This window comes from Podarcis muralis, chromosome 7, assembly GCF_964188315.1.
Source record: "Podarcis muralis chromosome 7, rPodMur119.hap1.1, whole genome shotgun sequence".
Classification (NCBI taxonomy): domain Eukaryota; kingdom Metazoa; phylum Chordata; class Lepidosauria; order Squamata; family Lacertidae; genus Podarcis; species Podarcis muralis.
Window position 1 is genome coordinate 26259048 of NC_135661.1, and position 572012 is coordinate 26831059.

Genomic DNA, 572012 nt, shown 5'->3' on the forward strand with positions numbered 1-572012 from the left:
CTTCTGGCTCTGCTTGTCAAGGTGCACAAATAACAAGCAAATCCCCCGGAAGTTGCTATAAATAAAGCTCTTTGTACCAGTTCTCTAAAGTAATTGATGAAGCATATTTCCATCCCCATGAAATAACTGGGTGCGCTGCTAGCATCAAATATATGACAAGGGGTTTGCAGACAGTACCAGCGTTAGATAATAAACATAGAGTGAAATTGGATCCCAAGTTATCTCCTGTGATGACATTAATCTCCACAGCTGCTTGCTCCAAAAAGTCTTTTACTGCTGGATAGGTCAACTAGCGATGCCAACAAAATACCTCTTTCATTGCATTTCTGCCAACACAGAGAATTACCATTGCCCTGAATACAGGCCATTTGAAGTGGTGTATAAAACCATTGGTCTTAACAGAGTTCTCTTGGATGTTAGCAGAAATGGACGTAACAGGCTTCACATGCTGTGTTTTATACTAGGGATCTGGCCCCGACCCCCAGATCTTCCTCCAGATCCATTTCCCATACTGGTATCTGGACTAGATGGGCCATGGGTCTGATCCAGAAAGATATTCTTGTGTTCATACGCCTCTGCATCTTTTCTTAGAAATAAGCCCCATTGAGTTAAATGAGACTTGCTCATAAGGAAGTGTTAAATCAGTGCTTTCTCCAAACAGTGGGCTGGGATCCATCAGCTGGCCTTGAACCACTTTCCGGTGGGCCTTGATGCCACAGTCTGCCTGGTACCTCCCCACTTCCCCGGCCCTGCCCCATAGCTGTTCCATAGCCTTTTGGTTGGACCAACGCACCAGGAATTCCTTTCATACTGAGCAAAGGTCTCTGAGAGACAGAGAAACTTGGGATAGAGGAGGAGGAGGAGGAGGAGGAGGAGGAGGTCTCCTTCCTCTGAAAGGAAAGGCCCAGAGGAAGTGTTAAAGGAAATCAGAAGGTGACATAAACCAGTAAATTTGTACCATCATCAAACAAACAACCTGGGTATGGGAAGGGAGGGAATAAGAGAAACTGTGAGAGGAATGAGTGAATGGGAAAAGACCCTGACTGAAAGAAAATGGCAGTTTGGGGAATAAGGTTCAAATTGTGCTTGAAAGGAGAATGAGAGAAGAAATTACAGGTCATGAGATAAAACAAACAATTTTTGATAAGTCTTTGGGGTGGATAAGAAGGGGACTGAAATATACTCAGAGTCGAGAGTGGATTTCATGCTCTTTATTCAGCTCATAGTGGTGAGGAGGAATGGAAGTTGCCCCAGAATGTCTGCTTTATATACATTATTTACACATTGGGCCCCACGTGATTGGCTAATTCCAGGATTCTACTGTAGGCCAATCAGATCGCGGATTCACTTCCACCTGGAGCAGGATTGGGTGGCTCCTGTGGACCAATCAGACCTGCATTCTGCATTCTGTTTTTTTTTAAAAAAAGATATTTATTAAAGTTTCCAAAAATTTATGTAAAATAAAAAACAGAAGAAAAAAGAAAAACCAAAAATACATACAACAACGAGTATAATTTCAGTCCCTTATATTCATATACCTTACCTTCCCGACCTCCTCATACCTCCCCGTTCTGTATTCCAATCTCTAATTATTTAATTTCAGCAAATCCTTCTCCTAATTTCTATTTAATTTTTGACCTTTCTTTTCTTAATTACATAATCATTACAGCTAGAAACCACTTAATTTCTAAATCTAGACTGCTGCATTCTGAATTCTATTGTTCTAGGACCAATCAGACTGCTGCCCTTTGGATCCTATTCAACTCAGTACATAACAGGGACAATCTAAAATAAAAAGCCTTCTCCACTTCGAGCCTCTGGCTCAGCAAATTATGCCTAAAATTGAAATGCTGGAGGTTGCAGTACCTCCAGAGCAGATATCTGCCCTTAGCCTAAGGAAAGCTGAGCTATGGAACCCCTTGCCACAAGGAAAACGCTGGGGCAAAGAATTTAGCAATCTCCCAAGATGGATATGCTATCAGTAGAAAAATATTATCATAGTGGCCAATTCATTCTGCCAGACTCTGCCACCATTTTCTGAGTGGTGCTCTCAATCATTTCCAGCTACCTCAAGTGGGTCCTGGGAGTAGAAAGTTTGAGAACTCCATTTTTAAGGGATTGCAGCCTTTGGGGGGGGGACACAATTCCAAGTCCTCACCTGCAATAGCTTTCTCATTCTTGGGGGGGGGGGGGGAGATGCAACCCAGTGCCCTCCCCTTTCCTCCCACCTCTTGGCACTGTTGATTGCAGCCTCTGAGGCTGCTTTCCATTAACAGGGATAAAAAAGCCCATAGACAGGCAGTGTACATAGTCAAGAGACTGCAGAAGAAGGTGGGTATCCTTGGCTTTAGCAAAAACTGCCACATTTCCCAAAAGCTCATATCCTCCCAGCATGCTGCTTCTCATTCCACCCTACAACTGCCAGCAATGGCGAAGACTTTGCTGCAAGCCACAAAGGAAACAGAACAGTCCTCATCTTGAAAGTCGTGTTTTGTTGCTGTCGATGAGCAAGTGATGGCAGAATAGTGACTCGGATTTGTGCAAGCTCAAAAAGAGGTCCCGTTTGGAGAGGTGACAGTTATCTCCTTGCCCTTGCTCCTTCCTGCTGTGCCATTATGATCTCTCCAGAAACTGCCCAGATGAGCCAACACTTTTCAGAAGACATTTCTGAAGGCCAGGAGAACAACAGTAGGTAGAACCTGATCCAGGTTGGCAGGCAGAACTACCTGCTGATTGGCTGGAGTAAGAAGATAGGCAGGAGGAGACTGACTGAGAGCAGACTATGGTTGGTGGGTCAGTGCCCCATTTGCTTTAGCAGACCGGCTTCTGCTGCGTCCTAGGAAATGTCTTGGAAGACACAGGCTGTATGTGCACGGTATCTTTAATGCACATTCGAAGCACTTTCTTTCCCTCAAATCATTCTGAGCACTGTGGTTTGCCCCTCACAATGTTATAATTCCCAGCAACCCTTAATAAACTACTGGACCCAGAATTCTTTGAGGGAGAGAAGTTGCTCTGAATGTGCTTGAAATGTATAGTGTGCCCCAAAATTATATGTATAGGTTTTTACACACACACACACACACACACACACAGCTTGAAGACATTGTTCCTAGATAAAGGAAGAGGGGAGATTATCTCTCCCACAAAATGGCTCTTCCCTTCCAGAACAGTTTCCCTCCATTTCCTCCTCATTCACAAATAGTCTACAATTTGTCCCTATGGCAACCTATCACCTTAATTTCTAACTTTAGAAAATGCCCAGCCAGACCTGTCCAACTCTTCTTCTTTTCCTACCACTATTATCTCTCTTTCTCTCTCTCTCTCTCTCTCTCGCTCTCTCTCATTCATCTTCTTCTTTTAAAGCCTCTCTCATTCTCTCTCTCAGTCACAGAACAACAGTGGTGGAAGGGATCCCCAGAGGTCATTTGGTCAAATCCCATCACAACATTGCCCAAGGGTGTGTGTGTGTCATCGACAGTGAACTTGAAAGAAGCTAAAAGTTGGGTCAGCTTGTATACAGACATCACTTTACAGAATTTGCAAATAAGAAAGACAAAACAGAGAGGGTTTCTAATGCATCAGTTCCACTTGGGAAACGAGAACAGATCAGTTCTCCACAATCCAGGCAGAGAACTAGAATTTTGGAAGCAACATACATTTGTTTCAGGGGTGTGACAGAGCCAATGGTTACACGGGTTTCACACTTGAATGGAGAAATCCCAACGCATATGTGTGGACTCCCAGAGGATCTATCCTGATTTTTAAATGGTGCATTCCCTTGGGGGGCAACATTCTGATGGCCACATGCCAATAGTGGTCCCTGAGCCACAGGCAAATGTAGTTACGGCTAGAGGCAACGAGTGCCAGAGAAAGAGATGTATTTCTGATTATTTCCTTTGTGCAGGAGGCCGTGTTCCAGATGCACATAATTCAGGTTTACACATCTCAGTCAAGGCAAGCAAGCGGTATAAACACAGTTCAGGAACACATTACTTCTTCTGACTACGGGTTGCTGGGAATCGGAAGTAGTTAAGAGTGTTGTTATGCTCATGTTCAGCTTGAGGGCTTCTTGCAGGCATCTAGTTGGCTACTGTGAGAACAGAATGCTGGATGAGATGGGCCTTTGGCCTGATGGAGCTTCCAGGTTCCTATGTTCTCATTCCATCTAGACAAAAACTGTCAGGAAGAACATGGGACAGGGCTGGTGAGGTTGTGGCAGTGGACATGGCCAGGGTAGAGTCTCGAATGCCAGAAAGAGAAGCAGGCAATGGGGGGGGGAGGGATGTTCAGGCCCCAGGCCTATGTGTCGTCCCCCCCCCATTAAAATAAATGCTCATAGGGAAGGGAGGGGGCTTGCATTATTTTCAGATATATACAAACAAACCACAGGCCGAAGAAATGCCACCAAACTTTCCAGAAGAGACAACTTACATAAGAGTGGATGCACTGTGAACTTGCTGTGTTTTGAGATTTCTACCATCCCTCCCCTTGTGACTGGAGAGTGTTGGGTGAAACTTCAGCCCTAAATTGGAATCTACTGTTCTCAGAGTCCAGCTCCCCTTCTTCTCCTCTCCCCATCCTGGTCGTCTCCTTCATTACAAGATACAATTAATAATTGCATCACTTTGGGGACAGACCGTCTGGCTTTAGAGAAGCTTTTTCAAAAGTTCTGGACTGGTCCCTACTGCTGCAGATCGATTTGGGTCCACAAGACACATTCTGTAACGGTCTGTTGCTGCATTGACCTTAATCTGGTACAAACAGGCACAAATTGGCCCAGTTTGTTTCATGATTCAGACAAGTAAGTTGCACAGCCCTCGTTTCTGCACCAAAAAAGGATCTCTTCTCCAACTGTATTCTCCTTGTTATAATAGCAACCATGATTAGTGGTGTTGATGCAAAGGGATTAGATTTGCAGCGGCCAACAATAACACAGGCCAGGAAGCCCCTGGTGCAAGCCATATCCACAGATGGTCCCTGCAAGAGCAGAATTTTGATTGCATGAAGCTAGTTGATTCCAACCCACCTTCAGGTTTCATGCTGATCCCTTTGGGTTATGTCGATCAATGCGCTTTTAGTCTGAGCATCTTAATAAACTCATATTTCTGATCAATTTTCTGCCAAAACTCAGCATGTGGAGAAATCAACGCATGTCTTGAAGGGATCAAAATCCATCTCGAACCACCCCAGCTGTCCCCATTACCTGAGGGTGTTCTTGAAAGCTGTCTTTTAGGGCATCATTAGCAAATCTCTGTGATATGTGAGGCTGCAGGAGAGTTTCGGATCTTGGATTTTGAAATTCATGCACCCCTGTGTACGATTGATGTCTACAACCTGATGGTGAAGCTGGTTTGTACCAAGGGAACCTTTCTGTGGCACAGGAACAGTTTCAAAGCAAGCTTAAGACTTCAATCCTCTACTCACTCACCTGTGAGGAAGCTCCACTGAACTCAATAAACCTTACATTTGAGAAGGTAAATAGACAGACAGATAGATAGATGATTGCATTGCAAATCACATCACTTCCATGTGAAAGGTATGCCTTGATGTCTTTTGTCTTTGGAACATACTTAAGAGAGAGTGGGTCTATTCTGAAGGACTAAAGTTGGATTCAACCCAATAAACTCACATTGAACCTGGAGAGACAGACTTCTGGGCAAACTGTCAATTGCACTGTCGATGCCTGATGGTTTGCAGGGCAACATGCCAGGGGTAGGTGGGAGGAAATCCCTTCCCTATAGAACCAGGGAGGCTAACCTGTGGCCCCTCCAGCTCCCATGATTCCTGGGGCTGATGGGAGCTGTAGTGCATAGCATCTGCATTCCTGTTGCAGAGCTCAACAACAGAGGGGAGGGAGGGAGGATAGAGAAGGGAATGCAAGAGCAGCAGGGGTTGAACACAGAAAAGACTTACACTTCCTATGTGGTGCCCAAACCCATGGATAACAGTGACGGAGCTGGTCTTGGGCTTAGTGTTGTGCCTAACTTTCCCCCAGCTGGACTCATGTGAAGGGGAGAAATCTCCGTTCATATCTCAAGGCGGATCTATCAAATCTGCTTGTTCCGAAACAATATGAGAAGAGCAACACAGCCATCCTTTGATATTCATCATGGACCCTCTGGGTCTTTCTTGGGACTGACAGTCACATTCAATCCAGAGCAAAGTTCTGGGGTCCACATGCAAATGGTGGGAAGGGCCAGAGGCAAAAGTGGCCAGAGCAACAAAGCTAACCTTTATCTTTGTACGGTGTCTGCATACCCCCTCTCTATCCTCCATCCATTCAGGCAAGCAAGAGGCATGGCCAGAGATCAAGGACACAGTCCCACCAGGCAAATATCCAAAAGGAGGGTGTGGGCCTCTGAGGGGTGCGACCTGGGGATAGGGGCATGCGTGGGGAGAATCCCAAGGGTTAGAGAGGGCTGCATTTGGCCCCCAGGTCTGAGGGTCCTCCCCTCTTCTGTAAGTAGTTGTCTTGGTTTCATAAGATGTATTTATTAGTGGTCTTCAGTTGATTTTACACATGCATCCTCCGTTCTCCCTGGGGTTTTTCCTTTTCTTTAGGAGGGCAGTTTTCTTGTATTTTAATTCATTTGCACCCCATCCTGAGATCATAAGAGGAAGGGTGGGATCAAAGCATACTAAATAAATCCAGAAACAAATAAATCTTCAAGGTGCCATGAGATCCTTGTTTTGGCCAGCAGATGGGCACCCCTCTGCAAATCCTACACATGTCTACTGAGAAGTAAGCCACATTGAGTTCAGTCAGGCTTACTGGGCAATATCCAATGTTTGTCACACTCTAGAGCCACGGAAATCACAGAACTTAAATAACATAGGCTCATTTTTATCTATTTTCCCTTTTTTAAAGACTCATTTTTTTAATATATTTTTACCTTTTGAGGGGGCTTGTTTTATTTGTTTATCTTCCTTAGGCACATTTTTTTTTTATTTATCTTTGGGGCCGCTGACCTGGATTCTCCTCCATATGCTTGCATATTCAGACCTGGTTATTCCACTGCAGTACCAAAAAAGTTATCCTAGGCTTACTGAATTGTTTGTTTGGCCTCACAGTATTTCAATCTATTGGTAACATTTTGCAACAAATCGTATTTTCTTTACATCGTTCTGTGTTTTGATAATTCTGTGTATTGAGAACTGCTGCTGGCACCGTTTATTTTGGAAAAGGGGGCATGTAAATAAACTAAGCTAAGGCTGAAGTTATAGGAACACTTACCAGGGAGGGAATTCTCCTCCGGAACAGACAGGCACAGGACTGCAATCAAACCTAACAATACCAAAAGCTTTCCACTTTATTTATATAGCACCATCTGCATGGATGTCTATAAAGTTGCTTGCCACAAACGCAAACTATTTTTAATACCATTAGTAATCTCGGCATTTTATTTACAACACTGATGAATTAATAATCAATATTGATGCAGAGTTTTTTAATAGCTTCACACGGCACCTTCTTATGGAAGAGCTGAGGAATCTGCGGCCCTCCAGAGGTTAGACTCCGGTTCCCATCATCCCTGACCATTTGACTTAGCTGACTGGGGCTGATGGGAGTCAGAGTCCCAATAATGACATCAGGAGGGATGCAGCTTGCCCAGCAATGCGCTTGGTTGCGCCACTGCCCTCAGAAGCTCAGAGTGGTCATGTTACCCCCAGGGGGACAGGGCCTTCTCTGTGGCAGCCCCTAAGCTGAGGTGTGCCTTTCCACAGAGGTGTGCCTGGCAGCTTTTGAGGAAAGCTGAAGACACACCTCTTTAGACTGGCCTTTGACACCTGAAATGTATACTTGTAGGGCCCACTTTAGTTCTGTGATTCTAAGTTGTTTTAAACAGTTTTTCATGTTGAGTTGGGAACCTTAGGATGGTGGGTGATAAACAACATAATTAGTAATAATAGATGTAAAGAAGTTAAATATTTTTAATTGACTCCAGAGTCAGTATTATAAAACAATAATAACTTAAAAAATCCACAAGACTGCTTCCATAAGGTGGGGCTTCCCTCACACTTGATTTGGAAACTGGAGTTAAGTGCAGAATGCTGCAGCACAATTGCTGACAGCAGGGAGCTATTGTCAGCATGCAACACCTGCGCTCAGAGATCTGCTCTGGATGCCGATTTGCTACTGGGCCAGGTTCAAGGTGTCACCATTAGCTTATAAAGCTATTAACAACCTGCGGTCAATTTACCCACAAGATTGTCGTATCCCACATGTTCCTGTCCATCTCCTTTGATCAGTGGAATGGGCCCCACCATGGGTGCCACATAATTCTTGTTCTGCATTTGTAAGAACTTGTTCTTTTCATGTGGCAGCACCTTACCCTTTGGAACTCCCTGCCTATTGAGATCAAACAGGCGCCTTCGCTGTCCTCTTTTTGGCACCAGATAAAAACTTGCCGATCAGAAGGTTGGCGGTTCAAATCCCTACGACGGGGTGAGCTCCCGTTGCTCGGCCCCTGCTCCTGCCAACCTAGCAGTTTGAAAGCACGTCCAAGTGCAAGTAGATAAATAGGTACCGCTCCGGCGGGAAGTTAAACGGCATTTCTGTGCGCTGCTCTGGTTCGCCAGAAAGCGGCTTAGTCATGCTGGCCACATGACCCGGAAGCTGTACGCCAGCTCCCTCGGCCAATAAAGTGAGATGAGCGCTGCAACCCCAGAGTTGGTCACGACTGGACCTAATGGTCAGGGGTCCCCTTACTACCCAGATACTTAGAAAGCAGCAGTAATTTTGATCTGTTTTAATATTTCAACTTTCGTATGTTTTCAAGCAGGGCCGTAAATTGACTTTACTGTTTTATCCTTTGTAAACTGCTTTTGATATTATTTTTTTAAAAAACAATAAGAGGTGTATAAATTGTATGAAACAAATACGTAAATAAATAAAAACAATGGCAACAGATGTTTGGGGGACACCATGGGTGTTTACCCAGGGGGTGGGCAGCTGCCCCCTCCTAAATCAAGTAAATAAATAAAGACTTAACTAGAAGCAGAAAGATTGTAACAGATTTTTTTTCTGAGGTGTCAAATGAAATGTAAATTTAAAACAACTGTGGTTGAGACATTTCATTCCGAATCTGCTAGATCTGCTAGACAGAGCGAGACAGAGGGCGGTGGCAGGTGGGTGTCCTTGCCCCCCCCCCCATAAATCCTGGCTACGCCCATGGGGGGCCATCTGCCAGGGCTGCTTCAGCCGTGATTCTTGCATGGCTGGGAGGGTTGGACGAGCTGGCCCTTAGGGGACCCGTGCAAACTTCTTCCAGTCTAACGCATGATAATAAAATAAAATAAAATTAATGATGCTGTGCAAAAGCCCATAAGGCAGCTTGCATCATCATCACCTAAAGCCAAGGGGAGGGCAGTGCCCAGCGGAGCCCCCTCTCTCCTATGGGGACCCTCGGCGCGTGTGCGAGAGGCGCCGGACCCGCTTTCCTCCCTCCCGCTCGGCTCAGCCTCCTCCTCCGACGGTTGCATCGCGGGCGGAGGCAGGGAGGCGCCGCCGGGCCTCCTGCCAGCGCCCTTCGCGCCTCTCCGGCGCTCCTCGCCGTTCCCCCCTCCAGCTCGGCGGCCAGATGGTAGGCTCCATTTAAAGCGCCCTCCCCGCCTTTCTCGCCGCTGCTTTCCCTGGGCGAGCGGCTGCCGCTGGCCGCGCCGCGTTGCAGGCGAGGAAGGGGGATCCAACAGGTCGCCTGCCCGGGCGGAGGTGCCCCGGTCCCCGGGAAAAGGCCCGCTCCCCAGCCAGCCAGCCGGCCAGCCAGCCCGCCCGGGGTGCGCGATGCGGCGTCTCTCGCGGCTCCTGAGCCTCCTGCCTTGTCCGTCCCGCAGGCCAAAATCCTGAGCATGATGGAGGGCAACCAGCAGCTGGCCCTGCGCATCGACGGAGCCCTCCAGGCGGCCGGCCAGGAGGTGAGCGCCTTGCGAGCCGAGCTGACAGCCACCAGCCGGAGACTGGCCGAGCTCAGCGCCTGCTCCGGCGCCGGAGGAGGAGGCGGAGGCGGAGGCGGAGGAGGCAGCGGCAGCAGCAGCAACAGCAGCCCCAACGCCACGGAGATGGCCGCGGCCGGCGGCGCCATGGAGAACAGCCAGCCCAGCCTGCAAGGTAAGCGGGGCTCTGCGCCCAGGCGGGGATCGGGGCCGTTTTGAGGAAGGGGTGGGGGGATGGTCTCTTCCCATTAAGCTCCTTTTGAGGGGTCTCTTTTTGGCGGGTGGGAGACTAATGTGTCTTGAGCATGTGTCTTAAGGATGGGAGGGGAGGGGGTCGCTGATCACCTCCGAACATCCTCTCTCTCTCCCACCCACCCCTCTTTTTGCTCGGCTGACACCCAGCCGGGTCTTATGCAGGCTGACTCGGGAGTAAAGTGTTGTTCGTGGCAGTCCTGGTGGCAATCGCGCGTTGGGGTAGCAGGCGCCCCCCTTTGTGCAGTGGGGTTTATTTCTCAACTCCACCCCCACCCCAAACATTGCCCTGCCTGCAGAGAATTGCAGCCTAGCAGAACGATCCTCTGCTTTGCTTACTCCAGACCAAAGCCCGGTTGCAGTCAGCGGCGAGTTAAGCGTGCGAAGGGATGCAGCCCTCTCTGCACGACCCCCCTCCCTTTGCAATTGCATGCATGTACTTGCACGGAAGTCAGTACCCCCCCCCCCAATGCTCAGCAAGACTTACTACCCAATAAGTCTGCGGAGGGTTGCAAACTAGGTTTGTGTTTGTGCAAACTTTGGATTCCACAAGGTCTTTTTCAACACCGCCCCCCCCCCCATTCCTGTACATTATTTCCTGGAAGAATGCCTCCATTCTTGGCTTTCCCCTGGGTTTGTTACAATACCTTTAAACTTGCTTTAATTCCACTCCTGTTTGGAGTTTTCCCCACGGCTGTCCTTTTCTAGGGAGGCTGCAATTCATTGTTTGCATCTCTAATGTATTGTGGTAAGTTGCTGTTCACCCCCCCCCTTCCTCCTCTTCCATCCTCACCTTGGATTTCATCCAGCTAAACAATCTTTTTGCAAGAGAAACGCGACCCTGTGCTTTGCAGGGCGAATTGTGGTGCAGGGTTGTTTATGAAGCGGACTGCTCTCGCGAACCACCTTCCCTTTCTTCAGACTTCTGCAATAATGTTAAGAGAGGTGGTTTGCGTTCGTACGAAGGTGGTGCTGTGTAGAGTGTCTGGACTGAAACAGGACAGAATTATTTGACACTAGGCTGTTCTCTCTGCCTGCCTGCCTGTCTCTTGTTGTATTCAATGGGAAAGATGGATCAATGGGCAGCCTTCAAAACTGGCACCTTGGAGAATATGGCCTTTGTCCAGCAGCTTTTCCTCCTGTGCTTATGCACGATGATGTCAGTGCTTTAAGAGGTGTGACAGCAGCGTTTCGGTGGCGTTCGGAGGCACGTTCTCCTGCTTTGTTTGCACCTTGGTCATCCGTAAAGGCAAATGCGAGCTGCTTTTGAAAGCCGCTCCAAACCTTGCAGTGGACCTGCTTAGACACAGGGAGTCCTGCAAATACCGTGTTGGAGTGATGATGTCATGATAGCATTTCTGGGGTGTGTGGCTCTGGTTAAGAGCAGAATCTTCCTTTGCTTTCCCCCACCCCCACCCCCAAATTTAATTGCTGGCAGAGAGTAATTAGTTTGAAATGCAGTTATCGAAATGGTAGGAATTTTAAGAATGCTTTCTTCTCTCTCCCCCCACCCCCCTTCTCCATTTCAAATCGGCACTTCGTGTTTTCTGTTTGCTTTCCTCTGGTTTCCAGATTGGCCCCTCTGTTCACGTTCCAGTCAATATCTTGAATCTGATTCAGAAAGTGTGTTGTTGTCATTCCAATTTATTGGTTGTGAGAGGGAGAGTTGTGAGAGTTAAGCAAGCCGGGCGACCTGGCATTGCAATGAAACCAGCTTGATATGTGATGGTTTTTTAAAAAAAATGCAAGAAAGAATAGATGTGCAAAAGGCAAACAGACAGTTAGGTATGTGTGTTATAATGAGGAAATGGCTGGGAAAGTGCCTCTGGCGGGTCTGACTTCCCTGGTATAAAACAGCCGCTCCGCATTTCTGCATTCTCCCCCCTTGCTTGTGGAAATGAAATAAACTTAAGGAGACTTTGAAGCAGTGTGTCTTGTAAATTGCACAGGAATAGCTCTGCGATGTAACAAGGGGCTCTTCAGGCTGTTCAATGAGTGATTTATCCTCTTAATTTTTACATCAGAGTTAGGAAATGGGAGCTGAATGGCTCCTGATCATCCCTTTAGTATCTCTCTCACTTATTTTGTTGGATGGGAGGGAATCTCCCCCACCTCCCCATTATGCAATAGTGATGGAAGACATGGCTGGTTGTGACTCCTAAATCCGTTTCATTAATGCAATATGTCTAACCTGCTTTCCTGATGTTGAGGTATGTTCAGCTCTCCGCTATGCCAGCTGCAGTCTGTACCCCTCACATTCCCACATTAAAACAGCTAGAATGTTTAAAAGTGTGTGGGTGCCCTCTGTGCCGCAGACAGGCTGGCTTCACTGATTATGAATTTCAACTTGCAAGGTGATCCTGGGTAGGTTCAGTCAGAATTCTGCAGTAGGACTGTATCTTAGTGGTAGATAGGATTGGCAGGGTGGGGGAGAGAATGTGGATTTAGTTTGCATTCAAGGCAAGCCTACCTAATCTTCACTTTCTGAAACAATGTGTGGTTTGAAACAGAGCCATCATCTGAAATTTGCACTTCACTGAATTTTGCAGTTGAGATCTCCTCTCCAGCCAAGTATTGTGCACAAAGTGTGCTTAAAAATGCATATATAAGTGAGAATGAATTCTATTAGGAGAAATTGCTCTGCAAAAAAATGGTTTATTGGGGGGAAATTGCATGTGCGCTGAAACATTGGTGGCTTTTCATTTTGTTGTTGTTAAAATCGCAAGCAGATGTGGAAGACTGGAGAACGGAACTCAAGACTGAGAGAATGCGAAACTGAAATTGGCCTATTTGCCCACCATACTGGCTGAACATCTGCTCTTTGAGCAGGAGGTTCCAGGTCCCAACATCTCCAGCTTCTTCAGGAAGGGCTAGAAATGTCCCCAGTCTGAAACGCTTCAATTCTGATCCCTAGACAGTATTGAGATAGATGGACCAGTTGTCTGCCTTGGTATAAGGCAGCATGCTGCCTTCCTAAGAAGTAGCATCCACTGAATTGGGTGAGATGGCCTTCCAAATGAGTGTTCAAGGCATGGCAGCCTTGGGTGGCAACCTGCCAGTGGTGTAGCATGAGGTGCAGAGGTTGAACCAACATTTGCAAAAATGTACAGTTCTGTTAAACACACACAGAGTCACTCATGCATCCAGACCTGGCCTGTATCTAAACATGGCCAATGTGGTACCCTCCCAATGATGTTGGACTACTGACCACTGGCCATATTGATTGGTGCTAATAAGAGTTGGGATCTAACTGCATCTTTAAGGTATCATACTGGCTACCCCTGATCTAGACTAATGAAGCCTGATTGCTGTGAGTAGGGTTGAGAGTGTGAGCCTGGGTCTGTATGTGTTGTGTGAGAAAGGATATATGTGCACTGCCTGACCTCTGTAGAAATTGCAAATTCTGCCTCTGCTTTGCATCCACCTTGCATACAGAAGGGAATGGGGACTCTAGGTGCAGTGATCTCTCCTCCCCACAGCCTAGGTGCACTCGGACACGAAAGCTAAGCTCATTTGGGATGGTGTTTGCCAAAAGAAGAAAACCAAGCTGGGAAACATGGTGGCTCACGCAGCACACCTGGACCAGCCAAAGGAAGCCCTCCAAAGTTTATCATAAATGTATATATCATAAATGTATATATCTGCCAGTCCCAGCGCCTGCCAATCTAGCAGTTTGAAAGCACCCCCGGGTGCAAGTAGATAAATAGGGACTGCTTACTAGCGGGAAGGTAAACGGCGTTCCGTGTGCGGCTCTGGCTCGCCAGAGCAGCTTGGTCACGCTGGCCACGTGACCCGGATGTGTCTCCGGACAGCGCTGGCCCCCGGCCTATAGAGTGAGATGGGTGCACAACCCTAGAGTCTGTCAAGACTGGCCCATACGGGCAGGGGTACCTTTACCTTTACCTTATATATCTGCCAAGCAGGGTATTCCCAGTGGGCACCACTGAATTATGAAGAAGTCAAAGTTTTTTATGTATACAAGTGGAAATCTTGTTACAGCTGCGTAACATGTAACTGTGGTCTGATAGATTGAGGGTTCCCAAGTCCCAGCTTTTTTGGCATGGCAACCCATAATTCCAAATTTACTTGCTATGGTGACCCAATTTATTGTTGCATGAATTTTGAATCTGAGACCTCCACTGCTTCCAGCTGCCAGAGAGCAATTCCCAAGTGTTAATGTAAGACTTCAGCCTTTCTGATGTTCAGTGACAAGTGTCAACACAGCATTGCACCATGCCAACAAGACAAAAGTTGTAAAAGGCATTTCTCATGCAAATGATGGATTGCAAGGAACAATGCTTTGGGTTTTCTGATAAACCTGTGACCCATTTGCACAGGTTTTGCGAGCCACATGTGGGGGAATGCTGCGATGGACCACTTGGACTGATGGTCTAGGTCAGGCATAAGCAAACTCTGTCCCTCCAGACATTTTGAGACTACAATTCCCATCATCCCTGACCACTGGTCCTGTTAGCTAGGGATGATGGGAATTGTAGTTCCAAAACATCTGGAGGGTCGGAGTTTGCCTATGCCTGGTCTAGGTAAAATTTGCACAAGAACCCCATACAAGCAACTACCCAGAAGTAAGCTCCCTCTTGAGTTCAATGAGAGTTACTCCCAGGTAAGTATAGGATTGCAGCATAAGTCTGTGTAGGGAATGAGTGAGATGATTGACTTCCTGTTGGCTTCTGCTGATTGTGCTTTGTGAACATCTGAATGGCTTGAATTTAATTTACAACTTGCAGAGCTAGATCTTGGTGTGTGAATACAGTGCATTTTTGGTTTAGAGTCTGTTGCTGTTGATTGTATTATTTGCCTTTGCAAAACGTGTATCATATATAGTAGGTGATTCAGCATCATCTGGGGCCAGTCCTACCATTAGATAAGACTGGGCAACCTGCTTCAACTGGCAGATTTGTGCTACTCTTAGAAGTGTTTCTTAAAAGGCATAAATTTTTTTTTTTATTCCCGCCCATGAACTGTTTATTATGTCAACATACAGGCAATACAAAATAGTTCATAATATATAGCTCGCACAATCAAGCCTATGTTTGTGTGAAATAGATTTTCAGTCCCTGTTATCAAAACCTTTTGAAATATCTATCACAGTGCATCAGAAGGTGAAATTTAATCCTCTCCCCACCCCACCCCTGCCTAACTGCAGCATGGTTTTTGTTGCAGTTGTGTAGGGGGTAGGGTTAAATTTTTCTTATGCATTGTGTTGGCAGAGAAACATCTCCCTGCCCCGACATGTCCCTGTACAGTGGTACCTCAGGTTAAGAACTTAATTTGTTCTGGAGGTACGTTCTTAACCTGAAACTGTTCTTAACCTGAGTACCACTTTAGCTAATGGAGCCTCCTGCTACCTTTGCACCGCCGAAGCACGATTTCTGTTCTCATTCTGAAGCAAAGTTCTTAACCCAAGGTACTATTTCTGGGTTAGCGGAGTCTGTAACCTGAAGGGTCTGTAACCCGAAGTATCACTGTAGATAAAGGGGTGGGGGACCCACAGTGTGATTGCAAGTGTTTCATTCAATTAGTGCTATTGTATCCATCCATTCTGTTACAATACAGTTTTATGAAACAACGTACATATTTTTCTGGAACAACAAACTCTGTATACATGTTTGTGGGTGTGGGAAACATAAGAGACATCTGCTGCACCACATCTCTGCCTAGGGAGGCCCTTTGAGATGGAGAATATGCAATGTTTAGTGAAGTGCAAACTTGTGTTCCCCAGACATGACGGAGGGGTCTCTTCCCTCGGCCCTCTCCCCAAATGAAGGAGGAGGAACTGATGGAAGCTAGGAGAGAGGTTTCTCAGTGCCATAGCAACTATTGTGCAGGTCACAGTTTCAGCCCCTGGCATCTCCCAGTATGGCTGGGAATGGTTCCTCTGAAACAACCGGAGAACCTCTGCCAATCAATATGGACAGTACTGAGCTGAATGGACCACACGTATCTACAGTCTGAACCAGGCAGATAACCACAGCACGGAACACTCTCCAGCAGATGCTGCTCTCCCATCTGATTTGTAGGTGGAGATGCATTGGCACCTAACCGTTCTAGCAGAGAGCGACTCTCCTTTTGCTGTGTTTTCCCATTTGCAGTCTGAATGGAGGGTACAAATTCATAGAGGATAGGGCTGCCGATGGCTACTAACCCTGATGACCATGTTCTAACACTGACAGAAGCAGTAATGCCTTTGAATGCCCGTTTCTCAGAATCACAAGTGGGGAGAATGCTGTTTTACTCGGGTCTTGCTTTGTGGGTCTCTCATTCCGACCCAGAAACTCCATTGGGTGCAGAATGCCACAGCGAGACTCCTTACGGGGTCCTTGCCGCAGGATCACATTCATCCAGTGCTACATCAGCTGCACTGGCTCCCGGTGGAGTACAGGGTCAGGTTTAAGGTGCTGGTTCTAACTTTTAAAGCCCTATACAACCTGGGACCTGTCAGTACGCCTTTGAGCCGATGCCAGCTACTGGGCTCAACAACTGGTTCTGCCCCGGTTCAGGCAAACTGGAGCACTTCCAGAGACCTTCCACTCCTGGAAATTAGGTCTAAGTGCACTGGACCCACAACTGTGAGTTGTGAGCACCAAACTCAGCAGAGTATGAACACAGAAGAAAGCTGTGAAGCATCACTTCTTTATTTTCTAATAGCTGCTACAAACTAAACACTCAAGAGCTACTGGTTTGCCTGAGTGTTACAGCTCTCACTCAGCCATCTAATCACTACATAGATAACACTCAGACTCCCCACAGAGTCAGGCAGGAGTGGAAGAAGTGAAGAGCAGTTCCCCCCTCTCCTTTCTGAAAAAATCAGGAGATTCTTGCAATGGGTGGGGGTGAAAATATCCACAGGACCCTCATACCTACGGGACTGTCTCTCCTGGTATGCCCCGCGGAGGACCCTACGGTCTGTAAATAACATCTTGGAGGTCCTGGGCCTCAAGGAGGTTAGACTGGCCTCAACCAGAGCCAGGGCCTTTTTGGCCCTGGCCCCAGCCTGGTGGAATGCTCTGCCACAAGAGACCAGGGCCCTGTGGGACTTGGCATCTTTCTGCAGGGCCTGCAAGACGGGGCTGTTCCTCCAGGCCTTTGGTCGGGGCCTAGTCTGACCCCTCTCCTCCTATAAGACCCTATATATAAGAGGCCTCTCTAACTCCTCTCACCGGCTCGTATAAATAGCTGAGCCTGGTGAGTACCTAAGGTTCCCAACCCCTATAGTCATAATTTAATGGTTGCCTTCTGATCTTATTTGATTTTAAGCTGTATTTCAGTCAATTGCTGAATTTTATGTTTTAATGTATTTATATTTTGACGTTAGCTGCCCTGAGCCCGGTTATGGCTGGGAAGGGCAGGATATAAATAAATTTTATTATTATTATTATCATTGGAGGACCTGGTTGGGCACTGTGGGGACAGTATGTGCTGGACTAGATGTACCTTGGCACTGATCCAGCAGGCTCTTCTTATGTTCATACCTTCCCTCTAGCCCAGTGGTTCTCAACCTGTGGGTCTCCAGATGATGTTGGACTACAACTCCCATCATCCCTGAGCTCTGGCCTTGCTAGCTAGGGGTGATGGGAGTTGTAGTTCCAAAACATCTGGAGGGCTGGAGTTTGCCTATGCTTGGTCTAGGTAAAATTTGCCATTGCTACTTCCAGCAAGATTCAACGTACATCCTTGCTTGGATCTGTGTTTCTTGTTGGGTAGGGTCTCACCTAGTGGTGGCTTGGCTTGGGACGTCCAAAGGTCTTCAGAGTGTCTCTTCGTATCAGCATTGCACCCTTTGTTTTCAGTGCTGTGTCTGTGTGCATGCAGTGTGCACACCGTACATGTGTGTGAGCATCTTGTGTGGCCCCCTCCCTCTTTGCCTGCAGGCTGCATTCCCCTCACCCTCTTCCTTCCCATCAGCTGTGCTTGCATCGCCAATGCTCGTCAGTGCAAATTGATTTAGAGATTCGTTTAGGGGATTCGTTCCATCAAAGTTGTAATATTTAGCCGTTTCCAGCGTGCGGGGAGTTCTAGCCATTTAAACAAACTAATCTAACATCAAATGTGTTTAGTGCGCCGTCAGGATTTGCCCAGCAAATATTAGGCCTCTGCTTTGTAAACAGGTGGGCAAGTCAGGAACTGGGGTCTGTGGAACTATTGCAAAATAACTGGAGTTGGTTTTCTGTGTGTATGCATATGTAAAACCAATTAGCATTCCATAAAATGGTGGCAGGATCTGGTTCCCAACTCACTGTGCATCTCTGGGAATAGATTCATAAAGGGGGGGGGTACCTCTCTATCTCTCCTTCCCCTCTCTGAAGTCATTGTGTTGGAACCAATCACAATATATAGGGCAGCAATTGCCACTAGTGGTCAACACATTTTAGCTGGTCAACCCAAATATTGTTTTTGCCAAAGGGCAAGGCTTGACCTCTGAGCTTGTCCTCCACTAAGGCTGATCCAAGCCATTTTATAGCCTGAAGCAAAGGGCAAGATAGTGCTGCCCTCTGTGTTCCACATACAAGACTGACAGTTGATTTTTTTCTTCAATGCTTAAGTTAGGGGCAGTTTCCTCCACTGTAAAGGTAAAGGTACCACTGACCATTAGGTCCAGTCGTGGACAACTCTGAGGTTGCGTGCTCATCTCACTCTGTAGGCCAAGGGAGCCGGCGTTTGTCCGCAAACAGCTTCTGGGTCATATGGCCAGCATGACTAAGCCACTTCTGGCAAACCAGAGCAGCTCACGGAAATGCCGTTTACCTTCCCACCGGAGTGGTACCTATTTATCTACTTGCACTTTGATGTGCTTTCAAGCTGCTAGGTGGGCAGGAGCTGGGACCGAACAACTGGCGCTCACCCCGTCTCAGGGATTTGAACTGCCGACCTTCTGATCAGCAAGCCCTAGGCCAGGGGTAAGCAACCTTTTTCAACCATGGGCCGGTCCACCGTTCCTCAGATCATGTGGTGGGACGGACTATATTTTGGAGGAGGGGAAAAGAACAAATTTCTATGCACCATAAATAACCCAGAGATGCATTTTAAATAAAAGGACACATTCTACTCATGTAAAAACACACTGATTCCTGGACCATCCACAGGCCAGATTGAGAAGGTGATTGGGCCGTATCTGGCCCATGGGCCTTAGGTTGCCTACCCCTGCAGTAGGCTCTGTGGTTTAGACCACAGCGCCACCCACGTCCCTTTCCTCCACTATACGTGAGGCTAAAAGGATAGCTTAAATGGTGCAGTTCATGGAGTGTATGCAGCTGGGTCCTCCAACACCTGACCATCACCTCTGGCTCTCACTTGACCACCACCACCCTGCCACAAGTCCTGCTGCCTAAGGTGGCTGCTCCACTCTGCCCAATGGTAGAGACAACCTTGGCCACATTTCTGAAATGCTGCGTGAGATTAGAGGGAAATCTGCTGTAGTGCCACTGTTCCCCACCCCAGTGACTACAGGAATCTACAGACTACAGACTACACTAATTTGCAGGGGGACTGGCTGAGAAAGCATGACCCTTTCATTGCACAAAGATGCTTCAGTCTGTTTAAGGGAACCAAAATTTGATGCCTACGATGCAGCCACTAAGTCCAGTATTGCATTTTATCTAACAACGGTCTTGTGAGGTAGGTTAGACTGAGGCAGGAAGTGGGCAAAAACAATGAAGAGTTAAGTGAGTTCAAAATGTGGAACAGCACATACTGAGAGTATTTTCTTTTAGGTTATAAAGCATGGCAAAATGTTTTTGTTTGTGCTCTGCTGAGAGTTGTGAAACAGCAGTGCTCAGAGTATTTGTAGCAGTATATAAATGTTCCATCGTGATAAATTTGTTAGACTTGAAGATAGCAGAAGACTTATTTAGTGGTACATTATTTCACATGTTCTTTCTAGGAGAGGGAGTGCTATTTTGGAAATTGCACCAGAGCCCCCAGCCACTTTAATCTGGCCTTGGTACCCCCAAACACATAGGAAGGCATCCATAGCTTTTATCCTATTGGGTCAAAATTAATTGCCACACACTGATTGACTGGATCAACGGAAGGTTTCAGCCGTAATTTTTATCACCCACTTTTTCCATATTGCTTCTTCACATGCACGTTTTAATTTTATTTCCCAAATTAAGCAAACTGCACATACATAATATATCTGGCCAAACCTTACGCCAAAGAATAAACGGACATAAATCTGACATCAAGAATCACAAGACAGAGAAACCAGTAGGAGAACACTTCAATCTCCCAGGACATTCTATACAAGATCTCAAAGTAGCTGTTTTACTACAAAGGAATTTCAGAAATAGACTGGAAAGAGAAGCTGCTGAATTGCAACTCATTACCAAACATAAAACCATGGAGAGACCTGGTCTGAACAAAGACATTGGATTCTTATCTCATTATACATGACAAAGCCATTTTTCACCTTCTCACCCCTTGCTTTTCCCTGTAAGACCTATTGCAGTCGTTAAGAGTCGTCAACAGGCTCATCACAGCTATCTGCCAATCACCCATTCCCACCACCCTTCTGAGTAATACCCCTCCACACCTTCTCACTATATAGAAGGATCTGGCAACTTCTGTTTCAGTGTATCTGAAGAAGTGTGCATGTACACGAAAGCTCATACCAAGAACTAACTTAGTTGGTCTTTAAGGTGCTACTGGAAGGAATTTTTTTATAATATATCTGCTATGTAAAGTGAGAGACAGAATCTCTGCCACCATTTGCAGAGAATAAAAACAAACAAAATATCAGCAGTTGACTGTATTTTGAAGCCAGAATCAAATGGGAAGAGTTCAAGAAATAAATAAAATAAATCCCAATCATGTTCTGTCCAGAGTTCTGAAAATGATGGGGATCAAACATTGTAGGTGTTTTGCCAACTTACGGTATATTGCATTGTCCTAGAATCATAGAATCGTGAAGTTGGAGGGAATGCAGGAGTCATAGCTGGAATGCAAGAATTGCAGCTAAAGAATCTCTGAAAGGTCAATGTCCAACTTTTGCTTAAAAATTTCCAGTGAAGGAGAGTCGCACCACCTTCCAAGGTAGTCTATTCCGCTGTCAAAAAAGAACAACAAAAACCCTCAGGAAAGATCAGTTCAAGCATTCTGCCTTTTCCATTGGCACCCTTCACCTGTGTAATTCATATCAACTTCTTTGTTTAAAACAGGGGTGGATAACCTCAGGCCTGGAAGCACATGCAGCCTTCCAGGCCTCTCAGCCTGGCTTTTGGGACTCTTTCCAAGGCTACACCTCCTCAGCTATGTCCCCTCATGACTCCTACTTTGCACGCTCCTTGGGTGTTTTTGTGCATGTGTCCTTGAACTATGATAACACCATTTGTTTGCCTGCTTAGAGGATAGAGAGGGGTGTGTGAGTAGCTTACTGTGCAAAGGTAAAATTTGCATTTGTTGCCCTGCCCACTTTTGCCTCTGGCCCCGCCCACCACTGGGATGTGGCCCCTGGAAGATTGCCTTTGAGGGAATGTGGCCCTTATGCTAAAAAAGTTTCCCCATGCCCGTTTTAGGTTCAAATGCAAGCGTGTTTATTTCATTTTGCCAGTGTTTCTTCTGTTGCACCTGATCTCGGTGGGCACCCCAGGCTCATCTAGTCTGGCACCAGGGCATGGTGTGTGTGATCAAACCCTGGAAAATGTAATTCAGAGAAGGGTGTCTGTAACTCAGTGGTGGAGACATCTATGTTGCATGTAGAACAGGGGTAAAGGACTTGTGGTGCCCCAGTTATTGCTGAACGACCACTCGCATCAGCCTCAATGAGCACAGTTATGAGATGTAGTTGAAGAACATCTGGAGGACCAAAGGTTTTTCCAAACGTGGTAGAGAATAAACCTGAGATCTTCTACATAGGGTCAAGGAGCTGGTGATGGGGGAAAGACTTTTCTCTGAATAGCCACTGCCAGCCAGGTTAGATTGATGGAGAAGAACCAATGCTGTAGGGCTCTGGCGCTCATCGGGTCCAGTCTGTATGGTCAATGGTCAGGAATGATGGGAGCTGTAGTCCTGGAAGTAGATGGACCAACAGCCTGACTCTGTTTTAAGCCACCATCGTATGTCTGTAGTCATCCCTTGGTGCCAGCCCAAATTGCCGGGAGCATAATTGGAAAGTGTTTTGACAGAATAGACACAGAATCATGTGGTGTTATTGCAGGAACTCGCAGGCAGACAAACTCACAAAAGCCTCTTGTATACAGTTAACAAGAAGGAAGTTTGTGTCGGTACCTCCTTCTTATTTATTATTTTTTAACCTAACTTATTTGCAATTTTGTTCAGTATCAGATTTCACAAGTTTTGTGGGGGGGTGGGGTGGGAAATGATTCTTTGTGTGTTTGTATGTGTGTGAGTGCACACACACAAATTGTTTTTCTGTTTCCTCTAAGGATCGCTTTAAAAGGATCAGGTTTGCTCCGTGAGAAGCGGTAATTTGATGAACGACTGGAAAGATCAGATTCCTTTGGATGCATTAGCCAGTCAGAAAAAAAAACGTGAAAACAATAGAATTCCTCAGTTGTATTATCTGAATAGCAGAAAGTCTTGTTTGCTGTCTGAGGACCAACCGGCTGTAGTGGTGGAAACCTCTTTGCTTTTTAGTTAGAAGATAATCTTAACATGTATTGTACAAAATTGTCAGCAATTTAATGCTGGTACTTTCAGGGAGAGTAGAGGAAAACCCTTTTCTGTGTGGTCCCAGAAGTGCTTTTGCGAAGGATCCGTTTCAATGTTCGACTTGCAGCTTAAAAAAAGAAAGAAAAAACAGTCTAAAATGAGAGGGGAGAGGTGCAGGAAAATGTGATGGCAAAATAGAGTGAGGAAGGAGATGAAGCCCAAATATAGTGTTTTGCTAAGGGCCAACTTGTCAGAATTGGCCGCTTGCCAACTCCTGATAAACAGGGCTAGTTCAGGATATTTGGCCACCTGAGGCAAACCAGAAAATGGCACCCCCACCTCCTTCACCTGTCAGGGTCTGGTTGGATGAGGAAGAGTGGTGGGAGGCACTTGCTCAATAGCCCCCAGGAAGGGCACAGAAGATGACAACTTAGATCCCGGATCCTGGTGGTGGTATACTGGCTACACCTCAGAGGAGGGGACAAGCTGGGAGGAACTAGAAGCTGAAAGCATGAGGGATCATGGAGAAGCCAAAGCAGGGAGGTGGCCCAGCACAGCACAGGGTGTGATGAGGTTCCTAGTTTGGATGCAGGCTCCAACAGATACGTCAGAGGGGAACCAGACGTACATCTCTCCCGCAGCACCAACAGGGCAGGCTCTGTTGAAGGCTCTTGGGCCCCACTGGCTTCCAGAACGTGAAGGATGTTACATGTTGCTGAGCAATGGGCCAGGAAAGCACAGAGAGAGGCTCCAGCTGCTCGCCATAGCAGAAGATTACAGGGGTGGAGCCCTGACTCAGAGGGAAGAAGAAGAAGAGGAGTTTGGACTTGATATCCCGCTTTATCACTACCCTAAGGAGTCTCAAAGCGGCTAACATTCTCCTTTCCCTTCCTCCCCCACAACAAACTCTCTGTGAGGTGAGTGGGGCTGAGAGACTTCAGAGAAGTGTGACTAGCCCAAGGTCACCAAGCAGCTGCATATGGAGCAGCGGGGAAGCGAACTCGGTTCACCAGATTACGAGTCCACCTCTCTTAACCACTACACCACGCTGGCTAGAGAGCGAAGGAGGGCCTGCACACTAGTTTGAGCAACTTCTTCATGGGGGTGTTAGGGTTTGAGCTTGCAGCCAAACCACCTGGTGCTATGACTGCAAGCTCAAACCCCAACAGGGGGTTGCCTTTATGACCTTCCTTGTATCACCCCCCCCCCACTTTCCTTAATAAAGAAACTAATTGCACGTTAGCCTCACGTCTCCCTCTCAGACTTGTGAATGACCTGATCTTCCTGTCGGCCCCTTGACACTGCCGCCGCCGCCACTGCCTGATGTGATTGGAGGAGGCCCAGGGAAGTCCCGGCATGCAACAGGGGAATCAAAAGGAGGCCAGAGGAGGAGGTGGCAGCAGTGGGCAACAAGTTCAGGGGCAAGTTGTTCCCAGATTTGAAGCCCTTCCCAGCTGTCCCCAGCTTGCCTCACCGCACTTCATGAGCAGGCCAGACTTTTTGCAAAGAGTGGGGAAGGAGAGAAATTGCAGCAAGGGTTGGGGTGGGAGCAGAACTCCCCCCCCCCACCCAATCTTTGTTTTCTCCCTGAAATCACTTAGGTGTATGCATGCAGATCCTGCTTCTGACACCCGGTGGGATGGAAAAGGTTTCATTTCTGAATGAAATAATAAAAATAATGACTCATAAAATTAATATAGAAGCATAATAGGTGGATACAAGGTCAGCCAAGATGGGCTGCTTAAAAGTTGTAATTCTCATGTGCCCTGGGCATGAGTCAAAAGTAAGATTCTGTTCTGGTTGCTGTTGCCAATTCCTTCTTTCCCAATAGTCCCAGGCCACAGATCATAATCTCACCCAACTCTTGCATTAAAATCACCCAGGAGGATAGTTTTACCCCCCTTAGGTGTCTCTGATAGGATGGCATCCAGCTGAGAATAATAATAATAAAAAAATGTCTTCATTGGCATCCAGTGTTGGTGCATAAGCACTTAAAATTGTGGTTGGTTTTGGTGAGTTTTATTTGAAGGGTTGAAAGTCGCTCATTAATGCCAGTAGGGACTTCTGACAAGCGCTTCACAAGATCGTTTTCAATAGCAAAGCCTACTCAATGTATTCTGCATTCTTGTTCAGGTAGACCTTTCCAGAAGAATGCGTAGCCTCCTTTTTCTCCCTTCAGTTGTCCCTCTCCTGCTCTTTGAGCTTCTTGAAGCACTGCAATATCGATGTTAGTGTCGCAACTCTCTTGCAATGATGAAAGTCTTGCGTTTGGGACGTTATCTGTGTTGTCCAACAAAGTCTGCATATTCCATGTTCCAAAGATCAATTGTCTTTTACGACCGCTGGGTGGTGACCCCACTGGACGTGGTAATCCAGTCAGGGGAAAGGGGAGGCAGACTATGTTTAGGGCACCTTGTCTAGCCCCTCCCCCTTTTGAGGTGAGCAGAGTGGATCCTAAATAGGGCTGCTCAGCAATGGATAGAGCTGCCGAGCTGCTCAACTGCCTCATTCCTTGAGTCAGAGCGACTGAATCTGTATCCACCACCCATGTGCTGGTTCATGACTAAGGGCTTCCAGATTTCACAGTCCTGCCCCCGTTACCATTTGTTGATTGCCATGGGACTTCTTTGGGTTTGAGTTTGGGATGGGTTTTTGGAAGACGCCTGTGTATGAATTTGTTTTATGTGTGTAGATCAGTGCACGCTGACCAACGCACAGTCTTTGCAGTAAGGCTCTATTCCGATGGTATGAGTATCATGACGACTCGTAGTGTCGTCGCCTAAAGTTCTGCAGCCTTTATCCAACTTCACAGCTGTTGTAACATACAGCTTATTACCTCCCACCTGTTCTGCCATTGAGGACTTCTTGGATCATTCGTTGTCTAGCTTCTCCCGCTTGACCTTACCGCCTTGGTACAGGTCTCCCGACAGTTTCACTCAAAAGGATCATAGGAACGTTCAAGCTCACACACCACGGCAAGGTATAGCTGTCAACATTTTCCCCTTTTTAAGGGAAATTCTCTTATTCTGAATAGGATTCCTCGCAAGAAAAGGGAAAAGTTGACAGCTATGTGGATCAGAAATATAGGCATTGTATCCAAGCAGGGCCTTGGTCTAAGTATTTATAAACTCATGTGATTTTTCCATCAAAAATGACATCAGAGATCATGGCATGCTAAGTTTCCTCCATGCGTCTTCATGACACCACATCACTTTAATGTCCAAAACCAGCTCAGAGTCACAGACAAATTGGTTCTATGCTGTGGAAGGTTTCCTTAATCTATGAATGACGGGTCATTCTGAAATTACTTTCGGTAGCGCTTTCAGCCTGGGAATGTTCTTTCGTGGTGGCAAGTAGGTGGAGCAGCCAACCCCAACTTTAAATATCCCCTGTCTATATTTTTAATCAGATAATTGTGTCAATTAATGCTTTCAGCCTTAATTATGACTCTCTTTTCTGTTTTGCTTACCAGTTCAGCAGAGAACATGCATACATGGCAATTGTTCGCTTTAATCTGGTAGTCGGCTGCCAGCATCCGTTACTACCTGCAGCTTCAAACAGCCAACACCTTAATTAGCTAAGTTTGCTGAACACTTTGAAGATATAAAGCCCCATAAATGGGGTGTGTGTGTGTGTGTGAGTGAGAGAGAGAGAGAATATGCATGCTCTTGCTGACATTTGTGATCGTTGTTTTAGGTTCTTTCCTAAGTAGGTTTCACTTTTTGCCCGTTTGCTTCTGGCTTTCAGCCAGAGCAGCATTGGCTGCAAGTCTTCCAGCATAAAAAGTGTGAGATAAAGTATGCTAAATGAGCGGAATGTGTGTGTGTGTTTGTGTTTGTTTGTTTGTGTGTGTGTGTGTGTGTGTGTATGTGTGTGTGAAAGAGAGGGGAGAGCAAACAAGAGAGAAGCAAGGGTTAGGAGGAAATTAGCTGCTGTTGCTCTCCTGGAATACTTTAGGGATACTCTTAGCATTTTGCAGCTTCATTAGCATCAGGGGTGCACTTAAGCCACAATTAGATGCTCCTGGAGATGTGTCACTGAAAACATCACTCCCCACCTCTCCTACCAATGCAGGGGTTGGCTATCTGTGGCTCTTTCCTGTCTTCCATGCATCCTTTGGCCTCGTTTCATGTGGAGGGGAAAATGGGGGAAAGAGGGGTGGCAGGAAAAGAAGGTGGGTGGCACAGAGAAAGAGAGGAGGAGGAGATAGGGAATGGGGCAGAAGGAAGGGAAAGAGGTAGCACAGGGTGAGAGGACCAGGACCAGGGAGAGAGAAATAAATGTGACTGCCCACTGCAGATCATTGTGGGGGAATGTGGCCCTTGACAGAACAAAGCTTGCCCCATTGTAGTAAGGTAAAACAGAACGTATGGATTTGTGTGTGAGGTTCTCCCCACTCCCACCCTGAGTGTGTCCCTTCATTGACCGCCCCTTGCAGCACAGAAACTTGCAATGTGGTAAAGTCACGTTAGGCATTTTGAAAATGCTCAGTGCAGACAAAGTGGATGGACTCCCCCCACCTCCTGCTCATAGTGCTAGAACTCAAGGTTTTTTTTTGGGGGGGGTCATCCAGTACACACACTCCCACATTCACACACCCCTCAAACCATTTAAAAACCCACCAAAGCAATGAAGGACAGGGGAAAGAAAGTGCTTCATGCAGCGTGTCATGAAAACTGTGGAACTCTCTCCCACAAGACGGTGGTGATGGCTGCCATGGATGGCTTTGAAAGAGGATGAGATGAATTCATGGAGGATTAGATGAATTCACAGAGGATGAGGCTGTGGAACTCTCTTCCACAAGATGCTGGTGATAGCTGCCATGGATGGCTTTGAAAGAGGATTAGACGAATTCACGGAGGACAAGGCTGTGAACAGCTGCTAGCCACAATGGCTATGTTCTACCTCCACTGATGCCTAGGAATGGTGATGCCAGTTTTTGGGGGTCACAAATGGGGAGGAAGCTGCTGTACATGGGTCCTGCTTTGAGACTTCCCAAGGGAAAGAACAGGATGCTGAACAATTCTGGCCTGATCCAGCGGGCTCTTCTTGCTTTCTGAGCATGTCAGAGAGAGACAGAGACAGAGACAGAGACAGAGAGAATGAAGTTTTACAGAGCTGTTCCCCCCGCCCTGCCCCATCAACACTCAACATCCTCCATAATGTTTGACTTTAGCTTTCCTCAGTCTGGTGCCTTCCAGATGTTCAGGACAACGTCTTCAATCTTTCCTCGCAGCACACTGCTGAGACAATTTCTCTTATCCCAAAATGATCATGAAGGAGCATATTAGTGCAACTGTCAGTTGTGCCGTGTGGATCGAAGCAGAGCATACTCCTGTGGATTTGGGTGTGCACACACTTAGAAGGAGAAAAAAAAAACCCACATCAAAAGAGCAGCATCGATACAGCATGGTGCTGCTTTGTACCGCTGCATCTTAAAATTCCGTTCTCATCATTTCCATGTTGACAGTGGAGGGAGCAAGACGAGAGCTTCTGATACTGCCACTGTGTCGCAAATTCCCAGCATTGGTGATCTGACAAATGATGTATGTTTTAGAGCGAGCCTGCAATTACCTTTCTATAGGACGGCCTGATGAATCGGCTGATCTGAAGCTGCTCTCTCCAAACACCTGGAGAAATGCCTATTCTTCTGGAGTGGTGGCTGTCATTGCTAAAAATCTGATACTGCGGAGGCCACCGGAGAAACTGGGGGATCTTCGGTGCGCTAATGAAAAGGTAGACACCAGCCAGTGACGTCTGGTGCCCATTGGGACAGGTAGGCTGGACTCTAGGGAGACCAACAGTAGGGGGAGCCAGAGCTAATTACAGGCAGAGCCAGTTGTATCTCCATCCTCCTCCTTGCTGACCTATACAGGGAGAACACTGAGATTATGGAGGAAGTAGCTGGCAGGCAAGGCCACTCCTGGGACGGGTTGCAAGTAAGAAGGCAAGGCAAGCGGGGGCTGGTTCAGGTTGGGGGGGGGCAATGCCCCATTCTCCCTAATGGCTCAGCCTCTGCTGAACATGGTCTCTTACCAATTTGGTGGGCTGTATTCTGTTTTAGTCCTACTCAGAGTAGACTCATTGGAATTCATGTTCACAACTCACTTAAGTCCAGTCATTTCACTGAGTCTGCTCTTAGATGGATATAACCCATTTAGCAGTTTTCTTTCTTTGAAAGCAGAATTTTACAAGATATGGATAGCTCAGTTTCTGGAGCATCTTAATCTCAGGGTTGTGCGTTCGAGTCCCACATTGGGCAAATGATTCCTGCATTACAGGGGGTTGGACTAGATGGCCCACATGGTCCCTTCCAACTCTACAACTTTATGATACTATGGAAAAGCTAAAAACTTATATCGGCCTTTGCCAGCTGCGGTTCCCTCCCCTTGCCATGTTACTTCAGTGCCTGCAAGGCTGATGAGCGTTGAAGTCCAGCTAATCCCACCATATGACCCTTCTCTTTATAGAGGCTATTTGTTGTAGTTGTTTAGTTGTTGTTGTTGGTTGTTGTTGTTTAGTCGTGTCCGACTCTTCGTGACCCCATGGACCAGAGCACGCCAGGCACTTCTGTCTTCCACTGCCTCCTGCAGTTTGGTCAAACTCATGCTGGTAGCTTCGAGAACACTGTCCAACCATCTCATCCTCTGTCGTCCTTTCTCCTTGTGCCCTTCTTGAGGGTATTTACTAATGTCAGATAACTACACGGATACATAATTCTTTCTAACAAAATTTTCTGTTTTGAGACAAACAAATTGGCATATTCTGATATATCCTATCTAAACGAAAACTATCGATTTCACCTTTTTTACACAAATAACACTCAAAATATAATTAAAAGTTCAGTGCATTAAGACAAAAGCTAAACTGTTCAATGAATCTGTTATCTACTAGTTTTCCTTCCTTTACTTTGTATATGAAGATAGTTTCATTGTAGATGCCACATCCCAAATCCTCAGCAACCTGTCCAGTCTTCTGACCAGGGCATTGGGTTGGGAAAGGTTTCTACAGCTTGGAGGCAAGGTTCTGTGGATCAGGACTCTGATGTAAAGACAGAAATATATATGCCCCTGCCATCAGAGATGATCCGTAGCTCAGTTGCATATGTTACATGCAGAAGGCGCCAGGCTCAATCCCCAAACAATTGCTATTCAGGATTCCAGCCCTATCAGTCCCTATTGATAATACTGAGCTAGGAAGACCAGTGGTCTGACTTAGCATAAGATTGTTTCCTGTTCCAGGGACAGATTTGTTTAGGAGGATCTCAAGGAGTGGAATTTTACTTTAGTTTTGCGAGTGTCATAGCTATGTGCTGGAGGGTGTGCTTTGCCCGCAGCAGGTTCCAGGTTCAAACTCTGGCATCTCTAGGTCAAGCTGGGAAAGCCCCATCTGAAATCCTGGAGAGCACCTTCCAGTCAATGGAGCTAGATGGACTCATGGTCCAGTTTGGTATACGACACCTTCGTGAATGTGGTTGAACCTGCTTTTGGATGAGTCTGAAAGAGTGTCATGGGCTGGCTGGATGCAGAGAATTGGTTGGAGGCACCAACTGGGGAACCCGAAGGGAAGAAGGCTCAGAGCCCGGGGAGTGGTGGTGGAATGATGATGAGTGGTCAGAGGGAGAAGAGGGAGCAGACTGGGAGAAGGAGGTGTTAGAAGTGGAGGAGGCAACAGGTTTTAGTGAGCAGGAAGAAGAAGGGGCAGAGAGCAGTCCTGGTTCAGAGGTTGGAGAGGAGGGGAGCCAGGAGACCAAGAGGAGGAAGGCTGCTGAAGAATCTAGGGAGCCTCCGCCTCCTGCTGCGAGCTGCTTCCCTTCTCCCTGGTCTCCTTGAACACACAAAGAAGTGGAGAGGGTGGAGCAAAAAGAGACAAGATGAAGGAGCCTTAGGATGATGGGGAAGGAAACAAGGAAGGAGCCTTAGAAAGTGGTGGCAAGGCAGGGACCTTCAGTCCTTGCAAGTGCCTCATTGGGACCTCCTGGAAAGAGTTGCTGTGCTCACTAGGCTGTTTTGTTTCTTTGAATAAAGAGTTAAGTTCAGAATGTTGCTGCTGCTATTATTATTACTACTACTACTACGATCTTCACCTGTCTCCAGCTCCTGACGGTGGCTTGTTAGGGTGGTGGTGAAGTATGGCCCCAACTGCTTTGCAAACCACAATCCAGGTGTTATGTTGCTATGGTTAAGAAAGTGAGAGTAGCCTTTAGAGTGGCTCTGACAATAGGACAATGGGCCCTGTGCAGGATGTTGCAATAACTCACTGCAATTAGTGTGTGTGTGTGTGTGTTTTCAGTGCCTAAGTGCTCCCATCATGTAAGGTCATCAGCAGTTGGGAAGCCTCGGAACAGAGAGCGAAAATTTAATTTGCTCTCCAAGCGAGGAGTGGTGGGGGAGGGGGGAGGAATACAGGAAAAGATGCCTTTCATGCCAGCTGCCTCTTTGACATGTTGTGTTTCCTTGCCAAGCACAAGATCCAGAGAATAGTTCTGTCAATGATTTGATCAACTCCCCCCCCCCACCTTTTGGAATGTACCTCCTTAAGCCTAGATCTGAGCTACCTTTAATATAGAGAATACACATTCATGAAACAACTCCCTTATGGTTGTTGAACATAAAGGCAGATGACAGTACAGAGTAGGGACTGCAACTCCAACCCTTTCAGGGACAAATATGATTGTAAGAAAGCTTAACCTCCTGTTCGGAGGCAATGCATTTGTACAAGTGGGACCTGCGACAAAATGTTGCAGGCCTGGAGTAGGGACGCAAATTGAGACATTTCCTCCCTTCCTTACTAATATTTTTGGGGAAATGATTGAGGGCATTCTGCTTCGTGGTTCTTTCTTTTACCACAATGTTGAAGCTCTTTTGTTTCTGTATGCTTCACCTGTGGAAGGTGACTTCTGCCATCATGTCAGGGGTTCACTGAGCCTCTTGGGCTTGCCGATCAGAAGGTTGGTGGTTCGAATCCCGGCGATGGGGTGAGTTCCCGTTGCTCTGTCCCAGCTCCTGCCAGCCTAGCAGTTCGAAAGCACACCAGTGCAAGTAGATAAATAGGTACCACTGTGGCAGGAAGGTAAATGGCGTTTCCGTGTGCTCTGGTTTCCATCACGGTGTCTTGTTGTGCAAGTAGTGGTTGAGTCATGCTGGTCACATGACCTGGAAAGCTATCTGTGGACAAACTCCAGCTCACTTGGCCTGAAAAGCGAGATGAGCGCCACAACCCCATAGTCACCTTTGGCTGGACTTAACCATCCAGGGGTCCTTTACCTTACCTTTACCTAACTAGATGACTCTTGGGGGGGGTACCTTCCAACTCTTAGGATTTTATGACTTCAATATATGTTTCCTAAAAAGAATTCTGCCTCTGTACATGGTGTAGAACTTAGGGAATGAAGATTACCTGCCACAGGTAAGCCTATGAACACCAGTTGCTGAGGGTCACAATCAGGAAAGGGCTGCTAACTTCACACCTTTGCTTGAAGACTTCTTGCAATGGGACCCTAATTGTTGATTGCTCCACCCTTCTCAACCTGAGAAGGTTGGGTTGAAGGTAGTATCTGGGTTTAAAAGCCTTCACTGCCACTGTGAGGACTTTTCTTCTCCCTCCACCTTGGACATAAGAATAGTCCCATCTTCCCCAGCACCGGCTCCGTTCCACTGCTGAATGAAGCTAACATGTCAGAAATGTAATGTAGGGGAGCTGGATTGGCTCACAGAATGGTAGAGTTGGAAGTCAAACCCCCTGCTAATCTAAAGCACCCCAACCTCTGCTTAAAAACCTCCAGTGAAGGAGAGAATGGTTGCATTGGAACTACTTCTTTTGATTTGTCGTCTTAGGAGCATCTCAGACAGAGTCCTGGTCTGTTCCTGTCTTGGCTCTTCCTGGTGAAAGGAAGGAGTGTTTTGTGGTGCTGAAGAGCAAAACAATAGGCACACTAATTCGCTCGCTTTGGTACTTTTTGCTGGCTCTAGAACAGGGCTTCAGAAACCTAGGTTGCAGCAGGTGATGAATGCAACCCCCCAGATCTCTCTAGCTGTGTCCTTTAACTGTGATAATGCCCCTCGCTTGCCTGATCTTTGCAAACGAGGTAAGAATTGCATCCATTCCTCACCCACTTTTGCCTCTAGCTCTTTCTGCTTTGGACATGGGGGCCCTCCAAGGGAAGGAACCTTCAGGTTGCAAAAAGCTCCCCAACCTTTCATCTGGAAGAATCTGCAAATTCCACCCCTCAGCCTCCTTCCATTCCAAGGGAAGGTTTTAATTGCCTCTCGGCCACTTCCTTACGTGGCTCCTCTCCAGCCTCTGATCAGTAGTACAAAGAGTTGTTTTCTTCTTAGCCTGTGCTGTCACCGTGCAGCCGTTCCCTGATTTTGGCTTGGGGCCTCTAGATGCGGCTGTAATGATCATAATAACCATTTTAATTGGACATTTAAAGATGCTTAACTGCTTCTTTGGGTCAGGGGGGGAAGCCTCGCTTCGAAATGTGGGAGGTTGGCACTCTGTTTGCAGCTATGTGTGCCTGTTTGCTGCGGGGTGGCGATGGCCCAGCTACACACTGATCCTTGGGGGAAAGTTGCCAGCAAATGTTAACAATGCAGAACAAACGTACACAGACACCCCCCTCTCCAAAATAGAAGCATTTAAACTCCATCCTGTAACTTTGTCTCTCTGTGTGTAAGCTTCCTGCCTAAGCTGCAAACGTTGTAGCCTCTATTTGCTTGTACAATCATACCTCGGGTTACAGATACTTCAAGTTGTGTTCTTTGGGGTTAAAGGTAAAGGTAAAGGGACCCCTGACCATTAGGTCCAGTCATGGCCGACTCTGGGGTTGCGGCGCTCATCTCGCTTTATTGGCCGAGGGAGCCGGCGTACTGCTTCCGGGTCATGTGGCCAGCATGACTAAGCCGCTTCTGGCGAACCAGAGCAGCGCACAGGAACGCCATTTACCTTTCCGCCAGAGCAGTACCTATTTATCTACTTGCACTTTGTGCTTTTGAATTGCTAGGTTGGCAGGAGCAGGGACCGAACAACGGGAGCTCACCCGTTGCGGGGATTCGAACCGCCGACCTTCCGATCAGCAAGTCCTGGGCTCTGAGGTTTAACCCACAGCGCCATGCACCAAAACCTGGAAGTACTGGAGCAGGTTTTGGGTTTCAGCGGTCGTGCAGGCGCAGAAGCGCTAAATTGCAACCCACGAGTGTGCAGACGCAGGTTGCAAACACTGCGGTTTACGAACATGCATCCCGCACGGATCACATTCGCAACCCGAGCGTCCACTGTACGTAAGGTGACGCCCACAATTTTCCAGACAGGGAAGACACCAGCCACATTGACAACACAACCAGAGCATGGAGGAGGGTGGCTATCATCCTGACATGGCCTCCACTCTCCGAGCAGCAAGGTGTCTCACTTCCTGCTGAGCTTAGAACACCTCTGAACACCTCTGAAGTTGCTGCACTTTTTCCAGAAGTTTGAGCTTCAGACTCTTTCACTGAGTTCCTGAGAGTCCTTGTGGATCACTTCGAATCATAGAATTGTAGGGATGGAAAGGAATGACGAGGATTATCTGGTGCAACCCCCTGCAGTGCAGGAATCATTTGCCCAATGTTTGAGCAATTGTTCATCAGTCCAAAGCAGCACCCTCTGTGGTTTCCAGAAATGAACTGGAAGCCATTGAAGTTATCATAGTGGGGTAATACAGCCAAAGGGACAAGCTCCAGTCAATAGCCTGGTTGTCCTAATATGAACCAGCTGGAGACCTTTTTGCCTGTTTTTCAAAGCTAGACCCTTGATTAGTGTTGTCATGTTTAAGTGCTAGGGATGGATAGTTCAAATCTCTTCCTGGTGCACCTGTGTTCATTTTTTTAAAAGTGTTCTCCTGTTTTTCTCTTCTAACTTCAATTTAAAATAATAATAGTGCATTTTATCACAAAATAGTCACGTATCGTATATACCATGCGCTGTCTTCCCCTGCTCCCCAAATCTTTTATGTGGAGATTTGTGTCAAGGGGCTAACGAGTAATCATAAATAATTAAGTGTTAAATGTAGGGGGGTGTTATCTCTATGGCAATGTTCATACGTCATTCTAAATGTATTTGATCAATGTGTAACTTTTTTAAAAAAGCATTTTGGGATTTATTTGTTGTTGTTTTTTGAGCCAAGAAACTGTTATTGTAAATTCGGAGAAGTGCCGGAGGATAATTACGTTCCGATTCATCTATTCCTTCCAGAGGTGAGAATTTGGTCAGTTCACTGAACGTGCTTTTCTTGCCCCACAACTAACCACAACTGCATCTCGCTAAAACCAAATGCCATTTACTGTTGATTTCTGGTAGATCTTGAGAGACTTATTATTAGACCACAATCTGCTGGAAAGATCTTCGGTGCGTCGCTGGATTTATTGGATGGAATTTTCCACACTTGTGCCTGATGAGGGAGGTAATATTATTGCCTTGTTGTTGTTTTAAAGGCAAAAACGGTGGTTCTTCTGGGCTGAATATAGGGGGTTTACATCTTCATAGGGTGGCATTCATTGGCTTCTTGTCCTGGGTCACTGCGGAGCGGAGTCTCAAACAGCTGCAAATCATGTCCCGGGATTCCTTTGCCTCTCTGATTTATCAGATTCATTAACAAGCTGTTCTGAAGGGGTAAACAGTCTGTTAATTAGATTTACGTGTGATTACTAAATTGGAAGCAGTTGTATTACGGGTAGGCGAGATTCGATGCCAAGTGATGCAGAGGTCAGGATTGTGGGTAACAAGTACTTTCCTACTTTCCCTCCTCCAATAGTCAGCTTAGCATTCCCTGCCCATTGAGCATGCTCTGTCCTCATTGGTTTGTCTTGGAGTTTGTTTGTTTACCCTCTTAGGATCTCTCTCTCTCTCTCTCTCTCTCTCTCTCTCTCTCTCTCTCTGTGTGTGTGTGTGTGTGTGTGTGTGTGTGTGTGTGTACACACATATACAAACTCCACTTTTGTGCAGAGGTTTCTGATTGTGTAAGAATCCACATTTTTGTTTTGTTTTTAATTTTGGTGAAACTGCTTCTCTCTCTCCTACTCCCCACCCCTTGCTCTGATCCTTCTTCTTCTTCCTCTTCTGAAATGAATTTTGAAATAAACTGCACTCTTGGGTATAATTAAGAGAGTGTGTGTTCTGTGTGTAAACAGTGGAAGAACCTTCAGGAAACTTAGGAGTCCTCTGAGGGGAAGCTCTGTGAAAGACAACTTCCAGGTTGAAGCTTTTTTATTTATTTATTTTCCTAGAGAAAATGCCAAAGCAAAAATGGGCAAAGTTGCCGCTGGGTGATTTTATTTATGCACGGAGTGCATAAATAAATGTAAAGAGATGACTGGGGAGGGGCAGTGATGTATTTGGAGATAAACTGTCTCCAACAGTGGAGGCAGAATATAGCTGTGATAGCAGCTGATAGCAATGTGCACCCTAAATTTGCCTTACTCCCCTGGGCTCCTTTGGGAGAAGGATGGTGTAAAAAACTGAAAAAATAAATAAAACAAAACATGAAATAAAGCCACCAAGTTAATGGTTTTCACTGCATCATCCCGAGGCAGAATAGTGTAACTGTGCTCTAGCACATCCTGAATTTGTTTCATGGAATCATAGGGTTGGGACACCCAAGGGTCATCTAACCCAACCCCCTGCGATACAGGAATCGCAGCTAAAGAATCCCAGACAGATGGCCACCCAAAATGCTGGTTAAAAACAACCAAGGAGAACCCACCACCTCCAAGAAAACCTGTTCTACTGTTGAACAGCTCTTACTATCAAATTTATTTATTTCATGAAACTTACACACTACTTGTAAGCAAACAGACCTTAAAGCAGTTTACAAAAAAAGATAAAGCAAGAGTTCTAACATTACTGGGGGTGGGGATTCTCTTAACTTGCTCTCTCCATGCCATTTGTAATATCACACACCTCTATCATGTCCCTGCCTTGCTGAGAATTATAGATTGTAGAGGTGGAAGGGACCCTTAGGATCATCTAGTCTAGTTTACGTCACCTGGGCCAGTTCACTCCAGCGGAGACCCCTCTGTGGGCTGGATTTCCGGCGTCTGTGTCTGCACGGACATGATTTTTTGTGTCTGCGTCTGTGCAGATGCAATTTACGGCACCACGGAAGCGGGTCCCCACACTGCGCTGCGGCAGTGTTTGTTGGGCCTGCCTGGTGTTTTTACATGAGTAGAATGTGTCCTTTTATTTAAAATGCTTCTTTCGGTTATTTGTGGGGCATAGGAAATCATTCTTTCTTTCAAAATATAGCCCGGCCCCTCACAAGGTCTGAGGGACAGTGGACCAGCCCCCTGCTGAAAAGGTTTGCTGACCCCTGTAGTCCAGCCCCATGCGATGCAGGAATATGTACAGTGGTGCCTCGCAAGACGAAATTAATTCGTTCCGCAAGTCTCTTCGTCTTGCGAGTTTTTCGTCTTGCGATGCACGGTTTCCCATAGGAATGCATTGAAATGCTGGCGGGCGGCATTTTAAAATCGCCCCGGGACAGCGGAGGATTTCTCCGCTGTCCGGGGCGATTTAAAAGCCCCTGGGAAGGCAGGCAGGGGGGACAAAGACTTTTGCCCCCCGCCCGCCTTCAGAAGAGGTCCAGGACCTCTTCTGAAGGCGGGCGGGGGGCGAAAGTCTTTGCTCCCCCCCGCCTGCCTTCAAAAGCCTTCCGGGACAGTGGAGAAATGCGCTGCGTTTCTCCACTCTCCCGGGAAGGCAGGCAGGGGGGAACAAAGACTTTTGCCCCCCGCCGGCCTTCAGAAGGTGTTCCTGCCCCGCCGCCCGGCTTCGGAGCATCCTTCCGAAGCCGGGCGGCGGGAGGAGGTGTTCCTGCCCCGCCGCCCGGCTTCGGAGGAGGTCCGAGGACAGTGGGGAAGACGCGCTGCGCTTCCCCGCTGTCCCGGAGATTTCCCTATGGGCTTTTGTCTTGCGAAGGAAGCCCATAGGGAAATTCGTTTTGCGAAGCGCCTCCAAAACGGAAAACCCTTTCGTCTAGCGGGTTTTCCGTCTTGTGAGGCGTTCGTCTTGCGGGGCACCACTGTAGTAGTCCCAAACGGGGGATCAACCAACTGAGCTGTCCAGGCTGTGCTTGCCTTTGTCCTCAATTTTCAATGCAGCGCACACCACATAAAAACCTAACTTTAAATTCACAGTATAAAAGGTTGAAAGCAAACCTATAAAAATAAAATAAAAAGCTAATAAGTGATGGCATTAAAATAAAAGGCCGTTAGAAGCTTGCAAGCTTGAGTGGGATGTCATCATCTTGGGGGATGGTGCTTCTCCCTGGTCAACTGAAATTAGAAACCCTTTCAAGCCTAAGGGCGAGGCAGTTATCTTTCCACAAGGGCTGCCATTGATGCCAAAATCCAGCATCGCCTGAGCTCTGCAAGTGCAGCTTTTCTCCTGATTGAAGCGTAGCGTGTTTGAGGAACAGAACATCTGCAAGGAAACCAAAATGCTTATTTACAAAGCTACTGTACTACCAACTTCACTGTGAAACATGGACCACTTATAAATGCCAACTCCAACCACTTGAAAAATTCCATCAGCGGTGTCTCCGATAATTTTTAACATCACTTGGGAAGACAGGTGAACTAATATCAGTGTACTGGAAGAAGCAAAGAGCACCAGTGTTGAAGCAATGATTCTTCAACATCAACTTCGTTGGACTGGTCATGTTGTTCGGATGCCTGATTATCGACTTCCAAAGCAACTACTCTATTCCCAACTTAAGAAGGGAAAGCGTAATGCTGGTGGACCACAAAAGAGGTTTAAAGGTGCTCTCAAGAAATCCTTTAAAAATGTAGTATAAACACTGACAACTGGGAAACACTGACCTGCGAGCGCTCCAGTTGGAGAACAGCCCCTACCAAAGTGTCATGGACTTTAAAGAAGCATGAACTCAGGATGAAAGGGAGAAACAAGCTAAGAGAAGGCACATTTGGCAAACCCTCACTATGACCAACTCCTGCCCAGAAACCTATGTCCCCACTGTGGAAGGATGTGCAGATCCAGAATTGGCCTCCGCAGTCACTTACGGACTCACTGTTAAGACCATATTCATGGAAGACAATCTTACTCAGCTATGAGTGATCGCTAAAGAAGAACCATGGCCAGAAACGAGTGGGTGGAGCCATGGATGTGACTTTCACCTCCGTACAATAGGTTGCATTTCAGCGCCGCAAAAGCCAGAGGTTTCAACACACAGTCTTCTCTCCCATCCAAGAAAGCAGGAGGGAGAGTCGCAATTCAAGGACTCTTTGCAGGCCAGCAAAAGCACTCAAAGGGAAGGTGTGGAAAAGGGCTGGAGTGGAGAATCCTGAGGGCCAAATACTGGAGGACCACATTTGAGGCTGTCTACCCCTGCATTAGAGCCTTGAGACAGGTGGTCCTGGATGTGAGCTTGCTTTGACAAGGACGTACTGCATGCTGGTCAAACTCCACCCTCCTACCTTCCCAGCCTTATCCCACTTAGTGGCATAATAATGCTTAGTGGAGTAAGAATTGTGGGTGGAAGAACAATTCAATTATAATAGTAATAATAGCTCTGTACCCTTCCCCTTAGTTTAACCACTCATATCTCCCAGCATATGTTTAACTGTTGAGGTTGTGAATAACTTTTATTTATTTCACATTTATAGGCAGACTTCTGTAATGCCAACCAAAACAGAACCATCCTTTGAAATCCATACCTTTCTGAATTTTGCAATGTATTCTCCACCAAGTAACATGGACAAAAATGCACAGGCTAGGGTAAAGTGTGCATAAAAATTCATATATTGGTGAAATAGGATACGAAATGTATTACAGTAGGGGAAATTGGTTTGCAAAATTGTGTGTATTAGGAGAAATTAGCACTAAAATTCTGGTGTATACTAAGCAAGGGCTTCTTTAAAATGAATCAATTGCAAACTAATGTGGAAATGCGGAGACATAAATTTAAGACTGGGAAATTGAGAAAAACTGAAAGTGAAAGATTTCCCCACCCCTGGGCGGGTTTGTGATGAGCATAACATAAGGAATGAGTGGGGGAAATGCTCCCTGGGTAAATCTGAGGTTGCGTTCCGTCTGATGATATTTTGTATTTAAAGATTTTCTGTATGACAGCATGACAATCAACTTTGAGCACAACACAAAGAATACAGAGCCTGCAATGTGTGTATGTCTTTCCTAAGCTGCTTTGGGAGACTCTTGGGGCTATAAAGTAGAATATACAAGCGTACTCAATGAATAAATAGAATTAGGGAAGGACATTGTGCTAGAGCTGTAAAAAAAAAAAAAAAAAAAAAAAGAATGACTTTAAGCCCCCAATACGCCTTACTTGTGTGAAGGAGCAAAGTGTATCGAAAGAGACTATCGGGCAAATGGGACCACTTTTTGCAGTCTGTTAAGGTGCTGAGAGGGGATCCCCATCCCCCTCTCAGATCTACAATTCCCAGAGTGGCTAAACCGTCAATCCCTCTTCACAAAGAACTCTGGGAATTGTAGCTCTGAGAGGGGGACGGGGACTCCTAGCACCCCTCAGAACCCTTAACAAACTACAGCTCCCAGGATTCTTTGGGGGAAGCCATGACTTGCCAACAAAGGTCCGTATAGTTAAAGCTATGGTTTTCCCAGTAGTGATGTATGGAAGTGAGAGCTGGACCATAAAGAAGGCTGATCGCCGAAGAATTGTTGCTTTTGAATTATGGTGCTGGAGGAGACTCTTGAGAGTCCCATGGACTGCAAGAAGATCAAACCTCTCCATTCTGAAGGAAATCAGCCCTGAGTGCTCACTGGAAGGACAGATCCAGAAGCTGAGGCTCCAGTACTTTGGCCATCTCATGAGAAGAGAAGACTCCCTGGAAAAGACCCTGATGTTGGGAAAGATGGAGGGCACAAGGAGAAGGGGACGGCAGAGGACGAGATGGTTGGGCAGTGTTCTCGAAGCTACCAGCATGAGTTTGACCAAACTGCAGGAGGCAGTGGAAGACAAGAGTGCCTGGCGTGCTCTGGTCCATGGGGTCACAAAGAGTCGGACACGACTAAACAACAACAACATGACTGTTTAAAGAGGTATCATAGTGTTTTGAATTTACAATGTGGAGGTGACTTCTGTTTGTTGGGGCTTGTCCTAAGTAAGAGAGCTTGGGTTTTGCTCATGGGCTGCCCGTGAACATCCTCTTGGCCACTGTGAGAATAGAGGGCTGCAGTAGCATAGTGTGGGGAGTGGGGGGGGGAGCGGTCCTGGGTGCAAATTTATGAGGGGGTGCAACTAGGTTCCCTCACAACAAGTTCCCTCATTGAGACTGGAGCTGCAGGGAGGGAAGCTGCCCATGAGCTGGGCTTTCAGGACTGGGGCGCTTCCACCTCGTGGTCAGCAAAGGGACTGCTGCCCACGCCCCACCCTTGGACTGGCCAAGAGGGAGGAAGGGGGAGAGGGCCGTCACCACACATCAAGGGGGAGGGGAAGCCAAGGAAGCGCTGCTGGAGCCATGTGTGCTGCCCAGAGTGCCTCGCTGCAAGCACAGGAAGGCAAGGCGGCACAGCGGTGTACCTGGCTTCACGTTTCTCTGCCTTATCTCTGTTCCCAGGTTGGGGCTAGTCCTCAAGGGGAGATTCCTTTTGCTGGCTGGCAAAGATTCCTTTTGCTGGCTGTTGCCCAGTCTATGGGGAAGGGGAGGCTCAACACTTGCCCTGCCCCGGAAAAGGACAATAGGGATTTTGAAAAACAGTGGGAACTTTTTATATTATATTTGCAGAAACAAAGAAAGACTATTGACCAGATGGTAGGATTTAAATAAACATTCACAACTTTATGGATCGGGAACAAATAATGTAATAAAAGGAAAAAATATGATATTTGTAGAAAATAGCAGAATATAATAATGAGGACAATAAATCAGAAATGGGAGTTGAGGGAAGTCCAAAGGGGGGGGAGGGAGAGATGTTGTGTGGATTGTATGTTATAAGTATATTTGTAATGAGAAAAAAGAAAATCAATTAAAAAAAACAAACACTTGCCCTGCCCCGGACATCGCAACCCCTGCTACGCCCCTGGTGCTGAGATAGGTGGGGCCCTTAGAAGCATAGAATTGCAGCGTTGGAAAGAACCCCAAGGGGCATCTAGTCCAACCTTCTGCAGCACAGGAATCACAGCTGAAGAACCCCTGACAAATGTCCACCATCTTCCCAGGGAGACTTTTCCACTGCTGGACGGTTCTTACTGTCGGTAAGTTCTTCCTGGTGTTTAGTCGGAATCTTCTTCCTTGCCATGTGAATCTGTTGGTTTGGGTCTTACCCTCTGGAGCAGCAGAAAACAAGCTTGCTCCGTATTCCAGGTGACAGCCCTTGGCCTGATCCAGCCAGGCTTTTCTTAAGTAAGTGTGCATAGGATTGGGACCTTAGCTAAGGTGACTTTTCCGTAGGGAGACCTTTGCATGCCATAGATGGAGGTGTGCTTGACTCTTCCATCGTCTTAGCAACTGGGGCGATGTCGGCAGAAGGTGGTCAGAATGCGTCGGGTTTTTCCTCTCCTCCCTGCTCCCAAAATGAGCTGGATTATCCTCAAAGCCTCTTGCCTGCCGGATCATGGAAAATTCCTCTGAGAGAGCAGCCGTGCTTGATCAGGCGCCAAGAGAAACAGGGCGCCGCCAAAGCTTTGTCCGTAGGGGCAATGACCACCGGAGATTGCTGCGAGGATCTTCCTACAGCTGCATATTAATTCCTGCCAGCAATTCTAGAGATCCAGGCATCAGAAAAATCACAGCAGAAAACAGAGCAGCCTATGACTGAAGGAAACAGTTCCAAGATAGAGGGCTCATTCATTCATCCTTTCCTTCCTTCCTTCATTGTGCTTATGTCCCACTTTTCAGGCAAACCTCACAAAGCTGTTTTGTTCAAGGTCAGTTCCTCTTACCTGAGGGATGGCTCGGCTGGGGGATCGAGGAAGAGAGAGCGAAAGTGCATCTGTAAGGGAAAGGGTCAGCTGTGTTGCAGAGGTGGGGAACCCTCTTCCCACCCAAGGGCTGCACATTCCCGTTGGGGTGATATTCCAGGGGCCTCATGGCGGGATGGGCAGGGCCAGGCGCAGAAGCAGGTGGTGCAACAAATTCAAATTCTACCTTTTGTAGACTAGTTTCCACACATGCTGCTCTCTGTGCAAGAAGCATTATCGGACTGCAAGGACACAATCTATTTTTTTTATTATTATTTTTTAATTTTAAAATTAAATTTTATTTCCAATATATACTCTTTTAAAATCACATATTCACCAAAGGACACAATCTAGCCAGGGAAAATCACCTGAGGGGCAGGCAAAACAAGGCTGGTGAGGGGTGTGGCCTTAGGAGAGGTGCTGTGGCTGGGAAGGGCTTGTGACATCAAGGGAATCCCAAGGGCGTGATAGTGACGTTTGTCATCAATAGGTATTTAAATGCAAATTTGGTTTTTTATTGTCATTGGGTTTTTTAAATAATAATAATAATTACATACTATATGCTTTGCAAGGGGGTTGGACTAGACAGTGCTTGGGATGCATTCCAACTCTTTCTTGTTGTTGTTTAGTCGTGTAGTCGTGTCCGACTCTTCGTGACCCCATGGACCAGAGCACGCCAAGAACTCCTGTCTTCCACTGCCTCCTGGAGTTTGGTCAAACTCATGCTGGTAGCTTCAAGAACACTGTCCAACCATCTCATCCTCTGTTGTCCCCTTCTCCTTGTACCCTCCATCTTTTCCAACATCAGGGTCTTTGCCAGGGAGTCTTCTCTTCTCATGAGGTGGCCAAAGTATTGGAGCCTCAGCTTCAGGATCTGTCCTTCCAGTGAGCACTCAGGGCTGATTTCCTTCAGAATGGATAGGTTTGATCTTCTTGCAGTCCATGGGACTCTCAAGAGTCTCCTCCAGCACCATAATTCAAAAGCATCAATTCTTTGGTGATCAGCCTTCTTTGCGGTCCAGTTCTCACTTCCATACATCACTACTGGGAAAACCATAGCTTTAACTATACGGACCTTTCCAACTCTACAATTGTATTAAATCTATATTTATATATATATTTAAGTGGTTTATAAATGCTGTCATTTATACACCAGTGTGGTGTCGTGGTTAGGGTGTTGGACTAGAAGCTTGGGAAAGAAGATAAAGTCCCTACCAGAGAAGAATGGCGGATCAAGTTGATGAATTATGCCAAAATGGCTAAAATGACCACAAGAATCAGAAATCAGGAAGGCCAAAATTTTAATAAGGAATGAGGAAAATTTATAACTGATCTTATAAAAACCATTGCAAACAGTTAAAATCGTTAGTAGGATTGGAATATCACTTGTAGTTTAATGGTGAATTTTGGACGCAATGGAGAGGTGAAAAATTTGGATTATCATGAAAGATGCAGGAGGAAATGATTAACAATGGGACCCACAAAGGGGAGGAGGGAAGTTCCAGAGATTCTTTAGAATCTTGTTTTTATGTTGGATGTGTGACTGTAAAATTTTAATCTGAAAAGCCAAATACCGTATTTTTCACTCTAGAAGACGCACTTTTCCCCTCCTAAAAAGTAAGGGGAAATGTGTGTGCGTCTTATGGAGCGAATGCAGGCTGCGCAGCTATCCCAGAAGCCAGAACAGCAAGAGGGATCGCTGCGCAACGAAAGCAGTGATCCCTCTTGCTGTTCTGGCTTCTGGGATTCAGAATATTTTTTTTCTTGTTTTCCTCCTCCAAAAACTAGGTGTGTCTTATGGTCCGGTGCATCTTATAGAGCGAAAAAGACAGTAACTTTTTTTTTTTAAGAAGCTTGGGAGACCCAGGTTCAACCCACCACTTGGCCACGGAGCTCTCACTGATTGACCTTGGGCCAGTCACTGCCCTTCAGCTTAATTTACCCCACAGGGTTGTTGTGAAGATAATATTGAGAGAGGGAGGAGGGAGAAATAAATAACCAGGTCTACCTGTCCACATGGCCTTCTGGCTCATTGACTGCCTATGAGAACAGCCAGCTTTTGAAAAACTACTCAGCCAGTCCATCTGGCAGTGATTCTTACGCACCGCAGGCAGCAAGCCAGCTTATAAATATCTGTGCTTTGATCTAGTGCATGGATTTTTAATGGTTATCAACCAATTTATTTATTTTCTAAAAAAAGACCCTGCTTTAAGCGTTAATGATAATAGTCAGCAGAGTTTTTGGAGACTCACATTAACAAAATATTTCCATTTTTCTTCCTTGAGAATAAGAGGGAGAGCTGATGTAATCGCCGCCTCCCCAAACACGCACATACGCCCAGTCCAGGGCATCCTTTTCCACATCTGCTTTTTCGCCTTCTTAATTACCTTCTAAATGTACCTCTCGCCACAGCTCTGGTAATTTATTTTTTATTTTATTTTCTCCTGGCGGATAAGCTCATTAGAGATAATCTTGTTTGCTGGATTTGCTTTCTGCAGAATGATCCGTGTTAATAACTCCCTTTGAGGATTTTTGTCTCTTTCAGAAGTGGACTGTGCTACATAGGGCTGAGGTGGGGTGGAGAGAAAACTACATTTCTTGACCTGTTGGTTATTTTAAGAGGAGCCCTGTCAGACCAGACCAAAGGACCATGTAGTCCAGAACCCTACATCTAAATATCAAGGAGCTATCATTAGGGTATAATGACCCCAATAACTTGGGACCAAAATACTTGAGCGCAAGAAAACCCCTGCTGGATCAAGCTAGAAGAACCCATCAGCATCCTGTTTTCATAGTGGCCAACCAGATGCCTGTGGGAAGCCAGAAAGCAGGATTCGAGCATAAGAGCACTCTTCCCCTCTTGTGGTTTCCAGCAATTGGTATTCAGAAGCGTTGCTGCCTCTGACTCTGGTGGCAGAGCATAGTCATTGTGGCTAAACATACCCAATTCCCTCAAGAGCCAGTGTGGTGTAGTGGTTAAGAGCAGTGGACTCGTAATCTGGTGAACTGGGTTCGATTCCCCGCTCCTCCACATGCAGCTGCTGGGTGACCTTGGGCTAGTCACACTTATCTGAAGTCTCTCAGCTTCACTCACCTCACAGAGTGTTTGTTGTGGGGGAGGAAGGGAAAGGAGAATGTTAGCCGCTTTGAGACTCCTTCGGGTAGTGATAAAGCGGGATATCAAATCCAAACTCCTCCTCCTCCTCCTCCTCCTCCTCCTCCTCCTCTTCTTCTTCTTCTTCTTCTTCTTCTTCTTCTTCTTCTTCTTCTTCTTCTTCTTCTTCTTCTATTCCTCTTTAGGCTTGGTTTCCAGGCCTTTGATCACCTTGGTCACCTTCCTCTATACATGTTCCACCTTGTTAATACTCTTCTTAAATTGTGGTGCCCAGAACTGGACACAGGACTCCAGGTGTGGTCTGACCAAGGTAGAATAGAGTGGTACTATTACTTCCCTTGATCTGGACACTCTCCTTCTGCTGTCAGCGTGGACCAGCCCTCCCTGTCCTTTGAGAATTCAGAAAGTCAAGTCAGAGGGAATTTTTCCCACAATAGTTTTCTCCAGGGTCATGAATTCTAAGTCACCCTTGTGATCTGATTTTCATTTTTTCCCCATGTGTTGCCTTGCAAATGGCTCTTGGGAGCAGGCTTTTTATTTATATTTATTATTGTTATCTTTTTTTAAAAAAAACACTGGTATTAACATAATTACTTCTGGTTAAATGACATTAACATAACGATGCTAAATACAGACTCTCTGGATGGGAAATCTGCAAAGATAATGTTTGTCATTTGACCTTCAACTCTGACATGAGAATGAGACACAGAGAGATATTTTTGGGAAGGGGGTGGGGTTTATATAATGGTCTTTATTTCTGGACCTGAACCAAGACTCCTAGTGGTTAGCTAATGCCAGCACTGGTCATTCCACTCTGTTACTTTCTTTTCTTTTTTTAAATATAAACAGTTTATGCCCTATACCAAGTTTAAACAGGAAGCCTCTCGATTCATCAATCACACGTACTTTGTAAATAGAGCTGGGTTGCTTTTTATGCTGAGTTCCAAGCTCTAGCCCTCCATTTCAGAAGCGTCTGAGGCCTGCTCCCTCTCCCTGAAATTAAATTTGGAGCCACTCCATTTAAAAAACAACTACATACATACATATTTATTTATTTATTGTTTACTTGCTATTTTTATTAGATGCTCCATCACTGCCATCAGCCGGGCGGCATAAAAAGGGAATGTATACACATTGTGGAAAAGAAAGAACTATCCACGTCGAAATTGTTTGTCCTACCCCATTTAAGGATGCTTCCCAGAGAATTGTAGAGGTGAAAGGGATCCCTAAGGGCCATCTAGTCCAACCCCTTGCAGTACAGGAATCACAAGTAGAGAGTCCCTGACAGATGGCCATCCGACCTCTGTTTGAAAACCTCTGATGAAGAAGAGTTCACCAACCTCAGAGGTGGTCTGTTCCACTGTTCTTCCTAATGTTTAGTCAGAATCTCCTTTCCAACTAAGGTTTGAGGCCATTGGTTCAAGTCCTACCCTCTGGAGCAGCAGAAAACAAGCTTGGTCCATCACCCGCATGCCAGCCCTTTAGATATTTGAAGAGGGCTGTTATATCAGCTCTCGGGCTCCTCGGCTAAACATACACAACTTTCTCAAAAGGCTTCATTTCCAGACCATTGTCCAGCTTGGTCACCCACCCCTGCCCATGTTCCAGCTTGTCAATATCCTCCTTGGTGCCCAGACTTCTCATTCAAATTCCTCCCCAGATTTTGGCGCTCCAGAGTACCCAGCCCTGTTCTTAAAACAGAACTTGTGCAGTAGGAATTCTCGTATGCTGGCGTTGTTAAACTTCTTAATTTTGACCAGAGCACTCTTGTTTGCCTGGTTCATTCGTGGCTTTTCACTCTCCCGTTGCATTCATGTCTTCATTCTCACACGCCCCCCCCCCCTTTGTTGCTAAAGTTGGTATGGCTCTTGCCATATTATAACTTCCTGTATTTATGGACTGCTTTTCACTGCAGATGGTCACCAAGTGGTTTGCACAGCAATCAACAACAACAACAACAAATCCATTAGTTGTACTTTTGGAAGGGGTGTATCTGATTCTTGGATGGGGCAGAAAATGCCCACTGCATGTCAAGGCTAACTAGATGAGGGTGAAGCCAGGAGCCCTGGAATCTAGAGAGAGCAGGCAATGTGCTGTACAGCTGGGCTCACAAAAATCTTTTAATTCTCAACATCAAACTGACAACTCTCTCCAGGTTTTAGGAATCGCCGCTCTTTTCCTATCCTTTTCCCTCTATTAACAAGGATCAGCAAGCATTGCTGAGATCTACGGAGTCAGACCATGTAGCTCAGTATTGTCTACATGGACTGGCAGAGTTTCGGAGTTTCAGACAAGAGGTATTCCCAGCTCTACTTGGGCATGTCGGCGATTAAACCTGGAACGAGCCACATGGAAAGCAGATGAACTGAACAATGAAAGCAGATGCTCTATCACTGAACAATGGCCCTGCAATCCTGCACACACTTTACCAGGAAGTCAGTCCCATTGGATTCAGTGGGACATCTTTTATTTATTTTTATTTTATATGTTGCATTTACATACCACCTTTTATCTTCCAAGGAGCTCAAGATGATTTCCATGCATCTCCTCTTGCCTTTTCATCCGCACAACAACCCTGTGGAGGGAGAGGTAAAGGTAAGGGACCCCTGACCATTAGGTCCAGTCGTGGCCAACTCTGGGGTTGCAATGCTCTTTTTTTAAAAAAAAAAAATATTTTATTAAATTTTCTTTCCAACAGTTAGAAGTTTACAGAATAAAGAATGAAGATAAAAAAAGAAAGAGATAAATAAAAACCAACTTTCCAAAATACTTTTGTCATTCCAACTGGACTTCCCCACATCTTCCGAACCCTGCGTGCTTTGCAATTAGAACATCAGCAATTTGTTACCTTATTTCATATCTTACTGTATCTTTCAAATACTATGTTTCTAAGTTCAAAATACTGTATCTCTGTTGTTTGTACCTTAAAAATAAACATAGTATAGTTGTTTCATATTGTCCACCTCGTCTTTCTTATAACTTAGTTTCCAATTCACCTATTCAAGTTGCTGAAGCAAAAGTTTCCTAATCGTACACATTCTTAACATTCATACAGCTTATAATGTTTTTGCAAATAGTCCTTAAATTTTTTCCAGTCTTCCTCCATTATTTCCTCTCCCAAATCTCGGATTCTGCCAGTCATTTCAGCCAATTCCATGTAGTCCATCAACTGCGTCTGCCATTCCTCCAGCGTGGGTAAATCTGGTGTCTTCCAGTACTTTGCGATGAGGATTCTTGCTGCTGTAGTAGCATACATGAACAAAGATCTATCCTTCTTTGACACCTTCTGGTCTACCATGCCCAGGAGGAAGGCCTCTGGTTTCTTAGGAAAGGTATATCTAAATACCTTTTTTAACTCATTGTAAATCACTTCCCAGAAGGCCTTCACTTCTGGGCAGGTCCACCAGAGATGAAAGAATGTCCCTTCCGCCTCTTTACATTTCCAACATTTGTTATCAGACAAGTGATATATCTTAGCAAGCTTGACTGGGGTCATGTACCACCGGTATATCATTTTCATAATGTTTTCCTTCAAGGCATTACATGCTCTGGGGTTGCAATGCTCATCTCTCTTTACTGGCCAAGGGAGCTGGCGTACAGCTTCCGGATCATGTGGCCAGCATGACTAAGCCGCTTCTGGCGAATGAGAGCAGTGCACGGAAACTCCATTTACCTTCCCACCGGAGCAGTACCTATTTATTTAATTGGACTTTGACATGCTTTTGAACTGCTAGGTTGGCAGGAGCAGGGACCGAGCAATGGGAGCTCACCCTGTTGCAGGGATTCGAACCACCGACCTTCTGATTGGCAAGCCCTAGGCTCTGTGGTTTAACCCACAGTGCCACCCGTGTCCCACAAAGGTAAAGATAAAGGGACCCCTGACCGTTTGGTCCAGTTGCGGGCAATTCTGGAGTTGCTGCGCTCATCTTGCTTTACTGACAGAGGGAGCCGGCATACAGCTTCCAGGTCATGTGGCCAGCATGACTAAGCCACTTAGGACAGGCTAAAAAACAGTAACTGGCCCAAGGTCACCCAGTGAGCTTCACAATTGAGTAGGGATTTGAACCCTGGTCTCCTGGCTCTAACCATTACGCCACATAGGTTTGTGCTCTTGAAATGGGGAACCATCTTTATTAAGAGTGGCACGATGCAAAAGAACACCTTTTCAGTTACGTAGAAGTGGGAATTTCAGCAGGCATTGATTTCCTTGATTTCAGGAGGCATCCCAAAATTCTATCTTCCTTGCAATTGTTAAAGATGCAGGAGGAGCCTTGACCTCTTCTGCATTGGGACAGTTCAGCATTTCTTCTTTCTCTCCCAAGGATTTGTCCCTCTCACCCCCGGCCTGTTACAAACTTCTTAATCCTACCTGCATGTTGATGAAACTCTGGTCTCTGTGCAGGAATGTTGTGTTCAGTCAACAAAGAACAGCTTTTCAGACGCATTGAGCTTTTAGTGTCTCGTCGTTCAAAGCATGCCGCATATATGCGTTTTGTTGCTGCCATGACAGGAAAAGCGGCTGAATATATAAGGAGCTGCAGGAACTCTCTTGGGATTATTAATGTCCCATTTGCTTGCATTTGAATTCACTTTCTCTCTCTGTCTTAAAGCACCAGATAAACGTTCAGGGCTGATGTTACCTAAAAAAAACAACACAGGCTGTTTATGTTCCACCGTAATGGCAGAGAAATTGCATCAATTTAAGCGTAATGTGCTGTGGGCTTGATACTAAGAAATCTGTGGGAACGGCAGTCAAATCCACATGAGGAAGGAGATGGGGATGATAAACAAATAAATCCAAGCCGAAAAAAGAAGAGGAGGAATTAACTTTTCTCCAGTACCCACAGAATAAATTTAGTAAGATGTGTTTTGATTTCAAATAATTTATAACCCGCTTTCCTATTTGGAAATACTCCAAAGTGGCCAACAACTGATTGAATATACCAACTGATTGTAAAAACCAGTCCTGAACGACACAGTCTGATCCATTGCCAGATATAGTATGTTGAAGAGTACCAAGGGGACATCATAAAGGCTATGTTCAACAGCAAAGGACATAACTTTGTTCGCAGTCTTAAATGCGGTTGCTAGGAATAAGTGTGACTTCCTTCTGAGTAAAGATGCTAAGTGTTGCACTTAAAAAAAAAAATCTCGTATGTTTAAATTTGTTTTGTTTATTATTTGAATTCAGAAAAAGGGACATATATTGGGCAAGTCCTACCATAAGGCAAAATGAGGCAGGTGCCTCAAGTGGCAGATGGAAGGGAGCAGCGGTGAGGTGTTGGAGGACAGAGATGTTTGTCCTCTAAGCTAGTCTGTTGCCATCAGCTGGGGTGGAGGACGTTGTCCTGTTGAAGCACGGCTTCTCTGTTGAACTGGGGAGACACACTCTTAATAGTGCTGTATGCTCCTGAGATGTCCACAACTCCATTCCACACACTCACACACGCCGACATCGCACTGTACAGCTCAAAATTCCAGTGTTAGGTCGCATATTGCAAAAAGTAAAAATAAAAGGTGCATCTGTAAATAGTGTTGGTGATGGCATATATACAGATTTGGAGATCAAGGCGGAATCCTGCCGAATGGCAGCCTGCACGCGGCCTTGAGTGTGTCGCCCGGGAATGTGGAGAGTCTTCTCTCTTTAATGAACACAACCTTTAATTTCCTCAAGACTCTGGAGACGCTGCGTGTCTTCGTGAGATAAGAGAACAAAGTGCGAAGGAGGAAAGAGAGGATCCGTTTGCTTTTCCAAATGCTATGAACATTTTTTAAAAAAACGCTTTAATGGAAAATCCTTTCGTATCTTATGCTTCTAAAAAAAAAAAATCAAAGCATGTTTGTTTGGACTTTGAAGTGTTTACAGCGCTGAGGAAAATGGACAAGGATAGTGAAGAAGCAGGGGGGAGGCATCCTTCCCCATCCTCCCACTTCTAACGTAAGAACAGAAGAAAGCCTGTTTGGATGTGGTCCAGCACTCTGTTCTCACAGTGGCCAAGCAGATGCCAATGGGAGGCCCACAAGCAAGATTTGAATGCAACAGCCTTCTCCACACTTGTATTCAGCAACTGGTATTCAGAGGCATAGTACTTCTGACAACAGGGAACCAAGCAATCAAGGCTATTGGCCATTGACAGCCATATCGTTTGGCTTTGATTTGCTCAGTTCTCCTTTAAAGGCACCCAACTTGGTGGCTGTCACTGCCTTCAGTGACTCCACAGTTGGAGCTTTGTGGAGCAGGGCTTTCTCTTGTCTGTTCTGAACTTTCTGATCTCCAGCTCCATTGGGTTGGCCCGGCCAACTTTCTAATTTTAATATATTAGAAAGAGGTTTGGTTACATGGTTGCGTCAAGCAGTGGCTTTACCGTTATGAACCTCTTGTGTTCATAGAATACTGGTTCCCCACCTTTGAGCTAAGCTAATGTTGGGCCATGGCCAAGCTCCTGGTCAGGCCACAGATTGGCGGGGGCTGGCTTTGCTGTAACGAAGCAAGGATCCATTGGGATTGAGGCAGTTGGAGACATCAGGGTTGACTCTGAGGTTTCTGGCATGCAAAGGACGTGCTGGAAAGTAAAAGGTGGTTAGAACCACCCTCTTTCCTGGCATCACTCTTTCCCCCATTCCAACTGAATCTCCCTGCCTTGCTGTGAGCTATGGATTAGCAAACACACGGAGATGATCTCTGCTTTCACAGTTAAAAATGATACATCGATCTCTTCCCAAGTACACATTTGTGTGTTTAATGATGGCTCGCACCCATGTAATTAAGATGCAAATAATGAAAGTAGCAGTAAATGCCATTTGCATGTGCCCACGTTTCAAGTCTTTAAAGAAATTGTACCCCTGTCTTCCAGATAGGATGTAGTCACACCTCCCTCCTCACTTTCAGCTGCCTTTCCAGCAGCTGCCTAATGCACAGGGATGGGGTTGGTAGCAATTTTTCAGTTTCTCTTCTTCGCTCTCCCTCCCACCCGCTTGTGATCCAACTATTGTTAGTTTAGCGAGCTATATGTTAGGTTTCCTTGCCAGAAGCAACTGTTGGAAAACAAGGCGCTGTGAGATGAACTTGCTAAGAGTACGGATGGATGAGAAATTTGTTTAGTCCACATTTTAAAGCAAAGCAAACTAATTTGCTGGCCCTAGACAGTTCTGTGGATTTGGAACGCTGCCGTCAGATCTCACACTTCTCCCAATGTTACAACACAGTTTTGGTTCAGAAATGCATTTAAAATGCGTGCTTTTCTGGGAGGGGAAATGCTAGCTTAGGGCGGGGGAGGCATTGAAACAGGAACAAAAAAAATGTATTTAAACACAGAGTGTTTATAACATGTGCATAATATACATAGCCTCTGTGAGTATGTGTGCTTTATTTTAAAAACAACAACAATGAAAATTGGGACGGGATTGGGCATGTGCGAAACAGGTATGGAATGAGAGAGACTGATCTGTTCATCTGCAGGTGGGACATCTGAGGATGAATGATGGATATAGTCCATTTCTCTGAGATCCACGGAATAGTATGTAACTTTGATTTTGCATTCTCAGCAGGAGAGTAGATAGAGCAAAATCGCGTACACTATACAACTTCAGTTTAAGATTGCTTCTGTACCCCCTCTCTGAAATCAATGGCTCTGAAGAACAAAACCACCTTAAAAATGAGGAACAGGAAGAGACCAAAATGTGTCACATTTGTAAATCCCTAATGGAGGGATTATGGGACGTGGGTGGCGCTGTGGGTAAAAGCCTCAGCGCCTAGGGCTTGCCGATCGAAAGGTCGGAGGTTCGAATCCCCGCAGCGGGGTGCGCTCCCGTTGCTCGGTCCCAGCGCCTGCCAACCTAGCAGTTCGAAAGCACCCCCGGGTGCAAGTAGATAACTAGGGACCGCTTACTAGCGGGAAGGTAAACGGCGTTTCCGTGTGCGGCTCTGGCTCGCCAGAACAGCGATGTCACGCTGGCCACGTGACCCGGAAGTGTCTCCGGACAGCGCTGGCCCCCGGCCTCTTGAGTGAGATGGGCGCACAACCCTAGAGTCTGTCAAGACTGGCCCCTACGGGCAGGGGTGCCTTTACCTTTAATGGAGGGATTGGATGCTGACCTATGACAGAGAAGGGTGCTTAGGACAGGGGATATCAGTGGAGGGTATAGCTATCAATGGCTGCTAGCCACAATGGCTATGCCCTGCCCTGCCTCCATGGTCAGTGCAATGCTTATGGATGTCAGTTGATGGAAACCATAGAGAAGGAGAGTGCTCTTTTACTCAGGGGCTGCTTGTGGGTCTCCCACGGGCATTGGTGGGCCACTAGGAGATGAAGAACAGATGGGCCGCTGGCCTGATGGAGCTGAGCTTCCCTTATGTGCTTAGCACTTGCCTTCGACAGGAATGGAGGAATAATAATAATAATAATAATAATAATAATAATAATAATAATAATAAATTTTATTTATATCCCGCCCTCCCCAGCCAAAGCCGGGCTCAGGGCGGCTAACAACAATAAAACAGTAGAACAGTACAACACAACACAACACAACACTCTGAAATCATTCATTATAAAATTAATTCAAATCAAACCATTGGCAACCATTGGGCCAGAGCTCCGCGAAGATTGCCGAAGGAGGGAGTCAGGCTGTGCCCTGGCCAAATGAGAGGTGTCAACTGGAGAGGGTCTCCTGGAGGGTTCCTACTCTATGGATTTAGCAAAGCAGGGAAACATCCTTGCCTGTGTTCAGCGCCCACATTCCTTTTTGGCCTTGCCCTCATGAAGGAGGTGTGTTTTGAGCAAACGTAATATCCTTGAAGAGACATAATGCTGGAACTTTGGCTTTTGGTGCAGAGGTCAGCGAGGGTAGTGTGCCTATGCGAGGGGGACGAGTTTTGAAGCTCTTGCAGATGACTAATGTTCCCTGCTGCATAGAAACAGTGAGGTGGCCATTCCTATTGTGCAAGTAGAAAACTGTGGCGAAGAGAGGCCTGCCCAAGCCGGGTGAAGGTAACATCTAGACCAGAGGTCGGCAACCTTATCCGAGGATGGACCAGTCAACGCTCTGTCCGTCGGAGGATGGGCCGGAGAATGTGCGCATGCACGCTCTTCCAGGTCGGAGGATTGCCCGTGCGTGTGGACGCGCACTATTTCCAGCACTCCTCTGACCCGGAAGTGCACTGGAAATAGTGTGTGTGCATGCACACAGGCACTTCTCTGTCCCGCACACATGCACACATGCTATTTCTGGCGAGCATCCAGGTCGGCGGAGTGCCCGTGCGCATGCACACAGGCGCCATCAACCCAGAAGTTGGTCCCCGCGCAACACCGCACTTCACCGCGCCACGCTGGTAAGAGCGGGGGGGACGGCAGGGGTTGCCATGGGCTGGTTACACAAGCCTCATGGGCCACTACTGGCCCATGGGCCTTAGGTTGCCAACCCCTGGTCGAGACCTTCTAAATTTCAAACCCAAACACAATATACATGGAATGTCATCTCAGGAAGATTCCAGAATGTGTTGATGACCTGCACCCACAACCTTGTTTGCTGGACAGTCCTTTGTGTGTTTATTTTGTTTGTTCTACAGAGCCTGTGTTTTCTCTCTCCCTACTAATTATCTAGCCAGGGGGCACCTTGTTTTATTCAAAGAACATTAGCAGAACAGGGACATTATGCTTTCAGCTTCCCTCATCAATGCAAAATACTTACATTTTTGCTCCTCACACCTCACTGATCCCGAAAAACCTCTTAATCACATCCTAATACCCGTCATTTGCTCAGAGTATTCCCCTCCCTCCAATAGATGGTGTTGGTATCCATCCCATACTCTGTCCATGGCTTCAAAAAAATTATAATTATCCCCAGAGGGAGTTCAGGCTGATGTAGGAAGGTAGGTTGATAGCCGTTTATTATTCCCTCACTTTGATCCATTAGACTCTCTTTCTAATTTTGTTGAGCAGGCAGGGCCATTTAGGAATGCCAGATGCAAAGCTCCCTGCCCCCCTTTCCCAGCAATATTGAATTTTGGTGGAAATTTCAGCCACTTGGAGCAAAGTGCTGGCATTGTGGTGGTTGGGTGGGGGGTTCTGTTACTTGCAGTTGGAGCAAAATCAGCACATCGCATTGGGGCAGGTGCCCATAGCCCTGGCCTGCAGGAGGAGCAGGAGGTTCTCTATGCCATCTAGAATGGCTTTTCATAAGACCATTAAGCCCAGAGTCCAAAATTACTTCACTGCTTAGTCCACCAAGGCTGCGTGCCCATTGCTGAAGTTCTACACCAAGCTGAGAATATGATGTTTCTGGCAAAGACTTCAGCTTCCAAAGAATGCCAGCATTTGTTTAAAAAGGAAGGAAGAAAAAACAAGTTTCTAGACCTCAGGACTTCCAAAAACCCCTTTAAACCCCTTCTTGACCACTGGAATATCTGTACGAGTATCTCTGGTTGCCCTCTGAGTTGGTGAGGCTCATCTGATGTCAACACAGAACTGAACCTTCTCTCTTATTGGACCAGTCCTGCGGAATGCACTTCCAACAAAGATTCAGCAGGTATCTGGAGTATCAATTTTTAAACGTGTGCTGAAAGTATGCCTATGCCTCCAGACTTAGGCAGACAATCCAAGAAACCAAAGCTTTGCTTACAGTTAGCCAGTGATCTGTGATTGTTTTTATGTGTTTTCGTGTGTGTGTGTCCTGACAATTTCCTGCAGATTTTCCATTTTTCTACGGATTGACATTTCTTCCAATTCAACGGTAGAGAGTTAATAATAATATTTTTTATTTATACCCCGCCCTCCCCAGCCATGGCCAGGCTCAGGGCAGCTGAGTTGGGGGTTTTTTCCAGGGAAAGAAGTGGGACAGTCAGAAAACCACTCGCCCCCATGCTTTCTAAGCATGGAACAAGCAGAAGTATCAGTAAGCCAAAAGGATCAGTCCAAGCCAGCACAGTATATCATAGGAGTTGTAGACAAACAACCGCAAGTTAGCTATCCCTGTAGTCAAACGAGAAATCATCTCATTTCAGATCCTTTCAACCAATGAATAAAAACCTGGTCCTTCTTTTCACTCAAAGCTGGTCAGCCTCATTCTGTGTGCAATAGCAGACCTTCCAAGTGTCCCTGTTTTGCAGGGGCAATCCCGGATTTACAGAATCTTTCCTGGTTTCTGCTTTGATCCCAGAATGTCCTGCTTTTCATTAGGACGTCCCTATTTTCATTGGAGAAGTGTTGGAGGTTATGCAGTAGAATTAATTCACTCCATAAGACGCACACACATTTCCCCTTGCTTTTTAGGAGGGGAAAAGTACATCTTATAGAGCGAAAAATATGGTATACATAAATACCAAAGAATAAGAAGAAAGAAAAGGGAAATCCCCTAGTAAACGAGGAAGACCTGAAGGGGGTTTGGAAGAGATTGGGGCCAGGCGCGGAGGTTGTTTCCTTTCATAGGCATTGAGAGAGAAACAGAGAGGGTGAAATGGTAAGCAAGCATCCGTTTTCTTGGCTGGCTCTTGCAGATCGGTGTTCAGCAAAGCTTGTAATTGCACCACCGCGATCAGAGGAACGCTGCATCTCCCAGGGGGTGGGGGGGTGAGGATGCAGAGATTTCGGGAGCCTGGGGTGGTAGGTGGAATATGATCCATATTCCTTCCCCCCCCCCACCCTTTTGGGCTATGACATGTTGTATATTGGATGCTTCAAAACAGCAAAAGCAACATCTGGTTATTAATAGGCACTCGAGCAGCAGACGAGGCGCTGCTGGTGGGTTGCGCTTAATGGGGGAAAGTTTGAAGTGCTGCACGCCAGGAAGCCGTGTGGTCTTGCTCTGCAGGCCATTGTGCATCATCTCCAGTGAGCTTGGGCAGGGGGCAGCTCCTTTGAATTCCGTCATATATTCCAGGCCTGGTTTCAGCTGTTGGGGGGGGGGCAGCTATCACTTCTCGGCCACCTTTAAGAATGAAAAGCTGGATTGGTATTGAAACGAAAGAAAGGGGCAAGGGCCAGAGCTCAGTGGTGGAACATCAGCTAGTGATTAGAGCAGGCATAGGTGAACTCAGCCCTCCAGATGTTTGGGACTACAACTCCCATGATCCCTAGCTAACAGGACCAGTGGTCAGGGATGATGGGAATTGTAGTCCCCAAACAGCTGGAGGGCCGAGTTTGCCTATGCCCGGATTAGAGTATCTGAAGCCTGGGTTCAAATCCCTACTTAGCCATGAAACTCACTGGGTGACCTTGGGCCAGTCACAGGGTCTCAGCCTAACCTGCCTTGTTAGGGTTGTTGTGAGGGAAAAATTGGAGTGGGGAAGAGAGCTTGGGAAAGAGGGAACTGAGAGGAGATACGATAACCATCTTCAAATATCTCAAGGGCTGTCAACTGGTAGAGGGAACAAGTTTGTTTTTCTCCTGCTCTGAAGGATTCAAACCAATGGCTTCAGGTTAAAAGAAAGGAGATTCCGACTAAACATCAGGAAGAACTTTCTGGAAGTTAGAGCTGTTTGACAGTGGAACAGTCTCCCTCAGGAGGTGGTGGACTCTCCTTCCTTGGTGGTTTCCAAGCAGAGGTTGAGTGGTCATCTGTCACGAGTGCTTTAGTGGAGATTCTTGCATTGCAGGAGAGTTCAACTAGGTGAACCCTTCCAACTCTAGGTCCCTTCCAACTCTGCAGTTCTATGATTTTATGGATGCCACCTTGAGCTGCTTGGAGGAAAGGTGGGAATATTAATGTAATAAATGAAATATAGATGTGGACAGTCCCTGGTTCAGTGTCTCCACGCAGGACTAGGTCTGTCCTCAGTCAGAACCCCCAGAGAGCCATCATCTGTCATTGTAGAAAACCCTTAGCTGAAGGGTCTGATTCAGTATGAGGCAGGTTCCTGTGTTCCTATTACAGAAGGGAAGTAGCTAAGTGGCATACGTATCAACTGCCCTGGGGAAACGGACACCCCAGTTTTCCCTATGAGAGGACAGCAGCCAAAATGTATGGCACGATCTTCTGCAATGTTGAGCTGCACTTTTTTCAGGCGTGCACATTTTGGGGCACTGGGCCCACAAAAAACTCTTTGTGGGGGGTCGCAATCTCGTGCGGGCCACATGATTCACACTGGTGTGTGACCCCGGAAGTTAGTGTCCTAGTTTTGTGCTTGAAGGTACGCAGTGGTAGAGCATGTAATTGCCAATAACCTGATATTATTCTGTGTAAACTCCTTCTAAAGATTGCTGTATTTATCCAAAAAAAGCCTGCGTCTGTCAGCTGTCCGTTCATACGTATGTTGCCAACGCCATCGTGTTGTTAAGCTATTGATTAAAGGAGATCGTATCTCTGTTCTTCCAGTTCATCAGTACCAGTCTCTTGGCCACCGTTAGGGCACAAAGGATCCATTTCCGCTGCCATGTTGTTGATTTCCATACAGTGGGTATACTGTTCAAGAGCATATGTGGCACTCCTGCAGGATTCTCTTTCGGAGGCTGTTTATCAGGCTTATCAGGCTTGCTGACTCCAATCACCTCTTTATCGCCAACCTTTTTATTTTTTGCAAAGGCGTGCTGTTAAAGTAGTGCATCGCCTGCTGGAACGTCTGCTTATCTGTTTCAAAATGTGTGTGTGTGTTCTGCATCTGCATCCCTTTCTTTTGCTGCTCTAACCCCACTCGGGCTGTCAAAGTGGAGGAAATGCTGTCCCTGATTGACTTGGATGGCCTTGGAGTCTTGCATCTCCACTGATCTGCTCGCGGTTTCCTTTGTTTGCTTCATTGATCAGTTGCGTGGCCTCTGGAGGTCACGGGGCGGCACATTCATTAACCCAGCCCTTGTTCCTCCTAGCCGCTTGCTTCTCATAAATATGGGAACCTCAGGAAACATGGCGGCTGATATTTCATATATGCAGTCAGAACAAGGATGGGGGAGAAATTCATCTTCTCCTTATGTTTTGCTCCAGCCGACCTGAATGGCTTCTCCCAGACTTACACGCGGATCGGAGCGCAGCTCTCAATCAGATGATATGCTTCTTCAGATTTCGTGGTGCTATCCTGGTTAAAAAAAATGTCCACAGATTTCTTATCAAGATCATTAGTTTGATTTTTTTACCTGCCCTTTCACCATAAGGGCCCAGGACAGTTTCAACATTATGAAAATACAATATTAAAACAATCTGCATGCAAAAGAATAGGGTAGATCCTAGGGATATCAGTCTATCTATTGTATCCAATGTTGGTCGTGGAATGCATCCATAAAACATAATGGACATGACTAACTTTGGCCAATTAATCTCAGTGGGTTTACTCTTGAGTAGAACTAACAACCTTTTATCTCGGGTGTTAGAGTAAAGAAGTGTGTATTATGTGAGACCCATAGGGTGAAGAGGATTGTGCAGATGTGGATTTGGGGGGGAGGCATCAGAAAGCACACAAGATTCACGTGCTAGAGAATGATGTGTTTATACTGTTTAGAGATATTTGAAAGGTTTAGTAACGATTTATTGTAATAGTTGAGAGTGAATTATTATTGGGCGATATTCTGAGAGTACTATTTTTTGATGGTGTACTATTATATTGTAATGGATTTTTTGAACATTATTTGATATAAGTTGCTTATGTTAAGTTGTATTTTTTACTGTGAGTTATTTGTACTGGATGAGATTGATATGAGATGTGTCAACTTTGTTGAACATTTTGTTGTTTCTTCAGCATACAGACCTTCTTGTGCATTATAGAAAGACGGTATACAAATTAAAAGAGAAAATGAAATGAAATGAAATATTAAGTGGTATGTAAATGTTTTTACATAAACTAAGTGTGTACAATTTAAATGTTTTTTAATAAATAAATAAAATGTACAATCTCTGATTCGGAGGCTATATTTTATTATTTTATTTTCCGTTGCATTTACTTCCTGCCTTTATTCCCAAGAAACTCAAGATGGCGGACAGGGTTTTCCTCTCCCTCATTTAATCCTTACAGCAACCCTGTGAGGTAGGTTAGGCTAAGAAGCAGAGACTGACCCCCCAAAGTCGAAGCTCAATGAACTTCATGGCCAAGTAGTTTTTTGAAGCCTAGCTTCCCAAATCCTTGTCCGAAACTCTTACGGCTACACTACACTGACTATTGTATATTGTAACAGTGCATATGGAATAGACCATGTTCATGAGATCTGAAATGGTGCAAATGAAAGCCATGAATGAGATCTTGGGGTTGTGGTTGATTGCTCAAAGATGACGTCTCCCCAGTTTGTGATGCAGCGGTGGGAAAAAATGTGAATTCCATGCTAGGGATCATTAGGAAAGGAAAACAAAACTGCCAATGCCATCGTGTCCTTAAACAGATCTATGATGCAACCATACTTGGAATACAGTTTGGGTCACCTTGCCTCAAAAACGGTAGAGTTGGGAAAGATTCAGAAAAGAAAAGGTTGCAGAATTTGGGTTTGGAGAAAAAGTGAATAGGAGGAGACATGATAGAGGTGTGTAAAACTGTGTGTGGTATGAAGAATGAGGCTAGAGAAAAGTTTTTCTCCCGCGTAACACTAGAACTTGTCCTTCACCCCAGTATGGCTCCCCTTTATCACATACACAGCCCAACAAGATGACAAGAATCCACCAACAGCATATGAATCAATATGGCAAACCTGATCCGAAACATCCACTCACACACGAAAACAAAGTTTGCCACAGCCAATCACAAATGAACAACCACACCCTAGGCCAACCCCCAAGCTCTCTCAACACCAAAGGAACACAAGCGAATAGCAAAGAGAACCTGCACAAGCGACACTGACACAAAACCCAACACATACATTAAGTAAAATAGAAACATAGCCACCTGACCTCTTCCCCACTCCACCTCTTTCCCCCTTTTCTTCCTAATGCAACACTAATGTCTCAACAAATGAAACTGATCTGTAGAAAATGTAATTTGAAAAAAGAGACATTGCACATACTTTTGTAAACCAAGAAATGTTTAATATAAACACATTGAAAAACAACAGCACTAGAACTTGTGGCTCTCCCATGAAGCTGAATGTCAGAACATTTGGGACGGGCAAGACAAGATACCTCTTCAAACACCACATGATTAAACTTTGGAACTCACTTCCACAAGAAGCACTGATGGCCACCAACTTGGACAACTTTCAAAAGATTAGACAAATTCCTAAAGGATAAAGCTATTCGTGGGCACCATCACTGAGAGCTATGTTCTTACCTTCACTGTCAGAGACAGCGTACTTCTGAATATCAGGTGCTGGAAACCACACAAGGACTGAGTGCCCTTGCGCTCTGGTCCTGCTTACGAATTTCCCGGGACTGGAAATCAGGAAATTCATCGTCTGATTGGCTACTGTGAAAACAGGATCCTGGGCTAGGTGGTCTAAACTTTCCTGATCCAGCAAGCTCTTATCTTCCTAAGTTCTTGAATTTCATTCCATGATATATGGGACAACGAGCTCTTCAAATCTCATCTTGGACTTGGATGAGGAGTCTGTGATTTTTGGGACCCATTTTCTTCCTAGCGTATGCACATGCTAAATACCCATGCCACGCTCCTTTCCGTCTTCAAGCCTTGTCTGGTGGGGAGAGGTTTATATCTGCCCCAGGGAGGTCTGACAGGTATCCAATAGGCTGCCGATTGGAGCTCCGTCCTCTGTACCCCACAGGGGGAAAGGACCCGTCTTCCCTCTCTTGTTTTCCATGTTTGAGCCTGTCTTCATTGTCGCTCAATTCGTCCCTGGGAACAGATGGCCTCATTGTCTGCACTGTTTATCATCATCCTGTAAAGTACAAGGCTGTGAACCAGCGATGGAGGAACAAGGTTTGCTCCTTTGTTATCATGTCTGTTTCTGGTGTCACTCCCCACCCCCCACCCCTTTTTTGCTTCCGATTGTCCCTGTCATTGAATGCTTTCGTGTTTTTCCTTGATTTGGCAAAGGGTGGAAGGCAGCGGGACAGGGTGGGTCGGAGAAGATATGGGAAAGGACTGAAATGCAGTTTAATCCTGCGTTTTGGAGAGTTGAATGGCTGGATGGTTAAACAGAAGGGTTGAAATGCAGAACAACCCTGGGGTTGTTTTGTTTATGTATTTTTACAAATAATTTCAGCTCAACGTTGCTGCTGTAGCAAGACCACTGGTTTGCGGGTGTGATTTCATTGATGGGTTTCTGGCCTTCAGTCTTGTTTTTTGATTTTGGACAGGGCATTTTGTGTGTGTGCTGTTTTGCTAGAGCTTTCTGTTCATTTTCCTCTCCCCACTGCCCACACATTGATTTAAAAAGTTGCAAAAGCACACACCAGCCTTAATGGCATTGCGCACCATCAAGATTATCCCATGCCCCATGTTTACCAAAATGTGGGAGTGTGTGCGCGCACATATAGGCCCATGAAACACTGCACAAGAAGAATCTTGTTGTGATGCAGTTACACTCCCCCCCCCCTGTTTTTCCCCCTTGGTGGTGTTTTTAATCAGTGTACACATGTGCATCAGTGCCATAGATTGGGAGAAAAGATGCAAATGGAATTTTAGCTCTGGAAAAAAAACCAACCATGCATGCTCCAGGTCTCAGAGTTAATTGTAGAATTTCTGATTAGTAAAAACGAGAGCTCGGGAGATGGTGGAGAGCAGGCCAGCATGAACCCATGGGACAACAAAGGAAGAGAATTAAGGAAATCCTCTCATCTCTACCCGGCTTCAGACTGCAATGTGTCTTCTTTTTAACTCTGCGGTGGGCTGGAACATGTTGAGAATTTAATCCCCGCCCCTGTACTTTGCATGCAGTCCAAAGCTGCAGTCCACAGCAGTATTATTAAGTCCTAAGGTGACAAAGAACTGATGGGCTCTTAATATTGATATGTGTCTCTGGGGCTTGGTGATAGAACACAAGTTCTGCACAGAAGGTCTCAGGTTCAATTTCTGGTATGTTTGGGAAAGTCCTGTCTGTGAAGAGCCGCTGCCAATCGCTGCCAATCGCTGTAAACCAGGCTTTCCCAAACTTGAGTCTCCAATTGCTTTTGGACTACAACTCCCATCATCCCTAGCTAGCAGGACTAGTGGTCAGGGATGATGGGAATTGTAGTCTCCAAACAGCTAGAGACCCTAGTTCGGGAAACCCTGGTGTAGACCTTGCTGAGCTATATGGATCAGAGGTCTAACTTGGGTACCAGGCAGCATCCTACATTCCTAAGTGGAGGGGGGTGGATAAGGAATTAAATTTAATATAAACATGATCTCCCCCCCCCCCAGTACAGTAGTGTGTGCTCATTTTCTACAATCTCACCTTGTAAGCACAGAATGTATTACAGTATCTGATTCCCAAGTCCAGAAACCCAAGAATCGTAGCTTGAGTTTCTTTCTTTGAAAGAAGTTTCTGGAACTTAATGACCATGGAAAAATTGGCTTGCAATCAAACTTGCCTGGTAAGATTGCAGAAGGTAAACACCTGGCGGAGAGCTGCTGGAATTTCTAATGGTTTGTAGATGCGATTACCTTGCACCTCTTCGCTTCTTATGACTTACAGAGGCTGCGTTTGTTTGCTTACTTAATGTTTAATTCAAGCGAGTTCATTCAGAACCCCCCTTTTTTTTTTCTTGGATAAAGATTTGGGTGGAACAAGATGAAATTCCATTGCTTCCCCACTAGGGAGTTGTGGATTCCAGAAAGAGGAGCTCCTTTGCCACCAGTGCTTTGATGTGCAGAGGTGAACACACAACTGAGAGAGATAGACCTGGGATAGAAAAGCAAAGGGAGTAGGGGTTCGGAAGGTGGTCCTCACAGAAACAAATGAATCCATGGTGTGGAGAGAGAGAAAATATTTTTCTCCCTCCCTCATAATACTAGAATTCTGGGGCACCCACAGAAGTTGCATGTTGGAAGATTCAGGGCAGCCAAAAGTACTTTTTCATACAGCGAACAGCTAAAATTATGGGATTTGCTCCAATAAATTGTGATTATGGCCACCAACTTGAATGGTTTTAAAAGAGGATTTGACCAACTTATGGAAGATACGTCTATCAACAGTTATCAGCCACGATGGCAAGGTGCTGCCTCCACTGTTGGAAGCCGGTGCCTCTGAAGGTCAGGTGGTGGGGATAATGATGGGGAGAGTGTTCTTGCACTCAGATCCCTGTTGCATGCTCCCTGTGGGCACCTCAGTGATTTCTGCATTGCAGAGGTTTGGACTAGGTGAACCTCGGTGTCCCTCGCAATTCTACAATTCAGCAATTCAGCTTAGCTTGTGAGTGACTGGCCCGAGGGCATCCAGTGAGCTTCAGGACTGAGTGGGATTTGAACCCTGATCTCCCAAGTCCTAGTCTGGCGATCTAACCACTACACCTCTAGTCCACCTCTGCCTCTTTTCACGGAAGTGCCACCCCTCTTTACCCAGGCTTCTCCGCGTTCCGGTGTGTTTACATTGCCCTCCGACAGTGCAGCTCTGCAGTAAATGGTCCTGTAATTCTTATAAAGGATTGCAGCTGTCAGCAGCTGAAGGAACTACGGCGGAATTCATTTTTTCTTTTTAAAGAAAAAGTTCTGAGTCGGCAAAAAACACACACAGAGCAGAGATGGATTGCGGCCGGTTTTCCCAGAGCTCTGCTGAACATTTGAGATGATGAGGGTGTCAGGAAAGCCTCAAGTTGTGACTTAGGAGCTACCCTAAACTAACCTGTCTGGGTAATAAACTGCTTCTCACCCCAAACGCTGATCCCTTGCTGGCTTTAGTGCTCTGCTAAACACACAAATACCGGGACGAGTTTCTTTTTAAGATTACCTCATATAGCTGTTTTTGGACTGCAACACCTATCTGCATCCACAGGAAGGGCTGTAGGGTCTCATTCCTGTTCTCGGGTTTTAAAAGCTGCTGCTGCTGCTGTTATTATTAATATTCACTTCTAAGGTGCATAAAATATTCTGCTGCATGTTGATTCAAAGATAGGAGAGTCCCTGCCTGCAAGACCACAATTGAATAGGCACAGTGCAAGAGGAAAAAGCAATGAGGAGGGCAGAGAAAAGCAAGCGCTAGAAGCCCAGAGATGGTTCCCGCCTGCTGGAAGAAAAAACTTACCTTAATAGGGAATGGGGCCCTGTTATATTATTCCAAAGTTTTAACTTCTGTGCGCTGCCAATGACATCAAGAGCACAGGGGAGCTCAGCCAACTTTTGCTGTAAACCTGCTGACCACTTCCAAGTCCTAACCCACCCCCTGACAGCCACCCCTTCCCCCCAACTACCTAGTAATGGGAATAGGAATGGGGCAGCGGGGCTCATGAACTAGGTCTGAGCTCTCCATTGTGTGCAGGAAAGCCTCCACCGCAGCACACCAGAGGCCATGAACTCCAGGTGTTATCACAGGTCTCTTTGAATGGGAAGGATGCCAAATTGGGATGGGGTGAGCCCAGACTTCAGAGGAGCTGGGCTTGGCTTATGATGGGCTTGGCAGTGCCAAAGTTGAGGAAACGAGCAACATGGAAAGGTGAGAAGCTGTCTTTATACTGAGTCGGACCTCAGGCCTGTTCAGCTTGAGGATGTCTTCTGCCTTCCTAGTTGGAAGGGACAACACTCACAACTTATGAACGGTAAATATAATAAATATAATAACATTTGGAATGAGTTTATGCAGAATGTAGTACACTGTTAACATCTACATAAGCATTAGGTTAATAAAACTATACAGTCATACCTCGGGTTACAGACGCTTCAGGTTGCATTTTTTTGGGTTGCGGACTGCAGAAACCTGGAAGTACCAGAATAGGTTACTTCCGGTTTTCAGCAGCCGTGCATGCGCAGAAGCACTAAATTGCACTTTTCACATGCGCAGAAGCACCAAATCACAACCCATGCATGTGCAGATGCACCGCTGTGGGTTGCGGACGCTGGGGGTTGGGTACGTGCATCCCGCACGGATCACGTTCGCAACCAGAGTGTCCACTGTATCAGTTTATATAAGAATGTACGTATGGGAGTATCTTATATTGCATTTCTGTATATATTTATTTTCTTTCTTACAGTATACACATCTTTGTTTTTTCTTTCTTTCACTTCCCCTTCTTTTTTTCTGTATCACTTCACAGTGGTGCCTCGCAAGACGAAAATAATCCGTTCCGTGAGTCTCTTCGTCTAGCAGTTTTTTCGTCTTGCGAAGCAACCCTGTTAGCGGCTTAGCGGATTAGCGCTATTAGCGGCTTAGCGGCTTTGAAAAAGGGGGGGAGCGAAAAAAAATTGCAAGACGTTTTCGTCTTGTGAAGCAAGTCCATAGGGAAATTTGTCTTGCAAAGCAACTCAAAAACGGAAAACCCTTTCGTCTAGCGGGTTTTTCATCTTGCGAGGCATTCGTCTTGCGGGGCACCACTGTATTTTTTACAAATGAAATTATTTCATATATATATACAGTGCTTTTTTTTTCTGGGGGTACGTAGGAGTATGCATACCCCTAAACATTTTGTGAATCTAAGTTTGACCTCATTGAGGGGCAGTATTTCAATATTAGGAAAATGAGAGTACCCCTAAACATTGTTTTAGAAAAAAGCACAACACACACAAAGTTGGAAGGGACCCTGTGGCTCATCTAGTCCAATCCCCTGCAATGCAGGAATATGCAGCTGTCCCATACAGGGATCGAACCTGCAACCTTTTTTTTAAATGTTTTATTAGTTGAATATAAGAACAACATATAATCAAATACAAGCAATGAAATAGTTTTTCCCCACTCCCCCCCCCCCAAAAAATAGCCCCAACTACGTCCAGGTAATGACATTAGTAATATAATCAAATCAAAAATTATTTCTACGGTTGCTGGTTTTAAAAATATTATTCCACATTCTCCATGTGTCTTAGGTGGTTTAAATGCATGTTCTTTCTTTGATGCATATGTAATAAAGGAGGAGCACATTATGTAAAAGTTATGTAGTTTCTCACGTTGTTTTCTTTCACATACCCTTTCTGTTAACTTTTCCATCAATAATTAGTTATAGCACCATGCTCTAATCTAACCAACTGAGCCATCCTGGCTGATAATAGGGCACCTTAGGTTTTGGGGTTGAGTGCGGCCCCCAGGCCTCCCTGTCTGGCCCTCAGGACTCTTCCCAGGCTACACAACTCTCTGACCCTGCGTTGCATGCCGGCTGGTAATTGTGTCATTTAGAAAGGTTTTCCCACCCCTGGTCTTCACTGACGGGCAGTAGATTTCCCCCCCCCCTAGGGTTTGGAATGGGCATCCTTTCCCACTGAGGTGCCAGAGATTGAACCTAATAATAATAATGATGATGATGATGATGATGATGATGATAATAATAATAATAATAATAATAATAATAATAATAATAATAATAATAATAATTTTATTATTTATACCCTGCCCATCTGGCTGGGCTTCCCCAGCCACTCTGGGCAGCTTCCAACAAAATATTAAAATACAGTAATGCATCAAACATTAAAAGCTTCCCTAAACAGGGCTGCCATCAGATGTCTTCTAAAAGTCTTGTAGTTGTTGTTCTCTTTGACATTCTGGTGGGAGGGCGATCCACAGGGCGGGTGCCACTGATTCCTCTTTCGAGCAAAGCAGACCCACTGCCACTGAGCTGTGGATGAGTAGCATGTCAGAGGCTGCAACCTCTGGAACTCCTACATACTTGAGTATGTAGCAAGAGGGCTTGTGCTGGACCCATTAGGAGCCTTTCCCAAACCTCAGAGGAGCGATGAGCCCACCTTGCAATGGGCTTGGCCAGTTTCCCCAAATCCCACAAATGCCGCCACCTCCAAGTATCCCTGGCGGGTTGTCTTCTCGTCTCCGAGTCAAATCGCTTGTTACCATTTTTTTTTTTATTACGTTGCCCGAGCTCTCTGCATGCTCTTTAATCGCCTCGTGTGATGCGTTGGGAAGAGAGAGGGGCCGCTGATCACAGGTATCAGCTGCGCAGACGACTTCAGTCAGCCGCCATCTAAGGAGCAGGAGACAAAAGGGAAGGGAAGAGGTGCACTCTTGGGACTCCCGCTATTGTTCATACCAGTTGACACGGCCCATTAATAACCCCTTTGCCTTGAGCGCTGTGGAGGTTCGCTGTGATGGAAGATGAATTTGAAGTGGCATTGATTCCTGACGGGCTGGGCCTTCGCTGCCCCTTTCAGCTGTCGCTGGAGGAGGAGGAGGAGGCTGGGGTCTCCGCCAGCAGCGCACTCCTTCGCCTCTCCATGTGGTGCCATCGAAATGGCCACGCCGTGGGAGGCTGTTGGCATTACTAATGCATGGGCCGATCAGCCACGCTCATTTTCTCCTCGGTTGGCTCTGCCTCTGTGAGCCACTTGCTCTTTTCTGTAAGTGACTTCTCGGGGATAAGGCTTTTCAGAAGTCCAGGGTGGTTTCATAGAATTGTAGAGTTGAAAGGGACCTTGATCATCATCTAGTCCAACCCTCTGCAATGCAAGAATGTATATGCAGCTGTCCCAAATGGGGATCAAACCTGTAACCTTGTCATTATCAGCACCATGCTCTAACCAACTGAGCTATCCAGGTATATTGATTTCCTTGATTTCAGGCTGGGCCCCAGGAATCTCCCAAAGAGAGAGAGGCAGGATGCCCTCACTGATTTCCCCTCACCTTTAATTTTCTTTCATGGGGCAGCCCTCTCTATCTCATCCTCAGAGCCTTCCCCAGCCCCCACAGTTTGTGTTTGCCTGGCTGGAATGTGTCCTTGAGCTTACCATCAGCCTTCTGGACAGACTAACATTTGCATCTGTTGCCCCCACTGTTTGCCTTCTGCCCACCCTCTGTTGGCAGGTAGCCCCCAGATAGTTGCCTTAAAGGTAATGCACCTCTCTGGTTGAGAGGATAAGAAGGTTCCCCAGCCCTGCTCCAAACAGATTGGGAACAGAATACCAGTTGATGAAGGGCCGGCCCGTTATGATGGCAATTGTCTGGCTCCAGTTGGCAGCCTCGCAGCCGCATTCCGTGTCTTCCCTGCTTTTAATAATTGGGCCAGAGCTGAGGACCACTTAGATATCCTGGTGAACCCATTTGCAAAGCGCTCCCCTTGGGCTTCCCACAAACCTCGCCACATCCCACTGGTCTTGACAGCCTGTCTTCACAAATTAGGGGGAAAGCGGGCGAGAATGCGAATGGCGGGGTGATGAAGGGATGAGTCACCCATCCAATCTGCACATTTAAAATACATGAGGCTCTTTCGGGGTGGGAGTTAGTGACCTGGAAACTGCAGATGGACCATCGAGAGTCAGACGGTGGCGACTGCTGTTTGCGCAGCCTGCCCCCGCCTCCCCAAAGCAGGTGTCACTGCAAGAAGAAAGGGACTTCTAGGGAAATGGATCGCCAGCAAAAAGATCCTGGGCTAGGCAACAATGACAAAAGAGTCCCACCCCACCTTGAAAAAGATTCTCCAATATATTGCTGTATGAACTTCTTTGAGCAAAAATAATCCGCTTTGTCAGAAGTAGCCAGGGCAGATTTTTGCAAAGCAGGGGCGGTATTAGTCAGATTTAAAATACTGCATTCATTTTAGTGTGGTTTTCCCAAGATTTTCCTTGTGTGGGATTCTTACTTGTTTTAGATTTTTGTTTTTTTTAAAAAAAGGTAATAAGTAAAGGTAAAGTTAAAGGGACCCCTGACCATTAGGTCCAGTCGTGGCCGACTCTGGGGTTGCGGTGCTCACCGTGGAAGCTGGCGTACAGCTTCCAGGTCATGTGGTCAGTATGACTTGTGGTCAGTATGACTAAGCCGCTTCTGGTGAACCAGAGCAGCACACGGAAACGTCATTTACCTTCCTGCCGGAGCAGTACCTATTTATCTACTTGCACTTGGACATGCTTTCGAACTGCTAGGTTGGCAGGAGCTGGGACCAAGCAATGGGAGCTCACCCCATTGCGGGGATTCAAACCGCCGACCTTCTGATCGGCAAGTCCTAGGCTCTGTGGTTTAACCCACAGCGCTAAGCGTCAAACTATGTGTTATGCTTAATGCACAACATGCACCTTTTTTTTATTTGCAGTCATGCTGCGAAGCAATTTTTGTGGAGTTTGCATATACAAGGAGCGGGAGGGGTATCGCTTCCTATCCATGACCCCCACCTCCTCCCTGCAAAATTAAAAAACAATCCCACCCTCCAACATGGCTTAGGCACTGGGTTTAGGACCAAAGTTTCCTTTGACGGCAGTGGGAACTGTGTCCACCCCCCAAAAAAAATCTCAAAGCTGGTGAGTGGGGGTGTCCAACAGCTGGAGAAGGAACCCTCCGAATGCACTGCAGTGCTGATAACAATACCTGTGCAGCTGTAAGCAATTAAAAAGTAAAAAAGAAACATAGTGGCACAATTTGCACCAAGAAATGTTTCCAGAGCACTGGCAATGGTGCCATGCAAGATGAGACACCTTTGCAATGAATGGATTTTGCCGGGGCCCATTGGGCTGCTTCAGGTAGCTTGGTGGGTCTTACCAGCCCCACAGACCACAGGTTTTCCTCCCCTTGTGTGTGACATAGCTTGACCCTTTGAAACCTAGGGTCCTTCTGCATCAACACAGAGTTCACAATGCTTTCCCTCCTTCCAGGAAGACTGAACCCTCCTCCTGTGCTTTTGGTGCAACTGCCTCTGCACAGACACAGCCCTTCTGCTTGGATGTTCCGGTTTTTATGCGCCTCCAGTGTTTTGCAAAGGTCAAGATGTAACAAACGACCTGCAGGCAGCAAGGCTTGAGCTTGTGAGAACAACATCCCAGCCCACTCTCAGCATGTGATATTGCATCCTCCTGGTGCTCGGAACATCTCCTTGTTCATGTATCTGCTACAGAGTGGAGCAATTTAGAGGAACATCAAAAGGAACAACGGAGGGAAAATCCTCCCATCCCTGACCTTTCCGTGGTTGATATTTCCCTCTTCCTTTCTTTCCTCTCTTTGCCACTTGAAATTGTGGCTCCTTTCCGCGCTCTCTCCTGTGTCCACCGCTAAACATCAAAGACAGTAGGCACTTTAATTTTGCATATCTGCTTCACCCATCAGTGCTTCTGTCTTGACATCGTCATCTGCCATTTCTTAACAGCTGTTGCCGTCCCCTTTTTGCTGACCTTCTTTCCATTGATGCTTTGGTTATTGTCTTTCCACTGTTCCTTTCTTTCATTCCTTGTGTGTTGTTTGGTTTAAGATGGCTAGACTTCTGGTTCCAAACAAAGCATTTTATTTTATTTTTCCCCACAGAGGTAGGGCACTTCTAGCAGGTGATTCCCTAGACCAGATAGATGGGAGGTGGGCTGCTTTTGTTGAAGTTACACTCCCCCCTAAAGGAGCAGGACATCTGGATCCATCACGGTTGCCAGAGGCTCAGGTGGCCTCAGTGACGCAGAGTGCCTTCCATCAGCTTTGGCTAGTGGCCCAGCTATGCCCCTACCTGGACAGTGATAGCCTAGCAGATCACGGCTAGCAGATGACAGAACCAGTATTTCTCCCAGTACAGTGGTACCTTGGTTCAGAAACACCTTAGTTCTCAAACGCTGAAAACCTGGAAGTAAGTGTTCTGGTTTTCAAACGTTTTTCAGAAGCCAAACATCCGATGCGGCTGTCGGCTTTTGTTTCCAGGGCACCTGCACCAATCAGAAGCTGCGCCTTGGTTTTTGAACATTTCGGAAGTCAAACAGACTTCCAGAATGAATTAAGTTTGGCGCTTTTGTTTTTGCTCTTTTTTTTTGTTTTTTTTGTTTTTGCATTTCTAGGGCTTTTTTGGTTAATTTGTTTTTGTGACTGTGTGGAACCCAGTTCAGCTACTGATTGATTGATTGATTGATTGATTGTGTGACTGCAGAAATGGATAAAAGACCATCAACAGTGCAGTTAAGAAAAATAATTAATTTTAATTGTTATCATCTACAATACTGTCTTTATTTATTTTATAGTACAGTACATTGATTATTGCTTTCGTTTTATGGCTCAATGGTTTCGTTAGATAGTAAAATTCATGTTAAATTGCTGTTTTAGGGGTTGTTTTGCATTACTTTCATTGGGAAAGCATGCCTTGGTTTTGGAACGCTTTGGTTTTGGAACAGACTTCTGGAACAGATTAAGTTTGAGAACCAAGGTAGCACTGTATTAGTTTCTAGGAATCATGCATAGAGAGTTGCTGCTGCTGTTCTCGGGTCCAGCTTGCTTTGGGGTTTCCCTTTGGGGCATTTGCTTGGCCACTGTGAGAAACAGGATGCTGAACTTGACAGAATTTAAGAGGGATGTGTTTGTTTGTTTGTTTGTTTGTTTGTTTGTTTGTTTGTACAACAATTTGTTGATTTTCCAAAAATAAAAAAATAAAAAATGACAAGAATATATAACATGAATACACACACACACACACACACACACATCATAAGTAAATTTTAAAGACATCATTTTGCTTGACTTCGCTCCACTCCCCCTCTTGGTTTCATTGTTTAATACTTGTTCATGCACATCCATAAAACCTTATATTCTTAGTAATCTGATTTTAAACCCTTTTCATCTTAATACAAGTGACTTTTAAAAGTTATACCAGTGTATAAATCTGCACACAAAGCTTACAGAATATGCAATATACGTTTACCGCTTTTTAGAAAATTCAGAGTCCTTCTTTTCTTGCGTTTCATGTTATCTAATTTGTCCTGCATACAGTGGTACCTCGGGTTAAGAACTTAATTCGTTCCGGAGGTCCGTTCTTAACCAGAAACTGTTCTTAACCTGAGGTACCACTTTAGCTAATGGGGCCTCCCGCTGCTGCTGCACTGCCGCTGCACTATTTCTGTTCTCATCCTGAAGCAAAGTTCTTAACCCGAGGTACTATTTCTGGGTTAGCAGAGTCTGTAACCTGAAGTGTCTGTAACACGAGGTATCACTATAGTTCAAAAGTTTATTTAGCCAATCTTCTTCTTCTTTCATGGAGGCTTCTTCCTTCTGAAGGAGCTACCTGGTCTAGGCCTGGCATCCACTCTCAAGTGCAGGATCAAAGTCTTTAGCTCTGTATGTCCATCAAATCCTGTACATAATTTAAGAGGGATGTTAAGGAGGTGAGTTGGATGAGTCGACTGTACGGAATATCAAAACTTCTCAAGAGCTACTTGCAGGGAGTGTCAAAATTATAAAGCACCCACATCTGGCCATGTTACCCCACTCCCCTCTTTATTGATGGAGCATGCTACAGATGTAATGTTCCATCCCTACTCCTTCCTAAACATAAAAACACCTTGTTTAATTTAACAGTTTGAAATGCCTCAGGCCCTCAAAAGGATCCCAGTGTACATTATCTACCTTTTCTCTATTCACTTTACACCCCCCCCCATTTTTATATCCCCTCCTTCCTATCACATAACAACACGCGGACATTCCCCCCCCCCTTCATTTAGCTTCTCAACACCCCCAAAAGGTATGTTAGAGTGGCTGAGAGTCACTCCAAAGTTCACCCAGTGGTCTTTGCACCTAAATGGGTATTTCAACCCAAGCGATCTTAGCCTGTGTCTCACAGTGTTTCTCGAACTTAGGTCTTCAGTTGTTGTTGGACTACAACTCCCATCATCCCTAGCTTTCAGGACCAGTGGTCAGGGATGATGGGAGTTGTAGTCCAACAACAGCTGGAGGCCGAAGTTCGAGGAACACTGGTCTAACCATTGCACCACACTATTTATTATTTTTTAAATCTCTGTTTTCCCAGTGCTGCATAGGCCCACTGTTAGACCTACCCATCTCCTTCGCTTTTGCATATCTCAGTTTGTTATGCCCTTATATTCACGGTTTCCCAAGTTTCAACACAGTTGCAAAATTCCTATACTTTCTGTTATTCATCTGACAAATTTCTAGAGGGTATGTATCTCTTAATTAGCATTTCCTGTTCTTGCCCTCCTTTTGTTCTGACTGATCAGACTCAGTCTGGTAACTGTCACCTCAGATATATCGCAAGATGGATTAATATTTTTGCTCTGCATCTCAGTGTGCCCAGAAGAAAGCATAGGTGGGAAACGTGGAATGCTTTGAACAGTTGTCCAAGCCTCAGCCGGCATTTGTACTGGCCCTTGTTTTTCATCCTCCTGTGCAGCTAAGGCATCTTGATAGTTTTCTATCCTCTCATCTCAAGCAACACAAGGTTTGAGACTTCCGTGGATCATTTTTGGCAGTTCTTCCTCCAACTAGCTGTAACTGCAAGCTGTAATATATATATCATTATATGTTGCACATATTTTTCTACGTATTCTTTCATATGTGTGTGTTGAGCACAATATGGTGGTACCTAAGGTTACATACGCTTCAGGTTACATACAGTTCAGGTTACAGACTCCGCTAACCCAGAAATAGTGCTTCAGGTTAAGAACTGTGCTCTGGTGGCGCGGCAGCAGCAAGGAGGCCCCATTAGCTAAAGTGGTGCTTCAGGTTAAGAACAGTTTCAGGTTAAGAACGGACCTCCGGAACGAATTAAGTACTTAACCCGAGGTACCACTGTATAGTAATTTTTTATCTTTTGGCTCTTGTTGTCTGTTTGCTGTCATACAGGGACACTGATTCCACTGGATCCTGTCCCCACCCCCAACAATCTCTGTCCTTGTTTGTGCTCACCTCTGTTATATCCAGGGTCATTCTCGAATCTTTGCTTGCAAACCTGTTAAAGGCAGCCAGCAATCTTTGCCCATTTTCTGAGCAGGTGGCAAGTTGGTTGCTTTGCATGCAAATAGATGTGAGGTTTGTTGCGCTGGCTGCTGATGTCACAGTGGTGCACAGAGGCAATTTACTCTATTCCATTTTCTCAACACTCCTCTCCTTGTTTTCCATGCTGGGCATTCCACTCTTTCTGAATTCTCCCCGAGCTGCGATAATTTCCAAAATTAAACCTGGAAGTGGAGCATGTGTGCTTTGCCACAGTGCCAGTTCACTCAATTCATTTCCTACTTTGACTTCCTCTCATTTTACGCGTATGTTTTGATAAAACTCTGCTAAAAAGGGGCATTACAGTCGTACCTTGGAAGAAGAATGGAATCCATTCTGGAAGTCCATTCAACTTCCAAAAATAGATCACAAACCGGAACATTCACTTCTGGGTTTGCGGAGTTCAGGAGCCAAAACGTTTGAGAACTAAACTGTTCAAAAACTAAGGTATGACTGTAATCTGATTGTGGTATGTGATTGCCTCAAGATGCTGTTTGTGCAGGGTTTTTACTAAAACACCCGTTTTATTTCTTAAGGTTTCTATCCAGCTTTTCGTACAAATACTGTCTCCCAAAGTGATGCACATCTTGTAATGACAGTAACAACGGGAAAGCTTTGTCTTCAAGTTTTGGGGAAACTGCAGAGCAGATTTGGGTGGGCACAGCAGTAGAATCATAAAATAGAATTTTAGAGCTGGAAGGGACCACAATGCAAGGATCTTTTGCCCAATGTGGTGCTTGAACCGTTGACCCTGAGATTAAGAGTCTCGTGCTCTACCAACTGAGCTATCCCAGCTGTCACTGACTGCAGGGAGTCCTGTGGCATGAGTAGAAGCTATTCCATTCTAAGCGCTGGCTGGTGCCCATTGGGACGGATAGGGCAGAAGGCAGGGAGACCAGCAGTAGGTGGCGCCAGAGCCAACAGCAGGCAGAAACAGGTGAATTTAGTTCTGTTGCTGCCCTTGCTGCAAATTCTACAAGGCCAGCACTTAGGGACCAAGAAGGAGAAAACTGGCAAATAGTGCTACCGCCTCCTGAACTGTTCTTATGCAAGAAGGCAGGCAGATGGGGGCTGGTGCCCCATTTGCTCTAACGGACTAGAAGTTATAGTGCAAGTGGATTGCGGGGGGTGCTGTGGTCTAAACCACTGAGCCTCTTGGGCTTGCCAATCAGAAGGTCCACAGTTTGAATCCCCGTGACAGGGTGAGCTCCAGTTACTCTGTCCCAGCTCCTGCCAACTTAGAAGTTCGAAAGCACACCAGTGCAAGTAGATAAATCGGTACCGCTGTGGCGGGTAGGTAAACAGCATTTCTGTGCGCTCTGGTTTCTGTCACGGTGTCCTGTTGCGCCAGAAGCGGTTTAGTCATGCTGGCCACATGACCCGGAAAGCTGTCTGTGGACAAACTGCGGCTTCCTCGGCCTGAAAGCGAGATGAGTGTTGCAACCCCATAGTCACCTTTGACTGGACTTAACCGTCCAGGGGTCCTTTACCTTACTTTTTTACCTTTATAGTGCAAGCATCTGTGAGGTAACAGGTTGGAGAAGGCGGCGTTACACGTTCCCTCACACGATTATATTGCCTTAGCCTTCCTGTCAGATGGGCACTTCTCATATCTGGACCTGCAAAAAAGGGATAAGGACGTAAGATCAGACCATGGAGAACCATGTAGGGTGCAATCCCATTTTATTATTGTCATTTATTTATTTAATTTGCATACCACCCTTCATCTGTAGATCTCGGGGGAGGTTTGCAACACGCTTTCCCTCATTAGCCGACCTGACACTTCCCTCCCCTGCTGAGTTCTGAGAGCCACTGAAAAGGATATACCAAGAGCTCTGGCCACAAGTTTCAATGTAAGGAATAATTCCTACTCAAGAGTTAAAAAGAAAAACGTGTGTATTCTGCTAAGAATAACAGTTAGAAACTAATAGTAAATTTAAACACAGTGTGTAAGTGCGATAGTTTAAATTTACTATTAGTTTCTAACTGTTATTCTTAGCAGAATACACACGTTTTTCTTTTTAACTCTTGAGTAGGAATTATTCCTTACATTGAAACTTGTGGCCAGAGCTCTTGGTATATCCTTTTCAGTGTATTTTCAACAAGAGTTCTGAGAGCCATCACAGGTGATTTGCTCCAGAGAACAGTGACCCGAGGGTCATCTAGTCCAACCCAACCCCCCCCTGCAATTCAGGAATCACAACTTGAAGAATCCCTGACAGATGACCCTCCAGCCTCCCCAAGGAAGGAGAATTCACCACCTACAGAAGAATACAGTGGTACCTCAGGTTAAGAACTTAATTTGTTCTGGAGGTCCGTTCTTAACCTGAAACTTTTCTTAACCTGAGCTACCACTTTAGCTAATGGGGCCTCCAGCTGCCACTATGCCACCGGCACACGACTTCTGTTCTCATCCTAAAGCAAAGTTCTTAACCCGAGGTACTATTTCTGGGTTAGCGGAGTCTGTAACCTGAGGCATCTGTAACCCGAGGTACCACTGTATTGGATGCGGTTAGGCGGTAGTTTGCCATAGGTGGGGGTTTGATGGAAGCTGATGAGCACAGTGATGGGGGGGGTGTTCCTTCCCCACCCCCATTGCTTCTGTCTCGGCCCCCCTCCCTCACATTACCCTCGTCTAGGAGGAGAAGCAAGCTGTTTTCCATGAGATGCCATGAGCTGCCGAAGATGTTTTTCCAGAAACAATACCTTCTTTCTCCTCCCCCTTGCCCCCTCCCCTTTACTATGTCTGCTGTTTTAACCTCATGGGGGTTTCCTAATGAGCTGTTATTTTCAAACCCCCCCCCCCTTCCATGGAAAGAGTAGATAATAACCAGTTTGCAGTTGCTTGTCATTACTCCGGTCTTGACATTCTGCATTCCACTGAGCTGACATTCTAGTTAAAGCTGAATCCTGGCTTTTGTTGTGTTGGCTCCCCAACCCCCCCTCCCACATTTCCCCTCTTTTCAACCCCCGCCCCCATATCTTTGACATGTTGCTGTAGGCCAAATTAATTTCTTAACGTTTTCCCTGGCAGTCCTGTTGAGTGAATAGGCCCCAAGAGAAGCTTGTCTTTAGCATCGGTAAACAGTTCGAGGCTGCTTGAACACACATATGGAAGGGACTAAAGGACGAGGAAGGAAAATTGGGGAGGGGGCATTGAAAAAGTAATAAAGGGTTAATTATCTCCATTTTAGGGACGCAGGTGGCACTGTGGGTTAAACCACAGAGCCTCGGACTTGCCGATCAGAAGGTCGGCGGTTCGAATCCCTGCAACGGGATGAGCTCCCGTTGCTCAGTCCCTGCTCCTGCCAACCTAGCAGTTTGAAAGCACGCCAAAGGGTAAGTAGATAAATAGGTACCACTCTGGCGGGAAGGTAAACAGCGCTTCCATGCGCTGCTCTGGTTTGCCAGAAGCGGCTTAGTCATGCTTGCCACATGACCCGGAAGCTGTATGCTGGCTCCCTCAGCCAGTAAAGTGAGATGAGCCCTGCAACCCCAGAATTGGCCACGACTGGACCTAACGGTCAGGGGTCCCTTTACCTTTACCTTTTATCTCCACTTTGGGGGGGTGAACGTTCATCCCTTACCCACGTTTGGGTCTAATTCTCTTATCCGCCCAGGACCCCTTTATTAAAACTCAAGCCCAGGACTTCTTAGAAAAGTGAAGCCTTGTAGGTGAGGCATTGTGGTCAACACAATCATAGAATTGTAGAGTTGGAAGGGGCACCAAAGGTCATCTAGCCCAACCCCCCTGCAATGCAGGAACCAACAGCTACAGCTTCCATCACAGATGGCCATCCAACCTCTGCGTAAAAACCTCCAATGAAGGAGAGTCCAAGAGAGGCCGTTCCGTTGTTGAGCAACTCTTACCATTAGAAACGTTTTCCTAATATTAATTTACAATCTCTTTTCTTCCCATTTGAAGCAAGAACTGGATTTCAAAGTTTGGAGCAGAGCGAGATTGGCTGAAAATAGATGTTAGGGCAGAACATGGGGAGCTGCCTTATCCAAGTTTAGACTATTGGTCTATCTGGCTCGGTAGTGTCTGCTGTGACTGATAGCAGCTCTCCAGGGTTTCAGACAGAGAGCCCTTCCATCCCAGTCCTCTCATGGGATGAGCCAGCATCCCACCTGAACCTCACCTGGCCTCCCCTGGTCTTACGCTCCAATGGAAGCCATTCCTTGCTGCACACCAGAGCGCAACAATCAAATGCCCACGCCACCTCTTTCAGGGAGCCTCTGGATGCCCTCTGCTGGCCCCCAGGCTCCACTCCGGCTGGGATGGGAGCTCATTCCACCATCTGCCATCTCCCTCCCCCTCTGTTGGCCATCAGCCTCTGCAGGAGGGAGTGTTTGGGCTGCTTCTCCTTGTTCCCTCATCCCAGTTACCAAAGGCTGTTAAATACTGACATGCCATTGCACTTTATCAAATGGTACTGAATATAAATAATAATTTCAGGTAGTTGAATGGAGTATCATTGGATTTCAAACACAAACATCATTTTATTTTATTATTTCAGGGGTGCACACCCTACTGTTTGGTTAAGGTCATTAGCACCAGAAATAATAATAATAATAATAATAATAATAATAATAATAATGTTTGTTCTGGTTGTGTTTCCCCAGCCACTCTGGGCAGCTCCCAACAGAATATTAAAAACACGATAAAACATCAAATGTTAAAAACTTCCCTAAACCTTCAGGTGTCTTCTAAAAGTCAGATAGTTGTTTATTTCCTTGACATCTGAAGGGAGGGCGTTCCACAGGGCGGGCGCTACTACCGAGAAGGCCCTCTGCCTGGTTCCCTGTAACCTCGCTTCTCACAGTGAGGGAACTGCCAGAAGGCCCTCAGCGTTGGACCTCAGTGTCCGGGCTGAACAATGTGGGTGGAGATGCTCCTTCAGGTATACTGGACTGAGGCCGTTTAGGGCTTTAAAGGTCAGCACCAACACTTTCAATTGTGCTTGGAAACGTACTGGGAGCCAATGTTGGTCTTTCAGGACCGGTGTTATACGGACTCAGTGGCTACTTCCATGTTCTAATGAGCTGTAACAAAGCGAGTTGAAATATTAATAATAACATCAGAAAATCCAGAAGTTTTTCTAGCATTGAAATGCTCAAACTTTGGCAATATTTATTTAAGTGACTGAAAGCAGCCTCCTAGAGGAATTCAGAGCAGTGTCTCGGAGATCAGCCTTGGTGGTCAAACTTGCTCAAAGATGAGAAAGTAAGAACTTAAGGTATTTGTGGTGCCCTCTTAAGTGTTGTTGGACCACAGTTACCATCACCTCTGACAACTGACTACTCTGGCTGATGGTGATGTGAGCTGGATTCCCAAGACCCTCTGAAAGGTACCACTCTGGCTACCCTGGTTCAGAGAATACCCAAGAAATATTCAGCATCAAAAAATTTAGGGAGACAAATTTTGGGGTGAGTTTATTCATTTTATTACTGTTTGCTGCTGCCGAACTCCAGCTAAATGATGATAACATTATTACCATGGGGTATATTTTACCCTACCCTCCTTCGAATTATTTTTGGTTGTTATTGGAGATAGACAGATAGACAGACAGACAGAACCACGAGAGATCCTTGATGCTGTAGTTTGCAAATGGCGAAACCAAGCTGCCTTTATGATAATGTGTCTCTCTCATCGATTTATATCTCATTAGAAAAAAAATTTATGCCCTACAATAAAAGTTGATAGTCAGAAAACAGTGGAACTTTATAACCTGTTAAATTAAGCTAGCCTTTGTAATGTAATGTAAGGAGGAGGGAATTTGCCTCAGGAGCTCTTGCATTCAGCCTTTAAAATGATGCAGAAAGGATCGGTCTGGTTCGTTCTCTTTTTCACCCTTATGATTTTTGTAGGCTGGATTGCATATACGTTCCCCCAGACTGAATGCTGAAGGTGTGAAAGGAAGGGGTTACCACGTTCCTGGGTACATGGGGGTGCATGGCAGGTGGGGAGGGGGACAGAGGCAAAAGTGTGCACAGCAAGACATGCTTTGAATCTTAGCTTTGTACACCAGGACAGTTTCTATTTACATTCACACATCCTCCGCCGGGGCAAGCAAGAGGTATTATCAGAGTTCAAGGATGCATTCCAGCTAGGCCAGTGTTTCCCAAAGTGGGTAATACCTACCTCTGGGGGTGGGGGTGCTGGGATGATCTGGGGGAGCAGTGGTAGTCTTGGGTGCAATTTGGGGGTGTTGAATGAAAACAAGGGGCAGTGGAAACAAAAAGAAAGGAGAGAAAAAAATTGAAACACCGTACATGTTTCATCTGTTGTGTAATGACGCTTGCCACCAGGTCAGGCCCCATTGCAGGATGGCGACAACGAATCCCCTGGAACTAGCGGTTGGGCTGGAGGCGAGGGGTTTTCCAGGGCTTGGGTGAAGTAAAAAAAAAGAAACCCAACTGCAAATAGCTAATTGCGGTGATTTAAGAATGCTGGAATGGAAGTGAGAGCTGGATGGAAGTGAGAGCTGGACCATAAAGAAGACTGATCACCAAAGAATTGATGCTTTTGAATTATGGTGCTGGAGGAGACTCTTGAGAGTCCCATGGACTGCAAGAAGACCAAACCTATCCATTCTGAAGGAAATCAGCCCTGAGTGCTCACTGGAAGGACAGATCGTGAAGCTGAGGCTCCAATACTTTGGCCACCTCATGAGAAGAGAAGACTCCCTGGAAAAGACCCTGATGTTGGGAAAGATGGAGGGCACAAGGAGAAGGGGACGACAGAGGACGAGATGGTTGGATAGTGTTCTCGAAGCTACCAGCATGAGTTTGACCAAACTGCGGGAGGCAGTGGAAGACAGGAGTGCCTGGCGTGCTCTGGTCCAGGGGGTCACAAAGAGTCAGACACAACTAAACGACTAAACAACAACAAAAGAATTCTGCTGACGAAAAGAGAGCCGAAAAGAGACGAAAACATTGGTAGCAGCACACCAAGTTCGGTCTTCTCATTAGGCTTATTTTAAATGCTGTTCATAATTTTTATTTTAATACAGTCATACCTTGGTTCTTGAATGCCTTGGTAGTCATACGTTTTGGCTCCTGAATGCGGAAAACTCGGAAGTAAGTGTTCCGGTTTTTGAACGTTCTTTGGAACCCGAACGTCCGATTGACGGCTTCCGCTTGAGTGCAGGAAGCTCCTGCTGCCAATCGGAAGCCACGCCTTGGTTTTTGAACGTTTTCGGAAGTCGAATGGACTTCCGGTTAGGATTACGTTCGAGAACCAAGGTACAACTGTATTATCCTTCATTATCTTAATTTTCTGTGTGTAATGCGAATGTTGCTATGGTTGATTAAAAAAAATAATTTTATAATTTCAAGCTTCAAGGTGTCTTATTTACAACAACATCTTTCTTTACTATGTTGTAGGACATAGGGAGAAATATAGATATACTTAAAAGAACACAAATTTGTCATTGCATCTTTGCTTAAAGAAGGCAGATTTCTAGGGGGGCACTGAGTAATTATTATATTTTAAGGGGATGGTAGGCCAAATAAGTTTGGGAACCCCTGAGGTAGGGAAAAACAAACAAGGGAGGAGGGGCCAAGCAGGGCCAGTGTGGGTGTGGCCAGGGCAAAGGGGCGTGGCCTGAGGAAAACCCCAATCGCCTGGCGAAGAGCCTTGAGGTGGGCCTGAGGTTCTCTATCCTGCCAGTTTGTCATTACGCCACTTAAAACCCAGTTAAAGTTACAGAAAGGACAAGTCAAAACAAAGCAAATGTCCATTACAGCCTTTGATTTATTGCTCCTGAAAGAATATATAATCTCTCTCCCTCTCCAGATGGATGGTTTTACCACTTGGTATTAACAAGGGACACAGTAAAAAAAAAAAGGTGTTTGTCAGATTTCTTCTGTTTTGATAACCTTTGCAATTTGAAGGATGTTTCATCTCCCATGTTTACTTACCCGAAAATGCCTTCTCGGATTATGGAACTATGCGCAATTGCCTGAAGTCACGGGGCTTCTCGGCGGGGACAGTTTTGCTAGATAGCGCAAGCACAGCTCTTGAGGAAGCTTCTCAGCATTCCCAGTTTAAGCACCAAGAAAGGGAGACGGCTGAGAAAATGAAAAGTAAATGTTAACTCAGTCTGGCCCATATTTCCTGAGGAAAAGTATTGGGACTCAGGAATCAAATGGGTTTCTCCAGATTCAGAAACCTGGAGACTTTATTAGACCCAGAGCATGTGGTCCAGTGTAGGTTGGCAAAGATGGAAAACAAGTCCAGTAGGGAATGAGTTAAAAGAGCCTTTTTAGTCTGGAGAAGGTTTTAAAAAGAGGGGGCATTTATTTATTGCAACAATTTATGTACTGCTTAACCCATACCCTCCAACATTCCTTCAATGAAAATAGGGACATCCTATTTCATCATCATCACATTATTGTTGTTGTTGTTGTTGTTGTTGTTGTTATTCCACCCATCTGATTGGGTCGCCCCAACCACTCTGGGAAACTTTCAACATATATAAAAACATAATAAAACAACAGACTTTTTAAAAACTATAGGGATACAGGGCAGCCTTCAGATGTCTTCTAAAGGTTGTATAGTTACTCATCTGCTTGACTCTGGAGTCACATAACTCCACACCTTCCAACATTTCCGTGATGAAAATAGGGACATCCTAAGGAAAAGCAGGACATTCTGGGATTAAATCAGAAACCGGGACAGCTCCTATAAATCCGGGACCGTCCCTGGACAATAGGAACACTTGGAGGGTCTGTTAACCCGATAGTTTCTAAGGGATATGTAGTGAAGTTAAGAAAGAGATGCAAAGATAACTCTGCCACCCAAAAAGCTTGTTTAAAATGCCAGTTGAAAATAATTTTTTGTAAGTTTGATCTTAGTGGCAATGCCTCCACTACTGCTGGTAGTAGTAGTAGTAATTTACCATCCATAGCTAACACAAGAGAATTGCTTCCAGTTCCACATTTCCTTGCATATATACACAGATTGCATGCTGTGGTTCATTTGCAACAAGTGGTGTAAAGATGATAATGCAGAGGAACATTATTATTATTATTTTACACCATTCCCTTTTGGGCGGAGGAGCCCAAGAGATGCTACAAGACCGCTTCTCTGTTCAAACCGGTTTCTGCTTCAGGTTACAAACGCACAGTTCGTCAAGGTCGCTTGCTTTAGAAACGGGAAGTTTCTCTCGGAGTTGCATGAACGAGCACGTTCCTTCGGCTTCTGGGGAGTTTGTGCTGCTGATCTGCCATGATTGTGCGTTTATGAGAATAAAGGAAGCTGATTGTAATCACATCAGCTCTTGTACGGTGCAGGAAGAGGGTGTCCGGTCCGTGTAGCGGCGCAGCAGGCTGATTGCCAAGGAGAAATGAGCGGAGGAGGGATACGGCGGATCACAGCGTGGCAGTTTACCAAACGTCACGCGTAATTGCAGAGTGTAAGAGAACTAGGTTTGACATGATTGCCTTGTGTTTATTTTGGGGTTATTGTCTTTTTTCCCCCCTTGACTGTTTCAGACATAAGTAAGTGCAGCTAATTTCTAACTGCAGCGAGTGTAATAATAGGATCGTTCAGCATCGTGGAGGGCACCTCTATGGAGGCTTCGTAGCCATGATACCCAAGTGGAATTCCCATGTCCAGAAGCAGGTATACTCTTGAATATCAGATGCCGGGAGCCGGCCACAAAAGAGGGCGATTGTTTAAGACACCTTGCTCCCTGGGACATCCCGGAAGCATCTTACTGGTTGCCATTGAAATAGGATGCTGAACTAAATGGAGTGTTTGGACTTCATCCAGCAGGGCTCAAAGATTTTGTTCAGTCCACTTACATTTTAAAACGATGTTACTAATATTGTGTTGTATTATTTGTGCAATCTGTAGCCAAAACCATTATGTATCGGGAAAAGGAATCGAAGAGAAGAGGCGAGAGCATGTGCAGCAGGGAAAGAGACAACAAAACAAATCCTACAGTACCGTGAATAAATTAAAAGGGGAAATGCCATAATTAACATTATCATTCCAGAGATTTGAAAACAAGGCCCACCTCTCAAAAAAAAAAAAAGTTTTCTTGATTATTATGTATTGCATTTCTCTTATATGTAAGTTTTATCGTTAAGATAGTTTGCCAGGTTTCCTTAATCCGTCAGTTACAGTAGGGAAACCTTTATTTTTCTATATTTTGTTCAATACACGGTTTTGCAGTTGTTAACAGTGTACTACTCAGTTATGACTTCAGAGTGAAATATCAAGAGAGCTATTGGAGGGTTTCTTGGGAGATCATAGTCTGTACTTATTCGTATAATATCCAGTACTTCTGCCTTCATTCTCTTACACCTTCAACAATGCACATTTCAGCCTTAAAAAAAAATAAAAAAATTCCGTGTAGAGTTAAGTAGCATTGGAATATCGTTCATCCACATTTTAAAGCAAAAAGCCCGTGATTTTTTTTAAGCAAGCTCAGGATCATTCTGGAAATAGAATGGAACAAATTTATGAATGAATGGAAGTGAAACATACACAGCCTAGAAATGGACTCATCCATCCATCCTATTATTAACTACTTGATCTGAAGGCTGGTAAAGGGGTTGTTGTATGGAAGAATCAGTGTGGAAATTGATCGCCACAGTTGGTTGTGGGTTTATTTGAGAGCCAGTGTGGTGTAGTGTAGTGGTTAAGAGCGGTAGATTTGTAATCTGGGGAACCGGGTTCGTGTCTCCACTCCTCCACATGCAGCTGCTAGGTGACCTTGGGCTAGTCATACTTCTCTGAAGTCTCTCAGCCCCACTCACCTCACAGAGTGTTTGTTGTGGGGGAGGAAGGGAAAAGAGAATGTTAGCTGCTTTGAGACTCCTTCAGGTAGTGATAAAGCGGGATATCAAATCCAAACTCTTCTTCTTCTTCTTTAAGGATAGGAGTATTTCATCCATGTTCTGCCTCTCCTCAGTACCTGAAATGGTGATGCTTTCTAAAAATCTGTTCAGGATTTGAAGCACATGCTGTTTCCATAGTTCACTCAGAAGGGGAAAACGTGTTTTGCATAAGGAAAAAAGGCTCCTTGGTATCGCTGGTTAATAAGATCTGGTAGTAGGATAGGATTATTAATAGTTGCTGGCTGTTCTTGCAATAGGATACAGCTATCAGTGTACCTCGGGTTAAGAACTCAATGTGTTCCAGAGGTCCGTTCTTAACCTGAAACTGTTCTTAACCTGAGGTACCACTTTAGCTAATGGGGCCTCCAGCTGCTGCCGTGCCGCCGCCGCACAATTTCTGTTCTCATCCTGAAGCAAAGTTCTTAACCCGAGGTACTATTTCTGGGTTAGCGGAGTCTGTAACCTGAAGCGTTTGTAACCTGAAGCGTCTGTAACCCGAGGTATCACTGTATTACTAAACTACAACACCCATCATCCCTGACTCTTCGCCATGCTCACTGAGGATGGAGGAGGGTTGGAGAACATTTGGAGGACCACAGGTAATCCACTCCTAATTCACATCTGCCCCAGCCACCTGTGCTAGCAATATACAGCAGTTTTAAAAAAAGTAATCTTGATTGTACAATTGTATATATGATTGCATCAATACTCCTTTTTGGTCTTTTGCACACACGTGCTCCCGCACATTGGTAAGGCACCATAGGCAAAGAATACTGATACAATGGTTCATATTGCTACACTTGATGGGGGTTTGCAGCATTTTGGCAATGCTCCCATATGCAGGCATGCACCAGCAAAACGGCAACACGCAAAGAATCTTCATGCCATCGTATATATTCAGTCACGTTGAGCTTGCTTTGTTGCAATCAAGGTTCGTATGCACCTTGGTAATGCAGAGGGAGTGAAAAGACAGAACTGGCACTCCATGTAAAAATTAAGAAATAATTTTAATAGGCTTCCTTCGGAGGTGAAATAATTGTAGGGCTAATTTCAGCACAGGACTAGAATGAATGATTCATTAACTGCAAGATTATCCAGAGAAATGTCGTTTTTGAATGTTCTCAGCAAGACAGATCCAGGGCGCCCCTCACTGAGCTGCAATCCTCAGAGCTCCTTACAGGATGGGGAATGGTTAAACTGTGGAACTCACGCCTGCAGGAGGCGGTGATGGCCATAAACTTAAAGAGGTAAAGAGACCCCTGACCATTAGGTCCAGTCGTGGCCGACTCTGGGGTTGCAGTGCTCATCTCGCTTTATTGGCCGAGGGAGCCAGCATACAGCTTCCAGGTCATGTGGCCAGCAGAACTAAGCCGCTTCTGGCGAACCAGAGCAGCGCACGGAAACACCGTTTACCTTCCTGCCAGAGCGGTACCTATTTATCTACTTGCACTTTGACGTGCTTCCGAACTGCTAGGTTGGCAGGAACAGGGACTCAGCAACGGGAGCTCACCCCGTCGTGGGGATTCGAACCACCAACCTTCTGATTGGCAAGTCCTAGGCTCTGTGGTTTAACCCACAGCGCCACCCGTGTCCCGGCCATTAACTTAGATGGTTTTAAAAGAGAATTAGGAAAGAGGGCTGTCAATGGCCACTAGCCATGATGACAGTGCTCTGCCTCTGCGGTTGGAAACAGCAATGCTTCTGAACATCGGTTGCTGGAAACCCCAGGAGGGGAGAGGCCTCTTCCTATTGGACTCTGCTTGCTAGTTTCCCACAGGCGTCTGGTTGGCCACTGTGAGAACAGATGGACCATTGGCCTGGTCCAGCAGAGCTCTTCTGATCTTCTTACAGGATCCGGCCCTGGGGGGAGGAGAGAGGTTGCTGCTACCCCCGACATACGTTGGATCATTTAGACACACTTTTTAAAATTAAGATTCGCAAATTTGATCTAATGGACAACTCCTCTCTGGGGCTGTCATTTGCATGGCAGCGAATACAGTGTGACGTTTTTAATAGCCTGTAATGACTGGAATAGGCCAGTCGCCAAATGGGCCGCCACAGCAGATGCTTCAGTGGGCTAATTTGGTTGTAACACGCCGGTGAAGTGATGTGCGATTGGCAGGCAGGCATCGAAGAGGTGGACATATAGCATGTGCTACCACTGAGAAATTCATCTGCTGTTTTCACTTGAGAGTTCTGGTCAGCGACTAGAGCAGAGTACGGCCCCCTAGGCCTCTCTCTCTCTGGCCCCCAGGGCCTGCTTTTCGGCTGGTTTGAGTGTTTTTTTGCCAGGCTGGAATGTGTCCTCCAACTCTGCTTGTGCCTCTTGCTCACATGGATGGAGGAGATAGATGAGTGTGAAGGAATCTGGGAGACAGCTCAGTCGGCAGAGCATGAGACTCTTAATCTCAGAGTTGTGGGTTTGAGCCCCGCGTTGGACAAAAGATCCCTGCATTGCAGGGGGTCGAACTAGATGACACTCATGGTCCCTTACTACCTTTCTGAACAAAGATGAAGCTTATATTCATTGCTGATCCCACCTCTGCCTCTTGCCCTGCCTGCTGCTGGCATGTGGGCCATAGAAAGTTGAGCAGAAGAGAACCTAGACAAAGCTGGGTCTTGGAGGACCCCATTCATCCTTGGGACTGAGGTTCCCTTCTCTGCCTAAGATCAGTGATGGCCAAACTTGGCCCTCCAGCTGTTTTGGGACTACACTTCCCATCATCCCTGACTACTGGTCCTGTTAGCCAGGGATGATGGGAGTTGTAGTCCCAAAACAGCTGGAGGGCCAAGTTTAGCCATCACTGGCCTAAGATGGTAAGCTAAACCCCTGGAGCTGGGAAAGATGACGGAGGTAGAGCATGACAGAGTGGTACTCCACATCAGGGTGGGATCCTCAGCCCTAGAAGTCCAATGTGGTCCTCCAAGCCTCTCTACCCAGGGACACACCTGGATCCAAATTCCAAGGAAGATTCCGACTAAACGTCTGGAAGAACTATCTGGTGGTAAGAGCTGTTTGATGGTGGAACGGACTCCTTCAGAAGGTAGTGGGCTCTCCTTCTTTGGAGGTTCTTAAGCAGACTTTTTGAGGATGCGGGTGGCGCTGTGGGTAAAAGCCTCAGCGCCTAGGGCTTGCCGATCGAAAGGTCGCGGTTCGAATCCCTGCGGCGGGGTGCGCTCCCGTTGCTCGGTCCCAGCGCCTGCCAACCTAGCAGTTCGAAAGCACCCCCGGGTGCAAGTAGATAAATAGGGACCGCTTACTAGCGGGAAGGTAAACGGCGTTTCCGTGTGCAGCTCTGGCTCGCCAGGGCAGCGATGTCACGCTGGCCACGTGACCCGGAAGTGTCTCCGGACAGCGCTGGCCCCCGGCCTCTTGAGTGAGATGGGCGCACAACCCTAGAGTCTGTCAAGACTGGCCCGTACGGGCAGGGGTACCTTTACCTTTACCTTTAAGCAGACTTTGGATGGCCATTTGTCAGGGATTCTTTGGTTGAAGTTCCTGCACTGCAGAGGGTTTGGCTAGATGACCCTTGGGGTCCCTTCCGACTCTACAGTTCTAGGATCCTCTGATTCATCTCCCCCCTGGCCAGGCCTTTTCACTGGTCCCACTCTACACCACCCTGGAATGCTTTGGTCTGAATGGAGGGTAGAAGTCTTTGTGCATTTTGTGGCCTATTGTACAAAGGTTGGAGTCACAATTCTTTCTAGCGCTCACTTTTTCCCTCTGGCTCCCAGTGGGTTTTCCATGGGGGAAATGTGCCCCTGGGGTTGAAAATAGTTTCCCACTCCTGCTGCGGATGTTATCAAACACCCCAGTCATTGTGTGTCAGGGAGCGTGCTATGGAGGGCTGCACTGAGGAGGAATGGTTGGAGCCCCCGCCTGCTCCTGATCAGGTTCCTGAATCATCCCAGAAGCAGGAGGACAGTATAGATTTAGAACAGTGGTTTGCAGAGGGACATAGTTCAGAAGGCAGAAGCTGGGAAGTACTGTATGGGGAACAGCTAGGCGGAGGAGAACTGGGAGAGAGAGAAAGGGTTAACAGACTCACTGTTGCTTGAAAGAGTTCATCAGCTCAGCCCAAGGCCAAGAAGAGCAGATAAGGTGGCAGCACAGAAAGCACAGTGGTTGCGAGATCAGGTTAGAAGATGCGGGAGTGACGTGGGTGACTAGGGAGGAAGTAGGTGGAACTCTTAATTGGGAGCACCTTCATTCCTAGGAATGGATTCTTTGTTCTCTCACTGTGATCATTAAATTTTTTTACTGGTAAGAGACTCCTTTCTCTTTGTTTTGCTTATCTGCTGCCAAAGCGGGGAGAAGGAAGCCAATTCCCTGAAGCCTGACATTGTGGCAGGAAAGTCACACATGGGAGTTGTAATCTGCAGTGCACTCTACGTGGGGCTACCTTTGAAGGTGACCCGGAAACTACAGCTAATCCAGAATGTGGCAGCTAGACTGGTGACTGGGAGCGGCTGCCGAGACCACATAACACTGGTCCTGAAAGACCTACATTGGCTCCCAGTACGCTTCTGAGCACAATTCGAAGTGTTGGTGCTGACCTTTAAAGCCCTAAATGGCCTCGGCCCTGTATACCTGAAGGAGCATCTCCACCCCCATCGTTCTGCTGGACACTGAGGTCCAGTGCCAAGGGCCTTCTGGCGAAGTTACAGTGAACCAGGCAGAGGACCTTCTCAGTAGTGGCGCCTGCCCTGTGGAATGCCCTCCCATCAGATATCAAGGCAATAAGCAAATATCTGACTTTTAGAAGACATCTGAAGGCAGCCCTGTTTAGGGACTCTTTTAATATTTGATGAATTGTTGTATTTTAATATTTTGCTGGAAGCCTCCCAGACTGGCTGAAACCCAGCCAGATGGGCGGGGTATAGATAATATAATAATAATAATAATAATAATAATAATAATAATAATAATAATATCATCAACTGGAGATATGCAGGTTTCCCTCCCCTTGGACAGAGGCTTATAAAAGGATGTGTGGTTTGTAGTGAGCATATCAGTGAGAGTATCCTTCCTCTTTCAGAGCCATCCAATTTAACTGAAGGGCAGGCGATTCTAGACAGATCCCTTCCCAGACCCCAAACGTAATTCTTCATGTAGCACACGGTTAGCTTATGGAACTCATTGCCTCATGATGCAGTGGTATCCATTAGCTCTGATGGCTTGAAAAGAGAATTAGATCTCCTGATGGCTCTTACTGAACCTCTGTGCTCCCGGCAAGTTTATCTCTGAAGACTGAGATCTGTTGCCTACATTCTCTCCCTGTTCGTGAGATTCCCAGAGACATCTTGTAGCCCACTGTGGGAAACAGGATGCCGCACTAGACGAACCTTTGGCCTATTCCAGCAGGGCTCCTTTCATGTGCTTACATTCCTGCGATTCCATGTTGCATTTGACGAGGGGGAGTCACTTGCATAAGAATGCTTGGCGGCTGCGAAAATTAAAGAGTCGAAAGGTCCTTTGATGCGCTCTCCCAGCACATTGGCTCGATGCAAATTAACTTTAAATTGTAAAATAAAGTAGAACATGAAGAAGCAGAGGAGGAATCAATTTGCACGGGTCTTGTGATATTGAACAACGGTGACACTGCCGGAGGGCAGCAGTGTATCTGATATTCTGGGCTGGTGGCTATTGATCCTCACACGCAGCTGCCTGTTAATTTTCTTTTGGATGGTGAAGCCACGTAGGGTAATCTTCGTGCTTCGTTCCTGTCTTGGTGTTTATTTGGTAGCTCTTTGGGAAAGAAGGCTTTTTTCGTACTGGCTACAGCATGTATGAAAGCTGTGACCGTTCCTGGACTGGGATAGCTTGACCACAGCAGTTCAGGCACTGGTAACTTCAAGAATAGATCACTTCAACACACCCTGTGTGGTGCTTCTCTTACAGTTTATCCAGAAACCACAGCACAATTGCTAGCAGGAGTTAGATTGTATCAGCTCACCCCAAAGATCTGCACTGGCTGCTAGGGCTGGGAGATAAATCGATATTTCCTCCAAAACCGGTTTGAAGTCCATACCATGATATCAGTTTCATAATTTTTGACCTGGCACTATATCGCAAATCATGATGTGTGTGTGTGCTTTGCAAAAATCACAATGCGGGGGGGGGGGGCTGTGAAGCCAGCCAGTGCCTCTACATTGGACGCTCGGGTTGCAAACGTGATCCGTGTGGGAGGCACCGGTCGCGATCCAGCGCTTCTGTGCATGTGCGAGTGCCAAAACGTAGAAGTAACCTGTTCCGGTACTTCTGGGTTCGCCGCGGTGCACAACCCGAAAACGCGCAACCTTAAGTGTCTGTAACCCGAGGTATGACTGTACAGTGGTACCTCAGGTTACATACGCTTCAGGTTACACACTCCACTAAGCCAGAAATAGTGCTTCAGGTTAAGAACTTTGCTTCAGGATAAGAACAGAAATCGGGCTCCGGCGGCACGGCAGCAGCAGGAGGCCCCATTAGCTAAAGTGGTGCTTCAGGTTAAGAACAGTTTCAGGTTAAGTACAGACCTCCGGAACAAATTAAGTACTTAACCCGAGGTATCACTGTACATAGCTCCATCCTTATTTCAGACTTTATGCTATGTCAGTATTTTGCGATGTTTAGCTGCTGATATATCGCGATGTTGAAAACCAGATATCACGCAGCCCTACTGGCTGTTGATTCGTTACCAGGCCAGATTTAAGGTGTTCTTTTGCCATTGGTATCTGAAGCACTTAATGGCCTGGGATTGCTCAGTTTACTTTGGGCATTGTCCCCTCCGTGCCCTTTGAACCACTTCGATCTGTGGAACTTTCCCTTTTCCAAGTGCCACACCATGTTTCCCATTTGTGACGAGTCGGTTTTTTAGTGTGCTTTGGAACTCCCCGCCTCTTGATGTTAGGGAGGGTCCTTGCCATATTGTTTTATGTGCTTGCTGAGAAGCTTTTTATTTCAGCAAGCGTCCACAGACGTACTACGATCTAGTTACGCGTACTCATTTCAAAGGTTTCTCTAATTTTTCCCTTTGTTTTAATGATAATTACCTTGTGTGCCATATGGAGTCCTTGCATGAATCTCTTGCCACTCATTTTCACTGGATGGTGGTGCTTGTTGTTTAAAAGCTCTGTGGGTTTTAGCAGTATTTTATCTACGAGTTGGTTAAGTGCGCAGTTTAGAGATTAAACAGTTTGCAAATCTTTCTAAATAAACAAAAAAACATACAAAGGTGAAGAAGCCTCGTCCCTGGATTATTCTCCTCTTCCTTTGAATAAGTCTTGTATTTTATTTTCCTGCCTGTGGACACATGTACAAGACTAGATATCTGTTTAATATTATGCTACTCTTCTCTGTATCGTTCCAGTTTTAGTATCTGTTATGTAAAAGCAAAATTATACAGGAGAAATTATTGCCATTGGTATAATTTGTCTCTCCCCCCCCCCCCCAAAAAGTGCCTAAGTGACTTACAAAAAGTTGAGAGCCAAAGGCATAACACAAAAAAACCACACAAAATGAACACATTACAATAAAACCATTACAATATCCCGTAAACATTGTCTGCGAAACGTCAACAGCAGGGAAAAAAGCAATAAGCTGCAGAACATTTATCACACTCCATCAGATGCCTGGGGAAAGAGAGGTTTCTACTGGCACAAAAATTGCCTCCTATAATGGCGACCCAAGGAGCCAACCGTGCAGAGGGGAAGGTGGGGGTCTTTAGAGAGCTCTTGCAAGGATATTTAATGCTGTACCGTAGACCTGCAACATAGGTGCATTTAAGTTGTGCTCATTCAGGTTTACGTGCTTGGCAGTTTAAAAAAAAAAAGGAAGGGGGCAGGTGTCCGGGGGGGGGGGGGGGGCTTAGGTCATCTCACTCAATGTGTTTTGACTATATGCAAAATTGGCTTTATGCGCTATCCTCAGAACGTCTCTCACACACACACCCCAGTATGTTGCAGGCTTACTATGTATCTAAAAGGTATTTTATCTTGCTGGGACTTGGCCTCTCAGGAGCAGTGCAGGTAGAGTAAGGTCAAGTCTGGTCAGGCAAAAGTCTTAGGCAAGTCTCCTAAGCATGGCAGGGCCTAGTCAGCTCCCAGGGACTCCTCTGGCTGAACCTTAGAAGGGGTTGTCTCAACAATGAGCTGGAGACCACCTGAGACCTCAAGTAAGGTGGCAGGACCTGCAACGTGGTACCTCGGGTTAAGAACTTAATTCGTTCCAGAGCTCCGTTCTTAACCTGAAACTGTTCTTCACCTGAGGTACCGCTTTAGCTAATGGGGCCTCCTGCTTCCACCGCGCTGCCGGCAAACAATTTCCGTTCTCATCCTGAGGTAAAGTTCTCAACCTGAGGTACTACTTCCAGGTTAGCGGAGTTTGTAACCTGAAGTGTCTGTAACCTGAGATGTCTGTAACCCAAGGTACCACTGTACTATATTTTCCCCACCACGTTAAGGGGCAACCAAAAACATCAAGGGGATGGAGCGAGGAGAAAAGGCAAGTAAGTGGGTTAGAAACTCAGATATATAAGCTAGGCACCAAACGGCTCCTCAAACCAGGGTTACAGTTGCCAATAAGGAATGCCTAGTTGCCATGGGGGGGGGGGGCAGACAGCTCGAAAGCCGTATTTTTCAATACAATGTTTTGTTTCCTGAATTTCGTTTTGATTGCGCAGATAAAATATAATGGATAGAATTCTACAGGTTGCGTTGCTAGTTTGTGAAAACAGTCAAGATTCAAGGATGCCCAGGCATGCGCCTCCACATGGTGGAGACATCAGATGCCATCCTTGACCCTGGGCATCTTCGCTTGGTCGCAAGTGGCCAATAGCAAGATGCACCTGTCGAATTTCGAACGCTGGTGGTGACATGATAGAAGTCTCCAACAACTGGTTTCACCCTCTCTCCAGTGATGGAAGGAGCACATAGCTATTGTGGCTAGCCGCTGTTGATAACCTTCTCGATCAATTTACTCTTTTGAAGCCATCCAAGTTGGTGGTCATCACGATCTCTCGTGAGAGCAAATCCCAGAGTTTGACTACGTTGCTGTGTGAAGCAGAACTTCATTTCGCCCGTCACATACCTCCCAACGGTGTGTGTTGAATGTGATGTCTGATCCAGCCCTGAGGAATGGTGGTTCGTGGTAGGCAGGGGTGCAGACTTCCTCGTCTTTTAAAATGACCCAGTTTGCTGTTCTGTTCATATTTAGAAGGATTAAAAAAAACCAAAAAACCACACACACACCCTTGCCTTCCCCCCGCCTCAAAGACACTTTAATCCGTTATAGCTGACGATCATTTTCTGTGTAATTATAGTGATTACAGAAGCGGTAATGGCGGTGGTAGGGAGTTGCTAGTCATTCGACTTCATTTCCCTCCGGGAGAGTAGGTGGTTGTGCTGAAGAAAACTGCTATGCCAATTTGAAGCTGGGTGATCTTTGCTCTTCCACGGAGATAAGAGGCACAATTGCGTCGGTATGGTGTCTTGAAGCCAAGCGCTGGGTAGACACCAGAGAACAGGGAAAGGGAAACTCATCCAGCTATGTGAAGGAGCAGAGAGAGAAAGAGAGAAAAGTCTTGAATTGTGATTCCTGCATTGCAAGGGGTTGGACTAGATGCCCTTTGGGGGAACCCTTCCAACACTACAATTATCCAGTAGCCTACCAGCTGGACTAAGGTACTGCTTCTAGCTGCCCTTCGCTGGAACCACGAGTGCAGCCTTTGGTAGGGTTTGCCGCCTACCGAAGGAGTGCCTATTTGCTTGCACTTTCTCTCTCTTTTTTGCAAATAACCCAAATGACTACAAACAGGCTCGCCGCAAGGATTTGCAGAGCTACGGGCAACCCGGCTTTGAGAGCGGGAGCGGGAGGATAATAATTGAGGTGGCTGGAAGCCGTTGAGAGCGGTGACAACAGTGAAAATTGTAATTGAGGGAGTGTTTTAACGGGACTGGGAAGATTAAGCAGGAAGGGCAAAAGGTTCGGCTTGAAATTAAACGAGGGAGTGGACAGCTCAGGGGGTTTGTAATGGGATATGGAGGCTTTCTGCTGCAGGTCACTGGTTCAGCTCATGCCTCGGCTGCTAATCACTTACGGTCATTAATGTTGCTAGGCTGCACAGGATCGATCTCCCCCCAAATGGATCTACAGACACATCCCTTTAGGCAAAGAAGGAAAAACAGGAGGAACCAAAGTAATGCTGAGGCATTGCTAGGCTAGGGGCCAAAGGCAGTGGGACCCAGATCTCCTGTCCTCCCCCTGCCCTTATATAATATAATTTGTATTCAAACCCATGAAGCAATGCAAACAACAAATAATGTGCATTGGTCACCAAGTAGAAAGCAAAATACAGCCATGATGTGTAAAAGGCAGAAAATAATAGAAGCATGTTAAGTTCAATAACAGAGGGACGCGGGTGGCGCTGTGGGTAAAAGCCTCAGCGCCTAGGACTTGCCGATCGAAAGGTCGGCGGTTCGAATCCCTGCGGCTGGTTGCGCTCCCGTTGCTCGGTCCCAGTGCCTGCCAACCTAGCAGTTCGAAAGCACCCCCGGGTGCAAGTAGATAAATAGGGACCGCTTACTAGCGGGAAGCTCGCCAGATGCAGCTTTGTCATGCTGGCCACGTGACCCGGAAGTGTCTCCGGACAGCGCTGGCCCCCGGCCTCTTGAGTGAGATGGGCGCACAACCCTAGAGTCTGTCAAGACTGGCCCGTACGGGCAGGGGTACCTTTACCTTTACCTTAAGTTCAACAACCGTGGCCAAAAGCTGCATGAGTTACAGTGGGTGTCTAGATTCCTCTAATAAATAAAAAACCAATCAGTGTTGAAAGGCTCCTGATTTTTCCTCCATGCATCACTCCATAGCGCCATGCAAGTTTATCAGTCAGTGCCAAGTACCATACCCTCTTGCATCTTGTACAGCTGTCTGCACCTTTCCAGTGTCACCCCAGCTGCCACAAGGAGGTGGTTTATCAGATTCTTAACTGGGAATATCCCTGAAAGAAGAGCAGAGCTAATCCCGGTTCTGTTTCAATACCTCTGTGATGGAGATCAGCAAGGATTGCAAAAGCATCCTGTCCAAATTGCTGAGCTTGTGGCAGTGCTATTATACTAGAAAAAGAGATGCTGGAACTCAACATGAACTCCTCTTATAATGGCAATGGTGCCCACCTGAGAGGTGCTAGAACTGAGTTCTGGCCGGGGGGGGGGGGAGCTCTGGCTTTTGGGCACTCCCACCACATATGGATCAATGTACCGAAATGTTGTCCTCCTCTCCAAGGTTAATAAGGAATTATGAATACAATGGTGCCACAAAGCTGCCCATGCCCCATCAGAAATAGTCCCTTGAATATTTTTTGTTGTTGTTTAGTCGTTTAGTCGTGTCCGACTCTTCATGACCCCATGGACCAGAGCATGCCAGGCACTCCTGTCTTCCACTGCCTCCCGCAGTTTAGTCAAACTCATGCTGGTAGCTTCGAGAACACTGTCCAACCATCTCGTCCTGTCGTCCCCTTCTCCTTGTGCCCTCCATCTTTCCCAACATCAGGATCTTTTCCAGGGAGTCTTCTCTTCTCATTAGGTAGCCAAAGTATTGGAGCCTCAGCTTCAGGATCTGTCCTTCCAGTGAGCACTCAGGGCTGATTTCCTTCAGAATGGATAGGTTGGATCTTCTTGCAGTCCATGGGACTCTCAAGAGTCTCCTCCAGCACCATAATTCAAAAGCATTAATTCTTCGGCGATCAGCCTTCTTTATGGTCCAGCTCTCACTTCCATACATCACTACTGGGAAAACCATGGCTTTAACTATACGGACCTTTGTTGGCAAGGTGATGTCTCTGCTCTTTAAGATGCTGTCTAGGTTTGTCATTGCTTTTCTCCCAAGAAGCAGGCGTCTTCCCACAATTCTTTGAGCCCTCACATCGCAACCCTGGCAGCAACCCCTTCCTCTCCAGCCCGTAATAGTGGCAAAATCAGCCACATGATTCACTCCATTGAGCAGGGATGGATAACTTTCCCCTGCTCAAGGGCCACATTCCTTTCTGGGCAACCTTCTGAGGGCCACATGGCAGTGGCGGATGAGGCCAGAAGCAAAAGAGGTGTCAGCTATAAAACCTTATCAAGATTTCAGTTGTGGTCAGAGACCAGCTTGTTAAATAATTTGCTCAGAGTATGCAATGTCTTTGCGTGCCAGACACCAAAGCCCATCAAATATGATTAGATGCTAGACACCATTGCATGCTAGCAATCAGATAATTCAGTCAGAACCCCAGATGCCATTGCATGCCAAATAGTGAAGGCGTTCAAGCAGAAAAATCAAATATCATCAAATGACAAAGATGACAAATAGGCAGCATCAGTCTTTGCAGAGGAAAACGTTGAGTTCTTCCGTGTATCTCTCCAACTTTAAAATACTTTCAAGAAAATGCTTTCTGTGCCATCACTACTTTCATCATCTTGCAAGTTTCTTAAGAAAAGGGCTGTGAATTAAACAGAACAACTTAGTGCTGAGTCTCCCATTTCCCCCTGCTTCCCGTGTTCCTTTCTGACTACTAACCTGCCAAACGTAAAGGAAATTAAGTGTAATTGTTTGCATGAATAATGGTGGCTGGTGGTTCCAGGACATGCTACAACCAGCCGAGCCTTCCAGGGGCAGAGAAATTACGTTATGTATTTCCATTCCATTAGCCACCAGGCCTGCGGAGGAGGAGTGTTTGCAAGTTGCAGTATCCTTTTTTGCTGTTAAAATGCCTCCACCCTGTTATCTTTTCTCTCCCCTGCCTACTCCCCAATAAATTCTGGGCTGCAGCCAGTGCTAATCCTATTCCAAGTAGATCCACTGTAATTAACAGACATCAACTTAACGCCATTCATTTCAATAGGTCTACTCTGAATCAAATTTAGGTGGCGATGACATCTCCCACTTTGCCTCAATTTCCCATCTTCCGTGCCTGCTGGGCTGTGCAAATGATGCTCAAATATCAATGCCAGGGGTGAGGAACCTCAGGCAGGGCAGGGGGGTGTCAAATGTGGCCCTCCAGGTCTCTCCATCTGGCCCTATGGACTTTCTCCAGGCCTCACCTCTCTCTGGAGCTGCTTCACACGCTCCTTGAGGGTTATTCCTAGCTGGAAGATGTCCTTCGACTCTGCTAAGGTGCTTTGCTTGGATGGATGGAGGATACAGAGATGTGAGAGAACTATTTGTAGGAACAGCCTGTTGCAGGAACCTGGACAGACCTATTAGGTTAAGACAGGCATCCCCAAACTCAGCCCTCCAGATGTTTTGGGACTACAATTCCCATCATCCCTGACCACTGGTCCTGTTAGCTAGGGATGATGGGAGTTGTAGTCCCAAAACATCTGGAGGGCCGAGTTTGGGGATGCCTGGTTTAAGAGCATAAAGAATTGGTACTTTGATTCATTGGATTATATTGACTTTGCTTACTTGGGGAGCAGGGCTGGGTGTTCATTTGCATGAATGTGAGCTTTCAAAACAAAGAAAATAACAAAAACGTGTTTTGTTGGGCCCCCCCATTTGTTTCTCGGCCCACTTTTGCGCATGAGACCCTGTCAGCATCTTAACGCCTCAGCTCAGAGATCTTCACTGGTTGCTCATTTGCTTCTGGGCCAAGTTTAAAGAGTTACTCATGGTATATAAAGCCCTAAACAACTTGGGACCAGTTTACTTGCAAGATTGCCTGAACCCATGTACTTGGCTACTTCAGTCTGCAAAACTGCCACATAATACATGTTCTGCATTTTCAAGAAATCCATCTTTTAGTGTGGCAGTGCCAACACTTTGGAACTCCCTGCCTATTGACATCCGGCAGGTGCCTTCACTGTACAGTGGTACCTCTGGTTACGTACACAATTCGTTCCAGAGGTCCATTCTTAACCTGAAACTGTTCTTAACCTGTTCTTAGCCTCCCGCTGCTGCCGTGCCACCACCGTGCAATTTCTGTTCTCATCCTGAAGCAAAGTTCTTAACCTGAGGTACTATTTCTGGGTTAGCGGAGTCTGTAACCTGAAGCGTATGCAACCTGAAGCTTCTGTAACCCAAGGTACCACTATACTATTTTCAGCGCTTGCTAAAAACATTTTTGCTGCGCGAGCCTTCCCAGATATGTAGAATGCTGACATGCGTTTTAATCTGTTTTTAGCTTATAATTGATTTCAGTTATTTCTGAATGTTGTAAATAGCTGTCTTTAACTGCTCTTATCCATTATTTTGTTATTTTCATAAAACTGTTTTTTGTTTTGTTTTTACAATCAAGGGACATATAACTTTCATGAAACAGATCAATCCCAGCCAAGCCAAATTAGCCAAGGAGGGTGCAGAGCAGGGTTTGTGAGGGGTGCTGGTTTTGGAGCTAATAATAATAATAATAATAATAATAATAATAATAATAATATTTCCATTTATATACCACCCTTTCTCCGAAGATCCCAGGAGGGCAGTCTACAGCGTTAAAAACACATTACAGAACACCAGTGATAAGAACAAAATAAATGGTCTCAGAGACACCCAAGGCCCAGTGTACAGAGGCCCAGAGAGCTACATTTGTCCATCGGACCTGTGGTGTTTTCAGCCACGTCAAAATGGCTTGCTTGACTCTGAACTGCAAAAGGTGAAGGTTGAAATTCAGAAGAGAGGCAGGGGTGTGCAAGCCTTCCTTGAGACTGCTGGTCGGATGTTTGCAAGGAAAGGCTCTCAATGGATTGTGCCTCTGGTTTGTTTGGTTCTGGCTGATACGTTTTGCTTCCGATTGTCAGCCTGTCTAGGCAATTATTTGTCAAGGCCATTGGAGTCCATGAAGAAGGCAGAGATGAGCAGTGGAAGTGACAGGCACTCAGCGGTGGGCTTTGGCTAGAAGTCAGATTGTGTCATAGATGTTGCCACATGTCCATCAATGGGACAGTTACATGGATAGATACAAATGTATCCATACAAATGTTTTCCATTGGTTGTCACAAAGAAAGGCCATTGCTGACATTTTTATATATATAGGAAAGGTGAGCTATATACTCATCCAGATACTTTGTGTGCTTTGCTCAGGACTTCTGCAAAAGTTCCGTTCAGGTGAAAGATCTCTGTGGATTTTTTTAAAGGATCTGATTAAAATGGAGACAGTGTTTTTTTGGGTGGGACTTTTCAAGTCTTTTACTAGCTACCGGCTTCTTTCTGATGCAAAGTTGGAGGTGAATTTATTTGGTCAAAAGGATCTGTAGCAATTCCAAAAAATAAGAGTTCAGACTTTACCGGGAGTTGCGTCAATGTTAGAGCCCCGGTCTAAGGGTTTAGACTCCAGGGATACCAACAGAATATCCTGGTTAGTTACACTGTATGCAGATTGGGGCCTCTATATTCCACACACACAAACACACACAAAAATTATCGACATGAACTGCTGCCTGTGTATTAAAGTAGTCTAGCCTACCTCACAAAGAGGGGTGGGGGAGAGAAGAAAACGTACACAGCCTTGAGCTTGCAGGTGGAAAAACAAGATACAAATATATGTCGGTTATCCTGCGGAACTCACTCCCACAAGTTGGCCATATATAGGGATGGCTTTAAAAGAAGATTGGACAAATTCATGGAGGAATCACCCCCCTGGTCCTGCTAGGTAGGAATGATAGGAGTTACAGTGGGACCTCGGGTTACATACGCTTCAGGTTACATACGATTCAGGTTACAGACTCCGCTAACCCAGAAATAGTGCTTCAGGTTAAGAACTTTGCTTCAGGATGAGAACAGAAATTGTGCTCTGGCGGCGCGGCAGCAGCAGGAGGCCTCATTAGCTAAAGTGGTGCTTCAGGTTAAGAACAGTTTCAGGTTAAGAACGGACCTCCGGAATGAATTAAGTACTTAACCCGAGGTACCACTGTATAGTCCAGCAATAGCTGGGGACCTGGGTTTGAGGATCACTGGTCTACAATCACTGGCCAACAGTCCTTTGGGGTTTCCGGCTCTGCCTGGAGGTGCTGTGGGGAGACTGAACCCCACAGACAACGCAGGTGCTGTGTTGCGGACCTGCAGCCTACAATGCCACAAGCAAGGGACCCGACGTTCACAGCCTCCCTTCCCTCCTGGTGACGTCACAGACGATCCTGGGGTGCGTCTTGTGGTTCAGCTGCATTGTGCGGCGAAATGTGTGGAGCTGTTCCCAGCCTTGCCTCCCTCTGCCTCTCTCCCTTCTGACCCCGTCATTTTCTGCATCAGACAACGGAGCAATCCGTCTCTCCACCCTCCTTTTGCTCTCCGTGGAGAGATGATGCTGAGATCTCATCATTCCCAGCCAGCGCGTTGCTTGTCTTCGAGGGACCAGCTGCCTGCTGTTGTCGGGCGTGTGTGTGAGCTGACTGAATATGACACACAGTTTAGCCCCTCAGCCAAAATTTCCTCTGGGTAATGTATCTCATTCCAAACACATCTGTTGATTGAGATTCTGGCTCAGCCAGGAGGGAAGGGAAAGCTGGTTTCGGAGAAGGTGGGGTGGAGAATAAACTGAAACCTTGAACCTCATTTGTGAAGCTTGTAATTCGGCATTCTAACACATATTTAATGCTTGAAAGAATGTGCGTCTTGCTCAAATGCAGAAACCTACAATGCCTGGAAAACGTGGAGGAATTTCTTGACTGTGTTCCAAACTGCGTCAACACTGTTCACGCATTTTTAGGAAAACTGGCATATGTGGGATTATTTTAGAGTTGAACTCAATATTTCAAAACGTAAACATTTTACTCACGATGCATTTGCATTTGTAAGGGGGTGGGGTGTAGAAAAAAACAGTCTCCTCTATTTTTCAAGCTCCCCCAAAGCATTTTGTTCAAGCCAGACAAGAGAAAAGGGGCTTCTGCATTCAGCACACAGGGAGACGACGAAATTCACTACTTTGTCCTTCCAAAAAGACATCTGGTTGACCGCTGTGAAAAACAGGGTGCTGGACCAGGAGGACCTTTGGTCTGATCCAAAAGGCCTCTTCTCATGTTCTTACTTAAAGGACAGTGTCTGTGGTCGGAAGCTGCACTCCTAACTCTCCTCCCCACCCCACCCCCCAAAAAGAAGGCTGAGGCATTGGTAGAACATTCTTTGTATGTAGAATCACAGAATTGTCGAGTTGGAAGGGACCAGGAGGGCCATCTAGTGCAACCCCCTGAAATGCAGGAATATGTTGCCCAATGCAGGACTCGAACCCATGACCTGGGGTTAGCAGTCTCATGATTTACCAGCTGAGCTATCCCAGCCTTATAAGTCCCACGTTCAGTCCCAGCATCTCCAGGTAAGGCTGAGAAAGACTCCAGCCTGAACCCCTGGAGACACACACACACACACACACACACACACACACACGTCAGTGGAGACAATACTGAGTTTGATGAACCAATGATCTGATCTGATTTGTTTGTTTGTTTTTATTAAAGATTTTCTTGATTTACAAAAGTGTGCGCAATGTCTCTCTCACGTATCCCCCCCCCCCTGTAACATTTTTACAAATCAGTTTCATTTGTTGAGACATTGGGAAGAAAAGGGGGGAAGAGGTGGATTTGTTTTGGGGCAGCTTCTGACGTTCCTCCAATAGGAAGTTTCCCGTTTTCCTTTTGGAGGAAGCAGTAGCTCAGTCGAAGATCATCTGCTTTGCACGAAGAAGGTTCAGTCCCTGGCATTTCCAGGTAGGGCTGAGGAAAACCCTTGTCTGAAAGCCCAAAGACCAATTGCCAGTCGACAAGACTGAGCGAGATTAACCAATGGCCTCAGTCAGGACCTGACAGCTTCCTGTGTTCCTAAAACCATGGCACCATACTGAAGAAAAACTTTCTGATGCATGAATCAGCATGCACCCGTCTCAGGTGCTCTTGTGCATACCAAATTTAATCAGAGCATAAGTCAGGTTTTCAAGATAGGGTAAGTTGGTAAAGTTCTATCTGGGAAATGGTAAAATATAACTGTTTGGGGGAGATTTGTAATGGCCCCTAGGCCACGGATTAGATGAATCTGTCCATTTCAGCTCATCTTACTTCCGCATTTTTCCAATCTTAGGTTCAATTCCACGTTTCCACATCAGTTTGTTATTATTTTTTAAGTCCACATGAAAATTCATCAACATTTTAATGCAAATTTCTCCTAATAAATGTGGCTGCATGCAATTTTGCCTAATACAGTGGTACCTCGGGTTACATACGCTTCAGGTTACAGACTCCGCTAACCCAGAAATAGTACCTCGGGTTAAGAACTTTGCTTCAGGATGAGAACAGAAATTGTGCTCCGGCGGCGCAGCGGCAGCAGGAGGCCCCATTAGCTAGAGTAGTGCTTCAGGTTAAGAACAGCTTCAGGTTAAGAACGGATCTCCGGAATGAATTAAGTGCTTAACCCGAGGTACCACTGTATACATGCCTTTGCAAACAAATATCCTCTAATGGCGTTTATTCTTGTCTGCTGTTTTCACTCAGATATGCATTTTATTATTCTTCTTCATTACATTTGTATACCAGCCTACATCTTTAGATCTCAAGGCTGTGCACAGCATAAAAATGCAAGATAAAAACACACTTTACTCCAGTATACCTCTTTTTGTATACATTACCTGCCTGGAGAAGAGCACTGCAAAATTCCATAGGTGCTTTCATTCCTGTACTGTATCAGAAAACGCAAATTGGATAAGTTCGCTTTTAAACGTGAACTGAACCGAAACTCTCCCCCCCCCCGTCCCCTCCGCTCCCCGTGATACAGCAGTTGCTTTGTTCGTTGTTCCACTGCTCCAAATCTTTACTCTGCTGGTCCCTCACCTCTGCCTGGTTCCTCTGTCTTGACTATAGAGTAATTCTGCAGTCATTAGAAGCAAAAACCCATTATTTTCCCAGCTCGATGTTTTGATCTGTCGCTCTCAATTCCCCCTGCCGCGCCGTCTCGAAATTGCTTCTTGTGTGTTAGGCGGCCTGCTGCTTTTCGGAGCCTGTTTTCCCAAATCTTTCAGCTCTTTATTTTTTAATGATACTGATCACCACCTCCCTGTCCAGAGCGATTGTTCAGGCTGGCAACATCTGTCCTGACTCATTGATCCCGTTGTCTAACACAGGTCTCCTGCTTTCCTACACAGAGTTCCCAGCTGTTTGGGGTGGGTGGGTGGAGGCGACAGCAGCCCGCAAGGGCGGAGAGGTATATTTAACAGTCAGGCAGTGGTCTGAAAGGCTGGTGAACATAGAGCCATGAAGTGAGCCATGCCAGATCAGACCATAGACCCATTTTGTAGCTCTGCAGAAAAGCCACAGGGTCAGTCTCCGAACACATAGATCAGCTCTCTATGGTTTCAGAGGATCTCTCCCAGCCCTACCTGTTGAGGATTGAACCCGGTGCTCTACCACTGAGCTATATCATGCTGTGACACAAAAGAACAAACCAATTCCTCTTGTGTGTTCTCTTCTGTTCTGACTCTGTGAGCTTCCATCAGAGAGCATCCATACCATCACGGAGGACAGGGCAGGAGACTCTTAATCACAGAGTCCTGGGTTCGAGCCCTGCATTGGGCAAAAGATTCCTGCATTTCAGGGGGTTGGACTAGATGACCCCCGGTGGTCCCTTCCAACTCTGCAATTCCATGATTCTGTGATATCCACTAGTATGTAAGCATCAAGAGCAAGCAGCTGTTGCACCGATGTAGTTGCCAATTCGTTTCAGCCAGGCTTGCATAAGGAACTCTGCAGGGGACTATGAGCTATCACTGGACCCTGTTTTCCAGTCAAGTAAACCCTAGTAAATCTAGATTCCTAGTAAATCCCTGGCCCATTTCTTTTGCCTTTTGAAAGTGCCTTATTACAGTTTTGTTAGGGTGGGCTACTCACATTTTCCACTCTTTTAGAAAAAAATAAATAAATTCCAGCCCCTTTCCATGGGTCTCCAGCAGGCTGGGAGCAGGGGATTCCTGATCTGCAGTGTCAGTGTGTGAAAATGCACATGGGTTTGCATCTAGAAGACCACATGTTCCCTAGCCCAGCACTACCCAGTCTGTTGGATGCCTTGCTCCATCGACTGCAGCAGACTGCCTTGCATTGATTTAAAAGCCAAGGGAGTGTTTTGTTTTGTGGCTAATATAGTGGAAAGACATAATTTCCGCACAAATTGCTTATTTTGAACAGCTCGTGGCTGGGGCTGTCACAGTCAACAGACAGGCAGCAGGCAGCTTGCTGCACTGAACTGGGGGTGGGGGTGGCCTGCAGTTCCCCCTGTGCTGGACTACAGCACCCATCATGCATAAGCATTGCCCGCACTTGCAGGGCCTGATGGGAAATGGAATCCAACAACATCTGGGGATGCCCAGGTTCCCCAGCCCTGCTTTCCTATTAGGAATCCCTACACACCTGAGATTAGAAGGAAGCCTTTGTTTGTTTGCTTACTGTGTTCATATCCCAGCTTTTTTTCCATCAAAGGAGCTCAAGGTGGCCAACATGGTTCTCCCCATCCTCATTTTATCGTCACAACAAACCTGTGATTAGGTTAGGCTGAAAGGCAGCGCCTGGCCCAAGGTTACCCAGTGACCTTCGTGGTCCAGTGGAGATTTGAAACCCGGTCTCCCAGGTCCCAGTTCAGTGCTCTAACCACTACACAGCACTGCCTCCAAGTAGGTGGTCATTGCTACCAATATGTTGGAGTGAATTCTCTAGTTCATGCATTATCTGAAGAACGGATTCCTTTTGTCTGTCCTCTGGCTGAAGAGGAGAAAAAGCAAACTTAGTTCCTTGGGTGTTCCTTCTGCCCAGCGCACTTCCACCTGGCTGCAGGGCCCAACGTCTGAGGACACTGGCAGGCATTTCCCCGCGCAAAAGTCCAGCACAACATCTGCCGAGCACTCTTGGATCTTAGCTGCATCTGTCTCTCCTCTCGCTGATTGCTCTGTGACTCTCGGAGTTTACAATTCATAAAAGGCGAACGCTAATCCAGCCCAATAATCTTTGAGTATTATCCACCACCCCTGGGGCAGCACAGGTTTTGTTATTGAATTATGAAGCGTACATAACAACAGCCAAATAATCCTATCAGCGCAGGTGATACGGATGCAACATGATTCCAGTGGCGATAAGTGCCAACAGACCCTCTTTGTTTCGCAGACGTTAGGAGCGTCAAACCTTCTTATTTCCTGGCACGCCAAGCAGGGGCCGGGGGCTTTATGCCAAAGGGACAGGAGCCAGCCTGTGCTGCCACGCACGGTTGCTTGGAGAGATCCTACCGTACCGTGGCAGCAAGAAAGAACAGTTGGCGTGTGATTCATTGGAATCCAGAAATCAAGGGTGGCATAACCGGGCGTGTGACAGCCCCTTGGCAAGACACACTTGGAGGGAGGAGGCAGGCTCAGTGAAGGAGGGGCACTGTGGATGTTGTCTTGCAGCCAACCAAGAGCCAACACTGATGGAAATACAGAATCATAGAGTTGGAAGGGACCAATGCAGGGATGTCACCTAAAGCATCCATGACAGATGGCCACCCAACCTCTGCTTTTAAACCTCCAAGGAAGGGAGTCCACCACCTCTTGTGGGAGTCCGTCCCACTGGCGAACAACTCTTCCCATCAGAAAGTTCTAGTTGGAATCTCCTTTCTTGTACCTTGAAGTCACTGGTTCAGGTCCTACCCTCCAGAGCAGGAGAAAACAAGCTGGAAGTTGCCTTCCATTGAGTGAGATCTCTGGTTCACCTAGCTTAGTATTTCCGACACTGACTGGCAGTAGCTCTTCAGGGTTTGATACAACAGGGCTTCCCAGTGAGCTTCTACAGGCAAAGCACATGATTCTACCATGATGTTATGGTTGCTCCAAGCAAACACTGGAAGCTGTCTTGTACTGAGTCAAAACCTTTGGTTCATTTGGCTCAGTAATTGTCTACACTGATGGGCGATGGCTCCCCAAGGTTTCAAGTAGGGGGTTTCTCCCACCCTTACATGGAAACACTGGGAACTGAACCTGGGTCCTTCTACATAGAGAGCCAGTGTGGTGTAGTGGTTAAGAGCAGTAGACTCGTAATCTGGGGAACTGGGTTCGCGTCTCCGCTCCTCCACATGCAGCTGCTGGATGACCTTGGACTAGTCACACTTCTTGAAGTCTCTTAGCCTCACTCACCTCACAGAGTGTTTGTTGTGAGGGAGGAAGGGAAAGGAGAATGTTAGCCGCTTTGAGACTCCTTCGGGAAGTGATAAAGCAGGATATCAAATCCAAACTCCCCTTCTTCTTCTACATATAACGAACGTGCCTTGCCACTAATGCACAAATCTTCCTCTGCAGAACTAGGTTCAAGTGGTTCACTGTGCTATGGTTCACACTAGGAAAAAGGGATAAATTTGTTCCATTTGCATTTTAATTTGTACATCCCAATTAAAACATAAGTGAACTTTGAATGCAGATGTCACAGTTCAGGTAATGGTGGTGGAGGAAATTGCACTATTAATCAGTCCAATTGGTTTGGTTCCCCCCCCCCCAAAAAAAAAAAGCTATTCAAGGAAACATACAAATAAATTTACTGGAAAACAATATTGTCTCCAACTCAATCCTAAAGAGTTTTGGAAGTACCCCATAACAATACCCTCCAACGTTTCTCCAATGAAAATAGGGATGCCCTATTCTGTTGTTGTTGTTGTTGTTGTTGTACTATTTACATATACCCCACACATCTGACTGGGTTGCCCCATCCACTCTGGGCAGTTTCCAACATACATGTATATAAAAAATTAAATGTTTAAAAACTTCCCTATACAGGGCTGCCTTCAGATGGCTCAGGGGTTGCATAACTCCTCCAACAATTCTCCAGTGGAAATAGGGATGTCCTGAGGAAAATCAGAAACTGGGGCTGCTTCTGTAAATCCAAGACTGTCCCTGGAAAATAGGGACACTTGGAGGGTTTGCCATCATTTTACAAGACCCGTGTTTTGAAAACCGCATGCTTCCATGGTCCAGTCCTTGTGCAGGCCTAGGAGTAAATCTGAGAAAAGAAGTTGCAGTAATTCAGCAGAGAACCGGGGATGTCACAACCCTTAATCGACTGCTCTGTCTCGCTGTCACACAGCACAGTGTCAGGCGGGAAGGGCATAATCCTTCCACACTGCCTTCTTTTTCTTGCCCTGCACCAGCAAGGCCTTTCACTGTAAAGGCAGCAGATAATTATTTGTTCTCCCTCCTTTTTCTTTGAGAATTGCTGATTTCATGGCTGTTACCTAGAAGGGACCGCTCAGCTTTCTCTCTCTTTTTTTGCATGATTCGTCTGCGTAATTTGCATGAAAAGCCTACATGGACAGGGTGTGACCCTCAGGGACTCCCAAGCTCTCTAGAGCATGCAAGTTGCATTTCAACATGTTCCTGCTGTGTAGTTGTTGCAGTGCAGGCAGGGTTTGGTTTTTTTAGGGGTGTTAGGTGATTAGTATGAGTGGAAGGTTTTCTAAAGCAATGTTTCATTAGCCTGCAGGAACACATTGCACATCAGTGAGATGCTGCTGAAAAAGGATCTTGAATACAGCCGTTCATATGACCATATCAAGATGGCTTTGGGGGCTGTTTTGTCAATGCTCACTTATGTATATAAGTAATATCAAGGGGTGGGAATTGAAATAGAAATGGTCTGGAAATCTCTAGCAAAATTTGCAAAAATAAAAGTGTATAATTTACAAAGCATCTTCTCTTTTTTTCCAATTTGGAAGCAAGTTACTCCAGCAAGGTATTCCTAATAATTCAGCAACTGAAAACTTGTGCCTAAGTTTACTTTCATCCTCTCAATGCCTTTTACTTTTGTGTTGTGCTTTTTAGATTATAAACCGGGTATTCACCTAATCACATTGAAATTTTAAGCTTGTTTTTGGCTGAAGGGGGGGTTCTGTGAGGGGTTTTTTAATGCTTTAAATGAACAAGTAAACCAGAACAGCAAAAAAAAAAATCAAGGAGGAGTTCAAATGAGCAGAGTTTTGGAAGCCTCTCTTGAAAAAAAGAAAACCACCACAGTAACAAATTTAACAAACAGTAATAGTAACAGTAAAGAGGTTAGCAAACACCCTGTGTAAAGTGCTAGTGATATCATACTCTCTTGGATAGGTTTTAAGTTAAAGGTAAAGGGACCCCTGACCATTAGGTCCAGTCGTGACCAACTCTGGGGTTGCAGCGCTCATCTTGCTTTATTGGCCGAAGGAGCCGGCATACAGCTTCCGGGTCATGTGGCCAGCATGACTAAGCCGCTTCTGGCGAACCAGAGCAGCACACGGAAATGCCGTTTACCTTCCCGCCAGAGCGGTACCTATTTATCTACTTGACTTTGACGTGCTTTCGAACTGCTAGGTTGGCAGGAGCAGGGACCAAGCAACGGGAGCTCACCCCGTTGCAGGGATTTGAACCGCCGACCTTCTGATTGGCAAGTCCTAGGCTCTGTGGTTTAACCCACAGCGCCACCGGCATCCCTTGGGTTTTAAGCTACAGGAAGGTAGATTTTGGTTGAACATTGGCATAAACTCCCATGTGGAGGTGGCAGGAGCAAGGTAAGAGCATTAAGCTGGGAGGGGTTTTTTTCAAGCGCGGGGGGCGGGGGCTTGCTTATAGTTCAGCTGGACTTGTTTCTAACTCTGGATTTGCTCTGGATTTGCTCCATCAAGCAGAGGGTGGAACTCGATGGCTCAGTGCTGTAATTCTGTAAACTCTGGGGAAATGATCTGTCTCCAGCCATTTGATGGCCTCTCTGCAGCCAACGTGGAGCTGAGCTAGATTGTGACATAGTCTGGCCTTTATTTATTTATTTATTTATTTATTTATTTATTTATTTATTTATTTATTTAAAAAAGCCAGGCTGGAGAGACAAGATGGATAGATTTGGAATGGGGGGGGGCTTTGACCTTGTTGCCTACCATCATTGGTGGATACACACCCCTCCTCCCAAATGTTGTTTTTAGTGGGATAAAACCACATAAATAGTATCCACATAGTTCAGTAGCAGAGCAACTCTTGTACATCCAGAGGGTCTTGTGTTCGATTGCCAACAGCTCTACGTAAGGCTGTGAAATCCTGGAGAGCTTCTGGCAGCCATTGTGGACAATTCTGAGCTTGATAGGCCAGTGGTCTGACTGTGTAAGGTAAGAAATTCATCAGAATTTATTTGCTATCTTTTATGTGCTGCTGTAGAGCGCCTTTGTCTAATGGAAGGAAAACGTAGGTTGTAGAGCATTTGCATGCAGAAGGTCCCCAGCATCTTCAGGTAGGGCTGGGGAAAGAGAACCACTGGAGAGCCCCTGCCAGTCAGTGTGGACATTATGGAGCTAGGCAGACCCAGTCTTCTGAATCAGCAGTTCCGTGGAGATTGGCCCTGATGCTCTGAAGGGATGAGAAAACAGAGTTATTCCCCTCACTTTCTTCTTTAATCTGCTAAATTGCTTACAGTGAACGGAATTCGGCAAATTGGATTAATCGAGACTTTGTTTTCCGTCTTGATAGATTTAATATCTTTTCATGAAGAACAAAGAGTGGGGGGGGGGGGATTAACCAAGAGATGCAACCAAGGAGAACTCTGGATTGAGCTATTTGATTAAAATGCTCTTGGGAGGCAGCTGTGGTGTATCAGTGTTGCAGCTTCCTAGGGAACATGTCCTCCATCCTTCCCCCCTCCCTTATATAAAACCTCCCCAAATTCTCTTTGCACCCAGTGAAACCAGTGGCACTTTGTCCTTGTTTGTTTTGCTCTGCCAGATTCACCGCAGAAACCTTGATGAGAATGAAATGCCAAAGCACGGCGGTTAAGATGCTTCAGAGCCCCGTTCATTTCCATCTAGGGCGTCACATGGGAACAATTGTGTTTTCTGGTTTTTTAGGTCAACAGCGTATGCAATTCCATAGGGATTGTTCCATGAGGTCATCCATGGTTCTAGAATTCCCCACCACCACTACCACCCTTGTTCAGAAAGACTTGTTGGTTTGTGGGCCATTGGTATAAGGAATTAGGAATGAGATGTCACATTCAGCCAGTCTTTTGCCACAAGCACAGAGCCATAGAATTGTGAAGTTCGAAGGGTCCCTATGGATCATCTAGTCCAACCCCCTGCAGTGCAGGAATTTGCAGCTGATCTCATACGGGGATCGAACCTGCAACCTTGCCGTTATCAGCACCACGCTCTAACCAACTGAGCCGTCCAGGCACAGTCAGTTATACCTTTCATTCCATTTGTGCATCCCTTTCCATAAAACATCTCAAAGCAATTTCACAGTAAAACCAACAATACAAACAATTTCTGAAAGATCCCCGTCTGTAAAAGCAATTCTGTCTGTTAAGACAATTCTGTACATACAGACAATTAAAAACCAATTCCACATATACAAATGATTGCAAATCCAATACAGACTGAGGGGTGGGGGAGAGAGAATCTCCACTTAGAAGGCTTGATGGAACAGGAAGGTCTTCAACAGGCACTTTTCAACGGGCAATAGAGATGGCGCCTGTCTGATGCGTAATGGGAGGAAGCTCTAAAGGACAGGCTCCAGAATGGCGAAGACCTGATTCCTGTGTGGTGCAGACTAGACCTCCTCATAGGATGGCATCTGCAAGAGACCTTCTCCTGCAGATTACAGTGATCAACTAACTGTGTATCAGTTGAAGAAGTCCTGCAATGCTGTCTTTAACTAGGAATGGAAGAATCTTCCCGTATATCCATGACATTGTTGTTGTTGTTGTTGTGTGGTTCTTTCTGCCCTATATTCCACGGCTCCTGAAATTTAGTTTAATAAAGCGTATCATGTTTGACAGCTTCAGGCTGCCCCACACACATTCCCACCCCACTGCTCAGAGTTGGAGGACAACCTGGTGGAGATGTTCTCATCCCCTCACCACCACAATATTCTTCTAGACCAGAAGACAGGGCTTTGCCCATCTTATCGGACATAGAAGACTCTGTCCCACTTCTGCCTTAAGCCACGTTCCAACAGCACTTTACTCCACTCTCTCCTTAACTGTTGATTTCCTCATTATATTTGAGCTTCTGCATGATCCAGAAGCTACTGCCAGAAATACAACTCAATATAGCACAATTTTAGCCCTTATTTCCATGTTACTTGCTTCTAGAAAAAAATCCATTTACAAGTAGCACAGAAATGAGCTCTAAACTTGCTCTACATCCCACCATATTTCTGAAAGCAACCATCTTGTCATGTGAAAGCTAAAATATAATGGGAAAACGTTGAAGAAACAGAATGTGAATGCAGCCCTCACCACCTTATTGTCACAAGGACCAAGGACTGTAGAATAAAGCAGTGGCCTTTTTCAGATCCCAACCATTTTTTCCAGCAGGGCAATCAGCACTTCCTGATTACCCAACATCTATAACAAGGGTGGGAAACCCTTTTCAGCTTGAGGACCACATCTCATTGGTGTGTGGGGCTATGTCAGGCACTGGCTGGATGCTGAGGAGTGGTGGCTGAGTGGATACTGGGGAAAACAGGGTTGGAGACTGCTTGGATGAAGGGATTGGTGCTCTGGGGGAACCTGTAACAGCCAAGAGTCAGAGGCAGGATAAACTGCAGGATTGGAGAGTGAAGAACAGGTGTGGATGGAAGGAGAGATTGGTCAGCCTGGTGTCAAGAGCTTCCACACTTCCTCCTTTTGCACCCACTTCTCCTGGTCCACTGTCTCCCAGGGCCAGGTGAGGATTGAAGTGGGAGGAGCAGAAACAGATTACAGCCAGCATTCAATTCTGCCCCCTGTAACATTTTTTTAAGAGAAGTGTCAATTCCTCCTCTGAAGAAGATTCCTCCAGCAGGGGCATGACAGAGAACAATGGCAATGAGGTATCCAAATCAGTGTGATTTTGAAAGGGCCAGTCCACCATCTTGATTCAAAATGTTTTCCAGTCACAGCCAAACATAGTCCAAAAATTGCTCCTTAGCCTCAGGAGTCATTGTTACAAATTTAGTTGTCTTAGAAGTAGTTGAAAGCATATAGAACAAACAGACTGACAAACAACATTCTAAAATACAGAAAGAGAAGGAAGAGGAAGAAGAAGAATATATAACGCCAATGGCCTTTGCACCTTGCTGAAACAACAGCTCCTCACAGTACTGTATAGTTGAGAAGTCTTCTGTCAAGGCTCTGTCCAAGGTGCTGATCAGCTCTGCCTTGCTCTCTCAGTCTGATTCTGCTCTGTTTGCCACCTTGGTGACAAAACCTCACTTACCTTCACTTCGGCTACTGCAGCCTGATGTTGACCAACATGACTCTACCCCATCTACTGGGGACTGTGGGGTGATTCTTGGTGGTCCATCATGGTGGCCCATAGGGGTGGATCCAGTTTCCCACCCCTGTCTATGTAGGCTGTCAGCATCTCTCCAGCGCTCAAGACAGGGGTCTTCCAGCTCTTGTTGTTGTTGCTGTCATTTAGTCGTTTAGTTGTGTCCAACTCTTCGTGACCCCATGGACAAGAGCACGCCAGGCACTCCTGTCTTCCACTGCCTCCCGCAGTTTGGTCAAACTCATGCTGGTAGCTTTAAGAACACTGTCCAACCATCTCGTCCTCTGTCGTCCCCTTCTCCTTGTGCCCTCCATCTTTCCCAGCATCAGGGTCTTTTCCAGGGAGTCTTCTCTTCTCATACGGTGGCCAAAGTATTGGAGCCTCAGCTTCAGGATCTGTCCTTCCAGTGAGCACTCAGAGCTGATTTCCTTAAGATGGATAGGCTTGATCTTCTTGCAGTCCATGGGACTCTCAGGAGTCTCGTCCAGCACCATAATTCAAAAGCATCAATTCTTCGGCGATCAGCCTTCTTTATGGTCCAGCACTTACTTCCATTCATCACTACTGGGAAAACCATAGCTTTAACTATACGGACCTTTTTTTGGCAAGGTGATGTCTTCTCTACCTGGAGATATTGGTGATCCAGCGAATCTGCTCTGGTGGGGGTTTTTTGTAGTTGTTGCTGTTTTTAACACAGATAGATGTGACCTTGGTGTTTGAGTCCCTCCCCTCTTTCTCTGTTAGCTAAACCAGCCCCAAAAAATCGGTCCACATGGCCTCCCTGGCAGTCATGAAAGCTCTGCAGATGATGTACTTTGCCTGCATCTCTTTCCATCCTGCCCAGGGGTGGAACACCAGTGCAATAAAAACACTTTCTGAAAAGTTTAAAACTGTGAAGCTCTGAAGAAACTTGATGTGAAAATCCTGGCTTTTTTCTTTTCCTTTTTTTTTGAGAAAAGGGGGTTGAATTAATGATTACAGAACACATAATTGTTCCTGCAGCTGTGTCTGATATTATGAATGCCACATGAATGGGTAACAAGCTTTCCCCTGGAGGCTTTCATTCAGGAAGAGGAGAGGGTTATTTATTTATATTCCCCCAAAGCAGTGAATGAAATACTCAGTTTCAGATCCAAATCTATGGAAGGTTTTCAGCACCTGCAGCTGAGGTTCACATGATTTGGAGGAACATGCCGTTCATAATTTGGGCATCCTTATATTTAAACGACACATGATGAGATCGTCAAGTGCAGTCTTGTCGACGGCGCCTTGCAATTAGCTCTCGAGGCTTGAGTTCGAATCAGCACTCTGCTGTGTCTTGCGTTTCCTTTGCTTTGTAAAACGAATACTCCTGCTCTGCCTTTCAGTTAAACAGACGCGCACGTGCACACAGAGCCAGCTAAGCAGTAAACAAGCAGCATGAAAAGGATCATCAAATTAAAGCTGCAAAACATATAAAGTTGTCAGAAGTTACACAGCCAAACCCCCACCCCTGCACACACATACATTCCAAATGATTCATAATTAACCCGTAGAAATCGTAGAATTGTAAAGTTGGAAGGCACCCTGTGGGTTATCTAGTCCAACCCACTGTAATGCAGGAATCTTTTGCCCAACATGGGGCTCAAGCTCTCTACCTTGAGATTAAGAGTCTCATGTTCTACTGACTGAGCTATACCATAGTTTTACAATAGGTTTTCATGGAATTGGGCCTAACCTGGCACAGACTCTCTTATTTGGACCATCTCAGAACTGCATTATGCACTTATATTTGAAGTGCAAATTTGATTTGCACCCAGTTTCCTCACATTTGCCAAGGACTAAAACTATTATTATTCTGCAAAAAAGATGAAATCATCATCATCATCAGTAAAGGATAATCTCTGCTTTGCTGGGGTTTATTATTATGAATAATCAGGTTGCATCCAACTAAGTTCTATTAAGAGAGGGGCCATTGAAATCAATGGGTTGTATCATTGCTTGTCCTTCTCATGGTAAATCTACTGACGTTAATGAGCACATCAAACTTAGCTTTAATCGTTTCAGCGGGTCTACTTTGAGTAAAACTTTGGTGGCTGTCACCCAATGGACCTAAGTTAACCATCTCCATTAATTTCAGTGGGTCTGCTATTTAGCTGTGATTCCTGCATTGCAGAGGGTTGGACTAGATCTAGATGACATTTTGGGTCCCTTCCAACTCTACACTTCTTTTATTCTAATTCTATAATACTCTGAGTAGAATTAAGTCTAATAAAACCTATTAGTAGCTGTAGTATTTCCACTCCTTGGCTCAGCCGTCTGTTATTCTTGTTGTTCATCTTGGGGGTTATTGACATTTCTAAGCTGAACTTCAACTGGGAGATTCCCAGGGTGGTGAACAGCAGTCCAATAAAACACAACATAGCAAAGCATCAACATTTTTTCTGGGGGGGAGCATAAAGCCATTGCTAATTATGCATTTCCCTCCCTCCCTCCCCTGACAGTGTCTAAATATTTTGGTGCCTTTTGTCCTGGAGTAATGCAGGGGGCGTTTTGTTCAGAATGGGGAACCCTCCCCGGACCATGGCCTGTCAGGAAGATTGACAGCCGCATTACATGGAAGCCCTCTCTTGGTATGAGTGATTAAGATGTCAGCTTGTGTTGTGGGCATCGTACATCATAGCACTGCACTGGCACCAAATTAAGGGCAGAAGGAAGCAGTGACACTGGCACTCTGGCCTCCCACTCCTAATCAAGATATTGCTTAAATGTGAGATCGAAGCTTGAAATCGGTGGCAGAGTTTCAGTTCGGTTTTCCAAGGAATTGTGGTCAGCTTGAATATTTACATTTTTTATTTGTACCCCATCCATCTGACTAGGTTGCCCCAGCCTCTTTGGACAGCTTCCAGCAAAATACAAAAACGCAACAAAACATTAAACAATAAAAACTTCCCTATACAGGGTTGCCTTCAGATGTCTTCTAAAAATTGTATAGTTACTTATCTCCTTGACATCTGATGGGAGGACGTTCTACAGGGCGGGTGCCACTACAGAGAAGGTCCTTCGCCTGGTTCCCTGTAACCTCACTTCTCGCAGTGAGGGAACTACCAGAAGGTCCTCTGAGATGGACCTCAGTGTCTGGGCTGAGCAACGGGGGTGGAGACACCCCTTCAGGTATACAGGGTCCAGGCCATTTAGGGCTTTAAAGATCAGCACTGACACTTTGAATTGTGCTTGGAATTGTGCCTCTGTTTGTGGCATACCCATGGACCCATCTAAGGGCCTCCACTCAGAACCAGATCATGTTGTGAAAGGTGGAGGGGCAGGAAACATCAGTCCAACCCAGTGAAGGGATTCGTAAGTTCTTAAAGACTTTGCCTCAATAAAAGCAGTGCAAAAATGCCAGCGGCTAATGGCGTTTCCATGCGGTGCTCTGGTTCACCAGAAGCAGCTTAGTCATGCTGGCCACATGACCCAGAAGCTGTCTGCAGACAAACGCCGGCTCCCTTGGCCTATAGAGCGAGATGAGCGCACAACCCCAGAGTCATCCATGACTGGACCTAACGGTCAGGGGTACCTTTACCTTTAACTAGGGAGGTTGCTAATGGACTGAAGCTTGGAGGGACATAGCTCAGTGGTAGAGCATCAGCCCCACATGCAGAAGGTCTCAGGTTCAATCCCTGGCATCTCCAGGAAGGAATGGGAATATTCCCCACCCTGAGACCCTGGAGAGTTTCTGCTGCTCAGTGTTAACAATACTGAGCTGCATGGACCAAAGGTCTGATTCAGTAGAAGGCAGATGCCTTTTGCCTGTCCTGAATCTTCCAGCATTCACCTTCATCGGACGGCCCCTAGTATCTGTGGGAATGTTCAGGGATGCAGGAGAGGATATATTGTCTGATTATATCCTTATCCAACTTGTGCTAACAAGTTCCCCAATTTCAGCAGAGTAGCATTCCCCTTATTTTTAAATTTGCAGCGGCTGCTTTTGCTCTGGCTCGCTAAAGCCTCTGTAATAACTGTTCTGGTATTTTCCCCTTATTCCTTCATAAAATAGAAGAGATGACACAGTCTTTTACAAAAGTATAAAAAGAGTTTACTCACATTCTGTTCACAATCAGATCCCAGAAGGTAGACTTAGCTTAATGAAGTAACATACACTTGGAATCTATCTCTTAAGAAGACAGTCCCTTTGTCCTCTCTTGGCTGGAAGCCAAGAGGGCATCTTTTGCTCAGTAGATGTTGTGTCTTCGATGCATGTGGTGAAAGAGAGAGAGGTGGCTGCCCTGCCCTGTGCTTTTGTCATTACCTGCACAGGTGAGGCCACACCCACCTCTAGTCACATGCAGAGGAAGTCTGTCCCAGCCCAGAAGGAAACAGGAAGTTTACCTGCTGGCTGGACAAACATCCCTCCCCATGTGTAAACATGTTCCCTCTAGGAATGTTGTACTTGACTGCTCTTGTGTTTCATATCCCACAGTATCGTGCAAAAGGGAGAAAAAACATCTCCCTGTCCACTTTCTCTGCACCAGGCATGTCCAACTCCCAAGAGACTGTGATCTACTCCTAGTATTAAAAAAACTGGCAGTGATCTACCCATTGTCAATGGAGGGAGGAGGAGCATGCCTGGGGTGGATGGATTGCACAGTTTTTTTCGCTTCCCCCCGTAACTTTTTGTACACACTAAGGATCCCACGATCTACCAGGATCAGCCGGAGATCTACCGATAGATCACGATCTACTGGTTGGACATCCCTGATCTGCACCATGCACATCAGTTTATGCATCTTTGTCATGTGTCTCGCTCCCACCCAACCTCACTCACCATTTGGTCAATGGAAAATCCCCAAATTTTGCAACCATTCCTCACAAAGAAGTTGCTCCAGCCTATTGGTCATCATGCTGATTGTGCTTTGTTGAACCTTTTCCAGCTCTCAAAATGCACATCCACGCATACATTTTGAGACATTTTAACTGCAGAGTGCCATGCTGCACAGTCGGTGACTTCCAGCAGACAGCAAAATTTCCATCTGTACATTATTGCTATTCTTCAGTGCTGTTTTTCTAGAAAAAGAGGTGCCGGAGCTCACCATGAACTTCTGCCTTGTTCTCTTAGAATGGCAATGGTGCTCACTTGAGAGGTGCCAGAGCTGAGCTCCAGCTTGGGGGGGGGGGATGCCAATTCTATCCCAACTTTTTCTCCAAGGAGCTCAAGGTGTCATCTACATGGTTCTCTCCCCCCCCCCACTCCACAATTAATCCCCTGAAAGGTAGATTAAGCTTGATGACCCTAGATCACCAAGCTCCAGATGGGATTTGAACCCTTGTCTCCCAGGTCCTAGTCCAACACTCTAACCACAACGCCACACTGGCTTGCAGCTAGGCAGAGGAAATCAGTGTGGAGGAAGTCAGTTCACGCAGGAACTCTCAAAGATTGAATTTCACAAGCGGCTCCACTCCGAGTGAAATACCTCCCTCCAATCTGTGCCCCCGCCCCCATTTCCTTTCCTTTTTCTGTCTCAGTTTAAATCTTTAGATCCTGATTCCTGGTGACAAATAAAGGAACTGCCTGCAAATGTCCATCTTTACCCAACTCGACATGACACCCATGTGGCAAAGCATCTGTGCCCCAGTGGGGCTCCTGCTTTTTCCTTAACGCAGCTGAGAACTTTAATAACCTCTATTAGGAGCTGGTTTTGCAAAGTGCTGCCTGCTTTGCATGGATTTAAATGGGCTCGCTCCGGGATGTGCCACTCGAGCAATCTTGTTCATTTAAGGTTCTGTTTGAAGAATCGTCAACAGATGCTCTTCTCCCAAAAAAAGGGGGGGGGAGCCAAGCAGTTGGGGACAAGCACACAAAAACAGTCTTGAGTCTAGGGTTGAGAGATCCAGCTGGGTGTATTGGTGAGGGAGTGTTGGACTAGGACCTGAGAGATCACGGTTCAAATCCCCGCCCAGTGTCGTAGTCTGGTATTGCAAAGGAACTAGGCAGCACCAAAAAGATAGCAACTTGCACCAGCCAAATGTGCCAAATGGACAGACCTTTTAAACATCTACCTCGAGTTTGCCTCTTCTCTGGCAAGCAGGCAGGATCTTATTCATGTGCACCATTTAGAGATTTTAAATATTAAGCCATTTAGATATGCTTTTAACATAAAATTCAATAAATAGCCAAGCAACCCAGGGCTCAAAACCAGGAACCAGGTTTAATCTCCCTCAGCTTTCAGGACTAGAATTTTTTTGTTGTTTTAATGGGGGGGGGGGGACAGATTCTGAACTAAAGCCCAGGTACTGGGTTTCTTTGGTTTGGTTCTGGATCTAAGGAATGTACCATGTTCTTGAATGGGGCTGACGGTCTGGCTGCTTCTCCTTCCAAAGGTTCCCTTCCATTTCTTACGTTAGGGAAAGACAAATCGCAAGTCACTGCCCCTTTGCTGCTTCTTTGAAAAGGCAAGAAGCGGCCTTACAATTCATTGGCTGTAAAAAGCAAACATTAGAAAGCAGAATTGATGTCGGGGAAGGTATGTGTGTGGGGGTGTTGTTGTTGTTGTTGTTTACATTTGCATATATTTATTTATGTTATTTGCATATTTATGTTATTTGCATATATTTGCATTTGCAGGCTTAAATCCTAATTAAAAATGCCTCCGCATGCGTGCATGTCTGCGCTGGGGTTGGGGGGGAAGTATCTTCACAATCAAACATCAACCTCTACTTTTGCTTTTTAAAAAATGAATGAATGAATGAATGAATTATTGCCACCAGCAGATTTGTTAGCTAGCAATTTGGAGGTTCCTTTTGGCAGCGTCCCCAGTGCTTGTCTTTCTCTTTCCACTCCCTGCTTGATCCTCCGCTTGCCACCATGAGCAGCGTGTGAAGTGTAGCTTAAAGATCAGAGAGCACAAAATGCATTTCCGCAGACGGCAAAAGGAGAACCTTATCGGCGGCTTCCACACAGTCCCTGAGAATTAGAAGAGCCCAGATAGGTGCAATCACAGAACACAGGCGAGCTTGGCATTTCACAAATGGAAATAGCAAGGTACTAAGCACAATGCCATTAGGGGACAAGGGAGAAATTAGGCTCGGTTTGCGTTTCAGTACGGACCTACCTAATTCTCACTGCTCCACACATCATGCAGATTTTGAAGCACAGCTATCCTTCCGAACAATAGGGATGCGGGTGGCACTATGGTCTAAACCACTGGGCCTCTTGGGCTTGCCGATCAGAAGGTTGGCGGTTCGAATCTGTGCAACGGGGTGATCTCCTGTTGCCCTGTCCCAGCTCCTGCCAAGCTAGTAGTTCGAAAGCACACCAGTGCAAGTAGATAAATAGGTACTGCTGTGGCGGGAAGGTAAACAGCGTTTCTGTGAGCTCTGGTTTCCATCACAGTGTTCTGTTGTGCCAAAAGTGGTTTAGTCATGCTGGCCACATGACCCAGAAAGCTGTCTGTGGACAAATGCTGGCTCCCTTGGCCTGAAAGCGAGATGAGCGCCGCAACCCCATAGTTGCCTTTGACTGGACTTAACCGTCCAGGGGTCCTTTACTTTTACCTTTTTACCTTATCTTTCCAAATGGAATATGACTCTGCATTGCTCCTCTGGCTTTTGAGATGGAGTTTTCCAGCTCAAAGATGTGCGCACACACACACAAAAATGAGCATCTGTGGGGGCAAGTGTGGGTAAAAATGCACAAAATGGCATGCAAACATACATACTGTACCTGATTTTATTTATTATTTATTTATTATTTATATGCCGCCCATCTGACTAGGTTGCCCCAGCCACTCTGGGTGGCTCCCAACAGAATATTAAAAACACAAGAAGATGCCAAACATTAAAAACTTCCCCATTGTTTGCTCTCAAGTAAGTTTAATATAGTAGGGATGGGGAGTCTCATCCCTCGGGGCCAAATGTGGCCTTCTAGGCCTCAGTATCAGGTCCTCGAGACTCTCCCCAGCCAGCACTGTCTCCATGGCAACCCCCTTCACTGGCCCTAAGTGTTTTGCTTGACTGGCCGATTGAACCTGAGACATTCTGCCTGCCAAGCAAGTGCTCATTCCCTGAGATTCTTCCATCCCTGAATGATTATACATGAAAAATGTGGGCCGCATCTCTCTGTGTGTTTCTTGGTGCTTATTTTAGATTTCTATGCAGTATCAGGAGGGGGAAAACTAGTGCAGCTTAGACCCTCTGATTGGGAGGGGAGGGAGCTGACAGGAGACAGAGAGAGAGAGAGAGAGATGAAATTTCTAGGGCATAAAAAAAGTTGAGACTCCATTGCAGGTTTCAACACTCGTAAGAGGGCTTTGGGTGGAACAAAAAGTGAGCCCTGGTGAGCAGTGAACCCAATTCAGAACCCCTCTCTTGGTAAAGTGAACTATTCCCCTGTTTGTGTGTGTGAAATAGATGGATTTTTGCAAGCCCAGTCCCCAATTCATTAATGACCTCTTCAGGAGCACAAGAACGACAGTCAGTCACTATTCTTAGGCACTCCTGTTTGCTTGCCTCAGGAGTGTTGTGGCTCAAGCCCAGAGAGAAAATGTGTCCCCTGGGGCTTCTCTATCTGGCCCTCGGGACTCTCCCAGGTCACCCCCCTCATCTGCCCTGCTTTGTGCCCTCTGTGAGTGATTTGGCCTACTCATACAACCCCTGGAAGGGGATAGCAGGGAAATATTCTCTTTGCCCTCTGCCTAGCCTTGTTATCTGTTGTCTTCCAGCAGTTCGTAGCTATTTTAACACACATAAACACACAGAGAGGGGGGGGAGTGATATATTGTCCTGAGTGAAATTACTCTGCCCTGCCTATAGCAGGTGATTGGGAAGTGGGACATTGTAGATGAATAGGGAACATTTCTGCAGAGGTTAAATTTCTGCTTGGTGAACAGGTGATGAGCTGTTCAGATGCTTCTCCCTTTGGGCTTTTAGTCCTGACTCAACACTTTTTTCCCCTCCCAAGGGTGATTATGCAGAAACTTCAGAGCAGTAAAATCCACACCAAGATTCTTTATATAAACCCTCCAGGAAGCTCCCATATGTTCTTCTGACTAGCCAGAAATACACTGAAAATGCAAAATTAGGACACGCTTACACCGCAAAACAGAAGTGTCCCTTTTTTTAATCATACAAAGTGTATTTTTTAAAAAAGTTTGGCTTTTTGTTCCTACAGAATTCAAGATCTCTCCTCCTTTTACTTGTCATGCTCAGTGTGGTATACCTAAAGGAAGAAATGTGTACTAGTAAGAAATAAAACATATCCAGTGAAAGGCAGTGTGGTGTAGTGGTTAGAGTGTGGAACACAAAAAGAATTCCCCCCCCCCTTTGGTTCCTGAAGCTTCCTGGATTAACCAGATACAAATGAGTTGAAGGATACAAATTGGGAGGGGAGGAATCATGGACACCACCTTGAACTTTCTGAAGAAAGATGAGGCATAAATAGAATTAATTAAGCAGGAAGATGAAAGACAAAACCAATGTGATTACTGGTGGGAGTTCAATGCAAAAGAAAAGAAAAGTTGGTACCCTTTGTGCATATGATTGAAACAAGATTATTTCAGGATGTTTTTGCTGTAATGTTTGCCTTGTGTGTGCATCCGTAAAAACGTAACGCACAAAAGAATCCTGATGAAGTCATACCTACAAGAGTATTGCAATTGCCCTTTTTGCAGTGTTTTATAAATGCACATCAGCAGTGGCATTGCAATGGGGGGCATGGGAGGCAGTATGCCCTGGATTCCATGTTTGCAGGCGTGACAAGAAGTCACCCAGCAGGGACTTGGGGCAGCATGAGCAGTCATCGCACCACCGCAGCCGCCTTTGGAGGATCCTCCATTTGTGGCTGTAACTGCGAGCAGAGGATCCGGGCGCCAGCAGCAATCCACTAAGTACAGTACATATGCGGCATCACATGCATGCACTGTACGTAGTGACGCCGCACATACGCTGTGTAGAGGTTTGCCACCGGCGCCGCTCCAGAACCGTATGGACGGTGCCGGGATCCCTGGAGAGGCGCCAGTGGCAAACCGCTACACAGCGCATGTGCGGCGTCGCTACATACGGCGCATGCGCCCTATGTAGCGCCGCTGCACATGCACCCTACGTCGTGATGCCCGTCCCAGATGTCACAACGCCTTCCTTCGCCCCTGCACATCAGTTGCATAGAGAGGGAGGGAATTCTGCAGGATCTGAGTGCTACAGCAAACTATGCAATACTCCTAGGGCTTGAGTTAATGTCAGACATTCTCCTGGTTTTAACTGGAATTCAGAAGAAGTGGAATGAATTAGAAAAACATTTAAAAATATGTCATGGTTTCTTGTCTGGGCCCTGCTGAGGAGCCCACAGAGGCAGCAAGGCAGGTTGGTAGCTTCAGTACCATGGAGAGCACCTAGCGTTGGAAGCTGATGGAGGTCTTTGGAGCCTCTGCCACCTCTCCTAAGCTCCCCACTCTTTGGAGAATTGGAGTATCTTAAAGGGCCAACCCTCTGGCCTGAAAACAGGCACTTCACCTGCTCTTTTGGATTTGCCAGGCATTGTGGGAAGCATTTGGTTCCTTAGTTCCAGAGGAAGGAGCCCCTAAGAGTCCTGCTTTTGGTTCTGCAAGCCCTGGTCCTGTGGCTTCTATCTGCCAGCCTTGAGTTCAGTGGTCTACTGATCACCAGGGTCAGGCTCAGAGTCTGTTCCTTAGCTGATGACCCTAAAAAGCCTAGGCCCAGTGTACCTGAAGGAGCATCTCTACCCCTATATATAGCCTGAACACTGAGGTCCAGCACCGAGGGCCTTCTGGCAGTTCTCTCACTGAGAGAAGTGAGGTTACAGGGAACCAGGCAGAGGGTCTTCTCAGTAGTGGCACCCGCCCTGTGGAATGCCCTCCCATCAGATGTGAAGGAAATAACTATCTGACTTTTAGAAGACATCTGAAGGCAGCCCTGTTTAGGGAAGTTTTTAATGTTTGAAGTTTTATTCTGTTTTTAGTCCTCTGTTGGCAGCCAGCCAAAGCGGCTGGGGAAACTCAGCCAGATGGGTGGAATATTATTATTATTATTATGGCTTCTGGTAGCTCTATTCTGCATTGGTCAGACCTCCCCTGGAGTCCTGTGTCCAGTTCTGGGCACCCTGGTTTAAGAAGAAGGAAACTGACAAGCTGAAAGGTGTGCAGAGGAGGGCGACCAAGGTTATGATGGGTCTGGAAATCAAATCTTATGAGGAATGCTTAATATATCTCCAAGTATCTGAAAGGCTGCCACATGAAGGATGGAGCAAGCTGGTTTTCTGCTGCTCCAGAGGGTATGACCTGAACCAATGGAACCAAGTTACAAGAAAGGAGATTCTGACTAATTATTTGGAAGAACTTTTCAACAGTAAGAGCTGTTCAACAGTGGACAGGACTCCTTCGAAAGGTGGTGGACTCTCCTTCATTGGAGATTTGTAAACAGAGGTTGGATGGAAATCCACTGGGGATTCTTTAGCTCTAGTTGCTACGTTGCAGTGGGTTAGACTAGATGTTCCTCGGGGTCCCTTCTAACCCTGTGATTCTATGAATCAGCATCCTGGTCACTGCTGGACTCTGGGGTCATGACAAATGAGGGAAATTAGAAAATTTAAACTGATGTTGCTGGATCTCTTCCCCTGCTTACAGGGATGTCCTGGGTAGAGCTGTCTCCTCCCGACTTTGTTGGGTGACCCTACTTCTGACACCTGTTGCATGCTATATTATTGGAGCTGGAGCAGCAGGAGGGGAAGTTGCTGACTCAAAGAAGAGTCCTCAGGTTGAAAACCAGCCAAGGCAGATGCTGGCTGGCTGGCTGAAAAGATTGATTGGGATTCCGTATGCAGAACACAAGCTGAGGGGTCAATTCAGGCAGGAGTGGAAAAGAGCTTTCCACCTGCAGGAGACAAAGCATCGTCTTTTGCAGCTGGTTAGATAGAGGATCAGCATAAACCTGCTCTCCTTTTGCCCACATTGCTATAAGCGGCGGGGGCGACGGGGACTGATGGACCAGCAGTCTGATCACGCCTGACAGAGGGCAGCATTCGAGATGTGACAGGTCGCAAATTTGTGCTGCAGGATGACATATCTCGTTGCCCTGAAAGGCATGCGTGGAATTTGTAAATCATTTGAGAACAATCATCCAGCAGAAAGGTCATGGTGAAACACACAATACCTCGCCATACAATGGGCCAATGAAATGTTTTAGCTCTTGCAGTGGGTGGGTGGGGGGTTCTAGCTTTGTGGCCAGTCTTCCTTTGAAATCTTATTTGTTTCAAGATTGTTTCTCTTCATGCACTTACTCTCGCCCCCCACATGCACACAAAATTAAAAGTGGAACCCTATTGAATGTAAAAAGGGAGGGAGCGGGGGAATACTGTACAAATTTCCAACATGCCTTTCCACCTTAGGTAAAGGGACCCCTGACCATTAGGTCCAGTCGTGGCCAACTCTAGGGTTGCAGTGCTCATCTCGCTTTATTGGCTGAGGGAGCTGGCGTACAGCTTCCGGGTCATGTGGCCAGCATGACTAAGCCACTTCTGGTGAACCAGAGCAGTGCACGGAAACGCCGTTTACCTTCCCACCAGAGTGGTACCTATTTATCTACTTGCACCTTGACATGCTTTCAAACTGCTAGGTTGGCAGGACCAGGGACCGAGCAACAGGAGCTCACCCCGTTGTGGGGATTCGAACCGCCGACCTTCTGATCGGCAAGTCCTAGGCTCCTAGGTTTAACCCACAGTGCCACCCCTTTGCACCTTAAGGACTAGAAATTTACTTTAAAATTCAACATGCTGGGTGGGATTCCCTCCCCCCCCCCTCCAACACACACATGCCATCAATGGAAGCCCTGAACAATGAGTTCCATTTACACAATGGGGCTTTTCCCCACCCTTGTGATCCACCATGCTCCCTGAAATTGGCCTTCAGAACATCCCATGCAGGGAGGAGAGGGGCGACTGTAACATCTGGCAAGGTGTGAGTGGCCAAGGGTTACTTTGCGAGCTCCATGAAAGAGTGGGTGTGGCGATCACACAGGGTCCCCGGACGTTTAACGGTCTATTGATCCCTCTGCCACCACTGTGCTCGCTTCCCCGCTGCCACCAACCCGTTACTCTCTGGTAAAACACTGAGTCCAGTCAGTTGTTAAAAGTGAACCAAAAAATAAACAAGTTTATTTTACAAACATTAACAAGTTTTTGGTTTCTCAGATAATATTCCTGTCAGTATCTTAACTTTAGTTTCCTTACCGGCCTGTACCTTCTGACTGATTATCTCAACTGTTTGACTGTCTCCTCTTAACAAATTCTCTCCCTCTCTCACACCAGACTAGCCCAGCCCACAGACTTATCTTCTCTGTCTCTCCTAACTCCAGACTGTCTTCTCAACAACTCTAACTCACTAAAAACCCCTGTGCTTAAATCTTATACACCGTTAACTCTGCCCCCTGGGTTCCCTTTGGTTAGTCATTTTACAATTAGTTCACTCTTTCCCTATGAACCCAGTATGATGTCACACACATAGGAGGGCAAACGCCACAGTGGGGATTGGGACCTGGGGCTCCCAGGTCCCTACTCTCTGCTGCTCTAACCACTGCACCTACACTGCTCTTTCCCACCCTGATCACAGTTGCAAAACAAGTGTTTTCTGCCTGGGTGCCCTGGTGTAGTCTGGAACCATCAGGCAGCAAAAGATTTCCCTGCCTAGAAGACCACCTGTTGGTAAAAAGCAGGCACTTCTTGTCTAATCACTATTAAAACTTTGGCGAAGCCTAGGAAGGGAGCTTCTCCTGGGGTTAATGGATGTGTAATGGGTTTATTCAGCTGTAGCAAAAACAACCGCAATTGCTTAAGAGTCCAGTACAAAAAGAAGCACCCAGATACAGAGGGAATCTTGTTTCTCGCTCGAGGAAGCTGTGCTTAAAACGTGCACGGTATCGAAGGGTTTGTCTTGCGTTGCACCTAGCCTCCAGTTCAGCTGATAATTGCAAGATTGCAGTAACTAAGAACTAGCACCCTAGTTTGCGTGGTGCCTTTTTCAGACTATAAGCCTGCAGAAAGGGACTGGCGTTTGTAAGCAGCTCTGGAGTCAGTTAAGGGGGTACTGAGCTGGGTTGACCCAAGTTACGTAATCAAGAAAACAAATTTAATGAGAGGTGGGCTTTGTTTTTACATTTCTGGCATGGCAATGGAAATGATATTTTTCATTTTAATTTATTCACAGTACTATATAGGATTTTTATGTAGCCCCCTTCCCCATTTCACAGGTCGTTTGATTTAATTTAATTCTGAACAATGGTTTTAGCTACAAATTGTCAAAATATACAGTGGTACCTCGGGTTACATACGCTTCAGGTTACAGACTCCGCTAACCCAGAAATAGTACCTCGGTTTAAGAACTTTGCTTCAGGATGAGAACAGAAATTGCGCCGCCACCAAGCGGTGGCAGCGGGAGGCCCCATTAGCTAAAGTGGTACCTCAGGTTAAGAACAGTTTCAGGTTAAGAACGGACCTCCAGAACGAATTAAGTTCTTAACCCAAAGTACCACTGTAACAGTAATAATATTGGTTTTTAATAAAAAAAATTAAAAAGACAGAGAAAGATCAGAAATCTACTTTCTAAGTGCTGAACTTTTTCCAAGCATTTCCACCCTATTGCTCTTCTGCTTGTTGGTCTTATTTTCTAATTAACATGAATTGTTTTATTTATTTCACCAATAGGTTTATCGTTCTGCCGTCAGTCCTCAGTTCCCCTTGACCCCTATTCTCTGGTCTGATCTTTGTTTTTCATTTTGCAAGCCATTTGCGTCGTCTGATTACAATGTTTGAAGACGTGAAGGATCATATTTAATGGAAGCAACTTTAAAGGCATGGGATAAATGCGTGTCATTTTTTGTGGCAAAGAACAACAACAACATTACACCTCCCTAAAAATCCCTTTGATGGGTTCTGAGCAGGAAATGATTCCAGATTGCTCTGTTTTCTAGGGCTGTGATTCAGAGTGTGTGAGTGAGAGAGAGAGAGAGGAAAAAAAACATAAACATTTGTCCTTCCTCGTTTGCTACAGCTGTAACGAGGGTGGGGAATTAACGAACCTCATGACACGTCTGTCACCTAATAGCATCCTGATGAATGTACCGCCCAGTGTCCTTTTCAAAATAATTACAAGTTATCAGCTATCTGGTGCTTGCTGAGAGATGGAAGTGTGGTTTGTGGGGCAGCTCCCGGGTGTCAGGAAAGCAATAATTTGCATCCCTCCTAAAAGCTCTTATTACCCTTCCAGGTCCTTTCCAAGGTCCTTCACAAAAACAGCTGGCCATCTCCACTCCCTTACAAGTCCATATTGCAATGAAAGGGGGCGGGGGATTCAATGCCATCAGAGTTCACCTCTTCCCACATTCATACGCACAGGGCAATGTGACCCAGGCGACATTCACCCTACAGCTCTGACTTGCACTGAGTCAGACCTATCTTTGCCTACACTGACCGGCAGCAGCTCTCGGGGGTTATAGGCAGAGCACATTCCCAGCCCAACCGGGAGATGCTGGGGATTAACTCTAGGACCTTCTGCAGTCCCAGCAGACTGAGTTGTGGGTGCTCCTAATAAACATAGGAAGCTGCCTTATGCTGAGCCAGCTGCGAGTGGGCCACCCAGTTCAATATTGTCAACACTGGCTGGCAGCAGCTCTCCAGTGGTTTTCCCAGCCCTACCAGGAGGTGCCCCAGATTCAAGCTGGGACCTTCTGCATGCAAAGCAAGTGATCTAGCGCTGAGCTACAGCGAGTCCCTGCATAAAATTGCTCCTTCCTTACTTCTCCCTAGGCATTTTGTTTGTTGATTTGATCTGGGTGCCCTTTGCAACAGAAAAGTAGGATAAAATCATAGGAATGTAATCGTAGAACTGCTGTGTACCTAGTCAGAGCAGTGGTCCATCTAGCTGAGCTTTGTCCACCCACACTAACTGGCAGCAGCTCTCCACAGTTTCAGAGCCCTGATTTCAAGGCACTGGGGCCTTGAACCTGGGACCTTCTACATGCCAAGCGGATGATGCTCTGCCTTTGAACTGTGGCCCTTCTCTAGGGCTGGGCAATATATCAATATATCGTCCAAAATCAGTTTGAAGCTCATATCATATTTACGGGAACCGCCTCTCCTGGTATGCCCCGCAGAGAACCTTAAGATCCATGAATAATCATAGTTTAGAGGTCCCGGGCCCTAAGGAAGTTAGATTATCCTCCAGCAGGGCCTGGGCCTTCTCAGTGATGGCTCCGACCTGGTGGAATGCTCTGTCCCATGAGACCAGGGACCTGCAGGATTTAACTTCCTTCTGCAGGGCCTGTAAGACAACTATTCTGCCTGGCTTTCCATTTGAACTTAGCCTGATCTTTTATTCCCCTTCCTTCCCTTCCCCTTCCCTTTTTATGAAGATTACCCCCTTTGGGATCCCACTGCTAATTCTCTCCTGGTCTCCTCACTGGCCCAAATAGGACTAATTTAGCCAGCTAGCCCTGGTGATCATCTAATGTTTACTGGATGGATTTTCCCCCTAAATTGATTTTTGAAATCTGAATTTCTTGTTATTCACGTTTTATGCTGTTTTTTGTTGCATCAATTAAGTGTTTTAAATTTGTTGTTAGCCACCCTGAGCCCAGTTTTCTGAACCGGGAAGGGCGGGGTATAAATAAACATTATTTATTTATTTGTTTATTATTATTATTATTATTATTATTATTATTATTATTATTATTATTATCATATCATATCAGTTTCATAATTTTTGGCTTGGCAATATATTGTGAACCATGATCTGTGTTGGGGCTTGGTGATATATCATCCAAAGCTAGTTTGAAGTCCATATCGTGATATTGGTTTCATAATTTTTGACCTGGCAGTATATCATAAATTATGGGGTGTGTCCGCACACACTCATGTGTGCACTATTCAAAAATCACAATGTAGGCAAAACCGTGAAGCCAGCCAATGCTTCTTCATAGCTCCATCCTTACTTCAGACATTGTGATATATCACTATATCACAATGTTTAGCTGGTGATATATCACAATGTAGTGAAACCATTGGATGTTTTCCAACAGAGGTTGGATGGCCATCTGTCAGGGATTCTGTTATTTTTTTCATTGCAGGGAGTTGGACTAGATGAGCCTTGGGGTCCCTTCTAACTCTACGATTCTATGATTCTATGTTTGCTTGGTTACAGAGAAGAGAGGCCTCTCATTCCCACAGGGAAGGCAGTCTGCCAGTCCAGACTGCCATTAGATTTATGCGAGGGCAGCTCCTTTCGGCCTCTTAGAGGAAACAAGTTCCCCTTGACTTTTCTCTCTGGTTCTTCAGCAGCTGATCTCAGCTTGTAAAGGGGCAGGCAGGGGCCAAGAGACAGAAGCATTTCTGGCTTGTAAAAAAAACACAACCCTCCATGTCCTTTAACGAGCCATTTAACTTCCCTGTCCGCATCAGTGTCCGCGTTTTGTAAAACAGAGTCGAAAAGCCTGACTTTCCCAAGGTGGTAGCGGGTAGGAGGTTCAGCAAAAGTTAAAGGGAGAAGGGATGGACCTAAATCAAGACCTTCGGGAGAACGTCTGAAGGAACTGAAGTGATTCAAGGCAGCAAGAAGCTTCTGCAACTCATGAGAAAGAGAAACGAAAGGGCAGGATTGCAGGGAAGAGTCAGGGAGGCAGTCTGCATGGTCTCAGGGGTCTCCCAGACCAAATGTGGCCTTTAAGACACTCCCTAGGCTTCACCTCCCCCTCCAGCCCTACCTCCTTTGCCCAGGCCAGATCCCTCAGTGACGTAACTTGATGTCCAGAAGGGAATGTGGCGCTCAGGCTGAAAAAAGATTCATCCGGCCTTGGCCCAGTATACCTGAAGGAGCGTCTCCACCCCCATCGTTCTGCCCGGACGCTGAGGTCCAGTGCCTACGGCCTTCTGGCGGTTCCCTCATTGCGAGAAGCAAAGCTACAGAGAACCAGGCAGAGGGCCTTCTCGGTAGTGGTGCCCACCCTGTGGAACGCCCTCCCATCAGATGTCAAAGAGACATCTTACATTCAGAAGACATCTTAAGGTTCAGGAAAATTTTTAATGTATGACATATTAGTGTATTTTTGGTATTTGTGGAAGCCGCCCTGAGTGGCTGGGGAAACCCAGCCAGATGGGCGGAGTACAAATAATAAATTGTTGTTGTTGTTGTTGTTGTTGTTGTTGTTGTTGTTGTTGTTGTTCTTACCCCCCCTGTTGTAGTTCAACAGAATCTGGAGGACGCCATTTTGCCTTCCTCTGGAATCTGCAGTTGTGGCAACAGTGGAGATGAGAGGGGCAAAGAGTATACTCCTTGCCCAAGTGGTCCCCGAAACTGGGATCAAGAATGCAGCAATCATTTAACATACATCCTCTGAGCTGTTTAAGCACCCACGTTCGCTCCCACACGATGAGCAGATCGTAGAGTTTGGGGATGGTGGGAGGGAGCCAGAATCGAAGACGGTAAACTGTAGACATAATGACTGTGCGGCACGATTCATTGTTGAACCCACGGAGTGGGTTTCATGCTTGATTTGGGTAGTCATTTTCTCCTTATCTCCTCAACTGTTTTGCTTCCATTTTATCTCCTTGACTCTCTTAGCTGGTGGTGAGGACAGGCTGTTTTTCGAGATTTTGCTTTGGTTTGATGTTAATTGAGGGACACGGATGGCGCTGGGGGTTAAACCACAGAGCCTAGGACTTGCCGATCAGAAGGTTGGCAGTTTGAACCCCCACGACGAGGTGAGCTCCCGTTGCTCAGTCCCTGCTCCTGCCAACCTAGCAGTTCGAAAGCACATCAAGGTGCAAGTAGATAAATAGGTACCGCTCCGGCGGGAAGGTAAATGGCATTTCCCTGTGCTGCTCTGGTTCGCCAGAAGTGGCTTAGTCATGCTGGCCACATGACCCAGAAGCTGTACGCTGCCTCCCTCGGCCAATAAAGCGAGATGCGCGCCGCAACCCCAGAGTCAGCCATGACTGGACCTAATGGTCAGGGGTCCCTTTACCTTTACCTTTGATGTTAATATTTTCACCGGCCACGCCAGTATTTTAATGGTTTGGCCAGTAAAACTGAGTTAAGAACCTGGACTGGGAAGAGGCTGATGGATTAGGTTAATGTGGTCCATCTTCCTGTTCTCACAGTGGCCAACTAGATGCATCTGGGAAACCTACAAGAAGGACCTGAGAGCAATGGCACTCTCTCAACCGTCGCCTCTGTGGTTTCTAGCAACTGGTATTTAGAAGCATTTTTGCCTCCAGCCATGGAGGCAGAACATAGTCATTGTGGTAGTAGACATTGGTAGCCTTTTCCTCCGATCCTCTTTCAAAGCCATCCATGTTTATGGCCATCATTGCCTCGGGTTCTCTGTGTGAGGGAGTTCTGTTGTTCTCTCTAATGCCTGAAGAACCACCTTGTGCCCCTGGTTTCTTCCACCATCACCATCACCGTGACCCCCAGATGCACCTCCAGTCTTCATCCCTAAGCCATCAAGGATTGCTTTAGCTCCACCTACAAACAGTCAGATTCTGCAATGGCTCCACCCATTTGGCCTTTATAAAAAAAACCCTAGCAATCCTAGATTCAAGTAGTTGCTGAGACAGAAGCCAAGGCCACGTTTTTGCCTGGGCATCTCCATTTCTCAATCTTGGACTGTGGGATAAAGGGAAGCACCCATGAGCTTGTATGGAGCCTGTTTTCCTCCCTGGCAAACTTCAGGGAGTCTCCTTGCACAGATGAGACTGAGAAGAGCTTCTAGGGTGGTTGTTTATTTAACTGCAGCATCTAGTTTCCTAGAAAGGAAGCTGCTTAAAGAGTCCCTTGATGGTGCTCTCCAGAGTTTACCATTGGCCGTAGTGCCAGAGTCCAAAACCTCTGGAGAAAACATCAGAAAATCCCTGCTGGATCACGCCAGTGGCTCATCTTGTTCAGTGTCCTGGCCAGATATTATTATTATTATTATCCCAATAATTTTTATTAATTTTTTCCAAATATCTTAAACACAATACAGCTTAACAATATTATTCTCCTTTCAGTCTATATCTTATCCAAATTAAATTCCCTCCTCCCCTCTTCTGGCTTCTCTACGTTGCTCTTACTTAAGTGTGATTACAAAAAAAATTCCTTCCAGTAGCACCTTAAAGACCAACTAAGTTAGTTCTTGGTATGAGCTTTTGTGTGCATGCACACTTCTTCAGATACACTCACACTTTGATGTTAATACACCTTTGATGTTAATATTTTCACCGGCCACGCCAGTATTTTAATGGTTTGGCCAGTAAAACTGAGTTAAGAACCTGGACTGGGAAGAGGCTGATGGATTAGGTTAATGTGGTCCATCTTCCTGTTAACATCAAAGTGTGATTGTTATATATACATTCTATAAATGTCTATAATTCCTTAATAAATGTCTTCCTTAGTAAATAAATGTCCTTAATAAATGTCCTTAAATAAATGTCCTTAATAATTTGCTTCCTGCGATAAATAAATGTCTATAATTCCTTAATAAATTTTTGTGTTATACTTTAGACATATTATATTACAGCATTACATCTTGTGGTCTAACCAAATGTTTCCAATAAACGTTATGAGTTTTATTTCAATCCTGTGAGTGTCTTTATTTATGTATAGTTTTCTCTAAGTATACCATAAATTTGGACCATACTTTTTGGTATTTCTCATCGTCCTGTTGTTGGATTCTTCCAGTTAGCCTTGCTATTTCCGCATACTCCAATACTTTATGTTGCCATTCTTTAATTGTTGGAATATCCTGTTGTTTCCATCTCTGCGCGAGGAGTAGTCTTCCTGCTGTTGTGGCATACAGGAAGAATTTCCGATCTTCCTTTTTAATGTCCTCTCCAACCATTCCTAGCAAAAATGCCTCTGTGTTTTTTATAAAAGGTGTACCTAAATATCTTTTTTAACTCAGTATACACACTATCCTAAAAAGTCTTCGCCTCCTGGTCATATATTAATATGGACCTCCTGCAAGCAGGATCTGAGTTGCAGCAGCAACAATCTCCCCACTTGTCATTCCCAGCGACTGGTATTGAGAGGCATTTCCTGTCTGCTGTCGCCCTCCCCGTTCTCTAGAATCCTGCCACTTTGTTTCGCAACCACGGCTTGGGGTAGCAACGCTGGCCGCCAGCCCACTTCTGCTAAACGTTTCCTTTCCGCTGCCTCTCCTAGGCACCATTAAGGCAGCGGCTCCTCTCCCCCTTTTCCCACGAGGACGACCCTTTAATTCACTTTGGTGCCGTGTACTCGCATTTACGTGTTGCAAGCAAGCAAGAGTCCTTGTTCTTGCAACGCTTCCAACTTTTAAGTGACGAGAAGTGCCTTGTGCATGCTGCTTGATCGAATCAATGTCTCTCACTTTGGCCAGCTTGGGATGTGTGCGCAGGAAGCAAATGGCAGCTCTGGTTGTTACCTTTCTTCCCCATTGGAAGTCGCTCTGTCGCTGAAGCCACCTGCAGAAAAAAAGCCTTTCGCACCAACACCTGGTCTCTGGGAGTTGCCTCACTCTCTGATCAATGGGGACGTAGCATTTAGAGGTCGGGCGAATTCTGCCCCTGCAAAGCTCCCTCAGCAGCGCTTTGCAGGCACCAAGAATCAACCAGTTGCCATGGTTGCAAAGCCCTGTACACGACTCTGGGTGAACCCTGACCAGCAGCTGGTTGCCATGGCTGAACTCGAGTGTTGTGCAGCACTTTGAAGCTCTGACAGTCAGCTCAGAATATAGGAAGCCACTTTCTCCCAAGGCAGACCATTGGTCCAGCTCACTTAGTGATGCCTGCCCTCACTGGCACTGTGGTGTTTGCCCGTTCTTTTTAAAATGTCTGTACAGGGGGAGAGAAAGAGTTAATAGGTAGACCAATAGAAAAGGCAGAGGTGGAGCCTACCTGTTTATAAAAGGGCTAAGCCCGAGGTTTGCGTTGGTTGGTTTTAGTTGGTTGGTTGGTTGGTTGGTTGGTTGGTTGGGAAAGCAGTTGACAGACAGTTGGAAATAGACAATTAGTGCAGTTGGTTCTTGTGTGAGGGGAGGTAGAAGAGTTAGAGGCAGGATAAAAATAAGACTAAGAAGGTCAAGAGTAACAACATTTTGAATGCAGTTAAAGTTTATTCGTGTCTGCAGTAAACTACACTCTTCTTTGTTAACTTAAGAACCTGACTGAGACTAAGTGATTTACCGGGGAGGACCTGGTTGGTGGCAGCGGATTAGTGGTGTACGGGTCAATAGCCGTGAGACAACCAGGGGCTCCGTATGAATGCCACAGGCTATCCAGGGTTTCAAACAGGGGACATTCTCACCCCAATGTGGAGAAGCCAGGGGCATAGGAAAGGGGGTTCGGGGTGTGTGGTCCGCCCCGGGTGTCATCCTTGATGGGGGGTGACAAAATGGCACACCGTGGGGGGTGGCACTTACCGCAGGGCCTGGCCTGCAGTGCACCCAAACCACGCGTCTCTCCTGGGAGTGACGCGGTGGCTCGGGGCCCCACGGTGCCCAAAATGGCAGCATGGGGCTTGCATCCACAAGGCAGACTCCATGGGTAGCTCACTGCACCGCCCCCTGGGTGGATTGCCACGGTGCCCCCAGGTGGTGCCCCCATGCGCAGGCCCAGACAGAGGGGGGCCATATGGGCCACTTGGCCTGGGCCTCCGATTCCAAAGGGGACCTCGGTCAGCATATTTATCTATATTTTCCATTTTGTCTTTATATGCAGATACAGTTCAAGCCTTGAAATAAAATGATTTGTCAGCATAACTTTTGTGGGAAATATTTATATACTTACTTATTTATAAGACTTCAGTTATCCCCGGGGTAAAAAAATGGGGGGAGCACATTATCTACCTGGCCCAGGCCTCTTCCTGGCTCTGCAAGGCCCTGCCCATGCGCAGCTGTGAGGAGGTGGGAACCTTTAGTCTCGGCAACTGGTTTCATGGAATAAGACCCAGAGGGAATGAGCTGCTGTGCTTATTATGCCTGACACTCAGCCAAGTCTGTGAAGAATGTGTTTTTGCTACTAGAAAGTTAACACCAACTTTGAATTGTATAATTTTCCAACAGGCTCACTCTGTGACACCTGACATCATTGTGGTGCCAGATCACCCAGAGGTGGGGTTGCCACACCTACTGGTCAAACTTGGGGTGGCAGAGGGAGAGATTAATAGATTCACCCTGCTGGCCTGATCCAATACCCCACTGCTAGTCAAAATACTTGCACTTGGTTTCTATGAGTACTACCTCTTAACCTTAAGGTTCCCAGGTTACTCTTGTCTCACAGCTCTTAAAGGAACAGGCACCACCTTCTGTTGGAGGAGTGTAAGGCCACCTCACCCAGTTTCAGGAAGCTACCTTAAAAAGAAGAAAGTCTCCCCAAAACTTTTCTTGTAGCAAATTGGGTGTCTGTGCCTTAAGGGGCCCGAGATGCCCAGGAAATGGATTTGCTTCAAGTGTCCATATATTAATTGCAGTAGTTGCTCTTTCACCAGCTCCATGAATTTGGCACTAACCCCAAATAAGTTCAAAGCATCAGGAAGCTGTTTGGCTTAAGGGGACTAGAAATGCAGTGGTTTGGCTGTCGATTGGAGGTCACTGGTTTGACTCTAAACCAAATTAGCATTGCTTCCTTGGATAGTTATTGCCAGTTCCACGAGGGCAGCATGAGAGTGAAAAAGGTATTGCCTGTCAGGCGAAATCCCAAGTTTCTAGCTTTAAAAGATGTTTCTAGCTTCAAAGATGGCACCACCGTTTGGCCTCTGTCTATGGCCTTTTAGAAGTGGGTGGGGTGATTTTAATGCATTTCCCCCTTGGTTTAAATGTATCCATGTGTGTTGTTTATTTGCTTGGTGGTAAGTTGCTTTGGGGACATGGGTGGCGCTCTGGGTTAAACCACAGAGCCTAGGACTTGCTGATCAGAAGGTCGTCAGTTCGAATCCCTGCGACAGGGTGAGCTCCTGTTGCTCGGTCCCTGCTCCTGCCCACCTAGCAGTTCAAAAGCACGTCAAATGCAAGTAGATAAATAGGTACTGTTCCGGCGGGAAGGTAAACGGCATTTCCGTGCGCTGCTCTGGTTCACCAGAAGCGGCTTAGTCATGCTGCCCACATGACCCGGAAGCTGTACGCCGGCTCCCTCGGCCAGTAAAACGAGATGAGCACCGCAACCCCAGAGTCAGCCACTACTGGACCTAATGGTCAGAGGTCCCTTTACCTTTACCTTTAAGTTGCTTTGAGTTGCCTGGGGCAAGGAAAAGCAACTAACGAGTTTAATAAAATACAAATAGACTTGCTGGATCAAGCTCAAGGGGGCCCATCCTGTCCAGAATCCTGTTCCATGAACCATGATTATCTAGATGCCCCAATGGGAATCCCATGAGCAGAACCTGGGTGCAACAGCAGCACTTTCACCACTTGCAATTCCCAGCAACAACAGGAATCTGGAGGCAATGGAAGGAGATCATAGCCGTGCGCAGCCATCCTCCTTGCACACACTCAGGCACACATGCGATGACCGATTGCCCTACAGTTTTGCAATCCAAATAGGCCCGCTAGAAAAAAACATTAAAAACAAGAGGCAGGCCTGCTAAAGGTTACCAGGCAAATCGAAGATACAAGCCCGCTTGAGTCTTGGCTTGTAATCCCGAGCATTACTGCATTAAGGAAAGCGATTCGTGATAGCTTACATAACAGGCTGTTGCTTCCTCGCAGTCCCTCCTAACAGGATTTATTAAAGGAGGGGAGACTTAGAGGGAAAGTGTTCTGCTCATTAAGCCTGCCCCTTTGAGACATCAAGTTCATGCTCTTTTTAAATGTCTCCAACACAATCAATCCAGCGGAAGCAGAATCCACTGCCGTGAGTCACTCTGGCAGCCCAAGCCTGTTGCGGTTTCCTTGGAGGGTGATGGGACTCTCGTATCAGAATGGACGGATCTGTCAGTTTCGCTTTCTCGCAGTTTCTCATTCTTCCTTTTAAAAGAATGGAGTTTGTTTTAAAATACAGTCAACACAACTTATATGTGTTGAACCTGCACAATTTCAATTTTATGCAGTCAAAGGCCAGACACAATCACGCAGACTGAATGCATGGAAAGCGGAGAGCTTTTTGTGTTGGGTTTTTCCAATGTAGAAGGAGTTTTTAAGTTCTCCCTCTTGCTTAGTGGGCTATGACAGGGTCTAGCAAGCCTTCACAGAACAGCCCCACAAGATTTCATGAGAGCCTCCCAGAGCCTGGTAAGCAAGTCTGAGAGCTTAAAAGCACTGTGCCTTGCTTGGGGGCAAGGTCTGCTCAGCACATGACTCCAGAAGGTAAGATTGCTTGCACAGGGATGATTCCAAGGGGGTGCTCTGGCGGGACGTGTTTTTCCTTATATTCCGTTCCAGGAACATAACCCCCACATGAGCTACAAGTCCCTGTATGAGAAACAAAATTACAACCAACAAACTTTCCCAACACCCCCCTTTCCTCCCCATACAACCAGTTGCCAGCGTTAAGGTGAGAATTAGGATGCTGTCGTTTCTCATTTTTTTCTTCAGTAAATCAGTGTGACTTACAAGTGCAGTTCAGGAGAATCTGGGGCTACTCCAGTTTGTCTGTACAAATGGTCAGGGGCACAGTGAAGATACTCAAAATCATGTAGACCGTATTTGTAAAGAAGCAGCTGGCCGAGTGTATTTCAGTAAGTTTAAAATGCTTTTAGTAAGTTTAAAACGATTTACTTACAGATTCAAGGTCTTAGTCATGCAGCAGCAAGGATGATACAGGCAAGATACTCTTGGGTAGAAAATACAGCAAGATAGCTTCAGCCATGTGCTCTAAGCTCAGAGCTGGCTTAGAAATGTCTGTCCTCACTGGCTACATGCTGCAGAACAAGTTTGTGTTTCTAAATTAATTGTGCAGAAGCCCTAAGATGGCTCTGTTAGAAGTCATGAGCCCATCTGGGCTAAACACAGTCTCCTCAGGCGTCCTTCTTCAATGGTTACATTGTGGAAAAGAATATGGGCAAAGGAGGGACCTTGACTTCCTTCCATGATGAGGGGGCATCACCTAACTGAGTCTATCTAGCAATAGCAGTTGGGCTTAGTAATGTTTGACTGCAGTCTCTCCCAATGTGGTGGTGGTGCTTCAAACAGCACTTTTGAGAAGTGCTTTAAGACAGTCCCCAGCTCAATTACTTTTCAAAAGCACTGTTTGATGTAGCTTGCACACTTCTTCTGGGGAACCAATGTCCCTTGGCATCTTCCAACAGGGGGAAGCTGCCTTTAGCAAAAAGCACAGGTGTTTCTTCATTTGTAGCCTTGTCCCCAAATGCTGAATCAAGTTTCCTACCCCCCAGCTGCTCCACTGGAAGCAAAAGCAGTTCAGGGGATTAAGGAGAAACCTGTTGGGTCCCATTCCAAAACCATGTAGCTCTATGACTTCATGGAAACATTGAGAAAGAAGATCTAATTATTATTATTATTTTTAAATCCTCTTTTGCCATCTGCTGGCAACCACTGGGCGGTGTTTGGCTTGCCAGTGCCAACCAGTGGGAATTGTAGAGCTGGAAGGGACCCAGAGGGTCATCTAGCCCAACCCCCAACCTGATTGGACATATCATAATGGTTTTGTATAATTCTATGGTAGGGACGCGGGTGGCGCTGTGGGTAAAAGCCTCAGCGCCTAGGGCTTGCCGATCGAAAGGTCGGCAGTTCGAATCCCCGCGGCGGGGTGCGCTCCTGTTGTTCGGTCCCAGCGCCTGCCAACCTAGCAGTTCGAAAGCACTCCCGGGTGCAAGTAGATAAATAGGTACCGCTTACTAGCGGGAAGGTAAACGGCGTTTCCGTGTGCGGCTCTGGCTCGCCAGAGCAGCGATGTCACGCTGGCCATGTGACCCGGAAGTGTCTCCGGACAGCGCTGGCCCCCGGCCTCTTGAGTGAGATGGGCGCACAACCCTAGAGTCTGTCAAGACTGGCCCGTACGGGCAGGGGTACCTTTACCTTTACTTATGGTATAACTGCACTTGGAATACTCTGTGCAGGCAGTGTGGTATAGTGGTTAGAGTGTCAGACTAGGACCTGGGAGACCAGGGTTAAAATCCCCACTTGGCCGGTCTGTCGCTCTCAGCCTAACCTACCTCACAGGGTTGTTGTGAGGATTAAAAAGGAGCGAGGGGGAGAGTTCACAGGAGAAAATGCTGGAAATAAAGGCTTGCATTCAAGTAATTCCTGCTCAGAGCAGACCCATTAAAATTAATGAAACTAAGTTAGCCCTGCCTGTTAATTTCATCAGGACTACTCTGAGTAGGCCTAGTGTTGCAGTCATTGCTAGTCGTGCTCAGAGGAGACCCACCAAAGCTAATAGGTCAATGTAATGAAGACATACAAAAATGCTTTATATGAGGAGGGAAGATTGCCTTGCAAAAATGTGTTGATTGGGAGAAATTTGCTCAGAGATAGAGGAAGAAGGAATGGGACTAAGTGCTGGCACATCCATGCTTTGCATGCGAAAGATTCCAGGTTTCAAATTTTATTTGAAACCATGAGGACTACCATCTTTACAAGACGGACCATAGTGTCTTGCATGCAGAAAGGGTCCTAGGTTCAGTCCTTAGCATCTCTGGGTAGAGTTGGGAACTAGACATGTCTAAAAACCTTGGAGACCCACTGCCAGTCACTGTGGACTAAAGGCTGCTAACTTAATGGCCATTCGGATGTTGTAGGACTGCAGGTCCCATCACTCCCTGACCATTGGTCGTTCTAACTGGGACAAGGAGAGTTGGAGTCCAGCAATGTCTCTGAATATGAGCAGGTCTCCCATGCCCAAGTGCCGTCCTCCCTGACTGGCAGCAGCAGCAGCTCTCCTGAGCTGAGAAATGCCTGTTCTTGGTTGCGGTCCCCAAAATCAGGGACCACACACAAGTGCTTAGCTGTGATTCCTGCATTGCAGGCAGTTGGGCATTGAGGATCCCTTGTAATTCTATGATTAAACAGAGGTTGGGTGACCATCTGTCAGGGATAACTTAGCTGTGATTCTTGCATCACAGGGGGTTGAGCTAGATGACCCTTGGGGACACCTTCCAATGCTACAATTCTACGATTTGATGTGCAGAACATGTGCTCTGCCTCGAAGCTACAAGCCTCTCTCTCCCCTCCCATCCCCAGCATGACGGGGCAGTGCATTATGGGAGGACGGCAAATTCTTGTACCAAAGCTTTTCCTTCCCAGTCTCTTTCTTCCCTTTTCTTCTCCATGACTCTAACAGTGGGGCCATTTGGCACCTTCCCCCGTGAGAAGGAAAGGGGCGGCCTGGCTGAGCAGCTTCAAAAGAAAGAGCTGAGCCCAGAAATCTTGTCTGTTGCAGCTTAAAACCTCTGATTGGAAGGCTGAGCCAGGCAGGTGAAGTTCTCTCCCTGGGCACGCCTCCTTCCTCTCCGTGAGCTCATGCTGGCAAACTCTGCAACCTGTAACAGGGTCAGGTTCCAAGGTGCTCAGGTAGCGCAAAGGGCACTTCCTGCTTTGGTGGGGAGGAGTCAGGAGGGGGAAGAAAGAAAGAAAGAAAGAAAGAAAGAAAGAAAGAAAGAAAGAAAGAAAGAAAGAAAGAAATCTTTCAACTCTCCAGGGCTGAGTCTCCCCTTCCCCTCTCCAGACTCCGCACCATGAAGTCGGAAAGCGAGGAGAACAAACCTGGTATGTGGGGAGAGATGTTGCTTCCACGGTTACCTGTCTGAAAATAGCTACCTCGTCTCGGGCCTCGTCTTTTGTGGGGCTTTTGCTGAGGGTGTTTGAACGGAAATCCCTTTTGCCACATTCTAGGCTGGCTTTCCTTGTCCTGCGAGTGGATTTGTGTAAGTTTGTGCATTTGTTACAGCAGCCTCAGGGAAACAGCAGAGGCCACATGGGCAGCAGAGGCTGGCAGGCTGTTGTTGTGCAGGCAAGTCTCCGTCCTCTTCTTTTTTAAAAAAGCACCTTGTCAGTCGCTTTTAAACTTGCCGAGGCGCGAGAACTAAGAGCAGCCACCCAGAACAGCTCTCTCTCTCTAGGGCACGGTTCATTTTTTCCCTTCCGTGTGCAGGGAAGTGGAATCGGAGTCACCGCTGAGCCTCTGAAATGATAGCCTTCAGGGAGGTGTGGTTGCGACGCTACTAACAGGGCGCCCGAGCCCCAAACAGTGACGGACTTGTTGGATAGTGACTTGGCGAAGGCTGGGAGTTTGACAGGCTGGGAGTGGCAGGTGGGCCCTCGGTGCATGAGATAATTCTTAACGTGATCTGTGGTTGCTAGGAGCCCGTTGGCACCTTGGGTTTTAATTAGGATCACCCTTCCGGGTTGCCTCATTGCCAGGTGTCTTGGGTCGGGGGCCTTCGGCACACGGGGTTGGAGAACAGCTGTCAGGAAAGGTGTGCTGCACCTGAGGGTGTGTGCCGTGGCTTGCGTGTTCTTCTTGTGCTCACACCGACAAGGAAATTGCAGGAAAGCAGCAAAAAGAACAGGCCAGGGGGGATGTGTAGGTGATGTCAGAGGGTGGGGTCCCTCGAGCCAAATTGGCTGCAGCCTCCCTGGAACCTACAAAATATTTCCTGGCATTAATATAGGAAGCGATATATGTGATGCCTGCAGGTGTTGGACTCCAACTCCCATCAGCCCCTGTCAGCATAGCTAGTGCTCAGGCATGATGGGAGTTGTTGTTGCTGCTGCTGCTAGCATCCGCCTGTCTTGAGAGACAATGGAGTATACTTCTGGGGGTGAAGTCAAACTGCTGTTTTAGCAGCACTGAAGTGACCTGGGCAGTATGTATGGAGGTCCTGGGCTGCCCAGATGACAAGCCTTGCTGATGTGGTCCAAAGGAAAGCAGAGCAATACATTTGGCACCAGCTTGGCTGCAGGAATTGCCAGAAGGAGGTGTACAAGGTGCCACCCAACTGCCTTAGGGACTCCGCTCCGGATTTGTGTAGGGTTTACTCCTTAGCCTTTTCTTCTCCCAAAGATATTTTGCAATGCAGCAGAGATTTAGGATCAGAGCTTTCTTTCTCCTAGATGGGCTACCTTCCCAGGTTGATGAGTCCCGTCTGCGCCTCACTACCCTTAGAAGCAGCATGATGCCCAACAACATCTTGAGGGCATCATGTTGGCTACCGCTGATCTAACCCAGCCCCTGTGTGATCCTGAAGATGACAGGTGGAATCTCTAGCTCAATATATCCAGAGTTGAGAAGGCAAATCTCCAATGTACGTAGTTCAGTGACAAAGAATCTCAGTCCAGTATATCTGAAGGAGCATCTCCACTCCCATCATTCAGCCCAGACACTGAGGTCCAGTGCTGAGGGCTTTCTGGTGGTTCCCTCACTGTGAGAAGCCAAGTTACAGGGAACCAGGCAGAGGGCCTTCTCGGTAGTGGCACCCACCCTGTGGAACACCCTCCCACCAGATGTCAAGGAAATAAATAACTATCTGACTTTTAGAAGACATCTGAAAGCAGCCCTGTTTAGGGAAGCTTTTAATGTTTGATGCATTACGGTATTTTAATATTTTGTTGAAAGCCACCCAGAGTTGCTGGGGAAGCCCAGCCAGATGGGCAGGGTATAAATATTATTATTATTATTATTATTATTATTATTATTATTATTATTATTATTATTGGCATCCAGGTTCAATCTCCAGGAAGGGCTGGGAATGTCCCCAGCCTCAAACCCAACACCACAGCTGCCAGCCAGTGTTGACAATACTGGGCTAGATGGACCAATGACTCAGTTGTAGGCAGATTCCCGTGCTTCTCTATCTATAGAAGTGCAAGAGATTTGTGGCCTTTGCTGTGTGCCCACATGAGAGTTCAATGAGAGTGGTGGTGGAGTGCTTATATGAATGGATGGGTACCATTAACCATCATAACAAGCCATGTGGCCAATGGACAACATGCTTTCTTCCCCCCAGATGTCACTCAAGGCAGGAGAGTTAAAAGTTGCATGTGACTTTCTCTTTCCTCTAAGGCAGGGATGGGGTACCTATGTTCCTCCAGGTGTTGCTGGAATCCATCCCATCATCCCTGGTCATTATTCCTTCTGGCTGGGATTAATGGAGTCATCTGGAGAGCTAGAGCTTCCCTATACCTGATCTATGTCCTGAAATCACTGATACTATACTTAGGAAGGAGAGAGAGAAATTATTTGCTGAGAACTGAGGGGCAACAACTGGAACCTTGACCAGCATTTAAGCTGCACAGAACCTTAACGATTGTTCTGTACAAGAAGTGTTTTGCAGCCATGGGTATGTTCGTCCTCTCAAGAGCTTTGTGAATAGTCCCATTTTACAGGTGGAGGAACAGAGATTGAGAACCAATGACTTGCTCCAGGTTACCCAGCACTTTCCCCTTAGCTGTCCTGGCAAAACTTGCAAGCGCCTGATCTCTGCCGCCCCAGCACTGAGAGCAAAGTGCAGCTATTTTGAACAACTTAGGAAAATAACAATGCTGCCTAGACATATACTAAGTGAGGCCATTGGTCCATCAATCATAGTATTGTCTACGCATTCAAATGTGCCACCCAATCTGAGCCCATGTAGCTGAAACAATGGCAGACTCCTTCCCTCTTTCCCCCTGCCTCGATTTCCCTATTTTTGTTCTTTCCTCGCCTGTTGAGTTTTAAATTGTAAGCTGCTTGGGGCAAGGACTTGTCCTCCTATAAAGATGCACACAGAGGGACCTTTATAGATAAGAAGTAAATACCGCATTGCAGAAAGTGAAACGGACAGCCTAAACCCTGCTGGTCTTAAGTGGTGCAAAGACTTTGGCTGTTTTCCTCACCCGCAATAGAATCAGAGATTTGCAGAGTTGGAAACAATCCCAAGGGTCATCTAGTCCAACCCCCAGCAATGCAGGAATTGCAACTAAGAGGCCCCCAATTTTTGAACTTGCAGAGACGGGTGGTGATGTAAGCTCAGTGCTTTTGCACATTCATCTGTGCGATCACTTGCAATGTGAAATCATGAGGACTAGATGGTTATAATTTTGTAAATACTGAGCCACATATCCAAAGACTGGGAAATGGATAAACGTGTCAAAGTTCTTTGGAAACTTTTGCCTGGCTCTCTTTATGCATAGAAATCAAAAACTCCAATTATACACCAATTAAAAACAACCCCTAAAGCAAACTACCCTTTCTAAATTATGGAAGTTGTATTTTTTTTTTATCTCTTCCCTGTGTGGTCTGCATATTGTTATATCAAAGAGTAGATATTTGGAAAGTATTCCCCCTCCCGCCTCCCCAATCTCCAGCCTGAATCCTCAGATGAAGTTACAATTTAACTTTTGGGCAGTGGACTTTGTCCTTGTATGGAAGGAACCCTACAATCACACCCATTAACTGGAAGAGATTGGGAACACTGGTCCTAAACCAACCAACCCACTTTCTGAAGTTAACGAACCGAAGTTAGTTGTGTCCATTAACTTCAGTAGGTCTACTCTGAGTAGGAATAACATTAGCTAAGAGCCCATAGAATTTGGCTGACTGCCCAGACCAGGGTTTCCCAAAATTGAGTCCTCAGCTGTTTTTTGGACTACAACTCCCATCATCCCTAGCTAGCAGGACCAGGGGTCAGGGATGATGGGAATTGTAGTCCAACAACTGCTGGAGGCCCAAGTTTGGGAAGCCCTGCCCTAGGCAATGAAGCTGTTTGGAGGCGTTAAAAACAAACAAACCTAGCACTTCATCCAAACACTCCCATTTAAATTTTCTCTCATCTGTATTATTACTCTTAACATCGTTATCATTATTACTTACTACGTTTGTCACTTTTAACAAAAAAAAACCGGTTTTGAAGTCATTTATTTATTTCTTATGTATTTATTCATTATTGAGTTCAATGAGACTTGCTCCCACATTCATTGCGTATATGGCTAAACACCAGCCCTTCAGATTTTATTGGACTCCAACTCCCATAATCCCTGACCATTGGCCATGCAAGCTGGTGAATGGTGGGAGTTTAGAGTCCAGCAACATGAGGCAGGCACTGGTTCACCACCCCTGTTGTGTGAAGGATTGCACCTTAGCCCCCACCCAGGAGTAGTAAAAGGTAAAGGGACCCCTGACCATTAGGTCCAGTTGCGGACGACTCTGGGTTGCGGCGCTCATCTCACTTTATTGGCTGAGCATGCCGGTGTTCAGCTTCTGGGTCATGTGGCCAGCATGACTAAGCCACTTCTGGTGAGCCAGAGCAGTGCACAGAAACGCCGTTTACCTTCCCGCTGGAGTGATACCTATTTATCTACTTGCACTTTGACATGCTTTTGAACTGCTAGGTGGGCAGGAGCAGGGACCGAGCAACGGGAGCTTACTCCATCACGGGGATTCGAACCACTGACCTTCTGATCAGCAAGTAGTAGTAGCTCCAAATTTTGGAGAGAGTTTTGTTTAGATGCCCTCCCTGAGTAGACTAACCTCCTTTTTCACTCCCATCAACACTCTCTGCAGACACATCATACATTTGAAGTACTCTTACATCACTCTAACAGTCATGAAGCATCCTGGGAACTGTAGTTTGGTAAGGGTCAGGGAATTATATCTCTGGAAGGCCAGCACTCTGACAAACTACAGTTCCCAGGATTCCCTGTGGCTGTGAAGGTGGTATAAAAGTGCTTTAAATGTGTGGTGTATGGCTGTGGCAGGTGCTGTTTTTCTAATGCAGTGGTACCTCGGGTTACAGACACTTCAGTTTACAGACGCTTCAGGTTACAGACTCCACTAACCCAGAAATAGTACCTCGGGTTAAGAACTTTGCTTCAGGATGAGAACAGAAATCGTGTGGCGGTGGCGGCGCAGCAGCAGCGGGAGGCCCCATTAGCTAAAGTGGTGTTTCAGGTTAAGAACAATTTCAGGTTAAGAACGGACCTCCAGAATGAATTAAGTTCTTAACCCGAGGTACTACTGTAATAAAAAAGAGGTGCCGGAACTCACCAAGAACGCCTCCCTTGTTCTCACATAATGGCAATGGTGCCCACCTGAGAGGTGCCAGAACTGAGTTCTGGCTGGAAAAAACACCCCTGGGTGTAACCCATTTGTTTGCCAGGCTCCTTCCAACTCTTCTGATGCTCTGATTCCTGTGCCCACTTACCTGGGAGTCGGCTATATCCACATTCAGCCATATACAACTCAGTGGACTTACTTCTGAGTAGAGAAGAGCACGTCACTCTTTGAAACTGGGACCGGACTCCTCTTGACATAAACGCTTTCCTGTACTCAATATTTAGGGCATCTTTGTGAATAGACATGCATGCAGCTTCCACTGCGTACCATTCCACTGCCTGTTTGCTTTCAAAGAAGGGGTAATACACCTGTTGTAACAACAGGTCAGATTAGAGCCCTCCTTCTTTTCACTTTCGATTAGTTACAAACATGGGGCATGGTTTGCATTTGTCATTTTCCTCCCCGCTCCCCTGGGATTGATTAGTTAGAGGCGGGCAGACCGAGAAATTGGGGAGAAGGGGACTGTCTGATGCTTGGTGCGCCAAAAGAGTCTAAGCTGGCTGAGCAATGCTTGGCCTTGGATGAATAGCTTGGTAGATATAGCTTTGCCTCTGGTTATAGCAGGTCAGTTATCTTGTGCTGACCTCTTTGGATAAGTGGGCCATTTGTAGTATCTTTTTCTTTTTGCTGCAAATCTGTCGTCTGCTTAAAAGCTGTGGGGGAATGCTGCCGGTCTTTCACTGCTTGGGAACTTAAGAAGGGTCACATCTCAGTGGCAGAACATCTGGTTTACATGAAGAAGGCTCCAGGTTCAGTTCCCAAAATCTCCAGGAGATCCTACCTGAAACCATGGAGAGCTATAGTGGTACCTCGGGTTACAGACGCTTCAGGTTACAGACTCTGCTAACCCAGAAATAGTACCTCAGGTTAAGAACTTTGCTTCAGGATGAGAACAGAAATCACGTGGCTGCGGCGCGGCAGCAGCGGGAGGCCCCATTAGCTAAAGTGGTACCTCAGGTTAAGAACAGTTTCAGGTTAAGAACAGACCTCCAGAACGAATTAAGTTCTTAACCCGAGGTACCACTGTACTGCCTGTCAGTGCAGACAATAATTATCTAAATGGACCAATGGTCTGACTTGGTAGTAAGGCAGTGGTACAGGTTCCTCAGAATATAGGAGGAACCCTACTGGATCAGGCCAAAGGTCCATCTAACCAGTGGCCAACCAGAACTCTGAGGAGGGGTAGACTGTTCCTGGACTTGAGGGTTGTATTGAGCTGTCATGACTAATATCTGCTATATGACTGATGTCAAGGCTTGTCCAGATCTTGAACCAGTCAATGTATATATTTCTGAGTGCATTTTCTCCCACAGTGTGCCTTTCTTAGCTTAAATCTGTACTTCAGAACTTGCGGTACAGCAAAATCCAAGAGATAATTCTGTTCTGTGTATTTATCTGGGAGGTGCAAATTAGGTCATCTCCCTTAAAAATGCAGAACAAAGGAAATTCTCCATATTCTTCCATAATTGAAGCGGAGGGAGGGTATAATTGCTCCCACTTACTGATGTGGGCAGCGAGCTGGAGATATCTTCCTATACACATAAAAATGTAAGGCTGTCATCGCACAGCCCCCATTGGAAGATTTGTAGATTCAAGAGGATGGTGGCTTCATAATTGTGCAGAAGGTGAAAAGGATGCTTAGTAGTTGCAGTATGCAAGAAGAGTTACCGAAGGCTATCATGAGAGTAGTTTGTGTGCAAGAGGGGATTGTGGGGGAAAGTATGGGAGGATGCATGGACAGTGGGGGTGAAGGTGAAAACAGGTGCACAGTGGGGCTGTGGAATAGAGGAGAGAAGTGGATTCAGAAATAGGTTTGGGAATGTGGGTTGGGGAGGCGAAGTTCTACAAGGTAAATTTGGGGAGAGTGGCAGAGGGCTGGCTATCAGAGCCAACATATGTGCATTCATGCGTGTGTGTTGGCTCAGACCAAAGGAATGGGTTCTCAATGTTGAGATTATATGCATGGGATTCTCCCCCTCCCCCCACCCCCTGAATTTTTTCTCTCTCCTGAAAAAGAGAGTTGTTTCTGAGTTGTTTCTAAATATACAAACAATTATTGCAGTGCAATGCTTAAAATAATGCCGGTTTACTGATGTGTGTGTTTTTTAATTTCTACTTAGTTTTAACTTGCTTTTAACTTTTTATGATTTTGTTGTTTGGTTTCATGGTTTTTATATGGTTGTAAACCAATGTGAAGTATCTTTATGACACAGCGAAATAGAAATTATACACCGTATTTTTCTGTGTATAACATGCCCCCCTGTATAAGATGACCACCCTCCACTTTTAGCATTATTTTACAGTAAAAAAAACCCTAGTCTTATACACGGAAAAGTATTGTGTGTGTGTGTGTGTGTGTGTGTGTAAAGTAACCAGCACATAAACAGATACAACTGTGCATATGACTGTGCAAAAATATTTATGTGTCCATACGTACAAAATCAGGCTGCAGAAATGTAGTACCGGATGTTGACTCTTTTATGTTATACATAATTAGGTTGCATATAATTAGTTGGGCTTTTTTTAAAAAAAGTTGCAATGCACAGGCAGCTCAGACCTAAGGAGTCGCCCTGTGCAATAGGTGGTCTAATGGGGGCAAAGCTTGATTAGGTCAGAACTGCCAGATCCTGTGTCTAAATTTGTTTAAAATTGATTCCTCCTGCATCCCTTAGTCCACCTAGTTCAGCATCCCGTTCTCACGGTGGCCAGCGAGTTGGCTGGAGGGAAATTCACAAGCAGTTTCTCTCCGGTAACTGATCTGGTCCGCAGATCTACTTTCTGATCTGAGCCCCGGTGTGGGATTATTTGAGTAGGTTATGTTCACTGCAAAACAAAACAAATCCTCAAGGATCTCTACTTATGACCTCACCACCACCACAAAAACAAAATAAAATCCCTGCCCCATTCTCTTCTCGGGCCTCCTTTGCAAAGTAGCCAGCGTCTTCCCCTTACTTCCTAGCCTCTCTGGTTCCTCTGAAAGATGTGCTCATTGCCTTGTTAATTATCTCCAGTTGTGTGTGTGTGTTTTGCTTCCTTGGTGCAACGCAAAGATACCTCAAGCTGTTTTCCAGCAATTAACCTTGTCATACCTTTTCAATAACAGCACTGCTTGGGAGCTGGATAGACCCGTCCGTAGCCTCCGAGTCATTTTGTTTCTCTGTTTCCTTTCTGTTCTTAATTTTCTGCTGCTGCTGCTGCTCAGTTCTTGTCCATCCAGCATTACCTTATATTGTGTACCTTAAAATGCGTTAAAGTCCTTAGATGCTGAATTTTCCTACTACAAGTAGCAGCCATGGGGGGGGGGCGGGACATAGGAAACTGCCTTATATTGTCTATCTTGCTTCATATTGTCTACACTAACTGGCAGTGGTTCTCCGGGGATCCAGGCCAGGATCAGACCTGCAGACCCACCTGGGCCATTTGATCTAACTGTACCACAGCTTCTGCTTACTTTACAGGGAGCAGATTGCATATATACAGCCGACGTTACATTCATATGGAAACGGTTGTAACTTTTTATAACACCGTGTAATTGTTCTCCAGCGGAAGTCCCTGCCTTGCTGCAATTTTCATTCCCGCGTGTGAATTTACCAGCAAGCGCGCTGGGTCAAAGAGAAAGGGCGTGCTCTGATAGACAGTGGCCTCCTTAGGGAGATGACACAAGTTACTAGACCACAATGAGTCTTCTTAGCCCTGCTAACCTTGTATTAACAGTAGCGGCCCGCAGGATGAGGCTGCGAGGCTGGCCTGCCTTCCCAATGCTGTGCATCTCTGCTGGTTACTAAGAAGGAGAAAGAGTGGGGCAAGAAGGCTAGGAATTTGGTGTGGCATAGGCACACTGGCGGGAATGGCAGATTGGCATCAGCTCTGTGGCAAACTCGCTGCTCCTTTGCACTGCTTTGGGTAACTGGCAGCGCTGTGCACCATTGGAGATACAGGTCAGCAGTGCAACCTGTGATCATCACCTCTCTGAGTAAATCTCCAGGTAGCCCAGGAATGTCCCTTTTCTGGTATCCTGGTCAGTGATGACAGTCTTGAGCTAGCTGGACCAATATTCTGACTTCCTTTGTTTGGAATCCAGGGCCTCTCTTGTTTGGATCTGTTCTCTGACGTGTGCTTCTCCTCTCTCTCTGTCTCTCTCCCAAATGTACTTGGCTGTCATATAAAGTAACAACTTCAACAGAACGGAGAAACTGCCTTAATCATTGCCTCTGAAGTTTTCAATTAGGTCGTAAAGTGTTGCATTTCCATCTCTTCATCCCACTTTTTTTTTATATCTACTTTTTTCTTTTTCTTTCTGCAAATCGCTCGGCAACAGAATCTCGGTCTTCTGTAAATATCAAGCTCTGCATCCTGGCAAATTGCTTGCAGATGTAAAGGGGGTTTTTTTGGGGGGGGGGTTACTTGAGAGTGTCTTTTACAGCTTTTATGGGTTTCCAAATGGAAAGCAAAAAAAGATGGTGACCTTTAGCCTAATGAAATGATAATAGATCAAAACACACACACACACACACACACAGAGAGAGAGAGAGAGAGAGAGAGAGAGAGAGAGAGAGAGAGAGCTTTCTGTAGCTGCTGGTTTGCATATTTAACTTGGGGGGGGTGCCCTTGGCTTTCAATTGCCTTCCCCGGTTGCCAGTTTAGGGACCAAGAAATGAGAAGGCAGTGTTGCTTCTTTCAGCTGAGGGAATCTGATGCCTTCTCTCAAGGGAGGACATTGGTTTCACCCAAAACTGCCCTCGGCACTCAAAGTCTTTCTTGTATTGCAGTTGTGGGTGATGTAGCCTCTGACAGTGATTGGCTGAGCTGGGGTGGTGGCACCCAGTATTCACAAGCATTCCAACTGCTCCGGGGAGGGGGAAACATCTGGCATGTTCTATAAGTAACCATTCTTTCGATGGCTACTTGCCATGATGGCAGTGCTCTGTCTCCACAGTCGGAGGCAGTAATGCTTTTCTGTATGCAGTTACTGGAAACTTCAGGAAAAGAGGGTGCTCTTGTGCTTGGGTCCTGCTTGTGGACTTGGGGCATTTGGGGTGGCCACTGTGAAAAAAGGACTAGAGTAGGGTTACCAGACATCCCTGGGGACAGTCCCCGGATTTGCAAATCTGTCCCCGGGAAATGTGGCAGCGGCAGCCTCAGCAGCCCGGAGCCAGCCTGGTAGCGCAGTTGGCTCTGGCTGGCTTCAGGAGCTGCTCATTGCTGTGACGCCTGCCATTTTTCCTCACCGGAAGTCCCCATATGATGTGTTGTGCACAAGACACATCATATGGGGACTTCCAGGAGGCAAACTGGCAGGCGCCACGGCAGCAAGCAGCTCCTGAAGCCAGCCAGAGCCAACTGCGCTACCAGGCTGGCTCTGGGCTGCTGGCTGCCACTGCCACTGCTGAAGGGGAACCGGGGATGTCCGGCAGTACAGATCTCCTGCCCCCTTTGTTTTGAGGCTCAGGAGTTGTGGGCGGGTGGCCGTTGCCCAGTTTTTAAAAAACTCTGCACATTTATGTTTCACAGGGTGCGATTGAAGGGCTTTGCACCTTTATACAATATGCATGTGTGCTTGGGCCCAGGGTCTTTTGCCTCACAATCCCCACTACTGACTCCCTGCTGCTACTCAGTTTCAAAAAAAAAAAAAAAAGTGCCCCCAGATTCATTGAAAAAAATCTGGTAACCATAGACTAGAAGGGCCATTGGCCTGATCCAGCAAGCTCTTTTTGTATGTTCCTGATGTTTGAAGTCCAACTTCTGTGAGGAAATGGAAGGTTGTTGGGCTGGTGTGAGAGGTCGGTATCATCAGGCACGTACCACTCCCTCAGTATTAGGGGGGGGGGGTGCTGGGAACTGTCCATCCCTGTAGAGGCTTGGCTACAGTTGCCATCTGCCCTACTTTTGCAGAGGGTAGCCCTCTGTTTGAAAACATCGTCTATATGTCCAGTCCAGTGTGAAGATAAAGGACCATCATTTCAAAGGGAGGAATGGGAGAGAGAGGGCCCCTGATCGCATTCCGCCACCCATCATCCAAGGCTGTCTCCAGCCCACGGTGTCTGGAAGGATGAGAGAGAGAGAGAGCTGTCCCACAGGGAAGCAGCCATCTCAGGTAGCGGAAGCACAAGAGAGGTGGCACCCCTCTCGCCCTGTCACTTCAGCCGCTGATGGAACACCCCCCTTTCTCTGGGTGTGTCCCTTTATGCAGCATTGTCACTCATCTCCCTCACCCCTGGGGCAGAGAAGATGAGCAGCAAGGCCTTGCAGAATGCCCCCCTCTCACAGGGGACGGCCCATTCTTGTCTCGCCTCAGGTGGCAAAACAGGACAGGCCACCGCTGGAGAAAGAAGAATGCCTCTGGTTTTAATCCCAGAAAGGACCTTGTTTCTCATCCTCTTAATGGTGATTGTGACAACAGGCCCTTTGAAGGGAGTGAAGTGTAGCTGTTTCTGGAATGCATCTCTGTTGGCAGTATGAAGTCAGAGTACGGGGACAGATGATGATTTACTAAAGCTGGCTGGCGCGAGTGTTTACCTGGCTGCTCACGTTGACCTTGAGTCACTATAGCCAGTAACATATTTCAGCAAAGATAAGCTGTGCACCTGACAAACAGGCAAGAGAGGGGGGCATTTTCAAAGTAGACAGTGTGAACTGCAGTTGGCTCATTCTGTTCTGGGTGGCTCATATTATTATTATTATTATTATTATTATTATTATTATTATTATTATTATTATTTACTACTGCTACATAATATATATTCTACCTTTCCTTCAGGCATAGATGGTTCTCTCCCTCCCTGTATGGGTGCTTCTTGTCAATATCTGAGCCTTTATTTCTTGCGCAGATCGTTGAATCAGTGTTTTATCCTCTTACGGTGTTTATCTTTCTCCTTTATTATCGTTGTTACATTTTTATATATTTTTATGCAATCCTGTTCCTTTATAAAATGAGCCTAGAAGTATGGCTGAGGAAGGAAAGTCTGTTGTCTCTTGTCCTCCTGTTCAGCTGTGACTCAGAGGGGAGGCGGGGGCTGTGACTTCTCTGCTAAAACGAGCTTTGTGACAGATAAGTGAAACCCCCGAGGCAGAGGGTGAGGGGGAATTGTGGGGAGGGAAGCAACTGAAACCATTGATGGGGTGGGGGCATCCTTTTTGATCAATGAATCCTGACCCAACCACAATCTATTGAAGGCTGAATTATTCCTGCCACCTGTCTGCTTTCACAATCTCGACAAGCTCTGTGATGGAGAGCAATATCTTGAGAGCAGCATCTTCCAGTTCTGTGCAGGAAATCTCTTTTTTTGTTACTCTTTCCCGTCATTTAATGAGAAAATAAATTGAATTTGAAAATTATCAAAAAAAGGGGGAGATTAAATGTTGATGAAATGTTTTGTGGGTGGGGTATAGAAAATGCTTCCAGCTTCTTTGCTGCATGGATCAGGAGATGAGCAGGGCTGTGAGTCTGTCTTGTGTTTGTGTGTATGCGTATGCGTGAGCACTTGTTTGTCTGCCTGCATGTGTGTATGAGAGAGAGGAGGAGTTTGGGCCTCGCCCACTTTCTTGCCAGAGCATTTGCCACCCTGGAACATTTGCTGCAGAGCACTGAGGAGCCAAGAAGTTCCACCGCCTTTGGTCTTTGGTCTGTGCTCACCACAAACTGCACTGCTTCCATTCCTCTGCAGTTCAGCTTCCACAGATACCTACGTTCTTCCTCTTGTTATTTGCTATAGCTGAAACTAATATGCAGTTAATGTCAGTGCATTTCCATGAAAGGAAAATGCCAGAACAATGCAGAAAACAGCAGAATTAATTGCACAATGTTTGCGAAGGGTTGTTTTTTTAAAATAAAAAAGTAACCATAGTGAAGGGACGCTGGTGGCACTGTGAGTTAAACCACAGAGCTTAGGACTTGCCGATCAGAAGGTCGGTGGTTCGAATCCCTGCGACGGGGTGAGCTCCCGTTGCTCGGTCCCTGCTCCTGCCAACCTAGCAGTTCGAAAGCATGTCAAAGTGCAAGTAGATAAATAGGTACCGCTCTGGCGGGAAGGTAAACGGCGTTTCCGTGTGCTGCTCTGGTTCTCCAGAAGCGGCTTAGTCCTGCTGGCCACGTGACCCAGAAGCTGTACGCCGGCTCCCTTGGCCAGTAAAGCGAGTTGAGTGCCACAACCCCAGAGTCAGGGGTCCCTTTACCCTTTACTTAACTACAGTGAATTCTGCTCATCTTTGCTCGCACAGTTTCTGTTCCTGACCTTGGATGAACGTACAAATTGCAGCAATTTCTGCTCCCATTTCCCTTTCTGATGGTAAACTCTGGCAACCCTGGCCTGCGACGACTAGTGTTACGGTTTTGTGTTATGGTTGTGAGCTGTTGCAGCAACTCTCCCTAGATTCAAACTCCGGGTCGTTGGCATGCAGAGCCTGTAATTCCATCTTCCGTGCTCCATGGCTGGGGAGGAGAGAGATGTAGAAGGGGGCACAATGCCAACAGCCTCCTCTGACCTGGAGACGGGCCGGAGTGCCTCCGTCTATGCAGAACCATCTGCCCCTGGCATAAGGGGGCTTGTGGTGTTTTCAGCGGCATCCTTGCCACATGCTGAAAGCGAGTCCCTTCCCACCACGGCAGGGCACACTTTGCCCTGCCTGGCAGGGGATTTCTCAGAGGCCGCGGATGCCTGGCAGTTCTTCTGTATCCGTAGCGTGGGAAAATGTGCAAACGTTCTGCTTCCCCTCCCTCTGCGACTTGGCACGGATTCCAGGATCAGCTTCCAGATGAGAGCTCCGATTGCAGCGTGTTTGGATTTGAAAGATGGTTGCTGCTGGTGAAGCTTTCATCTGAAAGCAGGGGGGAGAGAGAAACCCACAGCAACGCACACAAATCCCAGATTGCTGGAAAGTTTCGGGAGCCAATCTCTCCACCCAAGCATGTAACATTTGACTGGCAAGCTTTATGGCTGGCATACTGGTGCATCGGTCACTGGCTGAGCATGGATGGTGTCGCTAGTTGGCAAGGACCTTGTTGGGTGTTAGTCAGGTCCCAACCCCCCACACCCCCACACCCCACCACTGCTGGCTGCTCCGAAGCGCAGTGGTTTTCCTCATGAGAGACATTTTTATTGCATTTTTGAAAAAACCAAAAAGTGCGTCCTTTCCAGCCTTCATAAGCAAAATATTTGAAGAATGTGAAGGAGGTGTTTATTATTTCTTGGTGCAGCTGTGGCTGGAGAAGGGGAGAGAAGCACAGAGGTCCCTTCCTATTGGTGGTGTTGCTTGAGTGCATGCCGCCTGGGGCGGGCACACACATGGCAAAGGGGTGTGCATGCACCCAGAGGATGAAGGAGCCTGCCATGGCACCTCAGCCCCCACTGTCAACACCACCAAAACAATTCCACTGCATGTTGGAGCAAAGCAGGGCCGTGCTGCACTACCTGCCTGCCCATGCAAGGGAGAGCCCGACCAGCCGTACTTGGTGGGTGCGAACCAGGCGCCCCCACTCTGGGGCTTCCAGCATGGCCCTGCCCGGTGCTCCCCTCTGTGACCATTCGTTCCTCCGATGCCAGGAGAAGGGCGTTGGGCCAAACTGCACTGGGAGTGCCTGTGGGGGGTGCCTGCTTCCTGCCCCCTCAAAAATCTCTGCCCGGGACAAGGGCCCTCTGGCACCCAAGTGCTATGCCCCTGTTTCCTATTATAGAGAGGCAGTGGTGGTGCAGTGGTTAGAGCAGGCATAGGCAAACTCGGCCCTCTAGATGTTTTGGGACTACAATTCCCATCATCCCTGACCACTGATCCTGCTAGCTAAGGATCATGGGAGTTGTAGGCCAAAAACATCTGGAGGGCTGAGTATGCCTATGCCTGGGTTAGAGTGTCAGACTTGGACCTGGGAAACCAGGGTTCGAATTTCCACTCACTGGGTGTCACGTTGGACCAGTCACTCAATCTCAGTGTAACCCACCTCTCAGGGCCTTTGTGGGGATTGAATGAGGAGGGGAAGAAGCATGCAAGACTCCTCAAGCTCCATTTTTCCTACAGTGGCTAAGCATCCTAGACTTCCACTACTTTCCATGAGGCAAAGTGAGATGGCTGCATCAGAGGGCAGGTGCTGGAACAGCAAGGAGTGGCTGGAACTTGGAACAGAACCTTCTTGGTGGTGGCACCCTGGCTGCAGAATACCCTTCCCTGCAAATTTAATTACGTTTTCAGCGAAAGCTAAAATCTTCCGCATCCTCTGGGCTTCGGGTGAATGAAAGGTGATGTATGTAGTCAGTCACCTGGGAAGGAACAGAGGAAGTGAATTGTATATTGTCAGGAGGCCGCCTTCTGCTGAGTCAGCCTCTCTGCCCATCTAACGCAGCACTGTCTACACTGGCTGGCAGCATCTCTCCAGGATTTCAGACACTGACTCTTCCCCACCCCTAGCTGGAGATGCCTGGGATTGAACTTTGGAACTTCTGCACACAAAGGATGTGCTCTGCCACCCCTTCCTCAAAACCCCAAGAGGAGGTGGCAACTTATCCATCACAGCTCTGACTTCACTCATTGGCTAGGGACAGCCAATGACAGGTGGGAGCAGCCAGGCTGGTTTGTTTAACAGAAATTGCATAGAAGGGTACCTGCGCACGATAGAAGCATAGGATTGTAAAGTTGGAAGGTACTCAATGGGTCATCTCGCCCAATGAATCAAAGCATTTCTTTCTAGAAGACTTGCTTCAAAAAACCGTGAAAGCTCAGGCTCTTGCTCTCCTGTTCAGAGGCCAGTGAAGACCTTCTCAGGTGCTGGGTTGGCGATTCCCACCCTAAGGGAAGCAGCCACCATTGATTTTAAATGGAGAGCAGGAGAAATGAAGAATGCAAAGAATGCAGCGAAATGAAATATTAGAATTCAGCCATGGCGATTCATTCTTTGTCATCATGTTTCATAGGCATATTCTCAGTTAATGATGTAGACTAATAACTTCTGGGGAAACTTTGGCCGCAGAGGGGCCTAATTCTGCACATACCTATACATCTGCCTCTGTGCAGTGAACATCTTTCTGGCTCCCAGGCTTGTAGTTTTTGGCTGAAATGCAGGCCGGGAAGGTCTGTTTGTGCTTACATCTTGTTAAAATTTAATCCGTTCAGTTTTCAATCTTTGGTCCACAGAACTTCAAAGAGGTGATCAAATCTCTGGGGCTGTTAAAAAGACAAAAATAGAAGCAGCCTTGAAAAAGCTCGGGTAACCCAACAGCCCTTATTTTATGAAAACTTTAAAAAAAAAAAAATCTTAAAAGAGCCCCAAGTTTATGTTATGCATGGGAAAGGAGGACTGACAAATGTTTATAGAAATTTGTTTTATTTTAAAGGGGATTAGGACAAAGGCCTTGGGTTGGGCAGCTCTGAGTCCAGATCCATCACTCAGCCGGAACGGCAGCCCAGTCCCTATGTGTGTTTTCTCAGAATTACATCCCATAGAGATCCAAGGTGGCGAAACCTGACTTGCCAGTACAGTGGTACCTCAGGTTACACACGCTTCAGGTTACATACGCTTCAGGTTACAGACTCTGCTAACCCAGAAATAGTACCTTGGCTTAAGAACTTTGCTTCAGGATGAGAACAGAAATCGTGCTCCGGCGGCGTGGTGGCAGCAGGAGGCCCCGTTAGCTAAAGTGGTGCTTCAGGTTAAGAACAGTTTCAGGTTAAGTAAGGACCTCCGGAACGAATTAAGTACTTAACCTGAGGTACCACTGTAGTACATGTGAAAAGGATCTAGGGGTCTTAGTAGACCACAAGCTTAACAGTGATGCAGCTGCAAAAGAAAGGAAGAAAGAAAGAAAGAAAGAGAGAGAGAGAGAGAGAGAGAGAGAGAGAGAGAGAGAGAAAGAAAGAAAGAAAGAAAGAAAGAAAGAAAGAAAGAAAGAAAGAAAGAAAGAAAGAAAGAAAGAAGCTAATGCTGTAGTGGGCTGCATCAACAAAAGCACAGTGTTCAGATCAAGGGAAGTGATAGTACCACTCTATTCTTCCTTGGTCAGACCACACCTGGAGTGGTGTGTCCCATTCTGGGCGCCACAATTTAAGAAGGATGTTGACAAGCTGGAACATTTGCAGAGGAGGGCAACCAAGCTGATAATAATAATAATAATAATAATAATAATAATAATAATAATAATAAATTTTATTTATAGGCCGCCCTCCCCAGCCAAGACCGGGCTCAGGGCAGCTAACACCAGGTATAAAACAATTGATTAAAATACTGAAAAACAAGATTAAAATGCAACATAAAATGCATTAAAATAAAGGTTCTGGAAACCAAACCTTATGAGGAACAGTTGAAGAAGCTGGGGATGTTTAGCCAGGTAAAGAAGAGACTGAGAGGAGATATGATAGCCATCTTAAAAAATCTCAAGGGCTCTCACACGGAGGATGGAGCAAGCTTGTTTTCTCCTCCTCTGGAGGGTAGGACCCAAACCAATGGATTCAAGATACAAGAAAGGAGATTCCGACTAAACATCAGGAAGAACTTTCTGATGGTAAGAGTTGTTTGGCAGTGAAACAGAGTCCCTCCTTCCTTGGAAGTTTTTAAGCAGAGATTGGATGGCCATCTGTCATGGGTGCTTTAATTGAGATTCCTGCATTGCACTAGATGACCCACGGGGCTCCCTTTCAACTCTACAATTCGCTTCATCTGCTTGTTTTCTTGAGTCCATCCAGCTGTGATGAGACATGAGCTGAGCACCAAGAGTTTTGCTGGAATGTGGGCTGTGGCTCAGCAGTAGATCACATGCCATGCATGCAGAAGGGTCTGGGCGCAATCCCTGTGGCATCCCTAGGGCTCAGAGAGATCCTTCCTCCAAACCCTGGACAGCTGCTGCCAGGCAGAGTCGTCATTTTTCGTCACGTTTGGTCAAGGCCGGATTTAGGTTTGATGAGGCCCTAAGCTACTGAAGGTAATGGGGCCCTTTATATGTCCAGCTGTCAACAACAAATTGTTGCAGTTTTTTGTGTTGAATATATGCTATATGGTAATTTATGGACTTAATGGGTATCTAAAGCCATTTGTACATGCAGAATGTAGGCACCCTATATATAGAAATGAGCAAACCAGTGATATTTTAGGGAGCAGGCTAGCAGGCGGGGCCCATGACTTACATCATAGGAGCCTACACAACACAAAACACTGTTGCTGTGTGTAGGTTTTATTTTATTTGTTTTTTTATCTTATATTTTTGAAGTGTACATCCAGTTTTTTTCTCTTTTAATTTTTTTGGGGGCCCCCAAGAGAGTGGGGCCCTAAGCTATAGCTTGTTTAGCTTATACGTAAATCCGGCACTGAGTTTGGTGCACTGTTTTGCCTGGTTTTTCCTCTTAACGTGTCAGGTTGTGACGCGTGAACTCGGGCAGGAGGGAGAAGATAAAGGTCTATTTGCTGTTGGGAACATAGGAAACTGCCTTCTGCGAAGTCAGGCCTTTGGTTCACCAAGCTCAGTGTTTCCCAAACTTGGGTTTCTTTGGACTACAGTTCCCATCATCCCTGACCACTGCTCCTTCAAGCTACAGGTGATGGGAAGTTGTGGTCCAAAAACAGCTGGAGACCCAAGTTTGGGAAGCCCTCATCTAGCTCATTGCTGCCTACACTGACTTGTAGTGGATCTCCAGAGTTTCAGGCAAGAATCTCTCCAAACCCTACCTAGATATGTGCTGGAGTGCATATGAGATCTTGTGCACTCATAGTAGATGCTCTGACACTGAGGTACAGCCCTTGCCAAAATTAAAGTAATACACATAGGAGGGGCAGGTCATTAAATCCAGGGTCTAGAATTACCTAATAGGGATGAAATTTGAGGCGTCGTCTTGCTTCGTTAATTTTTCACGAATTAGAGAGCCCATTCCTTTGTTGCAAGCTCTTTCATTTCTGCAGAGTATTTCATAAGTCTTCAATGTGCGTTTCGGAAAAAGAATTCCACCTACGTAACCAGTGGTGCAGATCCGAGGGAATGGGTTAGTTGTGTAAAGTAGTCCTCTGAATGCTAAGTACTGGTAGCCACAAGCAGGAGAGGACTGCCACCTCCAGGCCCTCCTTGTGGTACTTCTGAAGTTAAAACCCTAATTGTGGTTTCCTCCAGCTGATTGTTCCACCTTTCTCGACCCGATAGAAGCAGGGGTGAGATCTGCGCTCAGAGGGCACCGTGGCTTCAGCCATTGATTACAGCGGGGGAAACAGAAAACTAAGAATGGAGATTGCTTGCACTTGTTTAAAAAGGACCAATTACGAGAGAGAGAGAGAGAGAGAGAGAGAGAGAGAGAGAGAGAGAGAGAGAGAATAGTATTTTTCCATGTCTAACACCCCCCCGGTTATAAGACGCCCCCTTTGGGGAACTCAAAATTAAGAAAATATGGAGAGATTGCCCCCATGTATAAGACTACCCCCCCTTTTTAACATTATTTTTAAGTTAAAAAAACCTAGTCTTATACATGGAAAAGTACAGTATATAAAAAAAACTAAGTAAATTTCGGGGAGAAGAAAGTCTTTGTAATCCAACAAACAGATGTGGGCTCTCTTGTAATGCTCATTTGCTTGTGGGGGGATGATGATGCAGAATACCGGTATGTGCTTTTGTAAATAATTTTGAAAAAAGGGCAAACTCAAAGTACACCCCTGGTCCAGAGCCTGTATTGCAAAGCCATGTTGTAATGATGGGGTGCCAGATTATATCCTTTGACATTCACACTTTTCTGAATTTTGCAATGCAGTCCTCCAGTGGCAACATGCATACCAAAAAAATATAATTGCATGTTAAGAGAAGAAGCACCCATAATAATGGTACTGTTCATGAGAATCGTATACAAACATTTGAACCCATTACAGGGAAATGCATGCATAAAGTGAGACAAACGCAAAAGACGTGCACAAATTTGTAGGACTGAGATTGTAGGCAAATTATTTAGTGATAGTAGCTTGCCTGCACTCAGCTTTTAGTCACATTTCTTCATTTGAAGTATTTCGTTTGCCACCCCGCTGCTCAGGTGTAGGATTGTGGCCTAAGTTTTTTAAATGGGTTTTCCAGTGCTGAGAGAGGTCTGCACACAATTGACAACCATAATTACAGGGTTAATGCCAGGGAAAAGCCATGTAGATTTTCTGCAGAGCAAATGCCTTCCTGCTCAGCTTCTAGCATGTGGTCCTGGGGAATACTTTAGCCAGGGGAAGTGAAAAATCTAATTTTAGCGCCAGAGTTCTTATATTCCACAACCCTTTAATTTCTCATTCTTTTAAGTCCACAATCACTCGCAGCCATGGGGCATTTCACTCCGCCCTGTGAGCCTGAAAGCTGGGCCGTGCTGCATTCTTTAAAATGCAGCTACTGTTCATTCTTTATAGCTGCGTCACTCGTTTCAAATCAAATTCACGTATATTAGGGGAAGGGGGGAGGGGTTGGGGCTCTAGGCAGCAATTAATAATATGCAAGTGTGTGGATTTATAGCAAGCGTGCTGGGTTTGTGTGCACAGGGAGCAGTGGTTTTGTCAAAAAATAATAATACAATGTCATTTTTTAAAAAGATTCTAACTTTGGAAGTGAGCCCTACATGAGCCAGTGTTGTAAACTGGTCAGAATGGTCAGATTATCCCAGGCAGAGAGGCTCAGTCCTGTGTTTCAGCTGATTTACCTCACAGGGTTTTTGTAAGGATGTGGTGATGGTGGGAACTAGGTGCACCTGGACTCCTGAGAGGAAGAGTTTTTAATTAAAAACTTAAGTAATATCAGAATAACTTAGGCTGGATCTGGACACATAAGCTGGATCTGGACACATAAAAAAAAAGTTTCAGGAAAATGTGTTGTGAACCTCATAAAGGAAAATCACATTGCCCAGAGACAGAACTCTACAGCTCCATATGGTGTCACAGTGTTATAACCCATTTTGTTGTTGTTTAGTCGTTTAGTTGTGTCCGACTCTTCATGACCCCATTGACCAGAGCACGCCAGGCACACTCCTGTCTTTCACGGCCTCCCGCAGCTTGGTCAAACTCATGTTTGTAGCTTCGAGAACCCATATAACCCATTTAAAACACCTTTATTATTATTATTTTTACTAATATAGCTGAGTCCTTAATCATCATCCCTCACTTGGGGGGGGGGGGGAATTGAGCTAAGGATGCAATTCTAAATGGTGACCCACAGATTGCGACTCTGTTTCCAGGTTGCAGCACTGGGAAGAATTTGGGAGGTTTCACGGTTGCCCTTTGAGGTTTGACCCACTTGCTAGAGCTTAACTTGTGGTGCTGGGTACCACACTTCCCACACAATGTATGTTTACCCACCCACAAGTCACCAGAGGGAGGGCGGGAGCCGCCAGCCTCACTCTCGATTTGACGTCACATATCACCTGGTAAGCCCTAGCTCATTGGCTGCGCTGTGTCATCACCAACTCAGCGTCGCTTCCTGCCCTCCTTCCGGTGCTCAGAATGACCAGGAAAAAGCACATCCGCCCCCAGGATGACAAATAGCTGACAGCATATAGGTCAGGGAGGACAAACAGGCTTTCAGCTCAAAGAAGTTCCCTCAAAGCCACTCGGCTCAGCCTTAACGGCAGAAGTTATTTGCTGTGACGGGAACTCCACCATATCTTGAAATCGTAATGCCCTCTGTTGAAAGCTTTTGGGTAACCAATGTGGTTTACTCTTAAGCCACAGAGAATGCTGTCTTAACGGATGCCGCCTGAGGGAATTGGAAAAGGCGATGGATCCGGTGCCAAAATGCTAGGGTGGAAGTATCCTCGCCGTGGGGTACTTTCCCAACTATCATTCCTCTTGGCGCAGCTTCTGCAGGAGACCTTCTATGTGAATCAGGCCCAGCATTTCTGCAGCCAAAAAAAGGGGGGGTAGGGTGGCCAAAACTGGTTTTGAAATCATGAGGTTTCAAAGCACCGGAGAGTTATTTTCCAGCGTGTCTTAGAGAAACACATGCTGTGAGTCAAAATATGGCCCCCAGTCCTCTCTCTATGGCCCCTGGCACTCTCCCCCAGAAGTGGGGAGCATTTGGGGCCAATTTGGGTGGGGCAAGAGAAACAAATGTGAATTTTATCCTTGTCGAGCAGGCTTCTTTCCATTCTCAAACCACAGGCAATAGTTGTTATCAGAGTCCAAGGGCACATCCCACTGGCAAAAATGCGCAAGGAGAGTCCAAAGCAGGCCTGGTGAAAAGGGTTGTGGCTGCAGAGAGTTTCCAGGACCAGACAGAGAGGCCTGGAGATCTGCAATACCACCACTACCAAAGCCTGAGACTAGAAGGAAAGCACATATCGCCATCCTCTTGCTTCCAGCTGGCAGTTCAAGGTACTGCTCAGGCACCTTCTGAAATCAATGGGATTTACGTGCCTATTAAGCAGGCATGGAGTCCCCGTGGGCTTTTAAGAACTCATCCCTATAAACCCCCTTGAGGACTTGGAATCATAATAATAAAAAGCGAGAGAGAACAGCAAACTGGAAGAAATGAAATCTCTAATCCATCTTCTGACCTGGCCTCCCCCTCGGCATCAAATGAAAGCAGATCCTTTAATCTCGCCACTGTCTAATTACAGCCGGGGAAAACATGCTAAGCAAAGCTGTGCCAAAGTGGCACTCTGTGCCAGGAGAGGGGTCCCACCCCGCACTGCCATCCTCTCGCAGGCATAGCCAGAAAAAAACGCACCTGCCTTTGAACCGATTGCCAGGGGCCACATGCTGGGTTGTAGCCAATTATGCTTTACCCAGAGTAGACCCATTAAAATTAATTTCAGTGCTCTGAGTCGGACTAATTTTGGAAACAACCCTCTGATGCAGTGGAAAACAGGCAGGTGTCTGACTTTATCCTTGAGGTTTTGAGCGCTTGATTCCCCCACTTTTGTTGTGTCACATGTTTGCAGGGTAGACAACCTGGAAGTAATGCTGACCACCCCCTTTTCTGACCCTAAGCAGTGTCTGCCCCACATTCCCTTGTCTCCTGTATGACTAAATTACTTGTGCGCCCACAGCCTTTCACTGTTAAGTAGCTTAAAGAGATAGCCAGCTGCTGCTTCCCCACTGGTAAACACACCTTGCCATGTCTGTGTGGTGATATCCTGGGATCTTCACAAACACTCCAACTTTGGAAGGGGAAGGGCCAGTCATTAAATGTTGATCGCTGCAAGGGAAGTGGAAGCCCAGTGTTTTTCTGGGATAAAACCAACTTAATGCCAAGGCATAGCTGTCGTTTCCCTTTTTTTAAGGGAAATTCCCTTATTCCGAATAGGATTCCTCGCAAGAAAAGGGAAAAGTTGACAGCTATGTGCCAAGGGTGGGAGGGAGGTGAGGAGGAGGAAGAGGAAGAGGAAGAGGAGACAGACCCAGGTAGGCAGGGGGAGATGCTTACAGAGGGCCTGGGAACATGAAGCAGGAAGGCGGTTTTAATATTATCCACTAGATCCTGCTCTTCCTTCATACCAGCACCTATGGGTCTCCTCAGCAGGCAACTGTTATTATCACAGTTCAAAGGTGCTATTCAGCCAGGCAAAACCAGTAATGGTCCCCAATTATTGCCCTGCACCCATGCAGTGGGCAAACGGCTTACCTGACATGTGGAATGATTTACACCTGGGGAAGTGTCATTGCAGGCCATCCCTGCCTCATTGTATTGTTGGGAATGTCAAGTGCATCAGTAGGCTGGCTGGCAGTTCCTTGCCACCAAGCCTTTAGCTGCGGATCCCCATTCCTTGGAATCATAGAGTTGGGAGGGACGCCAAGAGGCATCTAGTCCACCCCCCTGCAATGCAGGAATATGCAGCTGCCCCTTATGGGGCTCGAACCTGCAGCCTTGGTTTGTTTTTGTTTCATTATGTATTTTGTGTTCTAGTTTTGCGTTTTTATGTTGTGATCTGCCCTGGCATCTTCAGATGAAGGGTGGTATACAAATTAAATCAATAAGAACTAATAATAATAGCCAAGAACTCTTCCTCCTCAGTGTTCCACCCACACACCTTCTCCAGAGTGACCCTATGAGCCAATCCTCAGTGGCCGACTCGCCTCCTTTCACTCTGATTGGCTCCAACCAGCACAAAGGATGGGAAGACTGCTTCTCATTGGCTTAAAAGCTCCTTCGTGCTGATTGGGCAGCTCCAGGGTGCTGGAGAGTGGGACCCTGCTGCAGAATTAGTAACCCCTGCCATCCTGGACTATGACAACTCCCAGCATTGGCTATGCTGGCTGGAGCTGATGGGAGTTCAGAATTCAACTGCATCTCAGGGACCGTTTCCCCAGCCCCGCCTTTGTTGATGTGGAGCAAATGTGAGCCTGTGGATGTTTCATGAAATTCTAGCCCATGGTGGGGGGGGGGATGTTCTGTGATGTTCTGCTAGTTGTTGCACATGATAAAAAGGAGTTCTGTATCTTGGCTGACAACCGGAGAGTCGTTTCCTCAGCAAATTCTTGGCTCGCACTTGCAATTTGGGGAGGTTGGTGGAGCTTGCCAAGTGGAATGTGGGTTGGAACTGAGGGCGGGCTGCATGTCAGGAAGTCCCTGGGGGGAGAATGTAGGCCTTTTCTTTCTTCTCCTCAAAAAGCAGCGCTCTTGCCTTGGGGTGGAAATGCTGGATGCCACATGCTATGTTGGGCGAGGGCTGAGCTAAAACTGCACACCTCGTTTTGTGTGAGCATATTTCAGGGATATATATACAGCGGTACCTCGGGTTACATATGCTTCAGGTTACATACGCTTCAGGTTACAGACTCCGCTAACCCAGAAATAGTACCTCGGGTTAAGAACTTTGCTTCAGGATGAGAACAGAAATTGTGCTCCAACGGTGCGGCGGCTGCAGGAGGCCCCATTAGCTAAAGTGGTGCTTCAGGTTAAGAACAGCTTCAGGTTAAGAATGGACCTCCGGAACGAATTAAGTACTTAACCCGAGGTACCACTGTACTGTAAACACAATTGCATACCTCTAGTTAAATGTGTATATTCATTGTGAATATATGCACAGTGTTTCGATGCTGTACTTCAGGCATAGGCAAACTCGGCCCTCCAGATGTTTTGGGACTACAACTCCCATCATCCCTGACCACTGGTCCTGTTAGCTAGGGATGATGGGAGTTGTAGTCCCAAAACATCTGGAGGGCCAAGTTTGCCTATGCCTGCTGTACTTCATGCCACCAAGCTCACTTTCCTTCTGTGCCCTCACTGTCCACAATCGGCAGTGAGGGCAAGTGAGGGAAAGGGCTGGTGAGAGCAAAACGAAAATTAGGAAGATTAGGGCAATAGTAAGGGGTATATTGAACAGCACTTAACTGTTCAGCAACAACAGTATCACTTTGGTGGTGGTGGTTATTGTTACCATGCATTAAATTTATATAGCTGCCCATCAACAGCTGCAACTTACTGTTCTAGTCTTATGAGAGAGAAAAGCTTTTCTCTGTCTGCTTTCTTCATGGCTGCGGGTGGCGCTGTGGGTAAAACCTCAGCGCCTAGGACTTGCCGATCGCATGGTCGGTGGTTCGAATCCCCGCAGTGGGGTGCGCTCCCGTCGTTCGGTCCCAGCGCCTGCCAACCTAGCAGTTCGAAAGCACCCCCAGGTGCAAGTAGATAAATAGGGACAGCTTACCAATGGGAAGGTAAACGGTGTTTCCGTGTGCTGCGCTGGATCGCCAGATGCAGCTTGTCATGCTGGCCACGTGACCCGGAAGTGTCTGCGGACAGCGCTGGCTCCAGGCCTCTAGAGTGAGATGAGCGCACAACCCTAGAGTCTGTCAAGACTGGCCCGTACCGGCAGGGGTACCTTTACCTTTAAACTAAAAAGTCCCAAACATTTCCCCACAGGGGAGTTGCCCCATCCCCTTGCTCATTTTGGTGCCTTTTGCTGAAACTTTCCCAAGCCTACGACATCCTTTTTGAGTCGAGGTGACCAGAAAGATTTCCCTGGGGAGATGCTGGTGCTTGTCACATGCCCTCACAGAATATCCAGCGCCTTGCACATTTGACCAGGTGCCCTCTGTTTCCCGTGCCAGCTGGAGAAGGAAGCACACAGAAAGAATCTTCTGTTCTTTCTGCCCGCCTACCAAAGTTGGCATGGGGCTGCCCTTTGGTTCCAGATCGGGCTTGCAAAAAACCCCAATTAAGATGAAACCTTTTGTGTGGCTCTCCCTTTCCCACCCGGAGCCAAAGGACTTCCCAGCCATCCTCCCTTTGCCCGGCTCTCACAAGTATTGAGGTTATGTGGCTTGGCTTTGAAAAACATAATATTAACCCTGCTCGAAGCAACCACCCTTTTCCCCACCCCTCTCCATTTTGCTTCTGAATTACCTTGTTTTTGCACCACCCGATTTCTATTCATTCTTTTGTGTCCCCGTTGGGAAGGGCAGGCTGTTGTTCCCAAAACCGTGCCCTCCCACTGTCCTGTTGCCAAAGAACGTAGTGAAAAGTTCGGCTTAGAATAAAGAGTTTAGAATGGGGGGAAATACAGGTTTGGCAGGGAGGAAGATTGTGGCTCAGGTCACAACCCAATGACCTGCCCGCAGCAGAAAGATACTGCCCATATTTTGCAGACCTCATCCTTCCCAACTTCCTTTCCTTCTGTGTTGTGCTTCTGAAACCAACTTAGGGAAGCTGCCAAGGGTGTCAACTTGAATAAAATGGGGGGGGGGGAGGTAAGCTCCGCCCTGCATATGTGATCACTTGATGTAGCACATACACACCATATGAATGGCAATGCCCTTCAACATGCGGGGGGGGCAGCCCCCTCAAATATTTTATTGGGGTAGGGGATGGACCTCAGCCCCCAGGAGTTGGCTCCTATGTAAGCTGCCATTTTTTCAGCTGAAGCGCAGCTTAAAAATACATAATAAAAAGTAAATCAGCCCCACTGTGGTCTTGAGGGGCTGTTCATTAATCCAGAATGCGGCAGCTAGACTGGTGACTGGGGGTGGCCACCAAAACCACATAACACCAGTCTTGAAAGACCTACATTGGCTCCCAGTACGTTTCCAAGCACAATTCAAAGTGTTGGTGTTTACCTTTAAAGCCCTAAACGGCCTCTGCCCAGTATACCTGAAGGAGAGTCTCAACCCCCATCGTTCTGCCCAGACGCTGAGGTCCAGCGCCGAGGGCCTTCTGGCGGTTCCCTCATTGTGAGAAGCAAAGCTACAGGGAACCAGGCAGAGGGCCTTCTCGGTAGTGGCACCCACCCTGTGGAACGCCCTCCCATCAGATGTCAAAGAGATAAACAACTACCTGACATTCAGAAGACATCTGAAGGCAGCCCTGTTCAGGGAAGTTTTTAATGTGTGACGTCTTAGTTTATTTTTGGTCTTTGTGGAAGCCACCCAGAGTGGCTGGGGAAACCCAGCCAGATGGGCGGGGTACAAATAATAGATTATTATTATTATTATTATTATTATTATTATTATTATTATTTTCATTCAGATTAAAGGTGGTTCTGCTAACCTGTTCAGGAGGAGAGGAGATCAAATTCATTCTCTCTGCCCATCCCAGCTGCACACCTTGATAGTATTGCTTGCCCTGTCCTGGACAATATCCTTAGGATGATGCAGCAACCAGAACTGTACAGAATGCATCCCAAGCGCGATCACACAATGGATCTGTATAAAGACTGGCAGTTTTATTTTTAATCCCGTTCCCTCCAATGGTCTCACAGCTTTGTATGTGGTCCACCTCCATTTCCCCTTCACAACAACATTGTGCCAGGCTGGGAGTTTGTGACTGGCTCAAGGTCACCCAGAGTAGGGATTTGAACCCAGGTTCTCCTGGCCCTAGTCTGACACTCTTAACCCAGTTTTTTCCAAACTTGGATCTCCAGCTGTTTTGGGACTACAACTCCCATCATCCCTAGCTACCAAGACCAGTGGTCAGGGATGATGGGAATTGTAGTACCAAAACAGCTGGAGACCCAAGTTTGGGAAGCACTGTTCTAACCTCTGCTCCACAGATGGGAACCCTGATGCTCTCAGGCATTGTTGAGCTCCAAATCCCATGGGCATGGCCTATGGGATTTGTAGTCCCAGCAGCATCTCGAAGGCCACAGGTTTCCTCATCTCTGCAGTGTTTTATATTACACCACAGAGCTGGTGTTGTTGGCGGTGGTTCCTTAAAACAGCAACGGCAGAACTGAAACGGCACTTGGGATCCTGCAATGCTAACCCTCAAGATTCCCCGGAGATCTTCCTGAGCCGAAGGAGGCGGCCAGCCCCTCGCTTCCTGACATTGTGTTCCTCTTTCCTCGCAGTGCTTCTCCGGGAAGAGGTGTCCCAGCTTCAAGAGGAGGTTCACTTGCTCCGGCAGATGAAGGAAATGCTAACGAAAGACCTGGAGGAGACCCACGGCGGCAAGTCGACGGAGATCCTCTCGGCCACCGAGCTCAAGGTCCAGCTGGCGCAGAAAGAGCAGGAGCTCGCTAGAGCCAAAGAAGCCCTCCAAGGTAAGACCTGGACTTCCCTTCTGTATATTGTCATGACATGAAATGTGCATCATTTGCTCCGTTCGCCCCGTCTCTCTAAGCCCAAGCTACTCGCCTCATTTGTGAGCTTTGAGCAGCACACGTCTCGTTCCCTTCCCACTCTACAGTTCTGTAATTTTCTGTTCTGTAACGTTTGGGCCCTCGGCCTCATTTGGGCCCTGTTTCATCCCTTTGGATGTGTTGCAGATTCCACGCACCCTCGACCACAATAATGTACTGATGCTCCTCTAATGTGATGTCATGAAATAAAGCCCACATGGGAGACCACAAGGTTGTTAAATGGCAGCCGCTTTCTAATCCTTACTGAGAGCAGACCCACTGAAATTAACAGACGCAGCTGACTTAGGCCCCCGAACTTCAGTGGGTCGACTCGGAGCAAAACTTGGCTGGGTGCAACCGAGTGTTGGCAGGTGAGGGTAAGGCCAGTAAAGGCAAAATAAAGACTAGGAATGGGAAACCGCAGCCAGGACGAAAGGTTGCTGATCCAAACTAGGAGCCATGCAAAGGTGCTACAAAATGGGGGGAAAGCTGAGTCATCCCCCAAAGCCCAGAGCCAACCTTTTCCCGCCCCCCATCCTTCTATTCCCATGTCCCACAAAAAGGGATTCTTTCACCAGTGGGGAAAAGGCTGTCCCTTCATCACGGGAAACATTACGGGGCGGGGCAGAATTGGTCTCCAAACATATAAGCCTTTTTTACACACCTTCCGGACCTCAAACACATACACACAGGTTCTTTTCGTTGGCACAACTGGGAGGCTGGGAGGGGTGCTATTCATTCACTGTTGGGAGTTTCGCAAAGGAAGAGAATTGGGCTCCCCGGTAGGTATTTTTAGAGATCCCTGCCTGGGACACCCTTCATGGATCACTGCCTTGCCGTGGCGAAGGGGCTTGAATAACTCAGAGAAGCTATGAGCTATGCCATGCAGGGCCACCCAAGATGGACAGGTCATAATGGAGAGTTTTGACCAAACGTGATCCACCCGGAGGAGGAACCGGCAAGCCACTCCAGTATCCCTGCCAAGAAAACTCCATGGACAAAGACAACAGGCATATGAAAGTTATGACACTGGAAGATGAGCCCCTCAGGTCGGAAGGCGTCCAACATGCTACTGAGGAAGAGCGGAGGACAAGTACAAGTAGATTCAGAGCTGATGAAGCGGCTGGGCCAAAGCCGAAAGGACGCTCAGTTGCGGATATGCCTGGAAGCGAAAGGAAAGTCCAATGCTGTAAATATCCCACAAAAGAAATGGAGTGGCCCACATAGTCAACAAAAGAGTGGCGAAAGGAATTAAAGAACCTTTTAATGAGGGTGAAAGAGGAGAGCGCAAAATATGGTCTGAAGCTCAACATCAAAAAAACGAAGATCATGTCCACTGGGCCCATCACCTCCTGGCAAATAGAAGGGAAGAAATGGAGGCAGTGAGAGATTTTACTTTCTTGGGCTACATTATCACTGCAGATGGTGACAGTAGTCATGAAATTAAAAGACGCCTGCTCCTTGGGAGAAAGGCGATGGCAAACCTAGACAGCATCTTAAAAAGCAGAGACATCACCTTGTCAACAAAGGTCCATATAGTTAAAGCCATGGTTTTCCCAGTAGTGATGTATGGAAGTGAGAGCTGGACCATCAAGAAGGCTGATCACCGAAGAATTGATGCTTTTGAATTATGGTGCTGGAGGAGACTCTTGAGAGTCCCATGGACTGCAAGAAGATCAAACGCATCCATTCTTAAGGAAATCAGCCCTGAGTGGTCACTGGAAGGACAGATCCTGAAGCTGAGGCTCCAATACTTTGGCCACCTCATGAGAAGAGAAGACTCCCTGGAAAAGACCCTGATGTTGGGAAAGATAGAGGGCACAAGGAGAAGGGGACGACAGAGGACGAGATGGTTGGACAGTGTTCTCGAAGCCACAAACATGAGTCTGACCAAACTGTGGGAGGCAGTGGAAGACAGGAGTGCCTGGCGTGCTCTGGTCCATGGGGTCACGAAGAGTCGGACACGACTAAACGACTAAACAACAACAGCCTGATGTGGTCAGATGGAAAGAGTGCCCCTCTATCGACCTCTTCCTTCAACTCTATGTCCTTTTCGAGGGCTGTGAAGCTAACCATCTTCACTATCTCATGGGGCAGCTCAGAAGCTCCGTGAGTGCCAGGAGAAGACCTCAAGGGCATCCTGGTACCCAGGGACACCACCTTGGAGATCCCCATGTTAGGGGCTTCGCATAAGCACCTGTGGGCTGGATGGACCTTACACTCTGATCCAGCCGGACTCTGGTGTTCATATGCAGAGTTCTGCATAGCCCTGCTGTTGCAAAAGGAGAGGGAGGGGGGTTCTCTCTGCTAATGTACTAGAAGCTCGGCGTGGATGCGGCATTTCATAGCTACGCTAAACCGCCAGTCCTGATTGCTCCCATCTATCCAAATTACCTGCAGAGGAAAGCGACTTCCAGCGGTTCATGCTGGGCACCGAGAGACTCTAAATATAAACTCCAAGCTGCACAACATACCACATGTGGGTTCCTCTCTTCTGGTACCTTTCCAAAGGTTGCAGAGAAATGCCATCAAAAGACGTTAGACTCAAATATGATAAAAGCACAGTCTGTTTAGCAAGCAGGCGAAAAAGAGAGCAGAGGAGAAATGCAATGAAAATCAGTGGTAAGGAGGCAGCTTCCAAGGCCTGTAGAGCATAGGTAGGCAAACTAAGGCCTCGGGGCTGGATCCGGCCCAATTGCCTTCTAAATCTGGCCTGCAGACGGTGCTGGAATCAGCGTGTTTTTACATGAGTAGAATGTGTCCTTTTATTTAAAATGCATCTCTGGGTTATTCCTGGGGCCTGCCTGGTGTTTTACATGAGTAGAACGTGTGCTTTTATTTAAAATGCATCTCTGGGTTATTCCTGGGGCCTGCCTGGTCTTTTTAAATGAGTAGAACGTGTGCTTTTATTTAAAATGCGTCTCTGGGTTCCACCAGATCGGGGCCACAGCTGAAAAATCCCTGGCTCTGGTTGAGGCCAGCCTAACCTCCCTGTGGCCTGGGATCTCCAAGATGTTTTTATTTGAAGACCGTAAGGTCCTCCGTGGGACATACCAAGAGAGGCGGTCCCGTAGATATGAGGGTCCTAGGCCGTATAGGGATTTAAAGGTTAAAACCAGCACCTTAAACCTGATCTGCCCTTTGGTAAATAGCAGTGGCAGAGCGTGCTTTAATGGTGGCGGGGCATAGGAATTCGTTCATATTTTTTTCCAAAATATAGTCTGGCCCCCCACAAGGTCTGTGGGACAGTGGACCGGCCCTCTGCTGAAAAAGTTTGCTGACCCCTGACCTAGGGACTACTTAGTAGGGTTGACTGGCAGCAGCTCTTTAGTCTCAGATAGAGGAGAGGCTTCCAGGCCACTTGCTCCCTGATTCTTTTAGCTATAGAGAAGCTAGAGGTTGAACCTGACCTTCTCTTTCTTTTTTTGTTAAATGCACAGTATGGTAAGGCACCACTTGTTAAATTCTTATCTGTATTCATTCTGCCTTAATTTCTCATAATTTGAGTCTGCTGCTCTGCCCAGACTAGTTTCTGAGGTCCAGTGCGGGGGGGGGAAAGGGGGGGAGAGAATGTGAGTCTGCTTTCAACTATGGACTGTTCTGTCCCTCCTTCACTCTGCACACAGAAAGTTGCCGGTTCAATCCCTGGCATCTCCAAATTTGACCTCTCTCTTAAAACCTGGGAGCGTCTCTGCCGGTCAGTGTGGACAACACTGAGCTAGTTGGACCATATAGAATCATGGAATTGTAGAGTTGGAAGGGGCTCCGAGGGTCATCCAGTCTAACCCCCTGCACTGCAGCAGTCTCAGCTAGATCATCCATGATAGATGGCCAAACAACCTCTGCTTAAAAACCTGCATAGAAGGAGAGTCCACCCCCTCTTGGTGGGATCCCATCCCTCTGTCAAACAGCCCTTCCTGTAGGACAGTTCTTCCTGATGTTTTATTCGGAATCTCCTTTCTTGTAGCTGGCATGGGGAGGGGAGACTCAGAAGGATTCAGATTGTGGTGCTCGGAGATTAAGGCTGCCTTTCCCAAAGCTAATAATAATAATATTTTATTTATATCCTGCCCTCCCCAGCCAAAGCCGGGCTCAGAGCGGCTATCAAGTGTAAAAATAGCAGACTTTACATAAAATCACAGTCAATTAATTAAAATACATTCTAAAATCAATTCAGAATCGAATTAATGGCAACCATTGGGCTAGAGTTCTATGAGGATTACAGAAGGAGGGGGTCAGGCTGTGCCCTGGCCAAAGGCCTGGTGGAACAGCTCCGTCTTGCAGGCCCTGTGGAAGGATGTCAAATCTCGCAGGGTCCTAGTCTCTTGTGACAGAGCATTCCACCAGATCAGGGCCACAGCTGAAAAATCCCTGGCTCTGATTGAAACCAGCCTAACCTCCCTGTGGCCTGGGATCTCCAAGATGTTTTTATTTGAAGACCGTAAGGTCCTCCGTGGGACATAACATACCAAGAGAGGCGGTCCTGTAGATATGAGGGTCCTACGCCGTATAGGGCTTTAAAGGTTAAAACCAGCACCTTAAACCTGATCTGCCCTTTGGTAAATAGCAGTGGCAGAGCATGCTTTAATGGTGCCAGGGTGGGCAGGGTACAGAGGGTGAAAGGAGCCCACTACATGCCAGCCCAGCGTCACCAGCCCTGAGCCGCTTTGTGAGGCTGGAATGGCCCTTGCAAAGCAGCTCAGGGAGGCCATCATGAGAAGGACGCCATGCACCCTTCGTCCCCACCCTCACCCTTAGTAAATAGAGAACACAGGACATATACCCCTTTGTCTTTTCGGGATTCGGGTTAGACAAGTTTGCAGGGGATAAGGTTACCAGTCGCCACTAGCCTATCAGGATGCTGTCAGCAGCTCCCGGCTGGTTGCCCAGGAAAGTATAAAGATAAGGAAAAGTTTCTTACAGTCCTTTTTTATTTCAGTCTTTACAGAGAGAGGCTATATAACCCAACCTCTTGGATAAGGGTGTTGTCTCAAGTGAATCTCCACCCCTCTGTCTCTCCCACTTCCTCATTCACCATCATCATCACCTCCTCTACAGGTTCTGCTACGTACCCTCTCTCTTTGAGCTCTTTGCTCTCCTACTTTTAAGGCTCGCCGGGTTCTGGGAGATGGAGGGTCTGGGATGCTTTCTAATGACAACATGTTGCTCTGGCTCTCTCACGATTTCCCAACTTTTCTCCTCATCTGCCTCTGAGCTGCGACCTCCCTTAATCCACTGTTGCAAATCTATACTGTCTTCCTCTTCCCTGGAAGGGTCAGGCTAGGGAGGTGGTCTCCACCATTTCTCCTCCTTTCCCAGTCTCTGACATCTCCCCTACGTTTTCCCTTCATGGTTAGGGGCAGTCCATGCTTCTGAAAAGCAGTGGCTGGAAACTGCAGGAGGGGAGAGCTGCTGTTACACTCAGGTCCTGCTTACAGACTTCTCTCAGGCATCTAGCTGGCCACTCTAAGGGCAGAATGCCGGACTTGATGGGCCTATGGCCTGATGCAGCAGCCAGGCTCTTTGTTGTTGTTTTGTTCTTAAGCTGAGGAGAGTCTGCATGTTGCCACACGAACAGAGCACAGCAAGAGCTTGACGGCCACCTGAACTGTTCTCCTGCTGAATGTGGGTGTATGTTTGGCTATGCTTGACGGGCTCCAATAGCGCTTTGCTTTACATAGTTCTCTACTCCCGACACAGACTCAGCAACAGCCGCAATTTTAGTAACAGATGTTAATTCTTATTTGGAGAGGGAAGACTCCTGCGCTCTGCTCCCTTTGATTAATTTTTCCCCCTTCCAGTTCGCTGCTTCCAAACCTGCAAAAATTGCTGAGATGCGTCTTTCCTTGAGCCCCTTAAAATCCCAGCGATCTGCTGAAGAGGGGCTTACCTTATCGTAGCCTGAATGCAGAACAGGGATTAATCGGGCCGCCTCTGAGATGCGTGGAAATGCATTGCCAGGGAAGGTTTTTGATCGGCTGTTTATTGTAGTGCAAATGCTACGATAAGCCGCCTACCACCCTCCTTTCTCGTGCCGCGGAAATGAACACTTCTCCAAACGCAGGGAAAGCGTGGAGGAAATTGCCTGGCGCAGACAACTTGGGTGAAAATTATATGTCGAGATGCAAAATAGGCTGGTCACATGCATCTCAGGAGCTGGTGGGATTCTGGATCAGGTCACAATGATTTAGATGGTGTTAAAAGGGGGATTAGACTAATTCTGGAAGGATAAAAGGTAAAGGGACCCCTGAACATTAGATCCAGTTGTGACCGACTCTGGGGTTGCAGCGCTCATCTCGCTTTATTGGCCGAGGGAGCCGGCGTACAGCTTCCGGGTCATGTGGCCAGCATGACTAAGCCGCTTCTGGCGAACCAGAGCAGCGCACGGAAACACCGTTCATCTTCCCGCCAGAGTGGTACCTATTAATCTACTTGCACTTCGTGCTTTCAAACTGCTAGGTTGGCAGGAGCAGGGACTGAGCAACGGAACTGAGCAACGGGATTCGAACCACCGACCTTCTGATCGGCAAGTCCTAGGCTCTGTGGTTTAACCCACTGCACCACCCGCGTCCCTTCTGGAAGGATGGGATCATAGAATTGTAAAGTTGGGACCCCGAGGGCCATGTAGTCCAACCCCCTGTAGCACAGGAATCTTCTGCTCAACATGGGGCTCGAATTCACGACCCTGAGATTAAGAGTCTCATGTTCTACCAACTTGAGCTATAATGGGGCAGGACCATAGCCCAGTGGCAGGGCATCTACTTCGCATGCGGAAGGTCCCAGGTTCAGTTCCCTGCATCTCCAAGTAGAACTGGGAGAGATCCCTACCTAAAATCCTGGATAACTGCTGCCAGTCAGTGTAGGTAATACTGAGCTAGATAGACCAAAGGTGTGTCTTGGTACAAGGCCGCTTCCTGCATTCCTCCTTAAATCAGCCCTTTATTCAGAACCATGAGGACTGGAATCTTGCTTCGTTTTTGCAAGCAAAAGGGAATGTCTCCTGCCTGAAACCCTGGAGATCCATTGCCCAGGGGTCCAAAGGTGGGCAAGGGCAAAGGCAAAAATGGGCAGAGCCATGAATGTAAATTCTAGTTCTGCACGGGAGTTCATGCAAAGAGGCATTATCAGAGTTCAAGGACACATTCCATTTTTTATTTACTTATGAATTTTCCAAAAATAAAATACAATTGGTAAACGTTTCCCAATATACATTCCCTTGATAGTCGACTTCCCTTCCTTCCTTCTTATTCTCAGAATAACTTTTACTGCTGACCTTACTCTAAACCTGCCAGCGTTTTAATATGTTTGCAATATTTTTTTAAAAAAAAATAATCTACATTTTCCAACCCTCCTTAAAGGCTGTCTCATCTCATTCTCTATTTTTACTAGTTAAACTTTCCAATTCAGCATATTCCATCAATTTCAACCGCTATAACTCTTTTGTGGGTACTGCATCCTCAAGGACCCATTCCAACCAGGCAAAAACAGCCAAGAAGGGTGCAAAACAGGACCGCTGAGAGTCGGCACCTGGGGAAAGAGGGCAGGGCCTGTGGAAGGCCGCAAGGACCAGGTCAAGAGACCTAGGGGGCTGCATCTGTCATCTGTGCCTGATGTTCCCCAACCCTGGTGAGGACAGTAATAAGCTACTAGATGCACCAGTAGTTTGACTACGTCAGCTTCTTGTACTCTGAATCTTCTTATGCAGCATGGACATCTGGACAATGCAGGGACTTTGGCAATGCAGAAAATGCAGCTATTTATTCAGCTCGCCCAAGGGAGGCTAAAGGAACAGGTTTGGCCTCGTGCTGAACTGACTCAGCTGTCTCAAAAACACACACCTTTGGGTCACGGAAGGGAGAAGGGAGTCACCTTTTGCAAGACAAAGGAACCTGGATAAGCAGGTCGAAAGAGCCTGAACAGGTGCAGCTGGACAAATGTGCTGGGGGACAAGGCCAGGCCAGGACCATAGGTGACTATACCCCAGTCTAAGCCCTGCCCCCTGAGGCCCTTGGCTGAGCTGGAGTGGCTGGGAGCTGAACATGGGAAGTAGTTTTGCACCAAGTCAGAGTGTTGGTCCATTTATCTCAGTATAGACTCTGCACTGACTTGCAGCAACGCTCCTGGGTTTCGGATGCGGGGCATTCCCAGCCTCACATCCAGGGAATGAACCTAGGGCCTTTTGCCACTGCGATCTAAAGGTAAAGGGACCCCTGACCATTAGGTCCAGTCGTGGCCAACTCTGGGGTTGTGGCGCTCATCTTGCTTTACTGGCCGAGGGAGCCGGTGTACAGCTTCTGGATCATGTGGCCAGCATGACTAAGCCGCTTCTGGCGAACCAGAGCAGCACATGGAAACGCCGTTTACCTTCCCGCCAGAGCGGTACCTATTTATCTACTTGCACTTTGATGTGCTTTTGAACTGCTAGGTTGGCAGGAGCTGGGACAGAGCAACAGGAGCTCACCCCGTCACGGGGATTCAAACCACCAACCTTCTGATCGGCAAGTCCTAGGCTCTGTGATTTAACCCACAGCGCCACCCGCGTCCCGATCTACTTCTTAGCTACAGCCTTTTCCTTTAGTGACCATCTTGGTCTCCCAAGTGGTCAGAGGAGGCAATGTCACCATGCTGTTGAATTACCAGCTGCTGGGGGAGAGGGGCATTGCCTTCACGTCCTGCGCTGTGGGCTTCCCAAGATGCACCTGGTTGGCCATGGCAGGCAACAGGATTGGGAAAACTTTCTGGTGGTAAGAGTTGTGGGGCAGTGGAACGGACTTATGCCGGAAGGTGTTGGTTGGAGCGATGCTTTAGCTGTGATTCTTGCATTGCAGGAAGCAGAGGTGCCAAGTTGTGCCCAACATTGGGGGGGGGGAGGGCTCATCTCACGTGTGAAGTCACATGTGTGACGACGCACACATGTGACACCAGTGCACTGGGCTCACCAGAGGGCTGGTTATGAACCCAGCAGCCTTCCTGTGTTCAACAGAGGGCCGCACCAGAGTGCTGGACCCTCCTAACTAGCCCAGAGTGTCAGCACCAGATGGGAAGGAGCAATGGGCTCAACAGCAGGGTTGCGCCACAGCACCGAAGGTCCGGCACATTGGTGCGCCCCTGCTGATGAGTCACAATGCATCTTCCCATCTGACACTGGTGCTCGTCGGAGGGTTGCGCCAACACACGTGTCCCAACACACGTCACACGCACGATGGAAGAGGTCCACAGTTGGGAAGGCCAAGCGTCAGGAGCTTCCTCCAGCCCCTCAACATTGAGAGGGCCCAGCCAGTTGTCCAGGGATTTCGAGGGGGCTGAAGACACCCCAGCCCCCTGGAGTTGGCGCTCCTGCCAGGAGGTTGGCCCTGATGACCTTCGGAGGGAGTCCCTTCCAAATCTTCAGCTCTGTGATTCTATGACTAGATGGTGTTTGCTTTGGTTCAGCAACGCTTCTGGTTGCTGTTGAAGAACTTCCTTGGTTCTTCTGACTGTTCCCGGATGCTTTCTTAGCAGCCACTATCCATCTATAGTGGTAATTGTTCAACTGTGCGTAATGTTTGTAGCCATTTCTATTAATTTTCTTATTAATCCTATTTGGAATGAAGTTCTCCGATGGCTAATAAATCTCTCTCTCATACTTTAGTACTAATCACTTTTTGAAGAGAAGGAGGAGACTCGTCTTTTGTTAGAGAGAGAGAGAAAGCGCAGATTATATTAATTTCAATGATTCTTTCCCTCAGAAGTGAAAAATGAGGACTAATGGTGCTTTATCTATGGGTCCCCTTATTATATATTAGGGATGAGCACTTTGTCTGAATCCAAGTAATTAGCCATTTATTTGAGATGGAACTCTTGGTGAGAACTCACTCTATAAAATGTGTCCATTAATTTGAACGGAACCAATATCTTAATAAATTAAATCAACTACAGCTGTGTGTAAATGCTGTGTCTATCTCAAGTCAAATTTCCGGATGGGAGATAGATCCTGGACTCATAAATCAACTTCTAGAAGGACCCCTACATTGGCTGAAATAGTATGAGATGTAAGGTGAAGGCAGGTGTGATGTTTTACAGGCAGTAGAGGCAGTTTAGTAGTGCTTCTGCGGCTCTGCAAAAAGCAGAGTTTCTGCACCAATGCCTCTCTCTCCATCATCTATCCAAGCAAACCAGAGCACTATTGCTGTTGAAGGACACATCCTGGTTGGTTTAAAGCACTTGGGAAGGCCGTGGCCAGTAAGGGGCGTGGCCTCGGAAGAGGAGGCGTGGCCTGGGAAGGGTCTTAAGACCTGGCTAGAGGGCCTTGGAGGGTTCATACAGCCCGAGGTTCCCCAACTGTGTCTTAGACTGCTTTGCTTGCAAACACCTGGGGAGATTTTGTCACCTTTCCATCAGTTTTACTGTCACCTTCATAGTTTATTTCATTGTGTGAGGCTCTTCCAGCTGTATGGTCCTGAGCCAAAATGATTGTGCAAGAATGGTAATGGAGCTGGAAGTATGTATGAAGCTATAGGCACCTGGTTGTAGATTGACCAGCTCCTGGCATGGCATTTGGCCTAGCTGAGGATGCACAGTTCTTTGTGGGCTATAGGACATCAGCTTCCACTTCATGAAGCTGCAGCTGATGGAGAATAGGGAAACAGGGCAGCTCCATCAACTCTGCCAAGAGTCTCCTTGAACTGTTTCCATCCCAGCTAGTGTTTGTAAGCACTTGGAAACATTAAGAACCGAGGTTCCTTTTTTTTTTACTTTTCCTCCTCCCTCTTCCTCCCTGTTTCCTTTCGTGTCCTGTCTTTCATGTGTTAAGCCTCTCTTTAACTACTGATCTTTCTAAGCCGCCCCAGGAGCCTTTCCAGTTAAAGAGCATGGCAGAAAGAAAATGCTTTAAATAAATAAATACAGTTGAATACAGGCAACAGCCTTTCTGTGCAGTGGAACTGATGAAGTGTTAGGACCACTCCCCAGGCAGCAGGGATGCTCTCTCGCCCCTGAGCTGCTGGCACACTCACCCCAGTGATGATCATTGGGGAGTTCCCTCTTGAAGGATGATCTTTAGGGTCCTGTCAGCTGCAACAGAAATCATGGCAACAATTTGATTACAATACACGTAGCAAATAACGATCCGGGACATTTGGGGCATGCAATCCCTCTGCTCGCATAAACATGTCTAGGTCAGGGGGAAATGGTCCGATATTGTTGCATAGGCTTGAAATATTAGTCTATTAAAAATGGCAGACAGGTATTAGTCATAAATTACTTATTGATTGGTAAGGGAATTGCTGTTTTTGATGGCTTAGAGTGGAGTGGGGGGTTGCAGTCCCTTAAAAAAAAAAAGCAGAAGAAACCTCTAATGGGATCGCACAAACACATTTTTGAAAAATAGGCTGCAGGCCTCATTCATATAGGAGGAAGTTCATCTTGACTCCCTCGCTTGCTTGCTTGCTTGCTTGCTTGCTTGCTTGCTTGCTTGCTTGCATGCACACACACACCCTCACACAAAGCCCCCTCCAGTCCTGTTTGTAGTTGGGCTTGGTAAACAGAACTGTTTTCCAAAATGGGGAGAAGAGCAGCTCCATCTGATTTGAAGCCAGACTAGAACCCAGAGCCTGTTGCTGGGGATGTTGTGGGCTCCTACTCATTTCCCAATTCCCTTCCAGCCTTTCCTTTCATTCCCCCACCCATGAGCTTGCAAAAGGTCTTGCATATGACCTGCCAGGTATTCCTTCTGAATCGGCAATTGGGAACCTCCAGGTCAGGACTTAAATGTGGCCCTCTGGTCCTCTCTCTCTCTCTCTCTCTCTCTCTCTCTCTCTCTCTCTCTCCCTCAGAACTCTCACCCCCTCCCTAGGCCACACCCCTCTCTGGCTCCACCCCCTTTGGATGTTTTCGTGCCTACCTGGGATATGTCTTTTAACTCTGATCATGCCTCCCATTTGTCTTCTCGGACAGCAGAGAGGAATGTGTGGAAGGGGGTGCAAAACCTCCTGCGCCAAGGTAACGTTTACAGCCATCGTTTCTCCCACTTGTGATTTGATTCTGATTTGGTTTAATATTGGCATGCCTCTTTTCCAACTAGATCTTAAGTCTAGCACAAGAAGGAAGAGAGGGAGCATGATCAGATCCCTCTAGATCAGGGTTTTCCAAATTTGGGTCTCCAGCTGTTTTTGGACTACAACCCCCATCATCCCTAGCCAGCAAGACCAGTAACCAGGGATGATGGGAATTGTAGTCCAAAAGCAGCTTAGGACCCAAGTCTGGGAAACACTGTCCTAGAGGTAAGGATTGTGCAAGCGTATTGCAGTTGCCAAGAGTGCATTGACCGCAAGGGGCATAACACAGATCTGCAATGAAAGATGGAAAGGTAGACCGTCAAGAAATAGATTCAGGTAGGTAGCCGTGTTGGTCTGGCGCAGTCAAACTATATTAAAAAATAAAAAAATATGTTGCATGCACACGAAAGCTTATACCAAGAACAACCTTAGTTGATCTCTAAGGTGCTACTAGACAATTTTCTAATTTTATATATATATTTCATAAAGAAATAGTCCATCATAATATTGATACATGCTGCTAAGCATGTTGTGCGCAGCAGAAGCAAAGTTCTAGGCACGACCGTAGGGGAGTAAATTAATTGAATTCAATGTGATTTACTCCCAGATTATTGTATGGGGAACATCAGGCCTGGGGCCCAGGTGTGACCTTCTAGTCTTCCCCAACCATGCCCCTCACTGGTCCTGCGTTGCATCCTCCTTGAGTGTTCTTGCCTGGCTAGAATGTGTCCTTCAACCCTGAAAATGCCTCTTGCTTGTCTGGGTGGAAGCAGTGGTGGAGCTTCATGCTCCAGCACCGGGGGGGGGGGGGGGGCGGAGAGCAGGCCACATGTCCTGGGAGCGGGGCGTGTCGCCCGCAGGGGCATGGTGTGCATCCTGGGGGCAGGGCATTTTTCAACTTCCGGCGAGCCACGGCCATAGGAAAGAAGCGCGAGATAGCCCTCTGGGAATCACGAGCAGCGCGGGGTTTTTAGAGGTTCCACAAAGGCTCCTCAGACCTCGGAACCTCAAGGTGATTACCTTGAGGGACATGGCGCCTTGCGTGCTCTCCTGTCCCTTGGGTTTGCCTAATAGATCCGAGGATGGGATCAAGCTGCGGGCGCAAAGAGGAAAGCACCACTAACCCTGCGTTGCGCACTCTCTGGCTTATGATGAAAGTGGCAAGTTTCCAAGATTAAGAAAAGGATCTTGATTTATAATTGGATATTTATACCTATTGAATAAGGGACGCGGGTGGCGCTGTGGGTTAAACCACAGAGCCTAGGACTTGACGATCAGAAGGCCGGCGGTTCGAATCCCCACGACGGAGTGAGCTCCTGTTGCGCGGCCCTACCTCCTGCCAACCTAGCAGTTCGAAAGCAACTAGATAAATAGGTACCACTCCGGCGGGAAGGTAAACAGCGTTTCTGTGCGCTGCTCTGGTTCTCCAGAAGTGGCTCAGTCATGCTGGCCACATGACCCGGAAGCTGTACGCCGGCTCCCTCGGCCAATAAAGCGAGATGAGCGCCGCAAGCCCAGAGTCGTCCGCGACTGGACCTAATAGTCAGGGGTCCCTTTACCTTTTACTAACCTTGCAAGAGCCCAAAACGTTAAATTTACAGAACTGAGTTCCATTCAGGCACCTCTCAGAGAACAAGAGAGGTGTTAATGGTGAGTTCTGGCACCTCTTTTTCTAGAAAAATAGCACTGAGTAGACTGATCCACCGGGGAGGGGGTGTAAGTTGGGGTATTGTTTTTGTATATTTTCCCCTTTTTTGTAATCGTTGTTCTATATTAGAAATCAATAAAGCTACATTTATATGAAAAGGGGAGGGAAGTTGCAAGTTGACAAGGTTTGTATGCTTGCTGCAAGCGCAGGTTTTGTCATGTTGCGCACGTAGATTTTTTTTCTTATTATTATTATAATTAGCTTTTCATGCTACTGTGGTTCATTCCCACCCTCCCCCACACACTTTCCCTTTCTGCCTTAAGGATGATAGGTTGAGATGCTAGCATTTAACTGAGTTAAAGAGGATTCCAGGCTAAGCTACCCCTCCACTGCATCCAGGCAGGATCTAAATTGCTAAGCAGATCTCAGCAGAGCCTTTTGACAGGCTGTTTAGCAGGTTGTGTGAAGTGGATAATTTTAAGGCGCATTACAGATTTGTTTGGGGTTCATGGCCCTCTGGCACTCCACTCCTCTCAGCTAACAAGTTTGATCCTTCTTGTTCTCGGTTAATTTGCATAAGAAATTTGTTTCTGAATGGTTCTATCAGATTAAAGTATTTCTGCATGACAACACAAGGAAAAGGGGGCAGGAGCGGGGTGAGAGAACTGTTGTGTTGTTTTGCTTATTTCCAGTAGAAGGATTTTTGAGAGCAAAGTCAGAATGCAGTGAATGCGTGTACTTAGGATGCTGCCTCTAGAATCGCAACTTCCATTATGTGTCAATGTTCCTATAGAGAGGGACGGGGGTGGCGCTGTGGGTTAAACCACAGAACCTAGGGCTTGCTGATCAGAAGGTCAGCAGTTCGAATCCCTGCAATGGGGTGAGCTCCCGTTCCTCGGTCTCAGCTCCTGCCAAACTAGCTATTCTAAAGCACAAAGTGCAAGTAGATAAATAAGTACTGCTCCGGCAGGAAGGTAAACAGCATATCCGTGCGCTGCTCTGGTTCACCAGAAACAGTTTAGTCATGCTGGCCACATGACCCGGAAGCTGTACCCTGGCTCCCTCGGCCAGTAAAGAACAGGGTGGGTTCTAAAAAAAAAAACAGGGTAAAGAGGTGTTGAAGAATACCAGACATGCCTCTGTGAGGCCACTTGGGGCCTGCTAAAGGGAGGGACACGGGTGGCGCTGTGGTCTAAACCACTGAGCCTCTTGGGCTTGCCAATCAGAAGGTCGGAGGTTCGAATCCGCACAATGGGGTGAGCTCCCGTTGCTCTGTCCCAGCTCCTGCCAACCTAGAAGTTTGAAAGCACACCAGTGCAAGTAGATAAAAAGCTACCGCTGTGGCGGGAAGGCAAATGGCATTTCCGTATGCTCTGGCTTCCGTCACAGTGTCCCGTTGTGCCAAAGGTGGTTTAATCATGCTGGTCACATGACCCGGAAAGCTCTCTGTAGACAATCTCCAGCTCTCTTGGCCTGAAAGTGAGATGAGCACCACAACCTCCTAGTCTCCTTTGACTGGACTTAACCATCCAAGGGTCCTTTACCTTTACCTACCAAAGGGAATGTCCTCTCCTGGGCCACCACATGCCAATCTTCCAAGGGTGGCAGAATTACCAACAGGGCCACGTTGTTTCAAAGGATTTAAATGCTAACCTGAGCTTCTTGAATTGGACCCTGAAAGAAACTGGCAACTGCTGCTGCTATTTTAAAACAGGGTTCATATGAATTCTAAACCCCAGCCAGTAATCAGGCTGGTGCATTTGGGGCAATTTGAATTTTTCCAAGTCATGAGAACTCACGGACGTCCAGTAAAGCTGAATGCTAGAACGTTCAGGACAGATAAAAGATATACGTCTTCAGACAGAGCATAGTTAAACTGTAGGTGGCCACCCATTTGGATGCTTGTAAAAGAGAGTTAGACAAGGTATCGGATGATAAGATTGCCACTGGCTACTAACTATGGTGGCTATGTACTGCCTCGCTCCTGAATATCACCTGATGGCAATCACAAGTGGGGAGAGTGCTGTTGCACTCAGGTCCTGCTTTTGGGCTTCTCATTGAGGCCTCTAGTTGGGAACTAGACCAAATGGGCTGTTCTTACGGTCTTAACTTTAGGGGCAGCCCCACATAGAGTGCATTGCAGTAGTCCAGTCTGGAAGCCGTCAGAGCATGGAATGCAATATGCAAGCATACATGCTTCTCTTTACTTGTGTTCACAAGTGGTGCTGGGTGTCCATTGTGACAACAGGATGCTGAATTTGCCTTATTCGGCAGGAGTCTTCTTAGGAGAGAATGGTGGGGGTTCTCCTTCTGATTCTACAAATAGTTGTTATCTGCATAAGAAGACATCACGTCAGGTTACCACCCTCCCATGACATCATAATGGAACAAAATAGGCATGGTACAAAAAGAACATAAAAGCCTGTGTGTCCCCCCCCCACACACACACACACCACCCCCAGGCCAGTAAATCGGCCTTTTTTTCATTTTCGACCTCCTTCCCCCATTCTTTGCTTTCCTTCCTTCATTCCCCTCCCCCAGGTCAATACCATTGTTCTTGGAGTTTAAATTAGCTAATTAAAATCAGGTGTTTCATTTATGGATAACTGCCGTGCGTCATTTTTACGGGGCATCGTCACGATTTCCGCCTATGTTGTTCGTGGTGTGCAGAATACCTCCGGGTAGCTAAAAAAGAACATTTTTTTAAAATGCTGGAACAGCAACTCCTGGAAGAATGTGAAGGAAGGAAGCCTCTTCTGAACATGATTTAATGCTTACCAGGGACTGTAAAATGAAATGCTCCAGCTGTTCATGTTTAATAGGGACAGTTTTGTTTTCAGATCCACGTCTCCATTAAATCGCTGTCTCCATTTTTGCTTTTTGGAGGAGGGCTGGGATTTTCTTGGTTCAAATTGTTGCGGTTGCTGCTACTCAAGGCTCCTCTCCCTCTCCAGCAGCTCTAGAACTGCCTTCCTCAGTCAATGCCCTCCAAATGTTGCTGCACTACAACTCCCATCAGCCCCAGCAAGGATTTCAGGCAGGAGTCTCTCCCAGCCCTAGTGGGAGATGCCTGGGATTGAACTTTGAACCTTCTGCTTGAAAGGCAGACACTATGCCACTAAGCTATGGTGGTTAGAAAACATTTCTCCAAACTTCTCTTTGAAGACCCTCCCTCCATTGCTGCGGCCACATTTAACACAGGGGGTTTGCCAAATTGCTCTCTGAAGTGCCTTTCCCCCTGTTAAAATTTTCTGCAGCTGCATTTAATGGAGGTTGCCTCTTACCTCCCCCCCTTTTAAACAGCTCACCTGGACTGCTTGCTGCCTGCCTGCCTGCCTTCCTTCCTTCCTTCCTTCCTTCCTTCCTTCCTTCCTTCCTTCCTTCCTCCCTCCCTCCCTCCCTCCCTCCCTCCCTTGCCTGCTTGCCATTCTGTCATCACACTGGAAATGGTGTGGCCACCTGCTGCCAGCCACGTGAACTTCAGCATGACAACAGCATGACATTTTTATGTATATAGGAAGATAGTCAAAAAGACAGCCCTGCATCTGCTGCCATATCCCTGGGATCTCCAAGTAGGGCTGGAAAAGACCTTGCAGAGCCATTGCTAATCAATGTAGACCATACTCTGCTTGATAAACTAATAGTGTATCAAGCAGCTTCCTATTTTGGGGGTGGGGCTGTAGTTTAGCATCAGAGCATGCAGAAGGCCCTGGGTTCAATCCCTGGCATCTCCAGCTAGGACTGGGGAAGACTCCTTGCCAGAAACCCTGGAGAGCTGCTACAACTCAGCGTAGGCAGTAATGCACTAGATACACTAATGGTCTGACCCCAGTATAAGGCAGCTTTCTGTGTAGCATTCCGTATGAGCAAGATTCTGTCCTAGATTGCAGTGATTTGCTCTTAGAAGGAATGATGCATTGGGGGGGGGGGAGCTGTTTTTGATACCTGTCTTTGGTCTCTTGAGAAAGGTTGAACCAGAAAAATCAGAGCTGCCTAAAAGTATTCTGGTTGTGTATCTGACTAAGAATGGGAGTTGAAGATTTTGCTCCAGACATTGCTGATTTGAAGTTGGAAAGGCCAACTTCCTTTCTTCCTTGTCTTCCTGGGACAAGCTGGCCCCTGAAATCATGTAGTTCACTTCCATGAGCCTTCAGCAGGCAAATGCCTGAGGTTTTTGCAAGGGACACTTGTTTGTGGCCTGTGTTGTGGGAATTGTCCTCTGGGCGGTGGATCTGGGCACTGTTGGATCTTTCTTTCAGGCTATGGATGAGGTCCTTTGGGATGTTGTGATTCTGTATCTAAGACGCAACGGGGTCCCAGGCTGCTCGCCCATTCTTGTTCGTAGCTCTGACTCCCAGGTGCAGCCCTCTGTGACCCTGGTTCATGTCAGACTGCTTCCTCTGGCTCAACCCTGACAGCCACGTAATTAAGTTTGTAGCTGAAGTGAGATTTGAAACCAGCACTCTTCCAGCCTCTTCTGATTGCAACCAGAGTGGCCACGCTGCATAAATTTAAAATCAGATTCTTGGATAGGATTTGCCGCTGAATTCCATTTGCCACTGAATTCCATTTGCCACAATATTTCAGCATTGGGTCAAGGCGTCACCCATCATTTGGTGACTTTGTACGCAAGGCAGCTGCATACAAATACATAGTCCCCTAATAGGGCCAGGATCCCCAGGTGTGTGAAGAACCTCTATACACATTCATCTGTAGCATGCAAGGCCCGTTCTCATTACAGCTGAACAGGTGACCAGGGGTGTGTGGCTGATGTGTACATTGGCACTTGTGGTGGGACTATGTAGTGTGACTCCACAAGTCCCGTATCTGTTGGATGAGCTCCTGAGAAATGACCTACCTATGGCTACTAGCTACTAGCCTGCACTGTCAGGGGCAGAATGCCTCTGTATATCAATTGCTGAGAATCACAAATGGAAGGTTGTCCGACCTCTCAGAGACATCTAGTTGGCCACTGTGAGAACAGGTTGCTTTGGCTTGATCCAGCAGGGATGTTCTTAAGTTCTTAAGAACTTAAGAAGTTTGGAGCATGGTGGCCCAGGAGAAGACCTCCTAGTGTTATGAGAGAGGGAGAAAAACCTACTCACTTTCTCCATGCCATGAATTTTATAAACTTCTAGCTTGTCTCCTCTTTCTAGCATGTTGCCTTTTCTCTAAACCCCAAAGTCCCAAATGCTGCAATCTTTCTTCAACATTTCTTCATTGCTCCACTCCCATTCTTACATTCTTAAAAAGTGAAAGGTAGACATGCTAATGAATACAATTAGATGAAGGCAGGTGAAACTCCTGTTAACTCCGTTCTGAAGCTTTATAAAAGCACTGGAGTGATAAGGTAATGAATGCTGTTAGAGTGTGGGTGTGAGTGAGCATGGGATGCTCACATCAACAACCTTTCTCATATATATTGCTTGATTTTTTAAATAAAGAAACCTAAGCTATTTACGGTATGTGTGTGTATGTATATGTATTATGTATGTATATGCAGGTATTTGTATTTGAGCTTGACCAACTTTTGTGACAGGTTAGCAAGACTCCGTCCCCATCAAGAGGTGAAACACAGATTGAGAAATTTCATGAATTTGGCCTGTCCTAGGGGTAGATATGCTACTTGCAACGAAAAGAGGGGAGGGGAGGACGATGGCATTCCATTATGGCAAAAACGTCCATGGGCCACAGTCCATTTTACCAGATGCATGAAGGCTTTTTCTTCTAACTCTTAATTTAAGACGCACCCTGTTGGATCAGACCAAAGGCCCAACTAGTCCAGTATTTTCTTCTTGCAGTGACCAACACTTGATGGTCCAAGCAAGGGGCAGGTCAGTAGTCTCAGCATTCCAGGCAGAAAGGAAGACAAAGCAAGGATCAGCACCTTGGAGAGGGACCTGGGTGGTGGTTTCAGGACTCTCAATAAAGAACCCCTGAGAGATGGCCAACCAACCTGTGTTTCAAAAAATCTCCAGTGAAGGACAGCCCATCACCTTCCGAGGGAGTCCTTTCCACTGTCAAACAGCTCTCATCAGAAAGTTCTTCCTCATCTTTAGCCAGAATCTCCTTGTAACTTGAATCCATTGTTTTGGGTCCTACCCTCTGGAGTAGCAAAATACAAGCTCGCTCTGTCTTCCATGTGACAGCCCTTCAGATATTTGAAGGTGCCTATATCACCTCTCAGTCTTCTCTTCTCCGGGCTACACATACCCAACTCCCTCAACCTGTTTTTCGTAATGCTTGGTTACCAGACCCTTGATCATCTCAGTCTCCCTCCTCTGCACATGCTCCAGTTTGTCAATATCCTTCTTAAACTGTGGTGCTCAGAACTGGACACAGTACTCCAGGTAGGGTCGGACTAAGGCAGAGTAGAGTGCAACTATTACTTCCTTAGATCTGGTTACTATACTTCTGTTGATCCAGCCTAGAATTGTGTTAGCCTTTGACTAAAGTTAAGCTTGTGGTCTACTAGGACTCCTATATCCTTTTCACATGCACTACTGGCAAGCCAGGTGTCTCCCATCTTACATCTGTGCATCTGATTATTCCTGCCTAGGGGGTAGAACCTTACATTTGTCCCTCTTAGAATTCATTTTGTTCGTTTGGACCCAGTTCTCCAATCTGTTAACGGTCATCTTGAATCCCAATTCTGTCTTCTGCAGTATAAGCTACACCTCCCAGCTTGGTGTCATCTGCACATTTGATGAGCATCCTCCCAATTCTTTCATCCAAGTCATTTGTAAAGAGCCTGGACAACACTGGGCCCAGAAGAGAACCCTGTGGTGTGCCACTTGTCACATTTTTCCAGGACGGCAAGGAACCATTGGTGAGCACTCTTTGGATTTGGTCAAATCCACATAACAGCCTCATTGCCAAGCCCTTTTGCACTGAGTCTGTTAAAGTCTGCTGCCTTTTCCTGCAGTCGCTGGCTTCTAAGCACTGGGGTTTTAAGTAATGAGGATGCTTCCTCAAGGCTCTTCTAATCCCCCAATGAGTCTGCTTACCAGTCATTGGAATCTGTTGGCAGAGATCTCTTCTTGGGGCACAAGGAAGAAGATGTGGGCTCAGCTGACTGTGGCACCACGTGGTACGGATCAGAGAACAGCCTCGTCTCCTCCTCAGGGCTTCTGTCATTAGAGGACTCTGCCATTACCAGGAAGGAGAGAAGCCTCCATCCTCATGGATGAATGAACTCAAAACTAGACCATTCCAGCACTTACTCTCCTGCAGTCAGTTTAGCATTTGTCCATCTGGGGACAATCAAGCTGTCTTGCAAACCATTAGCTGGCGGATGTTTAAGGAGCATTGTTTGTTTGGCCCTTCACATTTCAGATGCTATTTTAATACATCCTAATAGTACTCTGTTGTATCGTGGCATTATGCCCCTTGCTATTATGTTGTCCTTTTTATACCCCAAAGAAATCTCTGGCCCGTGGAGAAGCCGACATTTAATAATAAAGAAGAATTAAAAAACAACAACAACCACATCCTGGCACTTTCCGTTCTTGAGGCTGCGTATCTTTAATAAGCGTTTCGCTGCTGGTGCTGCAAGTTAATCGCTGCAAGATGCAGGTGGTCACCGGCCAATTGCAGGTTGCAGTTTCCATTCCGGTACCGTGGGAGAATGCTTTCGTGGGAATCTGCTGCACACGGCCTTGTGGCAAACAGCCACACTTCGAAAGCGATGTGACGAGGGCCCCCACAATTGTGTTTCCTTCTGTCTACAAGTTAAGCAGCTGGGAATGTTGTGGTGCCTTGAAAGGCTAAATGTTTCTGCCTGAGATGCAAATGCAGCTCCGATGGAGAGACGGGCCAGCTCGTGCCAGCTCATGATTTTATTATGATTCCACTGCTTTAAGCATGTGTAACTGAATCTGGCACACATTTATACCTTGTAACGGCCTTGGCTCCCACCCAAAAGCAGACCACAGAGGCGTTTACGTGTAAGTAAAGAAGCAGACTTTTAATATAGCAGTCTCACGGCACTGGCTAGGAAAAAAACACAGATTCTATTCTGGGTGATTTTACAAGGGAGTAAGCAACAGGAAATCCAAGTCCAAGAGCAAAAGCCGAGGTTCAAGAGTCCAAGATTAGCAGCAAGAGTTCCCAGGCTGTGTGACAGCTAGGATGTCGTTCCAACAAGGTACCCCACCTCCCTTGCATTTTACTGAGTTAGATAGCTCAATGGTCTGACTCTGTAGAAAGCTGCTTCCGTTTTTCCTATTCTAACAGCTTTTCGTTCAGAATCATGTGGACTGGAACCTTACTTTACATTTAACAGAAGAGACCACAGCTCAGTGGTAGAGCACCTGGTGCCAGGTTCAATCCCTGGCATCTCCAGGTATTGCTGGGGGGAAAGAACCATGTCCAAGACCAGGCTTCCTCAAACTCAGCCCTCCAGATGTTTTGAGACTACAATTCCCATCATCCCTGACCACTGGTCCTGCTAGCTAGGGATCATGCGAGTTGTAGGCCAAAAACATCTGGGGGGCCGAGTTTGAGGAAGCCTGTCCAAGACCCTAGAGAACCACTGCCAGCCAGTGTAGACAACACTGGGCTAGATAGACCAGTGGTCTACTCAGTAGAAGGCAGCTCCCTCTGTTCTACCTATGATGCTGGAAACAGACAATGAGGAGTGGCAATCAACCTTATATGAACATAGGAAAAGCCCTGCTGGGTCATCGCAAAGTTGAAGAGTTGGAGGAACTGAACATGCCATCAGTTCAGCCAGCAGAGTGGTTCTGCTTCCCTTCTGCCTCATTTTCTGAATGAAGTAGGAATTATGAGGACAGGAATTTGATCACTAACACTGCATTAAAGACTAGTTAGAAGGGAGGGAGGATAGTTTCTCATTGGAACTAAGTAAGGAGTTAAAAGCAAGGGAAGGCAACTTGTGACTCTTGTTGGACTCCAACCCAGCCAATGTAGCCAATAGTCAGGCATGATGGGAGTTGTAGTCCAGCAATATCTGGAGGCCCACAGATTCCCCATCTCTACCTTCATCTGTGGCAACACTTGCAATTTCCTGCGACTCATTTGAAATCCAAACTTGCTGCCATTTGCTTCACCGTCCTCTCACTGTTCAATCATCCTCTCTCCCTCCACTCATCAAACTGGATTTGGACTGAATGCCACAGGTAAAGGTAAAGGTAAAGGGACCCCTGACCATTAGGTGCAGTTGTGGCCAAATCTGGGGTTGCGGCGCTCATCTCGCTTTATTGGCCAAGGGAGCCGGCGTACAGCTTCCGGGTTATGTGGTCAGCATGACTAAGCCGCTTCTGGCAAACCAGAGCAGTGCACGGAAACGCCATTTACCTTCCCGCCAGAGCAGTACCTATTTATCTACTTGCACTTTGACGTGCTTTTGAACTGCTAGGTTGGCAGGGCAGGAGCAGGGACTGAGCAACAGGAGCTCACCCCATCGCGGGGATTCGAACCGCCGACCTTCTGATCAGCAAGTCCTAAGCTCTGTGGTTTAACCCACAGTGCCACCCGCGTCCCGAATACCACAGAGAGGACGTCAAACTCTCTTATGACTTGTTGCTATAAACATAGAGGGTGTCGTATGGAACTGGGAGGTGTGCAGAGGAGGGCGACCAAGATGATCAAGGGCCTGGAGACCCAGGTCTTTTCAGGAATGGTTGAGGGAGTTGGGTGTGTTTAGCCTGGAGAAAAGATGATTGATAGGTGATTGATAGAACCACTTTCAAATATCTGAAGGGCTGTCCCATGGAAGATGGAGCAAGCTAGCTTGTTTTCTGAGGGTAGAACTAAGGGAGTCCAGTGACAGAAAAGGAGATTCCAGCTACACATTAGGAAAAACCTTCTGACAGTAGGGGCTGTTCCGGAGTGGAACGCTCTCCCTTGGAAGGGTGGACCCTCTTTTACTGGACTCCACAACTCTAGGGACGCGGGTGGCGCTGTGGGTAAAAGCCTCAGCACCTAGGGCTTGCCGATCGAAAGGTCGGCGGTTCGAATCCCCGCGGCGGGGTGCGCTCCCGTTGCTTGGTCCCAGCGCCTGCCAACCTAGCAGTTCGAAAGCACCTCCGGGTGCAAGTAGATAAATAGGGACCGCTTACTAGCGGGAAGGTAAACAGCGTTTCCGTGTGCGGCTCTGGCTCGCCAGAGCAGCGATGTCACGCTGGCCACATGACCCGGAAGTGTCTCCGGACAGCGCTGGCCCCCGGCCTCTTGAGTGAGATGGGCGCACAACCCTAGAGTCTGTCAAGACTGGCCCGTACGGGCAGGGGTACCTTTACCTTTACCTTTTACAACTCTAGGAGCTTCCAGCAGAGGCTGGTGTATTAGGGCAAAGGGGGCTTTGCTCCACCAATCTCAATCTGGGCTTAGCCTGTCACCCTCCTCCTCCTCCTCCTCCTCCTCCTCCTCCTCCTCCTCCTCCTCCCTAGTCTCCAATTGGCCCTCCTCAAACTCAGAGAGGGGAGGGGAAACAGAACTAGAATTAGTTGTCCCTGCCTGCCATTGGCTGCACTTCCGCCTGCCATTGGTTCTGGCCCCGCCTACATTTTGGCCTCCCTGCTTTCCCGGCGGTCCTAGCAGGCACCAGTTTCCACCAATCAGAGATTCCTTACCAATACAGAATCCAGCGGAAAGATCAAATCGTGGTGCTTTCTCTTCCTGCCCCTGCCCCCAAGAGATCAAACAAGGGGCAACTCCTGGTTGCTTACATCCCATTATGCTCCTTCCCTTTTATGATATTCTTGTGTGGTTTCTCTCCCCCTCCGAGAGGCGAAGATGAAATTGATCTGACTGCGTTGGGCACGTGGATTCCTTCGCAGCCGTTTCCATGGCAACCGTGGCTATGTTCTCCCTCGTGGGACCTGCTAACACTTCAGACGTTGCAGGTGGTTTGGAAATAAACACCAACACCACCCCTTCCCCTTTCTCCACCCCCCCTTCCCAGCCCTCACAAGTGCTTCATAGCTGCACTGAGGTGTGTTGAGATATGGAACAAAAATGGCAACTACCCATTATGGTTAAATACCCATTCAGAAATGGCTCCTGCTCCTTTTCCTGTTCAGTTTTACTAGTCCAAACCAATATGTATACATTCAGGTATTCATATGTTACTCCACAGAGCACTTCCAAGACTGCTCTGGGGTTTGGGGTTAGTGATGTCACAGGTTCTAGCCAGTGGGTGCCTTCCACAGCCACTTTTTCCCTGTCCAAATGGAACCATCCCAAAACCTTGCAGAAATGGTTTCACGGAGCTCTCCTTGGGACAAAAAAAGCAGGTGTGTTGCCTCAGATCCAGGAGGGCAAATGTGGTCCTCATGGACTTTTGAGCTGTCTCTCAGGACTCTCCCGCACTGTCCAGAGCCACATCTTTTGCCTGACTTGCACCCTCCTTGAGTATTTTCTGCCTGGCTGGAATGTGTCCTTGGGCTCTGATAATGCACCTTGCTTGCCCTGGTGGAGGACAGAGAGGGATACATGTTTGTAGAAAAGTAAATTTCACATTTATGGCTCTGCCCAGGCATTTCGCCTCTGAAAGGTTGTCCCTTGGGACAAATGGTTGTCCCCTGGGATGAAAAAGGCTCCCAACCCCTGGTACAGAACTAAGGCGATGCATTTTCAGACCCCTTGAAGCATTGTGTCTGTAATCACAGAGGTTAGATGTCTTCAGCAACCATTGCAGGATGTCTTCTCAACAAGACCAGCATCAGTATTGCATACCCTCCAACATTTATCCAATGTAAATAGGGGTGTTCTATACTATCATTATTATTCTACACCACTCATCTGACTGGGTTGCCCCAGCCACTCAGGGCAGCTTCTGACTAATAATAATAATAATAAACATTAAGCATTAAAAAACTTCCCTACTTTGGGCTGCCTTCAGATGTCTTCTAAAGGTTGTATAGTTACCGTATTTTTCGCCCCATAGGGCGCACCTAGTTTTTTTTTGGGGGGGGGGGATAAAGAAAAAAAATTATTTCCCCCCAGGCGCGGGGCTGGGGCAGGGGAATCCCGAGCTTCCCCCAACCCCAGCCCCCAGAACAGGCAGCTCCCCACAAGCCATGGGAGGGCTCCCGCGGCTTGCGCAGAGCTACCCGAAGCCCGGGCGCGACTGCTCAGCACGCCTGGGCTTCGGGGTGCAGGCAACTCTCCGCAACCCGTGGGAGCCCGGCGGGAACTCCCGCGGGCTCCCAAGACTTGCAGATAGCTTCCTGAAGCCTGGAGAGTGAGAGGGGTCGGTGCACACCAACCCCTCTCGCTCTCCAGGCTTCAGCGAAATCCTGCATTCGCCCCATAGGATGCACACACATTTCCCCTTCATTTTTGGAAGGGAAAAAGTGTGTCCTATAGGGCGAAAAATACGGTACTTATCTCCTTGGCTCAGAGGTCACATAACTCCGATGAAAACAGGGATGTCGTAAGGAAAAGCGGGACATTCCAGGATCAAATCCAGGAACCTGGATGACTTCTGTAAATCCAGGAATGTCCCTGGAAAATAGGGACACTTGGAGGGTCTGGTATTGCGTGGAACCGATTCAAAGGCAGACAGAGGAATTTAGGTTTGCACAATTGAAAGCGGATTAAAGCGCTCTTTCGCCCCAGTGCAGCAGATCCGCTCAAAAAAAAAGAGAGAGAGAAACAGACTTTTTGCATTTAGGAAATTGATGGGGAAATGTGTTGAAAAGTGTGGAATGCCCGGATAATTAATGTTAAGATGTGTAAATGTCCTGAAAGCAAGCCAGGAGTGATGCTTAAGTTCCCTGCAAACAGATCAGAAAGCATGCTGGATGAAGACTGTATTATAATCCAACCTCTGCGTAAGCTTTGTGCAAGCAAATCAGAAGGAATGCTCAATAAAAAGGTCAGCTGGAGGAGCCCTCTCTCCATTCTTATTGCTATCGAAACCTCTAAGTCAACTCTTCTTTTTCTAAACTACAAAGATCCAGGCACTTAGCCTTTCCTTGCAGAGAGCCTCTGCCGCCACTCCTTGATCCCGTCCCTACACCTTCCCCAGCTCTGCAATCAAACCGAGCCCCCGGGCCACGTCAACAAAAGAGCATCAGCCTAACAGCCAGCCGGCACTAATTGGCTTCTCTCCAGTTAAAGCTACTCTTGAAAGCTTGCTCACTTCGGCTGTCTTCACGGGGTGCTAGGCGGTAGGGGGTCCACAACCAGGGTTAAGTCAGTTTTGCCCGGGTCTGTTTCCTTCATTGACAGAGGACCCGCAAAATAAATTCTGCACCTCTGCAAAGAAACGTCAGCCCACTTGAAACGTGGAGCGTCTCTCTATGTGGGAGATTTTTTTTTTCTTTATGGAAATTGACATGGGACCTAATTAAATGGCACTGAGTGTGGAAGACAAGCTGATTCCACCCAGTTAACAAAACATGGCTGGCTGAGGACTTGAGCCAGATCACAGCAGCAGGGAATTGCTTCGGACAGAAGCATCTCTGGCTGCGTATAAATGACGAAGGCAGCTCGGCGCGTTTGTGTGTGTGTCCCTGTGGTCATGCACTGGCATACCATCAAAATATGTAAGGAGAAAGATAACGGATGCCTGGGAAAGTTAGGCCAGATTGCCGGTTGCCATGGATACCGGATGATATTTTCTCAACTGTTTTTGCAAGCAAACGTCGCTGGCGGGTCCACATTCCTGCTTTCAAAGAAAAGAGATGCGGGCAGAAAGCCGAGGCAATGCGAGGGGAATGAACCAGTGAGATAAACATACATGAAGTGACTAGATCTGAACTGTTTGCTTGGTTTATGGGATTTGGGTGTTTTGGTTGCAGAGCCAGAGAGTTCTGGACAAGGAACGCCGCAGGAGAAGGAAAGTGGAAAAGGCGGGAAGTGAGGGAAACAGAAGATCAGAGAAGCTCCAAGAAGATCCCTGTACAGTCATACTTGGGAACTCAAACAGAATCTGTTCCAGAAGTCTGTTTGACTCGCAAAGCATTCGACTTCCAAAGCGTGGCTTCTGATTGGCTGCAGGAAGGTCCTGCAGCCAATCAGAAGCCCCGTCAGACATTCGGCTTCCAAAAGAATGTTCAGAAACCAGAACAGTCACTTCCAGGTTTCGATCATTCGGGACCCAAAACGTTTGAGAACTAGGCTGTTTGAAAACCAAGGTACAACTGTACTCTTTTCAGCACCTTCTAAAAACATTTTGTTTAGGCACCCTCACCCAGACATGTAGACTGCTGAGATGTGTTTTGATTTGCTTTTAGCTTACCGTCTGTTTTAATATTTTTTTTTGTTTAAATAGCTGTTTTTACCCTTTTAAAAACTGGTTTTGTTTTGTCATTTTTAAAAACTGCTTTGATTACTTCACACACACACACACACACACACACACACACACAATCAAGCAGTCCCACTGAGCCACACAGCCCTTTCCCCAGATGCCTAGGTTTACTGCTGGCTATCTTACTATATGCAGCATATAGTGAAATGCTGGAAAACCAGGGGTAGGAGTGTCATAAAGTCTTGCTCCGTCCTACTGGCATTGCTGCCGCCTCCTCCTCCTTCTAAGGATGGCATCCTCTGTTGCTAGTCACCTGAGACAAGAGGAACCTATGCTACATCCACCTTAGGTCCTCAGCTGTGGAACACTTTGCTCACCTGCCCACCTCCCTACCACTAGGAACATAGGGAGCTGCTGTATACTGAATCTGACAGCTGGTCCATCTAGCTCAGTACTGTCTACACTGGCTGAAAGCAAGTTTCCAAAGTTTAGAGCTGGGCTTCCTCCCAGTCCTACCTGAAGATGCCGGGGATTGTATCTGGGGCAATCAGCGTGGACCAAACAGCTAAATGGGACCAGCGACCTGACTTGGCTTAAGTCAGCTTCCTGCGTTCCTGTACCCAACCCATAAATTGCTTGGGACAAATGTCTTCCAAAGCAGCTTGGGGAGACATTCTCCCTCCTCCTTAGTGCTCATAAATAATATAATGTCAGGTAGCAGCTCCGTGGTTTGAATTCAAAGCAGCTGAATGCTTTGGAGATGGCCCTCGAATGCGAGGTTTGCCAGTAATGGGCGCTGCTTAGGGGAAGAGACTTGGCTTAAGATAGGGGGGTTGCTTTGTTTTGTTTTAGTATTTCCTGGGCATGAGTGGCACACTGACGCAGGGGCCTGGCACCAGAAGGAATTGACTGGAGCTTTCTGGGACAGTAAGAACAAACAACGTTAAGCTCCAAGAAACAGGGCTGCCGGAGCGTATCATTGGGGGGTGCCTGAGGGGCTAAGACGTGGGTGTGGATTTTTTGAGGGGGCTCAAAGCCCAGCACCGGGCAGCCCGGTGCTTCTCTCCCATGCATCAGAGTAAACAATGTCCATGGGGAGGCGCACTGGGCTGGGATGCCTGCATAGGGGGCCCTGCCAAGTGCATCATCAGCCGGGCGGGCAGGTGAAAAGGTGGCGCAGGGTAGCCCTGCTTGGGGGTCACTCTGGTGCTGTGGGCTGCAAGGGTTGGGGTGTTATGACCACCTCCTTCACCACCGCCCCCAGCTCCCTGGAAGAAAGACAATACATAAATAGCAAATAGACACCCCCATGCATTTATCCAATCTATTTATACGCCATCTAAAGCTATCATTCTACAGCCAATCGATTTCCTTGGGCAGGCCCAACTTCCAGCGTGCCAAGGGGGAAATTATCGCAGTTGAAATTGGTCCACTTTTTTTCTTCTTTCCTGCCCTTCTCCTAACTCAACAATAGCTCCCTATCCCCTCGCTTCCAACTTTAGCATGTGCACACCCGGCTCACACTACTTTAGAGGAGGCAGGGGGGGACGATGTCCTTGACATCCTTTGCCTTGCGCTCTGCATAATCTCAGGTGACCCTCGGACAAACCAACGCAGTGCCCAGGCACTTTGAGACAGCGGCCAGGTTCAAAGGCCAAGCTTGACTCATCACGAAACCGTCCTTTTAAGCTGTTCTGTGTGGAGGGAACTCTAGAAGGCATATAATTATGGGAAGGGGGGGAAAGAGGAGGACAGACTGCTGTTTTCAGGCATCTGCAACACTCAGAGCTCAAACAGTAAGTGGAGGCAAGGAGTCCTTGCAAAGGAAAATTGGGGTGGGGAGCCCCAGACAGCAATGCCTCTTAAACTGTTCCCAGACTTATGGCAAAAGATAAGAGGATTTTTCTCTCTCCCTCTGTTCCTTTATTCCTCTCTTCATTGCTCTACCCTGCATGGCTCTCCTCCTGAATTCTGGTTTAATAAGAAGACTGCCTTGGATTAATTCCAGAGTGGCAGCATCACACATATCGGAACAGCTTTCCGTTGCATAAGATACAAGACAGACCACTGGTCCACGTAGCTCACTATTGTCTACACCAGGGTTTCCCAAACTTGGGTCTCCAGCTGGTTTTGGACTACAACTCCCATCATCCCTAGCTAGAAGGACCAGTGGTCAGGGATGATGGGGCAGGGGTCTGTCCCAACCCTACCTGGAGATGTCAGGCATTGAACCTTGGACCTTACGCAGGCAGCGCAGGTGCTCTGTTCTTGAGCTATAGCCCTTCTGTTAAAAATAAAGAAAGATTCTAGTCCTCATGTTTCTGATTGAAGAGCTGATTTGAATAGGAAGTTGCCTTATACTGAGTCAGATCACTGACGCTACACTCTACACTGACTCTTGCTGATCTGCAAGAGGGATTCTAGCATGTACGGGATCTTTAGATCTGCACAATGAAAAGTGAGTCAAAGCACAACAAATCTACTGTTTCTAAACAAAAAACAAAAGGGCTTTATGAGGTTTGGAAATGCACCCGGGAATGCACTGAAAAGTATAGCAAGTGAAGGATTAACGGGAAGTTGTGCAAACACCCTGCAAGGGAATGAGTGCAAGATGAATGTTCATTGTGGTGTAAGTGTCCCGTAGACAATCAGGAGAAATGCTCATTGAGAGCCAGGCATAGTCTGACCGCTGTGTGTGCTTTGTGCAAGCAAATCAGGCTGAATGCTCAATCCACAGGAAGACACGCTCTGGCAGCGTCTCTCCAGGGTTTCAGTCTCAGGGGTCTCTCTCAGCCCTACCCAAAGATGCTATTGGGGACCTTTTGCATGCCAAACAAATACTACCGCCTTTCCCTGGCTCTTCCTCTGACTCTTTGCATCTTTTATTCCTGCAACTTCCCCCATTCATTCATGTGTGTTGATTCTTTTTTAAACACACTACCCAGAACTCCCCACTCCAAAGCGATCTTAATGGGATTATACAGGTCTATTGCACAGAGGTTCCTTTTCATTCAGTGTTTTAAAGACGCATTGCTTTCACAGTAAGACACCGTGCAGAAGTCAACTTGGAGTCCCCAGCGAGTACGACTGCCTCAGGTCTGCTTTTTCGTGCACACAAGGTTGCACGTGCATGAGTGGAACGTCACACAGGATGTCACATTGATGTGTACACTCACATCAGGGGTCCGAGGCAGTGCGTCGCTCAATTGCTCATGTGCATTTGCGGTTTCGAGCTATTTATTTCCGTTCGGCGAGATTGAACAGTGGCAAACTTGTAGGTGGGATGGCAGGGGAGGCGGCCGTTACGACTGGCTGCTTTATATTCCAAGGATATTGGGTTGTATCAGAGTAGGCCTACTGGAGTTAATGGAAAGGACATACTTAGGTGCATTCATTTTGGTGGGTTTTCTCCGAGTAGAACTTACTTGGATACAACCCCTCTCCTTCTTCAATCAAAACGTAAGTGTGAGTGATGTATTTATCTCTGGGGTGCCTTTCAAAACCCGTGATTGCAAATTGCAAACATGCTTTCCAGTTGTTCTTAAACAACAATGACAAAGCAACCTGAGGAGATTGCAACTAAACATTAGGATGTCCTAATTTGGGTGGGGAGAAGAAGAAAGAAGAAGAAGAAGAAGAAGAAGAAGAAGAAGAAGAAGAAGAAGAAGAAGAAGAAGAACAACAACAACAACAACAAAAACAACAAAAACAAAAACAACAACAACAACAACAACAACAACAACAACTTTCTGGTGGTAAGAACTGTTCAGCAGTGGAAGGTGTTGGACTCTCCTTCCTTGGGGGTTTTCAAGCAGAGGTTGGATGGCCATCTGTCAGAGATTCTTTAGCTGTGATTCCTGCATTGCAGGAGGTTGAACTGGATAACCCTTGGGGTCCCTTCCACCTCTCCAATTCTATGATCCTGTGAGTTCTTCCCATATCTCCCACCTGGTAGTTCTCAAAACCACCCACCTGTCTCTTCCAGCCATGAAAGCTGATCGGAAGCGTTTGAAGGGGGAGAAGACCGACCTGGTGAGTCAGATGCAGCAGCTCTACGCCACCCTGGAAAGCCGGGAAGAGCAGCTACGGGACTTCATCAGGAACTACGAGCAGCACAGAAAAGTAAGGATGGATGCCTGGGTGGTGGGGGAGATTTGACATTGGCAAGAGTGTTGGCCATGGAAAAGGTTGCTTGTGTAGAATGGGCCCATCGATGGTCTGAGGAAAGTCCCAAGGGCCAGATAGAACGGCCTGAAGGCCAGCATTCGGCTGATGGGCCTGAAGTTTTCCACTCCTGTAGTAGGGCAATAAAGAGTGATAATAACCAGTCCTTTGAATTGAGCCCAGAATCAGATAAGCAGCCAGTGCAATTGAAGTCACTGGATGTTCTGTGTTATTTTTAGCTCTTTGGCTTGTTCACCTGTCTTTCACAGGTGGCTGTCATCTTCTCAGCGTTGTCTACCCTACCTGGCAGCACCTCTCCAGGGTTTTAGGCAGAAGTTCCAGGCATTGAACCTCTTTTGTCCCTTACAGGGGCTTACTTTGGGGGGCGGGGTGAGTTGGAAAGGGAAAGAAGGAGTATCGGGATTATACCGCATGCTCAGGTGGCAGCTACCACTGCTTGCCAGTGGCATCTCCTTCACCCCATACTGGGCCTAAATGCAGGAGGGGAGACACATCAAGAATGTCCATGCAAAGTGAGCCCACCTCTGCCCACCAACCAGCCACAGGTGCATCCTTTGCCCAGTGCTGGGGCTTGCTTTTTACAAAGAATTTAGGGGGGGGAGAAAGGAGCGGTGGGGATATCTTCACACACTCCAGCTGCAGGGATATTTGAGGTTTCCACATTGTCTTCCATATGAGGCAGCTGAGGAATGGAAGAGCAAGAGGTTTGAATACAGTGAGAAAGGAGGGAGACTGAAAGGGGGAGAAGTGGCTGTTTTAAACAACAGCAGAAGTTTGAGCAAAGCAGGGGTGTAGAAACACTGAGAGGGGAGGAAAGTGGTGGTTTCAATCGATGGCAGAAGTTTGAGAGATGGAAAGACACTGAGGAGAAAGTGGCAATTTAAAACAAGGTTTGAGGAGAGAAAATGTCTTTAATCAACAGCAGAAGTTTGAGTAAAACAGGTGGTGAGATACTGAGGGGGAAGTGGCAATTTAAAACACGGTTTGAGTACAGCAAAAAAGGAGTTGGAGAAAGATCTGGTGGTAGCTATTGAGTGCTCATTTTTGTGTTGTAACTATCTTTGCTATTTCTCTTCCTTAAAACTTTAGGAATATCCATCCCTGTTTTATTCAAACCTCTGCCATTGTTTAAAACTGCAATTTTCTTCTCAGTGTCCTACCACCCCTGCTTTACTCAGACTTCTGCCATTGTTTTAAACCACCACTTCCCCGCCCACTTTACAGGGAAACTATCACACAAAGAAAAGTCCTTTCTTCACCTTTTCTTAACCACCACCAGCCCCTCCTTTATCTTCCTGTCCTCTTTGCCTTCCCTTGTCCCTCATTTAGTACCTTGGGAAACAGCCAACGAAAGCAGTTCAAAATGGCAATTTTGTGCAAATACAGTATAAAGAAATAACTCAAAGTAATAAATCATCTGTAAAATATTAAACATTTTTATTTTTATTACGTACTTTTATTTTTATTAGCAACTTTTAAATTAAAAGCTCATCATAAATTCAATAGAGAAGGGGAAGGGGCACAGGGAGAAGGGAGGGGTGGGAGAAACATTTTACAATGTATGAGTACTAATACTCATACTAATGCTAATTACTAACTGTAATTACTAATCACAGTTGCTGGTGTTATGGCAGGGGTCTACCAGAACCTCCTCTGGCACCAGAAAAAGGAGAATGGAATAAATATCCCCTCAAAAATCCACAATTTATGAGAGACTGGTTGCTCTTCCTGGCTCAGCCTCTTCTACATTGAATGCTCCCTCTTAAAACATGCCCACATTTCATTAGATGCAGGATTGGACATTCACCTTCACACCCAGTCTGGAGAGGCTACAAGAGCTTATCTCTGTGACTGAGCACAATAGATGTACAGTGGCACCTCGGGTTACAGACCCTTCAGGTTACAGATTCCGCTAACCCAGAAATAGTACCTCAGGTTAAGAACCTTTCTTCAGGATGAGAACAGAAATCACGCAGCAGTGGCGCAGTGGCAGCAGGAGGCCCCATTAGCTAAAGTGGTGATTCAGGTTAAAAACAGTTTCAGGTTAAGAACGGACCTCTAGAACTGATTAAGTTCTTAACCCGAGGTACCACTGTACTTTTTTTTCTCATCCGTGGGGCAACTGATGGGTGCCATGCCTGTACGTTTTTGTGGCCCTGCCTCTTTTTTTGCTCTTGTTGATGTGGCTGCCTCTTGCCACACCCCCTCCCACAGCCATTTTGCACCTTCCTCAACATGTCAAATGTGCCCACTGTTTCCCCCACCCCCACCCCAAGAGATTGATAAGGATGGGGAGGAGATCAGAGACAGGAGGAGGGTAGGAAAGCAGCTTAAGAGCCACCCAGCCTCCCTGCTTCGGTTCCATATTCTGACTCTCGCCCCAACCGCAGGAAAGCGAAGATGCGGTCAAAGCTCTTGCGAAAGAGAAAGATCTGCTGGAGCGGGAGAAGTGGGAGTTACGCCGGCAAGCCAAAGATGCCACGGACCACGCCAGTGCTCTTCGGTCGCAGCTGGACCTGAAAGACAACCGAATGAAGGAACTGGAAGCTGAGCTAGCCATGGTGAGTGTCCCTGCGCCCGCAGGCCTTCAAGGTTTCTCCAGAGGGCTTCCCCCCCAAACTCCCCATTTATTATTCCCAGACAGACAACGTTGTCACCCTTCCCAGCTCCCATACTCCATACGAGAAAGCACACGCTAGCCATTTGTCACACTCGGCATCCACCACGTTGGCAGTTTTCATCAGGAGATGACACAGATCCACCTAGCATCTGGGGAAACCCAGCCAGATGGGTGGGGTATAAATAAAAAAATATTATAAATTATTATTACCCTCTGCATAAACTTTGTGCCAGCAAATCAGGATGAGTGCTCAGTCTGGACCACTCTGGGTACTCTGTAGGGGCCATCTGCCCTGTCTTCATTGAGCATCCATTCTGATTTGCTTACAGGGCAGTTATACAATGCTGAGCATTCATCTTGTACTCGTCCCGATTCGCTTACGCCAGGCTTCCTCAACCTGTGGCCCTCCAGATGTTTGGGGACTACAACTCCCATGATCCCTAGCTAGCAGGACCAGTGGTCAGGGATGATGGGAATTGTAGTCTCAAAACATTTGGAGGGCCGAGGTTGAGGAAGCTTGGCTTACACAGTGTTTGAATGTTTTCCTGTAATACATTCCCTCTGCACTTTGCAATGCATTTTCTTACCATTTCTTTTTTAAAAGTGGCTTTCTTGTACACGGGTGACAGAGCACTTCAGTCCACTTTAATTGTGCAAGCCTTAAAGTTCCATTCTGTGCTTGAGCACACACCACCGCCCTACAAATATTGATGGTTTGGGGCGGGGGTGCCCAGTAATATTTGGTGCAAACAGTAACTGGCACCCCAGACACAAGAGAAGTCCATTGGGAGGGAAGGGTTTATGTGTTAGAGACCTCCAACTAAGGGCTTATCCACACTTAGTTTTTACCCCACTCTTTCCAGGTCTATGCTTAAAAGCTCAATGTCTGAGCATATCATCATTGTTTGCCCTTGAGCTTTCCCTGTGAAAACCTGCTCTTTAGTGCTCACTTAGAGCATATGTCAATTCAAGTTTTCCGGGAGCTGTTGGTTGCTCTGATTGAGCTTTAAAGAATGAGATTTCACAGAGAAAGCTCTGGAGAAAAGAGAGAGAAAGGTTGCTTGGACATGGAGCTTTAAAGTGTTGGCCATGCCTGGAAAGAGCAGAGGAACAGTAAGTGTCAATGAGCCCACTCTGCATTCACACAGTGGTTTATTCCATTTCCCCGATGTTTCCCTGTTAATTTATGCATTATATTAGAGCTTTTACATGGCATAAAAGCCACTTTCGGAAAACTAATGGAACATGGCGCATGCTTAGCATTCATTCCTGTGTTATTTAATTCCAGAAATAATCCATTTACAGTTCCCTTAACCCAGAAAATCACAGGAATAAGTGATGCAAGCATATACAGTTTTTTCCTGCCGTTTTCATGGAGGAATTGGAGCAAGGCGGACAGAAAGAGTGAGGGAGAAGCAACAATGTCCAATGACATTTGTTGTTGTGTCACACCACACCCACTGGTGTGAATGAAATGTAGCACAACGTCATGCCATTATATCAGTCCAACAGCCACCGTTTCATATAAACAGAACAGAAGCACTAGAATCACAGTCGGAAAAACTAACGCAGTATTGCCCACACCTGAGTGTACCCCCAGCTGTGCTCTGAGAAGCCCCACTGAAATGAATGAAACACCTAGGTTAGCGTCAGGGACTGGTTGGACACAGAGGAATGGTGGGAGGAACCAGCTGGGGAACCCCCAAGGGAAGAAGCTCAGAGCCAGGGGATTGGTGGTGGGCAGCGAGAGAAGACTGGGAAGAGGTGATGTCGGAAGCTGAAGAGGTAACAGGGCTTTGTGAGCAGGGAGAGTTTGTAGCAGAGAGAAGTCCAGGAACGGAAGCTGAAGCTGACTCAGGTGAGGGAGGCAGGAAGCAGAGATGTATCAGGCTAGTGAAGAGTCACTGGTGTCTCCTCCTCCTGCTGGTCTCCCAGAACCAGGAGAGAGATGAAGAGGGCAGTGGAGAAGTTAGCTTCATGCAGGCACCATCTCAGATTGCTTAGGAAAAACCCTGAAGAGGAGAGGACTTAGGCAGCTGTGAGAAGGTGGGGACCTTCAGTCTCAGCAACTGCTTTGCGGGGACAAAATATGCCAGATATGAGTTGCTGTGCTCATTAGGCCTGACACTCCTGTGCTGATCCTGTTTTTGCTAACAAAGAGTTAACTCAACTTACTTCCTGTGATTTACTGCTGGCTCACTTCCCATGGACTGCAATGGGTTTACCCCTGAATTGGGGCTAAGCACTGACGGCAACCCTGTGTGTCTCCTGCTGCTTCTCTCAGGCAAAACAGTCCTTAGCAACGCTGACCAAGGATGTACCCAAGCGGCATTCTTTAGCCATGCCCGGAGAGACGGTGCTCAACGGAAATCAGGAATGGGTGATGCAAGCCGACCTCCCGCTGACGGCTGCCATCCGACAGAGCCAGCAGACGCTGTACCATGCCCACCCCCAGCACACGGTAGACCGTCAAGGTGAGTTTGCTCCCCTGTCTCTACCTGCGACTCACTCCACCAACACCACCCCTCCCCGGTTCTCTTCTCAAAGGTAGCACAGGCGATATGATACAATATGATACGATACGAAACGATAATCTTTATTGTCATTGTCCCATACAGAACAACAAAATGGAAAAAACTACATCAGACATTCAAAAACCAACAAGCCTTTTATCCCAACCATCCCAGCCTGGTTAGCCCCTAAAAACTCTGATACCCCATAATTGAATACAATATACTCACATAGAGACTACCTTACACTGCATTTAAAACCAAAATCACATTTGGATAGAAACTGTTTCTCAGGCGGCTAGTCCTAGTCTTTATAATCCTGTACCTTCTTCCAGAAGGCAGAAGCTGAAAGAGATCATCCTGCGCTATCTCTGCAGATTTCTTATGGCACCTGGAAGCATAGATTTGATCCAAGGTGGGAAGAGTGCACCCAATTATTCTCTCCGCAGTTTTTACAACCTTAGACAGCATTGTTTTTCCCCTGACCATGCAGCTCCCAAACCACACACACAGACCATAAGTTAATACACTCTCAACAGTACAATGGTAAAATGCCATCAACAGGTCCTTTGAGAGATTATTTTTCCAGAGGATTCTCAGAAAATATAACCTCTGCTGTGCTCTCTTCCATACTTTCTCATTTCTCATTCTCATTACAGCAGCCCTGTGAGGTAGGCATAGGTGTGACAGGGAGAAGGAGAGAGGCTAAACCCCACTTCCCCCAATGAGCTTTGCAGCAGAGCAGGGATCTGAAGCTGGGTCCAGCAGGGGCGTGACCTCCTGCACCCATCCGGTTGAATTTTACACAGCACGCCCATAGGACTGGTGGTGCCATCCGGGAAGAACTTTGGCAGAGGTGACCAGAGCCCCACTCAGCAGAATGTGGAGGATGGCCCCCAGCAAGGTTGGCTAGTCACATTTCAGGGACTAGGCAGAGGAGGAGGTGGAATGGTGGAGGCTGCCTCCCCATCCTGACCCTTCCAGAGAGGAGGAAGAGGGAGACAGTATAGGTTTGCAACAGGGGTTTGTGGGAGGTTACAGCTCAGAGGCAGATGAGGGGGAAAGCTGGGAAATAATGGGAGAGGAGGAGGAAGAGGGAGAAATGGAGTGACAGCTGACTGGCACGCTGTCATTAGAAAGCATTCCAGACCCACCATCTCCTAATAGTAGGAGAGCAAAGAGCTTGAAGGCAGAGGGCACTTAGCAGCACCCATCAAGGAGGTGATGATGATGAATGAGGAAGTGGGAGAGACGGAGGGGTGGAGGTTCACCCAGGACAATACCATTATCCAAGAGGCTGGGTTCTATAGCAGAGGTCAGCAAACTTTTTCAGCAGGGGGCTGGTCCACTGTCCCTCAGACCTTGTGGGGGGCTGGACTATATTTTTTAAAAAGAAAATGAATGAATTCCTATGCCCAAAAATAACCCAGAGATACATTTTAAATAAAAGTGCACATTCTACTCATGTAAAAACACCAGGCAGGCCCCACAAATAACCCAGAGATGTATTTTAAATAAAAGGGCACATTCTACTCATGTAAAAACATGCTGATTCCTGGACTGTCTGCGGGCCAAATTTAGAAGGCGACTGGGCCAGATCCGGGGCCCGGGCCTTAGTTTGCCTACCCATGTTCTATAGCCTCTCTCTGTAAAGACTGAAATAAAAAAGGACTGTAAGAACCTTTTCCTTATCTTTATACCTTCCTGGGCACCCAGCCGGGAGCCACTGACAGCATCCTGACATCACATTTGGAAAGCAGTGGAAAAAAGACATACTGTCATCCAAGCAAGGGAGGGAAGGGGCATGTGACCATTAAGTCCAGAGTCAAATATTACTTAACTGCACCACTGTATAGGCTCCCCCTTTAAAGATTGCCATGCAAAAGTCCACCCACTGTATAAAGCACAGCTCAGGAGTAGGGTATTTTGCTTTGCATGCAGAAGGTTCCATGTTCAATCCCTGGCATCTCGAGGTAGGGATGGCAGAGAACCCTAGAGAACCGTAGTGTAGACCATCCCCTAGACTCAAATCAAGACAAGCATTTCAAATACTGGAAGGGCAGAGAGACCTCAAGGCCCTTTATTGGCAGACTCCATCATTACTGGGCAGGGAATCATTTGACTAAGATTGGGGGGAGTCAGGAAATGGGCCTTGTGGTTTCTAGTAAGGGTCCCTCTAGTGCTCTCACCATCGTTCAGTTTATTAGGTTGGATTCCCTGCTGCCTGTGCCACTGGGGACACCTGTCAAACGGTAGGCCAGATGCCCCACATCTGCCCTTCCAGAGGTTGCTGGAATGCAGACCCCATCATCCCTGAGCATTAGCCAGGCTGGTAGCGGCTGACGGAAGTCAAACTCCCAACATTCAGAAAGCCACAGGTCCCACAGTCCCTGCAACCAAGTTGGAGCTATCCAAGGTCCTGAAATGTCAAGCCTGCTTGAGCGTTCCACCTGCACAGAAAACCCCAGTCCTGGAAGGCAGGTGCTCCCAGAGAGCCAATTCAGTGCCTCGAGCTTCCTTGAGCCCCAAGGAAGCTTCCGCCCGCAGCAAGTACAGCGGAGACTCACCAGCCCCTCTCCGATGCTTGCCTTTCAGCGGTCCGCGTGAGCCCGTGTCATTCCCGACAGCCTTCCATCATCTCTGATGCGTCGGCAGCAGAAGGCGACCGGTCGTCCACGCCGAGCGACATCAACTCCCCGCGGCACCGAACGCACTCCCTCTGCAATGTAAGGCGCCTCTGCAGGTCATTGGATGTTCCTAACACTGTTCTAACACACTTGCTTGCCTTGTTCGCTTGCACTCAAGCAGACTCCTGTGGTCGGATGCTTTGCTGCTGCTGCTTCTGCTGCTTCTGCTTTGTAATGTTGGCTATGTTCTCTCTCCACCGTCAGAGACTGTATGGCCCTGAATTCCAGTTCTTGGGGATCCCATGTGGGGGAAAGCTCCGTTGCACTCAGATCCTTCATGTGGGCTTACCTTTGGGGCCTCTGATTGTTCACTATGGGAGCAAAATGCTGGACTAGATGGGTCTTTGGTCTCACTCAAGTGCTCCCTTCATATTTTGGTGCATACAGTAAATAAATAAATAAGGGCAAATGCAACCTGCAATGAAATATTGAAGTATATCCCTTTCCCATAAGATAAATGCTCCCGTTCAGGGCTCCAGTCTCCTTGGAACAAGAGTTACGAGTTATGTGGGTCAGGGTTGAGGGAGAGCATATCTAACATTTTATTTTGCTGTGCTCAAGTTTGGGGGCTGGCTGTTGGGGAGGGAGGTCATTACAGCATTTCCCCCCCCCTTTCTTTTTTTAATTGGTTTTCACCTATTACTTTACAATACAGATGTACCAAAGCCAACACCATTTCCTCCCCATCCCCCCATACATTTACATTTCTATTCCTCAATCCATCATATTATTCTTTTCTCCTTCCTCCCACTTCCCTCCGCCCCCACTCGATTTCCTCCACATTATACAATTTACAATAATCTTTGCATTCTACAACCTTCTCAAGTCATCTATATATTCTTATTATCTTTTCTTACAAATTTTTCTTCCATCCAGTACTTCCATTCCAGTACTTCACATTAGCATATCTTTTTTGAGCAATATTTTGCCATATATTCATCAAAACGTTTCCACTTCTTTTTTAATTTTTGATTCGAATAAGAAATCAGTAGAATTACAACATTTATTGACCTGTTGATCAGACTGCCAAGTAGTTATCAAGGGGGAAATGATGAACCCACCATCTAATGAAAAATTGCTATTAAGGATCTGGAATATAGTTTATATGACTGCCTTTGTTGCCCTCCCCTGAGCCCATTGATGGGTCTTCCCCTATGGATCTCCTGCCTGGCATCTAGTTGTGCCCTGACACTGAATCTCATTTGTGCTTTTGTTTTCCATTTGACCGCATTCCAGCTTTCAGGGACCAGAGGTACACAGAGGTGGTTGGTCCCCTTTGGGACTGGGACAGGGAGACTCACACTAGGTGCCAGAGCCAAAGACAGACAGAGCCAGCTAATTCTAGAACTTCCTATTAGCTCTGGCTGGCTGTGTGTGTTTTAACGGAATGACAATATTTTGACATGAACCATCTGCTTACTACCATCTGCCCCACTAGACTTTCTTACCCTTCCCGAATGAGTTCTCAGAGGAATTTAGATCTCCAGGAACCACCTGGAGATGCCAAGGTGATGGTAGTGGTGTCTGGCGCCCCTTGGGACTGGTGGGGCAGGAAACCCAACAGCAGGTGGAGCCAATAAGAGGCTGAGCCAGCTATTTCTAGTTTGGTCCCCATCTTCTACAAAGCAACATTGAGAGTAAAGAGGAGGTGGCAGACGTGCGCCGTTGCCCCACTAGATTGGTCTTGCATAAGAAAACAGGCAAGTGAGGGCTGGCTAGAGATGGACTGAAGTTAGTGGGGCAGTGCCTCATTTTCCCATTCTCCATGAAGGTACAGAGTAACCCGATCTGACCCCAGGGAAGAAGCCTGTGTTGAAAGGATTGTGGATTGTGGAACTCCCTTGAGAGCCAACCACTGCCATCCCATCATCATTTTTATTCCTCAGCCAGCCAGTGGGCTTTTCACAGCAAAGCGCAACGTATCTCGAATGTCAAGGCGGGAGCCGGTCAGCACTGACAAGGTGTCAGTGAAGTTAACTCCTTATTCAAAGAAACAAAAGCAGCTGAGTACTAGTGAGCACAGCAACTCTTCCCAGTAGGTCTTGCCTCAATGAGGCAGTTGCAAGGACTGGAGGACCCCACCCTCCCACAACTCCCTAAGTTTCCTGCCCAAGTCACCTTGTCTGTCTCTGCTCCACCCTCTTCATACCTCTGTGGGTTCTGGGCAACCAGCAGGGAGGGGAGCTGGTCACAGCAGGAGGGGGAGACCCCCTGGCTTCTTCAGCAGCCTTCTTCATCTCTGTCTCTTGTCTCCTCTCCTCTCCAGCCTCTGCTTCTGCTTCTGATTCTAAACTGTTCTCTGCCACAGCCTCTTCCTGCTCACTAAACCCTGTTCCCTGCTCAGTAAACTCTGTTCCGACACCACTTTTTCCCAGTCTGCTACCTCTTCTCCACCAGTCCTCTGCATCCAGCCAGTCCATTGGGGGAAGGTGCCAGGCAGGCTTCAGCAATGGGCATTGAGCACGCCCAGGCTCCAGGCTATATTGTTCTGCTCTGTGCGAAGCTGACATTTCTCTTTCTCCTGGCAGGGAGATAGTCCTGGACCAGTACAGAAAAACTTGCACAACCCAATTGTCCAGGTAAGTACCGGGTCATCCTGCGTGGCCAGGCGTGTTAAACCTATTGAAAGGGACTTTTCCAGGATGTGCTGTAAGGGTGGGAGGAGATCCAAGGGCATTAAACTCAGAGCAGTTGGGTTGTTAGGGGCTTAAGCCACCCAAGTCAGTCCTACTCAGAGTAGACCTTCTGAAATTAATGAGGAAATGTCCATTAATTAAGCTGTGTCCATTGATTTCATCGGGTCTACTGTAATGTTGGATACAACCCACATTGTTTACAGGGAACCCAGGTGCATTAGTCTTCTTAATTTGTAGAGGGTCCGATCCATAAACAATATACTGAACAGTGTATCTGCTACTGTCAACCTCAAGTGTCAGGGGTAGTAGAGAAAATCAGTTCTCGTCTCACTTAGAGTCAAACTTGCATAATTTGTAGTTCCTGAAACAATGTATGGACCAAAGCAAGGCCATCCTTAGAAATTCATATTTCTTGGCAGTTGTTCAGCCAAGTAGTGATGAGTACATAAATGCATTCGCCAGGGTCAAATGTGCATGAAAATGCATATAGTGCTGAAAATAGCATTTTTTAAAGGATTTTTTTATTGCAACAATGTGTGTGCATTAGGCAAATGTGTATATCAGGAGAAATTCTCATTAAACTTGCGATGAATTTTCATTAGGATACTTTGGGGGGGGTGGGATTCACTAAGCAACTTAGAAATGTGGAGAAGCAAATGTAAGAGTGGGAAAATAAGAAACCCAAATAAACAGAGTTGCCCATCTCTGACTGGCCCCACTTCAGAAGCGCACGCCCATTTTTTTGCTCATCACCTGTCTGATACAACAGCCATCTTCAAACATCTGAAGGGCTGCCACATGAAGGATGACACAAGCTTGTTTTCTGCTGCCCCGGAGGGGTACGACCCAAACCAATAGATTCCAATTACAAGAAAGGCGATTCCAGCTAAACATTAGGAAGACCTTTCCGACAGTTGGAGCTGTTCGACAGTTAAACGATCTCTTTCAGGAGATGGTAGCCTCTCCTTCACTGGAAGTTTTCCAGCAGAGGTTGGATGGTCCTCTGCCAGAGATTCTTTACCAAGGATTCTGGCATTGCGGGGGGGTTGGACTAGATGACCCTTGGCTGTCCCTTTCAGCGCTACGATTCTGTGACGCTTTCCATGAAAAAACCTGCCGTCTCCTTCCTCCTCAGTCTCTAGAGGACCTCGAAGACCAAAAACGGAAAAAGAAGAAAGAGAAAATGGGCTTCGGATCCATCTCCCGCGTCTTTGCCAGAGGGAAGCAACGGAAATCGCTCGACCCCGGGCTCTTCGATGGTACCGCCCCCGATTACTATATCGAGGAGGACGCCGACTGGTGACGGCCTGCCTCTCCCGCTCCCGCTTCTGGTGTGCGTGCGTGTGTGGGAGTGTCTGTGTGCGCAAGCAAAACAAAAAAAAAGCCTCTAACCGAACCCAGCGGATCGTGAGCCCGTGGCCTCTAATGTAACCCGCTGTACATAAACCCCCAGCGATCCCCTGTGTGAACCCCCTGCCCCGCCCCCCATTAACTGTTGTCTATGGAGCGATGCCAGTCGTGTTGTGTGACCTTCCCTGGTTCTGTTCTGGGGTGTGCTTTCTTTTTTATTTGTTTCGTTTCTCCCCCCCCCCCCCGCCTCCTCCGACCCTGCTTTCCCCGCATTTCTTTTTTACTCTTCTTTTTCCTCTTCGTCCCCCCCTCCCCCTTTTTTTTACGAAACTTGAAAAACTTGAAGGACTGCTGTGTATCTGTAAATAACAACGACGACGAGGAATATTGTGCACTGTGTGCTTGTAAATGTCTCCTGTCCCCCAAAAAGCTGTTCTCTCCCCCCTCCCCCCTTTTTTATTGCATCCCACCCTGAGATGACGTCTGCGTCTCGTGTGTTTTTGCCAAGATGGCTGCCGAAAGGGAGAAATGGTGTGTCCTGTTCTCGTGGGGCGGACGCACTATCTCATGGCGAGCCAGCAGTTCAGAAGTGTGTTTGCAGCAGGGATGGGCAACAGCCTTGTCTTATGGGCAAGAGATCCAGCCACCAAGTCAAGCTTGTTGGGCTAGACTGGAGAGCAAGACCACTCTGTTGCATGAAAGCTTTTCCCCCAAAATCCAAACGGCAGGTGTGGGGCCTCCAGTCTGGATTGAGACCTTGGTGTGGAATAGCTTTTTGCTCTCCTTGCAGTCCTGCTCCAATGCAAGTAGGAGATGCCAGACACTGATTTGGATTGGGTCCACAGCAAGCAGGTGGGGTGAATTGAATCCAAAACCCCGCCCACCAGGGTTCTGGTCCAGCCTGCAGACACCACCTCCCATTCTTGTAATGGTTGGATATGTGGATGGTGTCCCCTCTGCTTTGATCACTTTTGAGACCTGCTACTGAATTTAAGCCAAGGGTTGTATCCCTACTCAGAGAAGACCTGTTGAGATTAAGGGACCTAACAGAGTCATGTCCATTAATTTCCATGGTCTGCTTTGAGTAGGTGTTATACTGAATACCATCCCTAAGGTAAATGGAATTTCTGTGCTGCCATATGGAGTTCCCTAAGACTGGAGAAGTTGGCCATCCCTGCTCTTGCACAATCATATCGCCAGAGAAATCTCACCGTGAGGCGAAGAGTCCCTGTCGGCAATAGGTTGCCTCCTCTTATAAATATGTCCCTCCTGAGGTGGTGAAACCAGGGCTGTACCTATAGGAAGAGAGGCTGTGAGGACCAGCCCCACTTTCAGAATACTGGAGGACGCGTCCCAGTGCTATTTTTCTAGAGAAAGAGGTGCCAGAGCTCACCATGAAATTCTCCAATGGCGCAATGGGGCCCACCTGAGAGGTGCTGGAGCTGAGCTCCAGTGAGCTCCGGCTGAAAACAAGACCTTGCCACTTCCTAAATGTGCAGTGTTAGTTTTAAAAATGTACGTTTCTAGTCCTTTTAGTTGTGAAGATATCAGGGAAACCAGTAAGAGAAGGTGCTATCCAGTCACTCACTGCAAACATTGCTGCCTTCCAGTGAAAGCAAAGAGATGATAAAGGTAAAGGGACCGGGATCCCTGACCCCATTAGGTCCAGTCATGGCCAACTCTGGGATTGCGGCGCTCATCTCGCTTTATTGGCCGAGGGAGCCGGCGTACAGCTTCTGGGTCATGTGGCGAGCATGACTAAGCCGCTTCTGGCGAACCAGAGCAGCGCACGGAAATGCCGTTTACCTTCCCACCAGAGCAGTACCTATTTATCTACTTGCACTTTGACGTGCTTTCGAACTGCTAGGTTGGCAGGAGCAGGGACCGAGCAACGGGAGCTCACCCCGTCGCGGGGATTTCAGCCAACAAATCTTAAGTGGAGAGGGGGAAAGAGAGAAAGTGAGTTAAGGCTGCCATCTTCCTGGGAATATTTCCTGTTCAACTCAGTGGGGCTTACTTCTAAGTAGAACTATGCTGTATCTCTTTGTTTTCTAAAATGGACTGTGATTAAATAGCAGGTATCCCCAACCTGTGGCCCTCCAGATGTTTGGGGAATACAACTCCCATGATCCCTAGCTAACAGGACCAGTGGTCAGGGATGATGGGAATTGTAGTCCTAAACATCTGGAGGGCCAAAGGTTGGGGATGCCTGACATAGACATATCTGTAGGATTGAGGGAGAAAATCAGTCTCATTCACATTTAAAGATGGACTTCTCTAATTCACAATTCCTGAAACAGTCAGGAACCTAAGCCCAGCCGCTTTGCAAAATTCACACTTGTCTGAATTTTGCAATGTGGCTCTCTGGCCAAATAATGTATACAAAAATGCACTAACCAAGGTAAAATGTGCATTGAAAGGCTTAGGTTGATGACGATAGCATACAAAAATGCTTTCTATTAGGGGAAATGGCTTGTAAACATGGGTACATTAGGCACAATTGAATTAAAAATGCATATATTATTTAAAAAATCACAAACTGATATAGAAATATAGAGGACTGAATTTAAGATTGGAAAAATTAGAAACTGAAATTAGAAACCCTAATTAGCAGAATATGTAGGCATTTCTGGCTGTTCTGGACTCATTCCACGCATCTGCTTAGGTCCACCACTACTACTACAAAATGCTTGGGTGAAAGCTCTGGGTTATATCTAGCTAAGTTCTCCTCAGAGTTGACCCATTTAAATTCATGGCCTTAGGCTGGCAATGTTCATTAATTTCAGTGGGTCTACTCTAAAGCGGACATAGCTGGATACCACACACCTTTTTATCTGCAACTGAAAACCACCACACAGAGGTGCAATTGTAGGAGGAAGTAACAAGCGAAATGGTTATAAAGACGGACAGCATCACTGTGAGCTTTTTCTGCGAGCGATTGTGCAAAGATACCCTCTGGACCTTTCTTTTCTTTTGCATGTGACAGACATGATCCTTCAGCCCACAGTGGGCTTCTGAGCCAGACTTGTGGCAAACGAAACATTTATGCTGCAGTTCATAAGTGACCATATTCTTACTTGTGGTCAGAGTGCAAAGGGGAGTGGGCTTTGGGTGCAAAGGCACCCCCAATTCCAAAAATAAAAGACCCCAAACCCCAGTAAGATGACCTCTTCCAGGCCAGAATACCTGGAAATCATATGGATGTAAAGTGCTCGCTCTCGCTTATCTTCCTAATTTTTCTGTTTTGTTTTTTAATGCATACTCATCTGGAATAATTCCTTAACCCTCTTTTTTCTCCCTATATTGTTTTAGTTTTTAATTTATTTGCACAATACAGAAGATGTATTCTAACTAAATTATTACATAAATATTGGAATTTATATTTTTCCACGTTGGGTGGGGGTTTTGGACGGGTGCTGTTTCTACTTCCCTGCTCTCTGGGAGTTGAATTTGCAGAGCTGAAGTATGATGGATTTGATGCCAAGAGAACAAATGTTAGTTTTCCCCATTTCCCTTCTCCCTGCCTCCATCCACCCCCCTCCTCTCCCTGACTCTCTGCCAGAACACCCAACCAAAATGCCAAATGTGCATTTCTGTCAGTTCAGGTCACTTTCTGGTTAACTCACATCAGCTGCTGCTGCTGCTCAGAGCGGCACAGTGATGCGATATTATTACTTATTTCCCTAGATAGTTTTTCATGGATTGTGAGTGACTGAAGTTCAGGCCTTGCAAGAACATCCAAAGCTGCTTTGAACTCTGTCTCAACCCCTCGCTTGACATTGTCATTTGTCCCCATCCCGCAGGCAAGATCAGGGATTTCACACACTGATGTTCTGAATGTGCATTCAGATCAGAAATGAGTGAACCATAATTCAGCCACAAAATGGCCAACGTCTTCCTTGGATTTGAAATGTCAAGGAGACTTCAGCAAGAAAAGGCAAGTGAAAAAAGTTGCTTCTGTAGGACCAAGGTATGGAAGCAAGCAATGGCCCATTGTCTAAGGTGATATTTTATGTCAACAAAAACCTATCACTGCTTCACACAGTTGAAAACACTGGCTTGGCCCATTGACACAACTACTGGGAATGTAGTTTTGGTTTCTTCTTTCCATCCACCAGCTCAGTTTCCACCAACAAGAGGAAACCCAAGCAAGGTGAAGAAGCCTAGGCCCAGGGATCTGGAGCTGCCTTGGTCCTGAGACAAGGCCAGCACCCTGAACAAGGGCAGAGATGCTGTACAGAGTTCTGTAGCTGGCATTCAGGACCACGGATAGCAACCCTGCAGCTGAGCCAGGAAGATCATGTTGTCTCAGCACTGGCCTGAAGCAACTGCCAGGGCTTTGTAGTCTGAACTGAAAAGTTATGGGGAAAGCCCAACCCTTGGAGTGCTGCTGATGGCCAGTTAAAGTACTAGTGCTGTTCAAGACAGCTGCTGGCTTCTCAGCAGTGGGGTTTGGCATTTCGAGTACTCCTTTAGGGGAAGTCGCCTGGGTATTCTTGAGCCTCCAAGGAATCTGACCACTACTGATTAGAGTCCTGTGGGAAAAGTACCTCCTTGGGTTTCAGGGGCTGGTGTGTGGACTGCGTTGCCAGCAGATATACCCAGGAAGGATTAGGGATCCACCTCCTCCTCAGAGTTACTATTGCTTGATGACTTTACATCCAAGGGCTGCTGGTCCAGAAACCATGGCACTTCTGAACTTGATCGTATTTCCTTGGTCAATAGATCATTAGCCCTTCCAGATCCTCTGGCAGAATTGGGAGAACTCTGGACCAAATTTTGTAATCCTGCAGTTGAGACAGAAGGAACCATTTGTCTCATTTTCCTAGGGGGAACGGGCAGTAAATGCAGTTCAAAGTAAGCAAGTGTCAGGTTGGGGCGAAAAACCCTAAATTTAACATATCCACTCATAGGGTCTGAACTGGTAGTGACTGACCAGGAACGAGACCTTGGAGTCTTAGTGGACAGCCAGATGAAGGTATTGACCCAGTGTGCGGCAGCTGCGAAAAAGTGAATTCCATGCGAGGGGTCATTAGGAAAGGAATCGAAAACAAAACTGTCCATATCATGATGCCTTTAGATAAATCTATGGTGAAGCCACACTTGAAATACTCTGTGCACCTCACCTCAAAACGAATATTTTACAGCTGGAAAGCTTTCACAAAAGGGCAAACAAAACAGATCAAGGGTTATAACATTTGGGGGTGTGGTTTAGTTTAAGGAAAGGATGACCATGAAGTGACAGGATAGAAGTGTGCATGATACAGGGAAAGTGGATAGAGAAAGTTTTTCCCCGCTGTCTTATAATACTGGAACTTTTGGGCATCCAGGGAAGCCAAGTGCTGGAATATTCAGGGCAGCCAAAGAAAGCACTTCTTCAGATGGCTCATAGATAAACTATGGAACTCACTACCACCAGAGGCAATGATGGTCAACAATTTGGATGGCTTTTTAAAAAAAGGATTAGACAAATTCATGGAGGGTCAGCTTCTTCGTAGCTTCCAGCCATAGTGGCTCTGCTCCCAACTCCCAGAAGCAGTGTGTCTTTGAATGCCCATTGCTGAGAACCACAGGCTCTTATACTCAACTCCTGCTTGCTGGTCATTCCACAACCAGCTGATTGTCCATTGGCAATAGCACAGAACCGGACTTTCTTGACAACAGCAGTTACTTTCTGGGTTGCTCCCTCTTTGCATAAAGCACAAAGCAGAGATTGTGAAGATCTTCAGGTGCCTCTTTAAAGCATGTGTCATTACTCAGGTTTCCCAGGACTCTCTCTCTTACATTTTGGGGGCTGCATCTTATGCGAGTCCAGGTCAGATTGCATGCATTGAAATTAATGGGCATGGCTAACTTAGGTCCATTCATTTCATTGGGTTTACTCCTAGTAAAACCTAGTTTGATATAGCCCTTGATTTTTGTTCAGGGCTCAGTTTTATTTATGATACACAGTTGTGTTTTTATCCCAGTTTTTATGTAATTTTGTTGAATTTTTGCATTTTTATCATTGAACTCTTATTTTTGCAAACTGCTTAGGGATTATTATTTTTTTACTGTGCTGAGCAGTATATATTTTTTAAATTAATAATGAAAACAAACCATGGTTTTTGTTCTTAGCTTGCCAACAACAAACAAACCATAGTGAAACTTCTGAACTGGGCTTGCACCTAGCGCTAATAACTATTGGTTATTAAGCCATGGTTTAGTGTTAAATGAGAAGCAGAGTTTGTTTGGTGTGTGTTTTCCCCTGGCGTTTTTTCAAGGGCACCCAAGTTCCTTCACCTTATTTACTTCTACAGTACCAACAGTATGGTGGAGGGGCTATAGCTCAGTGATACGGCATCTGCTTTGCAAACTGAAAGTCCCCAGTTCAGTCCTTGGCATCTGCAGGTGGGGCTAAGAGACACCCATGGCTGAAATCCTGGAGAGCCACTTCCAGTCAGTATAAAGAGTACTAATAAATATGGCCTAGTGGTATAAGAAAGCTTCCAACATTCCTGTGTGCATTGATAAATCACTGCCCAAAAAGTGGTGCAGATGTGATCGCGTACATGATTGCATAAGGTGTTTTGTGCAGTGTTTTAGTGATGGGCACATGTGCTCTGGCATATTGCTTGAACACCACACAAATAGAACCAGATACCCCTACACAAATAGAACCAGATACCCCTATACAAACAATTGTATCAGATTTGCTTTTTGGCAGAGATTTGTCAGTCCAAAGGTGTGTACATTTACATCATTGAAACCACACACGCACAGGCCTCAACACCCACACAAAAGATCTCGACACAAGCACGAGAATGCAATTATCACTTTTTTGCAGGGTTTATCAAAGCATCAGGTGCAAATTTGCAATGCGGAGGATAGGATTCAAACAAACTGACAGCTAAACATGCCTAGCACTGTGGAATATTTAGAAATAAGAAACAGGGTTCCAAACATACACGTTCCGTGTCAGTAACAAGATGAGAAAACTAACTGCCCTGCTTTTTGGCCTCTGCAGCAGCTGCTGCACTGTTGGTGCTAAACAACCATTTCTTTGCAGGCATAAAAACAGGAATGGAGAAGGTGTAAAGGAAGATCTGCGGACCCTGAAATAGCAGTAGCTCATCAGCATGGTGCCCATTTAAGGGTGCAAGTGAGCTGCAGGGTAGAGAACTGGATCTGCCTGGCAGGCAGGACCCTTAACTCCCTCATTTCTCAATGGCCTAATGGCCTGACAATGGTGCCAAAAGCCCAAGCAGACAACCAGCTGATTGGCAGAGTTTGCAAAGAGCCACACACCAACAGATGGTCGCTTGCAGAGTACAACGCCCAAGGCTTTTGCAAGTGCATCCAAACCCTCTTTGGCCTAGACACTCCTTCACCATCAAATTTGGGGCATGTGGGCTTGGCCAAACATCACTTTGTGGGCCAAATGAGTCCCAACAGGCCTGATTAGCCCTGTAGGCTGAAGGTACCCCACCATGGGCTTAAGGTCTCCATTAGGCCCTCTGTTCCAAATTTCTCGGGATCTCTGTTGCTCCCTCCTACATGAGCTGGGACACAAGCAAAGGGCTCTTCAACAGAGGGGGGCAGATTGTGGCCTACACCTAAGAGCTGGCAAATATGGTAGGGAGCTAAGGGGTGAAACTACTGTTGGGGGCCAATACAAAATATTGATTCAAAATTCCTATTAATATTTATTTTTAGAAACTTGCTGGCCAGGGATGTTGAAATCCACACAGGAACAGCTGAGCCTGGAATCTTTCAATTTAGACTCTGCCTCCCCTTGGGGTGAAGTATTTGAAAGTCCCCTGGACTGTGGTGTCCTCCTGGGCTACAGAGTGTCTTCACCCACCTAGGCAGTTCATTGGTCCCCCTTGACCTGGTAGGGCTACAGAAGCTTCCAAGCCAAGCTTTGAATTTGCCTGGGCAGTAAAAAAAAAAAAAAAAAAGGTAAAGGACCCCTGGCAGTTAAGTCCAGTCACAGACGACTGGGGTTGCGGCTCTCATCTCGCTTTACAGGCCGAGGGAGCTGGTGTTTGTGCGCAGACAGTTTTTCCGGGTCATGTGGCCAGCATGACTAAGCCGCTTCTGGCAAACCAGAGCAGCGCACTGAAACACCATTTACCTTCCCGCCAAAGCGGTACCTATTTATCTACTTGCACTTTGCCTGGGCAGTAGCCAATGTCAAATATCATAGTAAGACCTCTTTTTAACATAGATCTCCTCCATGACCTCCACCTATTTAGGAGTAACAGACAGCCCCCCTCTACTCTCAGTTCAGAATTTATTGATCCAACCAAGCTTTTTTTAATTAAAAACAACTCTTCTTTAAAAATTAAGAGGTTTGGGGTCCCCCCCCCAAAAAAAAAGCCACATTACACACCAGATGATATCAGGAGGACAACAGAGCTTGATCCCGTCCCTCTCTGAGCTGCCCCCCAAACCCATCCACAGGCTCCTGGGCCATGCCTCACTGCCTAGCAAACATAGGACCCAGGAAACATCCCACAAGGCCTTCATTCAGCCTTCACTGCCTGGACACCAGAATAGCAACACCCCTGGAGCATGTAGATTTCCAGCAAACAATGTCCTTTGGATTGCATCCCCCAGACTCCCTTCCACCCAGGGTGCTATAGTGAGGACACTCAGTCATGTGACTGCCTTGGGTGCAACTCTCAGGGCATGAAAACTTAAGCACGTTGTGGCTCCTTATTGATCTGTGCATGCCGAGAAGCTTGGTTCGTTTTCTCCTCTGGAGAAAAATGGCTCCGGGGACATGGCGCTCAATTCAGGGCACTCAATTCATAGCACGAGAGCAGTTTGCTTATGGACTTGGGGTGACATCTCGCCATCTCCTTGCCCCCTGAAGCTCAGCACCGCCACGGGCATGCGCTCCACACACACACACACACACACACCATACAAGGAGCACATCTCTGGCAATAACGTTTCCCCTAGTTACACAGTGAAGTTGCTTTAGCCAAGCTTGGGAGTGACTCTCGGGAGGAGACACATTTGCCTTGAAAATGTCATGTGAGAATCCAAGTTCTAACAGGGGCGCTGCAGCCCTGTGGTCTTTCATCCCCTGGTTTAGAAGATGGAGACATTCCTGATACCAAGTCAAATGCTGTCAGCAGAGGGGAGTCTGTTTTAAGGACAATTAATACATGAGGAGATCCTGCACTGGGCTTAAGTATTTTTATCTGATTCGTTCAGGAGTCCCGTCCCCCCAAAGGAGCTGTGTACAGTGTAGTTCTGGCCTGTGACCGTTACTGCAGACATAGGTACCTCTGTTCCCTTATCCTTGTCCAAGTTTCTAGACCTTATGGTTATGGAAATAATCTCTGTGCAACAACGGCTGATAGAATCTCAGAAGGGTTGGAGCCAAGGAGATGTTCTAGGCCCCTATGCTCCTCCCATTTGAGCTGAATAAAATGGCGCAAGGCAAGTAAAGAAGATATGCAAACAAGCTTCGGTTTGTCATTTTTATGTCTCCTTGGTGCCAGCACATACACAGGAACTCTGGAGCCTGTTAACTGCCTCAGACCCATTTTTGTTGACATAAAAAAAGCCTCCGCTTCTCTCTGTCCCAGAACACAGTGATTTCTAACTCCCCTCTGCACCAGCAAGACCTTGCAGATGTTACAAATGGGCCATTGCTTCCTTCAATCGAGCATTTCTGCAACCAAGTCATCTTTTTTTTGACAGTGTCATCAACCTAATTTTTTTCTAAATCCGGGGGGAGGGGGGAGGGATAGTGGCAGGGGTAGATGCCTTTTGCCAGGCTCTTAGTAGGAATTACACCTCAGGCAAAAAAATAATAAAAAAAAGCTTTGGGAGGTGCTTTCAAAAGCCACCCCATCTTTTCCCTGTTCCCAAGACTTTGCTTTTCCAGTTAATAGGCAGCTAACCCAACCCATCATGTGGCAAACTTAACAAATGCCGTTTGCCACTCTTGATAGTGGAAGGCAATGGATTTTACGGTGCTGGGCTGGCTTTTGAGAATCCCATCTTTTTGGAATGGGGGCACCTTGTCTTAAGATTGCAAGGAGGGCTGCATGAAGGTTCTGCTACCTGGGGAAAGCGGAAATGGACCCTGACAACCAATGTTGGTATGAGCAAGGGGTATCTTACAGCTCAACTAGACATTATGTTAATGGCAACATGCATGTCCTTTGTTATGTAAAAGTGCAGTTGCAGGGAAGCCATGGGGGTGAGCAGGGGAGTTTAACCCTTTCTCTCTTCCCCACCACAATCTTGACAAAAATTGCCTCTCCAAAGCTGCTGTTTATATTTCAGAAGGAAGTTTCCATTAGCCTCAAGTAAACAAGAGGCAGAACATTTCTCCGTGGGGCACTTTTTTGCAATATGCTACACATTCCTTCCCTCCCCACCCCCATCCCTTCCCCCACCTTCCCTTTTAATCAGAGTTAAAAAATCCAAACGGCAAAACTTCTGGAATATATTTAGACACTTCTTCTTCTTTTTCCATTTCAGCTTTCTTGTTTTCTCTCTTTAAAACAAAAAACTCCCCCCCCTTTTTCGGTTTTGTTTTGTAAATTAGGAAATAATTATTTTAAAAGCAAAACTAAGAAGGTGATTTATTTAAAAGAGAACTACTACCATAAAATAGCTTCTGAACTATGGGTAACATTAGATTTAACTTTTCTTTTCTTCCCTCCCCCAACATGTGTGGGGAGAAACAATTCCTTGAAGGCATGGATGCAGATATGAAAATATTAAAAAAAAAATACACAACAACTAAATAAAGCTTATTTTAAAGTACGTTTTGTTATATGTGACATGATTGTTTGCTACTCTTTGGATATCAGAGCCAAGACTGATGGAAGAGCTGAGAAGAGGAAAGAAGAGGGTTTCATTTCTGTGGATATTTTTGCTGCGCAAAGTGTGTGGGGCAATCAAATTATTATTATTATTATTATTATTATTATTATTATTATTATTATTATTACCACCACCACTCTTCACCCTAAGGTCCCAAGATGGGTTACAGCAATATAAATATGTAAGATTAAAATCAGTGAAAATATTTCCCAATCAGAGGAATAGTGTGGGCTCCAAAAAGATGGATCTCTGGTGTCAAAGAGGTGGCAACTTCAGCGCACAATGGAAGCTATACAATTTGGGCACCAGATGCACCAGTGCAAGGGGGGAATTCTATGGCTTAGGGGCTGACACAGAAAAGGCCCTGTTATGGGCCGCTCCACCGAAGCTTCTGAGGGCAGCGGACCTGCGAAGTGGGCTCCCTCTGTCAACCTTAGCACCCAATAAGACCTTAGTTTAGATGGCCACCATGAAGCCATTGCTAATGCCAACATGATGGAGAGATAGCCGCCTGCTCATCCAGCAGCAAAATGGGAGGCTTAATAGCTGCAGAAGCTGCCATCTCCATTGCAACAGAAAATATTCCCACAGAAGCCCTAACATCTCCCTGCTTCCCACCAACCTTGAGGTTGCTCACTGACCACACTTCCAAACTGGCCGTATGTGGCATGTCCTAAACCAGGGGTGGGGAACATCTGGTGCCCTCCAGATGTGACTGGACTGTCACTCCCTGACCATTGGGCCAAGCTGGCTCCCAGGTCTGATGGGAACTCGAGTCCAGCAAAACCTGGAGGGCCACAGATCCTCCTTCTCTGTCTTAGAGGAAACAAAGACTGAGAATGTTTGTTGGCCATCAACTCATTGGTCCACCATTACCGCCTTTGAATGCCAGTTGCAGGGGATCGTGTCCCTGCCCAGATCCTGCTTGCAGGTTTCCCATTGGGGCATCTGGTTGGCCACTATGAGAACGGGAAGCTGGACTAGGTGGGCCTTGGCCTGATCCAGTAGGCTCTTCTTATGTCTTTCGATGACATTCTAAAGCATCCTAGAATGAGGCAGAAAATCACAAGCCTCTTTTACTGTGGCACAGTAGGGGCGGGGCAGGGCAGGGGTTGGTTAGGAAGAAACATATGAGAAACTGGAGAGCAGCTTTCAGCCCAGCACGAGATTAAACCCAGGACTGGTCCGCATGCACAGACAGTGTCACGTGATCTACCACTGAGCTAAGGCTACTCCTTGGAGAGAATAATAATAAACCCAGATTCCATTAATCCAAAGCAGAAATTTGAAAACTAGGTTTCGTAGCTAAGATGAGGGTTGTCCTCATTCTAGCAGGAGATATAATGGGGCCTTTCTACGGATGGAGAACCAGGCTGCAGAACGACAGCCATGCTCTTGAGATGCACAAGCTCTTTTAAGACAGTTGGGCAGGTGCACTGTATTGAAGAGGCATCTTCCAAACCAGAATTTGTCAGATGAGCATTGTGTAAGCCCTTAAGCCAGTGGTTTTTAGCCGGTGTGCCGTGGCACCTGGGGTGCCTTGAATGATGGTCAGGGGTGCTGCGGGCAACACTGGCCTCTGTCCCTCTTTCCTTCCCTCCCTCTTCTGATGCCCTCTCGCATCTCTGCCTCCAAAAGACTTAGGTGGCTGTTTGTTGCAGCAGCCCAGGCTATAAGCCTTGCAGCTAAATGGTGCCTCTGGGAAGCACCTTTCTTTGGGGCAGGGTGGGGGGCAGCTCAGAGACCAGGGACGGCAGCAGGAGCAGCCCAGAGGACTCCCATGGAGAGGGGAGGAGGCTGAGGGAACACTCCACAGGGGAGAGTGTTCAAAAAAGAGTGAGAGGCTGCCAGCTCTGCAGGCCAGGGGTGACATAACTGGGCTCCTGAGCCCCACAGGGAACTGGTTGAAAACCTCTGCATTAAGCAGACAAGTGCTGCTTTGCTTGTGCTACAGAGCAGTGCATCCAGTTGCTTCTGCAGCTCCAGGAAACTTACGTTTTTTATTACATTTTGATCCCACCTTTCCTCAAAAGAGCTCAAGGCCTTGTCTGTGGTTCTCCCTTCCCCATTTTCCTCCTCTATGGCTGCCATATGTCAGGATTTTCCCAGACATGTCCAGGATTCCAATGATGAACTTAGCATCTGGGGGAATTTTGGGAAATCAGCAAAATGTCCACTTTTCTGAAACTTTCCCCCAAAAAGCTCACTTTTCCAAAAGTTGTGTCCGGATTTTTACTTCTTGAAATATGGTAAGCCTACCTCCTCATAACAACTCTGTGAGGTACATTTGGCTTCAGCACAGCAACGGACACAACATCGCCAAGTCAATTTTATGTCTGTGTTGGAAGAATTTGAACCCGGGCCTTCCTGGTCCAGTACTCTAACCACTGCACCTTGCTGCCTCCCCATTCCATTTTTTGGGTGTGTGGTGAGGGCACCCCCTTCTGTTGACGCTTTTTTGCAATGGCTGATCCTCTGCCTGATGGAACGATGCCTGTGGGGATTTTAGAAGTATCCTTCTTTCCTCAGGTGCAAACGTATGTAGATTTAATCAATCAACCAGCAAAGACTCATAATTTAATCAACTATGTTTCCTCCAATAGAGTGGCGGCCCTAAGGTTAGGCATGTAAGAAGGTATCAGCGGGATCTAATGCCATCTAGTGTCCAAAGGCAGGAAATGCAACTCAGAATCACCGCATTAAAAACCCCTTCTAGTTCCTGCTCTAGTCTAGACCATTTCATGAACAGACTGACTCAGGATACGGCGCAAGCCAAAGGCAACATGAAAGAGAAGGAAGGGAAAACACCGGCACAGAACAATACAGGCAACGAGAACTGAACTCGACTCCAACAAAAATGTATCCATGTAACAGGGAAAAGTGCACAGAAATCATGGCCTTAGCATGAAAATGCAGAAAAACCTGCCCAAATGGGTTGCATGTTAAGGAAGTAACACCCAGATTAGAGTTGAGACTCCTGCCTTTTACGCTAACGCCCGTTGTTAACAACCCTCCAACACAGGCTGAGGGAACACACACAGGTCAGGGCTACGCTGCAACATTCAGGGCCGGCCCAAAACATTTTGTCACCTGAGATGAACCACAAAGCGGTGCTGCCTCCCCAACCAAGGAAGAAGCGGGGAGTGGAGATCTCTATCAGACACAAGGGGTGGAATCAAATCAACCCTATCCAATAGTTGATGTGGGAATCAAAGGCTGGCATCAGCGGGGGCATACCTTACAACATTTCTCTGATGAAAACAGGGACGTCCTCAGGAAAAGCAGGACATTCTGGGATCAAATCAGAAACTGGGACAGGTTCTGCAAATGCTGGACTGTCCTTGGAAAATAGGGACACTTGGAGGGTCCAATTTAGGCCTCCAAACAGCACACTGCAGATATCACTGTCGCCATAGCAGCAGGAGCCCCAAGCCCCTGGCCATATCAGTATGTCAAGTCCCCGGTCCAGAGTCAATCCATGTGTCCAAAGGGAAGCACAGTCCCACAGGGATCCGGGAGCATCCAAGCTGAAGTCCATCAACAGGGGCAGTTGAGCAAACACAGCCCCTCAGCTCTGCTTCCCTTGTGTACTTGGCCTGCTGATTGCAGCATCTGGGCTTGATGAGGCAGGTGACCTTCATCTGTTCCAAACCTACTCCAGCTGAGGACTCACACCCCTCCTCCCAGAACTAGCGAGCCCCACCTGGCCAGCTAGGGAGCTGGGCTGTGGGACTTTGCCTGCCTCAGCCTCCTAAAGCATCCCTTCCCCTGCTCTCTACACCTCAAATCCTGCCCTGCTCATGGAGACAGGGGCGCCTGTGACATAACTGGGTGATGGGTCCTGGTGCCTTCGTTCCTGTGCCTTGACCCTTCGCCATCCTGTGAGTACTTCCTCCCCCATCCCCTGCTTGCTCCAGTGTGTCCCTGTCCCGGCTACATCCTTCTTTCCTGTTGCCCTGCCAATTCATGACAGCAGGCGATGCATTCCTCAGAAGCCAGATCAGCCGCCCTTGTGCGTCTTGCCACCTAACATGGTCACCTCACCTTGGCTCATGGGTGGGCCGGCCCTGGCAACATTTTGGGTGGCATTTAACTAAGTTTCACTCAGAGTAGACCCCAGTGTACTCAACGGATCTAGTCATATCCATGAATTGCAATAGATCTACTCATGCGTAGAACATACCTGGTTGCAGAGGATCGCTTGTTGTCAGGCCTGTTGCCTGTCCACAAACTTCCTTTGCTGAAATGACTTTTCAAGAGCAAGAGGAAAAGGTATGCTTGCTCTCTGATTACTGTGTCTACCATTAAAAAGTTATAGGGACCCCTGACCATTAGGTCCAGTCGTGGCCGACTCTGGGGTTGCGGCGCTCATCTCGCTTTATTTTCCGAGGGAGCCGGCGTACAGCTTCCGGGTCATGTGGCCAGCATGACTAGGCCACTTCTGGTGAACCAGAGCAGCGCACAGAAACGCCGTTTACCTTGCTGCTGGAGTGGTACCTATTTATCTACTTGCACTTTGTGTTTTTGAACTGCTAGGTGGGCAGGAGCAGGGACCGAGCAACGGGAGCTCACCCCGTTGCGGGGATTTGAACCGCTGACCTTCTGATCAGCAAGTCCTAAGCTCTGTGGTTAAACCCACAGCCGCCACCATTACCATCTATTAAAAATAGCGAATGCACAGGAAGATGCCCTATATGGCAGTCAGGCCATCTAATTCAGTAATGTCTGCCCTGGCTGGCAGAAGTTCTCTGAGGTTTGCAGACAAGGGACATTTCCTGTCCAAACTGGAGATGCCAGGGATCCTTCTCAATGCAAGGGGGATTCTCTACCCCTCGAGTGTGACCCTGTCCTTCTCAAGAGTGCAGTTCTGGCAAACAGCCCTGCCTCTTCTCCTGTTCTAGAGAGATAAATATAGTTTCTCTTTATTCTCCTGCTCTACTCCCACTCAGGGGGTTATATCACATCCTCCAGTGAGGTTTATGTGGACAATAATTTTCACAGCGAGGAAAATGGGAGAGCTTCGGTGCTTTGTGCGAGAAAGATCTTGCCCATCTCAACCTGAAATCAGTGCCAGCTTTTAGGCAACCTTTCCCCTCGCCAGAAAGTGGAAAAAAACAAAGTGATGGGCAGAGACTGAAAAAATATTCTTTGTTGTTTCTTCCCCCAGCACCCTGATCTCCAATTCTCCATCAGTTAGTTAAGGGTGAAAATGCACTTTAAAAATGGTATCAAGGGGAGAGAACGTTTCAGTGTAAATATAATGGGTGGGATGTGAGGATGCAGCAAAGCTGGCTGACAACATGATGGCCCAACGATGCTGTTTGTTAGTTTTGTGTCATGGGACATGGTCAGGATAATTTTCTGTGTAGGTTCAAACAACAGTGGGACCATGCAAGATGAGGAGTGGCTGCCTATGTCACCTCCAGATTTGAAACACTTACGTGTGGCTGCCTTCATCCTAAACAAATATCTGGAAGCCCTGGGTGTAGAGTTGTAGCTACAGGGGGGCTACCCAAGTGAAGGCTCCAGCCATTGAGTCGTTCAGCCTGTGTGTGTGTACACAAATGGGCATGGGTGGTGCCAAACTGGGTCTTTGACCAGGATGAAATAAAGCCTAGTTTTGCCCCTGCCTGGGTGAAGGAATGAGGTCGTGCAAGTTGAAGCTGAATGGAGAGAAGATGGGGTTGGCACAGGGTCTCCGAGCTGAGCCAGACAATGCTCACATTCCACGTTTGATTTCAAGAGAAAACTGAAGAGCAATTGATCACTGCTATATCCCTCCGTATTGCTGTGTCTTTTAATGCTTTGGCGGCATCCAGATTCTTTGCTAGCAGCTCCAACTGGAATAACTTGTCATTTGCTGTAACCCTGAACATTGCTGCAATCTGAATTTTGATGCAGTTCATATCCATGCAGGCAGGCCAGCCTGCTCCGTCATACTCTTGTGTGGCAAGAAGTTCAGGGAAGTTTTTAATGTGTGACATCTTAGTGTAATTTTGGTCTTTGTGGAAGCCACACAGAATGGCTGGGGAAACCCAGCCAGATGGGCGGGGTACAAATAAATTATTATTATTATTATTATTATTATTATTATTATTATTATTATTATTATATTAATATTATTATTGTTGCAAGGTAATTGTTGGTTCCTGCACAGAGGCACTTCCAGGGACAGCTGCCCCAAGTTTTCATATCCTTGTGTCCACTAATCTGTTAATGTAGGCTGGATGTTTTTAATGTATTGGGGGGCAGGTTATAACTCACGTTGTGTTGCCCTGGCAAGCAAAAGTGACTGATAAATTAAATAAATAATGAACAAAATTAACTTATTATTTTTATTATGAACCTCAGTTGGCCTACTAGTAGAAGCAGGGAACCTTTGACCTCTAAGTAGTCACACCAGTAGTTACTGGTAGCTCAGAGCTCTAGAATCGATTGCCAAGTCCTGTACAGCAGACCCAGAAGCTCAGCCCTCCTGAACAAGCCCCTTACACCTGAGTTCAAGCCAAACATTATGTTGGTATTTTAGTATTTCTTTGGTTAAAGAATAAAAAGAGAATTCCTTGGATGCCTAGATTCACATTTGGGTCAAGTACCCTTTGGTCAGAGATCCCCAGTAGAAATTTAGAATCACAAAATTTGCAATGAAGTAAAACATGGAAATATAGGCTTTAAAACATCCCCTTCTAAGTTTCCTCCAAAGTTTCCCACTTTCCCTAGCATAGAAAGAGGCCACACATTTGGTAAGTGGAAAATGGTTTACTTACAAACTCTTCAAAGGTCCGGTTCATGTGCTGTTCCATACAGCAGCAAGAAAAGACAGGCGGTACAGCTTAGTTTCAAAAAGTGGTAAATGTTTCTATGTTATTTGTACAGTGGTACCTTGGGTTACATACGCTTCAGGTTACAGACTCCGCTAACCCAGAAATATTACGTCAGGTTAAGAACTTTGCTTCAGGATGAGAACAGAAATTGTGCTCCAGCAGCGCAGCGGCAGCAGGAGGCCCCATTAGCTAAAGTGGTGCTTCAGGTTAAGAACAGTTTCAGGGTAAGAATGTATTACGTAATTAGAGTTAAGCATGTTGGTTATATGGGCTGATTTATCCCACAGATTCGGTATGGATAATGCTTGGTTTAGCTAGAGCTGAAGTATTAAGGGTGGACATGTCTATCAATTTCTGTTTCTTGTTTTTTCAATCTCACATTCAGTTCTCCACATGTCCACTTCAGTTTGCAATTTAGAAACAAAGCGGGGGAAGGCCTCGTGAGATTTCATCTGTAGCTTAATGTGAATTTCCTCTGATACAGTACGATCACATTTTACATTCAGGAAATGGAGTATATAAGCAAAAACGCATATAACCTTCCAAGCAAGGCGAAGAGCTCTCCGCCTGCTTACCGGACTCTGGGGTGCTCTTGCCGGGGGTCCGAGAGGCTCTCACAAGCTTTTGCACGGCTGTCCAAGATCTTACGAATGCGAGAGCCTCTAGAGTCCTGTAAGCAAGGCGGTGAGCTCTTCACCTTGCAATCCATTAATTTGTGGGATTCCCACCGGCCAGCTTTCAACCATGCAAGGTTGAAATTGCGCAAGTGAATCACATGTAAGCTGTGACTGTATTGTATGCACAAATGTTTGTATGCATGTTTGCCTATTACACTTTCTCCCCCCCCCCCCCAAAAAAAGACAGTGCTCCCTAACATATTGCAATTTTTGGTACGCTCTTCGCTATTAGATACATTTTCATGCACCCCAGCATATGCTGTTTTTGGATACAGTACTTGGCCAGAGAAGTGCATTGCAAAAAAATAAAAATTAAAAGTGCAAACTGAGCCACATTTCTCCCCATCCCTAGTTCCAACTAAAAGAAAAACTCCTGTTTTGAGTTTCATCTGCCGCCCTCCACCCCCAACTGCGAGGATAGTCGCAGCATATCCATCATCCCCTTGCCAGCCTCTCCGGCTTCCAAATTGGATGTCAGCCTTCCGTTCTAAAAGTCCCCCATGATAAGTCCTGCCTGGCCTGTCACCATCTCTTAATTGGTATAATTAGCATGATGGATGGGAAGGTAATTGTCTGGTCAACAAGGAATCCCAGTCTGGGGATCCGTCTGGGTGCATTGGCAGAGTTGCCTTTTTCTGTGTTTGGAATATGAATTTTCCTTCTCCTAGTCGCTCCTTCCTTACCTCCACTTGGCCCCTGACCTGCAACAAATCTCAGGGAGTCGCAGTATGCTCTTGACCCATGCTGGGCCTAAGCTAAGGAGCTTGATGCGAAAATGCCCGATTTAGATGACTCTGCACCAGAAGGCTGGGGCTGGTAATTGTTGCAATGAGGGCACTCTGGAGGGCCAAGGTTAGTGAAGGCTCTCCTGAACCAACAGTCTGTGTTAGTTGTTGTTCTTTCTATGATTGAACTGAGCAGCTCCCCCCTAAAAAATCTAAAGAGTTCTGTGTTGTCCCCAAACCTGCAGACTCTGGGTCAAATCTAAGGTTGTGTTTTGCATAGTGGGTTATACTAATTCTCTGTAAGTGCTGGTCCGCAGGCACTGTGATTATTAAAGCGATTTATTTGGGTGATGAAAGCATTTAATTTGTCTTGTGTGGGGTTTTTTAAGCAAATGGCCCTTGGGAGCAGTTTTGAGTGCTGTTATGCTGACATCTTGTGGCCTGTGTCTCTATTGCTAGAGACACTCGCAATACCATTGCTGGGCAGTGATATATGTGCATACGTAAACAAGCCAAGATGCAGAAGCTTCACACCTTACCCGCACACTAACATACGTTCGGTCAGGTCAAGTGCTTAGAATGAGGAAGCAGGGAATTTTGAAGTTGCGGTAAATGGAAATTGCACCACGCTGTGGGCGGGGACAGGGGAAGAGATCTGGAAATAGAAAATGAACTAGTGAAGAATCCCCCTGTGTGTTTTGGTTCCACTTCCCAAGTAGATCCCAGGTAATCTGGGAGTCCAAAACCTTGGGAAGAAATCTGATCGAGGAGAGTTTTGATAGCATCTGCATGTATGAGTTGATCCCACAAAGTGACCTTGCCTGGGAGCATCTAGTAACATTTCTCATACCCTCCAGCGTTTCTCCAATGAAAATAGGGGTGTCCTATTCAATAATAATAATACTTAATAATATGCCGCACATCTGACCGGGTTGCCCCAGCAACTTTGGGTGGTTTCCAACATATATGAAAACATAACAAAATATTAAACTTTTTTTAAAAACAAAAAACCTTCCCTATACAAGGCTGTCTTCAGGTGTCTTCTAAAGGCTGTATAGTTACTTATCCCCTTGGCTTGGGGGTCGCATAACTCCATACCCACCAACATTTCTCCAATGAAAATAGGGACGTCCGTAGACTTGCTAGCAAAACTCCATGGACAAATTCTCTACACTGGCTTTCCCCCACAGTTGACCATTGGCCATTCTGGCTGGAACTCGTGGAATCCAGTATCTTGAGGGTGCCACATTGGGAAAGACTAGTTCAAATATCAATCCCAAAGATGAGGATGCTTTTTCTTCCCTCTAGGGGCAGTGGCTGCTTTTGTGAGATACTCAGCATGGCGGAAAAGCGCTTCCTATTGTCGCCTGAGCATCTACAGGTGTCTCACCAGAGATCTGCATTGCTCTGAGGACTCAGCACGTTGGGTGAGGGGAAAGAAGTCTAGCGGGGCAGATGGTGTTAAGCAGATGGTGCACGTAGAAATATTATCTTTCTGTCTGCACACAGCCAGAGTTAATATAAGGCTCTAGAGATCCATCCCACACACGCAGCCCTGTACGAGCTCTGGAACATGTTGAGGAAAAGGATATTATGTCCAGAATGTCAGCTAGGAAAATGAGAGGGAGGGAGAGATTAATCACCAGTCTTACAGGGCTGATATTCCTCTGGGCATTTTGCCCTCTGAGATTGTGCAAATGACCAGCTTGGTGCTGGGTATAGCATTTGATACCCTGACAACTTATGGCTTCATTCAGAGCAAAAAGCCATGTTCCTAGTCCCCATTTGTCTATATGCCATGTAGCAAACTATTTAACAACAAAGCAATCTTGACGTAATCAATGATGCCCATAAATATTCTTCAGGTGTGGAGTTTAACTGATGAACATGCATACGTTGATGAATGCTGGAAAAACAAAAACAAAACCATCTTAAAGTGTTGGGTGCATGAGTTTATCGAGAAGTAAATCCGACAAAAGTCAGTGGGATCTAATTCAATGTTGGCATGCGTAGATTTAAATGCCCAAACAGCAAAGGGAAGTAATTCTGGACCAAACAAAACTACAGAACAATGTAAAAGCCAGCTAAAACAATACAATATACCGGTAATGTGACTTAGAGGGATCATTGGTGTGACAATATAAGGCAGATTCCTATGTTCCCTGAATGTTGTTCCAAAACAGTTCATTTACATCATTAAAATAACCCTCGGAGGCAGGCCAGGATTTTGTTTGTTATCACAGGGATGGAAGCAGAATTTGCATGGTTCCCTTTTAGCAGTGGATTGACCCCATTCAACACTATCAAGCTTATTTGTGGACAAAAACACAGTTTCCTATCGGATTATGAACTCCTTTGGGTTTTTATGATACCATTTTTGGTACAAAAAAAACCCACACGCAGAAGCAGATATTTTACATAAAAGTTGCCATCGCTTTCCTGCCCTACTTCTGAGATTCCCCAGGCCCAGGAACATCTAACCAGCCGTGGCAGGATGCTGAACCTGAGCAGCTTGAGAAATCTGCTCTTTGAGAGTTTCCATGTCAACTGACTTGCTCAGCACCCGCCAGACTAACGTGCGGTTTGGGATGTACTTGCCCTTTAGATTTTGCACGTCTCCGAGTCTTGCAGTGTGAAGTCATTGACTTGAAAAAAGATACATAAATGCATGTTTTGAGAGTTAAAGCAAAATTAGAAATGCATGTCTTTAAAGAAAATACGTTTTGAAATATGCATTTGATGAGAAAATGTATCCAAAATATGGTTTTCATATGCATTTTTAAATGTGCATTAATGCAGAAGTGGGATGGAACAGACTTCATTCATAACACATGGGAAATTGACGAGAAATTGATGAACTGATCTGTTCATCCCTGCAGCTTGACTAGATGGTCTGATGCAGCAGAGGCTCTTGCCTTCCTAGGGAGCGAGGCAGATGCATTGTAAGAACTCCAGCTGAATTTGGCAAAGGGAAGTCGCTCTGGCATTTTCCCTATCCATACATTGTGCGTGCTCCAAATTATTAATTATTATTATCACTTCTTATCCACCTCCAGAATAGTTTTGTTCAGGAGTCAGAGGCTAGCCTCTGTTGGTCATTCAGCTCAGCAGAAGACTGTGGTCTAGGGTTCGGGTGGTCGATTTAATTTGATTCATGTTTTAACGCGAACCCACCAAATGTGCGGGACGCAGGTGGCGCTGTGGGTTAAACCACAGAGCCTAGAACTTGCTGATCAGAAGGTCGGCGGTTCGAATCCCCGCAACGGGGTGAGCTCCTGTTGCTCGGTCCCTGCTCCTGCCAACCTAGCAGTTCGAAAGCACGTCAAAGTGCAAGTAGATAAATAGATACCACTCTGGCGGGAAGGTAAACGGCATTTCCCTGCGCTGCTCTGGTTCGCCAGAAGCGGCTTAGTCATGCTGGCCACATGACCCAGAAGCTGTACGTCAGCTCCCTCGGCCAATAAAGCGAGATGAGCGCCGCAACCCCAGAGTCGGTCACGACTGGACCTAATGGTCAGGGGTCCCTTTACCTTTTTACCAAATGTGCACTTCCTGAAACAATGCAGGAACCCAAAGGCAGCAGCACTTTGAAACTGGCCCTTCTCTGGAGCAGTTATCCAACCATAAACATTGTACAGAAATGTGTGCATCTGGGGAAAGTGTGCACAAAAATGCATTTTTCATTTAAAAGAGGGGGGTGAATCAGTTTTGTGCAAAGGAGCCTATTTTGGCATTAAGGGGCATTCATTTGTTCATTTTTATTAATAATGTGGTTTGAAAAATGGGTATATTTGACAAAATAGGATACACATGTGTACATTAAGTGGTATATAAATGAACGAATCAATCAATCACTGACAAATTCTGGTGAGTGCTTAAAGAGAAAGAAACAGCAAACTTTTTACTAAAGATGAAAGCAGAACTGCGCTGAGAATGAAGGAAGCCAATTGGAAGAAAAGAAGAATTGAAATATGATATACACACATCGTTTAATATTTGTTTAGTATAAGTGTTTGTATCTACTTTTGATATTATTTTTTGTTTTTACCTTTCTTTTTATTTTTTTTATTATTAGTGTGTGTGTGTGTTTGTGTTGCAAAATCAAAATACAGTAGTACCTCAGATTAAGTACTTAATTCGTTCCGGAGGTCCGTTCTTAACCTGAAACTATTCTTAACCTGAAGCACCACTTTAGCTAATGGGGCCTTCTGCTGCTGCCGTGCCGCCAGAGCACAATTTCTGTTCTCATCCTGAAGCAAAGTTCTTAACCTGAGGTACTATTTCTGGGTTAGCGGAGTCTGTAACCTGATGCGTATGTAACCTGAAGCGTATGTAACCTGAGGTACCACTGTAAAACATTTAGAAGGGGGGGGGTGAGAAACATAGCAAACTTTACTTAAGAATGGAACAGAAACTGGGAGAAATCCAAAACAAGAGTCATCCATCTTTCCTTAGTCCTCTTTTGTCTGTCCTTGCCTGCACCTTTCCAAATTACACCGCTAGGGAGGACACCTTGGATGATATATACGCAGCCATGTCCTGCTGATGGCGGGAGGAGAGCGCCAAGTTTGCTTCTCTGCCTGCTTTCAGGTATTGTTGAGCGAAGCCGGCTTTGTTTCGTGGCTTCGGATCATGTTCCGCTTCTGCAGACAGGTTGGACCGCGGCAAAGACAAGGGGCCTCTTCATACAGGAGACTGCCGCCTCCCACCTTTGCAGCAGAGACGAGGAGATAAGGTAACAGGGTAAAAGTGGGAAGCTGGTTAGGCTGTTCGGAAGTGGCCCTTTTATGATTCATCCCTGCATTTAATGAGAACATCCTGTGCAAGACAGAGGAGGGTTTTGTTGCCTCGTGATCCCTGAATCAGAGTGATGGCATCTGGAGGAACTCTCTGCCTTGGCATGCACTCTTGCACAGCCCCTGTTTACAGCTTCCCCGCTCTCCATCCTTGTGTAACCTCCCACAATGCGGCTTTCATGAGTTCCCACAGCCAGTCATTTGAATGAGGCACTCTCTCGGAGCAAAGGAGGAGGGCGGATCCTCATGCAGAAGGAACTCCAGAGCAGAGGAGAGCAAACTTTTTGCATTAGCGTTGTTGCATTTCCTGCCGGGCAACCTTCTCTGGAGGCTAGGGGTGGGCGAGGCCAGAGGCAAAAGTGGATGGAGCAAGGAATGTAAAATTTGCATTCGGCAGTAGGCTCATTTGTGCGGGCACGCGCAAAGACACCTCCATCCTCCGTTCAGGCAAAGCAAGAGGCATTACAGGATCAGGGTTCAAGGATACTTTCCAGCCAAGCAGAAACATTCAAGGAGGCTTTGAAGCAAAGCTGGGGATCATAGGGGCCAACTCCCTGGGGTCCTGGGTGAATAAATTATTATTATTATTATTATTATTATTATTATTATTATTATTATTATTATTATATTTATTTATACCCCACCCATCTGGCTGGGTTTCCCCAGCCACTCTAGGCGACTTCCAGCAAAATATTAAAATACAATAATTCATCAAATATTAAAATCTTCCCTAAACAGGGCTGTCTTCAGATGTCTTCTAAAGGTTAGATAGTTGTTTATTTCTTTGACATCTGATGGGAGGGCGTTCCACAGAGCGGGTGCCACTACTGAGAAGGCCCTCTGCCTGGTTCCCTGTAACTTGGCTTCTCACAGTAAGGGAACCGCCAGAAGGCCCTCAGCGCTGGACCTCAGTGTCCGGGCAGAACGATGGGGGTGGAGACGCTCCTTCAGGTATATATACTGGGCTGAAGCCATTTAGGGCTTTAAGGGTCAGCACCAACACTTTGAATTGTGCCCGGAAACATACTGGGAGTCAATGTAGGTCTTTCAAGACCGGTGTTATGTGGTCTTGGTGGCCACTCCCAGTCACCAGTCTAGCTGCTGCATTCTGGATTAGTTGTAGTTTCCAGGTCACCTTCAAAGGTAGCCCCACATAGAGTGCATTGCAGTAAATTCCACATCAAGGAAAGTTAAGGCTGCATTCTCTCACACAGCTGACTATATCTTGCACATAAGCCCCATTTGACACAGCAGGATGATCTTCTGATAAAGTTCCATGCCATAAATGGGATCATAGAAACATAGAGTTGTAGAATTGAAAGTGACCACAAGGGTCATCTAGAACCACCCCGTGCTGCAGGAATCTTTTTGCCCAATGTGGGGCTCAAACATGACTCATGAGATTGAGAGTGTTCTAGTACTTTCTGCAAAAAAAGCTCCATGCAGGATGAAATCATCATAGAATTGTAGGGTTGGAAAAGACTCCCTTGCAATACCTTGCAATGCAGAAATCTCAACACACAGTCCCTTGCCCAATTTGAAACCTGCTTAGCTTTGCAGACGTGCCAGCAATTTCATTGCTGCGCCACCAAATTGTGAGTTGGCCTCTCCACAACTGTCTGGCTGCTCTTAACCAAAGATCTTGAATCACACTGGGCTACTCAGAACTTGCCAAACAAGAGTTCACGACTGGATTGCCCCATCCCTGAACTCATCTCTACAGCAGACTGGGGAAAAGGGTGCAGTTCACAACCAGTTGTCACTCTGGCGGCGGTTATTAACACTGAATGTTTCCAGGGGAGTTTTGTTGTTAATAATAATACAAAGGAAACTGCACACTACCCGGCGATACACAGGAGAAAATGAGGAACAGCCACGAGCAAAGAAGAGGAAGGAAGAGGAAAGGAAATAGCAGAGTGGTAAGAGATTAAGATTGGGATGCAGAAAGATGTTACCGTTTAGATGAGGAGTGCTTCCAAACCTCAAATTTACCCCCTGTAAATCTAACCTCTTCTCATCCTGCACATAATATAAAGCTTATTAAGGGGACCCCAAATTTTGCAGTTCGTAGTTAATGAAGCCCATAATATAAGAACCTAAGGCTGCATTTTAATATTTTAATGTTTCAATATTTTAATTGTTGTATTTTAATCTTGTTTTTAAGTTGTATTCATTCAACTTGTTTTATTATTGCTTGTTAGCCGCCCTGAGCCCGGCCTTGGCTGGGGAGGGCATGGTATAAATAAAAATTATTATTATTATTATTAAGAAGAAGAGCCCTGCTGGATCAGGCCAATGGCCCATCTTGTCCAGCATCCTGTTCTCACAGTGGCCAACTGGGTGCCTGTGGGAAGTCCGCAAACAGGACCCGAGCAAAAGAGCCCTCTGCCCTCCTGCAGTTTCTGGCAGCTGGCATTCAGAAGCATTACTGCCTCCAGCTGGGAGGAAAAACATAGCCACCAATAGCCTCAACCTCCATTAATCTGCCCAGTCCTCTTTTAAAGCCATCCAAGTTAATGGCCACCACTACCTCCTGTGGCAGTGAGTTCCATAGGCTATGTGAATAAGTCCTTTCTTTCATCTGTCCTGAATCTTGAACATTCAGCTTCACTGGAGAGGCACAAGTTCTAGGTGGAGAGAGGAAGGAAAGCCTTTCTCTATCCAAGCTTCTCTCACGTCCCCTCTTTATTTGCCTTTTCTCCTAACTGTAAAATCTCATAGGCTGCAACTTTTCCTCATAAGGGAGTCAGCCATTCCTTTGTTTATTTTGGTTGCCCTTTCCCAAAGCTTTTCCAGCTCAACAATATCCTCCTTGAGGTGAGGCAACCAGAACTGTACATAGTATTCTGAACAAAAGATTCCAAATATGCATTCGCTGGGTTCACCCCCAAATTTCCATTGTCCTTTTTTCCTTTCCTTTCCTAGATGCAAGGCAATGTGGCCTGGTCCATAGGGGCTGATGCCCCACTGAGGCGCAGTCTGCCCACCCCTCGCAACCCCCCTGTCGTCTTATTTATTTAATTTATTGACACCCCACCTTTCTCGGCAGCTTAAAACATTTAAAGACATCGCTTGTAAAATGCAGAAGAATGAAAGCAAACTAGTTAAAAGCAGTAATTAAAATGCCTTTGCCACATATTTGAAAGCAATAATTAAAATCCAGTTTGCTCTGACATCAGCCTACTGGTCAGCATCACCTGCACCTTAGTTTTCTATTATTATTATTATTATTATTATTATTATATTGGTTTTTATTAAGTTTTCAAAAAAATTAATGATTTTGCTTCACATACAATATACTATTCTCTTACATTTTTTTTTCAAATTCTCACCCTTCCCACCCTGATGTTTTTGTTCCTATCCTTGGTTGCTGTGTTCTCCTTGTTACCAAACCCCCTAACTCCATGTTATCGTTTTCTTTTCTTTCTTTTCTCCCCTGCCACTCATATCTCAAATCCTGCTCATGATTTCATATTGCTATAGTACTTCGACAGATAAGTTTTAAAAAAAAAGAAAGCCCTCCAGTTTTCTACAAGCAGTTCATCATTTGGGTCTCTTAGTTTTACAGGCCATTTTGGCATAATCCGTTAATTTTGTAAGCCGTTCTTTTTTGCTTGGAATCTCTTCCTCTTTCCATTTCTGCACGCAATGAGTTCTGGATGCAGTTGTTGCATACCTGGTTGTCAGCAGGGAGAGTGATGAGTAAAAGGATGTCTCTATGATAGAGCAGGTGGGGTGAGAGGGCACTTTGGAGAGTGAGACACGAACGCAGAGGGCGTATTCAGGAAGAAGAATTACTTCCAGCTTTCCACCCGTGATTATATAGGGGAAGGTACACGTCCAACTGCGAGAGCACCCGCTTTGCATGCAGTGGGGCCTGGGTTCGATTTCTGTCACCTCCAGCAGCAGGAAATCTCTCCCCTGGGTTCACCTAGTTCAGTACAGTGGTACCTCAGGTTAAGAACTTAATTCATTCCGGAGGTCCGTTCTTAACCTGAAACTGTTCTTAACCTGAGGTACCACTTTATCTAATAGGGCCTCCTGCTGCTGCTACGCCGCCGCCGCACGATTTCTGTTCTCATCCTGAAGCAAAGTTCTTAACGCGAGGTATCACTGTATTCTGATCTTCTATGAAGCTGAGGGGTGGGTCCCAATGAGCAGCGCCCTTCAACTATAGACTGCCTCTGAAGCTGGGGGCTCAATTTTAGCTAACCATTCCCAAACATGAGTCAATCTTTTCCAGGGCTAGATTTGTTTTCCTTCTGATGTACTGGGATACTGGGCAGCGGGGGGGGGGGTGGGTTGGGGGGGTTGGAGCAATAGGAAGAGGAATATGTGGGTGCCCCAGGTCACCCAGTGAGTGTCAGGGCCAAGTGGGGATTTCAGCAACTGTTCTTCAGAAGCCTTTCTGCCTCTAGCATAGACATCGTGACTAGAAGTCACTCAGAGGCTCTGTGGATTTGTCTAATCCTCTCTTTTTTCCCCTTAAAAAAAATATTTTTATTGAACAAATTTAACAAATCAAATTATAAATCAATAATCAATAATGTCTAATCCTCTTTTAAAACCATCCAACTTGGTGGCCACCACTGCTTCATGTGAGAGTGAGTTCCATAGGCTAACTCTGCACTGTGAAGAAGTACACATTGTTTTCTCTGCCTTTCAGCATCCCGCTTCGTGGGATGTCCCCGAGTTCTAGTCCAACCAGATCGGCGGGGGCGCAGGATTATTCGGCAGAGCTGGGATCCTTTCATAGCTGTCAACTTTTCCCTTTTCTTGCGAGGAATCCTATTCGGAATAAGGGAATTTCCCTTTAAAAAAGGGAAACGTTGACAGCTATGGATCCTTTGGCCCTCGAGATGCTCTTGGACTTCGTCACTGGCCAGGCTGGCGACTGGGGCTGATGTCGACGTCCGGGAGGGACCCCGCTTCCCCATTCCTGAGCTTAGGGAAGGCTGCGTCGAGCGTTGGCGCAGCTGCCTACCCGCCTGCTCCCTACAAGCTGCTCAGCTGGGCGCAAGAGTCGATCGGAGGCTTTAGGACCCGACCGGCCCGCGGCTGCTTCCGCCGGTGCTGGACGAGCGCGGGAGGGCAGGGCGCTGGAGCCGGGGGCGGCCACCGCGGGCGTGACGCTCAGCCACCCCCACGGAGAAGGACGGAGCGCGCTCGGAGCCTTCCGGGAACCATGCGCGGACGCCGGCGGGGCGCAGCTCAGCGCGCAGGTGAGCTCAGCTCAGCGGGACCCCCTCCCTAAGCAAACCCGCCCCTCGTGGGGGTGGGCGGTGAGAGCCCCTTCCCCACGCTCGACGGGGGCTCCCCCCCTTATCCGCGGTGGGGATTTCTGTGATGGGGCCGCTTCTGTGTTGTCCGGGGTTCCGACGTGCGCTTTCTGACGATGGGGAGACTCAGAAATGCCGACGTGGTGGGGTGTTTTGCGCCTGGTGCGCTGCCATCCTCTGCGTGTCTCCCTAGCATGAACCATGGAGAGAGTGTGTGTGCGTGTTTAAGAGAGACGTTGCAGCCTTACCCGCCGTCGGGTTGATCGTGTATTAAAAGTCTGCGCTTTACTCTTTTGAAGAGAGGGAACCATTGAGGACGGGGCGGGCTGGTCACTGCGGGGCGAGGCAGGTGGCGTGAAACCACTTGCTGGCCGCCGGGGTCCGGCTTCTCTGCTTCTCCGTCTGGGGGAGCGCAGGATCCCCGAGGCCCTAATCCGAGGCCGATCCATAGCTGTTTCCCCCTTTTTAAGGGGAATTCCATTATTCCGAATAGGATTCCTCGCAAGAAAAGGGGAAAGTTGACAGCTATGGCCGATCCCTCGCTTTGCCAGGGAGTGGCGACGCTGTGCTTCGACTCCTCGTTTTCTCGCCTCTTGAAAAAGCTTCGGACTCCCATTTTCTTCGGCAAGGGGCTGGGGGAGGACAAGCCCCCACACCTAGCAAACTGGACGTGGGGCCTGCGTGCAAGTGTGTCTGTTGGAGACTCAGTGAGGCATCCTCCCTGCTTAAGGAACGCGGTTAGGATGGCAGCTTTCCTGCCTTCCGAAAATGCGCGCGCATGCAAAGTTGCGGCGCTGCTTTTTTTCTTCTCGTTTTCCTCCCCTTCCTCCTTTCTTTCCACCCTTCCTGCAGCGTCTTCGTTTCCGGGAGGGAGCCCTGCCTCTCCCTCGCTTCCTCTTCTCTCTCTCTCTCTCTCCTTGGCTTTTGCAGGACTTTGCCCAGGCGGGAGCTTTTCTCCCAACTGTTGCGTCCCGGATCTTGGAGGTTGCCCTTACACGCCCGATCTTCGGAGGGAAGGCAGTTTTGCAGACGCGCGCGCACATATCTTTTGCATTTGATTCTGAATGACTGGAAACCTCTAGGTGCTGATGATTTCTTTATTTGGGGGCATGTAGAGAGCGCCCAGAATCACAGCAGAGTTTGAGCAGCTTTGAGCTTGACTCTTTAGGCCACTGATTTTTAAGTACAGTAGCGGTTACTTTTAACCTGATGTTTTGGACCACAATTCCCATCATCCTCAGCTGGCAGAGCTGATGGGTGTTGTCCACAAAAGCATCTGGTTTTGGAGAGCCTTATATAGTGCGAAATGTTTTTTAACTGGGCTTGTTGTATTGTTAGTTGGATTTTTATATTTGATGTACCTTGGGATCGCTTGCTTTGCAAAAAGTGGGTGAAAATGTGTACGTAATAGTTTTATTACCAGATGCAAAGGGGGACATTCGTTTGCCTTCAGACCTGTAAACTTTGGCTGCAAGAGATGCTGCATTAGCTAAAACTTGGTTGTCATAATTTCCCATGATCCCTTCTTGTCCTCACAACTTCCCTGCGAGGTGAGCTAGGTTGAGAGATGGAGGCTGAACCAAAGTCACCCATGAACTTTGAAGCTGAGCGGAGATTGCAGCTCAAGGCTCTATGCTGCCAGCCTCCTGGGACCTTCTCAACATGGTTGGACTCGTGTCTCCCACCATCCCTGATCCAGTAGACATCCCAGTTAGGGGTTGATGAGAGTTGTGTTATTACAACATATGGAAGGCCACAGGCTTTCTCCTCCATTCTGATTGGCATTCACTTTCCCACACAGTTCTTAAGCCTTCCAGAAGAGTGGCTGTCGTAACTAAGACAGAGCCTTGCGGCACTTTTGATGGTGTAGCAGATTTGTGTGTGTGTGTGTGTGTCATCAACTTCTGTGGACTAACATCCAAGTGATCAAGTGCATGGCTCGCCTCGGTTCTTTCTCACACGCAGGTGCACTCAGGCTGAGGGGCCAAATGGCTTTGGAAATGCAAGATGCGCAATTTCTTTGGCAGGGAGGGGGGTGGAATTCAAAACATATGGAGGGCAGCTCCGGTCAGTAAGCCACACTGACTCTCCACCACATCTGCAGTCTGTGGCAAATGTAGGCCAAGTTTGAATGTATGCACTGATCACTCGCAATAGGGGCGTGTTACAGCATCACCAAAGGCCCAGGCTTTGGTTTGCTGATTTAACACCCTGCAGTGGGAGAGAGAACCTAGGTTCCTATTGCGTCCTAGATGAATACAATCAAACCGGCAGAATAGTTATAACTGAGCGATTATGGGAGTGGGTGTACTTACTGCAACAGTTAAGGACAGTGGTAAAGACCTTGTAAGCACTGGGTTAGGTTTTTTCTCAAGATCCTCCAGAAGTTAGTCTAAAGCAGAGGAGGGAGACCTCAGGACTGTCATCAAAGTCTTTCTGTCTAGTCCTCGGACTCTGCAGACCGCTCCCCACATACACACCTGAGTAGCTCACACCTACCTTGCGTGTTTCTGCCTGGGCGAAATGTATCCTCAAACTTTCATAATGCCCTCTTGCTTTTTTATTGATTTTAAATATTTCTATATGACAATTAACTAAAGTTCCATAGCAGTTAATAGCAATTAAAGCAAAAATATAATTATAAGATTATAAAAATTATATAATAAAACTGAAGAGCAGTACAGTGGTACCTCGGGTTAAGTACTTAATTTGTTCCAGAGGTCTGTTCTTAACCTGAAACTGTTCTTAACCGGAAGCACCACTTTAGCTAATGGGGCCTCCTGCTGCCACTGCACCGCCGGAGCACAATTTCTGTTCTCATCCTGAAGCAAAGTTCTTAACGCGAGGTACTATTTCTGGGTTAGCAGAGTCTGTAACCTGAAGTGTCTGTAACCTGAAGCGTATGTAACCCGAGGTACCACTGTACAGTGATCAAAATAGAACAGGCATAACAGTGTGGTTAATTTCCAAAGGCCAATTGAAACATAGGTAGTGAGAAGTCAGTACAGTAAAGAGAATTTTCCTAAGAAGAGAGTTGCATTAATATTCTGCTCCTGAGGGAGGATAATAATTTTATTCTGTTTTATTTTCATAATTCTGTTTTATTATTTTTATGTTGTATTTTCCTGTACCACTTAAGAGTTTTTAAAATATTAAGTGGCTCAGAAATGTTTTAAAGCAGCTGTTCCCAAATATTTTTGAGGCACTGTCCCCTCAGTTCCGTAAACTCATTCCATATTGAAAGTATTGTTAAGAAAAGCCGTTTGCATGACCCACTAAGGAGGATAATAACACAATAAAATTCAGAAATCCAATTAAAACTATCTTATTTAATTAATTCAACAACACCGATGAACTTGCTCCAATGATACCAACTTTTCAAAGTCTCATGGTCAATTAGCAAGAGTCTTACTACGTTTAGTAACTACAGTGGTACCTCCAATTGCAAACAGGATCCGCTCCAGAGGTCCGGCCGTATCCCGAAGTTTTCGCAACCGGAGAGACCGCTTTGCGCATGCGTGAGCGGCGAAACACTTCCAGGTTTGCTGCTTTCGCAACCCGAAGTTAACATTACCTGAGGATAATGTAACCCGAGCTTCCACTGTACTTCACTGTTTTGTAAATTCTTAATACGATGCGTGGGCTTAATGAAGTGATGCCAGTTTCTCTGCTTTAAAGTCACGTAGCAGGAATCTTAAACCACCATGTTTAGTAATCTGGAGTTGATTTATTTGCTTGGAGAGAAGTTGGACGACCACACTAAAACCACGTTCCAACAAATTGGATGTTGAAAATGCAACAAGAAGCTTCTGAACCACTTTTCATAGTGCAGGATAGCAGATCAGAAATTTCCTTCTGTACCCAGAACTATTGGTATGATTTCTTACAACTTTGGCTTCAGCTCAATGTCACTTTGTAGCTCAGTTTTTTGTCCACTGCCCCAGCTCCACTACATCCCAATGCAATGCTGTGGCGTTTAATTCTCCTAAAAAAGCTAAAGTAGTATTGGAAGCATTAACAGGAACGTGGTTCAAGGTCTGTTCCTGAGTTAAGGTTCACTTAAGAATTTATATTAGATTTCCGTAATGGTCGGGCACAAAGGAAATTTTTGAGCTTCCCATGACAATTATTGGGGGGCGGGGGTTAACTTATACATAAATCATTACATTACTTGCCACAACAATATAAAGATCATATACCCAATGGGTGGGGTATAAATAATAAAATTATCATCTTCATCAAAGTTCAAAAGCCTCTGGTTTTCACTGCTGGTCTCCCCCCACATCCCACCCCCATGCTGGATTACACACCTACAGAAAAACCACTTTGTCAATATGGCTTTTAGCATATTACAGTGGTACCTCGGGTTACATACACTTCAAGTTACATACGCTTCAGGTTACACACTCCGCTAACCCAGAAATAGTACCTCGGGTTAAGAACTTTGCTTCAGGACAAGAACAGAAATCGTGCTGCGGCAGCAGGAGGCCCCATTAGCTAAAGTGGTGCTTCAGGTTAAGAACAGTTTCAGGTTAAGAATGGACCTCTGGAACGAATTAAGTACTTAACCCAAGGTACCACTGTACTACATATTAACTCTCACCAGCAGCCTGTTTTTGGAACAGGACTGAACGACTGAACGATTGAATCATAGAACTGTTGAGTTGGAAGTGACCCCAAGGGCCATCTAGTCCAACCCCCCTGCCATCCAGGAATCTAGAGGGCCATGTTTGCCTTAAAGTTCTGAAATGCCTCACCTCTGACTTAGTGTTATGTGCCCCTACACAGTTACTGAGTCAATTTCACCTTTCCTTTTAGCTATGATTTTTGTGCTAGTCAGGCCTGTGTACGTTAATCTCCCCTCCATGCACTGGTTGGAATTGGACCTGCATCTCTCCTTGTAGTAAGGTGGCAATCATGAGTGCGACCTCCTACAGACAGGTGATCGTGTAGCAGCATCCTGGCGAGCCAGTGGGGCAGCAACAGTTGTCAAAATTTGTAGGGAAGCCGCACTCTCTCTGCTGCTAGGACCAGGCGTGTTCTGCATCAAGTTAAACCAGTTTTTTGAACCTTAAATAGCTTCTGTGTTTCCGCAAATATTTGCATGTACTGTACTGCACAAAAAAAAGTGCATTTCTGAAAGGGGCACACTTAACGTATCCAAAATAGTTAATTGATGTTTGATTTTATTTTTTTTAATGGTTTTTATTGCATAGTTTTATGTTATACTGTAAACCGCTTTGATACATTTCTGTCAATAGCAACATATAAACTATAAAAATATTTTTTTATAAATAGATACAATAATAATGAAGGGCTGTGAAACAGATAAAGCTGTGCATAATCACTTTTTAAATATGCAGATTATCATGTATGGCTCTTTGGGTGTGCTCAAACTAGTATTATTTAATTCATGGTTTGAATTTGATTGATCCAATGCTAATCCTATTCAGAGCAGACCCATGGAAATCAATGGCCGTGACCAGAATGGGTCTATTAATTTCAGTTAGAAATTAACTTAGTTGGAAAATGCAACAATTTGATTGTGCAATTGCTTGTTTTATTTTATTTGTTCTTTGTTATTGCTCCGGATAGGGCTCACAACACAACATACGTACAATATAAATGGTAATCAGATATATAACGTAATATGGAATAAAAGCATACATACACTATGAAATCAGCAGTAAATAGTACATTCTGTACCTTTAAAACACAATCACACACCTCTCAAAGAATTCTGGGCACTGTAGTTTGTCGGGGGGTTGCTGCAAATTGTAACCCTTTGATTATCCTATGTGAACTCCAAACAACATTTAAACCACACTGTAAGACTGCAATCCTAAACTCATTTACAATGGAGTATGCCCCACTGAAATACTTGATGCTTCTACAAAAACCTCTGCAGGACTGTGTTGTGTCCTTTCAGTGCTGGATTTACATATAAGCTAAACAAGCTATAGCTTGGGGCCCCACTCTCTTTGGGGGCCCCTAAAATTTTTAAAGGAAAAAAACTGGATGTACATTTCCAAAATATAAGATAAAAAACAAATAAAATAAAACCTACATACAGCAACTTTGTTTTGTGTTGTGTAGGCTCCTATGATGTAAGTAATGGGCCCCCAATCATTTTAAGTTAGAGCTTAATAATTATTTCACTATTAATATACTACTTCTTAATTGTATTTCACTATTAATATACTTCTTCTTAATTGTATTTCAGTTCAACAATTACTTTGATAAAATACATATTTTGTCATGTTCAAATGGCTTAAGATACCTATGAGGTCCATAAATCATCATATAGCATATATTCAACACAAAAAACAGCGACAATTTGTTGTTGACAAAGGACAGCTGGACATATAAAGGGCCCCATTACCTTCAGTACCTTAGGACCTCATCAAACCTAAATCCAGCCCTGTGTCCTTTATTGAACAACAACAACAACTAATCAAATATTTAAGTTCAATATTTTTGACTACAGAACAATTTTGACATGCTTAACCTCAAGCACCCTAAATTGGATTGCAGAAGCCACATCACTACCAAGCACTGCTTGTGTTTCTAAGCATAATTTCATATTTTTACCTCTGTGAGAACTAGAAACATGCATGCATTTTTCTCTGAGAATGCTTGTGTTTTCCACTTGGCACACTTGCCTTCTATAGCTCCAATCTTTTCTACACTCACCTCATGGTCGTTTCTCATGCCCTTTCTGAAAGATTCCTTTCATTAACCTCACTGCTATTCAAAAGTTGGTTTTTCAAAGCATGGGTGAAAAGGAAGGTTGTGAATGAAAACAGCTAAAACGCCAGAGGCAAGCTTTTGTGACCTACAGAGTTCTTCAAGCTTAGATGTTCAGAGCAAAAACTTTCCCCACGCTCTCCTGCAATTGCTAGCTAGAGCATCTACCAAGCCTGGGCTGCTGAACAAGGAAGCAGGAAGTTATTTTTATTTCTTTATCATTTTATTATGGAGGTACCTAGCTCACCTTCCAGATAAGCCCACAGAGCGGCTTACACTGTTAAGATCAAAGAAATAAAAAGCATTAAAATGCATTTACTCTAAAAGCAGAATGTTGTTTTTTAAATGCAATTTAATAATTATTAATGGCTCTCCTCCACCTTTTCCCCCATATTTTATCCTAGCAACAAGGTAGGTTAGGCAGAGGGACTGACGGCATTCATCACCTTGCAGATATTGAGTGCTTGCTGGTGGAGGACTGAGTTACAGAAATCCTCCCAGAGGAGTCGAGGGCCGCATACTCTCATGGAGAACCTCCTGAGGGCCACATTACAGCACTGGGCAGGGCAAAGGGGGAAAGCTGGGTGGATCAGTGGTTCTGGATTAGCACTGCATTCAGCTAAGTACTACTCAGAGGAGATCCATTGGAATCAGTAAACCTAAGCTGGTTGTGCTCATTAACTTCAGTGGGTCCACTCTGAGTAAGGCCAGCATTGGCTACAACCCCAAAGGAGACCGGGTTCCAACTGCACAAAATTTGGAGAGTATCTATGCCTGCATAATATGGCTTTCTTCATTCTGCATTCAGACGTTATCAGAATTTTATGACACATTTCACCCGGCGTAAGCGCTTAAAGGGGGTGCGGCCTGAGAAGAGTCCCGAGGGCCGGATAGGGAGACTTGAAGGGGCCTGAGGTTCCCCATTGTTGTGCTTGGACAATGTACCAAGTAGGGGTCTGTGTGTGCCCCCACCTTGTTAATACCTGCTTGTGGTGTTATTTCAAGCATCCAGACAAACTGGAACAGGCCCTCAAGTTCTTGTTTGCTGTGACTAAGTTTCATTTGTACCTCACCCTTCCTCTAAAAGGACACCACGGTGGCCTTCGTGTTCCTCCCAGTTGCTCCACATCCGTGTTTTTTAAAAAATATTTTCTTCATGGGATATATGTGTTGCCTAGGCCAGAGCCTCTGCGGTGGGCGACTTAACGACAGCACACAGAATTCCCAAATATGTAATTTTAAATAATACTGGCGACTTGTCCTCTTACGCAGGGCTTATGTTTCAGACCCTATGTGCATAAGTGAAATTGCCTAAAGTGGGGAATGCCTTCTAAATATCCTGTAAATGCCCTCTCTGCCGCTCTCCAATCCAGATCAAAAATACTGTACCAAAAGTATCCACAACCATAATGGAAGCTCTGGAGGTGGCTGGAGGCTAGAGACTGGACCACTTGGGCCATTGGCCTGATCCAACAACCACTTCTTATGTTCTTATGGAGGTGAAGGAGGAGGAAATGTCATCTGGCCTAAAGTAACCTGGAGATCTTCCTGGGTGAGGATTCAAACCCATCTCTCTCCAGTCAAGAGTGTGACATTCATCCCATTATACCATGATTCACATCTACATCAACCTTAGGGAACTATTTGTCCCCAAACCTTTCACTGGTGACATTTGACGAGTCGGTGGGGCTGCCCACCTATCCATCACTTGATGTTGTATGACACAAGGTCATCCTATCCCAGCCAAAAGTGGCACACCTTGTATTTGGCACCAAATTTAAATTGCAGCGAGTGACCGGTGTGCTTTATTTTAGCCGTGGCCTTTAGCTAGGACCAGTGGGTTGCTGTAAATTAATTTGTTTGGGTCACACAGTTGGGTTTGGCCTCTTCTGGCCGTGCACCCTAACACTTCCTCTTATTGTTCTTCTCAGTTTGTCATGCTGTAATTTCCTGCACAGTCTTTATTTATGTTTTTCTTTGCTGTGTCCTTTCTTTCTGTACATTTCACATTTTCCCCATCTCCCCACCCCCCAGGTTTTGTATTAGCTGCAGCCTCTGTGTAAGAAAAAGGTTTGAAGTGTCACCCAGCCTGTTTTTATTATTTTAAGTCTTTTATAGCATACTGGTTATTTACAGTATTAATGGCCCATTGAATAGTAGAACTTAAACAGGACTGCCTGTGTCAGAAAGGAAATGGCTCCCTTCTCAAACCCCCAGTTGAGATCCCTCAATTCTTTGGAAGTCCCCAGCAGCTTCTATTGCAGGCTTCCTCAACCTCAGCCCTCCAGATGTTTTGAGACTACAATTCCCATCATCCCTGACCACTGGTCCTGCTAGCTAGGAATTATGGGAGTTGTAGGCCAAAAACATCTGGAGGGGCAAGGTTGAGGAAGCCTGTTCTATTGCCTCCCATCCTTCAAAGACCCCAAGCAGCAGCACCATAGAAATGGATCAGGGGTGGTGGTGGTGCTTTTGAAAGCAATTGATGATTGGGGGGGGGGGCAGATTAGCACAACATTTCCTTGGAGGAAGATCCTCCCCTTCTTCCAGGCTGATTTCCGAGATTTCATCTTCATCGAAATCAAATGGTGTGCATGCGTGGTGTCTTGTGATTGATTATGCATTGACTGGGCCTCCCAAATATTTTATTCAAGTTGACACCCCTGCCAAATTCTCTCTGCCACAGTCTTTCTCTGCTTACTAAACCCTGTTACCTCTTCAGCTTTTGACGCCTCCCCCCCCCCCAAAGTCTTCTCCCTCTGACCACTTAGCGGCATCCCATCACCAATCCCTGGGCTCTGAGCCTTCTTCCCTTGGGAATCCCCAGCTGAATCTTCCCACTGTTCCTCTGTGTCCAGCCAGTCCATGACATCGAGTGGGGGTGGGGCAGAACCAAGCTATTTGCGAGACAATTGGTCAGTTAGTTGAGTCTTGTTATTTATTTATTTATTTACTTGATTTGGGGCGGCAGCTGTGCCCTGCCTCCCTGGCCACGCCCACGTGAGGGGGCAATGCTTTTGAATGAATTCTCCAGCAGCCCAATCCTCCTGCTGGTTTCTTCTGAGCCACCAAACACCTGGAGGACCTATGCAGAGTGAAGAACAGGTGGTAATGATGATGATCCCTTGCCCTGCTTCTCATTAGACATGCACTATTACAGCTCAAGAGGAGGTTGGGCCAAATTAATATTGTTCGGCAAAATGGCTTTTATCAGGAGTAATTAACCTCCGAACGACCACTTTATCTGCTTAAAAGCAGCTATGAGCACATCTCTGCCATTTCTCTGTAAACGAAACAGAGGAGCAAAGACAATGTCCATTAGCTTTGTTGGGTTAGCAGCTGATGAGTTACCGAGAAGCACTTAACTTAATGGAAATTCTCCCGCCCACCTTACCTTGATTTGGAGGGTTTTAGTATTTGCTAGGGTGCTCCCGACACAGAAACCTTGTCAGCTCATTTGTTTAAGAAATTACTCTATTGAAGTTAGGGAGCTTTTTAATGAAACGGTGGCTCCAGCGTGGTTTAGTGTTGCAAGGATGAACCACTGTAAATCTGACGTTGCACTCTCCTCCCTCCCCTCATTTCCTTCACTTTCATAGTAGATTAACCACAGTGTAATGTTACATCCAAACCATCAACTGTGGTTGGTGTGAAACAAGCCAGCTTCTCAGACTCTGCTTTGAAGTTGATCCGTTTTAACACACCATTGTTGTTGCTGTTTTTATCAGACAGCAAAGTAAAAAAATTACAGATCTGTTTGCCAGCAAAAAAAAATGGGGGGAAAATCAATTCAAGATGTGGATCCTCGTGGATCTTCATGATATTGACATGAGATGAGAGAGCAAAACCACCAGCAAATCATCAAATGCATCTCTGAACCTAGCAGTGACCTTTGATTGATTGATTGATTGATTGATCCCTCCCAAAGGTACCATGGTTCAGCCTATGACACTTACAACAAAGCACTATGACACTTACAACAAAGTAATGATAATAAAACCATTTTAAATAACCAACAATTCAAATAAAACAACAGTGAGTGCAAAAGCTATTTTTATGACTGCACTACAAATAACACTTCAGGTTCCAAATGCATGGACAAACTCTACAATTCTATGAAAAAATGCCTGGAACCAGTTTCTCAATAACCTTTGCAGTGGGAGCAGATGAAATATCCTTTGGAGTAGAATTCTAGGGTTTGGGGCTGCCTGAGAAAGCCTGGTCTTGCATCACTGCCTTCCCATTTGATGATGGTTTTGAAAGGACACTTGTAAAATTATGAGGATCCATAAAGATCTAGGGAGGGGGTGACTCATATCCTCAAGAGCACCATTGTGCCCAGACACCACATTGGTAGCTTGGGTTGTAACCACTATCCCACCCTACCATTCAGCAATAAGCAGTGCAGCGGACAGGAATTGGAGAGGTGGGGAAGAGTGTCCATTGGCAGAAGGGCTGTTCCAATGCTCCTCCCCTCTACCCCCCCCCCACAAACCTAAACAGTGAGCAAGTTCTACTTAACCACAGCCATCTGGAATTGCACATGGATAATGTTTCTTTCTTTCTTTTCCCTGAATGCGTCTCAGCTTGTCTGCCCTTTCTCCGTTGCCAGTGCCAAGCCGTTCACTGTTTACGTGCTGCAAACATGTTGGCTGTCGGCATTTTCGAAGATTTGAACACTTTCTGCCTCTTGCTCTGCCACTGGGACCACACAGTAGGCTTCAGTCTAAGTGTGATGGGAAGCTTAATTAGCAGTGGCAAACAAGGAAGGGGGTGGTGCGGGGGGGAGTCTCTAAGGAACCAAAGCGTGCCGCAAGCAATGCCAGCCTCTGTGATTCTCGTTTTGGGTTATGCTGGATTCGTCATCAGTTGTGCAAACCAGCAGCGACTTTTTGGCTTCTGTTTCCAGACACACCATAGTACCATTAGCAGTTGCAAAAGAGGTGGGGTTGAAGGTGGAGAGAACGCAGTGGCATAGCTTCTTAACTGGGTGAGTTCTCTCGTCGGGGCCTCATTTAACGGGCATAACTGGCCTGAAGGACAGGGTTCACTTTTGCTACCTCCCAACAGCTTCGCATCTATGGGGTAAATCATTGACAGGGGCAAAAGATTCAGGGGTTTTTTTTAAAAAAAAAACAAGCAATGATGTAGTCATATTGAAGCTCGGCAGAGTTTATTGTCTGAGATTGCAAAGGTTTAATCCAGAGATGATGGAACAGATGTTCAGTCTGCTCTGGAGATGACCGTGTTTCCCCCATAGTTTTGTAGTCTTGGGAATCATAGAATCACAGAATTGTAGAGTTGGAAGGGACCTCAAGAGTCATCTAGTCCAGCCCTCTGCAATGCAGGAATCTCAACTAGATCATACATGACAGGTGGCCATCCAGCCTCTGCTTAAAAACCTCCAAGGAAGGAGAGGCCACAACCTCCTGAAGAAGGCTGCTCCATTGTCAAACAGCTCTTGGTGTCAGAAAGTCCTTACTTTCAGAAAGACCTTCCTGATGTTTAGTCATAATATCCTTGTCACTTGAATCCAAGGTCAGGGTGGACCAGAAGTCTAAATAAATACAGACAGAAGCTCTCTCTCGATCTTCTTCCTTTTTTTGCTTGACAATTGAGAGTGAGTGACTGAATCCCAGGTAACCTTTGTGACGACCGAGTTTAACAAAGTGCTTTAAATGTTGGCACTCAGCCAGATTGCTAATGCTGGGCGTTGTTCTTAAGTGTAATGATTAGTGGCTAGTTCAGGTTCAAAGATCCGGATTGCTTAAATGGCTCCTTTTAACCTAGCTGGTTTAAGCCTGAACCTTCACTTCTAGTCTAGGGAAGGCAGAGTTGGAAACGGGCAGAGCAAGGTATATTATTGGATCTTGGGTTCAATCAGACAGCTGCACAGAACTATTGCTGAATGTGCTGTGGAAGGGCTGTAGCTCTGGGACAGCATCTGTGTTGCATGCAGAAGGTTTGATCCTTGGTATCTCCCAGTAGGGCTGGAAAAGACTCCAATACTTGTCCTACTAAGAGTTCTTGTTGGCATTCGTCTATCTTGAGAGACAATGGAGTGTTAGCAGCAACAAAGTGGCCTCCATGGGGCGCAAGCGTATGGAGGTCCAGAGCTGCTCAAACAACAAGACTCCTGTCTCAACCTCACTGATGTAGTCCAAAGAAAGCAGAGCAATATGTTTGGCACCAGCTTGGCTGCAGGAATTGTCAGAAGGAGGTGTACAAGGCACCATCCAACTGTGTTTTGTAGGATTTACTCCTTAGCCTTCTCCTGAAGATATCCCCTCTCTACAGCACATGCAGAAACCACTTCCTTGGCTGTTGGACCTACTATTGGTCTCCTCTGCTCAATCTGCCAGAGCCTGCAGGGCAAGTTCCTAACTCACTGAGAGTTTGAGACCCATCAGCTACCCTCACCTGGTTTAGCCAGCCAGCCAAAGCCATTCCCGGGGTGTGGCTGCTGCTGCATGCCGACAGCTTCTAGGAGCCACAGGTGAGAGCTGAGTGCATGGTGGGGACCAAAGGTGGACAAACTACCCCAGAAGGAGCGCACCATATCATGACTTAGGTTCATGGGTTTCAGTGAGTCTACTCTGCGTAGGACTTAGTTGGATTGAACCTCAGGACAGCCACTGCTAGTCAGTGTGGGCAACAATTATTCACTAGTGGTCTGGCTCAGTGTAAGGACAGGTTCTTCCATTGCTATGCTCTGCTTCATCTATATGCAGGGAAAGGCTTCATTCAGTGGCAGAATAATTGCTTTGCATGCAGAAGATTATAGGTTCAAATTTCAGCAACCCCAGGTTGGGCTGGGAGACAACAACTCTGCCTGAAGCCCTGGACAGCCTCAGCTAGTCAGGTAGTTTCCTATACAGTGGTACCTCGGGTTACATACGCTTCAGGTTACATACGCTTCAGGTTTCAGACTTCGCTAACCCAGAAATAGTGCTTCAGGTTAAGAACTTTGCTTCAGGATGAGAACAGAAATCGTGCTCCGGCAGCGCGGCAGCAGCAGGAGGCCCCAATAGCTAAAGTGGTGCTTCAGGTTAAGAACAGTTTCAGGTTAAGTACGGACCTCCAGAACGAATTAAGTACTTAACCCGAGGTACCACTGTACTAATGTGGTGTTTGTTTATACTCTTACATTCAAGTTTAAAATGTTGTAGATCTTGTCTGGCATCTGAGCACCATACTTGGGTGGAAGATGTGGGACGTGAATTATTACCAGAGGGACTAGTAACAAACTGTTGCAGCATGGGTTGGCCCTTGTACACAATTCCTACCAGGCACTTTCCCAGGATGCTCCATTCAAATCTCCCTTCCTCTCTTGCTCACTGTTCATGTTCAGCCATTGCTAGGCTGTTTTGCAATTAAAAAAAAAAACTTCTGTGAATGTTGGGGTATCTCCTAGCTTATTGATACCTCCCTCTTATGAGTGGCTGGTGCTGTTTTGGCTGCCCAGAGCACTGGCACTCACAACAAAATGTGAAAAATAGAGGGCATTTATAGATAAACGAGTACCGTATTTTTCGCACCATAGGGTGCACCGGACCATAGGGCGCACCCAGTTGTTAGGGGGGGAAATCAAGAAAAAAAATATTTTCCCCCCCCCAGCCCCAAAGAGCAGCGAACAGGCTGCACACAACCTCTCCCTGCCAGAGGGGTTGTGCGCAGCTATGGAAGAAGGCAAGGCAGCGAGCGGGATGGATCCCGCTCACTGTTTTGGCTTCCCCTTTAGCCCCGTGCAGCCTCTACCTCCTGGGAGAGGCTGCGTGGGGCTAAAGAAGCCATAGCCCCGTGCAGCCTCTCCCTGCCGGAGGGGTTGCGCGCGGCTATGGCACAAGCCTGCATTCGCTCCATAGGACGCACACACATTTCCCCTCAATTTTTGGAGGGGGGAAACTGCGTCCAATAGAGCGAAAAATACGGTATATTGTTCTTGCATTGGTTTTCTTTTATTATAATGGTGCTTCCTGCACCATTTTCGTGGCCTCCAACATTTCACAGGTATAAAATAGGGACATGTCAATGATACCCACATTCCCAAAGCCCTCTGTTCGAGAGAAGGGAGAGAAACATGATTTGTTTAATATAAATCACTTTTAAGTTGTGAGATCTGAAACACGGCAGTCCTTTGAAATTTGCACTTCTCAGAATTTTGCCATGTACTTGTTCAACCAAAAAATGTGTTAATAGTTGGAAAGTGAAGGTAAAAATGAACATATTCATGAAAATAATATACAAAACTATATTCAGCAAAATTGCATGTAAGGGACAGGACTGTGTGCCTCAGGGCAAAATGCTGACGAATTTTTGACAGGTCTTAAAAATTGGAAAGTGGTAGAAATCCCATGCACCAATGGTGGAAAAAAACGAGATGCCGAGAGACTGTGAAATTGACAGATTTGTCCATCCCTTCGTGGAGCACATGCCTAGGAACTTCTTTGCTGTGATTCACACAAACGCAGCACCAACAAGCAAACTGGAATTATCCTGAGTTTGTAGTTTTCCATCAGCTCTCCCTTTATAGCCCTTAAGACGTGCCTCCTCTCTGTTATACTCCCATCTTTAAACAGTGGGTTGATGGCTATTCCAGGAGGAGCAACTAGTGTTGGGTGTTTAGCTAAAGTGTATTTACCTTAGCTAGCTAATTAGCAGATATGCAATTAGTTACCTCCGAGGAAGTGCCGAGCCTGTGGTAGTTTTTGAAGGCGGCAGCAACAGCTGCTGCTGCTATCAGTGGCCCTCCAAACTCTCTAACTTCCTTCAGATCCCTCTCCAAAATACGCCTTTTCCACAGAGCCTTGATTGATTGATTTACAGTGGAACCTCCGTTTTCAAACGTCTCCATTGACGAACGATTCAGAACCCAAACACCGTAAACCTGGAAGTAAATGTTTCTGTTTTTGAACTTTGACTTCCAAGACATCTTCCGTATTGAGTTTTTCGTATTATTTTTTCCATTTTGAGGCTTCCGTATTGAGTTTTCGGTTTTCAAACATTTCAGAGCTCGAATGGGCTTCCAGAAAGGATTACATTCGAAAACGGAGGTTCCACTGTATTTATTTTTTAAATTAAAGTATTTCTGTCCTGTTTTTCCCAGCGCAAAAAAAATCAGGCAGCTTTGCAGAGTTCAAAAGAGGTTGCCAATGTGGGTCCCATCCAGATGTTTTCAGACTCCCAAATCCCACCAGCCCCAGCCAACATGGCTGAGGGTCAGGGATGATGGTAGGGGAAGGTAAGAATAAAAGAAAAAATTACTTGGCCTGATTTGAACTACTCAGGCCAGTGTGAAGTGAAGCAAAGTGCAGGTGTGCTTCTGAATTCATGCTTCTCCAGATTTTGCAATATAGGTCTACTGCCAAAAGCTGTGTACACAAATGTGTATCAGTGAAAAGTGCACACACACAAAATGCATATATTAGTGGAAATTATGCAGAAAAATAAGTTGAAGAAAATGGCTTGCAAAAATCACCTAACTGATATGGAAAGGAGGGGGTAAGATTTTTTCATTGTAAATTATGTCATTTAAAAATTTTCTTAATCCTCCTTTCTTTCTCCAGGTCTCATTTTAAACTCAGGTATTTGGAAGGAACCCAAACTGGAGCCATTCCTGGACCTTGTTCTTTGATTTATGGAAGATATGCTCTGAATTGCCCACCCGCACCCCATCCCCGTGCCCAGGACAAGGGGGCCCAGCATTATAACATGATGGCCCACTCCAGGTCGAACGGATCTCACTATGCTTTGACGGCAATAGGGTTGGGGATGCTTGTTCTCGGGATCATTATGGCTGTCTGGAACTTGGTCCCCGGATTTGGCCCAAGTGGGAAGCCACACTCAGTCGGAAACAGCAGCAAGCCAGACGGTGGTCGAGGAAATACGTATAAAAGCAATACTTTTTCGGTGGCTTACGTCCTGGCTGGTGCTGGTGTCTTGCTCTTGCTTTTCTCCATTTGTCTGAGTGTCCGTGACCGAATGAAGCAAAGGGAAAGTGACAGCATCTCTAGGATACGGCAGCAAGTCTCGGTTGAGCACCAGCCACAGGAAGACAGGTGAGAAGATACGATCAGGCCTTGAAAGCAAATTATTGATATATGGGATGGAGAGCCTGTGGCTCTCCAGATGTTGGCTACAATTCCCATCAGCCCCTTCCATCAGCATGACTAGTGGTCAGGGGTGATGGGAATTACTTTCTCCAAAAAAGGCAGGGTGGCTGTGTTAGGGGGAGGAATAAGGTAGGGTGCTACAGGGGTCAAGAGTGAGAGAAGGCGAGAGGGAGAGGGAGAAGGAAAGACATGCACACATTGGATCCCATAAACCAATATTGAAATTCATTATTTTTCACAGGTCCCCTCCCCCAATCTCATCCAATCACAGATCCTATCTTTCTCCATTGGCTGAACCCTAAAAATGACATATTTCTGAGGCACCAAGTCTCAAAGTTCCAGTCAAATCATATCACCTCTGTATTCACAGATGGAACCATAGAATTGTAGAGTTGGAAGGGAGCCACAAGGATCGCCTAGTCCAACCTTCTGCAATACAGGAATCTTTTTGCCCAACATGGGACTCAAACCCATGACTCTGAGATTAAGAGTCTCATGGTCTACCAACGGAGCTATTCACTTGCCCATGTGTTCTGTGACTTGATAGCTTTGTTGTCATCTTCCTATGTTAAAAAATAAAAAAGGAAAAGCTCCATGAGGATCTTTGCCTCAGGCCCATGTTTTTGTGGCGTTGGCAAACAGCAGAACTGCAGGGGTTTTTTTGAACAGTCTTAATAGTGCAAGGCTTAATACATTAGTGAGACGTGCTGGATAAAAAATATTTTAAATAAAATAAAATACCAGCCAGGGAGTTTTCTGGCTTTTGGGATATCGTAACCTGAATGAGGTAGTGCTAATGCGAGACAATGATTACTTCTAAATTCTCCCTCTGCAGTCAAGAAGAGGATGAGGAGACGCCCTCTCGCTACTATGTGCCCAGTTACGAAGAGGTCATGAACACAGGGCACCCTGAGCTCAGCGACATAGACAGAAGCGCAAGGATTAGTATGTCTCTGCCCTCCTACGAATCTCTCACTGGGATTGACGAAACCACGCCAACCAGGCCCGTTGCTGCCGCCGAAGAAAGGCCCAACATTGAACGTCAGCCTAGCAGACACAGTTCCCGCCTGAGCAAAAGACTCAAACCCTTGAAAGTCCGGAGGATCATGTCCGAAAAGCTACACCTAAAAAACCTCAACTTAGACCTCCCTGCTGGAAATAACACGGGGCGGATAACAATAGAGCCTCTGACCCCTCCGCCCCAGTACGATGAGGTTCCCAATAAGCACACAGAGAACCGGGAAGAGACTTGAGGCAACTGTATGGACTGCTGACCAAAAACATAATTAAAAACTTGATTTCTGTGGCAATGTCAAGTTTGTGGCTTTAAAAAAAGCTGGGGCGAACCGCACACCTATTTTGGTGACTCTTTGAATGAGGTGGATCAGTATGGGACACGTCAAGCTAGATCCTGGGTCTTGTGTCAAATGTTTCCCCATTTTAGAAACTAATTTCCTCGTGCATATAATACTAGTCTGCCAGAGAGAGGATGCTTGCCTAAGCTTCTTTTTGACATGCTAGAGGTTTTTTATATGTAGGGTTTTATTTTTTCTCTCGGCATGAGAGCCTTGTCCTGAAGTGAAGCCAGGCGACCAGTCTGCTGCCTTGGTGAAAACAAAGCACAAATGAATCCTCTTATGTCCAATGTAATGAAATTCAGATCTGGTCGGTGGGCTGGATCCTTTTCAGTCCCACTCCCTGTGCGGGAAATTGTGACAGGAGGAAGAGGTTGCTCACCTGTCAATCACGTGACATCACAAAATATGCCTAGTGTAGGACGGGTGGGTATGGCTTGACTGTAATGGCCCCACGGGCCAAATGGGGAGGTCTCATGTGCCTGCCTTAGTCTGGGCTGGCGGTTTCCCACCCCTGCACCAGGATGCACCTGAATTTTGCCAATAGGGAACTTTTATATATATAAATCATGACACATTTTTGTATGCCTCTTTCGGCAGTCATTTTTAAATGGTTTCTCTAGATGCTTGACACGGTTACATCTTTACTTTGGCAGTTTCTGTTCACTGAGCTATCAAAGGCTCTCTTTTCACCAGATTTTAGATTATGTGCAGAATGCACAGGTGCCATATACCGTATATGTATCCGTCACAGAGAAATAAAATGTTACAGAGACAAAGGAAAGTTTACTGCTGCTAAAGGAGTAAACTTTAGTGCCCCCCCCCCAAGCAACCAAAGATACTTCAGGTTCCCACAGGAAGATGACAGTCTGGTTTTCTAACACACAGCCTTTTTTTGAATTTTTTAGCTACTGTATTATAAATAAAAAAAAATTTCAATATGTAATATGTCAGAGTTGGGATGCTGTGGGTGGGCTTTCTTTTTATTAAAAAAGAATGTGTGTGATGTGTGTGTTGTCTAACCTGGAGTTTCTTTTAGCAGTGTGTAAAGGCATCACACATTTTGCAAAGTACAATAATAAGCATGTGCTCCTACAGTCCCTGATTTTCTGGTGTCTGCCCCAATATAGCACCCTTCATTTTATTTTATTTTTATTTTATTACGGATGTGAATTGGCCAGAATCATCATTTCCTCCCCTTCCCCCAAGTTTAGCCCTCTATCTTTCCTGGTAGTTAAATTTCTGAGGCTGGAGGGAGAGGCTGTGTCCTGGGCTTCATGTACATAAACACTAAGACACAGCTTGCCATTTTACACGCTGCTCCTGAAGAAGCTAAAATATTTTGCTTTTTGGTCTCATACTGTAGAGGGCCTTGGACTTTCCTAACTACTGGAGGTAAGCATAGACAGCAGCTAGTAGCTCTAGTTCAACTGCTTTTCTTTATATAGGTGTCATTGCATCTGTCACTGCATTTGGCTAATGCTGTGAAGACACACAGGGCTGCAATAAAAAAAATCAAGTTATATGTCTGATATATGCATAAATCACTTACTTGGTGCAGAAGAGGCAGTTGCAGCATCAATACAGCTTTCTCAGCAGTATGTAATACTGAACAGGAGACAATCAGCTGACAAACTTTTTTTCAGAATGAAAACTGGCATTAGAAGCATGTCCTAGAATCATAGAATTGTAGACTTGGAAAGGATCCCAAGGATCATCTAGTCCAACCCCCTGCAATGCAGGGATCAAAGCTAAAGCATCCTTGACTCCTGATTTTTCATTATGGGTTATGGGAAAGCACTAAACATAGGAAGTGGTAAACAACATCAGACTTTTGGTCCATCTATCTTAGTATTGTCTACACTGACTGGCAGCACCTCCCCACAGTTTCAGATAGCCCATTCCCGGCAACACCTGGAGCTGCTGGGGTTTCGAAGCCAAGACCTTTGGCAGTGTAAGCACATGTTCTACCACTAAGCTATGGGGGCTCACTGTTCATAAGAATTGTTAATTAATTGTTCATAAATAGATTTCTTACCCTCCCTTCAGCACAACCTCCCAGGGCATATACAAAACTACCATATTAAAAATAGTTTGTAGCTGTTTACCATTGAGTAATAGGATAGGTCCTAATATAGATCATAATGAAATCATCAAAGAGCGCTTCAGAAACATGCTTTGCTGTAAGAATTTTGAATTTCTGTCTTGCTAGACAGTGTTTTCCATTGACTAGCTGCATCTCTCAGTGCTTTCAGTTATGGTTTGTCCCCAGCCCTGTGGGCTTTACCAAGTACTGTACTCTGGCACCACTGAATTTGAACCATGAATGCAACCTGCTTCACAGTGAGATTACACCTGCCTTTAAAGCCTCTTCCTGGAACCTTACACTAAGCTGTACTGTAGTCTCTTTATTGTGGTCACTTTGCTGGACTAGAACTGGAAAGACCCAGGATCGAATCCCTATTCAGGTCTAAAGCTCCTGCCTCTCAGCTTAACCCACCTCGCAGGGTCGTTGTGAGGATGAAACTGGGCGTGAGGATACCATGCTGGGCGGGGCAACTTGCAGGGGAAAAGGGGCGGGGAATAAAGGCAAATAAAACGCACGTGTGAGTGCAGATGATCACTGCGGAGAGGTGGGGTTTGTCAAAGGTTTCCCTTATCGCAAAGGCGGTTTGTCAAGGCGGAATGGGGAGAAACGAAAGCTCGCCGCGCGGGGGATGGCGCGGCCTAGCCCAGCCTTCTTGGTTGCCATGGAGACGGAGGCGGTGGCCTAGCTGGGCCTATCCGGTTGCCATGGTCACCGGAGGGCTGGCTTCGCTCCTCCTTCACATACTCTGCCTCCAAGTGGAGGCCGCGGCCTAGCTGGGTTGCCATGGAGACGAGCCCGGCAGCTACACAAGCGCACACAGGCCTGAAGGTGGCGGCTCTGCTCGACTGGATTTAGGGGGAGGTTGGTTGGGGCCGTGGCGGGACTGTGGGGGGGAGTGTCGTGTGTGTTTCTTTGTGTGTGTGTGTGTGCGTGTGTGTGTGTTTTAATTTCTTCCAAGCTTTAGTCCGACCACATGCTTTTAACCCCTGGAGGAAGAAAGCTAAAGGTGAGAGCGTTACTCCCTTAAGCATGTGCAGAGTGCATGGTTTAGGCGTACAACTGTAGAGAAGTCCCTCCTCCTCCACCTCACCGCCTGTGCAATTGGGAGGCAGGGAATTGGCAGGAGCAAAAGCTTATTTTTGGCTCGCTTCATTTATTTCGCCTGCTTGATCTTGGGGTTTGTTTTCGTTCATTCTCTTAAGAAATGGATGTAAACTTAAAATGTAGAGTGGGAAGGAAGCCAATGCAGAAATCACAGCTAAATGGGATGCATCCATCTAAGTTCTACCCATTGAAATTAATGCACTTATTATTATTTATTAAATTCTATGCCACCTTCCATCCGAAGAATACAGGGTGGTGTACAATATATATAAAAAATACGTACCATAATAAAAACAATACACCCTTATTGATCGCATTAGGTCTCCTCCTCAGAGTATGTCTAACATTGACAGACCTTTATATGCTGCCTTTCTGTCAACAACAGTATTTAAGGCACCTAAGAAAAACCCTTAAAAGGCATTTCGCAAGCAGGTGCTATCAAACAACCTTTTGTTTTATCAGCATTACCACAAAACAAAAAATGATATTCATGGCTGTGCTCTCTCCTATGAGCATTCAAACCTGCTTTTTGCATACATTTTATAGGCAACACCATGAAGGCTTTTCTGAAGAGTCCTGATGGCATTTTGGCACTGAGGCCAAAGATAACCACTATAGGAAGGCATGAAGACTCTGACATCATCCTGAAGGTGATTTTATCAGATTAACTGATTCTGCTTATTGTATTTGCTGTTAAATGTCTTACCACGTTTTAGAACCGTCATTTCTTAGCTTGTGCAGAATTGCCTGTGAGGTACGGTGGTTGGAGCAGGGATGGGGATGCTCTGGCCCTCCAAATGTTGTTTGACTACAACTCCCACCATCCTTGGCTGTTGACCATGCTGGCTGGGGCTGATGGGAGTTGGAGCCCAGCAACGTCTGGAGCACCTACTGGTTCCCCACCCCTTGGTAAAAGTAATGGACCTAGGACATGGGCATAGCCAGGATTTTTGTTAGGATGGGAAGAACTAACAGGGTTGGTCAGTTACTTAAGTATTTCTATTGTTTTACTTGATCTGGGGGGTCAACTCCCCCCCGCCCCCCTTTGGCTACACCCATGACCCAGAACCATAGATACAGATTCAAATCCTTGCTCAGCCATGAAGCTCACTGTCCTGTCTCCCTCCAGATGTTGTTAGGCCCCAATTCCCATCAGCCTCTGCTAGCATTGCCAGTGGCTAAGGATGATGGGACCTGCACCAAATTGTTGGCTTTCAGACTGTGTTCTGGGGTAGACTTCTGTGGCTTTTAGGATCTAATTTCTTATTTGTTTTCACTTTTTACTAAAAATCCCAACTTGGGTCCACCAACTGGAGCAAGATGCAAAATAGGGAGCAGGGAGTGGAGTGGGGAGAGTGAGAGACAGAAAGAGACAGAGAGCAAAGCAGAGGCATATCCTGGAACATACATCTTAGTTACTACAAATCAGGGGTTCTCACAGCCTAATTTTGGGGATGCTCACTTTACCGCCATAGAGAGCAGTGAAGTTGTTGTTTTTCAGTGCATGTCACAGTTCTTCCCTCCTAGCTGTTCACATCAGTATGGTTTAATTAGTGTCAGAATTGTACACAACAGGGGAAGCTGACAGAGCTGGGATGCCTATGCAAAGGTGTTCACACCTTGACTAGAGGTGAATTATGAACTGCTTAATGACTCCAGTAGGCGTGAAGCTGATTTGAGAAACGCGTATCAAGCAGTAGTATTGAACAAGTCTGTATCTCCAGGAAGTTTTTATGCTGCTGAGTTTTGAAATGTAACTTTCAGTCTCTAGGGATTGAAGAGCACCATGCAGCCATCGAATTCAGCGATTCAGAAAACAGCTTCATTCTCCGGGATTTCAACTCAACCCATGGAACGTTTGTTAATGATTGCCACATTCAGAATGCGGCAGTGAAAGTGAGCCCTGGAGACATTTTGCGGTTTGGCTCCAATGGAACAGCCTTTGAGCTTGTGCTAGAAAATGGACCTCAGGTAAAGGTGATGTCATTCGTTTTATAAGGTCACTGCTTAATGCTTTTCATAGGCCCCTTTATACCCTGCTGTTTGCTTCTAGCACATCAGTCTTAAACATGTACAATAACCTGAGTTGTATCACAGTGATTGCCATGTTGCTCAGACAGCACTTAGTGCATTGAAACCCAAGTACACTTGAAGCACTTAATGCCAGTTTTATTTATACAGCTTTCCATATTATGCCTGAGGCAACTGAGACCTATTTGAGATGGATGTTTCTCATATAAACTAAAATGATAAGCAGAGTTCTACCTATCCCAGTGGTCTACCTGGTTGGGAGAGGGTCTTTATCTGAAGATACACGTGTGTGTGTGTGTGTGTGTGTGTGTGTGTGTGTAAGATACTATGCTATAATCAATACATGGAATCTGTTGTTGTGGTTGTTTTATCCATGTTTCTAAGACTATTGGGAGGGTTTGATTTATGCCTACGTTTTATTATTTTAATGGACTTTTAAAAACTTATCCCCCCCATAGGTCTCCCGCCCTCCTCCTGTGAGTCGCCGTGTAGCCTGGCCAGGGCAGCTACATTTAGTCACAGAGACAAAGCCTCCTTCACCAGTGGCTGCTTCTCAGTTTCCATCCCTTCAGTCTCAAAGGTCCCCGCCCATTAGCCGCAGCTGGTCCTATGGCGGAAGTGGGACTTTGCCACATCCACCACTTAGGAAAAGGCCTGTAAATGCTTGGGGCAGGCTGGTTGCTTCACCTTCTTTCTCTCCTGATGCGTTCATCAAGCCTTCTGCACCAATACCAGGTATTGCCCTAAGCCTTCTGTCGCATTGCTTGGAAGGCTCAGTAGTGCGGTTCTAGGTATCAGTGGTTATTTATTTTGTAAATGGTGGCATTGTGGCGCTCTGCAGACCGTCGTAAACAAAAATACAGGTCCCTGCCTGCAAGGAGTTTGCAATCTAAATGTCATATGTGCAAGAGAAAACAAAGGGATAGAAGAGGGAAAGGAATAGAATGTGCAATAAAGAGAGAGAGAAGAGTAACAAGAGGTGAATGGTTCTACTTGGGTTGGGAGTGAGCCCAAATGCTTTACAGAAGAATTTTGGGGAGGGATCTGAAGGGTGAGAGAATTTAGGACACACACACCCCCCCCATTCTTGTGAATGCTGTAAGTTTTAACTATTTTTCTGAATTTTAAATTGTAACCCACCCTGGGACCAGCTGGTGATGAGTAATAATAATAATAACAACAGATTGTTGTGCACTACTTGATTTCTGCTTAATAGCAGCGACACAATCCAAAGTCTACATATTTTCAAATTTGCAATGTGTAGTTGTGTTCAAATGTAAAATCTAGCATTTATTTCAACTAGCAGTCTTGTACCCATCGTTGCTCAGAAATTCTAAGAAATCAAGGAGTCAGTGCAGTTTTGAAATCAGTGCAGTTTTGAAAGGTGCAGCATCCAATTGTATCCAAACATAGACAAAAATATGCTACCCGATCACAGGAACGAGCATGCAAAATTTGTTTAATATATCTTAAGATGTATCCAAGCAAACAAGCAGCTTTCCAAAATGTATGGCAGTTAAGCCTGGAAGGTGTCAGCTACACTTGCTGGTGTATTTTAGTTTCCATACTTTAAGCACTTACAAGAAAACCAAAGTGATGAATAATAATGGAGCATTGTACTTCCTCCCTACCCTCTCTCTGGCACTTCTGTCCCCAAATTGCTATTGTCTAATGAGTTGGCAGAAGTGGGGGGTGGGGTGGGGAGACTGGCTTATCAGTGCTTGAAGCCAAGTTACAGAAGTGCCTTGGCAAGAAGAAGCAATAAAAAGGCACCATCAAACTTTTTCACTGTCTGTCTCTGGGTGTCTTGTTCTGTTCCAGGAAGCGGAGCTGCTATTGGGCCTTTGACAAACGTTCATCAAGGGGATGCACTTCTCAAGGAAAGGGTGAGGTTCCTATGTGGAAGTGTATGATTATCTCTGTTTAAAGCAGTCTTCCTCAACCTGGTGCCCTCCAGTTATTGTCGGTCTCCACCTCCCATCATCCCCGAGTCCAGCTACATCTGGAGGGCATCAAGTTGGAAAAGCCTGACTAAGAACATTTGTATCCCACCTTCCATTGAATTCCAAGGCTGCTAACACTTTGAAACCAATAAACAATTTTGAATATCTTGTTTCAGTTCCGCACCGCCGCCCCAGTTTTTTTGATGGGCTATGATTATGTTGTTTTGCTGCTGGTGTACTACCAGCGTGTTCTACTTCTGTTATATGGAGTTTTTTGTCTATTTTTTATGAATTGCTTGTGTTTTTATAAAAATAAAAAAATTGTCTAGTAGCACCTTATAAACCAACTAAGTTTGTTCTGGTATAAGCTTTCATGTGCAAGCACTTCTTATTTCATGGTGCCTGAGTACTGGTTTGATAAGAATGTTACTAGAGGGTGAATTTTAGGGAATAGGGCAGGATAGCGAATTTGTGGCTCTCCAGGTAGATGTTCTTGGACTTCAAATCCCACCAGGCCCAGCTAATATGCCCAGTAGACAGAGATAACGGAAACTGCAGTCCCACAATAGCTGGAAAGCCGCAGGTTATGCACCCCCGGTGTAGGGCAAGTAAATTTCATGCAGATAACTGCTTCAGATGGTGAGATATGTATATATTTAATAACTAGAATAGATGGATTTGGCATTTCGTAAAGAATCCAGTGTTCACTTTGTTGAGGAATAAGAAAAAACAGAAGCTAGTCAGGAACAAAGGTATGTTATGGTCCCAAGCAGCTGTATTCCTCTACACAGGACGAGGTAATTCTGAAAATGGGGAATGAAATCAGCCGCCTCTCTGGCTTTGAAAGCGAGTGCAGTCGCAAAGACACGGTGATAGCAAATCTTCAAAATGAGATTGCCATGATGACAGAGAAGATGATGGCAGCTCTTGCCAAGAAGGACGCTGAGTTTCATCAGAAGCTGGTGGACATTGAACAAGATGTTTCCGCAAAGACAAAAGAGATTAAAGCCTTGAAAGAGGAGGTATGGAGGGACAGGGAACAGTGATGGACCCGAGGTTCAGAAATATAGGAAGCTGCCTTCCTCTGAATTAGCCTGATATTGTCTACAATGACAGCATCTTTCCAGGGTTCAGACAAGGGGCTTTCCCAGCCCATCTGCGGATGCTGGCATTTGAACATGCAACTTTTTGCCTTCAAAGCATGTACTTTATCACAGAGCTACAGCTGGGCTTGGAGAAGAATATCTTCAGTCCACTTTTTTGAAACGGACCAACCCAATCCAACACTCATGAACTGGCTTGCAGATTGGAATGCACCTCCTGGTTGGATTGCACTCATCTTCAGATTTTGGAGTGCTTTTTTTGCTGCACAAAAAGTGCACACAAAAAGAGGTGTTTTACATAATAAAATGCTTGTTTTACTGGTGAATACATTGAAAAGTACGGTATGTCTTTTATGTAAAATGGGAAAGGTCAGGATGGATTGGACCAACCTCCTCCTTCCATCTCTTTTTTTTATTATTCCTTCTGACTTACTGATCAGTGGCAAGCCATGATTTGCCCAGTTTGGATGTAGCAGTGAGCAATAGTTTGCCATTAATCAGGAAGTCAAGGAGGGAACTGGAGCATGTAGATGGAAGAGGGAATGCAACTGCTTTTCGCTCTTTGGGGGGTTTTTCCACATGTACAGCTTTACGGTGTTTCTTTCATCCGGCTTTTTAATGTTAATGGAAAACCTACATTGGCCAGTATATTCACTCACATTCCAATCACCTCTCTTATTTATTAACAGCACGTGTGTGAATGCTGCAAGAGGCACTCAAGCAATTTAAACTTGATGTATGAAAACAGACAAAGCTGTTCTCGCCACACTCGGCCCTTTTCCCAGGCTGCATTTATTAAAGTTGTAGACATTCTGCCCCTGGGGGCTCACAGGTTATTTGGTGATCCAAAGAAGTTGCCAGTGGGACAAGGATAAGCATAAAAGAATGCACAGCTGTAGAGATCTGCCTAGATGTCTGGGTTTAGAATGGAAGAGCCAATGCGTGGGGTTCAGGCAGCCTGACAGCAAAATTGGAGACCTGGTGATGGAGATACATTGTAGGAATACGCAGGGGTGTAGCTAGTTGCTCCGGGACCTGAAGCGGCGGGGGCGCGGCGATCCACCCACGGGGGCGGCGCAGCAAGCTGCCCACGGAGTCTGCCTGGCGGACGCAAGCCCCATGCCGCCGTTTTGGGCAGCGCGGGGCCCCAAGCCACTGCGTCACTCCCAGGAGAGATGTGGGGCTCGGGCGCACTGCAGGCCAGGCCCCGCGGTAAGTGCTGACCCCCCGTGGTGTGCCATTTTGTCACCCCCTCAAGGATGACACCCGGGGTGGGCTGCACCCCCCTTCCTATGCCCCTGGGGATATGGAGCATGTGACCCCATCATCCCTGACCATTAGCCACACTGGCTGGGACTGGCAGTTGAAGTCCAACTGCACCAGGAGGCCCCCAGATTCTCCCACCTCTGCTCTAGAAGCTAATGAATGAATGAGGAGGAAATGAAACAGTTCTGCAGCAGCATTAATGCCCATTGCAACTACACTACTGTGATGCCTGAAATGCCTGACCAGGGGCCACAGTCACTTGCCACAGTGAGAGTGCCATCTCCCTTTGACTTGGCTTTGTGGAGCTGCACAGATCCTGTCTTCTCCAGACTTCCCACCCAGTGTAATGTAACTGTCGGATCACTCTGCATGCCTGCCTCACAGGGGTTTTCTTGTCTGAATTGGTGCTATAGAAATGCACAATGGAATCCAAATTGGTGTGAACTGGCTGTGTTCTATCTTTTGTTTCCATAATCATGTTTGCAATAGGTTTGCAACTTGCAGAGTAACACGAGTGAAGTGTTGTACCATTCCCTTTCCGAACGAGACCTACAAATTGCACACTGGAAGCAAGAAACTGAGGCGCTGAAGAAGAGCTATTCTCTTACAACAGGTGTGCTTTGTCCAGTCAGCAATAACTTTGAGATCAGTTGCTCCTTATTTTGTACAGCTTGGGTCACTTCTTTCCCTCGCTGCCTTATATTTGGGAAGCTCAAATTGGCTTTTAAGGGCTTCCTTTTTGCAGTCATCCAGAAGAACCTGTAGCATTGTAACCAGCATTAATCCTACTCAGAGTAGAACCACTTTGTTTTATGAACATCACTAAGTGAAGTCTACTCATTTCAATGAGTCTCCTCTGAGCAGGTTATTTATTTATTTCATTAATATTCTTTTAAGACATCATTATGAATATGTTTTTTTAAAAATAATAATAATCTATGCCTTATTATTTCTTCCCGCAGGACTGGTGACCAGTTTGCAAAAAGACATTACATCAAAGGATCATAACATCCAGCAATTGAAAATAGAGGTGGAGAAGTTTAGGAGAGAAAGCAGGGAGAAGGATAACCAGCTTGCCCAGGTTTCTGCCCAGGTGAATAATCATGTTTTTTAAAACCCTGCTTGGATTCTAGTATGTGGGGTGCTACCCCACACAATGCACACACCCGTCCATTATGTTCTTCCCTATTGAATAACTAAATTGTAGGAATATTGGATTAACGTTGACAAAGTGCATGATTAGAGCTCAAGGACACATTCCAGAAAAGCAAAACAGAGCCAGTGAAGGGTGTGGCTTAAGGGAGAATTATCCAGATACAGAGGGTTGCATTTGGTTCTTGAGGTTCCCCACCCCTGGAGTAGCGTTTTGCGCGGAGTTGCCAGGAACCCCCAGCTCAAGACCTGTGACACCTGTAGACTGGCTCCACTCACTGTAGAGGGAGCTGTAGGTATTTGCTGACCATCCCTCAGAACTCCCTAGAGAGTCAGGTGATGCAGTAGAACCAACCCCTCTGCACAGCCTGCTATGCAGCCTCATGGCCTCCTACTGCTCTTCCTTGCTCTGGAGTAACCAGGAAAGGCCACCTGGTTGCCATTTTGTGCTTCATGGGTCATTCCTTCTACCTTCTTTCCATCGGTGCACAATGCTGTGCCTCCCATGCTCACTTTCAGGTTGGTTCTTGAATTAGTCTGGCTCTTGAATTCCACTGTGACTCATTAATGCACTTCCACTTCTATTATCATTCCTGATTCTTATGTGTGTCTTTGAAAACCATGCAAGTCTCTTTATGTTGGATGCCTGTCTTTGTAACAATAAGGCTCCCTTTCAAAGTATTTAAATTCTGGGGCAGGGTAGGTGTTAGGCGACATCTTACGAACTACACAGTCTCAGCCCCTAGTTCCAATTTTAACCAAATCATGCCCCCCTGTAGCATTTTAAAAGAATAGGCAAAGGGACATTTAAAAGAGTTAGTTGTGCATCTCTGACTGATCAAAGCCCTTTCTCAGAACTGTAGGTTTGACTTGTGCTGCTTCGTGCATTGCTGATTCTATCCCAGTCTTTTGTAACGTTCTTAACTAATGAGTGCTCTTACAAACCTTCACTTTTGCACAAAGGTCTGTACCTCTCCTGCATCTATTTTTCACTAGTACTCCTGCAGTGATTTGATACTTGGGGGATGTATTTTTTAAGCCAATAAATCTCCTGATCATTACTGTCACAAGAAATGGCTAAGATTCAAAGAGGTCTTCATGCCTAACTTTCTCAACATGGTATTGCAACGTGTTTTTGAAAGTCCCTTCACACTGTTGTACCTTCAGAAGATACCTCCCTGCATTTTACTTGCCCCATAAGTAAACATGGCTTCTCACGACCTTTGCAAATCAAATACTAAGTGGGTTGCAGGACTGGCACCAGGCTTGAGTACAGCTGGACACCCACTCACACCTAGCATCAGCAATCAGGAACCCCCTGAATCATTAGTTCCCCACTGCCATCCAATACCACCATTGCTGCTGGTGTCCACCACCACCTGCCCTCCCCTGGCACAACTGTGGTTGCCTGTCACTCTCTAGACGGGTTTACCCAGCATGGTATAGCTACTGTTACGAGCTGAGCAGCTTCTGCTCCACTTAGTGCTCAGGACTCCTGTGCTACAACCCCCACAGCTCACTGCTAATCTGGGCATTGCATTGTTGGAATTTTAGCATGGCATCAAGTCAAGAGCTGAGCCATCACCTTGCTCCCAACAGAGGCTGCACTGTAGCAGGTAATGCTTTTTGAAGGGAGGGGGTGACTGGAGGCTGTAGCACTGCCAGCGCCAGCACCATAAGCAGCAGCCGAGGCAAGGTGATACCAGCCCTGGCGAGCTCTGCTGGGGCTCATGGGCCCTGGCAGCTGCCCAAATATGCCAGGTGCAATGCATTTCTTCCCCCACCCATCCCCACCTCCACTTCAGGCAAACTACTTGCAATTTTATAAACATTAATTCAAATGCAATTTGGAAGTTTATCCCAGTGCTCAACTCCTTATTTAAAACACACACACACACACACACACACACCCCATCACAAGCTAGACAACCGGCATGGTTTTCTAGAACCAGTTTTCTAGGCATGAGCAAAAGGCAGTGTGGATGCTGCCACCCACTGTTTCAATTAGTTTCAGTTAAAAATACTGATTCAGATGCTTTTGGGCTGACTTGTTTTATCTATATATTCATACTATTTATACACTTAACCCTAAGGCAGTCTCTTGGTGGTTTACACAAGGACACATACACAATCTGTCTATACACCCACCCATCTATCTATCTATCTAAGAGGTGGGGAACATTTGGTCATGCCTGGCCATTGGGCATGTTTGCTGGGACTGATGGGAGTTGTAGTTCAGCAACATTTGGAGGGCCAACTGTTCCTCACAACTGATATATAAGAGGTGGTGGTGGTAGAATGAAACAGGAAAACAAGATATAATACAAAGATGTAATGCAATGTAATGTAATGTAAAACAATAAAATCCCCCATCACATTTTGAAAGCGCCTTAGCAGGGACCTCTTGCTTCTTCAGCCTCTGTCTTGCCAAAGGCAAAGCATGATTCAAAATATGCATCACTAACCCCATCACACCTCTCATCCAAACTCTGCCATGCATTTACACAAATCATATGGTACGTCCTGCTCATGCAGTATCAATCATCCACCAATCCACACACAGACACCATCCACCCAGTCACTCCCATACTCTACTAAAAATGGAAGACAATGAAACCATTCATGGTGAGTTGTGTTGTGCTTTGGTTTCCAGCTGGCAAGGTTAATTCAAAACAAATGTTTTTAATGAATATGGCCCAGGGCTGCATTCCTGCAATCAAAGTACTCCCATGTAAATAGATGTTTTGTATTTGGGGCATTCTTTTCATTTGGCCATCACCTCACCTGTTTTCAAGGAGCTACTACTAGTTCTTCCTTTGGCACTTGGCTTGCTTGTCGCCTGGTCTACAGTACACATGCACCATGGTCTGGATTTGCTTGCCAATTTTTTTACCCATCTGTCCCTGTTCCTTTGAACAGCTGGTTTGCTGCTGAGAGTAGCACTTCCCTGAAAACGGCCTGTGAGTTGTTGCAGACCAGGCAGCTGTTTCAAGGCAGAGGAGCAGGCCAAGCTGCTTTTTATCTCGTTGGTTGAAAACTGTGTTTGGATTTATGGGAGATAGCTGGGAATCGCAAGTGGCAACAGCACTGCTGCGCTCAAGACCTGCTTGTAGGCTTCCCTTTGGGGCATCTGGTTGGCCACTGTGAGAACACTATAGACTAGATAAGTCTGTGTCTTGATCCAGCAACTAAGCTCTTCTTTAGCTTGCATGTGAGAAAGCTACTGCTACCTATAAATACATGCTTGTATACTTGATGCGTAGCTCTGATTGTCTCTGTTGTGTTTCTGTATTTTGGCTCTGCTAGTAGTTAATATGGTCCCTATAAGTTGGCTGGTTTATTTTATTTTATTTTATATTTTATGGCATACCTAATTGTTGTGCCATGGCTTCAAAATGTAGGGTTGTGGTGTGTGGGTGTGGGTGTGGGTGGGTGTGTATTTAAAAAAACCTTTTGGTGTTATTTTTATGATGCTGTAAACGGCCCAGAGCTTTCTCTGAAATATGGAATAAATATAAACTACGTAAATAAATCAGAGAAGGGTCACCTTTCCCAACAGGATGCTCAGGGTGGCTTGCAGCCAACATGTAAACAAAACAAAAAAATGACTAAAAAGAAAATCACCTCCCTTAAATACAGGCTTTGCAAACTTTGCATCCTTTGGTCCTGTTGCTTGATAAAATCAAGTATATCAAAACCTGAAACAATTTCTAGAGGGGGCAGCCATGCTATTTTGTTGCTTCCAAAATAGCAAGAGAGTCTTCTTGCGCCACATAAATTTGTTAGTCTTTCAGGTGCTACTGGGCTCTTAGAAATGGGCATGAACATTATAAACTCCCTGGATATTGGCCACATATCACAAGCATATCACAAGCAATAAACTCATTGCTTTGTCAAAAGTTATGGCCGAGGGGACACTTGTTACAAAAGAAATCTGGGATGGGAAGACCACATAGTTTCCATATAATGCTGGAAATTAAAAATATGGAAATCATCTATTGGTTTTAATCTCACGATATTTGAAAAGCCTTTTTAATCCTGAGGACCACATTCTCTTCTGGGAAACCTTCTAAGCGCCGCATGCCACTGTTGGGTGGCCCAGAGACAAAAGTGGGCACATTGACGAATGTGAACTTTACTTTTGTGTATCAGGCTAGTTTCTACACTCACTCGCACACCTCTCTCTATCCTCTGTCCAGGCAAGCAAGAAGCACTATCAGAGTTCAGGGACACAAGGGCAAAAATATTTGGGGTACAAAGCAAGGACAGTGAGCTATAGAAATACAGAATAACATACACCATAAATACAACAGAGGAGCATTAAAAGTGGCTAGATGAAATCAATGTTCTGGAAATGCTTGCTGAAATAAAAATGTTTTTGCAGCATGCGAAAAACCATGCAGTGTCAGCATTTGCCTCACCTTCACTGGTGACTTTGCTCGGTGACTTCGTTGAACGATACCTTCGAAATATAAAGAGATTTGATTTCTGGGACATGAGCCACTACCCAAAATCTCAGGGCTCTGCTCAGCCTAAAAGGGGGTAAGGTGCTCTTTAAGGTCCTCTGACTCAAGTCATTTATGGCTTTGTACACCAGTTGTGAAACTTTGAACCTGGACAGGTACTATATAGGCAGCCAGTACAGTTCCTGCAGCACAGGTATTACATGCTGTTGGAAAGTTACTCCCACAGGTATTAAATGCTGTTGGAAAGTTACTTGCCATGCTGAGAATTCTGGACCAGGCCTAAGGGAAGCCCCACATAAAGCACATTGCAGTAATCAAGTCTTGATACTACCAACACATGGACTACTGTGCATAAGTGATCACAGTCCAGGATACCTTATGTTTTAAGTGCCAAAGAAAAGGTCTTCTTCTCCTGCTTCCCCCAAAGCAAGCTGGCTTTGACTGGCAATATACCTGACATTTTTTAATCTGTGTCGTTCTTGCTCAGATTCAGTGCTCATGGCTTTTTTGTTTTTTCTTCCTTTGCTGTAAAACTCTTGCAGAAGTCTTTAATAATCAGGGAGCTGGATGAAGGCGCCTGCATTTAGAATTGATATTTTGCTTTTGGGGGGGGGTTATGTTTTTTAAAACAACAACAAAACATTATTTGTTGTGAAATTTGAACTTCCAGATGGGAATAAGGCACCCTACTATATACCAGAAGCGCCAATGTGAACATGGTAATGTCTCTCTTGCTTGATCATGTTTTCCTTCGTTGCTGTTCGTTGCAGTGTGCTAGGATTAAAGAGGAAATGAAGCGTGAATTCAGAGAGAGAGAAGTAAATGCTTATCAGAATGTGAGTTAGCCTTCAGTTTACTTAACATTTGCTCATGAATATAACACCCATGCAGACTTAGAATGATAGATGGATTCGCTAGCAGTTTAACCTTTTATTAGTTTTAAGATTGCCTATTGCAAATGGGGGGCTGCAGCACCTGTCTTGCACTGTGTGCTTTCCCCCCGGCTGGAGTGCTCCTCTTGAGAATTCCAGCCTCATTCTCTTCTAGGAAACTCTGCCCCATTTCTCTGCCCCCGCCCCAGACTTTCTATTTTCCTTTTCCAGCTGGCAGTAAACATTCTAGGCTGAATCAGGGCTACTCCTACTCAGAGTATAAAGGTAAAGGAACCCCTGACCGTTAGGTCTCGTCGCAGACGACTCTGGGGTTGCGGCGCTCATCTCGCTTTATTGGCCAAGGGAGCCGGCATACAGCTTCTGGGTCATGTGGCCAGCATAACTAAGCCGCTTCTGGTGAAACCAGAACAGCACATGGAAATGCCGTTTACCTTCCCGCCGGAGCAGTACCTATTTATCTACTTGCACTTTGTGCTTTCAAACTGCTAGGTTGGCAGGAGCAGGGACCGAGCAACGAGAGCTCACCCCGTCACGGGGATTCGAACCACCGACCTTCTGATCGGCAAGCCCTAGGCTCTGTGGTTTAACCCACAGCACCACCTGCGTCCCTGCTCAGAGTATACCAATTGCAATTAACATGCATGTCTGATTTAGGTCCATTAATTTCAGTGAGTCTGATTTTGAGTAGTTTTTAGTTGACTACATTTAAGTTTTTTGCAGAGTAAGCCCATTGAAATACTTTAATGTCCATTAATTTCAATGAGTCTTACTCATAAGTAGGACTGATTTTAGATACAATCTTTAGTGGCCACTGTGCGTGCTCAAACGTCATTTTTTTTGGGGGGGGGAGGTAAGGTTGCTCTTTTCGCATCTATCTATAGTTTGTACTTCTGCAAACCTTGAGGCTCCCCCAAGCAGGCTGCCCTTCCTTCTTGTTCTTTAGTGGTTCTGTGTCGGCTGCAGTTCCTCTCAGCACACACCAGTCGTGTTCAATATTAGAAGGCGTGGCTTAAGTATTACATGTTTAAATATGACTGGAATAGAAATCGGATCCGGTCAGCAACTAACCACATTAACTGCCTGAGAGACATCAGTTCTGCTTTGAATAAGGATGGTAGCTGTGACCGCAATCCGCTAGAATTTCTTACCACCCGTAGCTCAGAGAACCTCTGCTTGTGTTTCTTACATACTAAAAAAAATCCTTGGGATAAAGGTTGGTGTGATTTTCTACAACTGATCCTCCCCACTTCCCTCTGGTGCCTACAGCAAATCAGCGAGCTGGAGCTACAGGTGAAGAGATACAAAGAAGACATAAATAAGTTCCGCACGGAGCACGGAATGTTAACCAACAAACTTGCTGAAAAAACAAAGGTAAATGGCTATTTTCTTCACAGTTTTCCTTGAGGGTAGCTTCTAATATAGGAGTTCTGGGAGTGAGGGTACCAGCCGTACATCCCTCCTGTAAAAATAAAAATAAATCATTACTTAAATGTCTATTCCATGGGCCCACCCAAAGGAGCCCAGGGCAGCAAACAGAAAAATAACACACACACATCATTAAGAGCATTGGTGAAAGTGGCGTTTCTGTGCATATCCTATCTCGCCACTAGATGGCAAAGTAACCACAGGCAAAATGTTCACATCTAGTCAAAGACTGCCCAGTCCAGAATGGCACATTCCAGTCAAACACACTAACCATAGAGGATTACATTGATCATAGATTTGTTGTATCAAAGAGTTGGAAGGAATTAGCTACGATACTTGTGAAAAGGAAGCAGCACTATGACTCACTTATACCAAGAGTGGGCAGTAGATAGAACATGATTTACTGGTAGATTTTGGGGTGGTTTGCAAGGGGTTCCTGACTCCAAATTGTTTTAACAATGGCAAGAACAAAGTGGTTTTTTGCACCTAAATTAAGCTACTGAAAAGCTAACTAGGAGAGACGCATCTTGTCCTTTGCTTTTGTATCTTTTGCAGTTTGGTCTGGCTTGTAGGTCTTGCATTCCTTATGAGAAGCAAAACAGATGCAGTAAGCCTGAAGTCTGCCCTCCCTCTGGCCCCCACCCTATTTTTGTACAGCCTTGCTATCCCCAGACTTTCCCTGTTTCAGGCTGAAGGGGACCTGAAAAAAGAGTGTGAGAGGCGATCCCAGCAGTTACAAGAAATGGGGCGCAGGGAGCGCCTCATTAAGTCGGATCTGGATCTGGCAGCAGCTCAGGTAGGGGCAGCTGAAACATCAGTTATGGTGTCCTGGTTTGCACGTGGTTTAATTAGCCAAAGTGTGGCTTGCTTGTTTGAATGATCAAGTGGATTCTGGTCCATTAAAATGTATACCATAAGAAAATGTTTTGGGTACCACAAGATTCCTAGTTGCTTTTCCAACCCACTGTATTTCTCAGCAAGGAAGTTAGTGCACTCACTGGAGTTTTCTAAGCAGAGGTTGGATGGCTAGCTGTCAGGGATTCTTGAGCTGAGATTCCTGCCTTGCAAGGGTTTGGACTAGATGACCCTTGGGGTCCCTTCCAACTCTACAGCTCTGTGCTGGAAGGGGGGTGGTCGCTGCTTTCAGTTAAGTTTTACCATCAACCTGTTTCCCCTCTTTGTTTTCTGCCGTTAGGCACAGCGCTTTAGACACCAACTTACTGAGGCCCTCTTTTCACAACTTCCAGAGAAGGCACTAACAGATCAGCAGGTAAGATCTTCGCCCATTAAACACAGGAAGATTAATGTTGTGCTGTGGACCATGCTGTTGCTCACTGCCTTTGTTGAGTTCCTTGCCATGCCATGGGCACTAAAAAAAAATACCTAAATGATTTATATACCTCTGAAATATAAGAGTCCCTAAGTGGTTTACAAAGATACAGCACACAAAATAAGTTAAAACTATAAAATTGAACCTCAGTTGAAATGCCTTCTGTAGTCGCTGGAAGTTGCGTAGGAAGGAGGCCTGTCTGACCTCAGCTGGAAGGGAGTTCAAAAAAATTGGACCCATGATACTGAACACACAACTCTTGGTGGATGCAAGCTGTGCCTGCAAGCCATAGGGGACCACTGAAAGGTCCCCCAGCAGGCCAGCCCTGATTAAGAGCATCACACAACACACACACACACACACTGCCTTTTGGGGTGGAGGTGTATGATGAGAATTCACCAGATTCCATTATTGTACTGATACAAGAGGTGAATTTTGAGGAAAACGGGGTGGAGACGTGCTTTCAACATGCAGCTTTACTTTTTAATGAGGAAATGAATATTCAAATGTATTTCAGGTGGGAAGTGAAGCATAAATCCCAGGAGTGAGCAGATAAATAATATATACGGACTTTTTCTTTGTTAACCCACACATATCAGATTGTTGAGAAGATAGAGGAAATCCAGGTGACCAGTGAAGAGTATTGCCAAAGGGAGGCACTGCTGAAAGAGGAGTTACTTGCCAAGAACTCTGAAATTGAGGAAGTGTCTGGAAATGTTGAGCTGTTGAAGAAAGCGTTGGATGGCCTTCAGGTAATGCCTTTAGACACATCTTTATAGGATATTAGCTTTCTCATTTTGTTTAGATGAGTTATGGTGGAATTCTACACATGCAGGTTGCACAGGACTGGTCTGCAGCAGGGGCAGGAATGCTCAGGGCCAGGGGCCATATCCTGCCCTCCAGACCTCTCTGCCTGGTCCACAGGACTCTTCCCAGGCCCTACCCCGCACCGCTCCTGCTCCATGCCCTCCTTGAATGCTTTTGCCTAGCTAGAAGTGTCCCTGAACTGCAGTAATGTTACTGGTTTGCCTGATGGGGAAATGTATGGGTGTAGAAACCTCTGACATTTGCACCACCAGGATGAAGCCAATTGCACCTGTTGCTCCACCCATTTTTTCCCTCTGGCCCCACCCATCACTGTCATGAAGAAGGCTCCACTGGTCATCTAAATAAGTCCAGTCCAGATTGCTAAAACGACTACCCCAAAAGAATCCGTCTGTGTGCCCCCTGCCAGTATCCAGTTCATCAGGCTTATACTTGGGAATTACTTTTTTTTAAGAAAGAAAAATAATTGGCCTGGGTAATTGCTCTGGAGTGTTGAGAGATGACTTGGGGGGATTGTTATCTTTTCTGAATTCCTTCCTTGTAACAGGAAGATGAGGGCTGTTGAAACACAACACCAAATGATTTATTGCTAGAGCAACTAGCTGTTACAAAAACAGCCGAGAATATTATGTGGGGAAATGAGTCTTCACTGCTGCTTCAAGATAAGAATGACCCACACTCATGTCTGTGTGGGTTTGCTTCATCTCTTCCCTGTTTTCTTGCTAGGATTTCTTGGGAACCTCTTACTGCAGCAACAGCTTGAGGAAAGAGATCTGCAATCTTCAGAATCTGTGCCTGACCCCGCCTGCCTTGGGAGTCCAGACCTCAACGGCCGGAGTCCTCTGCAGTTTGCTGGGCTGGGTGGATGCAGTGGAATGTCTCCTTCGGGATGTGGGGCTTGATGTGTCTGGCTCTGAAAAAGGTTCCCTTGTCTCTCTTACATTTTCTGTGCACATCAATCATACTGTAGGACCCTAAGTGAGAGTGCAATGCTGCCCTAGGATCACTGCCCCAGCCAAAGTACCCTCTCCCCTCCCCATCATAACCAAAATCCAGCACCGGCATTGTAACCATGATCCTCCCCACCACCTGCCAACAGTTTATGATGGTTGATAAGTTAGTAAGCATAACCATAATAATTGTACTTTTAGTTTTTAGTATTTTACACTGCTTTGTGTGCCATTTTTGGCAGAACTGCAGTTTATAGATTCCTAAACAAATAAACAGAACCTGCTATAGCTGCTTTTTGTAAAATAAAAAGACAGTGGGAGTTCCAACCATGTGTTTTTTGATCCTGAAAATGGAACATGTAATCCAGGAAAGAGAAAGATTAATTGTCCAGGTACAAGGCAATGGCATTATGTACACACACACATACATGTGCGAGCACACACCCCTTTCAATCCTGAACTTGCTCCAATGAGCACAGGCCAGTGTTCATGATCCCACCCACCCCATTTCATTCTCACAACAACCCTGTGAGACAGGCTGCTGGGTCCGTCAACTTCTGGAGGGCTGCTGGATCCCTAGTCCTGCCCTAGTCCAAAACGTTTTTCACTGCTGCACCAGAATGAGCTCCGTTTAAGGAAACCTGGCTAAAGAAAGGAATTTTCCAGGAAACAGAGGAGAGAGATGAAGCCTGGTCACTCCCTTCTGTTATCATGCTTGTCTGTTTTTGTCAGGAATGGCTTCCTACATGAAGAAGCTGCTGGGCAAACACCATGAGACCATGGCCAAACTCCAGACGCTGCAGGTAAAAGGTGTTTTCCCTGAAGTGAGCTTCTCTGGCTGAGGCCAGTAGCCCAAGGCAGGCCTGACGGTCTGAATCTTTTGCTATAGAACCAGCTGAAGATGGCAGAGATGTCTCAGGATTCCTTCCTGCAGGAGAAGCTAAATGAACTGAAAGAAAAACTCGAGGAGCAATTTCGAGACAGAGAGCGAGAACTTCAGGAGAATGAGAAGGTACAAAGAAAGCTTAGGGGTGTTTTTAAAAGTGTTTGAACCCACCTTCTAAATGGAAGTGGCAATGGGGACATACTAGGCCTACATAGTAAGAACTGAAAAAGGTGGAACAAGATGCCCTGATCTGCTATCAGGGAGGAGCCCACAGAGCAAGGCAGGTCAGTTGTTGCGGCATCACAAAGTAATAATAATAGTAATAGTAGTAACAACAACAACAATACAAAAATGCAATTACCTAAGTCTACCCCCTTTGGAACTGGTATCTTAATAATTCTGGTCCTCCATCCAATCATGCTGTGAACGTACATCTCAGTAGCTCATATGCTTGGTATTTTGTAACTCCCCCCTCCCCCAATGCTGTGCCCAATGCAGCTAATTATTTTTAAGGGCCTCTCCCACCAGAATGTTAACTTAACGTTTGTTCATCCGTCACCAAGCTGTTTCTGCCTAGCAAATTTCCTTCATTTGCTTTAACCATGTTAACAAGAAGAATTAAATTACTTTCCCAGGTTCTGGAGGGGCTGGCTGCCCTGGAGGAAGCAAAATTAAAGGAGGCAATTGATGAAGAAAAGAAAAAGGTCCGAGATTTGGAAGCTCAGATGAAGCGATTGGCTGAGGTATATAGAAATCCGTGGGCCTGCCTCCTCATTGCCATCCCACAATCTCCTCTAGCAGACAGCTAGAGAGATAAATATTTATATTGTGCATTTTGAGTGTTCAAAGGAAGCACTTCTTCCTACATTAAGTTACTTAATAACCATAGGTCCTTTCCCACTTTTATATCACACCATTCTTCTAAGGAACTAAAGGCAGAGTACATGGTTCTTGCCTCCCTTCACCTCCACATTTTGCCCTCTCAAAAACAAACAGGCAAACAAACAAACAAAAACCATTGGAGCTAGACTAGGCTGAGAAGGCAAGGGTGCCTCAAGGTTACCAAGTGGCTGAGTGTGAGTTTCATACCTAGGTCTGACCATTCCACTATGTTGACTCAAAGCCAAGTATGGTCTGTGTTGCCCTCTCCACTACAATGGGCATTATGGTTTGAATGTGGCTTCTGATCCTCATTTGCAGGGCAAGCACAAGTAATCCGGATGTCTGAGACAGTGCATCTCAAAGGGAGTCAGATCACAGAGGAGGAGGAGGAGGAGGAGGTGGTGGGGAGAAGGAGGAGGAGGGAGGCAAACTGGCCTCTTGACTAGGATGCTGGCAGCCCAGATTCTAGTCCCTACTTGTCCATGAAGCTCACTTGGGTGACGATGGACCAGTCACTGTCTCTCAACCTTCCCTGCCTTCCAAGGCTCTTTGTGAGCCAGTGTGGTGTAGTGGTTAAGAGCGGTAGTCTGCTAATCTGGGGAACCGGGTTCGCGTCTCCGCTCCTCCACAGGCAGCTGCTGGGTGACCTTGGGCCAGTCATACTTCCTTGAAGTCTCTCAGCCTCACTCACCTCACAGAGTGTTTGTTGTGGGGGAGGAAGGGAAAGGAGAATGTTAGCCACTTTGAGACTCCTTAAAGGGAGTGAAAGGCGGGATATCAAATCCAAACTCTTCTTCTTCTTCTTCTTCTTCTTCTTCTTCTTCTTCTTTGTGAGGCTGCAGTGGAGAACTAGATATGCTGAATTGAGTAAAAGGTGGGATATAAATGCAAAACACCAGTTAGTAAGCTTTGAAGCATGTTCTCCTTTCCCATAGCATGGCAATATATGTGAACGAAGTTAGAATTGAAAGAGGGATAAAATAAAGTGTTATCATCATTGCTTCCCCACCCTGCCATTCTCATCTGAAGTTCTCTAATCCAGACTCTTCCTGGTGTCTGATTTCCAGCAGCACAGTTATTGGCAAGTTAAACTCTGGTCTGCCAGGCTTTTAACTAAGACAAACAACACTCCATTCTCTGAAGCCTAGGTTCTATCTTCTCACTTCTTAATAATATGTTCATTACAGGTAATTGAACTTAAAACAAAATCAGAAGAAGCTCTAAATGCCAAGATAAAGAAGGCTGTGGAGAGCCTAGAAGAGGCTACAAGAAGAAAGGTAACTGGTGACAGAGGAGTGCAAGCAATTCTGTTTGAGAGTTCAGCAGCTAGAAACACCTAGCCCCAGATTTGGCCCTTTGAGGAGTGACAGCTGCTCCCACGTTTTCAACTTGGAGATGAAAGACAGCAGCTGCTGGAATGGGAGATTTGTGAAAGGCCATTTTGGAGGGTTGGAAATTAAGGTCTGGGCTCATCCACCTCCCACATCTCAAAGCATGTCTCTGAGATAAACCAGTTACTGATTTAAGTGCTGTATTAAGAAAGTTTTCTAATTCAAGTGAATCATAATCTCCCTCCCAACTGCCCCCAAAATTTGTTAAGAATGACACACCCTGGGGAGAAGGAAACTGATGAAGGACAAGATGCAAATTGAACAAATAAATAACTAAACATGAAGGTTTGCTGGTTTGATTTTCTCCTAGCACCCTTGACAATGGCTTTATCTGAAAAAGTCACCCATGTGCTGAGCAAAATGAATGAGTTCTGTTTGGGGGTTTGCTCGTTTTTAGACAGTGGCAGAAGAGAAGCTAACCGTCTGGGAGAAACGTCTGAAGAGCATTGAGAATGAGAATGAGATGCAGAAGCAGAAGCATCAGGTGGAGATAACAGAATATAAGGAACAGAACAAGCAACACTCAAAGACAATAGTGGACTTGGAAAACAAATTTGTGGAAGCTGTCCAGAAGCTGAAGGCGGCAAAGGAGGAAAATGCAAAGCTTCAGAAGCAAATAGAAGGTCAGCAGAGAAAACAGAGAATGCTCTTGTCTGGTGCCCTTGGCATATCCTGTCATACTTGGGGTCAGTTCATGCCAACAAACTGCACTGAAGTTTTCTAAAATAACCTGCTGATTGATTAACTCAAGGGGTGACTTTTTTTCTTAAATCAAAATGTTTTAATCAGTTACCCTAACTGAGTAAACAATTGTTGATTTAAATCAGCCTTTTCTAAGCTAGTGGCCTCCAGATGTTTTGCACTACGACTCTCTTTACCCCCAGCAAACACGGGGATGATGGGAGTTGTAGTCTGAAAAACGATCCTGAGAGTATCTAACCATCTTAGGCACAACTGATTAATCTGAATAGTTTACTGATCAAAAAAGCCTTTTGTTGAACTCCAGACAGATTTAAATGTTCTCTTAATGCTTTCGATTTCTTTTTAAAATGTTTAAAAAAGTTTTTTTTCTAAATTGTATAGTTTTATGCTGTTTGCCATTCTCTTCTTGAGAAGTCATCAGGATAATAATCCAGATGTGAAACCTTACGTTTCTCAGAATATTTTTATATTTTTGGGTGTCTTTCTTTTTCCTCAGACATGCAGAGGGAATCTTGCAAGTTGTTGCCAGCTCATCCACCAGAAGTTCCTTGCCCGGAAGGGTCTGATGTTTTCCTGAAGTAAGTCACTAAATTTCCTGTCGGTTTCCTATTGCTGCTTTCTATAGCATAAATTACTCAAAAGCTGTGGGAAAAGGAAGCCTTGGAAATAGCAATATATGTTTGTGAGAATTCTCAAGAGGGGTTATGAGTCATATTTCCAAAGTGCATTATAATATTTTGAGGCTTGTCTAATCAGCCTCCCATTCTGGTGGCATAACCTGACAGTATGCTAATGAGCCACTTTGATGAAAGCCATCTGCATTTGTACCCCCCAAATACGTATTGACTTCCATCAAAACTGGAGGGATTTTTCCCCCCATAATCTTCCTCATGATAGACTTAAAAGGTTTTAAAATCATCAAATAAAGAATGAGCATCTCAAGCTGCGTTATTCAGACTGAATTTTTTGCTTCTTCATTTTTGTTTCACAAACTTCAGGGAAGGATTAGCAGCTGCAAAGCATGAAATCGTGTCCAACCAGGCTGTCATTTCAGAGTTAAAGAAGGAACTCTCAGAAGCCAGAGCCAGGGTGTCTGATGTGATTGGTTTGTGAAATAGCATCACGTAACTTAATATGTTTTTTACCACCTTCTCTCCTATCCTCAGCCTGGAGCCTATTAGATGTTTTCCAACTGCAACTCCCAGGCGGCTGGACCTGATGGGAGTTATAGTCTAAAACACCCAGATCACACCAAGAATGCTCTGTCCATAGCTATCTGGGAGCAAGGCCTGTGAAACTCAGCCAAACATAGGATTGCACTGTTAAGAACTAAAAAACTGGAACACCTTAATAGAAAGGGACAGTGGATCAGTTCAATCAGAGACCGAATTTCTGCTTGCTAATACAGAGAAATATACTGCTGGGAAAGTGTCTTCCTTTGTCTGGGCTGCAGCAAATACATATATAAAATGTGTGCCAGTTTTTATGGTGCATGATGGTCCTGTGGCTGTTTGTTTATGATGCTTTGCTTTTACTTTGTTGGCAAGCATGCATAGGTGCATACAGTTGGAAAGTGTCTGAGAAGAGGGAGTTCCATATTTATAGATTTGGGGTGAGCAACCTGTGACTCTCCGGAAACTGTTGGACTCCAACTCCCATCAGCCCTTGAGCTTTGGCCATGCAGGTTGGGCCTGATGGGAGTTGGAGTTCAGCAACATCTGGAGAGCTGCAGCTTGCCCACCTCTGTGGTAGAGCCAACACTGTAAATGGCTCTAGGATCCTTTGCTGTGCTAATGCAACACAGAGATGCTTTTAAAGAAGATCTTCCTTCATTGAACAAATGCCCCTATGGAGACCAAGTTTCTAATATCCAAGGTTTGGTTAGGAGAAAATGGGAGCACCTGTCAGCTCACACAATCCTTCCTCCTCCCTTATCATGCACAGAGCTTTTTTTTCCTTCCTTTTTGTCGGTGTTTCATCTACGCCAATGTTAATCCAGTTCTCACTAGAATGTGTGCATCCCCAGGTTGTAAACCCAGGTTTGAAACTAACCATGGTTAGTGTTAAAATCGCTGCAGGTGTAACATTGCATTAAGTTAGCACAAAAACAGAGAGAAGGTGAACAGTCACATGTACCAGAGGAAAGAGAAAATGAAAAGTATTGTGGGAGCCCACAGTGCAATCCCCCTCTTCCAAGTCAGGGCTAGGAAGTGAAGCCCTCTTAGGTGTATTGGGCCAAGGTACTGAAAGTTTGGTCATAGTTCATCATCTCTGTCTTTCCTGTTCCTGGGTATGTGTGCCTGCATCAGGAGTGGCAAACCTCTGGCCCTCCAGATGTTGGACCTCCAACTTCCATCAGTCCCAGCCAGCATGTAAATCTATAGGATCTACAGCTAATATAGCCCAAAACCACTCCGAACTCACTTTGTGCAGGAGAACTCAGTGAAAAACAGAAGATGGAGCTAGAGCAGAAACGGCGTCTTGTCCACAGCCAAGCCCACGAACTCAACCAGCTTCGAGAGAAACTCTTTGAGATGTCCAAGCTTGTGGACCAGAAAGATGCAGACCTCAAAGCACAAAGCGAAGAATTAAGGTAGGGGGGTTGTTTGTATCACACTTTTCATCCAAGGAGCTCAAGGCAACGTTCATGGTTTCCCTCCCAGACCTGCCCTCACAACAACCCTATGAAGTTGGTTCGGCTGAGAGATAGTGACTAGCCCAGGGCCGCCCAGCAAGTTTTGTGGCAGAGTATTTGAACCCATGTCTCCTCACTCCCAGCCTGATTACTCTTAGCACTATGCCAGCCTGATCTCTGGTGTGAGGCCATTGCTGCGAGTGCGGGGGGGCTCCCTTGGATGGGCTGCACTAAATACAGCTGCACCAGAACAATGTGTTTTAAAAACACTTTCCTGGTGATGGTGGTAGCTCTGGGAGTACAGATGGAAGGTCCCAGCTGTAGCCTCTTGATAGCTCAGTTTTAAAAAGTGGAGTCAGAAGGGATGGAAAAGCCTATAGAAAGCTGGTCCCAGACCCAGTAGATGTTGCTGGGCTTGTTCAGCCAGTAGGTTGACTCTGCTGCTTCCTCTTAACCTCTGTTCTTCACTAGATGCTTGCTAACATCAGCCTTGGGTCTCCACCACCCATCATTCTCCTTTAGCAACAACATCTCCTCCTCCTTCCCCTCTTCCTTTTTGGAGTGCAGGAACATCAGAGGGAAGCTGCAGGAGCTGGCGACAGAGAGGAAGGAAAAGGCAGGTGAGCCCAAGAAAATTGCACAGCACAAGAGCGTGCAGACAAGGTCCTCCACCCCGGACGAAGCCCCCACAAGCAAGAAGGCAAGTGGCACTCGAAGCAGGGAACACTGCGGAGCACTCTGGTAGTACTGGTGGGGACCTCTCCTGTACCTGGTATTTGCCTTCGGAGCAATGTGCTGGGAACATGGATGAAGAAGACTTGGGGCATCAAAGCCCTGTCAACCAGATTGAGTGTGGCGAGCTGTAAAATGGGGATAATAAGATGGCTCAGCTTTCAGGATCATTGTAAAGAACACAGGGAGATCTGTATGCAGAGTCCAATTACAGGTCCAATTAGTATTGTCTGCACCAGCAGTGGAGAACCTCCAACCCACGGGGCATATGGCTAAGCCTTGCCCATCTATACCCTGATGCCGTATATACAATGTCAGGTGTCGGGCAGCTATAAGGTGGAGCTGATCTACACTCACCAGTGCTGAAAGGTTTTAGATAGGGGTCTTTTCTAGCCCAAATTTGGTATGCTGGGGATTGAACTTGGTCAGGAATCTTGTCTTGAAACAGCCACATGGCTGATTGGTTTCAACTGCTCATCTCTGTGCCAGCAGGACAAAGGTGGAAGACTCTTTTTGGCCAAAGGTGAATTCCTTTGTTTTCAGGGGCTACTTATCAGAGGGGAGGGATGTGGCTTGGGAAGAGGGCGGCATGACTTGGCCCCTGGAGCTGAGGTTCCCCACCCTTGTGTCACAAGAGCACGCTGGTCAGTAATCACACAGTTCAGAGTTGGAGTTAACGTCATTAGCAAACACATGATCGCCACAGACATGGTTGAGTGTCAGGCCTAATGAGCACAACAGCTCATTCTCAGTGGTCTTCCTCTATGAATATCAGTTGTCAAGACTGAAAGTCTTATCACCTAAGTCCCCTCCTCTCCAGGGCTTTCCCAGGGAACCAGAGACTGAGCCTGCATGCAGACACAGTCCCCTCCACGCTTGCCATGCCTCTTCTGGTTCTGGGAGACAAGGGGAGAGGGAAGCTTGTCACAGCACAAAGGGGAGACCCTCATGACTCTTCTCCAGCATGACTCATCTCTGTCTCTTGGCCTCCCTCTTTCCATTCTCCTGCTTCAGCTTCTGCCTCTGATTCTGGACTTTTCTCTGCCACAAACTCTCCCGGCTCACTAAGCCCTTCTACCTCTTCAGCTTACAATACCTCTTCCCCATTTTCTCCCCCTGACCACTCATCATCGTGCCACCACCAATCCCCAGGCTCAGAGCCTTTTTCCCTTGGGTTTTCCCAGCTGGTTCCTCCCATAATTCCTCTGCGTCCAACCAGCCCATGACATCTTGCTCCAAAAGAATTGTGCCTGTTGGAAGCAAACAAAATGACTGAAGATGCCCTTTATGTTTAATTGCTCTAAAGCTGATGAATGAGTCAGCATTGCCAAAATGTCATTTTGTGCCTGTAATGATCCATTGTAACCTAGAAAAATGACAGCATACCCAGAGCCTGACTAAGTGAGACCCTGCATATCTCACCAAGCGATGATCTTAACGATGAGCGTTCACATAACCTACACAGTCTCATTAATATTCAGGGAAGGGAGGCAGCCTGTTTGGAACGTGACAGGTTGCATGTGCAGTCCCTGGCACCTCAGAGTTGGGCTAGAAAATGCTTCTATTTGAAGTCTTTTGGTGCGTTGCCAGTCAGTGTAGACCAGCTCTGTCTTTTCCCTGCATTATATATGGTGTAAGGTACAGAGCAAGTGGGCAAGGCTTGGCCAAATTGGGGGCCTAATTTATGGTCACCAGATTTTTTTTCAATGAATCCAGGGACCCTTTTTTTTTTTAAGCTGAGTAGCAACAGGGAGTCAGTAGTGGGGATGGTGAGGCAAAATACACGAGCACACATACATATTGTATAAAGGTGCAAAGCCCTTCTTTCGCAACCTGTGAAACATAAATGCGCAGAGTTTTTAAAAAACTGGGCAATGGCGTGCCACCACCCATGACTCCCAAGCCTCCCCCGATCTCCTGCCTCCTTCCTCCTTTGTTTTGACTGATCAGGGGAGATTTGGGAGTCATGGGCAGGTGGCACCCATTTTTAAAAAAACTCTGCACATTTATGTTTCACAGGGTGCAAAAGAAGGGCTTTGCACCTTGCCTGGCAGAGAAACTATGTGCCTTGTGCCCCTCCTGGGCAGCACCCGCCTGCCCATGACTCCCGAGCCTCCCCCGATCTGTCAAAACAAAGGGGGAAGGGGGCAGGAGATCTGCACCACCAGACATCCCTGGTTCCCCTTCGGCAGTGGCGGCAGCAGTGAGCAGCTCCTGAAGCCAGCCAGAGCCAACTGCGCCACCAGGCTGGCTCTGGGCTGCTGAGGCTGCCACTGCCATGTTTCCCGGGGACAGATTTGCAAATCTGGGGACATTCCAGGGACGGAATTTGTCTAGGGACAGGTTTGCAAATCCGGGGATGTCTGGTAACCCTAGCCTAATTAGACCCATGGGCTGGAGGTTCTCCTCTGCTGGTGCAGATAGTACTAGCCACACTCATGAAATGACTCTGTCTGCAGCAGCTTTCTGTGTTCCTTATGATGATCCTGCAAGCTGAGCCATCTTATTATCCCCATTTTGCAGATGGAACCGTTGAAACTGAGTGCTAGTGGCTTGCGTACAGCCAATTAGCGAGAGTTGAGATTTGAACCGGGGGCTACCACTTGCACTGTTAACAACAGGCTGTTCAAGCCCTTACCTGTAAACTGATACCTGCTCAGGGGAGCAGATTGGTCATGTTGTAGCTTAACCACTCTCCGGTATTCATGTGGCACTTTGCATTCATGCAGCCTGCTGTCTTCCCATCTGGTGAAGACACGAAACACAGAGCCTTTGCACAGTAGGTAGGTCAGCTTGCCCTTCATCTCCAGTAATAGGAACCAGCCCTGTCCGTGTTGCTAGTACAAGTAACTGCCATTGATGCTGCAGCATCAGGTCTCCAGTACAGCTGCTGTGAAGCCCAGCTGAACTGGGCAAAGAACTTCTTCATCTTGGGTGGATGAAGCAGGACCCAGAAGCCTGTTGTTCTGTCCAACAGAACCTCCCTAGAGCTGTTGCAGGATTGTTCCCCAAGAGGAGGCAACCCCCTGCAGCTCAAGCAACAGCACACGCCTTTGCTCCTGTCCCATGTAACTTGATTCTCATTAAGTACCTATCATCCAGGCATGTTGTGATAGGTAACTGGCAAATGTTTTTATAGCGCTTTGCAAAATGTGAAGTCTTGTTAACTGCTAAGTGTGATTGTAATTGCTCATTAGAGTTGGAAAGGCAGCTTGTGGGAGAAAATAAAAAGGGACGTACTCAGGCACTCCCATTTTATTCCACAAATACTTGCACAAGTGCACACAAAGCAGAGTGGTTTTATGGTCCTAGGTCCTTTGCAAATAATGGTTTTATCTACCCTAAGGAAAGCCATGGGCGAATTTTCAAAGTCTTTTCTGGGCCATATGTAGCAGCAACTAATTAGATTGCATCTGCTAAGCAATTTGGACAAGAATAGTTCCTTTTCATTGGGGGATTAGGGTGGACTTTGGGGTTTCTTACTCTGATTTTTTAAAAGGACAGAGAAATATATATATATATAAATTTAACTTATTCATTACTATAATTTCTGTATACAAAATATCTTATAAACTTTCCATTTGTATACTCAAATTCTGAACACTTAAAAAACTATATACCTATAAAATAAATAATACGCCTCTGCTTTGTTAAAAATGTGTCAATTTGGAATTTTTTAAAAGAAAACTTTGATAAACTAGGTGAAAAATAAATGGGCTCTCAGAAGATCTAATAGAGCAAAGGATTTGTTTAAGGGAGAAAAAAAATGTGTGTGCATGTAGAGTGGAGGGAGGGGGGGAATTGCAGAGATAAGGAAAGATAAAAACAGGAACCAAGCTTAGCTAATGTTGTAAAATCAAGATGGTGCCCTGAGGTTTCTGTCAGTCTCTGTTCCCTGTACTGTGAGTTGGAACATTGCCAAGGCATTTTGATGCAAGAGAGCTACTTCCCCGTTTTTAAAAAATGGAACTCTTTGAGGGTGACCTTCTTCCCCTTTTCATGTAGCGCCTTTTGTAATTTCTGCATTGAGGAATCCACATGGAAGCGAGTTGCCCAGAGGGGCCCCTTATCACCTTGTTGCCTCAGAAGAGAATTATTAACCTGAGCCTGTTTCCTTCAGGTATCATCCGTGAGCCTGGCTGATCTGGGAGCAAGATGCAAAGGCTCCAGACACGAGGAAATCATCAGTCGCCAGAAAGGCGCCCTGGCTGAGCTGCGGCAAAGAGTCAGAATGCTAGAAAGGGGTCACCCATTGGGTGAGTGCTACATTTCATGGAACGCTTGGAGGCAGTGATTTGTGCAGGTAGCTTTTGTAAGTTGCGGGATGAATTTGGGTACCTGAGAAACAGCAGTAAGAAATCAAGCATTGCTGTAAGGCTTCTCTCCTGCAAGCACCTGCACAGGTCTAGTGTAAAACACACATATGGTAACAAGTAGCTTGTTAGCGGAGCTACTACATGCCTTTAAATTCAGGTACAAATGCTCAAAAGGGCTAAGTTCCACCTCATGAGGAGTTCTTCATAGCGCTGCAACACCTGCCTTGCTCTGTGGGCTCTTCCATGGGTCCAGAATAGACATCATCACATCCTTGTGTCAGAAACTTCTATAGCAGGGGTGAAGATCCTCAGACCCAGGAGCCAAATGTGGCCCTCCAAGCCTCTATCTGGCCCTTGGGGTGCTCCCCAGCCACACCCCTTCTCCCCAAGCTATGCCCCTCACCAGTCCTGCTTTGCACCCTCTTGAGTATTTTTGCCTGGTGGGACTGAGTCTTTGAAGTCTGATAATGCTCCTTGCTTGCCCGGGTGGAGAATGGAGAGAACGGTGCAAGTGTCTGCAGAAATTCACAGAGGTAAAAATTCACATTTGTTTCTCCACCCCCTTCAGCCTCTGGCTCCACCCACCACTGGCAGGTGGCCCTCAGACTCCCTGCCCCATTCTGTGAATTAATAGAAAGAGAGCAATTTAATGAATTGCCATTGTGTGTGTGTAAAGGATTAAACACCTGCTCACCACTTCTCCAGTTGAATTTTGAGTTTCATGTGAGATAGAAAGTGTCTAGTCCAGATCACCAAGTGAGCAGAGATTTGAGCCTGGGCCTGTCCTGCCCTAGTCCCAATCACTCCACCCCATAGTCTTCGCCCTCTTTTCCCTGGAATCTTTCATCCTTTGCAAAACGTGTTTAATGTGAGTTTCAAGTGAAACGGGAAGTGGCACAGTACGACGACTTCTCTTTCTCAGGTTTTGAAGAGAGAATTGGAGAGCCACTTAGAGTGCTGAAAAAAGGCCCAGCTGAGAAGGGAGATGAAAGAACAGAGAAGGAGCAAGTGACAACCCTGATGACAGCAGCGGATGCTAATCAGGTAAACTGAACAATGCACGGTATCCTGGTGATGCTTTCTTTAGAAAACGTGTCATGAAAGGAAGGAAGAATATTTGTTGATGTCTTTTTGGCCGTAGCTCCCACCTCGATAACCTATTCTGAATATTTCAGAATACATTATTTTACATTAGGAAGAACTTCCTGACAGTAAGAGCTGTTTGGCAGTGGAATGGGCTCCCTCAGAAGGTGGTGGACTCTCCTTCCTTGGAGGTTTTTAAACAGAGGGTGGATCAGTCATCTGCTATGGATTCTTTAGGTGTGATTCCTGCATTGCAGGAGGTTGGAGTCTCTTCCACAATGCTACAATGCTATGATTCTATTTCCTTTACCCTCCCAGCTTCAAAGCAGTGTTTCCAGAACAGATCCCAACTTGACCATAGAGAGGACTGCGAAGCTGGAAATGGCTGACGCTTTAGACCTCAGTGAGAACATGGTATGAAAATGAAGAATGTGTTAAAGTACTTTGGGGTGGGCGGCCGGGGCTTTGTGTTGCAGAGGACATCAGAGCATGCAGTCCTCTCCTGATCTGTGTCTAGGGGCAGAGATGTGCTCCCAAGAGAGCGTGCTACAAATACTGTTATTACCATGCGCTTACATCAGCGATGGTGTCAGGTTTGAGCCCGCCCATCAGCAAGTGCCCTCAAGTACCCACCCCATCCCCTGCCTTCAGCAGGCTTCCCCTTGCCATGGTGGCAAGACTGGCAGCGAGCAGCCGCATTGCAGTCTGCAGGACGTGGCTGTGAGCAACCCAAAAGTTTTTTAAAAATCTACCACAGTGCCCAGAACCATCCTCTACCAGCATGGCCTGGGGTCAGATGGGCATGCCTTTCCAGGGCAGATTGGCTTCAGCAAATTCCCAAAGGTGCCAGAAGCTGACACTGACCTTCATTTGCATCAGGGCTGAGAAACCTCACACTGGGGGGTGGGGCAAATGTGGCCCTCCAGGCTTCTCTTACCTGAACTCCTGCCAGGCCACCTCCGCTTCCTTCCTCTAGCTCAAGTGTGTCTGCTTGGATGGATTATACAGGGAGGTGTATGTAGGGTCAGCCGTGTCTAGAAACCTCTGACATAACAAGGGTAAGAGTCATATCTGTGGCTGCACCCAATTCTGCCTCTGGCCCTACCCATCGCTGACATGTGGCCCCCAGAAGGTTACCCATGAGGGAGTGCGGCCCTCAGTCTGAAAAAGGTACCCTGCCTCTGGTTTACAAGGGTGCATAGTACTGATCATAGCCCTCCTATGGATTACAGGTGGGTGAACCAGGAACACGAGTGGGTTGCTCACTTAGCTCTGCAGCTTCAGTGGTAATGCAAAGCGAAGACATCCGCTTGCTTTCAGAGTGGGGGTTCTTCTTCCAGCTTGGGAAAATCCTGCCATTCTCGCTGATAGTTTGCTCCCTACTCTTTCCCTCCAGTACCTCAACCTGATCCAGGATCTCGCCAACCTGGTGAACGTCAAGGAGCTGACGGGGATGCAGACGGTGAAGCACCTTCCTTACGATGAGAGGGAGAAGCTTGGGGTGCGACGGCAGAAGGACCTTGGGCTGCTCTTCGACAAGATCAGGAAGCTCAAGGATCGCCTCGAGAGGAAAGAGTCGCTGCTGAAAGAGTACGAAAGGGACGTCGGGCAGTTCAGGTACAAAGGTGACGCGCGCACACAGTGTCTTTTGGGCACCTTTCTTTTTCAAAGAACCTTTTGTATTGATTTATGTCCCGCCTTTTTCCTCGATGGACTCAAGTCAGCTTACAGATAAAATAAGAACTGCTAAAAACATAGGGGAGTGGTAAACCAGTCATTCAAAAACAACTAAACATTAATAGAATTAAAACTCTCTCTTTATCTCTCTCTCTTTATCTCTCTCTCTCTCTATATATATATATATATATGAGAAATATCTATTTTTAAAAAAAGAGATGATTGCAATAAAAATGGCATGGCACCAGCCCTTTAATTAAGGGGAGACTCTTAATTAACTCAGTCTGTGTCTGTATTGGATTTGAAATTATTTATATATATATATATTTATTCTTCATTTTTTAATTAATGATTTTATCAAGTTTCTGTTAATTTTGAACTGTTTCATGGAAAGGGATTCAGAAACGAAATGAAATAGATAAGGTAGCGCTTGATAAATTTGTCATGATTGAAGCTCATTCCATTTATTATGAGGGGTGGTGGCATGTATTCATTTTTTCTGGGTGTTTCTTTACCATCCACTCAGCGGTGTCCTCAGTGCAGTTAAATATAGCGTCATGCCTGAACATTGTCTATAGGCGACTAAAGAGTTCCTGTAGGTGACCAAGCAGGAGTGCTTTTAGGAATTCCAAGCACTGGTTTTTGTTGATTAGTAACTTCTAATGACTTGCTGATTTCGCTTATTGTAAGCTTCAGGGTAATGTTTCCCTTTTATAATGCGGTTTGCAACACACCAACTTCCAGCTACCCTGTCTGTCTCATCGCACAGGACAAACAAGCAGACTCTGCAAGCCTGCCAGTCTGAGCTGGCCAAATTGGCTGACAAGATCTACCGAGAAGCTGAAGAGAAGGCTTTGCTGAAAGAAGCTCTGGAGAGGACTAAATTGCAGCTGACTCAGGAGAAGAAGCTGAACAGGGCTCTTAAACAGCATAAGGTTGGTAACAGAGATCCACAGCGCCACTGGCAAACCTCTGCACAGCTACACTGCCGGTGTGAAGGCCGTTTAGCAACCTCTGCACTTGGCCAGGTGTCATTTGACAGCATCTTCCAGGCCGCTGCTGTGTTTGTATTTTGCTTGCCCCTTGGGGAGGAGAACTGGCTGAGCAATGGGGAGGGTTTGTGTGCCACCCCCTAGGGCCAAATCTTGAAGGGTCGCCATCATCCCAGGGGAAAAATCCAGCTCAGCTTCATTCACGGGGCGAAATGAGAACAGAATGCAGTCAATTGGGGATAGGAGGCAGGAGGCAGAAGGGACAGAGAAAGTCTTTTCCACATAGGGACCCTTTGCACAGAAGCTAGTTCAAGCAGCCTTGTAAGTAAGCCCGCCCCCATCAAGTTCCTAGACTGCAGAAAAAGATACTACTTCCCTGCTGGGGGCTAGCAGAAAGGGTAATGGAGAGCTGTGTACTGCTGGGTGCCAAGGAATAGGCTTTTTTTCTCTAGGCTCCCACTCGGTTTCCACATTAGCTGTAGAGGAGAGATGGAACATTCTCCTGCCAGCCCCTCACTCTTCTGCATGGAACTCTGTGTGCTCACCCACATGCTACCCCTGGCCGCCTATGGCTACCAGGCTAGTGCTTAAATGTAAGGGTGAGTTTTTGGGGAGAGGAAGACTCTCCTGGCCTGCTCGTCTTCCATGGCCACGAGTATCAGGACTGGGGATCTTCCTGGTTGCACGAGCCGCCATCTGATTTTCAGTTTCAGGGGCATGTGGGCTGCTCTGCCCAGTCTAGACCACCTGCCCACCAAGCAAGACTATGCCAGTTAAGGCCACTGTGCAACAGGTTGTCTTACCATTCAGCAGCTGTAGGATATAGGAAGCTATCGTATACCAAATCATATTATGGGTGCACCTAGTTCTGTATTGTCTGCCTTGGCTGGCAGCAGCTGTCCAAAGTGTCAGACAGGGCTCTGTCCTAGTCCTACCTGAAAATGTCAGGGGATGAGCTTGGGACCTTCTGCATGTAAAGCAGTCTGCTGCAATCAGAACTGCCTCATCTACACTAGCTGTTTTAGCTGAAATTACTACCCATCTTTCAGTCACTTTTTGCAGAAAAGTCATATTGCCATCACCAATATGTTACATTCTGTGTCTCTTTCCTGATCTGTGATAACCAACCTCCTTTTAAAATGCAACTGCAGCACCTGTTGATTAGGAAAGTGCTGCCGAGGGCCTTCAGGACTTCTGTGCCTCTAATTAGAAACTTCCTTCTTTCAGCTTCGCCCCCTGTAATTGCTTCCTGTTCAGCACTAGTTGCCGCTTAATTAATGAGCTCCTGTTCCCCGGAGAGTGGTTTTATTGGTCTGCTCTCCTTATTTATTTCCTTCATGCTGTTAAACTTGCTAATTAGGGGGGAATTGATTAGTAATCCTGCGGCTGCACTGAAGCGAGTAACAACACAAGCAGGGAAAGCTTTTAATTTAAGTTGCAGGCAACCTTTGGAGAATGGAACTTACTTGTGAACTTACTTGTGAACGAACATGATAGAAGCATCTTGGCCACCAGGATAGACATTTCCAGATCTAATGGTGCTATCTTAAGTGCCATTTTCGTTCCAGGTTGAGCTTGACTGCTGAAAAGCATCTCCTCCACAGCATTAAGGAGACCTTAGTATGGAAGCAGCCTTTCTATTTCTACATTTCTGTAGGGTGAACAGGCTTGAAGGCATCACTTAGGAGCAAGAAATGAGAAATCCCTGTACTTGGAGAAACCCATAGTCACACGCCATCGAGTTCTGTCCTAATCCCCGGTGCTAGAGATGGAGTATTGTTAGGGCATCTCTCTCTCTCTCTCTTATTAAAGGCAGCAGGTTGCTGGGGCTTGACTTGCAAACTGAGTTAGGTGACAATTATATACACAAGTGCACATTCCTAATTGCTTTAGGCTGCAGTCCTTCACTGACTGACATCCCTGCCAGCTTAACTGAAAACACAGAGACTTATTCCAGCACACTCGACCAACACAGCTCGGAGAAAAGCGGCGGCTGCATTGTTTCTTAGCTCTGTTGCTTTGCCAGAGAGAGATTTGCCATTTGTTCCCTGCTGTTTCCACCCTAGAATCAGTTAGAGGAGAGGAAGAGTGAGATTTCGTCATGTTACGCCTGCACTCTGAAATTCAGGGATAGCAAGGTAGGAAATTGCCTGGCCAGTGTAGTAAGAGTGCCTCTTAGCCGACAAGCCATAAATGAAGATAGTTGGATAATATAAGTGGGGAGGGGGAGGTCCTGAAGAGCAGGGGTATCATTGGTGGAAACCTGCTTGCTTTTTCAGAAAGCCCTCAACTTCGTTTTGTGTGTTCTTGGCCCACCAGGCCATTTTCCCCAAACCACACCACTTGCCCCACAACTGGCATCATATGTGATATCCGGTGTGGGGCAGGTAGGAGTGCAGCAGCAAGATCGAGCTCCTCGCACATCATCTGATAGGCAAGGATTTTGGTCCTGCTTGGTTTGGGTGTGTGAGCATGTTCCCTGGGAGGAGCCTGCTGGCACACCCATCCCTGAGTTCATCAGATGATGGGCAGAGAGTTTAAACCTGCTTGGTTTGAGTACATCCACAGGGAAGTCGCTAGTGTGCTGAGAGCTTGAGGAGCAGGACTGAAACCCTTTGAGTTACCCTTTGTGGAGAATTCAATCCTACTCGGTTGCTCTTTGCTCCCACCCCCGCAAGCTGGTTTTTGACAGGCATTTGACTTGCCGTTTTGGCTAAAGTATAAATGTAGAAGCACACACATGCGTTTTGCTCTGTATCTTCCCTTCTCTGTCTTATGCAGATGGCAGCCCCTAAGAAACCATTCCCTGAAAAGCAGGTGGTTGCGGGGCCAGGAGCAGCCTGTAAGAAACGAGTGCACTGCAGCACCTCTGCGTAGGAACAATTCTGCTTACCCAAGGAAAGCGACAGAGAAGGAAGATTCTGGCCAGCTCCTTGTCTAAGCTTGTAAATAGAAGATGCTGCTACAACATTGCATAAAACACCTGGTGTCTTATTATACAGAATTTATTTATATACATATATGTATATGTATAGACTTATTTGTACAGATGATACTCATATATGGTACATTGTATCTTGATTACGAGAAATGTATAGAGACTCAACTCAAAATTATGTATAAATTCTTAAGATCTTCTGATACCTGTAACAGGGTTTTTTTGTGGGGGAGGGAAGAGAGATGGATTGTATCCCGTGTTAGTCCTACTCAAAGTAGACCCATTGATGGCGGTAGTCATGACTAACCTAGGTCCATGAATTTCAGTGTGTTACTTTTGAGTAGGACTTGGTTGGATGCAACCTTTTGTCCAATCTGGAATCCCGTCTTTTGGAATCGTGGATCTGGTTCTTTTGTACATCATCATTTGACAGATTTTATTTACTATGCATCCTTGCATGGTGGGGAGGTTGAGCTAGATGATCCTTGAGGTCTCTTCTAAATCTGCCTCCCACCTTAGACAAAGGTTTGCAGGAGTATTTCAGCCAAGCATGGGGAAAGGCACCAAGTCAGACAGCAGATCACCAGCACCACAGCTAGCAAAAACAGGAGATACCAAGCACCAAGCTCACAGAGGAGTAGCTTTGGATGTTGGCCAAATGCTGATCTGGAGTCAACTGAGAGTTTTAGTAAGTCCTACAAAGGGAAAGTTTTTCATTCAGAGGCATCTCTATATAAAGCTGAGAAAGTCTTTTGTCCTCAACCCTGAAGAGCCACAACCAGTGCTTTTTTTTTTCTAAAGAAAATATTTAGGGGTACTCTCATTTTGACTCCAGAAAATCACCATTTTATAGTTCAAATCAGGAAAAATAAATACAGTAAATGGACAAAAGTACAAAGATTCACAAAATGTTTAGGGGTATGCGTACCCCTGCATACCCCACCCCCAGAAAAAAAGCACTGGCCACAACCATTGTAGGCAATCCTGAGCAAGATGAATCTACAGTGTGACTTGGTATAAGGAAACTTCCCATGTTCCTAAACTTTGCAAAAGGTGGAAGGGGTTAACTTCCTGTGTTCCTATGCAGGTCTGAGCCTGGTCAGTGCTTGGACGGGAGATCGCCTGGGTACCACGATAAAAGACATGTGGCATACAAAGCACATATAAAAGATGGAACTGTGTCACTGATAACTGTTGCCTTCGCAGTTGGGGGAAGCCCAGGGAAAGATCAGGGGAATTGATCTCCTGGAAGAAATCATTAGGATGTTTTACATACAGATGTGCTGATAACCAAGAACCTTTCTGGTTTACTCCAGAGCCCCTTTGGCCACATCTGCGTTCTTTCTGCAATATACAAGGGTTTATTTCAGGACAGCACACAACCTTGCACGTCTCCTCTGCCTCGGAACATTTTGCAACAGCCATCCCCATCTGTTCTGCGAAGACTGGTTGGCATCAGATCTTCCCAGTAGAAATTCTGGAGTAATTTGTTCATGTTCCGTTAGCATTAATTACACCCTCCAGAAATAACCGTTTGCTAGCCCCCGTTAGTTCCCAGCAATTCTGCAAGCTGACCTTGCCAGCAGCCAACTCCTGGCATCTGCGTCTTGAGGCTCTAAGTGAGACGTTGACATCATCTCCCTCTTTTGCTGTAGATGAGTTTTGCTCTTCTAATACCATTCAAAATGTTCTCTGATAATTCCGCCATCCATAAAACAATCTGTTACGTTAATGAAAAGCTTCACACTTTCAATTACAGAAAAGGGTTTTCTTCCCATTTTCACTGCCACCACGCCCAGTCATCCATCAAAACAGATTAAACCACTATCCTTAAATAAAATAAAATAAAATCCCCCACTCATCCAGATTGGCCTCCTATCATGAAGACAGGGGGGGGGGGGCTTGTTTTCTTAGGAAATCACTGACTCTCCAGAACTGCCATGTGGAACCAACCTGTTACCGTCCTCGGTGTTGTCAAAATAGGCAGCAACAAGCACAAATCAAAGCTATCCAAATAATGCATATTGCCAGGAATCTCAAAAATACAGCGCCGAAGTTATGAACATCCTGTGAAATCCAGAAAGCCATCATTTAGAAGAGCACGTCTCCATCTGGACTCAGATCTGTGCGGGTAAAAATCTCGGTTTGCCACGATTGCGAAGGGATCAAGCTGTACGTTTACAGGGGTGAGCATTTTGCACAAGTCGAAATAAATTTCTTTACTTTATTTGCAGATTCCTAAACAGTTTTGCAACCAAAAGTTACCATACCCATGTATAATAAAACCAAGATAGAATACAAACGATTACATAGTAAATTACCTAAAAGCAATAATACTATCTCTACAGTTGTACAATTAATTCCGTAAAATGACTAGGCCATCCTTCAGGGAAAGTCTTCCTAAACAAAAATATCTCCAATAGATGTCAAAAACACCAGGCACTTGTCCCCTTTCCATTGGCAACTGATTCCAGAGGGCTGGAGTGGCAATGCTAAAAACCCGGTTTCTAGTGCACCTCAGGGCAGTACTCATAACAACGCCTTATCAAAGGCTTGTTTCCAGCACAGAGATGGAGAAATGTGTCAATTTCATATTATTTCAGTTTCTCATTTTTTTCAGTTCCGTTCTTGCTAAGTTCAGTTCTCCACATTTCCACAGCAATTTGCAGCTTTCATTTTTCAGTGTGCCCCAAAAAAATGGTCAGCATTTTAGAGCACATTTCTCCCAAAGGCCTCGGTGTAAAGGCAGTTTCCTAAGTTCCTATGTTCTTTCCCCACAAGAAGAAAAGAGGACTTTAACTTTAAGGCTAATAGAGGAACCAGGGGTGGGTGGGTTGTTGGGATCCCAGCTGGGGAGGGAAGACATAAACTTCCCCTCCAAGCAAAATGGCACCCCTATGTATTTATTATTAACTTTATTTATTTTTAAAGCCCCAATGAAAGTGTCCCCTTCTGCACTTATGATTTTTATTTTAATGCACTTTCTAAGGATGCATTTAATGTCCTGTCTTATTTTGACACACTAACAAAAGCATAACAAGGGATACAAAAAGACAAAAGAGAGATTTCTCCGGAGACGAGCATTAAAAAATCAGGGCTGTCACTGTCAAATAAGGACATCATGCACAAACAGCCTAAACTATGGTTTTGAACCCTCGAGGCTGGCAGTGCCGCTTCTCCTGCATGACCCAGCTCTGCCAGGGCAATCAGTATTAAGAATGCCAGCACTGGGACGTCATAATCCCTTGCACAGCAAAGGCTCCTGTGTCACAAACGGAGGATTATGACCGCTGCAGGGGATTCCAGCGGAAACAGAAGCTGAGCTGGAAAGGAGAAAGCTCATCAGAACTCAGATGTCAGTGGATAGACGAAGCGGAATTTAAAGCAATTTGCCTGCCTCTGTTTTGTGTTCTCCCCCTGCCCCCCAGCAAAAACATTTCCCCATCCAAGGAGTCCTCTGTGGTCATTACCACTATATGCCTTAATGTCACTAAAAAGCCCATTGTGCGTGCCCAGATCCACGGCAGAGCATGTATCTGGCTGCCTTTGAAGGAGGGTTTGTCACCCTGCTGCATATCTGCAGTGATTAGACGCTGATACCACTCCAGATGTGGAGACCACAATGACCCCGCAGAGGGTGACTGCAAGCCCAGAGCAGTAATGCATGCAGAGGCTCAACAGCCAGCCTCCTCTGAGCATGTATAATTGTGCTACTGTTAAGGATTATTTGGAAATAAATAATAAAAATACTGTACGTAAATGTCCTTATTTAGATCTATGATGTGGCCACATTTGGAACAGACTGTGTGTACAAGTTTGGTTGCTGCCGCTTGAAAAGGAAGTTTATCGTTATTCTTACTTATTGAATTTGCCGTTTGCTTTATCTTGCCTAGCAAGATATACTAATGTGCACACAGATGACTTCAACTGCTTTCTGCAGAGTAGTTCTGGTGCATCCATCGGACTTCAATATCTAGAAAAACACCAAAATACCCAGTCAAAATACTCATCTATCATAAAAACAAGCAAGATTTCAATATCTCCAGAACTCTTCATCAGGAAAAGCAGTGAAGAAAGAGAAATAAGCAGAAAGCGTTCTTGATGTTGATGCTACGAAATCTGCATTTTCTCAGGGTCTTAAGACATCACGTAGGAGGAGATTGTAGTCTTAACTGGATTAGTCCAGAATCCATACCTTTACAGTGGTACCTCGGGCTACAGGCGCTTCAGGTTACAGACTCCGCTAACCCAGAAATAGTACCTCGGGTTAAGAACTTTGCCTCAGGATGAGAACAGAAATTGTGCTCTGGTGGCGCGGCAGCAGCAGGAGGCCCCATTAGCTAAAGTGGTGCTTCAGGTTAAGAAAAGTTTCAGGTTAAGAACGGACCTCCAGAACGAATTAAGTTCTTAACCCAAGGTACCACTGTATTAAGCTAACACTACTTCCTTTGCTTTTTCTGTTACCTAGAAGTTAGGCGTCTGTTGTGGCGTTAATCTGATTATTCGGTGAATTAATCAACTAAATTAGCAGGGCATCCATCGCTGGCTCCCACTCAGATGTTTGACAGCAAATGAGGGAGAGCACACTGAATCCAACTCCCCACCCCACCCCAAATAACCAGGTGAGCAAGTGCGGGGGGGCTCCGTACCTCCAGCCACTTCTCTCCCTGCAGAGAGACATGTAAGAGAGAATGTAAGAAAAGCACGCAGATACTTCATTTATTCTGCAGTTCCGAGTGGAAATGGGTTCTGGCAGAATTGGCCTGAGCCTCGAAGAGCACATTGCACTGGAAGAGGAAGTGAGAAAAGGTGACAATTATCCAGGAACCTTTGTGCGCACAAGTATCATGTCAGAATCACATAACTGTAGAGTTGGAAGGGACGCCATGGGTCATTTAGTCCAACCCCCTGCAATGCAGGAATCTTGGGGGATCCTGCACTAGAGTATGGAAGCCAGAAAGCTGTGCCAGAGGATTTAATGTTTAGCTGCCCCTCCTCTCAAAAAAAAAGCACTGATTTTTCAAGTATTTAAACTGAGTCCACGACTCTGCAAGCAATCAATTACCTTAACATTTTTGTAAAAAAATTGTTTCACAATCAGGACTGAAGATTCCATTGTAGTTTAAAAGAAATAATGGGAGGGGGGCATGGATAGGGCTTGTAAGCAGTTTCTGCATATTAACATCCTCCCCATCTTCGCCACCTCCCCCCCCCCCACTCCACAAGATGCCCACTGATGAGTCTCCAGACAGATTGTACAAATGTCACGAAGGAAAAGGTCAGCGGATGGCGCTGGCTTGATAATATCTCCTACAAATCTGCTGCTGCTGCTGCATCCCACAGGGCATCTGGTCCATGAAGAGGATGCTGAATAGATGGGTCATTGGCCTGATGCAGCAAGCTCATCCCGTGCTCTTAAATGACCTCCGACACTTGTGAATTGCAAGGGACATTCCTCTGAGATTCGCCAACCTGGTTTCCTCCAGATGATCTTGGACACCATCATCTTGACAAATGCTCTACTGGGGTGTGGCTGGTTATGCTTGCTGAGTCTACATGAAGGTTGAGGCCTGGGATGAAGAAGGAAGAATGAATACCTCTCTCCCCTCCTTGATGGTAGTGCAACATAGACCAAGATCTGATGGATTTCCTGGATGTTCCATCTATACAGAGGCAGCTGCTAGATTGGGCAAACTTTAGCCCATTTGAGTGTCAGCTCTGGCCCAGCCCGCTCTTCCAAAGAAGCTATGGAGGGACACTGTGACCTGCCTCCATCCTGACCCCCATGCTGCAACCCTCCTCATCAGCCTGGTGGGGTGTCAGCAGCTCCCCCAAATCCTTGCATGCTCTGGCTTGCAAAGAGGTGATTCGTTACTGCACACCTATGGGGAGCAAAACCCAAGACAACACAATGCCACCCACTCCAATGCCACCCACTGCAGCCTGACCCCTATCCACAAGCCCTAGCGGGTTGTGTGGGGCTCCCCTCCATCTTGCACCCGGATCCTTTGCACATATACTTGGGAGCATGCCTGACAGAAAGCCATCGCTCCCAAGCAATGCACCCCGGGGTGCGCGTTTACTAGGGAAGCAGTCCCAGAGAATTCAAGTATGGAGCTCCCTCTCTCCAGAGTCTTGCACTCCATCCCCTACTACACACTTACTCGGGAGTAAACCGCAGAGGACGCATTGGAGTGCATCCCCTAAGCACTGCTGCCCATAAGACCTGGTGGATTCTGTGGGGCTCCTCCCAACCTTGCCCCCCACCCCTATACGCTTACTCGGGAGTAAACCGCAGAGGACACATTCTTGTCCATCTCCCAAGCACTGCTGCTCACAAGCCCTGGTGGATTTTGTGGGTCCCCCCTCTCTTTCCTTCCCTCTCTCCCTCCCTCCATGCACCGCGACCCCCTACACGCTTACTCGGGAGTAAACCGCAAAAGGCGCATTGGAGTCCATCCCCCCAGCACTGCTGCCCACAAGCCCTGCTTTCCCCCTCCCTCTCTCCCTCCTTGCACTGCGATTCCCTACAGGCTTACTCGGGAGTAAGCCTTTAGCAGAAACCCCCTCCTCCTGCTGCTGCCATGCCCGCCTGTCTGGGCGTCTCCTGCGCAGGCATCGTCCGGCGGCCGCCCATCCGCGCCGCGGCGCGCCCAGTCAGCGGGTCGGGGCGGAGCCGGCGGCGGGAGGAGGCGCGCTCGGGCCGGATCAGCTCGTCTGCTGCTCGCCTCTCGTCCGCGATGGCCACCGACGAGCTGGCAGACAAGCTGAGCCGCCGCTTGCAAGTGGAGGAGCACAATGGCGAAACCGAGCAGCAGCCGCAGCCGCCCGAGCACCACCCGGAGGCCGAGCCGGAGCCCGAGCCGCCGGCCTTGGACAGCGGCGCCGACGGCGAGCTGAGCGCCAAGTTGCAGCGGCGCACCGAGCTCAACGACCCCTCGCAGCTCTCGCCCGGCGGCGGCGCCCAGCACCGCGTCTTCAGCCCCTACACCGAGTTCCGCGAGTTCTCCCGGAGGCAGATCAAGGACATGGAGCGGCTCTTTCGACAGTGAGTGGCAAAGAGGTCTCTGAGCATGAGCAGACTGCCTTCTCGCTTTTGCTTTCCTTTCCTCCCTCCCGGAATCTGGAAAGACTGCGATGGGGGAATTTCTCTTCCTGCACCCGCCCCACCCCTCGCTCCGACCCGGGCAGCCTTTTCCCTCTCTCCCTCTACAGAAATGCGCTCTGTACTAGCTCAGGAGCCTTTCTGTTTCGTGCGTTCCAGGGGCTGCTTGTCTGCTTCGGTGTTTCTGGTTGCCGAAGGAGAAACCCAGTTCGATTGGATGGAAGGGGCTGCCTTACATTTTATGCTGGTCCCCACAGCGTGAGGGTGGGGGCGTTAAAAAGGTCGCAGGGAGGAGATAGGATATGGTTAAAATTGGGGGTTAAAGTCGGAGTCTATAAACTCCCACATAGACACACCTTTTCTTCCATAATTTGAGATCTCCCCTTCTTTGTATGACATCAGCATGTCAGAGGTATTTTTAAGGTTATACGGAGAGGTTGCGGAGAACCCCACTTCTAGAGAAATGGGGTGTTTTGTTACAGCACTGCGTCTGCAAGTTTGAAGTCTGGGGCAGTGCTTGGATTGTGGGGATGGGGAGAGGCTGAGTGACAAATTAAAAAATCCCCAATTACCCCCATTCTCTTCTCTCTCCCCCCCCCCAATGGTTTTGGCCCACTGATGGCTCCTCCTCTATGCCTTCTCTAGAACTTCATTTTTAAACAACAACAACAACCACTTGTAATTCAAGTCCTGGTTTGGGGGCAAAGATTTTGGGGTGCCACCATTTCTCTCAAGTGCCCTCTTCTTTCTCCCCCCCCCCCCCCACTTCACCAAGGTGCCAGGGCTTAAGACATTTGGATGCCAGATACAGAAAAGCTAAATCCCCCCTTCTGTATGCACTCCCCTTATACACTTATGAACATGGGTGCATTTGCACCGCCCAGTTTTCATGTATGAATGGAACCTGCCGAGGTGCAGCCGTATTGTGGGGTGGGTGGGGAGCACGGAGGGGATTTTCCCTTGTTTTCCTTACCTGTCTGGAAACCTTATTGCTCCTCCCCCTTTCACACCACCACGTCACCACCACTAAATTCTGCTCCCTTTTGACAGAAGAAGGGGAGTCATTAGTATTCTGAGCCACACCAGGAGCAGGGAAATCCAGGCAGGGGTGGGCAGAGGCTGGCTGGGTGAAAATGCGCTGCCTTAAATCTTTCCGGTTTTCCTGCAGCGCTGCAAACCCCGAACTGTTTTGTGCAATGTGCAGATCAGAAAAATAAAATGAATTCTCCCTCTCTCTCTCTTTGCAAAGAAAGAAAGAAAATCCAGACACCTACACACACACACGAGCACACACACACACACACACACACACACACACACACACAAATAACATCAAGAGGGTACAATTGCATGTGGGAATGAACCCTCTCAATTTCCTGAAAGGCATGCTTGTGTGTGAGAGAGAGACAGAGGGAGAGGGAGAGACTAACGTGAGCCAGGCCTCAGCACTAGATTTACTGGAGATGGGGCAGGTGGGCATGTACAGAGTGCTCTTTGCTCACCACTGAGGAACCATAGCTCGCTGCCACACACCTGTAGTTCGAGGCCAGGAGGGCAAGGTAAAGGTGACCCCCACCCTGCAAAGGCTCTCTGTGTAGAAGAGAGGAACACTTGGGCAAAGTCAGCCCATTGGTCCATTGAGCTCAGGATTGTCTGCAGTGCCTGGCAGATGCAACTTACCTGGAGATGCACCTGAGACCTGCATTCACAGCAGAGATCCTCTGCTGCTGGGCTGCAGTGCCCTTCCCCATGTAAAGGCATTTCCAGACAGGAACACTTCCTGCTCAGTGTTGAGTGATGCCCACCAAACCAGTCCCAAGGGGGGAGACTGTGCATCTCTGAGACCTGGGCAGCCCTAGAGAAGTAAGCCCCTATGATGATGCAAATGTAAAACCAGAGACATCTTGCTCCTATTTTCCTGGCAGACATGACTTTTCTGTCTGTAAAGGCATTTCCTCTTCGGAAGAGCTGGGTTGCAAGAGGCAAAGCGACACAGCAAGCGACCACCGTACCTTTCCCAGCTCCCTGTTCTTTTCTTCTGCCACAGCCCTATTCTGGGCTAGTTTTTGGGTGCAAGAATCCCAGGGCATGCCGTCAGAGGACTGCTGTGCTTTTTTGATCTAGATGAGTTGCCTGCATGTCTGATAAAAATGGAGATCCCCTTGGGCTCTCTGCACAGTTTCCATTTGTGCTGGCCATGTGCTAAATTCTTTAGTAACTCGGTAGCCCCAGCCTTGGGTCCCCGGATGTTATACCGCATCAGCCAATAGTCCAACATCTGGACTATGGCCAATAGTAAAAGGTGATGTGAGCTGTGGTTCAGCTACAGATTGTACATCTGTAGAAATGGTCATATAGATTTTAATGTCATAATGGGATTCTTTGATTGTGTGTTTTTAATTATCCTGAATCTTAACAATGTTGTGTGATAGGTTTTTATGTTTTTAGCTGGGCAGGAAGTAGTAAATAAATATAATAATAATAATAATAATAATAATAATAATAATAATAATAATAATGCATAGTAAGACAGAATGATAATCATAGAGGAACAATAATTGTGGAAATGGTTTGTTTTTTAGATTGTGTACTTTGTTGTGTTTTGCTTCATTGTTACCTTTTCTTGTGCACTGTTTCAAGGGCTGTGAAGCAGTTTATACAGTTGTCAAATAAATAAACAAACCCAACATCTGAGGACCCAAAGTTGGGAAATGTTCCAGGAGAATAAGTCACATAGGAGGACAGCTCTGCTAATGGCTGTTAGGTGTGATAGCTCAATAAAGCTCCCTTATTAGGTGCAGCAGACCCAGATTTTGGGGGTGAACAAGTTGTGACAGCTGTTGTCTTCTTGCCATAGATCTCCATCTGATAATTGTTGGAAGCAGATGGACCTACCTTGACCTGTTTCAGCAAGGTTGCTCTTCACAAATGGCACAAAATAAGACCTTGGCTTCAGGCAGGAGTAGCCAATGTGTTACCATCCAGATGTTGCATCTCCCTTCAGTCCCAGCCAGCAGTCAGGGATGGGAATTTTAGTCCATAACATCTGTAAGCTGCCTATGAAGGCACAAGCCCTCAGGTCCCTACGCAACTCGATCACAAATTGTCCTTTTCTGTCCTTGTGCAATGCAGTCACAAGCACACTCAAGCCCTCGTGCCTTGCACAACCTTTACAGCTGATCTGCAGTGTGTTCTTACGAGAGGCTATGAAATGTTTTTTGCTTTAGATCCCTGGCCTCATCCTTCACCTCCCCACCAAAATAACCAACCCCTCACCCTCTAAACTCAAAGCCACTCATGCTGGTTTGCAGTGAAACAGCTTAACGTTCCATGGAATAGGAAGTGGTCACTGCAGACTCTTCTCTGTCTGGGCTAGAATGAGCTAAGATTGGGCTTGGTCAAATGGCTAAGGATTTGATGATGAAACAACTATATGTGTTTAAGAAAAAGACAGACCTGTAAAGGGAAAATTTAAATGTTTGATGTCTTACTGTGCTTTTATACTTTGTTGGAGTGGTTAGGGCAACCCAGTCAGATGGGCAGGGTGCAATTATTATTATTATTATTATTATTATTATTATTATTATTATTATTAGTTCATCAGCTTCAGAAGCTGAGATAGAACAAGTTTCACTGTCACACACGGTCCATTTCTCCACTTCCTCTCTGGCTTGTGCAATCAGACCAGGAAGTCTCTTAATTCCATATCGGTTCCTGTTTCATCCAAACCAGGAAATTATAGTTAGCAGTTTCAGAATAATCCAGGATATAAAACCACAGTTTGAAATTGGCTTAATGCCTTGGCTTGTTCCTATGTGGGTAACTCTTGTTTCCCAGCGTAGAAAAATACAGGAAACTATATTTAATTACAGGTTTATTAGTTTGATTGCTTGGTTGCAGCAGGAAGAACAGTTGTGGATGACGATCCCCAAAGCCACAGCAGCATGGCTAGTGCTCAGGAATTATGGGAGTTGTAGTCCACAACATCTGGAGGGGTACCACGTTGACTCTCTCTGACATGTGAAGCTTTAACCTTTTCACTGCTGCCTTCCTGGTGCAAATCCCACCCCTCCCATGTTGAAAATAAGGAGTGCCCCACTCCAGTCACTTGCTGCTGCTATTGCCATTTCTATAATTATTATTTTATTGGTGTTTAAACTGGGATGTTTAGTGCTGTGTCTAGTTGGATCCTCAGTGTTGTTGTTGAACTATAAAGCTCCAAGTGTTTTAGTCTTTCTTCATAGGGCAAGAGAGGTCCCCTGCCCCAAGGAGGCTGCAGTTTAACCCAGACTTATAAATGACCGCTCCAGGTGGGGAAAGTAGAATATGCTGCAGGAGATGATCTTTCTGGTTTAAATTACAGAAGCTGCAGAGAGACAACAGGCAGGTGAACCCTGTTTAGTGTTTCTCTTTTGAAATCCAGCCTTTTCAGCACCTGAAATCTGGTATCACGCTGGAGCCTGCGATGGGTCAGAACCTCTTGCTGCTAAATTTCTCTACCTGTGTCCGTTGCTGATGTCAAGCCAAGGTTCTCTATGGCGAAAGAGGCAGCATCTGTCCTTAGCAAGGGAAATATAAAGCGGGCTGGAGTGCTGGGGGTGTCCCAGAGCACTTGAACCACTCCCTCTGAAGTTGCCTTCCTTGTTTGAAATGCGTCCTTGGCTGCAGTGCAGGGTTGAGAGTGTGATTGCAGATGAGAGGCTGGCCAGGAAAGGAGAGAGGAAGTTGCAGGCTGATGCACCCAGGAAGCTTGCCCTAATTCATTCACCCCGTGCTGTGAAAATGCAGCAGAACAGAGAGGACGTGCACAGATGTAGCAAAGCAGCGGAGCAGCGACTGTGTCACCTATCTTTTGCAATCCTGTGCTAAGAGGGAACAATCAGATATTAGCTGAAGAGGAATGTCCTGCGAAAGTTAGTTGTGTGAATGACCCAAATGCTGCAGCAAATTATGATCAGTTAGCCCAGGGATCATAGAATCACGGAATTGTAGCGTTGGGAGGGATCGTCTCGTCCAACCCCCTGCAATGCAGGAATCTCAACTAAAGCATCCATGACTGATGGCCATCCAACCTCAGCTTAAAAACCTCCAAGGAAGGAGACTCTGGCACCTTCCAAGGGAGTCCATGCCTCTGTGAAACAGCTCCTATTGTCAGAAAGTTCTTCCTGATGTTTAGACAAAATATCCTTTCCTGTCACTTGAATCTGTTGGTTTGGATCCGTCTGGAGCAGGAGAAAACTAGCATGTTGCATCTCTCATGTGACAGACCTTTAGATATTGGAAGATGGCTATCATAGCTCCTCTCAGTCTCCTCTTATCCAGGCTACATGTACCCAACTCCCTCAACCGTTCCTCATCAGGCTTGGTTTCCACGCCCTTGATCATCTTGGTTGTCCTCATCTGCACACGTTCCAGCTTGTCAATATCCTTCTTAAATTGTGGTGCCCAGAAATGGATGGTCCAGGGTCCTCTAGATCTTGGATAGAGTGAGGTGTGCGAATGTGTGTAGGTAAAAATGTTCAGGCTAGGCTGATGGGAGTTGGGGGGGGCAACATCTGGAGGTCCATCAATTCCCCACATCAAGTTTAGGATCATTAACAGGGAGAGCGTGAAACCATGGATATGCTTTGAGAAAGATCTCTGCAAGAAACAGACAGGCAGTGGGACTCCACATGGCGCCTGCGAGGCTGCAGTAGAAACAATACACTTGATGTAAAACGATTACAGGGTTCCATTACGCTTCCTTACAAGGGACAACTCAAGTGGAATCATCTATGGTGTAGGTTTGCACTTCAATGCGAAACTACCTCGTTTCCACATCCCGAAACAGTATGCGGACCAAAACACAGCCGCCTCTTAAAATCCTCACGTCTCCCAGTTTTGCCGTGCGATTCTCCCATAAAAGGCAGGAGTACAAAGATGCATCTGTTAGGGGGAAGTGTGCACGGCAAGGCAAATCATAATAAAAATAAATGCATTGGCGAAAATTGCTTGCAAAAATGTGCATATAAGCCAAAATTGCACACAGAAATGTGTGCTTTAGGAGGAACAGGCAATAAAATGCTAGTGGGTTTTTGTGATGCTCTTTTTTAAAATAAATAAATCACAAACTGATGTTGAAAGGTGGTAAATGGAACTTAAGAGTGGAATAAGACAAAAAAAAACCCACCACTTTAGTGAAATCTCAAATTGTCGGATTCTGTACATCTTGGCTACAGTTTACTAGGGCAGCCAGGAAGCCAGATAAAGATGGGGTCAGGCTGACCCTGCTGACTATTCTTGGACCAGGTGTAGGGAACCCATGGTGGTTGAACTAGATGACAATTCCCTTCCAACTCTACAATTCTATGATACTAAACTCCTCCAGATTTTATTGAACTATAACTCCCATCTGTCCCAACAAGTATAGCCAGTGGCTGGGGATTATGGGAGTTGAAGTTCAGCAACATCTGGAGCAGGTGAGGGGGGAGAGAAAGTCAATCCAGTTCACATTTAAAGCCAAATTTTATCTAATTCACACTTCCTGAAACAGAAAGAAACCACCCTTCTTCAACCAATGTTTTGTATGTTTTTCATATATTGGGGGAGGGGGAGAATGTGCCTAAAATGAAAATACCTGTGAGAATAACATACAAAAACACAATTTATTGGGGGAAATTGCTTGCCAAAATGTGCACGTTAGTTAAAACTGCATGCAAAGTTGTGTTCCTTAAGAGAGATTTGCACTAAAATGCTGAAGAATTTTCATGAGGGTTTTTTTAAAAATAAAAAAAAGATTTAGAGGACCACAACAAGCTCACCACACACAGCATGCCTTATTAAACCAAATCCACATGACACAAAATTTGCTGTTTAATGGGCAATGGTTTGACAAACCCGAAACTGCTTTCCCTCTTCATCTGACACCACGAGATGTACTGTAACTATCAAGTTTCCTGCCTTCCTGTCTCTTCATTCCTGTAATATGCATTTTCGCCTTCCTCTTATTGCGACCTGTTCCTTTTCTGTTATTAACACTGAGTTGTTGTTTTTTCTGGCTGGGGCCAGTTTGCAGTATTTCCCATGCCGCTTTCCATATCTGGAGGTCCTCCCCCTTGTTGCAATTGCTTTTCCTGCTCAGACACTCTCAAAACAGCAACCTGCTCAGACACTCTCAAAACAGCAACCTTCTCCCTGCTTAAGAATTCCGCTCTCACTTGCCGTCAATTATCATTGCTTAGTTTGCCAAAGCAGAAAGAAACTATTATCTAGAGGAAAAGGCAACAAAGTGTTTTTGTGGCACCTTAAAGACTGGCAGATTTATTATGGCATAAGATTTCGTGGACTACAGATGCTTGATGTACAGTGGTACCTCGGGTTACAGACGCTTCAGGTTACAGACACTTAAGGTTACAGACTCTGCTAACCCAGAAATAGTACCTCGAGTTAAGAACTTTGCTTCAAGATGAGAACAGAAATCGTGAAGCAGTAGCCTGGTGGCAGCGGGAGGCCCCATTAGCTAAAGTGGTGCTTCAGGTTAAGAACAGTTTCAGATTAAGAATCGACCTCTGGAACGAATTAAGTTCTTAACCCGAGGTACCACTGAACTATCCTGTGTGGCAGGGGTTTGTGCTCTAGGGACACACTAGGGACTGCTTTGTCTGCTTACTCTCCTCGCCAAACCCACCTACACCTTTGCCATCTTTTCTTCCCCTACACTCGTCCCTTCACAACTCACCCAACTCCTTTTAATAGCATTGTTTAACAGAGAAAAGGAGCATTTCAGAGAGCAGTTTGCTGAGACATTCTCTGAAACGCACTCCTTTTAACAGCTTGCCTGGACTACTTCTTGCTTGCTTGCCTGCTGTTCTGTCATCTCGCTGTGGCTGTCTATTAGCAGTCACGTACACTGCAGCGTGACGACAGCCTTACAATATTGTTATATAGTAAAGACATACACGAGTATGTCTGATCGTGGAAGTGGGGGTTGTATATATGTAAATGATTGGGGAAGATGTAGTTCAAGGTACAATCAAGTCAGAAGGGAAATGAAATGCAGAAAAGTAAACATTCAGTGGCCATTCATTAAAAAAACAGGCCAGCATTGGTTAGCCAACAAACACAAGTGATGTGATAAAAATTCATCGTCCCGACTCAGTGATAGCATAGAACCTCCTGACTTATTGCAATTCACTGGTTTCACACTCCCTTTGAAGTTGCCCTCTGCAGCCATCTTTAGTTTCAGAATTTCCTGGGAGGTTGGAATGTTTTGCCACCGAGTTTCTTGGATATTGCCATTTGATGCCAGATTTGTGGCCATTTATCCTTTGCATAGAACCTGCAGGCCAACAGATGTTGCTGGACTCCAGCTCCCATCATCCCTGACCATTGGCTGTGCTGGTTGGGCCTGATGGGAGTTGGAGTCTAGCAACATCCAGACTGGTTGCCACTGGTTCTCAATGCCTGTTGTAGAGACGGTCCTGTTTGCCGTACGTAGAATGCAAGTGATAGCACATTGGAAGATGAGCTGGGGAATTAACCCCTGATGTTGTGGATGGCATTATTAGGTCCTGTGACAGTGTTGCCAGGGTGGGCATGGAGGCAGAACTGGCATCTAGGACTGCTGCAGATTATTTATTATGCACTCTAGTACACAGCATTGTTTGGGAGTTCTAAGAAACAAAACAAAAAATCAGTGAACATTTGAAATCAGCGGATAATATTAGTGCAGTTTTGAAGGTTCAGTTCACCACCTTGATTCAAAATGGCATCCAATTGTGTCCCAAAATAGGTGAAATCCTGCTTTTCAATCCCAGGAACTGAAAAAAATGGTTACAATATCTTAAGGGATATCCCAGTGCATAGCAGACAGACAGATGATTTCCCAATGTGTAATATAGTAGACTAACAGACAGTACCTGGCATTGATTGGGAATTATAAGAAACAAAAAACTACTAAGATATATAAATGGAAAAATTGTTTTAATTTCAAAATGGAAAGAAAACCCATGTTTTCATTCTAATGCTATTGAGTAAACTATAATCCTGCCCAAATTTGGTTAAAACCAATGCAGTTTTATAAGTTTCCATCTGCCATCTTGATTCAAAATGGCGTCCAATTCTATTCAAACCTTAATGCAAACCTTCTCTTTGATGGAACCATCCTGCCAAATTTGGTGCTGATGTCTTGAGTCTGAATGCATAGAGAACAGATGGACAAATAACTTTCCAAAATATAGATATAGTGGGAGGAAGAAGATGATGGAATCACAAATATGTTATGACATAATGCATTTGTGAGTCTTCTGAGATGCCACAGGGTACTTTATGACTTTCCCCTCACATATAGCTCAGTGAGACTTCCCTCTGCCTACCCACCCACCTAACACAGAGCAGACCTGAGATGATAATTGTTCTGATTTTACAAAGCACCTGAATCTGTCCACACATAGATTAAACAGGCAGTAAACCTGCAGCGATGCCCTTCTGTCATCCTAAGGAGCGCAATTCACAGGAAACAAATCTTGTGCAGGCTCCGCAGAGATGCACAGTGGCTGGACCTCACAAATAATTCAGCCGGGCTGACGCAGGAGGCTATCGGAGCGAGGTTTTTTTCCACCCGACATAAAGATTCTTCCAGGCACCCCCTACGGCTGAAACTCTCCCTGTGGCTGCCGTCCAACTTGGCTCCGTAATTGATTTAGTAATGCAGTATGTCACATGCAGCCTGATTTTAGCTGAACACTTGAGAGACTATTTCATACTTTCTTTTTAACAGAGAGAGGATGGGGGGTGGATTGCACTGTTTTGCCAGGACATAGTCTTGTCCCGAATGCAGACCTTTTCAACTGGTTTGGTTCATTGCAAGTTACTCGAGGGAAGAATGCTTGCATGTGTGAACAAACATATACAGTGGTACCTCAGGTTACATACGCTTCAGGTTACATACGCTTCAGGGTACAGACTCCGCTAACCCAGAAATAGTGCTTCAGGTTAAGAACTTTGCTTCAGGATGAGAACAGAAATTGTGCTTGGGCGGCACGACGGCAGCAGGAGGCCCTATTAGAAGTGGTGCTTCAGGTTAAGAACAGTTTCAGCTTAAGAACGGACCTCCGGAATGAATTAAGTACTTAACCCGAGGTACCACTGTACTAGCAGAACATGGGTGGGGGGGAATCCTCAGGCCCAGGGACCCAATGTGGCCCTCTAAGCCCCTCCACCTGGCCCTCAGAAACCTCCTCTGGCCACATCCCCTCCCCAATGTAATTTGTCCTTGAACTCTGATAATGCTTTTTGCAACCCTTGGTTTGAAAAGAGGTCCCCACCTGTGGTGGGTTTCAACTCCCACCATCCCTGTCCATTGGTCATGTTGGCTGAGGCTGATGGGAGTTGGAGTCCAACAACCTCTGGAGGCACCCAAAGGTCCCCCACCAATGCAGTGGGGGAGATGCCCACACCTCTCAGCTTGGCAATCTGAGTTCATTCAGGGTGCTTTCAGCTGCCTGCATTTGTTCAGGTGCCGACAACATGGGATGATTCATAGCAGTCGTGTTTTAAGATGGGTCACCCTAACCATATCTCACATCTCCTGCTCGGTTTGTCGATCCTAATCTGGGCAGGCGAATAAATACTAGCCAGCCTGATGCCCAGAGGCAATAATCTTTCCTGCTGCTCCCCCCTACCAACCCCCAGAGTAGGAACAAGAAGTTTCCTTTATTTGTGCCATAGCCTGGTACCAGCCCGTGGAAGAACTCTGCTCTCTGCATTAAGCAATAAAGCTTTTACGGCTTCCTTGCCTTTCTGCAAATTAGTCAGACCAGTAGGTTGGTAGCTGTGGATGAGTAAACCAACACCCCTCCAATCTTTAAGATTGGGGGTGTGAAAACACACACACACACACACAGAAAACTGTGAAATAGTCACAAGTTTCTGCATCTCTTGAGCAAGTCTGCCAAATCTGCTTTCCCCACCCTGTGTCTGTTCTGAATGCCGCACCGATCTGAGCAGGATGTTTGATCGGGTTGAGCCGGGCTACGCTGGGCCGCTTGCCAATTTGCTCAGACTCCTCGATGCGGGGCTTTGTGTCGGAAATGACTCAGCCTCTGCTATGTGTTGCAAAGGTAAGCTCGCAAGAGCTGTGGGTGGCTTCATGGCGAATTTGCTGCGCCGCTGCCCGGAAAGGTTGGGCACGTCTTTGGAGCCCACAATTACTCAAAACGCTCCTGCATAGGAAGTTGCTTTATTCCGACAGTTTTGCCTGCCTTTGCAGATGACGGCAAGCTGGGAGGGGTATTGCTAAAGCTGCAGAAGAGGGAACCAGGGTTCAAGATGACCGCAACAGATGGGAGAACTGGGCCAAAGCTAACCAAATGAATTTCAGTAGGGACAAACGTAAGGTTCTGTACTTAGGCAAGGGATGCAAAGATAGAATGGGAGACAGCTGGCTTGACAGCAGTGCATGCAAAAATGATCCAGGGCCATGGTTCCCAACGTGGGGCACACACCCCACAGGGGGGCAATTTGATTTTTAGGAGAGGGGCAATTCGAGAATGAGTTAGACCAAGTTAATGGCCTTTTAGGCTTCCTCCAAATGAATGGCCAAAAAAAGGTTGGGAACCACTGATCTAAGAAGTTAGTAGACCACAGGCTTAATGTGTCGACTGTGTGATGCTGTGTCAAAAAAAAATTTACAGTGGCACATCGGGTTAAGTACTTAATTCGTTCTGGAGGTCCGTTCTTAACCTGAAACTGTTCTTAACCTGAAGCAGCACTTTAGCTAATGGGGTCTCCTGCTGCTGCCATGCCGCCAGAGCACGATTTCTGTTCTCCTCCTGAAGCAAAGTTCTTAACCTGAAGCACTATTTCTGGGTTAGCGGAGGCTTTTACCTGAAGCGTATGTAACCTGAGGTACCACTGTAATGCTATTCTAGGCTGCATCAACAACAAAAGTAAAGTGTTCCGATCAAGGGAGATAATCTGCTCTGGACAGACCCCACCTGGAGTCCTGTGTCCAGTTCTGGGCACCACATTTTAAGAAGGATATTGACAAGCTGGGAGGTGTACAAAGGAAGGCAAACAATATGGTAATAGGTCTGGAAACCAAGCTAATATTCAGCAGCAGACTGCCACTGGATATGGAGGTTCCTTCAAGTACGGTGGTACCTCGGGTTACAAACACCTCGGGTTACAGACACTTCGGGTTACAGACTCTGCTAACCCGGAAGTAGTACCTCAGGTTAAGAACATTACCTCAGGATGAGAACAGAAATCACCCGCTGGCGGCAGCGGGAGGCCCCATTAGCTAAAATGGTCCCTCAGGTTAAGAACGGTTTCAGGTTAAGAACGGACCTCCAGAACGAATTAAGTTCTTAATCTGAGGTACCACTGTACATCAAGGGTGGAGAAACTCAGGCCCAGGCTTGGGGGCAGGGAGCATAGCCCTCCAGGCCCTCACAACTCTTCCTAGCTACACTTTGCACGCTCCTGGGGCAAATCTGCACTGGTCAGTTGTAATGTTAAAAATGCATTATAACAATGTGCCAAAAGAGGGCTCTGTAGAGGAGTGGTCCATTTTACAATCAGTTTAGATCCATCCCTGGAGTGTCTGACTTGCAATGTACTCACTTGACCTCTGCTAAAACCTCTTGCTTGCCTTGGCAGTGGATGGAGACGTGTGTCTGCGTGTAGAAACTAACCTACATTACTAAGTCAAATCTGCATTTGTTGCTCCACCCACTTGTGCCTCGGGCCCCGCCCACCGCTGTCATGCGGCCCTCAGAGGTCACTCTTCTGACAACAGTTGTCCATCTCCCTTCACCTGCCCACCCCACGATTCCTCAGACTGTGCCTTTTAACCAGGGGCCTGTGGACCTCTGGGTGTTGCTGAGACTCCATCAGCCTCTGCCAATATGGCCAGGGGCGAGGGCGAATTGCATGTACAGTGGAACCTCTTTCGACACTCACTTAATTCCTCCTTAAATTCTCGCCACGGAAGTCCGAGCAAAGTAGCTGCAGCACTTTATGATTTCAGTGGCAGTGCACTCAAAGCAACGCAGCCATTCTCCTTGGCATCCCAAGAAAAAACCCAATTTCCCCTGCTAAACCAGGTACGAGCAATTTGCACACATGTATCTAGCTTTAATCAGCTTTGCAGAATAGTCGCGGGCGTTAATCTCCTGCTCCCGGAGCAAAGAGCTACGTTAGATTAGTGGGCCTCTTCCTTCTAATCTCTTGCGGTTGGGTCCGCAGGCAGAGCTGTCAATTAGTCACCAAACAGAATGATGTCGGAAGCGTTCCGCCTGTTTAGAAGCACCAAAAAAAATACTGTGTGCACGTTAAGGCTGGTAGAGTAGGTTTAAATAAGGTCTATATATCTGTCACATTGGGGTTAAAAAAAAAGTGGGAGAAAAAACTGAATCAGGGGGTCCTGAGTTCGAATTTTGGGCCTGCTGCAAACTTACCATGCTGCCTGGGCCAAGCCCCAGCGATCCCTGCACACAGAGGATGATGCCCTAATAATAAATATCACATATTTATGTGTGCTCAGTTGGTTAGAGCATGGTTCTGATAACGCCAAGGTTGCAAGTTCGATCCCCGTATGGGACAGCTGCCTATTCCTGCATTGCAGGGGGTTGGACTAGATGACCCCCAGGATCCCTTCCCGCTCTACAATTCTATGATTCTTTTCAGGGATGCAAGGGAATGTGAGAAGAGCCCTGCCGCTGGATCAGGCCAAAGGCCCACCCAATCCAACATCCTGTTCTCACAGCGACCAACCAGGTGCTCCAATGGGAAGCCCAAAAGTAGGATTTGAACACAAGACCGCTCTCCCACCCATCAACTGCTGTTCAGAAGCATAATGCTTCTGACCGTGGATGCAGAGCATATCCATCATGGCTAGTAGCCATTGGTAGCCATATCCTCCATGAATTTGTCTGATCCTTTTTTCTTCTTTTTTTAAGCCATCCAAGTTGGGACGCGGGTGGCTCTGTGGGTTAAACCACAGAGCCTAGGACTTGCTGATCGAAAGGCTGGCGGTTCGAATCCCCGCAGCGGGGTGAGCTCCCGTCGTTCGGTCCCAGCTCCTGCCCACCTAGCAGTTCGAAAGCACCCCTAAGTGCAAGTAGATAAATAGGGACCACTTTCTAGCGGGAAGGTAAACGGCGTTTCCGTGTGCGGCACTGGTGCTGGCTCACCAGAGCAGCTTCGTCACGCTGGCCACATGACCCGGAAGTGTCTTCGGACAGCGCCGGCTCCCGGCCTCTTGAGCGAGATGAGCTCGCAACCCTAGAGTCAGTCACGACTGGCCCTGACCGGCAGGGGTACCTTTACCTTTACCTTTACCAAGTTGGCAGCCATCACTACCTCTTGTGGGGAGCAAGTTTGGTAGTTTCTTGGCGGTCATCTTTTGATGGAAGCTTTGTATTGAAAGTATCTGTATCATCAGGGAGTCTTTGAAGGAGCAAGTTTGGTAGTTTCTTGGCGGTCATCTTTTGATGGAAGCTTTGTATTGAAAGTATCTGTATCATCAGGGAGTCATTAGCCTCGACCTCCACCGGACCGCAGCAGGGCAGGTTTGCAAAGCATCAATTTGGTGCATTGAATGCATCCTTTCAAGTACAAAGCAACCACCTCCATTGAGAGCCTAAAAACCCTCCAGGGTCCATTTAGCGGTTTGGCGATGACTCCAGCGGTTTGGAAAACACTCAGTGCAAATATTAGTGAGTTGAAAATAAAATTTTAAAAATCAAATCCGGAATGTTGGAGAGTTTTCAGATGTTCCCAGAGCAACAGGGGACTATGAGGCCACGTGGAGGGTGACCCCAACCTCCCATAGCCCCCAGATAGTTCCTACTTAAAGTGTAGCTACTGGTTTTAGTTGCAATTAGGTTTCATTTCATTTCACCTTTAATTTGTATACTACCTTTCTATATTACAAAACACAGGGTGGTTTTACAAGCTGAAGAAACAACATAGATCACACACCTTTTAACAATCTGACCCAATACAAGAATGCCATAATAAAAACAACTTCAAAATAAGCAACATACCAAATAAAGTAATATTCAGCAATCCATTAGACTAGTATACTAGTACGCAATAAAATTAAATGCCAGCATTCAATCCTAACAATTACAACAAAAAAATTCTAAAATATAATCCATAAAAAATAACAGCAAGTCACAGTGCATAAAATAACGTAATACAAATTGAGAAGCAAAGACACACAACTTATAATATTATTTTTTAAAAAAATTCCTGAACGGCTCTCTTCCCAGCTGATATCCAAATAAGGGTACCTCCAGATAGGTGGGGACAGGAGGGTTGTTGGGGTTTTTTCCAGGTGTCTTCTGCAACATTTTTTAAAATTATTTGAATATTTATGACATGTGCAAAGGACATGTTGTCAAACACTTTCTGGTTAGCTCCATTTTAGGAGGGCTGGCGTCCTTTGCAGACACTTCCTGTGTGCCTCAGACATCGATATCTGTACCCATGAGGACTAGCAGCTTTGTTGGGGAAGCTGAGTTTTGAAGGATTCTCCAGTTATCAAGTGCTGCACAGAGGCTGCAAGCCAGGGTTGCACTGCGTACCTTTGAGGGTTAATATACAAGAAGTTCGATGTGACTACATGCGTTTGCTCTGTCCTGAAGCAAAAGCGGGTTGTCATAGAAATGCACACTGCCCTTACCCACAGGGCAAAGCTCTGATCTGCATATATTTGCCCTTTGGCTGGTTTAAAAAAGGCTGCAGACTTCACGATAAGACCTATATCAGAACCGGAATGCAAAGAGAATCACACCCTTGCAGTTCTGATAAAAGTAGGATTGCCATATTTCAAGAAGTAAAAAAATCAGGCCAACTTTGGGGGGGGGGGGGAGCCATTTTTGGAAAAGTTACAAAACCCCGGACGTTTTGCCAATTTCCTGAAATTCCCCTCATATACCTATCCCGTCGTTGGAATCCCAGACATGTCCAGGAAAATTCGGACATGTGACAACCCTAGATAAGAGACTCTCAGCTTTCTCTTTGGTTTCTAATCTGGAGTTCGGGAAGCCAAAACAAAACAAAACTGGTGAAGACTTAGGACGGTTCCTTGACATCCTTATGTAAGAAGTGGGGTCAAAGCACAGTTGTGGAACACTCAGGAACACCCAGACTTGATTTATTGTTTCTGATGGAATCCAGTTTTAACCAGGGTTGCATTATCTATCGAACAGGCCACCAAGACCATCCTAGCTTTTGACCCATGGTTTTTGCAGCACCACTTCCATTTTGAGGTCTCCGGGTAGTCCATACTGAAGAGGGAAGAATCTGTCCATTTCAGCTTCCTTGGTTTCTCATTTTTTCCCAGTCTTAAATTCCACTTTTCATCTTTCTACAGGAACTTGTGCTATGCAGACTGGAGCAAATCAAATGTGGGAAGCTCAGCCCAAGCCGGGGTCCATATAGATCTTTTCGTGTGGTGCCAAGTTCAAAATCCGCTGGATCCCAAAATTTGCTGACATAACACACAGCCCCACTCATTTAAGAGAACCTTTCATGTTTCAACAGCAGCTGCCATTTTTATTCTCCCACGATGCCTTTGGGCATCTCTCCCTGAAGATATGCCATGTTGGGGACCCAGAGGCTCACTAGCCTTACCCCCACTCAGTTGCTATTTTGGATTGGTGGCCATTTAGGCCTCGGGCCGCCCTGGAGCCATTAGCACTACCTTCTCATACTAATCAGGCGGCCTTCGTTACTCTCATTTGTCACCAATTAACTTTGGAAAAGCAGCACGCCTGACTTGCAAGTTGGGTGGAGAAGCGTAAAGAAGGAAACTTGTTCTGTCATTAGTTAATCTGTAACTGTACAGCGAAAGGAAAGGCCCACATAAATCCAAACAATAACCTTAAAGACGGGTGGATGGAAACTCTGAGGGAACGATAAGAGCAGAGAGCTTGCGCGAAGTTGTTTTATTTTTTTATACTGAACAGGTGATTCTTTAGCGGGTTCAGATGGAGAAGACTAAACTCTTTGAGCAAAATTAACTGGGAAGCTCAGGAATCAAGAAGACAAGAAATTCAAAAAAGAATGGGAGATGTTTATTACTGTAAACATGTCAAAATTATTGTAAACATGTCAAAACATTAGCAGGATTTTAAATACACTTGTAATGTAACAGAACATATAGTTGATTTGGGAAGAAGGGAAATTGGAGAAGTACTGATAAGCAGATGAAAATTGAATTAAAAGGACCCATGGAAGGGATGGGGGGAAGTCAGGAGATTCAGAGTAATCTCAATATTTGGATTATGTGTTGTTTTTTGTTGTATGTTTATTTTTCATTTTTGGAAAATTTTAATTGAAAAGATTATATAAAAAAAGACTAGAAACTCTTTGACACGAGGGTTTTTAACTTATTGAGAGAGAGGCAACCCCGTTCTGGGTCTTCAAACCGTAGTTGGCATTTTGGTCTGAATCAAGATTTCTTCTTCTTTTCACAGGTACGACGCAGGAAAAGATGGTTTCATTGACCTGATGGAACTGAAGCTGATGATGGAGAAACTCGGGGCTCCCCAAACACACCTGGGGCTGAAAAACATGATTAAGGAGGTGGATGAAGACTTTGACGGCAAACTCAGCTTCCGGGAGGTAATAGTTACGGCGAGTAGGGTTTAGAACGCTTTCAATAAGGGATGGGGAACCTGAGGGCCACATTCCCTCATGGGCCACCTCACAGGGGCCGTGTGCTCTGGAACGGAGCCTGCCATACAATAATCCATGGCTCTACCCAACACTGCTTTTGGCCCCCGGAAGACTTGCTCATGGATGAATGCGGCTCTCCGGAATAAATAAACATCATTCTTCAAAAAATGCTCATCCATATACAGTGATACCTCGGGTTAAGAACTTAATTCGTTCTGGAGGTCTGTTCTTAACCTGAAGCACCGCTTTAGCTAATGGGGCCTCCCTCTGCCGCTGCACGATTTCTGTTCTCATCCTGAAGCAAAGTTCTTAACCCGAGGTAATATTTCTGGGTTAGCGGAGTCTGTAACATGAAGCGTATGTAACCTGAAGTGTATGTAACCTGAGGTACCACTGTAATTTAGAGATAAAGTTTTATTTGGGGGGCAGGAAAAGGACTCTGCCAGTTGGGTCACTGGTTTGAATTACGGCCATCCACTCAACAGAAGAGGGGCCCCTCTTGCAAAAATGATGCCTGCAGTCACTTTGGATGGGAGGAGTTTAAAAAATATATACAGTGGTACCTCAGGTTAAGTACTTAATTCGTTCTGGAGGTCCGTACTTAACCTGAAACTGTTCTTAAGCTGAAGCACCACTTTAGCTAATGGGGCCTCCTGCTGCTGCCGCGCCGCCAGAGCACGATTTCTGTTCTCATCCTGAAGCAAAGTTCTTAACCTGAAGCACTATTTCTGGGTTAGCAGAGGCTGTAACCTGAAGTGTATGTAACCTGAAGCGTATGTAACCTGAGGTACCACTGTATTAAAAAGCAAAGCGCAACAATGGACAGCCCAAAATGGAAGTGGATGCTGTTCAGTAGGGCTGCTGCAATAGACTCTTAATTCGTTCTTTCTTTTCTGCCCCGAAGCAAGAAATAAAAATAAAGCCAAGGCAGAAAAATCAAACTCTTTCTCAAATGGGGACGGCAGGAAAATTCTCCTTTTGAAGAAGAAGCAAAGGCTTCCGTGGAGAGGCAAAGGCTCTGGGGCAGGTGCCCTGAAAAAGAGCTGCCTTTGCAGCGATGCAGCTCAGAAAGGTTTCTGTTTGATTCCTTCCTACGTGGCTGAGAGGACCAATGGGATATATAATATTGCCACTCCTCCTGCCACGAATAGCTTCTCATGGAGGTGGAGAAATCTGCAGTGAGGAAACATTGTAGGGGGAAAGATTCTATGGCTCTGATACAAAATAGGTCCCCGGTTTTGCCCTAAAGCAGCCACCAGAATTGCTTTGGGCTTGAGCTGTATCCAAACCACCTCTCAAAATTCTCCATCCTCTTTATAAGGCAGGGAAATCATTTATTATTTAAAGGAGACATTCTTGTTTTTTCCCATTTTTAAGCTTCCCTCCCCATCGACAAAAACAAGAATGTTCCTAACAAAATACAAAAGTATATAGATATATATGCATATAGTAGGGTTGTCATATTTCAAAAACTGAAGCTCATCATCTCTCTGTCCGAAGAAATCAGTGTGGGAGTTTTGATTTTCCTCTTCCCTCCCAGTCTGTTTTCCTTTGCACACCGTGTTCTTTTTAAATTGTAAGCTTTGCGGGTAGAACGGTCATGTTTTGGTTGTATGTAAGCTGCTCTGGGAGCCTTTTGGGCTGAAAAGCAGGGTTCAGCGACTCTTTATAAAGAAAATGTCTTTTGAGAAATATTGGTTCAGTTCTGCTTTCCCCCCTCACCCTCGCAGCCAATTCAGTATCCCTTGCCCCCACCCCTGCGAGACAGAGAGCTTTTAAGATCTCACGAGAACCTCCCAGAGCCTGGTAAGTAAGCCTGGAAGCTTAAAAGCTCTCCTCCTTTCATGCATTTTAATTTTGCGAGGTTATTGCCAGCTTTCAACCGTGTCAAGTTGCAATTGCACGAGTTAAATGTGCCCGTGGTGCAATCGTGCTGTATTACTCTGTCTCTTTTGCAAGCAGGATTGTCACGGGATTCTGGAGGAATGAAATTCATGGGAGGTTTGTGTTTTGTCTTGCTCCAGTTTCTTCTGATCTTTCGCAAAGCTGCAGCAGGCGAGTTGGAGGAAGACAGTGGCCTGCACGCCTTAGCCCGCCTGTCGGAGATTGATGTTTCAACGGAGGGTGTCAAAGGAGCCAAGAGCTTTTTCGAGGCCAAAGTAAGGAGCGGCTGGGTCCTCTGTTCTCTTGGGATCACACCACTGTCTGCACATAGCCCAAGGCAGGGGTTGGGAGCATGGAGTGGGTTCCTATGTGCCCATAGAGGCCTTTCGTAGCGCCTCCACCTCACTGAAACCGTAACAAATAGCTCTTGGAGGCAAGCTCTTGTCAGTCGGTCCCTCTGCCTCACCGCTCATTGGCTAGAGCAGTGGAAGGCGGGAACAAGGTGACTTATTGGGGAGCGATTGGGCAGAATCCTCCCTGCATGCTTTCCACAGGTAAGAGGGACTAGAAACTTGCTTGGTTAGAAGCAGAGGCGGATAATGCAGGCAGAGAGTGCCATTCCAGCACCATTTATGGAGTGCGCATCAGAAACGGCATTTCTAGCTGCCCACGTTTACCTTAAAATAATAATAATAAGCAAAGGAAGTCCTCAGACCGCCGTCTCTTCCTGTTAGTTTACTAACAGGAGCTAGCTTTAGTCGGACGCTCACCACACTGGCCCTTCCCAACTGAATCCACTGAATGGTCATCTTCAGATGGAAAAGAGGTGCAGCTCAGTAGCAGAGGGTGGGCTTTGTATACAAACGTTCCAGAACTCAGCCTCTGATATTCTTTGGTAGGTGTGTGAAACAGAAAGTCCTGTCTGATACCCTGGCAAGCTACTCCCAAGTTAGTATTGACAAGTATGGAGTTAGATAGACCAGAAAAAGGCAATTTCCTCTTAAAACCAGCCCTCTGTTCAAAACCATGAGGACAGGAGTCAGCAAACTTTTTCAGCAGGGGTCCAGTCCACTGTCCCTCAGACCTTTTGGGGGGGGCCAGACTATATTTTTTTGGGGGGTGGATGAATGAATTCCTGTGCCCCACAAATAACCCAGAGATGCATTTTAAATAAAAGGACATATTCTACTCATGTAAAAACATGCTAATTCCCAGACCATCCGCGGGCCGTATTTAGAAGGCGATTGGGCCGGATCCGGCCCCCAGGCCTTAGTTTGGCTACCCATGGACTAGAACCTTACTTCACTTTTAGAGAAAGGACTTTAGCTCAGTGGTAGAGCACATACATGCTTTGCAGTCAAAAGGCTCCAGGCTCAATCTCTGATATTTCTAGGCAGGTATGCATGGGGAAGAGAGAATCCTGTTGGGAACTCTGCTGCTGGTCCGTGTTGACAATACTGAGGTCGGTGGACCAATGGCCAGACTCTGTTGCAGGCATTTTTCTGATATTGTACTGCTGGGATCTTTGGTTCATCCTTCCTCTTTCTCATCGGCTGCTCCCGCTTCCTGGCGCTAAGTGTTTGTAGTGAGAGGAGCTGCCCATTTGGACCGTTCCGATCTCACCTGTCCAGTTTTTCTGCTTCCAGGTGCAAGCCATGAATGTCACGAGCCGCTTCGAAGAGGAGATCAAGGCGGAGCAGGAAGAGAAGCGGCGGCAAGCGGAGGAGATGAAGCAAAGGAAAGCAGCCTTCAAAGAACTGCAGTCGGCCTTCAAGCAGTGACAGGGCCAGCCCGAGCGTTGCTGGGAGGGACGTTTGTCCACGGCGAAAGCCGCCCTAGCAAAGTCCTCCAGCGAAACTGGGAACGATGCAAAGTTGCCGGCGGTTGTGCAGTTCCCATCTTTTGAGTTGCACCTTCAGCGGCTGCTTGATCTGCAGGTGATGAGGCTTACCTCCCTGCTGTGAAACATTCCCATTTTCTGCCGCTCAGGCAGCCGTTGAAGGCACAAGAGCAGGCCCAGTTAGGGGTTTCCCGGTCAGTTGGCAACCCTAGGTTGTGGTTTGTGTTTGGACCAATGCGGAAAAGAATTTGCAGTTGAATCTGGAGTCGTTCAGGCCTCGGGCTGTGAAAACAACACCTCTCTTGTTTCTTCTTGACCTGTAAATACCACAGGCAAACATCCCAGAGGCTGCCGCTCCCATCCACTTTCCTGTGGGCCAGTTCCGTGTCTTTTTCCTGTGAATGGCGTGTCGTGTCTGTCTGGTGGGAGTTTCCTAACTCTTTGTAACTGCGTGGCGTGTCCTGAGCTCAGGCTTTGCACTTTCGACTTGTGAACCATTTCATCTCCCAGCCGGTTTGGTGATCGCTGTGGTCGTTGGCTCACGGTCGAAGACCGGGGTTTGCGGGGAAGGCCTGAACGTACCCTTGCTCTGACAGCTGTGCTTGTGCAAAAGAAAATAAGAATGCAACTTTAGCGTGTGCAATCCCTTCCAATCAAAAATGCTTTAATTGATCACGTTAAAGTCCCTTTGCTTGAAGTGTTGCCAAAAAACCAGGGGTGTGTGTGTTTGTGTGTATGTGTTGGAAAGCAGGAAATCTGCAGCCTCTCCAGGGTGGCTCAGTTTGCAATGCCAGCCTGCAGAATTTGCCCTTTTCCTGAACAACACGAGAAATGAATTCAGCTCTCTGAAATCCTCATTTGTCTCTCCTTCTTTTTGCAATACGGTACTCCAGCCAAAGAAATCATGCATGTGTTAGGTGGAAGTGCACCCTAAAATGCATGTCATCATGGAAATAGCCCCCCCCAAAATACATCTTATTAGAGCAAAAATGCTTGGGGAAATGGGTACATCCAGCAAAATTCTGTCAAAATCAAAATTCACAAATCTGAATACAGGTAGGTAGCTGTGTTGGTCTGCCGTAGTCAAAACAAAATAAAAAATAAAAAAATTCCTTCCAGTAGCACCTCAGAGACCAACTAAGTTTGTTATTGGTATGAGCTTTTGTGTGCATGCACACTTCTTCAGATACTTCTTCAGATACTTAGTTGGTCTCTAAGGTGCTACTGGGACAAATCTGAATGTTAGAAAAATGAGCACTCGAATGCTGAGTAATTTTCATGAAGACTTTCAAAAATGGCAAACCAGTGTAGGACTGTGGCAAGCTGAACCGAATGTGTTTTCCAAGTGCCCCTGCCCTTGCTTGTATGCAACAGAGGCTGGTCCATTCCCCACCAATCTTAGCCGGTCCCCCACTTGCCTCCCTTACAGCCAATCCAAAGGAGTGGTCCTTCCTGTATCCTGAGTCTTAATGTTGCCCCTTGTAGAAATCAACAGGAAGGAGGATGGCAACAAAGCCAGAATGAGTAGTAGGCACTGCCTGTCGTTGTCTCTGGCGCCACCTACTGTTGGCCTCCCTGCCTTCCACCCTACTGGTTCCAGTGGGCACCAGTTACAGTGGCGTAGCATGGGGGGTGCAGGGGGGAGCCGGCCGCACCGGGCACAACATCTGGGGGGGAGGGGGCGCTCGTACTCGCAGCTCTCTGCCCCTACCTGGCTCACTCACTCTCACTGCAAACAATACATGTGCTTAGGTGGTAAGGGTTTCTTTAACTAATCTAGTGGAAGAGACTCGTGTGCTAAAATCCACAGGTTAGGGGGCGCAAATCCACGGGTTAGGGGGCACAAATCCACGGGTTAGGGGGCGCGAATTACTTGCCTTGCCCCGGGTGCTGACAACCCACGCTACGCCACTGACCAGTTACCGCTGCTTGAATGTGAGGGTGGGCTGATGCGTTTCCCCATCTTAAGAGGAGGGGCACTGTAGCATTGCATTTTTTCTCACCTGGGCAGGGGGGTTGCGCTTCTTCCTTGAAAGGGTGTTGTGTTTCCTCCTGCTCACACTGCGGGCAGGCAGGTGTTGTGTTGGCTCCTTGGCCATTACCATTGGCAAAGCAGGCTGGGTGTATTAGAACTACCTATGGTTCAGCCTTATTGTCCCCAAGAACTTGAGGAGAGAAAGCTGTGTTGGCCACACACACACCAATGATTCCCTCCCCACCCCCCAATTAGGCTGGAGCCTTGAGATTTTGTCACCCTAGACTCACAGTTCATAGGTTCACTAGCCAATACAGGAAACCCATTGCCCTGAAGGGCAGCTGTCTTCTAAGCCTGTGACAAAGTTGGCACATTCCATTGCGTCTAGGTTGCATCCGCTCAATACTGTGAGTCTCTCGGCCTCCCATCAAATACCTGTACTAGATAGGGAGCCTTGTCCTTGTAAGTTGCAAATGGGGAACCTCTGGTCCACCAGATCCTGATGGACCAACATCTGTCCCATCAGTATCAGCTAAACATCTGAGGGTTCCTTCCTCTCATAAGTTGTCGGCTTGCGTTCTGAAGACTTATTTTCCTGCTATTGATTAGCTCATCGTTCTGTAAGCTTGCCATTTTTAAAGGTGCTGCTGCTCAGGAAAAAGAAAGTGGTCTGACATACATATTTTGGTGGAATAATAATAATAATAATAATAATTTTTTGGGGTGTTGCCCCTCCCACCACCCTTATTTTAGCACCATCTACAGATGCCCTCAACTTCCAGTAAACTTGACTTTGTTCAGTGTGGATGAAGGCCTTAACCATTGCTGCGTGGGGCAGTGGGGTCAAAGGGTATTGTAACTTGGTCTCTTGCTAGAGAAGCATAACACTGAATCATAGAATTGTAGAGTTGGAAGGGATCTCAAGGGGCATCTAGTCCAATCACCTGCAATGCTTGTTTTGCCCAAGGTGGGGTTTGAACCCACAACTCTATCAATTGAGCTAGTCCAGAAAAGGCATCTCTCTCTCTCTCTCTCTCTCTCTCTCTCTCTCTCTCTCTCTCTCTCTCTCTCTCTCTCTCTCTGTGTGTGTGTGTGTGTGTTTTATATCATGGCAATAACCCAAGTGCTGAAGTTGTGATGCAACAGGCAACTCTTCTTGCAGAAAAGTATAAAGCTATCTTAAAAAAAAAGAAAAGCCTTTTTCATACCTACACATTCTGGGCAAATCCACCCAAATCTAGAACCACGTGGGCAAAACTTGTAAGAAAAGTGTAATAGTCTATATTCATGTTGAATGTTCAGGCTGGGAGACCACCCCTAAGTGCTTTTAAATGTTCAAATGGCTTAATCTGGATTATTATTCTGTTTTAATTTTTTGCATGCACTGTGATCATTAAAGAAAGAGACAACCCCGGTTGTCAAATTCAGGTTCTGAAGCAGAAACCCTCAGTGTGTTTGACAAGGGGAGAAATCTACTCCAAAAAAATGCTTTTTTAGCTCAAAGCTCGAAAAGGAAAGTGATAAGAGTTAGCATTGCCAACTTTTTAATTCCCGTGGAAGCATTCCTGTATAAAGGTTCCAATGGCGGGGTGGGGTTTTTTTGGGGGGGGGGAGGGTTTGGAGGGAAGTGGTGTTTTTCCATACACTTGAAGTTCCCCCTTTGGGATGTGCAAAGTAAAAAGTATTGTGACTTGCAGACTTTGACAGGGGGCGGTGTGTTTCTTGATGCCACATTCAACCTGCTCATTTCTGATTATTGCAGTGGAGGAGGAGGGGCAACTATTTTTCTTAGAAGTTGGCAATGCTGAATAGACCACTTTGTTTTTGAGACTTGAGGAAGCAACAAGGGAGGTCCGTGCCTTTGGCAGAATAAGCTCCCTGAGCAAAGCTGAGCTTTAAAAGCCAGAGAGTTGACATTATATTTTGTTACATATATATTTTGTTACCCAGCAAAAAAAGAAGAAGTCCATTCTCTCCCATTTGCCATGTGAAATCCCCTCCGGTCTCCTCCTTCCCTTTCTTTCCCTTTATATTTTTTTGGCAAAAGTCCTGTTGATCTCAGAGGCTTTGTTTATTTTTTCATATTGCAACCATAGGTGGTTGGGGGTCCGGAGTGGGGAGGAGGTTTAAGAAAGTGTTATATTCAGTCTCTCCTTCCATTCATCTCAACCTGTTTCCCTCTCCCACCTACCCACCCACCCAATAGGTTTAAATGGATGGATTGAAAAGAATGTGTTTCTGCTTTTGATTCCAAAAGCTGTTCCATTTCAGTGGTATGATTTTATTTTTTTTAACCAAAAGTAATTAAAAAATATATTTCATAAGCATGTTGTGTGGTCCAGAGCTGTGTTTACTTCCTTTTTGGGGGGTGGGAGAAAAACAAAAACTGATTATCACTTTAAGGTTAGAATTTTGCCAGCTGCTCAAGTTCTTGTGGCTGAGTTTGCTGTGAAGCACATCTGAAAGTGTACCATTGAAGAAGCTAGGATTTAAGACCGCAAACGCTCAGGAAATGTGAAGAGCTTTACGAAAAAGAACCTGGACCTGTTTTGTTTTTACTCGGAAAGATTTATAGACCGCTTAATCGAGAAAAAGGTAAGTGGTACGTATAAAATAATTATTGATAAAACAGTAAAACTCAGTCCAAAAAAGTTACGTCGCTTAACTTCAATGGGTCTACTCTGAGTAACTCTAGCATTGCCTATAACCAGTGCTTTTTTCCTTTAAAAAAATGTTTAGGGGTACTCTCATTTTGACTCAAGAAAATCACCATTTTATAGTTCAAATCGGGAAAAATAAATACAGTAAATGGACAAAAGTACAAAGATTCACAAAATGTTTAGGGGTATGCGTACCTCTGCATCCCCCCAGAAAAAAAGCACTGGCTATAACCTAATAAAATAAAATATAACCCAATCAAATTAGCCAAGCCCTTAAAACCCTCTGCTAGAAAAAGATTGTATTGACAATGTTGAACGTGGCCAACATGAAGGTGGAACAAATAATGACGCCTTCTTCAATCCCTAATTTCAGGCTTTGCCAACCTGGTGTCTTACAGTGGTTTTTGACTATCATATCTACCAGCTAATCGCAGTTGACATCCCAAAACATCTGGAAGGCCGCAGGTTGGCAAGGCTAATTTCTCTGTTATTTCTTTGGCCATCAAGGGCTTCCCCAATGTTCTCCCTCCCACCTTGCTGCTCTCCAGTTTAATATTTAGCAATGCTGGGGGCACTGGGAACCGCCAGCTGGTTCTACACTGGTTCCCTGATAGGGCTGAGACGTGGGTGTCCTTGAAGGGTTCCTTTGTTTGAGGGCACCTGTTTGGTTCTCAGCGGCTGCTACCAATTTTCCAAAATTGGTCCTTTAACATGCAACAGGAGCTGAGCTCTTGCTTCAATGCACATTCTGGCTACAGAACCTTCTCCCTGCCACCTCTGGATGTGGGCAATGGGCAGCTGGCCTCACAATTGAGGGTGGAATGACCATAGATTGCCCTCCCACCAGATGTCAAAGAGAAAAATAACTACCAAACTTTTAGAAGACATCTGAAGGCAGCCCTCTTTAGGGAAGCTTTTAATGTTTAATAGGTTATTGTATTTTAGTGTTTTGTTGGAAGCAGCCCAGAGTGGCTGGGGAAACCCAGCCAGATGGGCAGAGTATAAATAATAAATTATTATTATTATTATTATTATTATTATTATTATTATTATTATTATTATTATAGATCAGCAAGGAGAGGGGTGCAAAAGGGAAGAGCTCTGGACAGAAACAAATTAAGCCCTGAAAGTGCCAAAAACTTGGCCCACACGTGCACTTATAATAAAAACTTTAGATAGATAGATAGATAGATGATAGATAGATAGATAGATAGATAGATAGATGATAGATAGATAGATGATAGATAGATAAAAAGGTAAAGGTACCCCTGCCCGTACGGGCCAGTCTTGACAGACTCTGGGGTTGTGCGCCCATCTCACTCAAGAGGCCAGGGGCCAGCGCTGTCCGCAGACACTTCCGGGTCACGTGGCCAGCGTGACATCGCTGCTCTGGCGAGCCAGAGCCGCACACGGAAACGTCGTTTACCTTCCCGCCAGTAAGCGGTCCCTATTTATCTACTTGCACCCGGGGGTGCTTTCGAACTGCTAGGTTGGCAGGCGCTGGGACCGAGCAGCGGGAGCGCCTCCCGCCGCGGGGATTCGAACCGCCGACCTTTCGATCGGCAAGCCCTAGGCGCTGAGGCTTTTACCCACAGCGCCACCCGCGTCATCTATCTATAGATAGATAGATAGATGTAAGTTTATTCCACAGCTGGTTTTGTTGTTATGGAACTTGTGGTAGGTTCTCACTGCACTCCAACATTCCTTGTGTTAATATTTCGCCATCATCTACAGAAAATGCAAAGGAAAATTATTATTATTATTTCTTTAATGTGAGGATGCCTCTTGGTATCGACGGGACAGCTCTCTCACCCAAAGGAACAAAGGGAGCTAAAAGCTACCGCAAGCTCCACACACGTACAAAATCCAGAAACCCAAACCGAGGTGACGATGATCATTGTTTACTACTAATTTATTACCTCTCTAGCCCACCTTTCTTCCAAGGAGCTCAGGGTGGCCTGGATAGTTCCACCCTACCCCCCATTTCATCCTAACCACAATCCAGTTAGGTAGGTTAGGCCGAGAAGCAGTGACTGAGCCAGCGAGAAATATTGTAAAGAAGTGGACTCACTAGGATTTGAACCCTGGTCTCTCCCGGCTTCTAGGCAGATGCCCTAACCACTGCACCACACTGGCTCTGTGACGCGTCCCCTGTTAAGCAGCAAGGGTTGTCGATCTGCCTCAAAGCGCAGAGCTCACCTGAGCGATCCAGTCGTTGAAAGCGGAGACGCGTGTGAAAACGGTGGGTTTGCGGTAGGTGTTGCACCCGCTGGAGGAGACGAAGCTGCCTATACCGTGAACCTCCCACTTTCCACTGGAGGGTTTGCAATTGAGTGGGCCGCCCGAGTCCCCCTGGAAACAACCAAACAGAATATGATGGAGCTTCTTTTTTAGGAAGGATGCTCTGAGTTTTCTCCTTGGAGATGACTGGGGAGTCAAAACTGATTGTTTCTGAGCAGCTAAGCCCCGGTCATCCTTGTGGCAGCCAGCCTCTTGGACAGAAGTGGGGAGACTGTAGCCTACCAGGCAATTTGGGCCAAGTCATGCTCAGCTGCCACTGGATCATGTTTTGGACCTAGCCTGAATCCCCCTGCTTAACCTTGGCTTGCTTGAACTACACGGCCCTTGCTGCTGCATGCTTGAAGCTTATATCTCCCAGAATCGTTTAAGTCGTACTTACAGAAATATTGTAAAGAAGTGGACTGACTAGGATTTGAGTAAACACAATCAAGAAAACAAACACAGAGATTAAGACATAATAATTGGAAAATCACAAAGCACATGAAGCAATTTGAAAATAATTAAATGACAAGAATAGAACAATATTCAATTCAAGAATATAATATTAAGGTACAATATAACAAGCAGGAGAAGTTAATATGTAAACAACCAGAAGAGGAAGTTGAGGGGAGGAGTGAGGGAACTGGGGAATTATATTTTTTCTTTTCTTTTTGAGATAATGTGATTGTGAGGAATATAAAACTGTAAAACTTAATAAAAACTATTTACAAAAAAGAAGAAGCTTATATCTCCCAGGGTTGGGATATGAGCCCCTGATATAACAGCAGCAGCAGCAGCAACAACAACAACTTACTGTATTTGTACCACGCCCATCTGGCTGGGTTTCCCCAGTGACTCTGGGCAGCTCCCAACAGAATATTAAAAACACAAAAACATTAAAAACTTACCTAAACAGGGCTGCCTCCAGAGGGCACCCCATGTGAGGAAGAATGGGGCAGTGCCCATGGGCATAGTCAGGGAGATGGGGGGAGGGCAGCCGCCCTCCATAAATCAAGTAAATAAATAAAAATACTAAAGTAGAAATTGTAGAAAGATTTTGAAGGCTTTTTCTGAGCACTTGGGGTCAAAATCCCACTTGCAATGCAGCTCGAACTATGGTGAGAATTAAGTATTAAGAAAAGATGGAGAACATTATAAGATGTGGTTGGAAAAGAATAACGATGGAAACCATGGAAGGGTGGAGGGAAGTCCAAGGATTCAGAGAATCCTATGTTTATATGATTGTGATTTATTTGTGATGTGTTTGTTAATGACAAAAATGAATTGGGGGGGGGGGGTTAAAAAAGAAGAAATAAAACTTTTAGATTTCATTCCGAATCTGACAGAGCCAGAAAGAGAGTATACCCCAGTATCCTGCTTCTGCTTCCTATATTGGATAATGGGGGGGGGGGGTTAGATGCAACCACCCCCCTTCTCCCTCAGGCATCCGCCGAGCACCTGGTATTCAGAAGCACGCGGCCTCTGAAGACTCAACCTTGTGGCAACGAACACCAAGATAAAATTGCGCCTTGCAATCCCGGTGAGTTGGATTGCAAGATGCGGCGCTTCTTCTGGCTGAGGGACCGGGCAGCCACTGCTGCCGCACCTGCGTGCCAGGCGCTGACCTTGCAGCTGGAGATCACGCCGTCGCCCCCCGCGCAGACCATGCTGCTTTTCACCGAGCTGCCCCACCAGCTGGACTTCGAGCAGGTAGCATAATCCACCACGAGCAGGCGCCCCTGCTGCAGGATATCCGGGGACGCACCGTCAGCTGGAAGAGACAAAACACAAGGGGCTGCTGGTGGCAAAGGAGGATGCTCTTGGAACCGATCTTGGGTTACTGCCGCAGGGGTGGGGGTTCTAGGGGGCAGGTCAGAAGGCTCTTGGGATTCTCCCCAAGCCATAGCTGTGTGTCTGCACAGCCTGCTCTCCACATGCTGATTCCTGAAGGCCCTGTCCAATCCATGCCTTTCTCAAGTGCTTTGGCAGGCTGGGCTACTATATCTTTGAAATGTAATCATGCCTCTTGCATGCCTGGCCAGAAAGGGGTGTCCGGGTGTAAACCTCTGACTTTTGTGAAGGAGATACAGTGGTACCTCGGGTTAAGAACTTAATTCGTTCTTGAGGTCCGTTCTTAACCTGAAACAGTTCTTAACCTGAGTACTACTTTAGCTAATGGGGCCTGCTGTACCATCGCTGCGCGGTTTCTGTTCTCTTTTTTTTTTTAAATAAATTTTTATTAGTTTTCCATAAGTAAAAAAGAAACAAAGCAAAAACATGAACATAAACAAACACAAAATCGACTTCCCCGTACCACCCCTTTTCTGCATTCTTGTTTCAAGATTTTTCAGCAACCCTTGCGTAATAAACTTGTTTATATTTCATAAATTTAACTTCTATAAGTTATTAATACAGCTGTAGTTCTTTATCTCTTATTACCCTGAGCCCCTAATTTTCCAAATTACAACAGTTTTTAAGATAAACTTTGAATTTATTCCAATCTTCATCCACCGCCTCTTTCCCCCGGTCTCGAATTCTGCCAGTCATCTCTGCCAGTCCCATGTAGTCAATCACCTTCGTCTGCCATTCTTCCAACGTGGGTAAATCTTGCGTCTTCCAATACTTTGCTAGAAGAATTCTTGCTGCTGTAGTGGCATACATAAAAAATGTCCTATCCTTCTTTGGCACCATTTGGCCCACCATGCCCAAGAGAAAGGCTTCTGGTTTTTTAACAAAGGTTCTCTTCAGAACTTTTTTAATTTCATTATAGATCATTTCCCAGAAAGCCTTAATCTTCGGGCAGGTCCACCAAAGGTGATAGAAGGTTCCCTCCATTTCGTTACATTTCCAACACTTATTATTGGGCAAGTGATAGATCTTAGCTAACTTGGCCGGAGTCATGTACCACCTGTAGATCATTTTCATAATGTTTTCTCTTAAGGCATTACATGCCGTGAATTTAACACCAGTGGTCCATAACTGCTCCCAGTCAGCAAGCTCAATGTCATGCCCCATATCCTGTGCCCATTTAATCATACTAGATTTTACCATTTCATCTTGAGTATTCCATTTCAACAGCAAATTGTACATTCTTGACAAGTTTTTAGTATTGGGTTCTAACAATTCTGTTTCTAATTTTGACTTCTCCACTTGGAAGCCTTTCTTTCTGTCCTGTTTAAAAACTTCATTTATCTGTCGATAATGTAACCAATCTCTGACCTTAAACTTCAGCTTCTCGAAACTCTGCAATTTTATTTTTTCACCATCTTGTTCTATGATTTCAGAATATTTAGGCCAATTAGAACCCATATTCAATTTTTTCACCTCTTTTGCCTCCATTGGTGACAGCCACCTAGGGGTTTTACTTTCAAACAAATCTTTATACCTTATCCAAACATTGTACAAAGCTTTCCTCACCATATGGTTCTTAAAACCTTTATGCGCTTTTACCTTGTCATACCATATATATGCATGCCAGCCAAATCTGTTATCAAATCCTTCAAGATCCAAAATGTCTGTATTCTCGAGGAGCAGCCAGTCTTTCAACCAGCAAAACGCTGCTGATTCATAGTAAAGTCTTAAGTCCGGCAGGGCAAAACCCCCTCTATCTTTTGCATCTGTTAATGTCTTAAATTTTATTCTTGGCTTTTTGCCCTGCCAAACAAACTTCGATATGTCTTTCTGCCACCTCTTGAAACAGTCCATCTTGTCGATTATTTGTAATGTCTGAAACAAAAATAACATTCTAGGCAATACATTCATTTTGATAACAGCAATTCTGCCTAACAAGGAAAGTTTCAGCCTTGACCATATGTCTAAATCTTTCTTAACTTCTGTCCAACATTTATCATAATTGTCTTTAAATAAATTCACATTTTTCGCTGTCAAGTTCACCCCCAAGTACTTCACTTTTTTTGCTATCTCCAAACCTGTTTCATTCTGGAATGTCTCTTTTTCTTCATTTGTTAGATTTTTCTCCAAGACTTTAGTTTTTTGTTTATTCAATTTAAATCCTGCAACTTGACCAAATATCTCAATCAGTTCCAAAACTTTTTTTGTACTAGTGATTGGCTGCTGCAAAGTCAAAACTAGGTCATCTGCAAATGCCCTTAGTTTATACTCTCTCACTCCGACCTGGATTCCTTTAACCAACTGATCCTTTCTAATCATATTTAACAAAACCTCCAGGACCAGTATAAAAAGTAGAGGGGAGATAGGGCATCCCTGTCGTGTTCCTTTCTCTATAGCTATCTCTTCCGTTACCACATTATTCACAATTAACTTTGCCTTCTGCTCAGAGTAAATTGCACCTATACCATTTTCAAAACCTTGGCCTACCCCCATCCCTTGGAGATTCTTTTTCATAAAACTCCAACAAATGTTGTCAAAGGCTTTCTCCGCGTCCACAAAAATCAAAACCGCTTTTCTGTTAATGTTCATTTCCAGCAGTTCCACAATGTCTATTATATTCCTCACATTGTCAAACATGTGTCTTCCCGGGAGAAAGCCAGTTTGGTCCTTATGAATCTCACCTATCAATACTTTCTTCAATCTTTTTGCTAAAATGTCTGCAAAAATTTTGTAATCCACATTTAGTAATGATATCGGGCGGTAGTTCTTAACCTGGTTCTTTTCAGTCTCAGTCTTTGGTATAAGTGAAATAAAAGCCTCTTTCCACGTTTCAGGTGCCTTTTTCCCCTCCAGTATTTCATTGCAGACTTCTTTCAATGGTTGCACTAAACATTCTTTCAAAGCTTTATAATATCTGGCCGTCAAACCATCTGGTCCTGGAGACTTTCCCAGTTGTGCCTTTTGAATGGCCTCCTCTATTTCTTGTTCTGTTATTTTCTCATTCAAAGTCAACTTGCCCTGCTCTGAGATTTTAGGTAGTCCATGATTTTTAAGAAATTCATCTATTTCTTGTTCGTTCACTGGCCCTTGTGTGTATAATTTCCTAAAAAAGCTTTGGAAACAATTACTTATCTCATTTGGCTTATGAATATTCTTTCCCTCTATCTCCAAACAGGTAACTGTATTCAATTTTTGCCTCTTTTTCAATTGCCATGCAAGGAGCTTCCCACATTTGTCTGCTGACTCGAAAGTCCTTTGTCTCATTTGTTTGATTTTCCATTCTATCTCTTGATTTGTCAATTCCATGTATTGCGTCTGATAATACTTTATCTCTCTCAAAATTTCTTGAGACTTTGGTTTTGACCTCAGTTTCTTTTCTCCTTCCTTCATTTTTTCTAAAATTCTTTCTTTCCTTTCATTTTGCTTTTTCCTCTTGATTGAATTCTGTTGTATCAGGAAGCCTCTCATCACGGCTTTACTCGCGTCCCAAATTGTTCTTTTTTCAACTTCTGTTCTCAAATTTATCTCAAAGTAATCTTTCAATGTCTTTAGGGCCTTTTTACAAAATTGTTCATCTCTAAATAAGGAGTCATTCATTCTCCATCTGAAGGATCCAGTTGTTGTCATTTTCATTTCCATCTTTACCGCGTTATGGTCGGAGCAGGTTTTTGGGCAGATTTCTACTTTCTTAATCTTTGTAGCCATCACACTAGATACCCAGATTTGGTCAATTCTTGTCCATGTCATTTTAGATTCCGAGAAAAAAGTTCCCTCTCTCTCGAGAGGATTCCTTGTTCTCCAGATGTCAATCAAGTCCATATTTTCCGTCATCTCGAAGAAAGTCTTTGGTAGTCTTCCTTCTTTAGATATTGTCTGTCTTTGTGCCTTATCCATGTTTGTGGAGACCACTCCGTTCATGTCCCCCATCATTATTATTTTGCAGTCGAGATAGTCCAATAGAGTCTCATGCAACTTCTTAAAAAATTCTGCCTTCCCATCATTTGGTGCATATATTCCAATTATCAAATATTTTTCCCCCTGAATCTGTACTTCAATTGCCAGATATCTTCCTTCTTCATCCTTAAATTTCATTTTTGGATCCAATTTTTCTTTTGCATAAATCACTACTCCTCTCTTTTTTACTTTATCAGAAGATATAAATTCTTGTCCTAATCTTTTGTTCACCAACAGTTTCCTGTGTGCTCTGGTTATATGGGTTTCCTGTAGACATATCAGATCCAGTTGTTCCCTTTTCAAAATGTGAAAAACTTGTCGTTTTTTTCTGGGATGGTTCAAACCGTTGCAATTCCAACTAAGAAGTTGCAGAGACATTTTGTTTGTTAGATGTTTGACCCTCCGACTGCTCCAAGCTTTTCTTCCTCTTCAGTTGGCAGTTGTGGTAGTCCAAATGATAAATTTGCAATGTCCGTTAGCCCTCCTCCTTCTGGTGTTAATCCTTGTCCTTCTTTTGCCGGGTCCACCGTACCTTTCTGTAGGTCCTCTAGGTTTCTCTCCAAAAAGTGTTCTTTTTCCTGTACTGTTCTTATTCTTACTTTCTTCCCTTTGTAGTTAAAGGACAACCCCTGTGGAAATTCCCACCTGAAGAGTATAAAGTTCTTCCTCAACAAATTGGCCAAGTCTCTATAAAAAGTCCTCACTTCCAAGATGTATTTAGGGATGTCCTTAAAGATTTGGACTTGAATGTTTCCAATCACCAAAGCTTTTTGATAGTGGAGGTTCAGTATCTTGTCTCTTTCCTCTTTGGTTCTGAAGGTAATCAGACAATCCCTTGACTTCTTGCTTTGCTTTCTACCAAGTCTGAAAGCAGTTGTTATCTCTACTTCATCTTCCTGCAGATCTCCTTGCCAATTTTCCAGAATTGCCTCTGTGAGAAATTCCGTCAGGTTGTCCTCTTCGTTCTCTGGAACCTGTCTTAATTTCAGATTCCGTTCTTTCCGTTGTAGTTCCAGTAAGGAAAGGGCCGCTTCATGCTCATTCACCTTTTTCTCAATCGGCACAAGTTTTTCCTGTGTCTCCCCTGCAACAGATTTTGCACTCTCAGCAATTTTCCTCGTTTCTGAAGATTCCTGAATCAGTCTATTTATAGATTCTGTATTAGTCGCCACTGATGTGGTGTTCAAATCCAATCTTGCTGTAAGTTCTGTCAATTTCTTTGAATTTTCTGTAGATTGCTTTGTTAAGGCCTCTAGGGATTGATTTATTTTAAGCAGTGCCTGTGTCATAGATTCTCGGTTTCTGTTCTCATCCTGAAGCAAAGTTCTTAACCCGAGGTACTATTTCTGGGTTAGCGGAGTCTGAAACCTGAAGCGTCTGTAACCTGAAGCATCCGTAACCTGAAGCATCTGTAACCTGAAGTGTCTGTAACCCAAGGTACAACTGTACATCTATGGCTGTACATCTATGGCTCTGCTGCTCCAGAGAAGCGGACATGGAGCAATGGATCCAAACTACAAGAAAGAAGATTCCACCTAAACATTAGGAAGAACTTCCTGACAGCAAGAGCTGTTCGACAGTGGAATTTGCTGCCAAGGAGTGTGGTGGAGTCTCCTTCTTTGGAGGTCTTTAAGCAGAGGCTTGACAACCATATGTCAGGAGTGCTCTGATGGTGTTTCCTGCTTGGCAGGGGGTTGGACTCAATGGCCCTTGTTGTCTATTCCAACTCTATGATTCTATGATTCATCCACATTTGCCTCTGTGCCTCTGACTATTGGCCAGAAGTTCTCCTACGATGGAAAGTGGCCCTTGTGATGGGAGAGTGTTTGCCCTTCCCTTGCTCTAGTGCCCTGCCCCTCCATAGCTCAATAATTTTGAGCTTCGTGGTGGGGAAATTTATTTCCTGGCCAAATCTATCTGCTTTTCCACTGGAGCTGAATAAGCCATTGGATGTGGGGCAAAAGGGAATCGTGTCTGTGTAGCAACCCAAAAGGATGGATCTGGTGCATCAAACAGTGTGTGTGGGGGGAAATCATAACATTGCTTACTTTGCAGCCTCCCCCATCCTGTAGCATAGCAGGGAGAGTTGGAGGCTAAGATGCTGTTGGCCTTTGGAAGACACACCAACTGGATCTTGTCGCTCAGGGTGACGTGTTTGGAGAGTTTGATCAGCGCAATATCATTCCTGGTTTCCGCAGGGAGAGAGAGAAAGGACAGGGTGTCTGGTGCAACTTTTGCAACTTGGTGCCTTCTGGAAGTTTTGGACTACATCTCCCATCAGCCCCAGCTTCAAAGGGTCATGCTCCAGGGGGCTGATGGGAGTTAGTTGTCCAGAACATTTGGAGGTCACCAGAGTGATTCTCAGCTTACCCAAGGCAGGTACAGTTGGTTCTGGTTTTTGACTCTGTGGGAGATAAGGAGTGCTCTGTGTTACGCTCGTGGTAATGCAATGTATCCCAGATCTCCCACAAAGTCAAAACAAGATACATCCCACCACCATGTTAAGTACAACCCCAGCACTTTGACTCAAACATCTCCAGAAGGATACGCTAAATCACTCAAGGTAGGGGAACCCACTGACGCTGTGCCAAAATAGAGGAAATCAGAGATTTGCAAGCACATTTCCACATGCTAATTTATATGCATGTAGATGCACGCGGGTGGCGCTGTGGATTAAACCACAGAGCCTAGGGCTTGCTGATCAGAAGGTTGGCTGTTCGAATCCCTGTGACGGGGTGAGCTCCCGTTGCTCGGTCCCTGCTCCTGCCAACCTGGCAGTTCTAAAGCAGGTCAAAGTGCAAGTAGATAAATAGGTACCGCTCCGGCGGGAAGGTAAACGGCGTTTCCGTGTGCTGCTCTGGTTCACCAGAAGCGGCTTCATCATGCTGGCCACATGATCCGGAAGCTGTACGCTGGCTCCCTCGGCCAATAAAGTGAGATGAGAGCCGCAACCCCAGAGTCCGCCACAACTGGACCTAATGGTCAGGGGTCCCTTTACCTTTACCTTTAGATGCACATTTAGAAATAATAACTTAAGCAGAAATGGAATGCATCACCAACGAGCAAAGAGAAAGAGGACACATTTTTGTATAAAATAGGCATGTCCTGATTTAGATGTGCAGATGCAGATTTAAAATTACTGCCGTTCAAATAGAAATGCAGTGTGGTGGGGAAGACCAGGTGAGCTGGGTGCCTGCTGTTCAGGTGTTGCTCACTATTGATGGGTAACTTCAAGGCTCCTCTCGCGCTCCTGTCTTACAGTACTTCTTTGACAGCCCTTCAAATAGAGCGGTGCTCTGAGCCTCATCTCCACAAGGCGGCTTCGTAGCAAGCAAATGCAGCCTACGCAATTCAAGCAGGTGCTCTAAGTAGAGAAATAAATGCTGGTGGTGACTTTTGCTCATAAATCCCAAGCTTTACTCAGGGGGCAAAATAGTGGGGAGGGGCATAGCAAGCTCTAAATTCTGGCTTTGGTACTAAAAGAAAAACAATTCTGGATATTGTTTTTTCAGAAGTAAGTATGCCCACAATTTCATCCCTTCTCTCTCCACCCTGCCAAATCTGTTGGGAATCCTAGTTCCTTCTATACTTGTTTCATGAAAAGCTATTAAGTTACCCGCTGGACACGCTACTTGAGTCCCACTTTGGGTGAATGATGATTTTTTCTGGGGAGACAGCAATTGATCCTTTCTCGCTGGCTGAGAGACTGTGTTTTCCGAGGTAGACCCTATAGGTCCGAGAAGAACTATTTAAAAAAATGAAGAAAAGGAGTGGGGGATCAGAGAGTTATCTGCACTAATAATAATAATAATAATAATAATAATAATAGATTGCAAATGTGAATGTATGTTCCAGATAACAGAGGATAAGATTCCCTGCTCCAAGGAGCTTGTCCAGCCCGAACTACAACTCTACAAACTTCAGAAACTGGGAGAGAGAGGCTAACAGGAAGAAGGTGTTGTAATTTTAGTTACACATACTTTTGGTTATGGGCTAAGGAGCAGGAAGAGATAGGAAGCAGGCATCTCAACTCTAAGACTGCAGTATGTTCAGGGCAGATCTCCCCATGCAATTCAGGCCCATGTCATCCTCATCCTGTCATCTGCATAGCTCCACCCTGGTGTTTACATCTTAGTCACACCGGTGTGAGAGAGAACACTAGGAAATGTCTAAAGTAGAGAGATGGACACGCTGGTGCAAAATCTGTTTCCATTTGGGGTGAATAGCCTCTATATTTGCACCAGGCGGAGCTTCCAGGCTAACCTCAGGGTCAGCCCCACGTGGAGCACATTGCAGTAGTCCAGCCTGGAGCTTCCTGGCAACATGGATAACAGCGACCAGGTTTATCCTGGTCCAGAAAAGGCAAAATTTGCAAAGGATCCCAGAGTCTTACGTGAAAGCAGTTGTTTTCATCTGGCTGTTGACGTACCTGATACAGTGAGCGGCTGTCATGACCCAGTTGGTGGCAATGAGGGACCCACCGCATGTGTGATGCCACTTCCCACTGGAAGAAGAGTATTGAAGGGAAGCCTGGGAATGATAGGCAAATCTCAAGAAGAGACTGGAGGAGGCTAAGCCCCCTGGACCTCCCATCACACTATCCAAATCAGAGTCTAGACGAGTTTGCTCCTGAAAATCCTTCTCAGAGTAGTAAACAAAATTTAAACTGCTGAAATGATCGATTACAACGGCTAATAATAAATTTTAAAATCTCCAGTTGGTGTAGAAGAAGAAGAAAAAGAGTTTGGATTTGATATCCCGCTTTATCACTACCTGAAGGAGTCTCAAAGCAGCTAGCATTCTCCTTTCCCTTCCTCCCCCACAACAAACACTCTGTGAGGTGAGTGGGGCTGAGAGACTTCAAAGAAGTGTGACTAGCCCAGGGTCACCCAGCAGCTGCATGTGGAGGAGCGGAGACGCGAACCCGGTTCCCCAGATTACGAGACTACCGCTCTTAACCACTACACCACACTGGCTTTGTACAAAAGATAATGGGTTGCATCTAATGCTAGTCTTACCCAGAGCAGATCCACTGAAATTAATGGTATGATTAACATAAGCCCATTAAGACCTGTTAATCTCCTCTGAGTAGGACTTGGATACACCCCATATATAACCCCATATATAACCATCCAAGGCAATAATAAAAACCACACACACACACACACACACACACACACACACACACACACTAATTATCAATCATGCACAGTTAAAATCAGCAAGAATAAAAATAAGTATGCATAAATGAATTATAAATATAGGTAGTCATCCTCTTTTAAATCCACCCACGTTGAGGGGCATCAGTGCCTCCTATGGGAGTGAGTTCCACAGATTAACCATGCCCTGCCTCAAGAAGGAATTTCTTTCGTCAGTCCTGAATCTCCCAACATTTGGCTTCATGGGATGTCCGTGGGTTCTAGCATTACGAGCAGAGCTGGCCCAAGTTATTTCAGTGCCTGTAGGGAATAAAGATCTACATTGGGGTCTGCTGGCCCCAACAATCTTGCCACCCAAGGTTGTCGCCTTACCTTGCCTCATAGGTGGGCCAGCCCTGCCTATGAGAGAGGGAGAAAAACATTTCTGTAAGAGAAAGAAAATTAGCTGTACAAAAAAACACTGCAAGGGAGTGTCTTACCTGCCAGGGCCAGCTGTTCGGATTGGCATCCTCTCCTCCGACAATTCGGCTTGCTTTGGGCTTGTAGCTCGGGACCCCACAACTGAAGGCTGCAAAAAGGACACAGTGCAGACACTCTTGGAAGGTTCAGCGCAACAGATGGGTAATGCTCAAGGGAGCAAAATGCTCAGGCTATAACTAAGCACGCCTATATTGTTGCAAGGACCCTCTTTGACTCTACGCAATGCCACCTCTTTCAGGGGTTGGTGGTGTCAGGAGTTGGAGCAAGAATTCTAACAGGTGGTGGCTAAGCTACTGGAAATCAGAGTGTGTGTGAAAGAAATGAGTTTTTGCTGAGTCTGTGCAGGCTGTGTACATACTACTAGACCTTCAGAGCACGTTATCCCCCTCAAAGAATTTTAGGCACCGCTGTTCACTCCTCAAGGAATTATTATTTTTAACTATATTTTATTTTTTACCAACCACCAAAACACAGTGAAGCCCCCCAGGCAGCTGATACATTGGGTATACAATATTCAAAGATATACATATCCAATAATATACATATTCAATAATAACATATTCAAATCAACCATATGTACACTTCTATATACCTCCTCCTTCCACAAGGTTTATTTAACTTTTAAGATTTTAATTGCCCCAAATAGTTCAAACCTACTCAAATAATTCAATATCTTCTCAAACCAACCCTCCTCTTTCTCACTGACCTTAAACCCTTTCATTCTATGTCTCTGTGAAGATACATAGAATGAAAGGAGATACACACACCTCAAGGAATTACAATTCCCAGCAACTCCTAACAAACGACAGTGCCCATAACTCTTTGAGGGAGGGAAATGTGCTCTTAACATGCTTTAAAGTTATTTTGCATATGCAGCCTGGGTGAGTTGGAAATGCAGACCCCTCTCCATCACTGGCGGACGAAGGTGGGGACGGGGGGGGGGGCGGTCCGCCCCAGGTGCCATCGGGGGTGTGTGACATCACAAATGCACCCGCCCCCGGGACTTGCGTGCTTGCCATGCATGCCCCCCAACATGCACCCCGCACCCCGCAGGTGGCACACCATGCCACCTGGGATGCGCATTATGCCCCCTGGGGTGCACACCAGCCACGCCCCTGGATGTACGCCACCCCGGTGCCGGAACAGGTAGCTTTGCCACTGCTCCCCATCCCACCATATCTGCACACAGAGCCCACAAAATAGCTTTCAGTGCCTGATGCATATCAGAAAAACACCCAGAGAGGTTTTCCACATCTCCTGGCAGAATTGATTGGGCATCTTGTTTTGAGGCTTGCAGGAGCTCTGTAGAACAGCATATAAGCAGCCTGTAAAAAAAAACTCCTACTCTGCTACTGTTATCAACTGGTGCTCATTCTTCATTGCTAGACCATAATCACTCCTGGTTGGATTTTGAGTTGCCACCTCTGTGCTGCATTTTGAGAGCACCTCCCCACCCTGCCAAGGACGGTCTAGTCTGACCTGCTCTCCAGGCTTCCCATTCAAGCACACCACTTGCTTTGCAGATTCAGACCAGAGGCCAGTCTGCCCAGTGATGTGTCTCTAGGTCCCTAAGGAGCCTGAATGAACAAGACAAACCCCATGGTTTGTTCCTGGTATCTGACCCTCTGAGAGAGAATGCCTCTGCATGTGGAAATTCTGTTGTTATTTTTATTGCTCTCCTGGCCAGTAAACTCTTGGCTGAGTTCTCCTTCATTCATAATCTAGATACTCTTTTTCTGAAAGCCATCTAAAGGAGTGGAGGCCAGCCACCTCCATGCTCTGTGGCTATGGACCTGGCAATTACATCCTCTTATTTATCCTGAGTTCAACCCATACCCCCGGAGGCCAACGCCAGAGCAGTGAAGAGGACTCCAATCATGACTGAAGGCACCTTGGGTGGAGTGTCCAGCTCTTCTCAACAGATGAACTCCATCCAATCTTATATTCTGGGTGGGTCTATCAGAGGCAGATCCAGCCAAGGATGCCGTCAGCAACAGAAAGGTCCCCATTGGCTGTGTGCCACTGGGAGACGTGGCAACTGGAATGCTTCTGTCTCCTGCTTTCCAAAGGCCATGCCAAAATAGTCTCACAAGCACCTGTTTTCCCATCAAGGCCATGGCTTTGATGCCTGCTGAAGATGTGTGTGTGGTGGTGCCCTTGGCAGCCTAGTTGAGAGCAAGCTGGCAAAGCCAGGGCAGACTTTGAGTGCACCCAGTACTGAGACCATGGAGCTGCTGCCACTCAGTGTAAACAATATTGAACTAGATGGACTTCCTATAAAGGCAGCTTCTTAAAATCATCCTTCTATTTGGAGACCATGAGAACTATAATCTTATTTTATTTGGTAGAAAGGGCTCAAAGGTAGAGCACCTGTTCTGCATGAGGAAATGTCGCAGGTTCAATCCCTGGCATCTCCAGGTATGGCCAAGAAAGATGCCTATCTGAAATTGTGGAGAGCTGCTGCCAGTCCTTAGAATATGTGAAATCAGCTGCCTCTGAAAAAGAGTCACAATGCTTGAAATGCATTGGGACAATAAATTGGGACAATAAATCATTCCCACTCGAATGCATCTATATTTATTGCCCCACCCACTTTTCCCTCTGGACTGTGGACCCCGGAAGATGACCCAGAAATTAATGTGCCCCTCAGGCTTCAAAAAGCTTCCCTACCTCTGATTTAGATACGTAGATGAAAAATCAGGCTCGTTTCCAGAATGAAAGCCACCCTAGAAGCAATTTTTGTTGCTGCTTAAAAGAAAATTTAAGCTTAAAATAAAAGGGGGAGGTCTCAGGCCTGTGCAAAGGACTTGAACAACACCCCTGCTGTGAGATGTCTCAGCAACCAGAGTGTGGGATCCAGTCAGGTCCTTCGAACAAGCTGTCCCCTTGTTCTTTCTATTTGCAAAGCGATAACTTGGCAAGGTCAGATATAGCCTGTTATTTAAGCCTGGTTTAGGTCAAGGCTGGTTTCCATTATAAATACACTGACTTCACCCCTGGATCACCATCACTCGGTCACCATGTTCAAGTTGGTCTTCATCGCTTTGATCCTGGGCTACGGTAAGTGTCTTTGGTGCAGTTAAGTTGGGGCTGTTTGGAATGCAATTCGTCTTTTCATTGATAACAAGTCTCAGCCCAGCCCAAAATAGTTCTTTGGAAATGCAATGAATTCAGTTTCTTGTCTCTGGTGAAGTAGCCTCTCTCTCCAAGATGAGCTTCATCGTGGGTTCAAGAGCATACAAATTTGCACAAAATGAACATAACTTTGGAACTCCCTGCATATCAGGGAACAGCTTTCACTGTACTCTTTTCGGCGCTGGCTGAAAACGTTTTGCTTAGGCAAACCTACCGAGACACGTAGACCATTGACACATGCTTAATCTGGTCTTTAGCTTATCATTGATTTTAATTAATTTTTTTTGACGATTTAAAATGGTTCTACTTTTTTAATGATGATTTCATTTTTATTCTTTTTGTAAACTTCTTTTAGGTAGTTTACAATCAAGCAATATATAAATTAAGAAATAAACAAAATAAATAGCCTCTGGTAGCTTTTTTTTAAAAAGGATGCTTCTGCCGAAAAGCCATGAACAGATTCATTAAACCAATAATGGGCAATACCAGTGTGTCCAGCTCTGGCTCCCTTGTGGTACCCAAGATGCTCATCTCAGTCTCTGTCTCTCTCCTCCCTCTCCCTAATTTTCTCTTTCATCACCCCCACGCCTGCTGTCGTCTTCCAGCCCACGGCTGTGGCAAATCTGCTTATCCACCCAACATTTCCCGTGTTGTCGGAGGTGAGGACGCCAGACCCCATAGCTGGCCCTGGCAGGTAAATCCGCAATGTTTTTCCCCCACGTGCGGTGCAAGCGTCACGTTTGCTTTTTAGGAGGGGAGAAATGGCCCAGTGTCGTCCTGCGGAACATCTTGCCACCAGAAGTGGCTGCAGGTTCTGAAGTTCCCAGGCCCAGCCATGAACAGGAAGATTATCACAACCTGATAGCAGAGTGGATGATCCAGCACGGTGGGCTGGATCTAAATGCTGAAGGGGAGAAATGGTTTGTCGGCTGCTGCCGCTGCCTCCCATCTCCAGCTTTGGAGGAGAGACAGTCACTACCTCTCAGCCCAACCTACCTCGCAGGGTTGGTGTGTGGATGAAATGGGGAAGGCTGCAAAACCAGGCATGCTGCCTTGAATTGTTGGGGATATAAATGCAGTGAATTGATATATAAGAAACGTCAAGGTGTGAGGCCAATATTGTGGCAAAGATACCAGGTCGACACATCAAAATATTTGTTCTTGACCCATACAGCTAACAGCCATCTGCCTTGGGGGTGGGTTTGCTTTTCAGGTCTCCCTCCAGTACGACAAGAATGGCGTCTGGGCTCACACATGTGGAGGAACCCTGATTGAGTCCAACTGGGTCTTGACAGCTGCTCATTGCATCAGGTAAGCTGTACCCCACCAACAGCAAGGATGCTGCAGAAACCCATCAGGCTGCAATGGTCCTGAGGCTGCAGTGGAGCGGTTGCCTAGTAATACTGGAACACCCACATATTCCCGAAAACATTGCCATATTCCCAAAAGTGAAAATCTGGACAAAGTTGTTGAGCATTTTTTGGGAGGGATCTCCCCCTCCCCATTTATGTTTTTGGACTTTTTTGGGGGGGTTATAAAAGCATTTTTAAAAAAACCAAAAAACTGCCCTACTTGCCACATGTACAGGTTTTCCCAGACATTTTGCCGATTCAGCAAAAACCCACCTGAATGACTTTTTGCAGCCCGATTCGTGGATGTGTCCTGGAAAACACGGACATATGGCAGCTCTACACACACTACCATTCAGATTTCCTTGTTTCACATCGGTGTGCTCCGCTGAACCCTGAGCCTAACCTTTTAGACTTAATTTTTTAAATTAAAAAAATTGCAAAATGGGCAAGCAGGAGGTCACTTTTTTGTGACATAATTTCAGAACTTGTTCAGAATGGCCACTGGATTTTTCTGGATGGAAGGAGTCTATAAGATCCCTCTGTTCAAGCTGAAAAAAATACCAACAAAATCACGCTGCACTCTCAGGCCAAGAGCACTTTGTTTGACATGTCCCATAGAACCAAAAGTGGTTCATTCATAGCTCATCACTGCTAATGAGAATTTTGCAAATATGGGGTAGGAGATCTGGGATAGCTCACTCGGTCAAACATGGGGCTCTTAATCTCAGGGTCATGGGTGCAAAAGGGTGTGAGTGGTAAGTTTTATTTCTTTATACACACAATCAAATGTCTTTCAATAAAATGTTGGTTTTATTTATTTCATAAAAATTTATACACTCCATGACTGTAAAAAAACGCAACAACCTTCAAAGCAGTTTACAAAGAGGGGGAGAAAAACAATAAAATTTTGATTTAAAAACAACGATTTAAAACATTCATAAAATTTAAATTGGCAATAAACTAAAAACAGATTAAAAGACACACCAACATTCTTCATAGCTGGGTAGGCTTGTCTCAGCAAAAATGTTTTAAACAGGTGCTGGGAAGAGTACAGCAAAGGAAGATGCCTAGTGTCAATAGGCAGGGAGTTCCACAGTGTAGGTGCTGCCACACTAAAAGATTGATCAGATGGAACAGATATTATGTGGTGCTTACAACAGTGCCAGTTCCGTGGATCAAAGCAGTCAACTGGGTAAGGGCATTTTGCAGGTAAACTAGTCCTAAACTGCAAACACATTGAACTTGGCCCAGTAATAACACACAGACGCACACACCCTACCAAAAGACCCTGCTCATTTCTAGGAGGACAAAATACTCAGTGTACGAATGAAGGAAGCTGTTGGGAAGGCATCAAGGAATCTGCATTTCATTTGATATTCACACACACAACGCCACTGCCTGTTCCTTATGTCTGTAGCTCCAGTCGGACTTACCGCGTCCTTTTGGGCAAACAAAACCTGGAAGTAGAGGAGGCCGGCTCTGTGGCTGTTGCTGTGGAAAAGTTGATCGTCCACGAGAAGTGGAACTCCTTCTTGGTCATGTAAGTTGACGTGGGATCCAGAGAGTCAGGCGAGAGCTGCCCAAGTCCTGATCCTGCCAAAATAATTCCTGCCGGTATCTGGCTTTGCTAGTGGGAGAAATCACATAGAAACTTGAGTGTGTTGCTGTTGTTGTTTTGGTGTGTGTGTGTCTGCTTACGGGATGACCTATTAAATTGGTTTGCCATTGCTGACAGGCAAATTACCAGCACTGCCTTAAGACATACGATGATGGCTGTGTTGGGAATATTCCATTCCACCTTAAGGAGCAGACATGGAACTGTTGCGTGTCACATGTCTGTTTACATTCCAGCACAGCTTGCTGGAAACTTCCCTTGTGTGTATAGCTTTTGCTTTTCTCTGTCTCTCCGAGAAGGCAAAGAGAGATACAATATGTTTCTTTGTCCTGATTTATGATTAATAAATCCGTAGTTGTAGTATGCTTCCACAAGCCTCACGCCTATTCTGTGTGCGCAGTTTGCTCAGCTGATATAGTGTGCCCTGGCTTTGAAGCCTGGGTCACTGATTTACTTCGGAGCAGAGGCTGATGGGTCTTTGCAGTGGGACCGCTGGAAGGAGACAACTCAGCTGGGGATAGCAACCCTCTTCATGCCAACAGGCTACTGGCTTAGAGAACTTGAAAAGTGGATTTAACAAATGCAGGCACTGTTGCAGAAATGGCGTGCCTTTTTTTCCTGACAAGAGTTGCCTTTCCTGGGGGTATTCTGCTGCATGGGTGTATACGCTCAGGCCAGGTGGCATCAGTCATTTCTCTCTTTCTTCCACCCCTTTTCTCTCTCTTTTTGCCACCCTTCCCTGTCCTTTTCCTGACACCCCCTTCTCTCTCTCTTCTCCTGTCTCTCAATCTCTCGTTCTCTCCCCCCCCCCGCCATCCATCATTCAGCAAGCTGCCAGGGGAAGAACAGATCTCACCGTCTTGGGTTGGTGGCAGTTGCGGTCCAAACATCTGGAGGCCATGAGGTTGGGGAAGGCCGGAGAATATTAAGTTTGACTCCTCTGGGTGAAAAGCTGCTTTTGAAAACCAAAACATAGACCTCTGTCCCCTCTTGGCTTCGCTTTTCAGCAACGACATTGCCCTCCTCAAACTGGCCGAGCATGTGCAGTTCAGTGACACGATCCAGGCCTCTTGCCTCCCTGCCGCAGATGCCGTGCTAGCCCAGGATTACCCCTGCTACATCACTGGATGGGGACGACTCTGGAGTAAGTTGGGTGATCCCTGTCCTGGGCGTGAGCATTCTGGAAACAGCTGGACAAAGACCTTAGGGGTTGCATCCAGTGCCAGTCCTACTGAGAGCAGACCTATTGAGGTTCATGAACACTACTAACTTATGTTCATTCACTTCAGTGGGTCTACTCTGAGTACAAGTTCAGTTGGATACAAGGTACCAAAGCTCCCCCAGAACGTCTCGAAGGATTCTTCTATGTACACGAAGAAGGAGGCTCGCTTTTCGTAGCTCAGTGTCTGTGTTGTGTGCCTGCCTTGAAGAAGATGGGATGAATCTGTCAATTTGAGTTTCTCTCAGTTTCTCGTTTTTACAGTCTTAAATTCAGTGTTCCACATTTCCGCATCAGTTTGCAAATTTCTTTTTTTTTTTTAATACCTATGGAAAACAATCAGCATTTTAGAGTGAATTTCTCTTAAGACACACATTCTTGGATGGAATTTCCCCTTACATACACATTTATTTCTTTTACAAAACAATTTCCCCCAACAGAATACATATGTCTGTGTTGTTTTTACTAATCTATGCATTTTATACAAACTTTCTCCTAAGGTACACTTTTTTTGCACACCGCTTGTTTGGAGAACTATAATACAACTTTCAATTAAGTGTGAATACTGAAGAGTAGCTGTGTTTCAGTCTGCCTATTGATTCAGAAAATGCAAATTAGATAAGTTTGCATTGAAATCCAAACCAAGCCAAGTTCCTCCTCATCCCTACTCTTAAGGGTCTCTCTGTTGACTGTGTGTCTGTGAGTTAAGGGTGCATGATTGCGGGCTTTCTGGTCCACACAGGAGGGGGGGCTAGTCCCACCTACTTTTGAAATGTCCCCAACAGCACCCCAATGAGTAATGCGACCCTCTGCCCAAAAGAAGGTTCCCCACTATTCATGCAGAGTTGCCAGCTTTTGATTTCATAAATTCAGGTAGCCTGGCAAAGGCCAGATGGCAGATCAAAGTGGGATACGGGGTCAAGCAGGTTGTGTGTAAATGTGGTTTTGACTCTTTGGGAAAGACTCCTTACCACTCTCCTGTCTGTTACACTCTGCAGCCAATGGCCCCATCTCTGACAACCTTCAGCAGGCCTTGCTTCCTGTGGTAGATCATCAGACTTGCACCAAATGGGACTGGTGGGGCTCCATGGTCAAGACCACAATGCTGTGCGCAGGAGGCGATGGTGTCGTTTCAGGATGCAATGTAAGTCTCCCCATACCCTTCCTTCCTCATAAAGCCTTCCCTACTTTCTCACTCTGAAGAAGGTTGCTTGTGGTTTCACTTAGTTTGCACATTTTTCTCCATGAAAACGAACAATGGTCCTTGCTTGAATTCCGGCTCAGTCCAAGTGACCCTTGCCAAGCCACTTAGGTACTTAGGAAGTTGTGTTAGCAAACCTTTGCAGCTTGGGTGAATTAGATTGGAATAATCACTTACCATTTCTGGAGTTCAAAGGCTTTATTCATGCAGGAACTGTTCGTGGAATGTGTGAAGACAAGACAGAGAAAATAAGAGACATATTGTATGGAGAGAGCAACAAACAAAATGGCTCAGCTTTTAGGGATGGAGTTAACTTAGGCATAGAAGCTACAAGCTAGTGCTGGCTAGAATGCTACACAACCAGTTTCCTCTGGTGGCTAAAGTAAAACATGCATTAGTTAGAAGTGCAGGAGAAGGAAATGAATTTGCTTTTCTCCAGCATTTATAATGTGCTTTAAACGTATGGTGTGTATGCAGGGATGGAGAAACAAGGTGTGTGGGACTCTTTTTAAGGGGATTTGGATAGTGGCAGGGGTGAATGGGGCCAAAGGACAGGGAGAACATATGGGAGAAATATTGGATGCAAACATCAACCCTGAAAGCCCAACCTACAAGTTGCACTGCAGACAGAAATTCAAATAGTTTGAGAACTCGTGTAAGGCAGGGATGGGGAATATGTGCCCCTCCATCACACACTAACACTCCAGATATTGTTGAACTGCCATCATTCCCAGCCAGCCTGGCCAATGTTCAGGGATGATGGGGGGGTTGTGGTCCAGCAACATCTGGAGAGCCACAGATTCAGCCTGCATAAAACAGACACACAGACCTATGGACTCTGTCAAGCACAGAAGTGAGCTTTGTCAGATCAGGACTCCACTTCCATTTTGCCCTGCCCTTGGATCATAATAGGGAAACGGAGGTATATGCATCCTGTTTTTCTTCTGGCAGGGGGATTCTGGAGGACCCTTGAACTGCCAAGGCGGAAGCAACTGGGAAGTTCATGGCATTGTGAGCTTTGGATCAGGGTTGGGCTGCAACACCGCTAAGAAGCCGACCGTTTTCACCCGTGTGTCTTCTTACATTGATTGGATTCAGCAGGTGAGGTTCCCGTCTTTTGCCCAGCAAAGTTGCAATGGTCTGGATTGCTTAATTCATACCTGTGCAGCTGACTTTTCTTTTCCAATCTTGGAAATGTTAACATCTAGCGTCTGCATAATTTCTTGTTCAGAACTCAAAAGAGTTCTCAGTGTCCAAATGCTGAAATCCAGCATTTGTGTTTTGTTAGAAACTGAGAAGTATATTTTATCATTTCATTGGGAGCAGTTTGGGAGTGGCATTCCAGCTTTAGGGCACAGTAGATGGTCCCCAGTCAAATCTTCAACCTTTTGGCATATTCTGGTTTTATTTTTTATTTATTTTTTATTTTTGAGGGGGGGAGATTCAGTCCAAATGATTAATTGACACACTTAACTGGGAGTAACCCCATTTGAATGTTGGCATGGCTTTTAATCTGTTTTCAGCTTATTGTTGATTTTAATTAACCTTTGCGTATTTTAAATAGCTTTTTTGGGGGGGTTATTCTTACTGATTATTATATTGTTTTCTTTTTGCTTAAGGGTATTTTAAAAAAAAACAATCAAGAGGGTATTAAAAAATTATTAAATAAATAAATAAGGTAATTGAGCTTTGGTTCCATTGACCCCACTGGGATTTTAAGTCATGACTTACTGTAAGTCTCATTTTCATCGGGGGCCAAAATCCCCACACTAAAATGCAGAAGGGGCATTTGGCCGGCTATGGTCTAGGAACAAAGACTGAGTTCAGCAAGCTGTTTGCATCTGGACCATCTTGGCTATTATTGTATCCTGATATCTAAATTCTAATGCCCAAATTCACATATATATATATTTTTGGTCTCTTTTCCTCTAGAAACTGAATGAGAACTGAAGAGCCCACACTGTGACCTTGTGGATCAATATGAGAACATCTTAATAAACCACCAGAACTGCAACCAATAAACTGTCACAACTGCTCTCATGTCAATGCATTGTGTTTTTTTCCTGCTCTCACTTGAAATGCTTGGAATCACTCACACTGGTTGGGGTGCAGAATCTTTTTTGAGTCCAAAGACTGCATTTCTTTCTGGGCATCATTCTGGAGGGCCGCATGTCAAGGCTGGGGAGGGCCAGAGGCATAAGTAGGTGGAGCAATGGGTGCGAATTTTACCTTTGAACAACAGGCTAATTTCCGTGTGTAACACTCTCTCCCCTGCATCCAGAAAAGTGAGAGATATTGTCAGAGTGCATGGAAACATTGCAGGCAGACAAATGCACTCAAGGAGAGCACAAAGCAGGGGGTGGCCTTGGGAGAGTTCTGAGATCCAGAGATCCAGTGGGTCACATTCAGCTCCCAGGCCCGAGGCATCCTTCCCTACCTCCCCAGTTTACACCCTTTCCAGTTCACAGGTGAAAAACTGGAAGCCTCTTCTTGGGCATATACTTCAGCTGACCCTATATACCACAATCTGTCCCTCTTTTCTCATTGACTGTATATCAATGCCATCGAATCGCAGTCAGTGAAATTATGGGGCCAAATGACCCACCTCTGAATGGCGCTAATGGAAAGCAGGATGAACCCAGGGCAGTGACTCATCCAGAGACCCAATGGGCAGCCTCCTTTGTGACTGGATGGCACTGGGTTCAAAGGACCATTTCTTACTTGAACGCCTTGATTTCTTACAGTGCACAAGGGCAGCTTCTTTTCAGCACGGCTGTCTCGCTCCAGCAAACAGCTTGGGCATTCACTGAATTGCGGAGTTGGAAGGGACCCCAAGTCTAGCCCAACTCTCTGCAATGCAGGAATCGGACGACTTTGGAAAGTCTAAGCAAGAGGGGATGTTACTCCATAATTGTACGTGGTTGTCAAGTACATAATCCTACCCTTCGTCCTGAAAAAAAGAACCAATTGAAAGAGTTTCATTTGGAAGAAAGGGGAGGAAGGGAGGGGGGAGGGAGAGAGAGAGAGAGAAAGAGAGAGGGAGGAAGGGGAGGATAGAGTGTGTGCACCCAAATATCTAAATGGCAAGAGGCTCCTGGCATGCCTGCATTTACTCAGGGTTTAGTTTCCTTGGAATAAAGGTCAGCAAAGTGATATGTTTTTAGGCTATATGGTTTTATCTAGACATACAGTGGTACCTCTAGTTATGAACTCCATTCGTTCCGGAGGTCCGTTCTTAACCTGAAACTGTTCTTCACTTGAGGCGTGCTTTCGCAAATGGGGCCTCTTGCTGCTGTTGTGCCGTCAGCACACAATTTCCGTTCTCATCCTGGGGCAAAGTTCTCAACTCAAGGTAATTCTTCCAGGTTAGCCTGAGGCATTTGTAACTCGAGGTACCACTGTAAATACAACCAGAGCATCAGATGGAGGAGCTCACAGCCCTAACACCCCAACAGATTAAAACCACGCTCAAGGAGGCTTACAACATGAAAAGATTTACATAACTACAAAAGCAGTCATCAGCAATAAATAAGATACATCAAAAAGTACACAACAAGATTGAAACCATTATCACATAAATCGTAGGACCTCATCATAAGGATACAAAAAAAGAATAACATCAGTAACAGCAACAAAAATACTGAACAAAACCACCCAAATAATAGTACCTCAGCCCCGTCTGTCTATCTGTCCAGCTTCCAGCATCAGCCCAACTCCAGCCCTCAACTCTCTCCTTGGCTTGCTGCTCTTCAGCCAGCCAGGTGAGGTGGGAAAAGGCCCGTCCATTTATCTCTATGGCAATAGAGCCACCTCTTTTGATATGACAAATAGCGGTACTTAACTGGCCATTACCCTAACTGAAAAACTGGTTTGGCTGGTTTAGCAGCCTTTTCTACTGAGTTCTAAGCATCTGGACTGACTCCCCAAACTCAGGAGAGGGAGGGAGGTTAGTAAAGCAAAGAAAGAGGTGAGTGAGGAGAGGAAGGAAGAGAAAGGAAAGAAAGATTCTCTCCCTGAAGAATAGCCCATGGAGTACAATGAGTTATTCCCCACTTCCACAGCCATTACCTTCAGCAAGCGCCACCTCCTGCTCTGATTTGAATTCCAGACTTTTGTACTGTGTACATTTCCCTCTCCCTGCCGAATACCCCTTCCCTTAAAAGCTACAGCTTTTAAGACAGGCTAAAGCCCCTGGACCTCTCTTTACATTAGCCGCTGCAGTTCAACAGGATTAGTTCCTTCTCTGGAAAGAGGACTCTGTATGTTTCTTGGAGTGCTTCCAGGCAAACTGTTTTCTCCTGTGTACACTCCATAGATGTAAAGCACACACACACCAAGAATCCTGGGAACTTTAGTTTATCTATCACAGGGCTACAATTCCTATCACCCTTAATATGGCAGAATTTGTTCATTTTTTTTTAAAAAAGGACATACTTTAAATGCATGCTGTGTATGCAGAATACTGGCTATTTAATGAGCTTTAATTGCACTTGAATTTGCCACTTTGAGATTGAATCCCGCCCAAAAAGAGGGACTGTCTGGAAAGCAGTATCAGCAGCCTGTTGTTGTTGTTGTTGTTGCTATATTTGTACCTCACCCATCTGACTGGGTTGCCCCAGCCACTTTGGGCAACTTCCAACAGATATAAAAATATAACAAAATATCAAACATTAAAAACTTCCTGATAGAGTGCTGTCTTTAGATGTCTTTTAAAAGTCATGTATTTATCTCTTTGACATCTTTTTATTACTGTATTACTTTTAATTTCTTTTTTCTTTTGACAAAGTAATAATCAAAAATAAATAAGAATAAAAATGTGCACCTCACCACCGAGACCATTCCACTGTAACTATCCAACCTCCCAAAATTTCAACACCTCTTCCGATGGTTTGACCCCTTTCCGTTTTAACAGTACAAATTCTATAAACACCTTCCATATCTCCTCAAAATCATTTCTCCTGCATATGCCCTGCCTTACCTTAATGAAACATGTTAATTTATCATTAACAGCTATATCCCGCACCTCTTTATATCATTTTTCCATTTTATATTCTTGCCCCTTCCACTTCCTAGCAACAATGGTGTTTTTTTCTAAAAAAATGTTTAGGGGTACTCTCATTTTCCTACTCATATTGAAATACTGCCCCTCAATGAGGCCAAACTTAGATTCACAAAATGTTTAGGGGTATGCGTACCCCTGCGTCCTCCCAGGAAAAAAGCACTGCTTAGCTATAATAATTCGTGCAGCTGTCAATAAATTTGTGAGCAAGTTCTTCATAGCCTGCGAACCTTCCACCCCATCGTAAATTGATAATAATGCTACCTCTGGACTTTCAGTCAGCTTTAACCCAGTGATTTCTGTTATCTCCATCTCCTTGACATCTGATGGGAGGGTGTTCCATAAGGCTACCGAAAGGCTGTCTGCCAAACCACCCATGCAACATCTGCATGTGTGTGTGTGTGTGTGTGTGTGTGTGTGTAGCCAGAGACCATGCAATACACTACAGACACCTGAGGCGCTAGGTTACATCACTCCTTTCTGGGCAACCATCTATAGAACATTATTCCCTCCTCGTTAAACAAGCAAGTGGGTGAATTAGCCAATGGAAACTGAGGCTGCCTCCAGATGTAGTAGAATGTTGCACATTGCGGAATATGTTCTTTGCAGTGTCTGAAAAACTTTGTCATCAAAATCCCCTTTAGAAAATGGGCTCCAGTCCTCATGGTTCAAAACAAAGGGGCTGATTTAAATAGGAGCAGAAGAAGAAGCCTACAGCATTGCTCCATCTAACCCAGTGTTGACAGACAGTGGCTCTGCAGGATTCAGGCAGGGAAACTCTCCCATCCCTATCTGGAGATAAGAGAATTGAAGCTGAGACCTTTTGTGGGTGAAGGAGACACTCTGCCACTGAGACAGCAATCCCTTGAAAGGGGCACATCTTAATTCAGCGATGCAGTTTTCCAAGCAAACAAGGTTTACAGAAATTTATAGATGGGTACTTTCCAACATCTTGAGTCCCCAAACCGGAACTCGCATCTTCCTATTCAACCTGCACAAGATCACAGAGCCCCCAAAATGTGCTTTTTTTCAGGCTGTGCTCTCACGGTGCACAAAAATGCATGTTTTGAGGCGTCAAATGAGATTGTGGCCCTGCATGAGAGTGTGGCCCCGAAAGAGTGCTTTTTCAAGACAAAATGTTGGGGTGAAATCATGTGAGACTACAGCACTCAAAATGGAGATATAGTACAGGCATCCTGCCCCACCCCCAATACTGGGGTTACATTCCGGCCCCTCGTGTGCATAAGTAAAATCTCATAAAGTGGGGAGCACCCTCTAAGAAGGCTCTGAATGCCTATTCTTCCCTGCTCTTCAGTTCTATCAACAATCCAGACCAAAATATCTAGAGTTGAATCTCATGGGCTGGCTGGAGGCTGGAGACCATGCGGTTGTTGTTGCTGCTGCTGCTGCTGCTGTGCTACCCCAGGCGCCGGCTATTAGGCAGGGAGGCTGAGCAGCATAAACAAAGCCCCACTGAGCCTCTGGTCTCTTTGGGGCTTTCTCCACCCTCAATGACAAAGACAATCCTCTTTGGGTTCTGGGGAGGGTCTCTATGTGAGCCATAAGGACTCTCCAGCTCTCTCCCACCATTTCTTGGTATGATTCTATTTATTCATTAATTTTCAGGTGTCATGTGTATACAGTGGTACCTTGGGTTAAGAACTAAATTCATTCTGGAGGTCCGTTCTTAACCTAAAACTGTTCTTAACCTGAGGTACCACTTTAGCTAATGGGGCCTCCCACTGCCGCCGCGCCGCCGCCACTGCACAATTTCTGTTCTCCATCCTGAAGCAAAGTTCTTAACCCGAGGTACTATTTCTGGGTTAGCGGAGTCTGTAACCTGAAGCGTCTGTAACCTGAGGTACCACTGTACACGATCGTGCATGAATAGAACATGTGTAAGGGGTGGGGGGGTGCCTGTTCTCTAATGCAGGGATGAAGGATCTGTCTAGACATGTCTAGAAGTGTCTGTCACTGTTGGAGTTTTACTCCCCAGCCAGCATAGCCAATGCTCAGGGATAATATGGGATGTCCTTCCACCTATGGGGCTGAAGGATGGGTGCATTTCAGTTTGCTCCTTCTTCCAAAAAGTGCTGGTTAAACAGGCTTGCTTTTAGAGGTGAACTGACATCGATTGCTGCCCCATTCCCTGGCCTTGACCCTGAGTGCTATATTTAGGCCATGTTTCAAGGCTGTAGCCCTCCTTGCAAAATCACTCCACCTGCAGGGTTCCCAAAAGGTGACAAGAATTCCTCGATAGTTTCTGTTTCGTTGCTGAGCTCGGCAAGGTCGTGGCACACCTCCCTTTCCTTGTAGATAAGAAAGTCCCATCATGTGTTATGTTTCCCCTGACCCTCTACCAGTGGTGTAGCGTGGGGTGCCAGCACCCGGGGAAAGACGTGAAAGGGATGGGAGCGTCACCATGGGGTTGCCATGGGTCCTCCTCCCCCATTTTTAGTGCAAGCTACGAGATGCAGGCTTTCTCGGGAGGTGCAGGACATAGATTCTCAACCGTAGCCCCTCTGTTGTCAGCCTGCTCTTGCCCAGGCTCCAGAATGCTCAACAGACACACACCCAATCTTCAGTACACACCAAAGCTGTGACTTGGGTGGGAGAACAAGCAGCTGTGGGGGTATTTTGGCACGGCCTTTGGGAGGAAGGCAATGGAAACTTTCTGATTGCTACGTCTCCCAGTGGCACACAATTAATGCAGACCTTTCCATGCCACTGATAGCATTATCAGCTGGACCTGCCACTGATAAACCCGCCCAGAATATAAGACCATTGGATGGAGAGCAAGACTCTTCTCAACAGAGATGTCCTCAGCCATGATTGCAGTCCTCTTCGCTGCTCTGGCGTTGGCCTACGGGGGTATGGGTCGAACACAGGATAAATAAGAGGATGGAATTGCCTGGTTCATAGCCCTAAGGCATGGAGGTGGCTGGCCTCCACTCCTTTAGATGGCTTTCAGAAAAAGAGTATCTAGATTATGAATGAAGGACAGCTCAGCCAAGTGTTTACTGGCCAGGACAGCAACAGAATTTCCACATGCAGAGGCATTCTCAGAGGGTCTGATACCAGGAACAAACCACGGGGTTTATCTCATTTATTCAGGCTCCTTAGGGGCCTGGAGACACATCACTGGACAGATGGACCTCTGGTCAGAATCTGCAAAGCAAGTGGTGTGTTTGAATGGGAACCCTGGAGAGCAGGTCAGACTAGACCGTCCTTGGCGGGGTGGGGAGGTGCTCTCAAAATGCAGCGCAGAGAAGCGGCAACTCAAAACCCAGCCAGGAGCGATTATGGTCTAGCAATGAAGAGTGAGCACCATTGTTAACAGCAGCAGAGTAGGATTTTTTTTACAGGCTGCTAATATGCTGTTTGAAACTGCTCTGCACTTGTCAAGCAGATAAACAGTGATGTGGTTTTTTTAAAGACATCTGAAGAAAGCCCTGTTCAGGGAAGTTTTTAGTTTGTGAGGTTGTATTGTGCTATTTCTACTTTTTGTTGGGAGCTGCCCAGAGTGCCCGAGGCAACCCAGTCAGATGGGCTGCATATAAATTATTATTATTATTATTATTATTATTATTATTATTATTATTATTAAGCTCATGCAAGCCTCAAAACAAGATGCACAATCGATTCTACCAGGAGATGTGGAAAACCTCTCCCGGTGCTTTTCTGATATGTAGCAGGCACTGAAAGCCATTTTGTGGGCACTGTGTGCAGATATGGTGGGGTGGGGAGGGGTCTGCATTTCCAACTCACCCAGGCTGCATACGCAAAATAGCTTTGAAGCTCATTCAGAAAGAGCACGTGCACACACACACACACACACACACACACACCACACACAAAGAGTTCTGGGCATTGTCATTTGTAAGAGTTGTTGGGAATTGTAATTCCTTGAGGAGTGAACTGCCGTGCCCAGAATTCTTCAAGGGGAGAACGTGGCCTGAAGGTCTAGTGTATGTACACAGCCTGTACAGACTCAGCAAAAACTCATTTCTTTCACACACACTCTGATTTCCAGTAGCTCAGCCACCACCAACCCCTGAAAGGGGTGGTATTGCGTAGAGTCAAAGAGGGTTCTTGGAACAATATAGGCGTGCTTAGTTATAGCCTGAGCATTTTGCTCCCTTGAGCATCCTCCATCTGTTGCGCTGAACCTTCCAATAGTGTCTGCACTGTGTCCTTTTTGCAGCCTTCAGTTGTGGGGTCCCGACCTACAAGCCCAATGTAAGCAGAGTTGTTGGAGGGGAGAATGCCCGGCAGAACAGCTGGCCCTGGCAGGTAAGATACAGCCTTGCAGTCTTGTTGTCCAACTAATCGCCTGTCTCTCAGTATTGAAAAAGATTCCTTCCTTTGGCTTTCCATCATGGACTATTTTCCCGAGGATTGGGTGGGGGGTGGGGGTTAGGGTTAGGGTTAGTGTCCCAGCCATCCCAGCTGCCATGTTCTGCTGTGTGCTCAATTTCCAAGTCTCAGAAAAACAGGATTATCTCTGTATTTTGTGGTGCCTCCAGAGAAGGGTTGGTTGTGGGGTGGGAGCTCCCATGCATGCCAGAGAAACAGGATTCCACCACAGATTTGAGAAGTTGACCCTGTAATGAGAGAGGAAACAGCTCCAGGAAGTTGCCCCATCTCCGGTTTGTCAGCTATGAAAATGTAGCAGGTATCAAAGTCAACCTGTCAAAGGCCAAGTAATGAAAGGAGAAAAAAATCAGAGTCAAAATCATTTATTACAAAATGCACACTCAGAGCATCTGGAAAAGGGTTTCCATGAGCAAACTTGTTTCGGCTCTGATTTGGGTAGCGTGAAGGGTGGTCCAGGGTTGGGCATCCTTCAAGCTCATCCTGAGACTTGTCTGTCATTCTCAGGCTTCCCTTCAATATCTGTCCGGTGGGAATTGGCATCACACATGTGGCGGGTCCCTCATTGCCACCAGCTGGGTCATGACAGCCGCTCACTGTATCAGGTACGTCAGCACCCCAATAAAACAGCTGCTTCCATTTAAGACTCTGGGATTCTTGGCACTCTGGGAAATTTGGCCACTGCTGGCAGTCTGTGTCCAGTTATGAGCACCACAGTTGGAGAAGGATATTGACAAGATGGGACGTGTGCAGATGAGGGCGACCAAGATGTTCAAAGGCCTGGAAACCAAGCCTTATGAAGAACAGTTGAGGGAGTTGGGTATGTTTAGCGTGGATAAGAGGAGACTGAGAGAGAATATGACAGCCATCTTCAGATATCTGAAGAGCTGTCACATGGAAAATTTAGCAAGTTTGTATATGCTGCTGTTCCAGAGGGTGGGACCCGAACCAATGGATTCAAATGACAATGGACTAAACTTTAAGATGAACTCTCTGATGATAAGAGCTGTTCAACAGTGGAAAGGACTATCTTCCAGTGTGGTGACTCTCCTTCATTGGGGGTTTTTAAGCAGAGGTTCGATATCCATCTGTCAGGGATTCTTTATTGATCCTTGCCTTTCAGCCTGCCTGGAATACTGAGACAACTGACCTCCCCCTTGCTTAGACCATCACATATTGGTCACTGAGAGAAGAAGATACTGGACTAGTTGGGTCTTTGGCCTGATGCAACGAGGCTCTTCTTGCTGTTGGCAAAATGAACTGTAGCCCATGAAAGTGTTTGATATGCAAAAAATACTGGCTTGTATCCATAATACAGTGGTACCTCGGGTTAAGTACTTAATTAGTTCCGGAGGTCTGTTCTTAACCTGAAACTGTTCTTAACCTGAAGCACCTCTTTAGCTAATGGGGCCTCCTGCTGCTGCCGCGCCGCCGGAGCACGATTTCTGTTCTCATCCTGAAGCAAAGTTCTTAACCCGAGGTACTATTTCTGGGTTAGCGGAGTCTGTAACCTGAAGCGTATGTAGCCTGAAGCGTATGTAATTTAATAAGAGCTTGTGGCCCATCTAGTCCAGCATCCTGTTTTCACAGTCGTCAGCAAGCTGGACCCTCAAGTGTTAGTCCTACTCAGAGAAAGACCCCCTGAAATCAAGGCAGAGGACTCGTTCAGGTCCATTAATTTCAATGTGTCTATTCTAAGTAGAATGTAGTTGGATACAACCCGACTCATTTGATTTTTCTTCTTCATTATGCAAAGAAACACTCTCATCCCTCCCTCTTTTTCTCCATTTCTTCAGTTCTGGTCGGACTTATCGCGTCTTCCTTGGAAAGCACAGTCTCTCAGCCAATGAGAGAGGATCAGTTGCCGTTTCCCCATCAAAAATCATTGTTCACCCAAAGTGGGACGCAAGTAGACTTACCAATGGGTAATATAATAGCTTTTCATGAAGCAAGAATAGAAGAAATTATTGTGGCCAACAGTGGTGGTGGTGGTCGTGGTGGAGCAGAGATAAAGTTAATTTTCTATATTATTATTTTTCAAATCAATTCTAGTATTTGGCATGCCATCAAAGTCATACATTTATTTTTTTCTGAGTAAATCTTGCGTTTTCCATGTGAAAGCCAGCAGCAGCATTAACAAACTGCGGCTGAATTACTTTTTCTAACCAAGAAAAATGGAACCCCTTAGTCGTTAGCTGATGCATGGTTTAATCCTGCTTTCTAGCTGCAGGATCATCCCGTGTCTTTACCTGTCCCATGTTTGACATCACATGCAATATCAGGTGTGGGGTAAGGGGTGTGGTTTGAGGGGGGAACAGCCTCACCAGTAAAAGTTGTGGCGGGTCACATTGAGCCTCTGGGCCAAAAGTCCCCCACCTATTGGCCTGGAGGCTTGTCAGTTAATCCAGAGTTTTTGCATTAATTTGCCCAAACCCTAGGAAATGTGGAAAAAATCCTGGGCAATTTATCCGGAATCCCCTCGGCACGGTTTTCTAGTTTCCATGCACACCATAAGCCACATTCTCACCTTACATTTAAAACCATTATAAGATTTTACCAGTCATGGCTACCGCCCCAAAGAATCCTGGGAACTTTAGTTAGTAAACCCTTGTTCTCCTCACAGAGCTACAATTTCTAGAGTGGTTTAACAATCAATCCCTCTTCCCAGTAAACTCTGGGAACTGTAGCTCTGTGAGGGGAATAATGACACCCAGCACCTTTAGCAAATTGCAGCTCCCAGAATGCTTAGGGGGGAAGCCATGACTGTCTAAAGAGGTATAATAATGCTTTAAATAAACGGATGGATGCGGCCTGCTCTTCATGCCCATTTTTCCTCTTTCTCCCTCAAAACCAGGAACGATATTGCACTCATCAAACTTTCTCAGCATGTCACCTTGAGCAACAGCATCCAGACGGCTTGCCTCCCAAAAGCCAACAGTATCTTAGCTGCCAACTATCCTTGCTACGTAACTGGATGGGGAAGGCTGATAAGTAAGTGTTGTGATGGATTTTTTAAATTAAAAAAATATTATTATTATACTTAATTGCAAGCAGTTTGCGACTCATTGCCCTTTTGAGGAGCATAATGCGCAGCAGTGCAGTGATACACTCAGAAGTGCTGGGTCCTTTCATGAGAGTCACAGCCATGCCCCCATCTAAGATTATACAGTCATCTTTATAAATATAGAAGAATAAAAACCATGGGTGCATTGCAATAATAAACAAAGGTCTCCACGTGTTACATTTCAGCTAGATCTGCTATTTTCTGGGCACACTTCTCCTTGGTGTTTCTCCCATGTGATTTCTCCAGGCCAACCCTAGGAGCCAATCTTCAGTGGCTGACTCACCACCTGGATAGCTCAGTTGGTTAGAGCATGGTACTGATAACACCAAGGTTTCAGGTTCGATCCCCGTAAGGGACAGCTGCATATTCCTGTATTGCAGAGAGCTGGGCTCTACAATTCTATGAGTCGATTCCTTTCATTCTGATTGGCTCCAATCAGCACCAAGAGTGAGAAGACTTCTTCTTAGGTGCTAAAATTCTCCCCTTTCTTGCCCATTTGGCATCTCTAGGTGAAATTCTCATGCGCAAGGAGCAGGGTTTTTGTCACACTCACTTGACTTTTGAGGTGGATACGTTTGAGATGTTTGTTCTGCAAACCGTCTGACTCTGCAGTTTTCCCCAGCTCCTCAGGTTTCAATTAGAAGTGCACTGGGAACATCAGGAGGCAACACTTCTCATGGGGCTTTTCTCAGATCAGCAAGCATGGGCAGTCCAGGACAGTGGGCAGGGGTGCCAACTTGAACAAAATATTGGGGAGGCCCAGGTATGCCCCATTAGAATGGCAATTAGAATGGCAATGCTCATCAACTGTGGGGGCTCCCAGCCCCCTCAAATATTTTATGGTCCCTCAGCCCCTAGAAGTTGGCTCCTATGGCAGCGGGTGGGGCTGCAGAATCCTGCAGAAATGTTTCCTGGAAAGAAAAGCACTTCCAACACTACCTGCCATCTCGCAACCACGAGGTTACAATATAAGCCTCTTTCTATAGTGCTCGGGGGATGAAGACAGGGGAACTACCAGGTAGTTTATAAATCTTCTAAATAAAAATAAAATAAATAAACACTGCATGCACCAGCTTTCTAAAGTTCCCTGAGAATGAGGCAGAAAACTGGAAGTCTCTTTCACAGGAGAAGAGCACTTTCAAAGAATGGGAGGACTTTTTTTTTTTTAAGCAAAGCACTAGGACGCCTATTGTGGGACATGGGTGGTGCTGTGGTCTAAACCACTGAGCCTCCTGGGCTTGCCGATCAGAAGGTTGGTGGTCTGAATCTCCACAATGGGGTGAGCTCCCGTTGCTCAGTCCCAGCTCCTGCCAACCTAGCAGTTTGAAAGCATGCCATTGCAAGTAGATAAATAGCTACTGCTCCGGCGGGAAGGTAAATGGCGTTTCTGTGCGCTGCTCTGGTTTTGGTGCTCCGTTGCTCCAGAAGCGGCTTAGTCATGCTGGCCACATGACCGGAAAAACTGTCTGTGGACGAACGCCGGCTCCCTCGGCCTGTAAAGCAAGATGAGCACCACAATCCCAGAGTCATCTGTGACTTTGACTTAACTGTCAGGGGTCCCTTTCCTTTTCCTTTTCAGGTCGCGTATTAGTTCCTTGCTTGACATTGCTCCATCTCATAACTCTCTTGCTTTGGTCTCTTCTAGCAAATGGTCCGTTGCCAGATATCTTGCAGCAGGGGCGCTTGCTTGTGGTGAATCATGCCACCTGCTCCCAGGCCAGCTGGTGGGGCAGCTCAGTGAAAACCAACATGGTCTGTGCAGGCGGCGATGGCGTGATCTCCAGCTGCAACGTGAGTGTGTGCATGCAGGTGTCAGGGTAGGGGCAGCCCAATCCAGTGGCCAGAAACAACACGGCTTGCAATCGGAAGGAGATGTACCAAAGAACCAGATTTGCAATGCGTGACTCATTCTGGCTTTCACAAGAGATGGAGGCAAAATTCAGCTGGGTTTGCATTTGAGTCACATTCCCTGGAACAATAATATGAACGATCCTACCAGCTCAAGATAGCCTGCACTGCCTGGCAGCAGCTCCCCAAGCCAGAGGCACAGGGCTGGATTTAGGTTTGATGAGGCCCTAAGCTACTGAAGGTAATGGGGCCCCTTTATAGGTCTAGCTGTCCTTTGTCAACAACAAATTGTCGCTGTTTTTTGTCTTGAATATATGCTATATGGTAATTTATGGACCTAATAGGTATCTAAAGCCACTTGCACATAACAAAACATGTATTTTATCAAAGTAATTGTTGAACTGAAATACAATTAAGAAGTATATTAATAGTGAAATAATTATTAAGCTCTAACTTAAAATGATTTTTTATTCATAACAAACTTGATAATGCAAACACATTGGCATTTGGCAATAACAAAAGTTCCTTTAGAAACACAATTTACAAAGACTCATAATCTAGTCTCTAGAAACTTGCTATCACATGAAAAAATAATTGTAGGTTTTATTTTATTTGTTTTTTATCTTATATTTTGGAAATGTACATCCAGTTGTTTTTTCCTTTAAATTTTTTTGGGGTCCCCAAGAGAGTGGAGCCCTAAGCTATAGCCTGCTTAGCTTATACATGGATTTATGTATAAGCTAAGCAGGCAATGCAGAGAGGTCTTTCCCAGCCCTTCTGGAGCAGCCAGGTGTTGAACCTTCTGCATTCAAAGCAGGTGCTCTAAGGACTAAGCCCCAGCCCTTCCCCCAATTATGCCCCTGTACTTTCCCATTCCCCATTCCTCAACGCAGAGCATTCGTGGTGACCCAGAGCATCTCCTTCCCCAAAAGCTCCATCAAATTCTGCTTGGCTTGTTTACAGGGGGACTCTGGTGGCCCACTCAACTGCCAAAACTCTAGTGGGAAATGGGAGGTGCACGGAGTGGTCAGTTTCGGTTCCTCTCTTGGCTGCAACTACTACCGCAAGCCGTCTGTCTTCACGAGGGTCTCCGCCTTCAACGACTGGATCGCGCAGGTGAGCAGCACACCTTGAGGCCGGTCCGCCATCCTTGCCACTTAATATGGATACTGCACCAAGAGTGGGCTTCATTAGAGACAGAAAACATTTGGGATGAAAGGTGTCAGGGGAAGATCTGCCTTTCGACTGAGGCTACACTCACATTTTCCTCTGGATTTCTGAAGCGTCCAATTCCCTGGCTCTGTTTCCGATGTGGATTTGGTGCATTAGGAAAACAAACACCCCTTTCTGTGTTTGATTTCTGCAGAGTGCTGCCATAGGCATGCAATTCAGATTCATTCCACCCAAAATCATTTACAAAATATTTTGCCCCTTTGAGCCCTCCCCAAAGTAAGCCCTCCCCATTCAGACTGGAAACAGCCCTCAGATTCAGCTGCCAGTCTGGGCAGGTTTTGTACATTTTATTGGAAGTATGTGGTTTCTGCAGAGGAGGGAGGAGATCACCTTTGCCTCAGGTAACCAAAGGTCTCTGGGCAACCTAGCAGGCATCTCTAATGCCTCTAATCTGCCCATCCTGTTTTTAGAACACAAAGCAAGGATGGATTTGGGTGAAAGATGGCTGCAGGGATTTTGGTTTCAAAAGGGAGGGTCTTTGTCAGCCAATCCAGGTCCCCACTCATAGCCATTATATGCATCTCAAGCCCCCATCCCACCACTGCCATCTGCGAAACCAGTTCATGTGAGACAAATGGGATGAAGGGAGGGGGGAGGGGGACATGCCACACACAAAAAGCAATTTACAAGTTTTATACAATGCTCTAAGCGGCTTATGTAAGAGAATATAAAATATGCATCCAAAAATGAAATCAGCAAACATCATAAAACGATCAAAATACAGATGAAACCTTTTAAAAAATGAATATATACAAAGGCAAATAAGCCAATGCTTCTTGCTTTTTGAGATGAATGCTCACACTTCCTCTTTCTTTTGCATTGTCTTTAGGTGATGGCGCAGTATTAAGGCAAGGAGCGTTGAAACCCAGAGAGAATCGGCCAGGAACGCTATCTTAAGAATAACACCAGTTGCACAATAAAACAAAAGCAAACATTGCAATAATCCAAGCAAGAGTGTCCTGTCCCAGATGCTGGGAGCACCTTTTTTTTTTTTTGTATCTATGATCTCTTCTTTAATTCTCCGCCACTTTGCCCAACGCAACATGGTTCCAGTTGTTCTGATGAGGGGTTACAAAATTCAACATGTGCTGCTCAGGTACTTGGTGGCATCTCCTGGCAGGGTGATTTACGGTGCTTTATTCAGTTCTTATTAACACTGATTTATTATTGGCCTTCTCAACCACTGTCCCAAGGTGATTTAATAGATGAGAGAATTAAAAACAGTGAGAAACACAAAAATAGCAAAAGTAAAACCTTTGGCAGAACCAAAGGTTACTTCCACACTGCATGCATCTGCTTCACCCACACACCAGCAGAAATTTCTCCAATACGTGCAAAGGCAATGACCACATTGTCTCAACAGAGACAACCAAGGTAACTTGTCAGGAAGGAATGCATTTGCCAAAATGCAAGAACTCTCCAAGCAGCTGTAAGTCAGAAACATCATGTTTTTTATTTTTCATTTCATAAAATTTATATACATTCTGATTGTAAAAAAAAAAAAAGCAACCCTCAATGCGATTTACAAAAGAATAATGCCATAAAACCATCAGTTGAAAATTGAAAACATTTTTTTTTAAAATAAATTAAAAACAGATTAAAACACCTGTCCACATTCTACATATCTGGGTAAAGGTAAAGGGACCGCTGACCATTAGGTCCAGTCGTGGCCAACTCTGGGGTTGTGGCGCTCATCTCGCTTTATTGGCCGATGGAGCCGGTGTACAGCTTCCGGGTCATGAGGCCAGCATGACTAAGCTGCTTCTGGCGAACCAGAGCAGCACACGGAAACGCCGTTTACCTTCCCGCCAGAGCGGTACCTATTTATCTACTTGCCCTTTGACGTGCTTTCGAACTGCTAGGTTGGCAGGAGCAGGGACTGAGAAACGGGAGCTCACCCCGTCACGGGGATTTGAACCGCCAACCTTCTGTTTGGCAAGTCCTAGGCTCTGTGGCTTAACCCACAGCGCCATCCACGTCCCTCACATATCTGGGTAGACTTGCCTAAATAAAAGTTTTTTAGCATGCGTCGAAAAGAGTACAGTGAACATACCAGCCCAATGTCAATAGGCAGGGAGTTCCAAAGTTGTGGGCGCAGCCACACTAAAAGATCGATTTCTTACAAATGCAGAATGAGTATTATGTAGCACCTGTCTCAGTACTAGTTCCACAGAACTAAGCAGTTGAGTGGGCATATTTGGTAAATTTGTCAGACAAGCACCCTAAAGATGGCTCAAGTTTCATGTAAAGCAAACTCTTAAAAGTTTCAGCAGACCTGCCAAAAATAAACTGAAACGGGCTTGAACAGACACCACAAGGGCATGGAATTGTCAAAATTATCAGGATGTGGGATGCTCTTCAGATCATGTTCTGTCCTTGTTCCTGCCACTGAGCAGATTCAGAGACACCCATAGAGGAACAGAGTCTAAATAAGGAACAAGACAGACTGCAGAGAAATAGATTTAATTGTGCACATACAACGTACACATCCTCTTCCCCCAACAAAGTGCTTTTTAAATTATTGGGTTGTAGCTGACCAAGTCCTACTCAGAGTAGACCCGCTGAAAACAATGGATCTAAGCGAGTCATTTCCATGGATCCACTCTGAGTAGGGCTAACTTTGGAGACAACCCTCTATTATTCATCTGCGGCCCTGTTTACACCTCTAACATGAGCTGGCTTAACAGCTTCCCCTTAAGCACTTTTGCAAAGGAGCAAAGACGGGCAATTGGAAGAAGTAATTTGGAATGCCCTCAATACAGACACAGGAAAAAGTAAGAGAGGGGGATCTTAAATTGCTGGAGGACACCTTGGAAGGGGGCAGGCTTTTGATGCAAACTGGCTTTCCAGGCCATTTTCTCCGGAGATCGATGGGCAATTCAGAAACCAGAAAGAGAAGAGAAGAATCTTCGTAGAGTGATGAAATTTGCTCTCCTGATGGCTTCAAGACAAAACAAATCCATAAGATCTGGAGATACCGCAGCTCTCTAGATATTGTTGGGACTGCAATTCCAATCATCCCAGACCATTGGCCATGCTGGCTGGGCATGATGGGAAGTGTAGTCCAACAACATCTGGAGGGACATAGGCTCCCCTTCCCAGCCACAAGACAGCTGCTTCACCAGCATCTGCCTTCTTGACATCTTCTGCGAGAGGGCTGGTCTCTTCCCCTGGGTTTGTTAAAGGCAAAGCTTTGCCAGGGTTCTTCATTTGGCTGTGAAGAAGAATCGCTTCCGGAGGAAGTTAAAACAGCCAGGCATCTGCTTATATTCCCCTTTTGCAGAAACGGCATTTGCTACCTGGGTGAGAGAAGGGAGAAACCATTTGCTCCACCTGTTCTTACACACAAGCATTGTATCAATAAAAGGGATGTTTCAAGCATCAGGCAACAGAAAAATGGCTCGGTGGAGTAAGAGACTGGAAATTTGGTGGAAGGACCACAGCTCAGCTTTGGTCCGAATTTATTTAGCATCATAGAATTGTAGAGTAGGAAGAGACCCCAAGGTTCATCTAGTCCAACCCTCTGCAAGGCAGGAATCTCAGCTAAAGCATCCATGACAGATGGCCATCCAGCCTCTGCTTAGAAACCTCCAAGGAAGGAGATTCCACAACCTCCCAAGGTAGTCTGTTCCACAGTCGGAACAGCTCTTCCTGTCAGAATGTTATTCCTGATGTTTAGCCGGAATCTCCTTTCTTGTAACTCAGAGCCATTGCCTCAAGTCCTACCCTCCAGAGCAAGAGAAAACAAGCTTGCTCCATCTTCCGTGTGACAGCCCTTGAGATATTTGAAGTTGGCTATTATACCTCCTCTCAGTCTCCTCTTTTCCAGGCTAAACATACCCAGCTTCTTCAAAAGGCTTGGCTTTTTCGGCTGTGGCTCCAATCTGGTGGAACGCTCTGTCACAAGAGACTAGGGCCCTGCGGGATTTGACATCTTTCAAGGGCCTGCAAGACAGAGCTGTTCCACCAGGCCTTTGGCCAGGGCACAGCCTGACCTCCTCCTTTGGCAATCCTCACAGAACTCTAGCCAATGGTTGCCATTAATTTGATTTGAACTGATTTTATAATGAACTGATTTTAGAATGTTGTATTATTTTACTGTTGTTAGCCGCTCAGAACCCGGCTTCGGCTGGGGAGGGCAGGATATAAATAAAATTTTATTATTTTATTATTATTATTCTATACTTTAAATTAATTCTGACGCTAAGCCACAATATTTTGGGGTTTTTTTGCTTCACAGCAGATGTAGAATTCCACAGTTCAGAAGACTTCTGAGCCTACACACAACCAAGTTCTTACTTTTTTCAACATAATTAGTAAACAAGCTTTGAACCCAATACATAGATAGTGAGAAGCCTCATTTCCATAGGGATTTAGTTATCCAGTTATGAATCCCAAGGATTCTGCTCTGACATTGTACTTGAGCCGACTGTGAGGAACTCTGAGGTTGCATCCTGCACTGCAGATCCTGTACTGAGAAGGAGGCTAAGGGAGATTGTAGAGTTCTTTCTAACTCTATGATCCCAAGCCAGGCCTCCCAGCTCAAACATGCAGAGCTTACCCTCAGAAGCATGTTGAGCAGGTCTTCGGAATGGGCATACTGTTCCAACACGTGGTCCAGGGTTTCGACATACCAGGAGCCTGTGCACTTATTCCTCCAGGACACAAAACCTGCAAGGAAGGAATAAGGGGGAAACCTGTGAGAAGTTGTGCGGATCCCGCGATCACACAGAAACAGATAGAAAACTTGCAGAAAGAGGAACTGGGTGCAGAAAGTCAGCTTCCTAAGAATCTCAGCAATATTTTGTTTTTAAAAAATCAAGTGTCTAGTCCTTATTGAGAATACATGCTTGAAAGCAGGGCCGATCTGTGGTGGTGAGGAACAGCAGAGCTGTTTGGCCTTGGGCCTCAACATTAAAGGTAAAGGGACCCTGACCATTAGGTCCAGTCGCAGACAACTCTTGGGTTGTGGTACTCATCTCGCTTTATTGGCCGAGGGAGCCGGTGTACAGCTTCCGGGTCATGTGGCCAGCATGACTAAGCTGCTTCTGGCGAACCAGAGCAGCGCACAGAAACGCCGTTTACCTTCCCACTGGAGCGGTACCTATTTATCTACTTGCACTTTGACGTGCTTTCAAACTGCTAGGTTGGCAGGAGCAGGGACTGAGGAACGGGAGCTCACCCCGTCACGGGGATTTGAACCGCCGACCTTCTGATCGGCAAGTCCTAGGCTCTGTGGTTTAACCCACAGCACCACCCACATCCTGCCTCAACATTAGACACTTGTTAATTTTTTGCCATTTGGGAAGTATCACAGACCAGTACCCCTTTCACCACTCATAACATGCAAAGGTGCATCAGATGGATAGAGGGCTTCTTCTGTGTGGCCCATACCGTCCAAAAGTTATGGGGAAGCACCTGTTTTTTTTGGGGGGGGGGGCAGCTTCAGCCTACCATGTGCCGATCAACTCTGAATCTATCGGTCAGGGAGCATCTGTGATGCAAGGCAGAATCCTTGTCACCACCACCCAAAAGCAAGATCTGAAAGAAGGAAACTCTGCAAGCACCTGCAGCTTTTTGCCTCCCTTCACTGCTACAGCGGCTGCTGCTGCTTACCTGGAAAAGTAGAGTAAGACACCAGGATGTCACTAGGGGTGGGCAAGCTGGCAACAGCATCCGTCTGATCAGAGCCTCCTGCAGGCACCTGGATGGGAGATGCATCCGACTCGACCGCAGAAGGGTCAGAATCCACTTCAAACCCCCGGTCCTTCTTCTCTAGAAAACCCAAGCGCACAGACCTCTCAAAAAACATCTACAATACACGAACCACACAATAGTGTGCTTAAATATTTTTTAAAAACTTTAGTATGGAAAATAATGGCCATGAGGAAATAGGATTGGAAGATACAGAACTGGATGTGAATTAACTATTCTACAATAAACAAATAAATATGGAGTGTTGTTTTAATATATGACTACAGGGTAGACGCTGTTAACAAAGACAAAATGATTTTTTTGTTTTTCTTTCTTTCTTATTATAGTTCTTACAATGCAGCAATACTACAATGATGTGTTCGAAAACAAACAAACAATCTTTTAGCAATTTAACATGACATTCAACATACATATATCTAAATATTATTATTTATTTTCACCCTCTTTCCCCCCTGTGACTTCCCTCCACCCATGTTTGGCGTTATAAGCTTTATTACGGTATCTTTTAAATTGTGTTTAATCAGTATATTAGTGCTATTGACAAGGAAATCTTGTACATTTTCCCTCTTAACTTTGTGGGTTTCAGGCTAAACATTATCAATAAATCACTTTTGGAACATCGTTTTACCATATATTAATCTACACACACCCATTCTTTCTTTAAATTTTGGTTAGATTGTAATCTGATTGCTGCCGTCAAGGCGAAAGGATTCGTTGTTTTCCAACGAGGACTAACGGTTGCTGATGTTATTGGAGGTAAAGTTGCTATGTTGGAGTGGAGGAAGAGGACTGCTGACATTTGGACTTTTTGTGCGGAAGGGGAAATGAATGAATTTGAGACATTTGGGTCTGAAGATTGGGAAAATATCACTTAGCAGAAGCAGGAATAGCTGGACGTCACCCTAGAGAGAATACTTTGAATAATATTTTTATCTGTAAATGACGGGCTGAGAATCAGAAGCCCTTTTTATTTCTCACTACCCCCCTCCCCCATTCTTCTATTATTTTCGGTGTCCTCTACTCTGGGTCACTGTGAGGATTTTACACACCTGAAGGTGGTGCATACTTGACAAAGGAAGAAGAGGAGTTCGGATTTGTTATCCCACTTTATCACTACTCGAAGGAGTCTCAAAGCGGCTAACATTCTCCTTTCCCTTCCTCCCCCACAACAAACACTCTGTGAGGTGAGTGGGGCTGAGAGACTTCAAAGAAGTGTGACTAGCCCAAGGTCACCCAGCAGCTGCATGTGGAGGAGCGGAGATGCGAACCCGGTTCACCAGATTACGAGTCCACCACTCTTAACCACTCCACCACACTGGCTCTCAAAGGACCCTGTGTGAGAGGCAGAGAAGGGAAGACCTCCTAGGGTGGGAGGCTGGGAGAAGAAATGGAAGCTCCCAGGTGAGAGCTCAGAGGGTCCACCCCCTTCTGTGGAGACAAGGGTTAAGATCTACCTTGGAGAAAGGACTTTGTATTTCCCCCCTCTCTTTCTTTTTGGGGTTTTCATTTAGATCAGTTTGTTTTTTATTGTACAACATGATGAAAAAGTTTCATTTTTAAAAAAATTGGGGGTGAGGGGAGAGGGTTAGACAAATTCATGGAAAGGAGGCCTATCAATGTCTACTAGCCATGATGGCTATGCCCTGCCTCCACAGCTGGAGTCAGAAAAAACTTCTAAACAGCAGTTGCTGGAAACCACAGGAGGGGAGAAGGCTTTTGTGCTTGGGTCCTGCTTGAGTTTTTCCAATTGGCCTCTGTGAGAACAGGATGCTGGACTAGATGGGCCATTGGCCTACTCCAACGGACTCCTCTTAAGTTATTAACTCCCTCCTCATTCTGAAAACGCCTTCAATCTTGAACGCTACCTAGTTTCAGTGACACATTAGCCCCTTCCAGTCATTGTTTTCTGCTCTGGAAACTAGCCCTTTGTTTCCTTTGGCCTGCACACCTGGTTCTGGTCCTCTTGGAACAGCCTTTCTCAACCTGTGGGTCCCCAGATGTTGTTGAACTACAACTCCCATCACCCCTAGCTAGCAAGGCCAGAGCTCAGGGATGATGGGTGTTGTAGTCCAATAAAGTCTGGGGACCCACAGGTTGAGAACCGCTGTCTTAGAACAACGGCCAACTCCCTCCAGGTCCTGGACTCTGAGTTCCCAGAGGCCTATCAACACACTCACCTCCTCCACAAGCTTGAATGAAGAAGAGCTTGGGTTTCCCCCTCAGGCTAGGGCAATGGGTGCCATTGAAGTAGCTGACAATCTTTTCCACAGCGATGGACCGCCCATCTGTGCCATAGATTCCACCGGGAAACTGAATGTGGCTTGCCTGCAAGGAGAGAACCGGTGGCTGGCAAAGGTATTCAAAGAAATTCATGCCAACTTCCAGGTACCAAGCCTTCTCTGATTTCTCTTTCCTTGCAGGTGGCCTTAAAAGATGCCATATATTTAAAGGGCTAGCAATTCCTAGACCTTCCACAATGGCCACTGCCATGCACCCGACATGGGGATGCCCTTGAAGATGGTCCAGAGGCTACAGCTAGTGCAGAAAACATTGCGCTGCCACCAATGTTTCTCCTACTCAGAGTAGACCTATTGAAATTTATGGATGTGGCTCACTTGTCTATAAATTTCAACAGGTCTAGTCTGAGTAGCATTTAGGTGGATAAAACCATTTACTTGGCTGGAGATTTTTGCACTGCAAAATTTGGAGAAGTGTGAATTTCAAAGGATGGCATATTGTTTGGAAAGTGCCTGTTAGGCAGGTTTGCCTTTAAATGCAAACCAAATTAAATTCCTTAGTGCTCCTGTTCAAAGTTGCAGCCAGCCACACCTTTTTCCAAACTATGCCATTCCACCCTTTTCTCCTCCCTTCCTCAAACAAACAGCATTCCATGTCCACCGAGCATGCTCCATCATGTTTTGGGGGTCCCCATCCTTATCTCTCTTCTACATTTACTTTGGCAAACCTTGGGGTCTCCCCTGAACCCTGCCAACAGTGCCCTCATGTGGGTGAATGTTGCCATCTTGGCTATAAGAAGGATCAATTTATGAATTGCTCCCCATGGAACATTCTAAAGCAACTTAATAATAAAATTATAAAAGCATCAACAATAAAAACAAATTTAAAAATCTGGGGTGCAAACTAGCTTTTTCCTCATATGGAAATATATACAGAATCATTCAATTATATAAAAATGGATCAACTAGAAGCCAGACGATTTAAGATTTCTTTTAAAAAGGATTTTGAAGAGCTCCATTATCCAAAGAGAGACAGCTCTCTGCCCCAAGGGTCTTACAATCCTAGGATGTGAATGGAGCACCAGCCTCTCTTACCTGACAGCCGTGGGAAAGGAGGACGACCAGGCAACAATCGAGAGAGCTGTGGTCTCGCGTGGCCAAGCTCTGAAGCTCTGTGACAATCTCCTGCAGATATTTCCAAAGATCTCACGTTAAAGACATCAACACAGCAGGTAACCTCAGCTCTGCCCTCTCTAGAAACCCCACCCTGGTGTCAAAACTGCTGAAAGAAAGCATCAAGTCAAAGCCTATGGGAAGGGACACACTCCTTAATCATGCAGGTTCCCACCCTGTAGGCTGGAGATGATGGATGAGGGGGGAAGTGCCATCATCCCCTTTCCAGCTGCTGGTCCTTATTTGGGTTCCCCGTTTGGCTGTGGGGTTGGAATTCCCACTGCAAGGAAACATTCCTTGGGGGCTTGTGATTGTCAAGACTAGTGATCGCTAGGGAAATAAAGCAGAAGAGACATACTAGATCAGGCCAAAGGGATCCTATCTAGTCCAGCATCTTGTCTTTCCAGGGGCCAATTTTTTTAAAAAAAATCTGAATCATGAAATCATTGTAACCAGCCCTGAGACATGCTGGTGAAGGGCAGGTAGGTAGGTAGGTAGGTAGGTAAATAAATAAAATAAAATAAATAAAATAAAATAAAATAAAATAAAATAATAATAATACAGTGGTACCTCGGAAGTCGAACAGATTCCGTTCCGGAAGTCTGTTAAGACTTCCAAAATGTTCGTAAATCAAAGCCTGGCTTCTGATTGGCTGAAGGAAGCTCCTGCAGCCAATCGGAAGCTGCGGAACCCCGTTGGACTTTCAGGTTCTAAAGGACGTTCGCAAACCAGAACAGTCACTTCTGGGTTTGCGGCGTTTGGGAGCCAAAACGTTCGACTCGCAAGGCATTTAGGATCCAAGGTACAACTGTAACAATAATAATAACATTAATAATAACTAACAACAACAACAACAATAATAATAATAGGAGACCTGAATGTGAGAAACAGCAGCCCCTACAGTACTGCTCAAGGCTGTGTTGTTTTCTGCGTTGGTTCTGAAATTCTCACCTGAGCTTTAAGATCCCGTCGGGTCAAGACCTCAAAGCGTAAGGATCTAAAGCGTTTCTCCAGCTTCTCACAGTCCACATCGGACCCAGCCCGGGAGGATAAGCCAGAGACGCTGCTGAAGTTCACATTGTTGATGATAAGGCAGTAGCCGCAGGGGTCCGTTCTCAGGACGTAAACCTGTCAAGCAACATAGGAGGTGGGAGTTAGAACCAGCTTGTTTGCCATCAAAAGCGTCCAGGAGAGAAAGGTGAACATGAAAGGGCTGTCAATCGATGGGCCCGCCCATCAAATGTGGCCTGTGAAGCCAATCTTGGTAACAATCTGGCCCATGGAGCCAAAAAGCTACCCCTGAGCCTAGGGAGAGCGCTGCAAGGGCCAGTGATAGAGGCCAGGAGACACGTATTTGAGCCCTGCACCTGAGGTTGCCCACTGCTGGTTTAGCTGGAGGTGGGAAGAGACCAAGTTTCCATATGTTAAACAACCCACAGGAGCAAGGCCCAAGGGTATGTCTCAGAAGGAGAGGACAACAGCTCAGGCTCTGTGAGTGGGAGGCCCCAGAAGGCAGAGGGCCTTCTCGGTAGCAGCGCCCGTGGCCTTGTGGAACACCCTCCCACCAGATGTCAAGGAAATAAACAATTACAGTGGTACGTCTGGTTACGTACTTAATTCTTTCCGGAGGTCTGTTCTTAACCTGAAACTGTTCTTAACCTGAAGCACCACTTTAGCTAATGGGGCCTCCTGCGGCTGCCACACGATTTCTGTTCTCATCCTGAAGCAAAGTTTTTAACCCGAGGTAATATTTCTGGGTTAGCGGAGTCTGTAACCTGAAGCGCATGTAACCTGAAGCGTATGTAACCTGAGGTACCACTGTATCTGACTTTTAGAAGACATCTGAAGGCAGCCCTGTTTAGCGAAGCTTTTAATGTTTGGTGTTTTATTGTGTTTTAATGTGTTGAGGGACGCGGGTGGCGCTGTGGGTTAAACCACAGAGCCTAGGACTTGCTGATCAGAAGATTGGTGGTTCGAATCCCCGTGACAGGGTGAGCTCCCATTGCTCGGTCCCTGCTCCTGCCCACCTAGCAGTTCGAAAGCATGTCAAAGTGCAAGTAGATAAATAGGTAGGGAAGGCAAACAGCGTTTCTGTGCACTGCTCTGGTTCGCCAGAAGTGGCTTAGTCATGCTGGCCACATGACCTGGAAGCTGTACGCCGGCTCCTCGGCCAATAAAGCGAGATGAGCACCGCAACCCCAGAGTCGGTCACAACTGGACCTAATGGTCAGGGGTCCCTTTACCTTTACTATGCCCAGAGCATCCCCATTAGAAAGGGTTTCAAGGAGCAGTGTCAGGATTTGATTCCTTCATTGCAAGGGGTTAAATTAGATGAGCCGGGGGGTGGGGGGGGGCGTGTCTCTTCCAACTCAGAGTTTGTTTTTGTTTGTTTCTTTGGTTTTAGGAAAGGCCTCTTCTTGAGGTATGTTAGGCAGTACTGTGCCATCATGGGACAAAGGCAACCTTGTTCATACGCTTGCAAAGGTTTTTATAAGTGTGTTCTAGCAGACAAATGGGATACAAATAAAGAATAATAATTTTCACCCAGTTCATCATCATTTATATCTACCCCACCCATATGGCTGGGTTTCCCCAGCCACTCTGGGCGGCTTCCAACAGAAGGTTAAAAATACATTAAAACATCAATCATAAAAAAAACTTCCCTAAACATGGTCACTGGTGATTCTGGCCAACGTACCACACTAGTCTAAGCACTGTATGTTGGATGCTTCTGAGCTGCCACGGAAAAAATTAAGGTGGACAAAAATTAAGGGGGCTGCCCATCCCCACCCACCTGCAAGCAAACCCTAAATATGCTGATTGCAGAAATGGTAATAAACTAACCGTTTCAGCATTCCTTCTGGTATTTTCTTCTACAGAGCCTAGAGAATGAGACAAAGGTCAAAATATAAATATTTAGAAATATATTTAATGTATATAAGGCAGTGGACCCCCCGTTTTTCAAAAGCCAAGCCATGGACACCCTACTTTTGAAAATTTTGATATCTCCAAGGTAGTTTTTGTTTTGTGGTGCCGCAGACCCACTGGGTCAGTTAAGGTAAAGGTAAAGGTACCCCTGCCCGTATGGGCCAGTCTTGACAGACTCTAGGGTTGTGCGCCCATCTCACTCAAGAGGCCGGGGGCCAGCGCTGTCCGGAGACACTTCCGGGTCATGTGGCCAGCGTGACATCACTGCTCTGGCGAGCCAGAGCCGCACACGGCAACACCGTTTACCTTCCCGCTAGTAAGCAGTCCCTATTTATCTACTTGCACCCGGAGGTGCTTTCGAACTGCTAGGTTGGCAGGCGCTGGGACCGAGCAACGGGAGCGCACCCCGCCGCGGGGATTCAAACCGCCGACCTTTCGATCGGCAAGCCCTAGGCGCTGAGGCTTTAACCCACAGCGCCACCCGCGTCCCATTGGGTCAGTTACACACCATCAATTAGGAAATCTTTGTAAGAAATCAAAATCTGACGTAAGAAATCTGATTTCTCCTTACCCCGAGTAGCCGTGATGTCACGGGGCGGTTTCTGGCATCTCTGATTTAGTTCTTGAACAGGAAAAGGCAAATTTCCAGAAGTCGTAATACCTGCAAGGATAGGGTCTGCTGTGTTTCTGCACAAGTTTCATGTGGTGCCAAGATTTGGGATGTGCACGCATGCACTCCAAACAATTGCTCTGTCATTATGGGTTCGATGCATTTGGGATGCATTCACACTGCAACAATTGTAGGCCAACCACAGTACAATTAAACCTGACCATTAATGATGAAACTGGTATAAAGTTTCCTATGAGCAATGCAATACAAGAAGCCAAATTCTTCACTTGTAAACACTGCACAGATGCTGCATAGCAGCAAAAATCATCTACAGCAGTGGGTGGGAAACCTGGTGCCCTGCAAACGTTGTTCAACTACAACTCCCATCTTCCATGACTGTTGACTGTGGTAGCTGGAGCTGATGGGAGCTGGAGTCACAGGTGAGCCACCCTTGCTTTAGAACAACCCCCGGGTCCCAGTACCATAGTGGAACTGAGCAAAAATTTGCTTAATGGAAATAACAGGATGTTCTCCTCCTCTCTAGTCCCATCTTCATTCTCCTTCTAACATTTCCTTGCATCTGTTTTAAACTGCAACCTCCCTTGCATAGGAACCTGTCAAGCCTGTTCTTCATAAACCATAATGATTTATGTTCTACCACAGACCCCCCTGACCATTAGGTCCAGTCGTGGCCGACTCTGGGGTTGCGGCGCTCATCTCGCTTTATTGGCCAGCATGACTAAGCCGCTTCTGGCGAACCAGAGCAGCGCACAGAAACGCTGTTTACCTTCCCACCGGAGCGGTACCTATTTATCTACTTGCACTTTGATGTGCTTTCGAACTGCTAGGTTGGCAGGAGCTGGGACAGAGCAACAGGAGCTCACCCCGTCACGGGGATTCGAACCGCCGACCTTCTGATCGGCAAGTCCTAGGCTCTGTGGTTTAACCCACAGCGCCACCTGCGTCCCTTTTATGTTCTACAATAGCCTCCCTCTAATAGCTTCCCATCCAAGCCAAATAAGAGGGATGTATCAGCATGCTCAAAATAATCTCAGTTTGTAGAAGTTAAAAAAATATATACTGAAATATAACAACAAAAACATGCAAGCAAGATGCCAGCCATGCCCTTTCCCAAAAAACTCCATTCCATTTACCCTGCCTCTCCTGGTTGCCTGCCCCCATGCTATATCTGCATTGACTGTTTTAAGTGTGTGAAGAATACAAGAAAAGGAGGGTATATGGCATGGAGTGTCTTGGGAAAAGGTATGTTAGCTTGAACAGGAATGCTCTACACTGCAACACTGGGTTGCAGTATTAACAACAAATCGCCTCTATTTGTTTTTCACCCTGATTTCTATAGATATAGTTTCAGGACCATGGAGGCATGCTAAAATGAGGTTATAAAATCCCCAACTGAAACAAGATCAGAGAAGAAATCATACGTGGATCCCTTGGTTCAGAACGTGTACGGATTTCAACTGGCTTTAGATCAGCTGGGTGCAACTGTGGCTGGTCACCTCCTGCGCTCAGCAAAGCGGCCAGGTCATTCTGTCCAGTTTCTTGGAGACACCAGATGAAAGCAGGCAATGCTCGCTTCCCACGAGTCTGCAGATCAATAACCAGCTGTCTGGCCTGGTCTCGGCGTGTACCTGCTTTCTGAAGACAAATGAAGGTTATTCCTCCGGGAATTTGTAAACAAAAAACTTCACAAACAGTGCATGCATAGTGGAGGAGAAGAAAACAGAGGACAGAGGGCTAGGCAGCAATATTGAAATCTAGAGCAGCCTTGCAGACAGCAGCCAGTCAGCAAGCCAGGCCTTTGTTGGGCCCGGTGTTGTTCAATAACTTTATATATGATTTGGATGAAGGAATTGAGGGACGGCTCATCAAATTTGAAGACGACACCAAACTGGGAGGGGTAGATAGTCCCGCAGAAGGTAGAATCAGGATTCAGTATGACCTTAGCAGATTAGAGAACTGAGCCAAATCTAACACAACAAATTGCAATAGGGACAAGTGTACGGTTCTACAATTAGGCAGGAATAATCAAATGCACAAATGTAAGATGGGGGGACACCTGGCCTGACATATGAAATGGATTGAGAGATCTTAGTAGACCACAAGCTCGACATGAATCAACAGTGTGATGCAGCAGCACCTTCACCCAACCCCCACCCCATCTTGCCGGACTACATATCCCATTATCCCTGAAGTCCGAGTCCAACAACACTTGGAGAGCCACAACTTCCTCATCCCTGGCTTAAGTCACACTTTCAAAATGATGTCCATTTTCTGGGTGATAGTCTCAGTAATGTTCTCTCAGTTCTGCTGAAAGCAGAGTTATGTTTTCAAAATTTTAAATTCTGGACTATTTGTAACTTCTGCATTTTTTACTGAATGCCATTCTGGTCAGGCGCTGCCCCAGAAAAGCAGCCTAAAATATTTAAGGCACCCCTGAAACTTCTCCCAGCGGCACAGTCCTATCTGTGTTTACTCAGAAGTAAATACTGTAACAATGGGTGGCGCTCACCACCAGATAAATGAAAGCAGTCCAAGAACCAAAATAGGCACAAGGCAGAGTTAAACAGGGCTTACTCTCCTGTAAATGCACATACAGGATCACAGCCTCAAATACTCCCAAGCACTTGAGGTCGGATCAGCCTTTTAGGAAGTGAAACTTGGGGAAGGCTGGAAGGGATCCCTTGAGAACAAAGGGGCCGCTTGTGCGGGGGAAGGGAGGAAAAGGCACACCTGGATCTCCTCGATCATATCCGGGGTGAAGATCTCTTGGTGCAGCAGCAGATCCCAGAGGGGTTCCACTTTCAACTCCTTCACTAGGCGCAGCCGAGCCCGCCGCAGCGACTGCCTATGATCCTCCTCCATGGCACCTGCGGCGCCGCTTCTTCCGGGAAGGGAGATCCTCCCTTCGACACGTCAGGGGACTCCGCCCCCTCTGACGTTTCAATCCATATAAGGACACCAGAGGGTGGCTTGCTATTGCTTGCTCGGAATCCTGGGCGACGCCCCTTTAACCCCCTCACTCCCGGAGCCTTAACAAGCTGGGGGTGGGGCAGCGGCGGCTTGCTGCGCATGCGCAAGAGTTCCCACGCCAGGTCCCGAGCGTTCAACCTCTTTTCCCACCATGCACCGCGGCGGCACTACTAGCGCCCCACCTCCCGTCCTTTACCTCCTTCTCTCCCGGCCGTCTGTCAAGGGAGGCGGGCCTTCGCCGCGCCGGAAGTGAGGGCTCGCTGCGCCATCTCTATGGTAACGGCGGCCAGAGGCGGGGCCGCCGAGCCGGAAGTTGGGACCGGGGAGACAGGAGCCTAGGGTGGGTATTTGCGAGCGCCCTTCCTGCCCACTCCGCCCCACAGAGGTGCCCCCTTCTCTCCTCCCACCCGGCGGCGGCTGTCCTAAGTAGCCACGTGACTTGGGGGGGTTGAGAGGGAGGGATGACTCTCTAGCCCTCCCAGGCCCTTCTCTCTGGTATGGAGGACTAAAGGTGTGGGGATAATGGGGGGGGGGCAGACGAAACCGTGGGGAGGGTCCTATCTGGCGGGGGGGCAGAGTTGAGTGTAGTGGCGGGGGACTGCGGGAAGCGCATAATGGGGGGCAGGAGAGAAGGCGCTTAGCCCTGGTGCGATATTGCGTGGTGACAGTTGCTGGGCGGGGGGGGGGACCCTCTTGGAGGGCAGAGGCATGTGGAGGGGGGGACATACCTGTCTTGCATATGTCCTTTTCGAAACCGCCTCCTGTTGAATTCCCGTCCAGGCTTTTCTCGGAGGAGCTTAAGCTAAGGTGGCATTCATGGTTGTAGTGGTTAAGAGCTGTAGACTTGTAATCTGGTGAACAGGGTTCGCGTCTCCGCACCTCCACATGCAGCTGCTGGGTGACCTTGGGCTAGTCACACTTCTCTGAAGTCTCTCAGCCCCACTCACCTCACAGAGTGTTTGTTGTGGGGGAGGAAGGGAAAGGAGAATGTTAGCCGCTTTGAGACTCCTTCGAGCAGTGATAAAGCGGGATATCAAATCCAAACTCTTCTTCTTCTCCCTTTTTTCATTCACACAACAACCCTGCGAGGTAGGCTAGGCTAAGAGACAGTGGCAGGCCCAATATCACTCAGCGGGCTTCGTGACTTGAGTGGGGATTTGGGCCTGGGTTGTCCCAGGTCTCTCCCCAAACCCTCTTTAACCGTTCAAGTGTGATGGGGGGTGTATCTGCCTTATGTGTGGAGTGGGGGTGGGGGCTTGCTGTGTTTAGATACTTGGTGAGGACTGTCCCACCATCATCGTCAACGGAAACCTCCGCTCTCACCCTAATTTTATTATTTCTGTTGATGTACTTTGGGGAGGCTAACAGCCTAGTTGACGAAGCGCGCGCACACTTATAAAACCCAATACAAATGTTTTATGCAATTATTTCAGAGCTGTGAGTTATAGCCATGGAATACAATATGCTGTTATGAAGTGGGCGAAAATACAAATGGTCATGGGTAGCAGGAGTTCTGCAAGTCGGGATTCTCATTGAGGGCAAACAAAAGGGGATGGGACTCTCTCTTCCGTATCCTGTTTGTGTGTGGGAAGCTGTCTTGTTCCCAGTCTGCATTGGTTTATGCAACTCAAGTCTTGCCTACCCCAGTGTTTTTCAGCCTTAGGTTGCCAGATGTTGTTGGACTGCATCATCCCTGACCGTTGGCTAAGCTGGCATAGGATAATGGGAGTTGTAGTCCAACCTAGCCTAGCCTGGTGAATAAACCTGGATCTTTCTCCACACAAAACATGTGCAACAGATGCTCCTAACACATGTAAGAAGTTCCCTTTCACTGTACCAGATCACTGGGACACCTCACTCAGTGTTGGCTACATGCTGATGGGGAGCTGCTTTGCAAAGTTTCAGACAGGGGTCTTCCCCATGCTCCCATCACACTCTCTCACACACATCCCTATTGATTGAACCTGGGATCTTTTGCATGCAAAGATGATTCTCCTGAGCTACAGCTCTTATGTATTTTGTTATTAACCATGATCAGGAGGGGACCTCATCTGAGTATTAGATGCTGTTAGTGACAGCAACAAGGGAAGGGTCCGCTTGTGAGCTTTCCAGAGGTAACTGGCTGGCCTGGAAATGGAAGCTTGGATGAGTATCTACCACGATAGTTTAATGGAATGGAGCAGGGATGCTTCTTAGGACTGGGTGCTGAGGGCTGTTTGCACAAGAAAACAGTTGCTTTCATGGAATTTTTTGTGAGACTTGCAGAACCTGCTGGAAGTCAGAATGCAGGATTACATTGGTTTCTGCATGAAAAGAATGTTCTACTGATACTCGTACTGTTTTCTGTTTCCAGTGTATTCTGTAGCATAAAGTACCAAAACTATATCCAGACTTTTGAAACCTGTTTTGGTGGTATGGATGTTCCAAGAAAAAAAAGCCTGGAGATCTTTCCTATCTAGATTAGAGTATTTTCTGATGCCCTACAGAGTAATCTAGTTTAGCATGTTTATTTTTAGGGATTTTTTTTTGGGTGGAAAAATGAAGGCCAGTGTTTATTGCTGGCATCTCAAAATGTGAAAACCCCTGCCCCAATTTGAAAAGATTATTTTCTCATACATCTATATATTTGAGTAGGAATAATAACTTCAATGCAGTTTCTCATATTTGATGACTAGTCCATAAAATTTTATGCTGTATAAAATTTGTTAGTGTATGCCACAAGAGTCTTTGCTATTTTTGCTTCAACATAGCTGCCACTCTATAAATCTCTTCTATGTTACACTAGCCAAACATTATTCTTCTGTGGGTTTGGGATGAATGTTTTGCCATTTTGTCTCCTGCCTGTAGTGCCTGGCTTTATGTATATTTGGGGAGTGAAATCTGTTTTAGGATCATTCTTAGAGGCAAGTCTCATTGAGTTCAGTAGGAATCATCTGGGGATTGACACTTTAGCCTTCAGGTGAAATGAGTTTTTTTCAGTGTTGTCATTTTCCTATAAAGTTTTGAACTGAAATATTTTCCAGTGTCCTGAATTAATTAGGATAAGATTTGGCATATTTTACTTACCATACATTAAGTAAACAAAAATAATACACATGCCATATTCATTTTTCACACCATTTAAGTATTTCAAAAGTTTTTTCAATGCCTCAAACCAGCTGTCCCCAAATATTTGCGTTTTCTTGGTGGGGAGGAGAAATCAGCAAAGCACATTTTTAATGTGGTTTTATATGTTCAAACAAATTCAGAGCTTGGGTTGGATATTATTATTAGTGGACTGTCACCGTTTTAAGGCATGGCAACTCCTAACTTCCTTTACATTAGTTACATTTTAAGGAGTCATTGGAAATGGTTAATGCATTCCTTTTAGCAAAAGAGGTGAGAGGCTATTTATGTATGTTTCTTAGGAATAGTCACCTGAAAAATGTTAATTACAACTTTTGAAAGTGCCTGGTTTGATTGGTGTTGGCTGAGTTCACAAGCAGCCTTAAAATTATGGCTTACCAATCATGGATCTATTCAGCCTAAATAAATCACAACCCTAGCTTTAGGTATAATGCAAAGCTACTCTTTTCTTGGTTTATTGATCTGCTCGTGCCAAGGGAGAAGCAAAGGGGAAGCAGTTGGGCTGAGTGTGCTGGCACATTCAGCTAAAAATCTTGGCTTACTGTTATGTGCAAATGCAGTTATTGTGTCCATTCATGTATCATTCATTATAACTGGTTTGATGAGGATGCATTCCCAGAAATGGAAGTTCATCCATAGTGAAATAAAATGGTGGAAAATATTCTGATTTCTGATGCCACCAATTGCTCTCCTTAGTTACTGTTAGGTATTCACCCCCTTCCCCCTCAGTTTCCTTGACTGAGGACCATTTAAGCTCCATCCAGGTGTCTGCTTGGCAGTCCAGTCTTGCAGCTCACATGTAGCTTTGGGAAAGGGATGGCCCCTGTGCTCAAAGTGAGAGAAGAAAGGGATTTGGGTGGTTAGGTTAGCCCAGACTCAGGTAGGCCCCCTTGAAAAGAAGCAGGATGGTAATCATCATCATCACCATAATCATAATAAATTATTTATACCCTGGCCAGGACCGGGCTCGGGGCGGCTAACATCAAAATATAAAATACGTTAAAAACATAAAGTCAACCAAGCAATTAAAATACAGGTTAAAATCAGATTAAGATCAAAATAAAATCTGATGGCAACCCACGAATTATAACTATAGGGGTTGGGGACATTAAGTGCTCACCAGGCCCAACTGTTTGTGCTGGACTTATATGGGCCGGAGGAGTTAGGGAGGCCACTTACATGCAGGGTCTTATAAAAGGATCTTATGAAAGGTAGAACTTATAAAAGGAGGGGGGTCAGTCTGGGCCCTGAACAGCTCCGTCTTGCAGGCCCTGCGGAAAGATGTCAAATCCCGCAGGGCCCTGATCTCTTGCAGCAGTGTGTTCCACCAGGCTGGGGCCAGGGCCTGGTACCCAGCCTCACCCCACTTCAGTGGCTGGGATGGCCTCAGTCCCTCCAAATCTATCTGCGTGGAGGGTCAAAATGAGTTTTAAAAGAGGAAGTGGCAGTGTTGTCATCAGAGTTCTCTGAAAGGCTGTGGGAATTGTAGGAGACTAGAATGGAATCAAAGTTTCAGGGCCGCAATGGAGGTGAAAGGGAAGGTGGTGGCCATTGCCGAAAGAAGCAGCCGGGCCTAAGACTTGGGACCTTAAAACACCTGTATTGCAATTTTCTAATGTCTCATCCTAGATTTTCTCCTTTTGAAATTTCTCCTGTACAGGTTACCTGCAGGGGGGAAAATGGAAATGAAACGGCTAAGCGTCTCCCTGGTTGTGGTTTTGTTCCTTGTCCTGGTCCTGCAGATCTTGTCTGCTGTCGATTTTGATCCATATCGGATCCTTGGAATCAGCAGGACAGCTAGTCAGGCGGACATTAAAAAGGCCTATAAGAAGCTTGCCCGGGAATGGTGAGTGATTCATGAAATGCAGCTGGAATCACAGTGTATCATGCTTAGCTGCTGTGCTGAAAAACTGCCTGCCTCCTCCTTAAAGGCTTGCCAGCCTTTCTTATCATGTAGTGCACAGCTGTAGACAGCATGAAAAACGAGTGTTAGTTGGGGTAAAGAACCTAGCCAGAGCCCAGAGGTCCATAGATGTTGACTTACTAGCGAGCCATTATTTTGGGTTGCTGCCAGTCCTCCACCTTCTGGCATGCACAGAGGGCTTGGGAGAACATCAGAGTTATCCCTCATTTGTGCAGAGTATGGAGGAGTTAAGAAACAGTAGGAGTCCTGCTGTTTCTTCCCTGCTGAAGAGCTTCAGCTGAAATTAGACCTTCTGGGTGTCCTGCTTGCCAGATAGCTGGATGCACTTGCTCCTGTTGAGCTGCTATATTTGTGGTTGCCTGCACAAGCCCTAAGGACAGAAGGGGCTCTGTGCTGTTGGTAAAAAGGGAGCCAGCAAAACAAGGTGCCTCAAGGAGGAATACTAGGGAAAGTACTAGGGACGCGGGTGGCGCTGTGGTCTGAACACTAAGCCTCTTGGGCTTGCTGATAGGAAGGTTCACGTGCTGGGGTGAGCTCCTGCTGCTCTGTCCCAACTTCTGCCAACCTAGCCATTCAAAAACATACCAGTGCAAGTAGATAAATAGGTAACGCTGTGGCGGGAAGGTAAACGGCATTTCCGTGCGCTCTGGCACTCATCCCATTGTGCTAGAAGTGGTTTAGTCATGTTGGCCACATGACCTGGAAAAGCTGTCTGTGGACAAACACCAGCATCCTCGGCCTGAAGCGAGATGAGCATCGCACCTCATAGTTGCCTTTGACTGGACTTAATTGTCCAGGGGTCCTTTAACTTTACCTACCTTACTAGGAAAAGTATGTGCTGGTGGGCAAAGACAGGGAGACCCAGGTAGCAGAGTCTGTTGACTCTGTCTTTGCATATGAAAGGTTTGTGCCTTAATTAGTGCCAATTCTCTCTTCGCATCAGGAATCGACCCCCTGTAGTAAATCTGTTCAAACATCAAACAGATTAAGCTTTAGTGACATATTCTTTAATTAGTGTCAGTTCTGCCTGCACAGTGCCAGGGTTGAACTAAACCCAACAGCCTTGTGATCAAACTGCTCATGGTCTTGTTTTCTTTCCATTCCAGGCATCCTGACAAAAATAAGGACCCAGGAGCAGAAGATAAATTCATACAAATTAGCAAGGCTTATGAGGTATCGGGCACACTTTTCTAACTTTGTATTTTCATATTTGAGTATTTAAGGCTTCTGTTTTAAATGCAGCCTTTACTGTAAGGATGGGCAGTCCTGCCTCTTCCCTTCCCTGGTTCTGGTGTTCTAATTTAATACCTGCTACAGTTTTACCCTGGCACGCCACACATGTAAATCCATAAATGTTACCGTGACCAAAATGATCACACTTGAGAATAAAATCTTACCGAGTTTCAATCAATCGTTTTATTTTTTTACATAATTACAAAAGATACATAATTAGCAAAAGTAGTCATACACATTAAATAAAACACCAAAAAGTACACATTGAGCAATTTTCACTTAAATCTTAAAAAGATAGAAAGTAAAGATATAAAAATTTAATATTAGTAACAGCAGCAACCCCCGCCTCCAACAAAACTCCCTAAACAATACCCCAGCCCAAGAGTCTGTTCAGCAGCCTCAGCTTTCGTAGCTGGAGTCAGTCAGGGCCCCGCCCTCCCAGGCCAGGTGGGAAAAAGCCTGCAGGGCAGGGAGCAGGTCTTCCAGGACTCACAGGCAAGGTGGTTTAACAGGACTTGCTTCTTAGTTAACTGGGTATAATCATGGTCTAAGGGGCAAATTAGATGACTTAACAAGAGATAAGAACAAGGGAAGATAGCTACCATGGCAATATCCATTGATAGTCCCATCTTCCTCGGTTTTGTCTTGCCTAGGGGTAGCCAACATGGTGCCCTCCATATGTTGGACTACACCTGCCAACATCCCTGGCTGGGGTTGATGGGAATCGAACTTCAACAACTGAACATTGGCTAACTATAGTCTAATCCCCTTTTAAAGCCATCATCTTGTGGCAATGAGTTCCATGAGTTAGTTACATCTTGTGTGAAGAACTGCTTTCTCTTGTCTGGCTTGAATCAGCTGGCAATCAATTTTTTGGGTGATACTTAAGTTTTAGTATTATGAGGGGGTATTCTAGCCCAGCTTTCCCAACCTTGGTGCTTTCCGGATGTTTTGCACTACAACTTCCATAATCCTGACCAGTGGCCATGCTAGCTGGGGCTGATTGGAGTTGTAGTCCAAAATATCAGGACAGCACCATTTAGATAATGGGCCTGTTTTAGTGGTGGTGGAATTTAGCCATCTGGATAAAGTTCACCACCACCAAAACAGATGTAGTTTTGCAGACTGAAAAAAACCAAAAAAAAACCATGAAACTAGGATTAATATGGAAATATAGTAGCTAGGATTAATATGGAGATCCTGGCATGGAATTTTCATCTTGTAATGTCTTTTGAAAAGTAGCGTTTAAAATGTTATTATCACAGCAATGATATTCTTCCAAGGAACTCAAGTTGGCATACATGGTTTTCCCTCATCCCATGTTATCCTCACAACAACCCCGTGAGGTAGGTAGGTTAGGTAGGTGAGTGACTGGCCCACGGTCACCCAGTGAGCTTCATAGCCAAGTGTGGATTTGAACCCTGGTCTCTCTTAGGTCCTAGTCCAAACACTAACCACTATACCCCACTACCTGTTCTATTTACATAAGGCCATCCAAATACATTGGGTTGGATCCAGGCTGATTTGGTTGAATTTAGACCCTGTCGAAATAGGCAGGGTGCAGTCATGACTTGTTGCAGAGGTTTCATTGGGGCGCTTATTCAACTAACTTAACCTGGACCCAGCCCATCGCTCCTTAGTGTTTCACAAAGCATAAACCGGTAACATACACTTAAGAGTGTTGGTGTTTGTCTCAAACAGATCCTGTCCAATGAGGAAAAGAGATTAAATTTTGACCGCTATGGCGATGTGGGGGAGAACCAGGGCTACCCCCATCAGCAACAGTCCCAGAACCGCCCGTTCCACCACTTCCACGAGAGCTTTTATTTCGACGAATCCTTTTTCCACTTCCCGTTCAACTCGGACCGCCGCGACTCCTCCGACGAGAAGTACTTGCTGCACTTCTCACACTACATCAACGAGATTCTGCCCGACAGTTTCAGAAAACCCTACCTCATCAAGATCACGTCGGACTGGTGCTTTAGCTGCATCCACATTGAGCCCGTGTGGAAGGAGGTGGTCCAGGAACTTGAAGGGCTGGGTAAGAAGAGAAACGTGTTTGGATTTGCATCACCTGCATCCAAAGGGTTTGGGGCAGAAAACTGCATGATTCTACCCTCTCCCTGGCCAGTTTGAAGCCAGTTTGCTCACTAGAAGATGTAGGGTTTAGCTAATCTCCAAAGGGCAAGCCCCCCTCACCCTCTTGAGACACATAAACCACGTTTACACCATACATTTAAAGCACTATGATGCTCATTTAAACAGCCACCCCCCAAAAAATCCTGGGAGCTCTAATTTGTTAACGATGCTGAGAGTTGTTAGGAGGCCCCTATTCTGCTCTTGAGAGATACCATTCCTAAAATTCCCTGAAATCAATGGACCTGATTTTGTCATGTCCATGAATTTCAGTGGGTCTTTCTACTGGATTCAACCCAGGGTTCTTGGTTTACTTGTAAGGTTGTGGTGGAACAGAGGTGGCCTCATAGGGTGCTGAGCCAGGCAATTGAGGGCTTTGCAGGACATCACCATCCATTTGTATTTGGCCTGAGTTTTTCTTTCAGAGTCTGGCTGCATCTTCCCTAGGCTGCAGCTGCAGTAATTCAAAAGCAGTGTGCTCTGAGAGGGCCACTCCAATGTGCCTTGTGAAATAAATGAATTGAGCTACAAAAGGCTATTGTGGAGCTAGTGTGCTCATTCACGGAAGAGGTTTCCTGCTGCATGGCTGCATGACTCCCTGTTCTGGCCTTGCCTGCTTCCAGTCATCCTGTACTGAGGATTGTTAGTCCCCCCCCCCCTCTCTGCATTGGTGGTGACTGGATCGTTCCATCACTCCCAATTCATTGACAAAACAAAACAAATCCTGCCCAGAGAAGAGGCTTTATGAAACATCAGTACTCTGGGGCATGCATCTAACTTCCTTGCATTACATATTCCATTAATATAAACAGTGTGGGTTGTATTTGGCTAAGTCCTACTCAGATTAGACCTGCTGAAATTAATAAAACCTAACTTGGTCACGTCCATTTCATATCACCTGCACAACTGACTTCCTTCTTCACTTGTTTCTGGAATTCTTACTGTAAAAACAAAACTTTTCAGGGCAAAAGTGTGCCTTGGCTCGTGGAAGATTGAGTAAATGCTGCCCTGGTTGCTGCATCAAGCCTCTGCATCAAGTCCAGTTCTGTTGGAGCCTGAGGCTTGCCAAGGAAGGAGGGAGTGCCTAGTCACTGGTCCTAGCTAAGCAGAGAGTATGCAGGACCTTGGACAGCTCCAGGGAGCCCAGCTATGGTAGCTATGGTGTTAGAGCAGCGTTTCCCAAAGTGACATCAATTTTTGTTCTTTTTGAATAAGTCCTTTTGGAACCCATTTGGGCCATAAGCCACCATTTCTTCTCCTTTGTGGTCTCCTCTTCATATTCTTACATTTGAACAGGAATACCTACCTGTTTTGAACCTGTATAATGTGGTTAGCGGGAGCCTCTTTGAAGGTGCGCTTCCAGCACCAGTCAGCAGGTTGGCACAGAAAGCGCATCTTCAGAGGAGGTTGATTTGACTGCCAGCCACCTTGCCTACCAGACCTCCTTTGAACTTTGACACGTGTCAATCACCTGCTGTCATCAGGTGACTGATAGGTGGGTGGGCCTTCCTACCTGTCAAATGGCCCACAGAGGGACTTGGACCCAGTCCCCCACCTCTGCTTTCACACAGAGCTCAGTCTTATTCATAGGAAGCTGCCTTCCATTGAGATTGGCTATTGCTTCATCTAGTTTGGTACGTTGACTGGCAGCAGTTCAGCAGAGTTGGAAATGTTAGGAACTGGACCTTTTTATGCAGTACTTATGCTCTACCACTGATCTACAACCCTTCCGTTTCTGTTTCTGCTGCTGCAGAGAATGCACTAGCAGTTAATCCCCGTCCCTTGAGGCTCCTAGATGCTACAGTAAACATGTGATCACAGACTTCCGATGTTTTAGATTCCCTGAAGTTGTTAGAGACCATAGCAGAGAAGATTAATTCTTCTTTATGGTATCCTTCCTTCCCTCATTCAGGAGTGGGGATTGGCGTTGTTCATGCTGGCTATGAGAGGCGCTTGGCACATCACCTAGGAGCACACAGTACACCATCCATCCTGGGACTTATCAATGGGAAAATTACCTTTTTCCACAATGCAGTTGTTCGGGAGAATCTGCGGCAGTTTGTGGAAAGCCTACTTCCGGGTAACCTTGTTGAGAAGGTGATTATTGCCTCCTGATTTATTTTAAGCTCCTCTCTGCTATTTTCTGTTTTTGTTTTCATTAGCATTTTATTAGAGACTTTGTAATCCCACCCCGCCCCCCAAGACATGTGCCACCTAACCTCTTTCCCAACGCTCTCAGATCTTCGTGGATATTTGGGGGTCTCTTGTGGATTTCGGAATTACTCTGTTCTCTATACAGTGGGGGGGGGGGGTATTGATGATTCAGTCTCATGGGATCCTGGGTTTAAAGTGAGTTGTCGCCAAGTCTAGAAATCCCATCCTTTGGATAACAAAGCTCCTGTAGCAACTGATCACCCGTTGGCCAGGTTTGTACAGAATGCGAAAGCCAGGATCAGCCTTGCAAATAAGCAGAGTTACCATGGCTTGTTTTGCCTAAGGTTGGCTTTGTTTTTCTAGCCACTCTTGCTAGGCACCTCTGTAGCTGAACAGCCATCTGGATCAGGGTGCTGGAGCAAACCAGTATAAAGTCAAAGTCGTGGGTTTTGAGGTAATAAGGAACCATATTTGATGCAAGCCAAGTTTCTTAAGCCAGCTTCAATCCATGATTTTGTATTGTGGTTTGTTGGCCACAGGCAAACCATAGTTAACTGGCTGAATAGGTTTGGATTTATAAACAAACCACAACTGAGCTCAATAAACCATGGCTTTACGATACTGTTGTGTCTTTCTGTGCTGCATTTAGTTGGCACTAACATCAGGAGGCCCATGTATCTCCTGCCACAGTATTCCCCAAATGATGCCCAGATATTTTGGACTACTCAGCCCCAGCCAATACAGCCATTGGGAGCTCCAGTCCAAAACATGAGGAGGACACCAGGTGGGGAGAGGCTGTCCTAGCATACCATGTCATTTGGCCCTTAGATGAGAGTTTGCAACTTACCCTTTAAAAAAAATCTGAATCTGAAACAGCATTCAGTGTTTGATGACTGAGACTGATCATTTCTGTTTTACATTGAAGATTACAGATAAAAACTACGTCAGATTCCTGTCGAACTGGAAGAAAGAGAACAAACCCCACGTGCTTCTCTTTGATCACATGCCCCTCGTCCCTCTGTTATACAAGGTAAAGGCTCTGCTCTGTACCTGGTTTTTGCCGCTTAGTAAGAAATGGGGCAGGGGAGGGGAGGTCCTCTGGCTTCCTTTGTAGGTGCGTAGCTGTATTAAGATGTTGTACTAAAAAGAACAGAGTCTCATGGCACCGTAAAGACAAAAAGCTTACTTTGGCATAAGCCATCCTTTCCCAACTTGGTGCCCTCCAGGTGTCTTGTATTACAACTCCCATCAGCCCCAGCCAGCACAGCTGGGGAAGGCTGGCAAAAGCTCTGTGGACCATTTTATCAGATGCCTCCTTTCTGCGGACCTGGAAGTGCCTGGATCCTCTGAAACAGCCTTCCAGGGGCTCAGTATTCTGCAGTGGTGTGCAGCAGTGGCATAACATGGGTTGCTGGCGACCAGAGCGGGACAAGTGTTGCACCCCCTGGTGAACTGGGCAGCTGGAGTGGAGGCACGTTCTGGGGGGCATGTGTAGAGCCCGCAAGGCACGTGGCTTCTGGCGCTGATGGTGGCGGTCATTGCATGCCTTCTTGGCTTGGCAGCTCCATCACCTTCCGCCGTGGCCACCTTCACCAACCACAAGGAGGAGGAGGCGCCACCCCAGCCCTGAAGGCCTGGCCTGGGCGTGGCGTTGCTCTGAAGGCGACAGGAGCTCAGCCACGCAGCCTTGATAAGGGAGCATGTCATGGGGGCTCCTGGTTGCACCTCTCAGAATTACACGCAGGGCCACTGCCCCTCCCCTACACCACTGGAGTAATGGACCACAGAACAGAAGTAGAGCACATTATATGGATTTCAGAGGCCACAGGGCTCAATCTCCAGCTGTCAAAGTAGACAGTACTGGACTAGACGGACAGTAGAAGGCAGCTGCATACGCTTGGTTATTGCCGCTGTCAAAGAGACCCTGCCCTAGTGTCACTGGGGGCTAAGAAGTCCAGAGGAGGAAATTGTGAAAGACAAGGCTACTGAATGACTGTTCTCACCCTGGCCAACCAGATGCCTGTGGGAAACCCGCAAGCAGGACCTGATCACAAGAGCACTCTTAAATCCTCACCCCACCCCACCCTGTGGTTTCCAGCAGGGCTTGGCAAATCCCTTCCTCTGCCATCAACCCCTGGTCTGTATTCTTTTCTGTGCAGAACTGCATTTCACACAACTAGCAGGCACATCTCCTTGTCATTCGCTTCCTTGAATGTGGGTATGGCTGTACCTCAATGGTGAAGGCCCTAACTTCAATCCCTGGCATCTCCAGACACTGGAGAGCCACTGCCAGTCAGTGTAGACAGTACTGAGTTAGATAGACCAATGGCCTTGACTCAGTAGAAGGCAGCTTTCTATGTTCCTGTGTAACAGTAGAGTGAAGACAGAGTGGGTTCCTGTCTATGTGTTGCACGTAATGTACCATGTAGCCCAACTGCATCCACCTCCCCTTTCTTTCCAGCTGACGGCGTTTGCTTACAGAGATTACCTGTCCTTTGGATATGTGTACGTTGGGCTCCGAGGTACAGAAGAGCTGTCCAGCCAGTATAACATCAACGTCTACACGCCCACCATGATGGTGTTCAAAGAGCACGTTGATAAGCCTGCTGATGTCATCCAGGTACAGTATGGCAGCCACCACGCAAGACTGCTTATGTGAGAACTCTGGCCCTAACAGGCAGGTGGCGAATACTCAGCCTAACTTGTTTCTGTGGTGTTGATAAGGATGCTTCAAATAGCTCCATCAGTCTTGTAAGGAAAGCACAGATCCTTACCTTAAAGAAGTTGCAATCCAAATCTAGACTTTTGTGGGGACCTGCAACAAAAGTTTGCAGTGCAGATGGATCCAGTGTTAGTCCTACTCATAGTAGACCCACTGAAATTAATGAACATGACTAACTTAGGTTCTTTAATTTCAGTGGGTATACTCTTGTGTAGGACTAAAACTAGATACAACCCACTCTATTTAGGACTGCGGACCTTACTTAACTAGGGCTGCAGTCCTTACCAAGTTACATGGGAGTAAGGACCATTGAATTCAGTAGTACCTCTGAGCAGACATGATTAGGGTTACACTGTTTAGTCATTAAACAATTCTGAAATAAAATTAATCAGGAAGTTCATATTTAAGGGCATTCTGGCTCCCCCCCCCCCTTTGGCCAGTTTGGTTTGGGTGTGTTTTTGTGGGACAAAGAATGATGGGGCTCGCCTTTTAAATATATATATATTCTTTCTAGCAATACATAAGTAGTTTTTGTTATTAAATTGTGAGTTTATTTGGCAGTTCCTTCCACATCTCAGAAGGGTGTATACCTTGATGGTGGTCTGTAATCTGCTGAAGTATTTTGGTAACCTGCAAATGTATTTAAAAGGCACATGAATCATCAGCTGAAAATTCTGTGGTTGGTTGACAACTTGTTGGGTGTGTGTGTGTTGTTTTCCAGGCCCGAGGCATGAAGAAGCAGCTTATTGATGACTTCCTGTCTCAGAACAAGTTCCTCATGGCATCCAGGCTCACCAGCCAGAAGCTTTTTCAGGAGTTGTGTCCTGCGAAAAAGTCTCACAGGCAGCGCAAGTAAGGCTCATGGTGGTAGTGATGCTCCTCCAAAGTGTGTTTGGTTTTGTAGGGGTTATTTGGGGACTTTCAAGTCCCTTCTCAAAATGGGATACCGAGAACTGCTGGAGAATCTAGGCCTAAAAGAATTTGCAGCTGGAAAAGCAGAACTCTGCAGCTGCCGATGCATTTCCTTAACCAGTTTCAAGTATTTTTGGGGTTGCACAGTAAAATTGTTGGGCAGGTTTTGTAAGGTAAGGAGAGTTCAGAGTGACTTGACTTCCTTACCTTCCTCCCCCCGCCCTTTTGAACGTTCTGCAGAGAAGGTATTTGGGGTTTTTTTGCGGGGGGGCAGGGGCGGGGTAGGAATTTAATAAGGCAGATTAGCTTTCACTCTCTTTCTCCCATAAACAATTCTTTATATGAGCAGAGTCCAGATTGCCTCAGTAACGTGCAGGAACTAAGAACTGCAATTTGCAAATCCCTGTCCTCACGTGACCTCCAACGAAGCAAGTCTTGCTCATGCTGAATGCTGAAAGAGAGCAGAGTGCTGATGCTGTTTCAGCAACAGTCAAACTTGGACTGGGCTTATATAGAAGCAGCAGGGTCTGTTCTGATTGCAAAGGGTTCAGTCCATTCCAGCAGACTTACTCAGGCCGCCCAGGGAAGAATCTGGTTGTACTGGGTCTTCTGTCATGGAGTTCTTGTAAGTCAGAGAATGGCTACGTGACAGCCTTAGGCCAGAGGAGCACAGGTACCATGGGTTCACTTTGCGGACCTGATTCTGGGTGTGGCCCTGTGTGCAAATCCTCTTCTGACTCAGGAGTCCTCGACTTCAGCACCTGAAGAAAGACGTTCTGACTCAAGGGTCATGATAATGTTGCCATTCCTCTACCAAGCCAGTAAATCCTACAGAGGGTCCCCCACCTCTTTTCCATAGTGCATTCCTGTGCAGCCTTTCTGCAGCTCTGAGCAGCTCACAAAAATAAAAGTACTCCAATAGTTAGCAGCAAAGGTGTGTGAAAACAGCATCTGTTGAACAACTACAAAAAGCACACAACCTTAAGCTTAACGTGCCAGGCGGTTTCTGATCAGAAGAACACAGCTAGCGCAGGGGTTGATAAAAGGGGAGAGGTGATCTCAAAAGAGAGAGGGGTCCCCAGGGCTTTAGAAACCAGGTTGGGCTCAGAAACATACTTGCATCCAGGGAGATGGATACAGTCTGGGCTGGACATATGCAGGCCAGGTTCTACACTAGCGCAGGCTTCTGAGTTGTCTTCAGACCATCATCCTGCAGAGGGCAGTGCAGTCCTCAAACCTCAAGGTTAGCATGGCTCAGCTGCGTGCAAAGTGTTTACAGAAAAAGAAGTCCCACTGCAGAGTCCCATCACATGGAGCATCCCCACAGGCAATCTACAAGATTCATTGCTCCCCAAGGCCATGGGCTGCCTGAATCCACCCAGTGCTTCCCCCCCCCCATTGCCCCAAGGCCTTCTCTTCTCGGACTTTACCATAGTAGCTAGCCTTGGACAGAGGGGCTTGTCCTGGCCTCCTCTGGCATGGGCAAACTAAAATTGCCTTGCAGATTCTCTTTGCTGAAGCCAGGAGCTTGCTTGAAATCTCAGGGGGAGGGGAGCATATTTTCTGTTGAGGGCCACATTCCCTTGATGGGTAATCTGACAGGAGCTACTGGCTGGCAGTAGCCGGAAGCAGAACTGAAAGTGGCTTCTATTCTTTCTCTCTGACCCTTTTCCTATCTCTGTGTTGCCTGGGAAAGGACAGGTTTCTCTTGCCAGAGGCCTGAACTGATGCCTTGCGGAGAACTTTCAAAATTAGGCTGAGGGCTGCAGACTACCCGCCCCTAAAGCGGAAAGGGTTGGAGTCCAAGTTCCCTTGATTCTGGCTGCATAGTGTTCTGGTCCCAGCCAAGTGACTTGGGAAGGAGTTTGAGCCAGTGTGGTGTAGTGGTTAACAGCGGTGGACTCGTAATCTGGGGAACCGGGTTTGCTTCCCCGCTCCTCCACATGCAGCTGCTGGGTGACCTTGGGCTAGTCACACTTCTCTGAAGTCTCTCAGCCCCACTCACCTCACAGAGTGTTTGTTGTGGGGGAGGAAGGGAAAGGAGAATATTAGCCGCTTTGAGACTCCTTCGGGTAGTGATAAATCAGGATATCAAATCAAACTCTTCTTCTTCTTCTTCTTCTTCTTCTTCTTCTTCTTCTTCTTCTTCTTCTTCTTCTTCCCTGTGAACAGTTGCTGTCTCTTTGGGTATGTGGGTTTGTGAGTGCTTTCAGTATTGTCAACTAGTCCTATTATGTTTCTGAGAGGGCAGTAATTATCTCTTCCCTTGTGATGTTCTAGGTACTGTGTGGTCTTGATTACCGGCGAGGGCGATAAATACACTGTGAGCTATGAAGCCTTTCTGGCTTTTGCTCTGGCCAACACGAAGGACACCCTGAGGTTTGTGCACATCTACAGCAACTACCAGCCGCAGTTTGGGCACACTTTGCTAACGGACGACGAAAGATTCCACGGGAAGTCAGCCGTGAGTGTCCTGCCTGTGTCCTCCAGCCCAGCTGCGTCTTGCTGGCTCTTTCTAATTCATTGCAAAATGTTCCTTTAGTCCCATGTTTCCTGGGTCAGTTAGCAGCACTTCAGGGAAACATTGTAAGAGAACTTTATAAAAAAAATAATGTTTTGAAATGTCAAAAAATTGAACTGAAAACATAAAAAAATGGGTTGAGATTAATTATAAAGCCCTAATTTCACTGGCTTTTCTGCAGGCTGGATCCGCCCAATATGAAGGTTCTTTTTGGCCTAGCCAAAATGGCCTCGCAAGCCAAACAGGGAGACTTGGTAGACCTAAGTAGGCCAGTGGCCTAGAGATTCTCCTCCTACCTCCCCCCCCCCCCATTTTCTTGTGGAAGCATTTTCTTGTAGAAGGCCAGGATGGGAACATAAAGTGTGGGGGGTGGGGGTGGTTACAGGACTGTGAAAAATAGGGATTAAGTCCATGCATCATTTTGCCACTGCCCGTTCAGGCAGAGAAACCAAGTGGGTGAGGCAATGAACCTCCAACTGCAGGTGATGGCAGAAGGCCAGGTAACTCCCACCTGGTTGTAATGGGCCAAAGACACCACTCCTTTATCTGTGCTGTGGGGTAAAGATATTGGTGTTTCGCAACTTTGACCTGTTGCAGGATCTTAGCCAGACCCAGTTGAACATAGCAGAGCATACACAGACTTCCAGGAGCAATCAGTTGCAGGAAGGAAGGAGGAAGCAGGAACAAGACGCTGCTACTAGTAACTTGGTTACTTAGAGGAGTTTATTATTTACAGCAGACTCACAAGTTACTATGTACAACAACAGAAACGGATCTTAAACTAGCTCTCTTAACAAACTCCAAACGACTCTCAGAACACCACACTGACCAACACACTACCCAGGGAAGCTCATGAGTCATCATGCGTGTGGGAGACCTTAACCAATAGTAGAGCTATATCCAAGGTCCCATATCTCTAGGCAGAATAACTCCCTCTGCTCAGTCTTCTTGGCTTTCGGCCAACTCTTAATTGCTTTGTGTGAAGCTGCACGTAGGCAAAATCCCAACAAAAGATTTCCTGTTGCCTGGAGCTTCAGGCTTGGGGCTCTGGGTTCAAGTGAAGCCCTAAACCTGCTCCTTCTCCCCTGGCTAGACACACTCTTGGAAGCCACGGCTGGTTTCTCTAAAACTGTATTGAAAACTCCCCCACAGCAACTTGTGGTTTAACCCTCTGCTTCTTGCCCAGGTGGTCATCTTGGAGAGGCGCAACAATGCCGGGCGAGTAGTCTACAAAGCCCTCGACGAGCCCTGGAGTGGCAGTGAAGAGGACAACTTCATTCTTCTGGACCTACTGGATCAGCTGAGGACAGACCCAGGCATTCTCTCTTCCGATACCATCCTGCCAGACTTGAACGATGAACTTGCTCCTGTAAGCATTGCGGGCGTTTAACAGGATACGTGTGTGTGTGTGTGTGTGTGTGTATGTGTGTGTGTGCTTGAGGGTGATGGGATCTCGATGCAAAAAGCCTTCAATTCTCTACATCAAGATGAGGAAATAGACTCACAGCCTGGCGCTAATACATTTCCTTGGACATAGCTGCGCATGCTTTAGGCTGCTATCCTCTGTGCACTTACCTGGGAGTAAATCCCATTGGATGCTTTGGGGGTTACATCTAAGTAGACCTTCATAGGTTTGCTGCATTCATTTAAATGCCAGAATAATGAACTGAAGCTGTAGCTGATGGATCGGAATCACCCTTTCCCCTCTGCTCTTTCGGTGTGATCGCAGGTTTTCTTCCTCCGATGGATCTACTCCGCCATCGACTATATATCAGACAGCTGGGACAGCCTCTTTCACAGCAACTGGTATGGATTCTGTATTAATAGCAGCCTTTCCTTGACTCGCATTTTTGGAGTGTCAAAACCAGGGGTGGCCTTCTAACGTTTAGGCATGTTGTGCTGATTCCCATGAAGATGGCTCAGTGGCTACTAACCCAAATGGCTGTGTTCCACCTCTACATTCAGAGACAATAATGCTTCAGAATACCAGTTTCTGAAAACCACAGGAGGGGAAGAATTGCTCCTGTTCTTGGGTCCTGCTTGCCAGTTTCCTACCAGTATCTGGGTGGGAACAGGATGCTGGACTCAGTGGGGCAGTGGCCTGATCTGGCAGGGCAGGTAGAGCAGGTACTTGTTTAGAGAGGAAGGGAGCAGGTCTGAGAGCCAGCTGGGGGCCTAGGCAGCTGGCAGGGGGGAGGGGCAGCGGATATCAGGATCCAGTGGCTCTTCAGGGTCATTGGCTCAACCCGGACAGGTTCTCTTCTGATTCCTTCAGTTTGCACATTCTGGATCCTCATGCATTTACCACTATCCCCTATGATAAAGTGTAAAATTTGCATGGAATTAGAAGTGCTCAAGGCAAAAGTTAAGACTGTCAAAGCGGTTTGGGCCAGTTTTGGGTGGGCCGCTGGTCAGCGCTTTGGGTGGAGACATTCTGCTTCTTGACCACCAGGAGTTGCTCTCCCTCTCCTGAGCCATCAGTAGATCACTGTGTTTGTATTATTGCTGCTGCCACCTAATGTTAACAGTGATTCTTTTTCTTGCAAATATATTTGATGCAGGCCATAAAGCATGCCTGAATGTGCAAAACAGTGTAATAATAATTCTAACCTTTGTAATAAAATTCCTCTCAGACCTTGGGCCGTTGAGGGAGCACAGTACTTCCTAAGGGGCACAAGGGTGAGGGAACTGGAGAGGACAGCAAAGATGGACAGAAGGGAGCCAATTCTTGTATTGGTTCCATTTTCACCTCTCCCGGGAGGCAGCCCATTCAGAGGTGGGGGAAGAAGGCACAGGCTGCGGATTCGGTTTGACATTGGTGATCCTCTTTTGCAGGAGAGAAATGATGCCCCTCTTATCGCTGATCTTCTCAGCCCTCTTCATCCTTTTTGGGACCGTTATTGTTCAGGCTTTCAGGTAAGCAGTCGTATGTAGTAGGTAGGTAGGTATTTTTTGCCCTTTGTATCCCATCTACTTAACCACATCCAGGGATGGCTGGCCGACCCTCTCATGAGGCAGACTAAGGCAGCCACCTCGGGCGGCAGAACCCCAAGAGGCGGCACCCCGGGGGTATCCTGGCACCTCTGCCAATGGCAGAGAAGCGGCAGCAGCTTCTAGTGAGATCTTGCTGGAATCTGTTGCTGCTTCACGGGTGCCACCTTGCAACCCATTGTAAGGGAGACTTTGGCAACAGGGGGATATCTTCTCATTTTACCTCAGGAGGTAAAACGGGATGGGCTGTCCCTCACCACATCTTCCAGGCAGTTCACAAACTGAAGACGATAAAATGCAATGCAATCATTCAACTGATGGAGGCACCAGGCGAGCTTCTCTAGGGAGAGCATTTCAAAACCAGGGTGCCGACATTGGAAAGACCCCATTCTCTTCTCTGTTTTGTAATCTCACCTCCCCCATTCCAACCTTTATTGATTTTTAACTTCATTTTTTATTCATTTTATTATTTTTATTATTCATTTTATTAACTTCATTGGGTCTCCTCTTAGTATATAGGTGGTTTACATAAAATAAAATGAAATCTTTAATAAAAACTAATTTTTAAAAATAGTATAAACAGAAGACCTAATAAAATTATCAGGATATAGATAAAATCAAGGGGTTTAAAAGCAAATACTCATGGAAAATGGGAATTTACTTCTGAGTAGACACACAATAGTCACACTGCAGATGAATTGATCCTACCCTGTCCACGATCCTCCAGTCTCTTCCCCGCCTGAAAGCACAACTTGCTGTTTTTCAGTGACTCGAGCGACGAGAGAGATTCGCCTCCTGCCAAGAAGGATGAAAACCCTCCAAAGGGCGAGAAGAACGACACAAGTTTCACCAAAGATAACAGGTTCCTCCTGTGTCCATCAAGTCTTAGTTCAGCCTTCACCAGCTTGGAGTCCTCCAGGTGTACAGGACAACAACTCCCATCAGCCCCAGCCAAGACAGCCAGTGGCCAGGGATGGTGGGATCTGTAGTCCAGATCTATCCCCAGGGCACCAGGTTGGCAAGTGCTTCCGTAGCTCAGCACTCTGCTTTCCTGGGGTTGGCCTTTGCGTCTCCTGGGCCAGAGGCAGTGGCCAGGGGTCTAGAAGCGTAGCCTTCATTAGAGGTGGCAGAGATGGACTCTTGGGCCTTGTTTGTCCCTTGCCGGCAGCCAGTTTCTGACCTGGGCTGCCAGTTCAACTGGGGTAACGTCTCTGTCCCAGGCCCTGCTGAAACGCAAACCTTTGCATGCCTTCCACCGCAGCGTGAGTTGGCTTTGGCTCAGTGACGGAGCATCTGTTCTGCCTGCAGCAGCTCTCCAGCTCAGTCCCCAGCAAGCTCCTCTCTGAAACCCTGGAGAACCGCAGCCAGCCGGTGTGACATGATCTGCAGCAGCTTCCTCTGGCTTCCATTGTCTCAGAGGAGACATCTGAAGGGGGTTTGGGAGGCTTGTTGGGCTGAGAAGGTCGGGCAGATATTATGAGAGAGAATGAGGATGGAAGAAAGCAGAGAACCTTTTACTTAGCTTGTCCAGGGGAAAGTGGCTGAAAGTGCATGTGCAGCTGAAACTAGGGAAAGGCTGCAAGCTCTCTGAGGTGGAGCATCTGCTTTGCATAGAATTGTAGAGTAGGAAGGGGGCCTAGGGGTCATCTAGTCCAACCTCCTGCAGTGTTGGAATCTTTTTGCCCAATGTGGGTCTCAAACTCACAACCCCGAGATTAAGAGTCTCATGCTCTACTGACTGAGCCATCCCAGCATGCAGAAGGTTCAGTCAGACAGGTTCAATCAGAGATGACAGTGGCAAACTACATGGACCCAAATGGTCCACCTTCATGGAAGGCAGCTTCCTCCAAGAAAGCCTTTTTCACAGAGGCTTTTCTTGAGACCATAGAGCTCTGTGGACATATAGATGCTAAAGTTCTGCTGCTTCCCCTTGCTCCCATGCAGGTGGCTCTCCTTGCTTCCTGCTGAGCCTCTTCTCTCTCCCCTTCCCTCACAGGATCCCCAAGAAGGGCTTCGTCGAAGTGACCGAGCTGACAGATATCACCTACACAAGCAACCTGGTGCGCCTGAGGCCTGGACACATGAACGTGGTCCTGATCCTTTCCAATCCCACCAAGACGCCTCTCCTGCAGAAGTTTGCCTTAGAGGTCTACACTTTCACTGGGTGAGTGTGGGGCACTGTCACTGGCCAGAGTTATTTTGCAGGTGTGGGAGAAAAAAAAGGGCATTTTCAGCCTTCCAGAGTCTAAACGGAAGAGCAGGACGCTTATTGCGTCTGTGATGATTAAATTGGTCACCTTTTGTGCCCATTCTGTAGATGGGAAGCTTGAGGCTGCAAAACGGTAGTTGGGCTGTGCTAAAATGGGGCTTAAAATCACCTCCTCATCCCGGTCCTCTCCATTTTTATCCCTTGGGTCTTTCCTCTGGCTTTGGGAAGGCTAGGGGAGGCTATTTTTTAAAACCCCGAAGAGCTGCTGTTGGTTAGTGTCAACAGTACTGTGCTAGATGGCCTGACTCTGTTTCAAGGCAGCTTTCCTATGTATCTTCCTCGCTTCAGTTATGTGGGGAGGACTTGATCCTATATCCACCTCTGACTTGGATAGGAACCCCTCGCAGTTGTGTGGTTGCCGCGCCAATTTCAAATGGGAGGATGTCTCATTCCCCTGTGCCAGACACGCTGCTGGCTTGCAGGTCATAAGTAGATCCAGGAAATGGGTATTTCTCAAGGGGCTATTGGGTGATTGGCTAAGTCCCAATGTGGCCTTGATTGGGGTTCAGCAGGGTCTGAACGAATTTGAATTGCTTGAGGCGGTGGGGTAGGGTAGAGGACAGATCAGTTTAATCTGCTTTTAGTCCTGAGAAGCTCCCCCTTCCCTGGCTTGAGGCATGCAGGAACCAGTGAGCCTACCCTGGCAGGCAGGGTCACATAACCAGCTCTTGAGTCCCCAGCCCAGGCCCTTCCCTCCCCGACTTTGATCAAGGCAGTTGCTTTAGCTCAAGGATGTGGCTAACCATTTTTGGCCCATATTCACCCCAGCCAGCCCCAAGCAGTGTGTGTGGCCACTCCACACTAGGGGCATCCCAACCTCTCCACTTTAATTTTTCTTTTTTTCCACCACCCAAATTATGGGGGCCGGAAAGCTTGGTTTGGAGGGCCAGAGCCAGGGGATTAGACGCTCCTCTCCCCCAGCTCTTCTGTTGTTTTTCAGCTTCTAGGCTTACAGTGGTACCTCGGGTTACAGATGCTTCAGGTTACAGACTCCGCTAACCCAGAAATAGTACCTCAGGTTAAGAACTTTGCTTCAGGATGAGAACAGAAATCGTTCAGCGGCAGTATGGTGGCAGCGGGAGGCCCCATTAGCTAAAGTGGTACCTCAAGTTAAGAACAGTTTCAGGTTAAGAACGGACCTCTGGAACAAATTAAGTTCTTAACCCGAGGTACCACTGTACTGAGTTCTGATCGGGATGCTAGAAGTAACCCCTTTTATCTATCTGCCACGAATGCTTCAGCTGAGATTCCTGCATTGCGGTGGGTTGGGCTTGGGGGGGTCGCTTCCAACTCTACAATGTTACAGTCCCCTCCCGCATCCCTTTTCCAGGAGCAACTGCCTCCACTTCTCCTTCCTGAACCTGGACAAGCATCGGGAGTGGCTGGAGTACGTCCTGGAGTTTGCGCAAGACGCCGCCCCCATCCCCAACCAGTACGACAAGCACTTCCTGGAGCGCGACTACACGGGCTACGTCCTGGCCCTGAACGGGCACAAGAAATACTTCTGCCTCTTCAAGCCTCGCAAGTCGGAGGAGGACGGGGATGCCCCGGGGATGCCCTGTGATGAATCTGACCTGGGGGAGGTCCGTGGGAAGTCTTCCTCTTGCAGCCCGGGGGCGAGGTCGGTGAAAAACAAACTCAACAAGCTCTCCCTGTGGATGGAGCGTCTGTTGGAAGGGTCCCTGCAAAGGTTTTATATTCCCTTGTGGCCTGCGCTAGACTGAAAAAACAACAGCAGCGGCATAAAATTTTGAAAAAGGAAAAAAAAGAGTTTTTTCGAAAGAGAAACTCTATCTCAGCAGAGACGTTGAAAGAGGACAACTGCAAGCATCTCTCTTTCTGAAGTGTCGGAATAGACGGTAGCTTTTTAGATGAATCCTCCTAGGCCCAGTGAGTTAGAAACATCCTTCCCGCGCCTTTGACCTAGGAGCGATCATGGCAGCGAATGCACTGGCGCCTGCTCTTCGTACCAAATGGTTTGAATGCTTGGAAGCCGTACAATCGAAACTGGTTCACAGTCGGTGCCCCTGTCCCCCACCCCACCCCCCGCTGTCCCAGCCTGCTCCAGTTCCGCCTCTGGGTTTTTCTCCAAAGTCGATGAAAGCCTTGCTGCTGTGGGAACTCTCTTCTTTGCCTATGGATGGTTTAAATGTTTTTGGTTTTCTTTTGCTGCCACTCTCCCCCCACGCAGTCTACAGAGAGCTGTAATCATCCCTACCTGTTGGTTTCCCACACGTGCCCCGTTATCCTTTGTATGTACCAAATAGCTGACAGGGCAGGATGTGTATAAGGGTGGGGAGGGGGGGAAGGTACTAGCAACCCATTTGCATGCCCCCCTCCAGCCCTGGGTGCAATATAATCCAACAGGTAGAGTTGACCAGCTCAGCCTTCAGCAGGGCAGGGAGTGGCCAGCTGAGCCGCAAACACTGTACGAGAAGCAATGAGCCATTTTAAAAATGTATGTCCCTTTCGATGCCTTCCTGCTTGCTGTCTGGTTTGTCCTCTTCTCCGAAAGACTTGTAGTTTTACAGCCATACTCTCAGAACCACATCCATAGAGCTACGGACTGCTGCTAGCCAATAGCTGTGTGTGTATGTGTGTATGTTTGTGGAAGGCAGCAACTCCTGCTTGTGAGTCGTTCCCTGGACATCCCTTCCCCTCCCGCCCTGAAACAGCAACAATACATCTGTAGGACAGTAACGGAGCGACATTTCTCTGTATCAAGGAGCTGCAATTGCCTCTCTCAATATGGCCTCTCCCAGGATAAGGTTAGGATTCAAATGCCAAGCTACTGAACTTCCCGGGTGTCTGTTCCCTGGCAATGTGATTTCTTTCTTTCTTGCCTTCCTCTTAGGGCAGGGCACCCTTGCCACCCTTTTCTGAAGCAGGTTTCCAGGGGCCTGTTTGTTTACAAAGGGGCCCGGCTGCTTCCCCTCCTGCCGCCTCTCAGAATGTGCCGCTCACCTTGATCTGGTTGACTTTTTCCTTGGAGCCATAGGAGTGGTCACATTTTTAAACTGCGGATTGCTTTCTAATTTAAATTTAAGCCCAAGGGTTGCATCTAATTCCAGTCCTACTCAGGGGACGCAGGCGCATCAAAGTTGATGCACATAATTATAACTTAGGTCCATTGACTCTAGGGGGTCTGCTCCGAGTAGCACTTAGTTGGATGCAACCCTACAAAATGACGCACCATGGGCCATGCGTCCTGGATGGGTTCGTGGGGCGTATATTTGGAAGCTTCCCATGCGAAAACAAAAAGAAATGAGCTGCTCCCCTGCATAGCACATCCTAGAGAGAGAGAGATGTAGCAGAGCTCTCTCCCTAATGTGCTTGCTCTCTACTTTTTCATTCAAAAATAGGACAGCCGAACCTCACAAGAATGGCCCAGGACTTTGCGGTGTGTAGAACAGCTCTTGGAAGTAGAATGTCTTGCTGACTTGCTAGTGGTGCCTTGCAACGGGGAATTGGGGATGGGATGTGCTTGGTGTGTTCTTTCTTTAAAAGAAAAATGAAAAACAGAGCAAGCAGTCTGCCTCTTGCAAGAGCTCTCTGAAGTGCCGGTTTGTTTGTACTGGGTCTTCCCTTGTCACAGGAGTGACTCTGGGTGGATCCTTCCCCCCCCCCCAAGAAATAGTGGTGCACCTGCTACCTGCCTATCAAGGCAAGCGAAAAGCCTGTCCTTTAATGGAGGAGGGTGATGTAGTTCCTGCGCCGCAGCCACCCGTCTGTCGAATACTCTTGCTGCCCATTTTGGTAAAGTGCTTCAGGACGGCCTCTGCAAGAGCGTCTGGTTTCCACGGAAGTAGGTCAGAGAGATCCTACTGACAACCGTCAGGGGTTTCGGTGCAAGGTGCCTTTAAGCGGAGCTTCTGGGGGACATTTTGAACTGTCGTCAGCTCCTCCATAAGGATCCCCTCCGGGAACGTCCGGAAACGAATGAGAGAGAAGAGGATTAAGCAGCTGCCGCCGAGCAGATAATCGGAAGCTGCCTTGTCCCTTTGAGGGCAAATGAACTTGTGTGCCTCAGCGAGCGATTTAAGAAATACGTAGGGTGTGCTGGCAAAGAAATCAGCACTGTTTTAATGACGTGTTCTTTGTAACAAATAGCACTGGGATAAGAATTAATATACTGCCAGGTTCCAATGACAGGGAAAGCTTTGCCCGTTCTCGGGTTTCACAGAAACACCTTTGCATGCAGTCGGTGGAGCTTTCTAGGTAGAAGGTGGTCCAGGGGAAAAGTAGAGGGTGGAGCCCTCAAAATGAGCTCTGCATCCTCAGTGGGAGTTCAGGATGCTGTGGGGTTTAGAAGCTGGGCTGGGGAGGACGCCCTAGCTTTTTCCTGCCATCTATCATTCTGCAGTCGGCCTTGGACAACAAGTGTCCCAGCAACTACCGCTGGTGAATCAGTGGTCAACGGTAGCTCTCGTAGCCCAGTTTTAAAACATGACTGGGTATATCACTCCTTCTTCTCCCACGCAGCTTGGCTCTTGTATGAAGGGGGCAAGCCTCAACTCAGTGCAATTGCATGGGTGCCAAATTCATGCAAGGCTCCCCTCTCTTTTGTTGATGCTGAATTTAGCGTCTGCGTGCGATTGTCATCGGCTCTGAGGACCACGCAGAGAACTTCACCACCTGTAACGCTAAGCCCAGGCCTCTCCTTTGCCAAAAGACCCAGGTACCTTCTGCTAACTAAATTTAATCCATTAATCCCGTTAACAGAAATTGCTATAGAATTGACAACCTTCTCTCGGAGCTTTTGGGAGAAGAATGCTTCCACTGCCTGCTTGTTGGTTCTCAAACGTGACGGTGAGCCGCAAACCGTGTCTTGACGGCACACGAGCAAAATTGCGCCCATTTTGCCCCTCCCAACTCGCAGCAGGGGAAGGCAGACCACAATTCGCAGCCGAGATCTGTTCTTGCCCTACTTCTTGTGGTTTGATGGAGCCAAGCAAGCCACGATCCAACGCTAAATCAAGGGTCGCAGTTTGTTTCCTCCAAGGCATAAGCGGGAAGGGTGTGATTTGCTCATGCACCGTAAACCATGGTTTAGGACTGCCCACAATGCACAGACACAACCATACAAAGCCTTTCTTATTCAAACTTCCTAGAACCTGAAGCTTAATGCCTTTAGCAGGGAAGTGATAGCATATTGTCTGATCCTCCTGTGCGTTGTCGACTTTTCCTTTGACGTTCAATGTGTTTGGTTCCCCCCACCCCAGCCTCCCTGTGACGGCCATTTTGTCTTCTGTGTTCTGTAGAAATGTTTGTCAGGAACTGATACGAATAATCCAGCCCAAGTGGAGGGATTGGTTTGAAAAGAAAGCTGAACATTTTGCACTTTTGATACTCTTGGGTTGGGTGGGTGGGGAATAAATAATTTATTGGGCAAATTGTCTTTTTTTTGTATTTGTGAACAGGCCCTAATTTTATTTTGGTTTTGCTTTAAGACTCTTACAGAATCTGCAACTGAAATAAAACTATTTTAATGTGTGTTCAGAATACGGTTTGGTGCTTCCAAGTGACTCTTGATGATAAATTAATGGTGGTGCACAGTGCAATTTGGAGCCAACTCTCACACTGTTAAATTTCCATGGCATTGGATTGAGTTCGGTGCCTTTTGTGGGAGACCTTCCTCGGGTTTTCTCTCTTCCTTTTCTCTCTACCCTCCCCTGCCCCCCTCCCCTGCCCTTCACACAATGTAGAACTGAATTTGTGGAACTCGCAGACACAAGATATGGCCGCTCAGATGGCTTTAACAGGAGATTACGATGGAGAGGTATAAATAGAGCCTCCAAATTCAGAGGCAGTATACCTGCGAATACCAGTTAACTTTGGGACAAAGAACAGAGGAGGCTGTTGCCATCACGCCCTGCTTGTGGACTCACTGAAGGTGTCTGGATGGCTGCCAAAGGAGAGAGGACTATGTGGATTACATTGACCTCTGTTTTGATGTAGCAGAGCAGGAGAAGCATGGTGACCTTGCAATGTGGTTGGACTCCCATCAGGGATGTTGGGAGCTGCAGTTTAGAAACATACAGAGGGCACCCCATTGGCTATCCCATCTTGGCTCTGAGGCTCCCAGTGATATGTTCTCATCCGGCGCTCTTTATAATTTGTACATTCATTTATTTGCACATGCCTTTTATGCAAACTACTATGCTCTTGGTGAAAGGCTGGGACTTGGCTGACATTGCCAGGTGCTCTTAGGTATTGGGTGGCTGTGTCCTGTGCTCCATTTTTTGGTTTTTCTTCCAGCAGCAATGAGGGCTAGCAACTTAATTTCCCCACAAAACCAAAGATTCCCAGAACTTGCATTTGCTGGTTAGCCATCTCCCATTGTGTCAACCCTGCACATTTTCAGCTGTCCTGGTTATTGCTGTAGGTGTCAGGAAAGGGTCTGGTAGCAGGCAGAGAGTTGCACAAATCCAGCAAAGTTAAAAATGCAACGTTCTGATTCTTTGCAGGTCTGCAGGGAGGTCCTTGTGCATTACGAGCACCTGTAGTGTGAATCGGAAGCTTCCCTGAAACGGTTTATGTCCTCTTGACTTGTGGGAGGGCGCACAGCATTTCAAAGAGCAGATTTGCTCCCAGGAGTGCTGTGTTACCTGTGTAAGCAAAAGGAGCAGAAAGCCAAATTAAGGAATTTGCTGCCTCTCCCAACCCTTGGCTGCTATGGAGAGAGCAATTGGCTGACTGACTATGCTTCAGGGTAGCCAGAGAAGGGAGCTGCTGTGGTGTTTCCCCCACTTAAACCTCAGTTCTCCAGTCCATAAAATGGGGCTTGTAGTGTCTTACTTTCTTGGATGTGCTGCGAGAGGGTCTTCACAGAGCTTAGACATTGCTCTTGTCAAGAGGACCCAAGCAGGATCCTTACATTTTTGGGGGGGATCAAGTATCCCCATTCAGGTTGTCGCTAAAGCGGCAGATGCCAAGATACACCACTTACCGGAAGCATCATACATCGGCGCCACTTCAACAAGGTCGCCCCCAACGATATTCAGGCCTTGGCAGCCGCGAATAATCTCCAGAGCCTGTTTGAAAATCAAGAGAAGGCAAGTGGGTCAGGGGCAGGGAGAGGCTCTAGAATTAAGTGACTTAAACGAGTGGAGGGAAAACGCATTTTGTAGTCTGGCCCAGGAGCTGAATGCGGCCCTTCAAACTCTTCTCTCCGGCCCTCGGGAGTCTCTTCAGTCTATGCCACCCCCCCCACTAGCCAGGCCACCCCCCTCTGCCCCTGTTTTGCACACTCCAGGAATGTTTATACCAGGCTGTGACATGCCCCTGAACCTTGCTAATGCCTCTTAAGGTAAAGGTAAAGGGACCCCTGACCATTAGGTCCAGTCGTGGCCGACTCTGGGGTTGAGGTGCTCATCTCGCTTTATTGGCTGAGGGAGCCACCGTACAGCTTCCGGATCATGTGGCCAGCATGACTGAGCCGCTTCTGGCGAACCAGAGCAGTGCACAGAAACGCCATTTACCTTCCCGCTGGAGCAGTACCTATTTATCTACTTGCACTTTGACGTGCTTTCGAACTGCTAGGTTGGCAGGAGCAGGGACCGAGCAACGGGAGCTCACTCCATCACGGGGATTTGAACCGCCGACCTTCTGATCGGCAAGTCCTAGGCTCTGTGGTTTAACCCACAGTGCCACCTGCGTCCCCGCTAATGCCTCTTTCTTGCCTACAAAGGTAAGATTTATATTTGTTGTTTGCTTCATCCCCTTCTGACTCTTGTGCTGTCTGCCAGCAGTACATGGCCTCTAAGAGATTATCTGGGAGGAAATGTGGCCCTTTTGCTGGAAAAGATTCCTCGCCCCTTTTACAGAAGGAGGTCTTTGCATATCAGGGATCCAACCAAATTGAAAAATGGGCACAAACGCCTGCAACTGAACAGGCTGATGCAATTGGTAACCTCCGAGTCAGAAGAAGGTAAAGCAAAGTCTGCAGTTACTAAGGCCCTCCTGTGTCGCTGGACTCAGCTCCAAGCAGCATAGCCAAGGATCAGGGATGATGGGAATTGTCAGCCCAGCAACATCTGGAAGGCCACAAGCTCCTCACTTTTGTTTCAGAAAAGCTTGACCCCCTAGAAGCCAAAGCAATGCAGCAAACGTCTTGCTTAGACCTGTACTGCTTACGTTTCTGCACACTTATTTTACCTGCGAAGGAGTCAGGCCGGCAATCTCGGGTGTCCCAGTGCCAGGGGCGTAGGCAGGGTCTATTCCAGTGTTTCCCAAATGTTTTTGGGCAACGGCACACCTGTTTACTAAAAAAAAATCTCGCGGCACACCACCATTAAAGCCCCGCCCCGTGACGTCAGCGCGCAGCGTCACGCCGGGAGGGACGCACAAAAGTGAAAGTTTTTTTCCCTCCCCCTTGCTGGGGAACCTCCAAGCTTTGGGGGTGGGAGGAGGCAGCAGAGCGAGGGACTGAGGGACGGCGGCAACTGAGGCAGCGGCGGCTGAGGCAGAGCTGGGAAGGGGGTTTCCAGGGGACACGGCAGCTCCTCGAAAGGCTTCTCTCAGCTGCGCTCAATCCGCCTCGGAGAGGATTTCCCCTCCGGTCCCATGCGTTCGTTTGGGGCATCGCTCCGGCTGCTCCCTCTCCCGCCGCGCAGGAGCGATGCCTCTCTCTGGCTTTCCCTCCGCGCAGGCTGAGGGAGGGAGGGAGGGGCGCGTGTGACCCGTCTCTGCTGGGAGACCAAACCCAGCAAGGCAGAGTCGCGCGGAGGCGCCCAGGCAGCGCTTCCGGCTGCGAGGAGGAGCGCCAGGCAACAGCAGGAGGCGCGGCCTCTCCTCGCTGCCGCCGCCCCGCCTCTCGCCGCCCGACTCGCCCGCCTCCCTCCAGGCATCTCGCGGCACACGAGGCAACGTCTCACGGCACACTCGTGTGCCGCGGAACACCGGTTGGGAAACACTGGTCTATTCCATCGATGTCAAAGCTGATATAAACAGGCTTGTCTCCCATCTGCTTCCTCACCTCTGCCATCAAAGGGACTAGCGACTTCATCCAACAGTCTTCTGCTAGCACCACCCGGAAACCCTGTTAAAACACCGGCGAAAGCTTTGGAATGGAGAATCCCAGATCTAAAGAGGGCCATCATACTGATAAGGTATCTAGCTTTGCAGCCGTGCAGGTGTAAAGTTGCTCTCTGGCCCCACAGCTGACACCTGACAAGTGTTCTCCCATGAAAAGGAACAGAGGAAGGTGCCTCCCCTGATTTTCTTGTCCTTTCAAGACTGCAAACAAGGCTGTGTAGGTGCAGAGAACTGATACAGAAGAAACCAGCTTCCTTAAAATCCTAGAGTGATCAAGTTTCTAGTTCTTATCGAGATAGGCTTAAAAGTGTGTGAGCAATGCCTGGTGAACTGTAGAAAGCTGAAAGGGAGAATCCAAGTGAGAGTCTCCATGCCTGAAGGTGGGGTTGTATTGTCTAGCGACTAGTGATATCCAGGAGGCAGGATAGAAAATGTGAATGTTCTCCCACAATTTATCCAAGTTGCAGAATCTGGCTTTCTGGGTACAGAGTATGGGTAGCCTGGGTGCAGATTTTTAAATATTTCAGCATGCAGAGTATGCAGGCCTGGTTTTCCTTTTTACTGTATTTCACACAGAGAACCAGTGTGTGTTAAGGGTTAGTGTGTTGGATTAAGACCTGGGAGACAAGGCTTCAATTCACTACTCAGCCATGAAGCTCACTGGGTGACCTTGAGCCAGTCACTCTCTCTCAGCTTTACCTCCCTTGCAAGGCTGTTGTGAGGACAAAATGGGGAGCTGAAAGCCTGTGACCACCTGAAGCTCTTTGGAGGAAAGGTGGGTTATAAATAAGCAGTGTATATTCGTGATTTATTTTCAGGTGCGTAATAACGAATGAGTAATGCTAGGCATGAGTAGTACAGTGGTACCTCTGGATGCGAATGGGATCCGTTCCGGAGCCCCATTCGCATCCTGAAGCGAACGCAACCCACGTCTGCGCATCTGCGCATGCACGGGTCGCGATTTGCTGCTTCCGTGCATGTGCATGACGTCATTTTGAGCATCTGCACGTGTGCAAGCGACGAAACCCGGAAGTAACGCGCTCCGTTACTTCCGGGTTGCCGCAGAGTGCAACCCGGAAATGCTTAACCCAAAGCTACTTCAACCCGAGGAATGACTGTATTGGGCGGGCATAATATTAGAAGTTTGACATGGTCTGATGTCATGGATTGGTTGGACGAAGAGGAATGGTGGGAGGAACCAGCTGGGGGACCACCAAGAGAAGAAGGCTCAGAGCCCGGGGATTGATGGTGGGACAAGGGAAGGTGGTCAGAGGGAAAAGAGGAAGATGACGGGGAAGAGAAGGTGTTGGAAGCTGAAGAGGTAACAGGACTCAGTGAACAGGGAGAGTCTGTGGCAGAGAGAAGTCTAGAATCAGAGGCAGAAACCGAAGCAGGAGAGGCCAAGAGGCAGAGATGGGTCAGGCTTGTGAAGAGCCACAGGCATCTCTCTCACTGGCCACAGCAAGTTCACTGGTCTCCCAGTACCAGAAGAGGCATGAAAAGGGCAGAGGAGAGCATGCAGGCACAGTCTCCAATTGCTTGAGGAAAACCCTGGAGAGGAGGAGACATAGACTGTTGGGGGGGGGCAGGGACCTTTAGTCTTGGTAACTGCTTCATGGGGGGCAAGACCTACTGGAGATGAGCTGCTGTGCTCATTAGGCCTGTGCAGATCCTGTTTTGCTAATAAAGAGCTAATTCCAAACTTGTTCTCTGTGATCTACTGCTGGCTGGCTCCTGCCATCTTACCTGGTCTCGGCAATACTTGTAAGGGTCCTGAGTGTAGGAGGAGCCCCTGATTCCAATCTGAACGACCCGTTTGCAGTCCAGGAGTCCCTCGTCCACACAGCGCCGGAACGGCGTCCCATGGTAGATCTTCTCCCCCAACGCTTTGTCTCCGGTGTCCGTGTGGGCATCTACATGTACCAGCCCCACAGGGCCGTGCCTGCAGAAGGAAGGAGAGATGCTAAGGGAACAAGATGGCGTGACTTGACCACTACAGGGAAGGCAGGAAAGCTTTTTTTCTGCACTGAGGACCACATGCCCATCTGCCTGGGGCTGTACACTGGTGATGGGCGGGGCGGGGCCAGAGACAAAGGCGGGTGGAGCAACGGATGCAAATCACGCCTTTTGTACAGGAGGCTAGTTTGTACATGCACACCCTATGCCCCTCCCTACCCTCTGCCCACAGGGTTGGCAGAAGCTGCCTGACACTGTTGGTGCTGTTTCTCAATTTAGACTCACTTTTCTGCCACGGCTTGCAAGATGGGATACGTGATTGTGTGGTCTCCACCTGCAAGGACAGATAATATGGTTGATGGTGAGATTGAGCCCCCTCCCTCTTCTTTCTATACATTCTCTAATGTTACTTTAACCACTGGCTAGCCAGTACATATTTTAAGATTGCATGTGTTTGGGAAGCTCTATCCTTGGTGTCGCCATGATAAGGTCTAGTTCTTTAGGCAGAATGAGACAGCTGGCTCAGGGGGCAGATGCTACTTTTAGGCATAGCTTTCAACCTTCCCTTTTTTTGCGGGAAATTCCCTTATTCCAGCGCTGCTTCCCGCTGCTATCCCGGATTGTTAGATATCCCGTAGACTGTCCCCAGAACAGGTGAGGCTGCTGGTCGCTTATTTTCGAGGCTGCTGATCCCTTATTTTCAAATCTGATAGCTATGCTTTTGGGGGGTTTCTGATCTCTTTTTTTGCTTTGGGGTCTTTGGGACTCCTTGCCACATCAACACATGGTGATTAGATTTCTGAAATACTACTGACTAGGAGATTGCCAAGGGGCACCACAGCACCCCCAATTTAGCCGCTTCTTTGCGATCAGTGCTATCGCAGCCCCAGGCTGCTTGGCAACGTCCTTACCCAGCGTGAGGGGCACACAGCCCTGTGCCACTATCTTTTGAAAGGCCTCTCGGATTTGTCGGCAGCTATCCTTCAGGTTATACAGGTTGACGTTCACATCGCCGATGTCGGCTGCCACAAGAGAATGGTACGGATCTGCCCCAGTGCTTGGATTGCACAATCTCACCAATGACGACTCGGCCCGGATGTGGCGAGGACCAAACCTGAGGTGGAAAAAAGCAACACCTGTGTTTGTAGTGCTCAGACTCCCTGTAGGGAGCCTTTGGCAGCCTGAGAACCGCATTACTTCCTAGCATTCCTTCAGAGGGCCGCATACTGCTGATGTGAGGGGCCAGAGACAAATGTAGGCGGGGCAATGAATGTGCTTTTTACCTAGGCTAGTTTTTGCACACACACTGTGCCAGAAAATAGGGGGGTTGCCTTTAACAGCCTAACTCCTCTTTTAAGGGACTCAGTGTCCCCCAAGTTTTTAATCGATCAGAGATGGGTGAGTTGAGGCAGGATCCCATGAAAGCAAGGCAGATCTTTATTATTCTGTCCGCCTACCCCACTTCATAGGAGGTGAGGACCCAGAAACAAGGATGTACAAGAACTTGCAAAGACTTTAGGAATTGCCTGATGCCTTACCCAAAGACCACCGGAAAAATGTCATACACATGTCACAGAAAGAGAAGGTCTACAACAGAAATGTGAGCATGTGGCTTAGAATTAGAGGGGGGATGGTACACACAATGGCCAGTCCTCTGGTAACAATACCCCCCACCCCCCCTCTCTGTCCTCCATCCAGGTAAGCCAGAGGGTTTTCTCAGAGGGAAAGGACACATCTCAGCTGGGTCCAAACACTCAAGGAGGGTGCAAAGCAAGGCTTGTGAGGTGTGTGGCCAGGGGGTGGGGTCCTGAGGACCAGATAGGCCTGGGAAACTGAGTTATCCCACCTTTGCCTAAGGCCTCTGATAAGCTCGCAGCCCTGATGCTCTGGAACTGGGCTTCTGGGTCATTTCCTTCACAAGACAGAATGGTGGTGCCCCCATGAAAAAGCCACACTGAGGGGCCCCTTTTAGGCTTTCTGACGAGACCTAGCACTGCCAGCGGCCCCACTCCACACAGCTTGGAGCCTGGATGAGTTTTGTGAAAGTCTGAAAAATGAATCTGGCTCTTCTTCTTTTTTTAAAAAAAAATATTTATTAGGGTTTAACAAATCCAGAAAAAAGAAAAACATACAATAAAAGGTTACAAAGCTTCAACAATAGATAAAAAAAGAAAAAAATACAATAAAAAAGAAACAACAAAACATTATGAAAGAAAAAACAAAAACATTTAGAAAGCAAAAACATTTAAAGAAGAAAAAAGAAAGAAGAACCAGTATTTTCATGTCCTTATCTTTCATTTGCTTATTTCCTTGACTTCCTCTCACCTCCCTTTTTGTATTCTAGTTCAATTAGTTGTTTCAGCAAGTCATTTCCCTCTTTCTCAAATTTAGTTCCATAATTTATCTTAACGCAATTTAGCCTTAAATTTTACACCTTTACCCATAATCAATCTATTCTTACCTAATTCTTGATAACATTTCTACTAATGCCATATAACTTCTTTCCAGCATCCTTCTAACATTCATTAATTTTACAATATTTCTGTAAATATACTTTAATTTTTTTCCAATCTTCATCCACCAACTCTTCTCCCTGGTCTCGGATTCTGCCAGTCATTTCCGCCAACTCCATGTAGTCCATCTGCCATTCTTCCCGGGTAGGTAGATCTTGCGTCTTCCAGTACTTTGCAATGAGTATTCTTGCTGCTGTCGTAGCATACATAAAAAAAGTTCTATCCTTCTTTGGCACCAATTGGCCGACGAAAATGAATCTGGCTGTTCTGCCTTATTTCCTGATCAAATGACACAAGCATTTGCACATCCCAAAGATGGACATGGACAACGAGGCCAGCAATGGGAGGAAGAGACCTTCCCCAGCTCACTTAAGTTTTCTTGGCACACACCGAGGAAAACAAAGCAAATTGGTGCTGCAGGATGAGATCTCTGAAGAGGCCTGGGCAGGTGGAGGCATCCCAAGGCAGCTGAAAGGGATTCAAGATACCAGCTGGGAAACTGATCTAAAAGCACATGTCCAGTTGGAAAGGCTGAGGGGAGGGATCTCTCCCCTGGGCTGAAACGGCCTGTGATTATCAGAGGGACCCCAAGGTGGCCTGGAAACATTTCAGATCATACCCAGGAGACTTGGATATGTTATATAGAATCATAGGTAATCCCTTTTGCTGAAGGGAAATTTAGCTATGCTGGAACAAACTATTATATAGAATCATAGAATTGTAGAGTTGGAAGGGACCCTAAGGATCATCCAGTCCAACCCCCTACAATACAAGAATATGAGGGGTTCGAACCTGCAACCTTGGCGTTTTCAGCACCACATGCTAACCTGCTGAGCTATGCAGGTCAAAGAACCATTGTTTCTCTGTGTAAAATGTTCCTCATTTGTCACAGCTGCAGAGAAATGTTGAACATATGACTTCCCCGTGGTCTGAGGCTGGCAGAAGATCCACCAAGGGCGCATCCTGCTTGCTGGGTTTGTCCTGTCTTGTCATGGGCCTTTGCAGCTGAAACAGCTCCACTTCAGGAGATGGTCCTTGCCGTTGAGAGCCAATTCATGCAACTTGCCCCTTTGTTTTTTTTTTTGTTTTTTTTATAATATTTTTTTTATTGCTTTGTTTTCCAAGGTCAAAGTACATCGTCAATACATCGTCAATAGCACAACAAAAGCTGTTTTACAAAAAGTAAGAAGAAATTAAACAAAAGTAAATTCATTTTTCCAGATCTTTTTCCATCATCAACTGGACTTCCCCACATCCTCCATCCCTGCATTCTTTACAATAAAAATAAACAGCAAATTAATACCTTGTTTCATGTGTTTTTGTATTTTCATCTAATTATTTACTCTAAAAATTAAACTTTTCTCGGTCGTAACTTAGTTTCAATCATTTCCGAGTCTCAATACTGAAGCATATTTTTCTCAAAACTTAGCAAATTCTCAACATTCATATAACTTATAATGTTTTTGTAAATAGTCCTTAAATTTTTTCCAGTCCTCTTCCACTGCCTCTTCTCCCAGGTCTCGGATTCTGCCAGTCATTTCAGCCAGTTCCATGTAGTCCATCAGTTGCGTGTGCCACTCTTCCAGTGTGGGTAGCTCCTGTGCCTTCCAGTATTTGGCTATAAGGATTCTTGCTGCTGTAGTTGCATATAGAAAAAAAGTTCTATCTTTCTTTAGCACTCTCTGGCCTACAATGCCCAGGAGGAAGGCCTCTGGTTTCTTATGAAAGGTATACTTAAATACCTTTTTCAACTCGTTATAAATCATTTCCCAAAAAGCCTTCACCCTCAGGCATGTCCACCATAGGTGAAAGAATGTTCCTTCAGCTTCCTTACATTTCCAACATTTATTGTCAGACAAATGATATATCTTTGCAAGTTTGACTGGGGTCATGTACCACCTGTACATCATTTTCATAATGTTTTCTTTTAAGGCACTACATGCCGTAAATTTCATACCGGTGGTCCATAACCTTTCCCAGTCTTCAAACATAATGTTGTACCCAATATCTTGTGCCCATTTTATCACGGCTGATTTAACTGTCTCGTCTTGAGTATTCCATTTAAGCAACAAGTTATACAACTTGCCCCTTTGAACTTGCAGGATGGCAAACAGGATTTTCCAAACTAAGGAACTTGCAAGATTTTCCAAACTAGTAACTTCTTCCTGCTTGCAGTGAGAACTTAACTTGGCTCAGAAATTGAAGACACTACAGGATTAATTGTAGTACAAAAGCATGTGGACTGACTCTGGCAACTGCAGAGATAATAGCTCACAAATTACACGTTTCTAAGGGTAAGGAAGAACCGGAACATTTCTGCGCTGTTTGGTGAGATTTTATTTATGTGTCCAATCTATATAAACAAAATTCTCTTCCCCCCACCAAACTGAATAATTTGGCTTTCACCATGTGTTTTGCTGCTTTTATTTTTCTACATTATCTGCTCTGTATTTATTTGGAAAATACAGCCTCTGTACTGTTCCTATGTTATGTTTTATAACTTCATTTTGTTGTAATTCTGATTTTACATTAGGAAAACACTAAGAAAATTAGAAGAAAGCCAGTTTGATTCCATTTCAAGCATAAGTTTCAAATAGGCTTGAGGATCAGAATTTGATATTGAAGGGTGGGGTTTGATCTGCTCAAAATACCTCTGGGGCAAACTCTTTTAACAGATGAGTCCCGATTTCACTTTTGAGGCCCATCATTGGGCACCTAACACACATTGCTGTATGTGTAGTCTCTGTGCCAACGTCTTCATGCTTTCAGAAAAACCCACACATAACAGTAGATTTCCCAATGCATCACATCACTTTTGTTTCCAAAGCGCGGAGACTAGGTTGCTCAAACTCCAAGGAGAATTTTGGAGAAACAGCCCCAAGGTTGCTTCATTTCACTGCTAAGACTCTCAGCCAGGCCTGGACTTTGAACTTTGATTGTTGACGCAGTTAGGTAATTTCTGGTTTTTAATGGGTCTAATGAAACCTCGCCCCTTTCGATGGTCATGCAAATGCGTCAAAATGTGTGATAGTTCTGCCACTTTGGGGGACCCTCCTGCTCATTCTGCAGATTAGGGGAACCCTGGGTGACTGCCCCCCCCAAAGTCCTACCCTGACAGCACCGCTGTGTGGCCTCCTTCCACTAGAGCCTAGTTTGTGATGCAGCATTCAATCCCTTCCCTTCCCAAAGCAAACCCACTCACCTGGCCCCAGGACGGTTGGAGGTCCCCGTGTCAAGAGGGACCCCCACAAACGCCACGTCCAGACCCTCTGCTGAATTCTGGATGGGCAGCTTGAACATGGAGCAGGCCCCCACGGGTCTGGCCACGAACTCCGCACTGGGTGGCACATTGGAGCGGGCATTGGAGAGAAGGCGACGAGGGTGAAAACTCCCGGTGTAGAAACTTTCAAAGAAGGAACCGCAGGGAGTTCTGGGCAGGCAGCCAGGCCAGCCTGGGTTAGCCCTGCTGTTGCTGCTGAGCTGCTGAGAGTGACATGTGCCTGTCGGGAATGTTCTGCAGGACACCTGCTTGCCAACGGCGAGGCTGTTTTGACACGCCTTCCCCTGCAACAGGGCTTTGCGCCCCAAGGAACAGAAGATCTCCATGCTGAAGCCCCCAAGACAGGATACAGCTGGTAGCTTTAAAGGTGTTCAGGAGAGACACTCCCCCCGTAACATGCACAGCCAGTGAGCCTGCCTTTCTGCCTCCTCCCTTGATGGGTTCAAAGGGCACAAATGAGCACAAATGAGCCTGAGAAGCCTCTGCAGCCAGTGAAACTTTTTTCTCACTAGATGGCACTGTCTCATTTCCAGTTGGGATTTCAAAAGGGGTTTTTTCCCAGGGTGGAGAGGAGAGTCAGTGATTTTTACCATGCCCGATATGTGTGTTTTAGAGTTGATGACTTATTTCCACCAGAAAGCCTTAGTTGCTTAAGAGCTGTTTAAATTCAGCAACACAACCACCTTTTTTAAGAAGAGGAGGGTGAGGTTATGCCAGCTTCTACTGATCTTTTATTTCTTTCTAGCCAATTCCCTCCTGCTCAAAAAAAATAAATAAATCCCTTGTTCTTTAGAGAGAAGCTATCAGGCCATAGATCAGAAAGCCTTTTTAAACCTGTTTTTTAAGGGGGGGGGGCAAACGAAGTGGTCCACAAAGGGCAATCACACCCACTGGCCCCCATCCTACCTGCAGCTTCCCAACCCTGACTTGATGTTGAACCGTCCCTTGTTAAGAGGGATTCGCACTTCGAACTGGCAGCGGGCAACAGGCAAAAGGGTCAGACAGCAGGTGATGGGAATGATGGGAGGTGGAAGACATTGGCACTGACCCCAAAATCTCCTGCTCCTGTCCTTTTAAGCATTCTGCTGCCAGGCACTGTTCTGGGTTTTGACCCTTAAAACATTAACAAATCGTTCAGTAGGGAAAGAGAAAGAGAAAGAGAAGGGAGGGCACCTTTTAATCATGTAGACAAAGGAATGCCTGCATGTCTAAGTGAGGAATGGCCTTAAGGACTTGACTTGTTTTAAAACAAAAGCTGAGATTCTCGGAAGGCTGGCTTTTGCTACAAAGGATTAAAATGTATGCTTGTGCAGCTTTTGTTGTGGAATGTATACAGGTGCGCAATTAGTATCTGAAAGAAACCATCCAAACTTTTTGAGACCCTCATTCCTTCAGTATGGCTGTTCAGAATGGGGATACCTGTCACAGACTTCCTGGAATCTGCCCTCCCTTAGTGCCACAATGGTACTTGGTCCCTGGTGCAGAACAAAAAACAGAATGTCCAAATACTCTTTTAGTGTTTAAGTAACACACACTTTATTTCACCAACAGGTAACCTAATTCACTCTCCCAACTAGCAACAAACACCTCAACAGCTACCAAGTCTAACTAAAGTAATTAAGAATGCTCAACACAGGCTAACTATTAACACCCCAAAGTGATTCGGTAGAACATCAATGTTTACTCATTCTGCCAAATGAGAGGTGGCTCAGTGAGCCTACTGTGATGCCAAAGCTTAGGTAGATACTTCTCTCCCCCACCCCAGCCCTTTCACCTCTCCTCTTGTTCATCATATGAAGAGGGAATAATCCAGGGACTCTTGCACCCTCCAGCATGGGAATTGTTTTATAGTTGCAGATGTCATGTGAATCAACCCCCTCCCCCACCCTGTTTTTAAGTCTTAAAATAGTCTCCAAAAGTATATGTGGTAGATCACTGTGATAGTTGCTCTCTAGAAATCAACTGCATGGAGTGGTCTGGGATTCCGTCAACTTCCTTTCTAGTATTGAAATATATATTTAAACTGCTTGGCTTGGTTGCTATGAATGATCAGGAATTCTATGCAGGCAAACATGTGGAATCCTTGATAGGCAAGTGATTGGGATGGCAAAGCAAGGACAGAATTTTTTGTTGCCAGCTGGATCATCAAAGTGGTGTGATGCTTCTCTTTTTTAATATAAAGAAAAGAATCAAACTTGGAATATTTGGATGTCTTAAATGCAAATGACCCTTCACTGCTCCTACCCCAATTAGCAAAAAAATATATGGAAGTACTCCAGTCCAAATGGAAGGTGCTTTCTCCTCCTGATTCAAAGTCCTCCTTTCACTTTGCTTCCCTATAACATTCTTGTCCTTCACACAGTCTCCCCACCCCCACTTACCTATAACAAGGATTAGGCATCTCTCGGCCTCCAGCTGTTGCTGGACTGCAGCTCCCAACACCCCCTGACCACTGGCCAAATGTTGCAGCCTCCAACATCCTGGGGGGCGGCGGCAGGTGAGCCACCCATTATTTAGAAGATTACATCCTGCCTTTCAATCTCAAGGTGATTTACAATAGACTATAATACACACCAAAATCCATGCCACCAGTGGCTCTTAGGCAGGGACCAGTATGTGCTTCCCTTCAGCTCTGCATTCACAAAATATACAGCTGTTCTTTCCAGCAGGTACCTTATCTAAATGAGTTTGTTTTGTGCTCATTACAGTTCAAGTAACCTTGTCTCTTTGTTTAAGGACCCTTGCCAGATATTATTGGTGCCCTGTTTAGATTAAACATGTTTATCTTTTTGGCTCTAGAATAGTTTCTTTATTTCCTTGTTGTGCTCATTCACTGATTAATTAACAACTGAACAATTAACATGCATTTTGGCTGGGGAAGTCTAGAAGGACTAAGTAGGAAAGATCAGCAGAGCAATCCTATAGAGGTTTCGTTTCAGCTGGGGTGCATGGAACTGGTAGAGGAGCCATCCCCTTCTAAGGCAACTCCCATCTGAAACACTCCCTCTGAAACATCTGGAGGGCACTATTTTGCATCAATGCTGCCTCCCTTCTCAACAGAGACTCTTAAGATGTTTGAAGCAGAGACCCAATTCTTGAAAAGGAACTACTGCAGCCAGTTACTCTGTTTTCAAAGCAACACAATCAACCTAAATTTCTTTGCTGGCCAAATGCAATGACCACATCAGGTTTGTTTGGGGTTTTTTTCAGCAGAACCAAACCCAATCTACCTTTGCAATGAGAACACTCCAATCCCTAGAAAGTGCTTCTTACCTACAGTATTTTTTTTCGGCCTGCAAGGAAGAGGTAGCTTAGCCAGTTTAAATGCTTTTAGTGGAACATCAGAGGAAATGTCAACAACAGCTGTGAGCAGATCTGAGCCCATCACGACACTATGCTCCTCCAAGAGTGGAGCAGGGCGGCTGCCTCAAAGAGATCTTCATACTCCAGGTTTGCCAGAAAGCACCTCTTCAGCGTTGTTTCGACTTTGCTCCCATCTCCAAAGCGATCTGTCAATAAGGTGGCGAGTGATTGGTGAAGAAGCCAGCCAACCATCTTGGCGGGTCTCAGGTCTTCCAGGCTGAGAGTATCACCACCCCAGAGACTCAGGTGGAGGATGTTGGCTGCAACTCGTGCAGAGAGCCTCTGAAATAGGAAAGGAGGTGGGGAAAGTCAAAGGAATGGCGGAGTTTGCTTTCAGGCGAACACCTCTGGTGTGCCTTTCTCTGGTTTCTGTTTGCAAACTTCCCCATTGGAATGAGGTACATTCTCTGGGGGAAGGGGGAGAATTGTAGAAAGCACTCAAACACAGGCAAGGTGCTAGTGTATGCCGTTTGAGCCCAATCAACCATGGTAAACCAGCAAATCCTGGCTTATCAGGATGTGTGAACACAGGCCATGCTGGGCTAGCTAGACAAACAGTCTGACCTGGCCTCAGGCAGCTTCCTAAGTTCCCAGTTGTTTAAAATAAAATTAAAAAGTGTACAATTCAGAAGATCTGGGAAAGGTATGTATAGTCAGCTTTGCACTCATCTGATACCATTACTAAATCAAGCCTTCAGTGTCCTGGGCCCCAGTCTTGTACGATGTTCTTCCAAAAGAGACTCAGTGGGTGTTCTCAATGTTAACTTTTGGACATTTGCTGAAAACCTTCTCTGCTGCCTTTTCTACATCTTTTCTACTCTTAGATGGTGATCTGTGATTCTGGTGTGTGTGTGTGAGAGAGAGAGAGAGAGTGAGTGAGTGAGTGAGTGTGGGGTATATATTTATTTTTGTCTCTCCTCACCCCCCACCTCCCGGACATTTCTTGTCATACACCACTTTGATATTTTTTAAATGAAATTGGAGCATATATGTATTTACTTATAAGAGCATGCCAGCTACCCATTCTGCCTGACAAAGATTCCTGGGAGCACCATATCCTCTATTATTGTAGCAGCCACAGCTGGTCCAATGAAAGCCATTTGCCAAGACTGTACTAAGGTGGCAGGTGAAGCCCAGCCCTCTGGTCTCAGTCAGAGGGTCTTTTGCAGGATACTGGTTCTGGGCTGCTATGGCCATTGCTAAGCAAGATGTGGGGAGGTGTGGAAGCCCTTGTGAAAAGAAGAGAGCAACTCTCACCTTGGCCGGATCCCTCCGAAGCAGCAATCCAACCAGCTTCCTCACTTCCAGGGGTACAGTTTCTGGCAAGGGCGGCAGGTCCTTATCTTGATAGCTCCTGCTTTCCAGAGCGGCTCCCCCTTTGCCGTAGAAGGGGTTATGGGCACCAAGGATCTCATATGCCATTGCCCCAACCGCCCATGTATCTGCTTTGCTGTAGTCTATCACAACCCCGGGACCGGGGGTCGCAGTGACCACCTGTCAGGAAACAGATACGGAAAACAAAACTTCAGACAAGGCCAGCCAAAACTTTAAATGCCTCCAAGCAGGTTTCTTTAAATGCAAATCGCTTGCTGTTGTTTGGAGGAGCAGCTGATAATTAATGGGATCAGGAGAGGCATGGAGGAGAGAATTTGAAGCTGGCATATACTTTTTGGTAAAATGCCACTTTTGGCACAGCAGGGATAACATTGCTTCTCAATGCCCGCTTTGATCGCATTAATTATCGGTCTAACCCAGAAGCTAACTGCATTTTAAAAATGTGCACGTGTAGTGCAAAGGCACATCTAATTTGGGGTAGTTCTTAAAAAAAAATACAAATAAATTTTCAAAAAGAAAGGTTATACAAGATTCTGCAAAGGATAGGGTTATCAAATGGGAAATGGTGGCTATGTACATAGCCCATATACAATTATAGATCACTGTCAAACAAATACAGTCATAAAATAAAGCCAAAATAAACCGCAGGTACATGAATGCGTGGAAGGTAGCGACTAAAGTTACAAAACACAAACCCTATTATACCAAGGGAAAGAGAGAGAGAGAATTACCTCTGGCGCCATGAGGCAGCCGTTGCCCCCGCGATCCACATACCAGCTGGTAAAAGGAAGTTTCAAGCCAATTGTTTTGTCAGCCAAACAGCAGCCAAAATCTGAGATGACCAGCCCTGGACACCCAGCTGCAAATGACGGCAAGGGAACAGAGTTAACATTCTGAACAGACACACAGCAGCCCAGCTTAGCACTCAGAATGGACAGCAGAAGCAAGCTTCTAGGGCTGTAAACCCGCCCCCGCCCCGGGAAGGTTCCTTCAAGGGGTATATATGACACCACATGTGGAGCAGGTTAAGACACGGCTTGTTTGATCAGCAGCACTACAAACACAGTGCTTTGCAAATGCTGGTAGCTGATTGGGGTTTCCAGGCACAGCGCTATGCAAATATGGGCCACCTAACATCACTGTGGCATCAGATTATAGACAGGTGGGCAACCCCATCCACCTGCCAAATGTGGCCCATGTGGGGTGGGGAGGATCTCGATCTGGAATGGTTTCTCTGATAGCAGTGTTTGGGAAGGGGTCATAAGACACTTATCTGTTATAATCAACTCTGAATTGTTATACAAACCTACATAATATTTGACTGCGATAGTTGCATATGCATGGAGTGTTTCTTGGGGGTAGGGATAAAGGATGTATTTTCAGAAACGGAAAAATAATGAAGGTTTTTAATGGAAAAGGTTGAGGTGGGGAGCGTTAACCCCACTAAACCAGTGCTACGCTCCCAACCTAATTCACCACCACCCTTCACCAAGTAAGCACACACTCTGCATCAGGAGATGCACAAGCACGGATTTCTGGTGCCACCTTTAGCTGCATCCTTCGTTCAAGACCAAATCTTTCCCCTGCAGTTTCTGCCTCAATGTCGTGCTACAAAGCGTTTCTCAGAGGGAACAGAGCATGTACTTCTACTGCGGACGTTAATTACTCTGCTCTGCTTACCCTTACTTGTCTCCTGCCCACTTGAGTCTCAGTCAGGCTGAGAGTAATTAACATATCCAACGCCAGAAACTGACAGTGGGCCAAAAGCGCTCTGGGCTCTAGCAGAGCGTGAATTTGCCCTGGGATTACCTACTGCTTAACGATCCCGAAGCACTGAGTTATTAGCCTATTTGTACTTTGGGACTTCAGAAATTGCTGCTGTGCAGCCAGGCAAACCACAGATGTCCAAAATCAGGGAGTTGGAGAAAACCCATCGACCAATTTGCAACTGCGGGGCTGGAGGGCAGCCAATATGGTCATGCCATTTTGGGTGTTCCTATTACCACTTTGCCTACATTTAATTTTAAGGCTGGAAGAATCCTCTAGCCTAGTGCATTTCTGCCTGAGACAGCTTCAGATCCTCAGTGGACAGAGAATGGGCTCTCCTCAACTCCATTTTCCCCATTTGTTACCAAAGTATTAGCTGTGTTGTAGAGCATCTGCTCTGCAAACATACATAAAAGTTCTAGGTTCAATCCTAGGGATCCCTGGGGAGAGACCCCAGTGGGAAATGCTGAAGAGCTGCTGGCAGCCAGTGCAGCCAATATAGAGCTAGATGGAGCAAGAGAAAGACTCGTTATAAGCCAGCTTCCTAGGCTCATTAGGAGCAGCCATCGCTGACTGGCAGAGCACTTGCTTCACATGTCAACGGTCTTTAGTCCAATCTTTGGCATCTCCATTTACAGATTTCTCTCGGCCGGAGACCCGAGAGAGTCACCGCCAGTCAACACTGGCTCAACTCAATGGACCTAAAACATGGTCTGACTCAGGCAAAGGCAGCTTCCTGGGTTGCCTATAACCTAAGTGCAAGAAAGATGCATCTTCTAAGCCGGGTGACACAGCAGCACCGAGATTAGTTGGAACATCCTGTGTGACATATAATGGGGAGTGTCCCTTCCAAGAGGGCACCTGCAATTATTGTTTATGACATTTGTATAGTGACATTCCAACCAAGTTCTCTGCGTGATCTAATCATCACACCAACACTGTGAGGTAGCCTAGGTGTGTGCCCCAGCAGCGATTCGAAGCTGGGTTTCCCCCATCCAAAGTGCTTTTTGTTGGTGATATGTGATGATGAGCAGCCTGATGCCAGGGTTTTCTAGCACTGCTCTAGCATTTTGAAGATCTCAGCCTGTTTTCTCCATTCCAAGCACAATGATCCTGTTCATCACCTCTCCCTGACCAGATACACGCACAGGTTTTGCAGCTGCGCTACGTACCGGCGTCAAACTCAACAAGGATGTTGTCAGACTTCAAATCCCTGTGAGCCACTCCGTGTCGAACGAGGTGGTCCACTCCTTCCAGTAGCTGCAGGATCATCATGGTGCCCAGGTGGGCAGCTGGGCTCCTGTCGCAGAGATACTGGCGCAGTGTACATGGGTAGCTGGATGGAGCAAGCAAGGAAGTGGCAGCTCATTAGTGGGGTTCCAGAAGCAACACCTAAATCTGACTGAAAATGGGAACATTGCTTTCTCTTCATCCTTGGGGGTGCAGTGAAGTAAACATCATTTTCATGTGGGAATGAGCTTGTTTTTTGAAGTCCTAGATAGCAGAGACATCTCCCATCCAACTCCTTCCTTGCTTGCTTTGGTGGTATAGGGCAACATGAGGAGCCCTGTTGGATCAGGCCAAAGACCCATCTAGTCCAGGCACCCATGGGAAGCCTGCAAGCAGGACCTGAGTAATTCCTGGGCCCACTTTCCCTTACAATGTCACCATGGAATGGGAGATGGCCCTGGCATGATGCTGCTCATCAACAGCAGCAGAAAGCTTGAAAAAGCACGGGAAAGTGCCTTTGCTATGGGGTATTTGAAATAAATGCACCACATCACCAGAAATTTAAGTCAACCTTCACTAGCTAAAAGGTGTGGGCTGTTTCCTTCTCCAATATTCTCATTCTCTCTCTCTCTCTCTCTCTCTCTCTCTCTCTCTCTCTCTCTCTCTCACACACACACACACACACACACACACATACACACACACACAAACAGAGAGAGAGAGAGACTGTTGAAATGACTCCTGAAAATTATGGCTCAGAGCAATTAGCACCCTGCACTCTTCAGAGCACACTGTCTCTTTCCTAGGACCTGTTTCTGACTACCCTTGCTTTCTGCTTCTTGACCCATCTCCCTGCTTCAGCTACAGCTTACTGTCTGGCCAGCTTCCTCCAAACCGCACCATGGCCTCATCCTTGATGGAACTGGACATGATGTGGAGCTAATTCTGCTTTCCTCATTTTCTTTTTCTTTCTTTCAAAAAATCAAGTTTCTAGTTCTCGTGGGTTAAAAATGATGAAGGCATTAACCGCAGAAAGCTCCAGTGTATTGGGGTGATAGTGGAAGTGGAATCTCTTCCTTACCTTTCATCTTCCAGCCTTGCATCTTAACTAATCATTTAGCTATACCAGCCTTCCCCATCCTGTGGCCCAACAGCTGTTGGACTCCAACTCACATTTGCCCCAGTCAGCATGGCCAATGCTCAGGGATGATGAGAGCTTGGAAACCACATTTGCCACTCGATCACTGTTGTTGGGAGCAGAGGATCAACTTTTGTCGCAAACCATAAAGGTTAGAAGCCACATGCACTTTGCAGCCATACAATCCATGGACCACCCTGCTCTCTCCCAACTTACTTTTTCATCACTAGGAAGAGTGTGCGGCTGTGCCCTATTCCAGAGGGATTCAGTGTGGAGGGCAGAACATCTGGATAGTCCACCGTTGCACCAGGAAGCAGTGGGACGTGTGATGTGAATGCTCGAAGCACCTGGACTATATTTGGATGAGGTTTCAGCCTCTTCTTCCCGAAGACAAGTTGCCTATTTCAAGACAGTTTGTTACCACTTACAACCGCTTATCATTGCTATTGCAGATTTAATTAGCAAAATGAATTTGCAATCTCTTTGTGGTCTGTTTTCTCACAGCCCAGCAGAGTAGCCCATTATGTTTTCTGGGCCAGGGTAGAGGCTGCATTGAACCCAGCTCTTCCATGGTCAGGTATAATTTGTCATTGATTGCTCCGTTCTCTATAAAAATGTATTAATTGTCCTATTATAGCCAAAGCATGGCTGAGTTACTGGGGGCTGTGCCTTGATCTTTGTTTAACATCCTTGTGGCTCTGACTAGTTTCAACCATATACTGGAAAAACGACCCATGGGCTGCCTGACCAGCTTTGGAATTTTGCTCCTGGGCGAAGTTGCCATTTATAACTACAAACAATATGTTTTAACTGTTGCATAACAACTGCTATTATTTCCACAAGGGTAGCCATGTTATTGTTTTTGCTGCAATGAAGATTAAGAGTCTGTGGCACCTTAAAACACTAAAATTATGGCATATAAGCTTTTGTGGACTTGAATCTGCTTTGTTAGATCCATTAACAGTTGCAGGAACACAAAGGAGAGTGAACTGTAAGCAATAAGCTCAGAAGGAAATGAAATGCTGGAAGCATGAGGGTGCCAACTCAGAACTAGAATGTATTCAAAATAAGCACAGTGACCGCTTTACAATATGAGTGAGAGGTGACAAAGAAATCTACTTGGTAATGTTGAGTTAATTATCATCTGTACTGTGAAAGGAAACTACTGTCTCAATTCAGACTCAAAGACTAAAGCTCTGCTTATTTTGCATGCATTCTGAGATCTAAATGAATTGTCACTGTCTGCTGTTTTTTTGCACCTCATTTCCCTCTGAACTTACAATTCCATCCCCAACCACAATAACAAGTAGACTCTAGTTCACAAAAGCTTACGCCACAATAAATTTGCTAGTTTTTAAGGTGTCACAAAACTTTGTTGTTATTATTTCTAAGGTACCATAAGAGTTTGTGCTGCCTTTCCAATTTACCAAGGCAACCTAGACAGGTCTCTGGCTGCTAGGAGCTTATGAAATAAAACAGACAATGAGGAAAGCAACAGAAGAAAGGACACAATGAGTCAAGGACAGGGATAGTAGGACTGTTACTGTTGTGCATTATTACTGTGCATGTTAATAAAAGAATAGGTCTGAACCCTGAGCAGCTTACAATCTTAATTAAGTTGCATGTACTTAAAACAGCCTTCCCCAAACTGATGCCCTTGAGATGTGTTGGATTACAGCTCCCATCAGCCTCAGCTCCCTCTCCTACATCATCAAAATTAACAAATTATACCTGGGAGGAGTGATCGCACCAAATTCTCCAGATAAGGCTGAACCGCTGGCTGGAACAAGCTCCTGTGACATGGAGTTGAGGATGCCTTCGCTTGAAGAACCAGCCTGCAAGAGCCCAAACATAATTTGTTCTCCTTCTGTTCAAATGAAGGCTGCCTCATCTAAATACAGTGGTACCTCAGGTTAAAGACGCTTCAGGTTACATACACTTCAGGTTACAGACTCCGCTAACCCAGAAATAGTACCTCAGGTTAAGAACTTTGCTTCAGGATGAGAACAGAAATCGTGCTCCAGTGGCGTGGCGGCAGCGGGAGGCCCCATTAGCTAAAGTGGTGCTTCAGGTTAAGAACAGTTTCAGGTTAAGAATGGACCTCCGGAACGAATTAAGTACTGAATTCGATTTCTGCACCACCCACCCCCATTTTGATGCAGTGTATCATAAAAAGAAGGGACGTGGGGAAATCTGGAGATAGGACTACAAAATACGTAAGGTCCGAAACACCCTCCTTTCTCCAAAAATAAAAAATAAAAAAATCCCTTAGCAAGATATGGTAAATATCTTGAAGCATAAAACAGCTTTTTAAAAAGAAGGGGGTTCCAATAATGGCAACAATGAGATTTATATTTGGCTTTGAGTCACATGTATTATCTCTGCAATCCTCCAAACAGCCCTATGAGGAAACCCAGTAATAACAATAATGAAGAGAGGATAGAAAATAATGGCTGGAAAGGGAGCTGTTAGGAGGCTTCTTTTCAAATTAATTGTAGGAGGGCTTTTAATGAGGCCCAGAACTCACACAAGTTTTAAACTCATCAGGGACACATTGGTGGGATAAGACATGAACAGAACACAATTGTGCCGATTTTAAATCAATACACCTGCATTTCCAGTTCCCATTACCTGCAAGAATATCTCTCAAACACTGTTACTTTTTAAACTACATTGTGGGCAGGGGAAAGAAATTATAACCCACCTGCCTATTTTTATGGGCCACTCCCCATCTACTTGTGCCCCAGCTGTTGAGTTTTACTAAAGTTTGTTTCTGCGTCATATTTGATACCATGTTCCTAATTTGTTTTTTTTTCCTGTTAATCTGCCGGCCGATTCCCATTCAGTGGGTTGGTCCAGGAGTAATGCCAAACTGTGCTTTCTGGTACAACATGAATGAGCCTCAGGTTCACACAAACACACAATCCCTTATGCATAGGGAATACCTACTTACTTACTACAAGGGAGGTCAGAGGAAAGAGCCTTTCAGTCATTCTGGAACTAAAGAACAACGACTGAAATGGCATCAGGTGGACTGGAGCTAGAATGCTTATGACCACTGCCCTTATTCATGTATTTTAATTTAATGTTACTATTTATACCCTGCCCATCTGACTGGGTTTTCCCAGCCACTCTGGGTAGCTCTCAACAAAATATTAACAACACTATAAAACCTCAGACATTAAAAACTTCCCTGTACAGGGCTGCTTTCAGATGTCTTCTAAGAGTCATATTTACTGAACCCTGATATAGAAAGCCTTAAGACAGCAATTCCCCCAGTTCTTGTCAAACCATTGTTTGCTGGGTTATCTAAACTACCGTATTTTTCGCCCCATAGGACGCACCGGCCCATAGGATGCATCAAGTTTTTTGGGGGGGAAATAAAGGGGGGAAAATTTATTTCCCCTCCCCAGGCGCTTGTGGGGCCGGCAGCGGGGAGAAGCGCTCTTCTCCCCGCCGCCCGCCTGCAGACCAGGTCCGGGGACAGCGGGGAGACGCGCTGCGCCTCCCCGCTGTCCCCGGAGCTTGCGGGGCAGGCAGCGGGGAGAAGCGCTCTTCTCCCCACCGCCCACCTTCAGATCAGGTCTGGGGACAGCGGGGAGACGCGCTGCGCCTCCCCACTGTCCCCGGAGCTTGCGGGGCTGGTGGCGGGGTCTCCCCGCCATGAGCCTCCAAACCACTTCGGGAGACAGCGGGATGGCGGCGTTCCGCCTCCCTCTGTCCCCTGACCTTGTGGGGCTGGCGCTGGGGCTCTCCTGAAGCCTGGAGAGCGAGAGGGGTCGGTGCGCACTGACCCCTCTCGCTCTCCAGGCTTCAGCGAAAGCCTGCATTCGCCCCATAGGACGCACACACATTTCCCCTTCATTTTTGGAGGGGAAAAAGTGCGTCCTATAGAGCGAAAAATACGGTAGTTTGCATGGTTTGGGTAACACGGCAAAGTATGTTTTGCCAAGAATACAGAACGAAGGGAGTGAATCTGAACAAGTATGGTGAAGGGATGGAAGAGAGAGTGCACAGGCAGAGTAAGGATTGGCCACTGTGGTTTGGCATTATGCTCCTCAAAGGTTTTAAAGGATTTCTTTAAAAGCCAACACTGCAGGAAAAAGAAGCACTCCATTTCCACCACTACCGCACTGCATTTTCTGATGCTGCTGCTTGTGCTCACTGTGAGAGCTGCATTACTCAGCCGGAACTGTTGTTTTGTTCCCAATCAAGCTGTTCATTATGTTTTTCTTCTCCCCAGAAACCTATCACACTTTTCAGAAGAAATAATTGACACCACGGTAACAACAGCTGGCTCTTGCAGGACATATTTTAGATTAACATCAATTACTGCTTCACTGGACTGAGGTTTCAATGCACTTTCCTTCAACACCTGAGGAGCAAACCAAACACAGGATCCTCACCGAAATGTTCCACATCATCTTGATTGCCAGTGGGAAGCCAGTTCTCCAACAACCAACTTGGCAGAGCTTTTCCCCTCCAGTCTGGGCATCTGAACCATTGCAATGATCAAAATGATCCGCTTTTGGCTCCGAACTTGCTTTGTGAGGCATGGCAAAAGGGGTTGTTGCTTCATACACAGCTGCGCTGCAGCCTTTGCCAATAGATCGTCCAATGGAATACTCTTCCAATTTGAAGCCTTGCTGGCGGAATAAGCCCAGGGGCTCTTTCTGAGGTTTGTTCCTCTGGATAAATATTGTCTGGATGGGGGAAAACAACAACAACAAAAGAGAAAATACAAATCATAATATTATGCTTATGATAAGGGTGCTTTTCAGTCGGCTCCAAGCAGCTCCTGCAGAAGGAGAGGCGAGACAGTGTGGCCGCATTTGGAATACTGTGTACAGTTCTAGTTGCCTCACCTTTAAAAAGGTAGGAGTTTTAAATGGTTTAAAAAAGGGCAACCAAAAGGATGGAGTCTCTCCCCTGTGAGGAAATATTGTAGCTTTGGGGACTTTTTTTACTTAGAGAAAAGGTAAGAGGAGACATATGATAGAAGTTTATAAAATTATGCACAGTGTGGAGAAAGCAACAGAGAAACACTAGAAGTTGTGGACCCCCCCCCAAAAAAAACCCCTCTGAGATTAGTGTCCGACTAAGGATCTGGGATCACGTGACCCGAAGTGTCTCCGGACAGCGCTGGCCCCCGGCCTCTTGAGTGAGATGGGCGCACAACCCTAGAGTCTGTCAAAACTGGCCCGTATGGGCAGGGGTACCTTTACCTTTACCTTTTAAGGATCTGGGATGCGGGTGGCGCTGTGGGTTAAACCACAGAGCCTAGGACTTGCTGATCAGGAGGTCAGGGGCTCAAATCCCTGCAACAGGGTGATCTCCCATTGCTCGGTCCCTGCTCCTGCCAACCTAGCAGTTCGAAAGCATGTCAAAGTGCAAGTAGATAAATAGGTACCACTCCGGCGGGAAGGTAAACGGCGTTTCCGTGCGCTGCTCTGGTTCGCCAGAAGCGGTTTATTCATGCTGGCCACATGACACGGAGGCTGGACGCCGGCTCCCTCGGCCAATAAAGCGAGATGAGCGCCGCAACCCCAGAGTCGGTCACGACTGGACCTAATGGTCAGGGGTCCCTTTACCGTTAAGGATCTAGGAGGCATGGGTTTAAATTCCTTTTCAAGCCACATACCCCATTGAGGGAGACACTGCCTCTCAACCTAACCTACCCCACCACAAGGTGGTTGTTGGGATTAAAAGAAGAGACGGGGAGGGCCATTTTCTCAGCTCCTTGGAGAAAAAGAGGGGCGTATAAATGCAATCAATTATTATTATTATTATTATTATTATTATTTACTAAATTTGTTAGTCGCTTTCTCTTGCCCAAAGCGACTTCCAATCAAACAACCACCTTAAACTCTATGGAAGGAAGTGTGGGACGGGGTTGGTATGGAAATATAAACGTCCCAAATCTATGCTGAAGACCGCCCCCCGTTGCCATGGTAACGAGGTCTAGCCCGCTTACCTGGATGCCCTTACAGGCCTCGCTCGCCTGCCTCTGCTCGGCCAGCGCCGGCTCCAGAAGCGCCAGCCCGAGGCCGAAGGCCAGCCCGAGGCGGCGGGGCCCGAGGGGGACCCGCGGCGCCATTTGCCGGAACAGCAGCAGGCCAGGCGACGGAGGCCCGCCGGTTAGCCCCAGCCGGGCCGCGGCCTCGCGCAGGAAGCTCGGGCGGGCCGGCGGCGGCTGCTGCGGGCGGCGGGCGAGAAAGGCGGCCGGCTTGGGCGGCGCAGGAGGGGGAGGCGCTCCCCCGAGCCAGCGCCACAGCAGGCCCCGGCCCAGCCGCGCGCCCCTTCCCAGCGCCTGCCGAAGCGCCATCTCCGCCCCGCTGCCCAAGACGCCCGGAGCGGGGCTGCTCTAGCTGCCGCCGCTGCCCTTGGCCTCGTCCTCGCGGTTCTTGTTGTTGTTGTTGCTGCTGCTGCGGCCAGGACTGTGACGCCGCAGAGGCGGGGCTGCGGCGCGACCGGGAGGGCCTGTTTATTCTTAGGCCGTGGTGGAAGGGAAAGCGGGCAAGCCTGCCCTCGGGCATGTGCAGAGTGCAGCCTGCGTTCCACATCGGTATATTTCGAGTACAGTATCTTTACTATTGCTTTTATTAGTTTGAAATCAAAGCGTGCGGCTTTAATCTTCGTGCTGTTATGTGGTTCGTTCTCATCCATTAATAATAATTATTATTAATAAAAATGTATAATAATAAATAATAATTTAAATAAATAATAAGTAATTAAATAATTATATATTATTACTATTGAACTATTTTTATTTATTTAAATTAATAATTATAATATATATAATGTAATTAATAAAAATGTATAATATACTTAATAATCATAATTTAAATAAATAAAAATAATTAAGTAATTATTGTATATTATTACTATTCAACTTTATATATTTATTTAAAATAATAATAATAATAATAACAATAATATACACACATCCCACCCTATACCTGGAGGTCTCAGGGTGGTTCACAGAAGAAAATCAAAATATAAAACCACAAACTATATAATAAAATAAAAACAATAAACCCAATATCCCACCCCCCAAAAGCCACCACATTTTCAAAGGGCATAGGATGCCAATCAAATCAACCAAAGTGCCTGGTTAAAAGGAACTTTTTTGCCTGGCTCCTAAAGGTATATAATGAAGATATAACCGCCCCCCTAATCCAAGGATCACAGGGCAGTTTACAGTATAAAAACACAAAATGTATAACATAATAACAAAGGAAACACAAGCACATTAAATGGGGGGAGGATTGCTCCCCCATTTAATGTGCTTGTATTGGTCCTTGTGCCGTTGAGCATGTGCTGAGTGCAGCCTATATTACATATTGGTATGTTTTGAATGCTTTAAAGGTGTTCTTGGTTTCTTTCTTTTTTAACCTGTTGACTGTTCCTAACTTAATCTGCCCGTGGTTATTTGATTTATTGCACATTATGTGATACTGTGTATTGGTGCCACCTGCTCGTGCCAAATCATTCCTAGGCTGTGGTGGACAGGAGTACCTTTTGAGCTAGTGCAGAATGCACCTGCACACACAGAGAGAAAAAGATTTTGAGTATTTTAACCTGTTGATTTTTCTGGTCTTAATCTGTGGCGGGGAAAAGTCAATAGTACTCTGTGTAGAGTGCACCATACAGATTTTAAGAGAGAGATTTGGTGCGTGAAGGAAGCCAGTGGCTGGCCATATCTATCCAGGAAGCCCACAGTTTGGGTGGGAAGGCCATAAGGAAAGAGAGCAAGCAGATTTCTCATAGCAGGGAGTTGCAAACAACAACAACAAAATGGCAAACAAGACCACCGCAATACAGTATATCTCAATGCATTTGGGCGGTACATTTGGGAGACAGTAGTCCCTTAGGTATGAGGAGCCTGACCTATTTCTGCACGCAGGGATTCGTGATGGGAACGCCTTAAGGGCTGTTCGCCTTTAAATTATGTTGCCCTCCTCTGTTACATAACTGTAGCAAAAACGCAGCAATTTTGTTCCGTTTTGATTGGAGCGGAGCCATGGAATTAATACTGGCTGAAGGTGCTTTTGTTCTCTTGCTACATTTAGAGCAGCCTGTAACTAACAGTCTTTAATTATTGGAGAATTAAGCTCATTGTGTTGCCCTTGATAGAATTTTCTGGAGTCGAAAACAGCAAACCCGTAAAGGAAAATATTGCTCTTGGGACGGAAAGCGCTGCACTCCTTTCTTCCCACGTGCGAGAATTAAAAACGGAGCAAATTAAAAACAAGAGTTAAGAAGAGCCAAGCCCAAATGAAGAAGAGGTGGTGGGGAACAGGGGAACAAAATCTTGATTTCCACACTACTAGAAAGGCAAGAACAAAAGGATTCCTTAGCTACTGTTCTTTCAACCCTCCTGGTTCTGTGGGTTTGTGCATGTGGTGGCATTCCCTGCCTCCCGAATTCCAATTTAAGAAGGGATGCAGGTGGCGCTGTGGGTTAAACCACAGAGCCTCGGACTTGATTCAAACCTGTCGCGGTTTGAATCCCCGCGACAGGGTGAGCTCCCATTGTTCGGTCCCTGCTTCTGCCAACCTAGCAGTTCGAAAGCACATCAAAGTGCAAGTAGATAAATAGGTACCTCTCCGGCGGGAAGGTAAATGGTGTTTCCGTGCGCTGCTCTGGTTTGCCAGAAGCAGCTTAGTCATGGTGGCCACATGACCCGGAAGCTGTCTGCGGACAAACACCGGCTCCCTTGGCCAATAAAGCGAGATGAGCGCCGCAACCCCAGAGTCGGTCATGACTGGACCTAATGGTCAGGGGTCCCTTTACCTTTATTCCTGACATTAATTCTGCAGCTCATTTCCTTCTGTAGTTTTGCACTGTCCCATCCTGCCTCCTCCCATCAGTGATTGCACATTACGGCAGCATTCCCCAACCTGGTGCCCTCTGGATGTTTCAGAACTGCGACCCGTGCTGATTTCCCAAATGCTAAAAAGGCTGTACACCTGCAATAATGACTCTTTACAAACCGTATCTGAATAAAGCCAAGCATGGAGTTATTTGTCAAGTTTCACTTTTAATATTGCAACAAAAACAGAAGTGAATACAAGTCATATGTAAAAGGCATATTATGGGAGGCTGGAAAATGCTGGACCCCAGGGCAGTACTGAAATACTGGTGGGAAAAGCATTGCCAATGTAACAGCACACATGATTACATTACAGTTCTTTTTGTGTCATGTTTTACGGGTGCAAGGATGTCCCTGTACATAAGTAAAACACACAAAATTATCTTGACGAAAGCAAATAAACAGGTCAAGAACGGCATGCAGGAAACCACTTAAACGAAATTGCATTGATCTGGAAATAATTGGTATAAATGGGTTAAAGTGGGAAAATCAATCAAATTATATATATTGGGAGCAAAAGATTTCAGTCACTGAATACACGTGAGTCCTAGACATGCATATGGCTTCAGACGCACACCTTTTAACACTGCAGCTTTGAGAGCTGGTGCTTGGGCACTTCATTTCTCCCTCCCCATCCCTTTTTCCTTGTGTGCCATAGCTTTGAGATCATAAGTCTGTTGACCATGACTGTCTTCTGGTTCTTGTAAGAAAGAGTGGGGTGTCACAGAGAAAAGAAAAGAGCCTTTTTTTGAAAAGGGATTGTCTAGAATTCTAGACATAAGGGTTGAGCCCCCAGCCCTAGAAGTCCTCCTCCTCTCCAGCCTTTTCCACATCTGAGGAAGAGCTGCACCCCAGCTGTGAAGCATCTGCTTTGCTTGCAGAAGGTCGCAGGTTTAATTCCTGGCATCTCCAGGTAGGGCCACCTGAAATCTCGGGATAGAGCTTGAAACAAAACTAAGCTAGATGAACCAATGTGTTCCTGTTTAAATCAACCCTTTATTGAGAACCATGAGGACTGGGATCTTTTTTATATTTTGGAGGAGGACCATAGTTTCTCCTAAAGAAGCTATGGTAGAGCATCTGCTTTGCATGCAGAAGGTCCCAGTTTCAATCCTCAGCATCTCCAAGTAGGGCTGAAAAAGTCTGAAGCCTATGCAAGCCACGGCCAGTCAGTGTAGAGACGGTTCTGAGCTAGGTAGACCAATGGTCTGATTTGGTCTAAGGCATCTTTCCGTCTTCCACCTGGAGCAGTGCATGCTAGCAATGCAGATATTGAGATGAAGCCATCTCCATTTTTTAGGGGAGAGTTGGTGGGGGAAGCCACTTCTGTAAAGCAGGGCATTAAGCTGCAAAAGGATTTCATAGAATTCTAAAGTTGGAAGGGACACCAAGAGTCATCTAGTCCAACCCCATCTTTCACCCAAGGTGTGGCTCGAACCCATGACCCTGCGATTAAGAGTCTCATGCTCTACCATTCCTTGCTTTCATAAATATCGCTCTTAGCCGAGTGATTTCCAAAGTAGCTCCCTCCCTGAATGTGCAGGATGGGCTAAAGGAATCGCATTTGAACTGAATATCTGAATCTGCAATAGTTTTGAAATATATAAAAGGACTCTGTCCATCATGCTGGGAGCATTAAGGTCACCAAAGCCTCTGTGGGTTGATTCTTGTTTCTTGTGCTCTTCAGACCATCTTCAGGTCTTCTGGTCCAAAGGAGAAAGGCAGAAGGTCCTCCAAAGTCTTCTGAATGTGCGTCCCATCAGCCTTGGCCAAGAAGATTTCCCAATGTTTGCCGAACTAGATAGGGTTTTAAAAAAGAAATCCCGTGAGATGGTTGTCTTATAGCACAATCTGATGCATTTCTACCCCAAAGTGTGTCTTCTCACTGAGTTAGTACAGTGGTACCTCGGGTTACATACGCTTCAGGTTTCATACGCTTCAGGTTACAGACTCCGCTAACCCAGAAATAGTACCTCGGGTTAAGAACTTTGCTTCAGGATGAGAACAGAAATCATGCTCCAGCGGTGCAGCAGCAGCGGTAGGCCCCATTAGCTAAAGTGGTGCTTCAGGTTAAGAACAGTTTCAGGTTAAGAACGGACCTCCGGAACGAATTAAGTACTTAACCCGAGGTACCACTCTATAGCGTTTTCCAGACTTGGGTCTCTAGCTGCTTTTGGACTACAACTCCCATCATCCCTTGCTAGCAGGACCAGTGGTCAAGGATGATGGGAACTGTAGTCCAAAAACAGCTGAGGGCGCAGGTTTGAAGAAGAACGCCAAAGCTGGAGAATAAACGTCATGGTGCACCTGTAGCAGCAAAATCGGATGCCTTTATCTGCCCAACTTGCAATAAAAGCATTTCTCTCTCATATTGGTCTCTAAAGCCACAGCGCTATAACTCTTCAGTGGTTAGACTTTACCCCCCCCCCCCCGAAGGTGCCCTCTTCCATTGTCTCCCAAGACAGACGGAGGCTAGCTTGAAACTGGATCAGCTCAAAGGCCCGTTTAGCCCAGTGTCCTGTTCTCCCAGTGGCCAGTCAGATGCCCCAATGGGAAGACCATACAGCACCTGAGTGCAGCAGCCCTCAACACCTGGTACACAGAGGTATAGAACCTCTGATACAGGAGGCATTCAGGTAATCAGAATAGCTTGGATCCCCTTTTAAAAACTGGTGTGACGTTAGCCACTTCCCAGTTCTTAAGTATGGACTCTGATCTTTATATTAGAAGGCCTGCCCCCTCTCTCCAACTTAAGACCCCTCCTCTCTTTAATGCAGTGATGGCCAAACTTGGCCTTCCAGCTGGTTTGGGACTACAACTCCCATCATCCCTAGCTAACAGGACCAGTGGTCAGGGATGATGGGAATTATAATAATAATAATATTTTTTTATTTATACCCGGCCCTTCCCAGTTCAAAAACTGGGCTCAGGGTGGCTAACAACAAATTTAAAACACTTAATTGTAAAAGCAGCATAAAATACAGTATAAAAACATGAATAACAAAAATTCAAAGTTCAGAAATCAATTTAGGGGAAATCCATCTAATAAGCATTAGATAAACCCCCAGGGCTAGCTGGCTGAATTAGTCCTACTTGGGCCAGCGAGGAGGCCAGGGGAGAATTAGCTGTGGGGTCTCAGAGTGGGTGAGGGGAAGGAAGAGAAGGGAAATAAAAGATCAGGCTGAATTCAAATTAAAGGCCAGGCGGAATAGCTCTGTCTTACAGGCCCGGTGGAAGGAGGTTAAATCCTGAAGGGCCCTAGACTCATGGGACAGAGCATTCCACCAGATCGGAGCCATCATTGAAAAGGCCCTAGCCCTGGTTGAGGATAATCTGACTTCCTTAGGGCCCGGGACCTCTAAACGATGGTTATTCATGGACCTTAGGGTTCTCTGCGGGGCATACCAGGAGAGAATTGTGGTCCAACAACAGCTGTAGGGCCATCACTGCTTTAATGCCTCTCTGGCCTAAAGGAAACAAGCCATTTCCACAGGGGGGATCTCTTGTCCTTTGGTTCTGGTGTGTTCGTGTGACAAAGGCAAAGAAGGGTATGGGGTTTAAAGGAGTGGTCTGTTTACCTCTCTGAGCACTTGTCTGCAAGCCCCACAGGGCACCGCGAACGTTTCTTGGCTGTTGCTGTTGGAGCAGAATAAAAGCAGAGTTCAGGAGTCTCGCTCATAGCAGAGGAGGCTGTCTACAAAATATGCTAATACGGTGAAAGATTCAAGTTGAAAAAATAATGAAGTCAGAACAAGACACACTTCCCAGATCATTGGGTGGGTGGCTGGCTGGCTTCCGGACAGGTGTCCACTGACCGCAAGGTTTTTCCAGCATCCATATCACCACCACAGTGTCATCAGTTGCCAGCCCAAATCTCCCCCTGCCCCACACGGAAACCTAGTTTAATCCAGATTAAAAGAAGGATAAAATCTGATAGGTTCAAAAAGGAGCCTATTGCTCATAACCCAGTTGTAATGCCCCAGCAACCCATTTGCAAATCTGAAGGCACCCAGAGTTGGAGGGGGCATTGAAAGCCATCTAGTCCACCCCTTGCACAATGCTTGGGCATCTCCAACAGGTGGTCCCAGCAAGGGGAGCTCACCACCTCTCTAGAAAATTGGTTCTATTGTCAAACTGCTCTTAAAGTCAGATCTAGGCCTAGGACTCAGCTACATTAGTCAACAAACAGCGTTTTGAATGTGTTATAAACCTGCAACACCAGATGGCACCAGAGAGCAAAAAAAAATCTAAGTGATTTTTCCATAGCGGTTTTTTTATTCTGTTATAACAATTTAATTTCTGACTCATTTATATTGTTTTTTCCCCTTTGTGTAGATCCATCCCTAGACCTCTTAGAAAAAAAGATACAGAGACCCATGTATTCCATCATTCTGCTTATTATGGAAAAAACCTTTCATTCCAATGTTATTTTCTTGCATTGCACCTTCTTGGTGTCTTTACCTGTCATGCGAAAGCACCTGAGAAGGGTACAGAGCAGGTGAGAGGGGGGTGGGGGGGTGTCCTGGGGGCCAAACAGACACACCTTTGGCCCTTGGGCTTGAGTTTCTCCAGCCCTGGTCTCTTATCCCACCAGATCTCTCACCACAGGTCTCAACAAAAGGCCAAGGGAAGGGAAAGAAGGTCAAGAAACCCATAGCATTTAAGACTCAGTGTATGTAGTGAACTGTCTGGCCCCTTCTATATTCCTTATTTAAAGCAACATCAAACCACCTTAAATGGTCATGACTTTCCCCCCTGCCCTCCACCCAAGAATCTGAGAACTGTAGTTTGTTGCTTGGTGCTGAGAGTAGTTAGGAAGCTATTCCCTTCCCAGAGCAACAATTCCCAGAGTAGTTCAACCACCAGTCCCTCTTCCCAGTGAATTCTGGGAATTGCAGCTCTTTGATGGGGGGAATAGGGGTCACCTAATAACATCTCAGCACTCTTAATAAGCAACAGTTTCCAGCATTCTTTGGGGAAAGCCATAGCTGTTTGAAGTGGTGAGACGCTGCTTTAAATGTATAGTGCATATAAAGCCACTGGCTGATAGCAATTATTTATAGCCCATCTTCCAGGATGCAAACCCTCCCAAGGCTGCTCGTTCACCAAGGAAGCAGGATAGGAATAATACCTACCAAATAATAGCTATAGCTCGAAATTTTGTATGCCCTTCTGACACTGCCTTCTGGATTGCTGTACGTTCAGCACACACGCCCAGCGGGTAACATGCATTTTCAATGTTGCAACCTGTAGAAAGAAAGCACGAGATGGGTTAAAATCTCTCGTGACGAAGCCTTAGAATCCATATCTATAGTATATTGTACTCATGGCAGCAATGCCTCATCATGGATTGGCTGAGCTGTTGTGGCATCACAGAACATTCCATTGCTTATGGAATTGGAGAGCTTGCAGGTCAGCTTTTGCGAGGGAAAAGAACATTGTCAGTTTGACAGGAATTAAAAATTCACTAAAGGCTGGGGAATGGTTCTGGGGAACTAAGGAGCCAGTTACTGATCATATATATATATTTTAAAAAAATATTGATTAGATTAAAAAAAATCTAACCATTTCTGCCAATCTATCTTTGATACCTCTTACAGAAGCCACAGTTAGAACTTGAACTGGTTCATTAAGTATTGTCAAATTCATTCATTTTTCACTCTGAGTGATATCAGTGGTTCTGGTTCATTGATTATACAGTACCCTGGCTACCCCCTGCAGAAGAAAAGTTCTGGTTCAAAACACATGATGATGAATCATCAGTACTGTAGGTTTATTTCCCATTTCAAACCTCACTGCCCCCAAGAACTCACAATGAGGCATTCGGCCCAACCTGTTCAGATGTAGCTGGACCATTAGCCATGCTTGCTGGGGTTAATGGGAGTTGGGAGTCCGATAGCATCCAGCAGGCAGAATGATGGCTATTCTGGCAAAGCCTCAGTGCTCTTCCACCCGCAATATAAGGGATAATACTGGTGCCCTGCTTTATAGGGCTGTTGTAAAAGGTAAAGGGTAAAGGGACCCCTGACCATTAGGTACAGTCGTGACCAACTCTGGGGTTGCGGCGCTCATCTCGCTTTATTGGCCGAGGGAGCCGGCGTTTGTCCGCAGACAGCTTCCAGGTCATGTGGCCAGCATGACTAAGCCGCTTCTGGTGAACCAGAGCAGCACACAGAAACGCCGTTTACCTTCCCGCTGGAGCGGTACCTATTTATCTACTTGCACTTTGATGTGCTTTTGAACTGCTAGGTTGGCAGGAGCAGGGACCGAACAACGGGAGCTCACCCCGTCATGGGGATTCGAACCGCCAACCTTCTGATCGGCAAGTCCTAGGCTCTGTGGTTTAACCCACAGTGCCACCCGCGTCCCTAGGGCTGTTGTAAGATTACTGAAATGAGGCATGCAATGTGCTTTTCAGGGGGGTGGCCATGTGTTCTACTTTACTGAAGGCATTGCTCTGTCTGAAGGCATCTTCTGTTTGAAAGGCTGCTGCAAAAACAGAGGGCAGGCAAGGGTACGCAAAATTGCAGGTGCGAATTGTGAGCATTGATGCAAATGTAGAAATTACAGCATGGATTTAAGCAGAAAATGCAGTGCACCTCGGCACAATGGGGAAGACCGGGCGACCTGCATGCCACCCCAGCCAGTTCTGAGGGTTCTTGATCTTTCAACCAGATTTGAACCAAATACCCTGCAAATACATTACTACCAGGCCACAGATCCAATCCCCAAAGGGTAGGGCAGGGGAAGGTTCCTTGTCTGAAGCTTTGGAGTGCCATTGCTACCCAGAGTGGACAGTACTGAGCCAGAGGGACTTCAGTAGAAGGATGCATGGCATGGCAGCCACATGGAGGAGGGTCTTCCTTCACTTACCAGAGAAGATCTTCCCATCGGAGGTCAGGAGGGCAGCCCCCACAGGGTAGTTGCTGTAGGGGCAGTAGGCAAACCGTTTGGCTTCTTTGCTTGTGGCCAAAAGGAGTTGAACCTGTTCGGGTCCCAGTGCAGTGGGATTTGGAGCGCCGCCGTGCTGTTGCGCCATTGCAACGTGGAGGCAGTATCTGGCAGGGCCTCCCTCAGCAAAAGCCGCACTCCCAGGGACAGGAGCGTGTGTGCAGGCACGACCCCTGAGATTCACCTTTCCTTTAATTCACGTTAGAGGAGAATTGGGGTCTTCCTCTGACAGGTGCCACAGGCAATGCACCAGCGCGCACCCATCTGTTGCTGCAAAAGTGCCCGGCCAAGCTCTCGTCCTCTCTTGCAATGCAAAACAGCTTTCTCTGAGTGAAGTGCTTTGATCTTTGCTCTTTAGCTAGCTACACTGTTTGTGTGCAGTTGGTGTGTGGGGGGAGAGGACTTGCCTGCCCTTTCTCAGCAAACGTTCTCTCCGGGAATCATGTTTTCCAAATTATCGCTGCTGCCAAAGGCCAACGAGGTTGGGTGGGTCAGGTCAACGTCCCCACATGCTCCTTAGCTCTCTTGACAGGCCTCTTTGTCCTCCTCTGCTCTGGCTCTGTGGTGACTTAAAGGTCCCTGCAACAGAATCAGAATGATGGTGAGATGCAACAGTCGCTGGGGAGTGACAGATGCCAATTAGATCTGGGGCTCATGCTGGAACGATGTGCTAGGCTTCCGGTGCCTCTGTTTAACCAAGTGGCTGTTGTGGGTGTTTGGAAAGGTTTAGCTGTTGCCTTGGTTCAGGGAAGCAGCGGTGCACAGCCTCCGTCTCCTGTTTCACCTCTGTGGGTGCCAAAAGTGAGTTTGTTTGCAGATTCGTTGAGCCTGGCTCCGGGAACTTGTGTGTGGACCGATGAGAAGGCAGGTCACGTGTCAAGCCACAGAATGCCATAGCAACAAAGGAGATGGGTGTGGAATGCTGGTAGGAAGAAAACACCAGGGAAGAAGGAGGGAGGGACGGAGGGAGGGAGGGAGGGAGACAGTGCGTACACATAATACAGGAACCATTGGAAGCTGCCTTATACATTGTAAGACCATTGCTCTTATCTAGTTCAGCATTGTTTACACTGAGTGGCACCAGCTCTGCAGACAGGATATGTTCCCTGGGACCTTCTGCATTCAAATCAGGTGCTCTACTGCTGAGCTACAGCCCTTCTCAAACAGGAAGCTGCCTTATTACTGACTCCATCTAACTCAATATTCTCTACACTGACTGGTAGCATCTCTTCACGACTGCAGATGGGTTTTGTTGTTGTTGTTGTTGTTTTAAAATGCAACTTTTAAAAACTATGTGTATGGACCAGAAGTCCCCTGCCAAGCCCCCCAAACTCCTACCATTGTATATAAATTAACATATGCAGATATGAATTTCTGCAATGGCCCTGTGCCCCTCCTCCAGTCCTTTAAGCAACAATCCTCATCTCCAGTATTCATCTGCAGTTTCTCCTATCTCCCTTCCCCACCTTTTTGAGGACAGGGGACCATGCTTTCCCTGTTCTATATAGGAAGCTTGGAGACTAATGGAGTCACGAACCAATGAATGGCAAGAATAATAAACCCGTGTCTTCGTTATGCTTTATTGAGGGACCTCCTCCCGCATTGGAAGCTTCCGTAAATGCCTACTGGTCCACCTACATTAGCTGGCAGCAGCTCTCCAGGGCTTTAAGCAGGGTAGGGTTGGGATCCAATCTCTAGCTGGAAATGCTGATGCTTGAACCTGGGACCTTGTGCATGGAAAGCAGACCCTCTGCCACTGAGCTACATCCCTTCCGCAGTCCTGTGTCCCCTCACCTGTTTGTGGGCTTTCTTAGAATCGACAGGCAGAGGTTCAGAGGGAACCTGGGGAGGTTCCTTGGATGCCCCAGGATGCAATTCACCCAACTCCAAACTCTTGAAGGTGTTTCTTGTCCAACTCCTTATCAGTCTTGGACTGCAATCCTGACTCCTCACTGGCTCTGTTGCTTATGTAAGATTACACACACAGTTCCCCTTTCTGGGGAAGATGGGGGCAAAACAGAAGTTGGTTTTAAGTCCCTCCTTCTCTTTGTCACCTGTTAATATTTCACCACCCTTCCTGGGCTTTTCACTACCACCCTAGACATTTCACCACTCTTCCTGGGCAGTGGCACAACCGTTTCCTTGTCCTTATAGGTTAGGTTAATATTTCACCACCCTTCCTGGGCTTTTCACCACCACCCTGGACATTTCACCACTCTTCCTGGGCAGTGGCACAACTTTCCCTTGTTCTATAGGTCTAATCTACTCATTTATATTTGTCCATGCTGATCTGCCACTCTTCCTCCTACTTTTTTTTTTTAAATAAAAAAATCAGCTCCTTGTTTAGTTTTTTGCATTGGATTATATACAATGCTAGTCCTACCCAAAGTAGAACCATTGTAACTTAATGGACGTGACTAGATTAGGTCCATTAATTTCAGTGGGCCTGCTCTGTATCTGAGTTGGATACATCCCATAGGCTTTTTCAAAAAATTAAAGATGTCCCCCATTTTTCTTTTCATAGGAATTATTGTTGCTGCTGCTGCTGTTACAGGTTATTTCCTGCCCTTCACCCCAAGGTCTCTGGGTGGCTTACAGAATTAAAACACAGTATTAAAACAGTTTTAAACAACTCCCCATTGGGGTGAGATGTTTTTAATCAGTCGATGCAGGGGGGGGAAAGGGAGGGATTAAGCCCTTCTCCTCCAGCACTGCAGGACTGATTTAGTTGCCATTGATCTTCATTTTTCTCAATGTGGCAGATCTTAAACAAGCGTCACATACGGCTGCAGCCTAATTTTAAAGAATCAGAGAAGGAACAGAAAATACAGTACTGGAACTGGAACACGAACAAGCCACCAGATGGCACCTTTGAGCAAGTTAAGGGTTCTGTGTTGGGACCAAGAGGAGGTGAATCATTATCCATCAGCCAAGGTCAAAAAGTTGAACCTGGGTAGCAGCACACTGTTGGGGCTCATTCACATGTTCAGTGTAATGGGGCCATTACAGATCCAGGGTTAAGGTCCCCCCCCCCCGGCTCCATTCCCTTGCTCACACAGATAAATGGCTGAGCATACAAAGAGGCTGCTGGATCAGGCCAAGGATCCTGTTCTCACAGTGGCCAACCAGATGCCAAAGCACAGAAGCAGGAGCCGAGTGCAGCAGCCTTCTCTCTGCATGTCATTCCTACCAACTGTTCTTCAGAAGCACTTAATGTGGAGGTAGAATGTAGCCATGGATAGGCTTAGCCTCCATGAATTTGTCTAATCTACTCTTAAGGTCATCCAAGGGGAATATGATGAATAAGAACATCAGGCTGATGGTCCATCTGATTCAGCATCCAGTACTTACAGTGGCCAAATGGATACCCATGTGAAGTCCACAAGCAGTTTCAATAATAATAATAATAATAATAATAATAATAATAATAATAATAATATATTATTTATATCCTGCCCATCTGGCTGAGTTTCCCCAGCCACTCTGGGCGGCTTCCAATCAAGTGTTAGAAACAATACAGCATTAAATATTAAAAACTTCCCTAAACAGGGCTGCCTTCAGATGTCTTTTAAAGATAAGATAGCTGCTTATTTCCTTCACATCTGAAGGGAGGGTGTTCCACAGGGTGGGTGCCACTACCAAGAAGGCCCTCTGCCTGGTTCCCTGTAACCTCACTTCTCGCAATGAGGGAACCGCCAGAAGACCCTCGGCGCTGGATCTCAGTGTCTGGGCTGAATGATGGGGGTGGAGACGCTCCTTCAGGTATACAGGACCGAGGCCTGAGAGCGACAGCACTCTCCCTTCCTATGGTTATCAGCAACTGGTATTCAGAAACTAACCACCTCTGACTGTGGAGGCAGAACATGTCCACCAGGGTTGAAAAACAATGCTAGAGTATGCAAAGGGCAAAGTGTCAGAGCATTCATATAACACAGAGCTCAATGCACGAGCATAGCCAGGATTTATGTTGGGGGGGGCAGAACCAAGCTAACTGCAAAGTGATTGGTCAGTGAAGTTTGTTTGTTTATAATTTTTATTAGTTTTCAATTACAGTTCAATAATAGCCTCATTATAACAATGCCAAGTTATAATACAATTTCTAATACCAAACATTCAGATAACCGTCCGTCCCCCTGCACGTGCTAGAATTGATGCCTTGATGATTTTCTTTATTTCTGCATTCCAAAATCTTATTAATTTCAATTACACTCCGGTCGAGATAGCAATCCCTTATACAACAACTGCAATATTAACAACTTCCATTGGTATTGACACATTAAATGGTTTATGAAACTACCAGTGAAGCACTCAAACTGTATCCTTAATCTTCCTGTGTGTGGCAATTATTCTGTCCATGATTTTTCTGTCTTTCTTTCTTTTTATTTACTTGATTTGTGGGGGCATCTCCCCTGCCCCCCATGGCTCAATGCTAGGTACAGGCATCTTCATAAACACCCTGGGAAGGTAGGCTACATTCATATCGGTTTACATGTTTCTCAAACTTGGGTCCCCAGCTATTGTTGGACTACAGTTCCTATCATCCCTGACCACTGGTCCTGCTAACTGGGGATGATGGGAGTTGTAGTCCAACAACAGCCGGGGACCCAAGTTTGAGGAACGAGGTTTGCACATGTCTTCATCCAATCAGCAGCAAAGTAAAGGGGAAAGGGTTCCTTCCCATCAATTTAAAGCATCTTGACTTCATCACAAAAAGGACCATGTTAGCAAAGATACTCAGGCTGTGTGAATCTCCCAGGAGTTTGTTGTTGTTGTTTAGTCGTTTAGTCGTGTCCGACTCTTCGTGACCCCATGGACCAGAGCACGCCAGGCACTCCTGCCTTCCACTGCCTCCCGCAGTTTAGTCAAACTCATGCTGGTAGCTTTGAGAACACTGCCCAACCATCTCGTCCTCTGTCGTCCCCTTCTCCTTGTGCCCTCCATCTTTCCCTACATCAGGGTATTTTCGAGGGAGTCTTCTCTTCTCATGAGGTGGCCAAAATATTGGAGTCTCAGCTTCAGGATCTGTCCTTTGTCCATGGAGTTTTCTTGGCAGGGATACTGGAGTGGCTTGCCGGTTCCTCCTCCAGGTGGATCACGTTTGGTCAAAACTCTCCACTATGACCTGTCCATCTTGGATGCCCTGCTCAGCATAGTTCATAGCTTCTCTGAGTTATGCAAGCCCCTTCGCCACGGCAAGGCAGTGATCCATGAAGGGGCCCAGGAGTTTAGCCACATTTAATTTTTGTTGAGCTGGAAACTATGCATGGCTGCTGGCTTCCTTCAGGAAGGCAGAGAGAGAGAAAGGCAGAGAGTAAAGGAGGGTGGAAAAGGCCAAGGCTGCCGGGAGCGTGCTGTGTTGCTCCCATGGTAACTTGAGCTCATTTTTGGCTCAGGTTAAGCCTTTCATGAACATAAGTGGAAGTCAGTAACTGCATAGTAGTACCACAGAGAATGGCCCGAGGCTCAATACCTGCCGTCTTCAGGTACAGCTGGGAAAGAGCTGACGCTAATCAGTGTCAATCACAGGAGGGTGCTGGTCAGTAATCACACAGTCCAAAGCCGAAGTTACATTTTATTACCAAAAACACGACCTCCGCAGACTTGGTTGAGTGACAGGCCTAATGAGCAGAGCAGCTCATTCCAGTGGTCTTCCTCCATGAAAATCAGTTGCTGAGTCTGAAAGTCCCTGCCTCCTCACCAGGGCTTTCCCCAAGCAATCAGAGACTGTGCCTGTGTGCAGCCAACCTCTCCTGCGCCCTTTTCATGCCTCTTCTGTTGCGGAGAGGCGGCAAAAGGGGAGCATGTTGCAGCAGAAGGTAGAGAAACCTGTGACCCTTCACCAGCTGGACTCTTGGCCTCCATTCTCCCTCCTCTCTTGTTTCAGATACTGCCCCCGAGTCTGGATTTCTCCCTGCCACAGACTCTCCCGGCTCACTAACTCTGTGTTATGTACTGAGTTGAATAGGATCCAAAATGCAGCAGTCTGATTGGTCCTAGAACAATAGGCTCCAGAATGCAGCAGTCTGATTGGCCCACAGGAGCCACCCAATCCAGCTCCAGGTGGAAGTGAATTCGCAACCTGATTGGCCTACAGGAGAATCCCAGAATTAGCCAATCACGTGGGGCCTATTGTGTAAATAATGTATATAAAGCAGACGTTCTGGGGGAACTTCCATTCCTCCTCACCACTATGAGCTGAATAAAGAGCATGAAATCCACTCTCGACAGTATATTTCACTCTGTTACCTCTTCAGCTTCCAACACCTCCTCTTCCCCATCTTCTCCCTTTGACCACTCAATGTTGTCACACCACCACCACCCCTCTAAAGCCTTCTTCCCTTGGTGGTACCCCAGCTAGTTCCTCTCACCATTCCCCTGCTACCAACCAACCAACCAACCAACCCCTGACAGCAGTAGACCATGCTGAGCTAGACAGTCCAATGACCTGAGTTTGCACCAGGCAGTTTCCTATTTAAACCAACACTTTCCCAGAAGCATGAGGACTAGAATCTTGCTTTATTGTTAAGAGGAGCACTATAGGCACAGGAGCAGAGCACCTGCTTTGCATGCTCATTCCCAGCAGCTCCAGGTAGGGCTGGGAAAGGCTTCCTACCTGAAACCCCGGACTGCTGCTACAAGTCAGTATTGAAAATACAGAACTTAGCGGAGAAACAGTCTGACCTGGTACAAAGCAGTTTCCTCTGCAAAGGAGGCTGGGCAACGCCTTTCTTGGGAGTAGGACTCGCTTGTCCGCCAAGCTGCAATCCTGGGGGTCTATTTTTATCTTTAATGATACCATTGCCGCAGGCAGAGCTGCCAGATCTCCTTCCTTCTTCCAAGTTTTGTTTCCCACCTTCCCTCATTTGCAGAAGCAAGACAAAAACACCGCTGTTTAAAGAGAAGGGCCATAGCTCAGTGGTGGAGCATTTGCCCTGCATGCAGAAGGTCCCAGGTTCAATCCCCAACGGCTTCTCCTGGTAGGATGGGGAATGTCCCCTGCCTGCAACCCCAGAGAGCCACTGCCAGTCTCTAAGCCAGATAGACCAATAGTCTGACTTTGTATAAGGCAGCTCCATGTCTCCCTATCTGGAGGGCCACAGGTGTTCAGAGGGCCTCCACCAGGAGTCAGGCATTTTGCTGTGCGCCATTCCAGCAAACATTTGGCAGACACCCTCACTTAATTTTATTATTTATATTTATTAAATTTGTATACTGCCTGATACCTGCAGGTCTCACTTTTTATTTTCAGGCACCTCTTGAAGACCTTTTGATCCAAGGAGGCCTATGCAACTATTGAATTTTTTTTAATCAACTAGTCATTTTAATGATCATTTTAAAACTGTTTTCTATGGTGTTTTCTATTTTATTGTATATATTGTTGCACACTGCCATGCTATATTGTATTTATTTGCACTATATAAACACACACACACACACACACACAATAAACAAGAAATTCTACGCTTCACTCACGTTTTTCTTTCATATTCTATAGCTATCGAGATTACTCACTTTCTGAAATGCTTTTTGGCTACCTTCATTGTAGCATCATTGTAGCAACTGTAGCATAGCTCAGTTGGTTAGACTGGTGCTGACACCACCAAGATTGCAGGTTTGATCCCCATGTGGGACAGCTGTAGGGCTGCCATATTTCAAGAAGTAAAAATCTAGACACAAAAAAAGGTGTTCAGTTTTTTGGGGAAATTTTGCCAATTTTCCAAGCTCTCGCCTGGATGCTAATTCTGTCATTGGAGTCCCAGAAAATGTCTGGGGAAATCCGGACATATGACAACCCTAGACAGCTGCATATTCCTGCATTGCAGGGGGTTGGACTAGATGATCCTCCAAAAAATGCTATGAATTGTTTAAAAATAAATAAAAATTATCCATAGAATTGTAGAGTTGGAGAGACCCCAAGAGCAATCTAGTCAACCTCCCTGCAGGAATCTCAACCAGAGGATCCCTGGCAGATGGCCACCCAACCTCTGCTAGAAACCTCCAAGAATCAAGAGTTCAGGGACACATCGCAGCTGGGCAAAAACACTCAAGGAGGTTGTGAAACAAGGCCAGTGAGAGGCATGGCCAGGGAAAGAGGGAGTGCCTGGTTAAGGGGTGTTGTCTGGGTGAGTATCATAAAGGCCAGGTAGACCTGAAATAAACTGTCTTCTGGCAGCCTTTCAAACACTTCCAAATAGAGGACAGCCCATACAGCAGGAGGCATGGCTACCCTCGCCTCCCCTCACCCCCCCCCCGTAAGACCATTATTCCCAGAGTCTAAAATTACCTCACTGCCCTGCTGCCTGTCCTAGGAGGGGTTTGTACTGTAATAAATGAAAATCTGCCCTTATTCCCTTATGGGGGATACAAGAGCCCTTATAGAGTCCTTTGTAGGTTCTCCATCGGTCGGAGAAAATAACAGAGGCCAACCAGAGAATATTGAGAAGCAAAGCAGCTCGTAAGCCTGATCTTTATTGAACTGTTGCAACAGGGTGCTCTCCTCACATGCAGGAAAGGAGGAGGACCCAGAACAAAGGTGTGCTCGCCCTTATATAGACCTTTTAAACTGCCCTGGAGTCCAAGACCACCCCACAGATACATCATACATACATCACAGAAAGGGGTGTAGCTCAAGACCACCCCACAGATACATCATACCTACATCACAGAAAGGGCGGTCTACAACAGAAATCTGAGTGCATTGTTTACCTCCTGTCTGGCAGACCTGTTAATGGTCACTTGATTGGATACCCTGGGGAGCCTGGCCAGTCTTTTATAATGACAAATACTTAGTTTCTGAGCCAGGTCACAGGCTTACCATATTCATACACAGACATACCCTTAAGACAGGATTTGTGAACAAAAAGACAATGGGGAGGCTCTCTCCCCCTCCCATTTGCAGGGAAAACATTTGGTCAGTTTGGGAGTCAAAATGGTTTCAGAGCTGTTTTACTGTGCTGCTTCAGACATGTGGCTTATATAGTTATGTACGTGTTTGCTTGGTACATTTATGAACATTTATTATATAAGACCTTGAATTTTTTTTATTTCAGTACACAGAGGGCAAAACAGGACCGTGTTGGCTTTGGCCTCTCCAAGGCCTCGTGGTGGATTAAGTGCTGCTTCCTTTGGCCTTGGAGGCCGAGAACAAAGGCTGCCTTCATTATCCAGCCAGGTTGGACGGCTGCCATGGCACCACTCAGCAAGCAGCATCTTCTTGTGGCGGTGATACGGGATGCTCCCTGTGTACGGGGGGCAGTCTGGGCATGGCAGAGGAGCTGACGCAGCACAGGAAAGGCGAGATGCTGCAGGTGTGCCCAGGTGGCTGAGCGGTCCCCTCCCAAGCGACGGATTTTGGAGCTGTCAAGGAACAGCGAAGGATTTTGGAGCTGCGGGCAGAGATAATGAGCCCTGGAGGGTATTATAGACGCACACACTTGAGGTTCTCACCTCTGTACCAGATATTATAATTTCAGGCATTCTCAGGGTCATATAAATTCCTAGCCTGCTGGCTATCTCAGCCACCCAGATCTGTCTCCACATCTTCAGGGTCCTCTTTCCAAAAAGAGGTGGAGTTGCCAAAAGACCCCATCTTCCTTACAGCCAATCAACACACCAAATAAGCAAGGGCTGCCCAGTTGTGTGATCTCTGTTTCTCCCCTTCTCTTTTTCTCCTCCACTGAGCTGAAACAAGCAGAATATGAAGAACCGAGCGCTTCCCTGTTAGCTTTTGCCTTGGTTTGCTTATCCGCGGAGAGGATTTATTGATCGAGCAACCAAGAACCAATATTTTACTTAGGACCATAAAGAGCGTCTTCCTAAATTAAATGGAAACTGGAAACATCCGCAGCTCGGAGGGACTTGTAGAGAGATCTCGGGGCTTCTGAGTGTTTAATGGCTGTGTTGCAGTAAGGGAAATTCCAAACAAATCCTTTCCGAGGGTGCCAAGTCGGCTTTGCTTCCAGATTGTGATTCTTGCCACGTAAATTGCACTCCATGCTCTGGTAACTTCCAGATAGGATTATTGCAACACTCTCTACATGGGACTGCCCTGGAAGATGACTTGGAAACTTCAGCTGGTTCAAGAGGCAGCAGCCAGGTTACTGACTCGAGTTCCATGTACAACTCAAATAACCCCTGTTCTAAAAGCATCGGTTGCCAGTTCATTTCCAGGCCCAATTCAAGGTGAAAGATTGCCTCCCTCCCTACAGACCCTCTTGAGTGCTAAGATTGGCAGAGGGTGTTAGAATTCCTGCTCCATGATTGCAGTCATGGGATTTGTGTCTTTCACATGACGGTATATGTTTTGACTCCACAGAGTGGGAAGTGACGGAGACAGGATGTTTGTGTTACTGTGTTCCGTGAAGTGGGACTATTCTCTTTGCTGTCTGATGCTAGAGAGGGAGCCATTCATTCATTTCATTCATTTATTTACGGCTATTAGCCCATAAAATATGTACAAACATAAAAAAGCACAAAGGCTTAAAAACCGAAATATCTGACAACAGAAGGTGAACACTGCGATGCAAGGGTGGGTCATTGGGCAGAGCCAAATAACAGGATGGGGCCCGGAGAGCTCCAAGGGACGGTTCACAGAAAAAGGAAAACTGAAGACGAGATCCAACATGCACTCTCATCATAACTGTCCGATTAGATTTTGATGTTGTTGTTGTTTTTTGGTGGTTTTTGCGTGTGAGATAACCGCATTCAGGAATCTCGCCACCTGCAGAGTAACAGAAGGATCTGTATCCTGCAAAAGCAGTGCGGCGTGTGACTCAACAGGCCTGCCAACCAAGCGCAGTAAAGCAGGACCCAGGAATTTAGTCCTGGCTATGCTATGTAAGGGACAGTTGAACATTATATGTGGAAGAGATTCAACAGTTTTCCCGTCACACACGCATAGCGGAGACACCAAACCCTTGGAAAATCTGTGGCTCAGCAGGTTCGATGGAAGGACATTGAACCTTGCACAAATAAATGTAAGTCGGTGTGGTACTGATGAAAGAGATGACATGTATGATGGAAGGTCAAGTGGTGGGGTTATTCCGTGATACCTGGGGGAGCAGACACCCCCACCTCTGGCAAGGTTGTGTTGATTTTCAATGTCTGCTAATCTTTGCTCAATAAGGCTTTTAGCTGAGCGTAAGTTCATCTTTAGGGAGTCCGCTGGGGAAATTCCGATGCTCAGAAGTTTGGCATGGATTTTTCCTACCCACGGATTAACAAATTCGTCCCGCCAGAGGCACTGAAAAAGGTAATGGTCGGGGAGCCTATGCCAGCTGGACAGCCAATAGCCAAAGACTCGCTTCCAGATGACAGTCTCCAATGTTGCAATCCTTAACTCCAGACGTATGGCTGCGTTGCTCACACACATGGGGAGTTTCAGGAGGCGACGGAGAAACTGATTCTGCAATGTCTCCAGCGATGTTAAATTGGACCCAGGGGCCCAGAGCGGGGCAGCATAGCAGAGGGTGGAAACCACTTTTGCGTGGTATACCTTCAATGCAGAGGGGATGTGGGAGGCTCCGTCAGCCGCAAAAAATTGGAGTAGAGCATAAAGTATTGTTTTCCCTTTGTTTAGTAAATACTGTATCTGTGGCTTCCAGCTTAGGTTGTAGTGAAAAAAGACTCCCAGGTATTTAAATTTGAAAACCTGTTCTAATTGGACTCCATCTAACTTCCAGCTGTAAGTTTTCCGAGACCTGGTAAAGACCAGGACTTTAGATTTCCCATGATTAATTGTCAGATGGTTGAGTTTGCAATAAGCCGCAAAAATCTTTAGAGCTCTGCATAAACCGACTCTAGAGTAGGAAAGGATCGCTGCATCATCGGCATATAGGAGCAAAGGGCAGCGAAAATCGGCTAGGCGGGGGGCATGAATGTTGGCTTGAGACTCATTCAGAAAGAGCTTCATATCGCTAATAAACAGGTTGAAGAGGAGTGGGGCCAAAATGCAGCCTTGGCGCACACCTCTATTTATTGGGACCTTGTTGGATAGGTTTCCCGCAGGTGTGAGTCTCACTCTAGCCGACGACCCGTGGTGTAATTGGGTTATGAGCCATAACAGTCTTCTATCTATGCCCCATCTCTCTAGTTTCTTCCATAGACAGTTTCTTGGGATACTGTCGAAGGCGGCCTTTAGGTCTATGAAAGCGACACATAGGCGCCCCCGCCTCGGGGCAGAATATTTTCTGGCAAGATGATACATAATTACCATATGGTCAGAGGTCGAATAATTGTTCCTAAAGCCCGCTTGCTCATGGCCAATCAAATTTGAGTCGTTTGCCCAATGGGACAGCTTAGACAGCAAAAATTTTGCATAGATTTTCCCGATGATAGACAAAAGGCTGATGTTCCGATAGTTCTCCGGGTCAGCAGGGGGACCCTTTTTATGGACTGGCACGATCACGGCCTCCTTCCATGACCTAGGGATAAGCCCCGTAGAATTGCGTCAAAGACTTTGGCCAGAATTTCAGCCCACCACCTCGGTTGCGCAACAATAGCCTCAGCAGGGACTAGATCCGGCCCGGGGGCTTTGCCCGTTGAGGGAGCCATATTGCAGTGCTCTGTGTGTGTTTATATATAAATACAGTGGTACCTTGGGTTACATATGCTTCAGATTACATACGCTTCAGGTTACAGACTCCGCTAACCCAGAAATATTACCTCGGGTTAAGCACTTTGCTTCAGGATAAGAACAGAAATCGTGCAGTGGCGGTGCAGCAGCAGCAGAAGGCCCCATTAGCTAAAGTGGTGCTTCAGGTTAAGAACAGTTTCGGGTTAAGAACAGACCTCCAGAACGAATTAAGTTCTTAACCCAAGGTACTGCTGTAAAGTAGATTAGCCAAAATGCTGAGTTGCTGAGGTCTGTCATGCATGATGCGCAAACTCTGCAGATCCCTAAGTGTGCCGGTGTTGGTTGGCATTGGTCGCTGTGATGTTCGGGCTGAAGAAGGCTTATGAAGCTCCTGAACAATCGACCAGGAGGGAGAGAACATGCCAGTCGGGCATTTGTCTCTGCCAGGGTCCTGCTCGAGTGTAGGCTGAACTCCTGACAGAGGGGCCCTCTTGGTAGTTCCACCACCCCCAAAAATTCTCTGGCAGGTGGCCTAGGAGAGGACATTCTTTGTAGGAGCTATTGATTTCCCTCCCCACAGAGGTGAGTCTAGCACCCTTTTATGCCTTGACATGCTTCCTAGGACTTACCCTACTCCTTAATTGCAATAAGTTTGAACTTGTCTGAATACTGTATTTTTATATTGTGGTAGCATGCCCCAGCGGTTCATGGTGTTCTTACCCCAGTGTGGGTAAGAAATCTAACAACAACATTAGCAACAAGAGGAGATGGTAGTTTCACTTTTCCAACTTCTGGTCCTTCCTTTTCAAGGGTGACAAAGGTCAGAGTTCATGGAGCAATGAGGGGGGCACTCAGACATTTGCAGATGCCAGGAAAAAACCCTCAAGGGTACCTGGATTCTGGATGAGCTTGGGAAGTAGTAATGGTGTGTGTGTGGGGGGGAGTCGGTGCAAGGGGGGAAACCAATTTCGTGGACGATGGCACCATAACATGGCGATTTAAACATTGGAAGCTTCCTCAGACCAGGCCAGATATTTTGTTTCTTCTAGATCTATTGTATAAATTTATTTATTTGGTTTTTCAGATTAATGTCTTTACAATCACATATCCAGCATACACCATAGAAACATGATTCCAGAGAATCGCCTGGACTTCCCTCCTCCCCTTTGTGGGTCCTATTGTTAGTCATTTCCTCCTGCATCTTTAATAATAATCCAAATCATTTACATCTCCATTGTGTCCAAAACTCACCATTAAACTACAAGTGTTATTCCAATCCTACTAACAATTTTAACTGTTTACAATTTTACAGTTACAACTGTTTATAATTTTAAGATAAATTATAAAGTTTCCCCATTCCTTATTAAAATTTTGGTCTTCCTGATTTCTGATTCTTCTAGTCATTTTAGACATTTCGGCATAATCCATCAACTCGATCTGCCACTTCTTCTCTGGTAGGGACTTTAGCTTCTTTCCATTTCTGGGCCAATAACATCCACACAGCCGTGGTCACATACATAAACAGTCTTTTCTGCTCCCTTGGGATTTCAGTAATATCCAAAGGCAACACGATGACCAAGTCCCATACAGTGGTACCTTGGGTTAAGTACTTAATTTATTCCGGAGGTCCGTTCTTAACCTGAAACTGTTCTTAACCTGAGGTACCACTTTAGCTAATGGGGCCTCCTGCTGCTGCTGCGCCGCCGGAACACAATTTCTGTTCTCATCCTGAAGCAAAGTTCTTAACCCGAGGTACTATTTCTGGGTTAGCGGAGTCTGTAACTGAAGCATATGTAACCTGAAGCGTATGTAACCTGAGGTACCACTGTAATGCGATGTCAATATAAACTCTTTATATAATCTATACATAACATTGACCAGTATGAAACACATGAAATATGCGCTCTCTGCAAAACCAAATAAACAGAAATCTTGTAAATCTCTGAAAGTCACAAAATGTGCAAACAGACGTAGTGAACAGTGATTCTGGATACACCCGCTGTTTCGTGGAATTCTTCTTCAGCACAGCAGAAGGATACAGAAATGCTTCATAAACTGCCAATTAATTATTGAAACGATGACCTGCATATGCATGGTAACTTAGAATAACTCAAATTATTATAAACTGTACGCATGAACTATAATGTCCTTGGGATTTCGGCACCTAGAATTCCTAAAAGGAAGACTTCAGGGTTGTTGTTTTTATAGAAAACATTTTAAACATTTTTTCAACTCATTATATATCATGGTCTACTGTGATGGATAGCGTCTCCCCAGAATCTTCTTGGGCAATGACTCCTTCTCCTCACCTGATACCTCATGCTTCTAACTGGAGATGCCAGGGACTGAACCTGGGACCTCCTGCGTGTTAAGGACATAAGGAGAAGCTGCTGGACCAGGCCAAAGGCCCGTCTACTCCAGATCCTGTTCTCTCAGTGGAAAGCCAGGTACCAGTGCGAAACACACACACAGGACCTCAGGACAGCTGGCCACCTGCATATTCCAGCAAGAGGCCTTGAGAGCCATGCTGCACCCAACAGCAAAGACAGCCGTTGTGTCTAGCAGCAGACTTGTCCTCCATGGATTTGCCTAATCCTCTCTTAAAGCCATCCAAGTTGATGTTCACCATGGTGTGTGTTGCCCTTTAACTACAGGCTCATCAAAGCACATGGCACTGCTTTTATAAGGAGCAAAAGCAATGGTCCATCTAATCCAGGATTAAACACCAGGAAGAGAACGCCACCTGATCTCTTTTCAACAGAGATGCTGAGCTTGGTTCCGCTTGTGTGCGAGGCACAGGCGCTCTGCCCCTCAAGCGGGGTCGAGGTTCATCGTTTCCCCAAGGATTTCCACAGAGCATCTGCACCGAGAAGCTGGATCCTCTTCCTTCTGCGCTGTCAGCGATCTCTCCTGGCAGGATCCACAACGCCGCGTGCCAGGCGGTGAGAGATGGAAGCTCCTTTTAGGAAGAGTCTCTCGTGCCGCCGGCCTGGGGAGCTGGCCAAGAAAGAGGAACATTGTCCAAGCTGGCAAAAGGCAGTATCTGGGTGCCCTTCACCTCATCCCAATGCGAAGGGGCTGGGAGAGGAAGCTGAGAAGAACGTAAGGTGAAGGGAAGTCAACCAGGTGCTGGCGTCCCTGAAGGACCTCTTAGGTGAATGACCCACTGTTCTCATGGGGATGGGGGTTGTCATGGCAACTGAAAGAAGAACCGGGATGCCCAGAGGAAGAGGTGATTCACTGAGTGCCTGTCCTGCGGGCAGCTCCCTTTCAGCGGACGGTTTAGTGGGGACAGGCAGCTAGTGCAAGGGATGAAACTCCTGCTGTTCCTCTTCCCATTGATTGGTGAGTAACTTGCCACAGACGGGATTGTTGCTTGCTTAGTGTGCGCTGCACCCAATCTGCTTTGGAACCAGGGGTGCTGGTGCTGGAATGGTCTCCTCAATATGGGGGATTTGCCAAACCCAGGTGACATTTACCGGTAATTGTTTTGCCAACTTGCCAACATTCCAGCCAGACATATTTATCAGCAAGGATGGACCTATTTTTCCATTTCTAGCTTTGCATTTTTCCATCCTTAGTTCAGCTTATCCACCTTTGTAAAGGTAAAGGTAAAGGGACCCCTGACCATTAGGTCCAGTCGTGGCCGACTCTGGGGTTGCGGCGCTCATTTTGCTTTATTGGCTGAGGGAGCCGGCGTGCAGCTTCCGGGTCATGTGGCCAGCATGACTAAGCCGCTTCTGGCGAATCAGAGCAGCGCATGGAAACGCCGTTTACCTTCCCGCCGGAGTGGTACCTATTTATCTACTTGCATTTTGACATGCTTTCAAATTGCTAGGTTGGCAGGAGCAGGGACCGAGCAACGGGAGCTCACCCCGTCGCGGGGATTCAAACAGCAAACCTTCTGATCGGCAAGTCCGAGGCTCTGTGGTTTAACCCACAGCGCCACCCTCGTCCCATCCACATTTCTACGTCAGCCTTAGGGGGGGGGGAGACCTAAAAAGAATTTATCAGCCTTTTAGTGCAAGTTTCTTGTAATATACAATTTTTTGGTAGGTGTTATTTTGTTGGAGAACTGCATTGCAAAATTCAGAGACGTAAAGCTTTCAAAGGATAGCTGTGTTTCGATTTACATACTGGTTTATGACTTAGTTTAAACAGTCATAGCCTCCCCCAAAGAATTCTGGAAGCTGCAGTTTGTTAAGCTGCACATTGTTTTGCTAAATCCCGGAGGAAAGCATGCAGCCAATCAGTGCAGCTGGCTGCTGTGGGAATAAGGAGGAAAGGATCAGTCCATTTTGGTCTTCTCGGACCCTCAGATTTTTCCATCTTAAATTTAGTTACACACACACACACACACACACACACACACACACACACTCCTCATGAAAATTCTTCAGCTTTCTAGTGTAAATTTCTCTTAAGCAGCACAATTTAGTACGCAGTTTTGACCCAGGTACACATTTTTGCAAGCAATTTGTCATGACCAAATGCATTTTTGTACATTGCTTTCACTAATATATTTATTTTTATGCACACCGGTATTTTTTGTTTGTTTGTAAAACATGTATTTTGGTAAACATTATTTGAGTGGAGAACTTGCATTGCAAAAATAATAATAATAATAATAAATCAGTTATGTGCAACCTTCGACGGATCACTGTGTTTTGGTTCTCATATTATTTTGGAAAGTGTGAATTTTATGGTTTCAGCTTTAAATGAGAAGTGCATTAGATTTCCCCCCCTAATCTCTAGGCCACCTGCACACTCCCACTATGATGAGAGCACTGTAATGCCTTGTGCTTCTTTTTAAATTATAGCCATTCTTTCTAAACCTGGATATATCCACCTAAAAATGAGTATCTGCAAATTTTATGCAAAACCGCTCCTTCCCCACCCATTGATAATCTGTAAGAAATTGAGACGGCAATTCAGGGGGCCAGTAACAGCTGCACTCTTGTTCCAGGGACGGCTCCACAGATCAGTTCAAAAGCTGGCGACCCTGAGCATGTCTCCAGGAGTGATGAGGCAACCGGAGGCTCCTTTGGCAGTGATGAGAATGTACAGGTGTGGCCAGGTATGGGAGTACCAGCATCATATGGCTTTTGTAGTGGGATGGGAGGACCAGCATTGATTATAGGCCCGAAAATCTTTCCAGGTGCTGCTTTCAGAATGTTGTCCAAGAAAGAATAGATTGGGAGATGACCTGCAGGCCCAGAGGCCAGATACTGCCTTCCTGGCTTTCATATCTGATCCTTGGGCTCTTCCCAGGTAACACCCCTCCACAACCATAGTTCACACCCTCCTTGAGTGTGTTAGCCTGTCTGCAGTTTCTCTGGTACACCTTTTTGCTTGCCTGAATGCAGAACATGTTGGATGGATTTTGTAGGTATATATTTACTGTTCATCCCCCCATTACTCGTGTGTGAGCAGAACGTTTAAAGTAATCAGTTTAGCATTTAAAACAATTAGTTAGCTGTTCAAAACATCATGCCTGGCAACATTAGAGTGGAAACTTTGGAAGCAGGCTGTGTAACCTTATTTTTATTTATCCAGGCTGTGGAAGCAGACTGGATTTTTCTTTTCCCCACTCTTAAGAAAAGAACCGTGCAACAGACTGTAAATCAAGCATAAAAATAGTGTTTCACTCACATAAAAGTCTTGCCCTCAATTCCAACATTAAAAGTAATGAAAGGAAGGCCGGCAAACTCTACTTCTAGATTACAAAATACATAGTTGAGTTAAAAAATGGAGTCTCTGCTGAAGCGGAGACCAGACAGATATCTATCTGCCTTGGAGGCATAGTGGAAAAGAGAGAATGAGTTCTATGGCAGGGAGAAGTAGATAAGATTAGATGCTTTTGACTTTTCCCACATCAGAGAACTCAAGGGAAGTGACATCACACAGTGCCTTCTCTAGTAATCAGGAGCTCTGTGAGTCTTAACCCCTTCATATCCTTATTTAGCAAACATGCATTGTTGGATTTGGCTGTAAATTCCCACAGCATAGGGGTTTGTGATGAAACTAGCTTAGTGCATAAAGAGAAAATGCACATTCATTGCTCTGCTCGCTTTTGCCTCTGGCCCCATCCGCTCCTGGCATGTGGCCCCTGGAAAGCTGCCCTGAAGGGAATGCGGCTCTCCGGCTGAAAACAGTCTCCCACTGCTGTTCTATGGCTTGCTGTCCCTTTCTTCAGGATGCAAATAATTAAGAAACCCTGTGAAAAACAATCAGGGCTTCTGCTGCTCATTCCTCGACTTCCCCTTCGAGAAAACCTAAATGAATAATATATGGCCTTTGTTTCGCTATTGTCAGGGAGAAGAGGAGAGCTGAATAGCTGATCCGTCGGAGGTTGTCCTTAGAGGGATATCCACCTCCGCTATGACGCTCCTTGCCAGAGAAGGGAGCGGAGAGCAGAGAGAACTAAACTCTCTACTGCTAATGTCTTAAAGCAAGTGGGATTGGATGCAACCACCAGTTGCAGAAGGAGGAGGGTTGGCCATCAGCTCAAGCTAGTAGCTGGCCTCTGAGTTCTATTGATTTGGCCTGACACCCAGTACAGGTTGATCTATTAGGGCAGATGTGGCACTGCCCCACCAACTCCTGTCTGCTCTCAGCCACCCCACTCTGCCCTTGCCCAGGGGTGTGTCCCTGGCTTTCAGCTTCTTCCTCCTTAGTTTTAATGTAAAACTCCTCAGGGAGGAGAAGGATGCGGACGAAAATATACTGATGTGCCTCCACCTGTCATCGGCTCTGATTCCACCTACTGTTTGGCTTCCCTGCCTTCCACCCTGTTGTTAATGGAGAAATCTGAGGGCTCCCTTGGACAAAAAAACAAGGACACCAGCCAGGAATACCAGAGCAAAACAGCAGCCAGTAGGCTTGGTCTTTACTGAAGACTGTCAGGACAGGACAGTTTGGGGAGGGTCCTAGGGTCCAGATAGAGAGCCTTAGAGGGCCACATTTGACCCCATTGTTAACGGAGAAATCTGAGGGCTCCCTTGGACAAAAAACAAGGACACCAGCCAGGAATACCAGAGCAAAACAGCAGCCAGTAGGCTTGGTCTTTACTGAAGACTGTCAGGACAGGACTCCCACCTGCCACAAGGTAGAACAAGATGGAAGCCCCGAACGAAAGAGCACCCAAACTTTTATTAGCTGCTAATCCCCATGTTACACCCCCCCAAACTACATCACTCATACATCATGAAAGGGGAGGTCTGGTGGCAGTAATCTGAGCATCCTTGACCCTGCCCCATGGTTCTCCTTGCCCTCCACCAAACACCCATCAAGTGTAACAAAAAAGATATTTACATTTCCCTGTTTACCAGCCAAGTTAATCACACCCTTTTGTCTTCATCTGGGTTTGTTATTTCTGGAATGGCTACCTGTCTGGCACTCAGGTATCAGGATGCCAGGGATTATCACTCAGGCAGAGGGGCTGCTGAGTAGCTGAGCTCACATGTCTATATGAATTTCTGAAGTTTCCCCTGTGAGCCAGTACATAGATACATTTATCAATGAATTCTTGCATTTGGCATCGTGCAGCAAAGGCCCTTTGAATAGATAGGAAGAAACTGTGATGAAGTGTTTTGTGGGGACAAATCACAAAAGTCACAAAAGTGATTGTGCTGGTTTTGGTAGTGGGCTGCATGTGCATGATATCTGCTAGAGGGGCACCCCCCCCCAACCTATACATAAATTCTTGCAACAACCCTACCAGTCCCAATGGGCAGCAGCCCTCAATGTATACACCAATGTAGACACCATGTAACCTAAGTACTCCCTGCTCTGACTGGCAGCAGGCCTTTGAGCAACCAAGCCGAGGGGCTGTCAATCAACCTGCTAGCTCGCTGATCCTTTAAATATTTTTTTAAAAAAAAGGATGAAGGAGACTTTTTGCAAGCAAAGCATCTGCTGTGCTGCAGAGCTGTAGGGCATTTCGCACCAAGGCGATGCAGATTCTCTGCCAAGGAAATTGGGATTTTGCAGCTTGTGTAAATTAAACAAATAACCTCTGGCAAATCAGCTTCATTTATAGGCACTGTAATGGTGAGCATGCTTTCCCTGAACAAAGCCCCACTGTGTTCAATGGGATTCACTGCCAGCAAAAGAAAAGAAAAAAACTAATGCAATTATAGGCTGTATCCGCAGAGGTCTAGTGTCCAGATCAAGGGAAGTCATAGCCCCGCTCTATTCCGCCTTGGTCAGACCACACCTGGAGTCCTGTGTCCACTTCTGGGCACCACAGTTTAAGAAGGATATTGACAAGCTGGAACATGCACAGAGGAGGGCAACCAAGATGATCAAGGGGTCTGGAAACCAAGCCTGATGAGGAATGGTTGAGGGAGTTGGGGGTGTTTTGCCTGGAGAAGAGGAGACTGGGAGGAGATATAATAAAGGTAAAAGGACCCCTGACCATTAGGTCCTGTCATGACCAACTCTGGGGTTGCGGCGCTCATCTCGCTTTATTGGCCGAGGGAGCTGGCGTACAGCTTCCGGGTCATGTGGCCAGCATGACTAAGCCGCTTCTGGCGAACCAGAGCAGCACACAGAAACGCCGTTTACCTTCCCGCCGGAGCAGTACCTATTTATCTACTTGCACTTTGACGTGCTTTCGAACTGCTAGGTTGGCAGGAGCAGGGGCCGAGCAATGGGAGCTCACCCCGTCGCGGGGATTCGAACCGCCGACCTTCTGATCGGCAAGTCCTAGGCTCTGTGGTTTAACCCACAGTGCCACAATAGCCATCTTCAAATATCTAAAGGGCTGCCACATGGAAGATGGAGCAAGCTTGTTTTCTTCTGCTCTGGAGGGTAGGATCAAAATCAATGGATTCAAGTTACAAGAAAGGAGATCCCAGCGAAACATCAGGAAGAACTTTCTGACAGTAAATGCTGTTTGACAGTGGAATGGTCTCCCTCGGGAGGTTGTGGAATCTCCTTCCTTGGAGGCTTTTAAGCAGAGGTTGGATGGTCATCTGTCATGTATGATCTAGTAGTTGAGACTCCTGCATTGCAGGGGGCTGGACCACATGATCCTTAGGGTCCCTTCCAACTCTACAGTTCTGTGATTCTAAGCATGTGTAAGAACATGCAGATTAAGAAGTCACATTACCTGTTATTTTTTTTAAAGCACTTTAACCCCCCCCCCTTGAACTAAAGTGACACTGCATAACAGAGCAATTATCTCCACTCCAGAGAACATAAATTTGGATGTTCTTGCTTCCTGACAAGTCTCCTCTTCCAATTTCCAGTCGTTTTTCTTTTGAAAAACGGTACACTCATATTTCAAAAAGGCAACTCTTAAATGTGCATTTAAAAGAGGTGTCACTGGTTGCCTCCACAGAAGGACTGCGCTGCTCAGGTGTCGCCTTTTCGCAATCAGCTGGAAGGAAAATTAAAACTGTGGTTCCACATGACCATGGGTAGGCAAACCAAGGCCCAGGGGCTGGATCCGGCCCAATTGCCTTCTAAATCCGACCTGCGGACGGTCCGGGAATCAGCGTGTTTTTACATGAGTAGAATGTGTCCTTTTATTTAAAATGCATCTCTGGGTTATTTGTGGGGCTTGCCTGATTTTTTTACATGAGTAGAATGTGTGCTTTTATTTAAGCTGCATCTCTGGTTTATTTGTGGGGCATGGGAATTCATTCATATATTTTTTCCAAATTATAGTCCGGCCCCCCACAAGGTCTGAGCGACAGTGGACTGGCCCCCTGCTGAAAAAGTTTGCTGACCCCTGCACATGACCTTTGAGATCGTTTTACTTTATCTGGTAACGTCTATCTCTTTGGTCAATGAAACATACTCAGAGTCCTGTAGTGATTTTATGCTCTTTATTGCAGCTTGTAAAACAGTGACTGAATTGCCCCCCAAACCTCAGGCTTTTATATACATTATTTACACAATGAGTCCCATCTGATTGGCTGATTCTGCTTCCCTCCTGGAGCCTGATTGGTCTTTTCCTGCAGGCCAATCACTTGTTGCATTCTAGGATCCTACTTGCCTATTGTTCTAGGATCCAAGCTTAGTACATAACAGTCAAGATTCTGAGTGTTCTCTAGGTAAAGGTAAAGGGACCCCTGACCATTAGGTCCAGTCGTGACCGACTCTGGGGTTGCTGCGCTCATCTCGCTTTATTGGCCGAGGGGGCCGGTGTACAGCTTCTGGGTCATGTGGCCAGCATGAAAAAGCCGCTTCTGGTGAACCAGAGCAGTGCACGGAAATGCCGTTTACCTTCCCCCCAGAGTGGTACCTATTTATCTACTTGCACTTTGACATGCTTTCGAACTGCTAGGTTGGCAGGAGCAGGGACCGAACAACGGGAGCTCACCCTGTCGCAGGGATTCGAACCGCCGACCTTCTGATCGGCAAGCCCTAGGCTCTGTGGTTTAACCCACAGCACCACCCGCGTCCCTGAGTGTTGTCTAAGTAGAAGTAAATCCCATGGGAGGGAGGTTTCCTCAGAACTCAAGAAGGGCATGCTGGTTCAGGCCAGTGGCCCATCTAGACTTCACAGTGGCCAACCAGATGCCTGGGGGAAGCGTGTGAGCAGAGCTTGAGGAATGCTGTACTCTCCCCTCCTGGAATTTCCAGCAACTGGTATCCGATGGCATTACTGCCTCTGACCCTGGAGGCATAATGTAGTTATGGATAGCCTTCTCTTCCATGACTTTGTCAAACCATCTTTCAAAGCCATCCGTTGAATGCCCATCGCTTCCTCCTGTCGGAGTGATTCTCATCATTTCCCCCTCTGAATAATGAGAGGAAACTAGCAAAGTTTCCCCTTCCAGGATGCAGAACATACTGTTATGGTTGAATTCCAGTTTTCAAAACAGCCATCCTTAATTCAGTTTCATTTTTACCCAAAATATTGGTACCATTATCAAGCATATCTAAATGTTTGTTTCGCCTTTTTAACTGGGGTTATATTTGACTCCAGAACCAGATTAGGGAAGTGGTTCCCGCCCCACTTTTAAAAAAGAGTAGGAAGAGCAAAACAGTTAGAATAGCAGAATTTTTTTTTTTAAAAAAAGAAGAAAACAGAATAAAACCTTTTAAATTTTTAGCCCAATAAAATTGAGCATAAAGTAAGCAGCAGTAAAATTGGCAGTAAGAGTTTAGTAATAAAATGTTCACAGCAGTAAAAACTTGCTGGAACAATCAGATCTTCTATTGCCTGCAGAAAGCCAATTGATTTTTAAAAGAAAGAACATTATCTTTAAATGGCAAGGCATTCGTGGAAAAGAGAGATTGGGAACTGGTAGCCTTTCAGTATTTTCTTTTCTTTTTAAAGCAGGCACATACCGAGAACAGGAAATGACTAATTAAAGGGCCAGTAGGAGGGAGAAACCTCACCAGCACATTCACAGTCTGCTGCTGAAATTGTATTTTAATGGTGGGGTGCAGTGCAGTGAATCATCATGAATCAAGTCTGAGGAAAGACTGGAGAATGACACAGAAAACACTGGAATAAAATGGATTCGCCAGCAATGCTGCCTTGTATTCTCTCTGAAAACTGAGCGAATGAATGAGGCAACGGCTGATGTAGTAATCAGTGATGGTCAGAGGAGGCGTCTCAAAGGCTATCTATTAACAGCTTCCTGTCCTATATGCTAAGTGTGAGCTCATTCTCCAAGTGTGGTCTTCAACCAGTGTGCCATGGCACCCTTTGTTGTTGTTGTTCTTTAGTCATTTAGTCGTGTCCGACTCTTCGTGACCCCATGGACCAGAGCACGCCAGGCACTTCTGTCTTCCACTGCCTCCCGCAGTTTGGTCAAACTCATGCTGGTAGCTTCGAGAACACTATCCAACCATCTCATCCTCTGTCGTCCCCTTCTCCTTGTGCCCTCCATCTTTCCCAACATCAGGGTCTTTTCCAGGGAGTCTTCTCATGAGGTGGCCAAAGTATTGGAGCCTCAGCTTCAGGATCTGTCCTTCCAGTGAGCACTCAGGACTGATTTCCTTCAGAATGGAGAGGTTTGATCTTCTTGCAGTCCATGGGAGTCTCCCTCAGCACCATAATTCAAAAGCATCAATTCTTTGGCGATCAGCCTTTTTTATGGTCCAGCTCTCACTTCCATACATCACTACTGGGAAAACCATAGCTTTAACTATACGGACCTTTGTTGGCAAGGTGATGTCTCTGCTTTTTAAGCAGAGGGGAGAAGAGAGGAGGCTGGGGGAACACTCCACAAGGGAGGGTGTTTGAAAAGGGGTGAGGGGCTGCCAGCTCTGCAGGCAAGGGGTGTGAAATATACTCGGAGTCAAGAGTGGATTTCATGCTCTTTATTCAGCTCATAGTGGTGAGGAGGAATGGAAGTTCCCCCACAATATCTGCTTTACGGTATATACTGTACATTATTTACATAGTGGGCTGCACGTGATTGGCTAATTCTGGGATTCTTCTGTAGGCCAATCAGGTTGTTGTGGATTCACTTCCACCTGGAGCTGGATTGGGTGGCTCCTGCGGACCAATCATACTGCTGCATTGTTCTAGGACCAATCAGACTGCTGCATTTTGGATCCTATTGTTCTAGGACCAATCAGACTGCTGCATTTTGGATCCTATTCAACTCAGTACATAACAGGGTGACATAACTGGGCCCCACAAGGGTGCTGCAGAAAGAATGTAGTTGGTCAAGGGAGCCGCGGACCCAAAAAGGATGAAAACTCCTGGCTTATGGGATGAAAACAGCACCACCATGCCCAAGTGTGAAATCCCGATGTTTGCAGAAGTCCAGAAAAGATTGCAAGGGTAGGAGGAATTAAGGATAGGGCACCTCCTCCACCCCCAGCAGCCCAGTTAGGACCAAGCATGCTCAATGAGCATGGGGGTAGGGAGCGAGGCGAACAGTAACGCTAGGGAGGGCCTGGCTGAGTGGCTGAAACACTGAGCAGTAGCAGCACTTCACGCTGCAACAATCTGTTGCAGTTGCAGTTACGTCTCTAGGGAGCCTCAACAATGATAGGTCAGAGCAGGTCATGTGGTTCTATCTGACCCTTATAAAAACTTCTAGGTTAGACTAGGGGTCCCTTCAAACTGGTGGCTGTTGCGTGTATTCTGCAACATGTTACGGACACAATAATAATGCACTAGTAGCAGATTTATACCGGGCTGCCCACACATCATTTTGCTTTACACCAGTTGACCAGTGACGTTTGCCCAGTCTTTTGCCCAGTCAGGAGAGGCCATCTTGCAAAAGTGCAACAAATACAGGACAAGACAAAGAAAAACCCTAAAATGGAACAATTGTGGTATTAAAAAGATCAGAGCAGGAAGTTATTGGGTGTGCGCTAATTGGAAACAAAGCAGAATGGGTCCCACTCAGAGTTAACCCACTGAAGTCACCAGGCCTAAGTGGGTCATGTCCATTATTTTCACTGGGTCTATTCCAGTGCTTTTTTTCTATATAAAAAAATTAAATGTTTAGGGGGTACTCTCATTTTGACTCAAGAAAACCCCCATTTTATAGTTCAAATCGGGGGAAATAAATGCAGTAAATGGATAAAAGTACAAAGATTCACAAATGTTTAAGGGTAAGCGCACCCCTGAGTACCTCCCCCAAGAAAAAAAACACTGGTCTACTCTGAGTAGGACTGGCGTTGGGCGCAACAACCCTACATCTGCTTTTGCGAGGTCCAAGCTGTGTTGAAATGATCACACATAAAGGTACACAAACTGTAATAAATGTACAGTTAAAAGAGTACATTTGGAGGAGCCTTCAGTTGGAGCTGGGTCCCGTGTATAGATTTTTGCCCCCTCAGAGATTCTGAAAATTGTATGACAGTTCTTCCCCTCTGCTCTGCAGATGGCGCGAGCGACTCCCAACGCATCATTGGGGGCTACATAGTTTCACCCCACTCTTCCAAGTACCTGGTCTCTCTGAAGAGGAATACAGGCTACCATTTCTGTGGAGGAGCCCTCATCAGTCGGAACTGGGTCCTGACCGCCGCCCACTGCAAAACAGGGTAAGGAGGCACACTGCAGAACATCTGGACGCACTCCAGGTCCATCCATCGGGCATCCTGCATCAAACAGGTCGGTGGGAGCCGGTCAGAAATAGGCAGCACTGATTTGGAAACGTTGCACAAACTCAAAAGCACGTCAAAGGTTCGAAATCCAAAGCAGAAAGAGATATTTCTTCTTGGTTCTGGGTCTCTCTTGCCTCCTTGCTAGGTGGGGAGGGAATTCTGTTGCAACAGAAAAATAAAGTGAAGGTGGTGAAGGTCCTGTGTGAGTGCCTGGAGGCGGTTGGAGGATGGGTGGCGGCTAACAGATTGAGGTTGAATCCTGATAAGACAGAAGTACTGTTTCTGAGGGACAGGAGGCAGGCAGGTGTGGAGGACTCCCTGGTCCTGAATGGGGAAACTGTGTCCCTAAAGGACCAGGTGCGCAACCTGGGAGTCATTTTGGACTCACAGCTGTCCATGGAGGCGCAGATCATTTCTGTGTCCAGGGCAGCTGTTTACCAGCTCCATCTGGTATGCAGGCTGAGACCCTATCTGCCTGCAGACTGTCTCGCCAGAGTGGTGCACGCTCCGGTTATCTCTCGCTTGGACTACTGAAATGTGTTCTATGTGGGAATACCTTTGAAGGTGACCTGGAAACTACAACTAATCCAGAATGCGGCAGCTAGACTGGTGATTGGGAGCGGCTGCAAAGACCACATAACACTGGTCTTGAAAGACCTACATTGGCTCCCACTATGTTTCTGAGCACAATTCAAAGTGTTGGTGCTGACCTTTAAAGCCCTAAATGGCCTCGGCCCAGTATACCTGAAGGAGCGTCTCCACCCCCATTGTTCTACCCAGACACTGAGGTCCAGGGAACCCGGCAGAGAGTCTTCTCAGTAATGGCACCTGCCCTGTGGAACACCCTGCCACCAGATGTCAAAGAGAAAAACAACCAGCAGACTTTTAGAAGACATCTGAAGGCAGCCCTGTTTAGGGAATCTTTTAATGTTTGATGGATTGCTGTATTTTAATATTTTGTTGGAAGCAGCCCAGAGTGGCTGGGGAAGCCCAGCCAGATGGGCAGGGTATAAATAATAAATTATTATTAGTAATAGTAGTATAAAGATCTGCCTTGCTTTCATTGCATCCTGCCTCCATCTATTCATCTCTGTCCGATCATGGACTTAGGAGACTCAGTCCCTTGGGGAGTTGGGCAGCAAAAGCCAACCACCCCTATTTTTTCTGTATCAGTGGCTGAAGGAAAATTTTGTAGAGTAGCAATTTAATGGGAAAGGAGCATGAAGCAGCAGGTGGATAGAGGAGGAAACCCAAGAAAAGGGGCAGTGGACAGCTTTTAGCCAGATTTCTCCCCCTGTTGCCAGTTTTACAGCAAAGCTCTTCCTACAAATTAACTACTGTCTTATATGGTTCTGGAGAGGTTACTACAGCTGCGGTAAGCCCAGAGACATATCAAGATCTGACAATCCTGCATAATAGACCCCTGCCTAACCCAAATCTGACATGTTTGCGATAAATCCACCCTCATCCTGTTTTCTTGCTCCTCTTTTAGAATCCACCAGATGCTGATCGTAGCCGGGGAATATTCTCTTTCCACATTTGAAGGCACGGAACAGATCTTCCGACCTGCCCGCATGGTGGTCCATCCGGACTACAGCGCCACTTCCAAAAATGCAGACATCATGCTTATCAAGGTAACAAAATCTTCCTGGGTGTCAGAACGGGGTCAGGATTGAAAGGAAGGGAAAGTTTCAGCTGCAATTATGGAGGGGATGCCCAGGTGGGCCAGGATCCACAGCCTGCCGACCAGATCTTTGAAAACGGTGACTTTTTAAAACTGCAGTTATATGGGGCACTGAAAAACAAAGAAAACGGAGAGACACCAGCCATGGGCATAGCCAGGATTTTTGGGAAGGGCAGGCAAAGTTGTTCAGCTTTTTTTTAGGAAATCCAAGCTGTTGAGCTGGGGAGGGAAGGGGGAGGAAATGAAACAATGGGCAGCCTTTCATGTGAACAGCTCCAAATCCTTACCTACGTTGGAGTGAGGCATCACTTATTTTTAGTTTTGTGCAAGCATGGTAGATCACAAAAGGTGCATGTGCACATGTAAACAAATCCACATGTATCTCAGCTTTCCTGGCCTCGTGAAGCCCAGAAGGCGTCCTGGCCAGGTCTGCGTCAATATGCCAATGAATCAAAATCCTAGCATTTATTCATTTCTACAGTTTTTTTGGGGGGGTCCCCTCCTAAATCTATAATACCCTCGTTATCACAGCTGTTCCTCTTCTTCTGCCTCCACATGGTTTTTGCCAGCTTGCTTGCTGGTAACGACACACGCATCGTATCAGGCTGTATGTAACAGTATAACTTCTGTTTCAAAAAACAATTCAACGCATCAGTGCTGGGCAAAGAGTCAATGAGCAAGCATTAAATTTACAGCCTGCAGTGCATTGAAAGAAAATATTATGAAAATGATGTATAGGCGGTAGTTAACGCCAACAAAACTTGCTAAAATGTATAAAATGAAAAACAAGGAATGTTGGAAATGTAAAGAAAAAGAAGGAAATTGTTACCATATGTGGTGGACATGAAAACCTTCTGAGATTTGATATATAATAATACACACACACACACACTTTTAAAAAAACCAGAAGTGTTTTTACTGGGTATAGTAGGGGAAGAAATTCCTAAAAGAGATCAAAAATTATTTATGCATGCAACCACTGCAGCAAAAATTTTAATAGCCCCAAAATGGAAACAACAGGAGTTACCAACAATTGAAGAGTGGCAGACGAAGATGATGGAATATGGCGAAGCTGACCGGGAAAATCCAAACCCAGCGAGATCAAGCTTTCCAAAAAGATTGGGGGAAATTTATACAATATTTGAAGGACAATTGTAAACAGTTAACAACATTGGCAGGAATGATTTGAAAAGGCTTATAAGGATGAAAATTTTACCTTTTTACAGATAAATTAAATAGGACAATGGGAAAGGGGGGAAATTAGAAATGTGATGAGATAGCAAATAAATAAAGTAACCATCGGGTGGGAAGGGGGGAAGTCGATGAGCTCAAATGAGCTTGAGTTTATGTGAAAAAACAAAGATTGTTTTTATATGTTATAAAATGGAAACTCAATAAATACCATTTAAAAATAAAAATTAAAAAAAAGTCAATGAGCAATCAGGCAGTGGAACCTGCCAATCCTTCTTTGTCTGATGCTGCACCAGTGTCTGGGCTTGAACAAATGGCAACTGTGTGAGAATGTTGCAATGATGAAAGAGGTCAATGGAGCTGCTGCTCAGGTGTGGGTTCTTTGCATACACCTGAGCATGCCAACCATTGGCACCACCGGCCCAAACTGGAGGGTTTGCATCCGGGTGAGATTGAATTGATGGATAAGTGACCTGCCCCCACCCCCATCCCTTGATGTCTCGAAACAGCTGAACCGGCCGGTGGCCTACAGCCCCTTTGTCTCCATCGTGCCTCTTCCCCAGCAAGGAGCCACGGTCCGGGACGGACGTTTCTGCCAAGTCTCTGGTTGGGGTTACACCACTCCCATCGGGGGCAGGACGTCGGACACTCTGCGCAGCGTCCACCTCCCCATCATCTCCACGTGGAAGTGCAACAGCTCCTCTTCGTACGCCGGGTACATCACCAGGAACATGATCTGCGCCGGGTTCAACACCGGGGGGAAAGATGCCTGCCAGGTAAACACCGGTGTCCGTTTATCAGAGGAAGTTCGGAAGACTAAATGCCTCTTCGGAAAACTGATCAGCTTAGCACAGGGAGGACGGGGTTGGGATCTCAGTCAGAGGCAGTAACACTTCCTGAATAGCAGTTGCTGGAAACCACAGGAGGAGAGAGGGCTCTTGGGTTCGAATCCTGCTTACGGGTTTCCTGCAGGCATCTGGGTGGCTTCTGTGAGAACAGGAAGAAGAAGAAGAGTTTGGATTTGATATCCCGCTTTATCACTACCCGAAGGAGTCTCAAAGCGGCTAACATTCTCCTTTCCCTTCCTCCCCCACAACAAACACTCTGTGAGGTGAGTGGGGCTGAGAGACTTCAGAGAAGTGTGACTAGCCCAAGGTCACCCAGCAGCTGCATGTGGAGGAGCAGGGAAGCGAACCCGGTTCCCCAGATTACAAGTCTACTGCTCTTAACCACTACACCACACTGGCTCTAGGAGGCTAGATTAGCTGATCCACACTCTAGTCTAGGAGGCTAGACTAGCTGGTCCATTGGCCTGATCTTGCAGACTCTCCTTATGTTCTCAAGCCTGACAGCCAAATATGGCCCTCTAGCTCTCTTTATCTGGCCCTTGAGACTCTCCCTAGCCACATCCCCTCTCTGCCAATAGGCTGGACACTCCATGCCACCCCTGGGTTTTTGGATATGAAAGAGGGTTCGCCCCACCCTGCACTGTACTTTCCTGTTGTCCTGTTGTTCCAGAATGGTGGCTGTGTTGATTGAATCACCCCCACTCTGTGCCTTTCAGAGGCTAGTTGAGAGAGGGGGCCCACCCATTTGTCCTCTGGCAAACAGCCACTTCCTTTGTTACCTTAATGGCCCATACCTAGGAGCTGCTCCCAAGAAACCTGTCTGGCTATTCCAGCAACTGGATCCTAAAACATGCCACTCTTCCTTTTGAGTGTTATGCTTCCAACAGGGACCAGCTGGGGATGGGTCGAGACTTTAAAAGAGCTTTGTGAAATTACTTTTTTAAAATGTAGTTTGCTTTTTAATATAAACAACCAATGGATATTAGCAGCTGCTTTGACAAAGCTTTAATGCTAATTCTCTTCACTGTGTTTCCACCCCCCCCATTCTTTCTCCCACCAGGGCGATTCTGGGGGCCCCTTAGTGTGTGAAGGGCGTGTTTTTGGGATCGTTTCCTGGGGCCACAGCTGCGCCAGCCCCAGATACCCAGGTGTCTACACGGCTGTCTCCAACTTCCAAAAATGGATTTACAAGACCATCTTCAAGAAATAAACCTGCCGTTTGGTCCCTGATGATCAAATAACCAATTCGTAGAATATATATGTATATATATCACAACACAAATGACTTGTTTTGTTGAGTTACATATTTAAGTAACTTCAGACCCTGGGATTAATCATCTTCTTTCTCTGCCCCACAGCACTTTAAATGTCCAGTGTGCATTACTTCAGTTGTAAAACACACCATTAATTTAGGTCCTGAATATCTGAAGGAGGACCTCCTTCTCTACAGACCCTCTCAGGAGTTGAGTGTGGGAATGTGGTGGATAGTAGGAGAGGATATATTGATTTAACTATTATCCTTCCTCACTCACACTAGTGAGCTGGTAGCAGAGTACATTCCCTTGTATATTGCAGGAAGCTAGTTGGTCGATTCGTCTGAATCTCTTGAGTTAAGCAATCCAATCTGGCTTGTCCATAATGGGTTTGTTCCTGGTAAATCCCCTTTGTTCCCTCTTAAAAAGAATAAAGACACAACAGTCTTCTTTAAAAGTGATGATAAGAAGTTTACTTACATTCAGTTCATAGTAGGTACCCTGAAGGCAAGCTTTAGCTTGTAGTTACAGAAGAGAGTTCATCCCATATGGGGACTGAGCCCATGTACAAGAGCATCAAGAAGTTGAAGAGAGTAAGGGGTCAAGAGGACGATGGCTGCGTGACCAGCCCTTTTATGGGGTCTGCCAGGGTCACACCTATCTACCTGGTCACACGCGGGGGAGGATGCTCCAGATAGGTGGGAGAGGAAGTCCTCCTGGCTGGGGTAACATCCCCCTGTGTGTCCACTCTGGGCAAACAGGAAGTGTTGTACTTGACTGCTTATGTTACATCCCACACAGAGATCAGCAGAGAGGGCGTTCTTGGAAGTCCCAGCACCCTCCAAAGCTCAGGGAGTGGCAGCCCAGGAGAGGACCTTCGTGGTGGCAGCCCCTAGCCTGTGGAACTCCCACCCCATGGAAGGGCATCTCCCACCTTCAATATAAAGTCCCCATCATATGCAAAAGATGCATCCTTTTACACCTTAGACGTATAATTTCAGGAACCACCCTATTCCTGTGATTGTCATTGTTTTAAGCTGCTTTTAATAGTAGTGTGATGGCCTGGGAATCGGATTCAGAGGCTGAACCTGAGGAATCTTAGCCTGCACAGGAGTCCCCACCTCCAGGACCAACTGAGCCGGGGCTGGGGCTTGAACCTGAAGGGCCCTCACCTGTGCCGGATCCTCAGGAGCAGACACCTTTGAATTTGCTCTGGCTCCAGAGGTGATCGAAGACCCATTGCCTGCAGGTGCTCCACTCTCAGCCTCGTCAGGGGAAGGTGAGGTGGCCTCTGGGTCTGGTAATCCTCCAGCCTCTCCTGAGCTGCAGAGGCTCAGGGCAGAGGGTCGGAGGGAACTAAGTTCTCGCAGGAGGAGTGCTCGCCTCCCGGCCAGGAGAGGCGGGTCACCTGTGGACCGGGGCCGCCCTATGCCTCAGAGGAGATAAAAGCCAGCCAGCCCAGTCCCAGGTTGCGGGAGCAACATTGTTGGTAACCTGTTCCTGCCTGCACCTTGTCCTGCTCTTCTGCCAGAGTTCCTGACCTCACCCGACTCCTTGCCTTGGACCCCGCTTCAGCCTTGACAGACAGCCTCCATACCACACCCTTGACCTCGGACTGGACTTGGATCACGCTGCACGGTAATCCCCAGGGACCAGCACAAGTAGGTTTTAAATTGTTGCAACCTGTTCTCTGGTGAATGGCAAGTAAGAACTGAAAACGGTCACCAACATCTTCCTTTTCTCCATGCCAATGGGAATTGCAGACCCAAACACCCAAAGGGACTCAGGTATATTATTATTATTATTATTACATTCCTATCCTGCCTTTCCTCCAAGGAGCTCCAGTCAGTGTACACAATTCCTCCTCTTCCTATCAGTGGCGTAGCGTGGGTTGTCAGCACCCGGGGCAAGGAAAGTAATTTGCGCCCCCTAACCCGTGGATTTGCGCCCCCTAACCCGTGGATTTGCGCCCCCTAACCTGTGGGTTTGCCCTAACCCCAGATGTTGCGCCCGGTGCGGCCGGGCCCCCCTGCACCCCCCACGCTACGCCACTGCTTCCTATTTTATCTTCACAACAGCCTTGTGAGGTGGTTAGACAGAGAGGCAGGGAGTTGCCCGCAAGGGATCCCAATGCATTTCATGGCTGTGTGGGGATTTGATCTCTGGTATGCCGGGTCCCAATCCCCCCCCCCACTCTAACCACTACACCATACTGCCAAAGGTTGGTCTATAAAGAAACCTAGAGCACAGTTGTGGATTATTCCAGCTGACCTTCAAGAGTTCTGTGCAGATTGGGACCTTATCGTGTAAATTTCCCGAAATTCATGTTTGGCTTGGGGAGCCTGGGTTCCCCTTTGAAGAGAGGAACTTGGCAAGCCGTAAATCAGCCAGCCCAATTACTTGAAACAGGAGGAGAAGCGGACGTGGCGGCTGTGCAAGAACCAAGCGAGTTACTGGGGATTAATGGGACCGATTGCGAACATCATTAGAAGCAAGGAGAGAGGGAAGGAGCAGGCGAAGTGGCGTGAAATAAAGCCATTGATTAGTTCAAATGATGGGGGGTGGGGAGGCGCGGTGGAGAGAGAGAGAAATGAATGATCCATCGTGTTACCAATGTCGCAGCTTCCCTTGTAAGATGCGAGGTGTATTAGCTTGTTGAAGAAGAAGAAGAGTTTGGATTTGATATCCCGTTTTATCACTACCCGAAGGAGTCTCAAAGCGACTAACATTCTCCTTTCCCTTCCTCCCCCACAACAAACACTCTGTGAGGTGAGTGGGGCTGAGAGACTTCAGAGAAGTGTGACTGGCCCAAGGTCACCCAGCAGCTACATGTGGAGGAGCAGAGACGCGAACCCGGTTCCCCAGATTACGAGTCTACTGCTCTAAACCACTACACCACACTGGCTCTAGGAGGCTAGACTAGCTGGTCCATTGGCCTGATCTTGCAGACTCTCCTTATGTTCTCAAGCCTGATAGCCAAATGTGGCCCTCTAGCTCTCTTTATCTGGCCCTTGAGACTCTCCCTAGCCACATCCCCTCTCTGCCAATTGGCTGGAGACTCCATGCCACCCCTGGGTTTTTGGATATGAAAGAGGGTTCGCCCCACCCTGTACTAACATTCTCCTTTCCCTTCCTCCCCCACAACAAACACTCTGTGAGGTGAGTGGGGCTGAGAGACTTCAGAGAAGTGTGACTAGCCCAAGGTCACCCAGCAGCTGCATGTGGAGGAGCAGGGAAGTGTACCCAGTTCACCAGATTACGAGACTACCGCTCTTAACCACTACACCACAACTGGCTTGACTCCAGGTTGTGATGATGTGCAAGGAAAATGGAGCCTCTCTCTGACACCCCGCAATGGTGCTGCAGAGGGTTATTTTTTCACCACCTCAGTATAGGCCAGAGATGTGGAACCCCAGGCCTGAGGCTCCCCCTCCATGGTTTCATAGCAGCCAACTCCTAGGGGCCGAGTCCCTTCACCTCTCCATAAAATATTTGAGGGGGCTGCCCCACCCCAAAGTTGATGGGCATTGTCATTCAAATGCGGTGGATGCACCATGTCATATGGTCAATTATATGAGGCTTACCTGCCCCCCCCAAATAATTTTATTCAGGTTGGCACCTGTGCCTGGCTTACAGGGTGTCTGGACACACTGCTCCAGCCACCCGCCATCTCAATATGCTCAGAGGCACTCTATGCAAAATTGTATCAAGGCATGTGCCACCCCCTGTAAAAACCCAAACAAAACCTTTTAGGTACTTTGCAGCCACCCCTGTGTCAGAGCTAATGAGCTAGATGACGGACCAGTGGACGGACTCGGTATCAGGATAACATCCAATTGTTTGCATGCCCTCCAACATTCCTCAGATGAAAACAGGGACGTTTCTCATTCCCACCCAACTGATCCTCATTTTTTTGGGCATCACCCCCGAAGAGCATTTCCTATCAATAGAATAGCGAGTGTCGCCATTGCCAAGGGGATACAGCACACATCCCCCCCCCCACGTCCTGAGAAAAACCCCTTAATCCAGATTTTTATGTTATTCTTTGGTAAATTTACAAAAAGGAAAACACACACCAATACAGTGGTACCTCGGGTTAAGAACTTAATTCATTTCGGAAGTCTGTTCTTTTATTATTATTATTTATTTTTAGAAGAAGAGTTTGGATTTGATATCCTGCTTTATCACTACCCTACGGAGTCTCAAAGCGGCTAACATTCTCCTTTCCCTTCCTCCCCCACAACAAACACTCTGTGAGGTGAGTGAGGCTGAGAGACTTCAAGGAAGTGTGACTGGCCCAAGGTCACCCAGCAGCTGCAAGTGGAGGAGCGGAGACGCGAACCCGGTTCCCCAGATTAGCAGACTACCGCTCTTAACCACTACACCACACTGGCTCTCTGGGTTCAATGCAGCCTCTACCCTGGCCCAGAAAACATAATGGCCTACTCTGCTGGGCTGTGAGAAAACACACCACAAAGAGATTGCAAATTCATTTTGCTAATTAAATCTGCAATAGCAATGATAAGCGGTTGTAAGTGGTAACAAACTGTCTTGAAATAGGCAACTTGTCTTTGCACACCAGGCAAGGTCTCACGGCACACCAGTGTGCCGCGGAACACCGGTTGGGAAACACTGCTTTAAGGAGTCTCAAAGCGGCTAACATTCTCCTTTCCCTTCCTCCCCCACAACAAACACTCTGTGAGGTGAGTGGGGCTGAGAGACTTCAAAGAAGTTTGACTAGCCCAAGGTCACCCAGCAGCTGCATGTGGAGGAGCGGAGACGCAAACCCGGTTCATAGAATCATAGAATCATAGAGTTGGAAGAGACCACAAGGGCCATCGAGTCCAACCCCCTGCCAAGCAGGAAACACCATCAGAGCACTCCTGACATATGGTTCACCAGATTACGAGTCTACCGCTCTTAACCACTACACCACGCTGGCTCTCCGGAGGTCCGTTCTTAACCTGAAACTGTTCTTAACCTGAAGCACCACTTTAGCTAATGGGGCCTCCTGCTGCCGCCGCACCGCCGCTGCGTGATTTCTGTTCTCGCCCCGAAGCAAAGTTCTTAACCAGAAGTACTATTTCTGGGTTAGCGGAGTCTGTAACCTGAAGCGTCTGTAACCTGAGGTACCACTGTAAATAAATCTTATAAAGGGGCAAGATTAGATGTAGACACACAAAGCATTTTATTTTTTTAAAAAACCCAAGACTCTTTGTGCTACGTTCCACCTTTCATCCTGCCCAGAATGGCCTTGCCCTCTGCCGGCCTCTCAGAGACGCACGACTGCACCTTGTTGGTAGCAGCGTCTCCTCCTCTCCATCAGAGGTGGAGCTAGCTGCTCTGGCACCTGGAACGGCTCACATGCTGTGCACCTGGGGGCGGGGCCATGGGGGTGGGGCAAGCATCCTGGGGGGGGGGCAGGGCGAGCCGCCCATGGCAGGCTGCTTCTTGGGCAGGGGAGAGCTGCGCCGCTTTGCCAGCAGCCTTCCTTCCTTCCCTCTTCCTTTTGACAGCTCGGGGGAGGCTCTCCCCCAGGAAGCAGCCTGGGAGTGAGGGGCAACGGCGCACCACCCACCAGTGACTCCCAAGCCTCCCCCGAGCTGTCAAAACAAAGGGGGAAGGGGGGAAGGCCACTGGCAAGGTGGCACAGCTCCGCCCCTTCCCCCCGATAGCTCGGGGTAGGCTTGGGAGTCGCAGGCGGGCAGCATGCCAAATGTCACTCCCCCTCAGTGAAGACACCTGGGGTGCTCCGCCCCCACCGCACCCCCTTCCTCTGCCCCTGCTCCTCGCCTGCTCCCCAGCAGTTGCTACAAGATGCCATAGTGGCCACGGAGAAGTCATGGAGAGGCAATGGGACGCTCCCTCGCAGCTGCAGCCGCCATAGATTGGGAGATGCGCCGGCTGCACCTCCTCCCTAAGTTCGGCAGTGGTGACACTGGCGGGGAAAATAGGAATATTCCAGGATCAAACCAGAAGCCAGGTTGGCTTTTGTAATTTTGGGATTGTCCCCGGAAAATCGGGACACTTGGAGGGTACGTGTTTAGAGACTAAGTATGTTGTGGGTTAAACCACAGAGCCTAGGACTTGCTGATCAGAAGGTCGGCGGTTCGAATCCCAGGACGGGGTGAGCTCCCGTTGCTTGGTCCCTGCTCCTGCCAACCTAGCAGTTCGAAAGCACATCAAAGTGCAAGTAGATAAATAGGTACTGCTCCTCCGGGAAGGTAAACAGCGTTTCCGTGCGCTGCTCTGGTTCACCAGAAGTGGCTTAGTCATGCTGGCCACATGACCCGGAAGCTGTACGCCGGCTCCCTCGGCCAATAAAGCAAGATGAGCGCCGCAACTCCAGAGTCGGTCACGACTGGACCTAATGGTCAGGGGTCCTTTTACCTTTACCTATGTATACAAGGGGCTCATCCACAGCCTCATTTCCCCAGTCTGTGAAATGGGAACCGTTGCAATTTTCCGGTAGCCTGGGAAAACTGCAAGATAATGTCGGCAATGAGTTTTCTTCGTTCAAAGAGAACCGGGCATGTATCCCAGTGCTCTGTTCAGAGTTTGCCACATTACAGGAAATAATTAAGCTTGCAAGCCTAATTAGAGACAGCGGTGGAGAAACTTGAAGTATAAATATTATGGGGGGGGCTACACATGACTGGAATTTGTACTCAGACTCCATAATTGTGCAAATTCCTCCTCCACCTCACCCTGAGCATCTTTAATTTCCCAAGCACCGAGGACAGGAAGAACATTACGCAACACAGAGATTTATCCGAGCGCGTAGAGAAATTGCTGCACCAATAAATCGTCCTTTCAAATTCAGGTTGTCATGGAGGTACATTAAAAAAAAGAAGTCCTGTGCCTTTTATGCCAGGTTCTGAAAAGACTTTTTGAACAACTGTCACTCCGAATCTAGGTGCTCCCCCTCCTTCTTCCAGATGCCCTTCAGGGGTTTTACCATAGCCTGCTCCCCAAATCCCTCCTATTCTGAGTGCAGCAGCCAAATAACCTGAACTAAAAGGCCATCATTTTCATCAGCCAGCCTTTAGTTCCTTCAGGGGGAAATCAGAAAGGCTGCCAACTTCAGTGGCCAATTCACCTGACTGTCACACTAATAAGGGAGTAGAAGAGCATCACCTGAGCCTGGCTGCAGGATCAGGCCAAAGGCTTATCTCACCCAGCATTCTGGTTCCCTACAGTGGTCAACAGTTATGCCTCTGAGAAGCTCACCAGTTGGACCTGAAGGCAGCAGCTGCTTGCCAGCAGACACGGGAGCTGCCTTCGGTGGTGGCGTTCTGAACGCAGGCTTTTTTGCTTTTGCGTGCAAGGGCGTCCTATGAGAGGGGCACTCGTCCTCCCCAACCCCCCAGGGAATGGTGCAGAAATGATGAAGCCTCCCGAGCAAGCAATAAAATCAGCACAGCCGTTGCAAAAGACAAATTTGTCGCCTAGCTCGGAGCTTTATAGCCAGGAGACAAAGATAGGCAAGCTGGGTTTATGGGCCGCAGTGGAGTTCAGCAAACAAGTGAGACTGCGGGAAGTAGTGACTGGAGAGCGGAGGGTGTCATAGAATCATACAGAATGGGAAGGGACTCCGAGGGTCATCCAGTCCTACCCCCCGCAACGTGTCACAAAGCTGGAGATGACAGGCATGCAAGTAGCCAGAGACTGGGCCTGCATGGAAACTTCCTCTGCTCCTCCCTTTTCAGTCCCCTCCTGGATCTGGGAAACAGTGGTGCAGGGACAGGTGGGGAAGCACACAACCCTTCACTGGCCTCTTCCTCCTCTTCCTCCAGCTCTGAAGCTTCGCCTGCCTCTGATTCTTGCCTCCTGGCTGGCACAGGTCTCCACAAACCACTGCCTCCCTCTCCCGAGTCAGACTTCAGCCCTCCTGCTTGCCTCCAAGTGCAAAATGGGGACAAAATCAGGAAGGTTTTATATACCAGGAACAGGGACCAGAAAAACCATGCTGTGCCTGGGAAACAAGGACACCTGGCGACTCTTCCAACCTCCGCAGTGCCTGCGGCACAGCCAAGTGACTTCTGAAATGTGGTTTTTGCTACGCCAAGTAGTCTCGCTGTTATTTGACAGGAGCTGAGAAACATACTTGTCTTGGGCTTGTCTTGTGGGTTCGGAATCAGGGGTGGGGGGAAGGTCAGGGTGTGTGTGCAGAAACATTCCTCCTCCTCCTCCTCCTCTGCTTCCCCAGTTTCTGCTCTCTGCTTTTGAAGACGGATGTTGCTGTTCGGCTAGAATGGTTGCCATGGAGGGCAATGAAAGTGATGGAGAGTTATGGGGATGTGAGTTATGGATTGCTATCTGCCAGCCTTGGCTCTCAGAGCTGGAGGTGGGAGAGAGAGTTGATTTAAGGCTGCAAGTCAGTGTGCAAATGAGTCCAAAGTCCTAAAGGAGCCAGGCAGTCACAAGGAAAGGCATGGAAGCTCTGGCCGGGCAAAGGCAGCGCCGGCACTGGGTGCCTGTAGGCAGCTGCCTGGGTACCTGCCACCACTATCCAACCATCTCGTCCTCTGTCGTCCCCTTCTCCTTGTGCCCTCCATCTTTCCCAACATCAGGGTCTTTTCCAGAGAGTCTTCTCTTCTCATGAGGTGGCCAAAGTATTGGAGTCTCAGCTTCAGGATCTGTCCTTCCAGTGAGCACTCAGGGCTGATTTCCTTAAGAATTGAGAGGTTTGATCTTCTTGCAGTCCATAGGACTCTCAAGAGTCTCCTCCAGCACCATAATTCAAAAGCATCAATTCTTCGGCGATCAGCCTTCTTTATGGTCCAGCTCTCACTTCCATACATCACTACTGGGAAAACCATAGCTTTTACTATACGGACCTTTGTCCTATACTTGACCTGCTAGTCCTGCTCTATTCTGCCTCGATCAGAATCCACCAGGAGTCTGGGATTCATTTATGAACACCACAGTTTAAGAAGGATATGGATAAGCTGGAATATGTACAGATGTGGGTGACCAAGAGGATCAAGGGTCTGGAAACAAAGCCTGATGAGGAACAGTTGAAGAAGGTGGGTATGTTTAGCCTGGAACAGAGAAGTCTGAGAGGAGAGACGATCGCTGTCTTCAAATATATAAAGGGCTGTCCCATAGAAGACAGAGCAAGCTTGTTTCCTGCTGTTCCAGAGGGCTGGACCTAAACCAATGAATTCAAGTGCCAAGAAAAGAGATTCCAATTAAACATTAGGAAGATCCTTCTGATGGTAAGAGCTGTTCAGCAGTGGAACGGACTGCCTCAGAAGGTGGTAGACTCTGCTTCAGTGGGGGCTTCTAAACAGGGCTTGGTTGGCCACCTGCCAGGGATTCTTTAGCTGTCATCCCTGCATTGCAGGGGGGTCAGACTAGATATGGCCCTTAGGGCTGCCCTCCAGCTGTACACTTATAGGATTCTAAGGCTTTTAGGTACGCGGTAACATCCTTGCCGGGGGCTCCTTTGTCTGCTGTTTCACCCTTCAGTGATATCTTTAGGAAGATGGAGGCAGGGAAGGGACACTTTCCTCCCGATTTTTACACTCATGATTCTTCCTTAACCAAAGTGCTGAAGGCAGGTAAATATTGGAAAATCAGCACATTGCCTCTCCCTTTTTCTGGCTTGCTGGGTCCCAGATGGAGCTTGCTCAGAGTTCTGCTGATGTCATTTGTACCTCTTTGCTGCTTGCATCGATTTTTCCTTATGACTTCTCTGGCCCAAGGGCATGTGTGTGGTTTTTGTGTGTGTGTTTGTTTGTTTGTGTGTGTGTGTTCATAGATGCCAAGGCGCAAACAGCTGCCTGGAATTCTTGAAGAATCTAGCTCAGAGCAATTAATTCCACCACAATGTGGAGCCCAGAGAGCCTGAAGGGACCAGAAGTTCATCCAACTTTAACGAGTGACACAGGACTGAAGATGCTCCCCTTCATAGGGAAAGACAGGCAGATCTGCAACAAATTGCTACAACGCATCTTTACTCCCCCCCCTTTTTTTACTAAAGTGGCCAGCTACACATCTGACACACAGAAAAAGAGGGCGCTAGCGAGTTTTCATAAAATTCACAGGTGCTGATTTATTTGCCTTGGTGCACGTTTTTAAAAAGAATGGTTATCATTTAAGCAGAACTGCAAGAACTCTCAGCATACCAGGGAAAGTGTTTGTGTAGAAATGGGCCTAATCTTTATAATCTTCATTGTCATTGTCCCATACAGAACAACAAAATTGAAAAAATCCACATAAGACATTCAAAAACCAACAAGCCTGCTATTCCAGCTATCCCAACCTGGTTAGCCCCCTAAAAACTCTGATACCCCATTTTAAAATACAATATACTCCCATAGAGACGACGACTTCTTCTTCTTCTTCTTCTTCTTCTTCTTCTTCTTATTATTATTATTATTATTATTATTATTATTATAATTTATATACTGCCCCATACCCAGAGGTCTCAGGATGGTTCACACCTAGTGTGCAAAGGTAAAATTTACATACATCACCCCACCCACTTTTGCCTCTGGCCCCACCTACCACTAGCATGTGGCCCCTAGGAGGTTGGCCAGAAGGGAATGTGGCTCTTGGGGGGTGAAAACGTTTCCTATTTTTTTCAGATATATTTTATTAAATTCCCATAAATTTCACATAAGCATTCCAATACATACTAGCTTTTTCTTCTGTTTTGTTGACTTCCCATCCCATCTTCCATGGTGTTTTTCATTTCTCCCCCTTGCCACACCCTGTCTTCTCTCTCTTATACCACCACAACAACAATACAATAATCTCTAATTCCTTCTGTTGCCCATAGTTCGAATCCTGCTCGTGAATAAGGCATTCATCATTAAGTTCTCTCCTTTTTTTGGTGATGTTAGGTGCCTTGAGAGGCCTCTCTATAGGCCTGAAAGGCGGGACACAAAAACACCTAAATAAATGTTCCTGGGCAGGCACGCCCCCCCCCACAACACCCTCCCCCCAAATAATAGCAAGGGAGAAACTTGAACAAGGATGTTAGATCTATCTAGCAGTTGGGAGTAAAGAGGATCAAGGCTATTTCTCCCTGCACTGCATCGCTTTCACCCAAAACAGCTTAGCCTGACAGGCAGATTGCTATCAGCAGTGTCTGGCTGTGGCACAGAATACTAACGTCGCTGTTGTATGCCTCCCGAGTGAGTTAAAGATCAGAGCAGGCTGCAGTGAGGACACCAGCCAAGTTCACCGGGTTTCTTCTTGTACCAGAACAGCTTCTGATCTCTCCCTGGGAGCGCTGCAGTGGAAAATACCAAGTTAAACGTCTGGGGTGCAAAAGGCTGGCTCCGAGGGGGCGGGGGACAAAATGTTCCGTGTGAAGCTGACACACAGCACAGCACAGAATCGACTTGTTAAGAATTAAACCAGAATTCAGAAGCAGCAAAACACTTAGGCGCCATTTTGGCAAGCACAGTGGTACCTCAGGTTAAGAACTTAATTCATTCCGGAGGTCCGTTCTTAACATGAAACTGTTCTTAACCTGAGGTACCACTTTAGCTAATGGGGCCTCCCACTGCCGCTGCGTGGCCGCGCAAATAGGTACTATTTCTGGGTTAGCGGAGTCTGTAACCTGAAGCGTCTGTAACCTGAAGTACCACTGTAAGCTGTATATAAATAAATTATTATATTTCATGATGTGCCTTTTACCCTCAAGTCTCAGGATGGGTTACAGCCCTAAAAATGACATTAAAGCAATTTAGAACAACAATTAAAAAAACAACACAGGGCTGAATAAGCTAGAAGGACAATAAAGAAATGGAATTGGGTTGTGGGGGTTAAGCTACAGTTCTCAGGGTGGTTTTAACAGTCAATCCCTCTTCACAGGGAACTCTGGAAATTGTGGCTCCATGAAGGGGAATAGGTTCCTCCTAGCAACTCTCAGCACTCTTATCAAATGACAGCTCCCAGAACTCTTTGCCAGAAGCCACGACAGCTTAAAGTGGCACTTCAAATCTATGGTGTGAATGTGGCCTGGGATTAGCAGGAACACGAGGAGGCCAACAGCAGGTGGCGCCAGAGGCAATGACAAGGGGCAATACTGAGACCAAGGAGGAGGGAGCTGATAAGCAGTGCTGCCTCCCTCAATCTCCTTGTAAGTAAAAAGGCAACATGGTGGGGACTGGCTGAGACTGGTGGGGTAGGGCCTCATTCGCCCTAATGGATCAGCTGCCTCTGTACCGAATCACAGCTTCCCACAAGCATCTCAACAGAAAAGGGGAAAGTCACAAAGTCAATCTGATCTGAGCTTCTAGGGAGCCAGCGTGGTGTAGTGGTTAAGAGCGGTAGACTCGTAATCTGGTGAACCTGGTTCGCGTCTCCGCTCCTCCACATGCAGCTGCTGGGTGACCTTGGGCTAGTCGCACTTCTCTGAAGTCTCTCAGCCCCACTCACCTCACAGAGTGTTTGTTGTGGGGGAGGAAGGGAAAGGAGATTGTTAGCCACTTTGAGACTCTTGAAGGGTAGTGATAAAGCGGGATATCAAATCCAAACTCCTCTTCTTCTTCTTCTTCCTCCTCCTCTTCTTCTTTTTCATCTTCTTCTATGTTCAGGAGCAGGGCATTTTGGAGACTGGAAGCAGGGCTGGATAGACACTTCATCTGATCCGGCAGGGAAATGATGTTCTTCATGTGGGCAAAAAGACTACAACAGGAAGCTGAAGACAGAGAGCAAATAACTTTGTTCCTGTCTTATCACAGGAGGTCAAGAAAGGAGCAGACCATCAACAAGCCAGCCCATCACAGGATGCTGCAAACAGGTATCTAGTATGCCAGACTCAAGGGCCATGGATGGATGGCTTGTGGTGATGTGTGTGTGTTTGAGAGAAAGGGAGAGAAAGAGAATGTGTGTTAATTCATTACGGGCCATATACCTCAGGGGTAGAGTTTTTGTTTTGCATGCAGAAGGTCCCAGGTTCAAGTCCTGACATCTCCAGGTAGAGCAGAGAGACACCTGTGTCTGATATCCTGGAGAACTGCTGGCAGTTGGTGTAAAGACAATACTGAGGTAGATGGACTAAATTGTCTGGCCAAGGCAATTTCTTCTGTTCCTAATTAGTCAGACCATGAGATAGATGTGGATGTGGGGATTGCTAAAGACAAATAGATTCAGCATATAGGCCCAGAGTCACAGATCTGCATTTGCTAAAATATATGCATAGAGGCAAGTTTAGGATTTAAAAGTCACAGAGGGCTGGCCACTCCATTTTCCTAAGATAAATAACCTCAGATAAATACTTCATTTGTATCCCATCCCAAATCAGGCTCTCATCAGTTCATTTACCCTAAATTAATTCCCCCAGCAGATCTTGCTCCAAATCAATTTAATTCCCATTCAATTAACCACATCCATTACCCCCCACAACTCAAATTATCTCTAGATAAAGTAATTTGAATTTATTTACTTCTTCAGCTCAGGATGCACTATGTGAGTGTGTGGGTCAGTCTGCACAGAAATCAGTCACGATTTCATTTGCTCCAACTTTATGTTTAGCCTGGAGAAGAGATTAAGACAGGTAGGATGCCCATCTTTGAATATTTGGGGGACTGCCACACAGACAAAGGAGCAGCTTGGCATTCTGTTGGCTCTGGAAAGCAGGTCCCAAATGGACAGTTTCAAATTCCAAGCAATGGGATTCTGACTGAGCATTAGGAAGAGCTTTCTGGGGGCATCACTTGACTTGCTATAAGGCAGATTCTAAGTTAGGAAGAGTCACTTTTCCTTTCAGAGAAGAAATTAGAATTAGATGGTCTGACTTGGTACAAGGCAAGTTCCTATGTACCCATATCATGAACTCTTTAGGAAAAGTGGAGTGTTACAAGAGATGTGTGCCTTAATTTTCCTGGTCATTTCTGCAAAATTGCATTTTCAGAATGCATGTCTGGGGAATGCTGTGCCAGTCATTGAATTGAATGGGAAGAAGTCTGTGGCAAATAGGAGCATTTCTCAGGGGTCAGCAAACTTTTTCAGCACGGGGCTGGTCCCCTGTCCCTCAGACCTTGTGGGGGGCCGGACTATATTTTGAAAAGGGGGGGGGAGAACGAATTCCTACGTCCCACAAATAACCCAGAGATGCATTTTAAATAAAAGGACACATTCTATTCATGTAAAAACATGCTGATTCCCGGACCGTCTGCGGGCCAGATTTAGAAGACGATTGGGCCAGATCCGGCCCCCGGGCCTTAGTTTGCCTACCCATGAGCAAGTGGTTCCAGCAGCTTTTGAGACTGGTAGGGTGGAAGGCAGGGAGGTGAACAGTAGGTGGCGCCATAGCCAGTGACAGGTGGAGCCAACGGTATTCTTGTTTTGCCCCCATTCTCCTCCTCCCTGCTGATTTCTGCATGGGCGACACTGAGACTAAGGAGGAAGAAGAAGCTGACAGCCAGGACTACCCTCTGAACTGGTTGTAAGTAGGTAGACTTAGGAAAATCCAGACAGGATTTGTCCTAATGGACCAGCCTCTGGGGAGTACGGCTCTTCACAAAGAGCAAATAACCTATGGGACTCATTGTCACTGGCAACCGGTACAATTGATAGTCAATGCCTTTTAAAAGATGTTGTATTTAATTCTCGCCTAAAGCAAAAACAATCAGGAGATGCTGAGAGATGTCTAAAGCACTTGATACCTGAATCCTGATCCCACACCCAGAATTTATGTTTTCACATTCCACAGATAGAATTGCTGCGAAATTCCTTGTTATTGTCTTTTAAACTTCATCCCTGAAAAGGAGGGCACAGCCATGACCCAGTATCAAATAGCACAGAACAAACAATCCTTATTTTTGGCACATTATGCATCGCAGCTCAGAAGGCAGAGTGCACTTGACAAAAATAAAACACCACACATGCACGCAACATAATTCATTGTGTCATCATTGGAGACACAGAAATCCAGAGGTTTTCTTTAACACTCAGTGACAAAGACTGACAGAGTGTCTTCTAGAGGAACTTATAATTTCTCTAAAAGCTGGTATTTGCAAATTGACTTATTTATAGTGCGTGCCTTCTCAGAGTCTTTGCGTTCCACATTTTGCCGTGAGGTTTTTATCTGTTCTCTCACACGAACAATGCAGGGAATTGGCCAAATAAATTCTTTGGCGTCTTTTAAAGATATAAATGTGGTGTGTTTCAGATGGAACTGGCTGGAGGGGTCCAGGGTGAGGGGCCAGCTTTTCTTTGCGATAGAAAGCTTTTTGGGTTTGTCTTTCTAAAGGTGAGGGAGTGGTGGTGGTAGGGACATTACAGAGGCTGGGGCATCTGACTTACTGGCGTCTTATGGCCCTCCAGGTGTGGCTAGACTCATCACATCCCTTGCCCAGCTCAACCAGTGACCAGGTAGGATGGGAGAGGTAGCCCAACACCTCCGGGAGGGCCACCAGCCTATGCTGACTGCTGAGGCCTCTCTTCCGTCTTCCCTCCCTGGAAATCTACCACCAGAGATCACAGAATCACAGAATTTTAGAGCTAGAAAAGACCCCAAAGATCATCCAGTCCACACCCCTGCAATGCAGGAATATGCAGCTGTCCCATACATGGATTGAACCTGCAACCTTGGTGTTATCAGCAGCATGCTCCAACCAGCTGAGCTATCCAGGCTTAAGTGCAGGATTCTGAAGCCGTGACCTTTCACATGTGCTATACAGTGGTACCTTGGGATGTGAACGGGATTCGTTCCGGAGCCCCGTTCGCATCCTGAACGGAACGTAAGATGCGACGAAGCGTTTTGCCACTTCTGCGCATGCGTGTGACATCATTTTGAGAATCTGTGCATGCGCGAGCGGCGAAACCCGGAAGTAACGCGCTCCGTTACTTCTGGGTTGCCGTAGAACACAACCTGAAAGCGCTCAACCTGAAGCACATTCAACCCGAGGTATGACTGTATTGGCATAGCTGTTAACTTTTCCCTTTTCTTGCAAGGAATCCTATTAGGAATAAGGGAATTTCCCTTTAAAAAAAGGGGAACATTGACAGCTATGTATATTGGAAGTATTGGGATTCAGCTCAGCTTGCACTGAAGACTGACGAGTCTGCCAGGGGAGAAAGGAGATAGAGAGAAGAAGCTCCAAACTTCCTCGCCTGTCCTTTATTACTTATTACATTTATATGACACCTATCCTCTAAGGGACACGGGTGGCGCTGTGGGTTAAACCACAGAGCCTAGGACTTGCGGATCAGAAGGTCGGCAGTTCGAATCCCTGCAACAGGGTGAGCTCCCGTTGCTCGGTCCCTGCTCCTGCCAACCTAGCAGTTCGAAAGCACGTCAAAGTGCAAGTACATAAATAGGTACCGCTCCGGTGGGAAGGTAAACGGCATTTCCGTGCGCTGCTCTGGTTCGCCAGAAGCAGCTTAGTCATGCTGGCCACATGACCCAGAAGCTGTACGCTGGCTCCCTCAGCCAATAAAGCGAGATGAGTGCCGCAACCCCAGAGTCGGCCACGACTGGACCTAATGGTCAGGGGTCCCTTTACCTTTTTATCCTCTAAGGAGCTCAAGGTGACATACAGAGTACTTCAGCTACCCCCATTTTATCCTCACAACAGCCCTGTGAGGAAGGTCAGGCTGAGAGGCCCAAGGTGACCCAGTGAGCTGTTATGGCCAAGTGGGGATTGAACCTGGGCCTTCCAGGTCCTAGTCTGACACTCTAACCGCTACACCACAGAGACATCTTTAACCTGTGCTGATCTTTTCTCGGATGCTGGACTGATGCTGTCAGGGCAGCTTTCCTCATTCCCTTCTTCCTCCTCTCCTTTGGAGAGGAGATATCTTTGTATGCTGAGAACAAAGAGCTCTTTGTTAGATAGAACTAGGATTTTTCATATCAAGTATAAATTGACTTTAGTAAACTTAACTTTCTTATTTTTCCGAAACTCAGGGTCTCAGGGTGAAACAAGGGCAGAGTGGGCTCCTCCAGCAGAGATTCAGTACTCCACTCACCATCCAAGCTGACTGTTAGTTCAACACACATATTCTAATATGTGTTCTATGCTACCCCTACTCCCCAGGAAAATGTCTAGCCATAGAAACAGGGAGACAAGCAGGACTGAGTCTGAACTGGGTGCAAGAGTCTTTAGGGCTGTGAAGATTGGGTAAGATTACTATTTTAAAAAACCAAACCAAACATGTTTTAATCTGGGGTTTTTTAATTTACCAAACCAGACAGCCCTATTGACTCATTTACATAAAAGAATACCATCACCGGTATCAAGCCAAGTCCACACAGAATGATTCCATTTTTATACACAGAGGAAGAGTTCTGTGGAACTCTCAAACTTGCGCTGTTCGTCCTTTGATGAGCCTTAAATTCACAGGCACTGTGAGAGAATTCCTGCTTTCTGGAATCTTTGCAAAGGCTTCGGATGTGTTTCCACGCTGCCTCTGCAGCCCAGAATCCCGTGTTCCTCATTCTGAGGGGTGACCTCAACTTCTTTTGACATTCAGAACGACAATGAGGACTTCAAATGCAACCTCCCGATGCTTAGCCAGGTTACATTTTATGTCCATCACTCGCTACATTAACACTCGTTCCTGGGCCTGGAGGAAATTCAGCTCAGATTATCAGCATCTCTTGGGGTAGACCAAAAAAAAAAAAAAAAAGATAAAAGAAGAAGGGAGGGGGAGCCTCTTTCAGTTTCTGCCTCTGTCTCTTCTAAAGCTCTTTGGAAATGTTCATTAATTCATTTTCACAGCATCCCTGAGAAGAAAGATGCTTTATCACCCTTTTTATAGCAAGGGAAATGGCATGATTTGATTTGTTACTTAGCCCTATTTAAAGAGATGGGGAAACTGTTCTCTGATCACTGGTTTCTGCAGGAACGACCATCGCTCAATGCTAGAGCACATGCAGAAGGTCCCAGATTTAACCCCAGGCATCTGGATGAGACCCCTGCCTGATACCCCAGAGAGCCCCTGCCAGTCCGTGGAGCCAGTACTAGATGGACCAAGCACTTGGCGTAGGATAAGGCAGCTCCCGTGTTCCTATGTTGCTCTCACTGTGGGGGAAAAATGTTATTTTAGTGAGAGCTGAGACAAAATCCCCCAGGAAACTTATGTTTAAAGAAAATGAGATTTTATATTTCCTAGTCCTTCCTCTAGAAAAAAAGGGCAATTTTGCAGAATCCCCTCCAGATAGCCTCCATCACCTTTGTTGCTGTTGCATCCATGCTCTCCCACCCATCCCTGAACGATGCCCAAGAACTGTACATCACACCTGCACTGCCTCCTCCTTGGGTGCTTTTGCCTAGCTGGGATGTTCCCTTGAGCCCAGATTATGGTTGACTCTTGCTTGCCTGAAAAGAGGGTGGAGAGAGGCATCCATAAAAACTTAGCCTGCTGTGCAAAAGCTAAACATCAGCTTTTCTGTCCACTTTTGCGTCTCCCCTTGCCCACCAGTGGCATGTGGGGTTGTGGCCCTCGGGCAAAGAAATCTCCCCATCTCTGACCTGGAGCTTTGTGGAGGATGCCAAATGGGGGCTTCTGCTGTCAGACACCGTCGCTGCAGCTGCTGTTGCGACTTCGCAGGGACCGCAGAAAACACCCCAACCTAGATTGGCACTCCATGGTGGGGGTAGAAGGAAGAAGGTGAGTCCCACTCATGAGAGACTGCTGAAGAATTTCTCCTCTCCCTGGACAAATCCCAGCTGGCTCTTAGCCAACAAATAGGGCGAGGTGATTTGCACACAGCTCTGAGGGTGACCCTCCTGTCTTTCTGTGTTTCACAATCTTCAGTGGCTTTCCAGAATGTATTCCAGCAGGTTGTCAAAAGCATTGATCCATCTAGGTCAGAATGACTGGCTGTGGCTCTCTAGGGGGATGTTCCCAGCCCAACTTGGAGTTCATTATAGGATCTTAGAATTGTAGAGTTGGAAGGGACCACAAAGGGTCATCTAGTCCAACCCCCTGCAATGCAGGAATCTAAACTAAAGAATCCATGACAGATGGCCACCCAAGCTCTGTTCAAAAACCTCCAATGAAGGAGAGTCCACCACCTTGCAAGGTAGTCTGTTCTTCCACTGTTGAACAGCTCTTACTGCTGGAAGTTCTTCTGAAAGTTTAGTCGGAATCTCCTTTCTCGTCATTTGAATCCATTAGATCAGGTCCCACCCTCTGGAGCAGCAGCTTAAAACAAGTTTGCTCCATCTTCCATCTGGCAGGCCTTCAGATATCTGAAGAAACGGCTTAGTCATGCTGGCCACATGACCCGGAAGCTGTACGCCGGCTCCCTCAGCCAATAAAGCGAGATGAGCACTGCAACCCCAGAGTCAGTCATGACTGGACCTAATGGTCAGGGGTCCCTTTACCCTTACTATCTTAAAGGACGCGGGTGGCGCTGTGGGTTAAACCACAGAGCCTAGGACTTGCCCATCAGAAGGTTGGCAGTTCGAATCCCTGTGACAGGGTGAGCTCCCGTTGCTCAGTCCCTGCTCCTGCCAACCTAGCAGTTCGAAAGCACGTCAAAGTGCAAGTAGATAAATAGGTACCACTCTGGCGGGAAGGTAAACGGCGTTTCTGTGCGCTGCTCTGGTTCGCCAGAAGAGGCTTAGTCATGCTGGCCACATGACCCGGAAGCTGTACGCCGGCTCCCTCGGCCAATAAAGCGAGATGAGCGCCGCAACCCCAGAGTTGGTCACCACTGGACCTAATGGTCAGGCGTCCCTTTACCTTTACTATCTTATCATCTCTCGGTCTCCTCTTCTCTAGGCTAAACATGCCCAACTCTCTCAACCATTCCACATAAAGCTCCTCTGTACATGTTCCAGCTTGTCAGTATCCTTCTTCAATTGTAGTGTCCAGAACCAGAAATTATTCCTGGTGGCATCTGACTAAGGCAACATAGAGTAGAATCATGACTTCCCTTGATCTGGACTTTAGACCTGTTAATGCAGCCTAGAATTGCACTAGTCTCCTTTGCTGCTGCATCACACTGGTGGCTCATGTTCAGCTTGTGGGCTGCTAAGACCTCTAGATTTGTTTCAAATGTACTGCTGTCAAGCGAGGTGTCTTCGTGGAAAGTCAGGGCTCCACCACTGAACCTCTCTTGCAGAAGGGCAAGCAGATTTTCCTAATACAGGGACCCAGGAATCTGTCTTATATCAAGTCCATTATTTGTCCAGATCACTGCTTGCACATATGATATCTGAAAGAGGAGGAGGGGAGAGAAATATTTGCTTATTGCCAAATGGTGGAGTTTTGTGTTGTTGTTGTTTTTAAGAACACCAGCCTAGTAGTTCAGAGGAATAACATTTCAGCACCTGTGAGAACCAGGAACCTAGTGTTCAAAAGATGGAATCAAGATAGCCGCCCCCTTTGCAGTTAGATAGCTACAAACCTGAACATGATTTAAAATAGCATGACGCATGGTGAAAATACATCAGCTCAGAACAAGCTAATTTAGTCCTGGGTGAGTGAAGAGCTTTGCATCTTATTAATAGCAATGCAAATTTTGACATAATTGCTTTGAAACAGCACATCCAATGGATGAATCCATTATTATTTTAATGCATACAGTGATTGCTTCCCCCAGAGCCCTATTCTCCATAGATCCTGGGCAGTTTGGGATAATAGGCAGGCAGAAGTCCAACAGGTCCCCACTGTTGAGTCTTTCCCTCCCCCCACTCATCTGTATGATTGTCAGCATGGTGTGAAAAGCAAATTCATTTGCTGCACCAGTTTATGCATGCCTACTCAGAAGCAGTTAAAGCTATGGTTTTCCCAGTAGATGTATGGAAGTGAGAGCTGGACCATAAAGAAGGCTGATCGCCAAAGAATTGATGCTTTTGAATTATGGTGCTGGAGGAGACTCTTGAGAGTCCCATGGACTGCAAGAAGATCAAACCTCTCCATTCTGAAGGAAATCAGCCCTGAGTGCTCACTGGAAGGACAGATCCTGAAGCTGAGACTCCAATATTTTGGCCACCTCATGAGAAGAGACGACTCCCTGGAAAAGACCCTGATGTTGGGAAGGATGGAGGGCACAAGGAGAAGGGGACGACAGAGGACGAGATGGTTGGACCGTGTTCTCAAAGCTACCAGCATGAGTTTGACCAAACTGTGGGAGGCAGTGGAAGACAGGAGTGCCTGGCGTGCTCTGGTCCATGGGGTCACGAAGAGTCGGACATGACTAAACGACTAAACAACAACACTCAGATGCAAGGTCTGTTGAGTACAATGGGAAGCCCTGTACACAATAGCAGCCTAGGTTGCCAGAAGTCCTGTGAGTCTGACTTCTTGAAGTGGAGGTGCAGAATCTCTGGTGGTCTCTGTATGAGTAAGTGTTCCAATCTCAGCATCCTTTGAATCAGCCTCTGCAGGGAGGGGGAGGCTGTCTATTGCATCTCTGAATGAGTCAAAGCTCAGGATTTGACTCCTTTTAGTTATTACCAGAACAGTGGCTCCCAGAAACAATGGAGGTGAACCCCTTTGAGGCTATGCCAGGTCTTGGTGGGGGCTACTGTGGGCCACCTTTGCCTTTCCAAATCTGCTCAAATCGGCAAGGGGGTGTGGTGAAACATGTGAAACAAAAAAGACCTAGACACCCCCCCCCGAAAAAAAGACCAGAGTCAACTGGGCGGGGGAGGGGATGAGGAACCAAGGGAGCAGGTGCTGAAGGATGATGGGAGCTGGAATTCAGCAACGCCTGGAGACCCAGAGATATTCCCCACCTCTGGTGCCTTCCAGATGTAGTAGGACTGGAGCTCCTATCAGCAACATCCTCTCCCATCATCCCTGACCACTGGGCGTGCTGCCTGCTGGGACTAATGAGAACTAAAAGTCCAACCACATCGGAGGGCAACAGGCCTGACACTCGTGGCCATACCAAGGCAGAAGATGGGAGTGATGGACCATTCTCCACACAACACAAAGCATCCTTGGGTCCCCAATGCGTTCTGACTTTTACTTTTTCCTTCAGATCCTGCCATGCAGGGGGTTGGACTAGATGACCCCTTTTGGCCCCCTACAATTCTAATAGATCCGAGCCGCGCGCCCGCGGGTGGGCGTGGCGTAAGGGAAGGGGCGGAGGCGCGGAGCTATTGAGGCCAACAGCCCCTGAGTGTGAATTTGACAGGCCGGGTGTTGAGTAGGTGTTTATCTTCCTCTCGGTTACCTCCCCACCCCCGGAGGAGGACCGACGCCACGCGCGTCTGCTCTGAGACGCACTCCTTTCACACGTGCGCGCGCCTACACGTGTAGGGAGACGGGAAGGCGGGCGGCCCGGGAGAGCGCTCGAATCGCGCGCGCAGCGCTTTGCGCGCGACCGGAGAGGGAGGCGGAGCAGCGCGCAGGGACTCCGCCGCCGCCTCTGCTTCCCCTCCTTCGATCGCGGCTTCTCGCAGGCAGAAAGGCTGATCCGAATCGGGAGCTGGCTCCGAGGCAAGACGGGGACGGGGAATTGGGGCCAGGGCTCCCTTCGCGGGGTGGGGGAACCCCAGTCCGGCGCCCGGTGGGTGAGTCCTGGAGGGATCTCCGGGCTGGGAAAGGGAGACCAGCAGGCAGGGAGACAGAAAAGGAATATTTCATCTCCGCGCGCGCCCCCCCCGCCCCGCTTCAATAACACACCAGCTGCCTCTTTAAACAGTGCAGAAATCGGGGCTCCCGAACATAGAGAGAGAACTGCCCCCGCCCCCCTACAGTGGGTAGGAGGAGTAGGTCAAGACGGAGTGGGGCTGGACACGTCTTTGGCATTCACACATGCCGAGGAGCACCGGGAGGATCCGGCAAGGGCTTTGCTCCTAAGAGGGGAGAATTGAACTCTCGCCCCCAAGGATGGAAACAAGGCGCCCCCTTTCTTGCTAGGAGCAGGGCACCAGGGAGGCTGGCCGAGATCAGGCATAGTATTGCTATACTGATATATGGCATTTACACCCCACCATACCCTCCAAGGAGCTCAAGGCGCCACCTATATGGCTCTCCTTCCTCCTCAGTAAATCCCCACAACAACCCTGTGAGGTAGGTTAGGCTTGGCTCCCAAGGTCACCCAGCGAGCTCCATGGCTGAGCAGGGATTTGAACCCTGGTCTTGCGGGTCCTAGCCCAACATCCCAACCACTCTTGCATTAGCCAGCATCCGCCTAGGCTGATTCTTCCTGGGATGTGTACCCGCCCTGCCCCACAGCTGCAAGAGAAGCCTTGCCCCTAGGTAAGGGGTTGCGTGCCTGGGTTGGGACCTCTCCGCTGCCCACCATGGCTGCCATGCTGCCCTGGCGCCGGAGCAAGTTTGTCCTGGTGGAGGAGAATGAGGGCAAAGGCAAGAGCAAGAGTTTGGGTCCCGGCTTGAGCTATGCCTCTTTGCTGTCCAACTTTGTTCGCTCCTGCCCGGACCTGTGGCCCGAGTGCCCCCTGGAACGGCTGGGCAGCGTCTTCCGCAGCAAGCGCCAGAAAGTGGAGCTGAACAAGGAAGACCCCACCTACACAGCCTGGTACCTGGGCAACGCCGTCACCCTGCAGGCGAAAGGCGAGGGCTGCACCGAAGAGGCGGTAGAGAAGATCTGGGCCAAGAGCGAATTCGGGAGCCGCAGCACCAAGATGAAGCTGACCCTTGGCCCCCACGGCATCCGCATGAGCCCCTGCGAGAAAGGGCTCCGGCGGCCGAGCCATGCCTACCTGCTGCACCGCATCACCTACTGCGTGGCCGATGGGCGGCACCCCAAGGTCTTCGCCTGGGTCTACCGGCACCAGGTCAAGAACAAAGCAGTGGTCTTGCGGTGCCACGCTGTCCTGCTCTCCAAGGCTGAGAAGGCCCACGCCATGGCACTTTTGCTCTACCAGACGTCCCACTCGGCCTTCAATGAGTTCAAGCGGCTCAAGAGGCAAAACGACTCACGCCACATCCAGCAGCAACTCCTGGGCGAAGCCATCATCCCCCTGGTGCCCCTACGCAAACTCCTCAATTGCAAGTGCCCATACAGGCCTCCGGCGGACAGGGGACGCAGCGCCCCTAGGCTGAGCGCCATCCAGGAGGAGGAGGAGGAGGAAGAGGAGAAAGCGGACAGGGGGGAAGGGGCCTCGGGCGCCCCTTGCGGCTGCGCAGCCAGCTCTGCAAACGGCAGGACCGGCACCAACCTGAGCAGCTGCGCCAGCGCTGCCGCTGGGGCTGCCACCGGTGCTGTAGGCGTCCGACTGTCCATTTGCACCACCTTGGCCATCGGCACGACTGATGGCACGGCCCTCTGCCGCAACGCTGACACCACTCGGGGCCGCAAGACGGTCAAAAGCAGGGAGAGGCCCGAGGTGCTGACTTTAGCCCATGAGCTGAGGGTCTGCACTTTGAGGGGGCCCCACCACAGGGAGGACTTGCCGTCTTGGGAGCCCCCCAAAGAGTCATCTTGCCTGCCTTGTTAAGGATCCTGCGGGCATCGGTTTATTTTGCAGACTCTCCTCCCCGGTGATGGATTTGAGGGAGTGGGCGTCGGGAACATGTTGTTTCCTCTGCTGCTTTGTTCCCTCATCGGGCTGCACTCAGTACATTCAAGGTTGATAGACGGCACATGGCAGAATGGTTAGTCCTTGCCAAGGGATGAACATTGTTGACATGCCGATTCTACCTAACTGATGTCTTATGGCCCGGTTTTGACCAAACCGACCCATCTGTTCCAGCCATTTTTATTCTTCTGCAGACCCCCTGAGGCTTCTCGCTCCCTGCTCAACCTGTGCCAACCTGTTGAACGATTGCCGGACACCCAGCACCCCACCTCTGGGATCAGGGTGGCTTGATGGTTCTTACGCGTAGAAGTGAGATTGTGCAGGCTACAGCGGCTTTTAATACTTGTTCGAAGTGGCAAAGGGGGGGAAATGTCTCAAGCCGGGCAGAGGGAGCAAAATCTCTCTGTATATGTACGCCTCAGCATAGATATTTATTTATATGTAAAGAGTGCTCAGCCTTTGGATTTGTACATGTTTTTGCATGCTTCCTTCCTCCCCACCCCTGGTGAGGGATATGTGCGACATCATACTGGGCATCTGATTTTGGGAACCTGTATTGGGTTAGGAGGCCAAATGAGGAACACTCTTGGAAGCAATCATTTCCCCTCCAACCAACTAATATTGGAGCTGTAGGAGTGGAAGTGAGGTTTAAACTTGGGTTTCCAATTCCATTGCATTTCTTTTTCACTAGCCTTCTGTGGCCAGGGTGCTCTGCTGTCAAAGCATCCAATTTTGTGTGTCCAGAAAACGCAGCTTCTCTCTTTTGAGTAAGGGCCCAACCCAATTAGGTTCCCCACATTTTTGAATCAAAGCAGAGAATCTGCTGAATTCCTGAAACCCTCTTTAAAAAACAAACTGGGTTTCTAGTCCCCATTGTTTTGAATTCACACAGTGGAAAGGTAAACATAGGCAACTGATGACCCATCTTGGGCTAAATTCAGCACTTGCCTCCCTCCCTTGCAGCAGCTTCTCACCTGGTCCCAATGGATTCCCTGATCCTTTTTGCTGCATATGTTGATTCTTTAATTTGCTGCATGTCAGAGACTACCCAGAAAAAGAAGAATCTGGATTCCGCAGGTTTTTATCGATGTGTCCACATGTCTGTCAACGATACAAAGGAGGCAGGAAAGACATGAAGGAACCGAAAACACTGTTTTTGGAACTCCGTAGCAACAATAAAGCACAAGAGAACCAGGCAATTCCTAATACATTGATTGGGACTTGCTCACATTTCGGTCGATTTGGAAAGCTGAAATGTGGATGAGGAAAAACTGGGAAGGCCTCTGGAGGTGAGTTGTCGGGGGTTGGAAGCCAACTAAGCCTTACTCAGAGGAGACACCCTGGAATTAACCAACCTACATTAGTCATGTCCATCCAGATCAATGGGGCTACTCTGAGTAGGACTGCCATTGGCTACAACCCATTGAAACTGGTAGGCTTCACACCAGGCATTGAAGCACTGTGATACCACTTTAAACTGCTATGGCTTCCTCCAAATAATTCTGGGAACTGTAGTTTGCTAAGGGTGCCGAGAGTATTTAGGAGACCCCTATTCTCTTCCCAGAGCTATAATTCCCATAATTCCCTGAAGATTGTTAAACCACTCTGGAAATAGTAGCTCTGTGGAGGAAAATGGGATCTCCCCTAACAGCACTCGGCACCCTTAAACTACAGTTCCCAGGATTTTTTGGGCGCAAGCCTTAAAGTGGCACGGTGCTCTAAATGTATATGCAGATGAAGCCCTAGAAAAGACTATTAGTTTCAGTGGATGTGCTGTGAGCATGAGTTGGTTGGATTTTCAAACTGAGAGTTTAAAAATCAGCAAAGGTTTGGTTCTGTTCTGGGGGGAAATCTGCCTTTGAGACTCGGAAATGAAATATATGATTTCAGCCTACATTTTGCTGCTGGGGAGGGCTCAGTGCTCAGTTGCAGATGGCAAGCTCTGCACATGGAAGGTCTCGGATATTGCCAAGGTTGCAGGTTCGATCCCTGTATGGGACAGCTGCATTGCAGAGGGTTGGACTAGATGATCCTCAGGGTCCCTTTCCAACTCTACAATTCTATGATAGACGTGTGTAAAGTTATGCGTGGTATAGAGATAGAGAATGCGGACAGAGAAAAGGTCCCCTCCCTTTCTCAACCACACCAGAACGAGGTGGCCATCAAATGAGGCAGGGAAGAGACAAAAGTACTTCTTTATGCAGCAAGTGGTTAAACTATGGAACTCATGTCCACATGAGGCAGGGATGGCCACCAGTTTGGACGGCTTTCAAAGAGGATTGGACAATTTTTTGGAAGATAAAGCTACTAGCCCTGATGGCAATGCTCTCTGCCTGTGGTTGGAGGCAATAATGCTTTTGAATTACCAGGCGCTAGAAGCCACAGAGGGCTCAGGTCCTGTTTGCAGGTATCCCACAGGCATCGGGTTGGTCTCTGGAAGGATGCTGGACTAGATGGACCACTGGCCTGATCCAGCAGCCTCTTCTTACGTTCTGCTCATAGGCCTGATCACTGTGAGAAGAGAATGCTGGACTAGATAGGCCTTCTAGCTGAATCAGGCTAAATTACTCTGTGTATGTTCTTAAAGACTCATGCCTGAAACATTGGAGACCTCCTCCCAATCGGTGTAGGGCCACACTGAGCTCTACAGGGCTAATGCACTGCTTGGGATGTTCCCTTGTGCCCACAAAGTCCCCACTTCAATCCTCAGCATAAATATCGGGTTATATCTAGGGAAGATTCCTGCTTGACACCCTGTAGAGTCAGGCGACTGGCACCCAATCTGGCACCTTCCAGATGTTGCTGAACCCCAACTCCATCAGCTGGTGGAAGGTGAAGTTCAACAACATCTGGAGTGTACAAGGGTTCTCAGCCCTTATGTGGCCAATATTGAGCTTAATGGGTCGAGGGAATATTCTGGTACGGCAGCTGCTGAAGACTTATATTTTACTGGTGAATTTGGATTGCCTTTTTAAAAAATAAATAAAATCTCCTTCTTCCTTTCGGCTCTCTCAATATATGTTTGCCTGGGATGGGATTGTGCGTCTTCTTTGTGTGGGGGTGGAATGCAGAACCTGGGGGTGACATCTTCCATTTTTTATGTGGCAAGATCTCTGGAGAGAACCTTAGCGAGTCATTATTGAAGAAACTGGAAGTGCAGGAGAATCGTGTGTGTGTGTGTGTGTGTGTGTGTGTGTGTGTGTGTGTACAGGCATAGGTCTGTGACGGAGGCAAAGCATGATAATAACTGCTTTGCAATCTTTGTGCGCAGAAAAGTATGTTTCCCCCGCTCTCTTTTCTATATGCATTGTATTCGGCTGGGGAGGGGGAGGTGATGAGGTCAGAAAGGAATATTACACCTAGAGGCAAACGACTGTCTATTTTTAGCTACTTCCTGTAGCAATTGCTTTTCCAGAAAGATCCGCCGAAGGGAGGGGGGCGGAAATGGGGTACAACATCAACTTTGAGTGGTCATGGCAAATGACTTCTTTTCTTTAAGTTGGGCCACATGGCAAGGCAACTCACTCCCAGCTGGGAGGTGATGGGGCCAGCTAGCGATGGACATTTGACTTCTTTATCTGCTTTCCCTTACTCTCCTGGCTCAAGCAACTCATATGAGCTCTCTACCAAGCTGCTGAGTCAAAACAATGCTCTATCTAATTCAATATTGTCTACACTGACTGGCAGCATCTCTCCCAGGTTCCAAGTGGGGGTCGCTCCCAGCCTTTACCTGGAGATGCTGGGAACTGAACCTGGGGTGCTCTGCATGGGAAAAAGGAGCTCTAACCACTGAGCTTTGTTTTTCCCCTGTCCAAAGCTTGGTAGATGTTTGGAGTTTTGCTCCCGAAATAGCAAAAATCATGGGGGGGGGGGCTTGTTATTTCTGTTCTTAGCAATAATGTCTCACGGCAATTGCAAATACAGTGGTACCTCGGGTTAAGGACTTAATTCGTTCCGGAGGTCCGTTCTTGACCTGAAACTACTTAACCTGAGGTACCACTTTAGCTAATGGGGCCTCCTGCTGTCACTGCGCCGCCGCAGCACAATTTCTGTTCTCATCCTGAAGCAAAGTTCTTAACCCGAGGTACTACAGTGGTACCTCTGGTTACGTACTTAATTTGTTCTGGAGCTCCATTCTTAACCTGAAATTGTTCTTAACTTTGGGTACCACTTTAGCTAATGGGGCCTCCCGCTGCTGCCACGCGATTTCTGTTTTCATCCTGAAGCAAAGTTCTTAACCCAAGGTACTATTTCTGGGTTAGTGGAGTCTGTAACCTGAAGCGTATGTAACCCGAAGCGTATGTAACCCGAGGCACCACTGTATTTCTGGGTTAGCGGAGTCTGTAACCTGAAGCGTATGTAACCCGAGGTACCACTGTAAGGCTGAAGTGACACCCCCCCCCCAGTTCCATTCCTCTATTTTCTCTCAGGGTTGTTCTGCCAAGGAAACACAGGCACCTTGAGCACTCCTTGCAAGCTGATTGGAAATGTGGAGAAGTGAATATTGGGAAAGTGAGAAACAGAGGTGAAATTGACATATCCCTACCCCTGGGTAAGACCTCTAAACTAAGTTGCTGGGTGGGTTGGGAATGGCAATAGTATATCAAGTGCTTCTTTGCACAAAGAAGGTTCTGGATTCCAATGTCTTCAAGTTAAGGTTGCGCTTGGAAAGGCCCCTCTCTTGGGGAGCTGCTGCTGCCAGTCAGAGTAGACTGCACCTGGCTAGCTGGATCAGGAATTATGCTGGGTGGGAGTCAAAGGTATGGTGGTCCCTGCAGAGGGTCCTGCTTTGGCCACCAGCTTCTCCAGGTTGGGCTGGAAAAGACCTCTGTTTGAAGCCGTGAAGAGCTGCTTCCAGTCAGTGTGCGCAGTATTGAGCTAGATGGACCAAGCATCCTCCTCACTATAAGGCAACCTTGTGTTCCTATGATTCAACATTAAACTGAAACTGTACAGAAAGGCAGAAGAATAAGAAGTTGAACTGAAAAGACCACCAGGCCTCCTGAGATGTTCAGCTCAGACTTCATGCCGTTGTGTTATTGCTCCCTCCGCCCTCAAATAGCCACGGATGCTAGTGCCGTCAAGCTGAACAGGCCCTGTCCCACGTGCCACACAGTAGGGTGGGGAAACTTGTTCCAGCCCAAGGGCCACATCCGCTCGTAAGCAACTTTCTGGGGGCCGGATGCTGGGGGTGGGCGGAGCATGAGGCAAAAGTGAGCAGAGCAATAAATGTGAATGTTGACTTTTGTGTAGCGCGTTTTGTGCAGTATTTTTCACCCACTCTTCATCCTCCATCCGAACTGCATTATCTGAATTCAAGGACACTTTCCAGCCAGGGAAAAACTCTTGAGGAGGAGCAAAGCGTGGACAGTTTGGGGAGGGTCCTAGGGTCCAGATAGAGAGCCTTAGAGGGCCGCATTTGACCCCATTGTTAACGGAGAAATCTGAGGGCTCCCTTGGACAAAAAACAAGGACACCAGCCAGGAATACCAGAGCAAAACAGCAGCCAGTAGGCTTGGTCTTTACTGAAGACTGTCAGGACAGGTCTCCCACCTGCCACAAGGTAGAACAAGATAGAAGCCCCGAACAAAAGAGCACCCAAACTTTTATTAGCTGCTAATCCCCATGAGCTTCCGGTTCATGTGGCCAGCATGACTAAGCCGCTTCTGGCAAACCAGAGCAGCGCACGGAAACACCCTTTACCTTCCTGCCGGAGCGGTACCTATATATGTACTTACACTTTGATGCATTTTCCAACTGCTAGGTTGGCAGGAGAATCCCCATGTTACACCCCCCCCCCAAAAAAAACTACATCACTAATACATCATGGTTACATCATGAAAGGGGAGGTCTGGTGGCAGTAATCTGAGCATCCTTGACCCTGCCCCATGGTTCTCCTTGCCCTCCACCAAACACCCATCAAGTGTAACAAAAAAGATATTTACATTTCCCTGTTTACCAGCCAAGTTAATAACACCCTTTTGTCTTCATCTGGGTTTGTTATTTCTGGAATGGCTACCTGTCTGGCACTCAGGTATCAGGATGCCAGGGATTATCACTCAGGCAGAGGGGCTGCTGAGTAGCTGAGCTCACATGTCTATATGAATTTCTGAAGCTTTCCCAGTGAGCCAGTACATAGATACATTTATCAGTGAATTCTTGCCTTTGGTATCATGCAGCAAAGGCCCTTTGAATAGATAGGAAGAAACTGTGATGAAGTGTTTTGTGGGGACAAATCACAAAAGTCACAAAAGCAATTGTGCTGGTTTTGGTAGTGGGCTGCATGTGCATGATATCTGCTGGAGGGGCAACCTCCCCCCCCCCCAACCTATACATAAATTCCTGCAACACCATCCCCGTAGGGCTTGGCTGGAGAGAGGATCTGAAGAGAGGCTGTGTCCGTGCCACTCTCTTGGTGCCATCCCTCTGACAATGAGGCCTGTGTGTCTCCCCCCTCCAATTAATCCATATCCCCAAGCAGCTGGTGGCTTGATGTGCAACTTGTGACATTGGGTGCCTTTCCTGACTCTCAAATGAGCTCTGCAAGGGACACTGCTCTCTCTGTTGCTCTGCCCCTCCAATCTTGGGGTGGGGTGTGTGAGCACAGTGCTTGACTGTATTCCTCCCAGATCCATACAAGCTTCCTCCTTTCCAGACACGAAGTTGGCAGTGGGACACCAGGAAAGAGGCACTTGCCTGGCTTTCCAGAGGCCGGGGTTCTTCACGCAGGATTTCGCCACCCGATCCCAGCTCCATCACCTGTCGCCCTTGGATAGCTGTCAGGCACCCGTGTGTCATAGCATCTTAGAGCCGGAAGGGACCCAAGGGTCATCGAGTCCAACCACCTGCAATGCAGGAATCTCAGCTAAAGCATCCAGGACATGTGGCCATCCAACCTCTGCTGAAAAACCTCCAAGGGAGGAGAGGCCACTACCTTTCTGTTCCACTGTCAAACAGCTCTTACTGTCAGAGAATTCTTCCTTCTCATTTCTGGTACAGTGGTACCTCGGGTTAAGAACTTAATTTGTTCCGGAGGTCCGTTCTTAACGTGAAACTGTTCTTAACCTGAGGTACCACTTTAGCTAATGGGGCCTCCCGCTGCCGCCGTGTGATTTCTGTTCTCATCCTGAAGCAAAGTTCTTAACCCGAGGTACTATTTCTGGGTTAGCGGAGTCTGTAACCTGAAGCGTCTGTAACCCGAGGTACCACTGTAACTTGAAGCCATTGCCTTGAGTCCTACCCTCCAGAGCAGGAGAAAACAAGCTTGCTCCCTCTTCCATGTGACAGCCCTTGAGATATCTGAAGATGGGTGGCTATCATATCTCTTCTCAGTCTCCTCTTTTCCAGGCTAAACATACCCAGCTCTTTTAAGTCCTTCCAAAAGGCTTAGTTTCCAGACCCTTGATCATCTTCATTGCTTTCCTCTGCACTCATTCCAGCTCATCCCAACTACTGGGAAGCTGGGTCTTCAAGCGCCATTTTAATTTCCCATCATGCCCCCAATGGGGCATTGATGCCTCTTGCCTGCTATTTAAATTTCCCACAGTGCCCTGGAGGAATGATACATCAGTGGGGCATGATGGGAAATTAAACTGACTGCCCATCACTGCTACCAGGTGAGCATAACTAAGGTGGGAGGGACCCCTAGAGAACATTCATTCATTCATTCATTCATTCATTCATTCATTCAATATGTCAACAAGTGACTAAATACATAATTAATAGTAATGTCCAGGGTACAAACTACCGTATTCTAGAACTTGTCTCCTTGTAAGATAAGAAATGTTGCATTTTGTGAAACTTTTCTTTATGAAAGTTTCAATTTTAATATTTATGTTAATGCGGGCTTTTTTTAAAAAAGGATCTTTATTTATCTTTATTTTAAAAAAATATTTGTCTCCCCCTTCCATTTTAGAAACAACACTCAATATAACTTTTTTTTCAAAACAATCAAGAGGGAAAACTAATAATCTGTACCGAATGCATCTGAAAAATAATAATCAGGGACATGTCGCAAACAGATGACACAACGTTTATCTCGTAGTTGTTAGACTAGGCCTGTGAAGACTCGAGTTCAAATCCCCCCTCAGCCATTAATGATTAGGTATCTCAGGCCAGTCACTTATGTCTTAGTCCAGCTTACCTCACAGGGTTGTGAGGATAAAACGTACCAGAGAGGTACAACTAACAGTGCTTTGAGCTCTGATAAGGAAAGGTGGGATACAGATTTTTATTCTTATTCTTTCATTAAAATTATATGCCGCCCTTCATCCAAGGATCATAGGGTGGTTTACAATATAAAACACAAAAATCTATACCGTAGTGACAAACAAAAACACCTTCCACATTCAGTTTAAAAACCCTCTATTGCAGCATTTAAAGTGGTTACTAAAAACATCTATCGCAGCACTTAAAGCTCTGCTTAACAATCTTGAGGCGGAGAAGCAACAGCGACAGCAGCAGGGACCAAAGTATGACACATTTCATTTTAGCGAGGTGCTAAATATTTGCACAAATGCAGTGCTTAGGTGTCTACAGTATCATTGCAAGGGAGAAAACGAGAAAAAACTCGGCCTTGTCCCCATGAGCTCATCGTCCATGCTCACATTGGCCTAGCCCTTTCAGAAGCTGATATATGAGCCGAAGTGTCCAATTGTTTGTGAGAAACTATCCTGCTACCACCTTTTGTTGTTCTTAGCCAGTGATGGAAGTCAGGGCTGTGATTTACATTTGAAGAGAGGACACAAGCCATAGAGGCCATAAACAACAAAGTGATGCACACCCATTGTTCGCAGAAGGGACTTCCCAACTCATTTTTATTTTATTTTTTTTGGTCTTCTACTGTGGGAAAAACGACAGCCACCTACAGAAAACAACAGAGTACAGGCTCTTCCAGACGATCTCTTTATTGAGCATTCATCTTGATTTGTTTGCACAAAATTTATGTGGAGTTTATACAACATCACTGATTATTGACTTTTTAAAAAAAATATCTTTTTTTTTAACAACAAAAATGCCTTCCTAACATGAAATCACAGTGTAAAGTTTCAGTTTCTTGCTGATGTACATGTGTTTCTAAATCATAATAAAGATAAAACAAAGATATATTCTTAATCATTCGACTCACTGATGTTCTAATTACCTCAGACTTCCCTCCCCTTCTTACTTGGGTCTTCTGGAGTTCTTGGTTGAATGCATGTCATAATAAATCTAAATCGTTGGTTACCAACTTTTTTGCTTTTATTTGATATTTCTCGTTACAAGAGTTAATCTAAATCAGTCAAAAAATTTAATTCTCCACAGTGGTCTTTCAGGTATTGTTTGAATATATCCCAATCTTTACTATTTTTTTGTTTCGCTTGGTCCTTTAGCTGCCTTGTCAGTTTACTCATCTCAGCATATTCCATCAGTTTAATCAGCCAATCTTTTTTTGATGGTATCGTCTCACTTTCCCCATTTTGAGCAATCAAAACTCTCGCTGCTGTGGTGGCATTCTTTAAATCTCTTGGAATCTCCCTCCTGATTGATTATCGACCATTCATTCTGAGTTGTGTCCACAGAGGTCGCACCACCCAATGATGTTTCCATTATTCCACACTTTAAAATGCATTTCCCGTTTTCCGACCAGAAAAAAAATCTGTGGCTGTCGAGTTTTTGGTTTTTTTGCTTTTATGGGGCAGAGAAGCACATTTGTTGTGCCAGAGCACCAAATCCGCTTTAATTGTGAGACCCAATTTTGCCTATGATTGAATTGCAACTGCAAAGTCTAAAAAGTCTAAAGTGGCCTTGCATCAGTGGACACTTCCCGCCCTCTAGTGGTAAGACTAGAAAAGAAGAAAACCTGGGCTGGATGAGGACTGGTAGTTTTTAAGAGAGTCAAAAGTGGTTTGCCATGGTTGCCTCTAACCCTGTTTTCATTCCGAGATGTCCATTTCCTTCTGAAGTCCGGGTGCCAGTGGTGGGTGGGGCCGGTGGCAAAAGTAGGCGGGCAATATATGTAAATTTTTACCTTTGCAGCAGTAAGCTAATTTCTACACAAGCTCACACACCTCTTTTCTCCATCCAGGCACACAAACACAAGACATAATCAGATTTCAAGGGCACATTCTAGGCAGGCTAGAGTACCCAAGGTGTGGCTTGTGGAAAGAGGAGGGTAGCCTGGGGTGATGTCAAAAGCCAAAGAGAGGGGATTGGAGGTCTGCATTTGCCCCCCTCTCCCCGCAAGTCTCAGGTTCTAGTCAAACAGCCGTTACCATTTTTAAAACTTTCTCAGGAACAGAAGTAGAACAGTGTGCACGCTGACACTTTTCTTATTTGGATTTCATAGGGCATCACATCACTTTTTTGTTACTGTAATCTTGCGAGCATCCCTGTTAAGTCATTTGGCATTATTATTGTCCATCAAAGCAGATTTATAAGTCTGCAGCCTAATGCTCCCATGGTAGTTTAGCAACCAAGAAAAACAAAAGGCACGCACAGCCACTGGTAATAGAAACTTACCAGCCGTGCAGCCAGGTAACGAGCGATTCGGTGTCAGATTTATCATAAGCAAACTCACGTCAAAGCAATAAAACAAGGCAAAACAATTAAGCTAATACAAGTCGATTTAGCAACCTTCCAGCAAGATTCATCCCTATAAAACAAAAACAATTCAGTAAATCAGTTATTTTATTTGCAGAAAAGAAAGAAGAATAGTTATTTCAAAGATAAAACATTCAGTGATTGCGTAAATAAATCTCATGGCAACAACTTCAGCAAAACCAATTCCATAAAACCTGTTTATTCAGCATTCATCTGGATTTGTATGTTTTAATCACACTGAATGATTCAGTATCTTGCTGCTCACTCCTAAAAAGCTGGCTTAGGGATGCGTAATGGGCTGATAAATTGTTATTTTTAAATACAGAGGTATTGCCATCTCCATAATGATTCACAAGGCTCATGAATGTGCTTTCAGCATGCAGCAGTTGCTGGGATTAGGAAGACGTGCAAAGTTTGGGTGATCAGAAACAGGCCAACAGGTCATCAGAAACATTATCGGTTTAAAACACAGCTAGGTCATTCACTTTATCAGTTTGGATCAAATCTACCTTGGGAGAAAGTACATCAAAAATGCACTATTTCATAAGAAACCATGGGCTATATACAGGATAGTTATTGTTATGGGTTTGGGAAGTCAGTCTGGGTCCCTTCCAAACCTGTGGTACTGTGACTATGAGGTTGGAATCTGTTGGTACAGGAAAAAATAATTATAGGTATAAAAAGTAGAATTGCCTGGATGCCAAGATCCAGGTTTGGGCCAAGGACTCTTTGGTGACAGAACCCCAGCAGAAATAAATAGGCCATTAGCCACAATCCATATTGTTGCACATACTCCAGTCTCTGAATGGCAAGGCACTTCAAGGGTTCTTGCACTTACTGGTACCCAGATTTGGTTTCCTTGGAATGGGGGTCAGCGGAGACTGTGGTGTCTTTAAGATATATGGATTTATTTACAAAGAGCATATACAACCAGAGCGTACGCTGGAGGGGCTCACAGCATTAACATCCCAACAACATGGTGTGTACACAGTTTCTCAAACGAGCAGCAGCACACCAGATGCAGAGTAAGAGGTGGAGCTCAGGGTGTGGCGAAATAAAAACAGCCCATGAAACATCACCACAAATGTGATAAGCTGTTTACGCACCTGCAAACAAATGTACACACTGCCAGTGGCTACAGCTGTTTAATGAGTGATTTTTACGTGCTGGGTTTTCTGTAATAAGGGGGAAATCTGGACTAAACGGACTGAAACTGCCCTGCAGTGTTGCTCAGTACTATTATGCCCACCAAGCTCCAGGCTAAGGCAGGTGAGTTGAGCTTTTCTTTGGGGAATTATAGGGACAGAACCACCTAAACTGTATAGAAACATATTTATGTACGCTACTACAGCGGCAAAAATGTTACTTGCCCCAAAATGGAAAGAAGCAGAAGTCCCAGCAAATGAAGAATGGATACAAAAACTTTTGGAATATGCAGAAATGGTGAAACGTACCAGAAAAATAAGAAATCAAGATAACAATTTTTAAATAAAAGAATGGAAATGGTTTATTGAATATTTACAGATAAATTGTAAACAGATAAGAACATTGGCAGGATTATTATAATAACCTGCAGCTTCATAAGAGTATATATTTAAAGAAGATGAATAAATGAGCAACTTAAGTTAATTTGGATACGGAGAATATATTAAAAATAAATTTAAAGAAAGAGAGGGAAGGAAGAAAAGCTTTGAAATGTCAAAATGATTGTAAAATTAGTGAAATGTATAAACTTGAAAAGTATAAATAATTATTTCAAAAGAGAAAACTGGAGCACAACACCCCTGCAATGTAGTCCACGCTCTTCATTTACTACTTTCGGAAGTGAGTGGCAGGCCACTGCTAATATTGCAGGTGCTGATATCTCCAGAGAAAATTCCCTTTAAATTAACCCTCAGCTCCTGCTCACAGCCCACATCCAGCCAGTTCGCACTCTTTCCATCGCCCCTTTCCTCTTTCCGTGTCTCTTGGTTTATTCCAGAGTTCTTCCCCTGTTTACCACGGAGGTGACGAAGGCTAGAGCGACGCTACTCCACGCCCATAGAAAACCATATCCTAGAACTGGCCCTCGCCCACCCACATAGCTTATACCCGCTTCGGCCTCTCTAGGACGTTCTTCAGCCGTGGATGGAGAGGCTGCGCTTTGTTCCGGTCAAGGCCGGAAGTAGGCTACTGGCGGGCGTTGCCGTGGAAACGCGGCGCTGTTTACCACCGAGGAGGACCGGACCTGCGGCGAGGGAGCAAGAAGGGCTGCTGGATGGAGCCGCTGCGAGGTGAGAGGGCGGGCGAAGGCCTGGCGCGGGGCTCCCCTTGCCTTACCTGACGCGGCCGGGTCGGGCCCCGCCATCCGCCCTTTCTCGCCTCGGGAGCGGGGGGCCTCGGCCTCCTCCGCGAGGAGCCCCACAACAGGCCTCCTCCCTATCGCTGGGTGGTGGGAGAGACCGAGCATGCGCGCGTATGAGATACTTGGTTACACGACACCAGCCTTTGCCAATTCTGTGCCCTCTCGGAAGTTTTGGACTACAACTCCCATCAGCGCTGGTGAGCGTTCTGGTCCAAAAGTTCTTCTGGGAGGGCACCGGGTTGGCAAAGGCTGAGTGGCAAACGTGCATAGAAACTCACGCACGCACGGTATTGGGGCAGTTGCATGTCCTACATTTAAAAGCGCATGACTTTACCTTGGAGAATATCGGGAAAGGTACGGTAGTTCCCCCAGTACAGAACTACAGTTCCCAGCACCCCCTAGCAAACTACAGTTCCCAGGATTCTTTCAGGGAAGCCACGTGCTTTAAATGTGAGTTGGGTGTGCTTTTAAAAGTATGGCATGGATTTGGTCTTATACTTGTTATTTGGCCTGTTCTCATCTGTGGATTTAAAAATACCTTAAGTTGCTCACTTAGTAAATCATGTTTACATTTTCACTTTTCTTTTTTGCTCAGTTTTCCCCCTGATATAGTGTAGGATTTTCCTTGTGCATATGTGTGTGTTTTTGTAGTTTTTATGTGCCATGTTTGTTTTGATGCTGAATTTTATTTATTTTGCAACATTTATATTTTGCTTCATTGAAATTAAGCCTAAATACAATGCTTTGTTTAGTTGTTACTTACATGGCATAAAATGTGGCAGTTTTTCTGGAAGGTTGTTTGTATTTGTGTTTATTTACTATGGTGTGCAATAGGTATGTGAACATCCTGTTTTAATGACTGTGTTTGGGATTGTTCTACTGTATATTTTAATTATTGGCTGTTTTATATTTTAACGTTTGTTTATCTGGTTTTATGTATGTGTATTTAAAATATAACGTGAGTATATTTTTATCAAAATATTTTTATTCTGCACTTTATTTTCCAGTAACAGGGCCTCCAACATGGCCAACAACTATCCATTTAAAACCATGCAAAAATAGCACATATTATTAGCTTAATGAAAAAGTGTCAGAATCAGGAAGGACAGAGAATGAAAAGGAGTGAATCATAGAATCATAGAATCATAGAGTTGGAAGAGACCACAAGGGCCATCGAGTCCAACCCCCTGCCAAGCAGGAAACACCATCAGAGCACTCCTGACATATGGTTGTCAAGCCTCTGCTTAAAGACCTCCAAAGAAGGAGACTCCACCACACTCCTTGGCAGCAAATTCCACTGTCGAACAGCTCTTACTGTCAGGAAGTTCTTCCTAATGTTTAGGTGGAATCTTCTTTCTTGTAGTTTGGATCCATTGCTCCGTGTCCGCTTCTCTGGAGCAGCAGAAAACAGCCTTTCTCCCTCCTCTATGTGACATCCTTTTATATATTTGTACATGGCTATCATATCACCCCGTAACCTCCTCTTCTCCAGGCTAAACATGCCCAGCTCCCTTAGCCGTTCCTCATAAGGCATCGTTTCCAGGCCTTTGACCATTTTGGTTGCCCTCCTCTGGACACGTTCGAGTTTGTCAGTGTCCTTCTTGAACTGTGGTGCCCAGAACTGGACACAGTACTCCAGGTGAGGTCTGACCAGAGCAGAATACAGTGGCACTATTAGTTCCCTTGATCTAGATGCTATACTCCTATTGATGAGGCCCAGAATTGCATTGGCTTTTTTAGCTGCCGCGTCACATTGTTGGCTCATGTCAAGTTTGTGGTCAACCAAGACTCCTAGATCCTTTTCACATGTAGTGCTCTCAAGCCAGGTGTCCCCCATCTTGTATTTGTGCCTCTCATTTTTTTTGCCCAAGTGCAATACTTTACATTTCTCCCTGTTAAAATTCATCTTGTTTGTTTTGGCCCAGTTCTCTAATCTGTCAAGGTCGTTTTGAAGTGTGATCCTGTCCTCTGGGGTGTTAGCCACCCCTCCCAGTTTGGTGTCATCTGCAAATTTGATCAGGATGCCCTTGAGTCCATCATCCAAGTCGTTGATAAAGATGTTGAATAAGACCGGGCCCAAGACAGAACCCTGTGGCACCCCACTAGTCACTCTTCTCCAGGATGAAGAGGAACCATTGATGAACACCCTTTGGGTTCGGTCAGTCAGCCAGTTACAAATCCACTGAGTGGTAGCATAGTCAAGACCGCATTTTACCAGCTTCTTTACAAGAATATCATGGGGCACCTTGTCAAATGCCTTGCTGAAATCAAGGTAGACTACATCCACTGCATTCCCTTCATCTACCAGGCTTGTAATTCTGTCAAAAAACGAGATCAGGTTAGTCTGACATGACTTATTTTTCAGAAATCCATGCTGACTATTGGTGATCACAGCATTCCTTTCTAGGTGCTCACAGACTGTTTGCTTAATGATCTGCTCCAGAATCTTCCCTGGTATTGATGTCAGACTGACTGGGCGGTAATTATTTGGGTCCTCTCTTTTCCCCTTTTTGAAAATAGGGACAACATTTGCCCTCCTCCAGTCTGCGGGGACTTCGCCTGTTCTCCAGGAATTCTCAAAGATGACTGCCAGTGGTTCTGAAATCACATCTGCCAGTTCTTTTAATACTCTTGGATGCAGTTCATCTGGCCCTGGAGACTTGAATACATCTAGACTAGCCAAGTATTCTTGTACTATCTCCTTAGTTATTCTGGGTTGTGTTTCCTCTGCTGAATCATTTGCTCCAAATTCTTCAGGTCGGGCATTGTTTTCTTTATCGGAGAAGACTGAGGCAAAGAAAGCATTGAGGAGTTCAGCCCTTTCTGTGTCCCCTGTTTGCATTTCACCATCTTCTCCTCTGAGTGACCCCACGGTTTCTTTGTTCTTCCTTTTGCTACGAACATACCCATAAAAGCCTTTTTTGTTGCTTTTAACCTCTCTAGCAAGCCTGAGTTCATTTTGTGCTTTAGCTTTTCTGACTTTGTGTCTACACGTGCTGGCTATTTGTTTGAATTCCTCTTTGGTGGTTTCCCCCCTTTTCCATTTTTTGTACACATCCTTTTTTAATCTTAACTCAGTTAAAAGTTATTTAGATAGCCACCCTGGCTTCTTTAGGCACCTTCCATGTTTCCGTCTCATTGGTATTGCCTGAAGTTGTGCTTTTACTATCTCCCTCTTAACAAACTCCCAGCCATCTTGAACTCCCTTTCCTTTTAGTATTACTGTCCATGGGATCTCACCCAGCACTTCCCTAAGCTTTATGAAGTCGGCTTTCTTAAAGTCGAGAAATTGAGTCCTAGTATGCTTGGCTGCTCCTTTCCGCTGTATAGTAAACTTCAGAAGAGCATGATCACTCGCGCCTAATGATCCTTCCACTTCTACCCCACTAACCAGGTCATCAACATTGGTTAGGACCAGATCTAAAATGGCTGTTCCTCTTGTTGCTTCTCCCACTTTCTGGACAATGAAGTTGTCTGCAAGGGCAGTGAGGAATCTGTTTGACCTTATGCTCTTGGCTGAGTTTGACATCCAACAAATATCAGGGTAATTGAAGTCCCCCATTACTACTATCTCCCTTCCTTTTGCATGCTTGGCCATCTGTTCCAGGAAGGCATCATATATGTCCTCCGTTTGGCTTGGGGATCTATAGTAAACTCCCACAATGAGGTCACTGTTATTCTTCTCTCCCTTAATTTTCACCCAAATGCTCTCACTTTGGCTTTGAGGTTCTAAATCTTGAATCTCTTCACAGGTATACACATCCCTGACATATAACGCCACTCCTCCTCCTTTCTTGTCTGGTCTGTTTCTTTGAAATAGATTGTATCCCTCCATTATTACATTCCAATCGTGGGATTTATCCCACCAGGTTTCAGTGATTCCTATTATGTCATATTTAGTTTGCTGTACCAGGAGCTCAAGCTCATCTTGTTTATTTCCCATGCTTTGCGCATTAGTGTACAGACATTGAAGTCCATTAATCATTCCCCCGTGTCTCTTATTTAAGGATTTTCTCCTCCCACCACCAGGTCTGCATGCTCTTTGCTCCATTCGGTCTATGACATTTGGATGATCATCTTCATCAATTGATAGACTCCTACCTTCAGGAGCACTGTCTCCCTCCCCCACATTAGTCAGTTTAAAGCCCTCCTGATGAGGTTTCTGAGATTTTTTGCAAAAACATTCCTCCCAACCGTTGTGAGGTGCAGCCCATCGCTTGCCAGAAGTCCATCTTCAAGAAACTGCAGTCCGTGATCTAAGAATCCAAACCGTTCCTGTTTACACCATTTGCGAAGCCAGTTGTTCACTTCCACTATTTTTCCCTCTCTCCCTGGGCCACGTCGTTCAACTGGGAGGATAGATGAGATGACAATTTGTGCATTTAATTGCTTCAATTTCCTGCCCAGAGCCTCGTAATCTCTTTTGATCTTCTGGAGGCTATTGCTTGCAGTGTCATTGGTTCCCACATGAACCAAGAGGAAGGGGTATTTGTCAGTGGGTTTTATGATTCCTTGCAGTCGTTCAGTTACATCTTGGATCTTAGCCCCGGGGAGACAGCACACTTCCCGAGACATCTTGTCAGGCCCACAGATCACTGCTTCTGTTCCCCTCAGTAGGGAATCCCCTATCACCACCACACGCCTCCTCTTAGGTCTGGTCGGGGTTCTTCTGTGAGCTGTCCGTTCCAAGGTCGCCTGGACATTCCCTGAGGACTGCCTTTGCTGCTCGTCTTCATATACCTGATCGACTGTAATGAGGGAGAGATCCTCAAATGGAGTCTGCTCTTCGTCTTCCATGGTAGGGGAAAGGACCTCAAAGCGATTGCGTATTTCTAAACAATCAGAGCGAACCCTGGGCCTCCTACTTCTTTGAGTCACGTTTCTCCATATATCTGGCTCCTGTGTTGGTGAACTAGCCACCTTCTCAGGGGAGTCCCCTGTCTCTTCCTTGGTGGAGACGGTGTGCTCTGTTGCTTCCAAGAAGAGTTCCAGGTCTCTAATTCTTTGGAGCGTAGCTACACGTTCCTCCAGTTGCTGGACTTTGTCTTTTAAGAGGGCAATCAACATGCAATTGCTGCAGGTAAAGCTGCCTGCAACCTTTGGCAAGATGGCAAACATTGCGCAGGAACCACAGGCGACTGCAGCTGTTCCCTCACCCTCCATCTTGAGAACGTGTCGTTGGGGGTGACTACAGTGGTCCTCTATCATAAAAAGTGTGGAGACAGGACAAATAAATCCCCCCCAAAAAACCTAGGTCTCCCCCAACAAATGATTGAGACTAGCTCCCCTAAATCTAAAAAGTGGGATTAAGTATTTAGGCCAAAGGGGCCCAATGGCACAGATATGTTTTTCACAGGGTGTGAAAGTGTCATCAATGATGGGGCTAGCTGGGGCTGAGAACTCTGAACCTCGGGCACCCCAATAGAGATACCCTGATACCCTTTTACCTACTCATCAACTACAAATTGGATGGTGCTGGGGCATGGATTGGGGCCTCTGCCAAAGATCTGAGTGGGAGGAAGTGATCCTTCAATTATGCTGGTCATAAACTGGGTAGTGCTTTGCAGTTATAAGCAGCATTTTTAATTGGAGATGTAAACAAAATGGGAGATAGTAAAATGGTGCAACAGTGAAGTCACATAGAGGGGGTTGTACTAATCCAGTTTAGCTGTGTCAACGGCAAATGGATCAGCCTTCAGGAAGAGCACAGCTGGCATACCAGCTGACACTGCAAAATGCATTCCTGGCCACAGCTGCCATTTGGGTGATGAAGAGCAGTGTTGGGTCTAGGAGAACTTTCAAGAGCTGAACCTGTTTTTTTCAAGGCTAGTGACCAAAACAGGCAATTCACCTAATCCCCAGACAGTTCTTGCTGACCAGCAGCACTTTCAAGGCAGCATATAGAAGTATTTCAATTAAACTACACACACACACTAGCAGGAAATGTATGAAAACCCCAAACCTGTCATAGATTGTTGAGAGCACCAATACACATTTTTACCTAGAAGAGCCAAAAACGTTTTTAGATTTGATGCCGGTTGAATAGATGAGGTGCCAGTGCTAAAAAGGCCACACCACTGGTAGCCACCGTCTCCTCCATGGCAGGCAAAAAGGGAAGGTAAATAGAGCAATGCATCAGATGAGGACCTTAACAGGGAATCTGTGACCTTCCAGATGCTGCTGGACTTCAGTTCCTTTCATACATCACCATTGGCTATGTTGGCTGGGCCTGATGGGAGCTGGAGTCGGAAGGACACAAGTTCCCCACCTCTGGATTAGTTGCATCCTTAGTTTTGGACACATAAATTTTCAATTAAGGGGTAAAGGAAATGGATCAGTATACTTTCCATAAGCAACAGACGACAGTTCTCTGCCAGAAGGAGCTTGCAGTCTGAAAAGTAGAAAGTAGAAAAGCCAGCAGTGATTGATTAGTTTTCTGGATCTGAACAGGCAGGGGGAAGAGAGGTAGCTTCATGGAAGTGTTGTGAGTATAGAATGAGAGGCACAGAAGAATCTGTCAGGCTGTCCAAGTTGTACACTCTGCTCAGATCATTCTTGCTCCTACCAGGGTTTGGGATTTTGTCCTGCCACAAGAGTAGTTTGCCCTTTGGAAAGCACTTGTTGGTCCAGTAAATCTCACTGCGCATTGTGAAAAAGGCAACTAAAGGCGAGACAGGTGCAATCCAACTAAAAGATCACAAAGCCATGAGTATACCTTTGAGTTCCACAGAACCCTTCATCAGGCTAGACTATTCATGTTCCAAAAGGGTTGGTAGGGTGTGGGGGAGAAATGCTCCAGGGCTGATGGAAAAGCCCCAGAGCCTGCAGTTTGTTATAGCCTAATGGTGTTTTCTAATTTCCCCTTCTCTCGATCAGCACAGCTACCTGACATTTTAAAAGCCAGTGTGTATAGAGGTTACAGGGCTAGGACTAGGAAGCTCTATGTTTAAATCTCTACCTTGGGTCAGTCATACTCTGCCTAAATTACCATACAGGATTGCTGTGAAATAAAACAGGGTGGAGTGGGGATTTATGCCACCATGAGCCCCTTGGGGGAAAGGGGTGGGTGGGAATACATACATGCAAATAGGTGCAAGTTACTGCTGGATATGTTCCACCCTTTCTTTTTTAAAAGCCTTTTCTCCAGCCTCCACCGCCTTACATTTACACGAAAGTTTGAGAATTATCAATGTTCAGTGTCCATAAGTTCCTTTTAGCATGAGCGACAACTATGGTCATTCCTGAACTGGAAGAGCATGTCTACAGTAGTTCAGGCACTGGTGACTTGAAGATTGGATTACTGTAATGTACTCTGTAGGGTTTCACTTGCACTTTATCTGGAAATTGCAGCTAGTGCAGAAAGTTGCCGCACGGTTGCTGACAGGAATGAGACCCTGTCAGCATATCACACCTCTGCTCGGAGATCTGCACTAGAGATCTGCACTGGCTGCACATTTGCTACTGGTCAGAATTCAGTGTGCTACTGTTAGTATATAAATCCCATAACAACTTGGGACCAGTTTACTTGAAGGGATTGCCTTTCCCCCTATATGCTCACTCGGCTGCTTCAGTCTGTGGAACTGGCTTCTACTGGTGCCTCATAATACCTGTTCTGCACTTGTAAGAAATCATTATTTTCGCTGGCAGCACATTTGAAGCTGCCTGCCTATCAACATCAGGCAGGTGCCTTCCCTGCACTGTGCTTAAAACATTTCTGTTCAGGAAAGTCTATCCAGACATGCAGAAGTTGTGTGTATTCTTTCTCCTTTTAGCTACTGTTGATTTAAATTAATCTATTGAGTCCTTTACATACTTGCTTTAACAGCTTTTATGAAGCAATTCAACATAACCATTTAGAGGTTTGGGGTTTCTTTTACATTCAAGTGGTATATAAATGTTGTCGAATGAATAGGTTTAAAAGTCTGCCTCACATTCGTTTTGAAACAGCAAATATTTGTTTACTAAAGTTCTAACCGAGATGGTATTCAGATGGATTCTAGGAGTGTAAAACTGAATGGGAGAACTCACTTTTAATCCTCATCTGTATGCTCTTTTCTTTTGGACTGAGATTAGATGTGGCTTGGACTCCTGTTTGTATGTGTTTTCTCCATGACATGGCACATAAAATGCTTTGTATTGATTGTGCTGCCTTGGAGTTTATATCTGTTGCTTGGCATATTAAGCTTAATACACAAACACACCTACTCTTTTTACTCTACATCCCCCCTCCAAGACAGCAGTAGATGATTGTCTTGGTGAGCCTGGCCTCTGTGGCCAGCTGGTGGTTTCTACACCTTTTATTGTAACCCAAGTCAATGGGGCCCTTTCCCCTATTATATATAGCTGGCAGATATGGATGCGTGCTGTGCCATTGTCAGTTGGAACAAGGCAGCAGCAGTGCCCCAGACTTGCCCACAAGAGCGGAGTTCATCATTTGCTACAGACTCTTTCCCCATTTTTGTGGATGTGAGAAAACAAAAAGGCATAAGGTGAAAAAGAGTTTTGTTTTCTTTGTACAGTTTTGTGAAAGCAGCAGGATTGGTAATTACTCTTTGGACTAACAGTTTTTGGGGTGAACTTGAGATGCTCTGGATGGGAAGGCAGCTTCAAAATAGGTTTAATTTCAGAAGGTTGTAGCCATCTAAGATCTAATCAGAGTAGACCCATTGAAAGTGATTGACCTAAGTTATTCACGTCCTTTATTTTCAGTGGTTGCGCTCTGAGTAGATACAATACAACCCAAAATGTGTACGTGTATTCAACATGTATACCCTGCCTGCTACTTTGGAAGTTCAAGGCAGTTCGTGAAAAGTCAATTTTAAAACTTTTAAACGTCATACATAGTAAAAAGAAATTCATACATAAAAACTGTTAAATTAGCATTAAAAATAGTCTGAAGTAACATTACATGAAAATTAGTGTTCATTAAAAGGCCGAGCCATTGTTTAAGTAAGGTCTTAGCTGAAGCTCTGTTAAGAGGACACCAGGGCCACAGCCCTGGAGACGTCTTCTTCCTTGATCATCAAAGGTAGCTGATATTTAGAGACAGTGAAGGGCTGTAAATTTGGATGGCCCTCATCTCAGATTTGTTGTTGTCAGGGTGGGTACCCAAAATTTGGGGAGAGCACTTTTCCTTGAAGGTTTCTGCTAGTGACTAGGAAGCCTACATAATTAGTCTCCTTCTGACTCCAAAGAGCTGATTCCCACCTTTCAAAGCCCTGAAATCCCTATCCCCAGCATGCATCACAAAGCACTTTCATTCCCAAGTTTCCCTCCAGACTCAGATCCATAATGGAAATCCTCTACTCTGACTGCCATCTTTTAAGGAGGTACATACCAGAATTCTGGTATGTATTGGGGAGGAGCGCACACTGTATCACTCTGTGGTACATTCTCTTTAGGTGGGGAACCTCAGGCCCAAGGGCCAGATGTGCCCACCTGGTCCTTTTTATTTGGCCCTTGGGACTCTCCCCAATTCACACCCCCTCCCCTGCCACACCTCTCGCTGCCACTACTTTGCACCCTCCATGAGTGTTTTTGCCTGGCTTGAATGTGTCCTTGAAGTCTGGCAATGCTTTTTGATGGCTTGGATGGATGATCGTGTGAGGGGTGTGTGAGTCTGTGTTGAAATTAGCCACCTGGACAAAGGTGAAACGCACATGCATCTATTTGTCCACTTTTGCCTCTGGCTCTGCCCAGTGTTGGCATCCTGCCCCCAGAAGTTTGCCTAGAAGGGAATGTGTTTCTCAGGCTGACAAAGGTTTTCCTATTCCTGATTTAGAGATGTCCTCATTTCTCCCAGTGTTTTTTGCCAGAAGGAATAAAAAAGAAAAACAATTCTTCTCTCAGCTTACTTTTCAATTGACATCTCAAAGTGCCTTGACTTTTAAGGTGGGAGTATTTGTATTGCTGCTTTCCCTTGTAAGCTTGCACTGAATATGGTGCTTAAAGTGATCTCTTGTATATTTATGTGGTGATGGTATATTTTTAATTTAGTTTTGCATTGCTGTGAGTGTTGTTTGGAAAGTTGTCTAAATAGATGTAAATAAACAGATGGGCACAAATCGTGCTGCTGTTAATGTATAAAGGGAAGAAATGTGTCTCCCCTGCTGGGGATGTCCATCCCTGTAGTTCGACAACCATTAACTTTTGTGCTTTTTTAAAAAAAGTGCCTCCACTACACTTATTCTTTGGTTGTAGAGCAGCAACCTTTAGTCAGGTAAAACCTTTTAAAATTGTCTTAAGAGACATTCCTCATGAATTATTTTTAACATAAGCATTGCAGGTAGCAGATGCCCCCTTCCACCTCACACAGGAGGAAGACGGTACCTGTTGGGAGTGACACATGGATGTGTCATTTAAGCAACACCTGGTTCCTTGGTTTAAATACACAAGTATCTCTTTTTCTTCGCAACCTTTGTTTTAGATATGCAAATTTGATGCATCAGTTTTTAAACTATATCTACATGTCACCTTCCTACCCAAGTATTTAAGGTGGTTTAAAATGTCAAATAATGCTCAGGAAACATAAAAAAGAAGAAATCACATAATAGGAAAGGGCATGGGCATAGCCAGGATTTTTTTTGGGGGGGGCAGGCCTTTTGTTAGGAGGGGGGCAGAACCTCATTTTGCTATGTATTTTTATTGATTTTGAGTTGCCCCTCCCTGCCTCTCCGCCCCCCTTGTCTACACCCATGGGAAAGGAGGAAGAGGTGGTGAGAGGAGAGGATTAGCAGCAAATTCAAGGTACCAACTCTTTTTTAAAAAAATAGGTAAAGGTAAAGGGACCCCTGACCATTAGGTCCAGTCGTGACCGACTCTGGGGTTGCGGTGCTCATCTCGCTTTATTGGCTGAGGGAGCCGGCGTACAGCTTCCGGGTCATGTGGCCATCATGACTAAGCTACTTCTGGCGAACCAGAGCAGCGCATGGAAACATCGTTTACCTTCCCACCAGAGTGGTACCTATTTATCTACTTGCACTTTGATGTGCTTTCGAACTGCTAGGTTGGCAGGAGCTGGGACCGAACAACGGGAGCTCACCCTGTCGTGGGGATTCGAACCGCTGACCTTCTGATCGGCAAGTCCTGGCTCTGTGGTTTAACCCACAGCGCCACCCGCGTCCCTATTTTTTATTATTTTCTTGTGTTACAGAACAAACAAACAAGGAAAAGTACATATAGTGTCTCCACTTTCAATTCACAGAGACTTTGTGATGTGCAGTGGAGTTGCATAAAAGAAGTCCAGGAGGCTGCTAAGCTGCTGGGGTCTCTTGCTCTAATGCAGTCATGAGGAATAATGTCAATCATGAGGGATGTGGCACTCTTTTCTTTTCCTTGCTTAAGCCAGAATGTCAAAATCCAGCCTGGTGTTAGGCATGTTTATGGCCTGTGATCTCAATGGGTTTAATGCTGAGCTGGACTGCATGCAGCCACTCTGTCTTTGTAGATGAGTCAAAGTATTCTTTGGGCTCTCTGCCACCGGCAGCAACAGTTGATGGAATGAGGGCTAGTCGCAGAGGGCACTTCCCCCAGCCTAGCATCTGCCTTGGGCTGCCTTCAGTGCTCATTAAGAATCTGTGCCTGTTTTTCATTGCAGAGATCCTCTATTTTTATGAGGTTTAATTCAATAAAAGTGATACCTATTGGATTTCTGCCTGTCGTGAGCTTCTAGAAGCACAGGGCCCTGCTGGAAATGGGCAGTTCCAATACTTGCCTTGGCCTCTAGAGGACGATTAACAGATTTCTCACAGAGAGAAATGTCATCTCCGTCCTTCTTTTCTCTTGCTTGGTTTCAGGGTTGAAAATCTGCAACTCCCTGGAGGTGCAGGCGGAGATCCTCTCAGACTGACTGGCCTGTTTGATCCTCTGGAGCTTTTGAGCCGTCAGTCCTTTTGAGCCGATGGAGCATCTTCTGCATGTGAGTGTTTTGGTTTGCTTTTGAACTTTTCCCAAACATGACCTTCAGTGACAAAGCTTTAACTGGTTCCTGAAATATCCTGGGATGCTTTTGCTTATGTCTTTTAATTCTGACGTGTTCTGGCCCTGAGGAAGCTGCAGAATAAACCTGAGAAGTCAATCTATGCACAACATAAGCCTTTTAGTTTCCTTTTTTCATAACCTATTTGCTTGCAAAGTTGAGCAGGCATAATAGGGCTGCAGAAACAAGCACACAGGAAGGCAGCGCTACACTTAGGTGCCATCATAATGCCTGCCTGGGCAAAGTCTTGTCCTCTGGACCTTCCACATGACAGTAGCTGTCATGTTCAAGCAGTCTTCACTAAAATATTCTAGTATTCTGTTCCCACAGTACCCAGCCAGGGAAGCCCACGAGGTGGATGGGAGAGCCACAACCCTTTTGCTTCTATTCCAAGTCAGCCTCCTGAAACTAATGCCCGAAAAAGTGTAACTGACATAATTCCCCCCTTTACCCTTCCTCATGTCACATTCAGGCTCCTGGGTTTTGGGTAGGAGGTGCCAGGAGAACATTTAGGGAGCTAGCCTAGTCCCCCTAGTCCACTGACTGCACTCCACTGGAGGAGTTGATAGATTAGTGCTGTCCTTCCGGTGTAAAGTGGCAGGCTCATATGAATTCCTGTCAGCCCAGCCCAAAGTCTAATTCAGCTGGGCTAAAAAGTGGTCTGTTGCAGGAAGTGAAAGCAGGCTGCTGCAAGCCGGGTGGTGCCTGGCCCTTTCTGACTTTTGTTTCCCCAGGTCTCCTGAAAAGCAATGGCTGCTGCCTCGCACCTGAACATCTCATCCTCTGAACGGAAGACCTCCTTTGGCATTGCGAAGCCTCCCATCTGGCAGCCACACTCCCTCAGCATGCATGTCACCCGGCCAAAATCTGCAAAGGGGCGCACGAGGTCCAACTTGAATTACTCCCACAGCATAGAAGCCTACTCCTACCAGGTGCCATCGTCTCCTCAGCCATTAGCTCCCTGCGAAGATGCTGCAAGTGGCCGAAAGACCTTGTCGACCCAGCAGCTGTACCAACCTGTTCAGGTGTTCCCTGCTGAAATCCCAGATCTTCTCCAGCAGGTGCCCATGAGAACTTCCTCCTCCTTAAACAAGTACAGAGTGCTCCCATCCATCAGCAGGAAAGAACTGCGGAAGGGTGCCGTGGAGATGATGTCTGAGCCGGCTGGTCAGCTCCAAGGGAGTCCCCAACCAGAAGAGAAAGAGCAAGGCTTCAAAGAGCTTCTTCCCCTGGTGGGGAAAGCCTCCACCGATATCATGGCAAAACACAAAGGGGGCGGCGGAGAATACGCTCAGAATCCACCTCCTCTTCTGGAGACAAAGCCCCGAAGTAAAACAAGGGAAGGGGCCCATCCCGTGCTGAATTTGGAAGAGCCCAGCGAGAAGGAGCCGAGGTTGCTTCTCGCCATCAGGTCTCCTTCAGGTCACAGGTTTGAGCATCACTTCAGGCCGACGGACAGCTTGAAAACCGTCCTTACAGTGGCGGAGCAAAAGAACTCGGTCGTGTACAGACGCTGCAGCATTGAAACAGTGGAAGTGCCTCGGAGGACCTTCGCGGACCTCACCAAGTCCTTGCAAGAGTGCGGGATCCCTCACAAGTCAGTGTTGTGTATCCTACAGGAGTCGCAAGAGGGGGAGCTGTAAGCGTCCAGAGGCTGTTCTTTGCATTAAATGCCATTGGAGAGTGGATCTCTAGATCCAGCTGACGCCTTTTCTCTGGTGTAGCACTTCCCCCCACCCCGCCCACAAGCTCTTCCCTGTGCAGGACCATTTTGTTTCTTAAGCTTTGCATTGAAGCTTTGCATTGAAAACCCCACCCACCCCCTCTCCCAGCTTCCCATATTCCCCATTGCATTTTGTAGGTTTGCTGAGTTGTTTTCAAAATGGCCTGTTCTCCAGGGAAGTCTTACAATCCTGATTCCTTTATTCCAGTGGAAGGGATTGGTTTGTGATATTTGTTGGCTCCAGGAATAGATCTTTTCCCCAAACCAATGTGAGTTTTAAGATGAGTGGACGGGGAAAGATGGATATAAAAAGCTGGCCCCCCAGGAATGTCTCTTGCACAAATTCCATTTAACGATGTTGTCATCCGTTTGCAAAACTTCTTTTCAGCAGGGGTTGTGCAGGAGAAGGTTCTGGTGATTGTGACCAATTCTTCTCTCCACCCCGCCCCTCCCCCAAGTTCTTCCAGCCAAGATCCAAATAGTTTTTTGCTTTGATGGAAGTGCAACTGACCCCAACACTTGCTCTCTCTTGTCCATGGAAAAAGCCAAGATTTATGACAGCTGCATTAGTTCAGCCTACCAGAGTTTGTTGCTGTATTGTTAATCAGATGTTCCTTTCACAAGATTATGGCACAAATTAGACTGGAAAGATCCCAGCTAAGTGGGCTTATCCAGTGCAAATTTGAATGTTGAGTGTTGTTTGGTAACTGGTAACAGAACCTTTGCTTTTTTGAAACAAAAATGAGTTAATTGCAAACGTGTGTCGATTTCAGTATTCTGTTATCAATCGAGTTTTGCTTGGGGATGAGCAAGGGGCTTTTCCAGAAAGCTGCTTTCTCATTTTTTTAAAAAAATGAATCTTAACCTGTTTGTGTTTATCAAAATGCCATTTATATTCTTTTTTAAAAATCTGTGTTTAAATGTTTTTAAAAAAGCTTTCTGTTCACATGCAGGATTTGAAATCTTAGTATTATTGAGAGGTCGGGGTGGGTTAAGCTCTAAGTACACAGCTTGCCAAAACATTCTGCTTCCGAGTGTTAATTCCTCTTTATCCAATCTCACTTTTGCCTTGCCGAGATGGCCAAATGAACCTTGGAGGTTGGTAGGACCTTCGCTTTGATGGTAGCTGCTAAAAGTTAGGCCAGGGCCTGCATCACTTTGACACAAATGAGGATTGGGCTGAGTGGGGCAGACATTCCTCACCTCTTTGCTCTAACTCAAGAACAGCCAGCTTGGGGCCTTCCAGTTGCTGCTGGACTCCAGTACCCATCATCCCTGACTATTGGCCTTGCTGGCTGGGTCTGATGAAAGGTGGAATTCAGCAGCAGCTATAGGGCCACCACAGTGGCCATCTCTGCTCTCACATCTTTACAGGCGAGACTAGTAGAGTGCCCAGCCTTGCTTCAGTTACAGCTACTGGGTTTCTCTCTTTGCAAAGAGGCCTGCCTTCCGCTTGCTTTTCCCGCTTCTGAAAGGTGAGTGGGTCCTTTGGGAAACAGAGATGCCTACAACAGCAAAATGGAATGAGGTGACGTGTCAGTACCCCAAAGTATGACAGGTATGGCAGAAAGAGGTGAAAGAATGCAGGGCATCCTGGGCCATCAGCATAAGACACCTGGGTGACAGGCAGCAATGTCATGTCTGGACAAGATATTAGCCTGCAGTCACGAGGCAAGGCCTGATCCTGAGAGCCCACATTCACCTTCCTGATTCATGTAGCAGGGTCAAGAATGATGGGGAAAACTTCCTGTTCTACCTAGCAGGGGTTATAGTGCAGAGACACAAGGAAGAGTGTTGTATGAGCAGCCTGGTTTGCTCCAAGTTTGCTTGACCAGCAGCACCATGGGTGTGGGGCACAAAATGTGTTTTCTTCACCCAAGAGGAGCGGTGGCAGTGGTCTGGCTTAGAAGTCATTCCAGCTTAGGGTCAGTTTCTACATGGCATAGGTTCAAGCGGCGAAGCTTCCCTTGGACCGCATCATTTGCCTCCCCATGCACTCAGTAAATCATCTCTGGGAGGCTACTGGTCTAATTCCCAATTCCATCTTTGTCTCATAGGAGAGTATTGTCAAACCCTGTCCCCAGCCCGAGAAGGCAGTCCAGAAAGACTTCACCACTTGATTCTGCTCCATATATGAAACTGTCACCTACGTGATAGCACTATTCCATATATAGGCAGATGACCTTTGGGCTGTGTGAACAAATGCTGACTTTGGTTTCTGATTTTGGAGGGTGGGGGGAGCCCTCTCAGGGTAGAGGGGAGCCGAATATTTTCAGAATTACAGTGACAAGGACCATTGAAATGGGCCTGGAATCTGATGGCCTGAAAGCTTGTCTCCCCCATGGGAACAGTAGAAAAAGAAAAACCTGGAAAATGTCAAGGGGGGAAAACAACCAAGGCTTAAAGCAATGGAACAGTTTCCTGGATGGAGGGTGGGAAAGTATGCTTTTTGCACTTCAGTATAATTTGAATATATGTTGTGTGTGCTGTTAGATACAATAAATATATTCTGGGTGTACTGGACTAGTTTTGTCCAGGCAAGTGTTCATTTTGAGTGCCTATTTTTTTAGTGCTGCAAGATTAACAATTTGGAACACACAAACACAAACGCACAAAGACAAACACACACAATACTTGAGTGGGTAACTGAGCAGGCACCAAAGGTCCCCACCCCACTTTTATAGTTTCTATCCCATTTCCTTCTTGACAGAAGGTCAAGGCGGCTAATGGTAAGCACATTGGACCAGCTCAAGAGGTGTCTTCATCAAAGATCTGGTGGTTAACAGCAACTATCTCAGTACCCCTGAGCTCAAAGGTAACACAGCCATCTTCACCTGTGTTGTCAAACAAAGCAGGTTGTTTTCAGTTTTAGCCCTACTCAAGAACAGATACATTGAAATTGATGGGACATAGTTGGATCCTGCCCAGCATATCTAATGCATCCTGTTAGTGCAAGGATTTCAATTTGCACAATAGAAATCTGCTCTGTGGTTTCCCATTTGGGGAGGACACAGGGACCATATAGGGAGAGCGGGAATGTCCATTGCACAAATTGAAATCCTTGCACTGATGGAACCAAGTTAGTTGGGTACCACCCATTGGTTTCAATAGTAGAATTAAGTTGGAGACAACTCCTTGTACTTAGGTGGCATGCCGAATCCCATTTTCCATTACTTCTGCTGTCTCTCCTTAACTCTGATGGTCTCCAGAACTATCAGTTAGTTCTTATGTTTTCCAAAAAAGAATTAGTAAACAACTACGGCTGATGTAGCCAGGAATCTTGCACCCACCACAGTCTAATCTAGCATGGTCTAATCTATTTCAGTCTCCTACAGAAAGTCGTATCATTGGTCAGTCTAGCTCAGGGGTCAGCAACCTTTTTCAGCCATGGCCCAGTCCACTGTCTCTCAGACCATGTGGAGGGCCGGACTATTATTTTTTTTTTGGGGGGGGGATACACGAATTCACATGCCCCACAAATAACCCAGGGATGCATTTTAAATAAAATCACACATTCTACTCATGTAAAAACATGCTGATTCCCGGACTGTTCGCGGGCCGGATTGAGAAGGCGATTGGGCTGCATCCGGCCCCCAGGCCTTAGGTTGCCTACCCCTGGTCTAGCTCATTATTGTCTACACTGACAATAAACCTTAAGATGTATACAAACTACAGCCTTTAAGACTTAAACATGAGACCCACCTCATCTTGCCCAGTTTGCTCAACATCCCTCCTGAAGTACAGTCCTGGGATAATTTTTTTAAACTGTTATTTTGCAATGTTTTAGTTGGCTTCCAAAAGCCATGCTGCAATGAAATTCCTTGCCTTGATGCTTTCCTTTCCGCCCCCACCCCCCGCTCCCAGTCCAGTGTTGCAAAGCTGGTTGTTAATACAGACACACACAATTCTCAACTCTGGCTGAAAAAAAGTAGTCTACCTGAATGAGAAAGCCAGCCAGGACTACATTTCAGTCTTTTGGGTTCTTTATTCCAACTGAAAAGTACATTAGGAAAACCACGCAGGCCCACCCATTCAAGACCAGCACAATGCTCTCAATATTGTCACTCGGCAGTTCTACATAAAGAAAGTGGTTGAATAGCCTCTGCCACAAAAAAGCACACACTCAGCTGCCCCCCTTGCAAGGAAGAAAAATAGATATATCCTGGTAATGTTGGTATGTATTGTTTTTTTAATGGCTCCACCACTTCTTAAAGCCGTTTAACACAAATTGATTGGAGTCTGCATTTGTCCACTTCCTAAAGTATATATTTAGATTTAGATTCCACATTTCCATCATTGAACAGAAGTTAACAACTGGAATGTTCTTTAAAAAAATTTAAAATGACATTTTAAAAAAAGGATATGGATAAATCCACAAAATTTACCATTTATTAGGTTTTTTTTAAGATTCTTGTGCCAAGTAGGGGGTTGTCCCGATCCTCCAACTGTCATGAGGTTGGGGGAACTGCCCCACTTTCAAGATAAAACCTACTTAAAAACTGCATTAGTACAAGAAGTCTTTGGCCCCACAATGCATCCCTTTTCCTGCCTGACCACATTAACACTTCAGTCTTACACTGCTAACCAAGTTCCCTTTTTGCTGTGCTGCAACAGAAGTTAGTCTGAATTGGCCTAGACAGTTAGATGTCCACCATTCCCTGTTCTAGATGGGTTTCCAGAATCGGCCACACCTTGTGTCAGAAGGGCACAAAGATAAGACTGAGCTTCCCCTGCCTCCAGATCAGCTGCTACAGAGGCCAGGAATACAACTTGGCCTATTAGACAGAGTCTACCCTGGAAACCAGGTGGCCTTGGAATTGTTATACCTGTCTAAAATGCAGCCTGCTGGCAGATTTTACGATGGGAATGAAACAAGGCCCAGGAAAGAGGTTATACTGGCTTTGCAGTTGCATTGCTAGAGTAAGAGCCATCCTTTGCAATCCTTTTCCTTAGGTGATGGGGGTACGCAACCAACAAATCTTTAATCCATCCTCCTCTACTTCTTCATTGCTCCCTGCTTGCAAAGTGCAGATCTACGCAATACTCTGACACAACGGAGGACTTGCTGATTAACCTCTTCATCCCTTTTCCTGGCCGAAGTAGTGCAGGCTGTCTTTTATGGTATGGCAGAACTGATAATACACCCTACATCCGCTGTGCTAAATTGGCATCCTTCGCCACAACAGCATTTTAAATACAAAGACAGCTCCATGGGTACCATAAAGGCTGGCATGACCATGCATTTGCTGAGAGCCAAAAGAGACTCCTGGACCTGAAGCAATGAGGAGGCAGGCTCACAAAGGGTGCCTGACCTTCCAAAATCTACAGCAGACACTGGCCTCTGCCAACCCGATGAACCAAAAAAAAAAATCCAAAAGCAACAGCTCTCCCCTCAAGCAGCTCTGGGTAGTCCTGTGTGGTGACCGAGGATCTCAAGACTCCATAGAACAGGGGTGGTCAGTATAGGACCTCCCTAGATGCAGTTGGACAATCACACCCATCATATTTTGACTACAGCACCCATGCTGCCTGCTGTGAATTTGGAGTCCAAAAGCTTCTGCAGGTCAGCAGGTTAGAATACAGTTCCTAGGGCATGTTCCTTGCAAGGGAGAAGTTAAAAGTCAGGTGATTGTTCAGCCTACTGAAGAGCAATTACCTCTGGACCACCTATCTAAGGAATTAGCAGTGTGATCTGCAGAGATCTAGGAAACAGAAAGCTCTAAGTGAAAAATGCCATTTCATAAAAACTCCTTTTTGCCAGACTGCGAAGCTCTCTCCGTCAAAGAACGGAAGGTCCTCTCTATATACAACTGGGTTGTTGGAACATTTAATATACCGCTTGGCCATGGTTAAAATGTTGCTCCTCTCTTGACAGAGATCAAAAGCAGGTGTGTCTGATTCTCTCCTCTACTTAGTGATTGGCTATGTTTTTGGCATCATCTTTAGAATTTAAGATATCTTCCCATTTTAAGGCTAAACTAAAAAATAAAAAAGGAAGTTAAAATTTGTTGTAAACATTTCTTCTTTCTCCAAAGTTTGTACTTCTTTAAAAATCAAGTCCAGCCACACTTTTTTTTAAAGTTGAGGTAATTTCTGTGTATTTGTTATCTTTAAAAAGTCCCTTTGTGTGTGACTGGCTAAGACGTGTGCCAATCAGGATGCGATCCAATTGCAGTAGGAGTGCTACCGTGGGAGGGATTGTGCACCAATTCCGGCAACCGGGCTTCAATTTGCTATTTTCTCAATTTCATCCAAATCGTCTGTATCCAGCTTGTGAATTTTCTTGTCTGGGGGGGGGGGGGAGAGAGAGAAAGTGGAGTCAAATTATCAAGAAAGAACTGGAATTACAACCAGGGATTGCATCAAACCAAATCTTCCTCAGGTTAAACCAAGGAGGGTGTGTTGAAAAACATTTAAAGGCTGACAGCCAAACATCCTTTTCACAAAACGGAACCTGGAAAAATATACCACTTCGCTTTTACAGTAATAACAACAGCAACAACAATTTTATTATTTGTACCCCGCCCATCTGATTGGGTTGCTCCAGCCACTCTGGGTGGCCTCCCAGTGTACAGGATTAAGAGTCGACCACCTTCCCAGAAGGCCCACCTCCTTTGCTACTGCACAAATCTGCTCAAAGCCTCAGAGCACATCCCTAATTCGAAGAAGGCAAGTCCAGCACAGCACAGAGACAACAGACACCATCTCTCAGAGAGGAAGGCAGTTAGGCACCTTCTGTGCAGTGGGTCCCAGCACACACAATGACAGTCCCCTGGGAACAGAGCCGACGGCATGGCTCTCTGGTCTGGCCTTGCCTGCTTCCACAGAAATAGTGTTCCGCCTTCTGAGTCGATAACCCCTAAGGGACATTAAATTAGCTTTGGCCAACCTGGTGCACCCCAACTTTCCATCACCATCCCTGGACACCAGGGTTGATGGGAATCATAGTCTGACGGCAGCTAGATAGAGGACAGCTAGGTTGGGAAATATTGCATTCAATTCATTTTTTAAAAAAGGTAATTCTTGGGACAACACTGGCAGCTCTCTCTCATGGCAGAGTTTGAGGATTACTGATCTAATCCAGTGACTGTGAAGCTTCAGTCTGGGAGGGAGAGAGAGATTCTCCTTGGCCAAGTTGCTTTGGCTGGGGATGGAGAGGCACCACCAACCTCACCTGTCCTCACAAACAGTTTGGACAGAGAGGTTTTCCCAGAGGCCTGTTTCTGAGGATATCCAATCATTACCCGGTGGAGATGCGTAGTTTATCCCAAAAGATTAAGAGGGGGGGGGGGGACATGCGGCCCTCCAGATGGTGTTGGACTCCAGCTCCCATCATCGACAACAACTCGCCATGTTGATGGGGGCTATTGGAGTCCAACAACACCTGGAGATTCCAGCAATAGGGGTTCAAGTTTCCACCACTCCTCCCACCCAAAACCGCACACAATTATTCGACTTGGAAGTGCCCTGTTAGGTTGCACAATAGTCGCTTAAGGAAAATGCTCAACAAAAGATGGGGGAAAGAAGCATGGCAGGACGTACTGAAATGTTCCTGGATCCTGTTGAGGATGTTCAAACTGTGCTTGCTGTCCACCATGTTGATGGCCAGGCCCCGCTTGCCAAAACGTCCCGTGCGGCCAATGCGGTGAAGATATGTCTCGTTGTCCGGATTCCCGTCTTTATCCACTGGAAGGTCAAAGTTGATGACGACGGAGACCTGCTCCACGTCAATCCCTAGAGGAGGAGAGCATTGCGAGATTTTGAGAGGACAGCTCGTTGCTTTATAGAAGAAATAAGGTTTACAGCAGCACAGAATGTCTGCAGCACAGAAGGCCTAAAATGTGCCCTTAAAACATACAAACAAAACCACCAGCCACCAATTTATTTATTTAAAATCTAGCAGCCTTTTCCAAGTTCTCTTAGCTCTGATTTTTTGTTTTCAAAAACAAACAAAATGGAAATGAATCGTAAAATCAGAGTTGGAAGGGGCCACAAGGGTCATCTAGTCCAACCCCCTGCAATGCAGGAATGGGAGAGGTATTGAGTAGTGCACTAAGGCAATCGTTCCATCAGGGCAAGCATTTTGGTTTGCCCTCTCCTCCCTTCACCCCTCGTTCCGGGGGTCCTCCTGACCCCGAAGCCAATTTTGGAGAGTACAAGGAGTACACTGTTACCTCGGGCACAGACATTCGTAGTCACCAACACTTTCTCCTTGCCCTCCCGGAAGCGATCGATCACCGCGGCACGCTGCTCCACCATCATCTCGCCACTCAAGAGAGCCACCTGGTGACCCTCCTTGGAGAGCTCCCCAGCTAGCCAACCAGCTGTTTTGCGAGTCTGCAAAATGTGAAACAAAAAGAGGGGCACCCCCATTAACACTAACAGAGAGGGGCTTTTTTATGGCAAGGGATTTCCACCTCTGCTTAACCCTACATTTGGAAATAAAGGAAGAACTCCACCTTAGGCCCTTCCTGCTCATTTCCTCTTTGCATTGATTCAGTCTCTCCGACACTGAGCACGAGCCTCTTAAACAGGCCAATGTTTCATTTGATGATGCCGGGATTAGACACTCACCCTCCCAGTAGTTCAGAACAGAGCTGAGGTGCAAAAAGCTCTCTCTCTCTCTCTCTCTCTCTCTGTGTGTGTGTGTGTGTGTGTGTGGCAGTAGATGGTGTTGGTGCCGATTTTTAAAATGAGCCAATTTAGTTCTTTTTTAAAACTGGGGTGCCCCCACCTCTTCTCTCAAAGCACTTACATGCTACTCCAGAAGACTTGGAAAGTAATTGTGAAACTGGATACAATGCCCAATAGCTATCCAGAAATATGGGAAGAGATCTGGGGAAAGATCCTGGGACAAGTTTCTGGGAACCCATCAAAACTTGGGAATGCATGCAGTAACAGCAGCAAGAATACTACTGGCCCAAAAATGGAAGCAGGAAGAATTACCATCGATAGAAGAATGGAGAATGAAATTAATGGACTAAGCAGAATTAGATAAATTAACAGGAAGGGTCCGGAACCGACGAGATCACAAGTTTACCAAGGACTGGAGTAAATTTGTGGACTATATGAAAAGCATATGTGACACGCAAATAACGTTTGTGGGTTTACAGGAAGCTTTGTGAAGAAATAATATTAGAAACACTGTAAAAAAGGGAACAAGGGAATAGGTTTATTTAAAACAAAAGGCAATGTTAAATTTAGAATTGCAGATAGAAGATTAGAAAACGGAAGATTTGCGGATGAGCTGAAGGAAATCAAAATTATGTGATAATATTGAAAATGTATGTTTAAATCTTGTATTGGAAACTGAATAAAAATAATTTAAAAAAACAACAACTTGGGAATGGAGATGCATATGTATTCCCCATCAGTCTCAGAAGATTTCTACAAACTCATCTTCAGGTCGTACTTGACCCTGGCTAGACTTAATCAAATAACCTGTGATGGAGATGCAAGACTACAAGTGCCAATATACTACACAGATTTTGGCCATGTCCTCAAATAATACCCTTCTGGACTTCAGTGTTGAAATAAATTGAGTATATAATAGGGCATATGCTACCAGTAACATTGGGATATGTAAAATACCATGTTTCGTTAAAGGACAGGGAGATAACAACACTTTCCAACAGCTGCCCGCATGGCAATTAGTTTCAAGCAAGAAAAAAAGCTAATGTTCCAGCATTGGACTGCTGGATTATAATACTATGGGATGGTGCCCAAATGATAAAATCAACTAATACAATAAAAGTGGGAGAGAGGAGACAAACTGATGATGAATGTGTTGAAAAACGGGTCCCATTACTTAGGAAAATGCTGAATCACAGAGTCTGTTGTGAATACTGTAATAGCAGAAGGGCAAAACCTCCACCAAAAATGAATACCATCTCCAAAAATATTTTGCAAAAGGATACTATGTGCTTTTGGGCCTCTGCTGTGCTATCTATATGATCCGCTATTTAGTTGGAAATATCTTTAATTTCTTCCTATACGCATAAAAAATACAAGGCTGCCATAGCACAGCCCCCACTGGAGGATTTGTAGTGATGCATCACTGTTTTGGATTTGCATGAAGCCAAAAGCAGGAGGGGTTGGTGAGCAGCAAAAAAAAAAAAAAAGGACTCACGTGGCAGAAGATCATGGCTTGCGCAATTGTGATGGCGCCATAGATGTTGCAGAGGGCATGGAATTTCTCCTCGCGGCTGTTGCACAGGACGTAATACTGCTTGATGGTGTCCAGAGTCTCCTCCTCCCGCTTCAGCTTGATGATGTTGGGGTCGGGGACAACTTTCTGGGCAAACTTCCACACAGAGTCTTCAAACGTGGCTGAGAAGAGCAGCATCTGGCAGTCTTTGGGAAGCATCCTGAGAGATAGGATAGGGGTGGGGAGATAAGTCACATTCTTTCCTCAGCTAGAGAGTCACAGTAAGAACTGAACAACTCCACTGGATCACACCAAAGGCCCATCTAGCCAGAGACTATTCTTCTCAACAGCTGTTGACCAGAAGTTCCCAGAAGCCCACAATCAGGGCTTGAAGAGAACAGTCCTCCACTGCCATCTTGGGATCCCTGCTCCCCCAGAAGAGTTTATTCAGAAAGACACTGACAAACTTGGAGGTTCCATTGAGCCATCACTGCTACAGCTTACATTTTTGAGACTTCTCCTTTTCCATAAATGTGTCTAATCCCCTTTGATTTCTAAACTCGTGACCATTTCTACAACCTAAGAAGAGCCTGCTGGACCAGGCCAACGGCCCATCTAGTCCAGCATCCTGTTCTCACAGCAGCCAACCCAAAGCCTGCAGGAAACCTGCAAGTAGGACCCGGGCACAAGAGCCCTCTCCCCTCCTGTGGTTCCCAGCACCTGAAACTCAGATGCATTACTGCCTCCAACTGTGGAGGCAGAGGACAGCCATTGTGGCTGGTAGCCATCAATGTAGTAGCACCGTACCTAAAATGCCAAACGTGGCAGACTGGGACAATTATAGGGAGATAACAGAGCTCCTGAAGCAACTACTATTATGCAAGGCCCAAGCTCCTTCGGGCTGGTAAAGTCAGAAGTAAGTTTCGTTTCTGTTGAAATTTGCAACTAACAGGAAGGGTACTGGATGTGGGCACAGCTGCGCCAGGGAAATCCGGCATCGAACTGGTGACAAGGCACCCAGTCAATTGTACAAGGAGTCCACCCTTACCTCTGGATGCGGATGCTCTGATCCTGGTGACCCTGGGTGGCTATCATGACATCGGCTTCATCCAAGACAAAGACTTTGATCTTTTTGGGGTCAATGAATTTCAGCTTGGAGCACCAATCCAGGACGGTGCCAGGCGTGCCAATGACAATCTGCTCAGCAATCTTCTGGCCACGTTCCACTATTCATGGAAGAGATCAAGGGCAGATGTGGGGTAGGCAGAACCTCAGCAGACCCAGAAAGGGCAGCACTATCTGCTTGGGAACGCTTTCCTGGGAGAGTCCTGCTGGAGCGACCAAACTGTGCTTCGTCTCCTTCCATCTGTGGAAACCAACTCTTCCCCAGTCCCAGCCCCTCACTCGCAATGTCTAAAATTCAGCATTGAAAAAGCTCATCAACCCTGTCAGCCAGAAAACCCACATTTGTAAGCAACCCAGCAGGTTAACTATAGAAACACCAACTTGAGGGGTCAATTCTGACTCAAACTATTATCAGCATCATCTGGATGAGTCCCACAGCCACACAAACCCTGCAAAGGCCTTCCAGTTAGGATTCAGTCCCTCCCTGGTGACTTAATATGCCCTTTTTGACATTTCCTTGCCAGCGTACACTAGTCCGCTTGTGAGATACTGAGTATTATTCAGTAGGATGGAGTTCACACTCACGTTTGTTGCCTCGAACCGCGTAGGCCAGCTTCAGCTCCGGATAAAACCTGCCCATCTGCTCAATCACCTTCCCTGTCTGAAGAGCCAGCTCGTAGGTTGGAGAGAGGCAGAGACACTGAAAGAGGAAGGAGGCAAGTCTGGGACACTGTCCTAAGGCAAGTGGATGTTATGATGTTACTATGGTGCAGCGCATGCCCACCCTCCAGTGTCCTCCACCACATGGCCTCAGTTCCTGCCGTGCTTGTGGAGTGGTTGCCATTCATTCCCAGGGAGAAACCTATCCCCACTCTGTTCTCTCTCCCCCCCCCCCCACTTTAATGCATGTCGCTCGGCCCACTTTGCCTTTGTTCCCTTCTATGACTGGCACGTGACCCCCACATGGTTTCCTAAAAGGGAATCCGGTCCTCAAGCTGGAAAAAGGCTTCCAACCCATGGTTCAGCTGATTTGCCAATTACACCGTAAATAGAGAGGAGCTCTGCAAAAGTGGCAAGAAGAAAGCCTGACACTGGCCCTCTGAGGAGGCTATGCTGAAAAGACCCGCTGTTACCTGGGGGTATCTGTGCTCCGGCTCCACTCTGCTAAGCATCGCCAAGACAAAAGCTGCCGTCTTACCGGTACCAGACTGTGACTGCGCAATCAGGTTCTGTGGACTGGAGACACACACCAAAGTGGGAGGGGGGAATTATAAGACTTGTGTATTTGCGGGGGAAACTATTAAAGCAGAAGCCAGAGCAGAGGTCTCATCGCCAATGGCCGGAACAGAAAAATGGTCTCATGCTACCAGAAGCATCTTGCTGGGTGGGGTGGAACTGCTTTGCTAGCTTGTCATCAGGTGGGTCACTGTTGCTTACCAGGAGGGTAATGGTGCAAGGCAGCACGGCAGATGGCATGGTGCAAACACACCACGCCGACCTCCCCACCTGGGTCTGACCATTCCCTTTCCTGGTTGTTGGAGGAACTAGACATGGAGGAAGAGGTTAGTTTCCTTCATGAGCACAAATGACCCTAGGTATGAGATAAGCCAATAGGGGCAGAGTCAGCCAAACCAGTTGATATGGCAATAGCGAAGTGCTGTTTAGGCAAGTGATTGAGACATGTCAGCTCGTTTGTCAGTTAGCCTTCTGTGTTACATCTTGAATTGCTGGAGCAACAGGAATACTTTGTATATATCTGTATCTGCAGAGCCTACAAGTTGTATGTATATACATCAACATCCAGAACTGTATTAATGAAGCCTTATCCTCTGCAGCAGTAAACTACTTTGGACCTCAAGCTGTTTCTGTGTGGTGACTGGAACTGGGGACAACTTCTGTTGCGTGGGCATCTCACCATGGATTCCCAGCACTGGTGATAGTGACGCACCTGCCAGGAAGCTCCCATAGTGGCTCCACCTCACTCAGTATGTGGCTTTTGCCTGCTGCCGACAGCAGAGGTCTCTGCCAGCCCTTTCCCGATGCAGCAGGAAGCATGAGAACTGCAGTCTTTGTCTCTTCCCTTTCTTGTGGCACAATAGGGGAACATCGTGTACACCCCAAAGTCACCTCAACCTGCCCAGTTCCCAAATACCTTATTTGGGGTCTTATTTTCTACTCATCAAGGTGCCCAGGCCATTTCAGACATGTCCCGTCCCCCACCGGTGGCATTTGGGCGAAAAGAGAGGGAAACCAAGTGCAGCTTCCCAACATGTGTATGCATGTTAACAGAGTACACCAGCCTTTGCCACTGGTGCCTGCATCTGGCAGCAGGTTTCAAGCTTTGCTTTAGAATCTTTTGCATCATTTTTACTTCTCTGCCCCAGAACACCCACATGTTGCAGAGGATTCTGGAGAGCACTCTCTGCAGGGTTCACTCACATTCCTGCAGCTGGGATGCTGGAAAATTCATGTCGGGCCACATTGTGGCATTCCATGAACTACATGTGCCTTTCAAAACACACCTAGCTGCAAGCTGTGCGGGGAGTGGAAAGAGGAAGATCAGAAGTGACGGGCAACTTTACAGGGAAGCTTGCCCACCATCCCTAGTCTTTGGGCCCCTCGCAGGCTGAAGACTCTCTTGACTACTTGGCATAACCAGCCAACCCCACACCCGCCCCATACCCATCAGGCACTGAAACAGGCATGCATCAATACATACGGTTCTGCCAGCATCATGGGCAAGGCGTTCTCTTGGATTTTGGATGGTCTGTTGAAACCCATGGCATAGACACCCTGCAGCAGCTGTGGCTTCCTACAAGGAAGAAGACAAAAAGGGTAAGCAAAAAGGCTGCTAAGGAACAGCCTGAAGGCAGGCACAGCACACTCCTGTGGCAGAAGCAGAGCAGGACTGGGCCTTGCAGCTGTCTGAATAGGAGGCTTGCTGGAACATTTCTTCTTCTTTTTTGCACCTGTGGGTGAAGTTTCTTCCTTTTACTTTTAGACCTTCTGGGAACCAGAAGTAACAGGGATGAGGAACCTTTTCCCCCAGCCTAAGGGCCACATTCCCTTCTGGGTAGCCTTCTGAGGGCCACATGCAAATGCTGGGTGGGGCCTGAGGGAAAAAAATGGGCACAGCAACAAACATACATTATACTATTGTACCATTTCTGAACCATCTGATAAGCCCTAGTTGACACATGGCTGCCCGGCAGCTGGATTTCATCCCTCGCTTTTCTGATGAGAAGCTGTGGGCTGGGCAGGAAGTGTTTAAAAGGCAGCATCAGAAGCTAAGCAACAGAGGCTATGGATTTGGACATTGCAATCTCAGCAAAAAAGGCCAGCAAGGCTAAGCCCTATGCTATGTCTTTCCCCAGTCCCACGTTTATGAAGGCAAACACTTCCCAGGCCAGTCTCTGCTGAATGCAGTAGCTTTAAAAATGGCATGTTTTTAAAAGTTTTAAAAAGTTAGCTACTTCATTTGCTCCTGAAGATGCCTTAGAATTTGTGGTAGGAGTAGCAGCAGGCGATGCAATCAAAGAAACAAAAACACCAGTTTCCCTTCTGCAGCTTTTCGAAAATAGATTCGACACACTCTTATACCTTGTTAAAATGGTGTGGACCTCCCTTTTGAAATACCACAGTGCCCCAAACCAGCATGAAGCAGAGAGCCTGGAAGCCTCGACTGCAAAAGGCGGCTTTGAACATCCTTGGTAGCCCACTGTGTACCAAAGCGAGCTCAGGGGGGAGAAAAGCATCTAGAGCAGCAATAGTGAAACCTGTGGCCCTCCAGACTCCCTTCTCTGACCACTGGCCATGCTGGCTGGGGTTGATGGGTGTCAAACACAAGTTAGCCATCCCAGGCCTGCAGAGTGTCCCGCAACCTGGGGTCCCCAGAAGTTGTTGGACTACAACACCCATTATCCACAGCAAGGTCAGCGGTCGGGGATGATGGGAGTTGTAATCCAGCAAGATCTGGAGACCCAAGGTTGAAGAACACTGGGTTAGAGAAACAATAGCTTGGGGTATGAGTAATAGAAAAAGGTCTCAGGTGCAATCAGGGGAGCAGGTGATGTGGAAGTATCTTCTCGGTCCGAGATCCTGGGGAGAAGACAAAACTCTGGGTCTCCTAGATGAGCAAACAGGCTTATCTAGTGTATGGCAGTGTCTTCTGTTCTTTATTATGAAAAGTCACAATTCCTTCTGGGGAAGGGTTGCAAGTTTTGCATGCAAGTGCAATCACTGGCATCTCCAGGAATGGTAGACAAAGGCTCCCATCTGAAAACCCAGAAAGCTACTACCGATCAGCGCAGACAATACTGAACTAGATGGACCAACAGTTTGACTCCATATAAAGACAGCTTTTTATGTAGGGAAGGGCCCTTGGCTCAAGTGACAGACTCCAGTTCAACCCCAAGAATGTCCAGTTAAAAGTGTCAGGTAACAGGAGACAGGAAAAACCTGTCTCAGCCTAAGATCCTGAAGCGCTGCTACTGGGCCCAGAAGGCAGCACTGGGCTAGACGGACTTTCCTACCTGGTGCAAAGGGAGCTTCCTACATTCTTAAGAAGAGCCTGCTGGATCAGGCCAATGGCCCATCTCATCCAGCATCCTGTTCTCACACTGGCTAACCAGTTGTCTCTGGGCACCAGAGCACTCTTCCCCTCCTGCAGTTTCCAGCAACCGACATACAGAAGAATCACAGCCTGCAATAGTGGAGAATAGCCTCCATTGGGACTAGTAACCACTGACAGCCTTCTCTCCCCCTGTGAATTTGTCCAATCCTCTTTTAAAGGCTCCCAAGTCGGTGGCCGTGACTGCCTCCTGTGGGAGGGAGTTCCGTAAGTTACCTATGCGTTATGCGAAGAAGCCCTTTCACCAATCTGTCTTGTATCTCCCAACACTGAGCTTCCCATATCCGGGAAGAGAGACCACAAGGTGAGTGAAGGTGCCCCCTCTCCCAATCCTCCGCTTCACGAAAGACTGCTGCAGGCTTTTCCATGTGACCACCCTGGGCCCAGTATGGGCTCTGGAAAAGCCCTCTGGAAAGAAGCCAGGCATTGTCTCAAAAAGCCAGAAATCTGCGAAGCCTTGAACTTTTGAGTGCGTTGCCAAGGAGACACGTAGGCTGTGAAGAGGAACCGGAGACTCGACTTATCTGAAGATCACTATAATTAGCCTTGCCTTTGATTTTTTCCAATGAAATCCTTTGCTCTCCAAATAGAGAAGAGTGTACAATCTAAAGCGACTTCCCCCAACCTCCCCACTCTCCACGTCTATCAGCTATTATTGCAACCGATTTTAAAAATCACCTTCTAAGCCACCATCTTCAATGTGATTTACATATAATTATACAATTAAAACCACAAATAGAACAAGACTTAAACTCTAACAAGTGGACACTTGTGGCAAAGACCTATTTATTCAGCTGGGGAAGCCTGTTGGAGCAAAAATATATTCAACTGCTTCCAGAATGCTGTTGCACAGAACAGGGGCAGCCACCACACTAAGAGCCCTTGCTCAGTTACTGCGAAGGGGGCTCTTGGGACTTTTGAAACTTGCAGGAGAAAACTCTCTTGCAGACCGCAACACTCAACTGAAGATGTAAGGGAAAGGAGGTCTCTTGAGTCGCCAGTTGGTAGCAATCTCCTGAAGGAGGAGCACAAGGAGGGAAGCATCTTTCCCAACAACAACAGAGCCCTCACCAGACAAAACCATTCAGCTCCTTGGCAAGAAGCAGGGTCCTTTAGGAGATGGCTGCTAGAAGATCCTGCAGGAATGGGATGCTACAAAGCAATTAAAGATGGGATCTTCTTATCCAGGTAGATAAAGGGAGGCCACTGGGTAGTGATCAGTGACAGACCCTGGGTTGTCGCCAATGCTGGTGCAATTCAGAGCAGACCCACTGAAGTTAATGGACATGACTAATATGAAGTTTAATCTTGTCTACTCTGAGTATATCAGAGTTGGATGCAACCCAAAGTGTTTGACACCACTGAGCAAATGGATTTCCCAGTATGCGCAACAGAAACAAGTATGTATGGCTTGACAGGAGGAGGTGCATCACCCTGTGGATAGGGTAAACTGGAATAGTGCAAACTTTGCAGCAGGGATGGGAACCATCATGGTAAAGATCCACTTCAGGGGTAGCCCTCCACAGGTTTTTAAGACTCCAACTCCCATCAGCCCCAGTCGGCATGGCCAACCGTCATGGATTATGGGTGCTGGAGTCCAAGAGCATCTAGATTGAGGGAACCTGATGTACTGGAACAGGAAATACAAGTTAGGGACAGCTGGTCATATTACAGGAAACTAGGGCCAGGAATGGGGAGGATAGAACACACACCAAAAGGAAGAGGAGCTAGCAGGCTGGAAGGGGAGAGAAAAATGGGGGGGGGGGGCAAATTGTTCCAAGACACCTCTCAGTAAATGGAAGCTCAGCCCCACTTGCCCATCTTGTTTTTCTGCACCTTTGCTGCCCGTGCATTGCCATGAGGACTGGTACCTTAGCCCTTTCACACAATGCAGCTGTCAGGGATCAGTTGGCAGAGAAGGGGGGAGAGACCGGAATGTACAGAGAGCCGCCTCCTTTGATGAGCAGCTGCACTTCATCAGAGGGAGAGGAGGAGGGGCTGTCAGGAAATACGGAAAATGAGAGGGAGGGAGATCCAAAGGCTGTTATAGTAGAGAGAAAAGAGCAGCCTCCGGAGCTTAGGTTTTCACGTAAGGAGAGGAGGAAAATGGGGTGTCTCAGGAAGTTTCACTTCTGGAGAGGGAACAGGCGCGAGCCAAGTCCGGCAACTGATAGTGATTGAGGCAGACATGCTTTTAAGAGCTCTGTACTGTACATAGTTTTGGACTTAATAAATTTTGTAAAGACTGGCTGGAATCCTGGGCTGTTATCTCGGCAAGCACCCACATATCATCCTAACAGCAGCAACCACATGCACACAATGTACTAGCCACAGGGAAGGGCGGCAGCAGCAGGGGGGCACATTGGCCACAAAAATATTCTGATCCAGCTTTACATTTTGCAGCGTAATGCCTCTGGGATAGGAAGTGGTGGGGAGAAACAGCAGCTCCGATTTTGTCCAGCCCCTTCAAAGCTCTTGCATTTGCTATCAGGGTGTTTCTCTAGAAGCCCCCTGAACTCAACAGGGCTTCTTTCAAGACATATAAAATGGGGCTGAATCTCTCCTTAGAGAAGATGCGACTCTGTTTTCCCTGTGTGCTTGGCAGAGACAGTGATCAACCGTTAAGCCCAGATGCTTTTCATCTTTAAACGGACTTGAACAAAGCCGGGAAAACCATTATCTACCCACGCTGCCAGCTGCTAACGCAGGGCACGGATCGGCCTCTATGCCACAACCATGACGCAAGGTCTCTCTTCCCTCACAGCGACGGCAAACTCAGCTCAATTAGGCAACAACTATAATTAGGGCAGCAACATTTATTCAATTACAAAACATTCATTTATACCCCACCTACTAGCCAAAGTTCGAGGCAGCTGACGATATAGTCAAAATAAAATTAAGATGAACTAGAGTTGTTAGGGAGAGGCAAAATATCTCCCTGCTCCCCTAGCCCCCCCATTCTCAGGTGCGTCAAATGCAACTCTCACACCTGGGCCATGGCAGGACTCAGAAGAAATAACTCCAGCCTGGAAATGATAGCTGGAGGGGCCAGGTGTTAGTCCCTAACAGGCTAGTGGTGCCACAACAGAAAGTAAGGGTTGCATCCAATGCTAGTCCCAATCAGAGCCAGACTTTCTGAAGATAATTGGTGCAAGTAACTGGAGGTCCATAATTTCAACACGTCTACTCCTATTAGGTATTGGTTGAATACAACCCTAAAAGTCCTCCTGAAATGGAACAACAGAATTTTAATGTTCTATTTTAAACAATGGCAAGGACTTATAACAGGGGTCAGAAACCTTTTTCAGCTGTGGGCCAGTCCACCGTCCCTCAGACCATGTGGTGAGCCGGACTATATCTTTTTTGGGGGGTGGGGGGGGGGGAGATGAATGAATTCCTATGCCCCACAAATAACCCAGAGATGCATTTTCAATAAAAAGACACATTCTACTCATGTAAAAACACCAGGCAGGCCCCACAAATAACCCAGAGATGCATTTTAAATAAAAGGACACATTCTACTCATGTAAAAACACGCTGATTCCCGGACCGTCCAGGGGCCAGGATTGAGAAGGCGATTGGGCCGCATCTGAGACATGAACAAACCAAGCCTAACAATTTGAATCAAGTCCAGAAGATAGTAGATGGCCCAGCTGTTCACATTTTGGAATCAAGCAAGAGGAAATGGGTATTTCTGCCTGCAGTGACACAGTCCAGAATTTGTCCACATCATTCAGTGCAACTTGTGCGAGTCCCACCTCGCACAAATTACACAGCAGCTCCTCCACCCACCCGCTAAGGTCACCCTTTCTGGAGAAACTGGGGTTGCACCAGGAAGGGGCAAGGCTGCGAAGTTCATTTTACCCAACAGGTGCAGGGAAACATGAGCCCGTGGCTCGAAAAGGGAAGCTGGGGGAGGCACTTACAGCCGCAGCTCCTCGAAAGACTTCACGGAGTAGAGAGGCGACGTAGGATCCCTCTGCAAAACCTCCACTTGGTTTGTGTTGTCCACCAGGTTGCTGCGGATCAGCTTGTTGAGCAACGACTGGGCGGCTCGGTCCTCTGACAGGAAGCAGCAACAGAAAGAAAGAAAAAGTTGAAGGGGGAGCAAGTAGTCTGCAGTTCAATCCCTTGGCAGAAGCAGATCAATGCCAGCAGCAACCACCACTTCTGAATTCCATCAGCCTTGTTTGAATGAAGCTGTGTGGAGTAGCAGTGTGGAACGCCCAAGAGACCTGGGACCGAGCACTATAGTCCAAAACATCTGGACGGCAGCAGGTTGGCAAGGCTACCCTACAGAAACTCCTACTGTCCTCTCTCCACCAAACTTGGCACATTTTTGGGAAAAGCACTTTGGGAAAACTGAAAATAAAGGAGATATGGGGTGTTCCTTAGCACCTATTTAATCCATATACTGCAGGGATGAACAACCAGTAGCCCTCCAGAAGTTGTTGGGACTCCAGCCCCAGTCAGTTCCAGCCAGCGTGGCCAATGGCCAGGGGTGATGGCAGCTAGAGTACTGCTATTCTGGCTGGACACCTATAACATATGGACTATTATGAACAGCACAAAAAGCCAGAACTGAAATTGGTTCTTTAGGAGTACCGCACAAGGAAAAACTCGGTTCAAAACATGCTGGGCTCCTTTGGAAGAAGGTCAGTGATACACACACACACACCTCTTCCCCCCTGTAATTGGTGCTTTTAAACACTTTAAACACTTTTAAGTCCTAGCTTTGCCCCAAAAGAATTCTGGGAGGGGTAGTTTGTTGAGGGTGCCAGGAGCCCTAATGCCCTCACAGAGCTACAGTTCCCAGGGTGGTTTAACAAGCCATCTTTCTTCCCAGGGAACTCTAGAAATTGTAACTCTGGGAGGAGGACTCCTAATAACTCCCAGAACTTTTCTCAAACTACAGCTCCCAAAGTTCTTTGGTTGGGGTGGGGGTGGGGAGTCCTGATTGTTGAAAGTTCTATCATAGTGCCTTAAATGTGCCGTGCGAATGTGGCCCTGGACACCCGTAAAAATAACATCCTTTCAAATCCACTGAACATTATCTGTACTGTGAAGGAGGCGGGGGCACATCCTGCCAAGTCTTTCACTCTGGATTAGAAAGTGGAAGGTGTGGATTCTTGTCCCAGTGGCTGAGATAGAACCAGCAGATGGAAAAACTGCTGGCACCATGAATGGAACCCTGGTGGGCTTTGCTTTCACTCGGGACATAAAAGAACTGGAGAGTGACACTTGGCTGCCTAGGCCTGCCAAGAAAAGGAGGCTGTGGCTGAGGCTTGATCCAGTAGGCTCTTCTTGTGGTCAGACAGTCTACCACCGAGTTATGGCTCCACCCCTGAAAGGAACAAGTAATACCACTGGTTGATCCAGGTAGGCAGGCAGTGGCTCTCCAAGACAGGCAGAAACCTTCACCAACATGATCCAGATGTTTCCAACTACAGCTCCCATCAGCACCAGCCACAGAAGGGGAAATGTAGCCCCCATATGTTGTTGGATTACAACTCCCAACATCCCTACCTGCTGGCTATGCTGCCTGCGGCTGGTGGGAGTTGAAGCCCAGCAGCAGCTAGAGAGCCACAGGTCTCCCACCACTACCACCACAGACACTTTAACTGGAGATGCAGGGGATTGAACCAGAGACTTTGTATGTGCAACGGGACATGCTTTACCCACTGAGTTATTGCCCCCCGCCCCGGGTTATCTTTGCCTTCCCCAGCTTGCCCTTTGGGGTCCGAGAGGCTTACCTTTTTCCTCCTCTTCAATCTTCTCTGTATTTTCATCTGTCTTGAGAACTGCTCCTGTGTTCAGACAAACAGTTTGCAGTACAATTAAACTGAAGCAGAACAATCATCCTTAATGTGTCAAGTGTTTCATGCTGTACCAACAAGCCAATGAGCTCAAGTAGGCAACTATGCTAGATTTCCAGAGTTTTACATGCTAGGTAATGCCCACAGGCTACATACGCCAATCTCTCACCCAGGGAGGCAGGGATTGTTGCCCACAGGGCAGAGGCTCCCAAATCCTTTTCAAAGTGCCCCAAGTATTTCTGGCTGGGCAATGGTTTTGGGTTGCTGCATGTTAATTTGGAGGGGTTGATGAAAATATGCATTTATCTAGGGATAATGTGGGATGGGGTAACAAATGAGGGTAACAGAAAGGTAATTAACTTATTTGGGGCAGAATCTGTTGATAAATTAATCGGGGCAAATAAACTGAAGAGGAACTATGTTGGTGTGATCTAGGGTGGGGTGCAAATAGATTCAAAAAGTTATCTGGATGAATTTGAATGGGAATACAGTGGAACCTCGGGTTGTGAATGTGATCTGTGCAGGAGGCACGTTCGCAACCCGCAGTGCTGCGTCTGCGCATGAACATGACACAATTTGGCGCTTCTGCGCATGCACCGAAACCCGGAAGTAACCGTTCCGGTACTTCTGGGTTTGGTGCGGTCCATAACCCGACAACGCGCAACCCGCAGTGTTCGCAACCAGAGGTATGACTGTAGTCAGTTTGAACTACAGTAGCTGAGTTAAATTCATTATCAAACATAATATTGTGGGACTGAGCCGAGACTTGGGAATCACTCTCTTGCTAAAGGAAGCAAGTACTTCAATATTCACACTCTCCAGCTTGCTTTGCCAATTTAACAGCTGCAGCTATTGGGGGAGCAAGTCACAAGTAAACCAACTGAACCTTGTATTCATTTCTGATGCAGCCACTAATTGTATTTCATGCCCTTTCAGGTCTACAGTTACATTTACCACCCACCAACCCCATATGTACAAATACCTGCCAACTCAGAAGACTGCTTTGTGCACCTGTCAGGGTGGCTTCTGGTCCCCAAAAGGTTATGCCACAATATTGTTTGTGTTTAAGTGCCAGCAGCAGGGATTTGTTTTTGTAACCTCCCAGCCAACTTTGGATTCCCTTAAGATTCAGCAGCAGTGGATCTCTGGCCTGCAGCCTTAATCCTGGCTGTCGTTCTAATTAGACCCACAAGAAGGCTTCCCCCATAAACCACATGCACCATTCCAACATATGACATCAAGGGTGACATCCAGCACAAAATATGTCACTGGGGTTGGCTGACCTAGCGTGACTGAGAGGGCTGCTCTGAGCACCCATCAGCCAGCCAGCCAGCGAGCACCCTTTAAGTCATCACCTGACATCATAATGGCACCAGGCGACTGACAGGTGTGGTCCCCCGCACACCTGCCAAAGTTGGCCTGTGGGTGGTGGTGGTGAAGGAGGTACGGATCTGGCCCACCAGCTGATCCAGTTCTCCCACCTGTGCCTTGAGTTGTCCTGCTTTGTACGATTCTAGCTGCAGCAACAGTGTCAGGGTTGCCTTTTGCTCTGAGTGCTGCATAGCAAGAACAAGGAAGGAATAGAGAAAAAGAGAAAGATTTGGGGGGGAAAGGAAAAGTAGTTGATGGCTTGCTCAACCCAGTAAGTCATGGTTATGCTCACCATTAGAATCTGGCTTGGATTTCTCGTCCTTCAGGTGCAAGTTGCTCATCTAAAAAAATGAAAACAGAACAAGTCACCCAAATGCTACAGCTGGTCCAGTTTCTTCACCATTATGCTTTGTACATTTGCAGTCATTCTTACTGCCAGCCTGGCATAAGGCAGACCAGTATATCGCCCACATTGCAGATGGGAAGGTATAACTCTGTTTCTCAAACTTGGGTCCCCAGCTGTTGTTGGACTACAACTTCCATCATCTCTGACCACTGGTCCTAATGATGGGAGCTGTAGTCCAACAACAGCTGGAGACCCAAGTTTGAGAAACACTGGTACAGAGGTTGATCAAAAGCTGTTTTCCCACTGACAGCAAGTGAGCTGGCAGCAGATGCAAGATTCTGAACCAGGGGCTCCACAGTTGGAAGCGAAAGTCAAAAAGCACATCCAAAACATGGCAATTTGGATTAAGCATGGATTAAGCATACCCACAGAATATTGATTGTCAGCTGGAAAAGACAGGCTCCCTACCTTTACTCCCTGTGCTACTATGTACACACAACCCTCTCTATCCTCCTTCCAGGCAAGCAAGAGGCATTAGGAGTCCAAGGACACATTCCAGCCCAGCAAAAATTCTCAAAAAGAACATGAAGCAAGGCTTGGGGATGGGGAGGTGACCTGAGGAAAAGCCCTGAGGGTTAGATAGAGGGGCCTGGCTCCTCACGACTGTGGAAAGGTTCCCCACTCCAAATTTAGAATAATGAAGGTGGGTGAAGGGTGTCAGACAGTAAGGGGCTGCCACCTCTCTTGCTAAAGTGGTGAGCTGCACTGTAAATGAGTAGGAGCCTTTTTTGCAGTGAGCGTTACAGCTTTTACTATTGTGGTTGTTGTAAAAGATAATGGATACTGCAATGGGTTATGACTTTAAAAACAAACCAGTAGCATATTTTGACTAACATAGCATTTTAATTGTATTTTTGTATGATTTAGAATGGCCGGTGGCCAGCATTCGAAACTCCCTTTGTTCTAGGCGCATTTTGCAACAAGGAATTTCATTAGTGCAAGCAGTTTCTGAGCTCTGGGTGCAGTGATGCGCCTAAGATTTCAGATTAAAACTGCATAGTGGAAGGAAAGGAGGACCTTCTTCTGCATCCCCACTTCCAGCCACTCTCCAGACTAGAGAAGAGAATATTAGGAATTTTAAGAATATTTGGGGGATGGGCAGGGGAAGCATGGCATTGTTTTTTGCAGTCTTCAGATGAGGACTAGACCATGTGAAAAATGAATATAATATTTTAGCTGCAGTTCATTCATCTTCAGCTTTGTATTCTTGTTATTAAAAATGTCCCTAGACATTGTTGTTGCACCCATAACTTAGATTTAAGGTGCTATTTAGCTCCTAGATTTCATATCTCAGTTTCTAACACTGCCTGTGGCTAAACAATAAAGATCTGTACAGGGCAGATATCATGACAAATTTGTTTGAATGGGACAGATATGCAGGGAAATAAGGAAAGTTTCAAGTGTTTTGCCCACTAAAAAGTTTTTTCTTTAAATCCCCAAGTTTTAAGTACTTTAAAAAGACAACATTGGCTAATAAATAACAGAGAGAAACACAGACTGCAAGCAACTGCTTTATCTCTACCAGATTCTCGCCCCCATCTCTTGAATTTAGTATCACATTCCTTTAAAGGAAACACGGAAAAAGCACTACAGCTTTAGCTCATGTGTCACAAAAGCTGGTTGGAGATATATTATACTTCCCTGCTATCCCCCAATAGAATCATAGAATTGGAAAGGAACCAATTCTTGTTCAACCCCCTATCTTTTACCCCACATGAGGCTCTAAACCTGGGATTAAGTCTCATGCTCTACCAACTGAGCTATCCCAGATAATGGCATTGCACTAAACATACATACCGTATTTTTCGCTCTATAACACGCACCTGACCATAACACGCACATCGTTTTTAGAGGAGGAAAACAAGGAAAAAAATTCTGAATGAAACAGTGGATGTATCATTTTTGTGCTTCATGCTGTGGCCACAGACATGTGATCTGATGGTGAATTTGGGGTAGCTCAATGCAAAGATCCTGAGGATCCATGTGGATCCATGCTTTTTAACCACATTTTTGCATCATTGCAGCCCCAGGCAACAGTGGGTGTGTGATTTTTGGAGGGCAGGCTGCTATGTGATCTGATGGTGAATTTGGGGTGGCCCAATCCAAAGATCCTGAGGATCCATGCTTTTTAACCACGTTTTTGCACCATTGCAGCCCCAGGCAACAGTGGGTGTGTGATTTTTGGGGGGCAGGCTGCTATGTGATCTGATGGTGAATTTGGGGTGGCCCAATCCAAAGATCCTGAGGATCCATGTGGATCCATGCTTTTTAACCACGTTTTTGCACCATTGCAGCCCCAGGCAACAGTGGGTGTGTGATTTTGGGGGGGCAGGCTGCTATGTGATCTGATGGTGAATTTGGGGTGGCCCAATCCAAAGATCCTGAGGATCCATGTGGATCCATGCTTTTTAACTACATTTTAAGTGGGGAGGGAAGGAAAAACACAGAAGGGAAAAGGAGCACGCGAGCGGTGTGCAGAGAAGCAGCTGGCTAAGAATGCAGGAGAGGGATTTAACTGGAGGGAGGAAAGAAAGGCAAAAGTTTCCCCAAACCGAAGCCAGCTCTCTCTCTCCTGCATGTTTTCTGGCTGCCTACGAGGAGCACGGAGAGGAATTAGAAGGAAAGACCTCTGCTTTCCCCTCTGCTTGCCTGGAGGGGAGGGGATTTGCCTGCTCTTTGTTCCGTTTGAGCAAACACAGCAATGAAACACAAGCGAGTGGGCAGTAAGACCCTGAGGCAGAATGCAGGAAAGCAGCAACTTCCTCTTTTCAGGTTTCCCTCTCCGACGCAACGCACGATTTGATTTTTGCTGATTTTTGTTCCTGCGCTCCCCTAATCGGCTCCAGGGACCCCCCACATTCGCTCAATAACACGCACAGACATTTCCCCTTCCTTTTTAGGAGAAAAAATATGCGTGTAATAGAGAGAAAAATACGGTATATCCCAATGGGACAAGAAATGCCAAATTCCTTTCATGGTATTTGGCACCCATTTCTGGATTACCTGGACAAATCTGCCCAGATCATATGTCCATCCACTATGGGACTCTGCTTACATCATGACGGCCCATGGCCCACTTAAGCATCTAGACAAAGTTACCAATTTCTATAAAACCATATACCAGGGAATTTTTTAAAAGTTTAAATAATCTCTGTATTTAGGAAACCAGTTCTCTTCCTCCCTCCTCCAGTGGGGTCAGAAAATATGTCCTCCCTTCCAACATTAATAATACAACCACAAACCTCTGTTTTAAGGAAATTAGCTCCTCCCAGGAATCTCATGAAAATACACGAACTTTCAAAAATGCAGAATTTTACCAAGGCAGCATGGAACGCCAGATAAAATGTTAGAAAGAATGTATTGCAACAAGTACAGCCAATAAAATATTACTGTTTCTATTTCCGCTAACTATGTTGCACAGTTCAGATGGTGTATCCATGGATAGTGTGGTGCAGCAGCTAGAGTAGGCATGGTGACTTGCAGAGACTATTGGACTGTAACTCCCACCAGCCCCCAACCAGCATGGTGAATGGTCCAGGATGATTGGAACTTCAGTCCAGCAACATTTGCAGGGCACCACAGAGGACGCTCAGTCCCTGCTCCTGCCAACCTAGCAGTTTGAAAGCACATCAAAGTGCAAGAAGAAAAATAGGTACCGCTCCGGCGGGAAGGTAAACGGCGTTTCCGTGTGCTGCTCTGGTTCGCCAGAAGTGGCTTAGTTATGCTGGCCACATGACCCGGAAGCTGTACGCTGGCTCCCAGCGAGATGAGCGCCGCAACCCCAGAGTCAGTCACGACTGGACCTAATGGTCAGGGGCCCCTTTACCTTTACAGAGGACGAAGACTGGGGAAGCTATCTTGATTATGAAGCTCACTAGCAAGAGTACCTCACAAGGCTGTTGTGATGATAAAATGGGAACTATGCATGCTGCCTTCAGCCACTTGGGTTAAAGCAGGATGTTAATACACAAAACATGCATGTGATGGAAGAACAGACAGCATAAGTCTGAGGCTGCTTCCAAGCACCTCCATGGGAAGTTATATTACTATTTGTTTATATGCCACCTTTCAGCCAAAAAGACTCCCCGGGCGGCTCATTCATTTTGACTGCACTCACTTTGGATTGCATGCCTACGAGCAATGAAGTGCAGGGGGGTTAGAACAGTGTTCCCAAAGGGTTGCATGGCTGTAACTTCAACTCTGATCACCCCTGACCACAGGCAAGGTTGCGGGCATTTGTAGCAACCTCTATAAGGGGGAGGGGAGAAAATGTAATGGTCGAAGTGTCGGACTAGGACTTGGAAGACCAGGGTTCAAATCCCCACTCAGCCATGAAGCTCACTGGGTGGCTTTGGGCCAGTTGCTTGCCTCTCAACCTAACCTACCTCATGGGTTATTGCAAGGATAACACGGGGGTGGGGGGGGTGGAGTGGGCCTTTCGTTTCTTGGAGGAAAAGGTGAATTATATAAATGTAATAAATGAATTAATGAATATGGGTCGTTGGGAGAACGACTAAGGAGGCCCAAGGTCCATCACACCCACCCCTTAGCCATGGGGCTCACCACGTGACCTTGGGCCACCTGCCCTACCTCGCAGGGCTGTTGTAAACAACGGAGACCAGCAACGCGTGGAGAGCAATACATGCTGCCTTGAGAGGAAAAGCGAGTTACGGAAAAGAGAAAAAAATACCATAATAAGAAGGAAGGGTCCCCTCCCCTCCCCCCACCCGGGCTTCTCCCCTCCCTGCCTTCTCACCGACTCCGCCGCCGCTTCCTGCTCGTCCACCGCCAGAGCCCAGGAATCCGTCGCCATGCTGGTGCGCGCGAGGAAGGAGCCTCCTGGCTGAGCAGCGCTAGCCGCAACGGAGCCGCCGGAAAGAACTGCGCAGGCGCTAACGGAAGTGACGCGCACTACCCGGTAGAGCCATTAAGAGAGTCCGGGCGGGAAACGCAGTCTGCCTCGCTGCTGTACCGGGAGCTATAAGTTCCTCCTTCCACTCCTGGTTCTCTGATTCGGAGGGTCTAGGACTCTCTCTCTCTCTCTCTCTCTCTCTCTCTCTCTCTCTCTCTCTCTCTCTCTCTCTCTCTCTCTCTCCACCTCCCCCCCTGCCCCTGCCCCCCATTTGCTGTTAGCTCACCTTTCCTCCGGCCAAAGCCATTCAAATGATATTTTTAAAAACGCATTTTAAAATGATAATAATAATTAATAATAATTAATTCCAGTCCAGCTAGGGATTCTTGTTAGCTTTTTATGTTTTAAATCTTTAGGACAATCAACTTACGAACACCAACAGAGAAGAACCTAATGCCCGCGACAAGCACCCAACTCAAAACACAGTAATGGTTTATTCAAGATGACCCAATTGGGACCCAGTTTGGTAGCCAAATACTTATTTCAGCTAGCCCCCTGAAATATTGATGGATTGATTGAATTTATATACCACCCTATACCCAGAGGTCTCAGGGTGGTTCACGGAAAAGAAATTTATTTCTACCACCGCCATCCTCCCTCCCTCTCTCTTTGCCACCTCCTCTCTTACTCTGCCTCTTCCTCCCCACTGTCCAGTGTATTAGTGGGGGGAGGCCAGATCACAGACGTCTGAGCTGATGGCTAGCAGAGGGTTTTTGAAATTAGGCCTAAGGCTATGAAAGCTGCCCATCCCTGGTTTGAAAGGAATGTGCCTTGAGGATTTCATGTACCCTGACCAAAGGGCAAGCAACAAATGTTTGAATCCTGGAAAATTTGAGGTTTTATGTGGTTCCCATGTCTAGAATTATAGAATTGTGGTTTAAACAGTTTACAAAAAATGTAAAACAAGGAAATCACGGGAAAATTAACATCAGTACTTTAAAACATACAAAAGTTGAAATAGTAAAACAGATCAAAATGACCTCAAATTCCTAAACAGCTGGGTAGGCTTGTCTAAATAAGAATGTTTTTAGGTGACGAAAAGAGTGCAGTAGGCATGAATTATGGCTGTATGATTACCTTTGTTGGAAGAGAGGCGGGAAAATGTATCCCTCAGCAGCCTTCGATACCATTGACCATGGTATCCAGTTGTAGGTGAGTGGCACTGCTTTGCGGTGATTCCAATCCTACTTGGATGGTCACTTCCAGAGATGCTTGAGGGGAGGGTGTTCTTTGGCCCCATGGAGCCTTCAGTGTGGGGTTCCTCAGTGTTCAATTTCATCCCCTTTGCTGTTTAACATATGGGTTGGCAAACTAAGGCCTGCGGACGCTCTGGGAATCAGCGTGTTTTTACATGAGTAGAATGTGTCCTTTTATTTAAAATGCATCTCTGGGTTATTTGTGGGGCATAGGAATTCGTTCATTCCCCCCCCCCCCCCGAATATAGTCTGGCCCCCCACAAGGTCTGAGGGACAGTGGACCAGCCCACTGCTGAAAAAGTTTGCTGATCCCTGGTTTAACACCTACATGAAACTGCTGAATGGGGTTATCTGGTGTTCTGGTGTTCTCAGTTCTGCTTCTTTACATCTGCAGGTGGACCATTGTCTTGCCTCAGTAATGGACTGGATGAGAGCTTATAAACAAGCACAACTGAGGCACTGTTAGTGGGCAGTTCCCTAGACGGGATGGATGGTAGGTTATAAACAGAGTTATGCTGCCTCTCAGTGGTGTGGAGTGCCTTCCATTCCATCACCTTTGGCTGGTGGCCCAGCTTTGGCTCTATCTGGACAGGTATAGCCTAATCTAGGTTAGATTACTGCAATGTGTTTTACTGCCTGTGCAAGTATACTGAAGCACATGAATCTGACCTTTGGAAAGTTTGTAAGTAAACCATTTTTAACTTGCCAAACATGTGCTCTTTTCCTATTCTAGGAGGAAGAGGGGAACTTTGGAAAGGAACTTTTAAAGGGGCCTTTTTGGAACTCACTTAGAAGGGCATATCTTAAAGGTTTTACAGCCTACATTACTTCGCTGATTACTTTGTGACTTTATATCTCTGCTGGGGTTCTCACACCAAAGAGTACTTGCCCAAGACTTGGATCTTGGCATTCAAGAATTCTGGATATACATTTTTTGCACCAACAAACCAAACCAATGCCTTTAGAATTTTGCCCCCGTACTCAGCAGTTCTGGGTCTTAGTCTATAATGAGCATTCTAAAATAGTAATGGAGCTAATTGCTTATGTGCCTGTCCTGTTTTTATTATCCTTGTTTAATAGACCAAATAAGGAGATTCAGTCTGAACTATGGCTGTTGTTTTTATCAAATGCAGCTCATCAGACTGCATTACAATGATGGAAAACCTTAGATAATGTGATGTTATGACTAAACAACATTTGATCCATCACTACTTTTGGAAAAAAAACCCATCCATAATGTATTGTTATGAGTTTGCGGTTGCTTATACACCCTAAATTCTTGGGTCTAGTAGGTGTTGGAATTTAGTTAAGGCTTAGGGTATTAAAATCAGGAAATAGCCAGACCCGGGTGGACACCTCCAATCCTTTAATTAAGCCAAGTGTTAAAGGCTAATTAAGCTAGGCTAACTTCCTCAGGAGGCAATTGTATGGGGCCATTAAGAAGAATAAAAGATCAAGGGACTCTGTCCGAGATAGCAAATGGGTGAGGGCACTGCCTCCCTCTACTGATAAAGCTGGAGCTTAGAGTAGAGAGATAAAAAAATAGAGTTGCTGTGATGTAAACTAGAGAGGAGGGAGGCAGTGGAAGACAGAAGTGCCTGGCGTTCTCTGGTCCATGGGGTCACGAAGAGTCGGACACGACTAAACGACTAAACAACAACAACAAACTAGAGAGAAAGAGGGAGAGCTTGATGTTGGATCTCTGCTTGGAGCCTATGCTGTGCCTATGGAGGAAGCAAGACCCTCTTAGAGTGTTAATGCTGTGAACCCCTCCATCGTAGGCTCAGGTTGTATATATGTATAAATAAACCATGTATCATAACAATACCACACTCTGCTGTGACTCAGTTCCAAGAGGAAACATGGACTCTGGGTAAGCTGCCCGGAGCCCCTGGAATCTTATGCCACTCAGAGATTGGGGTGGCGTGCAACAGGAGAAACAAGAGGAAGAATGCCTTCACACAGCACAGTCATTATGGAATTCGGTAGCACTGGGTATAGCGATGACCGCCAACTTAGATATTTTTAAACAGTATCTTTATTGCAAGGGCATAGAGAAGCCACAATCGTTCAGCGTGGTATGGTGGAACTTGCTTGTCTATACCTCCAACTCAGATGCTTGGCCTTATATACCAGCAATAGCCAGTGAAATTTGGACGTTATGATGTTTTTTTGTTACCGTAGACAATCTTCTGGAATTCTTCACCTGCTTATTAGATCTTTTAATAATATGCGAAAGACTTCAAACCCATCCTTTGTTGGGAATTTTTTTTGTGTTTGGTCCATGGGGTCACGAAGAGTCGGACACGACTAAACGACTTAACAACAACAAACATAAAAAAGAGGCGGGGGGGGGGGGGAAGCCTCTTAAAATTTCTGCCTGATGTGATGATCTGAAAGTCCAGACCTCTTAGGGTTAAAGGGAGACCTCAGAAACCCCATTCTCTCCCTATAGCCTTGCCACTTGCTCTGGGTTTTGGTTTGGTAGTGCGTTTTCGATTTTTGTTTTTGCCTGTCTGGAAAGATGCTTATTTTTCGCTCCATCACTGCCAGAATATTTGCTGCATGGTACGAACAGCATATGATTGCTTTGCATTTTTGCCCGCCTTGCTTCCCTTCCCCACTCCCCTGCCAGCGTGCATGGCCTAATTAACTTTTGCTTCTCCAACGCTGCTCACTTTGTGCTGAAATGAACTTAGGGGTCTCGCTGCCTTGTTTTTTTCCAAGGTGACATTGCAGCCTTCGCCATGGCAACCGTGTCGCCGGGCCCGAGAGGGTGCTGAGAGGCGCAAAAGCCACAAGGAGACTGTCAATGGGAAATGGCAGCATTGGAAAGACTTAATTGAAGAGCTGCACACAAGAGACTGAGCAAGGAGAGACTGGAGACATGCCTCCCCAGCTCCCCAAAAGTGAATCAAATTCAATCTTTTGAAACATTAGCTAAACTTAGGCCTGTAACGTTGACAGAGAAGAGAGGAGGGAGATGGTGCAATTTGAGTATTAACTTCACATATACATGCAGAGCCAGTAAGCTGACCTCATCGTTTGCTGTACGCATGCCAATGAATCCAGTAAATAAATAAATAAAGTGTTGTACTGTATTTTTATTTTATTTAAAAGCATTTATAAGTGCTTAATAGATTTAAAAAAAATAAATCTTAATGTAGCACATGAAACTAGCAGTAAACGACAAAATAGCATTATGAAACAAAATGGCGCATCCACACCCTACATTGGGACTATAGTTTACCCCTCAAAAACTACAATTCTCAGCACCCTTTAAAAAAGTTAGAAAGAAGTTAGAAACAGGCATCTATTAACCATTGCAGAAAGATATATTCTTAACTGCCTGCGTTGTCATCAGGCACTCAAAAATTAAAACAAGGCTCCTGCTAAATCTCTACTGGCAGAGTATTCCACAGGACTCGGCTGACAACACTAGACACTCTTATCTTATCAAGTGAGCCTTGCCAACTCGGGATGACCAACAATGCTCCTGCCGATGATCTCAGTGTTTGAGGTGGGATATATGGATTCAGGCAGTCCTTGTGGTACCCTGGACTTAAGTTGTTCAGGGCTTTGTAAATTAGCACAAAGACCCTGAGGCTTGACCAAGGTGTTGCATGTTCCCAGCCAGATGCCCCCATCAGCAATCTGGCCACCGCATTCTGCACCAGCTGGAACAAGGACCAGGACCAAGGGCAGCCCCGTGGAGAACGCATTGCAGTAATCCAGCTTCAAGGTTTAAATGTATAGCATGGGTGTGCTCTTTAGGTCATACTCAGTTGAGACAGAGGAGTATGACAATTCAGTCCCTTTGCTACACCAGCTGGCTCAACGCTATCACTTGCTGGTAGCTGGGCTGGCTTAGGGTCTCTCCCTGACATCTCTCTGCCCCCAAAACATCTCATATCGGAGGTATAAGCCAGCTACTCCCTGTAGGTGAGACCTCTGTGATAGCAGAGGCCACCCCTCCCAACAAGACAGGCCACCTTGATGCCACTCTTAGCATCCTACCTCACTGTGTCTAAAGGTAGCCCTTGTGTGTGCCTGTTGATCCACACTGTTAAAATAACCCAGTCTCCACCTTCCAGGACTGCAAAAAGATATTAAACAAACCCACCCTTTATTCTGATGCAGACCCTTTCCTTATGCCTTCTGCTCCTTGGGAATCCACAAGAACTGGGGAAATGTATCATATCTGACAAGTTTAATGTAGACGCATGATCTAATTGACTGAGTGAACGCTGGGCTGAGCGCCAGGGATGTCTCCGTCCTGCTTATTATGATGTCTCTGTTTTCCTCTCTGCGTCCTTCAGCTGGTGGTGGGAATGAGCCTTCTGCAACTCAGCCTTTCCCAACCCTTTGCTGGGAAAAAGCAGTGGCTAGGGGCCAAAGGTGACACAACAGCTTTCTGTGTCTCAGTAGTGCCAGCCTATATTTGTTTACTCAGGAGTAAGTCCCACTGCTCCCATGTGAAGTGACTTTTTTATTTATTTCAGGGGGCCTTTTAAGCAATTCTTGCTACCCCTGTTTATTGATCTGATGCTTTTCCCTGTTGCTTCCATTTGTTTCAAGCACTGTGAGATTTTGATCGATGGATTGTGTAAGCTGCTTTGCAGCCATCTGCGGTGAAAAGTGGCCTGTAAATATTGAAAGTAAACAAATAGACGAAATAGAATATTTCAGCTTAAATCATTAAATGACAGGCAGTGCAGCAGAGGCACTGAATTGCCATGCTCCTCTGTCCCAACTAAGTATGACCTAAAGAGCACACGTACATTTAAACCTTGAAGCTGGTTTACTGCAATGCATTCTCCACGGGGCTGCCCTTGGTCCTGGTCCTTGCTCCTTGCTCCAGCTGGTGCAGAATGCAGTGGCCAGATTGTTGATGGGGGCATCTGGCTGAGAACATGCAACACCTTAGTTAAAGCATCAGCCCTGCCAGCCCATCTACTACAGAGCCAGGTTGTGCTAATTTACAAAGCCCTGAACAACTTAGGTCCAGGGTACCACAAGGACTGCCTGAACCCATCCTCCCTATGTCTTTCCCCCTTAAAATCTGACCCTCCCACCCTCTGCTTTGTACACGATTGGGCAGAAACAGCTGGTTACTTATTTTTATTTATATGGGGGGGGGGACATAGGGAGTTTTTCTGCCTTGCCCTGCACTACAATGTATCCTAGGGCCACTGTTGGTTCCTGGGCAAGTTAATACACCTGCAAGCCCTTCTGACTGCAGGAAAATGCTTCCCTTGAAATCAGACTAAGTAGCCTAAGGAAGCAGGCTGTACAGTCATCAGTGCTGGTTAGCTGACAGGAGGCAGCTGCAAGACCTTTGCCCAGCATGCTTTAAAATCAAACCACATGGGCAAAGGAACATTTCCCCTTTTCAAAACACTAGCTTGAATAGAGTAGGGAACACAGGATGATTGACAAGCAGGTGTCCCCATGCACTTGTCTCTGGTAGGTGAAGAGGCAAACTTTGGAAGGAATTCACAAGGGCATATTTTAAAGGTCTAACAGCCTATATTTTCATGCTCTATTTTGCTGCATGTTTTGTGATTTTAAAATTTTGATGGAGTTCTCTTGAGAACTTCTCTCACCAAAGAGTACTTGCCCTGGATCTTGGTATCCAGGGAATTCTCCTTTGATATTTACCATTTTCCCTTGCCACCAACAGGCTCTGTCCAGGTAAAGCCAACAGGATGCCCTCCAGATGTTATTGAACTGTCAATCAGACCCAGCCCACACGGCCAAATGTCAGGGATGGTGAGAACTGAGATTTAAAATGTTCACAATGTTGTTGGGAAGATCCATATCATGCATCAAAAGTACATCCAGTGTTCGTTTAAAGCACATCATTTCCCCCAAAGAATCCTGGGAACTAAAGTTTGTAACAGGTGCAGGGAGTTGTAGCTGTGCGAAACACACACGTTCTTCAGATTTCAGCCTCCTCACTGTTTATAACTGCAAAGTCTGTTCAACCAAACAACTATTATTATCATCACCATTATTTTACAACCAGAAGTGGACACTGATGTACCATACGCAATATCAAAATAATCAACAAAGGAACAATACGCACCTTAACAATATATTTTGCTTTTTTACAGGATGGCATAAGATAGGTACCAGAACTGGCCAAATTGGGAATCGTTCTGACAAGTAACACTGAAGAGGGAAACTTATCTAAGGAAGAACCAAGAACAAAGAGATTGCCAAATATTTTTTCATATGAACTCGACTACTTGGAAACATGGGTTTCTATTTAACTGCTATATTCAGAGTAGACCTGTTAAAATTTATGGAACTAAGTCATGTTAATTAACTTCAGTAGGTCTACTCTGAGTAGGAGTAGCATTGCCAGCAACCCATGGTGTTCTGAAGGACCCCTTTGTATGAATAATGAAACCTCACCTGGTTCCCAGTCTGCCCTGCTCCTTTGTACCTCTATTTTTCTGAGAAGGCTATTAATAAAACCCTTTTGATATCAGGTGTCTATGATAAGTTCACTTGCAGCCTTCTAGTCCTATGTGATTACCAGCCTGAGGGCCACCAGCAAAATAATTACTACTTGGGGTAGATGTTTCAGTCTTTTTTAAAAAAGTCAATGGGAAATTCCAGCAAGGTTAAACTTTTCATCTGCAGCAACACTTACATACCAGGCCCGTTCCAGAGAGAAGGGCTGCGTATGCAATATACCTTGAAAGCACATTTGAAGCACACAGCCTCCCCAAGAATTCTGGGCACTGTTGTTTGTTAAAGGTTTCTGGGAATTGTAACTCTGTGCGGGGTATATTACAGTGCCCAGAATTCTTTGAGGCAAAGAATGTGCTCTGAATGTGCTTTGAAGGTACAGGGTGTACCGAGCCTGCAAAGCTTGTGCATATGTTGTGACATAATAATAATAATAATAATAATAATAATAATAATAATAATAATTATTATTTATACCCCACCCTCCCCAGCCAGAGCCGGGCTCAGGGCAGCTAACAACAGTAAAATTACAGTAAAAACATAATAGGGGGGGGGGGGAAACCCAATTTAAAATACAGGTTAAAATGCAGCCTCATCAAAACCATAAGGGGAGGGAAACATAAGGGTCAGACTGAGTCCAAACCAAAGGCCAGGCAGAACAGCTCTGTCTTGCAGGCCCTGTGGAAAGATGTCAAGTCCTTCAGGACCCTAGTCTCTTGTGACAGAGCGTTCCACCAAGTCGGGGCCAGTACTGAAAAGCCCCTGGCCCTAGTTGCGACCAATCTAACAACCTTGTGACCTGGGACCTCCAAAATGTTGTCATTTGTGGACCTTAAGGTCCTCCGTGGGGCCTACCAGGAGAGGCAGTCCCATAGGTATGTGGGTCCTAGGCCGCAAAAGAAATCCCATTCTCAGGCTGCGTGCTTTGAATCTCAACCAGATGAAGAAAACCTCTGAAAGTGCCTTCCCCAGATCTTCCCACCCCACCCTGACACAAAATCCCTGGATCTGGTGCTGCTCATTGACCTGTTTGTCCTCTTCTCTATGTGAGCTAAGCACTCCCATCTGTAGCACTCTAGAACATTTTACACTTGAGTCCCTTTTAAAAGTGGATCACACAAGCAAATGCTGCTGTCTGGGTAAGTCTTGGGGGGGGGGGAGCAGTCCATTACCACCCCCTCCCCCCACTGCAATGCAACAGGGCTAGCTTTTCACATTTTGAAGCAAGGCTGAAATC

At 46.5% G+C, this 572012-nt stretch overlaps 16 protein-coding genes, 1 long non-coding RNA gene and 1 other non-coding gene across 34 annotated transcripts; 10 read left to right on the forward strand and 8 right to left on the reverse strand.

Moving 5' to 3' along the window:
* The first annotated feature begins 9624 nt into the window (after positions 1–9624).
* On the forward strand, positions 9625–226634 carry KAZN (kazrin, periplakin interacting protein). 3 transcript variants are annotated; one of them, XM_028740582.2, is made up of 8 exons: positions 9625–10111; positions 171694–171885; positions 203856–203992; positions 206446–206616; positions 208960–209149; positions 211781–211911; positions 214401–214451; positions 215644–226634. In XM_028740582.2, exons 1-8 carry the CDS (start codon positions 9853–9855, stop codon positions 215809–215811), a joined length of 1299 nt encoding a protein of 432 aa, XP_028596415.2. In that variant the 5' UTR covers positions 9625–9852; the 3' UTR covers positions 215812–226634. The 3 variants fall into 3 exon arrangements, with proteins under 3 accessions (XP_028596415.2, XP_077787542.1, XP_028596414.1); XM_077931416.1 differs by having other exon boundaries at positions 9721–10111; positions 211781–211928; positions 215644–215781; XM_028740581.2 differs by lacking the exon at positions 9625–10111 and adding an exon at positions 142964–143171.
* An 18132-nt stretch (positions 226635–244766) lies between these two features.
* TMEM51 (transmembrane protein 51) lies at positions 244767–264215 on the forward strand. Its single transcript, XM_028740579.2, has 3 exons — positions 244767–244938; positions 261309–261800; positions 262690–264215. The coding sequence occupies exons 2-3, from the start codon at positions 261454–261456 to the stop codon at positions 263105–263107; spliced, it is 765 nt and encodes a 254-aa protein (XP_028596412.1). The 5' UTR covers positions 244767–244938; positions 261309–261453; the 3' UTR covers positions 263108–264215.
* A 1576-nt stretch (positions 264216–265791) lies between these two features.
* FHAD1 (forkhead associated phosphopeptide binding domain 1) lies at positions 265792–302220 on the forward strand. 9 transcript variants are annotated; one of them, XM_028740569.2, is made up of 30 exons: positions 265792–266159; positions 266949–267052; positions 268167–268379; positions 268892–269168; positions 270255–270319; positions 271168–271398; positions 273235–273358; positions 273708–273838; positions 279134–279199; positions 280523–280627; positions 281370–281477; positions 281877–281951; positions 282611–282763; positions 283563–283758; positions 284519–284589; positions 284676–284798; positions 285308–285415; positions 286742–286831; positions 287343–287568; positions 288144–288225; positions 288646–288752; positions 290081–290240; positions 290850–290982; positions 295135–295270; positions 296253–296374; positions 296732–296827; positions 297810–298030; positions 298860–299025; positions 301149–301220; positions 301864–302220. In XM_028740569.2, the coding sequence occupies exons 2-30, from the start codon at positions 266957–266959 to the stop codon at positions 301957–301959; spliced, it is 3849 nt and encodes a 1282-aa protein (XP_028596402.2). In that variant the 5' UTR covers positions 265792–266159; positions 266949–266956; the 3' UTR covers positions 301960–302220. The 9 variants fall into 9 exon arrangements, with proteins under 9 accessions (XP_028596402.2, XP_028596405.2, XP_028596404.2 ...); XM_028740572.2 differs by having other exon boundaries at positions 268167–268373; XM_028740571.2 differs by having other exon boundaries at positions 265792–266126.
* Positions 302221–306717: 4497 nt separating this feature from the next.
* Positions 306718–308705, reverse strand: LOC144328392 (uncharacterized). The gene is made up of 2 exons (XR_013393596.1): positions 308560–308705; positions 306718–307590 (listed from the first exon to the last, which is right to left on the reverse strand). It is a non-coding gene; the product is annotated as an uncharacterized LOC144328392 (long non-coding RNA).
* A 55-nt stretch (positions 308706–308760) lies between these two features.
* EFHD2 (EF-hand domain family member D2) lies at positions 308761–334821 on the forward strand. Its single transcript, XM_028740561.2, has 4 exons — positions 308761–309068; positions 326594–326741; positions 328820–328954; positions 330326–334821. Exons 1-4 carry the CDS (start codon positions 308761–308763, stop codon positions 330458–330460), a joined length of 726 nt encoding a protein of 241 aa, XP_028596394.2. The 3' UTR covers positions 330461–334821.
* A 1589-nt stretch (positions 334822–336410) lies between these two features.
* On the reverse strand, positions 336411–347832 carry LOC114602395 (chymotrypsin-like elastase family member 2A). The gene is made up of 6 exons (XM_028740563.2): positions 347669–347832; positions 346856–346984; positions 345288–345424; positions 339060–339205; positions 337354–337506; positions 336411–336882 (listed from the first exon to the last, which is right to left on the reverse strand). The coding sequence occupies exons 1-6, from the start codon at positions 347830–347832 to the stop codon at positions 336865–336867; spliced, it is 747 nt and encodes a 248-aa protein (XP_028596396.2). The 3' UTR covers positions 336411–336864.
* A 4066-nt stretch (positions 347833–351898) lies between these two features.
* CTRC (chymotrypsin C) lies at positions 351899–359435 on the forward strand. Its single transcript, XM_028740562.2, has 8 exons — positions 351899–351938; positions 352619–352707; positions 353227–353324; positions 354783–354905; positions 355988–356124; positions 357198–357343; positions 358352–358501; positions 359333–359435. The coding sequence occupies exons 1-8, from the start codon at positions 351899–351901 to the stop codon at positions 359348–359350; spliced, it is 801 nt and encodes a 266-aa protein (XP_028596395.2). The 3' UTR covers positions 359351–359435.
* A 5840-nt stretch (positions 359436–365275) lies between these two features.
* Positions 365276–373956, forward strand: LOC114602392 (chymotrypsin-like elastase family member 2A). Its single transcript, XM_028740559.2, has 8 exons — positions 365276–365330; positions 366664–366752; positions 367341–367438; positions 368630–368758; positions 369688–369824; positions 371543–371688; positions 372709–372861; positions 373808–373956. Exons 1-8 carry the CDS (start codon positions 365276–365278, stop codon positions 373823–373825), a joined length of 825 nt encoding a protein of 274 aa, XP_028596392.2. The 3' UTR covers positions 373826–373956.
* Positions 372196–388600, reverse strand: CASP9 (caspase 9). Of its 2 annotated transcripts, XM_028740558.2 has the most exons (10): positions 388393–388592; positions 387084–387297; positions 385603–385692; positions 384948–384985; positions 383055–383231; positions 382026–382115; positions 380871–381018; positions 378595–378753; positions 377540–377649; positions 372196–376277 (listed from the first exon to the last, which is right to left on the reverse strand). In XM_028740558.2, exons 1-10 carry the CDS (start codon positions 388522–388524, stop codon positions 376185–376187), a joined length of 1251 nt encoding a protein of 416 aa, XP_028596391.2. In that variant the 5' UTR covers positions 388525–388592; the 3' UTR covers positions 372196–376184. The 2 variants fall into 2 exon arrangements, with proteins under 2 accessions (XP_028596391.2, XP_077787547.1); XM_077931421.1 differs by lacking the exon at positions 385603–385692 and having other exon boundaries at positions 388393–388600.
* Positions 388601–388877: 277 nt separating this feature from the next.
* On the forward strand, positions 388878–413097 carry DNAJC16 (DnaJ heat shock protein family (Hsp40) member C16). Of its 3 annotated transcripts, none has more exons than XM_028740554.2 (15): positions 388878–388972; positions 393419–393604; positions 394789–394855; positions 396617–396956; positions 398964–399148; positions 400131–400235; positions 401667–401825; positions 402649–402779; positions 405120–405303; positions 406547–406729; positions 407090–407166; positions 408196–408276; positions 409118–409213; positions 410348–410515; positions 411951–413097. In XM_028740554.2, exons 2-15 carry the CDS (start codon positions 393438–393440, stop codon positions 412342–412344), a joined length of 2337 nt encoding a protein of 778 aa, XP_028596387.2. In that variant the 5' UTR covers positions 388878–388972; positions 393419–393437; the 3' UTR covers positions 412345–413097. The 3 variants fall into 3 exon arrangements, with proteins under 3 accessions (XP_028596387.2, XP_028596388.2, XP_077787545.1); XM_028740555.2 differs by lacking the exon at positions 388878–388972 and adding an exon at positions 388983–389127; XM_077931419.1 differs by lacking the exon at positions 388878–388972 and adding an exon at positions 390423–390445.
* A 2993-nt stretch (positions 413098–416090) lies between these two features.
* AGMAT (agmatinase (putative)) lies at positions 416091–428134 on the reverse strand. Its single transcript, XM_028740557.2, has 8 exons — positions 427328–428134; positions 422524–422726; positions 421898–421946; positions 421403–421598; positions 419537–419660; positions 418778–418833; positions 417570–417654; positions 416091–417228 (listed from the first exon to the last, which is right to left on the reverse strand). Exons 1-8 carry the CDS (start codon positions 427729–427731, stop codon positions 417155–417157), a joined length of 1191 nt encoding a protein of 396 aa, XP_028596390.2. The 5' UTR covers positions 427732–428134; the 3' UTR covers positions 416091–417154.
* Positions 428135–430716: 2582 nt separating this feature from the next.
* Positions 430717–442686, reverse strand: PINK1 (PTEN induced kinase 1). The gene is made up of 8 exons (XM_028740556.2): positions 442213–442686; positions 440645–440941; positions 437970–438073; positions 436455–436637; positions 435043–435206; positions 432835–432962; positions 432026–432262; positions 430717–431050 (listed from the first exon to the last, which is right to left on the reverse strand). Exons 1-8 carry the CDS (start codon positions 442561–442563, stop codon positions 430790–430792), a joined length of 1725 nt encoding a protein of 574 aa, XP_028596389.2. The 5' UTR covers positions 442564–442686; the 3' UTR covers positions 430717–430789.
* A 2575-nt stretch (positions 442687–445261) lies between these two features.
* Positions 445262–452462, reverse strand: CDA (cytidine deaminase). Its single transcript, XM_028740553.2, has 4 exons — positions 451987–452462; positions 450249–450360; positions 448692–448749; positions 445262–446910 (listed from the first exon to the last, which is right to left on the reverse strand). The coding sequence occupies exons 1-4, from the start codon at positions 452150–452152 to the stop codon at positions 446797–446799; spliced, it is 450 nt and encodes a 149-aa protein (XP_028596386.2). The 5' UTR covers positions 452153–452462; the 3' UTR covers positions 445262–446796.
* An 8865-nt stretch (positions 452463–461327) lies between these two features.
* Positions 461328–483605, forward strand: LOC114602944 (trypsin-3-like). Its single transcript, XM_028741675.2, has 6 exons — positions 461328–461382; positions 469605–469715; positions 478450–478609; positions 480165–480306; positions 482057–482323; positions 483456–483605. The coding sequence occupies exons 1-6, from the start codon at positions 461328–461330 to the stop codon at positions 483603–483605; spliced, it is 885 nt and encodes a 294-aa protein (XP_028597508.1).
* A 22096-nt stretch (positions 483606–505701) lies between these two features.
* FAM43B (family with sequence similarity 43 member B) lies at positions 505702–511066 on the forward strand. The gene has a single exon (XM_028740550.2). The coding sequence runs from the start codon at positions 506829–506831 to the stop codon at positions 507984–507986; it is 1158 nt and encodes a 385-aa protein (XP_028596383.2). The 5' UTR covers positions 505702–506828; the 3' UTR covers positions 507987–511066.
* A 9632-nt stretch (positions 511067–520698) lies between these two features.
* On the forward strand, positions 520699–537238 carry UBXN10 (UBX domain protein 10). 2 transcript variants are annotated; one of them, XM_028740547.2, is made up of 3 exons: positions 520699–520921; positions 532788–532909; positions 533704–537238. In XM_028740547.2, exon 3 carries the CDS (start codon positions 533719–533721, stop codon positions 534610–534612), a length of 894 nt encoding a protein of 297 aa, XP_028596380.1. In that variant the 5' UTR covers positions 520699–520921; positions 532788–532909; positions 533704–533718; the 3' UTR covers positions 534613–537238. The 2 variants fall into 2 exon arrangements, with proteins under 2 accessions (XP_028596380.1, XP_028596381.1); XM_028740548.2 differs by lacking the exon at positions 520699–520921 and adding an exon at positions 520933–521442.
* A 1419-nt stretch (positions 537239–538657) lies between these two features.
* Positions 538658–563090, reverse strand: LOC114602380 (ATP-dependent RNA helicase DDX19B). 3 transcript variants are annotated; one of them, XM_028740543.2, is made up of 13 exons: positions 562944–563090; positions 558074–558122; positions 557892–557966; positions 556348–556401; positions 554521–554656; positions 548684–548776; positions 547098–547200; positions 546550–546664; positions 545888–546065; positions 544822–545059; positions 542867–543029; positions 542235–542426; positions 538658–540979 (listed from the first exon to the last, which is right to left on the reverse strand). In XM_028740543.2, exons 1-13 carry the CDS (start codon positions 562998–563000, stop codon positions 540918–540920), a joined length of 1515 nt encoding a protein of 504 aa, XP_028596376.2. In that variant the 5' UTR covers positions 563001–563090; the 3' UTR covers positions 538658–540917. The 3 variants fall into 3 exon arrangements, with proteins under 3 accessions (XP_028596376.2, XP_077787552.1, XP_028596377.2); XM_077931426.1 differs by having other exon boundaries at positions 557766–557966; XM_028740544.2 differs by lacking the exon at positions 557892–557966 and having other exon boundaries at positions 562944–563089.
* Positions 555722–555866, reverse strand: LOC114603665 (small nucleolar RNA SNORA57). The gene has a single exon (XR_003708137.2). It is a non-coding gene; the product is annotated as a small nucleolar RNA SNORA57 (small nucleolar RNA).
* Positions 563091–572012: the final 8922 nt, after the last annotated feature.

Bases quoted from the DNA above. Each gene is read 5' to 3' on its own strand.
- KAZN (XM_028740582.2), top strand. From the start codon at position 9,853: ATGATGGAGGGCAACCAGCAGCTGGCCCTGCGCATCGACGGAGCCCTC. The intron at 10,112-171,693 runs GTAAGCGGGGCT...CTTTCCTCGCAG, and splicing joins CAGCCAGCCCAGCCTGCAAG to TGCTTCTCCGGGAAGAGGTG. The intron at 206,617-208,959 runs GTGAGTGTCCCT...TGCTTCTCTCAG, and splicing joins TGGAAGCTGAGCTAGCCATG to GCAAAACAGTCCTTAGCAAC.
- TMEM51 (XM_028740579.2), top strand. From the start codon at position 261,454: ATGATGGCCCACTCCAGGTCGAACGGATCTCACTATGCTTTGACGGCA. The intron at 261,801-262,689 runs GTGAGAAGATAC...CTCCCTCTGCAG, and splicing joins CACCAGCCACAGGAAGACAG to TCAAGAAGAGGATGAGGAGA.
- FHAD1 (XM_028740569.2), top strand. From the start codon at position 266,957: ATGAAGGCTTTTCTGAAGAGTCCTGATGGCATTTTGGCACTGAGGCCA. The intron at 273,839-279,133 runs GTGAATAATCAT...TGTTCGTTGCAG, and splicing joins TTGCCCAGGTTTCTGCCCAG to TGTGCTAGGATTAAAGAGGA. The intron at 299,026-301,148 runs GTTGGTAACAGA...TTTCCACCCTAG, and splicing joins GGGCTCTTAAACAGCATAAG to AATCAGTTAGAGGAGAGGAA.
- EFHD2 (XM_028740561.2), top strand. From the start codon at position 308,761: ATGGCCACCGACGAGCTGGCAGACAAGCTGAGCCGCCGCTTGCAAGTG. The intron at 309,069-326,593 runs GTGAGTGGCAAA...TTCTTTTCACAG, and splicing joins ATGGAGCGGCTCTTTCGACA to GTACGACGCAGGAAAAGATG. The intron at 326,742-328,819 runs GTAATAGTTACG...GTCTTGCTCCAG, and splicing joins GCAAACTCAGCTTCCGGGAG to TTTCTTCTGATCTTTCGCAA.
- LOC114602395 (XM_028740563.2), bottom strand. From the start codon at position 347,832: ATGGGAGGTCCAGGGGGCTTAGCCTCCTCCAGTCTCTTCTTGAGATTT. The intron at 345,425-346,855 runs GTAACTTAATAG...TGCGGAAACCAG, and splicing joins TCAAGTAGCGTGTCCAGCGG to GAATGATATTGCGCTGATCA. The intron at 337,507-339,059 runs GTCAGCGCCTGG...GGTTGTTTCCAG, and splicing joins GCGTGATCTCCAGCTGCAAG to GGGGACTCGGGCGGCCCACT.
- CTRC (XM_028740562.2), top strand. From the start codon at position 351,899: ATGTTCAAGTTGGTCTTCATCGCTTTGATCCTGGGCTACG. The intron at 351,939-352,618 runs GTAAGTGTCTTT...GTCGTCTTCCAG, and splicing joins CGCTTTGATCCTGGGCTACG to CCCACGGCTGTGGCAAATCT. The intron at 354,906-355,987 runs GTAAGTTGACGT...TTCGCTTTTCAG, and splicing joins TGGAACTCCTTCTTGGTCAT to CAACGACATTGCCCTCCTCA.
- LOC114602392 (XM_028740559.2), top strand. From the start codon at position 365,276: ATGTCCTCAGCCATGATTGCAGTCCTCTTCGCTGCTCTGGCGTTGGCC. The intron at 366,753-367,340 runs GTAAGATACAGC...TGTCATTCTCAG, and splicing joins AGAACAGCTGGCCCTGGCAG to GCTTCCCTTCAATATCTGTC. The intron at 371,689-372,708 runs GTGAGTGTGTGC...GCTTGTTTACAG, and splicing joins GCGTGATCTCCAGCTGCAAC to GGGGACTCTGGTGGCCCACT.
- CASP9 (XM_028740558.2), bottom strand. From the start codon at position 388,524: ATGGAGGAGGATCATAGGCAGTCGCTGCGGCGGGCTCGGCTGCGCCTA. The intron at 385,693-387,083 runs GTATGATTTCTT...CTATCCTTGCAG, and splicing joins TTCTGAACCAAGGGATCCAC to GTATTACGACTTCTGGAAAT. The intron at 378,754-380,870 runs GTGAGTGTGTTG...TGGGTTTTCTAG, and splicing joins CATTCAAGCTTGTGGAGGAG to AGAAGAAGGACCGGGGGTTT.
- DNAJC16 (XM_077931419.1), top strand. The intron at 399,149-400,130 runs GTGATTATTGCC...TTTACATTGAAG, and splicing joins CGGGTAACCTTGTTGAGAAG to ATTACAGATAAAAACTACGT. The intron at 409,214-410,347 runs GTTCCTCCTGTG...CTTCCCTCACAG, and splicing joins AGTTTCACCAAAGATAACAG to GATCCCCAAGAAGGGCTTCG.
- AGMAT (XM_028740557.2), bottom strand. From the start codon at position 427,731: ATGGAGATCTTCTGTTCCTTGGGGCGCAAAGCCCTGTTGCAGGGGAAG. The intron at 422,727-427,327 runs GTGAGTGGGTTT...TTTCCACCTCAG, and splicing joins TCCAACCGTCCTGGGGCCAG to GTTTGGTCCTCGCCACATCC. The intron at 417,655-418,777 runs GTAAAATAAGTG...ATTTTCAAACAG, and splicing joins CCGGCCTGACTCCTTCGCAG to GCTCTGGAGATTATTCGCGG.
- PINK1 (XM_028740556.2), bottom strand. From the start codon at position 442,563: ATGGCGCTTCGGCAGGCGCTGGGAAGGGGCGCGCGGCTGGGCCGGGGC. The intron at 436,638-437,969 runs GTATAATTTGTT...GTCTTGAAATAG, and splicing joins GGTGCGATCACTCCTCCCAG to GCAACTTGTCTTCGGGAAGA. The intron at 432,963-435,042 runs GTACGTAGCGCA...CGTCATTTGCAG, and splicing joins CCTTGTTGAGTTTGACGCCG to CTGGGTGTCCAGGGCTGGTC.
- CDA (XM_028740553.2), bottom strand. From the start codon at position 452,152: ATGGCGCAACAGCACGGCGGCGCTCCAAATCCCACTGCACTGGGACCC. The intron at 450,361-451,986 runs GTAAGTGAAGGA...TTCTTTCTACAG, and splicing joins CGATGGGAAGATCTTCTCTG to GTTGCAACATTGAAAATGCA. The intron at 446,911-448,691 runs GTAAACAGACCA...AACCCTATCTAG, and splicing joins GCAGACAAGTGCTCAGAGAG to TTCGGCAAACATTGGGAAAT.
- LOC114602944 (XM_028741675.2), top strand. From the start codon at position 461,328: ATGGCAGAGGAGCTGACGCAGCACAGGAAAGGCGAGATGCTGCAGGTG. The intron at 478,610-480,164 runs GTAAGGAGGCAC...CTCCTCTTTTAG, and splicing joins GCCGCCCACTGCAAAACAGG to AATCCACCAGATGCTGATCG. The intron at 480,307-482,056 runs GTAACAAAATCT...GTCTCGAAACAG, and splicing joins CAGACATCATGCTTATCAAG to CTGAACCGGCCGGTGGCCTA.
- FAM43B (XM_028740550.2), top strand. From the start codon at position 506,829: ATGGCTGCCATGCTGCCCTGGCGCCGGAGCAAGTTTGTCCTGGTGGAG.
- UBXN10 (XM_028740547.2), top strand. From the start codon at position 533,719: ATGGCTGCTGCCTCGCACCTGAACATCTCATCCTCTGAACGGAAGACC.
- LOC114602380 (XM_077931426.1), bottom strand. From the start codon at position 563,000: ATGGCGACGGATTCCTGGGCTCTGGCGGTGGACGAGCAGGAAGCGGCG. The intron at 548,777-554,520 runs GTAAGTGCCTCC...TCTTCCTTGTAG, and splicing joins TCTTTCGAGGAGCTGCGGCT to GAAGCCACAGCTGCTGCAGG. The intron at 547,201-548,683 runs GTATGTATTGAT...GTGTGTCTCCAG, and splicing joins CCCATGATGCTGGCAGAACC to TCCACAGAACCTGATTGCGC.